The 576716-nt window shown below is 42.4% G+C and overlaps 1 protein-coding gene and 3 long non-coding RNA genes across 7 annotated transcripts; 2 read left to right on the top strand and 2 right to left on the bottom strand.

Annotated features, from left to right (window-relative positions):
• Positions 1 to 54868: 54868 nt before the first annotated feature.
• LOC115192206 (uncharacterized) lies at positions 54869 to 64180 on the top strand. The gene is made up of 4 exons (XR_003877897.1): positions 54869 to 54907; positions 63126 to 63401; positions 63491 to 63674; positions 63909 to 64180. It is a non-coding gene; the product is annotated as an uncharacterized LOC115192206 (long non-coding RNA).
• A 33564-nt stretch (positions 64181 to 97744) lies between these two features.
• On the top strand, positions 97745 to 424326 carry LOC115192204 (phosphatidylinositol 3-kinase regulatory subunit gamma). 4 transcript variants are annotated; one of them, XM_029750441.1, is made up of 16 exons: positions 97745 to 97992; positions 98284 to 99084; positions 189620 to 189712; positions 189917 to 189994; positions 231766 to 231897; positions 247214 to 247415; positions 249325 to 249410; positions 397578 to 397692; positions 409956 to 410054; positions 411838 to 412018; positions 412736 to 412861; positions 413021 to 413163; positions 413420 to 413596; positions 414972 to 415046; positions 415301 to 415474; positions 417891 to 424326. In XM_029750441.1, the coding sequence occupies exons 2-16, from the start codon at positions 98736 to 98738 to the stop codon at positions 418102 to 418104; spliced, it is 2244 nt and encodes a 747-aa protein (XP_029606301.1). In that variant the 5' UTR covers positions 97745 to 97992; positions 98284 to 98735; the 3' UTR covers positions 418105 to 424326. The 4 variants fall into 4 exon arrangements, with proteins under 4 accessions (XP_029606301.1, XP_029606302.1, XP_029606304.1 ...); XM_029750442.1 differs by lacking the exons at positions 97745 to 97992; positions 98284 to 99084; positions 189620 to 189712; ... (2 more) ...; positions 247214 to 247415; positions 249325 to 249410 and adding an exon at positions 380128 to 380602; XM_029750444.1 differs by lacking the exons at positions 97745 to 97992; positions 98284 to 99084; positions 189620 to 189712; ... (2 more) ...; positions 247214 to 247415; positions 249325 to 249410 and adding an exon at positions 392280 to 392507.
• Positions 382230 to 383148, bottom strand: LOC115192205 (uncharacterized). The gene is made up of 2 exons (XR_003877896.1): positions 382831 to 383148; positions 382230 to 382676 (listed from the first exon to the last, which is right to left on the bottom strand). It is a non-coding gene; the product is annotated as an uncharacterized LOC115192205 (long non-coding RNA).
• A 63548-nt stretch (positions 424327 to 487874) lies between the features above and the next one.
• Positions 487875 to 514123, bottom strand: LOC115192203 (uncharacterized). Its single transcript, XR_003877895.1, has 2 exons — positions 513925 to 514123; positions 487875 to 487962 (listed from the first exon to the last, which is right to left on the bottom strand). It is a non-coding gene; the product is annotated as an uncharacterized LOC115192203 (long non-coding RNA).
• Positions 514124 to 576716: the final 62593 nt, after the last annotated feature.

Genomic DNA, 576716 nt, shown 5'->3' with positions numbered 1-576716 from the left:
AGTGTATTTTCTGTTTGACGAGATTGACGTAGTCTATGTACTGTGGCGTAGAAAAAGAAAACCATGATATTGAAGTTCTCGAAGTCAGTATGCATTGTTTATTGGTTAAGTTAGGCATTTTTTATATTTAACCTTTATTTAACTAGGCACAGAAATATTGTCACAGAAACATGTTGCATATATTTTATATAAATATGGAATCAAAATGTTGAAAATCTGATTTCCCCCTAGTGTCACGGGTGTCGTAATGTAGAGACCAAGGCGCAGCGGGTTGCGTGCTCATCATTATTTTATTGAAACGTGAACACGAAAAAAACAAAGAAGCGACAGAATGACAGTGTCGCAGGCTAAACTAACAGCAGTGCAAAGACAACTACCCACAAAGGGACAGGTGAAAAACAAGCTCCTTAAGTATGGCTCTCAATCAGAAACAACGATGTACAGCTGTTCCTGATTGAGAGCCACACCAGGCAAACAAAGAAATACACAACATAGACAACCTAGAATACAAAACAAGAACATAAACCAAAAACCCCGGAACACATAAATACAACACCCCTCTAAGTACACACACACCCCGAATCATATAAAACAAATACCCCCTGCCACGTCCTGACCAAACTACAATAACCAATAACCCCTTATACTGGTCAGGACGTGACAGTACCCCCCCCCCCCCCCCCCCAAAGGTGCAGACCCTGTATGCACCTAACAACAACCCCAAAATAAACCCCTAGACTAAAGGGAGGGAAGGGAGGGTGGCTGCCGTCACCGACGACACTCGTGCATACACCCCCCCCTCCCCAAACCTCCTACAGTGGAGGTGGCTCAGGCTCAGGTCTTAGTCCCCTCCCTGACCAGTCCACCCCCACTGAATACCTTTGCCGAAGGCCAGTCACTACAGACCCTGGACTGTCCTCTGGGAGCTCCAGACTGTAGGCTGACTCTGGGAGCTCCAGACTGTAGGCAGACTCTGGGAGCTCTGAACTGTAGGCCGTCTCACTCGGTTCCGGACTGTAGGCCGTCTCACTCGGTTCCGGACTGTAGGCCGTCTCACTCGGTTCCGGACTGTAGGCCGTCTCACTCGGTTCCGGACTGCACACTGTCGTCGGACACTCTGGACGGGGCACTGTCTTCAGAAGCTCGAGACTGGGCTGACACACTGGAAGCCTGATGCGTGGGGCTGGTAGTGGAGGTACCTGCCTGGAGACACGCACCTCAGGCCTAGTGCGGGGAGCCGGAACAGGCCGAGTTGGACTGGGCTGACGCACTGGAAGCCTGATGCGTGGGGCTGGTAGTGGAGGTACCAGCCTGGAGACACGCACCTCAGGGCTAGTGCGGGGAGCAGGAACAGGCCGAGTTGGACTGGGCTGACGCACTGGAGGCCTGGTGCATGGTGTTGGTACTGGACATGCCAGACTAGGGATTCACAACTCAGGGTCAGCACGAGAAGCAGGAACTGGAAACACCGGGCCATGGGTAAGCAATGGAGGTCTGGAGCGCACCTCTTGCACAACCCGTCCTGGCTGGATGGTAATAGCAGCCCTGCACGAGCAGAGTGCTGGTACAGGGCGAACTGGGCTGTGCAGAGGCCTGATGGTTGCAGTGCGTAGAGCAGGCGTAGGGTAGCCTGGGCCTAGGAGGCGCACTGGTGGCCAGATGCACTGTGCAGGCATCCTCCTTCCAGGCTGGATGCCTACTCTATCACGATACTTGCGAGGGGCTGGGATCGCTCGCACCGGACTGTGCGTGCGCATGGGTGATATCGTGCGCACTACAGCATACTCCGGCGCTCTTCGCTCCAAATGCTTCCCATAATAAGCATGGGGAGCTGGCTTAGGGCTCACTCTTGGCCCAGCCAAACTACCCGTGTGCCCCCCCCAAAAAAAATTATTGGGGGTGCCTCTCGTGCTTCCCCATCGGCGCGTACAATGCCTCATACCGGCACCGTTCCGCCTTGGCTGCCTCTATCTCCTCCAGTGGGCGACGGTATTCCCCAGCCTGATGCCAAGGTCCAGCCCCGTCCAGAATTTCCTCCCATGTCCAGGTTTCCAGATAGTCCATATAATTCTTCACCTGCTGCTCCTTCCCCCGCTGCTTGGTCCGTGGTTGGTGGGTAGTTCTGTCACGGGTGTCGTAATGTAGAGACCAAGGTGCAGTGGGTTGCGTGCTCATCATTATTTTATTGAAACGTGAACACGAAAAAAACCAAGAAAACAAAGAAGCGACAGAATGACAGTGTCGCAGGCTAAACTAACAGCAGTGCAAAGACAACTACCCACAAAGGGACAGGTGAAAAACAAGCTCCTTAAGTATGGCTCTCAATCAGAAACAACGATGTACAGCTGTTCCTGATTGAGAGCCACACCAGGCAAACAAAGAAATACACAACATAGACAACCTAGAATACAAAACAAGAACATAAACCAAAAACCCCGGAACACATAAATACAACACCCCTCTAAGTACACACACACCCCGGACCATATAAAACAAATACACCCCTTCCACGTCCTGACCAAACTACAATAACCAATAACCCCTTATACTGGTCAGGACGTGACACCTAGCTGATCTTTGTCTACAGCCGGCTCTGAACGAAATGTAACGAAACGGGCAGGAAGAGTGAGCTTGTCCATGGTGGTCGGCGAACCCTTAACCTTCTGTCCCATAGCCCTGCATGGTATTGATTGCGCCACAAAAGCATACTGAAGTGGCAAAGTCTATATCCACGTTTATAAAAACAGGGTCTCTACAGTTGTCGTAAACATTATTTTTGAGTTCTATGACGGGGGAGGGTGTGCAAATAATTTTACAGTAGAATGGGAGGGTCACGTTTAGCTATTAAATGTTGAACTGTCCATAAGTCTTCCATGGAGAGAAGAACAGGTGAATCTATCATTGAATTATCTAATGGCAGAAAAAACGATTTCATCAGCTACGTTTCCATCCAATTAGGGACAGATTTTCATGCCAATATTCTTGAATCTGCATAAAGAAATATGCGCATTTTCCCACCAGTGGAGTGTTTCTGCCAAAAGGACTTGTTGCTGGATAAAAATCAGTGCGTAATAATATATTGCACACAAATGTACTTTTTCGCTTAAATTAAAGCTCAATGTGTTTCCATCACATTTTCAACTCTACAGATAATTTTGTCACAAAAACAGTTGCGTTAAATACCAAATGTGCCTACTCTGGTCTTGGCACGTGCATTCTAGCCAACAGCTTGCTGATACGGTGCGGGTAGGCTAGTTAGTCTACATGATGAGATTATTATGGATAAGAGCGAGAATATTTTTATTTGTCAAATGGCAGTCAAGCATTAATCATTATGTCACCAGAATAAGACCCTTGATATTTATTGGAAAGGAGCATCAAGAACACCATGCACATTCACCACCCTGTGAAATTAAGCCTAATAAACTGCATGGTTTCTATCACAGCTGTCATGAATTTAAAAAAAATGGTATGACTTTACTCACATAAAAACATGGTTAGTCTGATAAATTCAGAAACAATGTTACTCTGTGTCGTAGGGACCGGATGTCGGAGAAGCCTTAAGGGCAGTAAGTAGCAGAAGGCAGCAGAATCAGGTGCAAAATAGTGTCCAGTTTATTAATCAGTGAAAGGTGGTTCCAGGTGAATGACGAAATCCAACAAATATTTACATAATCTACAAAAAGTTATTTACAAAATGAACAGACTCTCAGAATACAGGTTTGACTCTAAATCAATAACCTAGACCTCAAACCAGGCCTGCCCAGCCAAACCAACTATAGAAGGTGCAAGCAATGAACAGCCTTCCCACACAGCTCACAAACCAGAGCTAGAACATAACTCCAGCTCACAGGTTGGACAGGTACCTTTATACCTATGGCCCTCCCCCTTGGACCATACAATTAATCATGGAGCTCTTTATCCAAATATGGCATATTAAATCATGTAACAGACATCTTCATTATACCCACATTTACATATTCCGTCTAAATAAACATCTTAAACATTCCTGACTTATCCTCAAAGCGGGAATGCTTTCCATAAATGAATACACATTTCATTACAATAGTTATTACTTATGGAGCCGCGTACTCGAGCGCACATGGAGCTCTGAGACACGCAAACTTCAAACATAGGACACATTACAATATGGAAATACATAAACGTATTTCTTGTCAGTGTATGTGTTCTTGTGCACCTGAACATCGCATCCACTGGGAGGATTGTAAATTACTGAATGTAAATATGAAACTGAAATGCGTCACATTGCAATTTGAGCAAACATTTCCTCGACACATAATTAGCCGTGCTCACAGTAAATACCCATGATACTGGCAAAATAGTAAAAGAAAAGTATATAATAAATTAATTACTAGATGTATGGGGAAACATGAACGCACTAAATAATTTATAAGGGGATTTAAATAATGCGCATTCGTTACGAGATGTAGAAGATCCCCCCCCCCAAGAAGTCACAGCATGTCACATCAGCGATGTATGAATTGTGTATGTAGTGTAAAAACTGTAGGAAATAGGTCCCCAAAAGTGTCAAGAATAATAAACAAGAAAAAGTATGAGCAATAACAATAGTGTGCTTTGCATGCTGCAAGCACAGAAATAATAATAACTTTTTATGTTATAACAGAAAATAGGACTAATATAATATACTGAACAGCCAGCATCTTACCATCACAACAAACACCCCACAGTTGTCTGAGAAACCCTGCTTTGGTAGGCCGTGTGGTGTGAACAAGGTACAATTTTCAATAAAGGAATGACAATCAAACAGTACAGTTCAGTGGAATCATGTAAAGAAATATCTAACCTGAACATCATCCACACCAAAAGTCCTCCGAGGTCCAGGGGACAAGATCCGAGCAATGTTTCTATGAACACTGTGTATGTGAAAGTAAAGAAAAAGTACAATTCAACAGGCGGGAAAACACTTTCTCCAAAGCGCACCATTATCCTAAAGCCCACCGCTGCCTCAAATGCTAGTGGTTTCATGTGACCGAGATATCAATTTTCATGAGAAATGTAAAGAGGTAAGATCTAACAACTAGCATGGGTTGATAATATGATTAGAATTGTGTGTTTGGCTTCTGGACATCAAAATACAGTTTATTTGAAAACCAACAGAACAAATGCTGGTTTCAATGGTTTCAATGGCATAATGTTAATGACATGTTGAGCCTATGGTTGGATTTTGGTTAGGCTACTTTGAAACAAGGTAAGACATGCCTCATACTATTACATAAAACGTCCAGGTACTGTACTCCCTCCTCACAGAATTCAAGGTGGATGATGTGCTATTGCCTAACTCCCCTCTATCTGAGATATCTACTGCAGCCCTCATCCTCCACATACAACACCTGTTCTGACAACCACATTTATTTCTGGTCCCCAAAGTACACACATCCCTGGGTCGCACGTCTTTTCAGTTCGCTGCAGCTAGCGACTGGAACGAGCTGCAACAAACACTCAAACTGGACAGTTTTATCTCTTCATTCAAAGACTCAATCATGGACACTCTTACTGAGTTGTGGCTGCTATGCGTGATGTATTGTTGTATCTACCTTCTTGCCCTTTGTGCTGTTGTCTGTGCCCAACAATGTTTGTGCCATGTTTTGTGCTGCTACCATGTTGTGTTGCACCATGCTGTGTTGTCATGTGTTGCTACCATGATGTGTTGTCATGTGTTGCTGCCATGCTATGTTGTTGTCTTAGGTCTCTTTATGTAGTATTGTGCTGTCTCTCTTGTCGTGATGTGTGTTTTGTTCTATATTTTTATTTAATTTATTTGTACTTTTAATCCCAGCCCCCTCCCCGCATGAGGCCTTTTGGCAGGCCATCATTGTAACTAAGAATTTGTTCTTAACTGACTTGCTTAGTTAAATAAAATAAATAAAATTGGCACTGCCCTTTCTCTCCGTTCTTGTGACCAGTTGATCTTAACAAACCGTGCCTTGCCTATGTCGACAGAATCAAGATGATAATGTTTGTTAACATTATTTGTCAAACATGACTGGTGTTTAGCCTAAACTATATTTTTGTAATTAAAAGTCCCATTAAAGTGTGGCTCCATTTCTGGCACCTCCCTCATGTCAGCATTGCAGTCTCATCACAGTGGACCTACATTTATACTCATTCATGTCACAAGTGTGTCCCGAAGTTGAACGGTTCATTAATCCCCTTGCCACTTTCAGGAAGTCACCCTCAGTTTTGTCAGCAACATGTGAAAACGGAGGGCCCTCTGAGCAAGTTGGTAGGGGGAAGGGGTTAGTTTGGGATTCAACGAGAGTCCGCTGGCAGACTTGCAATGACAGCCTGTTTGAGAGAAGGAGACAATCAAGAACTTATTGTAGATGGGTATATGAGAAGCTACATGTCTGCTCAGTAGCCCTACCTTCAGTCACTTTCTTGTTCTGCTCTCTCTTCCACTAGGCCTTATTCGCCTCCCTTTTGCTGTCTTGGCTCAGCCTAAGCCGATTTTGAATGGGTTTCTCTACATCAGCCTCTGTCATTTCTAACAGAGCTGTATTTCTTAAAACTGACACTAGAAGGGAAAATATTAAGCAAAAAAGTATCAGTACATTTCTATTTAACAAGAGTGGTGATGGGTTGCATCCCAATTCTCCACACTTTTCCAAAGGTATGCACTTGTACACTCCTTCTCATGGGTTTTAAAGGCATTGAATTGGTGTGGGTATTGGCTGGAGGGATTGATTTAATTTATTTGACAATTAAAAACGTACAAGGCTGCTCCAGTCTGAGACAACCGAACATGCATAACAAAATTATTGAGGATAAGACAAGGTGGAATATACCATGTGTTGTGGTTGTTAGAGCAGCGGGTGCTGTGGGTGGGTTCTCTCTATTGTCTTTACACTAGCTGATTTTTAAGAGCTTCTGTATTATAACACCCATTTGATTTACCAAGGTCTTTGTTTTCACTTACTAATCATAAAACAGAAAAATATCACAGCAATGGTTGAACCTACACACTATGATGTCCTTCACTGGTCGCGTCCTGATGCCAATCTTCTGTCCTCTCCCGCACCAATTTAATTGGGTGGCTAGTAGAGGTCGACCGATTAATCGGAATGGCCAATTAATTAGGGCCGATTTCAAGTTTTTATAACAATCGGTAATCGGTATTTTTGGACACTGATTTGCTGTTTAAAAAAATAATAATTTAACACCTTTATTTAACTAGGCAAGTCAGATTAAAACACATTCTTATTTTCAATGACGGCCTAGGAACGAGGGTTAACTGCCTTGTTCAGGGGCAGAACAACAGCTTTTTACCTTGTCACCTCGGGGATTCGTTTTTGCAACCTTCTGGTTACTAGTCCAACGCTCTAACCACCTGCCTTACATTTCACTCCATGAGGAGCCTGCGTGGCAGGCTGACTACCTGTTACGCGAGGGCAGCAAGAAGCCAAGGTAAGTTGCTAGCTAGCATTAAACTAATCTTATAAAAAACTATCAATCTTAACATAATCGCTAGTTAAACTAGTAATATCATCAACCATGTGTAGTTAACTAACGTGTCCTGCGTTGCATAAAATTGATGCGGTGCCTGTTAATTTCTCATCGAATCACAGCCTACTACGACAAACGGGTGATGATTTAACAAGAGCATTTGCGAAAAAAGCACTGTCATTGCACTAATGTACCTAACCATAAACATCAATGCCTTTCTTTAAAATCAATACACAAGTATATATTTTTAAACCTGCATATTTAGTTAATATTGCCTGCTAATATGAATTTCTTATAACTAGGGATGTGACGTTGTGTTACTTCTCTTGCGCTCAGTGCAAGCAGTCAGGGTATATACAGCAGTTTGGGCCGCCTGGTTCATTGCGAACTGTGTGTGAAGTCCATTTTTTCCTAACAAAGGACGTAATTAATTTACCAGTATTGTACATAATTATGACATAACATTGAAGGTTGTGCAATGTAACAGGAATATTTAGACTTAGGGATGCCACCCGTTAGATAAAATACGGAACGGTTCCGTATTTCACTGAAATAATAAATGTTTTGTTTTCGAAATGATTGTTTCCGGATTTGACCATATTAATGACCAAAGGCTCGTATTTCTGTGTGTTATTACGTTATAATTAAGTCTATGATTTGATATTTGATAGAGCAGTCTGACTGAGCGATGGTTGGCTGCAGCAGGCTCGTAAGCATTCATTCAAACAGCACCTTCGTGCGTTTGCCAGCAGCTCTTCGCAATTCTTCAAGCATTGCGCTGTTTATGACTTCAACCCCTGAGATTAGGCTGGTGTAACCAATGTGAAATGGCTAGCTAGTTAGCGGGGTGCGCGCTAATAACGTTTCAAACGTCACTCGCTCTGAGACTTGGGAGTGGTTGTTCCCCTTGCTCTAAATGGGTAACGCTGCTTCGGGGGTGGCTGTTGTCGATGTGTTCCTGGTTCTCGCCCAGGTAGGAGCGAGGAGAGGGACGGAAGCTATACTGTTACACTGGCAATACTAAAGTGCCTATAAGAACATCCAATAGTCAAAGGTATATGAAATACAAATCGTATAGAGAGAAATAGTCCTATAATTCCTATAATAACTACAACCTAAAACTTCTTACCTGGGAATATTGAAGACTCATGTTAAAAGGAACCACCAGCTTTCATATGTTCTCATGTTCTGAGCAAGGAACTTAAACGTTAGCTTTTTTACATGGCACATATTGCACTTTTACTTTCTTCTCCAACACTTTGTTTTTGCGTTATTTAAACCAAATTGAACATGTTTCATTATTTATTTGAGGCTACATTGATAGTATTTATGTATTATATTATTATATTAAGTTAAAATAAGTGTTCATTCAGTATTGTTGTAATTGTCATTATTACAAATTAATAAAATAAAAAGATTGGCCGATTAATCGGTATCAGCTTTTTTTGGTCCTCCATAAATCGGTATCCGTGTCGGCGTTGAAAAATCATAATCGGTCGACCTCTAGTGGCTAGGTCAGATCCGAAAACATTCCCGCACACCCGCCACACTGTCTTTTTAACATCATTACCCCCAGTTATGGATAACTTTGAGATCCGAAATGAAAATAATTTTAATACAGACAATTATATTGTCTTTCAAATCGGCCTGTTTATACTTTCAGAACATACTAGTTCAAGTCTTACCAGATATGTGTCTGCACACTAATACAGTTCCCACCCAGCACTAACACCTGACTCAACTAATCAACTCCTCATTTTAGTTGAATCAGGTGTGTTTTGAGGTAGGCTAGAACAGCCTTTCTGAACAGCCATTCCCCGGGCGCTGCAGCCATTTCAAATTTACTGTATTCCAAAACTATGCACACCTTAACTGCTGCTGGATGTGCTAGTGTTAAGGTATATCAAATATATGGAACAACTGATGGACCCTGAGTGGGTTGAGAAAAAGGCTGCGCTAGAACACAAAGGTTATTGAGAATTAGAAATTGGGTGGTTTGAGCCCTGAATGCTGATTGGCTGACAGTCGTGGTATATCAGACCGTATACCATGGGTATGACAAAACATTTATTTTTACTGCTCTAATTACATTGGTAACCAGTTTATAACATCAATAAGGCACCTCCGGGGTTTGTGATATATGGCCAATATACCATGGTTAAGGGCTGTATCCGGGCTGTACTCCGCGATGCGTCGTGCATAAGAACAGCCCTTAGCCGTGGTATATTGGCCATATACCACCCTCCTTCGTGCCTTATTGTTTAATTATACTATAACACAGAGTTTTTATGAATCCCTCTATGTAGCCCATGAAAGTGTTAGAGAGCATACCATTTTTTGTTGTTGAAATGGCTCCAATGTAGGTATTGGCAGTATGGGTTCCCCATCCTCCTCATCCCTCTGGGGTTCTTGGTCCGGCGGAGCTCTTGCAGTTGCACTTATTGTTTGTACAAGTTTAATCAGATGCTCCACCTTGAGGTGAAGCTTCCCCAGCTGTTCAAGGATGATCCTTTCAACTAGGGTTAGATGAAAACAGTTCCATTAGTACTAATCCTAAAACACAGCAGTTTTCTGATTTCAATAGAAAGACGAGGCCAAATATAACAGTGCAATTTGATTGGATAACTGTTGGGTGTTGTTGGGTGTTGGCAATGGACTATGGTGGTCTGCTTGAAACATGTTGGTATTACAGACTCATTAAGGTTGAAAATGTCAGTGAAGACACTTGCCAGTTGGTCAGCGAATGCTCGGAGTACACGTCCTGGTAATCCATCTGGCCCTGCGGCCTTGTGAATGTTGACCTGTTACATTAACCTAGGCCTAGTGAGTTAACTTGTAAAAACCATCTGTAAGGGACACTTACATTCTGAAAAGGTTGGCCATTGATGCCCGACTGACGCTGCTCTTGTTTGTTTCCATCTCTGATCTCCAACTGGGTGTTGTGGCTTGAAGAGAACAAAAATCATTCATTCATGTTGTTGATCACACTGTATTTGGACAGATCCCTAAATAGTTAGGGTTAAGTTTACTCTAGGGTAAGCAAGTGGTTAGTCAGGTGATAGTAGAAGGCCTAGTGAGTTAACTTCTATTAACCATCTGTAAGAAACACATTCTGAAAAGGCCATTGATGCCCGACTGGGGCTGTCTCCATCTCTGGTCTCCAACTCGATGTTGTGACTTGAGGAGAACAAAAATCATTAATTCATGTTGTTGATCACACTGTATTTGATAGTATATGCCATCTCTTCACTATGTCATATCTCTTACGTTCAAAGGAGGCCCACTGTGACATGTCTTGAAGCCTGGAAGTTTTTGTTGCGACTTGAAGAACGCAAAGATCTAAATTATTTGTACTTTTTTTAAAGTTTCATATCTTACCCTTTTTGTCCCTTGTACACATGTCAAGCTTACCGACGCTGATATTATTTTAGTGGTTGGTGTTATGACCAGTGGTAAAGGAGGAGGATCTTTCAGGGCTTTGGGAGGGGCCTTCTGCAGTTTTTTTTGGGGGGGGGGTCTTCTTCTGAAGATGAACTTGGGGGTGGGTCTTACTCTGAGGAGGACGATGAAGGTGATGATGTTCTAAGCCTTTTGGGTCTAAATATGTAAATTCATAATTATTAAAATTTATACAATGGGTTGGTTAAAACAAGCATAGCAATAAGTAGACATCTACTGTCCCATCAGCCCAGTCAGGCAATTCATTAACTTGTGTACACTTGCTTAACACATGCATACCACTTTGCAATCGAAAGAAGGCTGTATACTTATGGCAAACCATTCATCATACAGAAAATATATATATATATTTATACACTTGCTGCAATGTAGACGAAACTGATTAAAACGAGGAAAAATTCCTGTTCAACAAACACTTATGTGCTCACATGTTTCGTTTTCTGACAGTTTGGCCTTTGTGGTCAGTGTTCAAGTCTGATGTCACACATGACATATCCCACCGCTTTACAATTTTGTTGAATGATTCTGTAAATAGAAGTGTTAAAAACACATAGGGCAATTCAGCTTGAATGAAGATATCATCGCCAGACAACAACTATTATGTAAACTAGTGGGCATGTATAGTGATACTAGCAAGTGACAATTTCAGAACAACATCCGGACATCCAAACAACATCAGAAAGGCTGTACACTGAGCCTTTTTGGAATTACCTTTTTCGAAGAACACGCTTGCAGCAAACTGCTTCCAGCCTTTTGTGGGGTTTGGAGTTAACCTTTTCCTAACAGAGTTAAGAATTGTATTCCTGTCCACATAAGGGGGCCACCATGCCAGCCCATCTTTAAACCACTCCTGTGCTACTGGTCCAGTTCTGTTTTCCTTCACAAATAGTACAATGAGGTACATATCTAATACAAAAACATTTCATTCAGTAACAATTTGGGTAGACTTGTTTATACTACCTGGTACAGGTTAATAAGAGATCCAGAGACAAGACAGTGTGGATTGATACAATTATTTTCAGGAAACTACTCACTGTATTTGGAACTGCAGACCAGGGCAGCTCAGGAAACAGGCTTTGGTGGACGGAGAGGCTGCAAGCAGAGGTAAAGGTGAGAGTTTGTAAAAGGCAGACAGTAGAAGTCAAACAGCTAATTACAAATACAACTGAAAATAAACATAGAAAAAAAGCTAAATATATAACCTTATTGAATCATTCTTACAGTGGCCTACATGAGGCCAACTCGTGACATGTAATTGTTTGCAGTTGACTATTTAGCTGTGGTCAAGTAACTACAACATTTCCACTTACTGAATTTATTGAGATGATGTGAGGAGGGCCAAACAGATCAAAGCAAGAGGCTAAGAGATGATGGATGGATGGATGGATGAGAGGCTGAGAGATGATGTATGGGTGGGGTGGTGCAGGTGTGGGGGTTGACTCAAATGGTCAGTCTGTGTATGAGTGGCACAGCGACAAATTGTAGATAAAAAACATGAGCTGGTGACACCCAGAATAATAGTTTGTGTGGAGGTGCTGACCTACGGTGAATAAACTATAAGCTATCAAAATAAAGAAAGTCGCACACTCCATGTGTAATGTCCTAGCAGTGACAAATTGTAACATAAACAAATGTGGAAAAAGTCAAGGGGTCTGAATACTTTCCGAATGCGCTGTACCTTTGTGAATTCAGAAAGAAAGTAATCCCATGCATTTTGGACTGTTGGGATTAGTTGGAATCTTTGCCAGTTTATAGATATCAAGTCATCAATGAAATAATCAATATTGACATTTTACATCGTCTTAAATAAATCAATTTGGGTTGTGCATTAGGTAGTTTAATTTTACAAACACAGATTATGGAATGATCACTGAATGATTAACACCTGGTAACAGAACAACTAACAGAATGAAATCATTGGTCCCTGATCTGTACTACACAGAAATACATAATTATGCATGACATTCTCTTTGTGGTGATGTATCCTGAATAGGTACACAAAGGTAGAAAAATGTAATATTCTCCTTTGCATGGTTGGCTATTATTCTACGCACTGGCTATTATTCTATTGAGACCTGCCCCAAAACAAGACCTTATATTGGTTGGTCCGGACCAGACAATTAAGCAATAATACACTCGAGGCCATGTGTTATAACATTTTTATCATGGCTGTGATGTGGTCATAACCATGAGGCGAAGCAGAGTGGCGTAGACCACCACAGCCATGCTAAAAATGTCATACACATGTCCTCAAGTGTATTATTGCTTTTAAACAAAACAAATCTAGATTATTTCCCAAACCATCCATTTTTCAACAAAATGTGATGCTACATTCACGATGCCACTTTATATGAACGTTGCCATGTGTACGTTGTCTCAGATATCATGGGCAGGAGAGGCTCTAACAATGGGAATTCCAAACCACCCACTTAATAAACACAAGTCACAATCACAAGGTTGCCACACAGTACAGCACAGTAGGACACAGTACAGTATAGTTTGGCACTGTACAGTGCAGTACAATTTGGTATAGTACAGTAGAGTTCAGTACAGTATGGTTTAGTACAGTACAGTGAACTACAGTACAGCAGAATACAGTAAATTATACTGTTCTACTTAAGTGTCTGCTACTATGCTAATTTTTACTGTACAGAACTTATACTCTACTTTGTTATACTTCTGTGCTGTCTAAACTCATGAAACAGACCTGCCATGCGGTAACAGAGACACATTTCCAAAAAAAAGGCTTTTGAGGTACGCTTGTTCCCGTTTGGGAAACTTCAGGAACAGGTTTGGATGACCAAGGGTTGGAGTCAGAGGTATGATGGTCGCTTCTTGAAGGAATGGAGAGAAAAACACATGAATACATATAGAAAAAAAATACCTATTGGAAGCAAGCCTATATCCTGCCAGTGACGGAATGATTTTAGTTTAATGGAAAGCGTTATATGATATGATATAGAGGACACAGTGAAAGTCTATGGAGCGGCAGGCAGGGCTAGTTTTGAATACCCCTTCTACATGTTCAATAAGTAGCAACAATAACTGTTCTCCAGTCCAACATTTTAGATAGCTAACGCTACCTACTGTAGCTAGCAACCGACCTTAAATTAATGTTACCGTTACATTTAAAAAAAAATCTAATCTGTGCAATAGTTTGCTAGCTAGCTACCACTTTAGTATAGCTTTAGATTAATTTGCAGCTAACGTGTTACCGTTGGCTATAGAAGACCGATGACACGGTAATGTTAGCTAGCTAGCTAGTAGATTATATAACTTTAGCTATATTTTAATGTTAGTCAGCATTTACAAACGTGTAGCTAGTTAAATTCAGTGACAATTAGATGTAGTAATAATAATAATGAATAATAATAGATAATTACCCAATTTCACATTTAACACTAGCTTCTTCAGCTTCAACGAGTAGCTAGCTAACGTCACTGGCAACACAGGCAAACCAACCGTCATATAATTCTAAACCTTGCAAGTGTGCGCGCGCTAGGTATAATTCAGGTTGCTATGATCCATGTAACGTTAGTTTCTCACACTAGCTTTGATCAAAGTTGTACTGATATTTTTCTGACAGTCTTCTATTTACCTAGCTATAGACAACAACCCTCAATTCATTTTAATATTTCATTAATGTATTTTATTGGAATTATATGAATGGATAATTTGAAGTGGTGGCTGCATGCATGCTATACTGGGTCAGTTTGTACTTCAAGCCTATTGTGTTAAATGTCTTTATTAATCCTAGTCCAGATCTCCCCATTTATTGATTACATTTCTTCCTCCATCAAATCCCCTCATGTAGGCCTATACCCTAATCCTCTTATATATTATAGAGAACATAATCTTCGATGTCTGAATGTAGCCAACTGTTTATTGATTAGTTCGATTCATTTTAAGCAATTTGGCATCACAGCATCTTTTAGTAATTGTAAGATTTGCATGATAATAAAAAAAGAATTACGAGTAAAATGTGCAACTGGTGGATTTAAACTGTGGTCTCTCCTTTGAGAATCCTGTTTGAGAACCCATTGACTTCTCCAAAGTGTTAAAGCATTGTTATGAGACGCAATGTGAATGGATGATTCAGTGATTTAATTTCACATTGCAAACTCATCTTTCAGGATTTCTCATCTTCTACACAGTGCAGTAGAGGTGGCCACCTGGTTTATAATTGACACCTGCGCTTTTATTAATTTATTTAAGCGTAGGCTTTATACATATTTTCTGATATTTTCCGACTGTGATGCTGAGCGGCCATGTGATGGTGCATGCATTTCGACCTACCACACTCAGCCGCCCTCCCGCAAACCTTCTAAATGGAACACGATCGACTAACGATATAACGCGGTCAGGTCGACTTCGGCGAGATGTATGTGTGCTGTCTGGGTTATAGCATCACGCAGTACTGTTTGATGCGCCCTCGCATTAGATAGATAAGTAGTCATTTAACGAACGACTACTTACAAACAGGACCAAATCCTAACCCCGACCTGTTGAGTATTCTGATTCAGTTCAGGTAGCACAGGGTAGCAGTAATGGCAGACATCACGAAAGTACTTCCGCAAATCTCACTAAACGAAATGCGCAGACAAATCCCAATGTCAAATGAAGAAATCAAGATGTATACTCTGAGAATGACGAGAGTTCCGTTTTGAGCATCCGCAAACCACTGGCATAACGCAGTTTCTCTGCAAATGTTTTCACCATGGTCTGTAGGTCCAGATTGCGGCCGATTTCTACTCGGAGAAAAAAAGGTGCTGGATAGAACCAAGTAGGGTTCAAAGCTTGCTTCATATATGGCACACCTTAATATTCTACTCTATATAGAGCCAACATTTGTTCCATATAGAATCCTATATAGAACCAATTTGGGGTCAGTGAAGAATAACCAATGGGGTTATGATCAAATAACCCTACAAAAGGATTCTATATAGAACCTTTAGGGGTGCCATATATGAAGCAAGCAATAGAACCCTTTTTGGTTCTATCCAGAACCTTTTTTTTCCTACTGAGTATACTGAGTATTGTCAACCTAGACAGTCTTTCCTGAGACATTGTGCACTGTACACTATATATAAACAAAAGTATGTGGCCCCCGTTTCAAAATAGTGGATTTGGCTATTTTGCACTTTTCATGTTCAAAACATTTGACTGTTGAGCTTCACAATCAATTTTAGATACTATCGGATGATTTGGACATAGATGCATGAAAAATGCTAATATAGGTCCCATGACTTGAATGTGATTTGTGCCACAAATGCTAAAACGTCAGCATGTGGAAACAGTGCAAGGGAAATTCAACCAAAGCACGGATTGCTGTCATAGCTTGTCCATAGACTGCTTACAAGGTAAGGAAACCAATGTGTAATTTTTTAATACAACTTTTCACACAACTCACATTACCTATCATTGTTGATGAAGACGTCTGTGTTATCAGGGCAGTAACTTGTGTCACTATCAGAGGCCTCATGATGGTGTGTCCTTTTCATAGGAGTCAAGGGAGACTCCTGGCAACAATGGAGGTGTCCACAAAAGGTACTTCTGTTGAATTATACACGTTTATTCTGAGATCTTGTCTGACCAGCAGTGGAAATAGCAAGTGAACTGTGCATGAAATGATTTTGAGGTCGCTAAACCATTGCAATCACATTGATACCCACCTTTGCTCTTTCTGGTAGGATCCGGCATCCATTCATGACCAAGGGATCAGTCTGGCACCCAACTGTGCACTGTCTAACAGAAAAACAGGGTTAACGATTGTCATCGTCCCTCAATTATTATCATAGCTCGAGAAATAGCGTAATCTCGTTTGGAAGCTAATTTTGTGCTTTTCAGATGTAGACTGACTGGTTCCAGATTGGATTAGATTCAGGCCGGTGACGCCGTTACCCTATGCAACTAACTGTGACTGTCAACGATTCTAGGAGTGGTGGTTGGAGTCAGGCGCAGAGAGCAGAGGTAAAGTGTATGGTCTTTATTTTCTCCGGCACAAAACGGTCACGCCAAAACAGAAGGGCGCGTAATAATAATGACCAACCCAAAACACAGGGCAAAACGGTCCGGAGAGAGAAATAAGACGTCAGCCAGCACAAAATACAAAAATTACAAAAGCATCCAAAATACAACCAGCGAAGTAACTATATTCACACGGCCCACCGTCCTGAGTGGACAATAAACAATCCCGCACAAAATCCCAACTGAAAACACACATTAAATAAGTCCCCACTAATGACATACACAAAACAGGTGCGGAACAGACAGACAAAACTAAACGACACAGAAACAACGATCGGTGGCAGCTAATAGGCCGGCGACGACGACCGCCGAGCGCCGACCGACCGAGGAGGGGCGCCACTTTCGTTGGATCCTGTGACAGTGACATGTTTTGGTATGGCCCTGGGTTTATTTGAGTTTGTTGCTGCTAGTTAGTACACTGTTGTAGTCAGACATGAGTTAGCTAGTACCACCATAGCTGTATCCAATATTTATTTGTGCCATAGACATGGGTTACACCTCGGAGGCTAATGTGACTGTTTTGTCTAAATTACAGAATGGCATGGAAATATGATGACATTGCTATGTAGGCAAATCATTTGTAGGAAAAAACGTTGCCATATTATGATGTCAAATTTACTTTAGAGAGATATTAGTTAGCTAGCTGGCTAACATTATACGTTACTACATCTTAAGTTGATTTGGCAACATCACAATCATGACAAACAGATTTCCTACGAATTATTTGCCTTCTTTTGAAATGTTATCGTGTTTCCAAGCCAAATCCGAGTTGTATTGAGGTAGGCCAACGTTAGCCAGCTAACTAGATGGTAAGTCAGCTATTCTAGCGATGATAATGATTTTCAATATATATGTAGCCAGCATTCTATGGTCTAGCTACCATTATACTCGCCACCACTGTGGACCAACAAACTCCAACCACTAGTGATAGGTCATTCGCGAGCCAAGAGCCGGCTCGCATATTAGAAGAGCCGAATCTATTTATATATATTTTTTATTATGATATGAATAATCAAAACATTTAAATTAATAGAATTAACTAATTCAAAGAACGAAAAAAGAAATAAAATAACATAGGCCTAAATGCTCAAGCGCACACACATTCGTTCTGACTGTCTACTCAGACTAACAGCCTCATCTGTTGTCCATGTCAATCAAACACGCAGTGTCAACCAAAGAACCAAAGATGCGTGAGGGAGGGTCGAGCCAACTCACTCGCAGTCACACACTTAGCAGCCGAGGAGAGAGCGGAAGGACAGCTGTGAAAACAGCTGGAAAATGAGTCGGAAGCACAGTAGCATTTGGATGCATTTTAATAATGTAGACAATGTTAGAGCACAGTGTAGAATTTGCCAAAACAAAATCTCGTATAAAGCCGGTTCTACGCACAACCTACACCGGCATACGAACTATGTACCCAACTGTGAAGCTAGCTGTAGTGGAGCTTCAAGAAACTAGCGGGCCTGCTAGTGATAGTGGTGGAGCCAGCACATCTACACGTGGAGATGTATCCACTCAGTCAAGTAGGCCTACTCTGCGACCCACAGCAACGCAGTCTTCTATGGACCAGTTTATGACAAAGTCTATGTCTGTAGCAAAACGATGACAAATTGATATAGCATTGGCTAAAATGATTGCCACCGATTTCCAGCCATTTTCAATCGTGGAGGACAGAGGTTTTAGAAATTATAGCAATAGTCTAAATCCAATGTACACAATTCCAAGTAGGAAAACCCTTTCAAAAACACTTATTCCACAACTGTACGAGAGCACACAGGCTTCAGTGCGGAAAAGCCACTACAGTTTGCCTTACCACTGACTACTGGACATCAAGGGTAACCACTTCTTACATGTCGGTTACATGTCACTTCATTGAAGATTTTTCGATGTCTAGCTGTTGTCGTGACGTTGTATTAGTTAATGTGACGACTGTTGCTCATCGAATGATTAACGGTTTATAATTGCGTGATTAAATGAATTAAGCAATGAATCAAGCAATTATTAACTCATTAACCTGGGGCACCATGGGAACATTGTTTAGATTGAGTTTCTATTTCCCAAATTAACTCAAAGGATATCAGAATATCGATTTTACAACAGTCGCTAAATTAATCAATTTCCTCTACAGTCTCATTCTGAACGTCCCCATAATCCGGGAATCTGCACGGACCCGGGCTTTACCAATGAATTTACCACACCAATCTTAGTTGATTATTTATTTACTAGCAAGCTAAAATGATGATAAAAATACACATACACAAAACACAGTCTAGCTATTGATTAGGACTTAGTATAACGGGCCAACACACTATGGCACGTGTTACCCAAAATGGGGATTTAAAAGAGAGAGAAACAAAGGAAGTACACGAGAGAAATATACATTTGGGTTCATTTGTCAGCTATGCTTATTTAAAACTTAGCCTTGCCCCGAACTGCCGCTCTTATGGGTCAGAATATAATGATGTAATTACGTGTTGGAGGTCTCAGGTGGGAAGCTCCGCGTGGGTCGCTTAGGCTTCTCAATGACGCACTTCTCCGGCGCAACTCTCTGGTTGTCCTCACGATGTCAGTGTCCTTCTTGGCTTAGTGGTCTGATCCCTCGCGGTCTTCTGAGGACAGACAGCTCTGTAGCTCAGAGCTCACAGCGTCGGACTCGAACGGTGAAGATACCACGATTTGATGGAGAGTGGAGACTGGGTGGTTCGGCTTGAATTCACCCGCTTAGACACAGCTACTCGTCCGTAGCTCGTGTAGAAAAAGATTTCTTTGTCTTCAACCTTGTGTTTCGTTTTGGGGTTCGTCGACTTTGTTAGACCTTCGCTGCAGCTTGGGGTCCATTAGTCTCCTATGTTAATTCTTCACTCTCCTGTCTTATACCCTCGGGTCAGAAGTGGGTGTAACCGCCTTTAGGGCAATTCTCTGGGCGGACCAAGTAAAGGGGCAAGGCTTAGATTTGACTAAAAATCCAATTTTAGACACTAACTTCACATTTCATCTTTACCAAAACATTCTGTTTGATTTGGATATTTTCCACACAACGTACAATGTATAAACATCAGGCATATACTGGGAAAACGCTTAAAGGTACAATGTTTTCATAATAACGTCATCTCTTAACCTTTAAAAACAATACAAAAGTTACATACATTTTAATATTCCACCTCTCGTCATGACCACCATTGTGGCTGACGGAAACCATTGTTCCAAAGTCCCTTTATTGCATGTTTAATGTTCTGAAGCCAGTTCTCCATTGTTAGGACAAAGGAATTTCTCTGTGGCCTAAGGTTTATTATGGGCATGAGGTGTCATAAAACCCCCACATCTTCAGACCCCTAGATCTCTCCTCCTCTGTTGGGGGTTTGGGAGATAATCTGTAGGGTGGTGGTCTCGTGTACCCTGACCTGATCAGGACAGTCATGACACTGTCTTCTGGACTGCTTTGAGTTCAGCGACAGACACACCTCAGAGAACTTGGCAGAGGAACTGTTGAGAGTGGCCAGAGAATGGCAAGTAGATGGAAAAGTGGTCTGTTGTGTTAGCGACAATGCAGCTAACATAACCTAAGGCACGAAAAATGGACCTATCATCCATGTCTTGACCACACAATCAACCTGATTGTAAGAGATGCTCTGAAGGTGATGAAGCCCACTGTGGACAAAGTGAAAGCAGCTGTGGAATACTTCCACATGAGCACAGTAGGTGCTGAAAAACGAAAGTCTACACAACACCAGATGGGGATACCTGAGCTGAGGCCTAAATAAGACTGCACTACAAGGTGGAATTCAACATTTTATATGTTGAAGCGGTTTCTTGAGTCAAAGGATGCCATCTCTACCCTGGCCATTGTCAATGCACCTGTTGATGCTCTGACCCAAGAGGAATGGGAGGTGGTGGAGAAGGTGTGCAGAGTCCTGGAACCCTTTGAGCAGGTCAATGTGGAGATCAGTAAAGAGAGGTACAGTAAACATTTATTACTACATCATTATTTAATCCAGAATTATGTATATGAGCAGTAGATGAGAATATAGTATCATACTCCTGTGTAAGGGTCTGCAGCGAATCACAGCCAGCCACCAGAGAGAAGCAAATTTAACCACAGGACATGTGACAGAGTTGATGGACACCCTATGTTCATCAATGGACAGAAAGTTCCACAGAAGGGAATATAATCACGTGCTATCAGAAACCGCTGCACTTGATCCCAGGTTTAAGAAGTTAGCCTTCAGTGATGCCAGAGCGATCGATGAGGCTCTTCAAAGAATAACCTTAGCAGCAGGGAGGGACAGCCCCAGCAGTCAGCTGGCTCAGGCACTAGGGCAACAGGAAGAAGAGGGAGCAGATGGAGCAGAAGCACCAGCAGTAGTGCCACAAACGTCTTCTGTTTGGATGCTGTTTGAGGAGAGAGCAACTGGGGATGCAGCACGAAGGAATCCCTCAACAGATGCCATAATGGAGGTCTGATCCTATTTGGAGGAGCCCCTCCAAAGATCTTCAGATCCTCTGAGCTGGTGGAAGAACAAGGCCTCTGTCTACCTACGGCTAACTAAAGTCATGACAGGGAGACTGCATAATGGCCACATCCTTTCCCTCTGAGAGGGTCTTCTCAAAAACGGGACAAATAATTACTGAGAGAAGAAACCGCATCAGCCCCTCGAAAGTGAGGCAGCTTGCATTTCTGAATGCAAATCTCTCATAAAAGCAAAATATGGTCAGCATTGCTGTGTACTGCTGGTTATAACATGGCAATAAAAGAGAGAAAAGAGGGACCAGTTTAATGTTTTAAGTGGGATGCTGCAGTTTTGCAAATTGTTATTTATTTTTCTTTGATATGGTGCAATATTATATTATGCTGTTCAGATTGTAGTCGTTTTGAATGGTTAGATTTATATGCACTTTGTTTATATAAAAATCTCTAAAACTGGAAACACTTATCTCCCTCACTAGCTTTAAGCACCAGCTGTCAGAGCAGCTCACAGATTACTGCACCTATACATAGCCCATCTATAATTTAGCCCAAACAACTCCCTCTTCCCCTACTGTATTTATTTATTTATTTATTTTGCTCCTTTGCACCCCATTATTTCTATTTCTACTTTGCACTTTCTTCCACTGCAAATCTACTATTCCAGTGTTTTACTTGCTATATTGTATTTACTTCGCCACCATGGCCTTTTTTGCCTTTACCTCCCTTATCTCACCTCATTTGCTCACTTTCTATATAGACTTATTTTTCTACTCAAGCTGAACCTCGGCAAGACCTGCCCGTTCCATGATCTCGCCATCACGGTTGACAACTCCATTGTGTCCTCCTCCCAGAGTGCTAAGAGCCTTGGCGTGACCCTGGACAACACCCTGTCGTTCTCCGCTAACATCAAGGCGGTGACCCGATCCTGTAGGTTCATGCTCTACAACATTCGCAGAGTACGACCCTGCCTCACACAGGAAGCAGCGCAGGACCTAATCCAGGCACTTGTCATCTCCCGTCTGGATTACTGCAACTCGCTGTTGGCGGGGCTCCCTGCCTGTGCCATTAAACCCCTACAACTCATCCAGAACGCCGCAGCCCGTCTGGTGTTCAACCTTCCCAAGTTCTCTCACATCACCCCGCTCCTCCGCACACTCCACTGGCTTCCAGTTGAAGCTTGCATCTGCTACAAGACCATGGTGCTTGCCTACGGAGCTGTGAGGGGAATGGCACCTCCGTACCTTCAGGCTCTGATCAGTCCCTACACCCAAAGAAGGGCACTGCGTTCATCCACCTCTGGCCTGCTCGCTTCCCTACCTCTGCGGAAGCACAGTTCCCGCTCAGCCCAGTCAAAACTGTTCGCTGCTCTGGCACCCCAATGGTAGAACAAGCTCCCTCACGTCGCCAGGACAGCGGAGTCAATCACCACCTTCCGGAGACACCTGAAACCCCACCTCTTTAAGGAATACCTGGGATAGGATTAAGTAATCCTTCTAACCCCCCCCCCACCCTCCCCCCCAAAAAAGATATAGATGTACTATTGTAAAGTGGTTGTTCCACTGGATATCATAAGGTGAATGCACCAATTTGTAAGTCGCTCTGGATAAGAGCGTCTGCTAAATGACGTAAATGTAAATGTAAATGTACTATATTATTGACTGTATGTTTGTTTTACTCCATGTGTAACTCTGTGTTGTTGTATGTGTCAAACTGCTTTTCTTTATCTTGGCCAGGTCGCAATTGTAAATGAGAACTTGTTCTCAACTTGCATACCTAGTTAAATAAAGTTGAAATAAAATAAATAAATAAAATAAATAAATATACATTAAAAAGTTATACTTTAAATGCAAATGTTTAATAGCGTTCTTTTTCATAACAAAGCAATGCATTTTTAAATACATTGTGGTTAAGGTAGAGTATGATTTCATTTAATAATTTAATTAGAATTGTTTTAACACCAATCATAGTCAAATTATCTGTAGTGTCGTGTGTGTAGGTGGCAGGGAAGTCAGGCGCAGGAGAATCGAACTAGGTATAAATAGAGTCGTTTTATAGGCTTAACAAAACTACATAATGAAAAATACAAGATAAATAAAAGTGGGTACAAGAACCCGTCGTGCACCAATACATAATACACGAACATACAAACAAACAATCTCTGACAAGGACATGAGGGGAAACAGAGGGTTAAATACACAACATGTAATGAATGGGATTGGAACCAGGTGTGTAGGAAGACAAGACAAAACCAATGGAAAATGAAAAATGGATCAATGATGGCTAGAAGGTCGGTGACGTCGACTGCCGAGCACCGCCCGAACAAGGAGAGGCATCGACTTCAGCAGAAGTCGTGACATTATCGCAAACTGTTTGACTTGAAAAAATACAAAACATATATTTTTTTAAAGCGCCGTTTGGGAGCCAAAAGAGCCGGCTCTTTTTGGTGAGCTGAGCCGAACGAGCCGGGTCACTGAAAAGAGCCAGAATGCCCATCACTACCAACCACCTTCTCTGTATGATAGGGTCCTTCGGCAGGGCATGCAAACCATAGTTGTTGGTTGTGAATCCTTCTGGATGCGTGCATTAATTACATGGTCAATCCGTATAGGGGCTTTTCAGTTTGAAATGGCCATGATCCTTTGAATGCATTGGTTGGGGGCCCCGTTCAATGAAGTGGGTGGAGGGGATGATTTGCACGTGGAGCTTGGCGATAGGCGGCATGATTTCTTGACAATTGTAGTCCAAACCAAACCTTCATTTACTTGTTGTGATGCACTGAGTTTGTGATGCAATTTTAGACATAATTACTTTATGACAAAAATTATCCTATTTACACTTCATAGTAAATGTTGACACTAGAATAAATGTTTTTGACTCATATCGATGCCACATAGGCCGTTTTCAAAGGGTATACAGTTCTAGGAGAAAACCAACAATTGGACACTAGGTGTCACTGTAGAAAAGAAATGGATATTCCACATAAATAATAAACAGTTTTCATATCATTTCTATACACTATATGGCTCTAACGCCCGAGACCGCTACTCACCTCAACCAAAGGCATGGGAGACATTAAACACAACAGGGGAGTCATTCACATCACAACCATGCCCTCTGCCCTGCACCCTATCTCTATATCCATCACAATGCTGCCCTCTCGCTCTCTCTCTCGCTCTTTCTTTCTTTCTCTCGCCCTGGGACTCAACCATTACCTTCTGAGAGAATGAAGGGATCGAGGAGAGAGAGTATTTAAAAGAATAAGAAGACAGAGCATCTCAGACTCGGCATGGTGTCTCAGTGATGATGGAGGTGGGGATAGATGGATGGATAAAGGGATGGAAGGATGAGGGAGAAACAGCAGGAGGGATGGACATGAAAGGTACCTCAGCACTGGGGGGAGGAGGGAGGGAGAGAGTGAGGAGGGAGAGAGGGAGGCAGTGTCAGAGAGGGGTTTGTAACAGAGGCTCACAGACCCCCAGCTACTTTGTCACACACCTCTCTCCCATCCTCCCCCTCTTCCCCTCTCCTTTTCTCCTGCAAGAGAAAGGGTCTTCCTTACTATAATCTACAGAGTGATGAAACTCGGCATCAATAGTACATGTGAGCTCTGAATCTTTTACAGACTAGACGGATACGTTGGTCCATTTGAATGAACACACAGATAGAAAATCTGCAGCAGCCTTCCTCTCTCTATAGTGGGCTAGGCTTAGGCTGGCAGTCAACATTATCTAACCCATCCAGACAGCCCCCACCGATGCCTTCAAAAACGCAAGAATTGGGTCATGTTCTAGTTTTCTGAGAGTGAGAAAAGAATAGCGGAGATCAAACTAGCAGGGGAGGAGAATATGTCTGTGCTGTATCTGAATAAAAGCCATTCTTATTAGGGTTCAACCAAACTCATCAAAGGCAGAGCCATAGAATCTCATCTAATTCAAATTAGCCTTTCAGTGAGATTCCTTTATTTTCATCGCTTTAGTAGTGAAATCTAAACTCATGGCGTTTGGCTGAACATATGGTTTTTGTTTGCTTTTAATTAGACACCCCTGGCTATAGAAGGCCATGCTCTCAGAAGAGAGAGGCAGGGTGGAGAGCGAGGGAGGAGGGAAGGGGGGGAGAGGGGAGATGAGAGAGAGAGAAAAGCATGTATTGTTCTTCTTTCATTCCCTCCTACCAGATCCCCTCTACTGAGTCCTGCCCACCCCACCTGTGTGTCAGAGCCAGTTGTTCCTGCAGTTGTTGTGTGTACTACTGTCACAGGACTGGTATAACATATTGGTTGTGTAACTGTCTCAGGCAGGTTTCTGTTGGCAGTTGCTGCCCTAGCGTGCTCCTGTGGTTCTCCTGACTTGCATGTGAACCAAATGAAAAGCATGAAGTAACCCACCGTCTGCGGTTTAGGCTAGCTTGGTTTTATTGAGAACACTGCCTCTCAGATTGACTCATGGTAAGAGTACTAGTGCCAAACCATACTATAGTGGAAATAACTATTTTTGAATGAAAAGTATGTATTTTTCTGGGTAGCTTTAATGTGAAAAATCCCCTAAATTGTGTGATTGATTACGGAACTTATTTCCCGAACATCCAGAGAAATCACATGAATCTCGATGACCTGCAGCACACACACACACACACACACACACACACACACACACACACACACACACACACATACACACACACACACACTATTTAGTAAAAACAGAAGGATCTCTTTTGACTGTAATGCAGAGGGAGAAATATGATCTTTGAATTATAAACGGAACATGTAAAGTTTTGGTCCAATGTTTCATGAGCTGAAATAAAAGATCCCAGAAATGTTCCATACACACAAAAATGTTGTGCATACATTTGTTAACATCCCTGTTAGTGAGCATATCTCCTTTGCCAAGATAATCCATCCACCTGACAGGTGTGGCATATCAAGAAGCTGATTAAACAGCATGATCATTACACAGGTGCACCTTGTGCTGGGGACAATAAAAGGCCACTCTTAAATGTGCAGTTTTGTCAATCAGCCTCACAACCGCAGACTATGTGTAACCACAACAGCCCAGGACCTGGTCTGAGACCAGCCATCCGGAAAGATGATGAAACTATGGATTTGCACAACCAAATAATTTCTGCACAAACTGTCAGAAACCGTCTCAGGGAAGCTCATCTGCGTGCTCGTTGTCCTCACCAGGGTCTTGACCTGACTGCAGTTCAGCGTCATAACCAATTTCATTGGGCTCACCTTCGATGGCCACTGGCATGCTGGAGAAGTCTGCTCTTCACAGATGAATCCCGGTTTCAACTGTACCGGGCAGATGGCAGACAGTATGATGTTGTGTGGGCGAGAGGTTTGCTGATGTCAACGTTGTGAACAGAGTGCCCCATGGTGGTGGTGGGGTTATGGTATGGGCAGGCATAAGCTACGGACAACGAACACAATTGTATTTTATCTCTGGTAATTTGAATGCACAGAGATACAGTAATGAGATCCTGAGGCCCATTGTCATGCCATTCATCTGCCACCATCACCTCATGTTTCAACATGATAATGCACCGCCCCATGTTGCTACGATCTGTGCAAAATTCCTGGAAGCTGAAAATGTTCCAGTTCTTCCATGGCCTACATACTCACCACACATGTCACCGACTGAGCATCTTTGGGATGCTCTGGATCGACATGTACGACAGTGTGTTCCAGTTCCCGCCAATATCCAGCATTTTCGCACAGCCATTGAAGAGGAGTGGGTGGGACAACACAGACCACAATCAGCAGCCTGATCAACTCTATGCGAAGGAAATGTGTCAAGTTGCGTGAGGCAAAAGGTGGTCACACCAGATAGTGACTGGTTTTCTGATCCACGCCCTTACCTTTTCTTTTACGGTATCTGTGGACAACAGATACATATCTGTATTCCCAATCATGTAAAATCCATAGATTATGGCCAAATGAATTTATTTAAATTGACTGATTTCCTTATATAAACTGTAACTCAGTAAAATCTTTGAAATTGTTGCGTTTTATATTTTTGTTCAGTGTAGTAGCTCTCGCTCACTCTCTAACTCTCCCTCTCTGTCTCGCTCCCTGCTAAGGTAGGTGGGCATTAATTATTTATACTGTTGAAGACACAGGAGGTTGGTGGCACCTTAATTGGGGAGGATGGGCTGGTGGTAATGGCTGGAGTGGAATGGTATCAAACACATGATTTCTATGTGTTTGATGCCATTCCATTAGCTCCGCTCCAGACATTATTATGAGCCGTCCTCCCCTCAGCAGCCTCCACTGGTTGAAGCAGAAGAACAGATTTTCATTCCAGGTATAAGGCATGTAGCCCGAAGCCCTATTATAGGAACCTCATGTTTTCTTCATAGGAGGTTTTACCGTGAGACAGTGAGGAGATGTATGGCAAACACAGGAGCACCCCAAGCCAGGTACACTATACTATCCACAGAGAGACAGGTCTGTTAATTGGATCAAACAACCAGGGGTCATTAGGAAAGTTCTAGTTCGGGGCCACAGGTAAAAACATACTGTACCTCTCACCTCACACACTGTGATGTGAGCTCACTACTGCTCTCTCCCCAGTAAACCAAAATAGGCTCTGTGAATGTTCCCAGAACATTCATTAGGTTGTCCCAGATGTCCATTTGTGCTGATGATTATACAATGTTTGTATAAAACATTCGCCTGATGTTGCAAGAACATTCCCAGAACACTCTTGACAGATTTGTCCAGAATTGTGTGACATAAAACAATACTTTTCTGCCCTTACATTTATGGCTGTGCAAGTTGTTGTTATATCATATATTAACCATTACTCAGTTAAATTAGACATTGAACTTGAACCCTGTAAGAATCTCGGATATAGCTGTCGGACAGTTTTTTTGTATATAGATCTTAGAAATGTAGTGTAACAACGTAACATGTCATGTCATCTTATGTTACGGGGTGAAAACATGAGCACACAAATCCAAAATTGTGACCGACCGGCTCGATCTTATGTAGCAAAATTTGAAATTGTCTTTTTTACATTGGATAAAAGTACGTCTTAACAAAAGACTCCACTATGCAAGTAACCATTATGCATTAGCAATATAATGTTAATGATGTCACTGCGACAACTCTTGATAGACGTAGCTGGTAAATTCACTCTGGCTATCTACTTCGATTTCAGAGCACTCTCGTCTGAGTGTGAGTGCAGAATAACTGATGAATTTACAAACACTCAACACCCGTTGAATATGGCCGGTTTCAATAAAAAAAAAAGTTCAAATTGCTCTCCTGTGAAGTAATGTTAGTGATGCGTGACATACGCCTAGTTTCCTGAAACGAGTCACAATTATGTATGCTTCTAACCAAAAGAGTTACCTTACCTTGACACTTAAAACCGAAATCGATACTGTCATTAATGTGGTTCTTCAATAATTATGCATAATACTTTTGGATGCGCATTTGGTGTCCAGGTTATTAGGTACTCCGTGATATTTTCAAACATCAGATCCAGGAAAGAATTTTCTAGATGACGGTCAAGTGAAATGACGAACAGACAAATTCATTTATATGTCTTTTAAAGTAGTCCAAAGTTTTGTATTTGGTCCCAAATTCCAAGCATGCAATTATTGCATCAAGCTTGCGACTCTACAAACTTGTTGGATCCATCTGATGTTTGTTTTGGTTTGTGTTACAGATTATTTTGTGCCCAATAGAAATGAATGGTAAATAATGTATTGTGTCATTTTGGAGTCTTAAAAATGAGGAGTGAGAAATATCATACCCTTCCAAAAAAGAATGGTGAGAGGTTAGCATGTCTTGGGGGCATGATAGTTGTGTGTCTGTTACTTTGTCATTCATCATTACTCACGATTCATTCAGGACTTTCCATAATCATGGTAGCATCCGCATTAATGTTGAAATGTTGACACATATTCTATTCTAATTTACAATTAGAGTGACTCCAAAATGGCACAATACATTATTTATCATTCATTTATTTTTTGTGGAACTGCATAAAAAAAAACATATACACTGCTCAAAAAAATAAAGGGAACACTAAAATAACACATCCTAGATCTGAATGAATGAAATAATCTTATTAAATACTTTTTTCTTTACATAGTTGAATGTGCTGACAACAAAATCACACAAAAATAATCAATGGAAATCCAATTTATCAACCCATGGAGGTCTGGATTTGGAGTCACACTCAAAATTAAAGTGGAAAACCACACTGCAGGCTGATCCAACTTTTATGTAATGTCCTTAAAACAAGTCAAAATGAGGCTCAGTAGTGTGTGTGGCCTCCACGTGCCTGTATGACCTCCCTACAACGCCTGGGCATGCTCCTGATGAGGTGGCGGATGGTCTCCTGAGGGATCTCCTCCCAGACCTGGACTAAAGCATCCGCCAACTACTGGACAGTCTGTGGTGCAACGTGGCGTTGGTGGATGGAGCGAGACATGATGTCCCAGATGTGCTCAATTGGATTCAGGTCTGGGGATCGGGCGGGCCAGTCCATAGCATCAATGCCTTCCTCTTGCAGGAATTGCTGACACACTCCAGCCACATGAGGTCTAGCATTGTCTTGCATTAGAAGGAACCCAGGGCCAACCGCACCAGCATATGGTCTCACAAGGGGTCTGAGGATCTCATCTCGGTACCTAATGGCAGTCAGGCTACCTCTGGCGAGCACATGGAGGGCTGTGCGGCCCCCCAAAGAAATGCCACCCCACACCATGACTGACCCACCGCCAAACCGGTCATGCTGGAGGATGTTGCAGGCAGCAGAACGTTCTCCACAGTGTCTCCAGACTCTGTCACGTCTGTCACATGTGCTTAGTGTGAACCTGCTTCATCTGTGAAGAGCACAGGGCGCCAGTGACGAATTTGCCAATCCTGGTGTTCTCTGGCAAATGCCAAACGTCCTGCACGGTGTTGGGCTGTAAGCACAACCCCCACCTGTGGACGTCGGGCCCTCATACCACCCTCATGGAGTCTGTTTCTGACCGTTTGAGCAGACACATGCACATTTGTGGCCTGCTGGAAGTCATTTTGCAGGGCTCTGGCAGTGCTCCTCCTGCTCCTCCTTGCACAAAGGCGGAGGTAGCGGTCCTGCTTCTGGGTTGTTGCCCTCCTACGGCCTCCTCCACGTCTCCTGATGTACTGGCCTGTCTCCTGGAAGCGCCTCCATGCTCTGGACACTACGCTGACAGACACAGCAAACCTTCTTGCCACAGCTCGCATTGATGTGGCATCCTGGATGAGCTGCACTACCTGAGCCACTTGTGTGGGTTGTAGACTCCGTCTCATGCTACCACTAGAGTGAAAGCACCGCCAGCATTCAAAAGTGACCAAAGCATCAGCCAGGAAGCATAGGAACTGAGAAGTGGTCTGTGGTTACCACCTGCAGAACCACTCCTTTATTGGGGGTGTCTTGCTAATTGCCTATAATTTCCACCTGTTGTCTATTCCATTTGCACAACAGCATGTGAAATTTATTGTCAATCAGTGTTGCTTCCTAAGTGGACAGTTTGATTTCACAGAAGTGTGATTGACCTGGAGTTACATTGTGTTGTTTAAGTGTTCCCTTTATTGTTTTGAGCAGTATATATATATATGTATATATATATATATATATATATTTTTTTAAATTTCAAACCATTTACAAATGTTTATCCCAATGTAACACATAGGCCACATTATTTATAGAAAGTCCCATAAACAATTATATATATTAATGTACCTATGTAAAGTGCATGCACATTGGTAGGGTTTCTCTTCGCGCAATATGCGCCGGTATATTGTGGGTATACAGTATATGCTTGTTCTTTCCCATTCTCTTGAGGACTGCAGTGAAGGTAACATGTGTTTTGATATGATCAAATGATCAGTTCAGTGAGTATTCTAGGCCTGATATAGGCTTTTTGGCATTTGTAGCCCTTTAGTTTCTACTATCGCTATTGTTCATTATTTGAACATTTTGTGTTTTTGTCTTTTGTCGACTGCAATACCTGAATGTTATTTTTGGATTCATCCAGTACCATTTTTGTAAATATATTGACCTGCACTATATTCACCTACACTTGTAAATAAAACCTGAATTTTGTACCATTTTATCTCTGGTTGCTCTCTTGTGCTCAAACCCGCCTACATTATACTGCTGGATCCCGTTTTATTTTAACACACACACACACACACACACACACACACACACACACACACACACACACACACACTTACGTCAAGACACAGCTCATCTCTTATGGCTCCCTCATGATAGGATCTGAAAACACAACTAATAATCTGTGCGACGCCATCAGGAGGGGCCAAAAGCCCATCTATCCACAGGACCCTGTGGTTCCTGACCACAGGTTCCAGTGTTCCCTGACCACGCATTTCTCTGTTTTCATATCTCTGATTCCACTCTCACTCTGTCTGAATGGGGGAATAGAGATGCTCCTGTACTGCATTATTAGCTGCATGTGATAGCTCTGCACCTGAACAATAGAATTGCTTTACACTCACTGCTGTGGGTAACAAAATGGCTTCTTCTCTTAGGTTAAGATCACCAAACATCTATGATGACCATCATTATGAGAGCTCATCATTGATGCAGAATCAATTAGATCATCTGTTGATTGTAATTCATTTTACAACAGGTGGGTCTAATGCTGGATGCTGATTGGTTATAACCGTGTTCTAGCCGGTGTCTATTCCCCAAGTTACCACCGGCTAAGGATATGACGTTGAAATGCCTATTTACTCTACCATCTAACTCGCAATCCACGATCTCATCAGCCCAACCAGGAAATGTATAAACTTGATCTCCACTGTAAAAAATCATCTAGGCATTATCTTCACTTTCTTTTAGATTAGCATTTGGCTTTCAGCAACGGAGATTTGTGTAAACCCTGCTGTCTGTCGCTGAACCTTGCAACATTGTTTCAATATTGACCTTCGATCTCCACTGTCCCATTGACTGAGGATTAACGTGTCAGAATGAGACAGATATCTTTCCTCAGCCAGTCAATGAATGAATCAGCATCATTTTTATGGATATATACAAAGAAATATCAATAGTCTTGATGAGAGAGAATATTTTCAATGCCTCATTAGCTAATTATTATATATTTATCCAAATAAATATCACTAGAAAATAGCTTGAACAAATGCAAGTGCAGCTACGGGTCGCGACCATAGATATGGAACAAAAAGACTTCACGACTGGGTCGTAATCGTGCCTCATTAGCTAATTGTTATGTATGTCTCCAAATAAATATCACTACAAAACAGCTTGAACGAATGCAAATGCAGCTACGGGTCGCGTCCATAGATATCGAACAAAAAGACTACACGACTGGACTTCACGACTCTGGCAACCTAACCGCTAGAATGAACAACCAGCCGGCTTGATTTGTGGATATCTCATGGAAGGATGAAATAGTATGAATAAATTCATCAAAATAATGTTTTAAATGAAAATAATGTCAATCATTATTTGAATATGTTGGTAACCCGTATAAAAGTGCTGATGCCCTTGAAGCTGGGGTTTGGAGGATATAGTGGCACGGTTTCCTAACAGCCGTGCCAATATATCTTCCAAACACTGGCTTCTCTGGCATTATCACTTAATTACACCTGTGTCTTACAGATAGTTGGGTCATTTCACCAATAGAGAGCCTTTTGAGTAGTGTAATTTGATCAAAAACTATTTATTTCACCAAATGTTAACATTCTGTCATAAAAAACACATGTTCAACATCATCAAAATCTGTAGACTATCAGCAGCATTTCAGCAGCATGCATTTAGCCTTTCAGTAGCATCTCAACAGTATACTCTCACTTGCACAAATGCCAAGCTAATCTATAGATGATCAAGAAACAATCAGGAGACTATCAGTAGCATCTCAATTTAACAGCATATTTATTGTTATTCTGGTATCTATCCGTAGATATGCTTTGGAACTATTCAAATAAAGTGAAACACAACTTGAGCTTAGTTGATGGTCTACAGTGTAATGTGTGCGTACTGGCGGCAGGAGAGCAAAGACTATGTTTCAACGGTGCAGTTTAATAATAAAATCACCGTGAACAAACACAAATAAATAAATACAATGGGACAAAACCCTTCGCACGCCAGACATAACGTGCACAAACTCTTACAATCAACAATACCAGACAACGACATGTGAGGAACAGAGGGTTAAATACACAACATGTAATTGATGGGATTGAAACCAGGTGTGATGGAGACAAAACAAATGGAAAATGAAAAGTGGATCGGTGATGGCTAGAAGGTCGGTGACGTTGACCGCCGAACGCTGCCCGAACAAGGAGAGGGACCAACTTCGCAGGAAGTCGTGACAGTACCCCCCCTTGACGCGCGGCTCCAGCAGCGCGCCAACACCGGCCTCGGGGACAACCCGGAGGGCGAGGCGCAGGGCGATCCGGACGAAGACGGGGCCCCCCCGATGTCCAGAGGGGGCGGAGGAATCTCCCGCACCTCAGATTCCTGGAGCGGACCAGCCACCACCGGCCTGAGGAGAGACACATGGAACGAGGGGTTAATACGGTAATCGGCTGGAAGTTGTAACCTATAGCAAACCTTGTTCACTCTCCTCAGGACTTTAACCTGTTAGGGTATAGGGGGCAGTATTTTCACGGCTGGATAAAAAAATGTACCCGATTTAATCTGGTTACTAATCCTACCCAGTAACTACAATATGCATATACTTATTATATATGGATAGCAAACACCCTAAAGTTTCAAAAACTGTTTGAATGGTGTCTGTGAGTATAACAGAACTCATTTGGCAGGCAAAACCCTGAGACAGATTCTGACAGGAAGTGGATACCTGATGTGTTGAATTGACTTTAAGCCTATACCATTGAAAAACAAAGGGGGTGAGGAATGTTTTGGCACTTCCTATTGCTTCCACAAGATGTCCCCAGCCTTTACAAAGTGTTTTGAGTCTTCTACAGTGAGATCTGACCGAATAAGAGCCTTGGAACTGTGATGGCCCATTAGACACCTTGCGCGCGAGTTGATGGTGGGTACTCTCATTCCGAAACATTTTAAAAGAGAACCCAATGGTCCGCCTTGAATTTTATTCATGTTCTGGTTAAAAAAGGCCCTAATGATTTATGCGATACAACGTTTCACATGTTTGAACGAACGTAAATATATTTTTTCCGTTCGTGAAGTGAAGTGAAGTCCGGCTGGCTTAGATCATGTGCTAACAACACAGAGGTTTTTGGACATAAATGATGAGCTTTTTTGAACAAAACTACATTCGTTATGGACCTGGGATTCTTTGGAAGTGACATCTGATGAAGAGAATCAAAGGTAATGGATTATTGACATAGTATTTTCGATTTTAGATCTCTCCAACATGGCGGTTAGTCTGTATCGCAATGCGTATTTTTCTGGGCGCAGTGCTCAGATTATTGCAAAGTGTGATTTCCCAGTAAGGTTAATTTTAAATCTGGCAAGTCCATTGCGTTCAAGAGATGTAAATCTATAATTCTTTGAATGACAATATAATATTTTACCAATGTTTTCTAATATTAATTAATTATTTTGTTGTCATGACTTGACTGCCGGTATTGGAGGGAAACGATTTCCTGAACATCAACGCCATAGTAAAACGCTGTTTTTAGATATAAATATGAACTTGATAGAACTAAAAATGCATGCATTGTCTAACATAATGTCCTAGGAGTGTCATCTGATGGAGATTGTAAAAGGTTAGTGCATAATTTTAGCTGATTTTATGGTTTTGGTGACGCCTGTCTTTGAATCGATAATACATTACACACAGCTATTGTCAATGTACTCTCCTAACATAACCTAACTTTATGCTTTCCCCGTAAAACCTTTTTGAAATCGGACAACGTGGTTAGATTAAGGAGATGTTTATCTTTCAAAGGCTGTAAGTTAGTTGTATGTTTGAGAAATTTGAATTTTGACATTTATTTGGTTTCAAATTTGCCGCTCTTGAAATGCACCTGCTGTTGATAGGGTGCGCCACGGGGGGCACGCTAACGTCCCACATAGCCCCAAGAAGTTAAATGGCCCCACAAACTCTCGGGGTGAAACCTTGAAGTAAGGCTGATCGAGACCCCCAGATGTGCCATGAAAGCCTTCCAGACCCTAGACGTGAACTGGGGACCCCGATCAGACACTATATCCTCAGGCACCCCGTAGTGCCGGAAGACGTGCGTAAACAAGGCCTCCGCAGTCTGTAGGGCCGTAGGGAGACTGGGCAGAGGGAGGAGACAACAGGACTTAGAGAAACGATCCACAACGACCAGAATCGCGGTGTTACTCTGTGAGAGTGGAAGATCGGTCAGAAAATCGACCGACAGGCCGTTGTGGAACGGGTAAGGGGTGTAGCTTACCTCTGGGCAGGTGCCTACGAGCCTTACACTGGGCGCACACCGAACAGGAGGAAACATAAACCCTCACGTCCTTAGCCAAGGTAGGCCACCAGTACCTCCCGCTCAAGCAGCGCACTGTCCGACCGATCCCAGGATGACCAGAGAAGGGTGACGTGTGGGCCTAATAGATCAACCGGACACGAACAGCAGACGGGACGTACAGACGCCCAGCGGGACACTGGACGGGAGCGGGCTCTGCATGTAACGCCTGCTCAATGTCCGTGTCCAGCTCCCACACTACCGGCGCCACCAGGCAGGAGGCGGGGAGTATGGGAGTGGGATCAATGGGCCGCTCCTCTGTGTCATACAGCCGAGACAATGCGTCTGCCTTCACGTTCTGGGAGCCTGGTCTGTAGGAAAGGGTAAATACAAAACGGGTGAAAAACATGGCCCACCTTGCCTGGCAAGGGTTCAGTCTCCTCACCACCCAGATGTACTCCAGATTATGGTGGTCAGTCCAGATGAGAAAAGGGTGTCTAGCCCCCTCAAGCCAATGTCTCCACGCTTTCAAGACCTTGATGACAGCCAACAGCTCCCGGTCCCCCACGTCATAGTTTCACTCGGGCTGAGGTTCTTCGAGAAGAAGGCACAGGGGTGGAGCTTCGGTGGCATACCCGAGTGCTGAGAGAGCACAGCTCCTATCCCAGCCTCAGACGCGTCCACCTCCACTATGAACACCAAAGAGGGATCCGGATGGGCCAGCACGGGAGCTGAGGTAAACAGAGCCCTCAGGTGACTAAAAGCCCTGTCCGCCTCAGCTGACCACTGCAAGCGTACCGGGCCCCCCTTCAGCAGTGAGGTAATGGGAGCCGCTACCTGAACAGAACCCCGGATAAACCTCCGGTAGGAGTTGGCAAACCCTAAGAACCGCTGCATCTCCTTTACCGTGGTGGGAGTCGGCCAATTACGCACAGCTGAAATGCGGTCACTCTCCATCTCCACCCCTGAGGTGGAAATGCGATACCCTAGGAACGAGACGGACTGCTGGAAGAACAGGCATTTCTCAGCCTTGACGTACAGATCATGCTCCAACAGGCGACCAAGCACCCTGCGCACCAGGGACACATGCTTGGAGCGTGTAGCGGAGTATTTCAAAATGTCATCAATATACACCACTACACCCTGCCTGTGCAGGTCCCTGAAAATCTCGTCTACAAAGGCTTGGAAGACTGATGGCGCATTCATCAACCCGTACGGCATGACAAGGTACTCATAGTGCCCTGAGGTGGTACTGAAAGCCGTCTTCCACTCATCTCCCTCCCGGATACGCACCAGGTTGTAAGCGCTCCTGAGATCTAGTTTGGTGAAGAAGCGCGCCCCGTGCATTGACTCAATTGCTGTGGCTATGAGCGGTAGCGGGTAACTATACCTCACAGTGATCTGGTTCAGACCTCGATAGTCAATACACGGGCGCAGACCTACCTCCTTCACAGAAAAGAAACTCCAGGAGGCGGGTGAAGTGGAGGACTGAATGTACCCCTGACGCAGGGACTCGGAGACCATAGCCTCCGTCTCCGCCTGTGAGAGGGGATACACATGACTCCTAGGAAGTGCAGCGTCTACCAAGAGATCTATCGCACAATCGCCCCGTCGATGGGGTGGTAATTGAGTCGCCTTCTTTTTAGATAAGACGAGAGCCAAATCGGCATATTCAGGGGGAATGCGCACGGTGGAGACCTGGTCTGGACTCTCCACCATAGTAGCACAAACGGAAACCCCTAAACACCTCCCCGAGCACTCTCGCGACCACCCCGTGAGAGCCCTCTGTGGCCACGAAACAGTGGGGTTATGACAAGCTAACCAGAGTAGACCTAGTACCACGGGAAACGCAGGAGAGTCAATAAGGAAGAGACTAATTCTCTCCTTGTGACCCCCCTGCGTCACCATGCCCAGAGGAGCGGTGACCTCCCTAATCAACCCTGACCCTAATGGTCGACTATCTAATGCGTGAACGGGGAAGGGCACAGCCACAGGAACAATGGGGATCCCTAAACTATGGGCGAGCGCTCTATCAATATAATTCCAAGCCGCGCCTGAATCGACAAGCGCCTTATGCTGGGAATGCGGGGAAAACTCAGGGAAAGTGACATACACAAACATATGTGCAACAGAGGGCTCTGGGTGAGAATGGTGCCGGCTAACCTGGGGTGACGTCAGAACGCCCTGCCTCCTGCCTTGATACCTAGAGGAACCAACCCGGCACCGACCAGCAGTGTGATCTCTGCGGCCACAGATGGTGCATGAGCAGGAACCCCCTCCGGTCTCCCTGCACACCGCCCCTCCCAGCTCCATGGGTATCGGAGAGGGGGTGCGTGGGGATGGAACTGACAGATCCCGATCTGAACGTCCACGGGTAGCCAGCAGGTTGTCCAGCCGGATGGACATGTCCACCAGCTGGTTGAACGTGAGGGTGGTGTCTCTGCAGGCCAACTCCCGACAGACGTCCTCGCGCTGACTGCAACGATAATGGTTGATCAGGGCCCTGTCGCTCCATCCCGCGCCAGCAGCCAGATGGAAGAGGCGCTCATCTGACGCTCTACCCTCGGGCGGGTGGTCGAAACTCCTCAATCTGGTCCAACGCCGCATCTCCCTCTCTCCACACGGCGTTGGCCCTCTCCAGGGCTTTCCCGGTGAGGCACGAGACGAGGGCGGACACCCTCTCATGGCCCGAAGGAGCCAGGTGGACGGTTGCCAGGTATAGGACCAGTTGTAATAGGAACCCCTGGTAGTTCGCAGCCGTTCCATCATATTCCTGGGGAAGGTAGAGACGAATCCCACTGGGACCAGGAGAAGGAGGGGCGCGTAGTTGAGACCCCGGTTGTGCTGGTGGAAGCGCTGGGAGAACTCCCTGTCTCTCCCAGCGGTCCATTGTCTGGACAACACGGTCCATGGCGGTGCCAAGATGGTGGAGCATTGCTGCGTGCTCCCGGATGCGCTCCTCCACCCCTATACCCGGGGTACATGCTCCTGCTGACTCCATAAATTTGGTCCGGTATTCTGTAATGTGTGCGTACTGGCGGCAGAGAAGTCAGGTGCAGGAGAGCAAAGACTATGTTACAACGGTGCAGTTTAATAATTAAATCACCGTGAATAAACAAATAAATAAATACAATGGGACAAAACCCTTCGCACGCCAGACATAACATGCAAAGTGGATCAGCGATGGCTAGAAGACCGGTGACGTCGACCGCCGAACGTTGCCCAAACAAGGAGAGGGGCCGACTTCGGAGGAAGTTGTGACAAACAGACTATCTACTTCACGTTCAAATATGTATCAACTGATGAGCATGTTCTGTGCATTTACTAAATAAACTTTTTTTATATATTTTTATATATTTTTTGTCATTTAGCAGACACTTATCCAGAAAAACGTACATTTAGTGCATTGATCTGCAGATATTATGTGGTTGTCCCACCTAGCTATCTCAGTCACAGTAAGTACATTTTTCCTCGATAAAGTAGTTATCAGCAAAGTCAGGGCTAGTAGGAGGGAAATAAGTCAAGTGCACATAGAGTGTTTCTTGGTAGTCTTAAACAAATCTACTTTGAAACAAAAGCATTCCCCTCACACATGGGCTTAAAAAAAGAAGACACCTGTACCATGTCAGATATAGAGTTGAAATGTATTCAATTTTGAATTTGCATTACAGTATTACACTTTATATACGTCACAGAAGACTGAAATATAACAAAACCGTTTGACCTACAAACACCGGATTTTCGGCTAAAAAAAGAATAATATACAGTTGAAGTCGGAAGTTTACATACACCTTAGCCAAATACATTCAAACTCAGTTTTAAACAATTTATGACATTTAATCCTAGTAAAAATTCCCTATCTTAGGTCAGTTAGGATCACCACTTTATTTTAAGAATGTGAAATGTCAGAATAGTAGTAGAGAGAATGATTTATTTCAACTTTTATTTCTACATCACATTCCCAATGGGTCAGAAGTTTACATACACTCAATTAGTATTTGGTAGTATTGCCTTTAAATTGTTTAATTTGGGTAAAACATTTTGGGTAGCCTTCCACAAGCTTCCCACAATAAGTTGGGTGAATATTGGCCCATTCCTCCTTGCAGAGCTGGTGTAACTGACTCAGGTTTCTAGGCCTCCTTGCTCGCACACGTTTTTTCAGTTCTTCCCACAAATTCTCTATAGGATTGAGGTCAGGGCTTTGTGATGGCCTCTCCAATGCCTTGACTTTGTTGTCCTTAAGCCATTTTGCCACAACTTTGGAAGTATGCTTGGGGTCATTGTCCATTTGGAAGACCCATTTGCGACCAAGCTTTAACTTCCTGACTGATGTCTTGAGATATTGCTTCAATAAATCCACATATTTTTCCATCCTCATGATGCCATCTATTTTGTGAAGTGCACCAGTCCCTCCTGCAGCAAAGCACCCCCACAATATGAAGCTGCCACCCTGTGCTTCACGGTGGAGATGGTGTTCTTCAGCTTACAAGCCTCCCCCTTTTTCCTCCAAACATAACGATGGTCATCATGGCCATACAGTTCCATTTTTGTTTCATCAGACCAGAGGACATTTCTCCAAAAAGTACAATCTTTGTCCCCATGTGCACTTGCAAACCGTAGTCTGGCTTTTTTATGGCGGTTTTGAAGCAGTGACTTCTTCCTTGCTGAGCGGCCTTTCAGGTTATGTCAACATAGGACTCGTTTTACTGTGGATATAGATACTTTTGTACCTTTTTCCTCTAGCATCTTCATAAGGTCCTTTGCTGTTGTTCTGGGATTGATTTGCATTTTTCGCAACAAAGTACATTCATCTCTAGGAGACAGAACACATCTCCTTCCTGAGCGTTATGACGGCTGCATGGTCCCATAGTATTTATATTTACGTACTATTGCTTGTACAGATGAACGTGGTACCTTTAGACATTTGGAAATTGCTCCCAAGGATGAACCAGACTTGTGGAGGTCTTAGCTGATTTCTTTTGATTTTCCCATGATGTCAAGCAAAGAGGCACTGAGTTTGAAGGTAGGCCTTGAAATACATCCACAGATACACCTCCAATTGACTCAAATGATGTCAATTAGCCTATCAGAAGCTTCTAAAGCCATGACATCATTTTCTGGAATTTTCCAAACTGTTTAAAGGCACAGTCAACTCAGTGTATATAAACTTCTGACCCACTGGATTTGTGATATAGTGAATATAAGTGAAATAATATGTCTGTTAAAACCTGTTTAGGATAGGGGGCAGAATTTTCATGGCTGGATGAAAAACGTACCCGATTTAAACTGGTTACTACTCTTGCCCAGAAACGAGAATATGCATATTATTAGTAGATTTGGATAGAAAACACTCTGAAGTTTCTAAAACTGTTTGAATGGTGTCTGTGAGTATAACAGAACTCATATGGCAGGCAAAAACCTGAGAAAATTCCAAGCAGGAAGTGGAGTGTCTGAGAATTGTAGCTCTTCTTTTGATTCTCTATCGAAACTTCAGTATCTGTGGGGTTATGTTGCACTTTCTAAGGCTTCCATTGGCTGTCTAAAGCCTTCAGAAAGCGGATTGAGCCTTCTCCTGTCTCTGGGCAGAGTATAGTAGCTCAGTTTCTCAGTGGTCTGCCTGGGGACAAAGAGATTGCATATGCGCGTTCCCGCGAGCACGCTGTTTTTTCTTTTCCTCCTTGAATGAATACACTATTGTCCGGTTGGAATATTATTGCTATTTTACGAGAAAAATACCATAAAAATGGATTTTATACAGCGTTTGACATGCTTCTAAGTACGGTAATGGAACATTTTGACTTTGTCTCGAAATGCGCTTGCACGGTACCCTTTGGATAGTGACCTGAATGCACGAACAAAGCGGAGGTATTTGGACATAGCTATGGATTATTTGGAACAAAAACAAAATTTGTTGTTGAAGTAGCAGTCCTGGGAGTGCATTCTGCTGAAGATCAGCAAAGGTAATACAATATTTCTAATACTAATTCTGAGTTTAGTTTGCCCCGAACTTGGCGGGTGTCAAAATAGCTCGCCGTGATGGCGAGCTATGTACTCAGAATATTGAAAAATGTGCTTTCGTCGAAAAGCTATTTTAAAATCTTACACAGCGATTGCATAAAGGAGTTCTGTATCTATAATTCTTAAAATAATTGTTATGTATTTTGTCAACGTTTATGTTGAGTATTTTTGTAAATTCACCGGAAGTTTTTGGTGGAAAAACATGTCTTGAACATCACACGCCAAAAAATGTAAAAAGCTGTTTTTGGATATAAATATGAACTTGATTGAACACAACATACATGTATTGTATAACATAATGTCCTAGGAGTGTCATCTGATGAAGATCATCAAAGGTTTGTGCTTCATTTAGCTGTGTTTTGGGTTTTATTGACATATATGCTTGCTTGGAAAATGGCTGTGTGATTATTTTGGTCTATGTACTCTCCTAACATAATCTAATCAAAATCAAATCAAATCAAATTTATTTATATAGCCCTTCGTACATCAGCTGAAATCTCAAAGTGCTGTACAGAAACCCAGCCTAAAACCCCAAACAGCAAGCAATGCATGTGAAAGAAGCACGGTGGCTGGGAAAAACTCCCTAGGAAAAACTCCTGAGAAAGGCCAAAAACCTAGGAAGAAACCTAGAGAGGAACCAGGCTATGAGGGGTGGCCAGTCCTCTTCTGGCTGTGCCGGGTGGATATTATAATGTTTTGCTTTCGCTGTTAAGCCTTTTTGAAATCGGACAATGTGGTTAGATTAACGAGAGTCTTATCTTTAACAAGAAATTTGTGGAGTGGTTGAGAAACAAGTTTTAATGACTCCAACCTAAGTGTATGTAATCTTCAACTGTATGTTTATTAATTATGAAATCATGAATAACATTCCACCCATGAGGTGTTTCTGTTGGGGATGAAGAAACGCATCAGAGACATAATGTTAAAATCAATATTTTCAATGAACAAAAATCACATTGTCTATCAACATTTTTGGCCTAATGGCTAAAGGCTGGTAGTACAAGTCGGGTTCTTGCCTGGGGAGATGGTGAGTGAGAGAGAGACATTTGAGCACCAATGTAGTTGAACCTGTTATGGATAGGGGGCAGTATTTTCACGGCCGGATAAAAAACGTACCCGATTTAATCTGATTATTTCTCCTGCCCAGAAACTAGAATATGCATATAATTATTAGCTTTGGATAGAAAACACTCCAAAGTTTCTAAAACTGTTTGAATGGTGTCTGTGAGTATAACAGAACTCATTTGGCAGGCCAAAACATGATAAGATTCTGTTCAGGAAGTACCCTGTCTGACCATTTCTTGCACTTCTTGATTATCTCTATCCATTACAGAGGATCTCTGCTGTTACGTGACACTTCCTACGGCTCCCATGGGATCTCAGAAGGCGGCAAAAAGCTGAATCGTGGCTTTGCAGGCTCTGGCTGAAAAACATTAGCGAGTTTGGATAGTGGCCAGTAACAGTACTATGAGACTCAGGCTCGTGCACGAGGGGATAGCTTGCTTTTATTTTCTCTCTCTTTGTACGTATACACGCTTTGCCGGTCGGAATATTATCGCTTTTTTACGAGAAAAGTGGCATAAAAATTGATTTTAAACAGCGGTTGACATGCTTCGAAGTACGGTAATGGAATATTTAGAAATCTTTTGTCACGAAATGCGCCATGCTCGTGACCCTTATTTACACTTCGGATAGTGTCTTGAACGCACGAACAAAACGCCGCTATTTGGATATAACAATGGAGTATTTTGGACCAAACCAACATTTGTTATTGAAGTAGCAGTCCTGGGAGTGCATTCTGACGAAGACACCAAAGGTAATCAAACTTTTCTAATAGTAAATTGGAGTTTGGTCAGGGCTAAACTTGGTCGGTGTCTAAATGGCCAGCCGTGATGGCTGGGCTATCTACTGAGAATATTGCAAAATGTGCTTTCATCGAAAAGCTATTTTAAAATCGGACATATCGAGTGCATAGAGGAGTTCTGTATCTATAATTCTTAAAATAATTGTTATGTTTTTTGTGAACGTTTATCGTGAGTAATTTAGTAAATTCACCGGATGTTTGCGGGGGGTATGCTAGTTCTGAACGTCACATGCTAATGTAAAAAAGCTGGTTTTGATATAAATATGAACTTGATTGAACAAACATGCATGCATTGTATAACATAATGTCTTAGGGTTGTCATCTGATGAAGATCATCAAAGGTTAGTGCTGCATTTAGCTGTGGTTTTGTTTTTTGTGACATTATATGCTAGCTTGAAAAATGGGTGTCTGATTATTTCTGGCTGGGTACTCTGCTGACATAATCTAATGTTTTGCTTTCGCTGTAAAGCCTTTTTGAAACAAAAAAGTTTCTTTGCCATGTCCACTTGCCGCATGCCCAATCCTTGTGAGAATCTAGACAAAAATGTAATGTTGTGAAGATTATTCATCAGTTAATCTAACAGATCAATCAGGTACGGCCATGTTCAGACTTGGGAAGGTACACTTGAAATGGAATTAAAAGTAAATTCCTTGCATAAAAACAGCTGCCAAGCTATACTGTGAGGGTTCAGAGACATCTCAGACATGCATGCATTTAGAATAGTTTCAAAACCTATGTCTTACAATAATTATTTTTACACCAAAAAATATTAGAAACAATTGGGTCTCTAAAATGAATCATTTATAACATGTATTATTGTCAAACACAAAGCAATGTTTTATTTTTATTTTCACACTTATTTTCCATTGTCAGTGATAATTCAGTACTCATCTCTAGATTAAGGGGCTAATTATGATAAAGTGCAGTGCACTGTGGCTGCAAGGAAATGTAGCTGCAGCTGTTCTTTACCTTCATTTTCTGCTATATAACCAAATTAAACGTTTTTCAACTTAAGGGTAGCCGATGTGTGTATGTATTGTATCCACCTGAAGAGGCTGGAGTGGGACCACTGGAAAATTGTCCCAGTTCTCACGCTCCTCACGCTCCACAATTGTCTGCATGGCGTTCAGCGGCATTCCCTGGGAATCAAATAATTTGTTTATGAAATATATTATCAAACAACAAACATTCTATTATACTATCATGGGCAGATTGGCCGTCTAGCAATTCTGGCAAATGCCAGTAGAGCCAGTCTATATTTTATTGAGGTGGGCTATTTGAAATTGACCCCAAAATATATAATATATACTTGCAGGTGCCTTGGTGGAAGAGTGGGGTAACATCTCACAGCAAGAACTGGCAAATTGGGTGCAGTCCATGAGGAGGAGATGCCCTGCAGTACTTAATGCAGCTGCTGGCCACACTAGATACACTAGACTGTTACTTTTGATTTTGACCCACCCTTCGTTCAAGGACACATTATTCAATTTCTGTTAGTTGTTGAATCTTGTTATGTTCATACAAATATTTACACATGTTAAGTTTGCTGAAAATAAACGCAGTTGTCAGTGAGAGGACATTTATTTTTTTGCTGAGTTTATATGAATCTTAAAATAATAACCATTTAATTAATATTGAAGCAGAAAGTGAATATCAAAAATAAATTTGAAATACATTTTGAGTAACTTTTGAAAGGATTACTAAAATGAAAATAATGCTTTCCAATATGGATAAAGTTATCATTTTTGTTTTGTTTTAAACCTTTCAATAGGGGGAAAAGCAGAATGTTGTTTGAGAGTGATCTGTGTGTTTAAGTAGTAGTGATTGAGCTATTCCTATTGGGAAGAGAGTCCAAGTATAGGGATACAGATATGGACACTATCGAAAGTAACAAAGTGAATGGTAGTTGGCTTACAGATAGCAATCCAATAATGCAATATTTTAGTAATTTGAAGAAGTAAGACAGAGGGATTGAGCATTGCGCCTTAAATTAGAGGCCGCTCACTTTTCAAGGCCTGGTCCACTGCTCTCGTGTTCAAGCCATTTGGTTTTTGGATTAAGAGATAAGCTTCCTGTGGAAGAATAGATAGACACCAGTACGCACTGAACTCAAAACAGGCTGTAAGAGAGACAGTGGGGAAATTTGGGACAGAGGTATCAATAATTGAAAAAGACACATTTTTTATAATTTATTTCTCAATTCTATAGTTTTGTTAGCACCAGGGGTTTAAGTAAGAAGGTCATGTCATCTAAAACAATAATCTGTCCAGAATTTAAGTAGATAAAAGTAAATGTTTTTAGTACCGATTATTGAGCTGATAAGCCAGCACCAAGTTTTTGAAGGTCCTAGCAGATTTGTTAAACAACAGGTTTTATATTTTGACTAAGTTTATGTCCCAGGGACAGTTTGTACAGTATGTCAATGCAACAGGTCTAAAATGACAATGATTACAAGAGAGGGGCTCTGGGATTGTTTACTTTAGAAGGTGCTATTCATCTGATGTGTCTGAAGTATAATTCTGTATACGACTGATGGAATGTCCACTACAAAGTTTTTTTATTCATGTTTATCAATGATTCTGTATCTCTCCCTTTAAAAGGCTTCCTAAGGCAAGTGCCTTGGGAGAGCAGTTAAAGGTACCCAGATCCAGCTCTTAAGGGAGCTCCCAAATTAAGTAAGGCCTGGCCATTTTGTTTGTATTTACCCTATGCTTTACCACACACGCCAGTACCCACACACAACCCACCTGTTATGAATATTTGTTAGTGGTGTTAATACGGATTTATGGTGTGGGGTCTTTTTATTTGGTTTTAATGGGTTTTTCACGGGTTCGAAAGGATGCAACTTAAAGGATACACAAATTACATTTTCTTACGTTTCTATCTTCAGAGTTTTGGTTGCACACGTAAATTCTCTTGATTAGAAGGAATGCATTGAAAAACCCAATGTAAACCTGATATACAAAATGTTTGAAATATATGTAAATAATGTCTGAGGTACAGGAAAACAAACACTCACTTAATCGGGGCTGACTGACCTCGGACTGATCACCCTCACTAGAAAGACTGGAGACATTGGGTGAGATTTAAATGGGCTATGTAAACACTAATAATTAGACAAAGTTTATAATTTATAAATAGTCCCATGTGTGATTCGGACCACAAGAAGGACAGAGAGCGCTGCCCCTGAATGAGGGGTACCAATCTCTAGTCTATTTTACCATTACCTTATGGCAGTGGTTCCCAAACTTTTTATAGACCCCTTCAAACATTCAACCTCCAGCTGCATACCCCCTCTAGCACCAGGGTCAGCGCACTCTCACATGTTGTTTCTTGCCATCATTGTAAGCCTGGCACACACACACTATACGATACATTATTACACATAAGAATGACTGAGTTTTTGTCACAACACGGCTCATGGGAAGTGACAAAGAGCTCTTATAGGACCAGGGCACAAATAATAATAATAAATAATTTTGCTCTTTATTTAAACATCTTACATATAAAACCTTATTTGTTCATCTAAAATTGTGAATAACTCACCACAGGTTAATGAGAAGGATGTGCTTGAAAGGATGCACATAACTCTGCAATGTTGGGTTGTATTGGAGAGAGTCTCAGTCTTAAGTCATTTTTCACACACAGTCTGTGCCTGTATTAAGTTTTCATGCTGGTGAGGGCCGAGAATCCACTCTCACATAGGTGCGTGGTTGCAAAGGGCATCAGTGTCTTAACAGCGCGATTTGCCAAGGCAGGATACTCTGAGCGCAGCCCAATCCAGAAATCTGGCAGTGACTTCTGGTTAAATTCAATTTTTACAGAACCGCTTGTTGCAATTTCGATGAGGCTCTCTTGTTCAGATATCGATAAGTGGACTGGAGGCAGGGCATGAAAGGGATAACGAATACAGTTGTTTGTGTCATCCGTTTCTGGAAAGTACCTGCGTAATTGCGCACCCAACTCACTCAGGTGCTCCGCTATATCACATTTGACATTGTCAGTAAGCTTGAGTTCATTTGCACACAAAAAATCATACAATAATGGAAAGACCTGTGTGTTGTCCTTGTTAATACAGACAGAGAAGAGCTCCAACTTCTTAATCATAGCCTCAATTTTGTCCCGCACATTGAATATAGTTGCGGAGAGTCCCTGTAATCCTAGATTCAGACCATTCAGGCGAGAAAAAACATCACCCAGATAGGCCAGTCGTGTGAGAAACTCGTCATCATGCAAGCGGTCAGACAAGTGAAAATTATGATCAGTAAAGAAAACTTTAAGCTTGTCTCTCAATTTAAAAAAACGTGTCAATACTTTGCCCCTTGATACCCAGCGCACTTCTGTATGTTGTAAAGCGTTACATGATCGCTGCCCATATCATTGCATAGTGCAGAAAATACACAAGAGTTCAGGGGCCTTGCTTTAACAAAGTTAACCATTTTCACTGTAGTGTCCAAAACATCTTTCAAGCTGTCAGGCATTCCCTTGGCATTAAGAGCCTCTTGGTGGATGCTGCAGTGTACCCAAGTGTCGTCGGGAGCAACTGCTTGCACGCGCGTTACCACTCCACTGTCATGGCTTTTGCGCCATCAGTACAGATACCAACATGAGCAGCAGCTACGTTTGGCTACATATGGACCGTTAGTGGAATTCCCGCAAGAGAGTAACGGTTAATGTGATTGGATGTTAATTATTTGACTAGGCTACCTGTATTTGACATTGTGTTGTTATTTCGCTGAACATTACTCGCCCTAGAAGAACTGGCTAGGCTGTTTTTATGTTATCCAGAGTGTTGGTGACTGCAACTGTGCTATCAGATTGTCCGTTCGTAAATTCAGAGCATGTGCGCTCTGGCCGAGGAGTAGGGTTGATCCGAGCGTTCTGACTTCACAACGGCAGTCAAGCACCCAATATTCAATGGATGTTGAGCGTTCATAAATTAATCAGTTATCACACTCAGACTAGAGTGCTCTGAAATCGGAGTAGATGGCGAGACTGAATTTTGTTAAGACATGTCGCTAGCTACCTAGCTAAACAATGAGCCATAATCCCAACTCATGATGTTACTATCCTGCATGAATCTGCAGGTAGCTAACCAATGTTCGATGTTAGCTAGCTAACATTAGGCTATAACTAACAAAGCAAATGGCTCTGAGATATGAATAATAAGATCATACATGTAACGTTAACTAGTGAGCGAGCCAGCTAACGTTAGCTAGCTAGCTAACAGTACAGATTAACCCGAAATGAAAACGACTTTGTCAAAATTAGAAACGTGTAATATCTGAAAATGTAGCTAGCTAGACTATCTACCCCGTATACATCATGGTTGGACACTTCTCCCTATCATGGATGCCATGGTTGCCCTTAGTTTGAAGACGCAATCCGGTGACAGGTGTTTTCTCCATCTCCTTAGCTATCATACACTAATTCCACTGATTTCAAAACTCAGTCCTCCAAAAAGTGGAGAGCAACACTTATGCAGTTCTACTAAGCAATAGTTTTTTTTAAGCCCACATTAGACAGGATTACTTACACATACTAAACAGCTCAAATAGACAGAAGTGTACTCTATGGCAATCTGAACTCATCTCTCGGCATTTCTGGCCCACTCATGGTTAGCGGCCCACTCGTGGTTCTGTGGCTAAACCAACTAGGTTCGTAATTTAACAATTTTATTCGTATTTATAGATGGTATACTAGTTTGTTATTGAGGCACATGAAAGTTCACATGTTCCAGATGTCATTTCTGCCAAAAAAAGCATTTTGAAAAAAAAATAAGATTGCTTTCAAATGGCTCTCGTGTGAAGTTGTGACCCGCGACATATGCCTAGTTTCCTGAAACGGGTCACAATTTGTCATACAGTAAATAATTTGTCTGGATTTCCTGAATCAGAAATGCCCTAAACTAAAATGTTGTTCTGGTCTGTCATCTCTCGAGGTTATGGCGAAGGTGACCACAGATGGTGTCTAGATGCATGTAAAGGATCATTTGACCATGAACAGTGTGAACCTCACACCCCCTTTAACAATGGTGACAATGGTGTTCAGTATGGTCCTTCACCACTTATACCGTGAGATCTGAGTCCGAGCCAGCAACCTGTACAAAGCATCCAGTCGAAGCTATCAACTGCCTTTTCTCAGATGCCTTTTCTCTGAGGAGTGCGACATGAGTCCACGTGGACTGAGCATGGAGAGAGATCCCATCCGAACTTCTCTCATACTGCTGGTGTACTGGTAGGAAAATTGACATGACATAATGGACTGTAAAGGACAGTGGCGGATTAGGTGAGAGACATCAAGAGCCATCCGCCCTGAACATGTGCCATTAAAAGGATGAAATGAAACACTATCTCATGAAGAAATGGCAGAAGTATGAGTGCCGGGAGGGAGAGGGGTGGTCAACCATGCATGTAATTGATTTAGGCTTATCCAAAATGATGTATTTGCGATATCAGGTTGATTGTGGAGGTCTGCACATTGCACACAGCACACAATTTATAGTAATTTAGACTAAGAATGCATTGCCATACCAATCTGTCATTACCACAAGTGATGAGAAAAGTTCATGCTAGGAAAATAAGATGAATACACTGTATGTCAATGTAAATATACATTCTGACAGTATTGGTGTGTGCTAAGTTGAAGGTCTTAAATTAAAGTGATAGAACCAACGTGAGGGACTAGGGACTGTCATTCAAAATTTGTGTTGGATCCTTTATCAATAGTTATAATTATGATTTGGAAAGGCTTCTTCTAGAGACAGAGCTATTCCTCTAAATTGTGAGGAGAGCCACTAGATTGTAACTTGGGCAAGCATTGCCCCAATCTCATTTTTATCAAAGTTGGTGTGAAACTGTTATAACACGTACTCTCTCTCTTCCCTGTGAAAGTCAATATGCATGTGCCCTAGACCAATTCCGGGAGATCTCTAGAGACATAGAGAAAATTGGCAATGCTAAAAGAATTGCGTAAATTGGTTCTGCAAAACAGAGAGGCTCTTGACTATCTTTTGGCAGGTCAAGGGGACACTTGTGCAATCATTGGCGATGAACGTTGTACTTTTGTCCTAGATCACTCTTCTAATATGACTGATCTCGCCGAATACATTGCCCTGTTGATGATAACCTAGAATGAAGGGTTTGAATTAAAAAATAAATACAAAATATTTAACCTTTATATAACTAGGAACAAATTCTTATTTTACAATGACAGGCTACACCGGCCAAACCCTCCCCTAACCCAGACGTCGCTGGGCCAATTGTGTGCTGCCCTATGGGACTCTTGATCACGGCTGGTTGTGATACAGCCCGGGATCGAACCAGGGTCTGTAGTGATGCCTCTAGCCTTAGACCGCTGTGCCACTCAGGAGCCACAAATTATGAAGTGTCTAGTTTTATGTGTTGATTTCACTCCCGTTAATGGAAGTATAACCTTGATTATGATTTATTATAAGGATGTATTTTGTTATAGAAGCTCAAATCTAAATGCTTACATTAAAATGTATTCATAATTATCACAGTTTAAATGATAAGAGGAGGGTATAGAGGAGGGTAATAACACATTTCTGTGTTCAACTCATGTGCTTTTCTAATAACCGTTTTCTGTGTTCATGCAAGTGACTGAACGAATCCTCACTATCAGTAGCTGCAGTTCGGCAGTACACCCAGACCTTTGTTTTGAGAACAAAGAAGCCTTACGAGGTATTGGTCTGTCGCATGTTATGAACCAGTATTTTTCGGTCACATGAATGAAACAAAACGGTAATGATTAATTAATTATGCTAAATCATGCTAATATAATTTGTCTGTGTATAGCCGTATATAAGACAACTGCTGAGACTTTCACTATGATGGATCACATTTGTTGGAACCTCTCCAGTGCACTGATAATAAACAATGATTCATTTAATATTGACTCAGAGTATCCCTGTTTAAGAAAGATTGACTTCGAGTGTCCCTGTGTAAGAGTTTCCACAAAAGGTTTTTCATCAGAGCTGGGATGGAGGTCACAAGCTTTGAATCGGGAGCTGGCGCTTACGTTCCCTGTTTACCCCAGTACCTCTATGTGAACACTTATTTGTCACTGATAGAGGAGACATATTGGTCTACAGTTTGTAAATGTAGGTACTTTACAGTGGAAACCTGCCCTTTCTGTAAATTAAACTTTAACTGTACTTGAGCAGTTTATTGTATTATATTATATTGCTGAACACAAAGTTCCTTCATTTGAATGGTTACATCAATATAATGTATTTTGCTCAATTTACAATAGGGTATTACATTCTAATTTAAAGTGTTGCCCTAGAACCATGGCTCGTATCGATCACACACACAAACTTTTGTGTCCCTGCTAAGTCCAGTGAAGTGTGAAATTCTGTCTGTCTGTACACACACACACACACACACACACACACACACACACACACACACACACACACACACACACACACACACACACACACACACACACACACACACACACACACACACACACACACACACACACACACACACACACAGAGAGAGAGAATATACCTCACCAGCCTGGAGACACATGGGACAAATACAATTTTATTGTTCACATATTTAGCAGATGTTATTGTGGGTGTAGCGAAATGCTTGTGTTCCTAGCTCCAACAGTGCACACAAATCTAAAAGTAAAAGAATGGAATTAAGATATATATAAATATTAGATTGAGCAATGTCGGAGTGGCATTCACTAAAATACTGTAGAATAGAATACAGTATATACATATGAGTAAAGCAGTATGTAAACATTATTAAAGTGACTAGTGTTACATTATTAAAGTGGCCTGTGATTCCAAGTCTATGTATATAGGGCAGCAGCATTTAAGGTGCAGGGTTGAGTAACTGGGTGGAAGCCGGCTAGTGATGGCTATTTAACAGTCTGTTAGCCTTGAGATAGAAGCTGTTTTTCAATATTTCGGTCCCAGCTTTGATGCACCTGTACTGACCTCGCCTTCTGGATGATAGTGGGGTGAACAGGCCGTGACTTGGGTGGTTGATGTCCTTGATGATCTTTTTGGCCTTCCTGTGACATCGGGTGCTGTAGGTGTCCTGGAGGGCAGGTAGTTTGCCCCCGGTGATGCGTTGGGCAGACCGCACCACCCTCTAGAGAGCCCTGCGGTTGCGGGCAGTGCAGTTGCCGTATCAGGTGGTGATGCAGCCTGACAAGATGCTCTCAATTGTGCATCTGTACAGGTTTGTAAGGGTTTTAGGGGCCAAGCCCAAAAAAATTCAGCATCCTGAGGTTGAAGAGAAACTGTTGCGCCTTCTTCACCACACTGTCTGTGTGGGTGGACCATTTCAGATCGTCAGTTATGTGTACGCCGAGGAACATGACGCTTTCCACCTTTCCCACTGCGGTCCAGTCAATGTGGATAGGGGCGTGCTCCCTCTGCTATTTCCTGAAGTCCACAATCAGCTCCTTTGTTTTGTTGATGTTGAATGAGAGGTTATTTTTCCTGGCACCACTCTCCCAGGTCCCTCACCTCCTCCCTGTATGCTGTCTCGTCATTGCTGGTAATCAGGCCTACTACTGTTGTGTTGTCTACAAACTTGATGATTGCGTTGGAGATGTGCGTGACCACGCAGTCATGGGTGAACAGGGAGTACAGGAGGGGGCTGAGCACTCCTGTACTCCCTGTTGAGGATCAGTGAAGTGGAGGTGTTGTTTCCTACCATCCCCACCTGTGAGGTGGCCCGTCAGGAAGTCCAGGACCCAGTTGCACAGGGCGGGGTTCAGACCCAGGGCCTCAAGTTTAATGATGAGCTTGGAGGGTGTTGAATGCTGAGCTATAGTCAATGAACAGCATTCTTACAAAGGTATTCCTCAATGAACAGCATTCTTACAAAGGTATTCCTCTTTTCCAGATCGGATAGTGCAGTGTGCAGTGCGATGGTGATTGCATTGTCTGTGGATCTACTGGGGCGGTAAGCAAATTGAAGTGGGTCTAGGGTGTCAGGTAAGGTAGAGGTGATTCATTCCTTGACTAGCCTCTCAAAGCACTTCATGATGACCGAAGTGAGTGCTATGGGGTGATAGTCATTTAATTGAGTTACCTTTGCTTTCTTGGGTACAGGAACAATGGTAGACATGATGTTGAAAATATTTGTTGGTCTGATGTGATTAATGAGGAGCATCCAGACACTGCACTTGATGAATTTATGAAATTGCTTCTTCCATTTATTGATAAACATGCACCTGTTAAGAAACTGACTGGCTCCATGGATTGATGAGGAATTGAAAAACTGTTTGGTTGAAAGAGATGGGGTGAAAGGAGTGGCTAATAAGTCTGGCTGCACATCTGATTGGCTTACTTACTGCAAATTCAGAAATTATGTAACTAAACTCAACAAAAAGAAGAAGAAACTGTATTATGAAGCCAAGATCAAAGATATAAAGAATTATGGAAAAAGTACTTTAAATGAAATTATGGGCAGAAAGACAAATTCAACTCCATCTTTCATCAAATCAGATGGCTTAATCATCACAAAACCATTTGATGTTGCCAATTATTTTAATGATTATTTCATTGGCAAAGTGGGCAAATTTAGGCAGGAAATGCCCACAACAAACAGTGAGCAATTCTATTCATGCATAGAAAACAAGTAATGAAAGGCAAGCAGTGCACGTTTGAATTTCGTAAAGTTAGTGTGGGAGAGGTGGAATGATTATTGTTAACGATCAATAATGACAAACCTCCTGGCATTGACAACTTAGATGGAAAGCTACTGAGGATGGTAGCTGACTTTATAGCCACTCCTATCTGTCAAATGTTTTATCTGAGCCTAGAGGAAAGTCTTTGTCCTCTGGCCTGGAGGGAAGCCAAAGTAATTCTGCTGCCCAAGAGGGGTAAAGCGGCCTTTACTGGTAATAACAGACCTATAAGCTTGCTGCCAGCTCTTAGCAAACTGTTGGAAAAAATTGTGTGTTGACCAAATACAGTGCCATTTCTCTGTAAAAAATTAACAACAGACTTTCAGCATGCTTATATAGAAGGGCACTCAACATGTACTGCACTGACACAAATGACTCATGATTGGTTGAAAGAAATGGATAATAAGAAGATTGTGGGAGCTGTACTGTACTGTACTGTTAGATTTCAGTGCAGCCAAAGTAATGGGACCATTATTGACCATAACCTGTTGTTAAAAAAACGTAAGTGCTATGGCTTTTCAACCTCTGCCATATCGTGGTTTCACAGCTATCTATCTAATAGAACTCAAAGGGTTTTCTTTAATGGAAGCGTTTCTAATGTCAAACATGTAAAGTGTGGTATACTGCTGGGCAGCTCTCTAGGCCCTCTACTCTTTTATATTTTTACCAAAGACCTGCCACTGACATTAAACAAAGCATGTGTGTCCATATATGCTGATGATTCAACCATATACGCATCTGCATCCACAGCTAATGAAGTCACTTAAACCCTTAACAAGGCGTTGCAGTCTGTTTTGGAATGGTTGGCCAGTAATAAACTGGTCCTAAACATATCTAAAACAAAGAGCATTGTATTTGGTACAAATAATTCCTTAAGTGCTAGACCACAGCTGAATCTGGTAATGAATGGTGTGGCTGTTGAACAAGTTGAGGAGACTAAATAACTTGGTGTCACCTTAGATTGTAAACTGTCATGGTCAAAACATATAGATTCAATGGTTGCAAAGATGGGGAGAGGTCTAGCCATAATAAAGAGATGCTCTGCTTTTTTGGCACCACACTCCAAAAAGCAAGTTCTGCAGGCTCTAGTTTTGTCTAATCTTGATTATTGTCCAGTCGTGTGGTCCAGTGCTGCAAGGAAAGACCTAGTTAAGCTGCAGCTGGCCCAGAGCAGAGCGGCACGTTTTGCTCTTAATTGTAATCAGAGGGCCTATATAAATACTACGCATGCCAGTCTTTCTTGGCTAAGAGTTGAGGAGAGACTGACTGCATCACTTCTTCCTTTTATAACAAACATTAATGTGTTGAAAATCCTAAATTGTTGACATAGCCAACTTACACACAGCTCTAACACACACACTTATCCCACCAGACATGCCACCAGGGGTATTTTCATAGATCCCAAATACAGAACAAATTCAAGAAAACGTGCAGTATTACATAGAGCCTTTATTGCATGGAACTTCCTTCCATCTCATATTGCTCAAGTAAACAGCAAACCTGGTTTCAAAATAACAGATAAAGTAACACCTTTCGGCACAACGCCTCTCCCCTATTTGGCCTAGATAGTTTGTGTGTATGCATTGATATGTAGGCTACATGTGCCTTTTTAAAAATGTATGTAGTTCTGTCCTTGAGCTGTTCTTGTCTAATGATGTTCTGTATTATGTTATTCTGTATTATGTTTCATGTTTTGTTTGGACCCCAGGAAGAGTAGCTGCTTCTTTTGCAACAGCTAATGGGGATCCTAATAAAATACCAAATACCAAATCTTGAAGCAAGTGGGGACAGCAGACTGGGATAGGGAGAGATTGAATAGCCAGCTGGTCTGCACATGCTCTGAAGATGCGGCTAGAGAAGCTTAATTGTCTTACTCATGTCGGTCACGGAGAAGGACAGTCCACAGTCCTTGGTAGGGGGCCGCGTCGGTGGCACTGTGTTATCCTTAAAGCGGGCAAAGAAGGTGCTTAGCTTGTCCGGAAGGAAGACATGCCTGGTTTTCCCTTTGTAGTCCGCGATTGTCTATAGACACTGCCACATGCGCGTTGTGTCTGAGCCGTTGAATTGCGACTCCACTTTGTCTCTGTACTGATGTTTTTCCTGTTTGATTGCTTTATTGAGGGAAAAACTACACTGTTTGTATTCGGCCATATTCCCAATCAGCTTGCCATGGTTAAATGTGGTGGTTCGCGCTTTCAGTTTTGCGCGAATGCTGCCATCTATCCATGGTTTCTGGTTTGGGTAGGTTTAATAGTCACAGTGGGTACAACATCTCCTATACACTTATTGATGAACTCAGTCACCGTATTCATGTATTCACCAATGTTATTCTCAGAGGCTACCCGGAACATATCCCAGTCTGCATGATCAAAACAATCTTGAAGCATGGATTCCGATTGGTCAGACCAGCATTGAATAAACCTTAGAATGGGTACTTCCTATTTGAGTTTCTGACTATAGGAAGGGAAGAGCAAAATGGAGTCATGATCAGATTTGCTGAAGGGCGGGAGGGGGAGGGCCTTGTAGGGATTTAGAAAAATTGAGTAGCAGTGGTCCAGTGTTTTTATTACAGACAATTTATTACAGTCAATGTATTGGTAGAACTTCGGTAGCTTTTTCCTCAAATTTGCTTTGTTAAAATCCCCAGGTACAATAAATGCAGCCTCAGGATATGTGGTTTCCAGTTTGCATAAAGTCCAGTGTCATTCTTTGAGGGCCGTCATGGTATCGGCTTGAGGGAGAATATACACGGCTGTAACTTTAACTGAAGAGAGTTCTCTTGGGAGGTAATACGGTCGGCATTTAATTTTGAGGTATTCTAGGTCTGGTGAACAAAAGAACTTGAGTTTCTGTATGTTATCACAATCACACCATGAGTAGTTAATCATGAAACATACACTACCGCCTTTCTTCTTCCCGGAGAGTTCTTTATTCCTGTCTGTGTGATGTACTGTGAACCCAGCTGGCTGTATGGACGGGGACAGTATATCCCGAGAGAGGCATGTTTCCGTGAAACAGAGTATGTCACAATCCCTGATGTCTCTCTGGAAGGAGATCGTTGCCCTGAGCTCATTTACTTTATTATCCAGAGACAGAACATTAGCGGGTAATATACTCAGAAGCAGTGGATGGTGTGCACTCCTCCTGAGTCGGACTAGAAGTCCACTCCGAATACCTCTTCTCTGCCGGCTGTGTTTTGGAGCAGCCTCTGGAATATGTTCAATTGCAAACAAAGGATCCAATTCGACAAAGTCGCATTCCTGGTCATTACCATCGCTCTGATATCCAAAAGTTATTTCCAGCTGTATGTAATAACACAAAAAACATTTTGTGCTAATAATGTAAGAAATAACACACACAAAAACAAATACTGCAAAGTTGCTAAAGAGCTAAAAGCAGAGCTGCCATATCTTTCCGGCTGTATGTAATAACACACAAAAAATCTGGGCTAATAATGTAAGAAATAACACACAAAAAAAAGAAAATACTGCAAAGTTGCTAAGGAGCTAGAAGCAGAGCTGCCATATCTGTCGGCGTCATCTTAACATAAGATTGACTTGAGAGAAAATACCTTATTTAGAGGCTGGGTTAGGGGCATGGAGGGAACTGGTAAAAAAATGAAGTATTTCCTGATGAAGATAAGGTGAAGGAGAAGATGAAGTCGAAAAAGTTTCTGCGCTCCGTATTTTCCAATAGCCGCCCTTTCCCTAGTCCATGTCCCCATCACCGGTGTTCCCATGCAGTAATATGGCCCATTTGTCCTGGCTGGTGGTCCTGTCACCGTGTCATCGGCCAAGGGTATCCCAGGATGTCCTTCTTTCTCCTCCGCTTGTCATGCTGGGCGCCTGGTTATGGTTATGTGTATGTGTGTGTGTGGCAGACAATGGTTATTGCGTGTGGAGATGGGATCTACCAAGATGAGGGACTGAAAACCTAATCTGCTGTCATTTTGATACAGCGCCGGGCTCTTTGCATTCATATCTTAACCCCCACACATTCTGCTGAGGTGTGAGAGGGGAATACACACACAAACACACATATATATACACACACACATCCACACACACAAAAACGCATGCAAGCACATACACACACAGATGGACACATACTGCCGAGGTGCATAAAAGTTAATAGCCAGCCAGCGCCAAACAGGGATGTGGAAAAGGGGGTTGCAGGAAAAAGAGAGAGAGATAAGTGTAAAATAAATGGGTGAATGGAGACAAAGGAACAGATGCGGAATTGTCCCCTTTTGTCCCGTGGACATCTTTTCTATCACCATTCTGACCGGTACCTATCTGGCCATAACAGCACACATATTAAAAACAGACCTTGACATGAGAGACAATATATGATGATGATGGCGATGATGATGATGATGATGGGGACAAAAACGATGATGGTTGTGGATATGATGGCTTACATCTCTCCCCGCGAGGCTGTAAATCGCATGCAGTAAAATTACTCAAGTAAAAGTGAAAGTCACCCAGTAAAATACTACTTGAGTAAAAGTCTAAAAGTATTTGATTTTAAATATACTTACGTTTCAAAAGTAAATGTAATTAAACATATATACTTAAGTATCAAAAGTAAAAGTATAAATGATTTCAAATTCCTTATCTTAGGCAAACCAGACATCAATATTTTCTTGTTTTTAAAAATTTTAAGATAGTCAGGGTCACACTCCAACACTCAGACATCATTTACAAATTAAGTTAGTCTGCCAAATCAGAGGCAGTAGGGGTGAGCAGGAATGTTCTCTTGATAAGTGTGTGAATTGGACCATTTTCCTGTCCTGCTAAGCATTCAAAATGTAAAGAGTACTTTTGGGTGTCAGGGAAAATGTATGGAGTAAAAAGTACATTATTTTCTTTTGGAATGTAGTAGTGTAAAAGCAAAAGTTGTCAAAATATAAATAGTAAAGTACAGATACCCCAAAAACGACTTAAGTAGTACTTTAAAGTATTATTATTTAAGTACTTTACACCACTGATCGCGTGGCAGAGAGCCCCAGTGATTGGCTGGAGCTTTCTTTCTGATCCTACAATGCACATTGATTGAGGTGCAATAGATCCATCGGCCCCCTCCTCCACCCCTCCTCCATCTCATCATGCCCCCAATTCTATAAACTCCAATCAAGGTGAGTGAGTGTGACAGGACTACCCTGTAAAAAAATGACCCATTGGCTTAACCTAAAAAAATGGTGTCAACTGGTTACAACTAAATTAGTTTTCTCGATTGCAAAAACCTCCGACATTTCTTAAAACGAAATATATGATTCAATGCCAACAGTTAGGAGCGAGGTGTGGGCTGGGCTTGGCCCGCTACAGTGGTGCTCGTCACTACCGTGGTGCTTAAATAGCTTAAACAATTCCGGCCCGATGAACTTGGCCCTCTCCATATTCATCCATTAGTCCAGCTCGAGCAAACACAACATTTGAATGGGTCTCTTTAGGAGACTTTCAATGGCATTCTGATGCTACATGAGCGTATCTTACCATCTCTTCCTGTGAACACCTCTTCCATACATCCCATCTTCCACGTAAACTCAGCAAAAAAAGAAACGTCCTCTCACTGTCAACTGCGTTTATTTTCAGCAAAGTTAACGTGTAAATATTTGTATGAACATAACAAGATTCAACAACTGAGACATAACCTGAACAGGTTCCACAGACATGTGACTAACATAAATTGAATAATGTCTCCCTGAACAAAGGGTGGGTCAAAATGAAAAGTAACAGTCAGTCTCTGGTGTGGCCACCAGCTGCATTAAGTACTGCAGGGCATCTCCTCCTCATGGACTGCACCCAATTTGCCAGTTGTTGCTGTGAGATGTTACCACACTCTTCCACCAAGGCACCTGCAAGTTCCCGGACATTTCTGGGGGGAATGGCCCTAGCCCTCACCCTCTGATCCAACAGATCCCAGACGTGCTCAATGGGATTGAGATTGAGAGTATGGCTGGTGGCACTGTCATGCTGGAGGGTCATGTCAGGATGAGCCTGCAGGAAGGGTACCACATGAGGGAGGAGGATATCTTCCCTATAACGCAATGGCAACAAGCTCAGTCCGATGATGCTGTGACACACCGCCCCAGACCATGACGGACCCTCCACCTCTAAACCGATCCCGCTCCAGAGTACAGGCCTCGGTGTAATGCTCATTCCTTCGACAATAAACGCGAATCCGACTATCACTCCTGGTGAGACAAAACCGCGACTCATCAGTGAAGAGCACTTTTTGCCAGTCCTGTCGATCAGCTGTCCATCGTTTCCCTGTAGTGCTGTCTTAGGTGTCTCACAGTACGGACATTGCAAAATATTGCCCTGGCCACATCTGCAGTCCTCATGCCTCCTTGCAGCATGCCTAAGGCATGTTCATGCAGATGAGCAGGGACCCATGCCTAAGGCACTTTCATGCAGATGAGCAGGGACTCTGGGCATCTTTCCTTTGGTGTTTTTCAGAGTCAGTAGAAAGGCCTCTTTAGTGTCCTAAGTTGTCATAACTGTGACCTTAATTGCCCACCGTCTGTAAGCTGTTAGTGTCTTAACGACAGTTCCACAGGTGCATGTTCATTAATTGTTTATGGTTCATTCAACAAGCATGGGAAACAGTGTTTAAACCCTTTACAATGAAGATCTGTGAAGCTATTTGGATTTTTACGAATTATCTTTGAAAGACATGGTCCTGAAAAAGAGACGTTTATTTTTTTGCTGAGTTTATGATGTTGGATTTTGTCTTTGTGCACAAGTGCAACATCTCCAACCTGGAGCGCAACTTCTCTTGTAACTGGGTTTGTGTGATCAGGGTGTAACGCCCTGGCCATAGAGAGGGGTTTTTTGTTCTTTATTTTGGTTAGGCCAGGGTGTTACATCGGGTGAGCGTTCTATGTGCATTTTTCTATGTTGGTTTGTTTCATTGATTTTGGCCGTGTGGCTTCCAATCAGGCACAGCTGTAGAGTGTTGTTGCTGATTGGGAGTCACACATAAGTGCCTGTTTTTCCGTTGGGGTTTTGTGGGTAATTGTTTCTGTTAGTGTTTTGCACCTGACAGGACTGTTTGGCTGTTGGTTTTCTTATTTTTGTATGGTGTTCTTTCGTCTATTAAATATTCAATGATGAACACTAACTCCACTGCACCTTGGTCTACTCTCTCTCACGACAGCCGTTACACAGGGCTATAACCAGGGTTTGAGTTTTAGTGATTCCCAGGTAATGCTATGAAAGTTGAAGTTAATTTCCTGTATTTCTAAATAATAAAATGTTTTGCACAAACACAGTCTTTACAACGTTATGTCCTCAATGTCCTCAATCCCTTCACCTTCTTTTGTTATAAAATCTTTGGTCTGACAGACATTTACGTGACAACCAGAATGCATTGCATGATGTCAACAAACATGGCGCCACACATAGCTGACAATTATCTTAGCATTAGCTCATCATAATCCGTGCAACCTTCAAAAAAGTATTTTACACACATCATATGTGTCAATTGGAATCTATGCAAGAATCTGAATGCATGATTTGTCACCAGTACTTGAAAACATGTGAATAACACAGTAAATACTTTATGCGTAAAAGGCACATGACAGCCCGCTTGGAGTTTGCCGAAAGACACCTAAAGGACACTGACCATGAGAAACAAGATTCTCTGGTCTGATGAAACCAAGATTGAACTTTGGCCTGAATGCCAAGCATCACGTCTGGAGGAAACCTGGCACCATCCCTACGGTGAAGCATGGTGCTGGCAGCATCATGCTGTGGGGATCTTTTTCAGTGGCAGGGACTGGGACACTAGTCAGGATCGAGGGAAAGATGAAAATAGCAAAGTACAGAGAGATCCTTGATGGAAAACTGCTGCAGAGCACTCAGGACCTCAGACTGGGTTGAAGGTTCAACTTCCAACAGGACATCAACCCTAAACACACAGCCAAGACAAAGCAGGAGGGGCTTTGCGACAAGTCACTTTTTAATTTTTTTATACATTTGCAAAGATTTCTAAAAACCTGTTTTTACTTTACTTTGTCATTATGGGATATTGTGTGTAAATTGATGAGGGGAAAAAACAATTTAATACATTTTAGAATAAGGCTGTAATGTAACAAAATGTGGAAAAAGTCAAGGAGTCTAAATACTTTCCATATGCACTGTATAAAAAGGGTATGTGTGAACACTTGCAATTTCTTTCAACATGGAGCAGGATAGACAACAAGGGAGAGGAAGAAATCAAAGAGCTCGTGGAAAAGAGACCTGTCAGAGAGGTCAGCATGGGCCCCATCAGAGGTCAATGAGGTGGGCATGGGCCTCATCAAAGAGGTCAAAGAGCTGAGCAAGGCCTGTCAAAGAGGTGGAAATGGGCCCTGTTAAAGAGGTGGAAATGGGCCCTGTCAAAGAGGTGGACATCAGAGAGAGGGAGGCAGGGATTAGTTCACGGAACTGTTGAGTCTAATGAAGTCCGGGCCATTGTCGTTGACCATGTGGTAAACAGAGGCTTTACCATGTCAGAGGCTGCCAGATTAGTTCACCCCAATCTGAAAAGATCAACCGTCAATTCGATCATGACAACATTTTGCCATGAAAACAGCTAAGTCTGCAGGATATGCACTATGCTTTACCATTACATTTACAGTAAATTACATATTATAATTCATGTAAATTCACAAAACATGTTAAAGTATTCTTACTGTGTGATCTATTGACAGTATACTCTGTTCTACCCTTAGAATTGACAGAATGGTTGTGACCGTGGCCGTGTGCTGATCGACCAGCAGGAGTGGACAGTGGTGGAAATGGTGAGGGCCAGGAATAACATACGGCTGTTCGTAATGAAGCAGGGCATTGAGGAGAATGATGACACCTTTGCCAATGTGGCATTCATCAGCCTACCAACAATTGCCCGCCTTTTGAAGAGGCACCAGGTATCTATAAAACACATTTACCATGTGCCTTTTGAGAGAAACAACAACCGGGGGAAACAACTGCGGGCCGAGTATGTTCAGGTACAGCACTATATACTGTGTTACTGTTACTGTTTGAAGCACATATTGGAACTATACTGTAAAAATAACTAACCAGATTATATTTTTAGAGGGTGATGGTGCATGATGCTGCTGTGCACCAACAAAAATATCTTTGTTGATGAAGCGGGCTTCAACCTGGCCATAACTCGGCGTCGTGGGTGGAACTACATCGGCCAACGGTCGACCGTCCAAGTGCCTGGACAACATGGGGATAACATCTCCCGGTGCGCAGCTATCTCTGAAGATGGCGTGGTAGGATATAGGCCATAATTTGGATATTACAACGCTGCACACCTCATTGTGTTTCTTAATGAAATTGAACTGGCCTGTCAAGTTGAAGAGGTCACATATGTCATTGTGTGGGACAATGACAGGTTCCACCATGCAAAGGTGGGTCAGGCATGGTTTCGGGCCCATCCCCGATTCATGATCCTATACCTGCCCCTTACTCTCTTTTCCTCAATTCTATTGAGGATTGTTTTTCAGCATGGGGTTTGAAGGTGTACGATCGCGATCCCCATGAGCGTGCCAACCTCCTTCTGGCCATGGATGAGGCATGTAAAGACATCAATGAAGACCAATGACAAGCTTGGATTCCCCATGCCAAAAGGTTTTTCCTGCGGTGCATGAACAATGAAGACATTCACTGTGATGTGGATGAGAATTTATGGCCAAATCTTCAAGACAGGCTTGATGCAAATTAATGCGTGCTAAACGTTACGATTTATTTTAATTTATTTAATTTGTTTCATTTCGTTTATTCTATTTGATTACAGACAGTACACCTATTTTGAAATTATATTTGAAAAATAAAATGTTTTTTTAGCATGAATGATTTTAGAGGATGTCTTCATTGATCACACCTTTGATTACACATTGGATAGATATGATGAAAATAATAGATTTTCTGTACATTTTGTTGGGTAATGTAAGTGTATTGCCTAATGTGAAAACTGTGTAATCTACTGTAATTCACAGTACTGTACATTTTACTTTCAACACCCCTAAGGGTGATTTTAAACCCGTGTCTTGCATTGTTTGCTATTGGATTAGAAGGATTAACGACTAAATTGAAAAGATAGCATTATGTTGCATTTTGTTATTAAACCAATGTTCTCATTACATTTCACAATAAGCATATATTTTGAATCAATGGTTGTCGGGTGAGAGATGTTTACAATCCAACTGAATGAACAATGACAGGTTTGTGAAAGAGTATCACATACTTGTGAAAATAGAACCAAAGCAATAAAAAAAACTGTAAACAAATTTTCTGAACAATTGTATTAGTATAAAATAATATTTCCCCATTTTTTTGCATACTATATATATAGCTCAGTATTTCTTTTATACAGACATTATTTATCTTTATCAAGGGTGTCAATCATTTCGGACCCCGGTGTGTGTGTGTGTGTGTCTGTGTGTGTGTGTAACCATGCTTATGCATGTGTGGGGAGCTGAAACAGATGTGAATACAATAAAATCAGTTATAGATAAAGAAGCATATTACATCTGTGGGACTCCATTTAGAGGGACAGTATAATTCATGACTTTCCCAATGAGAACCTCAGATCTTTGAACGAGTAATGTTATAAATCAAAATGAATTGCATCGGGATGACATCAATAGACAGGCATGATTTAATTTATGTGCATTCCAATGCATTTTGGGGGATTTCCGAGGTGCCATATCTAATGCAAATGAAACAATAAAAAACAACACAAGGAAATAGAGGAAAAATAATGACTTTTTTTATTGCAACAATGTGTTCCTGTTGTGTTCGTATGACTGTGTGTGTGTTAGGGAGGGGAATACATGTATTCATGTATGTGTAAGTGTGTCGTTCTTGTGTAAGTGTGTCGTTATTGTGTGTGTGTGTGAGCACGTGTATTCATATACACTGCTCCAAAAAATAAAGGGAACACTAAAATAACACATCCTAGATCTGAATGAATGAAATAATCTTACTAAATACTTTTTTCTTTACATAGTTGAATGTGCTGACAACAAAATCACACAAAAATAATCAATGGAAATCCAATTTATCAACCCATGGAGGTCTGGATTTGGAGTCACTCAAAATTAAAGGGGAAAACCACACTACAGGCTGATCCAACTTTGATGTAATGTCCTTAAAACAAGTCAAAATGAGGCTCAGTAGTGTGTGTGGCCTCCACGTGCCTGTATGACCTCCCTACAACGCCTGGGCATGCTCCTGATGAGGTGGCGGATGGTCTCCTGAGGGATCTCCTCCCAGACCTGGACTAAAGCATCCGCCAACTCCTGGACAGTTTGTGGTGCAACGTGGCGTTGGTGGATGGAGCGAGACATGATGTCCCAGATGTGCTCAATTGGATTCAGGTCTGGGGAACGGGCGGGCCACTCCATAGCATCAATGCCTTCCTCTTGCAGGAACTGCTGACACACTCCAGCCACATGAGATCTAGCATTGTCTTGCATTAGGAGGAACCCAGGGCCAACCGCACCAGCATATGGTCTCACAAGGGGTCTGAGGATCTCATCTCGGTACCTAATGGCAGTCAAGCTACCTCTGGCGAGCACATGGAGGGCTGTGCGGCCCCCCAAAGAAATGCCACCCCACACCATGACTGACCCACCGCCAAACCGGTCATGCTGGAGGATGTTGCAGGCAGCAGAACGTTCTCCACGACGTCTCCAGACTCTGTCACGTCTGTCACATGTGCTCAGTGTGAACTTGCTTTCATCTGTGAAGAGCACAGGGCGCCAGTGGCGAATTTGCCAATCTTGGTGTTCTCTGGCAAATGCCAAACGTCCTGCACGGTGTTGGGCTGTAAGCACAACCCCCACCTGTGGACGTCGGGCCCTCATACCACCCTCATGGAGTCTGTTTCTGACCATTTGAGCAGACACATGCACATTTGTGGCCTGCTGGAGGTCATTTTGCAGGGCTCTGGCAGTGCTCCCCCTTCTCCTCCTTGCACAAAGGCGGAGGTAGCGGTCCTGCTGCTGGGTTGTGGCCCTACTACGGCCTCCTCCACGTCTCCTGATGTACTGGCCTGTCTCCTGGTAGCGCCTCCATGCTCTGGACACTACGCTGACAGACACAGCAAACCTTCTTGCCACAGCTCGCATTGATGTGCCATCCTGGATGGGCTGCACTACCTGAGCCACTTGTGTGGGTTGTAGACTCCGTCTCATGCTACCACTAGAGTGAAAGCACCGGCAGCATTCAAAAGTGACCAAAACATCAGCCAGGAAGCATAGGAACTGAGAAGTGGTCTGTGGTCACCACCTGCAGAACCACTCCTTTATTGGGGGTGTCTTGCTAATTGCCTATAATTTCCACCTGTTGTCTATTCCATTTGCACAACAGCATGTGAAATTTATTGTCAATCAGTGTTGCGTCCTAAGTGGACAGTTTGATTTCACAGAAGTGTGATTGACTTGGAGTTACATTGTGTTGTTTAAGTGTTCCCTTTATTTTTTATGAGCAGTGTATGTGTGTGGATCTGTGTTAGCTTCAAAATGTGTGAATGCAGTATGAGCAGGATCTCGACAATATGGTTATGTAGTATTGTGTATAATTTGTGTAGTTTATGTTTATGTTTTGGGACGGCAGGAAGCCTCGTGGTTAGAGCATTGAGCCAGTAACCGAGAGGTTGCTGGATCAAATCCCAGAGCGGACAAAGTAAAAATCTGTCGTTCTGCCCCCGAACATGGCAGTTAACCCACTGTTCCCCGTTAGGCCGTCATTGTAAATAAGAATTTGTTCTTAACTGATTTACCTAGTTAAATAAAAAATTGTGTTTGAGTGTGACTCACAATATGTAGTGTTTTGTGAGAGTAGGAGCCCTTTCTTTGTTCAGCCTCCCTTCAGCGATGAGCGAGTGAGTGAGCAAGCGTGGGAGAGAGAGAAAATGAGCACGCAAGAGAGAGATCTGTGCAGCACAGGATGAGACAAAGGAATGCAGAGGAAAAACTGTGCAGGAGAAATACGAGATTAGGCCAGTACTGAACCCTGGACAATTGGCTAGCTCAACACATTCACTACATTACCCTTATCTCTCTGTCACGTTGATTAATCTAGTGTCGCTGTTGAATTTGTACTCATCTTGATTGTGTCCCTACTGGGTTGATTTGTCTCCTGTTGCAGTGGCTGTTAGTATAACAGGTCACAGTAGTTATGGTTTAATATGAGAGTGTAGAAAATAATGATCATACATCTTTATGTTCTTCTCCAGTTCTCAGAAAATACACTACTGTGTGTGTGTGTGTGTGTGTGTGTGTGTGTGCGCGCGCATGATTTCATTTGACCCAGGCTTCTCCTAATGTCTAATAGGTTGACTTCATGATTGGGAGATAGGCATAGCTAATTGGGTATCTGGGCAGTAGCCTGTGACATCTCTGCTCATTAGTGGAGTACTGAGGGCAATGCCCCAAATATGTCAGCTTCTATGAACACTGAGCCAAAGGGATGCTCATCTGCGGAGAGAGAGAGAATCTGCTGAGAGAGAGAGAGAATCTGGTGAGAGAAAGAGAGAGAATAAAAAGTCCAGGTAAAAAGTTTGAGAATACCTGTCTCAGTCTTCTGAAAACCTAGTTTTTCAGCGGGACAATTACACAATTTACAATGCCAAAGACACACCAGAATTGATTTTCTAAGAGGTGTTGAGTGTTCCTATGTGGCCCAGCCTCAGTCCTAACTTAAATTTGCAGGATGGGGCAGTGCTTCCAGATGTTCTATGGCATGTTGTAGGCTAAATGTAAGCATTAAAGTGACAGTGTGAAATATGAATTTGTTCCACAACTCTTTTATTGTCTCTGAACATTTGTCGTGTTTTGTATCTTCCCTCTTTATCTCTATCTAATACTAGTTGCATTCACTGAATTGTTGTTTGCATTTGGAAAGTAAGCTACCATTTTTACATTTTATCAGGCCTGGTCTGTACTAAATCTTATTGAGAGAGGTTACCTACATTTTGAAATAGTCTCTGAATAGTTGTTTGCATTTTTACATTGTTACAGAAGTAAGTACTTCTTGTGGGTTTTTAAATACTTTCTGAATATTGTCTTCTGATCACATTTTCAATATTTGTATTTATTTATATGTAAATAATATTTATTTTTAAGTATAATATATTACACTTGATACATTTTGAGTAATTTTGTCAAATTTACTACAATTTAAATACTCTAGGGTTTTTTGTTGTGTTGAGTGTTAATTGTTTTTTTGATAGTGAGTGTGTGAGTGGCAAAGCAATTCACCTTTTGTCCTGAATACAAAGTTTTATGTTTGGGGCAAATCCAATAAAACACATTACTGAGTACCACTCTCTGTATTTTCAAGCATAGTGGAGGCTGCATCATGTTATGGGTATGCTTTCCACTAAACACTGGCAGATGAATTCACCTTTCAGCAGGACAATAACCTAAAACACAAGGCCGAATCTACACTGGAGTTGCTTACCAAGAAGACAATGAATGTTTCTGATTGGCCGAGTTACAGTTTTGACTTAAATCTGCTTAAAAATGTATGGTAAGACTTGAAAATGGTTGTCTACAATGATCAACAACCAATTTGAAGTATTTTGAAAAGAATAATGGGCAAATATTGTACAATCCAGAAATGCAAAACTTGCAGAGACATACCCAGAATGTCCCGCAGCTATAATCGCTGCCAACGGTGATTCTAGCATGTTGACACAAGGTTGTGAATAGTTATGTCAATGAGACATTTCTATATTTAATTTTCAATACATTTGCAAAGAATTGTGGGGTTATTGTGTAGATGGGTGAGAAAAAAATCTATTTTGAATTCAGGCTGTAACACAACAAAATGTGGAATAAGTCAAGGGATATGAATACTTTCTGAAGGCACTGTATCTATCTGTGGTCTGGTAGATAGGCCAACAGATCAAATCATCCCTTGACATTATTGTCCAAGTACAGTACTGTACACCGACGCTCAAGCAATGCAGTGTCCACATGTTGAACATTATAGAATAAGTCGACAGCCTTTTGGGACACTGTCAATGAGTGGGTAGTAATTTTTATGAAACGTATCATGTTTTCTATTGTGGTACAGAATCTCTACGACAAGAGCTGTGTTGTGTTGCGGCTGCGGGTTAAGCAGAGGACAAAGGTAAAGCAGAACACAAAAGGTAGCAGGTAAACTTCGACATACCTCTAATAACTAGCGTGTTTCCCTCCTCCTGTTGTTTCTGGCCCCAACGGGTTTCATACTGGTGTGGATCTAATACAACATGATCTGGGTGAGCGTCAGAATGAAAGTATTTTACAGCAGGGAAGACAGGAGCGAGGGAAGATGAGAGAAAATGAAGAAGAGGAGAGAGGAAGGGTGTGTAGGGGGGGTTGCCGTGCGGTGTTCAGTGTGTTAGGCTCAGATGATGAGAGCTGAAGTTATCGCTGGTAATGAGCAGGAGGGTGTCGGAGCTGTGAGAGAATGTGACTGTGTGTTTGTGTGTGCTTGTGAATCCTATTTGTGTCAAAAATTGTTTTTGAACATGTCTTTTTGCAAGGCACGGGTTTGTGCATGCGTGTGTGTGTGTGCATGAAGGGCCCTAGTTAGAGGCTACAGCAGCTTCCAGGCTCGTATCCATGTGTGTCAGTGTGAATGATGAAAGATGAAGCATGTGCATCTGGGGAAAAAATGTACCAAAGAACAAGACAATAAACTATAAAGACAGTTTAATGACACACCTCAGTGAGCCGCTTATACTTAGGGGGAGAGTACACACACACATTATATTTGTCCTACTTCACACAAGCGTGTACTTGTGTGAATTGGAAATGTTATTTTTTTATATCCCAACTCCCCTTGAGATACCCTTGGCAAGAGGGGTCACAGCCAGGGTCAGCCATTATTTACAGCGTCCATGGAGCAATTGGGGTTACGTGCATTGATCAAGGGCACCCGGCAGATTTTTCACCTTGTCAGATTCAAACCAGCGACTTTTTGGTTACTGGACCAATGCTCTTACCTCGAGGCTATCTGCCGTGTATGTGTGTACATCTGTTCAGTATACATGTATCTCTGTGTGTGATTACGTTCATGTATTTTTTAGTACAGTACGTTTGTAGCAGGCAATTAGACATTATGATAGTACAAGGTTGTGCATGCTTTATGGATGCAACATTCAAAGCAAGTGTTACCTAACATTGGTACTATGAATGACCCTTTAAGTGGAGAAAACTAGTCCCCACTCTGTCCTAGATTGCGTCCAAAATGGCACTGTATTCTCTATATAGGGCACTACTTTTGACTTTTCACCAGAGCCCTATCAGTCCCGGTCAAAAATAGTGTACTATGGAGGGAATAGGATGCCATTTTGGTCAGAGTGTCTCTCTAATCTAAAGCCTTAGTTCCCAGTGCCAGACACAGTCTGCCAGACTCAGTCCTGACACATGCTGGGGAGACATATGTTCCTGATGGGAGGGGAGGGGAGGGGAGAGGAGAGGAACACTACACACAGCTTATTTTGACCTTGCCACCCACTCCCTTCTTCCTTCAAAACACACACAATGCTAACCACATTTCTGATTTTGCTTTATTATAAGTATTGAGCACAAGTGATTTTGTCATTCTCAGTATGATGGCAGGTTGTATGGAAAGATCATATGGTCTGTGCTGTATGTGCTGTACTGTAATACAACAGGCATGATACCATCATGTCACCAGGCTTTTCTCTGAACCAGTTATGTTAATCCTATATGTCCTGCTAGAGCTGTGTTCGAATACCCATACTAACATACTGTATACTACATACTTAATGAGTATATACTACATACTATAAGGTCATTTTAGTATACTGTAAACGAACAGTATCCTTTCAGTTGAGTGTACTAGTGCTTCTCCTGTCTATGAGAAGTTGATGCTGTTGCTATGCAACTTCTTGCTAGCTTTTTAGCATACAGTAGCTAACAAATGACTAGCTAGACATCTTACGACTTCATTAACAATATCCATTGAGAACGCACAACAACTGTACCACTTAGCTAAGCTAAGAGTGACGTGAATAATCAAGTCAATAAACATTGGGTAGTTAGTTAGAAAGCATATAGTTAATATACTGGCAAGTTCGACGTATTAGTAGCCAACTAATGTTAACTTAGGTAGCTAGCTAACATACCGGTACATACAAGCAACTGCTGTAATTATATGCTATGTGGTTTGTAAGGCTAGCTTAGCTAACAAATTGTCAGCCAACATCGGTGATAGTGTCCAATGCTTGCACACTTCATATTTTGGCAAATGTAGTACGACATCTGGGAAGTTTTAGTATACTAACTATATACATACTATTACCAATAAGCAAAACTACATACTCAATTTACGTCACAAATAGTATAGTTAGTATGAGTATTTGAATAGACATGGAACAGGACAAGAACAGCGTCAGAACTGGGTAATACACAGATGTAAGACAGTTAATGCAGAAGCGGTGAACGGAGCAGGTGAGGTAATAAAACAGGTGATTGAGTTCAGGTGAGTCCAATGAATCGCTGATGCGCGTGACCAGGGAAGGCAGGTGTGCGTAATGATAGTGGCAGGAGTTTATAATGCAGGGCAGCCTGGCGCCCTCGAGCGCCAGGGGGGGAAGAACGGGAGCAGGCATGACAATTAGCCCTCTGATTACAATGAAGAACAAGACATGCCACTCTGTTCTGGACCATCTGCAGCTTAACTACTGTAGATCTTTCTTTGCAGCACTTAGCCATATGACTGGACAATGATCAAGATAAGATAAAACTAGAGCCTGCAAGACTTGCTTTATTACGGACAGACCTCTCCCCATATTTACAGCCATTGAATATATATGTTTTGACCATGACAGTTTACAATCTAAGGTGACACCAAGTTATTTAACTTGTTCAACAGCCACACCATTCATTACCAGATTCAGCTGTGGTCTAGAACTTAGGGAATGATTTGTATCAAATACAAAACTCTTAGTTTTAGAGATGTTCTGGACCAGTTTATTACTGGCCACCCATTCCAAAACAGACTGCAACTCTTTGTTAAGGGTTTCAGTGACTTCATTAGATGCGTTTGCAGATGCGTATATATTTTAATCATCAGCATACATGGACACACATGCTTTGTTTAATGCCAGTGGCAGTTCTTTGGTAAAAATAGAAAAGAGTAGAAGGCCTAGAGAACTGCCCTGCAGTACACCACACTTTACATGTTTGACATTAAAGAAGCTTCAACTAAAGAAAACCCTCTGAGTTCTATTAGATAGAACTCAGAGGTAAAAGATAAAAGCTAGAACTCAGAGGTAAAAGATAAAAGCCATAATACGTACGTTTTCTCAACAACAAGTTATGATCAATAATGTCAAAGGCTGCACTGAAATCTAACAGTGCAGCTCCTACAATCTTCTTATTATCAATGTATTTCAACCTATTATCAGTCATTTGTGTCAGTGCAGTACATGTTGAGTGCCCTTCTCTATAAGCATGCTGAAAGTCTGTTGTTAATTTGTTTACAGAGAAGTAGCATTGTATTTGGTCAAACATAATTATTTCTAGCTGTTTGCTGAGAGTTGGCAGCAAGCTGATAGGTCCGCTGTTAGAACCAGTAAAGGCCACTTTACCACTCTTGGGTAGTGGAATGACTTTGGCTTCCCTCCAGGCCTGAGGACAAAGACCTTCCTCTAGGCTAAATATATGACAGATAGGAGTGGCAATAGTCAGCTACCATCCTTGTTGTTGGTATTTCCTGCCTAAATTTGCCCCATTTGCCATAAAGTAATCATTAAAATAATTGGCAACATCAAATGGTTTTGTGATGAATAAGCTGATTCGATGAAAAAAGGCATTGACTATGTCTTTCTGCCCATAAATTCATTTAAAGTACTCAAAAGTTTTCCCCCATCATTCTTTATATCATTGATCTTGGCTTCATAATACAGTTTCTTCTTCTTTTTGTTGAGTTTAGTCACATAATTTCTCGATTTGCAGTAAGTCAGCCATTCAGATGTGCAGCCAGACTGATTAGCCACTCCATTTGCCCGATCTCTTTCAGCCATACGTTTTTTCAATTCAATCCATGGAGCCTTAACAGTTCTAACAGTCAGTTTCTTAACAGGTGAATGTTTATCAATAATTGGAAGAAGCAATTTTATAAATTCATCAAGTGCAACATCTTGATGCTCCTATTAATCACATCAGACCAACAAATATTTCTTACATTATCCACATGAGTCACAGCAAAATCTTTTGTATGATTTCTTATACACTATTTTAGGCCCAGCTTTTGAAACGTTGGCTTTCCTGGATATAGCCACTATATATCACTGCTTCTAATGGGTACGTATACAGCTTTAGAACAAAGTTCTACAGTATGAGTAAAGATGTGATCAATACATGTGGATGACCTTGTTCCTGTAGTGTTTGAAAACACCCTGGTAGGTTGATTAATAACCTGTACCAGCTTACAGGCACTGGTTACAGTGAGAAGCTTCCTCTTGAGTGGACAGCTTGAGGAGTGGACAGCTTGATGAAAACCAGTCAATATTCAGGTCCCCGAGAAAGTAGACCTCTATGTTTACATCACATACACGATCAAGCGTTTTGCACATATTATTTAGATACTGATACTGATGCTCACTTAGTGGTGTATAGCAACACCCCAAAAGAAAGGCTTAGATGTGCCAGGTGAACCTGCAACCACAACACTCCAATAACACTTGAAATAAGATCTTCTCTAAGCATTACAGAGATATGGCTCTGAATATATACAGCAACACCTCCCCCATAAGCATTCCTGTCTTATCTATAGATTTTATATCCTTGTATTGCTACTGCTGTACCATCAAATGAATTATCCAATTGAGTCTCAGAAATGGCTAATATATGAATGTTATCTGATGTTAGCAAGTTATTGATTTCATGAACCTTATTTCTAAGGCTACATATATTATTATGGGCTATTTTCAGCCCTTTCATGGGTAGCTTATCAGAGATAGACATAATATGGAAAATAGCAAACAAAGCAAGACAAAAAATATATACATTCATAAGTCCATTCATCAGTTGGTGTGTGTGCGCTCGGGGGTTGTGTGTTTGCTGCGGGGTTCGAGCCATAGGCTTGGCTCTCTCATTCCTTCCAGGCTTTTGGGAGGGAGGGTGGACAATGAGCCTGTCATAGCGGATGTAAACAATATCCCCACGTGCTCTGGCAGCTTCATGGCTGGGATAAGTTATTTCCTCTTCTGGCGCACAGCTTCAGGGGAGTCCTCGTTGAGGAAGATATATGTTCCTCTCAAGTTTTTGGCTCTTTCCAGAACAACTACATTACCGTTCAAAAGTTTGGAGTCACTTAGAAATGTCCTTGTTTTTGAAAGAAAAGCATATTTTTTGTCCATTAAAATAGTATCAAAATGATCAGAAATAATACAGTGTAAACTTTGTTAATATTGTAAATGACTATTGTAGCTGGAAACGGCAGATATTTAATGGAATATCTACATAGGCGTACAGAGGCCCGTTATTAGCAACCTTCACTCCTGTGTTCCAATTGATCCAAGATTATCATTTTAGAAGGCTAATTGATCATTAGAAAACCCTTTTGCAATTATGTTAGCACAGCTGAAAACTGTTGTTCTTATTAAAGAAGCAATAAAACTGGCCTTCTTTAGACTAGTTGAGTATCTGGAGCATCAGCATTTGTGGGTTTGATTACAGGCTGAAAATGACCAGAAACAAAGACTTTCTTCTAGAACTCGTCAGTCTATTCTTGTTCTGAAGGCTATTCCATGTGAGAAATTGCCAAGAAACTGAAGATCTCATACAATGCTGTGTGCTAATCCCTTCACAGAACAACGCAAACTGGCTCTAACCAGAATAGAAAGAGTGGGAGGCCCCGGTGCACAACTGAGCAAGAGGACAAGTACATTTAGAGTGTCTAGTTTGAGAAACAAACACCTCACAAGTCCTCAACTGGCAGCTTCATTAAATAGTACCTGCAAAACACCAGTCTCAACAGTGAAGAGGCAACTCCGGGATGCTGGCCTTCTGTACTTGTCCTCTTGCTCAGTTGTGCACCGGGGCCTCCCACTCCAGACACAGTTCAGGAGATGGCAGAGTGAATGTGACACTGACTCCACACACAGCTCACACAGGGTCCTGTCTGTGCCTGACATTTCACAGTTTCCATGGTGATAGTGGTTTGATCCAAACAGGCCTGTGATGCTGTGCGGTGGTTCTTCTGACTGAGCTAATTAGAGAGACTAGTTTCAGTACAGTCAGGCTACATGTCATGAGAGCAAGTCAGCCAGAGAGGAGGTTATGAACAAGATGTAGTTCCTTGATACATCCGGTGCCCTCCCTTTGCTGTATGGGTCTAGCTGTGGTTGGTTAGCGGTTGTTTAGCAGACAGAGGGGTGCGGTGTAGAGGTTGGGGATCAGGGTGGGCCTGTTTGAGGACTGAGCACCGAATGGAATCATTATAGTTCTCTTCTGATTTTCTATGGTGGCATGGGACTCAACATTTAATTAAGTAACAATATCAAGCGACATCTCTCAGTATTTATTTTTTATTTAACCTTTATTTAACTAGGCAAGTCAGTTAAGAACAAATTCTTATTTACAATGACAGCCTAGGAACAGTGGGTTAACTGCCTTGTTCAGGGGCAGAACGACAGATTTTTACCTTGCCAGCTCGGGGATTCGATCTAGCGACAATTCAGTTACTTGCCCAACACTCTAACCACTAGGCTACCTGCCGCCCCAAAGTAGAGTTAGAAAGGATTATTTATCCCTGCCCTCTCTGAAATATCCCAATATCCCATTTCTGAGGTTCGTCATGGGTTATTATTAGGTTATTGTGGGGATAGACACCGCCCCATCACACTGTATTGTTGTTAATGCAGTCCATCCACAGAGGATCCTGCTCTGCTCTGGGATAGGGACAGAGAGACATTAGAGCAGAAATGTTAACCTGAACCCCCAGACTTCAGTATGATCTAGTACACTTTTTTACTGACATCCACAAATTACTTTTGACAATGAAGCCTTTGTGCAGCAAGACAAGGCAGCATTGAGACAATAGGATTGTGGAGTACATGAAGTGTAGGCAACCTGAGTCAAGTTGATAATGGTCACTTTGCAAAGTTGTACTTCTCTTATCTGCTGTCAAACATGCATGCACACACACACGCACCGCACTCCTACACATACACGCACACACTGCTCATCTGCATGTCTACAAGTCTCCTTAAGTGATGGTGTCACTTTGCAGAGGGAGCGACCGAATTTCACATTGGAAGTGATGCTATCCTGTGATAGTGTGATTGTTTCTCTTTGATTGTCCTTTGGCTGTGGCAGATAAGACAAAAAGATGAGCGTATGAATTACCCTGAAATGACACCACCATGACTAAACAGCTGCTTTCTCTTGATTAAATCTTCCTTCTATCTCTCATTCCCGTATATTGATTCCTGTCACTTTGTATTTGCATATGGACGACGTGGCGCTCTAAGTGCTATTATGCTATTACCACACATTGGGCTCAGATGAATGACAGTGGTGAACTTTGCTCTCCATCTCATGGCCAAAACGCTGACCCTCCATAATCAGGATATACAGTATCTAATGACACTAAATGTGTGAGGCCCTCCACTGCAGATACTGATGATATGGACCCTCTTCACAGTGACATGCGTTGAGGTTGGTTGATGGGTAGGCACTGGCTATTATCAAAGCCAGATTTACTCACAAAGTCCAATTTCACCATACAACAGAAAGCTCCAACAATCAGAGTGACATCGGGTATTCATTGAAATTGACAAACAATTTTCACGAAATGTAAATACCAATGTAGCCAAGATACACAAGCGATAGCTTCTGATGGCGGCATATTTCATATCATCTGACAAAATTAAACACTGCTCAACTCAGCTCAGCTGTAGACCGATGTAGCATCCACTGTTACAACTGATAGGTGGCACTAAAAGACCAACACACACACACACACAAACATACACACACACACACACACACACACACACACACACACACACACACACACACGATAATATTATTATGTGAAATATTATTACACACACACATATATATATATACTATATATATATATAGTTTATTAGGTACACCACCCAGTTCACGAAAGTGGTTCGCTCCTACAGACAGCATCTCGGAACGCACAACTCGTCTGTCCTTGTAAAGGATGGGCTATTGCAGCAGACCACCACACCAGGTTCCACTCCTATCAGCTAAAAACAAGAAGAAGCGGCTCCAGTTGGCACACGATCACCAACACTGGACAATTGAGGAGTGGAAAAACATTGACTTGCCCGACAAATACCATTTCCTGTTGCATCATGCTGATGGCAGAGTCAGGATTTGTCGTAAGCAGCATGAGTCCATGGCCCCATCCTGTCTGGTGTCAACGGTACAGGCTGGTGGTGGTGGTGTAATGGTGTGAGGAATGTTTTGCTGGCACACGTTAGGTCGCTTGATACCAACTGAGCAACGTTTCCATGCCCCGGATAATTCAGGCTGTTCTGGAGGCAAAGGCGGGTCTTAACCGGTACTAGATGGGTGTACATAATAAACTGGCCATGGAGTGATATACAGTATAATAAATACAATTCTAACGAAACTTACATATTAACAATCAAAATGACTGAAAAATGCATTTCGCAGCATCAAAGATATGTCTCAGCAAAATGGAATTCCAGCTTGATAAAGCAAATGCATTCAAAGGGACGTTAACCCGCAAATTACAAAGGAAAATGAATTTAGATCCACCTTTACTTGTTGCTAATGAAGCCCATTCGTCTGTCCGTCAGGGTGAAACTCTGTGGCAGTGTTGTAAAAGTCATAGCAGAACACCATGTCCATTTGTTTATTCTGCAGGCACACAGCAGGCCCACGGTTGTGTGAGAGATGCATCCTCAAGGCCTCCTTTGGTTCCATTTTCACACTGACACAAAAAGTCACACACAAAAACAGTAGCTGGTAGCACAGTTCTCCCACACAGCACACAGGTAGGCAGCTCCATCCATTAGGCCGTGTTTCCCCAACAAAACATATTTTTGTTGTGGCACCAGAAAAGCACATCGGATTCTACTTGTCAACTAATTATCAAGCCCTTGACAAGTTGAATCATGTGTTTTTGTCTGTTGGGGGTACTCGAGGACTGGAGTTGGGACACTGCATTAGGGCATCTAGCCGGTCGGAGATGTCACGCCCTGACCTGAGAGAGACGGTTTATTTCTCTATGTTGTTAGGTCAGGGTGTGGGGTGGGCATTCTATGGTTTATATTTCTATGTTTTGGCCAGGTATGGTTTCCAATCAGAGGCAGCTGCCTATCATTGTCTCTGATTGGGAACCATACTTAGGCAGCCCTTTTTCCCTCCTTGAGTTGTGGGATCTTATTTTTGTACTGCTGTGTAAAGCCTGCAAGACGTGACGGTCGTGTTCCATTGTTTATTATTTTGTTTAAGTGTTCAGAGTTCAAATAAATACCAAGATGAACACATCCCATGCTGCACGTTGGTCTACTCATTTTGACGATCGTTACAGAAGATCCCACCACCAAAGGACCAAGCAGCGTGGGCATAATGACTGGACCTGGGAGGAAATCCTGGATGGGGCAGGACCTTGGACAAGGAAGGTGGTGATTGACTCCGCTGTCCTGGCGTCGTGAGGGAGCTCTTCAGCGACGGTCCGCAGCCCCGAGTCTTCAGCGACGGTCCGCAGCCCCGAGTCTTCAGAGACGGTCCGCAGCCCCGAGTCTTCAGCGACGGTCCGCAGCCCCGAGTTTTCAGCGACGGTCCGCAGCCCAGAGTCTTCAGCGGCGGACCGCAGCCCAGAGTCTTCAGCGGCGGTATTCAGCGGCATTACATTACAACGGAATGATTTGATTAGTGTAATGTTAGCTAGCTAGCTACATAGTTGTCTTTGCATCAAGGATAAAGGTGTAGGTGTAGCTTTGAGAAACTAACTTTGAGAAACTAACAAGGTTAGCTAGCCAGCTGTATTCGTTCGTTCGCGACGTTTTCCAAACGGCGTCAACACCACAACACCATAGCCACTGCTAGCTAGCCAACTTTACCAACTAGCAGTACTGTAGAAATTAAATACATTACAACGGAACGATTTGATTAGTGTAGCGTTAGCTAGATACATCGTTGTCTTTATATCAAAGATAAAAGATAAAGGTAAACGCAGCCACTGCTAGCTAGCAAACTCTACCAGCTAGCAGTACTGTAGCAGCCCTGTATCATTTTTAGTCAATAAGATTTTTGCAACGTAAGCTTAACTTTCTGAACTTTCGAGTTGTGTAGTCCACTTGTGTAGCTAGCAGGACTGACTTTGTGTTAGCTAGCCAACGTTTAATTACTTCTGCGTTATGAAAGGAACTAGACACGGACACGAATGATCCATTGGTAGTTTGTTGTAACCAAGTATTGGTGTTAACCGTGTGTTATTGGATGCTAGCATGCTAGTTAGCTACGGCGTCATAGGACAAGTTGCACTGGGTGGGTTTCACGGAAGAATACTGTACCAAGTTATCTAGCTGAATAAACTAAGTTTGAGCCTATTCCTGGAAACATTGAACCACTGTGGTTTACATCAATTATAATTTCTAAGTGGAAGTTGGAAAAGTTATATTTGAGTGTTTCAGTGAATGGTTAGTGAGGGAGGCCCTGCTCTCTCGTTTCCCCAGTTGTTTAGTTAATTTTCATTCCAATCTCCTTTGCATTAGCGCAGCCTCTCCTGTAGCCTGTCAACTATGTGTCTGTCTATCCCTGTTCTCTCCTCTCTGCACAGGCCACACAAACGCTTCACACCACATGGCCGCTGCCATTCTAACGTGGTGGTCCCAGCGCACACGACTCACGTGGAGTTCCAGGGCTCCGGCAGCCTCTGGAACTGCCGTTCTGCGGCCAACAAGGCAGAGTTCATCTCAACCTATGCTACCCTCCAGTCCCTCGACTTCTTGGCGCTGACGGAAACATGGATTACCACAGAAAACACTGCTACTCCTACTGCTCTCTCCTCGTCTGACCACGTGTTCTCGCATACCCCGAGAGCATCTGGTCAGCGGGCTGGTGGCACTGAAATCCTCATCTCTCCCAAGTGGACATTCTCTCTTTCTCACCTGACCCATCTGTCCATCTCCTCCTTTGAATTCCATGCTGTCACAGTCACTAGCCCATTCAAGCTTAACATCCTTATCATTTATCGCCCTCCAGGTTCCCTTGGAGAGTTCATCAATGAGCTTGACGCCTTGATAAGTTCCTTTCCTGAGGATGGCTCACCCCTCACAATTCTGGGTGACTTTAACCTCTCTGGGCCAGTGGGACGCTTGCGTCCCGCTTGCGTCCCACCTACTCAACAGCCAGTGTAATCCCGTGGCGCGATATTGAAATACCTTAGAAATGCTATTACTTCAATTTCTCAAACATATGACTATTTTACAGCATTTTAAAGACAAGACTCTCGTTAATCTAACCACACTGTCCGATTTCAAAAAGGCTTTACAACGAAAGCAAAACATTAGATTATGTGAGCAGAGTACCCAGCCAGAAATAATCAGACACCCATTTTTCAAGCTAGCATATAATGTCACATAAACCCAAACCACAGCTAAATGCAGCACTAACCTTTGATGATCTTCATCAGATGACAATCCTAGGACATTATAATATACAATACATGCATGTTTTGTTCAATCAAGTTCATATTTATATCAAAAACCAGCTTTTTACATTAGCATGTCACTAGCATGTGACTAGCATTCCCACCGAACACTTCCGGTGAATTTACTAAATGACTCACGAAAAACGTTCACAAAAAACATAACAATTATTTTAAGAATTATAGATACAGAACTCCTTTATGCACTCGCTATGTCCGATTTTAAAATAGCTTTTTGGTGAAAGCACATTTTGCAATATTCTGAGTAGATAGCCCGGCCATCACAGGCTAGCTATTTTGACACCCACCAAGTGTGGTACTCACCAAACTCCGATTTACTATTAGAAAAGTTTGATTACCTTTGCTGTTCTTCGTCAGAATGCACTCCCAGGACTTCTACTTCAATAACAAATGTTGGTTTGGTTCCAAATAATCCATAGTTATATCCAAATAGCGGCGTTTTGTTTGTGCGTTCAAGACACTATCCGAAGGGTAAAGAAGGGTCACGCGCCCGACACGTTTTGTGACAAAAAATTTCAAAATATTCCATTACCGTACTTCGAAGCATGTCAAACGCTGTTTAAAATCAATTTTTATGCTATTTTTCTCGTAAAAAAGCTAAAATATTCCTACCGGGAGTCGTTGTTTTCGTTCAAAGAGAGAGAAAGTAAACATGGTGTCGGCTCGTGCACGCGCCTCCAGTCTCATTGTCCTCAGATCGACCATTATCCAAATGCGCTAATGTTTTTCAGCCAGGGCCTGCAAAGCCACCATTCATCGTTCTGGCGCCTTCTGAGAGCCTATGAGAGCGTTAGAAAATGTCACGTTATGCCAGAGATCCCCTGTTTAGGTTAGAGATGATCAAGAAGGCCATGAAATGTTTGGAATCTTCTCAGGTTTTGGCCTGCCAAATGAGTTCTGTTATACTCACAGACACCATTCAAACAGTTTTATAAACTTTAGGGTGTTTTCTATCCAAATCAAACGATTATATGCATATGCTAGTTACTGGGCAGGAGTAGTAACCAGATTAAATCGGGTACGTTTTTTATCCGGCCGTGCAAATACTGCCCCCTGTCCTCAACAGGTTAACCTCCCTATATCTACCTTTGACTCATTTCTCTCTGCCTCCTTCTTTCCACTCCTCTCCTCTTTTGACCTCACCCTCTCACCGTCCCCCCCCTACGCACAAGGCAGGCAATACGCTTGACCTCATCTTTACTAGATCCTGTTCTTCTACTAATCTCACTGCAACTCCCCTCCAAGTCTCCGACCACTACCTTGTATCCTTTTCCCTCTCGCTCTCCTCCAACACTACTCACTCTGCCCCTACTCAGATGGTATTGCGCCGTCGCAACCTTCGCTCTCTCTCTCCTGCTACTCTCTCCTCTTCCATCCTATCATCTCTTCCCTCTGCTCAATCCTTCTCCAATCTCCTGATTCTGCCTCCTCAACCCTCCTCCCTTTCTGCATCCTTTGACTCTCTATGTCCCCTATCCTCCCGGCCGGCTCGGTCCTCCCCTCCTGCTCCGTGGCTTGACGACTCATTGCGAGCTCACAGAACAGGGCTCCGGGCAGCCGAGAGGAAATGGAGGAAAACTAGCCTCCCTGCGGACCTGGCATATTTTCACTCCCTCCTCTCCACATTTTCTTCCTCTGTTTCTGCTACTAAAGCCACTTTCTACCACTCTAAATTCCAAGCATTTGCCTCTAACCCTAGGAAGCTCTTTGCCACCTTCTCCTCCCTCCTGAATCCTCCTCCCCGCTCCCCCCTCCTCCCTCTCTGCGGATGACTTTGTCAACCATTTTGAAAAGAAGGTTGACGACATCCGATCCTCGTTTGTTAAGTCAAACGACACCGCTGGTCCTTCTCACATTTCCCTACCCTATGCTTTGACCTCTTTCTCCCCTCTCTCTCCAGATGAAATCTTGCGACTTGTGACGGCCGGCCGCCCAACAACCTGCCCGCTTGACCCTATCCCCTCCTCTCTTCTCCAGACCATTTCCGGAGACCTTCTCCCCTACCTCACCTTGCTCAACAACTCATCCTTTACCGCTGGCTACGTCCCTTCCATCTTCAAGAGAGCGAGAGTTGCACCCCTTCTCAAAAAACCTACACTCGATCCCTCCGATGTCAACAACTACAGACCAGTATCACTTCTTTCTTTTCTCTCCAAAACTCTTGAGCGTGCCGTTCTTGGCCAGCTCTCTTGCTATCTCTCTCAGAATGACCTTCTTGATCCAAATCAGTCAGGTTTCAAGACTGGTCATTCAACTGAGACTGCTCTTCTCTGTGTCACGGAGGCTCTCCGCACTGCTAATGCTAATTCTCTCTCCTCTGGTCTTATCCTTCTAGACCTATCTGCTGCCTTTGATACTGTGAACCACCAGATCCTCCTCTCCACCCTCTCCGAGTTGGGCATCTCCGGCGCGGCTCACTCTTGAATTGCGTCCTACCTGACAGGTCGCTCCTACCAGGTGGCGTGGCGAGAATCCGTCTCCGCACCACGTGCTATCACCACTGGTGTCCCCCAGGGCTCAGTTCTAGGCCCTCTCCTATTCTCGCTATACACCAAGTCACTTGGCTCTGTCATATCCTCACATGGTCTCTCCTATCATTGCTACGCAGACGACACACAATTAATCTTCTCCTTTCCCCCTTCTGATAACCAGGTAGTGAATCGCGTCTCTGCATGTCTGGCAGACATATCAGTGTGGATGACGGATCACCACCTCAAGCTGAACCTCGGCAAGACGGAGCTGCTCTTTCTCCCGGGGAAGGACTGCCTGTTCCATGATCTCGCAATCACGGTTGACAACTCCATTGTGTCCTCTTCCCAGAGTGCTAAGAGCTTTGGCGTGACCCTGGACAACACCCTGTCGTTCTCCGCTAACATCAAGGCAGTGATCCGATCCTGTAGGTTCATGCTCTACAACATTCGCAGAGTACGACCCTGCCTCACACAGGTAGCGGCGCAGGTCCTAATCCAGGCACTTGTCATCTCCCGTCTGGATTACTGCAACTCGCTGTTGGCGGGGCTCCCTGCCTGTGCCATTAAACCCCTACAACTCATCCAGAACGCCACAGCCCATCTGGTGTTCAACCTTCCCAAGTTCTCTCACGTCACCCCGCTCCGCACACTCCACTGGCTTCCAGTTGAAGTTCTCATCTGCTACAAGACCATGGTGCTTGCCTACGGAGCTGTGAGGGGAACGGCACTTCCGTACCTTCAGGCTCTGATCAGTCCCTACACCCAAAGAAGGGCACTGCGTTCATCCACCTCTGGCCTGCTCACCTCCCTACCTCTGCGGAAGCACAGTTCCCGCTCAGCCCAGTCAAAACTGTTCGCTGCTCTGGCACCCCAATGGTGGAACAAGCTCCCTCACGACGCCAGCACGGTGGAGTCAATCAACACCTTCCGGAGACACCTAAAACCCCACCACTTTAAGGAATACCTTGGATAGGATTAAGTAATCCTTCTAACCCCCCCCCCAAAAAAAGATATAGATGTACTATTTCTATGTTCTTAGGTTCTCGTTTTTGTATTTCTATGTTGGTTTGTTTGGGATGATCTCCAATTAGAGGCAGCTGGTCCTCGTTGTCACTAATAGGAGATCATACTTAAGTAGGGGTTTTTCTTCCTGGATTTTGTAGGTGATTATTTTTGAGTAGTGTTTGTTTCTCCTCTGCGTCACGGTTTGTTGTTTTGTCTATTCAGTTATTTGATGTATTGCATAGTTTCACAGAGCAAATAAAATGTGGAAATACACACACGCTGCACCTTGGTCCTCTCCTTTTGACAGCCGTGACAATGAACAACTTCTTAGATGATTTCTTATGCATGCCAACATATTCACGGTAATGAAGAATTTCCTCCCTAGTCAAATTAAATGTAAGACCATTCATGCCTTTTTTGATATAATCATGAATGTATGATTGCAATAACTCATAAATATATACTGCTCAAAAAAATAAAGGGAACACTTAAACAACACAATGTAACTCCAAATCAATCACACTTCTGTGAAATCAAACTGTCCACTTAGGAAGCAACACTGATTGACAATACATTTCACATGCTGTTGTGCAAATGGAATAGACAACAGGTGGAAATTATAGGCAATAAGCAAGACACCCCCAATAAAGGAGTGGTTCAGCAGGTGGTGACCACAGGCCACTTCTCAGTTCCTATGCTTCCTGGCTGATGTTTTGGTCACTTTTGAATGCTGGCGGTGCTTTGGGTTGAAAACGGAGTCTACAACCCACACAAGTGGCTCAGGTAGTGCAGCTCATTCAGGATGGCACATCAATGCCTGTCAGCATAGTGTCCAGAGCATGGAGGCGCTACCAGGAGACAGGCCAGTACATCAGGAGACGTGGAGGAGGCCGTAGGAGGGCAACAACCCAGCAGCAGGACCGCTACCTCCGCCTTTGTGCAAGGAGGAGCACTGCCAGAGCCCTGCAAAATGACCTCCAGCAGGCCACAAATTTGCATGTGTCTGCTCAAACGGTCAGAAACAGACTCCATGAGGGTGGTATGAGGGCCCGACGTCCACAGGTGGGGGTTGTGCTTACAGCCCAACACCGTGCAGGACGTTTGGCATTTGCCAGAGAACACCAAGATTGGCAAATTCGCCACTGGCGCCCTGTGCTCTTCACAGATGAAAGCAGGTTCACACTGAGCACATGTGACAGACGTGACAGAGTCTGGAGACACCGTGGAGAACGTTCTGCTGCCTGCAACATCCTCCAGCATGACCGGTTTGGCGGTGGGTCAGTCATGGTGTGGGGTGGCATTTCTTTGGGGGGCCGCACAGCTCTCCATGTGCTCGCCAGAGGTAGCCTGACTGCCATTAGGTACCGAGATGAGATCCTCAGACCCCTTCAGAGACCATATGCTGGTGCGGTTGGCCCTGGGTTCCTCCTAATGCAAGACAATGCTAGACCTCATGTGGCTGGAGTGTGTCAGCAGTTCTTGCAAGAGGAAGGCATTGATGCTATGGACTGGCCCGCCCGTTCTCCAGACCTGAATCCAATTGAGCACATCTGGGACATCATGTCTCGCTCCATCCACCAACGCCACGTTGCACCACAGACTGTCCAGGAGTTGGCGGATGCTTTAGTCCAGGTCTGGGAGGAGATCCCTCAGGAGACCATCCGCCACCTCATCAGGAGCATGCCCAGGCGTTGTAGGGAGGTCATACAGGCACGTGGAGGCCACACACACTACTGAGCCTCATTTTGACTTGTTTTAAGGACATTATATCAAAGTTGGATCAGCCTGTAGTGTGGTTTTCCACTTTAATTTTGAGTGTGACTCCAAATCCAGACCTCCATGGGTTGATAAATTGGATTTCCATTGATTCTTTTTGTGTAATTTTGTTGTCAGCACATTCAACTATGTAAAGAAAAAAGTATTTAATAAGATTATTTCTTTCATTCAGATCTAGGATGTGTTGTTTAAGTGTTCCTTTTATTTTTTTGAGCAGTGTATATTGATTGCATATTCTCCATCATGCATCTTTCGTTATATATCAGGGAATCTAATGGAACTCCAAATGATCCGTAAAATATATCATGTCAGCGTGGCCATTAACTGTAGTGGACAGTAATATTTGATATGTGAATATGCAGTATATTATATATAAAGTTAATTTGAAAAGTTTTCAGACCCAATTACTTTTTCCACATTTTGTTACGTTACAGCCTTATTCTAAAAAAATTTAATAATTTTTTCCCCTCAACAAACAACACAATACCCCATAATGACAAAGCAAAAACAGATTTTTTGAAATTTTAGCAATTGAAATATCACACTTACATAAGTTTTCAGACCCTTTACTCAGTACTTTGAAGCAGCTTTGGCATCGATTACAGCCCCAAGCCTTATTGGGTATGACGCTACAAGCTTGGCACACCTGTATTTGTGGAGTTTCTCCTATTCTTCTCTGCAGATCCTCTAAAGCTCTGTCAGGTTGAATGGGGAGCATTGCTGCACAGCTATTTTCAGGTCTCTCCAGAGATGTTCGATCGGGTTCAAGTCCGGGCTCTGGCTGGGCCACTCAAGGACATTCAGAGACTTGTCCCGCAGCCACTCATGCGTTGTCTTGGCTGTGTGCTTAGGGTCGTTGTCTTGTTGAAAGGTGAACCTTCACCCCAGTCTGAGGTCCTGAGCGCTCTGGAGCAGGTTTTCATCAAGGATATCTCTGTACTTTGCTCCATTCATCTTTCCCTCCATCCTGACTAGTCTCCCAGTCCCTGCCGCTGAAAAACATCCCCACAGCATTATGATGTCGCCACCATGCTTCAATGTAGAAATGATGCCAGGTTTCCTCCAGGCATTCAGGCCAAAGAGTTCAATCTTGGTTTTATCTCATGGTCTGAGAGTCCTTTAGGTGCCTTTTGGCAAACTCCAAGCGGGCTGTCATGTGCATTTTACTGAGGAGTGGCTTCCGTCTGGCCACTCTACCATGAAGGCCTGATTGGTGGAGTGCTGCAGAGATGGTTGTCCTTCAAGAAGGTTTTCCCATCTCCACAGAGGAACTCTGGAGCTCCGTCAGAGTGACCATTGGGCTCTTGGTCACCTCCCTGACCAAGGCCCTTCTCCCCCTGTTTCTCAGTTTGGCCGGGCGGCCAGCTCTAGGTAGAGTCTTGGTGGATCCAAACTTCTTCCATTTAAGAGTTATGGAGGCCACTCTGTTCTTGGGGACCTACAATGATACAGACCTTTTTTGGTACGCTTCCCCAGATCTGTGCCTTGACACAATCCTGTCTTTGAGCTCTATGGACAATTCATTCAACCTCAAAATTTCTTAAAACCTGTTTTTGCTTTGTCATTATGGGGTATTGTGTCTATATTGATGAGGGGGGAAATTATTTAGTACATTTTTAAGTAAGGCTGTGTCGGGACATTGGATTGATTAATGTGACGACTGCTGTTCATCGAATGATTAACTGTTTATAATTACGTGATTAAATGAATCAGGTAATTATTAACTCAGTCACCTGGGGACCATGGGAAAGTTTGGCTTTATTGAGTTTCTGTATCCCAAATGAACTCAAAGAATATCAGAATATTGATTTTACAACAGTCGCTTATTAATTAATTTCCTCTACAGTCTCATTCTGAACGTCGCATAATCCTGGAAACTGCACAAACCCGAGTGCCATTAAATAAGTCCGTGCCACACCAATTGAGTTGATTATTTATTTACTAACAAGCTAAAATTAGAATAAAAGATACACATACACACAGTCTTGGCTATTGATTAGAACTTAGTATAATGAAACATTTTCCCTAGCGGGCCAACACAATATGGCACCCCATATGAATGGGGATTTCAAAAAAGAGAGAAAGAGAGAGTGCACAAGAGAAAAGCACACTTGGGTACATTTGTAAACTTTGCTTATTTTAACCCTAACCTTGCCCTGAACTGCCGCGCTTATGGGTCAGAATATAATGATGCAATTCCGTTTCGAAGGTCTCCGATGGAGTGTCTCTTCGTGAACCAGGTTCGCCTTCTCCTCTGATGACGGCACTTCTTTGGTTACCGGGTGTAACTCTCTGATTGTCCTTACAATGTCAGTGTCCTATGTCTTAGTGGTCTGTTTCCTCGCCCTTGTTCTGAAAGAGGGGTCTTCGGAGGACAGCTAATCAGCCGTATAGGTGGTTCTAGCGTGGGAATGAAAGCAGTGTAGACACACGATTCATTGGAGAGAATAACCGGGTGGTCCTGCCTGCTTGAATTCACCCTCTTAGACACAGCTACTCATCGGGGCGGCAGCGGAGCCTAGTGGTTAGAGTGTTGGACTAGTAACCGAAAGGTTGCAAGATTGAATCCCCAAGGTACAAATCTGTCGTTCTGCCCCTGAACAAGGCAGTTAACCCACTGTTCCTAGGCTGTCAATGAAAATAAGAATTTGTTCTTAACTGACTTGCCTAGTTAAATAAAGGTAAAATATAAAAATCTGTAGCATAGAATGTTTAAAGATGAATTTGTCTTCTTCAACTTCTTGTTGCGTTTTGGGGTTACAACTAATCGGACCTTGGCTGCAGCTCATGGTCACCTAGTTATAATGTTAATTCTTAACTCACATGTTTTATACCCTCGGGACAGAAATAGGCGTTTCTGTCTTTAGGGCAAGTTCTCTGGGCGTAACTAGTTACGAGGCAAGGTCTGGATTTTACTCAGATCCAATTTAGACAACTAACTTCACATTTCATCTTTACAAAAACATTCTCTTTGATCTGGACATTTTCCACACAACGTACAACGCCGTTGTTTGGGGTCTGGGATCACTTAGAAATGTCCTTGTTTTTGAAAGAAAAGCTATTTTTTGGTCCATTAAAATAACATCAAATGTTGTAAATGACTATTGTAGCTGGTAAGGGCAGATTTTTTTATGGAATATCTACACACTGTAGGCATACAGAGGCCCGTTATCAGAAACCATCAGTACTGTGTTCCAATGGCACGTTGTGTTAGCTAATCCAAGTTTATAATTTTAAAAGGCCAATTGATCATTAGAAAACCCTTTAGCAATTATGTTAGCGCAGCTGAAAACTGTTGTTCTAATTAAAGAAGCAATAAAGCTGGCCTTCTTTAGACTAGTTGAGTATCTGGAGAATCAGCAGTTGTGGGTTCGATTACAGGCTCAAAATGGCCAGAAACAAAGTGCTTTCTTCTGGAACTCGTCGGTCTATTCTTGTTCTGAGAAATGAAGGCTATTCCATGCGAGAAATTTCCAAGAAACTGGAGATCTCGTACAACGCTGCGTACTACTCCCTTCACAGAACAGCGCAAACTGGCTCTAACCAGAATAGAAAGAGGAATGGGATGCCTCGGTGCACAACTGAGCAAGAGGACAAGTACATTAGAGTGGCTAGTTTGAGAAACAGATGCCTCACAAGTCCTCAACTGGCAGCTTCATTAAATAGTACCCTGCAAAACACCAGTCTCAACATCAACAGTGAAGAAGCGACTCTGGGATGCTGGCCTTCTAGGCAGAGTTTCTCTGTCCAGTGTCTGTTCTTTTGCCCATCTTAATCTTTTCTTTTCATTGGCCAGTCTGAGATATGGATTTTTTTTGCAACTCTGCCCATTACAATCTATGCAAGAATCGGAATGCATGATTTGTCACCCGTACTTAAAAACGTGAATAAAACAATAAATAAATAAATAACTACCACACAAAAGATTTTCTGATAGTGATTTATTGATACAAGTGGTGCGTGCAGGCAGTCAATCACGTGGCCTCTCACTACCACTCTGAGCCATTCAATGTTGTTGTTTATGTATGTAGCTAGTGAGCTAAGCTGTAGCATTAGCAATGTCTTTCAAAAGGAGACAACTCACAAATGCAGAAATTCTGGAGATTTTTTATAAATTCTGACAATGAGTCTGAGTATGAAAGTCAGGAATCAGATTCTGACAGTGACAGTGAGGAGCTGCCCCCCAACCTTGTAACCATTGAGAACCCTGAATTTGAGGACCCCTTGTCCACTGATGAAGTCCAAGGTCCCTTTGAAGATGCTGGTGGTGATGGAGGCAGACCGACAGTGGATGCAGTACAGGAGTTCTGTGGTAGTGTCACACCCTGATCTGTTTCATCTGTCTTTGTGATTGTCTCCACCCCCCTCCAGTTGTCACCCATCTTCTCTATTACCCTCAGTGTATTTATACCTGTGTTCTCTGTTTGTCTGTTGCCAGTTCGTCTTGTCTTGTCAAGCTTACCAGTGTGTTTTCGAGTTCCTGTTTTTCCTAGTCTCTGTTTTTTCTAGTCTTGCCGGTTTTGACCTCTTGCCTGCCCTACACTAAGCCCGCCTGCCTGACCATTCAGCCTGTCCTGACCTCGAGTCTGCCTCCCCCCCTGTACCGTTTAGACTCTGACCTGGTTTATCAACTTTTGCCTGTCCTCGACCTGCCTCTTGTCTGCCCCTTGTTGTACAATAAATATCAGAGACTCGAACCATCTGCATCTGGGTCTCGCCCTGTGTTGTTAGAGGTAGCTGGAAGGCCGCCAGCCATTTCACACTTCCTGGCCCTGCTGTTTGCATTGATGAGTCCCAGTCTGGAGTGCAATGCCCCTTGCCATTTCCAACTGAGGCAGAGTGCTTCAAGTTGTTTCTGACAGAGGAGCTGGTGGGAGACATAGTAGAGGAGACCAATCGCTATGCCTTGGAGCTACAAGAGAAGACAGAGACAGGAGTGAGGGGGAAACTCGCTAAATGGGTGACAACCACAATTAGTGAAATGTATACCTTCCTGGTGACAGTCCTTCTCATGGGAATAGTAGATAAAAACTCCATAAGAGAATACTTGAGCACAGATCCTATGTTTGAAACTCCCTTCTTTGCCACCCTCTTTTCCCAAGACCGCTACCTAGTTCTGCTGCGATGACTGCATTTTCATCAACAATGCTACTGCCAACCTAAATGACCCGTTACACAAAATAAGAAATGTTAAAACCAGCCTGACTTCAGCATTTGGTTGGGTCTTTGTGCCATACAAGGATCTGTGCATTGATGAGTCCTTTATGTCATGGAAGGGTAGGCTGGCGTTCCGTCAATATATTCCCTCCAAAAGGCACAGGGGTCAAGTTCTTTGTCATGTGCGACATGAAGACAGGATTTGTCCAGGACATTATACACTACACAGTGTCCACCACTGACATCCAACATTATGAGGGGCTTGGGGTGTCCGGGTCCACGGTGATGACCATGCTGGCTCCTCATCTCGGCAAGGGACACACTTTGTATGTGGACAATTGGTACAGCACACTCTTCCAGCATCTGCTCTCCAACAGCACAGGGGCCTGTGGCACAGTCAGGTCGAACAGGAAGGGGATGCCGGCATTCGGATGCAGGAAGATGCAGAGAGGGGAGGTGGAGTTCAAGGAGAACGGTCAACAGCTGGCAGTAAAGTGGCATGACAAACGAGATGTCCATGTCCTCTCCACTGACCATACAGCAACCATGTCGGCCACAGGGAAGTTGGACCATCTGACGGGAGAGAGAAAGATCAAACCAGACTGTGCTTGACTATAACCTCAAAATGGGGGCAGTGGATAAGGTGGACATGATGAACATCTTTTTGGAATGCACTCGGAAAACTACCAAGTGGTATAAGAACATATTTTTCTGCTGCCCTCAATGGCCACATTGTTCACAGCCAACTAACAGGTGAGATGATTACTGAACAAGGTATTTTTTGTAATTGGATATACAGTTCACATACAAATCACATACAGTTCCATTATGCAATTATAGTGACAATATCTCACCCACCTAACCACTGCCTCATCATCCTCTCCCTTCCCTCATCATCCCCACTCCCTCTCCCCCATAGGTAAAGTAATTATGTACCAAAAGTACAGAGAGAACCTCATGAGAGAGCTGCTGGAGGAACACCACACCCCTCGGCGCCCATCCACTGGGGGTGGGACAATCCCCTACGCCTCACTGCACGGCATTTTCCCTGCAAAGTGCCTCAAACTGCTGCTCAAGGTAGTCGCACAAGTCTGCCTGTCTGGCACCAGAAGAAGGAAGCAGAGGTTGACAAAGTACATGTGTTTAGCTTATGGCATACCTCTATGTGTTTCACCATGCTTTGGGGAGTATCATATGCTCAAGCACTTTTGAGCACATCTACAGCAATTAGTGACTGACTGACCTGACAGGCGACTTGACAGGTGACCTGCCATGATACTATGCCTTTAGAGGTGGGGGTGGGTGGAAATGCAGTTGTTCAATCACTACATGAATATGAAATATGGGTTATGCATACTCCGTTTTTTTCCCTCTAGTAAAACCATCACCAATACTTCAATAAAATGTGTTTTCTTGCTGTGTTTTCATCCAGTAAAACTTAAGGAGTGTACGCTGTCATGCAAAAGCTGGCCTCAATCTTCAGCTCGAAAGATGTCCAGTTCCTGTTATGATATTGGTAAATAATGTTCAATACTGTATGTGTGTGGTTTCTGAAAGTACAGAATAAAGAGGAATTATTAGTAATTACTATTAGTAAGTAGAATACAATATCAGGATATAGCAATAAAACAATATTACAAAGAAGTAACATAATAACCCTGCTATAAAAATAATATATTGCATTGACAAAATGAGTTATAACAGTAAGAAACAGTAACTGTTGAGCTCCACAAGGGCAGGGCAGAGCAGGGCAGAACAGAGCTAGGCCAAATGAAAACAAACCATGGTCATAGCTTCAAAATACAACAGACGCTAATACTTCTCTGATACAATTAGCATTGTTTTACAGAGCTAATAGAAGAATGTATTTTAATTATTATTTTACCCCCTTTTCATGGTATCCAATTGTTAGTAGTTACTGTCTTGTCTCATCACTACAACTCCCACACAGACTCAGGAGAGGCAAAGGTCAAGAGCCATGCGTCCTCCGAAACACAACCCAACCAAGCCGCACTGCTTCTTAACACAGCACGCATCCAACCCGGAAGCCAGCCGCACTGGCTTGAACCCAGAGTCTCTGGTGGCACAGCTAGAACTGCGATGCAGTGCCTTAGACCACTGCGCCACCCGGGAGGCTAATAGAAGAATGTAGCTAGCATACATAAGCACAATTGAATATAACACCATAAAGGTTATATGAAATTAGTACTGTTACCTCGCGTGTCTGCGGTTATAAGGAATACACACAAATATATTATACTCCATGCATACAGTGAGTTACAGTAGAAACAACATAACATGACATACAGAAACTATTATAACGTAATAAGGCACTTACTTTGATATAAATGCACACATTTCCAAAGTTATTATCATGTAGTAAAAAACAACAATGAATGCAAGGCGGGGACCAGACGGAAAATGTGAACACGTGTGTGCAGGTCCTGTTTTAACAGATGCGCACATTTCTGCAGACTTGATTTGGAGAAACAATTGGGAAGTGCTTGCGGAAGTTTGTCAGGGTCAATAATGACAAAAAAAATGTATTGTCTGCAAAAGTGAAATGGCCTACCTTTATGTGAATTAATGAGAAGGCAGAACACACCTCAATTTAAACTGTTGTTAGAAAATAAAAACTTGTTGAAAAATAATTTGAAATTGACAAATTATAAAAACAGGCAGGGGGCCTTGGTTTGAGGGCAGGGCGGGTTAACTGTCCTGTTGCGTAACAATCACATTTTGGAACAGTGAACGCATTCTGACACCACATGCAAAAAAAAACTCATGCTGGGGCGACAGTTAGAGATATATGGAACTCACGTATGAAAAGGTTAACAATGGTGCTGAGGTAGTGCTTGACCATGCAGTCGTGGGTGAACAGGGAGTACAGGAGGGGACTAAGCATGCACCCCTGAGGGGCCCCCATGTTGAGGATCAGCGTAGCAGATGTGTTGTTGCCTACCTTTACCACCTGGTGGCGGCCCGTCAGGAAGTCCAAGATCCAGTTGCAGATGGAGGTGTTTAGTCCCAGGCTCCTTAGTTTAGTGATGAGCTTTGTGGGTACTATGGTGTTGAAAGCTGTGCTGTAGTCAATGAACAGCATTCTCACATAGGTGTTCCTTTTGTCCAGGTGGGAACGGGCAGTGTGGAGTGCGATTGAGATTGCGTTATCTGTGAATCTGTTGGGGCGGTATACGAATTGCAAATTATTGCATACAGTTAATAAGAAAAGTCACATTGGGGCTGGACTGCACTACAGGTGTGGCATATCAAGAAGCTGATTAAACAACATGATCATTTCACAGGTGCACCTTGTGCTGGGGCCAATAAAAGGCCACTCTAAAATGTGCAGTTTTGTCACACAACACAATGTCACAAATGTCTCAAGTTTTGAGGGAGCGTGCAATTGGCATGCTGACTGCAGGAATGTCCACCAGACCTGTTGTCAGAAAATGTAATGTTAATTTCTCTACCATAAGCTGCCTCCAACGTTGTTTTAGAGAATGGAACAGAGGGGACTGTGTACACATGGTAAGACATGCAATCTACACACACGTGCACATGGTGTTGTATTGTAAATATGTGGTGGTGTAGTGGTGACCTGAGGGAACACATTGAATGTGTTGGGTAAGGTGTTATGAAACGTAATGTCATGTAGTATTTTAAACTGTATGTAACTGTCTTATGTTGCTGGACCCCATGAAGAGTAGCTGCTGTCTTGGCAGCAGTTAATGGGGATCCATAATAAATAATTAGATAAATAATATACAATCGTTGTGCAGAAAGGTAACGTAACTATTTCATTGGTCCGGAAGACAAGTGATTTCAGTGAGTACAGAATATTAATAAATGGTAAGTGTGTGGTAGGATGCAGTAGGATGCAGTAGTCAGCGCATGGTTCAGCTGTTGGAATAGTCTTGTGGCTTGGGGGTAGAGGCTGGCTTTGAGACAGGTGGTCAGAGACTTGATGTTGTCACTCACTGCAGCGGATCCCTCTCCACTGTGCATTGCCTTCTCCAGCCTTTACGATCGGAGGCCTCTTTTAGGTAACATGTAACCTGATTTTGGACCCCCTCATCCGTGGCATCCTGGGTTGCAAGGTTCCTCCGAATGGCTCCTATACACAAAGAAAGAACATTGAGTTACAATTGAATAGCACATGGTTTTACACATGAATTTAAGTATTTACTTAAAAGTCAAGAAAAAAAGTGTAACACATTTAATAATATCAAAACTTATTGAGATTAGAGAAATTCCTTTCTCTTGTTTTCAAATTAACTTATGGCTAGATTGCTTGCAGAGGGCTTATAGCGGTCCTCTGAGTTGAGGCAACCCGCCTGAAATGCAAAAGTGGCCTGCTAAGGGCTTAAAGCGGTCCTCTGAAAAGGGATTACCCGCCGAAGATGTAAATCACATCTTCAACGGCAAATGCTGCTCACCCACTGGCGGTAGGAATTTCTAACCTTGGGCAGAGGGAAAGTGCAACATTTGTGCAAACCGGGGTTGGTTTGACTTTGGATAGCCTATCTGTGGGGCTAGTTAGGGACCGTCAATAAATTACACAATGTAAATGGGACAATATTTTCATGTTGCACACCTTTTAGTTTCTCAATAAATGCTTTCAATATTTCTATATGAATTTCTCCAATTTATAATTGATTTCATTTTCTTTTACCCCCTATTTCTCCCAATTTCGTGATTATGATTTTGTCTCATCGCTGCAACCCCCCAACAGGCTCAGGAGAGGCTCAGGTTAAGTCCTCCGAAACATGACCCGCCAAACCTCGCTTCTTAACATCCCCCCCCCCCCCCCCTTAACCAGGAAGCCAGCTGCACCAATGTGTCGGAGTAAACACCGTTCAACTGACGACCATGGTCAGCCTGCAGGCGCCCGGCCTGCCACAAGGAGTCGCTAGAGCGCGATGAGCCAAGTAAAGTCCCCCCGGCCAATTGTACGCCGCCCTATGGGACTCCCGGTCACGGCCGGTAATGACACAGCCTGGGATTGGTCTAAAGTTGGCATTCATAGAAACGTAACTTGGCATGAGAATGTTTTTCCTCCATGCAAACTTTAGACCATGCATGCGCAGAATTTCTAGTGGTTGAAGTATTGTTTTGCAAGCAGGCAAGTACATATTTTATGCAAATAGGGGATATGATGACACTCTTATTCATCAAACACAATAACAAGATACAGCCATTTGCAATTAGTGAGAAGAATGAAAATCTATGTGTTTTATTTTTGGAATAATTAGACATAGGAATCTACTCTTATTCCGCCCACACCTCTAGAGAAATGTGATCAAATTTTCCATTGCTCACTCTTTTAGAAACTGCCATAATGCTTGTTCACACTGCAGTTTTATGACAGGACTGATTTATAAGGGGAAACGTGCGTATGTATTCTTTTCAGAAATGGCACAATAAAGGCCCAGGTCACAAAATGCAAACTTTTGAGGGAAAACTGGCACACAAAAGTTTTCTGGTATATTCTATACACAACGTTTATAAATGAGGCCCCATATCTACCTGCTCTTTTAATTATGCTACCTGGCTGGGCTTGCCCTCCTCAACAAGTGGTGGGGTGCAGTTAGCCTTCTGGTGGCTCCTGTTTTTGTTTTTTAAATCTCCTTCAGTTTGATCTGATGATTTGATAAACTCGTCTATCAGTGAGCGGAATCTTAACTAGTGGCTGCTGCCTGTTGCTGACATTGTGTAAAACTTTCTTCCACACAAATTATGTTCACAAATAAACTACACAGAAACTGAAAATGTGCACCCATGACGTAGCAGATTTCCCCTGGCAATGGAACGGTTAGATAACGGTCCTACTGGGAAGAAATTAGCTGCACTGCTGCCATACCATCCGCAATATCATCATTATTTCCCCTCTAAATGCAATTCATGTGAGATTTATATTTTTTTCAAGAGGTGCGCAGTTCAGGTAAAACAAGTGTTAAATAATGTATCATCATTCTGACGGAGCTCCATGAAATACTATCCTAGCCTAGCTGCTACACTGACCGCCCGTCTCGATTTGAACCCTCTACTCATTGCGCACGTGAGTAGACTACAACGGTAACGGTAAAAACAATAATAATTAGGGTTTATATTATGAGCATTAAACCAGGTCATGTAGCATATTGTCTACTGCAGTAATGTGCATTCTCTACTAGAATAATTTGCAGACGCCGGGGGTGTGGTCTCTGACATCAGCACGCGCTGTTCTACTCCCTAGGTCTGGCTCGAGGTCTGGACCAGGCAAGCGTCATTATATCGGACCATATGGACGTCTGCTTTTATATTCTGTATTTTAATAAACAAGTCGCACAAATTGGATAACGAATAGAAGGCACGGATAGAAGGCAAGAGCATCGAAAGAGAGGCAAGTTTATTCAGCATTTTTAGGCTACCTCTCGAGTTTCAGCATGCTGCTCTGAAGTTCCTATTCGCCAAGTCACGTTTTGTAAGTGATATGTTTCCATGTCTTCATTTTATATTGTAATATGTAATGTAATGTACAATATTAGCCAGATACTATGGAATCTATATATTTAAATAATGTTCGATTTTTCTTATATCTGTAGGCCTACATTCTGTATTAGTTTTACTATAAATCATCCTTATATTGCTTCCTACAATAGTGATTCAAATAATGACATAATGATAATAGTACTACATGTTTGATCATTATATCAACATATTTAATGTCATAATAATGAGTCTAATGATCATGTAACTTTGATGACGTTTCCAGGTAGGGCTGGCTGGGAGAGAGAGGGCTGGCTGAGAGTATGCTGGACTGGATGCCTCGGCCTGTCAACTCTGCAGTGGATTAATATTATTCAGGTACAGGAGGGAACCAGATTCGCGTGTTGTGTGTTCATCGTGCTGACACTATTAGACAGACAGAGGGGTGGAGCTTTAGAGGTGGACCTAACCAAGGAAGACTGTCTGGTTTCTTCTCAGTGTATGGTGCAGTTTCTCACCCTGATGCTGAAGGGATCCTTCCAATGTTGACTCTTTGATCTTCTCTTCAACCCAAGGGCTTCTAAATTACTAGACTACAGAGGGGACTGCTAAAGTATTAGGCCTCGCTGAGGCATTGGATTGAAGTTTGCAAAGTAAAAACAGCAGACGTGAGTGAGTGGCACAGGAGATCTGTTGGAGCCTGCCTGAGGACCTATCTATGAGTCTGTGACTGTGGCCATGACAGCCTCTGACAGCAGCTTCCAGTACCGTGCGCTCTTCGAGTACAAACGTGAACGTGGTGATGACATCAGCCTCCAGCCGGGGGACGTCCTGACGGTCCTGAAAGCCTCCCTAAAGGACTACCAGGAAGGGGACGAGCGCAGCCCCAAGGGATGGCTGCACGGCACCAACGAGCGGACCAAGGAGAAGGGCGACTTTCCTGGGACGTTTGTGGAGTATGCAGGGGTGGTGAGGCAGGGGCTGCCTGTGGCCAAGCCCTGGCCCAGGCCCGTACCCCCAACCCCTGGGGGAACACAGAGCAGCGTCGGGCCCGGGCCCCAGCCTCCAGGGGCCACTGCAGCAGGAGGTGAGTGTTGGGACTGGGGCTAGGGCATGCCAAGACCACTCCATTCAGAAACATGGAGACTGGTAAATGTTTGAGCTATCTGTTATGAACTGTTAAATGAATGCAATTTAATGGTGCTTTGCTTTACTGTTGGTCTGGTAATCTATTCCGCTAGGGTTTTATTCTGATGCTGGACCAGAGGTGTACAGTAACACTGACTGAATGGCAGCCTGTCTGTTGGGTCATTCCATTTGATTTCAATCACTTTTTGACCGCACCCCTTTTGATTTGAACATAACTTTCCATACAGATTTTCCCACGGTAGAAGTGGTCAGAAAGCATCTTTTTGTTGTTGGAGGTGCTCAAAGTTGACCCGTTTTGCATACCCAATCATAACATGAGACATCCATGTCTTCATCACTGGAAAATATTAAAGGTTGAGTTTGACATCATGAAAAAGCTTACAAACAGGGTTGTCAAACTATTTAATAATTTCTTGGTTATTATAATTTTACTTACCTCTAACGTCAATTATAAAAAAACATATAGACTCCAGCATTTTTTTGTGTGTGCATATGTTGTTGGTTAAACCCTCATTTACATAATCTGAAGTGTATGTGTTGTGCCCACCATCAATTGAGACACAGCAGGGTTGTTCCATATGATTTCAATCACTTTCTGACGGAACCCCTTTTGATTTGAACAAAATCATCCATACATGTTTGCCCATGGTAGAAGTGGTCAGACAGGGACTTTTTGGACCTGAATACCAAAACATTCAGGAGATAGAGGTGCATAAAGTTGACCCATTTTGCAAGAAGTCATTTCCATGTAAAAGAACCCATGAGCACCAACATGTGAAGTTTATAGGAGTATATCAAATTTTGTGTCAAATGAAAGCTAACAGCCTATATTTTTGAGAAATTAAGGCATATATATATTTTTCAACCATTTTACATCCTAGAAATTACAAATAGGCAAAGACTTTGATTTCTGGTCATGGGCAATTCCACATTAACAGAACTACGCTTTGACTCAGTTCTTTTTTACATTAAATGTATGCCAAACAAAAACCATTGGTTTCAAAGTTCAACAAATCATACAACTCTATGCACAAGGACTGTTTTTAACAATTTCCACAGGACATTTTTACAAAAACTGCAGATACAAACATTGGTAAAGGAATTACTGTAAAATCTCTCAGGTTTTTATGCGACCACATTTTGTCTGCAGAAATAATGGGGTGTTAGCTATGAGATGGAACTTGAGTTTGAAAAAATCTATTTTGGTTATTGAACTACAGTAAGTGAAGTGGATTTACACCAGGTAACAGAATTACGGTGATGGAATTACATCATGGGTCCCTGATCTGCCCTACAAAAAAATGCATAATTCTGGATATGAATGTACTTTTTCCTCATGTTTGGACATCACAACGCAGCATAGCACAGTAGAGTACAATGCAGTACAATACTACACAGCGGAATAGAGTTCAGTAGAGTACATTAAAATATACTGTACTATAGTTTTCTTTACTGTACTGTACAGTACTACTGTATAGTATTGGACTGTACTCTACTGTGCTCTACTCACTGTATATTACTGTACTGTGCTCTGCTGTGCTCTACTCACTGTACTGTACTGTAGTATACTGTGTTATCCAAACGTGTGAAACATATGTCTATGATAGGTTCAGATTTGGTCCAATCTGGTCCATCTGTGGATGTTAACATCAAGGCCAGAGTGGACTGACCAACTTTCAACAACTTTCCAATGTCCATCGAGGTCCGGCGTCAGTCGGTCGGTGCTAAGTAGGTGAGGCTGCTGATTACAGTAAATTAAAAGAGAGGGCACTCATGGGTAGGTGTCAATAGGACCTGGTAGAGGGGACATAAACTGGAGAGTGAGAGGGAGAGAGAGGAGGGGTTGCTGAACATTACATTTACATTTTAGTCATTTAGCAGACGCTCTTATCCAGAGCCACTTACAGTAGTGAATGCATACATTTCATACATTTCATTTCATGCATTTAAAAAAATAAAACATTTGCCAGTGGAAGTACTGTAGCAGGTGACCCAACTGGGGTTTGTGATCATTATGATTTTCCATTGTAGCCAATTCAGTTGCAGTAATTCCATTACAGATTTGATTGGTACGAGTTGTAATCACTTAATAATTAATGAACAAAATTGATATCAGAAAAATCACTACAACTAATTGGTAGGTCTACCATTACTTGTTACTTCTGTGAACTGTCATAATCCTCCCTCATGAGGGAGAGAAATTAGAAAGTATATTAAAGATACAGTATGTGGGTTTTTGCTAACGGTATTCAAGGCACAAGGCAATATTTCTTAAATTTACAGAAGGTAAACAATTTCTCCAAAACTAAATATACAGTAAGTGTTGAGATTAATTGGCATGGGTCTTTACATCAACTTTGTGTTTTGATTTATTTCTGATACTGTTTAAGACTTTCTCTGGTAGATGTTTTCTAAGACCCCTTTTCCATCTGTTGATCCAGAAATCAAAACCTTTACTTTTGCCTCATATTTAAGGAAAATGGTTGAAAAATGTATCTGACGTAATTTCTCTAGAAAATAGACTCTTAGCTTTCATTTGACATCCAATTTGATATGCTTTTATGTATGAACTTCACATGTTGGTCCTCATGTTTCCTTTTCAATTGAAATGCCCTCACAGAGATGGAAATGGGAGTTCAAAATCAAATCAAATTTTATTGGTCACATACACATGGTTAGCAGATGTTATGCGAGTGTAGAAAAATGCTTGTGAGACCTACTAGCAAAAGTCTTACGGTATTAGAAATACATTCAAAACATTTTTTAAATGTAACCTTTATTTAACTAGGCAAGTCAGTTAAGAACAGATTCTTATTTACAATGACAGCCTACCCCGGCCAAAACCGGATGACAATTGTGCGCCACCCTATGGGACTCCCAGTCACGGCCGGATGTGATGCAGCCTGGATTCAAACCAGGTACTGTAGTGATGCCTCTTGCACTGAGATGCAATGCCTTAGACTGCTGCACCACTTGGGAGCCCATACATCAATACACATTAACACAATAATGTTGAAGTAAAGGCCCCTGCCAACTAATATCAACATTTCTATTTAGTTTTGCAGAAATTATTTGCCTTCTATAAGTTCAAGAAATATTATTATTATTATATCTTTAAGATATTTTGTAGTTTCTCTCCCTCATGAGGTGGGAGGATTATGAAAGTTCACTGTTAAATTTTTTTAATGATCTATTAAGTTATTAAAATGCGTCACTCTTTTACTAAATCACAGTTGCAGTACAGTACAGTACAGTAGAGTACAATACAGTACAGTAAAGAAAAGTAGAGTAGAGTATAGTTCAGTATGGTAGAGTTCAGTACAGTAGAACACACGAGAGTACAGTATAATGTAATATACTCTACTGTAGTATTCTCTACTGTACTGAATTTAGCTAGAATATTTTAATGGGCTAATGTGATGCTCCATTAGCTGTTATAGGATAGGTACTGTTTGGTGTAGCACAGAGAATTTTCTACCAAATACAGTTGAAGTCGGAAGTTTACATACACCTTAGCCAAATACGTTTAAACTCAGTTTTTCACAATTCCTGGAATTTAATCCTAGTAAACATTCCCTGTTTTAGGTCAGTTAGGATCACCACTTTATTTTAAGAATGTGAAATGTCAGAATAATAGTAGAGAGAATGATTTATTTCAGTTTTTATTTCTTTCATCACATTCCCAGTGGGTCAGAAGTTTACATACACTCAATTAGTATTTGGTAGCGTTGCCTTTAAATTGTTTAACTTTGGTCAAATGTTTAGGGTAGCCTTCCACAAGCTTCCCACAATAAGTTGGGTGAATGTTGGCCCATTCCTCCTGACAGAACTGGTGTAACTGAGTCAGGTTTGTAGGCCTCCTTGCTCGCACACAGTTTTTCAGTTCTGCCCACAAAGTTTCTATGGGATTGAGGTCAGGGCTTTGTGATGGCCACTCCAATACCTTGACTTTGTTGTCCTTAAGCCGTTTTGCCAAAACTTTGGAAGTATGCTTGGGGTCATTGTCATTTGGAAGACCCATTTGCGACCAAGCTTTAACTTCCTGACTGATGTCTTGAGATGTTGCTCCAATATATCCACAATATTTTCCTGCCATCTATTTTGTGAAGTGCACCAGTCCCTCCTGCAGCAAAGCACCCTCACAACTGCCCCGTTTTTCATGGTTGGGATGGTTTTTCTTCAGCTTGCAAGCCTCCCCCTTTTTCCTCCAAACATAACAATGGTCATTATGGCCTAACAGTTCTATTTTTGTTTCATCAGACCAGAGGACATTTCTCCAAAAAGTGTGATCTTTGTCCCCATGTGCAGTTGCAAACCGTAGTCTGGCTTTTTTTATGGCGGTTTTGGAGCAGTGGCTTCTTCCTTGCTGAGCGGCCTTTCAGGTTGTGTCGATATAGGACTCGTTTTACTGTAGATATAGATACTTTTGTACCTGTTTCTCCAGCATCCTTTGCTGTTGTTCTTGTATTGATTTGCATTTTACCAAAGTACATTAATCTCTAGGAGACAGAACACGTCTCCTTCCCGAGCGGCATGACGGCTACGTGGTCCCATGGTGTTTATACTTGCGTACTATTGAATGTGGTACTTTCAGGCGTTTGGAAATTGCTCCCAAGGATGAACCAGACTTGTGGAGGTCTACTGTTTTTTTTCTGAGGACTTGGCTGATTTATTTTGATTTTCCCATGATGTCAAGCAAAGAGGCACTGAGTTTGAAGGTAGGCCTTGAAATACATCCACAGGTACACCTCCAATTGACTCAAATGATGTCAATTAGCCTATCAGAAGCTTCTAAAGCCATGACATAATTTTCTGGAATTTTCCAAGCTGTTTAAAGTCACAGTCAACTTAGTGTATGTAAACTTCTGACCCACTGGAATTGTCATGCAGTGAAATCATCTGTCTGTAAACAATTGTTGGAAAAATTACTTGTGTCATGCACAAAGTAGATGTCCTAACTGACTTGCCAAAACTATAGTTTGTTGACAAGAAATTTGTGGAGTGGTTGAAAAATGAGTTTTAATGACTCCAACCTAAGTGTATGTAAACTTCCGACTTCAACTGTATGTATGGAAAGTTGAGTTCAAATCAAAAGGGGTGCTGTGAAAATGTGATTGAAATCAATTGGAACGACCCTGTTATAATATGAGTCCCCATGGACCAAAGTGCGAATTGGGCCTCCTGTCTGCCACATGTGTTACAGCTTTACTGCAGAAAAAGATAAAACAGTATTTTTGCACTTCCACCAGACTTGAGTCCTGAGAAGTGAACATGTTGTGAAACAGCCTCTGTATGCTCCAATATGTTCCAATGTGCTCCAGAGGCACATCCTGCCTCAAAGATGCTAACCTGCGTTAGCGTAATTGTGTCGCAATGTTTTTCTCACTGAAGTAGTCCCTAACCAAACTCAGGTGTTGGTTCTGCTGAAATGAATATACAGTGGCATTTGTGTTTGCGAAGATGTTGTGTATGTGTTTTTGAGAAAGATTAGGCTTGTCTGAGTGTGAATGTGTGTCTGAGTATACGTATCATGACTCGCAGGCAGCTGGATTTGTTTGGATGTTTTATTCAGCATCCAGATGAGCAAACGCAACACTCCTCACAAAGAGGACAAGCTCTGGTCTAACTGTATCCTGACTCCATGTGAGCAAGAAAATGCAACGCTTATCTTCTATTTGTCAGGCTTTTTTTACAGGGCTGGGGGTGCTCTGTTTTAGCTCAGTGTGTTTGGCCTGTTAGGATTGCTGTAGTGTGGTGTTGTGTGGTGTGGGCTAGTGCAGTGTAGTGTAATCTCCCGAGGGCAGATTCTGCGTGTAGACCGAAGAATCTGCCGGGACTGAATGGGATGCGTGAGATATCGAGCTGCAGCAGTTTTGGTCTTTGGGCTTTTGTCACTGGTTATATTATCTGATCAGGCAGTCTCATGGTTCAAACACTACCTGTCAGATAGAACTCAGTGTGCCCAGTTTGATGGCAATTCATCTGATATGTTAACTGTCCAGAAGGGGGTGCCACAGGGCTCTGTTCTTGGAACACTGCTGTTTACTATCTATATTAATAATGTTGGTAGAAATATGTCGAATGCTAGTTAACATTTTTATGCGGATGACACAGTTATTTATTGAAGGTCTGTGAAGAACTCCAGTCTGCTTTTACTGTTGTCCAGACTCAGCTCTGTCAGCTGAATTTGCTTTTAAATGCTGAAAAGACAAATGGTTGATGGTTTTCCTGAAATCTAAGATAAAACCTCAGACTCTTCCACGTATAGTCACTATGCAGGACAAGCAAATAGAAAGAGTAGAAACTTACAAGTACTTGGGTTTCTTGCTAGATGAGTGTCTCACCTTTAAACCCCACATCGAAGGTCTTATGAAAAAGCTTAGGCTCAAATTTTCGTAATAAGTCATGTTTTTCTTTTGAAGCAAGAAAGAGGCATGTTTCCGCTACATTTGTGCCTGTAATTGATTATGGTGATATCTTGTACGTGTATGCCCCTGTGGCGCATTACGTATGCTGGACACTGTGTACTATGGAGCGCAGAGGTTTGCTAGAGGAACACGGAGGGCTTAGTTTGCAGAGGGAGTCGTAGTGCCCAAACAACACTTCTATCACTGTTTAAGTTTCCATTAACTTGTCCAGTGATTTTTGTTGACATTTAGAAAGTGTTCATAGAAAATAGATGCGACAATTGCCTGCTACGGTGTGTTTCCATTGAACTGATAAAAACAGCTGGACGTAATGACATCACACCAAAACCTGTCGTATAAAAATGTGTTTCCATTATCCATATAGGCAAATTGCGCATTCATAAATTAGCAATAGCATGTATACCCTCCAAACTGTCTGTTTCTTGTCTCAGGTAGCCCGCAAAAGCCAGCATGGATAGAATGCAAGAATTTACTAATATTTTCAAATAATTTCATGAGCTAACATATTGCCACGGTCCGTGCTATGGTGAAACTTGCACTCCTGTAGATCTGAAGTAACTGAATGGTGAAACTTGCACCCAGCCAACTAGAAAAGCAAGGCGAAGCAATTCAGGCATGAAAAATAGATTTAGCAAGAAGTAGGCATTTAGAATTAAATGTTGAGTGGAGCTTTATAGTTACTTGATGACATAACGTGCCCCACAAACTTTCAAAATGATTAATCAATCATGATTTATAAAAAACATAATTTGTCGCAATTAAGAAAGTTTGAAATCCAGCCCTGTCAAATACATTAAAATGTTTCCATTACACGTCACAATGCTGTTGTTTTTTGCAACATTGCTTTTGTCGAATAAACCTGGGTCAGTGAAACCTGCGTAGTGTTGACAAGCAGGCATAAGAAGGTTCACAAATCTGAAGTGTACGGTACAGTACAGTACTTGGTGTTCCAAAACACTCTCCCTTCCTTCGATGTGCTTGGGAGGGAGAGAAGTGGAATAAGAATGGATTAAGTTCTAGAGTCCTGGTGATGAGGCACATTCTTTGATGGAATTATGGGGCGCTCAAAGAATTACAGATAACAAGATTAGCGGTCTCTGAATTATTAATTTCACGACCGTGTTCCTTCACTCATTCCCCGTTTCCTTCTTGAACATACAAAAGCAGCCAATTCTCACGCCTCCAGTCACAGTCAATTAAAATCAGGTGTGAAACTGAAACTGATATGCTGACATAGCGATTAGCAAAGTCCTCCTATCTATCTCACCAGCTCATGCTCGAGCTTGACAACTAGCCATCCCATTTGGGTGTTGTACAGTACCAGTCAAAAGTTTGGACACACCTACTCATTCCAGGGTTTTTCTTTATTTTTACTATTTTCTACATTGTAGTTAATAGTGAAGACATCAACACTACGAAATAACACATGTAATCATGTAGAAACCAAAAAAGTGAAACAAATCAAAGTAGGTGTTATGTTTGAGATTCTTCAAAGTAGCATACCCTTTGCCTTGATGACTGCTTTGCACACTCTTGGCTTTCCCTCAGCCAGCTTCAGGAGGTAGTCACCTGGAATGCATTTCAATTAACCTTGTTAAAAGTTAATTTGTGGAATTTCTTTCCTTCTTAATGCATTTCAGCCAATTAGGTGTGTTGTGACAAGGTAGGGTTGGTATACAGAAGATAGCCCTATTTGGTAAAAGACCAAGTCCAAATTATGGCAAGAACAGCTCAAATAAGCAAAGAGAAACGACAGTCCATCAATACTTTAAGACATGAAGGTCAGTCAATTCAAAAAATGTAAAGAACTTTGAAAGTTTCTTCAAGTGCAGTCGTAAAAACCATCAAGCACTATGATGAAACTGGCTCTCATGAGGACTGCCACAGGAAAGTAAGAACCAGAGTTACTTCTGCTGCAGATGATAAGTTCATTAGCATTATCAGCCTCAGAAATTGCAGGCCAAATAAAGGCTTCACAAAGTTCAAGTAACAGAAACATCTTAACATCAACTGTTCAGAGGAGACTGCGTGAATCAGGCCTTCATAGTCGAATTGCTGCAAAGAAACCACTACCAAAGGACACCAATAACAAGAAGAGACTTGCTTGACTTGCACGAGCAATGAAAATTAGACCATTGGAAATCGGTCCTGTGGTCTGATGTGTCCAAATTTGAGATATTTGGTTCCAACCGCCGTGAACGGATGATTTCTGCATGTGTGGTGTGATCGTGTGGGGGTGCTTTACTGGTGACACTGTCAGTGATTTATTTAAAGTTCAAGGCAAACTTAGCATGGCTACCACAGAATTCTTTATTTATTTATTTTTGACCCCTTTTTCTACCCCATTTTGTGGTATCCAATTGGTAGTTACAGTCTCATCGCTGCAACTCCCGTACGGACACGGGAGAGGCGAAAGTTGAGAGCCGTGCGTCCTCCGAAACACAACCCAACCAAGCCGCACTGCTTCTTGACACAATTTCCACTTAACCCGGAAGCCAGCCACACCAATGTGTCAGAGAAAACATTGTACACCTAGCAACCGTGTCAGCGTGCACTGTGCCCGGCTTGCCACAGGAGTCGCTAGTGTGCGATGGGAGAAGGACATCCCTGCCGGCCAAACCCTCCCCTAGCCCGGATGACGCTGGGCCAATTGTGCACCGCCCCATGAGTCTCCCGGTTGCGGCCGGCTGTGACAGAGCCTGGACTCGAACCCAGAATCTCTAGTGGAACAGCTTGCACTGCAAAGCAGTGCCTTAGACCACTCGGGACTCCCCTGCTACCACAGCATTCTGCAGTGATACAACATCCCCTGGTTTGCGCTTGGTGGGACTATCATTTGTTTTTCAACAGGACAAATACCCAGGCCGTGTAAGGGCTATTTGACCAAGGAGGAGAGTGATGGAGTGCTGCATCAGATGACCTGGCCTCCACAATCACCCGACTTCAACCCAATTGAGATGGTTTGGGATGAGTTGGACCCCAAAGTGAAGGAAAAGCAGCCAACAAGTGCTCAGCATATGTGGGAACTCCTTCAAGACTGTTGGAAAAGCATTCCTCATGAAGCTGGTTGAGAGAATGCCAAGAGTGTGCAAAGCTGTCATCAAGACAAAGGCTGGCTACTTCAAAGAATCTCAAATATAACATCTATTTTGATTTGTTTAACGCTTTTTTGGTTAATACATGATTCCATATGTGCTATTTCATATATTTGATGTCTTCACTATTATTCTACAATGTAGAAAATAGCAAAAATAAAGAAAAAACCTTGAATGAGTAGGTGTGTCCAAACTTTTGACTGGTACTGTAAGTTAGTGAGTTCGCTAGCAAGATAAATACAACCACTGCACTGCAATTATGACAGTGGTTGATGAATCCCTGTTGGCTGTATGATCATTACTTGCAGGTGTAGAGGAGAGGAGGAGAGGAGCCAGGCAGACTAATCAGGGTTCATTGTGAAGGTAATGGGGTAAGCATATACCACACACTGCCTGGTGGAGATAAGCACACTCAGACACAGAGAGATCTGCATATAAAGGGATGTTTCATTTTAAGTTGTTGGAGGAAGCTATTAGACAGGAACCAGACTTGCCCAGGAACCAGTAACTTCCACCTGCTAACCTGAGAATCTTTATGAAGTGTGTTATTAATGTTCTTTGACTTTGTGTGCGTGTGTTGTTTTCTATATAAGTTTAACCTTCAGACATTTTTGAGTTGACCTGGAATGAGGTCTGGCCACACATACAGAACACCCCATCACCCTCTGGTTCATCTAAACATTCCCCTGACACACACACACACACACACCACACACACAAAACAGACCTCACTGTCTAAAGCAGCGGTTCCCAACAGTTTCCGTTCCGAGGACCACCAAATGAATTTTTAGCATAAAATATCTTGGTGGACAAATTTAGAGTCAGTTCTATCAGTAAATGCAACAGTTGAAATGCCTATTACTCTAAACAATATTAGGACCACCATTTCCCGGAGTCGCAAAATTTCTTTAACATAAAATATCTTGCCGGTCACATTTAGTCAATTTTAGTAGTAAATGCAACAAATTCTTCTTCTTCTTCTTCTAATTATTATAAACAATTTGCATTGTTAATAGTAATGTAAAATAGCTTATAATACCAATAATACTTGCACTTGTTATTTTTGTATAACATTTAAAAAAAAAAAAATGTAATAACAAAACTTTTTTCTAATATACCTTGACTTCAGAAAGTCTTCACGCCCTTGGACTTTTCCCACATTTTGTTGTGTTATAAAATGGATTCAAATGGATTTAATTGAAATATTTTGTCAATGATCTGCATAAAATACTCTAATGTCAAATTGTAAGAAAAATTCAAACGTTTGTAAAAAATATATTACAAATATAACACTAATATACTGTATCTTAATTACATAAGTATTCCCCCTTAGTCAATACATGTTATGATCACCTTTGGCAGGGATTACAGCTGGGAGTCTTTCTGGGTAAGTCTCTAAGAGCTTTGCACACCTGGATTGTACAATATTTGCACATTATTCATTTTTAAATGTTTTATTCTTCAAGCTCTGTCTAGTTGGTTGTTGATCATTGCTAGCCATCCATTTTCAAAACTTTCCATAGATTTTCAAGCCGATTTAAGTCAAAATTTTAACTAGGCCACTCAAGAACATTCAGTGTCATCTTGGTAAGCAACTCCAGTGTATATTTGTATTGTATTATTTTAGGTTATTGTCCTGCTGAAACGTGAATTTGTCTCCTTGTGTCTGTTGGAAAGCAGACTGAACCAGGTTTTCCTCTAGGATTTTGCCTGTGCTAAGCTCTATTCCGTTTATTTTTATCCCAAAAAACTCCCTAGTCTTTGACAATGACAGCATACCCATAACATGATGCAGCCACCACCATGAATTTGTCCCACAACATAGCGCTTTGTATTCAGGACATATAGTTAATTTCTTTGCCACATTGTTTTGCAGTTTTACTTTAGTGCCTTATTGCAAACAGGATACATGTTTTGGAATATTTTTATTCTGTACAGGCTTCCTTATTTTCATTCTGTCAATTAGGTTAGTATTGTGGAGTATTACAATGTTGTTGATCCATCCTCAGTTTTCTCCTGTCACAGCCATCAAACTGTAATTATTTTAAAGTCACCATTGGCCTCATGGTAAAATCCCTGAGCGGTTTCCTTCCTATCCGGCAACTTATTTAAGAAGGACGCATGTATCTTTGTAGTGGGTGTATTGATACACCATCCAAAGGGTAATTAATAACTTCACCATGCACAAAGGTATATTAAATGTCTGATTTGTTATTTTTACCCATCTACCAATAGGTGCCCTTCTTTGTGAGGCATTGGAAAACCTCCATGGTCTTTGTGGTTGAATCTGCGTTTGAAATTCACTGCTCGACTGAGGGACCTTACAGATAATTGTATGTGTGGGGTACAGAGATGAGGTATTCATAAAAAAATCAGTCCATGCAACTTATTATGTGACTTGTTAAGCACATTTTTATTCCTGAACTAATTTAAGCTTGCCATAACAAAGGGGTTGAATACTCATAGACAAATCTTTTATACATTTTTAAACATTTCTAAAAACATAATTCCACTTTGACATCATGGGGTATTGTGTGTAGGCCAGTGACAAAAATCTCAATGTAATCAATTTTAAAATCAGGCTATAACATAACAAAATGTGAAAAAAAGCCAAGGGGTGTGAGTACTTTCTGAAGGCACTCTACTTAATGTTTAAAATGTCAGCCTCCTTACTCCCTTCTCCTTCCCCTGCCTGTCTTCCTCAATAGCTGCCTCTGTTTCTCTCCACTTCTCTCTAAATGTCTTTCTATATAACTGTCCGTGTCTATCTCCCCCCTCTCCATGTGATCAATAGCAGCAGCAGGCTGATGGGGTTTAGTCACTGGGATCGATGCTGCAGCACTGGCAAAATGAGCACAGTTGCTGGATCGAATCCCTGAGCTGACAAGGCAAAAATCGGTCGTTCTGCCCCTGAACAAGGCAGTTAACCCACTGTTCCTTGATAGGCCGTCATTGTAAATAAGAATTTGTTCTTAACTGACTTGCCTAGTTAAATAAAGGTTACATTTAAGAAAAAAAAAACTTGGCCTAATGTATTTATTTTTTTATGTCAAGATGAAGAGGCCAAGAGGAGTTTTCCCATAACTTTTTAGGCCCATTATACTCATCTCTCTTTCCCCCAGGTAGACAATGTTTTTTTCATTTAACACCAGGGCTTTCTCGCTCCTTCTCTTTTTATCTCTTATTTCTTGTTTCGAAGGTATATGAAGAGTTCACTTCTGCACTAAAGCCTATATTCTGATTTGTGAAGAGTTTTCACGGCTTTATAAGGTCTGTGTTCTCCTTTTCTATGGATCATATTCATCTCTTGTTGGAAGGGGTGTGTTGCTCATTTTTGAAATATGTGTACTCAATGTGGAGGGGTGGAGGGGTTTGTGTGTGTGTCTTGAGACTCTGGCAGAACACTCATCTGGCTCACACACCCTGCTCTGCTTCACCAATTGTTTTTAGTTTGAGTTTTTTCTTGTCCCCCATCTTTGGAGAACAAAAAATATATTTGTTTTTACAGCTTTTTCTTTTTTGTTACATGTACATTCTACACATTTTACACGGCACTTTTTTTTACGCAGTAGTTGCATAGCAAGAAAATGTAAGTTCACCAGTGTTGTTGTTGTCGAAGAAAGCAAAGTGGGTCTGTCTGACACGTTTCTACTTTCTACGTTCAAAGCACGATCCTGAGATCAGCACCAATTAGCATCTCTTAACAAACTACTGCCACATAGTCTATTCACAGGACTCACATCAGATAGTGTGGCTCAGTATTAAAAGGATATATAACATCACCATTACTATTGTCAGTGTCATCATGGTGTGATAAGGTATTTTACTTTACTCTACGTACAAATAAAAAGTATTTCAGAGAAATGAATGGAGAATGAATTCCCAATAATGTCTAAAATGTTGTTACACTCATATTGTAAAAATGATATAGGTATGTACTTGTTATGATGACCATTGCAATATCACCATATTTACACAATCAGCTTTGGAGCCATAAAAAAAACCACTGGGCAGATCCACAAGCTTTCCAAATAACAACGACAATAGCAAAGGCATTATGTTAATGTACCTAATCTCTGTAGTATTCGAGGTTTATTTGTGTAGCTTTAGATTTTTCACTTCGGTTTTGAAAGTCCATTACCAGGGTTGTGTGTGTTAAAGTGATGAATAGTGCTGCAGTCCGATTGGGAGATCAGGTAATACAAATCTACATGGCTGTTCCAAATAATGTGCCAAACAGGCATGAATAAAACAAAAGGATAACTAGGCCTACAGCCCAGGCAGAGATCCTCCTCAGAGACTAGCTGGGAATGAAGACTATTATTATAGTGTTCTGGTGTTCCAGTGTTCTAATGCTCTATTCCTGTTTGGTTTCATCTACTGGGTTCATGTATAGATCATTATCAAGAGGTGATGATATTACAACCAAATAGTTATAACATTTATTTAACGATCCCTTGAAAACGGCACGCAGTTTTCAGTGGTTTTAGCGGAGCTGGGGTCTACTTGCCCCTCCAGCAGGCAAATTGTACGCTCTGCATCTTATTGTGACGTTTTATTGATAACGACCAATACGACTAGGTGATATTGTAGTTCTAAATTGGAATGAATGTTGCACACTAATGGAACTTAGCATCTGTGAGAGCTGAGTGTGAGAACCCTGGTATCTGTCTGTTCTTAATGGGCCATTATGATGTGTATATGCAGTTATAAAGAGAGAGAGACACGTTTAGCTACAGTGGCTGAGCAGTGATGGTGAGAGGGAGAGAAATGCACTTCAGAGCTAGGGAGGTAGACAGGCAGGTGGGAGTATAACCAAGCACTGCCAGTAAAGTCATTTTACTGGATGACTGATTGGCCTTGGTATTGCTTAGCTGGATCCAACATCCATGCAGGTGAACTTACTTGTCAACAATAAAAACAGATGTCCTTGCAAAATGGCTGTTTTGTTTTCCCTCCCAAAAGAAAACTAGTTGTGAACCTGTTTCCAGCCGCCACGTAACCTGTGTGTTATTTCACAATTCAGTTGAAATGCAGGCGGTGAGCAGCAGCCTCTGTCTGTGTAGCATCTATCTTGATCTCGTGACATCTCTGTTTTAATGGAGGTGTTTGGCACTCAATTACACTCTGGAACGATTCTGAAACACATGCCTCCCCAGTAGAGTTGGCATCCTTACCCTTACCTCCCGTGTGTATCAAAGATGGCCGCCTATTATTTTGTGTGTATGAATAGACACATGTTACCATCTAAACCTGGACCCCAGCACCATGCCAAAAGCAGATGAAACACTCTTCCTTTGTGTGCTGTTTCGGGACCTTTCTGCTGCTATTGTGGCTTTCCAGCCACCTCTCCATTTTCCATGAAGATTATAAACACAAGGGAGAGACTTGGACTGTAAATCTGTACGCTCTTGGATCTGTGTGCGCAGTGGCTTGGGATGAGGTTTTATGTTTAAAAGAAGGGAGAAAAAAATCCCCCATCCAGCCGAAACCTGCTTTCTCTCAGTATCCTCTTCGTCTTGCTATTTATGAGCCCCTATAAAATGACACGCATTTATGCCCTCATTTTTATGTCCTACACTCGTCTGTGCATTTTACATGCCCTATGAAGACTCCTCGAGATATATATATATTCTCTTCTCACAGCCGTTTGGTTAGTTTAATTCATGCAATTTGAGGAACACGTAAAGATAATTTAACAGTTTATTTGTCTCAAAACTGTCATTTTCGGTGAAGATAAACACAGCGACTAAATGCTGCAACTAACTTTGATGTCCCATTTACACTGACTGCCTGGCTGGTGAAATAGATTCTTGTCCAACAGGAAATGTTGTGTATTTCAAGCCAAGGTGTGCCGCCTGGCCCATTTCTTCATATTTCCACAGAGTGAGGCCCATCGGTCCTCTTTTCCCCCTCACTCATCATCTTACCGAGTCCAACAACCCAGTTGGATGGCACCTGCTTCGCTTCTAGGACCTATTTCCCCTTGGCACAGCTATACACAGTTAATTTATTAGGTGATCAATGGAAAGTCATTTCACTTTTCCTAAATGGGAATGGATCAAAAGAGAATCTGAGTTTGGAACATCCATTTTTTGACTTTTATATTAATGTTATATACAGTGGTTGTTCCACTAAAAGTTTTGCGATTATGCTGCGGTACTTAGAGGTAATTTGGGGTTTAGTACGTTACCCTGCGTCACCACTTCTTTGCTCCAGACCAGCGTAAGGGGGAGTTAGAGCACTGATTATGCTTTTGGGTCCTACTGTGTCTCCAACTGACAATTAATAGGCGACTTAAACCTAAATAGAAACTGATAATTGTGCACGACTTCAGTATTACTTATTAAAGCTGTTGTTACCTGACCTGGACCCCATGTACAGTATTATAGTAGCCCATTATGGGCTATTAGCAGGACAATATACCTTTACCAACACCTTTCTCTATTTTGAAACTTTGTGGATGGGGCCTCCCCAGTGGTGCATCTGTCTAAGTCACTGCATCACAATGCAAAATGCATTGCTATAGAGACCTGTGCCAACCGTAGGCAACATGAGCCTCACTAGTGTTGAGTAATGTGATGTTAAAAGTGGTGTAGGTCTTATTTATTTAAAGAGCATATTGAAGTTAGAAGCAATAGGATTTGAAGCAATAGCCTACAACTATTTTATCACTGTTTTGCTCTGCTCTGAGACAAGCATGGGGACTGGTCTTGATAAATCAACGAGATTTTTTTATTTTCACTGAATCTCCATTTGGGTATTGGTTAGACTGCAATTAGAAATGTTATGTTCTTAGTGTAACCTTTATATAACTAAGCAAGTCAGTTTAGAACAAATTCTTATTTACACGGACAGCCTACTCCTTCCTCCCCGTTGGGGAATTGAACCCCGGTCTCCCGTTGCCCGCACAACACTGGGATTCTTTATCTAAATAGCCAAGTACTGTAGCCTACTCTCAACCGTCACGTTGTACGCCATATTTTCCGTTCCAACCTAACGGAAACCCAGAGGGTTTTTTGTTTTTCTTGGAATAGAAACACCATAATATGAATCAAATTAATTAAGCAACATTTCTTAAAATCAGTCCCATATACTATGTTCTTACAATTTTTTTTTAAATTCTCTAGTACAGTCACTTTTGAAGGCTATCAAATGCTTCTCATAGCATTAATGGTACCAGTGGTTGGCACTTAAATAACGTGCCATAGAACTTTTAAAGGACGAACCACTGTACCCATTGATGCTGGAAGAATATATAACTTATGACTGTCTGAAGAACTTAGTTCAATTGTCGTACCCCATCAGAACCCAAAATATAAATGTTTTTTAGTCTGAAGTGGGTAAACCAACACTGTACAGCATCAAAACATGGTTAAATCAATTTAATCTCATGGGTGGTCAGTCCTTGCATCCATAGCTCTGGCTATGAATTTAAGAGTGGTTACATTTCCTCCAGCCCCAGTCCTCAACTGTGTACCAAAACAGTGGCAGGGTGCCCACTTTATTATTATTTGAACTGCAGATTGCCCTTTTGACACATACATTAGCAATCCACCACCAGACAGTCAGACAGGCCAAGCGTGTGGCTAGGCTGGGGATAGCAGAGATAGGAGAGTGTGGAGTTGTATGGTCACTTCTTCTTCCATTAGCAGGATAAGGAGCTAGCTAATTGCCTGGGCTGTTAAAACTGATGTACCTCTGGAGCCAGGGTAAGGCCAGGGCTACTCTCAGCCCCACTCAAGCCCGGGGAGAGAGGCTGTTACCTGGGGAATGAATGGACACTAGTGCTATTATCTGGATCTGCAGTAGTATTGACTTCTAACCAAACTAATGGGTGGAGAGAGGGGCATTTTGACTGTCATTTTACAGATGGAAAGGAAGAGAAGAACGAGGGAGAGAAGAAGCCCTGGTCTTTGAAGCATTCCTGGTATTCAGGTATAGGTACATCATCAGATTGTTAAACTAGGTCATGATTCTCCTGTGCCAGCAGTTTACCTCTGTCTGCCTGATTCGTGCCCTCAAGGTTAAACACTTCTTCTTGGATCCCTCATCTCCTGTCCCCTTTCATCTTCCCATGGAAATGGTCATGCTCTGCTCTCACAAAAAGACAGAGTGAGATCCACTGAATGGAAGGATGAATGATGCCTCTGCAAATAGGGCTCAGACAGTTGGGCTCTTCCACCAATTCGGTGCCTTTTGAGAAGTGTAACCCCCCACCCCCAAAAAATATATAAAGTTTGATTTCACAATTTTAACATTCAGTCAAAGTGCAGGTTAAACTTAATAAAAAGCATATTTTCCCATCTCAAGAGGTTAAATGAAAAAAATGACTATAGTAAGTGCCTATTAAGAGTGCCTATTACAGTGGCTTGCGAAAGTATTCACCCCCCTTGGCATTTTTTCTATTTTGTTGCCTTACAACCTGGAATTAAAATATATTTTTGGGGGGGTTTGTATCATTTGATTTACACAACATGCCTACCACTTTGAAGATGCAAAATATGTTTTATTGTGAAACAAACAAGAAATAAGACAAAAAAACTGAACCTGAGCGTGCATAACGATTCACCCCCCCAAGTCAATACTTTGTAGAGCCACCTTTTGCAGCAATTACAGCTGCAAGTATCTTGGGGTATGTCTCTATAAGCTTGGCACATCTAGCCACTGGGATTTTTGCCCATTCTTCAAGGCAAAATTGCTCCAGCTCCTTCAAGTTGGATGGGTTCCGCTGGTGTACACCAATCTGTAAGTCATACCACAGATTCTCAATTGATTGAGGTCTGGGCTTTGACTAGGCCATTCCAAGACATTTACATGTTTCCCCATAAACCACTCGAGTGTTGCTTTAGCAGTATGCTCAGTGTCATTGTCCTGCTGGAAGGTGAACTTCCGTCCCAGTCTCAAATCTCTGGAAGACTGAAACAGGTTTCCCTCAAGAATTTCCCTGTATTTAGCGCCATCCATCATTCCTTCAATTCTGACCAGTTTCCCAGTCCCTGCTGATGAAAAACATCCCCACAGCATGATGCTGCCACCACCATGCTTCATTCTGGGGATGGGGTTCTCGGGGTGATGAAAGTTGTTGGGTTTGCGCCAGACATAGCATTTCCCTTGATGGCCAAAAAGCTAAATTTTAGTCTCATCTGACCAGAGTACCTTCTTCTATATGTTTGGGGAGTCTCCCACATGCCTTTTGGCGAACACCAAACATGTTTGCTTATTTTTTCTTTAAGCAATGGCTTTTTTTCTGGAGAGTCTTCCGTAAAGCCCAACTCTGTGGAGTGTACGGCTTAAAGTGGTCATATAGACAGATACTCCAATCTCCGCTGTGGAGCTTTGCAGTTCCTTCAGGGTTATCTTTGGTCTCTTTGTTGCCTCTCTGATTAATGCCCTCCTTGCCTGGTCTGTGAATTTTGGTGGGCAGCCCTCTCTTGGCAGGTTTGTTGTGGTGCCATATTCTTTCAATTTTTTTATAATAGATTTAATGGTGCTCCATGGGATTACTAATCTGTACTTCTCCACAACTTTGTCCCTGACCTGTTTGGAGAGCTCCTTGGTCTTCATGGTGCCGCTTGCTTGGTGGTGCCTCTTGCTTAGTGTTGTTGCAGACTCTGGGGCCTTTCAGAACAAGTGTATATATACTGAGATCATGTGACACTTAGATTGCACACAGGTGGACTTTATTTAACTAATTATGTGACTTCTGAAGGTAATTGGTTGCACCAGATCTTATTTAGGGGCTTGATAGCAAATGGGGTGAATACATATGCACGCACCACTCTTTATTTATTTTTTTAATTTCACTTCACCAATTTGGACTATTTTATGTATGTCCATTACATGAAATGCCACAAAATATGAAAAATGCCAAGGGGGTGAATGCTTTTGCAAGGCACTGTACGTGCCAAATAAAGTGACAGGGTTGAAGATTTCATCTTAAATCAGCCCCAAATCCCCTTATGATAGGGGGAATGGAAGCTTGTTGTGTGAAACAGGGAATGCAAGCTTGAAAAAAATGTATATTGTTAAAACATGTCTAGCCTGTCTATCTATGGGTAACAGGGTTGATGTGTTATGCTCGACCCACTCAGTTTTCCGCAACATAACACCAGAAAAATGTAGGAAAAGTTTATTTTGAAAAAAATATTTAAATAATTTCACAATATTAAAATGAGAGTTCAGTTCATGTAACAGGGTTAACCTTAAAATGAGGGACAGACATAAATGAATCACTAATCACACGAAATAAATAAATAATTGTCTTCAGAAATGACTTTGTCAAGCAACAAAATAACTAGGTCTGTACAATGATGGAAAAAACTTGGAGAAATGTTGAGGTTAAGTAAATCTTTCTAAAAGTCACAGAGGGTGCACAGTGTTTATTCATATTACAAATCAGATTTGAGTTTGCCATGTTGTCTCTATTCAAGGGCACTTCATGTAATATAACAGGCTTTTAAAATTCCATACTGGTGTACAAGTTCTACTTAAAATATCAAAGGGACGCAAAAGGTACTATTTTCATGGAACGACAAAGCTATGTTGGGCTCCCGAGTGGCATAGTGGTCTAAGACACTGCATCTCAGTGCAAGAGGTATCACTGCAGTACCTGGTTTGAATCCAGGCTGCATCACATCCGGACGTATTGGGAGTCCCATATGGTGGTGCACAATTGGCCCAGCATCATCTGGGTTTTGCCATGGTAGGTTGTCATTGTAAATAAGAATTTGTTCTTAACTGACTTGCCTAGTTAAATAAAGGTTAAATTTAAAAATAATAATAATAATGTTGCCACAGTTGCTGTGATGTTTCTTGTCTACCTTTGAGCCTCATTCCTCAGCCTTACCCCTTTTACCTCCCACCCTTTCAAAGCACATCTTATATCACCATGTACTTCTGGCTTTATTCATGTCATCTTCAAAATATTAGTTTGAGTCTCTAAAACTGTGACAAGAGGAAGTGAGGGGGAAAGTATTCCGATATTCCAGAATATTGTGTAAAAAAACCATGGAAGCTATGCCAGCTCTACAGATCACGGCTGGGAGCCTGAACTTTTGTTTCTTTGGTGTTTCTGAAATCCCATTCCTTTTGGTATGCACCATAACCGATAGCTTGTTTATACTGTATGTACTGTATTCAGGAGACTTGTTGCCTAAGTAGAGAGCTCAAAGCTCCCATGCTATGGCAGTTATAGTTCTGTCGAGTCAGTGTAATTTCTGTAGGGGAGCGGAAAAGTATAAACACAGACGATGCATCATGGCAGAAGGTGTTTTGTTGCACTACAGCCTCTAACTTAGTTTGAAGGTCAGTGTTTTGCTGCTGCCGAGCCTTTTCTGCTCTCTATCTTCTCATCTGCCATGGTTCTCATTCACAGCATGGTTGTAATAGGGGAGTAGACATTTTCTCCCTACTCTTTGAATTTCCCTTCATTGCCTTTTTCCTGCTTTAGTATGTCGGTTCACTGTGTGTGTGTGTGTGTGTGTGTGTGTGTGTGTGTGTGTGTGTGTGTGTGTGTGTGTGTGTGTGTGTGTGTGTGTGTGTGTGTGTTTGTGTGTTTGCGAGTGTGATGAGTGCACATGTGTGCATGCATACTATTTTTTCCTTCTCCAAGGACCCGTTATTAACTGAGCAGTAAGCTGGGGACGTTTCCCCCCAATCTTTTTGTGTATGTACAGTATAATGACATCTTCAAACCCCCGTCTCCTCTTTCTATACGTCCCTCAGTTCTCCAGAAGAAGTGTGTGATTCTGATCATGCCCAGGCAGGAAAGTCATCATCATCAGGTCTGATATTCCTGTAATCAGCTCTCACAAGGCTGTGTCTCTTTGAAGCGGAGACTGAGGGAGTGATTGTAAACAGAGATAAGTGGTGTATTTCCACAGGCACACAGCAGCTGATAATACCTGTATTTACCACCTGAGGCTTGGATAGATACGCTCTACTTTCTTTCTCTTTCCACATGTTTACTTGCAATTGGTTGGTTGGATGGAATGAGGGTCACACAAGATTCAAACAATGCCAGAATGGTTTAAAGCCAGCTTTGTCTGTAGATAGAGGGGTGATGCGGATATAGTGTAATTGGTTCTCATGCAGAGGGTTATATCTCTCTTTTAGCTCAATGTGTTGGGAACCAGCGCAATGCAGGACACTAATTATGGATGAAATATTACAGTCAGTAGAGATGACTATATATTATTAATGGACAGATCTCAGAGATATTTACTCTGTCTGTGCTGTTAGATATTCTCTATCTCTATTTCCCTCACTCTCCATTTCTTAAGTCTCTCTCTTTCTCTAGTCTACTTGACCACATTTTCACTTCTATTGTGCTTTGTGTGTACTTCAGGGTTGGGTACTTAGTTTGAACTGTCCCTGACCCAACCCCTTCAGTTTTGCCCGAAGATGTTTGGCTCTGTCATCTCTCTGCTTTATATTCCACCCCTCCCTCCATCTTGCCATATTCTCCTCTGTTATTCCTTTTCTCCTTTGGACTGGCAGCTAGAAGCAGTTTTAATGGATGGTCCCTGTGTTTGGCATTACTTTTGGTTCTACTGAACAGAGACCATTATAAGGCAATTATAAGACATTTCTAAAGAGTTGAAATGTCAAGGATAGAGAACATTATTGGTTTAATGTTTCTCTAATGTAGCCTGGAGTCTGACTGCATGGTGTGGCGGAGATGATGATGGGCGTACAATACTATGCCTCTTGGACCAGACGGTCTTTTTGAAGTTTATGGTCTGATGACAAGGCCTAACATCAACACTAGTCAAAGCATCAAGTCCAGGAAGTTCTCAAAGTTCATTCCAGTGTCTTGGTCATTCAGAGGGCCTCGTTTGAGGAGAAACAGGGATAAAAAAACAAGTCTCGTTTTGATTTGCCCCATTATGATCTCAACCAAGGGTAATTCCCTCAGTTTTGTATATGACCACGTTTTCCAAAAACTCTTAAATATCTGCTCCGAATTAAGATTCAAATATGCCTTCAGAAAGAATGGGGTGTCAGCTATGACATGACACCTTGACTTTGAAAAAAAGTTTACGTGGATTTATACCTGGTAACAGAATTGCGGTAACGGAATTTCATCATGGGTCCCTGATCTGTGCTGCACAGAAATGCATTATTATGGATATGAATGTTATTCTCTTCATGGTGATGCATCCTAAATACTGTATGTACAAAAAGGTAGAAATATTAAATATCCTCCTTTGCATATTTGTGTATTATTCTACATGTAACCGATGTGAAATGGCTAGTTAGTTAGCGGTGGTGCGCGCTAATAGCATTTCAATCAGCGACGTCACTCGCTCTGAGACTTGAAGTAGGGTTTCCCCTTGCGTTGCAAGGGCCGCGGCTTTTGTGGCGCGATGGGTAACGATGCTTTGTGGGGTGTCAGTTGTTGATGTGTGCAAGGGTCCCTGGTTCGAGCCCAGGTTGGGGCGAAGAGAGGGATGGAACCTACACTGTTACATTGATGCTGTTGACCCGGATCATTGGTTGCTGCGGAAAAGGAGGAGGTCAAAGGGGGGGTGAGTGTAACCGATGTGAAATGGCTAGTTAGTTAGCGGTGGTGTGCGCTAATAGCATTTCAATCAGTGACGTCACTCGCTCTGAGACTTGAAGTAGGGTTTCCCCTTGCGTTGCAAGGGCCGCGGCTTTTGTGGCGCAATGGGTAACGTTGCTTCGTGGGTGTCAGTTGTTGATGTGTGCAAGGGTCCCTGGTTCGAGCCCGGGTTGGGACGAGGAGAGGGACGGAACCTACACTGTTACATACACAGTGGCTATTATTTGAATGAGCTCCGCCCCCAAACAAGACCACATTTTGTTGGTCCAGACCCAACCAAATCTGAACCAATCATATGTTTCACAAGTTTGGACATCAAAGTACAGCCCAGTAGAACTCAGTAGAGTATAATACAGTGCAGCACAGCATAGAAAAGTAAAGTAGAGTAGAATTCAGTACAGTAGAGTTCAGTACAGTAGAGTTTGGTACAGTAGAGCTCAGTACTGTACAGTACAATCCAGTACATTATAGTGCACTCAACTCTAGTGTGCTCAAATGTGTACTGTACTCAACTCTTATTCTACAGTACTATCCTGTACTGTACTATAAAACATGTTTTACTGTACTGTAATCTACTGTACTCTACTGTGCTCTTCTGTACTGTACTCAACTCAACTTTTTTTCTACTTTACTGTACTTTAGTGTGCTCTCCAAACTTGTGAAACATAGACGTCTATGATTGGTTCAGATTTGGTCTGGTCCCGACTGGACCAAATCTGAACCATTCATGGATGTCTATGTTTGGGCCAAATCAAGGCCGGTCTGGACCGGACAAAAAATGTATATCTCTGGACGTGGAAATTAAAGCCTGTCCGGACAGAATAAAAAAAACAATGTCTGTGGACGTTGAAATCAAGGCCAGGGTGGACTGACCAAATTTCAACTACTTTTCAACGTCCATGGACGTCCTGTGTCGGTCAGTACTCCGTAGGTAGGGATGCTGGTTACATTAAATGGAAAGAGATGGGGCTAATGGGTAGGTGTCAGTAAGAGCGGGGAGAGGTGACAACTGGAAAACAGTTATGAGCTTTACAAAACAGTATGCCAGTGGAAGGGAGAACTGGGACTGTGGTTTGTGACTACTATGATTTCCCGTTGTAGCCAATTCAATTGCAGTAAGAAATTCTGTTTTTCAGAATTTCACTTAATAATTCAGAAACCAAACCGATATTAGTAAAAACACAAACTAATTGATAGGTCTACCTTTACTTGTTACTTACTTCTGTGAACTTTCATTTTCCTCGCTTCTCATGAGGGAGAGACATGAGAAAAATGTTAAAGATATTTGGGCTTTTGGTAATGGAATTTCAAGGCACAGGTCAATGTTCCTTAAAGTTACACAAGGAAAAGTTTTGATATTAGTTGGCAGGGGTCTTTACTTTAACATGATTGTGTTTTAATGTATTTCTAAAACCTTTTAAGACTTTTTCTGGTAGATGTTTTTTAAGACACCTTTTCCATCTGTTTGACCAGAATCAAAGCCTTTGCTTTTTCCTAATATTTAGGATAGAAAACGGTTTAAACATACATATATATATATATATATGCCTTATTTTTAAAAAATATAGACGCATTAATTTGACACCAGATTTGAGATGCTCCTATGAACACGTTGTTGCTCATGGGTCCTTTTACATGGAAATGCCCAGAAGTATCTTGTTTCCGATTTGGTACTAGAGTTATAAGGAATGTATTGGCAGGGTCTGAAAGCTCTTGCTTCAATGTAGTCTCAGTTCCAAGTTGGTTTATAGGGGAGGCAGTATACCACGATGGATAGCGTCAGTTATTACTCTCCTCAAACAATCCCCATAAGTGATAATGCAGACTGGTCTCATAGACTAGGCGTAACGTATGAAATGTAAATCCGGGACACTCAAATGAGTATGATTATGTTACATTTAGTGTGGTTACATAAGACAGAAGGTTACTAGAGGCAAAAATGAAAGGAGGGTGGTTAGTCGGGTGGGCGTATAACATGAATGTCTAACAACCCAAAGCGTGTTTGAATCTCATCACGGACAACATGAGAGTTTTAGATAATCTTTGAAAATACTTCCTACTTTTTAGCTACTTTGCAACTACTTAGCATGTTAGCTAACCCTTTAACCTAAATCCTAACCTTAACCCTAGCCTAACTAACGTTAGCCACAACAAATTGGAATTCGTAATGTATCATACATTTTTGAAATTCGTAACATATTGTACGTTTTTCAAAACCGTAACATATTGTACGAAATGAATGATGGACATACCATACGAAACGTAACACATCTTACTAAATGTAGTGTCTTTGATTTACGTACAGAATAATACGAAATGCTCTGGGACCACATTGAATAATAATGCCACAGTCACATTGTAATGTTTAAAGGCCCTTGGCTTAGGCCTGTTGTAAAGGAACACAGCATCTGGCCAGCCCATGCCTATGGGATTTCTGCTGCAGTTCTGAAGTAATTATTTTGGTGTAAAAAGGAAGGAACAAGTAGAGAGGGAGGGGTGAGGTAAACTTTGTCAACGTCAACAGAGCCTCTCTCTGGACTCTATAGGGCCGGTATAAACATATGGACATGTTACCGTGACGACAGTGGAATGTCCCGGGATGCGTGTCCTTGTGGCTGGCCAGAGGTTTCAGCCAACAGTTTGGGCTTGACTCCACCACATCATTGTAGGCTGCGATGTTGACTCTTAATCCCCCAGCCACTCCCCCTAGCTCTCTCTCTTAGCCCCCCTTCGAACCTTTCTAGAACAGCCTGTCCAGGCTAAGCCAGGCCAGACCAGGACACATCACATGGCCCCAGTGTTTCTCTCTGTTTCTTTCTTTCTTTCCCTCCCTCCCTCTCTCCCTCCCTTCTCCTTCTTTCTTCCTGGACCCTTTTCTCTACAGTAGAAAGGGCCAGGAGGACTCGCAGCCAGGCATACACTTCTCCTCTTTTTAATTATTACCTCCCTAGGGCTTCTATCCTTCCCCACCTTTCATGCACAGAAGGGTGTTCAACCCTGCCTTTCCTTTCCACATCATTTGATCATCCCCCTTTACCAACTGGGTAGAATTTCAAACACTTTAGACACTCTTGTCTCTCTAACTGTTTTACTATATTATATAGGGGTTAGGGGTTGGGAATGGATTGCTTAAGTGGCAGGGAATGTGAAACTACAAGGAGAGTTTGTGTATATATGTATGTGCATGTTGGTGTGCGTATGTGTGTGCTGGCCATCCTTTTCTTACCTGAGCTTTGTAACAGGGCAGTGGAGGCTGGTTAGTGTCATAGTGTAGTGACCTGCCAATGTATCTTTTCCAGTAGCTCTGCTCCCCTCCCAGGGTGATTCATTTATACATTACTATAGGAACCCTACACCACACATACACATACACACACACACACACACACACCACTCGCTCCATACAGTCCAACATTAACCCTTACTCCTCTAAAACACTCTTTAATTTAGACCTCTCTCATTTAATCTCACTCTACTATACCAGCTACCAGCCCTCTCCCCCATACAATACACTATTACCTATCTCTCCTCTAAAACAATCACTCGTTCACTTGCCTTTTTTATCATTCATTTATCCCTCCCTCGCTTATTTGACCATACATTAGACCTGTGCACCCCTCCCCATATTGTTTTTTGAAAATACTATCATTTCTTAAGCATCACCAATTAATTATTCCATTTATCATTTACTCGTTGGCTTTTAGGGTGAAATTAATTTATCCCTCCCTCTCACTTTGTCTACCTTCCCATTTTATTTGGATTAAAATCTATTATTTTTAGTATCATTCCTCTTTGTGTGTAAAAAAGGAGATTTTATCTCAGCTTTCAACATTTTTTACATTACGTTTAGCAGACAGTCTTATCCAGAGCGACTTACAGCAGTGAATGCATACATTTCATTTCATGCATTTTTTTGTTTTACTGGCCCCCTGTGGGAATCGAACCCACAACCCTGGCATTGCAAACACCATGCTCTACCAACTGAGCCACAGGGAAGGTCAGAATCAGTCATAACCTTGCATGAACGAATTTCAGGCCTCTCCTCCACTTGACACCACGCCATTTACTGTAGATAAACATTAAACAATCATAAAAAAAACTTTCATCATTCACTCGGCTGAATTTCTAAATCCCTCTTTTAGAGCCTAGATCTGTGCATAATGCCAAAATGGTGCTCCTCCATGACCCATCGGATCAGGCTGGAAATCCGGAGGCCGTTATCCCAGGGAGGGGTGGCCGCGATGGGCTTGGGGGACAGCGATGCGTGCCTGGGCCCAGTAGTGCTGGGACAGAACATTATCCAACATTTTACACATAATTTCTGAAGGTTACACTTCTATAGAGAAGAACACAGCTTTTCACACACACACACACGCACGCACGCACACGCACGCACACACACACACGGCTGCTGAGGGGAGGATGGCTCATAATAATGGCTGGAACAGAGCCAATGGAATAGCATCAAACACATAGAGCCATGTGTTTGATGTATTTGATACTATTCCACAATTCCGCTCCAGCCATTACCACGAGCCCGTCCTCCCCAATTAAGGTGTCACCAACCTCCTGTGATACACACACAAGAGTGTGCACACACACACGCTCACTTGATTGCTCTTGGCATTCGTCTGCATACACACATTCACTTCCCTCTCTCCCCTTAAAGAGCGACTGTCTTAAAGAAGCAACAAATCACTTTGAAAACGGCCTGTGCCATCGATTTAGAGTCAGAAAACAGTTGTTCTAGTGTCAAAATTGACTACAAAGTGTAAATAGGATAATAGGTCATAAAGTCAATCTCGTTAAAACTGAGTTTGGAACATCCATGTGTCACAATGGGAAAATTAAGTTTGGGTTTTGATTTAACGATGTTCATTTGCCCACTAAGATGGGGTGAACAGCTGCAAAACTACAAGGAGTCTCTATCCAATAGCGTAGACAGACTTTGTTTACATAAGACAACATGTCACACATTGTTTTACTTGAGAAATACTGAACCAAACACCTTGGTTAGATGTCAAATTGCGCAACTAAAACGTCTTCTGCAAAAACGTCAATTAATTACAGATTTATTGAGTTATTTTAGATTCATTCTGGGGATTATGAGGACATGAAATAGGCTTCTCATGGGGGACAAGCATCATTCACCAAATGTGTAATCAGCCAGGAAACACACCTCCAAGACTGAAATCTTGTTTTTCTAATGAGCAACAGAAAAACGTGCCAATCGGAGTGTTTAGTTTCTCTTTAACACACTCACATAAGCACATCTTTCCCTCTCTCCTAACACACTCACACATACTGTAGGCCTAGGTCCTCTACTAAACCTCCCACTCACATGCCCTGTAAATTCACCTCTTATTTAATCTGAGTGCTGTTGATATTAATCTTAAATCCTCTTTTACCTTAAATTGAGTATCACTCAACTTGTGTCCACTGCTGAGTAACCTCTCAGTAGCATGCAAGGCAAGCTCTGTTTAGATTTGCTGTAGTCTCTAGTACATTACCCAAATTAAAGGGATTTTGGCTATGAAGCCCTTTATCTACTTACCACAGAGTTAGATGAACTCATGGATGAACTCATTGTCTCTGCATCCAGTATGAAGGAAGTTGGAGGTTGTTTTGAAAGCCAATGCTAACTAGTGTTAGCACAATGACTGGAAGTCTATGGTATCTATTATCATGCTAGCTGTTACCATATACTTCCAGTCATTGCGTTAACACTAGTTAGCAATTGCGCTAACACTAGTTAGTAAAACCCTTCAAACTGCACGCAGACATAAAAATGGTATCCACGAGTTCATCTGACTTTGGGGAAATAGATAAAGGGCTTCATTGCCAAAATCCTGAAGTATCCCTTTAAACACAGCAGAATAATTATTCACCTCATTCACAAGTTTAAGTATCAGACATTGAAATGGATTTAGAATATTTTAGGGAATGGAATGGATATGAGGATTCAGGAGGGGAATGAGAATTGACCAGATGAAGCCAAGGGCTGTAGATGAAGGTTCCAGGGGGTGGACTCTGGAGTTGGCTTGAAGACATCATCCACAGGCCGTGATAGTTAGGCAGCTGCTGTGATGATCAGTGTTGGGCTCAATTCAGAAATGAATTGAGAATGCCTGAAATTCCAATACAATTCTTGAATTTGAATTAAAGTGGTAAACAGGATACAGAATTGAAATTCAAATTTCAATGAAAGGAAATATAATTGAATTAAGTGAAATTCAAATGCTTCTACTATTCTATTAGGTGTAGTCCAAGTTATTATAGTTGTGTTATATTAGTTTTACTACATTTTTATTTGAAATTCAGTTTAGTTTTCAGAACCACTTTCTAGTTTTATTTAGTTTAAGTTTGATGAAAACATTTCTATTTCATTTTTATATTATTTCGTTTTAGTGTTAGGGACAGAACATATTTCTGGCTTCACGTGTAGGAAATAGAAAACTGGGAACTGGTAAGTCCGACATGATTGTGTTCAAGTGCTTTTGAAGTTGGAACAATTCTTCAAACATTAAGATTTGAGCTAGCTTGATGAGCATGCTAAAATGGCTAATTCTATAATAAAGCTAGCTTGCTTAACATTGACAATATGGTCAGACTAGCTAAATTATCCATATTGATAAGGTTGTAAATTGTCAAAAACAGATTTGTCGTCATCTTTTGTTTAAAAGGTCAGTGGTAAACAGTCACAACTCGGCAACTCGGGTCACAAGATTCTCTGAATTTACCACTTGTAATTCTGACTTGGAGGGTCAATCAAGTGAAATTTCCCACTGGGAACTAGGGGCTTACGATATGCATGGGAGGCTAGGAGCCATTTATGTGTTTGTTTCGTTTTTTAGGATGTTACTTCTAGCCACTGTGAGGCAGTAATAAATAAAGTGATGAGTAGAGAAACACACGGTTATGGATTTTTTAGGGCCAATGCCGATTTTTGGGGGTCAAGGAGGCCGGTGGCCGATATGTTAGGCCGATATCTTATAATTTTAATGACAAAATGTCCCAGAGAAAGCAATGCATGCATTAATTTGTTTTTACCAATCTAACTACACTGCTAAAACAAATAAAGGGAACACTAAAATAACACATCCTAGATCTGAATGAATGAAATAATCTTATTAAATACTTTTTTCTTTACATAGTTGAATGTGCTGACAACAAAATCACACAAAAATAATCAATGGAAATCCAATTTATCAACCCATGGAGGTCTGGATTTGGAGTCACACTCAAAAATAAAGTGGAAAACCACACTACAGGCTGATCCAACTTTGATGTAATGTCCTTAAAACAAGTCAAAATCAGGCTCAGTAGTGTGTGTGGCCTCCACGTGCCTGTATAACCTCCCTACGATGCCTGGGCATGCTCCTGATGAGGTGGCGGATGGTCTCCTGAGGGATCTCCTCCCAGACCTGGACTAAAGCATCCGCCAACTCCTGGACATTCTGTGGTGCAACGTGGCGTTGGTGGATGGAGCGAGACATGATGTCCCAGATGTGCTCAATTGGATTCAGGTCTGGAGAACGGGCGGGCCAGTCCATAGCATCAATGCCTTCCTCTTGCAGGAACTGCTGACACACTCCAGCCACATGAGGTCTAGCATTGTCTTGCATTAGGAGGAACCCAGGGCCAACCGCACCAGCATATTGTCTCACAAGGGGTCTGAGGATCTCATCTCGGTACCTAATGGCAGTCAGGCTACCTCTGGCGAGCACATGGAGGGCTGTGCGGCCCCCCAAAGAAATGCCACCCCACACCATGACTGACCCACCGCCAAACCGGTCATGCTGGAGGATGTTGCAGGCAGCAGAACGTTCTCCACGGCGTCTCCAGACTCTGTCACGTCTGTCACGTGCTCAGTGTGAACCTGCTTTCATCTGTGAAGAGCACAGGGCGCCAGTGGCGAATTTGCCAATCTTGGTGTTCTCTGGCAAATGCCAAACGTCCTGCACGGTGTTGGGCTGTAAGCACAACCCCCACCTGTGGACGTCGGGCCCTCATACCACCCTCATGGAGTCTGTTTCTGACCGTTTGAGCAGACACATGCACATTTGTGGCCTGCTGGAGTTAATTTTGCAGGGCTCTGGCAGTGCTCCGCCTGCTCCTCCTTGCACAAAGGCGGAGGTAGCGGTCCTGCTGCTGGGTTGTTGCCCTCCTAAGGCCTCCTCCACGTCTCCTGATGTACTGGCCTGTCTCCTGGTAGCGCCTCCATGCTCTGGACACTACGCTGACAGACACGGCAAACCTTCTTGCCACAGCTCGCATTGATGTGCCATCCTGGATGAGCTGCACTACCTGAGCCACTTGTGTGGGTTGTAAGACTCCGTCTCATGCTACCACTAGAGTGAAAGCACCGCCAGCATTCAAAAGTGACTAAAACATCAGCCAGGAAGCATAGGAACTGAGAAGTGGTCTGTGGTCACCACCTGCAGAACCACTCCTTTATTGGGGGTGTCTTGCTAATTGCCTATAATTTCCACCTGTTGTCTATTCCATTTGCACAACAGCATGTGAAATGTATTGTTAATCAGTGTTGCTTCCTAAGTGGACAGTTTGATTTCACAGAAGTGTGATTGACTTGGAGTTACATTGTGTTGTTTAAGTGTTTCCTTTATTTTTTGAGCAGTGTATATTGAACAAATATATAAACGCAACATGTAAAGTGCTGGTCCCATGTTTCATGAGCTGAAATAAAAGATCCCAGAAATGTTCCATATGCACAAAAAGCTTGTTTCTCTCAAATTTTGTGCACAAATTAGAGTTTACATCTCTGTTGGTGAGCATTTCTCCTTTGCCAAGGTAATCCATCCACCTGACAGGTGTGGCATATCATGAAGCTGATTAAACAGCATGATCATTACACAGGTGCACCTTGTGCTGAGTACAATTAAAGGCCACTTTAAAATGTGTAGTTTTGTCACACAACACAATGCCACAGATGTCTCAAGTTTTGAGGGAGTGTGCAATTGGCATGCTGACTGCAGGAATCTCTACCAGAACTGTTAGCAGACAGTTGAATGTTCATTTCTCTACCATAAATTGCGTTGTTTTAGAGTATTTGTCAGTACGTCAAACTGGCATCACAACCACAGACCACGTGTATGGCGTTGTGCGGGCGAGTGGTTTGCTGATGTCAATGTTTTGAACAGAATGCCCCATGGTGGTGGTGGGGTTATGGTATGAGCAGGCATAAGATGCGAACACAATTGCATTTTATCGATGGCAATTTAAATGCAAAGAGATGCCGTGACGAGATCCTGAGGCCCATTGTCGTGCCATTCATCCACCACTATTACCTCATGTTTCAGCATGATAATCAGGGTTCCCACGGGTCCTTGAAATCCTTGAAAGTTTGTGAATTTGAGAAAGAAATCAAGGCCTTGAAAGTTTTTGAAAATAGACATGGGTCATTGAAAGTGCTTGAATTTATATATTTTGTGCAAGAATATAAATTGAAGTTCTTTAGATAAAAATGAATAGGCTACGTTTCGCTGTCTGCATGTGTCTCCCGCCATCTGTGCATCCTTGTTTCAGGCGTCACCTGCCTCGAGAAAGTGCGACGGTCACGTGCGTGCGTGAGTGACTGAAGTCGAATGATGCAGGTTAAATAGCGGCAAGCAAGCGAGAAAGCTAATGTTAAGCGAACCTTCAGCTATGCCTAGAAAATGTCAAATCCAGGACTCGTGCTTCACCAAAGACATTTACAAAGACTGGCTTGTTAATTAAAGATCCGCGGGACATCATATGGCCCGATGCAGAGCCTGCAGCAAATCAATAAAAGTTCACGCTGGGGGAAGCAGCTGTGACGAGCCATGCTGCTGGAGCATCACACAGGACGGCACTCCGTAAGTTAAAAGCAGGTAGGTCCTACCCCTTGTAACATGTAGAAAGGAATACAACAACCATACTTAGTTAGTTACTAACGTTAATTAGTTAGCTAGATTATTCCGTCTCTTCGTGGTTGGGTAAATTAACTTTAACGTTACAGAATTATTCGGTCAAATTAACATTTGCTATGTTGTTGTTAGCTAACGTTATCGAGATGTCTCAGTCAGTTGTCCCCCAGAATCACACCTGTCAATATAGTGCTAGCTAGCTAACATTAGCTAAGTTGTTAACGTTACGTTAGCCAACTTGCGGCAAGCAGAGCTGGACAGTAAACATTTAAAATAAATGACAATTTGCTAACGTTAGCTGAAAATGTACATTTGCGTTCGATAGAGTTGTTAGTGACAACATTTCATGACTAATGCTAGCTAATGTTAGCCAGCTAGCTAGTCATTCATCAGACTTGGACGCTTATTTTCTTACAGCTCCCACTCTATTGAACTACGTGGAAAAGTCCTCGTCATCTACATCACCACCTAGACAATCTTCTACAACTACTACCACATTCACCACCTCCTCAAGACAGCCCGTCATTAATGCCGTTCCTAAAGAGGACACATTGCAGGCTGAGACACTGTGGTGTCTGAATATGATGGAGTCTCACTACTCTTTCCACTCTAGTGAACGCACGGGTGAGTGGCATGGTTTATAAATTGTCACCTGTAACATGAAATTATTTTTAGGAACATGTTATGTTTGTTTTCACATTTCATATTCTCTCTCTGTGACACACACACACATACAGGCTAGAAACAGGAATAAGTGTTTGATTTCAATCTTTTTTTTTATTCTTAGGTGTGCTGTTCTCAGTGATGTTCCCAGACAGTGCAATAGCAAAGACCTTCACATGCGGGGCAACAAAGACCAGCTATGTGTGCACACATGGCTTGGCTCCTCATTTCAAGCACTTGTTGTCTAAAAAATCTCTGCTGGGGAGGAGGGCTATGTACTTCTCTTTGATGAGAGCCTTAACAGGAAAACAGTCAAAGCAGTGTGACTCACGCCCGTTTATGGGATGAGGACAAAGTTGTGATGAGATTTTATGATTCTACATTTATGGGACATGCAACTGCGCTGGACCTTAAAGCGGTCTATGAGAAGAGTACCGAAGATCTACCAAAGAAAAACATGGTTCAGATCTCCATGGATGGACCAAATGTAAATTGGTCATTTTACTCAAAGGTTGAGAAGTCCCTCCTAGATTTTGATGTACACCTTATAAAACATTGGCAGTTGCGGTCTCCATATTGTACATGGTGAAGGGAGTGGAAGAAACAGAGTGGAAAGTTGACAGTGTACCCCATGCTATGTACCAACTTCTGAAGGATACTCCAGACCGCAGGTAGGACTACTTTAACATCATTGGATCATCAGATCCCCAAATGCCACTTAAGTCTCGCAAGACACAGTGGGTTGAAAATGCGCCCGTGCTTGAAAGAACTTTAGAGTTTTTATCCCATATGTGAAGGCTGTAGAAAAGAGATGTCCAAAATCCAGGCACAAAGTCGTTTGAGGTGATTAAGGAGGCCGTTAAGGACCTTTTCATGACAGCAAAACTGAATTTCATCTTGTCAGTGAGCTGAGCAAAGAGGTGACACCATTCCTCAAACGCTAACAGACCGATAAGCCCATGGTTCCATTTCTCTCTAAAGACTTGTTCAAGCTGCATAAGAGCTTGATAAGCAGATTCATTAAGCCAGACCTCATGAAAGAAGTGAAGACCCCTTGATGTCGAGGTGAGCCAGTCATCCAATCACATCGATTCCTCACAGGTCGACTTGGGCTTTGTTACTCAAAGAATTGTGAGAGACTTATCCACAGGGAAGAAAATTGGACAGAAAACATTGATGGACTTCAAAATCGCTTGCAAGAAGCGTATGCTCACAGCTGTTAACTTCTTGTGGATTAGTGGGACGCTAGCGATTAGTGGGACCCATTTCGAAAACTTCCGGTGAAATTGCAGAGCGCCAAATTCAAATTAAATTACTATAAATATTAAACTTTCATGAAATCACAAGTGCAATACATCAAAATAAAGCTTACCTTGTTGTTAATCCAGCCGCCATGTCAGATTTCAAAAAGGCTTTACGGCGAAAGCAAACCATGTGATTATCTGAGGACAGCGACCAGCACACAAATGTATAACAAATCATTTTCAACCAGGGAGTTGCGACACGAAAGTAAGAAATAGCGATATAATATGCCTTACCTTTGAAGATCTTCTTCTGTTGGCACTCCAAAAGGTCCCAGTTACATTACAAATGGTCCTTTTGTTCGATAAAGACTTTCTTTATATCCATAAAAACTCAGTTTAGCTGGCGCGCTTCAGTCAATAATCCACTCGGTTTCCCTCCTTCAAAATGCATACAAAATTAATCCCAAACGTTACCAATAAACTTATCCAAACAAGTCAATCAACGTTTATAATCAAACCTTAGGTACCCTAATACGCAAATAAACGATAAAATTTAAGATGGAGAATCGTTATTGTCTTTACCGGAGAAAAATACCAAAGAACGCTCTCTCATTCACGTGTTTGGAAACACTACAGCCAAAATGGGAGCCACCTAGAAAAACTGCAATATCTGGATCATTTTTCCAAAAACCAGCCTGATACTCTTTCTAAAGACTGCTGGCACGATTTCGCCCTATTATAAAAGTGCCAGCCATTAAAATCAGTGGTAGGATGAATTTTTTGGGATGGTTTGTCCTCGGGGTTTTGCCTGCCATTTCAGTTCTGTTATACTCACTGACATAAGTTTAACAGTTTTAGAAACTTTAGAGTGTTTTCTATCCAAATCTACCAATTATATGCATATCCTAGCTGAGTATCCTAGCTGGGCCTAAGTAGCAGACAGTTTACTTTGGGCACACTTTTCATCCGGATGTCAAAATACCACCCCTATCCCAAAGAAGTTAACAAACATTGAGAAATCACCATTGAAGTACTCTCTGGTCTTGCATCTGTCATTCTTGGATCCAAGGGAAATGGCAGGCACAAATGGAAAGATGCTGTGTACAGCAAAATTGAAGAAGGCCCTGCCCTACCTTGTAAATAGTCATTGGGTGAAGGAAGAAGATTGTGTTGACATCATTTGACAATACTCACATTTTATTGATGACATTGTCCAGACCCAACACTGAATTTGATCCTGTCCAAGACAGCGTGGACACATTTTTACATGAGTATATGTCAAAGGACAAAGACCTTAGAAATCTATGGAGACTTTGCTACCAACTCCTCTTACTGTCACACGGCAAGCCTCAGTAGAGCATGGATTCTCCATCAATTGGCAGATTGAAGTGGAGAACTTGAAGGAAGATTCATACGTAGCACAGAGATGTATAGTTGACCACATAAGAGCTATGGGTGGCATACATAATGTGTCCATTGACAGACCGCTGCTGATGTCAGTGGCATTTGCAAGGCAGAGGTATGTGACACATCAAGAAGAACAGAGACGGAGAAGAATGGATGAGCAAAAAAACTGAAAGAAAAGAACTTAAAGGGAAGAAAGGAAGACTGACAGATGACATAAATGCTCTCGAGACCTCAGCAGACAAATTTGCACTCAAAGCGGAGAGCACAGAGAGCACATAGGGTGGTAAAGATAAAAGAGCACAAATAGCTGAAATAGAAACACTACTCAATAAAAAAGTGAATGACCTGAAAAGCAAATGAATGGGCATAGCAGCAAAAAGCAACGGTTGGGCACTGTTTTAACAGTTGGAGAAAGGGCAAAACACTGCTCAATGAGTAAGTGATAAAAAAAAAGAAAAGCAAATGAACCAAAAAGGCCAACAACCCCAGAACACAACGATTGGGGAAATGTTTAATTTATTTTTGATCCAATTAATTGATGTAATCTTTTATTGTTGCAAAACATTTTATTTATGGTCGTGTGTTTTTGTTTATTTATCTATTAATTTGGTCACTGTCATGTTCATGAAAAATAAAAAGGTCATGTTTTTGCTCCCCGACATGTTTTGTGTTGTTAAGCTGGTGCTAATGAAATAAACGAGGAGTTACTTAGCTCTTCAACTCGAAAATAAGTCTCTGTCTCTATCGCTCAACTTACACAATATATTGTTTTGCTGTGCTGTGTTAGAGAAGGCAAGAGACCACGTAGTCTGCCATCACTGTAACACAGCACAATTAAGAAGTGTTCCACATTCAAGCCTCTCTCACTTTTTAATTGTTGTCTGTGAGCTTCTGTAAAGCCTGCTAGTTCTCATTATACAAATCCTCAGTGTTATAACAGTAATTAACCTTGATCCGTTTCTCAAACTATGCCACGGGTCCTTGAATTTGAGGGAATTGGGCCTGGAAAGTCCTTGAATTGCATGTTTAAGAAGGTGTGGGAACCCTGGATACTGCACCGCCCCATGTTGCAAGGATCTGTACACAATTCCTGAAAGCTGAATGTCCCAGTTCTTCCATGGCCTGCATATGACCAGACATGTCACCTATTGAGCAAGTTTGGGATGCGCTGGATCGCCGTGTACGACAGCATGTTCCAGTTCCAGCCAATATCCAGCAACTTTGCACAGCTATGAAAAGGAGTGGGACAACATTCCACAGGTCACAATCAACAGCCTGATCAACTCAATGCGATGGAAATGTGTTGCGCTGCATTAGGCAAAAGGTGGTCACACCAGATACTGACTGGTTTTCTGATCCACGACCCTACCTTTTTTAAAGATATTTATGCCGAACAGATGCATATCTGTATTCCCAGTCATGTGAAATCCATAGATTAAGGCATAATGAATTCTTCAGTTGACTGATTTCCTTATATGAACTGTAACTCAATAAAATTGTTGAAATTGTTGCCTGTTGAATTTATATTTTTGTTCAGTGTAATTTAAAATTGAGAGCCGCAATGGCGCTGCCCATGCTGTCACAGATGCTATAATGGCACAGATACAAAGACGAGTCCTCTATCCATCTCTATGGCCTGCTTACACACGCATCTGCAGTCTCATTGGCAAGAATGTTCCCCCTGATCTCACCTCATCCCGCCTGCCTTCCATCTTGGAGGACATGTATTTCCATTGTTAGAGCGGTCACTTGACTATCTTGTTAATATAATAGACAATCTTTGACTGAAATATATTATACCTGTCACTTAAACTCTACATCCTGTGGGGTTTGGGCAATTCAATTCCAACTCATGCGTTGGATAGGAGCCAATTCCAAAATTCTGAATTGGTCACAATTCATTTGGATAATTCATCTGTAGATGGTCAACAAACGATCTGTCCCCCAATAGATCCACAGACAATGCAATCGCCATCGCACTGCACACTGCCCTATCCCATCTGGACAAGAGGAATACCTACATAAGAATGCTGTTCATTGACTATAGCTCAGCCTTCAACACCATAGTACCCTCCAAGCTCATCATTAGTCTCGGGGCCCTGGGTCTGAACCCTGCCCTGTGCAACTGGGTCCTGGACTTTCGGACGGGCCACCCCCAGGTGGTGAAGGTAGGAAACAAGACCTCCACTTTGTTGATCCTCAACACAGGGGACCCACAAGGGTGCGTGCTCAGCCCCCTCCTGTACTCCCTTTTCACCCATGACTGTGTGGCCACGCACGCCTCCAACTCAATCTGTTGCAGATGAAACAACAGTAGTAGGACTGATTACCAACAATGACGAGAATGCCTACAGGGAGGAGGTGAGGGCCCTGGCGGAGTGGTGCCAGGAAAATAACCTCTCCCTCAACGTCAACAAAGGAGCTGATCGTGGACTTCAGAAAACAAAGGAGGGAGTACGCCATGATCCATAACGACGGGAACACAGTGGAGAAGGTGGAAAACTTCAAGTTCCTCAGCATACACATCACTGACAACCTGAAATGGTCCACCCACACAGACAGTGTGGTGAAGGCAGCACAACAGCACCTCTTCAACCTCAGGAGGCTGAAGAAATTTGTCTTGGCCCCTAATGCCCTTACAAACTTTTACAGATGCACAATTGAGAGCATCCTGTCAGGCTGTATCACCACCTGGTACAGCAACTGCACTGCCCGCACCCGCAGGGCTCTCCAGAAGGTGGTGCGGTATGCCCAACGCATCACCGGGGGCAAACTGCCTGCCCTCCAGGACACCTTCAGTACCCGATGTCACAGGAAGGCCAAAAAGATCATCAAGGACATTAACCACCCGAGCCACGGCCTGTTCACCCCGCTATCATCCAGAAGGCGAGGTCAGTACAGGCGCATCAAAGCTGGGACTGAGAGACTGAACAACAGCTTCTATCTCAACACCATCAGACTGTTAAATAGCCATCACTAGCCGGCTACCACCCGGTTACTCAACCCTGCACCTTAGAGGCTGCTGCCCTATATACACATACATAAAATCACTGGCCACTTTAATAATGGAACACTAGTCACTTCAATAATATTTACATACTGCTTTACTCATCTCATATGTATACTGTATTCTATTCTACTGTATTTTAGTCAATGCCACTCAGACATTGCTCATCCTAATATTTTGGTATTTCTTCCATTATTTTATTTTTAGATTTGTGTGAATTGTTGTGAATTGTTAGATACTAATGCACTGTTGGAGCTGGGAACACAAGCATTTCACTACACCCGCAATAACATCTGCTGAAAATGTGTATGTGACCAATAAAATTAGATTTAACATTTGATTAGCAACCGTTTTCTAAGGTTACGGTTAGGTTTAGAATAAAGGTTTGGGGTAAGGGTTAGAATAAAGGTTAGGGCCAAGGTTAGGGGATAGTACGTTGATACTAGTAGAGCATCTACAGATGGACTTTTCAAATAGCGTGTTACCTCTCAATTGAGCCCAACCTCCTCGGGAGATCCTTGGAAGAACCTGAGATACTAGATATCAAGGTCTCCATACCCTTTAAGGCTAGTTACTCAGTGTTGTGCAACGCGATATGCCTTACAAGGCATCTTCTTTTCTTCTTTAGGATTGGGTTGGCGGATAGCATCCGATTTAAAGTGCATACACTACCACCTGCTGTATGTACTAAAGAGTGAGGCCAGTCCCAGCCTACCTACATTGAATTCTCTTCATTACTCCTGTTCCTAAAAGGAAAACAGTACCCTAAAAACTAACCCTATGCCTATATACCACTATTTCATTAACAAAAAAATTCACGAGCCACAATGTTTTGCTCTTTAAATATACACGATATCAACACCATACCACTCCTGGTTACTTTGACTGCCTCTGTAACCGATGTGAAATGGCTAGTTAGTTAGCGGTGGTGTGCTCTAATAGCGTTTCAATCGGGTGACGTCACTCGCTCTGCGACCTGAAGTAGTTGTTCCCCTTGCTCTGCAAGGGCCGCGGCTTTTGTGGCACGATGGGTAACGATGCATCGTGGGGTGTCAGTTGTTGATGTGTGCAGAGGGTCCCTGGTTCAAGCCCAGCTTGGGGTGAGGAGAGGGACGGAAGCTATACTGTTACACCTCCAATTTTCTCAATGCCTTCATCACAATCCTTGTGACTTCAAAAGGGATTCCCAGATAAGCAACCTTATTCATTAGACTCATTTTCCACAACAATTTTGGCCCTTTTTTTCTCCCTTCTTGGACTTGTCCACTCATCTTTCTTGCTAACTGTACTCGACATGCTTTCAGCTTAAAACGACACTTCTGCCATCTCCATAGGAGGGGGTCACCCGAGGGCAGCAGATTTGTGATAGTGCCTCGAAGTGTTCTTGGGTTGATTTTTCTTGTCGGTGTCTTGATACACGAGGAGGAATTATAGTTTTGTCAGGTTTAAGTAGAGGTGGCAATGGTGATTAAGGAAAACAAGGACAGGTGTGGAGGCTGATTTAGCAATGAGTAGCAGCTGATGCTTGTTGAGTAGCTGCGGTCAAGGCATCTAGTTAAAGTGTTGCCAACGGGCATGGAGCTGATTGGCAATTCGTAGCAGCTGGTGTTTGTTGAGTAGCTAGGGAGCTGCCTTCTAGGCCAGAGTTTCCCAAACTCGGTCATGGGAACTGCACAGCTGATTCAAATAATCAAAGCTTGATGATGAGTTGGTTATTTGAATCTGCTGTGTAGTGCTAAGGCAAAAACCAAAACGTGCACCCAGGCAGGCCCAGGACCGAGTTTGGGAAAACCTGTTCTAGGCAAGAAATTAAAACGTTGCACCAGGCCTGGTCCTCTCTGAGTACGGATGGTTCCATGCACACAATAATGTGATTATTGTGAATAGTCAGATTAATACAATTCAATAAAAACGTTTACATGCTTTGCAAGAGCAATCATTTCCCCAATAATCCTTTTTACATGGGCACATTTGAAATCAGACTACCTGATGGCACTCTGATGAATGCAGAAAATCATCAATAAAAAAATAAGTATTCTACCACAGCTACCGTGATATTTTTGGGAAGCATATAAAGTTTGTATTTAAAAACTACTTGTAAGATACATACATTCAGTTGTTAGGAACTCACTAGCTCACACTAAAGAGGGAGACTCGCTCAGCTGGTGCTAGAATATGTGCAGATCAAATACACAGCTGGAACGCAGTTTAAGGTGTGTACATGTCTTAATAATTTCGAAAGTTGGCTCAGAAAACCAGGTGTTTTAATCGGTGTATGCTTACTTAGATTTTGACCTCATGCCGATTTAAGATAAGCAGAGTAAGGTGTTTACGTGACTACTGCATAATCTGCCTACTGCCATAATCAGTTTAATATCGAATTATTGTTGTGCATGTAAACTTGCTCAATGTCACATAACAGGGAGTCTGATGCGATTATAATGTGTGTTGAACAACAGATCTCTTGAATATAGTTACATCAATAATGTTTTCGAAGTTCAACATATATATATTCTTGTGAATATAGTTGTGAGATGTGGAGTGTTTTAGTCAGGTAGTCAGGTCTACCACACCCACATTAGTCATATTTATAGGCAGGATCAGTCCGGTCTAGCACACAAACAGTAGGGCCATTTAGAAGAGGTATAGGCCAGTCAGGTCTAGCACACACATGGTCATACACTGCACCCTTCATCAGTTATCCCCTGGCGTCTATAATATTATCATATTAGCACTAACCCTTTTTAAACCCTGGTTTATCACCCCCCTATACATCCCCCTCTCCTCACACACAGTCGCACCCCTAAATCTCTCACCCCTAAAATCCCTACCATTTCTTATTGTGCACCCATACCCCCCAGCTACACCCTTTGTCAACCCTTCTTTCCCTCACTCATTCCTCTCTTCCTTCCCTCTCCCTCCAATCCTCATGCCCATCCTTACCTCTGTTAACCTCTCACCATGCCTTTCATCCGTCTCTTCCTCCCCCCATCCCTCCCTCTACACCTCCCTCCCTACCTCCTTTCCTCCTTCCCTCCTGGGCTGAGAGTCAGTGTTGTCTGTGTCAAGGGAGAGTGGTGAAGGAGAGAGCAGCACGGCCATCATTATGACGGCATCGTAAATCATCCAGCCCGCAGGGATCTGAAAGGAGAGGAGAGACAGAGACACAGTGAACATGGGAATGCAATACCAACCCATCTAGGCCCCTGTGGAACACTCAACAACACAGACATACAGGGGTTTTAGAACACCATGACATCATAACACACACACACACTGGATAAGAAGAGAACACACACACTCTAGATGAGATAAAACCACACATTACAGAGGACATGAGAAGACCACACCGGAATCTGTTGCCAAAGTTGTGCGTTAGACCGCTGACATTACTCACAGACAGACACACATGCACGAAGGCACACACACTCTCTCTTATACACTTTGAAGTGAATATACTATACACAAGACTTGTAATATTGTCAGCAAAGCAGCATGACAGAAATATTATCCCAAGTACTACTACTACTACTACCGGTAGTTTATTTGGGAAGATATATAAATCTGTGCATTTAAACAACAGCATAAATACACCTATTTCACTAATCACCACTGCTGCACATGCTGCCACTGTTTTAAACAGATTACCAACCATTTAGAACGAGCAGCCAGTTCACGAGCGAGTGCACCGGTTACAAGCACAGGGAAAACGCAACAAGAACAGATGCAAAAAGAAAAAGCATGATGAGCTAGCCAGTTAACTTTAATTCATATTTCCAAGTGTAAGATTTTATCTACAGTTGAAGACGGAAGTTTACATACACATAGGTTGGAGTCATTAAAACTCGTTTTTCAACCACTCCGACAAGTTCCTTGTTAACATACTATAGTTTTGGCAAGTCGGGCAGGACATCTACTTTGTGCATGACACAAGTCATTTTTCCAACAATTGTTTACAGACAGATTATTTCACTTATAATTCACTGTATCACAATTCCAGTGGGTCAGAAGTTTACATACACTAAGTTGACTGTGCCTTTAAACATCTTGGAAAATTCCAGAAAATTATGTCATGGCTTTAGAAGCTTCTGATAGGCTAATTGACATCATTTGAGTCAATAGGAGGTGTACCTGTGGATGTATTTCAAGGCCTACCTTCAAACTCAGTGCCTCTTTGCTTGACATCATGGGAAAATCAAAAGAAATCAACCAAGACCTCAGAAAAACAATTGTAGACCTCCACAAGTCTGGTTCATCCTTGGGAGCAATTTCCAAACGCCTGAAGGTACCACGTTCATCTGTACAAACAATAGTACGCAAGTATAGACACCATGGGACCACGCAGCCGTCATACCGCTCAGGAAGGAGACGCGTTCTGTCTCCTATAGATGAACGTACTTTGGTGCGAAAAGTGCAAATCAATCCCATAACAACAGCAAATGACCTTGTGAAGATGCTGGAAGAAACAGGTACAAAAGTATCTATATCCACAGTAAAACGAGTCCTATATCGACATAACCTGAAAGGCCGTTCAGCAAGGAAGAAGCCACTGCTCCAAAACCGCCATAAAAAAGCCAGACTACGGTTTGCAATTGCACATGGGGACAAAGATCGTACTTTTTGCTAGCTAGCATCTGATGAACGGCAGGGGGGAAAAAACAGTGTTGAGAACTGGGAAGCTACAGTCAAAGGCAGAGCCATGCTTTTTTGTTCTACCAGGTCTGTGAAAAGGTTCCAGCTAGTGTATCCCTCTGTCCTTCGACTGTTGTTGGATGTGGATATCTGGTTTATTAGTCTCAAAGGTGCTTGATTTGCAGTTTATCTCTAAGGATCAGGCTTTCACATGTTTGGTGACAAAGCTGATGTCACTGTGGCGGTAGCCATAATAACAATTACTATTGTGATTATTTATTTACAAGTTAAAGAGATCGAATGAGATCTTAAGCACTTACAAATTCCTAACATATTGTACGAATTGGAATCATCTTGCCTCCTCTTATTATCTTTGGTTGACTCAACAACAAAAAAACACGGTGGCACGCAGAAACTACCCATCGTTCGATTACTTTGGATTTTTAAAAAGTGTTTCACTCAATTATTTCCATCAATGGGGAGCTCACCCGTGATGTGATGAATTGTAAATAGTAATTGCTATTAGCTAATTCATATTGTGGTTTCTGTTAGCCAAGAGTTAGCTAAATATGGCCGCTTGTGTTACATCAATCTTTCCTCAGTTAGCGCTAGGAGAAATGTAGCCTACATTTTACAATTTGGATGATTGGGTTATGCTGTTGCTACTTCTGTGAATGTCGGAACATTGCATCCGGAAATAAACTCTTCACATTCAGGAAATAATTTAGTAAGTGTTTGTGCAAAATGTTTCTGTGAAAAAACAGTGTGGCCAGCTCAAACGCTGACTGTTGCGTCAATCGAAAACTAAACGTTCTAAATATGCGTTCTAATCACACCTGGTTAAGCAAGCGCTGCAGGAACCACTGTAGAAGGATCACAACCATTTGTTGGTACGTGTCAAAGGGTTAATTGCAATTTGCTCTTTAGCGCCATCTGTTGAGTACCTGATAAAGCAGATCCAGAAGATCTGACCGTTCATTTCAGTGCACGAGGATGGTCAATTGACTTTGTGCTGTGACCTGAAATCCTGCACTCTCCACTGGGCCTAACCCTCACTACTCATGCATCTAGCCACACGTACTTAAACGGCCAAGCTCCCAAATTACTTATTTATCAAATATTAAAATACTCTTAATTAGCAGATTGTTTACACTAACACGGTTAGATGTCAATTCCATTTCATTCCTGTCAATACAGGAATCGAATATCACTATTATTGTGAAATTATTCAACTGACAGTGTTGGGGTTTGTTCCTTGTTCCTTGTCATCATTGGCTCATTGGTGAAATTAGCATTCAGACAATATCTTTAAGTAAATCAATCATTCATTTATTAATGTAATTGCAGACAGAAGTTGACAACAGGAACATAGCACTCATGTTTCCGAGTAAGTTCTGCAAATAGTAAAGGGTCAAAGTTATTTTATTAAGCCCGAAGTCATATCTTAGTGATGTCACTGCCTACGTCATGACCTTCTACTCATGAGACCAAGCCCATGCCTACACAACTATACAAACAAGAGTTTGTGTTATCTAAAGGCTCAACAGTAAATGTCCACTCCCCAAGTTGATTTATAGTGGAATGTCTGACTAGTCTCTTATCTCTTTCACTCCCCTGCAGGGTTCTTTCTCACAGACACCCATAACAGACACCCATGACTGCCATAACTCACACATCTCTCAGACCGTTTCTTTATAAGAGGCAGAGACTAGAAAATAACTGTGGAACAATATTAAACCTTAAAATGCATATATATATTGTTAACCTCTCTAGGACCGGCGGGACGAATTCGTCCCACCTACGTAACAGCCAGTTGAATCCTGTGGCGCGATTTTCAAATACCTTTGAAATGCTATTACTTCAATTTCTCAAACATATGACTATTTTACAGCTATTTAAAGACAAGACTCTCGTTAATCTAACCACACTGTCCGATTTCAAAAAGGCTTTACAACGAAAGCAAAACATTAGATTATGTCAGCAGAGTACCCAGCCAGAAATAATCAGACACCCATTTTTCAAGCTAGCATATAATGTCACAAAAACCCAGAAGACAGCTAAATGCAGCACTAACCTTTGATGATCTTCATCAGATGACACACCTAGGACATTATGTTATACAATACATGCATGTTTTGCTCAATCAAGTTCATATTTATATAAAAAAACAGCTTTTTACATTAGCATGTGACGTTCAGAACTAGCATACCCCCCGCAAACTTCCGGCGAATTTACTAACAATTTACTAAATTACTCACGATAAACGTTCACAAAAAGCATAACAATTATTTTAAGAATTATAGATACATTACTCCTCTATGCACTCGATATGTCCGATTTTAAAATAGCTTTTCGGTGAAAGCACATTTTGCAATATTCTAAGTAGATAGCCCGGCATCACAGGGCTAGCTATTTAGACACCCACCAAGTTTAGCCTTCACCAAAGTCAGATTTACTATTAGAAAAGTTTGATTACCTTTCCTGTTCTTCGTCAGAATGCACTCCCAGGACTTCTACTTCAATAACAAATGTAGGTTTGGTCCAAAATAATCCATAGTTATGTTCCAACAGCGACGTTTTGTTCGTGCGTTCTAGACACTATCCCAATGGTAAATAACGGTCACCCGCACGGCACATTTCGTGACAAAAGATTTCTAAATATTTCATTACCGTACTTCGAAGCATGTCAACCGCTGTTTAAAATCAATTTTTATTCCATTTTTCTTGTAAAAAAGCGATAATATTCCGACCGGGAATCTGCAATTAGGTAAACAGCCGAAAGAAAATATATCACTGGGTCGACTCGGGCACGCGCCTAAGCCCTTTGTCCTCTGATCGGCCACTTGGCAAAGGCGATTATGTGTTTCAGCCTGGGGCTGCCTCGACATCGTTCAGGTTTTTCCCGGGCTCTGAGAGCCTATTGGAGCCATAGGAAGTGTCACGTTACAGCTAAGATCCTGACTCTTCAATAAACAGAAGCAAGAACAACAACACCTTGTCAGACAGGCCACTTCCTGCATGAAACCTTCTCAGGTTTTTGCCTGCCAAATGAGTTCTGTTATACTCACAGACACCATTCAAACAGTTTTAGAAACTTTAGTTTTCTATCCGAATCAAACAATTATATGCATATTCTAGTTACTGGGCAGGAGTAGTAACCAGATTAAATTGGGTACGTTTTTTATCCGGCTGTGCAAATACTGCCCCCTATCCCCAACAAGTTAATCTGTAGTCTAGGACACTATAAATGTAAAGAGAGAGGGGTTGTATAACCCTTCCCCTTCTATTAATACAACATAAGCACAATCAATTATTATAATACATCAAACATTTGGTACAGCCCCTATCATGATCCCAAGGTGAATCCAACAACAGAAATTCAATAGAAATGGAATTGACTTCCAAATTGAATATTTATTGTTTATAAATATTATTCGAAATGAGGAGACTTTCAGGTGGAAAGTATCCAGATTTTCAGGTGGAGGTAGTCACAATCCCTGGTCTGGCCTTGGACATGATCTTCATCTGTTGTCTTTAAAATAGATTATTTATTTCATAACCAGACTTGCGTGTGTAGGTGCTGTAAGACAGACGGGTACAGTAAGCCCTGAGCTCTGACACACACACAGACACACGCACAGATCATGTGAAATTAGATGACAGATGTATAATCTGGGTGAAGATGAATCCTAGACAAATCAGGGCTATTCAGACAAACAGATAGAACTCTTAGGCAGGACAGGACATCTGTTAGACAGTACTGCTGACAATGCGTTGTTAGAGGTGACCATATGTACTGAATCATAAGTACAGGATAAGTACAGTTTCCCCCTCTTATGGTGACATACCCCCTTATTGGCTCAAATAATACCCCCCTCCAACAGCTGAGTGTCCCAGGGAGAGCTACTGTATATACCCCTTCTATCTCACTGGGTTAAATACCTTATTCTGTTGACAGACATGTTCCTTATCGCCCCTGTGTGGTGGTGAGTAGTGATGAACCCTAGTCTCTGCAGCACAGACAGGGATAGGCCTAACACTGATCAGTACTCACACCTAAATGATGATGATTAGGGTTGCAAAACTACCAGTAATGTACCAAAGTTACAGTAACTAGGTATTTTTGGTAAGTAACAGTTAATCTATGGCAATCCATGGTAACTTTGGTAATTTATACTTAAATAACTTTGAAAAAATGTATTCTTATGTAGTATTAATTACTATATATGTCCATATTGTCCATGTGTTTCAAGAGAAAGCCTAATTAATGAAAAAAAGCATCTAATCAACCATTGCATTGTTTTGAACTCTACAACCTTTCCAACTATTTACTTTTTTCACAACTGACACCAGTTTGTCGCTAAAACAACAGCAAAGACATATTGACACAGTAAAATAAATTAAAGTGTGTATTTCATGCTGAAACTCCATAAGTATTCACCAGCAGGTATCCTAGCGGTTAAGAGCAAAGTAGTTAAACAACAACTGTTCCCCGGGAACCGATGATGTCGATTAAGGCAGCCCCCCACACCTCTCTGATTCAGAGGCGTTAACTTCTTATGGGCAGGTGGGACGGTAGCGTCCCACCTGGCCAACATCCGGTGAAATTGCAGAGAGCGAAATTCAAACTACAGAATTATAAATATTTAACTTTCATAAAATCACAAGTGTAATACAACAAAATAAAGCTTAACTTCTTGTTAATCCAGCCGCTGTGTCAGATTTAAAAAAGGCTTTACAGCGAAAGCACACCATGTGATTATCAGAGGACAGCGCCCCGCACTCCAAAAGGTCCCAGATACATCGCAAATGGTCTTTTTGTTCGGTAATGTCCTTCTTTATATCCATAATAACTCAGTTTAGCTGGCGCGCTTCAGTCAATAATCCACCCAGTTTCCCTCCATCAAAATGCATACAAAATGAATCCCAAACATTACTAATAAACTTTTCCAAACAAGTCAAACAACATTTATAATCAAACCTTAGGTACCCTAATATGTAAATAAACGATCAAATGTAACTTCTTGAAGCTACCTGGGACGTTAGCGTGCCCCCCGTGGCGCACCCTATCAACAGCAGGTGCATTTCAAGAGCGGCAAATTTGAAACCAAATAAATGTACAAATTCAAATTTCTCAAACATACAACTAACTTACAGCCTTTGAAAGATAAAAATCTTCTTAATCTAACCACGTTTACCGATTTCAAAAAGGTTTTACGGGGAAAGCATAAAGTTAGGTTATGTTAGGAGAGTACATTGACAATAGCGGTGTGCAATGCATTGTCGATTCAAAGACAGGCTTCACCAAAACCATACAATCAGCTAAAATTATGCACTAACCTTTTACAATCTCCATCAGATGACACTCCTAGGACATTATGTTAGACAATGCATGCATTTTTAGTTCTATCAAGTTCATATTTATATCTAAAAACAGTGTTTTACTATGGCGTTGATGTTCAGGAAATCGTTTCCCTCCAATACCGGCAGTCAAGTCATGACAACAAAATAATTAATTAATATTAGAAAACATTGCTAAAATATTATATTGTCATTCAAAGAATTATAGATTTACATCTCTTGAACGCAATGGACTTGTCAGATTGAAAATTAACCTTACTGGGAAATCACACTTTGCAATAATCTGAGCACTGCGCCAGAAAAATACGCACCGCGATACAGACTAACCGCCATGTTGGAGGAATCTAAAATCGAAAATACTATATAAATAATCCATTACCTTTGATTCTCTTCATCAGATGTCACTTCCAAAGAGTCCCAGGTCCATAACGAATGTAGTTTTGTTCAAAAAAGCTCATCATTTATGTCGAAAAACCTCCGTGTTGTAGCGCATGATCTAAGCCAGCCGGACTTCACTTCACTTCAAGAACGGAAAAAATATATTTCCGTTCGTTCAAACATGTCAAACGTTGTATCGCATAAATCATTAGGGCCTTTTTTAACCAGAACATGAATAAAATTCAAGGCGGACCATTGGGTTTTCTTTTAAAACGTTTCGGAATGAGAGTACCCACCATCAAATCGCGCGCCAGGTGTCTAATGGACCATCACGTTCCATGGCTCTTATTCGGTCAGATCTCACTGTAGAACACTCAAAACACTTTGTAAAGGCTGGGGACATCTTGTGGAAGCAATAGGAAGTGCCAGAATATTCCTCACCCCCTTTGTTTTTCAATGGCATAGGCTCAAAGTCAATTCAACACATCAGGTATCCACTTCCTGTCAGAATCTGTCTCAGGGTTTTGCCTGCCAAATGAGTTCTGTTATACTCACAGACACCATTCAAACAGTTTTTGAAACTTTAGGGTGTTTTCTATCCATATATAATAAGTATATGCATATTGTAGTTACTGGGTAGGTGTAGGAGGCAGTTAAAAATGGGCACATATTTTTTCAAAAAATTCTCAATACTGCCCCCTATACCCTAACAGGTTAAGACGGAGAATCGTTATTGTCTTTACCGGAGAAAAATACCAAAGAACGCGCTCTCTTCCATGCGCTTGGAAACACTACAGCCAAAATGGGAGCCACCTAGAAAAACTACAATATCTGGCTCATTTGTCCAAAAACCAGCATGAAACTCTTTCTAAAGACTGTTGACATCTAGTGGAAGCCCTAGGAACTGCAATCTGGGAGGATTTCGCCTTATAAGAAAAGTGACAGCCATTGAAAACAGTGGTAGGCTGAATTTGTTTTTGGGGGGGGGGGGATGGTTTGTCCTCGGGGTTTCGCCTGCCATAGCAGCTCTGTTATACTCACAGACATAAGTTTAACCGTTTTAGAAACTTTAGAGTGTTTTCTATCCAAACCTACCAATTATATACATATCCTAGCTTCTGGGCCTGAGTAATAGGCAGTTTACTTTTGGCACGCTTTTCATCCGGACATGAAAATACTGCCCCCTACCCAAGAGAGGTTAAATGCAGAAGGCACATTTTGGTTGAATGCATTCAGTTGTGCAATTGACAAGGTATCCCCTTTCCCTAACTTGATGGTTTATATTTTGGATAATGTTTTACTGCATTGTCATAAAACAAAAAACATTTATCATCTTATTTTATATACTTTACATGTTATAAGGCCACACTGAGGGCCAGAGATAATGATCATCTTAAGCACCCAAAAGGCCACTAGATGTCATGTGATAAAATAAATAAAAACTTCAGAATTCTAGTAGTTTACTGGTAAACTTTGAAAGTTATCAGTAATATACCCTGTCTTTGCAACCCTAATGATATATCAATGTTACCATTACCATCGCTATGTTTTAGTGCAGCCTACAGTATCTGTGAGGATTCTACTCTAAATGAGACGAGAGAGTGTGTGGGAGAGATGGAGGGATGGAGAGAGACAGAGGAGAAGAGGAGAGGGGGTGGATGGAAGGATAAAGGGAGGGTTGGAGGCTGTGAACTGAGCCAGTTTGCCATGATCCAGTTGGAAGAACCTGTTTTAATTGGCTGATACGTTTGTGTGTGTGTGTGTGTGCGTGCGTGCGTGCGTGCATGCATGCATACAGTATATATAGTTGCTGAAACCTCTTAACCCTCACTGCAGTCAATAAACTACACCATGCCTCTGCTTAGGCTGGAATACATACTGTACATTACTGTATGTCCATAGGAGCATAACAGATGGAATACCAGGACGCGTACTCAGAGCATGCGCTGACCATCTGGCAAGTGTCTTCACTGACATTTTCAACCTATCCCTGACCCGATCTGTAATGCCAACTTGTTTCAAGCAGACCACCATAGTCCCCGTGCTCAAGCACGCCAAGGTAGCACTCATATCTATGCTTTAAAAGGCTGGTCATGACTCACATCAAGCTCATCACCAAGCTTAGGACCCTGGGACTGAATACCTCCCTCTGCAACTGGATCCTGGACTTGCAACTGCCCCCAGGCAGTGAAGTTAGGCAACAACACTTCTTCCACGCTGACCCTCAACATGGGGGACCCTCAGGGGTGTGTGCTTAGTCCCCTCCTGTACTCCCTGTTCACCCATGACTGCGTGGCCACTCACGACTCCAACAAGTTTGCTGACGACACAACAGTGGTAGGAATGATAACCGACGATGAGGCAGCCTATCGGGAGGAGGTCAGAGACCTTGCAGTGCGGTGCCAGGACAACAACCTTTCCCTCAACGTCAGCAAGACAAAGAAGCTGATCGTGGACTACAGGAAACAAGGGCGGAACTTGAAACTCTCGGTCCACTCCACTACAACCCCGTTGATGTGATTGGGGGCTTGTTCAGCCATCCTTTTCTTGTAGTCCACGATCATCTCCTTTGTCTTGCTCACGTTAAGAGAGAGGTTGTTGTCCTGGCCACACACTGCCAGTTCTCTGACCTCCTCCCTATAGGCTGTCATCATTGTTGGTGATCAGGCCTATCACTCTTGTGTTGTCAGCAAACTTAATGATGGTGTTGGAGTCTTGCTTGGCCATGCAGTCGTGGGTGAACAAGGAGTACAGAAGGGGAGTAAGCACACACCCCTGAGGGGCACCAGTGTTGAGGATCAGTGTGGTAGATGTGTTGTTGTCTACCCTTAGCACCTGGGTGCGGCCCGTCAGGAAGTCCAGTTGCAGAGGGAGGTGTTTAGTCCCAGGTTCCTTAGTGATGACCTTTGTGGGCACTATGGTGTTGAACACTGTGCTGTAGACAATGAACAGCAAATAGTCCGGGTAGCCATTTGATTACCTGTTAATCTTACATCTAGATGTTCCGCTAGCGGAACACCGCTCCAATATCCAATGATAGGGCGTGGCGCAAATTACAAACTCCTCAAAAATCCCCAAACTTCCATTTTTCAAACATATGACTATTTTACACCATTTTAAAGACAAGACACTCCTTTATCTAACCACATTGTCCGATTTCAAAAAGGCTTTACAACGAAAGCAAAACATTAGATTATGTCAGCAGAGTACCCAGCCAGAAATAATCACACACCCATTTTTCAAGCTAACATATAATGTCACAAAAACCAAAACCACAGCTAAATGCAGCACTAACCTTTGATGAACTTCATCAGATGACACTCCTAGGACATTATGTTATACAATACATGCATGTTTTGTTCAATCAAGTTCATATTTATATCAAAAACCAGCTTTTTACATTAGCATGTGACGTTCAGAACTAGCATACCCACCGAAACTTCCGGTGAATTTACTAAATTACTCACGATAAAGGTTCACAAAAAACATAACAATTATTTTAAGAATTATAGATACAGAACTCCTTTATGCAATCGCGGTGTCAGATTTTAAAATAGCTTTTCGGTGAAAGCACATTTTGCAATATTCTGAGTAGATAGCCCGGCCATCATGGCTAGCTATTTTGACACCCACCAAGTTTGGCACTCACCAAACTCAGATTTACTATAAGAAAAATTGGATTACCTTTGCTGTTCTTCGTCAGAATGCACTCCCAGGACTTCTAGTTTACACCCAATGTTGTTTTGGTTCCAAATAATCCATAGTTATATCCAAATAGCGGCATTTTGTTCTTGCGTTCAAGACACTATCCGAAGGGTGACGCGCCGGCACGTATCGTGACAAAAAATTTCAAAATATTCCATTGCCTTACTTCGAAGCATGTCAAACGCTGTTTAAAATCAATTTTTATTCTATTTTTCTCGTAAAAAAGCGATAATATTCCAACCGGGAGACATCGTTTTTGTTCAAAGACTGAAAATGTAAAATGGACTCTTCATGTGCATGTGCACGCCCGTTTCATTGTTCTCAGATCGACCACTATCCAAATGCGCTACTGTTTTTCAGCCAGGGACAGCCATTTTTGACAGCCATTATTGATGAATCTATAACTTTTTTTTGCGTAAGCTGAAACACGTTCTTGTATTTGTTTGTTAGTGTCTATTTTTAATAAACCCTGTTACAGTGGGGGGAAAATAATTTGATCCCCTGCTGATTTTGTATGTTTGCCCACTGATAAAGAAAGGATCAGTCTATAATTTTAATGGTAGGTTTATTTGAACAGTGAGAGACAGAATAACAACAAAAATATCCAGAAAAACGCATGACAAAAGTGTTATAAATTGATTTGCATTTTAATGAGGGAAATAGGTATTTGACCCCCTCTCAATCAGAAAGATTTCTGGCTCCCTGGTGTCTTTTATACAGGTAATGAGCTGAGATTAGGAGCACACTCTTAAAGGGAGTGCTCCTAACCGCAGCTTGTTACCTGTAAAAAAGACACCTGTCCACAGAAGCAATCAATCAATCAGATTCCAAACTCTCCACCATGGCCAAGACCAAAGAGCTCTCCAAGGATATCAGGGACTAGATTGTAGACCTACACAAGGCTGGAATGGGCTACAAGACCATCGCCAAGCAGCTTGGTGAGAAGGTGACAACATTTGGTGCGATTATTCGCAAATGGAAGAAACACAAAATAACTCAATATCCCTCGGCCTGGGGCTCCATGCAAGATCTCACCTCGTGGAGTTGCAATGATCATGAGAACGGTGAGGAATCAGCCCAGAACTACACCGGAGGATATTGTCAATGATCTCAAGGCAGCTGGGACCATAGTCACCAAGAAAACAATTGGTAACACACTACGCCGTGAAGGACTTAAATCCTGCAGCGCCCGCAAGGTCCCCCTGCTCAAGAAAGCACATATACATGCCCGTCTGAAGTTTGCCAATGAACATCTGAATGATTCAGAGGACAACTGGTGAAAGTGTTGTGGTCAGATGAGACCAAAATGGAGCTCTTTGGCATCAACTCAACTCACCGTGTTTGGAGGAGGAGGAATGCTGCCTACGACCCCAAGAACACCATCTCCACCTTCAAACACGGAGGTGGAAACATTATGCTTTGGGGGTGTTTATCTGCTAAGGGGACAGGACAACTTCACCGCATCATTTGACGGGGCCATGTACTGTCAAATCTTGGGTGAGAACCTCCTTCCCTCAGCCAGGGCATTGAACATGGGTTGTGGATGGGGATTCCAGCATGACAATGACCCAAAACACACGGCCAAGGCCACAAAGGAGTGGCTCAAGAAGAATCACACTAAGGTCCTGGAGTGGCCTAGCCAGTCTCTAGACCTTAATCCCATAGAAAATCTGTGGAGGGAGCTGAAGGTTCGAGTTCCCAAACGTCAGCCTCGAAACTTTAATGACTTGGAGAAGATCTGCAAAAGGAGTGGGACAAAATCCCTCCTGAAATGTGTGCAAACCTGGTGGCCAACTACAAGAAACGTCTGACCTCTGTGATTGCCAACAAGGGTTTTGCCACCAAATACTAAGTCATGTTTTGCAGTGGGGTCAAATACTTATTTCCTTCAATAAAATGCAAATCCTTTTATAACATTTTTGACATGCGTTTTTCTGGATTTTTTGTTATTATTCTGTCTCTCACTGTTCAAATAAACCTACCATTAAAATTATAGACTGATCATTTCTTTGTCAGTGGGAAAACGTACAAAATCAGCAGGGGATCAAATACTTTTTTCCCCCACTGTATATTGATATATCAAGTCTGGTAAGACTTTTGCCATTCTATTGCTTATAAACTTTGTTATTATTTTATTGTCCCAATTTATTAAACGCTACAGATTTTCCTGGTTCTAATATAGTGTAAGTAACTGGTTTGATACATGGAACTAGGAAGAAGCCATCCAACATTTTTCCATAAAAATGTTTCAACAGTACCTAATATTTCTTCTTGTGTGATTTCTTTTTTTGTCTGCTGATAATTGCTTCAGATTTGTTGATCCTAAGAAGGCTATAGGATCTGTCCAACTGTTGTGTAATTCAGATGTATTTACATATTCATAGAAGTATTTTAAATTGTCTTTAATCGCATTGTTGTTTCTAATTACCACTTTGTTTCTTTATCATTAAAAATTATAACTGGTTTAGCATGTATTCATTTTGTGAGAGCTGCAAGATATATACTATGCTTTATTTGACTTTAACCTGTAGTTGTTGGCTCTATAAAAAAGTTAAAGATCCTATTCCTGCTTAAGTTTTGAATTTGTATTTTCTTCTTTACCTTGTAAATATTTTTTATGCTATTTTTATAAGATATTCTTTTATTATTTGTATGTAAAAAAAATTATCAAAATAAGATTGAACTTTTGCAAAGTATGAGATTATCATCCCCCTAATGTATGCCGTAAAGGCATCCTAAATTATATCTGGGGTTAGCTTTTCTCTGTCCTCTATGTCTATATTCGTATTGGTAATATTTTAAAATATTTACGTACTGTATTTATTACATTTCGGGACCAGAACATGCTCTTTGTTCATTCTCCAAATTCATAGCTTTCACCAGGATTCACCAAGTCAGTCTGTCGAGGAAAGAGAAGGTATTCTTAATGTTTTGTATACTCAGTGCATGTACACTGCATTCGGAAAGTTTTCAGACCCCTTGACATTTTCCACATTTTGTTACATTACAGCATTATTGTAAAGTTAATTATATAGTTGTTTTTCCCTCATCAATCTACACACAATACCCCATAATGACAAAGCAAAAACAGGTTTTTGGAAATGTCAGCAAATGTAGAAAAAACCCCGGAAATATTACATTTACATTCAGACCCTTTACTTAGTACTTTGTTGAAGCACCTTAGGCAGTGATTACAGCCTTGAGTCTTCTTGGGTATCACACTACAAGCTGACACACCTATATTTGGGGAGTTTCTCCTATTCTCCTCTGTAGATCCTCTCAAGCTCTGTCAGGTTAGATGAGGAGCGTCGCTGCAGAGCTATTTTCAGGTCTCTCCAGAGATTTTAGATAGGGTTGAAGTCCGGGCTCTAGCTGGGCCACTCAAGGACATTCAGAGACTTGTCCCAAAGCAACTCCTGCGTTATCTTGGCTGTGTGCTTAGGGGTGTTGTCCTATTGGAAGGTGAACCTTTGCCAGTCTGAGGTCCTGAGTGCTCTGGAGCAAGTTTTCATCAAGGATCTCTCTGTACTTTGCTCAGTTCATCTTTCCCTCCATCCTGACTAGTCTCCCAGTCCCTGCCTCTGAAAAACATCCCCACAGCATGATGCTGCCACCATCATGCTTCACCGTAGGGATGGTGCCAGGTTTCCTCCAGACATGATGCTTGGCATTCAGGCCAAAGAGTTCTTGGTTTCAATCTTGGTTTCATCAGAACAGAGGATCTTGTTTCTTATGGTCAGAGTCCTTTAGGTGCCTTTTGGCAAACTCCAAGTGGGCTGTCATGTGCCTTTTACTGAGGAGTGGCTTCCGTCTGGCCACTTTACCATAAAGGCCTGATTGGTGGAGTGCTGCATAGATGGTTGTCCTTCAGGAAGGTTCTCCCATCTCCACAGAGAAACTCTGGAGCTCTGTCAGAGTGACCATCGGGTTCTTGGTCACCTCCCTGACCACGGCCTTTCTCCCCCGATTGCTCAGTTTGGCCAGGCGGCAAGCTCTAGGAAGAGTATTGGTGGTTCGAAAAAAATTCCATTTAAGAATGGAGGCCACTGTGTTCTTTTGGACCTTCAATGCTGCAGAAATGTTTTGGAAACCCTTCCCCAGATCTATGCCTCGACACAATCCTGTCTTGGAGATCTACGGACAATTCCTTCGACCTCATGGTGTGGTTTTTGTTCTGACATCCACTGTCAGAGCAAAACTGTGGGATCTTTCCAAATCATGTCCAATCATTTGAATTTACCACAGGTGTACTCCAATCAAGTTTTGGAAACATCTGAAGGGTGATCAATGGAAACAAGATGCACCCGAGCTCAATTTTGAGTCTCATAGCAAACTATCTGAATACATATGCAAATAAGGTATTGCAATTATATGTATATATATATATATATATAAATATATATATATATATCATGGATCAGATCGCATAGATCCAAAAATACTTGAAGTAGCTGTGAAGTGGGGTCCAATTAAATGAGAGATGGTACGAATTGTAGCCTGTCCTAACGTAATTGGTAGGCGTATATGCTATTTCACGAGTATGAAACCATCACAGTCAGAAAAGGTGAGGAATTTATTCTGTAATGATCATGGAAGCTAAATAAATAATAGAAATAGATGCCTATTTATAATTATTTTACAATGCAAATATCAAATAAATAGATCTTCTCACTAAGGGCAAATTATTGCAACTTGTTATTTAATTTATCTACCTGTCTTCATATATTTCTGCACAATGCTACTAGGCTACTTTTGCCTTCTTTCGATGCAATTCTTCAACCACTACAAACTGTACGTTGTGGTGGTTAATTTCTTTACTATCAAATGAGGAGAGACAAACTTATCACACAAGTTGGAGTTATACTTACACTAAATATTTATTATCTTATTAATAAGGGAGCAGGTCAATACAACACACACATATAAAGTGAATCGATTGAGTGCTCTACGATAATGATGGCTGGTCGACGAATCACCCTCCGGTGATTTGTTGAGAGCCCCGAGACAAAGGTTCAAAGGTCTTTTATAGCCACGATACACCCCCTTCAGTCTACATGACAAACAACAGATGTATGGAATGGGTCACAAGGTTAGGATTTGTATGAAAGATACTTATAATTCACAGCAGACAGTATTTGCTGTAAAAACTGTTCTCATTGTGTAGAAACCAGGGTCTGGCCCCGAGCCATCTCTCCCTGGTACCTTATAGAACAGAAACATTAACTCATGCTCTGGAATGCGGTATCACCCAAAGACATTGTAAATCTCCTGTCAGTGTAAAATCTACCAGAGGCCCACTTTCAGTTCACACAAACACAATAGAGCTATACGAACCCTCTATTCTGTTGCATAAAACAACCATTTGATGCAATTACAGTATTATAACATAATCTTGCAAATCTGCTCTCACAACGTATGCGTGGTCTGAAGTTTGCAGGAGGATAAGCACATTCTCACATCAAGTTCAGTTTTTAAAAATGTCAACTTTTGTGTGAAAACTGGCACACACATGTTTTGGGGTATATTTTCTGCGTATGCAACGTGTATAAATGAGGCACCTGGTCTTGGTGCCATAGTAAGCTATGTTCTTTGCCATAGGAAGCTAGTACATCTGATTACTGTCAGAGATTGTCCACAATCCCCTCCCTCCATCCCTCACTCCATCCCTTCACCCCTATGTACAAGCCCAGGGGATTAGCATGTAATAATAGCTAATGAGCGTGTGTGTGAATGTGTGCATGATACACAGGGGATTGTCGCATCAGTTATGATTTGAAGTGCTGACTGACATGTCACATGACTGACATGTCACATGTGACATCGAATCGCTTTAGCGTCCTATGATACAATGGGTCAGTCAACCCATTGACCTTTCAGTAAGTTTACCAGTGACTCGAGTGAACCCTGTGAACCTGACTCCATCCAGTGCTAACCCTGAATGCATTCAGTGACACAATTTGTTCTCCTAACAGGTTGGCCATAATGGATCTGGCTATGCCTACTAGATTATGTAGCATTTCCCTTCAGATCCAAAAGCACTCTACGACACTTATCCGCATGGTACCTTATCTGCATTATGTGCCGGAACCGTCATTACTGCATCTCAGCTTAACTTACTCAACATTTGTTTACTGTAACTGGGTTAATGTTCTCTCTATGCTAATTTTCTCCACTGTTCAGCTCTCTCATTCCTATTCCTAATCAGGTGACAGTGGATCTGAGGAGCCTGAGTTTTCCATTCTGTTGGTCATCAGTGAAGGAAGCCCTTTCCACCTTTAGTCCACCACAGACATACTAATGTTTGATAAGTAAGCCCAGAGGCTTAAGGCGAGGAGGGAGGATGAGAGTGGGGTGAAAGGAGCGAGAGTGCTAGGGAAATAGAGGGGTGATCTGTTTGTTTTGTACAGTTTATTTCTAGCATAAAGCATCGCAGACCAAAGCACTGTTATGTATCACTTTATATAATCGGATCCGTTTTATTTTCTTCAAAATCTTAAGCTAACAAAGGTTAGGCCTGTGCTTGCTTTTTGCCATTTTCTTTAATAAAAGATAGGCCTATGGCATACCCTCTCATATCCCCTCAATTTGAGTCTTGGTTTTAACTTAACAGCCCTTCACTGACACGGAGGTAGGCTATTAAAGAGTGCATGGTGAGTGGAGGTATTGATCAACAAATCCATGGATTTAGCAGCCTATAGCCTATATTCTTCTGTCAAACAGGTACATTTCTTATTTCTTAATAGGAAGAAATTGGCTCCAACATAAAGCCCTCTTGTTGTTAGTGAAGTCTAATTAAAATGAAGAGGGTTGAATTTGCCTACTTTGTTCACAATGAGTTGTCCATTTCCGATTGATTGTGCCGCAGCTGCTGCTTCAAGTTTCAGCACTACAATGTAAGTTACTCCAATCTGGCTTAATGTCAATAACTCTGATCAATACATCATGGTCAAGAAACATTTTCTTTAATAAAAAAAAGCAATTATAGTATTAGCAAGCTATCAAAGTTGGTCTTCTCATCTTCGCGCCCTCATTCTCAGTAGCTATCTTAGAAATATAACTTTGCTCTGTGCTTCTACGAGCATGCACTTCGTAACCTATAGCCTATAGGCTATGGATGATTTGATTGAGACCACACTAAATAGCCTATAGGTACACTTGATATTGCGCAACCAGCGGTGAATCAGAGATGAGGGGCGGCATTACATTTACATTTACGTAATTTAGCAGACGCTCTTATCCAGAGCGACGTACAAATTGGGCATCAGGCACACATCGATGTACAGCGCATTGGGAAAGTATTCAGACCCCTTCACTTTTTCCAAATTTTGTTACGTTATAGCCTTATTCTAAAATGTATTAAATAGTTTTTTCCCTCATCAATCTACACACAATGCCCCATAATGACAAGCAAAAACAGGTTTTTAGAAATGTTTGCAAATGTATAAATAACATTTGCTGAAATATCATAAAAGGTGAAGGGGTCTGAATACTTTCCGAATGCACTCTATAGCCTAATAACCAACTAATTCTACAACACTGAGAAATATTGACATTTCATCAATTACAAATTGCATGACCCTCCCCTGGACTAGAATTGAAAAAGCATGACCCTCCACCATTTTCCTCCAGGTACAATTATGTACATTTCGATCCATCCCTAACTCTGATTTAACTACCGGTATGTATCTAGTCCAGTTTCGGCATGAGAAAATGAGTGAAGTCCCAAATTCGAGATACTGAGAGAATTTGCGCATTCATGGATACGGAGCCTCAGAAATAAATGATCTGGTCAGGGATTAGGAGTCACTTCCTTTTTGATTTAGCTTATTTTTTAGAGATATTGTTTGGAACGATGTATTCTTCAAACACATCACATTTCCAGAGTGGGCTATCTGGTACTTTATAATATGACAATTTTTATACATTATATGTCATTAACCAATCACAGCCTTCCTTTAGGATTGCACATTCAGCAAATCACCAGCAGAAGGAGTTCCCTTTAAATCCATTTGCCATTCACTGTGTTGGTGGTGATCATAGAATGTGTCCTAACTTCAGAATTAGCAGAGAGCACACTCTGGAAATGTGACATACTTGAAGAGTATGTTGTTCCAAATCATATCGAATTAACATAAACCAAAATCAAAAAGGGTTGCTTTGAGATAATTGTATGAATATTTTAAATGTTGACAAAATGTATGTGACCATTTGTATTTCAGATTGTAGACATACTCCATATCGAGGAGTATAATGACATCAAGATGTTGTCTGTATCATGTACGTTTCACAGATCATAGGGCTTTATAGGAGGCATGTATAGGTTTAAAAAGGGCCCAAAATTGACACTTTCATCATGATTTTCTCACAAATGGTTTTTGATGCAAATGTAAAAACAATTTCATTCATCCTTCCTCCCAATGAAGTTTCTATGTGAGAATTGCCAGAACAATCTGAGATACCCGCTGGCGTGGAATCTCTCAGCATTAGTCTTGGTTTCTATCGCATTGGTCATGGTTTCTGTAGCATTGGTCCTGATTTTTGTAGCATTGGTCTTGGTTCCTATAGCAGTGGTTTGTGTGTGTGCCCTCTCCCTGACAGATGCAATTAAAGCAGGATGAGAGGAGGGCGAGAGAGACAGAAAGAGGGGACATTTTCTCCAGTACCCAGGTGTCTCTGGCAGGCTTGATTAGCAGACACAGGCCCTCTGTTCTCCTTCTGAGCTCTCTTAACCATCACCTCCAAAACATCTCAGACAGAGGAGTGCTCTCCCTGAAGACCCCAGGCAGTTTTTTATTTCACCACTGTCTGAATATGCTGATACAGTATCTCTCGTTACCCCTTCCTCCTAGAATCAAAGGGAGACCCTGCAGCCCTCTGCTCCCACAGGATAAAACTGTAGAAGGCCAAGTTATACCCCCATGTTTGGTGTTAAACAACCCATCTCCCCTTCTCTTTGTCTAACCCCCTTCACCAGTTATTCCTTCCCCCCCTCCTCACCCCCCGCTGCATGGGAAACAGTGCTGGTCACTGACACACACATAGCAGCACTTACATGCACATACACATTCCCATGCGCGTGCGTACACACACACACACACACACACACACGCACACACTCCCCGACTCCGACCCCCTCGTACTTGGGGCACCTCGGAGCCCTCTTATCTCTGTCTCAGAATAGAGCGTTCCTTCTTTCAGCCCATCCATTTTTCATTGGGCTGAATCCTTCATGCACTGCATGCCTGCTTGCCTGCCGCAATGTGGTTTGGCATCCTGGGATAAGCTCAATAAATATTTGATGTCCCAGTTCTTTCCTTCCAAAAACAAAATCGTACCCCCCCTCTTCCTCTTCTAGTCACCCTTCTTCACCACATCCCTCTTTGTTCAGCACACAGGGGATTGTCTCATTAACACCCCTGTGAGTGTGTGTGTGTGTGTGTGTGTGTGTGTATGTGTGTGTAAACTAAAACTGAAAACTTGAAAAAAACTAGTTATGAAATAACAATTTAGTAAATTGAATTGAAAGGGAAAGAGGGAAAGAGGGAGGGAGGGAGGGAGCGAGAAAGGGTGGGGTGTTCCTGTACACCTCAGCATACATTTAACTCCAGGAATGGGAAAGAGCTACAGAACAGATTTAAACGATGGATAGTACAAGTATAGTATCTTCATTTGATCCAGTTTGCTACAGCAGGAAAATAGTCCTGCAGCAACAGGAAATGGGAATTATTATGATGATTATAATTAATGGACATTTTAGTAGGGGTTGATACGTTTTTGGTATTAAATGTAATAAAATAATTCAGAAGCCTTTTTAAACCTCAAATACACTCAAAGTTTTAAAATTAATCCATTGCAGGAAAAAGTTATCCTGCAACAGTTATCCTGATCAAATTAAGATCCTACATCTGTAGCCTAAGTGTACAGTGCGCCTCTATTGGTAAAAATCGAATGAATAAAAAAACGGTTTTTGTAACAGTGCAAAGTCCAGTTGATGCAATTACATTAGATAAAGATAGTCCTACTTTATTTACTATTATTTACTAACATACTTCTTATGGCAGAATACACATAGCTACAGTTGAAGTCAGAAGTTTACATACACTTAGGTTGGAGTCATTAAAACTCGTTTTTCAACCACTCCACAAATTTCTTGTTTACAAACTATAGTTTTGGCAAGTCGGTTAGGGCATCTACTTTGTGCATAACACAAGTAATTTTTCCAACAATTGTTTACAGACAGATTATTTCACTTAGAATTCACTGTATCACAATTCCAGTGGGTCAGAAGTTTACAAACACTAAGTTGACTGTGCCTTTAAACAGCTTGGAAAATTCCAGAGAATGATGTCATGGCTATCGAAGCTTCTGATAGGCTAATTGACATCATTTGAGTCAATTGGAGGTGTACCTGTGGATGTATTTCAAGGCCTACCTTCAAACTCAATGCCTCTTTGCTTGACATCATGGGAAAATCAAAAGAAATCAGCCAAGATCTCAGATAAAGAAATTGTAGGCCTCCACAAGTCTGGTTCATCCTTGGGAGCAATTTCCAAACGCCTGAAGATACCACGGTCATCTGTAAAAACACCGCTCCAAAACCGCCATAAAAAAGTGCACATGGGAACAAAGATTGTACTTTTTGGAGAAATGTCCTCTGGTGTGATGAAAAAAATAGAACTGGTTGGTCATAATGACCATTGTTAAGTTTGGAGAAAAAAGGGGTCGCTTGCAAGCCGAAGAACACCATCCCAACCGTGAAGCATGGGGGTGGCAGTATCATGTTGTGGGGCTGCTTTGCTGCAGGAGGGACTGGTGCACTTCACAAAATAGATGGCATCATGAGGCAGGAAAATTATGTGGATATATTGAAGCAACATCTCAAAACATCAGTCAGGAAGTTAAAGCTTGGTCGCAAATGGGTCTTCCAAATGGAAAATGACCCCAAGCATACTTCCAAAGTTGTGGCAAAATGGCTTAAGGACAACACAGTCAAGGTATTGGAGTGGCCATCACAAAGCCCTGACCTTAATCCTATAGAAAACGTGTGGGCAGAACTGAAAAAGTGTGTGCGAGCAAGGAGGCCTAAAAACCTGACTCAGTTACACCAGCTCTGTCAGGAGGAATGGGCCAAAATTCACCCAACTTATTGTGGAAAGCTTGTGGAAGGCTACCCGAAACATTTGACCCAAGTTAAACAATTTAAAGGCAATGCTACCAGATAGTAATTGAGTGTATGTAAACTTCTTACGCACTGGGAATGTGATGAAAGAAATAAAAGCAGAAAATGAATCATTATTTTTACTATTATTCTAACATTTCACATTCTTAAAATAAAGTGGTGATCTTAACTGACCTAAGATAGGGGATTTTTACTAGTATTAAATGTCAGGAATTGTGAAAAACTGAGTTGAAATGTCTTAGGCTAAGGTGTATATAAACTTCCGACTTCAACTGTATATTATCAGGAATCAAGGTAAGACCCAGATGCAGACCATCAAAGTAACAATGTTTATTATAACAGCAGGGGCAGGCAACGACAGGTGAAGGCAGGCAGGGCTCGATAATCCAGAGTGTAGGGGCAAAGGTACAGGACGGCAGGCAGGCTCAGGGTCAGGTCAGGCGGAGGTCGGTAAATCCAGAGGTAGGGCAAATGTACAGGACGGCAGGCGGGCTCAGGGTCAGGACAGGCAGAGTAGTCGGGCAGGCGCTGCTCAGAGACAAGACAGGCAAGGGTCAAAACCAGGATGGCACGAAAAAGAAAGATTTTGGAAAGCAGGAACTGAGAAAAATGCTGGTTGACTAGACAAACAAGACGAACTGGCAATGGACAAACAGAGAACACAGGAATGAATACACAGGGGATAATGGGGAAGATGAGCGACACCTGGAGGGGGGTGGAGACAATTACAAGGACAGGTGAAACAGATCAGGGTGTGACAGTACCCTCCCCTCTAGGGGCGCATACCTGGCGTCCTACCTGGGTGCATACCTGGTTGACCGTGGTGTCGGCGTTGAAAATCCGCGATGAGGCCTGGGTCCAGGATGTCCCTGGCGGGGACCCAGTACCTCTCCTCCGGGCCATACCCCTCCTAGTCAACCAGGTACTAGAACCCCCTGCCGCATGGTTAAACCTTCAGGAGACGCCTCACCGTGTAAGCCGGTTGGCTGACGATGAGACACGGAAGATGGGTGGGCCTGAAAACAGGAGACAAAGTGCTGTGAGACATAGGTTTGACTCTGGACACATGAAAGGTGGGATGTATACGAAGGGTACGGGGCAACAGAAGACAAACAGCAGAAGGGCTAATAATCTTGGAGATGGGAAATGGGCTGATACCCCAGGGAGCACTCAAATGGAGACAGGCCCGTGGCAGAGCAGGGAAGGGTGTTGCGGGCGTATTCGACCCAAACCTGCTGCTGGCTCCAGAAGGTGGGGTTGCTCGGAGACCAGGCAGCACAGAGTCGTCTCAAGATCCTGGTTGGCTCACTCCGACTGGCCATTGGACTGGGTGTGGAACCCAGAGGACAGGCTGGCCGACGACCCAATGAGGGTGCAGAACGCTTTCCAGAATCGGGACGAGAACTGAGGCCCCTGGTCGGAGACCATTTCCACGGGCAGTCCATAGATCTGGAAGACGTGCTGCAACGTGAGCTGGGCCGTCTCCTTGACCGAGGGCAGTTTGGGGAGAGGAATGGAGTGAGCGGCTTTGGAAAACCGGTCAACCACAGTCAGGATGGCAATGTTGCCCTCAGACAGGGGGTGACCCGTGACGAAGTCCAGGGATATGTGGGACCAGTGACGGTGAGGGGCAGGCAGTGGTTGCAGAAGACCAGCCGGAGCTTGCCGAGGAGTCTTATTCTGAGTACAGACCGTGCAGGCGGAGACAAATGCGTTAACATTCAGAACCATCGTAGGCCACCAAAAGCATTGTCGCGCAAAGGCCAGGGACCAATGGGAGCCCAGGTGGCAGGCAAGCTTGGAGGAATGGGCCTACTCCAGGACCACAGAGTGGACAGCTTCAGGCACAAACATCTGGTTATCTGGGCCCCCCCAGGGTTCGGCTGGGACCGCTGTGCCTCCCGGACCTGTTTCCCTATACCCCAGTTGAGTGCCGTCACCAGGCACGAGGTGGGAAGGATGGTCTCGGCTCCGGGGTGGTAACCGTGGGGCTATAGTGGCGGGACAGTGCATCCGGCTTGATGTTCTTGGATCCCGGGCGGTACAAGAGGGAGAAGTTGAACCGTGTCAACAGCAGGGCCCATCTGGCTTGCCTGGAGTTGAGGCACTTGGCAGTGCGGAGATACTCCAGGTTCTTGTGGTCGGTCCACAGTACGAATAGATGTTCTGCCCCCTCCAGCCAGTGCCTCCATTCCTCCAACACCATCTTAACCGTGAGAAGCTCACGATTTCCCACATCGTAGTTATTTTCGTGGCGTTGAGTCGGGGGGAGAAGAAAGCAGGAAAACGACTTGGTAAATTATGTCTACACAATTATTTGACTAAATCATAGAGTGTGTTAGTTGACCTGCAAGTATCTGGTATTTACGTGGTATTAGCAACAGCTTCCTTTTACAGCCCTCATACCTTGTACCTACCCTGTAAGTGTGAAGCTGGTACCATGAAACAACAGGATAAGATTACGGACAGATTTGCTGTCATCTTCATTTGATGGAGTCACCCATTGTGGTAGTATCTCACAAGAAACTACGTTGTATCTACCTGGAAACAGACACCACTTCATTTTACAGCCCTTTTAATACAAACATACATGGTAACTAAAGGCAAAATACCAATGTCAGGAGGATTGAATTGAAGGTTTTTATGTGGTAAGTACGTGGTAATAAATTAATAAAATATCCGCAGATGTTGTTACTAGGTATTTACATAATGAGTACTTTATACTTATAAGATCCTCAATACTTTCGGCTAAAGGGGACTACTATATTATTACATGTTGTTATTTTTAAGGTCCTCAATAGTTTGGGCTAAAGGGGACTACTATATAATTACATGTTGTTACTTTGTATTTACTAATAAAGTATGTAGTACTTACTTGCATGGTTCCTAGTAAGTACGTTTGGGACTAAATGGTTACCATGTATTTACTTTTTGTTATTAAGTATTTACCTAGTTATTACCTAGTAAATACCGGGCTGTAAAATGAAGGTTTACCAAAAAACAAGGCTTTATTGACATACAGGATTTGTAACACTGTGTTTCTTCACTATCTCACAATGTCTTGACTAAGCCAAATGAAAGGATTACACTATGTCTGTATGAGTTTATAAAATTGTATTTTATCGGCTGCATCTCAAATGTGTCACTGACATATTTTCCTTTGTCTAGCATCTGGTCTAGTGTCAATAATTTTGGACTGAATGGTACAGTGTAAGTGGTGGGGTGTGTACCTTGTGTTAGAGGTACAGGTGAATAGCGAAGATGAGTGGAGAAGCCTTAATTGTTATTTACTTTATTTTATTTTCCTCTCTTCTCATCCCTCTCTCTCTTATCCCTTCTCTTATGCCCCCCACTCTCTCTCTTTATACTGCATATACTGTATATGGAAGAAGTGAATGGGAGGGACGTTTACCACAGAGGGATAATTAGATTGGGAACAGCAATGACGAAGGAATTAGACAGCTCACTTGGCAACAAAAGGGTTGGAACTGCAGAGACGGTTACTGCAGCGAGGGTTGCCGTACAGAAAGCTTATTGATTATTACTGGATGGATGTGTGTCTGATGCTTGGTGGAGCAGGAAAATAGCCATGCTGAGACAGAGAGATGGCCCGAACAAATCGATTATCCATATCCTGTGTTTGTGTCGGCATTGGCTGACTGGGCTGGTGATCCGTGTCTAGCCTGATTCCACAGCAGGACCACAGCCAAGGGGAGAATCTATATGTGTGTGTGTGTGTGTGTGTGTGTGTGTGTGCAGTATATGTTTGCACATATGTTCTGTCATATGTTCTGTGTGTGTGTGTGTGAGCATGTGCGTGTGTGCATGCGTTCTGTGTCTTTGTGTGTGTGTGACAGATGTGAGGCTAAAGCCCAGAGATGGCTGGCTGCACATGGGCAGTGCCCCACTGAGTGTGTATTGCTGCTGCTCGCATTTCTATTCTAGCCCAGTTTTAGGGCTTTTTACCATTTTAATACAGAGAGATGTATGTCAACAACATGCTCTAATGTAGGCCCCCCTTCCAGCATTACGGAACATCCGGCGCACCAAGTCTTTCAATGGGCACAAGCACTGTTCATGACACAAACTGTTCACACCCATCTTGTTGGCTGAGAGAACATTTTGCCATTTTATAGCTAAAAAAAACGAGCTAGAAAACTTCAGCTGACATGGGCTAGTTGATCTGGACATTTCTGACAATTTTCTAGCTCTCTAAGGTCTGCAATGACTGACATGATAAGAGGAAAACTGCTGATGCACTACCCAATTTCACAATTGCATGCGCAACCCACAGTTTGTGAACCACTGCTCTAATCCACTGTACAGTACAATGCCTTGCAAAAGTATTTTCCTATTTTTGTTGCACTACAACCTGTAATTTAAATGGATTTTTATTAAGATTTCATGTAATGGACATACACAAAATAGTCAAAATTGGTGAAGTGAAAATGAAAAAAATTACTTGTTTAAAATTTTTTTATGAAGCCCCTAAATAATATCTGGTGCAACCAACTACCTTCAGAAGTCACATAATTTGTTAAATAAAGTCCATCTGTGTGCAATGTAAGTGTCACATGATCTGTCACATAACCTCAGTATATATACACCTGTTCTGAAAGGCCCCAGAGTCTGCAACACCACTAAGCAAGCGACACCATGAAGACCAAGGATCTCTCCAAACAGGTCAGGGACAAAGTTGTGGAAAAGTACAGATCAGGGTTGGGTTTTAAAAAAATATCCGAAACTTTGAACATCCCACGGAGCACCATTAAATCCATTATTAAAAAATTGAAAGAATATGGCACCACAACAAACCTGCCAAGAGAGGGCCGCCCACCAAAACTCGTGGACCAGGCAAGGAGGGCATTAATCAGAGAGGCAACAAAGAGACCGAAGATAACCCTGAAGGAGCTGCAAAGCTCCATACAGGAGATTGGAGTATCTGTCCATAGGACCACTTCAAGCCGCACACTCCACAGAGTTGGGCTTTACGGAAGAATGGACAGAAAAAGAGCCATTGCTTGAAGAAAAAATAAGCAAACACGTTTGGTGTTCGCCAAAAGGCAAGTGGGAGACTCCCCAAACATATGGAAGAAGGTACTCTGGTCAGATGAGACTAAAATTGATATTTTTGGCCATCAAGAAAAACGTTATGTCTGGCACAAACCCAACACCTCTCATCATCCTAAGAACACAATCCCCACATTGAAGCATGGTGGTGTCAGCATCATGCTGTGGGGATGTTTTTCATCAGCAGGGACTGGGAAACTGGTCAGGAATGATGGATGGTGCTAAATACAGGGAAATTCTTGAGGGAAACCTGTTTCAGTCTTCCAGAGATTTGAGACTGGGACAAAGGTTCATCTTCCAGTAGGACAGTGACCATAAGCATACTGCTAAAGCAACACTCGAGTGGTTTAAGGGGAAACATTTAAATGGCCTAGTCAAAGCCCAGACCTAAATCCAATTGAGAATCTGTGGTATGACTTAAAGATTGCTTAAAGATTATATTGTTTCACCCCCAAAAATATTTTGCATCTTCAAAGTGGTAGGCATGTTGTGTAAATCAAATGATACAAACCGCCCAAAAATCTATTTTAATTCCAGGTTATAAGGCAACAAAATAGGAAAAATGCCAAAGGGGGTGAATACTTTTGCTAGCCACTGTACATGAAAAGTGCAATATATATAATATAACTGTAGAGTTAGTGTGTGTTTTCTACCACAAAGCTCATCTGCGGAGCATGAAAATTTTCAGCAACAAAAGAGTGATCAAATCAATATTCTACATCTGTATGTTACTAAAGTGGGTTATGAGGTAGCGGAATCTGTGTGTTGTTGGGATGATTGACTTGAGTGAAGTGTTATGTTTATTTTTTTGTTGTGTGGGTGGAAGGGTTATTTCTTGTTTAGATTGGGGACGTCTGTGTCTTTTTATTAGGGCTGGTGGAGGGGGCATCGTGTATCCTAGTTGTTGTTTTAAGAGAGTGCTGTTATACATCTTGTTTAAGTGGTGGTGTGTGTTCCTGAAAGGCTCTCTCAGCTCTATTGAGACATGTTGTGTTGGGCTCACTCAACATGAGAATGTAAGCACTCACACACACACACATGCGCACGCACACGCTCTCACACACACAGACGGACACACACACACACACACACGTACAGCTGTCATTGGCTCACCTCTGTGCTTTACTAGCTTCAACATCAGTTAGCCTGTATTAGCCCAGTAGCCTCAGATCCCACTACTCTGCCTGAGCGTAGCGCGCTAGCCTCCTTAGTGTTAAGCCTGTCACTGCACGCAAGATTCCAGATGAAGGAGGGAGTATTGTTAGCGGGCTAGTGTGAGTTAAGGTTAGAGCCCTGGACAGAAATCTACTACGTCAATGACGATTTATTTCACAATGTACTGTTATGATAGAGTACAGAAACACAGGTAACTAAACTACCAGTACTATAGTCTAGGCCTATCTCTAGCCTTACCTCCAGTACCTTGTATTATTTCATCCACTCATATGACTGACTACTGCTTCCATATGGCTCATATAGTATGTCCACTATACAGTAATAACTAGTGATGCACCGATATGACATTTTTGGCCGATACCGATATCCAATATTTTCCTTGTCAAAAAACCCCGATAACCAATATTTAGAATTTTAGCGGCCTTTTAAGCATTCTAGTACAGTTAAATAGTTAACACACACACATGAACGCAGTGGTCTAAGGCACTGCATCACAGTGCAAAAGGCGTTACTACAGTCCCTGGTTCGAATCCAGGCTGTATCACATCCGGCCGTGATTGGGAGTCCCATAGGGCGGCGCACAATTGTCCCTGCATCGTCCGGGGTAGGCCGTCATTGTAAATAAGAATTTGTTCTTAACTGACTTGCCTAGTTAAATAAAGGTTACACACACACCACACTGAACAAAAAGTTATTTTGTTGGCATTTACAGTTGAAGTCGGAAGTTTACATACACCTTAGCCAAATACATAAAAGTGACATTCGATCCTAGTAAAAATTCCCTGTTTTAGGTCAGTTAGGATCACTCATTTATTTTAAGAATGCGAAATATCAGAATAATAGTAGAGAGAATGATTTATTTCAGCTTTTATTTCTTCAGAAGTTTACATACACTCAATTAGTATTTGATAGCATTGCCTTTAAATTGTTTATCTTGGGTCAAACGTTTCGGGTATGTCATGACTTCCGCCGAAGTTGGTCCCTCTCCTTGTTCGGGCGGCGGTCAACGTCACCGGCCTTCTAGCCATCGCCGATCCACTTTTCATTTTCCATTTGTTTTATCTTTGTCTTACACACCTGGTTTCAATCCCCCAATTACTTGTTCATTATTTAACCCTCTGTTCCCCCATGTTTGTTTGTGAGTGTTTGTATGTTATTACGGTCCGTTATGTGGGCTTGCCTTATTGTATTGTATTTGCCTATTTTGAGTAAATTACGTTTATTTACTCATATCTGCTGTCCTGCGCTTGACTCCTCTACACAAGCTACACACAGACCTCTTAACAGGGTAGCCTTCCACAAGCTTCCCACAATAAGTTGGGTGAATTTTGGCCCATTCCTCCTGACAGAGCTGGTGTAACTGAGTCAGGTTTTTAGGCCTCCTTGCTGGCACACACTTTTTCAGTTCTGCCCACACATTTTCTATAGGATTGAGGTCAGGGCGTTGTGATGGTCATTCCAATATCTTGACTTTGTTGTCCTTAAGCCATTTTGCCACAACTTTGGAAGTATGCTTGGGGTCATTGTCCATTTGGAAGATCCATTTGCGACCAAGTTTTAACTTCCTGACTGATGTCTTGAGATGTTGCATAAATATAACCACATAATTTTCCTCCCTCATGATACCATCTATTTTGTGAAGTGCACCAGTCAATTTTGCAGCAAAGCACCCCCACAACATGATGCTGCCATCCCTGTGGTTCACGGTTGGGATGGTGTTCTTTGGCTTGCAAGCCTCCCCCTTTTTCCTCCAAACATAATGATGGTCATTATGGCCAAACAGTTCTATTTTTGTTTCATCAGAACAGGAGACATTTCTCCAAAATGTACAATCTTTGTCCCCATGTGCAGTTGTAAACCGTAGTCTGGCTTTTTATGGCGATTTTGGAGCAGTGTCTTCTTCCTTGCTGAGCTGCCTTTCAGGTTATGTTGATATAGGACTCGTTTTACTGTGGATATAGATACATTGGTACCTGTTTCCTCCAGCATCTTCACAAGGTCCTTTGCTGTTGTTCTTGGATTGATTTGCACTTTTTGCACAAAAGTACGTTCAACTCTAGGAGACAGAACCCATCTCCTTCCTGAGCGGTATGAAGGCTGCGTGGAGTTTGAAGGTAGGCCTTGAAATACATCCACAGGTACACCTCCAATTGACTCAAATGATGTCAATTAGCCTATCAGAAGCTTCTAAAGCCATGACATCATTTTCTGGAATTTTCCAAGCTGTTTAAAGGCACAGTCAATTTAGTGTATGTAAACTTCTGACCGACTGGAATTGTGATACAGTGAATAATAAGTGAAATAATCTGTCTGTAAACAATTGTTGGAAAAATTACTTGTGTCATGCACAAAGTTGATGTCCTAACCGACATACCAAAACTATAGTGGATAGATGACAACCTGTTGTAGCCATTTATCGACTCATCTCCTTGTGCGACATTGTTTACGGTACATGGCCAATGCGAAAATGGAAACACTTTTTTGACTGGATATTTCAACAAAATAGTGACAGGGGTTGGCTCTCATTTAGAGAGTGCCCCAACTGCGTTCTAAATCCTGCGACAGACAAGCGTGTATGATAAAATTCATTTTACCAAACCAAAGATATTAATCTGTTTAAAGCAATCGATTTAGTGTCATCTTGATAAATGTAAACTTTTATATTAACATCGCCAATCTGAGGTAACAATTATGTGTAATTTCATTTTGAATAATAGTATATGTTGCCCACTCACAAACTATTACGACAATTACATCTATTTCTCACTCATTTAAACACTAGGCACTCTAAACTAGAGCTTCCAAAGTGTACCCCTTGGCCCGAGAAGGATCCTTCTCCGCACCGGAGATTTTGATAAAAAATAAAAAGCTGCTGAACCAATCACATATGGGCCTGTCTTGGCCAAAGAGGATGATGTCAACATTTCAAGCATGTTTTGAAACGGTTGTTTCAAAAACAAGTTTGAGATGGGATTTTACAATGTTTTTTCTCAAATGTATGCTTTGGCCACAACTACAAGTAAAGGACAAGTTAACAACATTACTTGATTATGAGCAAACAGAATATATATATTTTTTCAGTTACTTCAAGTGCCTTGCTCAAGGGCACACCGGCAGATGTTTAACCTTACTGGTTCCGGGATTCAAACTAGCGACCTTCCAGTTACTGGTTCAACACTCTAACTGCTAAGCTACCTGCCACCCCCTGCTGTGTGTGTTTATCATATCGAAGAGGTATTGTGAGAAGAATATTGGGTGATGAAGGGAATATTATTTGATTGTTCTTCATGGTTGCTTCTCTTCTCTTCGTATTCATTATAATACACCGTTTGACCTAAGAGGCTTCAATGGCTCAACCTCTTCACAGCCATAGACAGACACACATATACACACTCTTCTCTTGGCAGATGCCATGAAACCCTAATGTACATGAAGGGATTTAACAAATTCATATAAAATCCTCTATAGAAAAACATAATACTTCTTTTCACTTTACCGTTCAAGGTTATCTGTACATAGTATAAGTGGCTTCTTTTCTCCTCTGTTTGTTTGCAGCATGTTTATTTGCATTGTATTGTTTTTGTCCCTATTTGATAAGGTTAATGGGATTTTTTAAAATGTCTTATTCAAGACACTGAAGAGACAGGCAAATTAAAAGAGTGTGATCTGTATTTAAAAAAGGGTATTGGTATCTGTTGAATGTTTTGAACAACACACACACACACACACACACACACACACACACACACACACACACACACACACACACACACACACACACACACACACACACACACACACACACACACACACACATGGGTTGACTGGGCTGCAATGAACAGAATGCGCCACTGAATAATTTGTGGAAGATAGCAGGGCTGTGGCTCTGGCCTACATTAACAGTCTTCAACTGAACTGTGCCAATTATTGGATATTGGAGCATGTACATACTCCCTCTATCTACACTATATATACAAAGTATGTGGACTCCCTTCAAATGAGTGGATTTGGCTGTTTCTTTGTTAACCGCTAAACACAGAATAGCCGCACGTGTGCTCTCCCTCAAATCGTTTGGAGAAAATGTAATTTATATTTAATTCAGCTTTGTTCAATTGTATTCTTCATACTATAAAATAATGCCACGGAATTCTAAGCAAATCTTGTCTGCTAAATGAACTAGTGTAACCCACAGCCATATGGCATAGCTAGATCAGGACCTAACATATGGACAACTCAGAGTATGCCATTCTGTTCTTCTGAAATATACTATATTTTCTAGATATCATGTTTCTTTAGACCTGTCTAAAATAACAAATGGATTTATTGTGAAGGTGTATGTTATATTTTTAAAATGTAGATGTTCAAAAAGTCTGCATCAGTGGCTTGTAGTCTGGAAGCCAGTAGATTATAATGTGTTTATGTTAATTAACAGTCCATTACCATGAGGCCAACAGTTATTTGCTGGACAATCACCGGCTGAAGAAATTATGTGACTGCCACAGGCCTAGTTGGAACACTAACTATCGAGTTCCAAACTGCCTCTGAAAGCAACGTCAGCACGAACAAGAACTGTTCTTTGGGAGCTTCATGAAATGGGTTTCCATGGCCAAGCAGCTCCCACCAGCCGAAGATCACCATGCGCAATGTCAAGCGTCAGCTGGAGTGGTCTAAAGCTCGTCGCTATTGGACTCTGGAGCAGTGGAAACGCGTTCCCTAGAGTGAAGCTTCACCATCTGGCAGTCCGACGGACTAATCTCGGTTTGGCGGATGCCAGGAAAACTCTACAGTACCTACTCCAATGCATAGTGTCAACTGTCAAGTTTGATGGAGGATGAATAATGGTCTGCGGATGTTTTTGTTGGTTCGGGCTAGGTCCATTAGTTACAGTGAAGGGAAATCTTAACCCTACAGCATACAATGACATTCAAGATGATTCTGTGCTTCCAACTTCATGGCAACAGTTTGGGGAAGGCCCTTTCCTGTTTCAGCATGACAATGCCCCTGTGCACAAAGTGAGGTCCATACAAAAATGGTTTGTCGAGATCGGTGTGAATGAACTTGACTTGCCTGCACAGAGCCCTGACCTCAACCCCATCGAACATCTTTGGGATTAATTGTAACGTCAACTGCGAGCCAGGCCTAATCGGCCAATGTCAGTACCCAACCTCACTAATGCTCTTGTGGCTGAATGGAAGAATGTCCCCTCAGCAATGTTCCAACATATAGTGGAAAGCCTTCCCAGAAGAGTGGATGCTGTTATAGCAGCTAAGGGGGGAGGAACACCATATTAATGGCTATGAACTTGGTATGAGATGGTCGATGAGCAGGTGTCCACATACTTTTGGTCATGTGGTGTATCGGTCAGTGGTACACACACACACACACGCGTACACACACACACGCACATAGACATAGTAGAAAACTACAAGTCCATTCTCCCTTAACTTAATTATATATACACTGAGTGTACAAGACATTAAGAACACATTCCTAATATTGAGTTGCCCATGTTGACTCCAATGCTTCCCACAGTTGTGTTAAGTTGGCTGAATGATCTTTGGGTGGTGGACCATTCTTGATACACACAGGAAACTGTTGAGTGTGAAAAACCCAGCAGCGTTGCAGTTCTTGACACAAACTGGTGCACCTGGCACAACAAGCTCTCACAGTCTGACGTCAGAATTAGATGTTCATCCATGTTTCTCAAACAGCATATTTCTAAGTGGTTCCAAGCGTCAAAAAGTGTTTAAGGTTCAGTTTAGGAATTAACACCACATTTTTAAGGTTAAGGTTAAGTTTAGGCATTAACTCTGAAATCTTAAGGTTAGGCATTAACTCTGAATATTTAAGTTAAGGGTTAAGGTTTGGGATAGGCTTAAAACTAAAATCTTCTATTGCTGGAATTGAACATGTAACCTTTGGCACCAGAGGAACATGCTTATGCTGATTTGCCATCCCTGACCACAACACCCTAGCAAAACCTAAACCTACTTGAAGGTAACTTCGTTCACTGTTGCCCATAGTGGCTGGTTTCCACGTCATCTCCCGATGTCCTCAGACATGGATGGACGTCAAATAATAACTTGTATCACAGGTGACCTGGCTGGCATGGCACCTACGACCATATGCCTTTCAAAGGCACTTAAATATTTTGCCTTGCGCATTCACCCTCTGAATGGCACACATACACAATACATGTCTCAATTGTCTCAAGGCTGAAGAATCCGTCTTTGACCTGACTCCTCTCCTTCAACCACTGATTGAAGTGGATTTAACAAGTGACATCAACAAGAGATCATAGCTTTCACCTGGTCAGTCTATGTCATGGAAAGACCAAGTGTTCTTAATGTTTTGTACACTCAGTATATACAGTTGAAGTCAGAAGTTTACATACACTTAGGTTGGAGTCATTAAAACTTGTTTTTCAACCACAAACTATAGTTTTGGCAAGTTGGTTAGGACATCTACTTTGTGCATGACACAGGTAGTTTTTTCAACAATTGTTTACAGACAGATTATTTCACTTGACTGTGCCTTTAAACAGCTTGGAAAATTCCAGAAAATTATGTCAGGCTTTAGAAGCTTCTGATAGGCTAATTGACATACTTTTTGTCTATTGGAGGTGTACCTGTGGATGTATTTCAAGGCCTACCTTCAAACAACTCAGTGCCTCTTTGCTTGACATCATGGGAAAATCTAAAGAAATCAGCCAAGACCTCAGAAAAACAATTTGTAGACCTCCACAACTCTGGTTCATCCTTGGCAACAATTTCCAAATGCCTGAAGGTACCACGTTCATCTGTACCACGCAGCCGTCATACCGCTGTCTCCTAGAGTTGAATGTACTTTGGTGCGAAAAGTGCAAATCAATCCCAGAACAACAGCAAAGGACCTTGTGAAGATGCTGGAAGAAAACAGATACAAAAGTATCTAGTAAAACAGTAAAACGAGTCCTATATCGACAAAACCTGAAAGGCCGCTCTAAAGGGAGAAGCAACTGCTCCAAAACCGCCATACAAATGCCAGACTACGGTTTGCAATTGCACATGGGGACAAAGATCGTACTTTTTGGAGAAATGTCCTCTGGTCTGATGAAATAAAAATATAACTGTTTGGCAATAATGACCATCATTATGTTTGGAGGAAAAAGGGGGAGGCTTGCAAGCCGAAGAACACCATCCCAACCGTGAAGCACGGGGGTGGCAGCATCATGTTGTGGGGGTGCTTTGCTGCAGGAGGGACTGGTACACTTCACAAAATAGATGGCATCACAAGGAAGGAAAATGATGTGGATATATTAAAGCAACATCTCAAGACATCAGTCAGGAAGTTAAAGCTTGGTCGCAAATGGGTCTTCCAAATGGACAATGACCCCAAGCATACTTCCAAAGTTGTGGCAAAATGGTATAAGGACAACACAGTCAAGGTATTGGAGTGGCCATCACAAAGCCCTGACCTCAATCCCATAGAAACTTTGTGGGCAGAACTGAAAAAGCGTCTGCGCACAAGGAGGCCTAAAAACCTGACTCAGTTACCCCAGCTCTGTCAGGAGGAAGGGGCCAAAATTCACCCAACTTATTGTGGGAAGCTTGTGAAAGGCTACCCGAAACGTTTGACTCAAGTCAAACAATTTAAAGGCAATGCTACCAAATACTAATTGAGTGTATGTAAACTTCTGACCCACTGGGAATGTAATGAAAGAAATAAAAGCTGAAATAAATCATTCTCTCTACTATTATTCTGACATTTCACATTTTTTAAATAAAGTGGTGACCCTAACTGACCTAAGACAGGGCATTTTTACTTGGAGTAAATGTCAGGAATTGTGAAAAACTGAGTTTGAATGTCTTAGGCTAAGGTGTATGTAAACTTCCGACTTCAACTGTATATATATATAACTGTAGGTTCCGTCCCTCTCTTCGCCCCAACCCGGGCTCGAACCAGGGACCCTTGCACACATCAACAACTGGCACCCACGAAGCATCGTTACCCATCGCGCCACAAAAGCCGCGGCCCGTGCAACGCAAGGGGAAACCCTACTTCAAGTCTCAGAGCGAGTGACGTCACTGATTGAAACGCTGTTAGCGCGCACCACCGCTAACTAACTAGCCATTTCACATCGGTTACACTCTCCCCCCTTTTGACCTCCTCCTTTTCCGCAGCAACCAATGATCCGGGTCAACAGCATCAATGTAACAGTGTAGGTTCCGTCCCTCTCTTCGCCCCAACCCGGGCTCGAACCAGGGACCCTTGCACACATCAACAACTGACACCCCACGAAGCATCGTTACCCATCGCGCCACAAAAGCCACGGCCCTTGCAACGCAAGGGGAAACCCTACTTCAAGTCTCAGAGCGAGTGACGTCACTGATTGAAACGCTGTTAGCGCGCACCACCGCTAACTAACTAGCCATTTCACATCGGTTACATATAACTGCCACAGACCCAATTATTTTTTATTTTTTATTTAACTAGGCAAGTCATTTAAGAACAAATTCTTATTTACAATGACGCCCTACACCAGTCAAACCCGGACGATTGTGCGCCGCCCTATTGGACTCCCAATCACGGCCAGTTGTGATACAGCCTGGATTCAAACCAGGGTGTCTGTAGTGACTCCTCTAGCACTGAGATGCAGTGCTTCTCTCTCTCTCCCTCTCTCTCTATGTTCTGGGCCAAGACCTGACAAGGTTCACACACACAACCATTGACATAAACCATCACACACATGCGCATAACCATTGCGTAAGCACACACTAATATTTCAACAGACTCTCAAATCAAAGGCACACAACCACACTCAAGCTTATATTGAATGCATTCATGTGCTAAACAGCATTGTTTGTCAATTTTTCCGTGTGATTCCATTGACTGTAGAATCACTTTCTGGTGGACTGTTTTCCTGATGTCATCACTTGTCATTAATGCAGTGGCTGGGTGTGCTGGGTGTCTCTGTGGGTCTGTATTGATTATTGTAATATATAGTTTTTTTCCTCCAGGAGTCAATAGCTCCAAATTTCAATTACTTAAAAACCTCAAACCAACTATGAATTGTAGAAATTCATATACAAATATTGAAAGCATTTAATGAGAAAACTAAACTAAAAGGCTTTCCACATGTAAATATTACCCCATTTACATTGTGTAATTTATTGTCTGTCCCTAACTAGCCCCACAGATAGGCTATCCAAAGTCAAACCAGCTTTGCCGCTGTCACACACCGGGGGCTGAAGCTAATTAGCTTACTAGCTAGCCTAGGCTACTTCCAGACACAAGACCTGGTCAGACTGTTTCAAGTTATCTAAAAGGGTGAGTAACTGTAACTGTGTATTGTTTTGGCAGAGTGGAAATACAAACGCTTCCCACGTGCGAACAAACACACAAGAGACACCCACATCAAAGCACGCCTCCAAGACCCAAATCTCATTCTCAGTTGCATTTCCTAATGAGGAGGATTAAAACTGAGGCTAAATCAGCCGGTTCAACTTCCTTTAATACATTATTCAATGCAATGTTTACTTTCCAGGTTAGGGGATGTGTGTGCGAGGGAAGTGGCTGTGTGTGTGTGCGCTAGAGAGTGTTTGCTAGTGTGTGTGTGTGTGTGTGTGAGCACGTGCGTGTGTGTGAGTAAGTGGGAGTGTGGAACCAGCATGGAGTCCCTGTTGAGGTAAATGCCAGGTTGTTTGTGAATGTGATTCCATTTTGAAGGTGGACGGAAGGGGGGTGGGCCTATCTATCAGAGTTGATGAATGGGGTTGAGATGGAAAGACGTAGAGTGGAGGGAGGTAGATGGAGAGATGAGGAGGAAGAGGAAGCAGGGGGTGGGGGGGTGGGGGGGGGTGGACCCGGCTGGATGTCTGCCCAGGGAAATGGCTCAGGGGCTCGGGAAGCTCTCTCTGACTGGGCCTCTCATCAGTCAGAAACCAGGGTATAGACAGGTTCTCAGGATAAAGAGCACTTATTGACACAAAGGACCAGTGTGATAAGTAGAGGGAGAGAAAGATCAGGACGGGTAGGAGGAGAGGAAAGAGAGGGATGAGAGAGATGTTCCGGGTAAGCAATGCTATGATAAATCATAAATAATTAGTCAATGAAACAGAGTACAAGGAGTGAAATGTTAGCTAAACAGACAGGTATGCAGACTAACAGAATATTCCTTCAGAGTTAAAGTACCCTAGCCAATAACTTTTAACTGTTTTTCAGTTCCCCCACAGTATTACTTGATAAGTACACATACAAAGACATTGAAACCTTCCCTGACAATATGTCAGTACACAGTCATTACCACTAGCAGTAGTACCTTTGGACATCATCGCTGTAGCGTGTGTGCCCATTACCCTGCCAAAAGCATGAGTTAAACCCACCACGGCCATTTGTGCAGATTGACAGTGACTGACTGACTGTGCAGTGGGTAATGCCGTACTGTCTATCTGGTACACCAAGAGAAGAGAAGAGATTTGGAAGTTGGTACAGAGAGTAATTCTAGCCGTTAATGAGTGTTCTAAGTTAACTGGGAACAAACTGTTCTGTCGTTTGTCTTATTTTAGCCATGGTGAATAATAGATGGTGTGCTCCACTCCGCCTGTCCGTCCATCCGGCCGGCCGTCTTTGTCTGTCTGTCTGTCTGTCTGTCTGTCTGTCTGCCTGTCTGTCTGTCTGTCTGTCTGTCTGTCTGTCTGTCTGTCTGTCTGTCTGTCTGTCTGCCTGCCTGCCTGTCTGTCTGTCTGTCTGTCTACGTACGGAGGCTGGTTACCACATACACTACGCTACAGTTAAAGGCTAAACACTTTACTACATAGGGTCGACATAAAGGCTTTATAATGCTGTTGTTAGTTGTCATTAGAGTGACATAACATCTGTCCTCCATGATACACCTGTACCTGGATCTCTGTCTAGGCTCAGCGAGGATAAGAGTGATGGGTAGTTTCTGTCTGTCTCTCTGTCTGTCTGCCTGGTAAAGAAGAAGGGGCCAGTGTAAAACCATTAAGGGGGTGGGGGGAATGGAAGGTATGGGAGGATAGGGGAAGGGGTGGTTGGGGTTGAGGTTGATATGGGAGATGGTGGATGAGGATAGAGGTGGTGGTGGTTGGGAGTTGCATCCTGTTACAGGTCTAAAGACTGAAATGAGGAAAACGACCCCCCTTCCTCTTTTCCTCTTCTCTTCCTCTCTTTTTCTCCACCCTCTCTCACCTTATCTGGCACTAGCCTGCCCTCAGACCGCCAATGTGTACATGTGTGCATGCTTGAATGTGTGTATGTGTGTACATGTGTGCTTTGTGAACCCATCTTATATCGCATACCTCTACAATCTCCCTCACACAGAGCACACATACACACATTGCAAGTAATTTAACATGAGAAATATTCACAACGCTGCTTGATTCCGATGGCCTGGGGTTGTAGTCCTTGTCACCTCATTTCACACTAGTCTACCCCCAGCCCGCCACTGTGTGTGTGTGTGTGTGTGTGTGTGTGTGTGTGTGTGTGTGTGTGTGTGTGTGTGTGTGTGTGTGTGTGTGTGTGTGTGTGTGTGTGTGTGTGTGTGTGCGTACATACATGTGTGCTTTGTGAACCCATCTTATATCGCATACCTCTACAATCTTCCTCACACAGAGCACACGCACACACACTACAAGTCATTTAACATGATAAATATTTACAACACTGCTTGATTCTGATTGCCTGGTATTATTAGATCATTATATTATATATTCATACTTTCCTCAAGTTATTATTAAAGCAGTGTGTTTTAATGACATCAAACGGAGAGCTCATACAGTACAGTACTAATGGTGCAGTGTCCAGTCAGACTGGCTGTCACATGCCCCCTAGTGTGACCATCAGGTCACTGCAGGCCTTGCCAGGGCTGCTGCTAGAGACAATGCTGCTTAACACCAGCAGCACTACTCTCCACTTAGAGATCCTGTAGTTGAGGGAAATTGATAGGTTAACATGCACAGTGATCCACATGGTATAAAACATATATACAACCTACATTGAAGCACATACCCTGTGTAGCCCAAACATTAGGAACACCTTCCTAATATTGAGTTGCACCCCCTTTTGCCCTCAGAACAGCCTGAATTTGTCTGGGCGTGGACTCTACAAGGTGTCGAAAGCGTTCCACAGGGGTGCTGGCCCATGCTGACTCCAATGCTTCCCACAGTTGTGTCATGTTGGCTGGATGTTCATTGGGTGGTGGACCATTCTTGATACACAGGGAAAAGTGTGAAAAACCCAGCAGCGTTGCAGTTCTTGACACAAACCGGTGCGCCTGGCATTTACTACCATACCCCGCTCAAAGGCATTTAAATATTTTGTCTGAATGGCACACACACAATCCATGTCACTATTATCTCAAGGCTTAAAAATCCTTCTCTAACCTGTCTTCTCCACTTCATCTACACTGATTGAAGTGGAATTAACAAGTGGCATCAATAAGGGATCATAGCTTTCACCTAGATTCACCTGGTCAGTCTATGTCATGGAAAGAGCAGGTGTTCTTAATGTGTAGTATATTCAGTGTATACATCTTCCATTGTATCATACCTCACACTGTGAATATCAGCCACAATCAGATATGTATTTATTGATATTCAATGCACCTCCATACATAGTATACACGCCCAGTATAGGTAACCTGCTCTCCCAGCTGTGTGTATGGTATGTTGAAGGCAGTATAGGTAACCTGCTCACCCAGCTGTGTGTATGGAATGTAGGAGGCAGTATAGGTAACCTGCACTCCCAGCTGTGTGTATGGTATGTTGAAGGCAGTATAGGTAACCTGCACTCCCAGCTGTGTGTATGGTATGTTGAAGGCAGTATAGGTAACCTGCTTTCCCAGCTGTGTGTATGGTATGTTGAAGGCAGTATAGGTAACCTGCTCTCCCAGCTGTGTGCATGGTATGTTGAAGGCAGTATAGGTAACCTGCTTTCCCAGCTGTGTGTATGGTATGTTGAAGGCAGTATAGGTAACCTGCTCTCCCAGCTGTATGTATGGTATGAAGAAGGCCGTATAGGTAACCTGCTTTTCTAGCTGTGTGTATGGGATGCAGGAGGCAGTATAGGTAACCTGCTCTCCCAGCTGTGTGTATGGTATGTTGAAGGCAGTATAGGTAACCTGCTTTCCCAGCTGTGTGTATGGTATGTTGAAGGCAGTATAGGTAACCTGCTCTCCCAGCTGTGTGTATGGGATGTAGAAGGCAGTATAGGTAACCTGCTCTCCCAGCTGTGTGTATGTTATGTAGAAGGCAGTATAGGTAACCTGCTCTCCCAGCTGCGTATTTGGTATGTAGAAGGCAGTATAGGTAACCTGCTCTCACAGCTGTGTGTATGGTATGTAGAAGGCAGTATAGGTAACCTGCTCTCACAGCTGTGTGTATGGTATGTAGAAGGCAGTATAGGTAACCTGCTCTCACAGCTGTGTGTATGGTATGAAGAAGGCAGTATAGGTAACCTGCTCTCTCAGCTGTGTGTATGGGATGAAGAAGACAGTATAGGTAACCTGCTCTCTCAGCTGTGTGTACAGTATGTACAATACCAGTCAAACATTAGTCAACATGGATATGCTAATCCATAATTGGGATGCTTCTTTCTTTCTTTCGTCTCCTAATTGATTCCCAAAAGTGGGAATTTCACAGCTGCTCTCAGTTCTACTTGGCTTCTTCTATATGAATCTTAGATGTTGTTTAACCCTTGAACTGCTAGTTGTGGGTACTGGGTATTTAGACCCGTTGGGGCCATACTTGCGTACATTAGAAAAAGTTTAATTATCAGCCAATTAAAATTGCCGACGTAGTTGCATGTGATAGTGTGTTTTTGTTCTACCTTGTTATTTTTAGTATTACATTGTTATTGATTATTGCATTGTTGGGGTTAGAGTTTCCAAGAGAGTCATTTCACTGTACTTGGACATGTGACAGTAAAACTTGATCATGTCATAAAACTTCATGTTAGCTGTTCCCATTACATAAGCTTGCACATGTAGCCCTATGCTAACCCCAGCAGGTTGATGTGATTATTTCCTGTACCATATTGCCCATCAGCCTTTCAAAGATTTAACTACTTTTTTTCGACAAACCAATGGCATTTCTTAAAATAGGTCAACTTCGCCACCAGAGGGATACATTTAAAGTCCTACTGTATTACACTTTGTAATGCTTGTTTTTGAGACAAATAACGCATATGTGACAAAGTAGATGATTATCAAAATGTAGGCCTACATCTAGGTGTACAGGTCCATGTAATATACAGTTGAAGTCAGAAGTTTACATACACTTAGGTTGGAGTCATTAAAACTTGTTTTTCAACTACTCCACAATTTTTTTGTTAACAAACTATAGTTTTGGCAAGTCGGTTAAGAAATCTACTTTGTGCATGACTGTCACGTCCTGACCAGTAAAGGGGTTATTTGTTATTGTAGTTTGTTCAGGACGTGGCAGGGGGTGTTTGTTTTATGTGGTTCGGGGTTTGTTGGGCTATGTGTTTATATAGAGGGGTGTTTGTTTAGAGTGTTCTGGCGTTTTTTGGTTAATGTTCTATGTTAGTGTATTTCTATGTTCTAGTCTAGTCTTTCTATTTCTATGTTTAGGGTTTTTGATTGACCTTCAATTGAAGGCAGCTGTTCCTTGTTGCCTCTGATTGAAGGTCCTATGTATAGGGATGTTTTGGGGGTTTGTGGGTAGTTGTCTCCTGTTTAGTGTCTGTACACCTGACAGGACTGTTTAGTGGCGTTTATTGTTTTTGTATACGTGATTTGTTTGTTTTCCTTCTTCAACATTAAAAAGAAGATGAGTATACACGTTCCCGCTGCGTTTTGGTCTGATCCTTACGACACCCTTTACAATGACACAAGTAATTTTTCCAACAATTGTTTACAGACAGATTATTTCACTTATAATTCACTGTATCACAATTCCAGTGGGTCAGAAGTTTACATACAGTAAGTTGACTGTGTGTTTAAACAGCTTGGAAAATTCCAGAAAATGATGTCATGGCTTTAGAAGCTTCTGATAGGCTAATTGACATAATTTGAGTCAATTGGAGGTGTACCTGTGGATGTATTTCAAGGCCTACCTTCAACCTCAGTGCCTCTTTGCTTGACATCATGGAAAAATCAAAAGAAATCAGCCAAGATCTCAGAAAAAAATTGTAGACCTCCACAAGTCTGGTTCATCCTTGGGAGCAATTTCCAAACGCCTGAAGGTACCACATTCATATGTACAAACAATAGTGCGCAAGTATAAACACCATGGAACCACGCAGCCGTCATACCGCTCAGGAAAGAGACGCGTTCTGTCTCCTAGAGATGAACGTACTGTGGTGCGAAAAGTGCAAATCAATCCCAGAACTACAGCAAAGGACCTTGTGAAGATGCTGGATGTAAACAGGTACAAAAGTGTCTATATCCACAATAAAACGAGTCCTATATCGACATAAACTGAAAGGCCGCTCAGCAAGGAAGAAGACACTGCTCCAAAACCGCCATAAAAAAGCTAGACTACGGTTTGCAACTGCACATGGGAACGAAGATCGTACTTTTTGGAGAAATGTCCACTGGTCGGATGAAACAAAAATAGAACTGTTTGGCCATAATGACCATCGTTATGTTTGGAGGAAAAAGGGGGAGGCTTGCAAGCCGAAGAACACCATCCCAACCATGAATCACAGGGCTGGCAGCATAATGTTGCGGGGGTGCATTGCTGCAGGAGGGACTGGTGCACTTCACAAAATAGATGGCATCGTGGGGAGGGGAAATTATGTGGATATATTGAAGCAACATCTCAAGACATCAGTCAGGAAGTTAAAGCCTGGTCGCAAATGGGTCTTCCAAATGGAGAATGACCCCAAGCCTACTTCCAAAGTTGTGGGAAAATGGCTTAAGGACAACACAGCCAAGGTATTGGAGTGGCCATCACAAAGCCCTGAGCTCAATCCTATAGAAGATTTGTGGGCGGAACTGAAAAAGCATGTGTGAGCAAGGAGGCCTACAAACCTGACTCAGTTACACCAGCTCTGTCAGGAGGAATGAGCCAAAATTCACCCAACCTATTGTGGGAAGCTTGTGGAAGGCTACCCGAAACGTTTGACCTAAGTTAAACAATTTAAAGGCAATGCTACCAAATACTAATTGAGTGTATGTAAACTTCTGACCCACTGGGAATGTGATGAAAGAAATGAAAGCTGAAATAAATAATTCTCTCTACTATTATTCTGACATTTCACATTTTTAAAATAAAGTGGTGATCCTAACTGACCTAAGACAGGGATTTTTTCCTAGTATTAAATGTCAGGAATTGTGAAAAACTGAGTTTAAATGTATTTGGCTAAGGTGTATGTAAACTTCTGACTTCAACTGTAGCCTATGCTATATGATTATTAGGCCATAGCAGTGTGTTTGTTTGCAAGGCTGAAAAACTAGGTAGTTCCTTATTACAGTAAATGCATTCTTAATGTTCATTTTCAAACATTGTCCCTTTTCAACACACTACCACAATACATATAATTCCACATTTCAAAGTGAGGAATATTCTCATGTGAGATTCGACCCCTTTGCCACAATCCCCGACAATTACGTGGAGCTAGGCACTCTACACAGAGAGCAGTTTGACCAGTCAGTCAAATACACGTGATGTAGTTGCTTTGATTATCAGAAAGTGCTGTTTGACTTATGTTAAACGCTTCCATGAACAAGTGTTGGGACACGTCCAACTACGTCAACGATTTTAATTTGCTGATATGGAATTTGTTACAGGAAATAATCATGGCCACCTGCTGAGGTTTTTTTGGAAGAAAACTACTCGATTTCATCTCTACGTTATATTGGCATCGAACATGTCACCCTCCCTTGGAGAGGGGGTGACCTCGACAATTTATTTTTTTAAACGAGAGGCTGCCTGGATCTTTAATTTAAAGGCCCTTGCTCGCTTCGGTCTCAACGTAGACTTTGATCTGAAGCTATTCTTGTGATTATGATTTTGCTATTGTAAATGTTTGTAGGCTTATGTAGCCAAATTGTATCTATGATCGTATGCTATCCATTTATGTTTTTATATGCTATTTTATTATATGAGAATTAACCAATGATATCAGGCCATAACTGGCCATGATTACAGACACCTGTGTGTGTCTTTTGACACTATATAAATGAGTCATCTCGCAGTGTTTGTCATTATACCCTGATGAAGACAGCTTGTCTGTCGAAACGTTGGAAATAAATATTTATGCATCTGAGCAATATTTTTGCATTGATTTTTTTTAAGTGTTCTACTCTGCTAGCCAGCACCTTGCCTAAACAGGTGTGTGTTTCTTTCGCCTCTAGATTACACCTGCTGAGGTTAGCATGGAGATATATGTGCAAGCTTATGTAATGTGAACAGCTAACGTATAGCCTTTGATCACGTGCAACTACCTCACCGATTTTAATTGGCTGATGCTTGAACTTAACCTTGAACTTAAACTCCACGGGACCGCAAAAGGATTCAAATGTAGCATGTATCGTTCAGAAAATCTATTCAAACGCTACGAATCCTCGGTTCACTAACATTTGTTGCTCATATTACTTTTTTCCACCTTCCGAAAATACCTTTTCTTTTGTGACAACTGATGCGTCTTCTCCTTCAGCATCGAACTAATAAGCATGTAACTGCGTAATTAGATGAGTTACAACCAATATAATTTGATCATTTCATAACGAGGACAGCAATCACTTTTGCAAGCAAAACTGCCCACAGGAAAGTGTGTGCCTTCAGGCCTGGAGGGAAGAAAAAGTAATTCCGCTACCCAAGAATAGCAAAGCACCCTTTACTGGCTCAAACAGCCGACGAATAAGCATGTTTCCAACCCTTAGTAAAAATTTTTTTTAAATGATGTTTGACCAGATACAATGCTATTTCATAGTAAACTAATTAACAACAGATTTTCAGCAAGGTTATAGGGAAGGGCATTCAACATGTACGGCACAAATGACTGATGATTGACTGACAGAAATGTATAATAAAAAGATTGTGTTTGCTGTTTTGTTAGACTTCAGTGCAGTTTTTGACTTTATCGATCATAATCTTCTGCTGTGTTATGGCTTTACATCCCCTGCTATATTGTGGATTGACAGTTACCTGTCAAACAGAACACATGTGTGTTCATTAATGGAAGCCAACAGGCATTTCCCAGGGCAGCTGTCTAGGGCCCTTACTTTTTTCAATCTTTACTAATGACCTGCCACTGGTTCTGAGTAAACCTGTGTGTCTATGTATGCTGATGACTCAGCTACCACAGCAAGTGAAATCACTGCTACACTTAAGAAAAAGCTGCCATCAGTTTCAGAATGGGTGTAAAGAAATAAGTTCATCCTAAATATTTAAATAACTAAAAGCATTGTATTTGGGACAAATTATTCACTAAACCCTAAACCTCAACAAATTGTTCTAATGAATAATGTGAAAATGTAGCAAGTTGAGGAGACTAGACTGCTTGGAGTAACCCAGGATTGTAAACTGCGATGGTCAAAACATATTGACGCAACAGTAGCTAAGATGGAGAGGTCTGTCCATAATAAAGCACTGCTCTACCTTCTTAACAACGCTATCAACAAGGCAGGTCCTGCAGGCCCTGATTTTGTCGCACCTGGACTACTGTCCAGTTGTGTGGTCAGGTGCCACAAAGGGGGACTTAGGAAAATGACACTTGGCCCAGAACAGAGCAGCACTGCTGGCCCTTAAATGTACATGGAGAGCTAACATTAATAATATGCATGCCAATCTCTACTGGCTGAAAGTAGAGGAGAGATTGACTTCATCAGTACTTGGATTTGTGAGAGGTATTGACATGTTGAATGCACCGCACTGTCTGTTTAAACTACTAGCACACAGCTTGGACACCTATGCATACCTTACAAGACATGTCACCAGAGGTCTATTCACAGTCCCCAAGTCCAGAACAGACTATGGGAGGCGCACAGTACTACATAGCGCCATGGCCATGGCTCCATGGACCTCTATTCCACATCAAGTAAAATACACATTACAGCAGGGACTGTGAAGAGACACACACACAGACATGATAACATATGCACTATACACACATGTACGCATGGATTTTGTGTTGTAGATATGTTGTAGTAGAGTAGTGGCCTGAGGGCACACACTAAATGTGTTGTGAAATGAATTGTTAAAAAAAATCTCTCTTTCACTCTCTCTCACACACAGTGGGATGGGGGTAAAAGATGAAGGTGGCATGTGTGACTGGGGAGAGTGCATTTGTCACACGGAGCAGGAGAGCGGAATTGAAATGCTGCTCCTGAAATAGACAGAGATGCACAGAGACAGTACAGGTCAAAGATTTAAGCATGCACATGCAAATCTATCTCACTCTTTCTATTCTCTCTCCTCTCTCTCTTTTCTCTCTCTCTCACACACACATTTTCCTGTTCTACTATGTGGTTGTGTGTGGAGTGTGTATTAAAGTGAAGCACTAAGGGAATATGCTTGTCTTGTGTTTCTCTTGATTCAGTGTGTCTTGTATGTAGCATCTCTGATCATTGTTCTCTCTCCCTCCCTCCATTTCCCTCTCTTCCTCTTTATATCTCTCTCTCCCCCCTCCCTCTCTCTCTCCCCCCCTCTCTCCCATCTCTCTCTCTCTTGGTGTCTCTCTCTCTAGGTGGGGGGCCAAGGGAGGCCCCAGAGGTGTGTGCTCTGCCTGAGCAGGCTCCTGTGGCGCTACACAGGCTGATAGAAGCTCTGGAGAGACAAGGTAAAAACATCCACAACTTAGAGAAAAAAAAACATGTTGGTAATTCATATTGTACACAATTCAGGAATTATTATGATTCCATGTTTGATCTCTTCAAATGCATCTTTATGAATATAGAATTATTATGTAGTAGGCCTAAAGTATGTTGTGGATGCATTGAAATTGAACTATTTTCACTTATTCCTCTGCCCCTCTCTTGTCTAGGCTTGGAGAGTGAGCCACTGTACCGGACACCCCCAGCCTCCACCGGACCCCCAGAACTGAGACAGGCTCTTGACACAGGTACATAAACCCCTACATAACACTACATAAAACAGGTGTATGCACTCACTACTGGATAAGAGCGTCTGCTAAGTGACTAAAATGTAAATGTGAAATGTACATAAACCCTACATAACATAACGTACATAACACAGGTACATAAACCCTACATAACCCTACATAACACATGTACCTTAACCCTACATAACACAGGTTCATACTATCTGTGCAACTACAAACTAAATCGTTGTGGAGTTACAGTATTTGAGGAGTTGTGGAGTTACAGTATTTGTATGCAGAAATTGCAGCATGTCAACTCAACAGGTGTCAGCCTGCTAGGTATTTAACGGACGCACTGGGCCTAATAAGTCTTGAATATAATCTCTCAGTACAGCATCTCTCCGGTGTGCTGATTCATACAGAAGCCATACAGTAGATTACTGCTGATAGCCAGAATTGGTAGTCTATCCCAGTAGAGAGAAAGTTGGGAAAGTTTGTGCTGAAGTTCAGGCTGGCTCCACAAGGGAGTGCTCTGACTCTGTTATATTTGTGCAGGCAGAACATAACTCTAACTGAGACCCATTGAGCCCACAGCATTACAAACACAGTGGTGACAGAACCAGTAGAGGCACAATGGTATACACAGCATCTTATACAGAACAGCATCTAATTAAGCAATAAGGCCCGAGGGGGGTGTGGTATATTTTCTTATATGACATCAAAATTAGACTTCTATCCATACCTGGGGCAACAGTGAGCGCTATTACCATAAAGTAGGGTTGGGTTTTGCAAGGGCATTGTGGACGGAGTTGGTGGATGGGTGTAATCCCATTACTTGCGTGTTCGATCCCAGTGATGGACACTCACTTGAAATGTCTAATCCTGCAGTGAGACTGTGAGAGCATGTTGATCAATATTGACACTAAGATCTCTTTTGCAATGGAACCCTGCATTAACACAATTTACAAAATAAAATAAAATACAGTATAATACAAATATTCAAGAAAAAGGCAAGGAGGTCTCCAATCAACATGTTGAACTGCCCAAGAGGCACCAGAATATCCAGTTGTAGGGAACGCTGTAGGTTGTTCCATACATAGGGTGCAAAGACAATTAAAGCAGATTTACCTAACTGAGTAAACCGAAGGGATTTCCATAGTTAGCCATCCCTGAGACCGGATATGGTAACTCGTACGTCAAAGGTTAATAATATGGCCTGGATACAGCCCTTAGCAGTGGTATGTTGGCCATATAACACAAACCCCCAACGTGCCTTATTGCTATTATTAACTGCTTACCAACATAATTAGAACAGTAAACACGGAATTTTGCATCATACCCGTGGTAAATTGTCTGATACACTACAGCTTTCAGACAATCAGCATCCAGTACACAAACTACCCGGTTTATAATACACAATATGACGCATATCATCTCATACACACTCAGCATCTCACACACAATATAACACATACAGTGCCTTGCAAAAGTGTTCATCCCCCTTGGCGTTTTTCCTATTTTGTTGCATTACAACCTGTCATTTAAATAGATTTTTATTTGGATTTCATGTAATGGACATACACAAAATAGTCCAAATTGGTCAAGTGAAATTTAAAAAATTACTTGTTTCAAAAAATCAAAAAATATAAAAACCTGAAAAGTGGTCCGTGCATATGTATTCACCCCCTTTGCTATGAAGCCCCTAAATAAGATCTGGTGCAACCAATTACCTTCAGAAGTCACATAATTAGTTAAATAAAGTCCACCTGTGTGCAATCTAAGTGTCACATGATCTGTCACATGATCTGTGTATATATAGACTTGTTCTGAAAGGCCCCAGAGTCTGCAACAACACAAGGGGCACCACCAAGCAAGCGGCACCATGAAGACCAAGGAGCTCTCCTAACAGGTCAGGGACAAAGTTGTGGGGAAGTACAGATCAGAGTTGGGTTATAAAAAAATACCAGAAACTTTGAACATCCCACGGAGCACCATTCAATCCATTATTAAAAATGGAAAGAATATGGCACCACACCAAACCTGCCAAGGTAGGGCCGCCCACCAAAAGTCATGGACCAGGCATTAATCAGAGGCAGCAAAGAGACCAAAGATCACCCTGAAGGAGCTGCAAAGCTCCACACAGGAGATTGGAGTATCTGTCCATAGGACCACTTTAAGCTGTACACTCCACAGAGCTGGGCTTAACGAAAGATTGGTCAGAAAAAAAGTCAATACTTAAAGAAAAAAATAAGCAAACATGTTTGGTGTTCGCCAAAAGGCATGTTGGAGACTAAAATGTTGCTTTTTTTTACCCCTTTTTCTTCCCAATTTCGTGGTATCCAATTGATAGTAGTTACTGTCTTGTCTCATCGCTGCAACTCCTGTACGGACTCGGGAGAGGCGAAGGTCAAGAGCCATGCGTCCTTCGAAACACAACCCAACCACAGCGCACATCTTGACACAGCGCACAGCGCACATCCAACCCGGAAGCCAGCTACACCAATGTGTCGGAGGAAACACTGTACACCTAGCGACCTGGTCAGCATGCACTGCACCCGGCCCGCCACAGGAGTCACTAGTGCGCGATGAGACAAGGATATCCCTGCCGGCCAAACCCTCCCTAACCCGGATGACGCTTGGCCAATTGTGCATCGCCCCATGAGCCTCGCGGTCGCAGCCGGCTGCGGCAGAGCCTGGGCTCGAACCCAGAGTCTCTGGTGGCACAGCTAGCACTGCCTTAGACCACTGCGCCACCCGGGAGGCCAATATTGACCTTTTTGCCCATCAAGGAAAACACTATGTCTGGTGCAAACCCAACACCTCTCATCACCCCGAGAAAACCATCCCCACAGTGAAGCATGGTGGTGGCAGCATCATGCTGTAGGGATGTTTTTCATTGGCAAGGACTGGGAAACTGGTCAGAATTGAAGGAATGATGGACGGCGCTAAATACAGGGAAATTCTTGAGTGAAACCTGTTTCAGTCTTCCAGAAATTTGAGTCTGGGACGGAGCTTCACCTTCCAGCGGGACAATGACCCTAAGCATACTGCTAAAGCAACACTTGAGTCGTTTAAGAAACATTTAAATGTCTTGGAATGGCCTAGTCAAAGCCCAGACCTCAATCCAATTGAGAATCTGTGGTATGACTTAAAGATTGCTGTTCACCAGCGGAACCTATCCAACTTGAAGGAGCTGGAGCAGTTTTGCCTTGAAGAATGAGCAAAAATCCCAGTGGCTAGATGTGCCAAGCTTATAGAGACGTGCCAAGCTTATAGAGACGTACCCCAAGAGACTTGCAGCTGTAATTGCTGCAAAAGGTGGCTCTACAAAGTATTGACTTTGGGGGGGGGTGAATAGTTATGCACACTCAAGTTTTCCGTTTTTTTGTCTTATAAAACATATTTTACATCTTCAAAGTGTAGGCATGTTGTGTAAATCAAATGATACAAACCCCCCCAAAAAATCTATTTTAATTCCAGGTTGTAAGGCAACAAAATAGGAAAAATGCCAAGGGGGTGAATACTTTCAGAAGCCACTGTAGCAACTACGCAGTTTCAGACATAGAACTACATGGAGAACACATACAGTATAGAATTATAAGATCTCAATGGTTTTGGTTATCTCTGTTGGATTGAATTTATTTGTGTAACAGACATATACAACAAAATGTGCAATGTGGACCCAGAGGATATCATTTATGTAGGAATTAAAACACTTGTTTCCAAAGTGGTCCTCGATGGTAAAAACAATAACACATATGATTAAAAGGCAAGACGAAATTACAAACTACCATAAATGCATTAATTTATATTGACATCCTAGAAAGTGGCACTATTCACTGCACTTTTCCCTAACCTTAAAAATAAACCATATTCATTTCACATTTTGAGCTTAAAAACAATCTATTCATTGCACGTAATATCTATCATTCAAATACATACACCTGACCAGCAGTAGGGGACACAAGGGGTTAGTGGAGTGGTTTAACTTAGAAAATTTGTCCAAATGAAAATCGTTGCCTGCTTATTAAATCTATTTCTACTTTTTATTTTCTTTATCTCTAAGGGGAGGCTATTCCATAGACAAATGCCTGTATTGAAAAACTTGCTCCTCGCTGTACTGTTTACTCTTTGGATTTTACAAGACATAACACTAGCTCTGGTATTGTAATGGTTACAGACCATATCAATGTTGTTTTTCATATATCCTGGGGCACGATCATTTAAGAGGTCAAACATATGATTGAGTTTAAGTTGGTCCACTCTGGACTCCAAAGGCAACTAGCCCACCCCCTGGAACTCCTGTACCCCATGTGGGTCCTTGGGGGGACATGCAGCATATACCTGATAACATTTTTTACATGACTGGCATTTCCCCTTTTCAGCTTTTTGATGGCCCACAATACCATGCAGAGCAGGCATAATCAAAATGACACTGAATCAAGGTTGAGACAAGCAATTTCAGGTTCTATGCAGGGTTGGGTAGGTTACTTTTTAAATGTAATATGTTACAGTTACTAGTTACTTGTCCAAAATTGTAATCAGTAGTGTACATTTTGGATTACCTAAACTCAGTAACATAATCTGATTACTTTTGGATTACTTTCCCTTTAAGGGTCATTGGAAGAAGACAAAAATGATTCATCAAACACATTTGAAATGCAATTTTTTCCAAAAGTAATCTGATTACAATATTTTTGATGGTAACGTAACTGACTACAGTTTTTTTATTTTTTATAATCAGATTACATGTAATTAGTTACTTCCCAATCCTGTCTCTATGGTCTATAAAGGTTGCAGAGCTATAACGGTTTCATTATTTATCATCAATGAACCTGTATGAATCTTCACTGCAAAAAGTAATGTTTCTCTTTTGAATTATATTTATGATAGTTGTTGAGAGTGGTATAGGTGTGCACACAAACAAACACACACTTGGCCTCCTCATCCCGGGGGAAATAAGGGGTCAATGCGAGGGTAAAGACATGCATGTAATCAAAGAAATTGACAAAGAACAGTTGACTCCCAGTAATATAGTTGATACAGACATACATATTGGCAGACAGAAATAGGGATGAGAGAATTCAACACAAATGTACAGTAAATGCAGAAATGCACACATATGCACATACATTACAGGTATGGAAAGAGCAAGGCCAGCTAACATACATGAACAGGTCATATATGTGCCCAGGAGTAGACATGGGAGAGGGAATTAATGTATAGAAATGGGTTGACACATGACTCTTATACATGCATACCTGTAAAGGCACACGTCCGATGCTCTTAGTGGGGAGAGGAAGAGTGGGAGGAAGACATTACTAATGGAACAGATAAAACAGAGAGAGAATATTAGAAAAAGAGCTAGACAGAAATCTCTCTGTCTCTCTCTCTGAGAATGTCTCTTTGTGCAGTGTGGTAAGGTCTTTGTTATGTAGGAAGTGTTAATGGTACACAGTATGGGGGTAGGATAATATAGTTCTGAGAACTTTCCATGCAGACAGTTTTTCTCTCTGTGTTTTGGCTGAGGCGGTGTTCTCTTCAGTGCATGGGTCCTTTTGTTATGTAATAGGGAGTTATTACATAGGGTGTAAACTCTCACACTATTCCACAACCCTCTCAGTAATTTGGCATGGACAAAGTATCAAATCAAAATCAAATCAAATTGTATTGCTTACATACACATATTTAGCAGATGTTATTGTGGGTGTATCGAAATGCTTGTGTTCCTAGCTCCAACAGTGCAGTAGTATCTAACAATTCACAACAATACACACAAATCTAAAAGTAAAATAATGGAATTATTATTATAATAATGGAATCCTCAACACTGGGGACCCTCAGGAGTCTGAAAAGATTTGGCATGGGTCCTCAGATCCTCAAAAAGTTATACAGCTGCACCATCGAGAGCATCCTGACTGGTTGCATCACTGCTCAGCCGCCGACCGCAAGGCACTACAGAGGGTAGTGCGTACGGCCCAGTACATCACTGGGGCCAAGCTTCCTGCCATCCAGGACCTCTATAACAGGCGGTGTCAGAGGAAGGCCCTAAAAATTATCAAAGACTCCAGCCACCCTAGTCATAGACTTTTCTCTCTGCTACCGCATGGCAAGCGGTACCGGAATGCCAAGCCTAGGTCCAAAAGGCTTCTTAACAGTTTCTACCCCCAAACCATAAGACTCCTGAACAGCTAATCAAATGGCTACCCAGACTATTTGCATTGCCCCCCCCTCCTCCCCTTTTACGCTGCTGCTACTCTCTGTTTATTATCTATGCATAGTCACTTTAACTCTACGTACCTCAGTTACCTCGACTAACCGGTGCCCCCACCCATTGACTCTGTAATGGTACCCCCTGTATATAGCCACACTATTGTTATTTTACTGCTGCTCTTTAATTACTTGTTACTTTTATTTATCCAGTTTTTACTTAACACTTATTTTTATTAAAACTGAATTGTTGATTAAGGGCTTGTAAGTAAGCATTTCACTCTAAGGTCTACACCTGTTGTATTCGGCGCATGTGACAAATACAATTTGATTTGATTATTAAAGTGACCAGTGATTCCATGTCTATGTATATAGGGGAGCAGCCTCTAATGTGCAGGGTTGAGTAACCGGGTGGTAGCCGGCTAGTGATGGCTATTTAACAGTCTGACTGTGATGTGGTAAGGTTGGTCCCAGGTGCAGAGAAGAGACCAGACGAGGAATCAGAGGTTAAGGATAAACATAATACTTTACTGAGAAACGGTAGCCGCAGGATCACAGTACACAACAACAAACACTAAGTCTCGAAACTCACTCAGGAAACAAACACACATGGTAAACTATTCAAGCTTCTGCAAAGGACATCAGAAAACACACCTCTTTTAACTTCTCTAGGGTAGGGGGCAGTATTTTGACGTCCGGATGAAAGGCGTGCACAAATTAAACTGCCTGCTACTCAGAAGGTAGGATATGCATATTATTAGTAGATTTGGATAGAAAACACTCTGAAGTTTCTAAAACTGTTTGAATGATGTCTGTGAGTATAACAGAACTCATATGGCAGGCAAAACCCTGAGAAAAATCCAACCAGGAAGTTGAAAATCTGAGGCTTGTAGTTTTTTTAATTGATTCACCATTCAAACTACAGTGACTTAGGGGTCATTTTGCAGTTCCTAAGGCTTCCACTAGATGTCAACAGTCTTTAGAACATTGTTACAGGCTTCTACTGTGACCTGGAAGGGAATGACAGTCATTTCAACCAGGTGTCTGGCTGAGTGCCATTAGATCATTCATGCGCGTGGCCGTCAGCGCGAGGTGCTTTCTTTTTCCTTTCTGAAGACAAAGGATTTGTCCGGTTGGAATATTATCGAAGATGTATGATAAAAACATCCTAAAGATTGATGCTATACATCGTTTGACATGTTTCTAGAAACTGTAGTATAACCTTTTGGACTTTTTGTCTCAACAAAATGCGTGAGCATGGCGCATTTGGATAACTCGACTGAACGGAGGTATTTGGACATAAATATGGAGTTTAGCGAACAAAATGAACATTTCTTGTGGAAGTGGGAGTCCTGGGAGTGCATTCCGATGAAGATCAGCAAAGGTAAGTGAAGATTTATAACACTATTTCTGACTTTTTTTGACTCCAGAACTTGGCGGGAAACTGTATAGCTTGCTTTGATCGCTGAGCTCTGTACTCATAGTATTGAAAAATGTGCTTTCGCCGTAAAGCTATTTTGAAATCTGACACAGCGGTTGCATTAACCTCTATGGGACCCCTTCCCGTTCTCATCCCGTTAACGGGATTGAGTTTGACAACAGCCAGTGGAAAATCAGAGCGCCAAATTTAAAACAGCTAAAATCTCATAATTCCATTTTCTCAAACAATCAACTATTTTACACCATTTTAAAGATAAACTTCTCGTTAATCTAACCACATTGTCCGATTTCAAAAAGGCTTTACGGCGAAAGCATAAAATTAGATTATGTTAGGACAGTTCCAACACAAGAAAAACCACACAGCCATTTTCCTAGCAACTAGATGCAGCACAAAAACCCAAAACACAGCTAAATGATGCACTAACCTTTGATGATCTTCATCAGATGACACTCCTAGGACATTATGTTAGACAATACATGGATGTTTTGCTTGATTATGTTCATATTTATATCCAAAAACAGCATTTTACATTGGCGCGTAATGTTGAGAAATGTTTTCCCTCCAAACCGCCGGTGAATCAGCACAATGAGCACACATAGTACGTACATTCTCATCGTAAACATTGATCAATATAGAAGTGTTATGCACAGAATTATAGATACACTTTCCTAAATGTAATCGCGTTGTCCGATTTCAAAAAAGGTTCACGGCGAAAGCACAATTTGCAATAATCTGAGTACAGCTCAGATGACATTAACAACTAGCAAACAGAAACCCGCCATCTTGGAGTCAATAAAACTAACAAATTACATTATAAATATTCACTTACCTTTGATTATCTTCATCAGAAGGCACTCCCAGAAACCCCAGCTCCACAATAAATGTTCGATAAAGTTCATATTTATTTCCAAATAATCAATTTTGTTCGTGCGTTAGGTTCGCTATCCAAATCCACTACGCGTGTGCTTACTTAGTCCAGAGGCAAAGTCAAAAAAGTTATACTACAGTTTGTAGAAACATGTCAAATGATGTATAGAATCAATCTTTAGGTTGTTTTTATCATATATCTTGAATAAAATTCCAACCGGACCTATCCGTTCTCTCTAGGACTGAATATGAACTCAGCTCGCTCCCAAGTCATTGCGCGTGACTTGAGCCCATGCCTTATAATGGGACACCAGTTTACCACAGCTGGTATTTCCTTCAAATTCACCATAGAATCGTCAAACACCGTTCTAAAGACTGCTGACATCTAGTGGAAGCTTTAGGAAGTGCAAAATGAACCCTAAGTCACTATACAGTCAAGGCAATCACTTTTCAAGTGATTAGTCCTTTCAGGACTACAAGCACCAGACTTCCCACTTCCTGCTTGGGTTTCTCTCAGGTTTTTGCCTGCCATATGAGTTATACTCACAGACACCATTCAAACAGTTTTAGAAACTTCAGAGTGTTTTCTATCCAAATCTACTAATAATATGCATATTCTAGTTTCTGGGACAGAGTAGTAACCTGTTTAAATTGTGTACGTTTTTCATCCGGCCGTGAAAATACTGCCCCCTAGCCCCAACAGGTTTTAAGGAGAAGTGTATCTATAATTCTTTCAATAACTGTTGTAAATTTTATCAACGTTTATGATGAGTATTTTTGTAAATTGATGTGCTCATTCACCGGAAATTTTGGAGGCAATACATTTTCTGTACATCACGCGCCAATGTAAAAAGGGGTTTTTGGATATAAATAAATATGAACTTGATCGAGCAAAACATACATGTATTGTGTAACATGAAGTCCTGAGTGCCATCTGATGAAGATCATCAAAGGTTAGTGATTCATTTTAGCTGTATTTCTGGTATTTGTGACGCCTCTCCTTGCTTGGAAAATGGCTGTGTGGTTTTTCTTGTTTACGTGCTGTCCTAACATAATCTAATATTATGCTTTCGCCGTAAAGCCTTTTTGAAATCGGACAATGTGGTTGGATTAATGAGAATCTTACCTTTAAAATGGGATATAATAGTTGTATGTTTGAGAAATTTGAATTATGAGATTTTTGTCGTTTTGAATTTGGCGCCCTGCTATTTCACTGGCTGTTGAATAGTGTGTCCCGCAGGTGGGACGGTCACGTCCCACATACCCCAGAGAGGTTAACAGGGAAATCATAATGAGTAAATTGTAAACACCTGAGTGTCGTTAATGTCCCTAGGATAGTCTCAGCCGCCCTCTGGTGAAAGGTGGAACCATGACAGTGCCCCCCATTCTAGGAGTGGCTCCAGCCACCAGGGCGACCACAACTTGGTGGTTGAAGTCCCAAACAAGTCCTGGATCCAGGATGACCCAGGCAGGCACCCACGCCCGCTCCTCAGGGCCGTAGCTCTCCCAGTCCACCAGGTACTGCAGGGTGCCTCGGACCCGACGAGCCTCCAACAAATGCCGGACAGTGTAGGCCGGGTGACCATCAATAAGTTGAGGGGGCGGAGTGGCAGATGTGGTGGGAGAGAAGGGACTGGTCCTTATCAGCTTGAAATGGGAGACATGGCAGGATGGAGAGACCCTCATAGATCTGGGAAGCTGGAGGCGATAGGTGACTGGGTTGATGCGACTCAGGATCTTGAATGGTCCTATGTAGCTTGGAGTGAGCTCCTGTGAGCCCATCTTTAAGGGAAGTTCACGGGTGTACAGCCACACCCGTTGACCCGGTCGGAGGAGCCGAAGAGGCCTTCGGTGCCGGTTTGCCAGGTGTTGGTGTCGGGCAGAGGAGCGGAGCAAGGAAGATCGCGCCCTGATCCAGGTGCGGCGGCATCGTCAAATGAACGCCTCGGCTGATGTCACCAACGCTTCGGCCTCTTGTTCAGGAAAAAGTGGGGGGGGCGAACCCAAACTGACACTAGAATGGCGAAAGTTCGGTGGACGAGTTCTGCAGTGTGTTGTGAGCATATTCCGCCCAGACAAGGAACTTGCTGGCCTGGGTGGAGACAAAGCAGAGGAGGAACTTCTCCAGCTCCTGGTTGGCCCGCTCCGTTTGCCCATTCGACTGTGGGTGGAATCTAGAGGAGAGACTCACTGATGCCCCCAACAGGGAGCAGAAGGCTTTCCAATACCGTGCGACGAACTGGGGCCCACGATCCGAGACAATGTCCTGGGGAAGTCTGTGTAGTCGAAATACATGGGTAATCATGAGATCAGCGGTCTCCTTCGCTGAGGGCAAGTTGTGTAAGGCAATGAAATGGGCTGCTTTGGAGAAATGATCAACGACCACCAGGATAGTGGTAAGCCCTTGGGATGGAGGTAACCCTGGGATAAAGTCTACAGACAGATGATGGGACCAGAGCCGGCTGGTGATGGGCAGAGGTTGTAGCAACCCAGCCAGTCGCTGTCGTGAGGACTTGCTTTGGGCACAGGTGGAACAGGCCGCAACAAAGGATCTCACATCTTCAATCATGTTGGGCCACCAGAATTTCCGCCTCAGGAACTCCAGTGTCCGATTAACCCCTGGATGCCCAGTTCATTTAGAAGAATGTCCCCATTGTAGTACTCGGGAACAAGCTGATCGTGGAACGTAAAGTCTGTTAGTGGGACCCCCACCAGGGTCAGGTTCTCGGGTCTGGGCTTGTCGTACCCTGGTCTCAATACTCCATATCACAGGGGCCACATTGTGGGAGCTGGGGATGGTGAGCTCGGAGTCCCTCTCCTCGTTAGAGACATCATGTTGGCGGTACAGAGCGTCTGCTTTCTGATTCTTGGATCCTGGGCGATAGGCTAGTGTGAAATCGAACCTGTTAAAAAACAGCCCACCTAGCCTGGCGAGGGTTCAACCTCTTGGCTTCTTGAATGGAGACCAAGTTCTTATGGTCCGTCCAGATCACGAAAGGATGAGGTTCCCCCTCCAACCAGTGTCTCCATCCATCAAGGGCCTGCTTATCTGCCAAGAGCTCCCGGTTGCATTCCGCTGGTGAGAACCGCTTGAAGAGAAAGGCGCATGGGTGCAGTTTCTTGTCCTCCTTGTTCCGCTGTGAAGGACTGCCCCTGCTCCGGTGTCCGAGGCATCCACCTCTACCACAAAGGGATGAGTAGGATCAGGATGAACGAGGATGGGTCCGGAGGTGAAACATCCCTTGAGCTCCATGAATGCCCTGTCAGCCTCGGGAGTCCAGCAAAAACAGGTCTGGGACTTGCGTGTTAGGATCGTGAGAGGCGCTGCCACCACACCAAAGTTGCTTATAAAACGCCTGTAAAAAGGTTGTTGGACCTACTTGAGTTAGGTGGGACGGGGCCAGTCGGCGACCGCCTCAACCTTTACGGGGTCCATTTGGATTCCTGCGGTAGAGATAATATGACCCAGAAAGGAAACTTTGGATACGTAGAACTCACACTTCTCTATCTTGACATATAGTTGACTCTGTAGGAGGCATCTCAGGACTTGGCGGACGTGCAGTATGTGTTCCAGAAGGGTTTTGGAGAAAATCAGGATGTCATTGAGGTTAGCAAAGACGAACCGAATCAACATATCCCTAGGAGTGTCATTGACCAATGCTTGAAAGACTGCCGGTGAGATCGATAATCCAAAGGGCATGACTAAATACTCATAGTGACCACTAGTTTTCCACTCATCTCCCTCCCTGATCCTCACCAGATTGTAAGCGTTGCGGAGGTCTAGTTTTTTGAAGAATTGGGTCCCTTGGGCCAACTTCTAAGGCGGCGGACATCAGAGGTAGGGGGTAACAATTCTTGATCGTAATCTGGTTCAGCCTCTGTAATCAATGCAAGGACGCAGGCCTCCATCCTTCTTACCCACGAAGAAGAAGCCTGCGCCAGCTGGGGATATAGAGGGGTGAATGAAACCTGGCTCCAGCAACTACTGGATGTAATTGTCCATGACTTCTGCTTCAGGGGTCAAGAGGGAGTACAGACGGCCCCGGGGAGGTGTGAAGCCGGGTAGGAGTTCTATGGCACAGTCGTATGGACAATAGGGGGGAAGGGTGGCGGCTTGCCTCTTACTGAAGGCTCCCGAAGGTCAAAGTATTTGGGAGGAGGAGCGGATTAGTCTTGGTCTTCAATGGATGCAGGAGGACACGGTGAGGCTCTTGGTGGGGGTCTTAGACATTTAGTTTGGCAGTCCTTACCTCAGTCTAGTAGGTGTCCCGTGGACAAGGAGAATATTGGGTTATGTAGCACTAACCAGGGGTACCCTAGGACAAGGGGCTTCTCAGGAACAGTGATCAAAAGAAAACTAAGAGTCTCTGAGAGGTTCACCCCAACCTGCAGTAGAATGGGCTTGGTCTGATATTCCACCTGACCGGAGCCAATGGGCCGTCCATCGAGGGCTTGAATCTGCAGAGGGATAGGACACTTCACACAGGGGATTTGTAGTTCTGGCGAAGTCCTGATCAATGAAATGATCTGCGTCCCAGGAGTCCACGGAGGTTTGAATCTGGTGCTGACGGTTGTCCCAGTAGAGGGTTGGGGGTAGTGACAGACGGTGACTGGGTAACCGGGAGGAAACTGCACAGCTCATCAGGGTCTCCACTTGTCCTGGCAAACCCTGGCATTTCCCGAGAAACGGTAGCCTCAGGATCACAGTACACTTGAAAAAACCGCAAACACTAAGTCTCGAAACTCACTCAGGAAACGAACGCACGCGGTAAACAATTACAGTTTCGGCAAAGGACAAAAGAAAACACACCTCTTCTTTTTGACCTTCCTGTGACATCGGGTGCTGTAGGTGTCCTGGAGGGCAGGCAGTGTGCCCCCGGTGATGTGTTGGGCAGACTGCACCACCGTCTGGAGAGCCCTGCGGTTGCGGACGGTGCAGTTGCCATAATTTCTCCCGCCTCCTGTGTTGAGGACCAGTGAAGTGGAGGTGTTGTTTCGTACCTTCACCACCTGGGACCGGCCCGTCAGGAAGTTCAGGACCCAGTTGCACAGGGCGGGGTTCAGACCCAGGGCACCGAGCTTAATGATGAGTTTGGAGGGTAGGTACTATGGTGTTGAAGGCTGTGGTATAGTCAATGAACAGCATGATGGCCACAGAGTGTGTGTGTGTGTGTGTGTGTGTGTGTGTATACTGTATATACAGTGCCTTGCAAAAGTATTCATCCCCTTGCCGTTTTTTACTATTTTGTTGCATTATAACCTGTAATTTAAATTCATTTTTATTTGGATTTCATGTAATAGATATACACCAACTAGTCCAAATTGGTGAAGTGAAATGAAAAAAAATTACTTGTTTCAAGAAATAAAAAATAAATAAAAATGTAAAAGTGGTGCGTGCATATGTATTCACCCCCTTTGATATGAAGCCCTAAATAAGATCTGGTGCATCTAATTACCTTCAGAAGTCACATAATACGAAACAAAGTCCACCTGTGTGCAATCTATGTCTATATGATCTGTCACATGATCTCAGTATATATACACCTGTTCTGAAAGGCCCCAGAGTCTGCAACAACACTAAGCAAGGGGCACCATGAAGACCAAGGAGCTCTCCAAATAGGTCAGGGACAAAGTTGTGGAGAAGTACAGATCAGGGTTGGGTTATAAAAAAATATCCGAAACTTTGAACATCCCACGGAGCACCATTAAATCCATTATTAATAAATTAAAAGAAAATGGAACCTTAAAACCTGTTGAGGATCTTATCCCGATCTTATCCCGGTATTGGGATTCATTGTCATGTGACCATGGCGGGGAATTCAAAACTGCAAGAGTAATCATTTCAAAAAATCAAATAATCAACTATTTTCCTCCATTTGAAAGATATATCTCCTAAATCTAACCACGCTGTCCGATTTTCAGAGGCATTACGGAGAATGCATAAAGTTAGGTTATGTGAGGAGAGTACATTGACAATAGCTGCGTGTAATGTTTAGCCAATTCAAAGAAGGGCATCAACAGACAGAAAACTAGCTAGAATTATGCACTTACCTTTGACAATCTGCATCAGATGACACTCATAGGACATTATGTTATACAATACATGCATTTTTAGTTCCATCAAGTTCATATTTATATCCAAAAACAGCATTTACAGTCGCGGTGAAATTCAGAATTTTTTCCGGCTCGAATGCACCCAGTGAATCCAGCATTACAAATCACGGAATTACTATTCGAAAACATTGGTAAATTATAATATTGTCATTCAAAGAATAATATATTATCATCTCGTAATTGCTACCGAATGGCCAGATCTCAAAATAACTTTACTGGGAAATCACATTTTGCATAAACTGGGTACTATGCTAACAACAATAAGCTATATGCTAAGCTAAGCTAAGCTATACCGTTAGCATTAGCATCATCTAATATCGATAATAACATTCTAAATATCCCCTTACCTTTGATTATCTCCATCAGAAGGCGCTGCCAGAGATCCCAGGTCCAGAACAAATGTGGTTTCTTTTGACAAAGTTCATAATTTATGTCCAAATAGTTAGCGTTCAGTAGGCTCCCACAAAATGAGGTGGGCAGTGTAAAGTCACGTCGAAAAGCTAAAGAAAACCTAGTAAATAATCTATTTACGTTTGTTTAAACATGTCAAACGTTGTTTAGCACTAATCTTTTGTTCCATTTTTAACGTGAAACATCAGTAAACATCAGTAATATTTTCACACAACCTATCAAGTGTCTAGAATAAACGATAATGACAAAGGCACTCTTCTCAGATTCATGCGCAGGCGCAAAAAATGAAGTGATGACGTGTCAACTTGTAAGCTTTCTAATTCGGTCTGTATTCATGACAGATGCTTCCAACAACTTTCTAAAGATCGTTGACATCTAGTGGAAGCAGTAGGAGTTGCGAACTGAATCCTTTCTCACTGTGGTATCTTTAAAACAATGACACTAAATAGTACAGTCACAAAATTCTCATTTTTTTAAATCTATTTTTCACAGGTTTTTGCCTGCAATATGAGTTTTGTTATACTTACAGACACCATTCAAACTGTTTTAGAAAATTCAGAGTGTTTTCTATCCGAATGTGTTAATAATATGCATATCCTAGCTTCTGAGTTGGTGTAGGAGGCAGTTAAAAATGGGCACATATTTCTTTCAAAATTCTCAATACTGCCCCCGTGGCCCGTAGAGGATAACAAACCTGCCAAGAGAGGGCCGCACACCAAAACTCATGGACCAGGCAAGGAGGGCATTAATCAGAGAGGCAACAAAGGGACCAAAGATAACCCTGAAGGAGCTGCAAAGCTCCAGAGCGGAGATTGGAGTACCTGTGTCAAAATCAAAAGTAACAGTCAGCATCTGGGGTGGACACCAGCTGCATTAAGTATTGCTGTGCATCTCCTCCTTATGGACTGCACCAGATTTGTCAGTTCTTGCTATGAGATGATACTCCTCTCTTCCACCAAGGCACCTGCAAGTTCTCAGACATTTCTGGGGGGAATGGCCCTAGCCCTCACCCTCCGATCCAAAAGGTCCCAGACGTGCTCAATGGGATTGAGATGCGGGCTCTTCGCTGGCCATGGCAGAACACTGACATTCCTGTCTTGCAGGAAATCACGCACAGAACGAGCAGTATGGCTGGTGGCATTGTCATGCTGGAGGGTCATGTCAGAATGAGCCTGCAGGAAGGGTACCACATGAGGGAGGAGGATGTCTTCCCTGTAATGCACAGCATTGAGATTGCCTGCAATGACAGCAAGCCTAGTCCAATGATGCTGTGACACACCGCCCCAGACCATGACGGACCTCCAAATCGATCCCGCTCCAGAGTACAGGCCTCTGTGTAACGCTCATTCGTTTGACGATAAACGCAAATATGACCATCACCCCAGGTGAGACAAAACTGCGACTTGTCAGTGAAGAGCACTTTGTGCCAGTCCTGTCTGATCCAGCAACGGTGGGTTTGTGCACATAGGCGACGTTGTTGCCGGTGATGTCTAGTGAGGCCTGCCTTACAGCAGGCCTACAAGCCCTCATTCCATCCTCTCTCAGCCTATTGCGGACAGTCTGAGAACTGATGGAGGGATTGTGCGTTCCTGGTGTAGGGATTGTGCGTTCCTGGTGTAACAGTGTAGGTTCCGTCCCTCTCTTCGCCCCAACCTGGGCTCGAACCAGGGACCCTTGCACACATCAACAACTGACACCCACCGAAGCATCGTTACCCATCGCGCCACAAAAGCCGCGGCCCTTGCAACGCAAGGGGAAACCCTACTTCAAGTCTCAGAGCGAGTGACGTCACTGATTGAAATGCTATTAGCGCGCACCACCGCTAACTAACTAGCCATTTTACATCGGTTACACTCACCCCCCCTTTGACCTCCTCCTTTTCTGCAGCAACATCATCAATGTAACAGTGTAGGTTCCGTCCCTCTCTTCGCCCCAACCCGGGCTCGAACCAGGGACCCTTGCACACATCAACAACTGACACCCCACGAAGCATCGTTACCCATCGCGCCACAAAAGCCGCGGCCCTTGCATTGCAAGGGGAAACCCTACTTCAAGTCTCAGAGCGAGTGACGTCACTGATTGAAATGCTATTAGCGCGCACCACCGCTAACTAACTAGCCATTTCACATCGGTTACACTGGTGTAACTCGGGCAGTTGTTGTTGCCATCCTGTACCTGTCCCGCAGGTGTGATGTTCGGATGTACCGATCCTGTGCTGGTGTTGTTACACATGGTCTGCCACTGCGAGGACGATCAGCTGTCCGTCCTTTCTCCCTGTAGCGCTGTCTTAGGCGTCTCACAGTACGGACATTGCAATTATTGCCCTGGCCGTCATTGCAGCATGCCTAAGGCACGTTCACGCAGATGAGCAGGGACCCTGGGCATCTTTCTTTTGGTGTTTTTTAGAGTCAATAGAAAGGCCTTTTTAGTGTCCTTAGTTTTCATAACTGTGACCTTAATTGCCTACCGTCTGTAAGCGGTTAGTGTCTTAACGACCGTTCCACAGTTGCATGTTCATTAATTGTTTATGGTTCGTTGAACAAGCATGGGAAACAGTGTTTAAACCCTTTACAAAGAAGATCTGTGAAGTTATTTGGATTTTTGCGAATTTTCTTCGAAAAAGGGTCATTTATTTTTTGCTGAGTTTATATGTGTGTGATATATGTGTGTGTGTGTGTGTGTGTGTGTGTCTGTGTGTGTGTGTTGGAAGGCTCACAGAGTCAAGCATCCACAGAAACCTGTCTAGAACCATTACCTCATTGAGCAGACTGCCGATTGGTAATTGGCACGGCCGTTAAAGATACACTTCTTTGTTAACCTGTTACATCTAGGGGGCAGTAATTTCACGGCTGGATAAAAAACGTACCCGATTTAATCTGATTATTAGTCCTGCCCAGAAACTGGAATATGCATATAATTATTAGCTTTGGAGAGAAAACACTCCAAAGTTTCTGAAACTGTTTGAATGGTGTCTGTGAGTATAACAGAACTCCTATGGCAGGCAAAAACCTGAGATGCTTCTGTTCAGGAAGTACCCTGTCTGAACATTTCTTGCCCTTCTTTATTATCTCTGTCGTTTACAAAGGATCTCTGCTCTTACGTGACACTTCTCACGTCAACAATGGAGTCTCACAGCCCGGGAAAAACAGGAATGATGTCATTCAAAGCCCTGGCTGAAGCACACGAGAGCAAATGCTGAGTGGTCAGTCAATGGACTAAGCCTTAGGCGCGTGACACGCCCCGCCCCCGGCTTTTGGTTTTTTCCTCAGTTTACAGACAGGCAGATTCCCGGTCGGAATATTATCGCTTCTCTACGAGATAAATTGCATAAATATTGGTTTTAAACAGCGGTTGACATGCTTCGAAGTACGGTAATGGAATATTTCGAAATTTTTTGTCATATTTTGCGTCATGCTCGTGGCCGAGATTTAGCGTTGGGATAGTGTCTAGAACGCACGAACAAAACGTCGCTGTTTGGATATAACGTTGGATTATTTGGGACCAAACCTACATTTGTTATTGAAGTAGAAGTCCTGGCAGTGTATTCTGATGAAGAACAAGCAAGGTAAGAACATTTTTCTTATAGGAAATGTGATTTTGGTGAAGGCTACACTGGGTGGGTGTCTAAATAGCTAGCCCTGTAACGCCGGGCTATGTACTTACATTATTGCAAAATGTGCTTCATCCGAAAAGCTATTTTAAAATCGGACATATCGAGTGCATAGAGGAGTTCTGTATCTATAATTCTTAAAATAATTGTTATGCTTTTTGTGAACGTTTATCGTGAGTAATTTAGTAAAATCACCGGAAGTGTTCGGTGGGAATGCTAGTTCTGAACGTCACATGCTAATGTAAAAAGCTGGTTTTTGATATAAATATGAACTTGATTGAACAGACATGCATGTATTGTATAACACAATGTCCTAGGTGTGTCATCTGATGAAGATCATCAAAGGTTAGTGCTGCATTTAGATATGGTTTGGGTTTATGTGACATGATATGCTAGCTTGAAAAATGGCTGTGTGATTATTCCTGGCTGGGTACTCTGCTGACATAATCTAATGTTTTGCTTTCGCTGTAAAGCCTTTTTGAAATCGGACAGTTTGGTTAGATAAAGGAGAGTCTTGTCTTTAAATAGCTGTAACATAGTCATATGTTTGAAAAGTGTAAGTTTTCGGATTTAGAGGAGTTTGAATTTCGCGCCCCGCCCATCATTGGATATTGGAGCAGACGTTCCGCTAGCGGAACGTGTAGATGTAAGAAGTTAATCCAGCCGCTGTGTCAGATTTCGAAAAGGCTTTACGGCGAAAGCAAACCATGCGATTATGTTAGGACAGCACCCCAAACAAACACAGACAATCATAATTCAACACGCCAGGCACGACACGAAACTCAGAAATAAAGATATAATTCATGCCTTACCTTTGACGAGCTTTTTCTGTTGGCACTCCAATATGTCCCATAAACATCACAAATGGTCCTTTTGTTCGATTAATTCCGTTGATCCAGAAAAAAAACGGTTACCACTCGCGCAACATGACTACAAAATATCTCATAAGTTACCTGTAATCTTTGTCCAAACATTTCAATCAACTTTCCTAATACAACTTTAGGTATTTTTTTCTGTAAATAATTGATACAATTTAAGACGGGATAAACAGCTTTCAATACAGGAGGAAAACAAAGTGTAGCGAGCATTTCTGGTCGTGCGCCTCTATCAAACAATACACTTTACTCGAGCCTCGCGCTGAACAGCCTTACTTCTTCTTTACTCAAAGGAAAAACATCAACCAATTTCTAAAGACTGTTGACATCTAGTGGAAGCGATAGGAACTGCAAGCAACTGCCTTCGAAATTTAGGTTCCCAATTGAAAAGAGAGTGACCTCAAAAAAGAAAATCCTTGATGGTTTGTCCTCGGGGTTTCACCTGCCAAATAAGTTCTGTTATACTCACAGACATCATTCAAACAGTTTTAGAAACGTCAGAGTGTTTTTTATCCAAATCTAAAATAATAAATAATAATAATAATAATAAAACTAATAATATGCATATCCTAGCTTCTGGGCCTGATTAGCAGGCAGTTTACTTTAGGCACGCTTTTCATCCGGATGTGAAAATACTGCCCCCTAGCATAAGAGGTTAACATAGTGACAGCTAGCTGTTTTTAGCTGTTAGTTCAGTGTTGGGGAGTAATAAACTACGTTTTACAGTAGCTTGGTGGTAGTTGAACTAAATTCAAATCATGGTAGTGTTTTACATTTTTTGCAATGTAGCGGTGTAGCTAACTACTGGAAATACACACAACTTTTTATTATAAAATAAAATATGGGTGAAGTAGGCAAGAATATCAGATCTTCCTAATTCTCACTTGAAACATATTTTTGGTGTTTAATAGGCTAAATAACACATTCTGTTAACATCTGACTCCAGAGTGATCTGTTCTTGTAATTTGTAGTCTATGACATTTCAGATTTAGATGTTAAAATTCTTCACAAATTAGTTTGGATGCAGTGAACTCCTTTGTTAAAGTAGCTTTAGTTAAGTAAACTATATTTTTATTAAGGGTAGCTTAACTTCTTCCAGTGTGATGGAATTGGTAGTTTGGTAAACTATGATTTCAGAGTAGCTTCCCCAACACTGTTGGTTGAGTGATGCCCACACTCCTTGTTGTTTTAGCTGCACAGTACGGTAACAGACCTGGTATATGAATCACACTGATTATGCTGGCATAGAGTGAGAACATTTTTGGAGAGGATGACTCACACACGCACACACACACACACACACACACACACACACACACACACAAACTCTGCAGAACAATTAGATGAGACTGCCGCTGAAAAAACAGGGGAGACTGACGTACTAACACAACTCGCTAATTGCCTAATAGAGGTGAAGAGCATACCTACCGGTACTAATTGCTGATTGCATAGGAGATTAGAAACCACTCCCCCTTCAATACAGCCACTGATTACCAAAACAACAACAATCACAAGTTACCCTGCCCCTTAATCCTGGTTAATCTCAACAATCAGCTGCAAGTTATGAGCAGTCAGAAGTTCACACACCAAGTAGGCTACTGGGAAGACAGACAGATACTTAAAGTAGATGGCCCTAGCTAGCAAAAAGACAGTACTAGACAACAATAGATTAAGACATTTCTCCTTATCACTCCTGGAAATAGGAGACACACACAAGCACGCATACACACGTACATACTTACATGTTCTACTCATAGTTTCACACACAGCGACCTGTACAGTGAGGGAAAAAAGTATTGGATCCCCTGCTGATTTTTTACGTTTGCCCACTGACAAAGAAATGATCAGTCAACAGTGGTTCAGATTTTCTATGGGATTAAGGTCTGGAGACTGGCTAGGCCACTCCAGGACCTTAAATGTGCTTCTTCTTGAGCCACTCCTTTGTTGCCTTGACCGTGTGTTTTGGGTCATTGTCATGCTGGAATACCCATCCACGACCCATTTTCAATGCCCTGGTTGAGGGAAGGAGGTTCTCACCCAGGATTTGACGGTACATGGCCCCGTCCATCGTCCCTTTGATGCGGTGAAGTTGTCCTGTCCCCTTAGCAGAAAAACACCCCCAAAGCATAATGTTTCCACCTCCATGTTTGACGGTGGGGATGGTGTTCTTGGGGTCATAGGCAGCATTCCTCCTCCTCCAAACACGGCGAGTTGAGTTGATGCCAAAGAGCTCCATTTTGGTCTCATCTGACCACAACACTTTCCCCCAGTTGTCCTCTGAATCATTCAGATGTTCATTGGCAAACTTCAGACGGGCATGTATATGTGCTTTCTTGAGCAGGGGGACCTTGCGGGCACTGCAGGATTTCAGTCCTTCACGGCGTAGTGTGTTACCAATTGTTTTCTTGGTGACTATGGTCCCAGCTGCCTTGAGATCATTGACAAGATCCTCCCGTGTAGTTCTGGGCTGATTCCTCATCGTTCTCATGATCATTGCAACTCCACGAGGTGAGATCTTGCATGGAGCCCCAGGCCGAGGGAGATTGACAGTTATTTTGTGTTTCTTCCATTTGCGAATAATCGCACCAACTGTTGTCACCTTCTCACCAAGCTGCTTGACGATGGTCTTGTAGCCCATTCCAGCCCTGTGTAGGTCTGCAATCTTGTCCCTGACATCCTTGGAGAGCTCTTTGGTTTTGGCCATGGTGGAGAATTTGGAATCTGATTGATTGATTGCTTCTGTGGACAGGTGTCTTTTATAGAGGTAACAAACTGAGATTAGGAGCACTCCCTTTAAGAATGTGCTCCTAATCTCAGCTCGTTACCTGCATAAAAGACACCTGGGAGCCAGAAATCTTTCTGATTGAGAGGGGGTCAAATACTTATTTCCCTCATTAAAATGCAAATCAATTTATAACATTTTTGACATGCGTGTTTCTGGATTTTTTTGTTGTTGTTATTCTGTCTCTCACTGTTCAAATAAACCTACCATTAAAATTATAGACTGATCATTTCTTTGTCAGTGGGCAAACGTACAAAATCAGCAGGGGATCAAATACTTTTTTCCCTCACTGTATTTTTTCTGAATAAACCCTGGGACTGGGATCTGTAGTTTTACCAAATCACCTTAACCGCCTCATCTCCTCTTCGGCATCTCCATCCTGCCTGGACGATGCCTAGGAACAGAGTCACACCCTCTATGCCCAATGAAGATACAGAGAGCCTACACACACCCACGTCATACCTTCACCCCTTTCTTCCCACCTTCTCTGCCTCTTCACCCACTCTTTTTTTATTCACTCATTCATCACTATCTCTTTTTCCCCTCCCCACCTCTGAGACAGGACGCGCTGAGATCAGGAAATCACACATTAAACCACTCCTTCCTCTTCTCCTATTGGATTCAGGTGATGTCACCGTGTCTCCCTATCTTTCTCCCTCTCTTTCTCTGTCACCATCTCTCTCTCTTTCTCTTTTTAATTCTCTCTTGCCAGTTGACACTGTGGGACTGTTTTACGTTAGAATCTGTTACCAAATCTCCCAAACCTCCACATCTCCTCTTCGGCATCTCCACCCTGCCTGGACGATGCCTAGGAACAGAGTCACACCGTCTATGCCCAATGAAGACACAGAGAGCCTACACACACTCACTTCATACCTTCACCCCTTTCTTCCCACCTTCTCTGCCTCTTCACCCACTCTTTTTTTATTCACTCATTCATCACTATCTCTTTTTCCCCTCCCCACCTCTGAGACAGGACGCGCTGAGATCAGGAAATCACACATTAAACCACTCCTTCCTCTTCTCCTATTGGATTCAGGTGATGTCACCGTGTCTCCCTATCTTTCTCCCTCTCTTTCTCTGTCACCATCTCTCTCTCTTTCTCTTTTTAATTCTCTCTTGCCAGTTGACACTGTGGGACTGTTTTACGTTAGAATCTGTTACCAAATCTCCCAAACCTCCACATCTCCTCTTCGGCATCTCCACCCTGCCTGGACGATGCCTAGGAACAGAGTCACACCGTCTATGCCCAATGAAGACACAGAGAGCCTACACACACTCACTTCATATCTTCACCCCTTTCTTCCCACCTTCTCTGCCTCTTCACCCACTCTTTTTTCATTCACTCATTCATCACCATTCCTTTTTCCCCTCCCTACTTCTGTGACAGGACCCATTAAGATCAGGAAAACACAAATTAAACCACTTCTTCCACTCCTTCCTCTTCTCCTATTGGCTTCGGGTGGTGTCACCGTGTGCCGTATGCACTCGTCGATAACCTATCAGAGGCCAGCATTGGTTTTACAGTCAGCCGGCCATATTACCTACCTACTTTACCTAGCTACCGTACGTACGCCTTTTGTTTTATGGCAGTCATTTAATTAAAGCTGTGTGATTAACAGAAAGGGAACGGTGGTTTGTCACCAAGCGAGCTACGACTTCCTTCCTTTTTTCCTTCAGAGAAAGGAACGCTGTTAAAGCCCGCCCCCGCGGGAAGGGGATGATGCGATGCCTCTCTCTCAGTGGTATTGTCGATTTGTTTGCCTATTTGTTCAGCAGTATAATTCCTTAGTCAGCCTGGATGGAGACGTGAGAGGCTCTTCTAGTCATTCTCTTCTGTCATTATTATATTATATTGGAAAGCTGGGCTCTCACTCCTCACACATTCTAGTGCTCAGCTCAGCTGTCTCATGTGTTGCTTCCTGATGAAACAGTAAGCAGAGTAGCACTGTACTGGGGTGGATATTGTATGGGTAGACCATTACCCCCAATAGCGGCATAATTGTGTATCAGGTTGTCCTTTTCCACTCTAAATTCTCCCACAATCCTTTCCTCCCAGTAACACTTTATACACTATGTTCCAATTAGTCTGCTGCAGTTTGTACCTCTGACATTTTGTCCTAACCCTTTCCCCTTTCTCCCCTCCACTTCCACTTGTCGTCTCACCTCCTGCTATCTTCCACTCAGTGGTGTGAGTGGAGGTAAAGCATCCGTCTCTCCCTCTCTCTGGTGATGATGCCACCTCCTAGCAGAGCAGCAGCAGTCCAATGTTCTTGGAGTCAGGCCTTTTATGACAGAGCAGAGAAAGACTAAGCGTGAATCATTCTTTCTCAATCTACCCCTCCATCTATCCATCTCTCATACCCTGTGCTTCCCCTCGGTTTCCCAACATGTCTCTATCTCTATCCCTATATCTCTACCTCTCCCTCCCTGTTTTTTCTCCCTCTATCACCATCTCTCTCTCTGTCTCTCGCCTTCATTCTCTTTTGCCAGTTGGCATTGTGGTGCTGTTCTATGTTAGATGCTGTTCTGAATGTTTATTGTTCTGGTACTGGGGTGCGCTGTGTTTTCTGTGTTGGGTGCTCTAGCCCTGTCCTGTCCTGGCTCCAGTCCTCACCCTCAGACCTCAGATGGGTAGACAGAGAAGTGAATGAGTTCACATTCACGCACGCAGGCAGTCACACCCACCCACACACACACTGACATGCAGGAATGAGACTTGTCGTCTTCACCGATATTTTCCTCTCTGAGAGGGCGTCGAATTTACTAGAAGTGTCCTGTGTTACAGCCAACAGCAGAGTACTGCTTATACAACATACAGTACGGTTAGTGACACTGACAACAGTGCCGGGAACTTAGGGACAGTTTTCTAGAACCAGGAAACCAGAACCAGGGTGGGGAAAAACTCTGGCATCATTCACGGAAATAAAACATGTTGAACGCCGACTTTATTATACCTTGTGAAGCAACTCAAGTCCAAGTAAGACAGTAAGACACACTTGAACCCTTACAAAAAATGTGTGTCATCAGTATCAGAAACTCAGAGACCAAAATCTAAAAAAACAGACTAGTATTAGGGGTTCCTGCAGATGCAGAAATGGCCACATGCAAGAACGCCCCGATTTGCGGGCCGCAATTGCACCCTTCTCCGTCTTGTTACTACGGAGGAGAGAATGGGGTAGACTGGAGATACCAACTCTCAACTTTCAAGGAATATGTCATTGCCCTCATCCGTCAAATGCATTCCACCCCTACGGTACATACCAGGGACACACAGCTTAATGGCAGGGTGGCGGATTGTGTTCCCTGAAATGCGTTCACTTGTTTATCTTCTGGTCTCACTGGAACAACCAGCTCTTCCGCTGTGTTATATCAGAGAAAACCACTGTTGTCCCGTTAAACATTTGGATGACCACCTCTAAATCTGCTCATCTGCCACACCAGTGCCATCCCCTTTGTGTATCCCATGTCATTTCCACCAAGGTGGATGACTAGGATGTCGGGTAGAAGTATCACAGGCCCTCTACACCAATCAGTTAGTGCCACTTCATGCCGTGCTATCTGAGCCACCTACTGTGACAGTCAATAATGTATGTAAATAGTTAATGGGTAGGCTACATGTTGATTATTTGTGGGGGTTTTTCGGGAGCTTGTTCGAATGTCTTGTTCGAATGTCTCTCCAGTTTACTTGATATTGGATTAAATGGGTTTCTGGTTTTTCACTTCCCTCTTGAAAATCAGCTGTTAATATTAAATAAATACTAATAACTACATTATTTATGTTGCCATTTGTCATTGTGTTTGTTTACTTTACTTGTGTTGCTGTGTTATGTTGTATTATAATAATGTTGCATAATCACCTATGTTTTAAGTGAGAAGTAGGCATTGGTCTGAAGCCGAAAAAGAAAGGAAACCAACATGAGCATCACAATGCCTACTCCACCCATGCTCCACCAAGGTATTCCAGCATACAGGTTTGACCTACTACAGTACCTATGTTGTTCTATTGTACTTCAAACAATGTGTATGCAGGTTGCTTAGGATTCAAACCTTCTCAAGCAGCCTAATTCATACTCTTCAGAGGAATAATGGACATTGTCCTGCTATTAAAATAATGTACATCATTAGGTTGTATGCCTTTTTAGATATAGGCCTATTGTAAATGTGTATTATTGTAGCATCACCATATTTATTGCAGAAAGAAATACAAATACACACATCATTTTAAGCTACATGTTAATTTGACAGAGGTAATAAACTGCCCTTGATCAGCACAGCAATTGATAAAACAGAACCATGTTTGCAAAACAAGTGTTCCTGAGCTTATGTCAATATTACACAGGTAAGCTAACGGTTACAGAAATCAGGACTGCAGACCGGCTCTATAGACCTCTATATATGAGTGACTGTGTCCAACACACTACACCTACTGACCAATTACATGTATTGCTAAATTAAAAGGTTTAAGGAAATACAGGCAGGCACCACGTTACTACAAGACAAAACAACTCGCTCCATCAAGCGTGAAACCGGAAGCTGCGGTTGCTTGATTGACTAGCTAACTTCAACTAGCTATGTTCGGTTCATGTCCTTTGCAGATGCCACATTATTGACAAAAGTTTTTATGCATAAAAACATCTGTAATTGAGTAAAAGGAGACGTAAAGTAAGAATTGAACGTGTACGGAGTTCACAGAGCAGCCTGTTAATTACAAACAAAACAGCAAAAGCACGGTCGTTGACAAAAAAAAATAAAAAACTGATTAATCTACAGAAATGGATGATTTACTTACCATTGAAGTAGAGGCTAGTGCTCTTGCTGGAATCCATGCAACACTTGAAAAGTTTTAATAGGAGACAGGATGCCATCGGATCATCATCTAATAAGCTTTCACATAACTCAATCAAAGTTTACTGGATGACAATTTATTTTTAACTATGACAAAATTATTTATAACTGATTTTTTCCAGTATAATACAGGTTCAGCAAATCCCCTTATTGTTTGGGATACCTTTAAATGTACCTTCAGAGGTCATTCAATTTAATATTCATCAATAATAAAAAATCTGTTTCTGGCTAAAGAGTCAAGACTAACAAGGGAAAAACATTAACTGATAGTACAGGTAAAACAAAAAGAACTGGAGGAACTTATTCAAGAACAATCTAATGTAATCTATTACAAAAATGAAGCAAACTGGATGGAATATGGAGAAAAATGCACCAACTTCTTCCTGAATCTCCAACACACAAACAAAAATTATATGCAGAAACTCATTACTGAAGACGGAGTCATCTATGATTCTCTGAATTATATTTTAAAAGAGAAATCTAAATATTTTAAGCAGATGTTCTCTTTTCCGTCTCATCCTCACCCACTGAATGCCGATTACGGTAAGGAATAAAATAAAATAAAAATGTATTAACAAATATACAGAAAGACCAGTGCGAAGGCCAAATAACAGAGGAATAACTTTTTGAGGCTATTAAATCCTTTCAGTCTGGAAAAACCCCAGGGCTTGATGGCTGTATGCCATCAAGGTACAGTTGATGGCATACAGAGGTACAACTGTAGAGGTACAGTTGAAGTCAGAAGTTTACATACACCTTAGCCAAATACATTTAAACCCAGTTTCTTTTCTCACAATTACATTTAATCCTAGTAAAAATTCCCTGTCTTAGGTCAGTTAGGATAATCACTTTATTTTAAGGATGTGAAATGTCAGAATAATAATAGAGAGAATGATTTATTTCAGGTTTTATTTCTTTCATTACATTCCCAGTGGGTCAGAAGTTTACAAATCAAATCAAAATCAAATCAAATGTATTTATATAGCCCTTCTTACATCAGCTGATATCTCAAAGTGCAAGCAATGCAGGTGTAGAAGCACGGTGGCTGGGAAAAACTCCCTAGAAAGGCCAAAACCTTGGAAGAAACCTAGAGAGGAACCAGGCTATGAGGGGTGGCCAGTCATCTTCTGGCTGTGCCGGGTGGAGATTATAACAGAACATGGCCAAGATGTTCAAATGTTCATAAATGACCAGCATGGTTAAATAATAATAATCACAGTAGTTGTCGAGGGTGCAACAAGTCAGCACCTCAAGAGTAAATGTCAGTTGGCTTTTCATGTCTCTAGAGAGTTGAAAACAGCAGGTCTGGGACAGGTAGTACGTCCGGTGAACAGGCCAGGGTTCCATAGCCGCAGGCAGAACAGTTGAAACTGGAGCAGCAGCACGGCCAGGTGGACTGGGGACAGCAAGGAGTCATCATGCCAGGTAGTCCTGAGGCATGGTCCTATGGCTCAGGTCCTCCGAGAGAGAGAGAAAGAAAGAAAGAGAGAGAGAGAATTAGAGAGAGCATACCTAAATTCACACAGGACACCGGATAAGAGAGGAGAAATACTCCAGATGTAACAGACTGACCCTAGCCCCCCGACACATAAACTACTGCAGCATAAATACTGGAGGCTGAGACAGGAGGGGTCAGGAGACACTGGCCCCATCCGATGATACCCCCGGACAGGGCCAACAGGCAGGATATAACCCACCCACTTTGCCAAAGCACAGCCCCCACACCACTAGAGGGATATCTTCAACCACCAACTTACCATCCAGAGACAAGGCCGAGTATTGCCCACAAAGATCTCCGCCACGGCACAACCCAAGGGGGGGCGCCAACCCAGACAGGAAGACCACGTCAGTGACTCAACCCACTCAAGTGACGCACCCCTCCTAGGAACGGCATGGAAGAACACATATAAGCCAGTGACTCAGCCCCTGTAATAGGGTTAGAGGCAGAGAATCCCAGTGGAGAGAGGGGAACCGGCCAGGCAGAGACAGCAAGGGCGGTTCGTTGCTACAGAGCCTTTCCGTTCACCTTCACACTCCTGGGCCAGACTACACTCAATCATAGGACCTACTGAAGAGATGAGTCTTCAGTAAAGACTTAAAGGTTGAGACCGAGTCTGCATCTCTGACATGGGTAGGCAGACCATTCCATAAAAATGGAGCTCTATAGGAGAAAGCCCTGCCTCCAGCTGTTTGCTTAGAAATTCTAGGGACAATTAGGAGGCCTGCATCTTGTGACCGTAGCGTACGTGTAGGTATGTACGGCAGGACCAAATCGGAAAGATAGGTAGGAGCAAGCCCATGTAATGCTTTGTAGGTTAGCAGTAAAACCTTGAAATCAGCCCTTGCCTTAACAGAAAGCCAGTGTAGGGAGGCTAGCACTGGAGTAATATGATCACATTTTTTGGTTCTAGTCAGGATTCTAGCAGTCGTATTTAGCACCAACTGAAGTTTGTTTAGTGCTTTATCCGGGTAGCCGGAAAGTAGAGCATTGCAGTAGTCCAACCTAGAAGTAACAAAAGCACGGATTAATTTTTCTGCATCATCTTTGGACAGAAAGTTTCAGATTTTTGCAATGTAGATGGAAAAAAGCTGTCCTTGAAACAGTCTTGATATGTTCTTCAAAAGAGAGATCAGGGTCCAGAGTAACGCCGAGGTCCTTCACAGTTTTATTTGAGACGACTATACAACCATCAAGATTAATTGTCAGATTCAACAGAAGATCTCTTTGTTTCTTGGGACCTAGAACAAGCATCTCTGTTTTGTCCGAGTTTAAAAGTAGAAAGTTTGCAGCCATCCACTTCCTTATGTCTGAAACACAGGCTTCTAGCAAGGGCAGTTTTGGGGCTTCACCATGTTTCATTGAAATGTACAGCTGTGTGTCATCCGCATAGCAGTGAAATGTAACATTATGTTTTCAAATGACATCCCCAAGAGGTAAAATATATAGTGAAAACAATAGTGGTCCTAAAACAGAACCTTGAGGAACACTGAAATGTACAGTTGGTTTGTCAGAGGACAAACCATTCACAGAGACAAACTGATATCTTTCTGACAGATAAGATCTAAACCAGGCCAGAACTTGTCCGTGTAGACCAATTTGGGTTTCCAATCTCTCCAAAATAATGTGGTGATCGATGGTATCAAAAGCAGCACTAAGATCTAGGAGCACGAGGACAGATGCAGAGCCTCGGTCTGACGTCATTAAGAGCTAGTTTCTTATGACAAATGTTTTTAGGGGTGGAACTGCATCTAGGGTATTGCGCAAGGTTAACCTCTATGGGCTAGGTGGGACGTTAGCGTCCCACTCTATTCAACAGCCAGTGGAATCGCGTGGCGCGAAATACAAATACCTCAAAAATGCAATAATTTCAATATTTCAAACATACGACTATTTTACACCATTTGAAAGAGAAGACTCTCATTAATCTAACCACATTGTCCGATTTCAAAAAGGCTTTACAGCGAAAGCAAAACATTAGATTATGTCAGGAAAGTACCCAACCAAAAATAATCACACAGCCATTTTTCAAGCAAGCATATATGTCACAAAAACCCAAACCACAGCTAAATGCAGCACTAACCTTTGATGATCTTCATCAGATGACACTCCTAGGACATTATGTTATACAATACATGCATGTTTTGTTCAATCAAGTTCATATTTATATCAAAAAACAGCTTTTTACATTAGCATGTGATGTTCAGGACTAGCATTCCCACCCAAAACTTCTGGTGAATTTACTAATTAACTCATGATAAACGTTGACAAAATACATAACAATTATTTTAAGAATTATAGATACAGAACTCCTTTATGCAATCGCTGTGTCAGATTTTAAAATAGCTTTTCGGCGAAAGCACATTTTGCAATATTCTGAGTACATAGCTCAGCCATCACGGCTAGCTAATTTGACACCCGCCAACGTCGGGGCAACCTAAACTTAGAATTACTATTAGAAAAATTGGATTACCTTTGCTGTTCTTCGTCAGAATGCACTCCCAGGACTGCTACTTCCACAACAAATGTTGTTTTTGTTCCAAATAATCCATAGTTATGTGCAAATATCCCCGTTTTGTTCGTGCGTTCAGGTCACTATCCAAAGGGTAACGCGCAAGCGCATTTCGAGACAACACATTTCTAAATGTTCCATTACCGTACTTAGAAGCATGTCAAACGCTGTTTAAAATCAATTTTTATGGTATATTTCTCGTAAAATAGCGATAATATTCCAACCGGACAATGCTGTATTCATTCAAAAAGGAAGAGAAAAAATGGCGAGGTGTCGTGAACACGCATTTCCATTCCCTTTGTCCTCAGGCAGACCACTGATAAACAGAGTTACTATACTTTGCCCAGAGACAGAAGACGCCCCAATCTGCTTTCTCGCGGCTTTAGAGAGCCACTGGAAGCCTTAGAAAGTGCAACATAACCCCATGGATACTGTAGTTTTGATAGACAAGCAAAAGGAGAACTACAAAATCGCAGACAGGCCACTTCCTACTTGGAATCTTCTCAGGTTTTTGCCTGCCATATGAGTTCTGTTATACTCACAGACACCATTCAAACAGTTTTAGAAACTTTAGAGTGTTTTCTATCCAAATCTACTAATAATACGCATATTCTAGTTTCTGGGCAAGAGTAGTAACCAGTTTAAATCGGGTGCGTTTATTATCCGGCCGTGAAAATACTGCCCCCTAGCCCAGACAGGTTAAATTGAGTTCCTCGGTTAGGTGGTTAACTGATTTTTGTCCTCTGATGTCCTTGGGTAGGCAGAGGGAGTCTGGAAGGGCATCAAGGAATCTTTGGGTTGTCTGAGAATTTATAGCACGACTTTTGATGCTCCTTGGTTGGGGTCTGAGCAGATTATTTGTTTCGATTGCAAACATAATAAAATGGTGGTCCGATAGTCCAGAATTATGAGGAAAAACATTAAGATCCACAACATTTATTCCACAGGACAAAACTAGGTCCAGAGTATGACTGTGGCAGTGAGTAGGTCCAGAGACATGTTGGACAAAACCCACTGAGTCGATGATGGCTCCGAAAGCCTTTTGGAGTGGGTCTTTGGACTTTTCCATGTGAATATTAATGTCACCAAAAATTTGAATATTATCTGCTATTACTACAATGTCCGATAGGAATTCAGGGAACTCAGTGAGGAACGCTGTATATGGCCCAGGAGGCCTGTAAACAGTAGCTATACAAAATGATTGAGTAGGCTGCATAGATTTCATGACTAGAAGCTCAAAAGACGAAAACGACATTGTTTTTTTTGTAAATTGAAATTTGCTATTGTAAATGTTAGCAACACCTCCACTTTTTACATACACTCAATTAGTATTTGGTAGCATTGCCTTTAAATTGTTTAACTTAGGTAAAACGTTTCAGGTAGCCTTCCACAAGCTTCCCAGATTAAGTTTGTAGGCCTCCTTGCTCCTACACGCTTTTTCAGTTCTGCCCACAAATTTTCTATATGGCTTTGCAATGGCCACTCCAATACCTTGACTTTGTTGTCCTTAAGCCATTTTCCCACAACTTTGGAAGTATGCTTGGGGTCATTGTCCATTTGGAAGACCCATTTGTGACCAAGCTTTAACTTCCTGACTGATGTCTTGAGATGTTGCTTCAATATATCCACATAATTTTCCTGCCTCATGATGCCATCTATTTTGTGAAGTGCACCAGTCCCTCCTGCAGCAAAGCACCCCCACAACATGATGCTGCCACCCCTGTGCTTCACAGTTGGGATGGTGTTCTTCGGCTTGCAAGCCTCCCCCTTTTTCCGCCAAACATAACGATGGTCATTATGGGCAAACAGTTCTATTTTTGTTTCATCAGACCAGAGGAAATTTGTCCAAAAAGTACGATCTTTGTCCCCATGTGCAGTTTCACGCCTGGCTTTTTTATGGTGATTTTGGAGCAGTGGCTTCTTCCTTGCTGAGCGGCCTTTCAGGTTATGTCGATATAGGACTAATTTTACTGTGGATATAGATACTTTTGTTTCCTCCAGCATCTTCACAAGGTCCTTTGCTGTAGTTCTGGGATTGATTTGCACTTTTTGCACCAAAGTACGTTCATTTCTAGGAGACAGAACGCGTCTCCTTCCTGAGCGGTATGACGGCTGTGTGGTCCCATGGTGTCTATACTTGCGTACTATTGTTTGTACAGATAAACGTGGTACCTTCAGGTGTTTGTAAATTGCTCCCAAGGATGAACCAGACTTGTGGAGGTTTTTTTCTGAGGTCTTTGCTGATTCCTTTTGATTTTCCCATGATGTCAAGCAAAGAGGCACTGCGTTTGAAGGTAAGCCTTTAAATACATCCACAGGTACACCTCCAATTGACTCAAATTATGTCTATTAGCCTATCAGAAGCTTCTAAAGCCTTGACATAATTTTCTGGAATTTCCCAAGCTGTTTAAAGGCACAGTCAACTTAGTGTATGTAAACTTCTGACCCAATGGAATTGTGATACAGTGAGTTATATGTAAAATAATCTGTCTGTAAACAATTGTTGGAAACATTTCTTGTGTCATACACAAAGTAGATGTCCTAACCGACTTGCCAAAACTATAGCTTGTTAACAAGAAATGTGTGGAGTGGTTGAAAAACGAGTTTTAATAACTCCAACCTAAGTGTATGTAAACTTCCGATTTCAAATGTATATATCAAGCTTTTTTGATATATTCAAAGCTCCATTGTTAGCTTGTTTTAACTGCTCCTATAGAAATGGTAGTCTGTCAAGGAACTCAGCAGGAAGGTCTGATTTCACTATTATTAAAACAAGACCCTGATGGCAAATATAAAGATCCAGTCTGTCTAAAAAACTGGAGGTCTCTTACACTTCAATGTTGTGATGCAAAAATACTAGCGAAATGCATAGCAGAATTAAAAAGGTTTTACCAGAGATTGTTCATCCTGATCAGCCAGGTTTTTTAAATGGACAATACATTGTAGATAATATACGACAACTGTTAGAAATAATAAAACATCATGAAACATCTAAGAAACCAGGCCTGGTATTTATAGGGGATTTTGAAAAGGCATTTGATAAAGTAAGAATGGATTTTATTTATAAATGCCTGGATTTTTTCAATTTCGGTGATTCTCTTATAAAATGGGTAAAAGTAATGTATATCAACCCCAGGTGTAAAATAGTAAATAGCGGCTACTTCTCAGAGAGTTTTGAATTGTCAAGAGGAGTTAAACAAGGATGTCCACTGTCACCATATCTATTCATTATGCCCATCGAAATGCTAGCTATTAAAATCAGATCCAATAACAACATTAGAGGACAAGAAATCCAAGGCTTAAAAACAAAGGTGTTCATGTATGCCGATGACTCAAGTTTTATATTAAGTCCGCAAGCTGGATCCCTGAAATGTCTCAATGAAGATCTACATCACTTTTCTGGACTCTCTGGACTAAAACTTAATTATGATAAGTGCACAATATTACGTATTGGATCTTTAAAAAAATACAACTTTTACATTACCCTGTAGTTTACCTATAAAAATGGGCTGACGGTGAAGTAGACATACTTGGTATTCATATCACAAAAGATATAAATGACAAGATCCTGCAACCATGGAGAGGTACAGTGAGGGAAAAAAGTATTTGATCCCCTGCTGATTTTGTACGTTTGCCCACTGACAAAGAAAACATCAGTCTATAATTTTAATGGTAGGTTTATTTGAACAGTGAGAGACAGAATAACAACAAAAAAATCCAGAAAAACATGTCAAAAATTGTATAAATTGATTTGAATTTGTCTCATTTTCGATTAATTGAAAAGTATACTTTTTTCAAAGTGTCTCTATTTTTCAAACAAGGATTGCAGAGTTGGCTACAATTTTAATTTCATCCCCCTGAAAAGATAGAAGAAATATTGCAACAAATATTATGGCTGATCTCAAATGTGGTGGTTGATAAAATACCTGTATTTATGGGAAAGATGTTTGAAAAGTAATTTTGTTCTTAAATTATATTGTAAATTGGAATGGTAGAGATATGTCTTTCATGGAGTTATCAGAATTGTACAGGAAGGTCTGCTCAATCCAAGAGTACAACCAATTGATTACAGCATTACCCCAAAAATGGAGCAGGCAGGTGGCAGCGGGAGGAGGTAGGGAACTTGTCTGTCTGCCCAATATAAAAAACTGTCAGCGGAATAAAAATAGCATAAATAGGAAAGTTTACCAGTTTCATTTGAGGACCAGGATCTTGACAGCTGTGCCATACAGATTGCAAAATAGTTGGGAAGAGATTTTTGATGGACCGATTCAGTTGGTAGAGCATGGTGTTTGCAACGCCAGGGTTGTGGGTTCGATTCCCACGGGGGACCAGTACGGAGAAAAAAATGTATGAAATGTATGCATTCACTACTGTAAGTCGCTCTGGATAAGAGCGTCTGCTAAATGACTAAAATGTAAATGTAAAAAAATGTATGAGTTGATATATAAAATGACTCAAGATTCAAGACTTCGTACTTTTCAGCTGAAATTATTATATAGAATTCTTGCCACCAACAAAATGTTGAATATTTGGGGCATACAATCATCGAAGCTGTGCAGATTTTGTTGTGAGGATACAGAATCAATAGACCATTTATTTTGGTATTGCCCTCAGGTAGCCTGTTTCTGGTCTCAGGTTCAGGAATGGCTGAAAATGCATAACATTGATCTAAAATTGTCCCTTGAAATAGTACTGTTGGGAGATCTGGAGAGACCGGCTCAGTCAATTACTATTATGCTAATACTCTTCTAAAAGTATTTATCTTCAACTCACAATCTGTGGATTCTATTCGATTAGATAGATTGAAATTGTATGTTAAACATCACAGCATAGTTGAAAATCCGAAGAGGGTGGCCAGCAGAGATAGGTGGGATGGGCTCAAGGAAGCTGAGGGTTGCGATGTGGAATTGAAGACAAGTGGGAGTGGAGTTGCTGAGCGGGGGATAGAATGACAGTCAAAGACAAAAGTATAAAAAATGAAGTCAAAATAAAACATAACGAAAAGTATGTTTGAATGACACTGAAGGGCAATGTTTTTACAGCTAATTCTGGTTTGAGGCTGATGCCGTGCAGGTGTTTGTACACGTGCATATACACACACACTCATTCAAGTGCACACATGTGCACATACATGGACACACACACCTGTAAATAGTGCCATACATGCACTAAAACATATTCAGTTGGCCTTGCTGTTATGATTTTTGTTGGCCTTGATGTCTTTTGTTTTGTGCATTGTTGTTTTGTTTTCCTTTGTCTTCGTCTTTTTTCTCTTTTGTTGATTTTCTTGGTTGTTGGGGGGGAGGGTATTGAGGGTGGGGAAAGGAATATTTTTAAAATGTTATCTGTATCTTATTTTCTCGGGGGGGGGTCTCGGTTGGTTGAGGGGCAGCTCTTGGGGAACTGTGGGGGGGGATCTTGGAGGGCTGGTGGCCTGGTGGTTGGGAGCTTGGGCCGGTGGCTGATGGATCGCTGGTTCGGGTCCCCATTTCTGACCTTGTGGGAGATCTGTCGACGTGCCCTTGAACAGGGCGTTGACCCTGGTTGTTTCTGTGCGTCGCTCTGGATGGGAGTCTGTTAGATGACTAATGTGATGTAGTTGGTGAGCGGCTTCACTGCAAGAGTGAAGTGCAGTGGGCTCTCCTAGAAGAGATCCAGCTCAGTAAAGCCTCAACAATAAATTGTCCACAACGATGAATGTGAATTAATGAGGAGGCGGAACACACCTCAATTCAAACTGTTTTTATAAAATACAGTTTGAAAATTAGAAAATAATTTAAAATTGACAAGTTGAAACAGCCTATAGATAATTAGCAGGCAGCGCGTGTTAACTGCCCTGTTGCGTAATAACCACATTTTGGAACAGTGAGTGCATTCTGACATCACGTGCATAAAACAACTCACCCTGGGGCGACCGTTAGAGATATTTGGAACTCACCTGTGAAAAGGTTAAACCGCATGAAATGACCAGCTGGATAGCCCATCGCACAGCTGGTTGCCTGCGACCTTTACGTTTGTGGGTCATGGTGAAGGCTTTGGGTCCTGGTCGGTCAGTCTCATTTAAAGAGAACACAATCCAACCACCTTAACCTTTACAACAGTCTGACTCTCTCAGGTCACCAAGGGTTACATAGGCTTCACTGGAGATCACACAGCTAATCCTGTCACAAGGTAGGGAGATCATTCAAGATTGACGTCTAAATTGGACATCTATCCATGTCCTGAGGCAACAGTGAGGGCTGTAGTAGTCTTGGGTCTTGCTAGGGCGTTGTGGACAGGGATGGGTGTAATCCCATGACTCAGGATCAGAAGGTTGCGTAGTTTGATCCCAGTTGTGGACACATGTTATATATTTTTTGTTTTAACCCAACCTAAACCTTAACCATTACCTTAACCATACAGAATGAGTGCCTGAACTTAACCCTTAACTTTGAAATGTGAAGTTTGCAGAACGTGGATGAACATCTAATTCGACAGTGAGACTGTGAGAACCTGTTTCACGAGGACCTATACCTATACTATCATGTGACCCTGCATGAAAAACCTTTCGCCCTCTCACCCGTGTAACCTTTCCCTCCCTAGGCTCGACTGATCATCACCTGCACGTGGTAGACACAAAAATTCACACAAACACATATATATACACATATGGACACACAAGTATGTTTGCACACACACACACCACCTTCCCCCAACCCAATGTTATCAGGAGCTGGTGACTAGCTAGGTTATCGTCAAGGCTTTGTTTTAAGAATGGCCCTGGATAACAGTGCATATCAAATCAAATGGACATGGAATCACTGGTTACTTTAATAATCAAATCAAATCAAATTGTATTTGTCTCATGCGCCGAATACAACAAGTGTAGACCTTACCGTGAAATGCTTACTTACAAGCCCTCAAACAACAATGCAATTTTAAGAAAATAGAGTTAAGAAAATATTTACTAAATAAATTAAAAAAGTAACACAATAAAAAAAAGTTACACAATAAAATAACAATGATGAGACTATATACAGGGGGTACCTGTATAGGTAATTTGTTCGTGTGGGGGGGGGGTGTCAATGCAAATAGTCTGGGTGGCCTTTGATTAATTGTTCAGCAGTTTTATGGCTTGGGGGTAGAAGCTGTTAAGGAGCCTTTTGGACCTAGACTTGGCGCTCCGGTACTGCTTGCCGTGCGGTTACAGAGAGAACAGTCTGACTTGGGTGACTGGAGTCACTATCACTATGAACTTAAGGTGGATCAATAGTAGAGGGCAGACCCATATTGGGCTGGTGGCAGGATTTGACACTTGATTCAATCGTTATGGCGCGTGTGTGTGTGTGTGTGTGTGTGTGTGTGTGTGTGTGTGTGTGTGTGTGTGTGTGTGTGTGTGTGTGTGTGTGTGTGTGTGTGTGTGTGTGAGGAGGAGAGTCAAGCCTGATTGATGAGCTAAAAGAGTGTGTTAGCGATGGGGAGGCTGAAAGCTGAGCATCGATATGAGGCCTAGAGAAATACCTTCTTGGTATGGATTTGTTTGTTCAGTGGCTGGCAGACCTCCTTTGGGACGATGCTTAGAAAAATAATCCCAAATATGTCAATAGATCAGATGGACAGCTGGACCAATAATCAGAGATGTATAGTAATAGTTGCTCATAGCTGTGTGTGTCGTGTTGTGTGTTTGGGTGGTGAGTGAGTGAGTGAGTGAGTGAGTGAGTGAGTGAGTGAGTGAGGGGGTTGTCTTCGTGTGTATGTGTGTCTTCGTGTGGGTGTGTTTGTGGGTGTGTGTACAGCGAGGGAGTGGTCCTTGTTGAAATGTTTGTTGTTAAATGCTAAGCCAGTCAAACATATACAACACACCTAGCTCATCTGTCTTCTATATAATGTATTGGGGGTTTGAAGGTAGAAGTCTGTGTGTGTGTGGGAGATGGATAGTGATGATGATGATGATAATACACACTAGTGGTACTGAGGTCAATGTCATTTCAATTCCACTCAACTCTGGGATTGGATTAGGAATGAAGTCGGAATTGAAAAACGGGCCATAATTATTGTCAACCTTGATAAAGATGAACAAAACAGACTGTATAGAATAAATAATAGCAGTATTGAGTATGATCAACATTTTTTTAAACGTTGCTATTTTATAATAATACAATTGCTCAGAAAAATAGATGTTGTTTCACAAATATATTATTTATTATTTATTTTATACAGTCTTTTTTGCTCATCTTTATCAAGGATGACAATAATTATGGACCCCATTGTACATTCCTGGGGTGGCAGGTAGCCTAGTGGTTAGAGTGTTGGGCCAGTAACCAAAAGGTTGCTAGATCGAGGGGGGTCAGTCCCTGTCAGTTTTCTACGACTGTCACACTTGATCTGGGGGGAGTTGGCCTGGTGTGCCCCTGCCCTGGCCCTGCTGACGTGTTGGGAAGCTAATCCTTTCTGGAGGGGATTAAACAGCTGTTTGTGACGCCCCATCTCCACTCTGAGAGCTGGCAGGTATTCGGAGAGAGGGGTGTGCAGAAGAGAAGGGATAGGGGGGAATTGGAAGAGAGTGAGAGAAGGGAGTGGAGAAGAGATAGCCTTCTCACTTTGGATTCTCCAGGCCCAATAGAGCAGAGAGTAAGTGGTAGCCAGAGAGAGACAAGGAACGAGACAAAAACAAAGGGAGGTAGCAAGATATAAAGGAAGAGAGAAATTCAGGGCATGCGAAAGGCAGAGAATGGTCCAGGCCCTCAGGGCTCTATTTTCAGCTGGCGTTAATCCAGCACAATTGTCAAACGAAAACACTATTTTGCAATATCTACCTATTAAAGCCGCCACTTTTCTATTTTCAATCCCAGGATTGGTAATTTACCTGTTTTATATGAGCTCTTATAGTAGGCTACCCTTACCCTACTATAACAAAATCTGGTTCAACAGCAATGTGTCTGTTATCTTTCTTATCCTGCCATGCATTAGCCAAGGAGCCTACCCATAAAAGGTTTCTAAATGGTCTACTCGTTTACTGTTGCTATCACTCGTTACTGTAGCCTATGCTATTTAATAAACTGTAGTATCAACCCACAATGGATGAGAATATTCCGTGCCCCCTGGCGAATTGAAGTTGATGATAATGCAAAGGCCGTCAGAACATAAGACACGCATGTAGTATTAAGCCATTGAACACCTTGATTGGCCAGTGAGTGGCCTAGCCCTCGTCACACCTACAACTTGTTTATTAATCAAAACCCAGCCCTTTCACACTACCGCCAGCTATTGCGTTCATAATAATGGCTGTGAAAATAGCAACAACAACAAAAAATTCTGACTCACCCACGGACATGTAGCGCTACCGACAGCCCTTAGATGTACCATTGAGTTGTTAAAATAGAGCCCTCAAAGAGATAGCAGCAAGGAAATAGAGGGAGGGAGAGATAGCAGAACAAGAGTTAGGGAAGGAGGGAATTGATGTGGGGATTTCTTGGTCCCAATCCCCTGTAGTCTGACTGGGCAGCAGTGGTGTAATGATGCTGGTTGAGGTCCCTAGAGCCTGTTAATTAGCTGTGATTAAACTGGGAGGCAGCACTGCCTCAGTAGAGCCACTACTGTCAGCCATGAGAGGGCTGTCCTCATCCTGTCCTCATCCTCACAGAGATGCACTGCCTTGAGAGGAATGTCTTCATCCAATCCTCACTCCTCATCCTATCCTCATCCTGTCCTCACTCCTCATCCTGTCCTCATCCTTACAGCAGAGCCATTACTTTCAGCCATGAGAGGGCTGTCCTCATCCTGTCCTCATCCTCACAGAGAGTTACTACTGTCAGTCAAACACAGTCAACCCCAGCATAGAAAAACAGTTAACCCCAGCACAGGTTGACTGTTACTAGCGTGTGCCATGAAACATACATTATTATCGTTCTTCTATCCTCTATGTCACTGAACACAGTGAAAATTAATATAATGTCTTGCCCTCTGTATGACTTTTCCACATGGAGGGGCAGGATCAGTGACTCCACAACACACCCACACAAGCTACAGAACTGTTCTCTAATTATCATATTGTGTTGGAAGGGGGTCAGAAAGAGGTCACAGTGATATAAATATACCTCTGGTTTAGTGGACCGTCAAGATTGGAAAGTTTATTTGACAATTAGTTTTAGAGAAATCAATGCTTGTCCTACTGTGTGTCACGGCTTGTCTTCCCCTAATGCAATGAACCTGATCACCCAGGTCAGACACACACACACATATTATCTCTGTGACTGTTTTGTCCACATCCCGCTGGTTTAGGGCATTCTTTCCCTGTATGTAGTACATCTGGGAAGTTCTTTATCTGTTTCTAACTGATATGTGCCTGTTTCCCCAGAGCTAAATGACCCTGACACTCCTTTGACTCATTTCATTACAGCTCAGAATACCATCCAGTGTCAGGCTGCTGCTGTACCAACACTTCTGTCTCCACTAGTACAGCTGAAAAATGAGCTGCCAGTCACATTTCATTTTTTTGTGTTCTCTTGTAAATTTCATAGGATTGAAGAATTTGTGATTCTTAACACAAGTCTCTTTCTCGTACTCTCGTCCTCCCTCTCGTACTCTCTTCCTCCCTCTCGTACTCTCTTCCTCCCTCCTATTCTCCCTCCCTCCTTCTCAGACCCAGTCTCAGTGGATGTGGACCAGTATGAAGAGGCAGTGTTGTCTGATACTCTGAGGGGTTTCCTCCAGGACCTGCCCTCCCCCATCATCCCAGCTGTGGTCTACAGTGAACTGGTCTACACTGCCCAAGGTACAGTAACAGTACACTCACAATGGTAATGATTAACTAACATCAAACATCACAGTCCATAATCAGCTAGGCCATATGGAATAGATACAGTTTGCACAGACTTATTGCGGCTAGCCCATCACAGAATTCTGCTGTCACTTGAAATAAGGTTAAGTTCTGAACAATTTTAACCCAGGATTAAAGGGATACATCGGAATGAGGTCCTTCATCTACTTCCCCAGAGTTAGATGAACTCGTGGATACTATTTTTATGTCTCTGTGTCCAGTATGAAGGAAGTTAGAGTTAGTTTTGTGAGCCAATGCTAACTACCATTAGCGCAATGACTGGCAGACTATGGGTATCTGCTAGAATGCTAGAAGATGTTAGCATATACCCATATACTTCCAGTCATTATGCTAACGCTAGTTATGTTAGTTGTGTTATGCTAGAGACAAAACAATGGTATCCACAAGTTCATCTGACTCTGGGGAAGTAGATAAATGCCCTCATTGCCAAAATCCCAAAGTGTCCCTTTAACACTAGAACCGCCTGATCTTTCTGCCTATAAGTACCCGCTAGAGAACATTGCCTGGCGTTCCTTTAGCATAACATATGCATCAGATGCATATCAACCCGCAAAGTGCAGCAAACATAAGCACCAATTCTTGATAAATAGTGCATAAACTATTATAAAGGATTAATTGTATGAAGAAATATTAGTGGAAATATACACATAAAAAGAAAATATACAATAGTAAAGGATATGTTTTGTGTAGTTCTACAAAGTCATAGAAAGAATGTAGGCCTGTAGCCTATTTTAATTTCTCTTACAATAAAAACATTTGTGTAATCTATTTGATCAACTTTATTTGTAGATTTAATTAGTAATAGAGTTATAGTAATTAATAATGTCCAGTTCCAGCTTATTTTGACAAATTTGAACGAAAAAGATAATAAATTATATAACCAACCAGGTGCGCAGGTGAAATTATCTGCTGTATTCCTAAACAACATCATGTACAATTGTAAAGGATGAATGGCATAAATAAATAGTATATTTTAATTTTAAGTTTACTATTTTACTAGTTTTTGCTTAGTAGCCAGAGCAATGCTGCCGCACGGACAGCACAGATATTCTTGGAAAAAGTGACATTTGGAAATAGAGCTGCACCACTTGAATTATGAGAGTTATTTGACAAAGGTAAGTGTAATAGAAACTGCAGAATATGCTCTGCTCTGTCTGATACTATATATAAAATGTTTTACCTCCATGTGACTCTGAAGGAAGATTTGATAAAGTGATGATCCATTCCCTGCATCTTTACATGTAAATTACAGATGCGCCCATCTCTTCATGTACAATTTGACAACTGATAGGCCTAATATTGTCACTCATCAGATTATTGTCAATTTAATATTGTCTATACTGTTGTGTGTTTATTAGTTTTGGTACAATTTAGGTGTCGTTTCGATGGGCCAGCTGTGCAGGCTGACTGGCATCATTTGTTTCCCGCATGTTTTCATTTCCCTTCCAGTAACAGCTTCTTTTTACAAAGTAAACATAAAAGAGAATGGTATCAACTCGCAAGGCTTGCGGTCAAATTATTAACATGAGAGCTAACGCTGATAAATAGGGATATGGCGCCGGAGGGGAGGGCTGCCATTTTACGGGCTCCTAACCAACTGTGCTATTTTATTAGTTTTTTCACATTGTTTGTAACTCATTTTGTATATAATGTAGCTGCTACTGTGAAGGATATACTGCTTTGTAGAGACAAGGCCTAAATCCCCGTTATCAGCGTAAAGAAAAGGCAGAGAAAAAGGGGGAGGAGGGTGTCTATTTGTCAATAACTGCTGGTGTGCGATGTCTAAGCGTCCCACCTACTCAACAGCCAGTTGAATCCCGTGGCGCGTTATTCAAATACCTTAGAAATGCTATTACTTCAATTTCTCAAAAATATGACTATTTTACACCATTTTAAAGACAAGACTCTCGTTAATCTAACCACACTGTCCGATTTCAAAAAGGCTTTACAACGAAAGCAAAACATTACATTATGTCAGCAGAGTACCCAGCCATAAATAATCAGACACCCATTTTTCAAGCTAGCATATAATGTCACATAAACCCAAACCACAGCTAAATGCAGCACTAACCTTTGATGATCTTCATCAGATGACAATCTTAGGACATTATGTTATACAATACATGCATGTCTGTTCAATCAAGTTCATATTTATATCAAAAACCAGCTTTTTACATTAGCAGGTGACTAGCATGTGACTAGCATTCCCACCGAACACTTCCGGTGAATTTACTAAATTACTCACGATAAACGTTCACAAAAAACATAACAATTATTTAAAGAATTATAGATACAGAACTCCTATATGCACTCGCTATGTCCGATTTTAAAATAGCTTTTCGGTGAAAGCACATTTTGCAATATTCTAAGTAGATAGCCCGGCATCACAGGGCTAGCTATTTAGACACCCAGCAAGTTTAGCACTCACCAAAGTCAGATTTACTATAAGAAAAATGTTATTACCTTTGCTGTTCTTCGTCAGAATGCACTCCCGGGACTTCTACTTCAATAACAAATGTTGGTTTGGTCCCAAATAATCCATTGTTATATCCAAATAGCGGCGTTTGGTTCGTGCGTTCAAGACACTATCCAAAAGGGTAAATAAGGGTGACGAGCACGACGCATTTCGTGACAAAAAAATTCTAAATATTCCATTACCGTACTTCGAAGCATGTCAACCGCTGTTTAAAATCAATTTTTATGCCATTTTTCTTATAAAAAAACGATAATATTCCGACCAGGAAATCGTTTTTTAATACAAAGAGAGCGAAAGTAAAAGCATGGGATCCCCTCATGCACGAGCCTCAGTCTGATGGCCCTCTGATAGAGCACTTGCCAAAAGCGCTAATGTGTTTCAGCCAGCGCCTGGAATTACATCATTCAGCTTTTTCCTGCCTTCTGAGAGCCTATGGGAGCCGTAGGAAGTGTCACGTAACAGCAGAGATCCCCTGTTTTGGATAGAGATGAGCAAGGAGGGCAAGAAATGGTCAGACAGGCCACTTCCTGTAAGGAATCTTCTCAGGTTTTTGCCTGCCATATGAGTTCTGTTATACTCACAGACACCATTCAAACAGTTTTAGAAACTTGAGGGTGTTTTCTATCCAAAGCCAATAATTATATGCATATTCTAGTTACTGGGCAGGAGTAGTAACCAGATTAAATCGGGTACGTTTTTTATCCGGCCGTGCAAATACTGCCCCCTATCCCCAACAGGTTAAAGAAGTCTCGAGGTATTGCTCTCCTGAGGTAGAATACCGGTGACTTTAATGCAGGCAAAAATCAGTTTTACCTCATTTCTACCAGCATATCACATGTGCAACCAGAGGGGAAAAAAAACTCTAGACCACCTTTACTCTACACACAGAGACGCGTACAATGCTCTCCCTCGCCCTCCATTTGGCAAATCTGACCATAATTCTGTCCTGATTCCTGCTTACAGGCAAAACATTTAAGCAGGAAGTACCAGTGACTCGCTCAATACGGAAGTGGTCAGATGATGCAGATGCTACACTACATGATTGTTTTGCTAGCACAGACTGGAATATGTTCTGGGATTCATCCAATGGCATTGAGGAGTGTACCACCTCAATCACCGGCTTCATCAATAAGTACATCGACAACATCGTCCCAACAGTGACCGTACGTACATTTCCCAACCAGAAGCCATGGATTACAGGCAACATCCGCACCGAGCTAATGGCTAGAGCTGCTACTTTCAAGGAGTCCGGATGCTTATCCCACTATGCCCTCAGATGAACCATCAAACAGGCAAAACATCAATACAACACTAAGATTGAATCCTACTACACCAGCTCTGACACAAGTCGGATGTGGCAGGGCTTGAAAACTATTACGGACTACAAAGGGAAACAGCGAGCTGCCCAGTGACACTAAAAACTAAAAGCCTTGTATACTCACTTCGAGGCAAGCATTAAGGAAGCATGTGTGACAGCACCAGCTGTTCCGGACGACTGTGATCACGCTCTCCGTAGCCGATGTGAGCAAGACAGAAATACACAAAGAAACAACATATTTACACTTAATTATATTCATGATTTCTTACTCCAAACGGGTGCAAAGTATATGATTACTATGAGAGTAGTTTCTAAATGTACCAAGTATTATGTCTCTCTCTCTCTCCCTCTCTATCGCCTTTGTAACAAGCCGCCATATTGTGTCAGTCCGCTAGGGACCTGTTTAAATGTATTAAGTGTGTATGTTTATCCTGTGTTACCATTTAGTTAGTAAATAAATAATTAAATCAATTTGATGTAGTACTGAATTATAAGTAAGCTTGGGGTTTTTGCAGATGCGGGAGGTTACAACTGTTCAGAATGATGATAAGATACGAGGTTATGATTATTAAGTAGACTGTTTTATGGATGTGATAGGTAAAGACCTTTAGAGTTTAATTCAGGAGATGGTAACTCTTTAAACAGCCGCTCTCGTGGTGCCCCAAATTCCTAATGAGTTAATTGTTACATTACTAATTGAATCGGGTAACAATTAAACATAGTTAGTTGATTAGATAAATAACAGTCATCAGATTCATGAATGTAAAGTCACAACAAACGTTTTAACAACCAAGATGCCATTTTCTGTAGGCTACAGCAATGATATGTTGGAACCGAAACTTGGCATGGACATTTAGCCTACAACACCTTTAAACTGGTAGAAGATTCGCACAGTGTCATTAGTGATGATATGATACGGCGCACTGACAGGGGGGTCAGGTGTGTGGGTCAGGTGTTCTTAATGGTTTGTATACTCAGTGTATAAATGACACTTGGTCCATTTAGTTGTCCGAACCATTGGCTTTCTGGTTCTGGTTAACTTTTTAATGTCCCTGAGATGCAGGCTTGTGATCAACACATTTAACAAGCTCTGGGTTTATTAATTTGTCTGTACAGTCGGCTTTGTTAACCTAGGCTGTGTATAGTAATCATTAGCTAATCTACAGTGGGGGGAAAAAGTATTTGATCCCCTGCTGATTTTGTACGTTTGCCCACTGACAAAGAAAGGATCAGTCTATAATTTTAATGGTAAGTTTATTTGAACAGTGAGAGACAGAATAACAACAAAAATATCCAGAAAACGCATGTCAAAAATGTTATAAATTGATTTGCATTTTAATGAGGGAAATAAGTATTTGACCCCCTCTCAATCAGAAAGATTTCTGTCTCCCAGGTGTCTTTTATACAGGTAACGAGCTGAGATTAGGAGCACACTCTTAAAGGGAGTGCTCCTAACCACAGCTTGTTACCTGTAAAAAAGACACCTGTCCACAGAAGCAATCAATCAATCAGATTCCAAACTCTCCACCATGGCCAAGACCAAAGAGCTCTCCAAGGATGTCAGGGACAAGATTGTAGACCTACACAAGGCTGGAATGGGCGACAAGACCATTGCCAACCAGCTTGGTGAGAAGGTGACAACATTTGGTGCGATTATTCGCAAATGGAACACAAAAGAACTGTCAATATCCCTCAGCCTGGGGCTCCATGCAAGATCTCACCTCCTGGAGTTGCAATGATCATGAGAACGGTGAGGAATCAGCCCAGAACTACACGGGAGGATCTTGTTAATGATCTGAAGGCAGCTGGGACCACAGTCACCAAGAAAACAATTGGTAACACACTACGCCGTGAAGGACTGAAATACTGCAGCGCCCGCAAGGTCCCCCTGCTCAAGAATACATATACAGGCCTGTCTGAAGTCTGCCAATGAACATCTGAATGACTCAGAGGACAACTGGTGAAAGTGTTGTGGTCAGATGAGACCAAAATGGAGCTCTTTGACATCAACTCAACTCGCCGTGTTTGGAGGAGAAGGAATGCTGCCTGTGACCCCAAGAACACCATCTCCACCGTCAAACATGGAGGTGGAAACATTATGCTTTGGGGGTGTTTTTCTGCTAAGGGGACAGGACAACTTCACCGCATCAAAGGGACAATGGACGGGGCCATGTACCGTCAAATCTTGGGTGAAAACCTCCTTCCCTCAGCCAGGGCATTGAAAATGGGTCGTGGATAGGTATTCCAGCATGATAATGACCCAAAACACACGGCCAAGGCAACAAAGGAGTGGCTCATGAAGAAGCACATTAAGGTCCTGGAGTGGCCTAGCCAGTCTCCAGACCTTAATCCCATAGAAATTATGTGGAGGGAGCTGAAGGTTCGAGTTGCCAAACGTCAGCCTCGAAACCTTAGTGACTTGGAGAAGATCTGCAAAGAGGAGTGGGACAAAATCCCTCCTGAGATGTGTGCAAACCTGGTGGCCAACTACAAGAAACGTCTGACCTCTGTGATTGCCAACAAGGGTTTTGCCACCAAGTACTAAGTCATGTTTTGCAGAGGGATCAAATACTTATTTCCCTCATTAAAATGCAAATCATTTTATAACATTTTTTACATGTTTTTCTGGATTTTTTTGTTGTTATTCTGTCTCTCACTGTTCAAATAAACGTACTATTAAAATTATAGACTGATGTTTTCTTTGTAAATGGGCAAATGTACAAAATCAGCAGGGGATCAAATACTTTTTTCCCCCACTGTACATGCTTGTCTCTCTGTCTGTCATGCTGCAGAGAACTCAGCCTGTCTTTCCCGGGCTCTCTCTCTCTATGACGATCGTCACCAATTCCCCAACCCACTTTACCTGTCCTCCCTTTCCTTCCTCCCTCAGCTCCTTTCTCTGATTTTTTTTCCTTCATTTTCTTGATCTGCATTACACCTAATCCTCTTCAATACCATCCCAAATCCCCCTATTGTGGATTCTGTCACACATGAAAAGCCTCCTAAACCCATTTCTATAAACCCTTCTCTCTGCGAGGTAGACCAACTGACCAGCCTGCGGGGAGGGTCACGGTCAGTCTGACCGACCATGCGACTGACTGTGTAACCATAACGTCAGCAGACTCCGGCCAAGTGTCTCAGTCTCATCCCTTTGTGTCTGTCTGTCTCAGACAAGAGAAGTGGTCAGTCATTCTATTGGCATAATCTAGATTCAGGTTGACCTCTCTAAGAACCCAGGGCAAAGGGCCAGCTTTCCCATCATTACATACCCAACTGGACTGAACAAAGGGGGGTAGCTATAGTTAAGGTAACTGATGTCTATACAGACTTCCAAGAAAGCCATTGGACCGGTCAGCTGTCCTAGCACCAGACCTGGGTTCAAATACATGTGTATTTGAATATTTGTTATTTAAATACTTATTTTCTGTGTATTTGAGTATTTTCAAATAATTTCCTATAAATAGCCTACTATTTGAAGGTATTTTCAAATACTTATTTTAAATACTATTTTCAAATACGTAGGTTCAATGCATGGGAGTGTATTTGAGTCAGTGTATTTCTGTATTTCCAAATACATTCCAATACTCAACTACTTGTCTTTTCCCCCAAAAAATACCTAAATACTTATTTACAAATGTTTTTGAAAATAATTGAAATACCCTAAATAGTATTTGAACCCAGGTCTGCCTAGCACCCAGCTCTAACCCTCCCTTTCTCCCTCCTCTCTGGGCTGCCCAGTGTCCTTGTGCCCAGTAGGTCAGATCCATATGGGAAGCCTTTCCTCCTTTCCGTCCGTCCTGCTTTCCTTCCATCCTCCGATCCTCCCGGGTCTGCCCAGTGTCCAGTGTCCTTAGGGACAGATGGAAAGCCACTCGACCAATCAGTGGCACCCAAAGGTCCTCCCCCCCTTCCTCTGTGCCCATTCCCAGTGTCCAGTAGGTTCTCGGGGTCAGATGGACAGGCCAAGTTCCCAGCCTTGTCCTCTATTGAGTCAGGGTCAGATTGTATTAATGAGGACCGAGGGGACAGGGAAGGGCGATAACGGGATGTGCTCCAGACGGGATGTGGATGGATTTTGGGGGAGGGAGAGCAGGGGGTCTGGGTGGGTAGTGGTCATCGGCTGCGTCTGTGGTCTGACGAGGCGAGACGAGAGAAGGTCAACACAGCTGACCTCTACCAGATCAGGCGGATTGGCCAACCATATATAATCTAACAGCTCTGACCGACACACAGCCCCCCGACACACTCCCACACACGCACACACAAACACACACCCTCCATCTCCACACACATGACCGTTGCCCTGCCATCACCTCCTCCGTCACCTGTGCCCAAGCACCTGCCACTTTGCCCTCCCACTCTTCAAGTGCCCTTTTGGGTGGTGGTATAATTATATATTTTTTGTATACAGTTTTTGTTGTTGTTGTTGTTCTGAAGCCACTTCCCCAAAGTTATCTTGACGTTGTCAAGTTTGCCACCCCCCACTCCTACTCTGTCCTTTGGTCTGCCCTGTACAGAGCTCACGTGCGCCTGTTTCCAAGTCTGGGTACCCTTTTAAAATTTTTAACACCTGCCCCCTGAAAGGTATGTGCATGGCCCTGCTAACTTTTGACCCCTGACCCTAAGACACTTATCTCATATAAGCACCCTTGGCCAGCCTTAACCAGCACTAATGGCCCCAGGCGTGGGTGGAACTCATTAAGAGAAAGGCCAGCCTCAGCCAGGCAACAAGAGCAGCTTACAGGAGAGTAGTCCTTATCACTAGACATGAGGTGCTCTATACTGAACACTTATGGTGCTGCATTCTGCTCTGTCTGCAGCTAAAATACACACGCACGCACGCACGCACACACACACACACACACACACACACACACACACACACACACACACACACACCACTAAGGCTCAACTCAAACACTCTCAGCTAAAATTCACAATGTCAGTCAGGATAGACAGATTTACTGAGGTCATACTGCTGGTTGTGGGTTAAGTCCAGAGCACTTTGAGTTATTGGGATCAATCACAAACATGGGTTTTAACACTGAAAACCCTGCAAGGTCCAAATGCACCACTCTAATAGGTCAATATGGATCACATTCTGCTACCTCCATGTAGATTATGTGTGAATGAAGATAGCTAGCTGCATTAGATTTTAGTACCTATTATGTAGTTAATACAGAGGTTCAATCAGTAAGTCTGGTCTGAATGGCTAGATCGCTTTAATTTAATTCAGTAAGCACAATGTAATTATCTTTGCTGGGCATAGTGGAATGTATATGTTAGTATTAGAAACATTATAATCATCAGCACACAGGGCCGGATTAATGCAGGGGTTTACCAGGGCTGAAGCCCCTGGGCCCAGGCCCGTAATAAAACAAAAAAGGAAATATATACACTATATATTATATATACAGTGTATATTATATATGAAGTATATATTTAGTATTTTTTTTGTTGCAACCGCCAACCACAGGAGGACTCAGGATCCCGCTCTCAAGAAGGCTGCAGTTTAAGCAGCATCTGCGCCAAATATACAGCTTGTTGCGTTGTGGCTATAGACATATAATCCATAGAACGGTTTGAAACCTCTTACCCTGTCAATTTGACTGTTGGGTGCACTAGCAATGCCGGCCAGTCCTAACTTGAATGGGAACTGCCATCTATGGATTATATTTCTTGAGATAGGCTATTGCCACAACAAGTAGCCTATGGCTTCATCATCAATTGGTGAGTCAGTGTGCCACTGGACATGTTATTTAGTAGCTTACTGTAGCCTATAATATATATGTATAAACAGTGCCTTGCAAAAGTATTCATCCCCCTTGGTGTTTTTCCTATTTTGTTGCATTACAACCTGTAATTTATTTGGATTTCATGTAATGGACAAACACAAAATAGTCCAAATTGGTGAAGTGAAATGAAAAAAATAACTTGTTTCAAAAAAGTAAAAATTGAAAAGTTGTGCATGCATACTGTATGTATTCACCCCCTTTGCTACAAAGCCTCTAAATAAGATCTGGTGCAACCAATTACCTTCAGAAGTTACATAATTAGTTAAATAAAGTCCACCTGTGTGCAATCTAAGTGTCACATGATCTCAGAATATATTCACCTGTTCTGAAAGGCCCCAGAGACTGCAACACCACTAAGCAAGGGGCACCACCAAGCAAGCGGCAGCATGAAGACCAAGGAGCTCTCCAAACAGGTCAGGGACAAAGTTGTTGAGAAGTACAGATCATGGTTGGGTTATAAAAAAATATCCACAACTTTGAACATCCCACGGAGCATGTCTGGCGCAAACCAACACCTCTCATCACCCTGAGAACACCATTCCTACAGTGAAGCATGGTGGTGGCAGCATCATGCTGTGGGGATGTTTTTCATCGGCAGGGACTGGGAAACTGGTCAGAATTGAAGGAATGATGGATGGCGCTAAATACAGGGAAATTCTTGAGGGAAACCTGTTTCAGTCTTCCAGAGATTTGAGACTGCGACGAAGGTTCATCTTCCAGCAGGACAATGACCCAAAGCATGCTGCTAAAGCAACACTTGAGTGGGTTAAGGGGAAACATGTAAATGTCTTGGAATGGCCTAGTCAAAGCCCAGACCTCAACCGATTGAGAATCTGTGGTATGACTTAAAGATTGCTGTACACCAGTGGAACACATCCAACTTGAAGGAGCCGGAGAAGTTTTTCCTTGAAGAATGGGTAAAAATCCCAGTGGCTAGGTGTGCCAAGCTTATAGAGACAGACCCCAAGATACTTGCAACTGTAATTGCTGCAAAAGGTGGCTCTACAAAGTATTGACTTTGAAGGGGTGAATAGTTATGCACGCTCAAGTTTTCCGTTTTTTTGTCTTATTCCTTGTTTGTTTCACAATAAAAAATATTTAGCATCTTCAAAGTGGTAGGCATGTTGTGTAAATCAAATGATACAACCCCCCCCCCCAAAATCTATTTTAATTCCAGGTTGTAAGAGAACAAAATAGAAAAAATGCCAAAGGGGGTAAATACTTTCGCAAGCCACTATATATATATATATATATATATATATAGTTTACATACACTTAGGTTGGAGTCATTAAAACATGTTTTTCAACCACTCCACAAATTTCTTGTTAACAAACTATAGTTTTGGCAAGTTGGTTAGGACATCTACTTTGTGCATGACACAAGGAAGTTTTCCAACAATTGTTTACAGACATATTATTTCACTTATAATTCACTCTATCACAATTCCAGTGGGTCAGAAGTTTACATACACTAAATTGACTATGCCTTTAAACAGCTTGGAACATTCCAGAAAATGACGTCATTGCTTTAGAAGCTTCTGATAGGCTAATTGACATCATTTGAGTCAATTGGAGGTGTACCTGTGGATGTATTTCAAGGCCTACTTTCAAACTCAGTGCCTCTTTGCTTGACATCATGGGAAAATCAAAAGAAATCAGCCAAGACCTCAGAAAAACAATTTGTAGACCTCCACAAGTCTGGTTCATCCTTGGGAGCAATATCCAAACGCCTGAAGGTACCACGTTCATCTGTACAAACAATAGTACTAAAGTATAAACACCATGGGACCACGCAGCCATCATACTGCTCAGGAAGGAGACGTGTTCTGTCTCCTAGAGATGAACGTACTTTGGTGCGAAAAGTGCAAATCAATCCCAGAACATTAACAAAGGACCCTTTAAAGATGCTGTAGGAAACAGGTACAAAAGTACCTATATCCAGAGTAAAACGAGTCCTATATTGACATAACCTGAAAGGCCGCTTAGCAAGGAAGAAGCTACTGCTCCAAAACCTCCATAAAAAAGCCAGACTACGGTTTGCAAGTGCACGTGGGGACAAAGATCGTACTTTTTGGAGAATGTCCTCTGATCTGATGAAACAAAAATAGAACTGTTTGGCCATAGTGACCATCATTTTGTTTGGAGGAAAAAGGGGGAGGCTTGCAAGCCGAAGAACACCATCCCAACTGTGAAGCACAGGGGTTGCAGCATCATGTTGTGGGGGTGTTTTGCTGCAGGAGGGACTGGTGCACTTCACAAAATAGATGGCATCATGAGGATGTAAAATTATGTGGATATATTGGATCAACATCTCAAGACATCAGTCAGGAAGTTAAAGCTTGGTCGCAAATGGGTCTTCCAAATGGACAATGACCCCAAGCCTACTTCCAAAGTTGTGGCAAAATGGCTTAAGGACAACAAAGTCAAGGTATTGGAGTGGCCATTACAAAGCCATATAGACAATTTGTGGGCAGAACTGAAAAAGCATGTGCGAGCAAGGAGGCCTACAAACCTGACTCAGTTACACCAGCTCTGTCAGGAGGAATGGGCCAACATTCACCCAACTTAATCTGGGAAGCTTGTGGAAGGCTACCTGAAACGTTTGACCCAAGTTAAACAATTTAAAGGTAATGCTACCAAATACTAATTGAGCGTATGTAAACTTCTGACCCACTGGGAATGTGATGAAAGAAATTAAAGCTGAAATAAATTGTTCTCTCTACTATTATTCTGACATTTCACATTCTTAAAATAAAGTGGTGATCCTAACTGACCTAAAACAGGGAATTTTTACCAGGTTTAAATGTCAGGAATTGAGAAAAACTGAGTTTAAATGTTTTTGACTAAGGTGTATGTAAACTTCCGACTTCAACTGTACATATGAGATGAGTAATGCCAGATATGTAAACATTATTAAAGTGACTAGTGTTCTATTCCTTAAAGTGGCCAGTGATTTCTAGTCTATGCCTATAGGCAGCAGTCTCTAATGTGTTAGTGATGTTGGTTTAACAGTCTGATGGCCTTGAGATGGAAGCTGTTTTTCAGTCTCTCGGTCCTAGCTTTGATGTACTTGTACTGACCTCGCCTTCTGGATGATAACGGGGTGAACTGGCAGTGGCTCGGGTGGTTGATGTCCTTGATGATCTTTTTGGCCTTCCTGTGACATCGGGTGCTGTAGGTGTCCTGGAGGAAGGGTAGTTTGCCCCCGGTGATGCGTTGGGCAGACCGCACCACCCTCTGGACAGCCTTGTGGTTGCGGGCGGTGCAGTTGCCATACCAGGCGGTGATACAGCCCGACAGGATGCTTTCAATTGTGCATCTGTAAAGGTTTTTGAGGGTTTTAGGTGCCAAGCCAAATTTCTTTAGCTTCCTGAGGTTGAAGAGACTCTGTTGCGCCTCTGTGTGGGTGGTCCATTTCAGTTTGTTAGTGATGTGTACGCCAAGGAACTTAAAGCTTTCCACCTTCCCCACTGCGGTCCTGACAATGTAGATGGGGGGTGCACCCTCTGCTGTTTCCTGAAATCCACGATCATCTCCTTTGTTTTGTTGATGTTGAGTGAGAGGTTGTTTTCTAGGCACCACACTCCCAGAGCCCTCACCTCGTCCCTGTAGCCTGTCATCGACATTGGATTAAAGTAGAGACTCAGAGCTAAAAAATGGTATCTCATACACTAAAGTTGAGGAACAATGGGAAAGTAATTTTGCTTTGAAAGTTGATAAACTTGTAAACTCACTTTTGAGAAAATGGCCTTTCAATATTTTGGTACTACTATTGGAGAGCCCCTCTTTGTCTACACCCATTCAGCATCGTTCACACCCTCTTAAGCTTTAGCCCCACCCATCTCTTTAAGGATTCACATGTGAGGCTATGTACTAAACAACCAAATATATACTTTATATACTACGGGTATGTTCCTAAATTAAATCTGGAGTGCCAGAGTGTGCTCTGGCTGTTAAGTAACCTCAGAGCGTTGTCAGATTGTCCGTTCGTAAATTCAGAGCGTTTCACTCTTGGAGCGTTCAGAGCGCTCTGGCCGAGGAGTAGGATTGATCCAAGCGTTCTGACCTAACAACAGCAGTCAACACCAAGCTAACTGGCTAACGTTTGCTAGCTTGCTAGCTACTTCCAGACACAAATGAGAGAACAGCTCACTCGGACCATTTTATTCACCCGAGCAGAGCTGGTTAGGCTGTTTTTATGTTTTCCAGAGCATTGGTAACTGAAATTGTGCTGCTGGAAACAATTGAATTTAATTACATTTTTTTACCAACTGCTACTGACACCGGCCATATACAACGGGTGTTGAGCATTCGTATGTTCGTCAGTTATTCTGCGCTCTGGCACACTCAGACGAAAGTGCTCTGAAATCGGAGTAGATAGCCAGAGAGAATTTATCAGTTACGCCTATCAACAGTTGTCGCAGTGACTTCATAAACATTCTATTGAAATAGTTACTTGCATAGTGGAGTATTTAGCTAGCTAGATCTTATGGATGGATGGATGCTTCCCCCTCTCTGTCACGGATGCCATGGTTGCTCTTAGTTTGAAGATGTAATCCGGAGACAGGTGTTTTATACAACAGCCTTCTGTGTGTTCTCTTTTTGACTCCGTCTGCATATTTGCAATCAAACTCAGAATTTTCTCCATCTCCTTAGCTATCATACTCTAATTCCACTGATTTCAAAACTTGGTCCTCCATAAAGTGGAGAGCAACACTTATACAGTTCTACTACGTGATATCTTTCAAAAAAGCCACGTTAGAAAGGACTACCTACACATACTGATCAGCTCATGTTATAGACAGAGGCGTGCTACATGGCAGACCAATCCAAACTCATCTCTCGGCATGTCCAGCCCACTCATTATGTCAGCCAATCATGGCTAGTGGGAAGATTGCTGACTTTTCCCGTGGCTAAACAAACTAGGCTCGTGATTTAACAATCAAACTTTTTTCAAGTCCAATCAGTTTTCAACATTGATTCAACGTCATCACATTTAATTTTGGGGTTGAAATGACGTGGAAACAATGTTGATTCAGCCTGTTTTTTGCCCAGTGGGTATACTGTGTGAGTTCTTATGTACAGAGTCATTGTTATGGATGGTTTCTCCTTGGGAACAGCATCAAATCAAGGCTGGCCACAAAACATCGTTAAGCAGACTACAGAAGTGAATCTAGAATAGATAGTAGCTATGTGGCTTCTTTGAAAGAAGCCCTAGCTGCCAAGACAGAGCAGAGGAGAGGCACAGATGTCGTCTTGTTTGCAGGATGAAGAGAAGACCTGTGGTGAGAGCATCAATATGTCTGCTCCTCTCTAAACATTATTGTCTGAGCTGTGACAACACACAAAGGAGCTGAGCCTGATCCCAGGCCAGCCAGACTCCTGCTGGGTTAGTTGCTTTTTATTCAAATCTCCCAGTATATCTCTCAAATATTCAAAGAACCGAGTATATGTGTGTTCTGTTGCTAGTGCCTGGCTCTCTGTCCCAACACACACCACAGACACACACACACACAGACATACACACAGACACACACACACACACACACACACACACACACACACACACACACACACACACACACACACACACACACACACACAAACACAAATACAATACACACTTGTACTCATTCTCCCTTCTCTGTCTTCTCACTCCAGAAACTCAGAGCATGGAGGACTGTGGCGAGAAGTTGAAGAGGATCCTGGAGTCCCCCAGCGTGCCCCAGGCCAACCACCAGCTCCTGGTGCACCTCACCAGACACCTGGTTAAGGTGGCCCAGAGTGAAGCTCAGAACCAGGCCAGCCCCAGGCTTCTAGGCCAGGTCTTCAGTGAGGCCATCTTCAAACACTCCCACTTCAGGTAAGACTGATTGGTGCATTGATGAAGTGGTGTGGCTGGCTAAACTCTTAGATAGACAGGTGCTGTCTAGAACCTAAACGGGTTCTTTGGCTGTCCCCATAGAAGAAGCCTTTAAAGAACCCTTTTGGGTTCCAGGTAGAACCATTTTCATGTAGATCAATTTCCACAAAGGTTTCTACATGGAACCCAAAAGGGTTCTACCTGGAACCAAAAGGGTTATTCAAAGGGTTATCCTAAGGGGACAGGCGAAGAACTCTTTTGGAACCCTTTTTTCTAAGAGTGTACTGTCGAACATGTATAGGAAACATATTAAAAATGGGTCTTATGCATGTTATATTCTCAGGTATACTGTATACTGACACTTGGCTTGCAGCTACAGTCAACTAATGAAAATGTAAACAAAGCATGTTACCCTGGAGATTTAAGATAAAAACCTGCTAGCCAGCAGCTTCAATTATGTTTTTATGTTGCTGTTGTTGTTGATAGTGATAGTGACCATTTGATAGTGATGCTGTTCCTATCCTCTTCATGTACACTCTCAAGTCTATTTTAGAAGAGGAAGATTAAAATTCCCTGTGCACTAGTAGGCCTTTGGGCATGAACTGATAGAGCTGCGTTTACTAAAGGGAAAAGTATGCAGTAATATTTGGCTCGGTGGTAATGTTAACATCCTGTCATTGTAAATCGTAAGCTGAAATGGTCAAGCAAAGCATTAACCTGTTGAGCATGCTGTTTATGTTTCACATACACTGCAAAAGCTCACTGGGAGAATTGCTCTGTGAATTGCTCTGAATCAGTGAGGAAAGTCTGTTTCTGGCTTCTATTTACACATAAAACTGGAATAAGAGATCACAGTCAATGAGGCAGAACCTGTGATATTTGTGTAGCCTCTTCCACTCGCTCAGCCGTTCCCCTCTGATATCACCAGGAGGAGTGAGCGTGCTGGATTATCCCAGAATGCATTGCTCTCCCTGGCTCGTCACTCCGTTGTGTTGTTGATATAAACTTGACCCATGGTGTTTCAGCCCTCTGATCATAACCACCAGAGAACCAGATGGAAGCCAACCTGAGTCTATTTGTCTGACCTTTACTGGGGAGTTTAGTATGTCTCAGTCTCTTGTAGTACACTACCTTTTACCATTAGGCAGAGAATTCTGAGAGTGTAAAGTAGTAGTAGGTCATAGAAGTAGTTCAAGATCAATAGTTGTTGAAATCAGATGAATTGTGGAAGGAAGATGACAATGTAATCCAGTCATCTGCAGGGTACTGTAAATAGTGAGTTTAGTGTTGTTTGCGTGCAAATATCACCATGTACTGTACATAGTAACCATAGCGTAAACTTAACATAATGTCTCTCTTCTGCACTTGTATTTCATGTCAGAGTTGTGGCCTGTCAAACTACTGTAGGGAGAGCACCGCACGGCAGGCAAAAATAGAGAGGTCATCAGCTTCCTCAGAGAGAGAGGTCGCATATGTATCCATCACAGGACTTGAATTATAGGAAATAAATAAATAAGTAAATCAACACTTTCTCTGACCCAGTACCAGGCAAAAATCCAATAGAGAGAGAGGGAAGGCAGGAGAAAGGGGAGAACCAGAGGAGTCTGTCTGCCAGAGACATTAGCTTACCATCCCATGGTGTGACCTAGGCCTTTTCCCCTCAAAATTCCCCACCTCCTCCTTCACTCCTGTGACCTGGTTCATTACCAAGATACTCTTTCTAGAAGAAGCCAATTGGTTTCTCTCTCTCTCTCTCTCTCTCTCTCTCTCTCTCTCTCTCTCTCTCTCTCTCTCTCTCTCTCTCTCATATATATATTTACATCCGTGACCCTGTTCTCTTCATGCTTGAACTCTTGACATATCTGTCCCTTCATTTGACCTCAGACCCTGCCTGTCTCTCTCCCTGCAGTGCGGACGTAAACCCAGAGCACCATGTGAAGATCATGGAGGCCCTGATTGCAGCTGGGGGACTGGTGGAAATGCAGGCAGCCCCAGGTAGGGCACTGCCTTTTTGGATCTGAACTATAATCTCTCCGCCCTTCTCTCTTTCCTGATATGGTTGAGTGTCATGGTCAAATGGCACCCTATTTCAGATATAGTGCACTACTTTTGCCCAGAGCCCATAGTAAAGCCTAGGTATTTACTTCAATAGAAAGTACAGAAGTCCTCATTTTAGGCATGGCCCATGGAGAGAAGCACAAGATTGAACTTCACTCAACTTTCTAGAGTATTCCCAGTTAGTTAACACGATCAACGTTTCCCTTTACTGTGGCAATTGTGATCGAATCAACGTAATATTAGCCACTTTCAATGCAACATACTGAAACAAAACAAAATATGCAAGAGATTTTGTTCTGGGCAAAACGCACCAGAGTAGGATTCTATTGTGCATAACTCCTGTACTCTACACAGATCTATATGGATCTGTGCCATTTATTTTGAACTGGACTGTGTTTATGGCTGTGGTCGTGAGTAGATGCGCTTGCTTTAAGATCTGAAAACTTTTGAGAGGGTTTATCTTAATGTTCTCTCGTTAGATTGTAACTCATCTTGCTCTCGCTAGCATTAGTTGTTGATCTTGTTGTTGTGATGTGCATAACTGAGGGACAGAGACTACATGTTCATGGTTGTTTGATCAATAGGACTGTATTGAAAATGTAATGTGCAAATGTTATTTGCCAAAATGTAAGAGGACTCCCGTGGTGTTTACATATTTGCAGAAATCCATTCAGGTGTATTTCTGGGCGTTTGGCAAATAACGTTCTTATATTCTAAAGTTGCGCTGTTGCAATTGCCTGTAAACACACAATCCAGTTCAAAATGAATGATGGCAGGCCCATGTGGCAAATGGCTTGTTTGTATGAAGGTCCACTGTAGCTCTGATTGGCTATAGCACACCGGTCTGTGTAGACTCCGGTCCTGGACAAGACAGATGTTTTTATTCGGTTTTATTTACTGCAGTTTCTATTACATCTCCAAATGCACGGCCAATTTCCCACTCTATATTGCTATAGAATTTTCACAAATACCTTAGTATATGTAATTCCTAAACATTCCAAGAATTTATAAAACGTGAAAATGACCATACAGTGGGAGAAAAAAGTATTTGATCCCCTGCTGATTTTGTACGTTTTCCCACTTACAAAGAAATTATCAGTCTATAATTTTAATAGTAGGTTTATTTGAACAGTGAGAGACAGAATAACAACAAAAAAATCCAGAAAAACGCATTTCAAAAATGTTATAAAATGATTTGCATTATAATGAGGGAAATAAGTATTTGACCCCTCTGCAAAACATGACTTAGTACTTGGTGGCAAAACCCTTGTTGGCAATCACAGAGGTCAGACGTTTCTTGTAGTTGGCCACCAGGTTTGCACACATCTCAGGAGGGATTTTGTCCCACTCCTCTTTGCAGATTTTCTCCAAGTCATTAAGGTTTCAAGGCTGATGTTTGGCAACTTGAACCTTCAGCTCCCTCCACAGATTTTCTATGGGATTAAGGTCTGGAGACTGGCTAGGCCACTCCAGGACCTTAATGTGCTTCTTCTTGAGCCACTCCTTTGTTGCCTTGGCCGTGTGTTTTGGGTCATTGTCATGCTGGAATACCCATCCACGACCCATTTTCAATGCCCTGGCTGAGGGAAGGAGGTTCTCACCCAGGATTTGACGGTACATGGCCCCGTCCATCGTCCCTTTGATGCGGTGAAGTTGTCCTGTCCCCTTAGCAGAAAAACACCCCCAAAGCATAATGTTTCCACCTCCATGTTTGACGGTGGAGATGGTGTTCTTGGGGTCATAGGCAGCATTCCTCCTCCTCCAAACATGGCGAGTTGAGTTGATGTCAAAGAGCTCCATTTTGGTCTCATTTGACCACAACACTTTCACCAGTTGTCCTCTGAATCATTCAGATGTTCATTGGTTAACTTCAGACGGGCATGTATATGTATTCTTGAGCAGGGGGACCTTGCGGGCACTGCAGTATTTCAGTCCTTCACGGCGTAGTGTGTTACCAATTGTTTTCTTGGTGACTATGGTCCCAGCTGCCTTGAGATCATTGACAAGATCCTCCTGTGTAGTTCTGGGCTGATTCCTCACCGTTCTCATGATCATTGCAACTCCACGAGGTGAGATCTTGCATGGAGCCCCAGGCCGAGGGAAAATGACATCCCTGACATCCTTGGAGAGCTCTTTGGTCTTGGCCATGGTGGGGAGTTTGGAATCTGATTGATTGATTGCTTCTGTGGACAGGTGTCTTTTTTACAGTTAACAAGCTGCGGTTAGGAGCACTCCCTTTAAGAGTGTGCTCCTAATCTCAGCTCGTTACCTGTATAAAAGACACCTGGGAGCCAGAAATCTTTCTGATTGAGAGGGGGTCAAATACTTATTTCCCTCATTAAAATGCAAATCAATTTGTAACATTTCTGACATGCGTTTTTCTGGATATTTTTGTTGTTATTCTGTCTTTCACTGTTGAAATAAACCTACCTTTAAAATTATAGACTGATCCTTTCTTTGTCAGTGGGCAAACGTACAAAATCAGCAGGGGATCAAATACTTTTTTCCCCCACTGTATCTAAGTGGTTGCTTGTCAGATTTTTTTTTTTTAAGTATCCTATTCTTCTTGGGGTGTATATGAACAGATTTGAGTAAGATTTCTTGTTGCTAAAATGCTGTCAGTTCCACTTTAAATGTAACAATGTATCACACTCACCAGATGATGATAATTTCAAACTTCACTTCTTGTTGAAAGTTGTTCTTGAAAAGGGAGAAGCTAACAAATTTGCAACAACTTCCTCTTTGATAACACTTGCTGCAGCTGCTGGTAACTAGCGCGACAACAAAAGCTAGTTAGCTAGATCGTGGGAAAACAACTGCTCGCTATTGCGCAGTGATTTATATATATATATTTTTTAATGTAACCTTTATTTAACTATGGAAGTCAGTTAAGAACAAATTCTTATTTACAGTGATGGCCTACTACGGCGACACTGGGCCAATTGTGCACCGCCATATGGGACTCCCAATCATGGCCGGATGTGATACAGCCTGGATTCGAACCAGGGACTGTAGTGACACCTCTTGCATTGAGATGCAGTGCCTTAGACCATTGGCCTTCAAGAAGGCAGAAGTTTCCATACGTTTTTGTAAAAACGGTCCCACTCAATAAGTCAATATGTGATTGGTTGATTCCACTGTCACTCCAAAATGTTGCCCTAATACAGTTGAACGGCAGATACCTTTATCTAGCTTCTGAGGGCTTAGCCAATGGCTGACTTAGCGAGCTAGATTTATCTCCCCAGAGACCAGAAAATAAAAATCCTGATTGGATATTTTTTTTTCTTCAGTGTTAACCCTTTCATGACATTACCCTGAGGAAGGCACAGTGATGCCGAAACGTTGGTAAATACCCATTAAATTGCTGGGAGATTATAAATGGGGTGTGCGACTTTCTTTATTTTGATAGTTTATAGTTTATTCGCCGTTAGTCAGCACCTCCACACAAACTATTATTTTAGGTGTGCGCCAGCTCATGTTTTTTAATCCTTACCTTTCCAACAAAAACTGAAAAAAATCTGAACATTATTGAAATTAATAGTGTAATTATAATTATTATTATAAATCATTATTTTATAAATCCTTAGCCCTTCTCTGATGGCATAGAAGGCCCATTGTTCCCCACTGTGTTTGGGTTAGTAATCATTTTCCCTCAGCATGCATTTTTTCACTATTCTGAATGTCTAAAGAATCCATACATTGTTCTGAAATATGAACACAGAAATACTGGACATTTTGGACTATGGTGGTGATTTGACAAAATTACAATCATGGTCTTGAATTGGACTCGCATTTTGCTGGTCTCGGTCTTGGACCACTTGTCCCCCTCCCGGTCTTGACTTGGTCTCGCCCTCCTCTATTTGGTCTTGAATCGGGTGGTCTCGAACGCAACACTGTTGTAGGCCGGATCTTGATGGGGATTTTTTTATTATGTTACTTAGATTGACGCACTGTTGTGTCAATAGACTCTAGGGGGGGTTTAACTTCAACGAATCACTCATCTGTAATTATGAAGAACTTTGAAAGGCTGGTCATGACACACATCAACACCATCATCCCAGATACCCTGGACCCACTCCAATTTGCATACCTCCCCAACAGATCCACAGGTGACGCAATCTCAATTGCACTTCACACTGCCCTCTCCCACCTGGACAAGAGGGGAAATAACTATGTGAGAATGCTGTACATAGACTACAGCTCAGCATTCAACAACATAGTCCTCTCCAAGCTCATCACCAAGATGGGGACCCTGGGACTGAACAGTTCCCTCTGTAACTGGATCATGGACTTCCTGACGGGAATACCTCATAATGACAAAGTGAAAACATGTTTTTTGACATTTTTGCAAATGTATTGAAAATAAAATACAGAAGTATCTAATTTACATAAATATTCACACCCCTGAGTCGATACTTTGTAGAAGCACCTTTGGCAGTGATTACAGCTTTGAGTCTTTATGGGTAAGTCTCTAAGAGCTTTACACATCTGGATTATGCCACATTTCTCCATTATTCTTTCAAAATTATTCAAGCTCTGTCAAATTGGTTGTTGATAATTGCTATACAACCATTTCCATGTCTTACCATAGATTTTTAAGCAGAATCTGTGTTTGAAATTCACTGCACGGCTGAAGAACCTTACAGAAAATTGTGTGTGGGGTATAGAGATGAGGCAGTCATTCAAAAATCATGTTAAACACTGTTAAAACCTGTTGAGGCCAGGGGGCAGTATTGAGAATTTTGGAAAAAAATATGTGCGCATTTTTAACTGCCTCCTACACCAACTCAGAAGCTAGAATATGCATATTATTGTTCAGGTTTGGATAGAAAACACTCTGAATTTTCTAAAACAGTTTGAATGGTGTCTGTAAGTATAACAAAACTCATATTGCAGGCAAAAACCTGTGAAAAATAGATTTAAAAAAATGAGAATTTTGTGACTATACTATTTAGTGTCATTGTTTTATAGATACCATAGTGAGAAAGGATTCAGTTCGCAACTCCTACTGCTTCCACTAGATGTCAACGATCTTTAGAAAGTTGTTGGAAGCATCTGTCATGAATACAGACCGAATTAGAATGCTTACAAGTTGACACGTCATCACTTCATTTTTTGCGCCTGCGCATAAATCTGAGAAGAGTTTCTTTGTCATAATCGTTTATTCTAGACACTTGATAGGTTGTGTGAAAATATTACTGATGTTTACTGATGTTTCACGTTAAAAATGGACCAAAAGATTAATGCTAAACAACGTTTGACATGTTTGAACAAACATAAATAGATTATTTACTAGGTTTTTTTTAGCTTTTCGGCGTGACTTTATACTGCCCACCTCATTTTGTGGGAGCCTACTGAACGCTAACTATTTGGACATAAATTATGAACTTTGTCAAAAGAAACCACATTTGTTCTGGACCTGGGATCCCTGGCAGCGACTTCTGATGGAGATAATCAAAGGTAAGGGGATATTTAGAATGTTATTATCGATATTAGATGATGCTAATGCTAACGGTATAGCTTAGCTTAGCTTAGCTTAGCTTATAGCTTAGCTTATGTTGTTAGCATAGTACCCAGTTTATAGCAAAATGTGATTTCCCAGTAAAGTTATTTTGAGATCTGGCCATTCGGTAGCAATTACGAGATGATAATATATTATTCTTTGAATGACAATATTATAATTTACCAATGTTTTCGAATAGTAATTCCGTGATTTGTAATGCTGGATTCACTGGGAGCATTCGAGCCGAAAAAAATTCTGAATTTCACCGCGACTGTAAATGCTGTTTTTGGATATAAATATGAACTTGATGGAACTAAAAATGCATGTATTGTCTAACATAATGTCCTATGAGTGTCATCTGATGCAGATTGTCAAAGGTAAGTGCATAATTCTAGCTAGTTTTCTGTCTGTTGATGCCCTTCTTTGAATTGGCTAAACATTACAAGCAGCTATTGTCAATGTACTCTCCTCACATAACCTAACTTTATGCATTCTCCGTAAAGCCTCTGAAAATCGGACAGCGTGGTTAGATTTAGGAGATATATCTTTCAAATGGAGGAAAATAGTTGATTATTTGATTATTTGAAATGATTACTCTTGCAGTTTTGAATTCCCCGCCATGGTCACATGACAATGAATCCCAATACCGGGATAAGATCCTGCCCCCTAGCCTCAACAGGTTTTAACACAGAATGTGTCCATGCAGCTTATTATTTATTTATTTTATTATTATTATGCGACTTGTTAAGCACATTTTTACTCCATAACTTATTTAAGCTTGCCATAACAAAGGGGTTGAATATTGACTGATGACATTTTGGTTTTTCATTTATTTTTATTAATTTGTACAAATTTAAAAAACATCATTCCACTTTGACATTATGGGGTAATGTGTGTAGGCCAGTGACAACAAATCAAAAGTTTATCCATTTTATATTCAGGCTGTAACACAATTAAATGTGGAAAAAGTCAAGGGGTGTGAATACTTTCTGAAAACAGTTTAGCTACATTCTTGTGTATTTTATTCCTCTTGTGTTACTATTTTTCTTTTTATGATTTTTTTTCTCTCTACATCATTGAGCAAGGGCTTACAGTATAAGCAATCATTTCACAGTTAAGTCTACACACATCGCGGTGGCAGTGTGTCTGTAGAATGAAATAGTGGGTATTCTGTCCAAGGACAGGCTGGTTCTATAAGGCTTTGCAGGATTCTGGCAGAGAGCAGACACTCTGTATTATGTCTGTCCTGTAAGAAACAGCCCACTGCCACCATGGTGTTTGTTGGTGGTTTTAATGAAAAGACTTGAGTAGCTTTCCAAAGCTGGACCATGTAGTTTATTTAACTTATGTATTTCTCACAGTGGGAAAACGCACAACCTCCAGTGGAAAAGAGACTTTTGGTTTAAGAAATGTCCTGAGCTACTGTAACAAATTGTGCATAGCATGAGATAATAGCATACTTCTTCCTCCATTTGTTTGCTTTGCCATGAAAGCTGCGATAATGTAACCAGATGTCTGCATTTTTCTGGCTGGTCTGCCAGTATTTATGTCGAAGAAAAATCCCTGGAGAGTCAGCCAACCTCAGTAACACAGTTTCTCTGGACCCCCTGCAAGGTTCTTTTAGTAGGTGTGTAAATCTGGACACCAGGTGTTACTTTACGATGCGTTATAAAGGTTTTGTATAATTTCAGCCAATAGTTTTGAAAGTAGTGCTCACGAGTCAAAACTAGTCCCTGAAAATTGTGCACAATTGTGTACATCTTCCAATTCGTAAAATATTTAACACATTTGTAAGTGCTTAAGATCCTGTTCAATGTCTTAAGTAACTTTAAGATGGCCACCTCTCCTCCCTTCAGTTAGCTGTGATCGGGAATGTTGAGCCCTATATTAACCCTTTGTCTGTGCTTGGCCTGAGCCAGAACAAAGGCACCATAACTCAGAGCCAATCATCACACTCAGCATGCCTGGAACGGAGAGGGGTTTATGGGGTGGCTTTCACCACCTTGAAAGTCAGAGTCATGGGGCTAGATGAGGGTTATGGGGGCAAGACATGGGGTTAGAGGGTTAGTGGGACAGAATTTAGGAGAATAGAAGGGAGGGACGGGAGCAGCAATGAAAATGGAAATCAGTATAGGGTTGTTGATACCCTTTATTTCACTGACTTTGCATTCCAGCAGCTCTTATACTAGGGTCCTTTATGCTTTAATTACTATAAAAACAACATTTCATTTTGGCATAATTACCTAGCAATTACATAGTAATGGAGTTGAAGGTTATGGTTATTGTTACATAAGTAGAGTGTGGAACGGTCCTTAACAGTACATTTTTCCAGTATAAGGTATTCAGCCTCCAGAGTTACATTGTGTGGAATGAATCCCAGTGCCTTTTTTTAAGTGTGTGTGGATGATGTGTGGGTTGGCAGAGTTACATTATACCAACAAAGAGATCACAGGAGTCCTGTCTATTTGTCTCTGATATGCAACATCTTTTATAACCTGTTTTACACAAACCCACTAGACAAGCTCTCTGAGTGGATGGATGGAATCTCTTCAAGATCATCTTGACATTATGCGACTGCTTGAATGACTGTCCAATTAAGCATACAGGATCTCCATACCTCTAGTATCACTAGCTATGATCATCTTTGTCTCTATTCTGTCAACTCAAGATGAATCATTTAAATATTGTATGTTGCAGAAGTAAAGTCCACAGACTTTTTGTTTGTCAGATTGAATCTCAGTAAAAAAAAAAAAGGGCCAGTAGCCACAAAGTGTGGACAGTGTGGACATGCAGGTACACAATTTGTCTAGGTCAGCTATGTGTCTTTGTTTGTGGACAGCACTTCACTGCTGTGGGGAGAAAGAGAGAGGTCAGGTTCACGTGTGAACAATTCTCTTCCCCACTGGATCCGTAACCAGCACCCCTACCACCCCTCACCCCTCCAGCTTCCGAGTCTACATTAGCCCGAGTCAAAGGTCAGACTAGCTCCCCTGGGTGTATCATTAACCCCTGATTAGGCCCAACCAAGCCTACTGCAAATGGAGTCTTAAAATAATGCGACCAGATACGGTCCTAACCTGAGTGTTCAAGTTTGTGTGTGTATGTGTTTGGTGGAGCAGGACTGCTTGAGTTTTACACCTCGGTGGATCCCAGCTCAGCCAGTCAATCTGTCAGCCATTACCATCACGCAATAATAACGTTGCCAACCAAGAAAAAAATTAAATAAAAAAAAAACACGCCATTTCACATTTATGCCTTTTTCTGCTTTTAACTGCTGACGGCACGCAACCCCTTCCCACAGCCTAGCAAATGTAACACACACCCTATACCCCCCCCCCCCCTCCCAGCCCCAGGACATTTATTTGGGCCTTAATGTGTTCCAGGCAGGGAAAGTTTGTTGGTAAAACATTGCGTTTAAAGGCAGATCTTGTGGGCTTGCGTTTGACTTCCATCGTCTCGGATGACTAGCCCTGTCAGATATTGATGGATTCATTGTGGCTGTGAGCATGTTGCTCTGAAAAAAAAGAGGGGAAGAGAGAGAGATACATCTCCTCTCTCTTTGTTTTCATATCCCCCCTTCTCTCTCCCTCTCTTCCACTCTCTCTCCCTCTTTTCTTTTCTCCCTGTGTTTATAGCAGGGTTTACAAACAGTACCCAGTCCAATGTTTATAATGTTCTCTATTATATTGCAATGCATTCCATGTCCCGTAAATAACTAGCTAAAATGCTGGAGCCCATTTGCAATAAAAAATAATGATTTTAAACAAATAAAAACAAAACATCACATAAAAGAATGTGGAATGTGTCTATGTGAGAATGGTGCAAATTTGTAACTTTTGGTGGAGACTATGGAACTCTGGCTGTTTCCTTAAGCAAGTTCATGCTGTATGATCCTTCTCTTTGTATGTATACAGGCCTTTATGCTGAACTTAAGTTCGCCCACTCACCATCCATTCAGAACAGGTCTCTGTCGCTCTGGTGTTCTGTGTTAGAGCATACTGTATAAATAGCATTACAAGTAGCATATCTGGTACACAGAGACTGTCACGAACCCACTCCACCAAGTTATTAGTGAGCATTAGTCATCTGATTGTTTTGTGATTGGAGAGATGTGTCATGATGTAATTCAACAACTGTGTTAGCCTGTGTAAGATAATAATAATAATTTGGTGGCTGTGTATGTTTGTCCTATTTCACACATGTACAGTTGTGTATCAATACGTGTGTGTGTGTGTGTGTGTGTGTGTGTGTGTGTGTGTGTGTGTGTGTGTGTGTGTGTGTGTGTGTGTGTGTGTGTGTGTGTGTGTGAGAGGGAATCATGACTATGTGGATGGATAATACTAAGACAGACAGGATCACATATCATTGACAGGTGTCTCTGTTTGTGGCAGGTTTGCTTTCAGTCTCTACTCTCACTGGTTTCTGTATGTCTCTCTCCCTTCTCCTCCTCTCTCTCTCTTTCTGTCTTGATGGCTGACTCATGGAGTATGGTGGCGGTCAGAGAGAGGCCATGCATGAGAATGGCCGAACAGTTGGCCCGCTGGTTGACCATTTACAGTGCAGTTCACTTAACCACAACCAAGTCACTAGAGTGACTGAGAATGAATGTGGGTGAGAGGGTGAGGGTGTGAGAGTGTGTGTGTTTATGTCCGTATGTGTGTGTGTTTGTGTCCGAGTTTACGGTAGTGTCCTTTAGAGTGTGGAATGGGGCGGAAAGTGGCGACTTATCCTGTAATCCTTCTGTGGGGTCAGCAGCAATGCAGTGCTCTAGTTTGTGGAGCTACTGCAAACCACCCATCAGGAAGAGGTATCTGCGTGTGTGTGTGTAGACATGTTTTAACAATACTTTTGGGGACCACACATAACAATTGGGGACATTATGCAGGTTCCACAAGGAAAAAGGCTCTTTCTAGGGGGTTTCTGGTTAGAGTTAGGGTCAGGGTCAGGGTTAGGTATTAGGGGGTTAAAGGTTTAGAGATAAGTTTAGGGTTGGGGGGGGGGCTAGGTAGATTGGACATGCCCACAAACTAGATTTTTGGTTGTGTTGTTTACTTCAAACGAAGTAAACAACGCTCTACCTTCTGGAGATTTACCCTGATGCTGCCAGTGGCTTGCAACTATCAAGAATGATGCTTACAGGCTGAACTGATGGGTAATGTATTTCGACACCAGCTGAGAAGTAATGCTATACCATTTTTTACTTCACAAAACAGAAGATTCTTGATTAGAGGTAACCTAATGTTAGCTAGCTTACAAGCCTAACTGGACTAAGTTAGCTAGCTAGCTAGCTAAAGTCCTGTATTGAACTCTGAAAGATCGGACATGCCCACAAACTAGATTTTTGGTTGTGTTGTTTACTTCAAACGAAGTAAACAACGCTCTACCTTCTGGAGATTTACCCTGATGCTGCCAGTGGCTTGCAACTATCAAGAATGATGCTTACAGGCTGAACTGATGGGTAATGTATTTCGACGCCAGCTGAGAAGTAATGCTATACCATTTTTTACTTCACAAAACAGAAGATTCTTGATTAGAGGTAACCTAATGTTAGCAAGCTTACTAGCCTAACTGGACTAAGTTAGCTAGCTAGCTAGCTAGCTAAAGTCCTGTATTGAACTCTGAAAGCCATTAGCTAACTCATATAGCTATCTTTTGGATACACACTGCCAATCAATTTAATCTCTGTCATGGTAGTCACTGCTAGACTGGTAGCTAGCTACCTTCAGCTGAGTAAAGATGTTTGTTTGTTCATTTTATCTTTGACTAATGTTAACTAATGTAAGCTAGCTAACTTTAGCAAATAACAGTAGCTCAATCTGTTGGCCATACATTCCACTCTTTCCTGGAAAACATTCCGTTAGTAAAAGTGTAATTGACGATATAGCTTACTCACGCATTGTTTGTATGTTGGTAGCAATGATGAATGTGCATATATCGGCTATGGTTGGTAAGTTGGTTCTCAGCTGGTTAGCAATCTTGCTGCCAATTTAGTGATGCTAGCTAGCTAGCTGATCATCCAACCTCTAGCTCTGCACAAAGTGAAGCTAAGTGTTTGTATGGGTTTGTGTTATGACGTGATTAGAGGTAGCTTGAGGACCACAGAGTACCATCCTGACCATGTAATCAATTTAGTCTACCCTTTTGTCTTTTTAACCTTTCTCACTGTAAAACTCAAGTTAGTGGAGTCTTTCCACAGTGCCCTGCTGAAATATACCCCAAAGCGGCTGCATTTTGAGTACACGAGCATGGGACACACCTTGTAACAAATCAAATCAAACTTTATTTGTCACATGTGCCGAATACAACGTGTAGACCTTACCGTGAAATGCTTACTTACAAACCCTTAACCAACAGCGCAGTTCAAGAAAGAGTTAAGAAAATATTTACCAAATAAACAAAAGTAAAAAATTATTAAAAAGTAACACAATAAATAACAATAACTAGGCTATATACAGGGGGTACCGGGACCAAGTCAATGTGCGGAGGTACAGGTTAGTCAAGGTAATTTGTACATGTAGGAAGGGGTGAAGTGACGATGCATAGATAATAAACAGCCAGTAGCAGCAGTGTAAAAAACAAATGGAGGGGGAGGGGGGTGTCAATGTAAATAATCTGGTTGCCATTTGATGAATTGTTCGGCAGTCTTATGGCTTGGGGGTAGAAGCTGTTAAGGAGCCTTTTGGTCCTAGACTTGGCACTCCGGTACCGTTTGTCGTGCGGTAGCAAAGAAAACAATCTATGACTTGGGAGACTGAGGTCTTTGACAATTTTTTGGGCTTTCCTCTGACACCGCCTAGTATATAGGTCCTGGATGGCAGGATGCTTGGCCCCAGTGGTGTACTGGGCCGTACGCACTGTAGTTCCTTACGGTCTGATGTCGAGCAGTTACCATACCAGGCGGTGATGAAACCGGTCAGGATGCTCTCGATGGTGCAGCTGTAGAACTTTGAGGTTCTGAGGACCCATGCCAAATCGTTTCAGTCTTCTGAGGGGGAAATGGTGTTGTCGTGCCCTCTTCACGACTGTCTTGGTGTGTTTGGACCATGATAGTTCGTTGGTGATGTAGACACAAAGGAACTTGAAACTCTGAACCCGCTACACTACAGCCCCGTCGATGTTAATGGGGGCCTGTTCGGCCCACCTTCTCCTGTAGTCCACAATCAGCTCCTTTGTCTTGCTCACATTGAGACAGAGGTTGTTGTCCTGGCACCACACTGCCAGGTCTCTGACCTCCTCCCTATAGTCTGTCTTATCATTGTTGGTGATCAGGCCTATCACTGTTGTGTTGTCAGCAAACTTAATGATGGTGGTGGAGTCGTGTTTGGCCATGCAGTCGTGGATGAACAGGGAGCACAGGAGGGAACTAAGCACACACCCCTGAGGGGCCCCAGTGTTGAGGATCAGCGTAGCAGACGTGTTGTTGCCTACCCTTACCACCTGGGGGCAGCCCATCAGGAGGTCCAGGATCCAGTTTCAGAGGGAGGTGTTTAGTCCCAGGGTCCTTAGCTTAGTGATGAGCTGGGCACTATGGTGTTGAACGCTGAGCTGTAGTCAATAAAGAGCATTCCCAAATAGGTGTTTCTTTTGTCCAGGTGAGAAAGGGCAGTGTGGAGTGTGTTTGAGATTGCTTCATCTGTGGATCTGTTGGGGCGTTATGCGAATTGGAGTGTGTCTAGTGTATCCGGGAGGATGCTGTTGATGTGAGCCATGACTAGCATTTGAAGTACTTCATGGCTACCGACGTGAGTGCTATGGGGCCGTAATCATTTAGGCAGGTTACCTTCGCTTCCTTGGGCACAGGGACTATGGTGGTCTGCTTGAAACATTTAGCTATTACAGACTCGGTCAAGAAGAGTTTGAAAATGTCAGTGAAGACACTTGCCAGTTGGTCCGCGCATGCTTTGAGTACATGTCCTGGTAAACCATCTGGCACCGTGGCTTTGTGAATGTTGACATCGGCTACTGAGAGCATTATTTTCCAAGATGGCGTAGCAGTCAGACGTCCTTTGTCCTCGTCTTGTCCCGTGTATATATATTTTAGATATTTTTCTTCGTATATCTTTTTAAATATTTTTTCTAAAAACTCAACTTCAAAACACTCTCCTTCAACCCGCCTCACCAAATGTGGTGCGGATCTGTTTTTTTCTCAAAAGTATTATTCACCTCGTATCCAAAATCCACAACAGAAGCTATCGAGAAGTTAGCCAGCTCACTAGCTAACATTAGTATTCAGCTAACCACGGCTAGCGGTCATCAGCTATCCTTTAGCTTGGAACGCTGTCGCCAGTTTTGTACAATGCGACTCAGACCAGAGCATACCTGGACCAATTTTCTCTCCATATCCCCGGATTCCTACCGCAAGCTCTGGACATTTTCACCTGGATCTTGCAGCTAGCTAGCTGCTATCCGAGTGACTATTGGCTAACGTCGGTCCCGGAGCAAGTGCCAATTAGCCCGGAGCTAGCCCATGCTAGGCCCATCTTCCGGGCCAGCTGAAGAGTTCCATCAGCCACTCCTGGGCTACAATCACCTATCCGGACCCATTTTACTGCTGATGCGGAGCCCCACCGGGCCTTCACGACTGGACTACCGACGTTATCTGCCCGAGGGAGTTATTCAACTGGCCCCTCCTTTGCGACGTAACCTGAATGCCCATCTGCTAACTGCGGCTCGCTAATCGTTAGCTGTCTTGAGCATATCGGCTGCTAGCTGAATAGGTCCATCGGACAATTTTTTTGGGCCACTATAACTATAACTATTTTGTCAATTGGATTGGTCCCCTCTACCACACGGAACCCCACTAATCTACCGACGGAAATGCACGAGGAGGCCAAAAACAGACCTCCTCCATCTTCTGCTAGCTTGCTACCCGTGGCCCGGCTAGCTGTCTGAATCGCCGTGTCCCCAACCTACCTCAACTACTCACTGGACCCTTATGATCACTCGGCTAAGCATGCCTCTCCTTAATGTCAATATGCCTTGTCCATTGCTGTTCTGGTTAGTGTTTTATTGGCATATTTCACTCTAGCCCTGCTCAATATACCTTATCCAACCCTTCAGTTCCACCACCCACACATGCGATGACATCATCTGATTTCAATGATGTTTCTAGAGACAATATCTCTCTCATCATCACTCAATGCCTAGGTTTACCTCCACTGTATTCACATCCTACCATGCCTTTGTCTGTACATTATGCCTTGAATCTATTTTATCGCCCCCAGAAACCTGCTCTTTTTACTCTCTGTTCCGGACGTCCTAGACGACCAATTCTTATAGCTTTTAGCCGCACCCTTATCCTACTCTGTTCCTCTGGCGATGTAGAGGTTAATCCAGGCCCTGCAGTACCTAGCTCCACTCCTATTCCCCAGGTTCTCTCTTTTGACAACTTCTGTAACCGTAAAAGCCTTGGTTTCATGCATGTTAACATTAGAAGCCTCCTCCCTAACTTTGTTTTATTCACTGCTTTAGCACACTCTGCCAACCCGGATGTCCTAGCGTGTCTGAATCCTGGCTTAGGAAGACCACCAAAAACTCTGAAATCTCCATCCCTAACTACAACATTTTCAGACAAGATAGAACGGCCAAAGGGGGCGGTGTTGCAATCTACTGCAGAGATAGCCTGCAGAGTGCTGTCCTACTATCCAGGTACTACTTTTAAAAATCCACCTCTCTTTAAAAACAAGTCTCTCACCGTTGCCGCTTGCTATAGACCACCCTCTGCCCCTAGCTGTGCTCTGGACACCATATGTGAACTGATTGCCCCCCATCTATCTTCAGAGCTCATGCTGCTAGGTGACCTAAACTGTGACATGCTTAACACCCTGGCCATCCTACAATCTAAGCCTGATGCCTTCAATCTCACACAAATGATCAATGAACCTACCAGGTACAACCCTAAAGCCATAAACACGAGCACCCTCATAGATATCATCCTAACCAACTTGCCCTCTAAATACACCTCTGCTGTTTTCAACCAAGATCTCAGCGATCACTGCCTCATTGCCTGCATCCGTAATGGGTCAGCGGTCAAACGACTTCCACTTATCACTGTCAAACGCTCCCTAAAACACTTCAGCGAGCAGGCCTTTCTAATCGACCTGGCCCGGGTATCCTGGAAGGATATTGACCTCATCCCGTCAGTAGAGGATGTCTGGTTATTCTTTAAAAATGCCTTCCTCACCATCTTAAATAAGCATGCCCCATTCAAGAAATGTAGAGCCAGGAACAGCTATAGCCCTTGGTTCTCTCCAGACCTGACTGCCCTTGACCAGCACAAAAACATCCTGTGGCGTTCTGCATTAGCATCGAACAGCCCCCGTGATATGAAACGTTTCAGGGAAGTTAGGAACCAATATACACAGGCAGTTAGAAAAGCCAAGGCTAGCTTTTTCAAGCAGAAATTTGCTTCCTGCAACACAAACTCTAAAAAGTTCTGGGACACTGTAAAGTCCATGGAGAATAAGAGCACCTCCTCCCAGCTGCCCACTGCACTGAGGATAGGAAACTCAGTTACCACCAATAAATCCACTATAATTGAGAACTTCAATAAGCATTTTTTCTACGGCTGGCCATGCTTTCCACCTGGCTACCCCTACCCCGGTCAACAGCACTGCACCCCCCACAGCAACTCGCCCAAGCCTTCCCCATTTCTCCTTCTCCCAAATCCAGTCAGCTGATGTTCTAAATGAGCTGCAAAATCTGGACCCCTACAAATCAGCCGGGCTAGACAATCTGGACACTTTCTTTCTAAAATTATCTGCCGAAATTATTGTAACCCCTATTACTAGCCTGATCAACCTCTTTCTTGTCATCTGAGATTCCCAAAGATTGGAAAGCAGCCGCGGTCATCCCCCTCTTGAAAGGGGGGGACACTCTTGACCCAAACTGCTACAGACCTATATCTATCCTACCCTGCCGTTCTAAGGTCTTCGAAAGCCAAGTTAACAAACAGATTACCGACCATCTCGAATCCCACCGTACCTTCTCCACTATGCAATCTGGTTTCAGAACTAGTCATGAGTGCACCTCAGCCACGCTCAAGGTCCTAAACAATATCTTAACCGCCATCGATAAGAAACAATACTGTGCAGCCGTATTCATTGACCTGGCCAAGGCTTGCACCTCTGTCAATCCCCACATCCTTATCGGCAGACTCAACAGCCTTGCTTTCACAAATGATTGCCTCGCCTGGCTCACCAACTACTTCTCTGATAGAGTTCAGTGTGTCAAATCGGAGGGCCTGTTGTCCAGGCCTCTGGTAGTCTCTATGGGGGTGCCACAGGGTTCAATTCTTGGGCTGACTCTCTTCTCTGTATACATCAATGATGTCGCTCTTGCTGTTGGTGAGTCTCTGATCCACCTCTACGCAGATGACACCATTCTGTATACTTCTGGCCCTTCTTTGGACACTGTGTTAACTACCCTCCAGACGAGCTTCAATGCCATACAACTTTCCTTCCGTGGCCTCCAACTGCTCTTAAATACAAGTAAAACTAAATGCATGCTCTTCAACCGATCCCTGCCTTCACCTGCCCGCCCGTCCAGCATCACTACTCTGGACAGTTCTGACTTATAATATTCGGACAACTACAAATACCTAGGTGTCTGGTTAGACTGTAAACTCTCTTTCCAGACTCACATCAAACATCTCCAATCCAAAGTTAAATCTAGAATTGGCTTCCTATTTCGCAACAAAGCATCTTTCACTCATGCTGCCAAACATACCCTCGTAAAACTGACCATCCTACCGATCCTCGACTTTGGCGATGTCATTTACAAAATAGCCTCCAACACCCTACTCAACAAATTGGATGCAGTCTATCACAGTGCCATCCATTTTGTCACCAAAGCCCCATATACTACCCACCACTGCAACCTGTACGCTCTTGTTGGCTGGCCCTCGCTTCATACTCGTCAACAAACCCACAGGCTCCAGGTCATCTACAAGACCCTGCTATGTAAAGTCCCGCCTTATCTCAGCTCGCTGGTCACCATAGCAGCACCCACCCGTAGCACGTGCTCCAGCAGGTATATCTCACTGGTCACCCCCAAAGCCAATTCCTCCTTTGGCCGCCTCTCCTTCCAGTTCTCTGCTGCCAACGACTGGAATGAACTACAAAAATCTCTGGAACTGGAGACACTTATCTCCCTCACTAGCTTTAAGCACCAGCTGTCAGAGCAGCTCACAGATCACTGCACCTGTACATAGCCCATCTATAAATAGGCCAAACAACTACCTCATCCCCTACTGTATTTATTTAATTTATTTATTTATCTTGCTCCTTTGCACCCCAGTATTTCTACTTTGCACATTCATCTACTGCACATTCATCTACTGCAAATCTACCATTCCAGTGTTTTAATTGCTATATTGTATTTACTTCGCCACCATGGCCTATTTATTGCCCTACCTCCCTTATCTCACCTCATTTGCTCACATTGTATATATACTTGTTTTTCTACTGTATTATTGACTGTATGTTTGTTTACTCATTGTGTAACTCTGTGTTGTTGTATGTGTCAAACTGCTTTGCTTTATCTTGGCCAGGTCGCAGTTGTAAATGATAATGTGTTCTCAACTTGTCTACCTGTTTAAATAAAGGTGAATTTAAAAATGTAAAAAAATCACAGTCATTCAGAACAGCAGGTGCTCTCATACATGCTTCAGAGTTGCTTGCCTCGAAGCGAGCATAAAAGGCATTAAGCTCATCTGGTAGGCTCGCGTCACTGGGCAGCTCGTGTCTGGGCTTCCCTTGGTATTCCATAATAGTTTTCAAGCCCTGCCACATTCCTGCTTTAGTTTTTGCTTGTAAGCAGGAATGAGGAGGATAGAATTATGGTCAGATTTGCCAAATGGAGGGCGGGGGAGAGCTTTGTGTGCATCTCTGTGTGTGGATTAAAGGTGGTCTAGAGTTTTCCTGCATGAAAGTCCTCGGCCACTAGGAGTGCCCCTTCTGGATGAGCATTTTCTTGTTTGCTTATGGCCTTATACAGCTGGTTGAGTGCAGTCTTCGTCCCAGCATCGGTTTGTGGTGGTAAATAGACTGCTAAGAATAATATAGATGAGAACTCTCTTGGTAGATAGTGTGGTCCACAGCTTATCATAAGGTACTCAGGCGAGCAATAACTCAAGACTTCTTAATCGTGCACCAGCTGTTATTGACAAACAGACCCCTCGTCTTACCAGACGTAGCTTCTCTGTCCTGCCGGTGCATGGAAAATCCCGCCAGCTCTATATTATCCGTGTCGTTGTTCAGCCACGACTTAGTGAAACATAAGATATTACAGTTTTTAATGTTCCGTAGGTAGTATAATATTGATCGTAGGTCATCCATTTTATTTTTCAATGATAGCTCATTGGCCAATAGAACAGATGACAGTGGGAGTTTATTCAGCCTACGAATTCTCGGAAGGCAGTTCGATCTCCTCCCCCTTTTTCTCCATCTTTTCTTCACGCAAATTATGGGGATTTGGACCCGTTCCTGAGAAAGCAGTTTATCCTTCCCGTCGGACTCGTTAAAGAAATATTATTCTTCCAGTTCGGGGTGAGTAATCTCTGTTCTTATGTCCTGAAGTTATTGTCTGTCATAAGAGACGGTAGCAGCAAAATTATGTACAAAAAAAGTACAAAAATAAGTTACAAACAACGTGAAAAAACGAACAAAATAGCACAGTTGGTTAGGAGCACGTAAAACGTCAGCCATCCCCTCCGGCGTCCCACAAAAAGATTGTGGGACAGAAACCAGCAAGGGACACTGCAAGGGACACTGAAACGTATAAAATCAACAACAGTAATGACACAACCACCTTATTCTTCCCTCTGCATATTCTCAAAACACAATACAAAGACATGTCAACAAACATACCCCTGCCAAGGGCTACTATTGACAAGAATGAGCTGTAAAAGTTAATGGGAGGTTTACAGACAGGTCTTCGAGATGAGGAAGCGGGTTTTGGTTGTGCTTAGAGATAGTACATGTGTTGTTGTGTATGAGAGCCATTGAGAAGTGCCATTTCTCCTCAATTTTCCATACACAACAATGCATACTGTGTAATACTTTTCACACCTTCTGCAGCCCCCCAGCCCATTCACATTTTTATTTCAATTTCATATAATGGACATACACAAAATAGTCAAAATTGGTGAAGTGGAATGAAAAAAATAACTTGTTTTCAAAAAATGCCAAAAAATTTAAAACAGAAAAGTGGTCTGTGCATATGTATTCACCCCCTTTGCTATGAAGCCCATAAATAAGATCTGGTGCAACCAATTACCTTTAGAAGTCAAATAATTAGTTAAATAAAGTCCACCTGTGTGCAATCTAAGTGTCACATGATCTCAGTATATATACACCTGTTCTGAAAGGCCCCAGAGTCTGCAACACCACTAAGCAATGGGATCCATGAAGATCAAGGAGCTCTCCAAACAGGTCAGGGACAAAGTTGTGGATAAGCACATTTACATTTACGTCATTTAGCAGACGCTCTTATCCAGAGCGACTTACAGTAGTAGATGCATACATTTCATTTCATGCATTTCTTTTTTTTTTTGTACTGGCCCCCCGTGGGAATCGAATGCACAACCCTGGCGTTGCACACACCATGCTGGCGTTGCAAACACCATGCTCTACCAACTGAGCCACAGGGAAGACGTACAGATCAGGGTTGGGTTATAAAAAATATCCGAAAGTTTGAACATCCCACAGACCACTATGAAATTCATTGTTAAAAAATGTAAAAAATATGGCACCACAACAAACCTGCCAAGAGGGCCTCCCACCAAAACTCACAGACCAGGCACGGAGACCATTAATCAAAGAGGCAACAAAGAGACCAAAGATAACCCTGAAGGAGCTGCAAAGCTCCACAGCGGAGATTAGAGTATCTGTCCATAGGACAACTTTAAGCCGTACACTCCACAGAGCTGGGCTTTATGGAAGAGTGGCCAGAAAAAAAGTCATTGCTTAAAGACAAAAGTAAGCAAACACGTTTGGTGTTCGCCAAAAGGCAAGTGGGAGACTCCCCAAACATATGGAAGAAGGTACTCTGGTCAGATGAGACTAAAATGTAGCTTTTTGGCCATCAAGGAAAAAGCTGATGTTGTCTGGCGCAAACCCAACACCTCTCATCACCCCGACAACACCATCCCATGTTTTTCATCGGCAGGGACTGGGAAACTGGTCAGAATTGAAGGAATGATGGATGGCGCTAAATACAGGGAAATTCTTGAGGGAAACCTGTTTATCTTACAGAGATTTGAGATTGGGATGGAGGTTCACCTTCCAGCAGGACAATGACCAAAAGCATACTGCTAAAACAACTCTCGAGTGGTTTAAGGGGAAACATTTAAATGTCTTGGAATGGCCTAGTCAAAGCCCAGACCTCAATCCGATTGAGAATCTGTAGTATGACTTAAAGATTGCTGTACACCAGCAGAACCCATCCAACTTGAAGAAGCTAGAGCAGTTTTGCCTTGAAGAATGGGCAACTATCCCAGTGGCTAGATGTGCCAAGCTTAGAGACATACCCCAAGAGACTTGCAGCTGTAATTTCTGCATAAGTTGGCTCTACAAAGTATTGACTTTTGGGGGGGGGGGGGGGGGTGAATAGTTATCCACGCTCAACTTTACTGTTTTTTTGTCTTATTTCTTGTTTGTTTCACAATAAAAAAAAAAAATTGCATCTTCAAAGTGGTAGTGTAAATCAAATGATACAAACCCCCCAAAAATCAATTTTAATTCCGAGTTATAAGGCAACAAAATAGGAAAAATGCCAAGTGGGTGAGTACTTTTGCAAGCCACTATAGGTCCCATTCGCTTTACACCTTTACCAACACAGGCGTGTTGCCCTACATCCCTTCCCCAACTGAGTGTAAGATGCTAACACCACAACCCTGTCTTTCCAGGAGACATGCAGTACCAGCAAATCTTCTGCTAGAAATCCAAACAGTGGGTGGTTAAGAAGGTCTACGAGCCCTGCACTCACCATTTCTGGTTTTATTTTTTTTAACCACTTTTTTCCCCCAATTGGTAGTTACAGTCTTGTCCCATCGCTGCAACTCCCGTAAGGTCTCAGGAGAGGCGAAGGTTGAGAGCCATGTGTCCTCCAAAACACAACCCTGCCAAGCTGCACTGCTTCATGACACACTGCTCACTTCACCCGGAAGCCAACCGCACCAATCTGTCGGAAGAAACACCGTACTGGCACCTGATGTCAGCGCGCATGCTCCCGGCCCGCCACAAGGAGTCTCTAGAGCGCGATGGGACATCCCGCCTGGACAAAACCCTACCCTAACCCAGACGATGCTGGGCCAATTGTGTGCCGCCTCATGGGTCTCCCGGTCGTGGACGGCTGCGACACAGCCTGGGATCGAACCCGGGTGTGTAGTGATGCATTGGCTTAGGCCGCTGCGCCACCCGGGAGGCCCACTTCCGGCAGAGTCTTATCCAGCTGGCCGTACACCACAGACAGGACAAGACCATTCGACAGAAGTACAAAGAATCTCAGCTTCCCCAGCCCACCATCCCAAACACCATTGCCTGTATACCGAAGCCAGATAAAGGAAAGTGTGGCTCAACAAGACCATGTAGAACCACCATAAAATAAATACGGATATTTTATATCAGTCTTCTAAATTTGTCTGCCTTCATGGATTCACAGAAGATATTTAAATAAGCTACACAAGACTCTTTTGCATCAAACAGATGTTAGACATTCAGATATATCCAAAGAATGTTTATTTGTGAAATTCAAAAACACAGGAGAATGTTCGATATTTAATGTAACTCAAGAAGAGAACTGGGATTTCAACAAAAATACAGTATGAACAGTGTAATACAGTTCAGTGTGTGATCAGCAGATGATGGGAGCGGTGGTCATGATGAAATTGCCATTCACAAAGAAACATACAGTATAATCAGTGTAATAAAGTTCAGGGGATACTTGTACATCTGTGTGACTTAGCAGCAGCTGCTGCATTGTGTGTCCCCCTCCCAGAGTGCTAAGAACCTTGGCGTGATCCTGGACAACACCCTGTCGTTCTCCACTAACATCAAGGCGGTGACCTGATCCTGTCGGTTCATGCTCTACAACATTCGCAGAGTACGACCCTGCCTCACACAGGAAGCGACGCAGGTCCTAATCCAGGCACTTGTCATCTCCCGTCTGGATTACTGCAACTCGCTGTTGGCTGGGCTCCCTGCCTGTGCCATTAAATCCCTACAACTCATCCAGAACGCCACAGCCCGTCTGGTGTTCAACCTTCCCAAGTTCTCTCACGTCACCCCGCTCCTCCGCTCTCTCCACTGGCTTCCAGTTGAAGCTCGCATCCGCTACAAGACCATGGTGCTTGCCTACGGAGCTGTGAGGGGAACGGCACCTCCATACCTTCAGGCTCTGATCAGGCCCTACACCCAAACAAGGGCACTGCGTTCATCCACCTCTGGCCTGCTGGACCCCCTACCTCTGAGGAAGCACGGTTCCCGCTCAGCCCAGTCCAAACTGTTCGCTGCTCTGGCACCCCAATGGTGGAACAAGCTCCCTCACGACGCCAGGACAGCGGAGTCAATCACCACCTTCCGGAGACACCTGAAACCCCACCTCTTTAAGGAATACCTGGGATAGGATAAAGTAATCCTTCTAAACCCCCCCCCCCCTTAAAAGATTTAGATGCACTATTGTAAAGTGGTTGTTCCACTGGATATCATAAGGTGAATGCACCAATTTGTAAGTCGCTCTGGATAAGAGCGTCTGCTAAATGACTTAAATGTAAATGTAATGTAAATGTGTGTGAGTGTCTGAGGTGCAGACATCTGTTGATCAGCAAATGATGGGAGGAGTGATGGGAAGAGTGATGGGACGAGTGTTGTTATAATGTACCATGTAATAACATACACAGGCGGTAGAGAGAGGAGTGCTGGGACCTGAAATTAGGCATTGGATGGAGGCTGAAACATAGAAGACAGCTCCAGGTTCAATGGCCATCTAGAATAGAGAGGTGGCATGGAGGTAGGGTCATGTGCTGCTTCAGCTACTAGTTCACCTCATACCTAACTAACTAGCTACCACACACACAGGCACGCTCTCTCGTTCTCTCGCTCTGTTACGTCTACCACTGCATAGATAGAGATCATTACCCCTCTAAGACCCCCTAACTGCCAATGCAGCCCATTCCTCACTGGCTGGCTTGGTTTATAGCATGGCCTGTGAAACGATATGCTGCTTTCGATGTTCTGTGCTGAAAGACTGGAGATAGTATGTAATGTATTGCATGACTACACATCAAACAGCCCTTATCTCTCCATAGAAACTGAATGGAGCTGATGTCATTATCAGGATCACAAGACAATGACATTCAGTCTCATCAGCCAGGTTCCCATACATACATTCCATACTACTGTAGCTAGCTCTCTCTCAGGGCTTCTAGCAGATCCCATCAGGTCATCCTATACTGCAGGGATTCCCAACTTGTGTCCCGCTGGCCAAATTTAGTCTGCGGGTGGTTTTATTATTATTTTAAAAATGTGCATAATAGAAATATGTGATTGTATACAAATGTATGCAAGGTTCGAAATGATTATGTTTTAGTAAAATATTATATCTGTTTGGGATTCTATTAAATCTGTTTTGCGGTCTACAAATTATTTGTAATTAGGTTCCAGCCCTCTGACCATTCTCTCAAGAAAAAAATCAGTCTGTGGCTGAATCTACAGTGCCTTCAGAAAGTATTCACACCCCTTGACTTTTTCCACATTTTGTTGTTTTACAGCCTGAATTTAAAATGGATACAATTTAGATTGTGTGTACCACTGATCTACACACAATACCTCACGATGTCAAAGTGGAATTTTGTTTAGAGAAGCTGAAATGTCATGAGTCAATAAGTATGCAACCCCTTTGTTATGGCAAGCCTAAATACCTTCAGGGGTAAAGATTTGCTTAACAAGTCACATAATAAGTTGCATGGACTCACTCTGTGTGCAATAATTGTGGTTAACACGATTTTTGAATGATTACCCCATGTACCCGACCTACACAATTATCTGTGAAGTCCCTCAGTCAAGTAGTGAATTTCAAAAACAGATTCAACCACAAAGACCAGGGAGGTTTTCCAATGTCTCGCAAAGAAGGGCACCTATTGGTAGATGGGTAAAAACAAAAAAGCATGCTGAAGTTATTAATTACACTTTGGATGGTGTATCAAAACACCAAGTCACTACAAAGATACAGGTGTTCTTCCTAACTCCGTTGCCAGAGAGGAAGGAAACCGTTCAGGGTTTTCACCGTTAGGTCAATGGTTATTTTAAAACAGTTATAGTTTAATGGCTGTGATAGGAAAAAACTGAGGATGAATCAACAACATTGTAGTTACTCCACAACAGTAACCTAATTGAGTGTCTATAAAGAATAAAAAATATTCCAAAACATGCATCCTGTTTGACATAAGGAACTAAAGTAATACTGCAAAAAAATGTTAAAGAAATGTACTTTTTGTCCTGAATACAAAGCATGTTGGGGCAAATCCAACACAACACATCACTGAGTACCACTTTTCATATTTTCAAGCATGGTAGTAGCAACATCATGTTGTGAATATGCTCATCATCGGCAAGGGCTAGGGAGGTTTTTTTGGGGGAAAAAAGAAACGGAATAGAGCTAAGCACAGGCAAAATCCTAGGGAAAACCTTGTACAGTCTGCTTTCCAACAGACACTGGAAGACAAATGTACTTTTCAGTAGGACAATAACCTAAAACTCAAGGCCAAATATATACTGGAGTTGCTTACCAAGATGACATTGAATGTTCATGAGTGGCCTAGTTACAGTTTTGGCTTAAATTGGCTTGAAAATCTATGGAAAGACTTGAAAATGGCTGTCTAGCAATGATCAACAACCAATTTGACAGAGCTTGAAGAGTTGGATGGGCAAAGATATTCGCAGCTGTAATCGCTGCCAAAGGTGACTCTAACATGTATTGACTCAGTGGGTTGAATACTTATCTAATCAATATATAGTAGTGTTTTATTTTTAATTAATCTCAAAAAGAAAATGGAATTTTTCTTCCACTTTGACATTACTGAGTATTTTGTGTAGATTGTGAAAAAAGACAATTAAATCCATTTTAATCCCAATTTGTAACACAACAATATGCGTAAAAAGTCAAGGGGTGTGAAAACTTTCCAAAGGCACTGTAGTTGATGTTTCCTGCTATTCTGTATAAGGACTGGCTGGCTGGTGGCCCGTATAACACTAATCCTCTGTTGAACCTGGGTTAACTTGTCCTTAGAGTTTGGGGTGTATTGATGAGAATGGCCCTTCAGTAGCAGTTTGTCCCATTATCCACTGGTGCCCACAGACTACCAGCTAGACTCCCTTCACTGGTGTGTGTCTGTGTCTGTATGTGTACCGATGTGTGTGTCTGAAAACAAGCCCTTCAGATTATTTTAGTGTCAGAGCAGTGATGCGTGGCATGGTAGCTGACTGATGCCAGTCTGTGGGAAGCATGTTCTAGTCTCCTACTACAGACTGTCAGACGGGTACATTACACACACACTCACACACACAGACTCTGGCCGTGAAGCCACTCTCCAAGAGTGTCTCAGGGGGAGTTGGGATATGCAAAAAACGTTCCAGTTCGCACATGCGTGTTAATACACACTTGTACATGTGAAATCAAATATATGCACCCTCCAAATTATTATAAATATAGATCTCTTGCTTGTGCTCTTTTTTCCCCTACCCCTTTCTCGCTTTGTCCATCCATCCCTATCTACATATCTACACCTGTCTCAAAGTCAATAGTGAAGAGGCGACTCCGGGATGCTGGCCTTCTAGTCAGAGTTCCTCTGTCCGGTTCTGTGTTTTTATTGCCCATCTTAATTTTTTATTTTGGACAGTCTGAGATATGGCTTTTTCTTTGCAACTCTGCCTAGAAGGCCAGCATCCCGGAGTCGCCTCTTCACTGTTGACGTTGAGACTGGTGTTTTGCGGGTACTGTTTAATGAAGCTGCCAGTTGAGGACTTGTAAGGCGTCTGTTTCTCAAACTAGACACTCTAATGTACTTGTGCACCGAAGCCACTCCTCTTTCTATTCTGGTTAGAGCCCGTTTGCGCTGTTCTGTGAAGGGAGTAGTACGCAGCGTTGTACGAGATCTTCAGTTTCTTGGCAATTTCTCGCATGGAATAGCCTTAATTTCTCAGAACAAGAATAGACTGACGAGTTTCAGAAGACAATTCTTTGTTTCTGGACATTTTGAGCCTGTAATCGAACCCACAAATGCTGATGCTCCAGATACTCAACTAGTCTAAAGAAGGCCAGTTTTATTGCTTCTTTAATCACGCAATAGTTTTCAGCTGTGCTAACATAATTGCAAAAGGGTTTCCTAATGATCAATTAGCCTTTTAAAATTATACACTTGGATTAACTAACACAACGTTCCATTGGAACACAGGAGTGATGGCTGCTGATAATGGGCCTCTGTACTCCTATGTAGATATTCCATCAGCTTTTTCCAGCTACAATAGTCATTTACAACATTAACAATGTCTACACTGTATTTCTGATCAATTTTATGTTATTTTAATGGACAACAAAATTTTCTTTCAAAAACAAGGACATTTCTAAGTGACCCCAAACTTGAACGGTAGTGTATCTCTCACTCCTCTTGTTCCATCTCGTCCTGACTCTACCCCATTTACAAACCTGTTATTTTCTCCCTCTCTTTCTCCGTCCCTCTCTCGCCCTCTCTTCTCTCTACTCTCTTTCTCTTCTCACCTCTTTCTTTATCCTCTCCCTCTCCTCTCTCCCACTCTGTCCTCTCGCCCCCCCCCTCACTCTCTATCTGCCCCGAGCCAAGTTCAATTGAAAACGTGTTCAAATTATTTTCCATGTGTTAAGCAGGTAAACCTGTTTCCAATCAATCATAAACTGCTTTCCCTGCACCTGAATCATTAAATGACAAATAAATGAATCCCTAATTAATATGACGTGAGTGCTCTTAAGCTGTTTACAGAAGTCAGACTGTATCAGGGGCTTAGCATGGACATACTTAGCCTCTGGCTGGAGTGAGTGAGTGAGTGAGTGAGTGACCCTGTGACCCTGTGGAAAACCAGGTGTTGCATCACTAGGAGAGAACTGAGCCGATGATGTTCTAGGTCAAATAAAGGTTAAGCAAGATATAAATAAGCATAGAGACATGTATAGAGTTAGGCAGCGCGTGGTTCTGAAGATTTAAAAATCTGGTTAAAGTTCTAAAATTGAGTTTTTTTCTATGGTCTGTCAGTTAAGCCATACTTGTAGGCCTATGACATTAAAACATAATGATGTGCACACACCCAACTTAATAACAATGTTAAAATGAAAATTAAGATTCTACCATGAACCCATAAAAGGTTTGGTTATCGCAGAATTAACTGGAAAACTGTCGGCCAGGAGGCATGGCCTATTAGGGGTGTGGTTTCCAGATAGTTATTTTTGGCCACCCTTGAGAGTAAATGTCAGGGGGGGGAGTATGAAAATGTATGGATAAGATTATCTGCTAATGGAATAAAATGTAAATAACAGAACAGATTAACCTTTAATGACATTTACTCTCACGGGTGACCAAAAATAACTATCTTAAAACCATGCTCCTTCAAAGCCATCCCTCCAGTCTTCTGATCTGACCTGCTGGGTCATGTCTTAATAACCCAGCAGTTTTAAAAGAAAACAACCCAACTAAGTGACCCAATGCCAGCAACCCAGCAGTTGGGTCTTCCAAACAACCCAGCATTTTTTTTAAATGCAGTTTATCAGATAATACTGTAGCTAGCAGAGGGCTCAGGCTCAACCACATGGAAAGTTTTGGTCTCACGTTATGAGGATGTATCAGCCTCCAGCCCCAAGGTCATGGGCACTTTATATGAAGACATGAAATCTGCCGGATATTATAAAGATGGAGATATATAAAAATAGGAGACATTTTCACTCCACATTTCTAGAAAAAAAGCACTCTCTCCTTTCCTTTCATACCCTAGGTCTTAATGGGTGAATGGAGGCACGTAATTGGTCCATGACTGTGTGTGTGTGTGTGTGTGTGTGTGTGTGTGTGTGTGTGTGTGTGTGTGTGTGTGTGTGTGTGTGTGTGTGTGTGTGTGTGTGTGTGTGTGTGTGTGTGTGTGTGTGTCTGTGTGTGTGTGTGTGTGTGTGAGAGTGTCAGTACCAAGGTGATATGCAGGGGTAATTGAGGTAGCTATGTACATATAGGTAGGGGTAAAGTTACTAGGCAACAGGATAGACAATATACAGTAGTAGCAGCCATGTGGTGAGTGTGTGTGTGTGGCGTCAGTATGTATGTGGGCACATGTGTTTGTGGATGTATGTAGTGTGTGTCTATGTGTTGGGGTGTCAGTGTGTGTGTGTGTGTGTGTGTGTGTGTCACGGTTATCGTCGGTAAAGGAGGACCAAAATGCAGCAGGACTGTGTTTGTTCATTTTGAACATTTATTAACTCAAAATGAACACAAAAAACAACAACACAAACTCACGATCACCGAACAGTCTTCTCAGGCTCATACACGCTAGACAAGGAACAATCTCCCACAAAACCTACACCAAACAATTACCCATATATAGGACTCTCAATCAGAGGCAACGAGGAAGCACCTACCTCCAATTGAGAGTCCCAAAACCCCAATCAACCTAACATAGAAATACACAAACCAGACTACACCTAGAAATACATAAACATAGACCATAAACCAAAACCCCGGAAAAAATAAATAAAACACCCTTCTACTAAAACACCACCCCTAACCACATAAAACAAATACCCTCTGCCACGTCCTGACCAAACTACAATAACAATTAACCCTTATACTGGCCAGGACGTAACAGTGTGTGTGTGTGTGTGTGTGTGTGTGCTTTGAAGACCACAGGTAATGATAACCCAGCTGCCCCACCACACACACGGGTGACTGCATACACACATATCACTGGCTTTCATGGTCCTCTGGAGATGGGCATACACACACACACAATCATGCACCCGCACGACATCATACAGTGGCTTGCGAAAGTATTCACCCCCCTTCACATTTTTCCTATTTTGTTGCCTTACAACCTGGAATTAAAATTGATTTTTTGGGGGTTGTATCATTTGATTTACAGAACATGCCTACCACATTAAAGATGCAAAATATGTTTTATTGTGAAACAAACAAGAAATAAGACAAAAAATGACAACTTGAGCTATTCACAATAAAACTATTCACCCCCCAAAGCCAATACTTTGTAGAGCCACCTTTTGCAGTAATTACAGCTGCAAGTCTCTTGGGGTACATCTCTATAAGCTTGGCTCATCTAGCCACTGGGATTTTTGCCCAGCAATCTTTAAGTCATACCACAGATTCTCAATTGTATTGAGGTCTGGGCTTTGACTAGGCCATTCCAAGACATTTAAATGTTTCCCCTTAAACCACTCGAGTGTTGCTTTAGCAGTATGCTTAGGGTCATTGTCCTGCTGGAAGGTGAACCTCCATCCCAGTCTCAAATCTCTGGAATACTGAAACAGGTTTCCTCAAGAATTTCCCTGTATTTAGTGTAACAATGTAGGTTCCGTCCCTCTCTTCGCCCCAACCTGGGCTCGAACCAGGGACCCTTGCACACATCAACAACTGACACCCCACGAAGCATCGTTACCCATCGCGGCACAAAAGCCGCGGCCCTTGCAACGCAAGGGGAAACCCTACTTCAAGTCTCAGAGCGAGTGACGTCACTGATTGAAACGCTATTAGCGCGCACCACCGCTAACTAACTAGCCATTTCACATCGGTTACATTAGCACCATCCATCATTCCTTCAATTCTGACCAGTTTCCCAGTCCCTGCCGATGAAAATCATCCCCACAGCATGATGCTGCCACCACCATGCTTCACTGTGGGGATGACTTTCTCGGGGTGATGAGAGGTGTTGGGTTTGCACCAGACATAGCGTTTTCCTTGATGGCCAAAAAGCTAAATTTTAGTCTCATCTGACCGGAGTACCTTCTTCCATATGTTTAAATAACAATTTAAATGACTGCACATGTTTGTGAATTGTTGCATTACTCAAGAGTGTAATATGTAGGGCATTCACTGCTCTAGACATTCTCTGAATTGACGTCCACGGCTATTCTGAGGGCAAAATGGGGTGGGGTGCAACTTAATATTAGGAGGGTGTTCCTAATGTTTGGTAAACTCAGTGTAAAAGTACAGTAACGTTATCACACAGTGTCATTCATATTATACAGAGCTAGGTAGCAAGCTAAACAAAATGTCTGGATCTTCCTCAATAATTAGACAGTAATACACAATTAATTGGTATATACAGCCTGAACCTAATCGCTGCAAAATCGTGGAAAGCTAGAATGTTGAATACAATTGCATTTAAACGTACTCTACCAGTTGTCTGTACAGTGTGGCCTTCAGCTGCTTGGAATCTGAGCCAAAATATCCACAGGAAAGTATTGTTTAGGTATCTTTTTAGAGAACCGGTAGGTAGGTATATGGCTTGGTTTGGCATAGATGTAAAAGGAGTTTTATACTGGATATTGGGTTTTCTCTTGTCAATAGCTATTAAACCAAGCATGCCATGACAATGAAAATGTTATATTCTGAATCAGGGGAGGATGGAGAACAATCAACCTTTTTGTGTGTACATTTTATAAAACATTCTGGATATAAGGAACATTTACATGATTTAACAGGCATTCGTTTCAGGCTGTAGACACCAATTCATTGTGTGTGTGTGGGGGGGGGGGGGATAATGAAGGAACCAATGGGATGCTCGGGGGGCCTTTAGCTTTAGCCATAGGGCCAGTCAATTCTCTCTCTCTCTCTCTCTCTCTCTCTCTCTCTCTCTCTCTCTCTCTCTCTCTCTCTCTCTCTCTCTCTCTCTCTCTCTCTCTCTCTGATGCTCCAGTGATGTATGCCTAACTCTACCCCCTATAATGCACCACTAGTATTGGAACAAAGACCCTCTCTGCTCGTATTTAATGTTCAGCGGGAGGGGAGATCATGATGATATAGTGTGCCCGCCCTCCCTGCTACATTATGACTGGCTTACCCATGACTTGTAATACATTAAGTGCACTGATTTGAATAGTGGATCTTGAATAGAGGCCTTTTGCTGGGGGGTTGATTATTTGAAAGGTAATTGATGTTATGCTTACTATCTAACTAACTATCTCAGCTTGAGGATCACTGTGTTTCAAATGCATTAACACAAAATGCAGTCAGTGTCCTCCCCTGACTCCATCATGCATGACTCGGGGTTGCTCCCAACAACAACCCTACAAAACCACTTATGGGAATATTAAAGTGTCTCAATGTCCTCATTGTTCACTGTTTGGCCTCGCTACTTGTCTATGGCTTCTGATGGCCAAATGGCCATATCATATGATCCACAGAGACAGGCAATTGGAACCATCTCTCCACTGAGCCTTATACAACCCCAGCCATAGAGCCCTAAAGAGAGAGAGAGAGCCAGGGTCCCTGTGGGCAGGGAAGCCATTGGTCCAGTGAATCAGTGAATGGCTCCATTGTGATATAGATCCACATGAAGTGCTTAAGAGGGCCCTGACCCCTACTATAGACCTAAAGGAAGGCCTAGTAAATGAATTAGAAGAGACGTCCCAACGCGACTATGCCACACTTTAATTCCCTGCTTTGGCCTTAATCTAATTGGGTTTTCAAGGTTCAATCTGGACGGTTAGCTAAAGGGATTCCCCGGCCAAAGAGTTTCTATTTCATTACTTTATAAAGAGTGGGAGAGGATCCCACTCTCTATCCAATCAGGCGGGCCTTCTCCGTCCTGGCTCCAATCTGCACTGCTCGAACCAAGAGATAGGCCTTGTCAATGGCCCTTTATCATGGTCACAGAGAAACCATTACCATTGTGCCAATGGGCGATGAGGGGCATGCATAGACAGACAGACACACAGTCACAGGATCATTTGTGTAATATGCAGGATTTGTTGATTGTGAATAGTCTCTGTTGTGGTGGTTTTATACAAAGCCTGGTGTTTATTGGTGTCTCAGTGTGACTCCACAATGAAGCTACAGTCTTTTATGAGCTGGTCTTAAAAATCAGCAGGAATAACAATTAAATCATTAAGGTAAGCAGTTAAACTGTGTGAGCTGGAAGTTTATACAGTTTATACAGCTAATACTGTATGTAAGCTTCAGCATCGGTTAAGGTCAAGGGTCAGGGAGAGGGGCCATCTGTTTTCTGAGCTGTCACCTTTGACCTGACCTGATTTGTGTGTGTACAGTACGCACAATTATTATCATTTGTTACCTGTATTTTAGCAGGGAATCCCTTAAAGACCAATGCCTCTTTTTCAAGGGATAACTGCATGAACACAATTTATAAAATGTACAACATTCAAACAAATAACGTAATAAAACCATACGATACTACAATCAATTTAAAAAGCAAAAACATTCCTCAACAATGAGGCCCTCCATTAACAACTTCAACTGCCCTAGAGGCCCAGAGCATCAATACACAGAGAGCTCTGTAGATCATTCCATATACAGGGTGCAACAAAAACTAAATGCAGATTTACCTAACTCTGTAGTGATCAACAGGACCTGTAGAGTTAGCCATCTCTGTGACTGGGTCTGGTGACTCGTACAGTTTCTTGCAAAAGTATTCATCCCCTTGCCGTTTTTTCCTATTTTGTTGCATTGCAACCTGTAATTTAAATATATTTTTATTTGGATTTGATGTAATCGACATACACAAAATAGTCCAAATTGGTGAAGTGAAATGAAAAAAATAAGTGGTTTCAAAACATTTAAATAAATAAATAAATAACGGAAAAGTGGTGCGTGCATATGTATTCACCCCCTTTGCTATGAAGCCTCTAAATAAGATCTGGTGCAACCAATTACCTTCAGAAGTCACATAATTAGTTAGATTGCACACAGGTGGACTTTATTTAAGTGTCACATGATCTCAGTATATACACCTGTTCTGAAAGGTCCCAGAGTATGCAACACCACTAAGCAAGGGGCACCACCAAGCAAGCAGCACCTTGAAGACCAAGGAGCTCTCCAAACAGGTCAGGGACAAAGTTGTGGAGAAGTACAGATCGGGGTTGGGTTATAAAAAAAATATCCAAAACTTTGAACATCCCACGGAGCACCATTAAATCCATTATTATAAATTGGAAAGAATATGGCACCACAACAAACCTGCCAAGAGAGGGCCGCCCACCAAAACTCACAGACTAGGCAAGGAGGGCATTAATCAGAGAGGCAACAAAGAGACCAAAGATAACCCTTAAGGAGCTGCAAAGCTCCACAGTGGAGATTGGAGTATCTGTCCATAGGACCACTTTAAGCCATACACTCCACAGAGCTGGGCTTTACGGAAGAGTGGCCAGAAGAAAGCTAAATACAGGTGCTAAATACAGGGAAATTCTTGAGGGAAACCTGTTTCGGGTCTTCCAGAGATTTGAGACTGGGACGGAGGTTCACCTTCCAGCAGGACAATAACCCTAGGCATACTGCTAAAGCAACACTTGAGTGGTTTAAGGGGAAACATTTAAATGTCTTGGAATGGCCTAGTCAAAGCACAGATCTCAATGCAATTGAGAATCTGTGGTATGACTTAAAGATTGCTGTACACCAGCGGAACACATCCAACTTGAAGGAGCTGGAGCAGTTTTTCCTTGAAGAATGGGCAAAAATCCCAGTGGCTAGATGTGCCGAGCTTGTAGAGACATACCCCAAGAGACTTGCAGCTGTAATTGCTGCAAAAAGTGTCTCTACAAAGTATTGACTTTGTGGGGGTGAATAGTTGTGTACGCTCAAGTTTTCAGTTATTTCTTGTTTGTTTCACAATAAAACATATTTTGCATCTTCAAAGTAGTAGGCATGTTGTGTAAATCAAATGATACAAACCCCCCCCCCAAAATCAATTTTAATTCCAGGTTGTAAGGCAACAAAATTGGAAAAATGCCAAGGGGGGTGAATACTTTCACAAGCCACCGTATGTTAACATGAAGTAAGGTATGGCGGAAGTTTGCACAAGAGAGTGCCAGCCTTCTCTCTGATACAGAATGCAGTGATGTGCACTGAACTTGTCACCCGTAATAAAGTGCAGTGCGCTATGATAAACTGCATCCAATGGTTTCAATACTATACACCATAATCTATAACCGTTATGAATGTCAACAGAATGATTTGTTTTCTGCTATTTAATGAAAGGCATGCCCTACTCCTATGAAGGAAGCCCATTTTAATTATTAACTTCTTAACTAACTATGCTTTCTGAAAGATAGCTTTTCGTCAATCCACATATCCAGATATTTATAACCCAGGACACCATCAATGTGGGCACCATCCAAAGTACATATGAAGAGTTTCTTTCGAAATTGCTATATATACACATTTTCAGAAATGTTGGTAAATTAAACGAACTGTACAAATGGTACATTTGTGACATCAAAATTAAAAAATATATAAATGAATCAATACAGTAGTATGAGATTTACATTACATTTTAGTAATTTACTGTAGCAGATGCTCTTATTCAGAGCAACTTACAGTTAGAGCATTCATCTTAAGATAGCTTAGTGAGAAAATCACATATCACAGTCAAATATGCAGTGTACCAACATTCCATTGCAGCTAAACAATGGATATATAGCGCTTTGCAAAAAAAAACACATTTTAATACACACCTAAAATCTATGAATTAAAAGTCTGAGAACAATAATATTTTACACACACATGAAAGTAACCATAAGCAATAATTTCTTGAGACAAAACACAAATGGGAAAAATGAATGGCTATAGCGTTTTGGAAATAAACTCTTCATATGCATAAATCATCAGATCCATTTTTAAGCTTTTTGGAAAGAGTGTGCAGGTTTGCACGTGTATGTGTTTGAGTCCTGTTGCGGTAGTCTACCTCTGTCATGGGACAGTGGATAATAGTAGCACGTTGTGGTCTTAACAAGGCCACCCCAGTGTTTCCTAAGCAGGCTGAATGTGATCCAACCACCACCTGACGTCAGCCATCCAGCCTGTACATGTAAACTGCTTGTTTTGCAGCCTTGGCTCTACCCTCCCAACCCCTGGCTAGTACATCACTTAATACAGTTAAAGACGTCCCATTGTCCCTGACCACTAGACTAAGGGAAGGCAAAGTGAAGGTTGGGCAACTGTCCAGGGTACATCTCAAATGGCACCCTATTTCCTATATAGTGCACTACTTTTAACCAGGGCCCTGGTCAAAAGTAATGCACTGCTTTGGGAAGGGTGCCATTTGTAATGTTCTCTGGAAATTGTGGGTGGCAAGATTGAGGTCACTTTATTTAGTGACATCCCAGCACAGTTGAGTTTGAAGAGCTAGAGCAGAAATACATTGTCTTATTGTTTTAAACAATTGATTAGCATTGTTTGTTTGTTTGTCGGTTCTTAGGTTTCAGGATTTAATATTCTGTAAGAAATACATTTTATGTGTAATATATCAGTATGCAACAACGGCAACTGACTTTTGATGTAGAAGTCATCCTCCAGAACAACGTTTAATAAGTAATAAGCCACCTGATAAAACATATTGATGCTTCCTTCTTCCTCCCAGCATAATCTATATCTGATATTATATTCAGTCTGATTGGAGCTGCCTCCTCCTAGCTCTCCTACCTCCTCCCGAATTTAACAAATTCCCATCCAAGGTCAGTCTAACCCGGCTCCTGAGGCCTGATCAAACTTTTTACCTCTACTTTTTTTTGAGCCAGTTCATTTCTCAAGCAGTCTGGGCTGGGTTGGCGGCCAGGAGAAGTGGATGGTGGGCAGGTGGGCGGCGGGTGCGGGATGAATGAGAGAGATTACAACAGGAGTCAAGGATAATCCTACCCCCTTGCTGATAACTGAGCCATAAAAATGTATCAATGTTTTCTACTGGCTCAGGATTTACAAGCCTGCTCTGTTTATAGCCAGTGGCTGGTGAATCTAGAGGGGAAAAGGCTGTCTGAATGCGTGCACACACACACACAGAGATAAGCCTGGAGGAGAACACAAACTATGTAATAATTTCTCCTTCCGCTCATCTCCCTCCCTCTTGCATTCTCTATTTCACACCTCCTCATTATCTATTTCGTTCTCTCCCATCCTCTTTTTCTCAATTTTTCTCCCTCTTTCACTCTATCGACTGAGACTCCTTTTTTTGTTTGCTGATTATCTCTAGCCATACTACCACACCAGATACAATACCATCCTCTGCAATCACAGAAAGACACAAGCAATGCAATGGATGGACTAATATTTGTTAATTTTATTTATCCTTTATTTAACTAGGCAAGTCAGTTAACAACAAATTCTTATTTACAATGACGGCCTACCTCGGATGACACTGGGCCAATTGTGCACCGCCCTATGGGACTCCCAATCACGGCCGGATGTGATACAGCCTGGATTCAAACCAGGGACTGGAGTGACACCTCTTGCACTGAGATGCAGTGCCTTAGACCGCTGTGCCACTCTCAAGTTAATGGGGACTTGAAAGCAAGAGATTTTAAATTAGATCACGTTATTATGTCTTATACCATTGCATTGTTGAATACTAGTTTCTGATTGGCTAGAAGGACATTCTAAAGTGTGCATTATTTCCCTATAATGCGCAGTATAATTCAATAGATGAGGTAAAGAGGTCAATGGAACTCGACCCAAACAATGGACATACTATGGAAACTCGTGGGGGAAAGATGCCATGGGGAAAAGATCCCAAATCTCCTCATTGCCCCAGCAAAATTAGCCTACATTTAGGTTATTGTTTACAGGGCCTTCAGAAAGTATTCACACCCCTTGATCCTTTCCACATTTTGTTGTGTTACAGCCTGAGTTCAACATTAATTACATTTTCTCACCCACCTACACGCAACAATATCCCATAATGACAAAGTGAAAACATGTTTTTAGAAATATTTCATTTACATAAGTATTCACACCCCTTTGCTATGACATTCCATATTGAGCTTGGGAGCATCCACTTTCCTTTGGTCATCCTGGAAATGTCACTACAACTTGATTGGAGTCCACCTGTGGCCAACTCAATTGTTTGGACATGATTTAGAAAGAAACACACCTGTCTACATAAGGTCCCACAGTTAACAGTGCATGTCAGAGCAGAAACTATACCATGAAGTCCAAGGAACTGTCCGTAGATCTCAGAGATTATGATGAAGCATATATCTGGAGAAGGGTATTAAACAATTTCTAGAGAGTTGAAAGTTTCCAAGAGCACAGTGGTCTTCATCATTGGGAAAAGAAATATGGAACTACACAGACTCTGTCTAGAGCTGGCCGTCCGACCAAACTGAGCAACCAGGCAAGAAGGACCTTGGTCAGGGAGGTGACCAAGAACCCAATAACCACTGACAGACCTACAGAGTTTATTGGCTGATATAGAAGAACCTGCCAGAAGGACCACAGACTGTACAGCACTTCACCAATCTGGGGTTTATGAGAGAATGGCCAGACGGAAGCCACTCCTGAAAAACATGCACATGACAGCACGCCTGAAGTTTGCAAAAAGCCTTGTGAAAGACTCTGGTCTGATGAGACAAAAATGTAACTCTTTGGCCTGAATACAAAGTGCTATGTCTGGAGAAAACCAGTCACCCATCTAACACCATCCCTGCCGTGAAGCATGGTGGTGGCAGCATCATACTATGGAGATGCTTTTCAGCAGCAGGGAATGGGAGAGTGGAAAGGATAGAGGGAACAATGAATGAAGCCAAATACAGGCAAATTCTTGATGAGGACCTGCTTCAGAGTGCAAACGACCTTAGACTGGGGCGAAGATTTACGTTTCAACAGGACAATGACCCCAAATATACAGCCAAAGCAATGCTGGAATGGCTTCAGAACAAGAATGTGAAAGTCCTTGAGTGTCCCAGCCAAAGCCCAAATTCCCATTGAAAATCAGTGGAAAGACTTGAAGATTGCTGTACACCGCTGCTCCCAATCTAATTTAACAGAACCAGTGTAGATAGTTCAGGTACCATTAATTTACTATTTAGCAGTCTGGCTATTTAGCAGTCTTATGGCTTGGGGGTAGAAGCCGTCTTGGAGCCTGTTGGTCCGAGAGTAGATGCTCCGGTACAATTTGCCGGATGGTAGCAGAATGAATAGTCTATGGCTTGGGTGGCTGGAGTCTTTGGGAATTTGCTCAGCCTTTCATATGACACTACCTGATATAGAGGTCCTGGATGGCTGGGAGCTTGGCCCCTGTAATATAATAAGATGCTCTCGATGGTGCTGCCGTGGAACATTTTGAGGATCAGAGGGCCCGTGCCATATTTTTTCAGCCTCCTGAGGGGGAAGAGGCGCTGCCGTGCCCTCTTCATGACTGTGCAGGTTTGTGTGTGACCATGATTTGGGCAGGAAGGAACAGCATTGCAGTTAAAAACAACTTTGACCACTACCATCTATTTCTGCATTCTAGATATGCTACTAGGTTATATGAATGGGAGTTAGCATTTAGCAGTCACTTCTTCTAAACCTGAAACCTCTAAATGGTTTGCAGCGAAAACAGCCAAATAATGTATATTCAAATTGGACTTTAGTAACCACATTTCGACCTGTACATCAATCATGATGGATTTGATGAATATCCACATTGTTAGATCTGATTTGTTAAACATGTGCCAATCTCCAGGGGGTCTTTCTTCTATCCCCCACAGTCTGCGTTCCATTGACCTCTTTACCGCATCTATGGCTATGAAGTTCATTCTTACATGTTTTCAAATTATTTATTATTTATTTTGACGACGACATTATTGACATTTGGTGAAAACATATTTGTTTCCTGCAGTTTTTGGTATAATTCTCGCATAGAGTCCATTGTGTCACATAACACCCTACTCATAGATATAAAACCGGGTTCTACAGTTGAAGTCGGAAGTTTACATACACTTAGGTTGGAGTCATTAAAAGTTGTTTTTCAACCACTCCACAAATTTCTTCTTAACAAACTATAGTATTGGCAAGTCAGTTAGGACATCTACTTTGTGCATGACACAAGGAATTTTTCCAACAATTGTTTACAGACAGATTATTTCACTTATAATTCACTGTATCACAATTCCAGTGGGTCAGAAGTTTACATACACTAAGTTGACTGTGCCTTTAAACAGCTTGGAAAATTCCAGAAAATAATGTCATGGCTTTAGAAGCTTCTGATAGGCTAATTGACATCATTTGAGTCAATTGGAGGTGTACCTGTGGATGTATTTCAAGGCCTAAACGAGTCCTAACCTGAAAGGCCGCTCAGCAAGGAAGAAGCCACTGCTCCAAAACCGCCATAAAAAAAAGCCAGACTACGGTTTGCAACTGCACATGGGGACAAAGATCACACTTTTTGGAGAAATGTCCTCTGGTCTGATGAAACAAAAATAGAACTGTTTGGCCATAATGACCATCATTATGTTTGGAGGTTAAAGGGGGAGGCTTGTAAGCCGAAGAACACCTTCCCAACTGTGAAGCACGGGCATGGCAGCATCATGTTGTAGGGGTGCTTTGCTGCAGGAGGGACTGGTGCACTTCACAAAATAGATGGCATCATGAGGCAGGAAAATTATGTGCATATATTGAAGCAACAACTCAAGACATCAGTCAGGAAGTTAAAGCTTGGTCGCAAATGGGTCTTCCAAATGGACAATGACCCCAAGCATACTTCCAAAGTTGTGGCAAAATGGCTTAAGGACAACACAGTCAAGGTATTGGAGTGGCCATCACAAAGCCCTGACCTCAAGCCTATAGGAAATGTGTTGGCAGAACTGAAAAAGCCTGTGCGAGCAAGGAGGCCTACAAATCTGACTCAGTTACACCAGCTCTGTCAGGAGGAATGGGCCAAAATTCACCCAACTTATTGTAGGAAGCTTGTGGAAGGCTACCCAAAACGTTTCACCCAAGTTAAACAATTTAAAGGCAATGCTACCAAATACTAATTGAGTGTATGTAAACTTCTGACCCACTGGCAATGTGATGAAAGAAATAAAATCTGAAATAAATCATTCTCTCTACTATTATTCTGACATTTCACATTTTTTTAATTAAGTGCTGATCCTAACTGACCTAAGACAGGGAATTATTACTAGGATTAAATGTCAGGAATTGTGAAAAACTCAGTTTAAATGTATTTGGCTAAGGTGTATGTAAACTTCTGACTTCAACTGTATATCTATGGAGATGCTTTTGAAAGCAAAAGCCAAACTGAAAACTTTATTGGCATTGTTGAATTTGATTCTCATAATAATAAGCTACTGTAGGAGGACTGATTGTTTGGATAGCTAATACAGCAAGTATTTTTGTTTGGTTACATAAAGCAATGACTGTAGCTACAGTGGCTTGCAAAAGTATTCATCCCTTTGCATTTTTCCTATTTTGTTGCCTTACAACCTGGAATTAAAATGGATTTTGGGGGGGGTTGTCTCATTTGATTTACACAACATGCCGACCACTTTGAAGATGCAAATTGTTTTTTTGTATGAAACAAACAACAAATAAGACAAAAAACAACATTAAACTTGAGCATGCAAAATTATTCACCTCCCCAAAGTCAATACTTTGTGGAGCCACTTTTTGCAGAAATTACAGCTGCAAGTCTCTTGGGGTATGTCTCTATAAGCTTGGCACATCTAGCCACTGGGATTTTTGCCGATTCTTCAAGGCAAAACTACTCCAGCTCCTTCAAGTTGGATGTGTTCCGCTGGTGTACAGCAATCTTTAAGTCATACCACAGATTCTCAATTGGATTGAGGTCTGGGCTTTGACTAGGCCATTCCAAGACATTTAAATGTTTCCACTTAAACCACTCGAGTGTCGCTTTAGCAGTATACTTAGGGTCATTGTCCTGCTGGAAGGTAAACCTCTGTCCCAGTCTCAAATCTCTGGAAGACTGAAACAGGTTTCCTCAAGAATTTCCCTGTATTTATAGCGCCATCCACCATTCCTTCAATTCTGATCAGTTTCCCAGTCCCTGCCGATGAAAAACATCCCACAGCATGATGCTGCCACAGCCATGCTTCACTGTGGGGATGGTAATCTCGGGTTGATGAGAGGTGTTGGGTTTGCACCAGACATAGCGTTTTCCTTGATGGCCAAAAAGCTACATTTTAGTCTCATCTGACCAGAGCACCTTCTTCCATATGTTTTGGGAGTCTCCCACATGCCTTTTGGTGAACACCAAATGTGTTTGCTTATTTTTGTCTTTAAGCAATGGCTTTTTTTCTGGCCACTCTTCCATAAAGCCCAGCTCTGTGGAGTGTACGGCTTAAAGTGGTCCTATGGACAGATACTCCAATCTCCACTGTGGAGCTTTGCAGCTCCTTCAGGGTTATCTTTGGTCTCTTTGTTGCCTCTCTGATTAATGCCCTCCTTGCCTGGTCTGTGAGATTTGGTGGGCGGCCCTCTCTTGGATTTAATGGTGCTCTGTGGGATGTTAAAAGTTTTGGATATTTTTTAATAACCCAACTCTGATCTGTACTTCTCCACAACTTTGTCCCTGACCTGTTTAGAGAGCTCCTTGGTCTCCATGTTGCCGCTTGCTTGGTGGTGCCCCTTGCTTAGTGGTGTTGCAGATTATGGGGCCTTTCAGAACAGGTGTATATATACTGAGATCATTTGACAGATCATGTGACACTTAGATTGAACACGGGTGGACTTTATTTAACTAACTTGGCCACTTTTGAAGGTAATTGGTTGCACCAGATCTTATTTAGGGTCTTCATAGCAAAGGGGGTGAATACACATGCACGCAACACTTTTCCATTTACATTTTTTTGGACATTTTTGTAACATGTTATTTTTTTATTTCACTTCACCAATTTTGACTATTTTGTGTATGTCCATTACATGAAATCCAAATAAAAATCCATTTAAATTATAGGTTGTAATGCTACAAAATAGGAAAAACGCCAAGGGGGATGAATACTTTTGCAAGGCACTGTATATAGTAAACTTGCTAGTTACTTCAGTGGATGTTCAACACATTTCTACCGGCAAATAAACACATATCTAGTGGAAAATATAGCCTTGGTATAAGCGGGATATCAACTTGGGGCTCTATGTGTTCTCTGGAAAATATTGCAACGCCGTGAAAGGTTAGTGCCACTCCAATGGAACGTCGTCGAACACACCGTTCACTTCGTGCATTATTTTCCATAGAACACATAGCCCCTCCTTGATTATCCCTTACATAATTGGCACACAGCAGCATGTTCATATATGATTAATTGCTCTAAATAATGATTAGAACTAAACTATTACTGAATGATATCACAGAGAGTTGGGTGCTGATCTGGGGTTAATTAGCATGACCTTACCAAACACCTCAGGCCCCCCTCATAATGTGTGTGTGTGTGTATGTGTCCTTACGAAAAAATATGAAATTCAGAGTGCAGTGTAACTGCGGTATGCTGCATCCAAAATAACACTTATTTTAACTACAGTAATTTTGCAGTGTAACTGCCGTTAGAGTGCAGTATAACAAGTACACCGCAGTTATTCTGCAATTACTATCACAGTCGACTGCAGTTACTTTTGTGTGTGTGTGTGTGTGTGTACACACATTTTACTATACTTGTAAGTACCAGAAGTCCTAACAAGTATAGTAAAGCAACAAAAATTCAGAAAAGTTAGGACACTTGTAAAAAGGCTATTTTAGGCTTAGGGGTTAGGGTTAGAATTAGGGTGAGGGTTAGGTCCCTTTTAATCAGCTTCAATCAAGATTATTAGATTAGCTGGGATAATGTTTCGAAGAATCAATTATTTGATTGTACACATACATTTTACATTTTGTGTGTGTGTGTGCGCACTGTGCACCGTGTGGTGCAAGTGTGGCCTTTTTGATTAGTGTCAATTAGAGGGGTTAAACCTTTGTAAATATCATCATTTATAAATGGTACATCTCAATGAAAATCCAATCAGTGAGTTATTTTCATTACATTGTGCCTCTCTGAGCTTTATCCTTACAAGCCCCAGTCTGTGTTTCTGAGATAAGTATCTGGTGGTGGTGTCCTAGCGAAGACATAATTTACCAGACAGTAGGCCCTGGTTACCATAAGGAATATTAGAGACATAAACAAACACACTGGTCCTGTTCTGTTTGTTAGGATCATCATAAGACTCAGGGTGGAGGAGAGAGAAGAGAGAGGCAATTGTTATTTGGACTTCCCCCAGCATGGAGAGAAAGAGAGAGAGAGCGATGCGAGAGAGAGCGAACGGAGGGAGGGAGAGGGACAGAGAAAGAAGGCGAGAAAGAGGAAAAGAGAGAGATGTAAAGTAGAGAGGGATAGCTAGAGTGTGGTACGCAGAGCGGAGCGGCCGGGTTAGCTAGCCTAGCGCGTGATGCCCTCAGGCTAGCTTTAGCCTTGGTCTCAGCCAGCCACAGAGTTCCCTGAACCTCTCTCACGCTATCCCTCTGCTCCACTTTTAACACACAGGAACAACTCTGGGCAAACTCCACCGCAGCACAGCCACAGTGCTTACATCATTAGCTATTCCTTTTATACACTCTCTTAGCCACAGTCACTCAATCTTCTCTTAGCATTTCATCAATTGTTGGTCACACGCAGATGGAGATCTCCTCAAACAATCAGATTGGGCTTTTAGCACTAGAGCCCCATTCTGGCCGTTCTACAGTTACAGTACATGGCTGTTCTGTACATTCACCATGCTTCATATAGAAATGTCAGTGTCAGTGGATTCCCTGTAAACCATTTAGGAAGTCTCTCAAGTGAATACCATGAGTAAAACGTATATCTATATTGTCTCTGCAGACTTGGCTTGTGTAGATGCAGAGGCAGGTGTAATATGTGGCCTATAGAGATGGGAGACAGGGAGAGAGAAAGAGAGAGGAGACCCCCTCCAGTAGCCTCTTCATCACACCCCACCATCCCTCTCTTTTCCCTCTCCTTTTTCTTCCCCTAATTACTCGGATCACCGGGGGTCCCTGTAGTTGGGATACCCCTGCCAGGTTATGCCCGAGTTGGGCTACAGCGGCAGGACAGGCCCTGGTTTCAAAGCGGCCCACCTAGTCTCCTCCACCCCAACCTCCTCTAGTGTGATGGCTGCCCCGGGGGAGGGGGTAGAGGGGGGGCAGTGGGGTCTCTGTCTGTCTCCCCACATTACATACCCAGTGGAGAGACCATCAATAAATTAGCTGTATGTCTATAGCTGGGCTATAAAGGGATATAGGGAACTAAGATGAGTGTTATGGCGGCCATAAAGGGATAGAGGGGCCTCTGCATCTTTTTGGGTCCCCAGAGTGAAGGCTTATGCAGGCTGAGAGCTCTAGCATTCATCCAGGGAGTGGGGAACCACTAGGCCAGGCTCCAGCCCTTCGCACCCACAGAGTAGCCTCCCTCCATGGGCAAAGCCTGGCAGAGAGCCCACTGCTTTATGGATGGGGGCCGTGTATGTGTGTGTGTGTGTGTGTGTGCCCGGCCTCGCCTGCTTAATGACGCTGTCAGAGAGGAATGTGGGTCTAAAATGCAGGCTGCCCTCTGCACGCACATCATATACACACACAACCTCACTTATTTTTACATAAAGACAAGGCCAGAACAGAGAGGAAAGATCAAAGGGGATATAAACAAGCAAGCAGGCGGTTTGAAATAGCAGCGGCTGTGTATATTAAGACTGTTTCTCCGCTTCTCTGGATTCAAAGTGTGTTTTTGAAAAGAGCATCAGTGCTGAGGCTACTGAGGTGAACTCATAGGCCATGAGCTGATAAAAGAGAGAAAGGGGCACTTAAGTCTGTAGCTGAAACCCTTGAGGCGTCAACAGATTCCCAAGCACACACACACACCTAATCCAAATGCGAGCTCACACACAGTCACACATCCATAAACATGTTCTGGGCCCTGCTACAGTGGCTTGCGAAAGTATTCGCCTCTTGGCATTTTTCAAATTTTGTTGCCTTACAACCTGGAATTAAAATAGATTTTTGGGGGGTTTGTATCATTTGATTTACACAACATGCCTACCACTTTGAAGATGCAAAATATGTTTTATTGTGAAACAAACAAGAAATAAGACAAAAAAACAGAAAACTTGAGCGTGCATAACTATTCACCCCCCCAAAGTCAATACTTTGTAGAGCCACTTTTTGCAGCAATTACAGCTGCAAGTCTCTTGGGGTATGTCTCTATAAGCTTGGCACATCTAGCCACTGGGATTTTTGCCCATTCTTCAAGGCAAAACAGCTCCAGCTCCTTCAAGTTGGATGTGTTCCACTGGTGTACAGCAATCTTTAAGTCATACCACAGATTCTCAATTGGATTGAGGTCTGGGCTTTGACTAGGCCATTCCAAGACATTTAAATGTTTCCCCTTAAACCACTCAAGTGTTGCTTTAGCAGTATGCTTAGGGTCATTGTCCTGCTGGAAGGTGAACCTCCGACCCAGTCTCAAATCTCTGGAAGACAAAAACAGGTTTTCCTCAAGAATTTCCCTGTATTTAGCGCCATCCATCATTCCTTCAATTTTGGCCAGTTTCCCAGTCCCTGCCGATGAAAAACATCCCACAGCATGATGCTGCCACCACCATGCTTCACTGTGGGGATGGTGTTGTCGGGGTGATGAGAGGTGTTGGGTTTGCGCCAGACATAGCATTTTCCTTGATGGCCAAAAAGCTCAATTTTTGTCTCATCAGACCAGAGCACCTTCTTCCATATGCTTGGGGTCCCCCGCATGACTTTTGGTGAACACCAAAAGTGTTTGCTTATTTTTTTCTTTGCGCAATGGCTTTTTTCTGGCCACTCTTCCATAAAGCCCAGCTCTGTGGAGTGTACGGCTTAAAGTGGTCCTATGGACAGATTCTCCAATCTCCACTGTGGAGCTTGGCAGCTCCTTCAGAGTTATCTTTGGTCTCTTTTTTGCCTCTCTGATTAATGCCCTCCTTGCCTGGTCTGTGAGTTTTGGTGGGCAGCCCTCTCTTGGCAGGTTTGTTGTGGTGCCATGTTCTTTCCATTTTTAAATAATGGATTTAATGGTGCTCTGTGGCACCATGTGACAGATCATGTGACACTTAGATTACACACAGGTGGACTTTATTTAACTAATTATGTCACTTCTGAAGGTAATTGGTTGCTCCAGATCTTATTTAGGGACTTCATAGCAAAGGGGTTGAATACATATGCACGCACCATTTTTTTGTTTTACTTTTTTTTTACTTTTTTTTTAAACATGTTATTTCTTTCATTTCACTTCACCGGTTTGGACTATTTTGTGTATGTCCATTACATGAAATCCAAATAAAAATCTATTTAAATTACAGGTTGTAATGCAAAATAGGAAAAACGCCAAGAAGGATGAATACTTTTGCAAGGCACTATACATGTAAAAACTGCCGCACTTGAATTTTCCAGCCCTTACAGCAGGTTTGGATATTTACCTGTCTAACAATAGCTGTCTTGCGCAGAGGTGAGAGGTGTGGAAATATTTGAGGTGTGTACTTAAAAACGTGCACCAATATGCCAATTTCAGTGAGCATAACTACAGATATTTAAGACTGACCAAAAGCTGGTCTTAGCGATAAAGCAATTGTTTATGGCATTCATTTTTCCAGCAGAATGTAGCCTTTTGTACATCACCTTCCTAATATTGAGTTTGCACACATACACAGTCCATGTCTCAATTGTCTCAAGACTTAAAAATCCTTCGGTAACCTGTCTCCTCCCCTTCATGTAGACTGATTGAAGTGGATTTAACAAGTGATATCATTTAGGGGTCATAGCTTTCACCTGAATTCACCTGGTAGTCAATTTATGTCATGGAAAGAGCAGGTATTCTTAATGTTTTGTATACTCAGTGTACATTTGGGTGCAGTATCAGTGAGTGGACATTCCTCCTTTCTCTTTTATATTGGATCTTTTTCCAGCTCCTATGAAAAGTTTGGATGTGCGGAAAACACTCCATAGTCTACGTTGTTTTAGGCATATTATTATAAACCCACAGGGAGCAATTATGGTGCCTCTAACTTTATTTAGACATACAATGCATTCGGAACGTATTCAGACCCCTTGACTTTTTCCACATTTTGTTACGTTACAGCCTTATTCTAAAATGTATTAAACTGTTGTTTTTTCACCTCATCAATCTACACACAATACTTCATAATGACAAAGCAAAAACTGGTTTTAAGAAATGTTTGCAAACGTATAAAAAAAACGGAAATATCACATTTACATAAATATTCAGACCCTTTACTTTGTTGAAGCACCTTTGGCAGCCTCGAGTCTTCGGTATGACGCTAGAAGCTTGGCACACCTGTATTTTGGTTTGTGACATTCTTCTCTGCAGATCCTCTCAAGCTCTGTCAAGTTGGATGGGGAGCGTCGCTGCACAGCTCTTTTCAGGTCTCTCCAAAGATATTCGTTCGGGTTCAAGTCCGGGCTCTGGCTGGGCCACTCAAGGACATTCAGAGACTTGTCCCGAAGGTACTCCTGCGTTGTCTTGGCTGTGTGCTTGGGCTCGTTGTCCTGTTGGAAGGTGAACCTTCACCCCAGTCTGAGGTCCTGAGTGCTCTGGAGCAGGTTTTCATCAAGGATCTCTCTGTACTTCGCTCCATTCATCTTTCCCTCGATCCTAAACAGTCGCCCAGTCCCTGACGCTGAAAAACATCTCCACAGGATGATGCTGCCACGAACCATGTTTCACTGTGGGGATGGTGCCAGGTTTCCTCCAATGCTTGGCATTCAGGCCAAAGAGTTGAATCTTGGTTTCATCAGACCAGAGAATCTTGTTTCTCATGGTCTGGGAGGCCTTTAGGTGCCTTTTGGAAAACTCCAAGTGGGCTGTCATGTGCCTTTTACTGAGGAGTGTCTTCCGTCTGGCCACTCTACCATAATGGTCTGATTGGTGGAGTGCTGCAGAGATGGTTGTCCTTCTGGACAGTTCTCCCATCTCCACAGAGGAACTCCGGAGTTCTGTCAAAATGACCATCTGGTTCTTGGTCACCTCCCTGACCAAGTCCCTTCTACCCCGATTGCTCAGTTTGGCTGGGCGGCCAGCTTTATTAAGAGTGTTAGTGGTTCCAAACTTCTTCCATTCAAGAATTATGGAGGCCACGGTGTTCTTGGGGATCTTCAATGCTGCAGACATTTTTTTGGTACCCTTCCCCAAATCTGTGCCTCGATACAATCCTGTCTTGGAGCGCTATGGATAATTTCTTCGACCTCATGGCTTGGTTTTTGACATGCACTGTGAACTGTGGATCCATATAGGAGACAGGTGTATGCCTTTCCAAATCATGTTCGATAAATGGACATTTCCACAGGTGGACTCCAAGATGTAGAAACATCATCTATTGGCAATTGGGTATTGTACGTAGATTGATGAGGGAAAAATTGTATTTAATCAATTTTAAATAAAGGTAAAATAAATAGAGCATGTTATGATTGGCCAGTGAAGGGTCATGACTTCTGCTGAAGTTGGTCCCTCTCCTTGTTCGGGTGGCGGTTGAAGTCACCGACCTTCTAGCCATCACTCATCCTCTTTTCATTTTCCTTTGGTTTTGTCTTGTCTTCCATCACACCTGGTTCCAATCCCATCAATTACATGTTGTGTATTTAACCCTCTGTTCCCCCTCATGTCCTTGTCAGTGATTGTTTATTGTAAGTGCTTGTGCACATCTGTCCTGGTGTGTGTCGGGTTATGTACCCAGCTGGTGGATTGTTCTGTTTTCCGGTGAGTTTTTTTGTTTTTTAAACTGCGCCGTTTGGAAACACAGTTTTTGCTCTCCTGCGTCTGACTTCTCTGCCGCCAGTACGCTGCCCTTACAGAATCACCGACCTGACTATGGAGTCAGCAGGAGCAGGTACCCCGGGTATAGGGGTGGAGGAGAGCGTCCGGGAGCAAGCAGCAATGCTCCACCATCTTGGCACCGCCATGGACAGCGTTGTCCAGACTATGGACCGCTGGGAGAGACAGGGAGTTCTTCCAGCACCTCCAACAGCACAACCGGGGTCTCCTCTGAGCGCCCCTCTTCCTCCTGGTCCCAGTGGGATTCGTCTCTCCCTGCCCCAGGAATACGACAGAAAGGCTGCAAACTGCCAGGGGTTCCTTCTTCACCTGGACCTATACCTGGCCACCGTCCACCCGGCTCCATCGGGACGTGAGAGGGTGTCCGCCCTCGTCTCGTGCCTCACCGGGAAAGCCCTGGAGTGGAGAGAGGGAGATGCAGCGTTGGACTAGTTTGAGGAGCGCCTCTTCCATCTGAGGCAGGAGACGAGGAGCGCCCAGGAGTTCGCCCTGGAGTTTAGGACCCTGGCTGCCGGCGCGGGATGGAGCGTCAGGGCCCTGATCGTCCATTACCGCTGCAGTCTGTGCGAGGACGTCCGTTGGAAGTTGGCCTGCAGAGACACCACCCTCATGTTTGACCAGCTGGTGGACTTGTCCATCCGGCTGGACAACCTGCTGGCAACCCGCGGACGTTCTGATCGGGGTCTGGTGTATCCATCCTCCCGCGCCCCCTCTCCGATACCCATGGAGCTGGGAGGGGCGGTGCGCAGGGAGACCGGAGGGGGTTCCAGCTCGTGCAACATCTGTGGCCGCAGAGGTCACACTGCCGGTCGGTGCCGGGTTGGTTCCTCTGGGGATCGAGGCAGCAGGCAGGGCGCTCTGACGTCACCCCAGGTGAGCCAGCACCATTCTCACCCAGAGCCCTCTGTTGCACATATGTTTGTGTATGTCACTTTCCTGAATTTTCCCTGCATTCCCAGCATAAGGCGCTCGTCGATTCAGGGGCGACTGGAAATTTGATTGATAAAGCGTTAACCTGTAGTTTAGGGATCCCCATTGTTCCCGTGGCTGTGCCTTTCCCCGTTCACACCTTAGATAGTCGACCATTAGGGTCAGGGTTGAGAAGTAGTCTATTCCTTATTGACTCTCCTGCGTTTCCCGTGGGGCTGGGCCTACCCTGGTTAGCTTATCATGACCCCACTGTTTCTTGGCCACATAGGGCTCTCACGGGGTGGTCGCGAGAGTGCTCAGGTAGGTGTTTAGGGGTTTCCGTTGGTGCTACTACGGTGGAGAGTCCAGACCAGGTCTCCACCGTCCGCATTCCCCCTGAATATGCCGATTTGGCTCTCGCCTTCTCTAAAAAGAAGGTGACTCAATTACCACCTCATCGACGGGGCATTTGTGCGATAAATTTCCTGGTAGACGCTGCACTTCCCAGGAATCACGTGTATCCCCTCTCACAGGCGGAGACGGAGGCTATGGAAACATATGTCTCCGAATCCCTGCGTCAGGGGTACATTTGGTCCTCCACTTCACCCGCCTCCTCGAGTTTCTTTTTTGTGAAGAAGGAGGAGGGAGGTCTGCGCCCGTGTATTGACTATTGGGGTCTGAACCAGATCACTGTGAGGTATAGTTACCTGCTACCGCTCATAGCCACAGCGATTGAGTCAATGCACGGGGCGCGCTTCTTCACCAAACTAGATCTCAGGAGCGCTTACAACCTGGTGCGTATCCGAGAGGGAGACGAGTGGAAGACGGCTTTCAGTATCATCTCAGGGCACTATGAGTACCTCATCATGCCGTACGGGTTGATGAATGCTCCATCAGTCTTCCAAGCCTTTGTAGATTAGATTTTCAGGGACATGCACAGGCAGGGTGTAGTGGTGTATATTGATGACATTCTGATATACTCCGCTACATGCGCCGAGCATGTGTCCCTGGTGCGCAGGATGCTTGGTCAACTGTTGGAGCATGACCAGTACGTCAAGGCTGAGAAATGCCTGTTCTTCCACCAGTCCGTCTCCTTACTAGGATACAGCATTTCCACCTCGGGGGTGGAGATGGAGAGTGACCGCATTTCAGCCGTGCGTAATTGGCCGACTCCCACCACAGTAAAGGAAGTGCAGCTGTTCCTAGGGTTTGCCAATTACTACCGGAGGTTTATCCGGGGTTTTGGTCAGGTAGCGGCTCCCATTACCTCACTGCTGAAGGGGGGCCCGGTACGTTTGCAGTGGTCGGCTGAGGCGGACAAGGCGTTTGGTCAACTGAGGGCTCTGTTTACCTCGGCTCCCGTGCTGGCCCATCCGGATCCCTCTTTGGCGTTCATAGTGGAGGTGGACGCGTCCAAGGCTGGGATAGGAGCCGTGCTCTCTCAGCGCTCGGGTATGCCACCGAAGCTCCACCCCTGTGCCTTCTTCTCGAAGAAGCTCAGCCCGGCGGAGCGAACCTATGATGTGGGGAACCGGGAGTTCTTGGCTGTCGTCAAGGCTCTGAAGGTGTGGCGACATTGGCTTGAGGGGGCTAAACACCCTTTTCTCATCTGGACTGACCACCGCAATCTGGAGTACATCCGGGCAGCGAGGAGACTTAACCCTCGCCAGGCAAGGTGGGCCATGTTTTTCACCCGTTTTGTTTTTTCCCTTTCCTACAGACCAGTTTCCCAAAACGTGAAAGCAGACGCACTGTCCACTGACTGTATGACACAGAGGAGCGGCCCATGGATCCCACTCCCATACTCCCGGCATCCTGCCTGGTGGCGCCGGTAGTGTGGGAGCTGGATGCGGACATTGAGCGGGCATTACGTGCAGAGCTCGCTCCCCTCCAGTGTTCCGCTGGACGTCTGTACATTCCGTCTGCTGTCCGTGAACGGTTGATCTATTGGATCCACACATCACCCCCCTGGTTAACCTGGGACCGGTCGGACGGTGCGCTGTTTGGTTGGGAAGTACTGGTGGCCGACCTTTGCTAAGGATGTGAGGGTTTATGTTTCCTCCTGCTCGGTGTGCGCCCAGTGTAAGGCTCAGAGGCACCTGCCCAGAGGTAAGCTACACCCCTTACCCGTTCCACAGCGGCTTTGGTCGCACCTGTCGGTGGATTTTCTTACCGACCTCCCCCCCTCACAGGGAAACACCACAATCCTGGTCGTTGTGGATCTCTAAGTCCTGCCGTCTCCTCCCTCTGTCCGGTCTCCCTACGGCCCTACAGACTACAGACGCACGTCTTCCGGCACTACGGGGTGCCTGAGGATATAGTGTCTGATCGGGGTCAGCATTGGGCAGCGTTCGTGCCCTGGGCCGAGATGGCTCAGAACTCGCTCCGCCACTCCGCCACTCCTCCACTAACCTCTTCCCCTTCCAGTGCGTACCGGGGTACCAGCCGGTTCTGGCGTCTTGGCATCAGAGTCAGACCGAGGCTCCTGCGGTGGACGACTGGTTCAGGCGCGCGGAGGAGACATGGGACGCCGCCCATGTTCACCTCCAGCGGGCCCTGCTGCACCAGAAAGCCAGCGCAGACCGTCACTGCAGTGAGGCCCCGGTGTTCGCACCGGGGGACCGGGTCTGGCTCTCGACCCGGAACCTGCCCCTCCGCCTGCCCTGCCGGAAGCTGGGTCCGCGGTTTGTGGGGCCATTTAAAGTCCTGAGAAGAGTGAACGAGGTTTGTTATAGGTTACAGCTTCCCCCTGATTACCGTATTAACCCCTCGTTCCTTGTGTCTCTCCTCAGGCCGGTGGTGGTTGGCCCGCTCCAGGAGTCTGAGGTGCGGGAGGTTCCTCCGCCCCCTCTGGACATCGATGGGGCCCCGGCGTACTCCGTTCGCTCTATCCTGGATTCGAGGCGTCGGGCGAGGGGCCTTCAGTACCTCGTGGAGTGGGAGGGGTATGGTCCGGAGGAAATGTGCTGGGTTCTGTTGGAGGACGTGTTGGACCCTTCAATGCTGCGGGAGTTCCACCGTCTCCGTCCGGATCACCCTGCGCCTTGCCCTCTGGGTCGTCCCCGAGGCCGGCGTCGGCGCTCTGCTGGAGCCGCGCGTCAAGGGGGGGTACTGTCACGACTTCCGCTGAAGTCGGGTAATTTCCTTGTTTGGGCGATGCTCGGCGGTCGGCTTCGTCGGTCTTCTAGCCATCATCGATCCACTTTTCATTTTCCATGTGTTTTGTCTTGTTTTTCCTCACACCTGCTTTCAATTCCCTCAATCACTTGTTGTGTATTTAACCCTCTGTTCCCCCATGTCTTTGTGTGGGATTGTTTATTGTAAGTGCTTGTGCACATGCTGATTGGTGCATGACAGGTTTTTGTACCCATATCTTGTTATTTTTATACCGTTGGTTTTGCTATTAAACTGCTCCGGCTATTACCAAGTTCTGCTCTCCTGCATCTGCCACCAGTTACACACCCCTTACAACCTGTGGAAATTAATTTGATTGGACATGATTTGGAAAGGCACACACCTGTCTATATAAGGTCCCCACAGTTGACAGTGCATGCCAGAGCAAAACCCAAGCCATGAGGTTGAAGGAATTGTCCATAGAGCTCCGAGACAGGATTGTGTTGAGGCACTGATCTGGGGAAGGGTACCTAAACATTTCTACAGCATTGAAGGTCCCCAAGAACACAGTGGCTTCCATCATTCTTAAATGGAAGAACTTTGGAACCACCAAGACTCTTCCTAGAGCTGGCCACCTGGCCAAACTGAGCTGTCGGGGGAGAAGGACCTTGGTCTGGAAGGTAACCAAGAACCTAATGGTCACTCTGACAGAGCTCCAGAGTTTATCTGTGGAGCTGGGAGAACCTTCCAGAAGGACAACCATCTCTGCAGCACTCCACCAATCAGACCATTATGGTAGAGTGGCCAGACGGAAGACACTCCTCAGTAAAAGGCACATGAAAGCCCAATTGGAGTTTGCCAAAAGGCACCTAAAGACTCTCAGACCATGAGAAACAAGATTCTCCGGTCTGATGAAACCAGGATTCAACTCTTTGGCCTGAATGCCAAGCGTCACGTCTGGAGGAAACCTGGCACCATCCCTACGGTGAAGCATGGTGGTTGCAGCATCATGCTGTGGAGATGTTTTTCAGCGGCAGCTGAAATACAGGTGTCACCAAATACAGGTCTGCCAAGCTTGTAGCATCATACCCAAGAATACTTGAGGCTGTAATCACTGTCAAAGGTGCTTCAACAAAGTATTGAGTAAAGGGTCTGAATACTTATGTAAATTTGATATTTCAGTTTTTTTTATATACTCTGAATCATTTCCGATGGCGGCCTATGAAGGTATGTGATTATCCTCAAGCAAAGTCCTCTTCTTCCTGTCTCCTCCCTGTCTGCTTTCTCTGTGTCACCCTGGGCTTTCCTAGAAATGAACACAGACAAACACAAACACACACGCATGGCCAAACATTATGACATGTCACGTCAGTTCCCATCCAGTCAGTACGTCACCACAGCCTTCAGGGCTCAGGCCCTTGGAGAACTGTTCCCACGCCAACCACTCAAATACTACATCTAACCACCTCCCAACTGTCACAAACAACCTTGGCTGTTTGCTCACATTACCATATGAACAGGTAAATGTATAGAAGCAAAAACAAGACTGGTGCGTTTGTGTTAGGTAAACAAAAGCCTTTTTTCGCCTGCTGTTTCTCCAGTTAAAGTAATCTGAGTGTAGCAGTATGTGGTGATAACCATCAATTCTGGGTAGTTACAACCCCAGAAATGTGAAGACCCTTATCCGGTAACACTCTCTCTCTCTCTCTCTCTCTCTCTCTCTCTCTCTCTCTCTCTCTCTCTCTCTCTCTCTCTCTCTCTCTCTCTCTCTCTCTCTCTCTCTCTCTCTCTCTCTCTCTCTCTCTCTCTCTCTCTCTCTCTCTCTCTCTCTCTCTCTCTCTCTCTCTCTCTCTCTCTCTCCTCTCTCTCTCTCTCTCTCTCTCTCTCTCTCTCTCTCTCTCTCTCTCTCTCTCTCTCTCTCTCTCTCTCTCTCTCTCTCTCTCTCTCTCTCTCTCTCTCTCTCTCTCTCTCTCTCTCTCTCTCTCTCTCTCTCTCTCTGTATCTCTCTCTCTCTGTCTGTATCTCTCTCTCTCTCTGTCTGTATCTGTATCAATCCTGGTTTGACTCCAGAGATGTGACATCATGTGAAGTTAGAAGCTAGTTGTTTTAAAACGTCATTGCAGCTGCTAGGAAATACTCTACTGTCTAGCCTGTCTGGGGTTAGGGTTAGAGCCCAGTAAACCCAGATCAATACTCAGACACACACACTCACATGCGCACGAACAGACACATATAGCCATGCACACTGACATGAATGCACACACACATGCATACACACGCCTGAGTGATAGATTGCTTTCTGATAATTCACCAAGACACCCAGACTCAGATGAGACATGCACCGGTGACTTTTTACATTCTAACTCCAGGATTACTATTCGCAGAAGAGGGGAGATTCATCAGAATATCATCACACTTCGAAAGATGGATAGAAGGCTCAGGCCAGCTCTGACTCTCCACTCTCATTCTGTCCCTAGGGGGATTCCGCTAAAGTGTAAACACATCGCAAAGAGCAACCATCTATGCCGGTCAGCCCAAGTGAGGACTGCCTGTCTGATAGACACACACGCACATCTCCCACACACATGCTCACCTTCCCCCGGAAAAGTGTCTGGTGTTGTATCGAGTCCCAATGCGATACAACACACGCTCTATTGGTCCCTCAGGAGTGTGAAGGCTTGTCGTGAAGGCCTTTGCGTGCGGGTGGTTTCCATGTTCATCCTTCTTGCTAGAGAGCTTCCTCACTCGAGAAAAGAGCAGGAAAGAAAGGGGGGGGCAGTGTGAGTGGAGGAGAGAAGGGGTGAGGATGATGAAGGTTGGAGGGACTGTTGGATATTATACAGTGAGGGAAAAAAGTATTTGATCCCCTGCTGATTTTGTACATTTGCCCACTGACAAAGAAATGATCAGTCTATAATTTTAATGGTAGGTTTACTTGAACAGTGAGAGACAGAATAACAACAAAAAAATCCAGAAAAACACATGTCAAAAATGTTATTAATTGATTTGCATTTTAATGAGGGAAATAAGTATTTGACCCCCTCTCAATCAGAAAGATTTCTGGCTCCCAGGTGTCTTTTATATAGGTAACGAGCTGAGATTAGGAGCACACTCTTAAAGGGAGTGCTCTTAATCTCAGTTAGTTACCTGTATAAAAGACACCTGTCCACAGAAGGAAGCAATCAATCAGATTCCAAACTCTCCACCATGGCCAAGACCAAAGAGCTCTCCAAGGATGTCAGGGACAAGATTGTAGACCTACACAAGGCTGGAATGGGCTACAAGACCATCGCCAAGCAGCTTGGTGAGAAGGTGACAACAGTTGGTGCGATTATTCTCAAATGGAAGAAACACAAAAGAACTGTCAATCTCCCTCGGCCTGGGGCTCCATGCAAGATCTCACCTCGTGAAGTTGCAATGATCATGAGAACGGTGAGGAATCAGCCCAGAACTTCACGGGAGGATCTTGTCAATGATCTCAAGGCAGCTGGGACCATAGTCACCAAGAAAACAATTGGTAACACACTACACCGTGAAGGACTGAAATCCTGCAGTGCCCGCAAGATCCCCTTGCTCAAGAAAGCACATATACATCCCCGTCTGACGTTTGCCAATGAACATCTGAATGATTCAGAGGCCAACTGGGTGAAAGTGTTGTGGTCAGATGAGACCAAAATGGAGCTCTTTGGCATCAACTCAACTCGCCGTGTTTGGAGGAGGAGGAATGCTGCCTATGACCCCAAGAACACCATCCCCACCGTCAAACATGGAGGTGGAAACATTATGCTTTGGGGGTGTTTTTCACTAAGGGGACAGGACAACTTCACCACATCAAAGGGACGATGAACGGGGTCATGTACCGTCAAATCTTGGGTGAGAACCTCCTTCCCCCAAAACACACGGCCAAGGCAATAAAGGAGTGGCTCAAGAAGAAGCACATTAAGCTCCTGGAGTGGCCTAGCCAGTCTCCAGACCTTAATCCCATAGAAAATCTGTGGAGGGAGCTGAAGGTTCGAGTTGCCAAACATCAGCCTTGAAACCTTAATGACTTGGAGAAGGTCTGCAAAGAGGAGTGGGACAAAATCCCTCCTGAGATGTGTGCAAACCTGGTGGCCAACAACAAGAAACGTCTGACCTCTGTGATTGCCAACAAGGGTTTTGCCACCAAGTACTAAGTCATGTTTTGCAGAGGGGTCAAATACTTATTTCCCTCATTAAAATGCAAATCAATTTATAACATTTTTGACATGCGTTTTTCTGGATTTTTCTGTAGTTATTCTGTCTCTCACTATTCAAATAAACCTACCATTAAAATTATAGACTGATCATTTCTTTGTCAGTGGGCAAACGTACAAATACTTTTTTCCCAAACTGTAGTTCTGTACCATCAAGACGTGGTGCGGAGTGTGAACATACTTGACGCCAGCCTCTTCTCTCCTCTCTCTGTTAATTTCTGTCCAGAAGAGATGGACCAGCCTACTGGTCTTTACCACCTTGAGGCTGCTCTTAGTACAAGGGTGTTGTAGGTGTTTCCGAGAATGGGAAAGTGAGAGTGACGTGTGTACAGTATGCAAGTACATTTGTGTGTCTAAAGTGAGTGCATGTATGTCTGTGTTTGACTTTGAGTGAGAGACTCTCTGTTTGTGTGGGCGTGTTTGGGCGTGCGTGTGTGTGGCAGCACATCAGGCAGGGGGTCCTGTTGCGTGTCCTCTCTCCTCTCCCAGCCTCTCACGCTATCCCAGTCCCCTGATCAGGGGCTCTGGTCTCCCTCTGAGAACACTCTCCCTACCCCATCCTCACTCTCTTTCCCTCCATCCATTTCTCCTTATGTCAGGATGACAGGGGAATAGAGACTGGAATAGATCCTGACATGGCTCGTTGCGTGACAATGGCTGTAGATTGATCCATGCCTCTCCTCTCAGTGCACCGTGGCAGTAAACACCAAATAAACAACTACTGTATATCAGGGCATTTCAATTACTTGACGCCAGCCTCTTTTGGCAAGGTTTATTTCTGCAGCAGCTAAGCTGGCTGACTAACTCTATGGAAGAAGTGTTAGTGTGGTCGGCCCTGTTTACTTTGATGGTTAATTATGTAGAACCTGTCAGAGCTGTGTTTTCACTGCTGTGACTTTGGGTAGAAGTGAAGTGAACTTTCCCTGCCTGCCTGCTGCCTGCTGCCTGGGAGACTTCAGGACTTTCTCTGAGTTGTAGTTGAGAGTTTATGACACCTTGAGGCGAAAGTTAAAGGGCAGGGGTCAGAGGTCATGGCATTGTCCGTTGTTTCAGCCTGAAATGCAAACAAGAACATTTAATACATGTTAGCTTTAGGCGACAGGTGTGAGGAGATGGCAATTCTGATGCTGTGTGAGTATGTGGGAGTGCGTGCACGTTTGCATGTATGTGTATGTTAGGCTTCGAACACACCAACAGTGGTTGGCGCAAAATAGTATTCAGTATCATCTGGATATGTATGCGACAAAAGTTCAACATACACGTTCTGCTACCATTTCTGTCAAGCTGTCTACGCACACAGTTTGACGCATACGTTCTATAAATCCAATTTATGCCCCACACTGAACGCACTGCAACTGTTTCTGCAACGCAATGCTGCAAGGCAAATGCAGCGTTTCATTGGAAATGAATGTAATTCTGGTGTACCAAAATGCAATGATTCTGTCGGTGTGTTCGTAGCGTAAATGTTTGCTTGTGTGTGTCAGGGTTTCTGTTAGTCGGTAATATCCGGCTTTTGGCTGTTAAAAAAATTGAAAAGCATATAAATAAAATTTGCACCAACTAATTGCCCAGAGAAGAAAAACAAGCCCATTGCAAAATAATGATTTTTAGCATATTCATCGATGGAAATACTAGTCGATGTAAATACATTTGCCCGGTCATGCTTATCAGTCTATGGGTTAATTTGCATAATTTAGTGGAAGTAAATTGCCATGTGTGTATGTAATGTATCTTATTTATCACACTCTCACAGCATACACAGAGCCTTTGAGCGGAAAATATGTTAGACATCGCATTGTCAAGCCCAATCATTGCACAACAATTCTAAATGCAATCATGTGTTAAAAATAGTTTTTGGGCCACAATTTAAAATACCTACTATTTTTGCATTTTGAAAACATACAGTTGCTTAATTGTTATGAGGCATGTTTTACCTTGTATCAAAGTAGCCTAGGAAAAATCCGACCATATCCGTGGAGGCAATTCTTTTATAAAAACGTCCATAGGCCATTGAAACCCGTAGTCTATTCGTTTTCAACTTTATTGCATTGTCCAGTAGGCAAATGCGCATTCGCGTGTAGCCTACTGCCTTGTGCGCATTGCTGAGCTTATAATGTTAAGAAATAATATTTATGTCATGATTTTAATCTAAACCTTCTAATCTGTTGCGTCAGATTCCTTGCTTTTTAAAAAAATGTTTTGTGTAGCCTAGGTCTACTGGTTGTATGAATTTAGGATCCTATCGTCTCACAACTGTCCCATAGTCTGTTTGGGCTATTTCTTTCTCGACAAGCTGACCAATAGAATAGGTAAACATGTCTACTACTAGTTGTGAGTGAAAAGTAGGCCCAGCCAGGTATATCTCAATATTTCAAAATTCAAACGCGGTAAAACATAGTTTGGAAAGCAAATCTCTATTGATATAAAGAGAAGACAATGAAAATACTCTAATCTGATTTTTAGTTATCCAAATGCTCTATTTAATTGAGCGAACAACAGTAGGCCTATAGCATATTTTATTGGCACCAGTAATAATTACAAAAGTATACAGACATGTGGGAGCATCTGCCATGTCCCCGGTGAGTGTGCACTGTGCATATTCACTCTATCATTGTTGGGTCAGTGCCACTTAAAAGTTTGTTTTTGGACATTTCCTCCGCCAGTTTAGATGGACGTCAAATCCTATGTATGTCTCCCCTTCTCGTAGGCCTATTTTTGGACAATTATGTTTTTATTGATCTGTTTGTCAGTGTCAGCAGAGTAGGCTACCCTGTAATTTGTCGTATTAAAAAATATTCTGCTAATGTCTCCAGTCATGTAAGTGTTTTCCTGTGCAAAGAAAGAAGAACGTATCTGATATAGTCTATTATCCCAGGCCTCTACGCTATACGTGCTCAGCCATGAATTTAATTGTATTTTTTGTGAACAGCAATTGAGTTATATTACTAGCCTAAATTCGGACTATTCAATTTTCTCATCACATTACGTATAGTAGTCTATCTTACATAAGTCTACAAATGTGATGATTCATGGAATGCTTTATTAGGTGCATTTTTATGGTGAAAATGTGCTTCCCCAAACCTGAAACTCACGCGCTGCCTACAGTACGCATAGGCTGGTGATTTAGCAGTCCGTTACTCGTCTTGTTGGCTGAGGAAAAGTGAATGTGGACAGTTATTCTAACATCTTCAAAATGCGCGGTAAGGACACACGTCATTGCATCCTCAACTTGATGTTCTGTTAAGATGAATTACCATAATCTAAATGTGATTTCTGTCATTCTGAGCACCGTGGGTGGACGCTCTAATGGGTTATGCACCCAATGCATATGGGTCCAGTACATTTCTCAAATGTCCGGTAAATTAAATTGCTGCCGGTCAAATGTCAGGTTGCCACATTTTCATAATGGAAACCCTGGTGTGTGTGAGTGTATGGCCTTGCACGCTTGTGTGTGTGTGTGTGTGTGTGTGTGTGTGTGTGTGTGTGTGTGTGTGTGTGTGTGTGTGTGTGTGTGTGTGTGTTAGCAGTCCCTGACTGTGCTGTGTTGTGGTGAATATGTCTCCGTGTCTGTGTGAGATTAAGGATTGGACAGGCTGCTTAAACACAGGGTTGTGTTACTAAATTATACAGAGATTTGTGGGAAATCCAAGCCCCCACTTAAAGACGTTATCCTCTGTGTGAACCCTTGGCAGACAGAGAAAAGCCCCGTCCATCCCGTCAACCACCCTTACTGCATCTCTATGGTGGTCATCGCAAACGCAAGCAGAAAAGCCTCTATGTTTTAGGAAAATAATGCCAAAAGAGATTTGGTGTTCATGCTTCGTGTACTCCAAGTTAAATTGAGAGGAAGAGAACAGAAGATAGCTTAATTTGGTGTCATCTCATTATAGTGTGTTCTCTCGCGAACCCTCTCAACTAGTGTTGATTGTTTGTCTGTATTCAGAACTACATCAATTGTCACCTTAAGTCTGGATCACTGTTAATGCTACTGCATGGCCATATTTGCGACTCTGTATACCATGCACAATGACATCGCCCTGTTAGCTTAAATTGCCTGCGTGTCTGTACCTTTGAGAATGAAACATCAGTTGAAAGAATTAAACGTGCACCTCTTCTGCCTTTTCTGAGTTTACAACATGAAAAAATACTATATTGTATACTATGGTAGGAATACATAGTATTCACTGTAGTGTTTTTGCGGACTTCACTATAGTATTTACTGTAATCTACTGTAGTATTTTCTGTAGTGTTTTGGGGACATTACTGTAGTATTTAATAAAGTATCTTTGTTTTATTATCTTTGACATAGAAGTGAGGAAACCTACTGGAGAAATACTAAAATATCTAGTTTTCCATAACATAGGTTGGTTCAGAGCTTCTACAGAGAGTTCAGAGCTTCTACATATTGACATATACAGTACTAGTCAAAAGTTTGGACACACCTACTCATTCAAGGGTTTTTCTTTATTTTCACTATTTTCTACATTGTGGAATAATAGTGAAGACATCAAAACTATGAAATAACACATGGAATCATCTAGAAACCAAAAAAGTGTTAAACAAATCAAAATATATTTTGCTATTTGAGATTCTTCAAAGTAGCCCTCCTTTGCCTTGATGACAGCTTTGCACACTCTTGGTATTTTCTCAACCAGCTTCATGAGGAATGTTTTTCCAACAGTATTGAAGGAGTTCCCACATATGCTGAGCACTTGTTGGCTGCTTTTCCTTCACTCTGCGGTCCATCTCATCCCAAACCATCTCAATTGGGTTGAGGTCGGGTGATTGTGGAGGCCAGGTCATCTGATGCAGCAGTCCATCACTCTCCTTCTTGGTCAAATAGCCCTTACACAGCCTGGAGGTGTGTTGAAAATTTGTCCTGTTGAAAAACCAATGATAGTCCCACTAAGCGCAAACCAGATGGGATGGCGTATATCGCTGCAGAATGCTGTGGTAATGCTGGTTAAGTGTGCCTTGAATTCTAAATAAATCACAGACAGTGTCACCAGCAAAGCACCCCCACACCATCACATCTCCTCCATGTTTCACGGTGGGAACTACACATGCATTCACCTACTCTGCATCTCACAATGACATGGCGGTTGGAACCAAAAATCATAAATTTGGACTCATCAGACCAAAGGACAGATTTCCACCGGTCTAATGTCCATTGCTCATGTTTCTTGGCCCAAGCAAGTCTCTTCTTCTTATTGATGTCCTTTAGTAGTGGTTTCTTTGCAGCAATTCGACCATGAAGGCCTGATTCACTCAGTCTCTTCTGAACAGTTGATGTTGAGATGTGTCTGTTACTTGAACTCTGTGAAGCATTTATTTGGGCTGCAATTTCTAAGGCTGGTAACTCTAATGAAATGATCCTCTGCAGCAGAGGTAACTCTGGGTCTTCCTTTCCTGTGGCGGTCTTCATGAGAGCCAGTTTCATCATAGCGCTTGGTGGTTTTTGCGACTACACTTTAAGAAACGTTCAAAGGACTGTCGTTTCTCTTTGCTTATTTGAGCTGTTCATGCCATAGGGCTATCTTCTGTGTACCACTCCTACCTTGTCACAACACAACTGATTGGCTCAGTTGCTATGAAGCCCCTAAAATAAGATCTGGTGCAACCAATTACCTTCAGAAGTCACATAATTAGTTAAATAAAGTCTACCTGTGTGCAATCTGTGTCACATGATCTCAGTATATATACACCTGTCTCGAAAGGCCCCAGAGTCTGTAACACCACTAAGCAAGGGGCACCACCAAGCAAGTGGCACCATGAAGACCAAGGAGCTCTCCAAACAGGTCAGGGACACAGTTGTGGAGAAGTACAGATCAGGGTTGGGTTATAAAAAAAATATCAGAAACTTTGAACATCCCACTGAGCACCATTAAATCCATTATTAAAAAATGGAAAGAATATGGCACCACGACAAACCTGCCAAGAGAGGGCCGCCCACCAAAACTCACGGACCAGGCAAGGAGGGCATTAATCAGAGAGGCAACAACGAGACCAAAGATAACCCTGACGGAGCTGCAAAGCTCCGCAGCAGAGATTGGAGAATCGTCCAGGGGACCACTTTAAGCCATACACTCCACAGAGCTGGGCTTTACGGAAGAGTGGCCAGAAAAAAGCCATTGCTTAAAGAAAAAAATAAGCAAACACGTTTGGTGTTTGCCAACAGGCATGTGGGAGACTCCCCAAACATATGGAAGAAGGTGCTGTGGTCAGATGTGACTTAAATTTAGCTTTTTGGCCATCAAGGAAAACGCTGTGTCTGGCACAAACCCAACACCTCTCATCACCCTGAGAATATCATCTCCACAGCATGGTGGTGGCAGCATCATGCTGTGGGGATGTTTTTCATCGGCAGGGACTGGGAAACTGGTCAGAATTGAAGGAATGATGGATGGCGCTAAATACAGGGAAATTCTTGAGGGAAACCTGTTTCAGTCTCCCAGAGATTTGAGACTGGGATGGAGGTTCACCTTCCAGCAGGACAATGACCCTAAGCATACTACTAAAGCAACACTCAAGTGGTTTCAGGGAAAAAATGTAAATGTCTTGGAATGGCCTAGTCAAAGCCCAGACCTCAATCCAATTGAGAATCTGTGGTATGACTTATAGATTGCTGTACACTAGCAGAACCCATCCAACTTGAAGGAGCTGGAGCAGTTTTGCCTTGAAGAATGGGCAAAAAGTCCAATGGCTAGATGTGCCAAGCTTAAAGAGACATACCCCAAGAGACTTGCTGCTGTAATTGCTGCAAAAGGTGGCTCTAGAAAGTATTGACTTTGGGGTGGTGAATAGTTACGCATCCTCAAGTTTTCTGTTTTTTTTTTGTCTTATTTGTTGTTTGTTTCATCCCCAAAAAATATTTTGCATCTTCAAAGTGGTAGGCATGTTGTGTAAATCAAATGATACAACCCCTCAAAAATCTATTTTAATTCCAGGTTGTAAGGCAACAAAATAGGATAAATGCCAATGGGGGTGAATACTTTCGCAAGTCACTGTACATGATTCCATATGTGTTATTTCATAGTTTTGATGTCTTCAGTATTATTTTACAGTGTAGAAAATAGAAAAGGATAACCCTTGAATGAGTAGGTGTGTCCAAACTTTTGTCTGGCACTGTAGATTTCTCAATGACAGGTGGCTCAAATTGGAATATAAGGGAGGGGAATGGGCAGGGTATATGCAAATTAAATATTGTCGTTTTTACTTTCGTTAAAAAAGTTGGGTTTTTGTAGACCATAGGGTTTTTGTGGCCATTTTTGTAGTATTTACTACAGTGTTTTTTTGTGGATAATAATGTAGGATTTATTATAGTATTCTACAGTATACTACAATATTCTAGTACTACACATTTTTTTTACCTTTATTTCAGTCAGTTAAGAACAAAGTCTTAATTTCAATGACGGCCTAGGAACAGTGGATTAACTGCCTTGTTCAGGGGCAGAACATGATCGAGGGATTCTACATACAGTACAGTGTGTAGTATAGTGTTCTACAGTATACTACAGTTTACTACAGAATTCTATCAGGTTTCCGGTAAGACCCAGATACAGACACATAGAATAAACAATGTTTTAATAGTCCAAGGGGCAGGCAAGAGACACGTCAAGGCAGGCAGCGGTCAATAATCCAGAGATGGGGCAAGGGTACAGGCAGGCTCAGGGTCAGGGTCAGGCAGAGTGGTCAGGCAGGTGGGTACAGAGACGGGACAGGCGAGGGTCAAAACTAGGAGGGCGAGAAAAAGAGAGGCTGGGAAAAAACAGGAGCTGACAGGACAAAAGCTGGTAAACTTGACGAACAAGGCAAACTGGCAACAGACAAACAGAGAACACAGGTATAAATACACAGGGGATAATGGGGAAGATGGGTGACACCTGGAGGGGGTGACAAAGACAGGTGAAACAGATCAGGGCGTGACACTTCTATAGTAAGTACTGTAGTATTATATAGTAAACTGTAGTATTTTTTATGTGGTTATGGTGTGGGTGAAGAGGAATTTCGCCTCACTTTTCTATCGAATTTTTGCTAAAAAGACAGCTTGTGGTTTAACACATAATGTTAGTTAGTCTAACCCTGAAGAATAGTACATGCTTGTTTTCAATTGTGAAAAAAATTGATTAGGTAGGGTGTTAACTGCTCAATCACTTAATCACTAAAATCAATGTTTCCCAAACTCAGCTTTGATTATTTGAATCAAATGTGTAATGCTAGGGCAAGAAGGACCGAGTTTGGGCGAGCTTGCACTAAATCAATCAATACTACAATCAATTTCCCAGATGAGGCACCATAGTCAAAGTGAGGACACTTCCTCACTACTAACAGATTAGAATCTAATTTGAGGCCGGAGTCCTACCCATATGGTGTGTCTGATGCTGCCTCTCATTTGGGGTCTTTTTGAACCAAAGGGTCTGCAAATAAGTAATCCAAGGTCAGTTCATATCGCTTAGTAATTAGGGTCTGTAGATTAATAATCCTAACCCTATCCCAGGCAGATGAATAATCCTAACCCAGGCAGATTCACTATCCTAACCCTAACCCAGGAAGATTAATAATTCTAACCCTAACCTGGGCAGATGAAAAAACGAACTACCCTAACCCAGGCAGATGAACCATCGCTTATCCTAACCCAGGCAGTTGAACTATCCTAACCCTAACCCAGGTAGATGGATAACCATAAACCAGGCAGATGAATAACCCTAATATAGCTTGGTGATTATCTAACGTCATTGGCAGATAATGTTGCTTATTTTAACCCCAAAATGTTAAATAGAAGTAATTTATCTTATTTCAAGATATTTTACCTTCATCTTATTCTTAAGGTAAAAGATACATATACTGGATGATTTACCAACAATGACGAGACAGCCTACAGGGAGGAGATGAGGGCCCTGGGAATGTGGTGCCAGGAAAATAACCTCTCACCCAATGTCAACAAAACAAAGGAGCTGATCGTGGACTTCAGGAAACAGCAGAGGGGGAAAAAAATATCCACATCGATGGGACCGAAGTGGAAAAGGTGGGAAGCTTCAAGTTCCTCGGCATACACATCACTAACAAACTGAAATGTTTCACCCACACAGACAGTGTGGTGAAGAAGGCGCAACAGTGCCTCTTCAACCTCAGGAGGCTGTAGAACTTTGGCTTGGCACCTAAAACCATCACAAACTTTTACAGATGCACAATTGAGAGCATCCTGTCGGGCTGTATCACCGCCTGGTACGGCAACTGCATTGCCCGCAACCGCAGGGCTCTCCAGAGGGTGATAGGGTCTGCACAACGTATCACCGGGGGTAAACTACCTGCCCTCCAGGACACCTTCAGCACCCAATGTCACAGGAAGACCAAAAAGATCATCAAGGACAACAACCAACCGAGCCACTGCCAGTTCACCCTGCTATCATCCAGATTGGGAGGTCAGTATAGGTGCATCAAAGCTGGGACCAAGAGACTGAAAAACAGCTTCTATCTCAAGGCCATCAGACTGATAAATAGCCATCACTAGCACCCTAGGGGCTGCTGCCCTATATACATAGACTTGAAATCACTGGCCACTTTAATAATGGAACGCTAGTCACTTTAATAACGTTTACATATTTTTGCATTACTCATCTCATATGTTTATACTGTATTCTATTATATTCTACTGTATTTTAGTCTATGCCGCTCCGACATTGCTCGTCCAAATATTTTGTGTGTGTATTGTTGTGAAATTGTTAGATACTGCTTGTTAGATATTACTGCACTGTTGGAGCTAGAAACATAATCATTTTGCTACACCCACAATAACTTGCTAAACCTGTGTATGTGACCAATAACATTTTATTTTATTTTACATTACTTGCATTAAGCCTTTTTTAGTTTAAAATAAGCAAATTCTCTGCCGATGACGCTAGATAATTTAGCTTGGTAATTATTTTTTTTTAAATAAATAATTTTAAAAAAGAAATTTAGGCTTGCTTAGAATTAACTTTTTGCAGTATAGACTTCCCCGGCCTGACCTGGCGGAGCATGTCTGCATGTATGTCTGTGTGTGTGTGTGTCTGTGTGTGTGCACTCTTAGAAAAAAGTGTTCCAAAAGGGTTCTTTGGCTGTCCCCATAGGAGAACCCTTTTTGGTTTCAGGTAGAAATATTTTGGGTTCTGTGTGGAGCCATCTGTGGAAAGGGTTCTACATGGAACTCAAAAGTATTCTACCTGAAACCAAAAGGGTTATTCCTGGAAGCAAAAAGGGTTCTCCTATGGGGACAGCCGAAGAAACATTTTAGGTTCTAGATAGCGCCTTTATTTCAAAGAGTGTGTGTGTGGGCGCATATGCACGTGTGTGTATGCTGGTGGTGCCTGTGTGTGTGTGTGTGTGTGTGTGTGTGTGTGTGTGTGCATGTTGGGGGTTGTGTTGTGGTAAGATGAGGCCAGGCTATTACAGTATTACATTCTATTGATGTTTTTCTCTCTCCCTTCAACACCCATCGATCCAACGCATCTCCTGATCCCATCAAATCCAACAGGCTCAATGTGATGGGGCAACTTACTAGTGTGTGTGCGTTCGAGTCTCACGTTCATGCACTATGTGCATGCGTGAGTGCCTGTGTTCATGTTCATGTACAGTATGTGTGTGTGTACATGTGTGTGAGTGTCACCGACCACTGTGGCAGTGATGCAATGCAATCACTCCTCTCTCTCATCCATAAGCACTAAATAATTCAATAGTTCTAATGCCCCAGGCTCTATAGAAACCATATAGTAATTCACTTACCACAGGTAGCATATACTGGACGATTCACTTACTACAGGTAGCATATCCTGGACGATTCACTTACTACAGGTAGGATATACTGGACGATTCCCTTACTACAGGTTGGTATATACTGGATTATTCCCTTACTACAGGTAGAATATACTGGATGATTCACTTACTACAGGTAGGATATACTGGACGATTCACTTACTACAGGTAGAATTTCCTGGACGATTCACTTACTACAGGTAGGATATACTGGACGATTCCCTTACTACAGGTAGCATATACTGGACGATTCCCTTACTACAGGTAGAATATACTGGACGATTCACTTACTACAGGTAGGATATACTGGACAATTCACTTCCTACAGGTAGAATATACTGGACGATTCACTTCCTACAGGTAGGATATCCTGGACGATTCACTTACTACAGGTAGGATATACTGGACGATTCACTTCCTACAGGTAGGATATACTGGGTGATTCACTTACCACAGGTAGCATATACTGGACGATTCCCTTACTACAGGTAGGATATACTGGACGATTCACTTAATACAGGTAGAATATACTGGACGATTCACTTCCTAGGGGTAGCATATCCTGGACGATTCACTTACTACAGGTAGGATATACTGGACGATTCCCTTACTACAGGTAGCATATACTGGATGATTCACTTCCTACAGGTAGAATATACTGGACGATTCACTTCCTACAGGTAGCATATCCTGGACGATTCACTTTCTACAGGTAGCATATCCTGGACGATTCACTTACTACAGGTAGGATATACTGGACGATTCACTTTCTACAGGTAGCATATCCTGGACGATTCACTTACTACAGGTGGGATATACTGGACGATTCCCTTACTACAGGTAGCATAGCCTGGACGATTCACTTACTACAGGTAGGATATACTGGGTGATTCACTTACTACAGGTAGAATATACTGGGTGATTCACTTACTACAGGTAGCATATACTGGATGTATGTGAAGCCTTCTCTCTACAGGTAATGTGGGCCTCTCATGCTAATAAGCTAAGTGATGGATGGCTAATATGGAAAATCCAATAGGTTAAAGTCTCCAGCTACTGTAATGTAGTATCGACTGAATGAGCTCTGGATGGATGATGTATCATGATAAACACATACAGTTTTCTTGCAGAGTCTACAGGTCACAGCCACATGAGAAAATATATACAAAGACAAACATGTAACATGCCTCTTGCGCAACGCAACAGACACAACATCAACATAAACAATGCTTTGAGCATCAGATGTGTGGGTGTGTGTGTGCATGATTGTGTGCGTGCGTGCGTACATTATGGCCTGAATAAGACAAAGCAGATAGCATGGCACTGAGAATGTGCTTTCTATATCCATTAGTGTCCAGACATCTGTGTCCTTTGCAATGTTTGAATCTTCCTCGACTGTTATGTGACTTTTGGATTCAAATAAAGTATTTACTATGTTTGTATGCGTGTGAGCGCGTCTGTGCGTCTTGGCGCACACTTGTGTGTTAAAGAGGAGCAGACAGGATAATGACTCCATTGCAGGGCTTAGGGCAGCTCAGCAGCCACCTTAATACTATCTGCAGCCCAGCCTGGCTAAGCCCAGACTCCACAAGCTTACCACAGTACAACACATAGTCTACTAATGACAGCAACAAAGGGTTAATCATCTCTACTCAAGATATACTGCACAAGGAGGAGTAGAAAGGGAAGGAGGGAGTAAAGAGAGAGGGATGGAAGGGGGTGGAGGGACAGGAAAGGGAAGGAGGAAGAGAGGGGTATAGGGAGAAAAGAAGGATGGAAGGAGAGTAGAGGGATGGAAGAAGAGAGGGGTATAGGGAAAGATTAAGGAAGGAGGGAGAGGAGAGGGATGTACGGAGAGAGGGGTATAGGGAAAGATTAAGGAAGGAGGGAGAGAGGAGAGGGATGTAGGAAGAGGGAGGGAGAGAAGGAAAGGAGGACGCGGGGGCGTTGTCTCCTGACAACAAGACAGACAGCATCCTGGGAGATATCTGGGGAATCACTGTAGTGATGATGTTGAACTCTGACCCCTGTGGTGGTAATGATGTCTTGGCGAAGGCGCCCGCTATGCGCTAACAAATTAGACTTGTTTTAAACGCAGGGGAGCCATCTAACAGGAGATATATTCCCAGAGGGGAAACACACTGCTCATCCCAACCACAGTCCTCTCCCTGTCCTCTCCAGGGCCCCTGGTTGGAAGGTGAATGACGAGGGACGGTCTCTTTCTCATAAGGCCTGGCTGTGAATGGATGTCCTTTTGTTCCTCCGATAGACACTTAATTTTTAAGGCCTCGAGGGCGCATGTTTGTGAGGGGGGGTTGAGTGTGTGCATGCATGACTGTGCGACACACACACTCATGAACCATCCGTGCTCTTTCCCTCCTCCGCCCTCTTGCCTCAGCCTTCAATCACTTCTTCCCTCGCTCTATCCATCACTCCATCCCTCTCTCCCTGGATCGAACACAAATAAATGTCAGCTAGTAAGCTGGAAGGAAGGGGACGGAAAGAGGGAGGTGGAGGTTGTGTGCTCCGCTCAGCTCTGACAACACAGGTACTGAAGTTACCAGGGAGGGAGCTATGAAGAAATTAGTGTTGCATTTACATACAGATGCAGTCAGAACTCACTTTGTCCTTCTGGCCCTAGTGTTTTAGACGAGACTAGCTCTCTACAGATGAACTCATTAACAATAAACCCAGTCTGGATTGGCCAGTCACTATCCACAGACAGGGCTGTACTGGCTGACTGGGGCTTCTCCCTGGAGGCTCTCTACATGCTGAAGCGTCATGCAGAGACGGTGGCTGCATCCAAATTGGCATCTTATTCCCTATTTTATTTATTAATTTAACCTTTATTTAACTAGGTCAGTCAGTTAAGAACAAATTCATATTTACAATGACGGCCTACCCTAGCCAAACCTGGACAACACTGGGCCAATTGTGCGCCGCCCTATGCGACTCCCAATCACAGCCAGATGTGATACAGCCTGGACTCGAACCAGGGACTGTAGTGACACCTCTTGCACTGAGATGCAGTGCCTTTTACCGCTGCGCTACTCGGAAGCCCTGTACAGTGCACTACTATGGGCTGTTTTGAATGCACTCAGTGTGTTTCCAGTCCAGGGCAGCTAAGCTCTGCACTTCAAATCAAAGATTATTGGTCACGAAAACAGATTTGCAGACTTTAACACAGTTGCAGCAAAATGCTTGTGTTTCTAGCTCCAACAGTGCAGTAATTGGTGTCATTCTGGCTTAAGAAGTAGTAGAGACGTTCATTAACCCTTTTAGATTGAGAGGTTATACGCCTCTAAGCCAGTTACAAAGACTGTGTAAAAAAAGAGGAGCCCTCTATACTGAGAGAAGAGAAAGAGAGAGAAAGAGAGAGAGAGAGAGAGAGAGAGAGTGAGAGAAACGGAAAGAAAGAGAATGAGAGGGTGACCTGCACAGAGATGAAAATTAATGGTCCCTTGGAAGGATCCCTGCAAAGGGGAAAAAAATCACACAGCTCAGCGTGTGTGTGTGTGTGTGTGTGTGTGTGTATACACTTGCATGCGTGCGTGGGTATATGGATGTGTCCATGATAAAGACGGGGTGGAGAGAGGTGGAGGTAAAGATGGATTCCCCTATCAGAGGAGACGCCAGCATGGCCAGGATATTGTGTTAGAGGTCAGAGGTCATGGGGCTATGAGACAGGGTGGGGGGGTTAGGGGGACTATAAGACAGGGGGTCTTTCCTGTGGTCACACACATCCCTCAGTGACACACAACCTCAGCGAGGGTCAGACCACTGGCCCAACACAGGGTTAAACCATCAACCAAGGTACCCCCTTGTATATACAGTTGAAGTCGGAAGTTTACATACACCTTAGCCAAATACATTTAAACTCAGTTTTTCACAATTCCTGACATTTAATCCTAGTAAAAATTCCCTGTCTTAGATCAGTTAGGATCACCACTTTATTTTAAGAATGTGAAATGTCAGAATAATAGTAGAGAGAATGATTTATTTCAGATTTTATTTCTTTCATCACATTCCAAGTGGGTCAGAAGTTTACATACACTCAATTAGTATTTGGTAGCATTGCCTTTAAATTGTTTTACTTGGGTCAAACGTTTTGGGTAGCCTTCCACAAGCTTCCCACAATAAGTTGGGTGAATTTTGGCCCATTCCTCCTGACAGAGCTGGTGTAACTGAGTCAGGTTTCTAGGCCTCCTTGCTCGCACGCGCTTTTTCAGTTCTGCCCACACATTTTCTATGGGATTGAGGTCAGGGCTTTGTGACGGCCACTCCAATACCTTGACTTTGTTGTCCGCCATTTTTCCACAACTTTGGAAGTATGCTTGGAGACATAATTGTATTGTAATTGTAATACTCACTTTCCTGACACATCATCAGGTCAGTGAGTGTGACAGATCAGCTACAGTAAGTTACTGTGAAATTTACAATAACCCAGTAGCAGTGCGTGGGTAAAATCACTTGGGAAGCCAAGTGACTAGCTAGCTAGCCAGTGGAGGACAACAACACAACGAGATGCAACAATTGAAGTTGTTTCTGTCAATGACATTTGCTCTTAATGCGATTTGATAGGTGTGATGCCAAAATCCAAGCTGGCTTCCCTTGACACTTTTTTTGGGTGTTTCAGCACCATTCACAGTGGAGGTCACTCAGTTTAGCTCAATGCTGATTGGATAAGTTTTTTGACTTTTTTTATCAAGGGAGGACAAATGCTTGCTGGCTTCCCTTGCATCAATGATACGGGTGACAACAATGTCATACTCGTTTGGACCAGACAGCATCAGATGGCCTGGATTCCCTTGGCAACCATGAAAACACGCCACTGCAATAACTAACTTACAATAATGTATTGAAACATTAACTTCCTGTGAACCAGCCGTTATTACGCTACCTAAAAATGCACAGGAAGTGAAGCACTTGAGAGTCATAAATTCTTACAAAGATTGCTGAACTGACATTGTCGAAAGAGGTGCAACTTAAACTCGTACATTTCCACTTATGGTTGGCACAAACAACATATTTTACACCATGCCCCTAATATGCTAATGAGGACCGAGCCAGCACATTGCCCCACCTACATTTCAAAGTGCAGTAATGTTTGTACCTTATATTTAATATATTGTGTAGAAAAATGTACCAATATGCTAGATTATTAGCACATCTACCCTAAAAGGTACTGAGCAGTACCATGTGAATTCCTATAAGTACCTCTGAAGATATCTTATGTGTACCTTTTTAAAAGGTACTGAGCAGTACCATGTGAATTCCTATAAGTACCTCTGAAGATATCTTATGTGTACCTTTTTACCTTTTTGTAAAGCAGGGAACAGCATTGTACTGAAACCATACTCGTATTTTTCACTCGTATATGTTCTTGGTAACAAACAAGTATCTCGTGGCACTGCGGAGACATTAATGCACTCCAGACCAAAAGGTTGCAAGTTTAAATCCCGAGAGCATTAAAGGGAAAGGCCAACATTTTTCAATTTCATATTTGTAGTAAAAAAGATAGAGGAAGATAGGTGTTTCCAATGAAATCATGTGAAAACATGTTTTTGGAACACTTCATATATGACATTTCACATGTAAAAATGTGTTTTTGGAACAATTCACATTGTGATATTCCCATACACATTCATTACCTATAGTACACCTCTTACCTATAGTGCCATCTGCACTGCTATTTTAGTTATCAATTAATATGACTATTCTCTCATCATTGATTTCATTTACTTATTTCACCAATTTGTGGGTTTTGTAAATAGCTGTCTAATGTTGGTGGGGCATATTATTCTGTTTCTAAATTCACCCAACTTATTGTGGGAAGCTTGTGGAAGGCTACCCGAAACGTTTGACCCAAGTTAAACAATTTAAAAGGCAATGCTACCAAATACTAATTGAGTGTATGTAAACTTCTGACCCACTGGGAATGTGATGAAAGAAATAAAAGCTGAAATAAATAATTCTCTCTACTGTTATTCTGACATTTCAAATTCTTAAAATACTAGGATTAAATGTCAGGAATTGTGAAAAACTCTGTTTAAATGTAGTTGGCTAAGGTGTATGTAAACTTCCGACTTCAACTGTATGTACCTGTGAAGTGTAGCCTTGACTTGTACCCTAACCATACCCTTATTTTTTGAGACTGTGTTAATACATGTTCCAAACAATAAGTATGAACCTGGTGGCACTGCAGAAACATTGATGCACTCAAGGTTGCAAGTTCAAATGCCCAAAGCATTCATGTATGCTCTATGTCAAGTGTCCTTGAGCACTGCTAGTTTTACGTTGACATAACGTTGGTAGTGATAATTGGACAATTATTTACTTTATTCTGGGCAGCTTTTAGTAAAATGCAGGAATGTATTCTTGCCAATAAGTCTGTAGTCACATCTATTTTATGCTCACAGACTGGTGGTGTAGCAGGAAATTTCACGTTGCTAGCAATCATAGGTTTTAAGTTCAAATCCCAGTTAAGACTGAGTCTCAAGTGTGGTCACAGCACAAAATAAAACAAGTTTTTTTTGTACATGAATTGAAATCAAAATACAGCAGCATACTATCATTTTATAGAAATAACACCTTCAAGTTGTTGTATATACTTTAAGCAAAGTGCAAACATATATTATTGGCAATATACATGTATGTTAAGCAATCTCCATTATGTCAACAGACCTAGTAGTGACACCGCAGGAACTTCAGGTACCTAGCAACCACAAGGTTGTGAGTTTATATCCAAAAAGAGGTTCAGTCCCAAGTAATCCAGGGGACCATGACACAACATTCTGTTCTTGGAGATGTCCTGGAAAAGAATGGGAACTATATATAACCCTGTAGTGAACTGTGACTACTTAAGTAATGTCAATTATGCATTTTAAAGTAAAATATTCTCAATCAAATGTGATCACGTGAAATTCATGTGGTTTTTCCATAAGGACCAGGCAGACAGGCCTTATTGTCCATTTTATAGTCGTATTGATCCAGCCTGCAGCACACCACTGCATTCTACACCGAGCCCATCACTCACTGTTTAAAAAGATAAGATAATGATAAGAAAGGGGATTTGAGGGTGGATATGAATTATCTGTGTAGGGAGAAAGGGAGAGAGAGAGATGGGAATGTGTTGTAGCTAGCTACACTACATGACCAAAAGTATGTGGACATCTGCTCGTCGAAGATCTCATTCCAAAATCATGGGCATTAATATGGAGTTGGTCCCCCCTTTGCTGCTATAACAGCCTCCACACTTCTGGGAAGGCTTTGCACTAGATGTTGGAACATTGCTGCGGGGACTTGCTTCCATTCAGCCACAAGAGCATTCGTGAAGTTGGGCAATGATGTTGGGCAATTAGCCCTGACTCGCAGTCGGCATTCCAATTCATCCCAAAGGTGTTCGATGGGGTAGAGGTCAGGGCTCTGTGCAGGCCAGTCAAGTTCTTCCGCACCAAACTCGATAAACCATTTCTGTATGGACCTCGCTCTGTGCCGCCCCAGATCATTATTTCTCCTACACCAGACTTTACAGTTTGCACGATGCATTTGGGGAGGAAGTGTTCTCCGGTCATCCGCCAATCTCAGGTTCGTCTGTCAGACTGCCAGATGGTGAAGTGGGATTCATCACTCCAGAGAAAGTATTTCCACTGCTCCAAAGTCCAATGGCGGTGAGCTTTACACCACTCCAACCGATGCTTGGCATAGTACATGGTGATCTTAGGCTTGTGTGCGGCTCCTCGGCCATGGAAACCCATTTCATGAAGCTCCCGACAAACAGTTATTGTGCTGATGTTGCTTCCAGAGGCAGTTTGGAACCCGACAGTGAGTGTTGCAATTGAGGACAGTTGATTTTTATGTGTGACGTGCTACAGCACTCGGCCGTCCCGTTCTGTGAGTTTGTGTGGCAAACCACTTCGCTGCTGAGCGAAGTGGTTGTTTATCCGAGATGTTTCCACTTCACAATAACAGCACTTACAGTTGACCGGGGCAGCTCTAGCAGGACAGAAATTTTATGAACTGACTTGTTGGAAAGGTGCCTCCTATGACAGTGCCACATTGAAAGTCACTGAGCTTTTCAGTAAGGCCATTCTACTGCCAATGTTTGTCTATGGAGATTGCATGGCTTTGAGCTCGATTTTATACACCTGTCAGCAACGGGTGTGGTTGAAATACCCGAATCCACAAATTTGAAGGGGTGTCCACATACTTTTGTATACATAGTGTAGCTGGCTTGGTGCTTGTTGCATAGTAGTTTGGAGCTATAGTTCTGTGGGTTTTGTCTGCTGCTGATACTGCTAGGTGTGTGTGAGGTATTCTGTTCGTGTGGGCCAGTTCCCCTGTCTAGCCCCCCTACAGCTAGAGATTGGGAGCAAGGAGGCTGATGGCTGATGTACCTCTGGCTCTGTCCCTCCCAGGGTACCCATATATCCCTACTGCCTGGCACGATAGGGCATGGAACAGCACGCTATGGTACAGACCTTACTCAGCCCTCTGTCAGGGCTCAGTCTGGATGGGCACAGAGACTAAAGTACGCTGGCAGCCTCTGCTCTGTTCTGCTGTGGTCTCTAGACTAATGGAATTGAGATGAGAGGAGAGGAGAGGCTGGATTCTCTTGTTCCATATACGTCTCTTTTCCTTTTGCACTTACAATTTCTCTCAGTCTGTTTTCGCTATTTCTGATTCCTTCTATGTGTCTGTCTATCTCTCTTTCTTTCTTTCTCTCTCCCACCTCTCTTTCTCTTGATCGCTCTATCTCTGCTTTTCCCTTTGTCAAATATGTGTGTGCGTGCATGTCTGGGGTAAAGGCAGTGTTCGCCATCCTCTTCCTCTGAATCCTCTGAGGACCGCCTCTCGAAATTACTTTCGTTCAAATTTCCTTTGTCTCTCTCCCTCCCTCCATCTCAATTCCCTCCATCCACTCAAATCTAAATGGCTTTGGTTATTGAGGGCATATGTGTGTGAGTCTAATCGAATCTCGGACGCCTATATCCTGTGATGAGGGAGCACTTTGAATGTGTTTGCAGTGTGTGTTCAGGCTCAGTCAGCTCAGGCACATTTACATTATTGACCCATGTGTCTCCATTGTGACCGTCTGCATGCGTTTGATTGGAGGGATTACTACGCCTGTTACAGTGAGAATGACCCTGTCTATCAGAGCCGCCGAGTAGGCCTATCACATCCAGTATTCAGCCAGGCAATCAGTCAGTCAGCCAGCCAGGCCTATCACATCCAGCCAGCCATTGTCAATTAGCCAACCACTCAGCAATCCAGTCAACCAGCCAGCCAGCCAGTCAAACAACAAGCTAGTCAGTCAGCCAACCAGTCAAGCAAGTCAGTCAGCCAACCAGACAGTTAGTCAGCCAGCCAACCAGTCAATCAACCAGATAGTCAGCCAGCGAACCAGTCAGCCAGTCAATGAGGCAGATTGAGAAGGTTAAATGTCAGAGAGGACCGATGGGTTGAGGTTGCTGAAGCTCTCCCCCTCTACCCCCTCTCCCCTCGCTCTGACTTTTTCCACATTTTGTTTATGTTACAGCCGTATTCTGGATTAAATGGATTAAATACATTTCCCCTCGTCAATCTACACACAATACCCAATAATGACAATGTGAAAACAGGTTTATTTATTTTTTTGCAAATTTATATAAAAAAATACCTTATTTACATAAGTTTGCAGACCCTTTGCTATGAGACTCGAAATTGAGCTCAGGTGCATCCTGTTTCTATTGATCATCCTTGAGATGTTTCTATAACTTGATTGCAGTCCATCTGTGGTAAATTCAATTGATTGGACATGATTTAGAAAGGTGCACGCCACAGTTGACAGTGCATGTCAGAGCAAAAACCAAGCCATGAGGTCGAAGGAATTGTCAGTAGAGCGCCGAGACAGGATTGTGTCGAGGCACAGATCTGGGGAAGGGTACCGAAAAATGTCTGCAGCATTGAAGGTCCCCAAGAACACAGTGGCCTCCATAATTCTTAAATGGAAGAAGTTTGGAACCACCAATACTCTTCCTAGAGCTGGCCGCCCGGCCAAACTGAGCAATCGGGGGAGAAGGGCCTTGATCAGGGAGGTGACTAAGAACCCGATGGTCACTCTGACAGAGTTTTAGAGTTCATCTGTGAAGATGGGAGAACCTTCCAGAAGGACAACTATCTCTGCAGCACTCCACCAATCAGGCCTTTATGGTAGAGTGGCCAGACGGAATCCACTCCTCAGTAAAAAGCACATGACAGCCCGCTTGGAGTTTGCCAAAGGCACCTAAAGACAGACCATGAGAAACAAGATTCTCTGGTTTGATTAAACCAATATTGAACTCTGGTCTGAATGCCAAGTGTCACGTCTGGAGGAAACCTGGCACCCTCCCTACGGTGAAGCATGGTGGTGGCAGCATCATGCTGTGGGGATGTTTTTCAGCAGCAGGGACTGGGAGACTAGTCAGGATCAAGGCAAAGATGAACGGCGCAAAGATGAACGCCGCAAAGTACAGAGAGATCCTTAATGAAAACCTGCTGCAGAGTGTTCAGGACCTCAGACTTGGGCAAAGTTTCACCTTCCAACAGGACAATGACCCTAAGCACACAGCCAAGACAATGCAGGAGTGGCTTCGGGACAAGTCTCTGAATGTTCTTGAGTGGCCCAGCCAGAGCACGGACTTGAACCCGATCTAACATCTTTGGAGAGACCTGAAAATAGCTGTTCAGCAATACTCCCCATCTAACCTGACAGAGCTTGAGAGGATCTGTAGAGAAGAATGGAAGCAACACCCCAAATACAGGTGTGCCAAGCTTGTAGCGTCATACCCAAGAAGACTTGAGGCTGTAATCACTGCCAAACGTGCTTCAACGTGCTTCAACAAAGCACTGAGTAAGTCTGAATACTTGTGATATTTCTGTTTTTTGTTTTTTTATAAATGACCAAAAAAAATGAAAAAAACTATTTTTGCTTTGTCATTATTGGTTATTGTGTGTAGATTGATGATGGGGGGGGGGGAAATCATACATTTTAGAATAAGGCTGTAACCTAACAAAATGTGGAAAAAGTCAAGGGGTCTAAATATACTGCTCAAAAAAATAAAGGGAACACTTAAACAACACAATGTAACGCCAAGTTAATCACACTTCTGTGAAATCAAACTGTCCACTTAGGAAGCAACACTGATTGACAATAAATTTCACATGCTGTTGTGCAAATGGAATAGACAACAGGTGGAAATTATAGGCAATAAGCAAGACACCCCCAATAAAGGAGTGGTTCTGCAGGTGGTGACCATAGACCACTTCTCAGTTCCTATGCTTCCTGGCTGATGTTTTGGTCACTTTTGAATGCTGGCGGTGCTTTCACTCTAGTGGTAGCATGAGACGGAGTCTACAACCCATACAAGTGGCTCAGGTAGTGCAGCTCATCCAGGATGGCACATCAATGCGAGCTGTGGCAAGAAGGTTTGCTGTGTCTGTCAGCGTAGTGTCCAGAGCATGGAGGCGCTACCAGGAGACAGGCCAGTACATCAGGAGACAAGGAGGAGCAGGAGGAGCACTGCCAGAGCCCTGCAAAATGACCTCCAGCAGGCCACAAATGTGCATGTGTCTGCTCAAACGGTCAGAAACAGACTCCATGAGGGTGGTATGAGGGCCCGACGTCCACAGGTGGGGGTTGTGCTTACAGCCCAACACCGTGCAGAACGTTTGGCATTTGCCAGAGAACACCAAGATTGGCAAATTCGCCACTGGCGCCCTGTGCTCTTCACAGATGAAAGCAGGTTCACACTGAGCATGTGACAGACGTGACAGAGTCTGGAGACGCCGTGGAGAACGTTCTGCTGCCTGCAACATCCTCCAGCATGACTGGTTTGGCAGTGGGTCAGTTATGGTGTGGGGTGGCATTTCCTTGGGGGGCCGCACAGCCCTCCATGTGCTCGCCAGAGGTAGCCTGACTGCCATTAGGTACCGAGATGAGATCCTCAGACCCCTTGTGAGACCATATGCTGGTGCGGTTGGCCCTGGGTTCCTCCTAATGCAAGACAATGCTAGACCTCATGTGGCTGGAGTGTGTCAGCAGTTCCTGCAAGAGGAAGGCATTGATGCTATGGACTGGCCCGCCCGTTTCCCAGACCTGAATCCAATTGAGCACATCTGGGACATCATGTCTCGCTCCATCCACCAACGCTATGTTGCACCACAGACTGTCCAGGAGTTGGTGGATGCTTTAGTCCAGGTCTGGGAGGAGATCCCTCAGGAGACCATCCGCCACCTCATCAGGAGCATGCCCAGGCGTTGTAGGGAGGTCATACAGGCACGTGGAGGCCACACACACTACTGAGCCTCATTTTGACTTGTTTTAAGGACATTACATCAAAGTTAGATCAGCCTGTAGTGTGGTTTTCCACTTTAATTTTGAGTGTGACTCCAAATCCAGACCTCCATGGGTTGATAAATTGGATTTCCATTGATTATTTTTGTGTGATTTTGTTGTCAGCACATTCAACTGTGTAAAGAAAAAAGTATTTAATAAGATTATTTCTTTCATTCAGATCTAGGATGTGTTGTTTAAGTGTTCCCTTTATTTTTTTGAGCAGTGTACTTTCCGAGGCACTGTATGTGTTACCCAAAAGCCATTTCACTCACAATATCAGCCATATAACCCAAGATTCCCTATTGCCTCTATAGTAGCCACCGTTGCTAACTTGATGGAGCCGACCACACCATTTCAATACTGTAGTTCCTGTAGCAACCGCTTTCACAGTTCAGTGATCAGAAGCACTCACCATGTGATTCTTATGTGTGACTCTGTACCTGTGTCTCCTGTGTGTCTCTGTCTCTATTTCTAACTCTGTATATCTGTGTTTGGACTTTGTTGGTCTCCTCTCTTCACGGCCCCTCCACCCACCCACCCACCCGCCCCCGACCACACACACACACACACACACACACACACACACACACACACATAGATTCCCTCCTTTGGCTCACTGTCTCTGTCCATTGTTGCATCGGTTGAGCCCCTTGTCAAGCTCCCCAGCCCCAGACCAGACATTAATCCGCCAGACCCGAGGATGAGGCTTGCTGCTTGCCAGTGAAGGTCAGGGTCAGAGGTTGAGGCATGGGGGTTATAAATCCGTGGCTCTGCCACTAAGGCTAACAATGGCCCTCTCCATCTGGGTGTAAATAATGACGCTATTGTGAGAGGAGAGTTGTTCCTGTGTCCAGGCGATAAGCCCAATATAGTTATAGCTAGGGCTTTAATGGTGCTGTCTGAAGAGGCATTATCCTTTGTCCGTGTCACGGCTTAGTGCTTACTGCCTGCCACCCCTCCCTTTCTCCCCCCTCCTACACTCCCCCTTTTAAATTATTAATAGCCACAACCATTTTTCCTTTTCATCTCCTCTTGGCCAATTCGCTGCCTCCCTCCACTCTGTCCTTCATTGAGGGGTTTATATCATTGTGCATTAACATCATATTCCCCCTCCTATTGTCTTTTCTTCTCTATTTTAATCCCAGAGACAGAACAATCTATGTTGTTGGGGCGCTCTTTGCATATTGCCTTTACGCAGTTGACAATTAAGTAATAAGGATTGTAATAGTCCTAAGAACAGAAGGACACAGAGAGACAGACAGTGTGTTCAAACAAAAAAAGGGTGACTTGCGGGCAGTGCGTTCAGAAAAACGCACAGAAAAAACTGACACAAAAAACTTTTGGGAGGAATTTATACCACCAACCAAAAGTACACTTCGGAGACTGGAAGGCCAGTCTGTGATAGAGCCCCTTTCTGGGGCCAGATGGATTACTAGGACGTGTACTCAGAACATGTGTGGACCAACTGGCAAGTGTCTTCACTGACATTGTCAACTTCTCCCTGACCGAGCCTGTAATACCTACATGTTTCAAACAGACCACCGTAGTCCCTGTGCCCAAGAAAGCGAAGCTAACCTGCCTAAATGACTACCGCCCCGTAGCATTCATGTCGGTAGCCATGAAGTGCTTTGAAAGGCTGGTCATGGCTCACATCAACACCATCATCCCGGAAACACTAGACCCACTCCAATTCGGAATACCGCCCCAACAGATCCACAGATTGCTGAATCTCAATCGCACTCCACACTGCCTGGACAAAAGGAACACCTATGTGAGAATGCTGTTCATTGACTACAGCTCAGCGTTCAACACCACAGTGCCCACAAAGCTAAGGACCCTGGGACTAAACACCTCCCTCTGCAACTGGATCCTGGACTTCCTGACAGGCCACCCCCCCAGGTGGTAAGGGTAGGCAACAACACATCTGGCACGCTGATCCTCCCTAACCCTAACCCATCCTTTCATTCCTTTTCGTTTCAGTTCCTTTGACACTTAGGAAGTGATAGAGCCATAAATAAATTCCCCATACAACCATCACTTAGTGCCACAATGCCGCTCATTTGGGAAGAAATGTAATTATATATTTAGTGAGTGTGTGTGCGTTGTTAACATCTGCCTAAGTTACTGACCCAAATCTTCCAGTCTAGACAACCAGATGACGGGTCCGGAACGGCGATCCCAATCCGGACATCCGCTGCCCATCCTTGTGGCGGCTTGCTCCATTTGCAGAAAGCCTACCAAGATCAACCACCAGAGGGGGGACCGCAATGATGATCCACAACCAGGACATCACGTGGTCATTATTATTCTGTTGGTTTGCAACTTGCAGGATAATCACAAGATTCAACCCACCAGAGGGGGACTGTCATGATGTGCCCTGAGGGGAGGATCATATCCGCCCCCCCCCCTCTCTCTCTCACTCCACCGTTTTATGACTTTACGACCGGTCATAAATACCTGGTTGAAACTGCCATGAAGTATTGAGAAAGTCTACCAGAACAAAGAGAGACTTGGCCAAACTCCCAAATCCCCAAAATGGGAGAATTAAACAATATTTCCACTTTTGAGAATGTAGAAATGGTCCATGGACACTTAAGAGACAGTTATGACGACGTGAAGGACAGGAAATACACATAACGATATCTCTTAAAGATGTAATGTGATATTAACCTTCTAAATGAGAGTATGGATTTTTATTTTTATTTCACCTTTATTTAACCAAGTAGGCTAGTTGAGAACAAGTTCTCATTTACAACTGCGACCTGGCCAAGATAACCTCTCTAGGGTAGGTGGGATGAAATCGTCCCACCTACTCAACAGCCAGTGGAATCCCGTGGCGCGTTATTCAAATACCTTAGAAATGCTATTACTTCAATTTCTCAAACATATGACTATTTTACACCATTTTAAAGACAAGACTCTTGTTAATCTAACCACACTGTCCGATTTCAAAAAGGCTTTACAACGAAAGCAAAACATTAGATTATGTCAGCAGAGTACCCAGCCAGAAATAATCAGACACCCATTTTTCAAGCTAGCATATAATGTCACATAAACCCAAACCACAGCTAAATGCAGCACTAACCTTTGATGATCTTCATCAGATGACAATCCTAGGACATTATGTTATACAATACATGCATGTTTTGTTCAATCAAGTTCATATTTATATCAAAAACCAGCTTTTTATATTAGCATGTGACGTTCAGAACTAGCATACCCACCGCAAACTTCCGGTGAATTTACTAAATTACTCACGATAAACGTTCACAAAAAACATAACAATTATTTTAAGAATTCTAGATACAGAACTCCTTTATGCAATCGCTATTTCCGATTTTAAAATAGCTTTTCGGTGAAAGCACATTTTGCAATATTCTGAGTAGATAGCCCAGCCATCAAGGCTAGCTATTTAGACACCCACCAAGTTTAGCCCTCACCAAAGTCAGATTTACTATAAGAAAAATTAGATTACCTTTGCTGTTCTTTGTCAGAATGCACTCCCAGGACTTCTACTTCAATAACAAATGTTGGTTTGGTTCAAAATAATCCATAGTTATGTTCAAATATTCTCTGTTTTGTTCGTGCGTTCAAGACACTATCCGAAGGGTAAAGAAGGGTGACGCGCCCGACGCGTTTCGTGACAAAAAAATTCTAAATATTCCATTACCGTACTTCGAAGCATGTCAACCGCTGTTTAAAATCAATTTTTATGCCATTTTTCTCGTAACAAAGCGATAATATTCCGACCGGGAAACCCTGTTTTAGTTCAAAGACAGAGAAAATAAAAACATGGGGTCGCCTCGTGCACGCACCTCAGTCTCATTGTCCTCTGATCGACCACTTACCAAAGGCGCTAATGTTTTTCAGCCAGGGGCTCCAAAGACATCATTCAGCTTTTTCCCGCCTTCTGAGAGCCTATGGGAGCCGTAGGAAGTGTCACGTTACAGCAGAGATCCTCAGTTTTCAATAAAGAGAGTGAAGAAGCCCAAGAAATTGTCAGACAGGCCACTTCCTGTAAGGAATCTTCTCAGGATTTTGCCTGCCATATGAGTTCTGTTATACTCACAGACACCATTCAAACAGTTTTAGAAACTTTAGGGTGTTTTCTATCCAAAGCAAATTATATGCATATTCTAGTTTCTGGGCAGTAGTAATAACCAGATTAAATCGGGTATGTTTTTTATCCGGCCGTGTAAATACTGCCCCCTATCCCTAACAGGATAAAGCAAAGCAGTGTGACACAGACAACAACAGAGTTACACATGGAGTAAACAATAAACAAGCCAATAACACAATAAACAAGTCAATGACACAGTAGAAAAAAAGAAAGTCTATATACACTGCGTGCACAATTATTAGGCAAGTGAGTATTCTGATCTTATCATTGTTTCTATTCACACCTTCGAATTCCAAACCATATAAACTTGAATGCTTATTGGATTTAATCATTTTCAGGTGATATGTATTTGTGTAATGAGGGAGGGTGTGGCGAAAGTGAATAACAAGGTGTGCATAATTATTAGGCAGCCTCATTACCTCAGGTAAAATGGGCCAAAAAAGAGATTTAACTGACACTGAAAAGCCAAAAATTTAAAATGCCTTTCAGACAGATGGCGACACTCTTTAAATAGCTAAACTATTGAGGTGTGACCACCGGACATTCAAACGTTTTGCTGCGAATAGTCAACTGGGGCGCAAAAAACGCATGGGGAAGAAAAGGCGCAAATTAACTGCAGAAGACTTGAGAAGAATTAAACGTCAAACTACCAGGAACCCATTATCCTCCAGTGCCACCGAATTCCAGAACTGCAACCTACCTGGAGTGTTCAGAAGTGTCAAGTGCTCAGAGACATGGCCAAGGTCAAGAAGACTGAAACAAGACCACCACTGAATAAGATTCACAAGTTGAAGCGTCAAGATTGGGCAAAGAAATACCTGAAGACAGATTTTTCAAAGGTTTTATGGACAGATGAAATGAAAGTGACTCTTGATGGACCAAATGGATGGGCCCGTGGCTGGATCAGTAATGGACACAGGGCACCACTTTGAGTCAGGTGCCAGCAAGGTGAAGGAGGGGTACTGGTATGGGCTGCTATCATTGAGGATGAGGTAGTTGGACCTTTTCGGGTTGAAGATGGACTGAAACTCAACTCCCAAACCTACTGCCAGTTTCTGGAAGATTATTTCGTCAAACAGTGGTACAGGAAGAAGTCCTCAGCATTCTAGAAGGCCATGATCTTTATGCAGGACAATGCTCCATCACATGCATCCAAGTACTCCACTGCTTGGCTAGCCAGCAAGGGCCTCAAAGATGCCTGAATAATGACCTGGCCCCCATCCTCACCTGACTTAAATCCTATTGAGAACTTGTGGGCCCTTCTCAAACGTGAGATTTACAGTGATGGAAGACAATACACCTTTTTGAACAGCATTTGGGAGGCTGTGGTTGCTGCTTCAGCGAAAATTGATCGTGAACAGATCAAGAAACTGACAGACTCCATGGATGGAAGGCTCATGGCAGTTATTGAAAATAAGGGTGGCTATATTGGTCACTGAATATTTTTGAAAGGCCAAAAATGTTATATAATTGTCATTTTGTATTACTTATCTGTTACACTTACTCAAAAAATTGAGAATAAACAAGTGAGTTGAGAGAAATTATTTTTGTAATTTAGTTGCCTAATAATTGTGCACACTTATATATTTCCCTGAGAAAGACAAAACTCACTTTTCCTTTGTTAAACATTCAGGTTTGAGGTTCAATAACATTTTGGATTGACTGAGAGCATTGTGTTTGTTCAACAATAAAATGAATTCCGAGGAATACAATTTGCCTAATAATTGTGCACGCAGTGTACAGTGTGTGCTAAAGGCATGAGGAGGTAGGCCATAGGAGCGAATAATTACAATTTAGCAGATTAACACTGGAGTGATAAATGAGCATATGATGATGTGCAAGTAGAAATACTGGTGTGCAAAAGAGCAGAAAAGTAAATAAAATAAAAACAGTATGAGGATGAGGTAGGAAGATTGGGTGGGCAATTTACAGATGGACTATGTACAGCTGCAGCGATCGGTTAGTAGCTCAGGTAGCTGATGTTTAAAGTTGGTGAGGGAAATAAAAGTCTCCAACTTCAGCGATTTTTGCAATTCGTTCCAGTCACTGGCAGCAGAGAACTGGAAGGAAAGGCAGCCAAAGAGGTGTTGGCTTTGTGGATGATCAGTGAGATATACCTGCTGGAACGTGTGCTACGGGTGGGTGTTGTTATCGTGACCAATGAACTGAGATAAGGCGGAGCTTTACCTAGCATAGACTTATAGATGATTTGAAGATTAACTAGTCAGTGGCCACACCCCCGTCAGTCCAGACATCACATTAGGCGTCATAGAGCCGCCCCTTCTTCGACAGAGGATAAAACCCACTCCTGAAGAAATTCACACCAGACTAGAAAAGATGCAGCTAACGCGACATGTTGAAATAGTTGGCACTACAACTCTACCAAAGGACAAGACCACACCAGGGAAAGCATTGGCTACATAGCTGGAAATGGTTCAACTCTGAGACTATCGATCACTACAGAATAAGAGCAAATCTTAGACGTATAATTACTAGTCTGCAGCTAGAAATTACATAAATCTAGTACGAGAATACCGACAATCACCAAAGCTTCTATTCTATGAGAACATTTCCGAATAGTACTCTGAAGTATTCATTCTAACCACCTAAAACCATGAAAGACATTGTGTCTTCTGGGAAAGTTAACCAGAGACTCTGATGAACCCTACAGACTCTCAAGAACCCTACAGGATTCCAACAGAGAAGACAACAATGACATACGGGTGTAAATATATATAGACATTGCAATTATTCTCGAATGAGCGGCCGTTCATGTGCAAAGGATTAGCATTTTAATGAATATAATTATAGACTGTGTGTAGTGAATCCATTTTGTCTTTCCCGCTCTTTCTCAGTCCCCACCCCTTTCTTTTGACTACCAAGTTGTCATATCGGCTTTGCCCACTAGGGGCTTTTCTATCATTGTTAGTAACCAAAATCTACTGTTTGTTTGTGATGTATTTCTGTGATTATTTAATTAGTTAGTAAATAAATAATTAAGCCAATTTGTATATTGCTGATTCATTATGGAAACTAGGGTTCGTGCAGATAACCAAGAATTTTACTAAGTTCAGATGAGACTGATAGAAGGTAATGAATAATGAATGACTGATTGATGACTGAAATGTAAGGGATTATTAGATCTCTAAGAATTAATTCGGAAGACGGAACTCCTTACCTCTTACATCTAGATGTTCCGCTAGCGGAACGTCTGCTCCAATATCCAATGATGGGCGTGGCGCGAAATACAAATTCCTTTAAAATCCGAAAACTTCAATTTTTCAAACATATTACTATTTTACAGCTATTTAAAGACAAGACTCTCGTTAATCTAACCACACTGACCGATTTCAAAAAGGCTTTACAGCGAAAGCAAAACATTAGATTATGTCAGCAGAGTACCCAGCCAGAAATAATCAGACACCCATTTTTCAAGCTAGCATATAATGTCACAAAAACGCAAATCACAGCTAAATGCAGCACTAACCTTTGATGATCTTCATCAGATGACACACCTAGGACATTATGTTATACAATACATGCATGTCTGTTCAATCAAGTTCATATTTATATCAAAAAACAGCTTTTTACATTAGCATGTGACGTTCAGAACTAGCATACCCCCCGCAAACTTCCGGGGAATTTACTAACAATTTACTAAATTACTCACGATAAACGTTCACAAAAAGCATAACAATTATTTTAAGAATTATAGATACAGAACTCCTCTATGCACTCGATATGTCCGATTTTAAAATAGCTTTTCGGATGAAGCACATTTTGCAATATTCTAAGTACATAGCCCAGCCATCACGGGCTAGCTATTTAGACACCCACCCAGTTTAGCCTTCACCAAAATCACATTTCCTATAAGAAAAATTGTCTTACCTTTCCTGTTCTTCGTCAGAATGCACTCCCAGGACTTCTACTTCAATAACAAATGTAGGTTTGGTCCCAAATAATCAATCGTTATGTTCCATCAGCGACGTTTTGTTCGTGCGTTCTAGATACTATCAGAATGGTAAATCACGGTCGTGCGCATGGCGCATAACGTGACAAAACATTTCTAAATATTCCATTACCGTACTTCGAAGCATGTCAACCGCTGTTTAAAATCCATTTTTATGCAATTTATCTCGTAGAAAAGCGATAATATTCCGACCGGGAATCTGCGTGTCTGTAAACTGAGGGAAAAACAGAAAGACGGGGGCGGACAGTGCACGAGCCTAAGTCTTTTGTCTGCTGATAGACCACTTAGCAAAAGCTCTCGTGTGTTTCAGCCAGGGCTTTGAATTACGTCATTCCTGTTTTTCCCGGGCTCTGAGAGCCCATTGGAGACGTGGGAAGTGTCACGTAACAGCAGAGATCCCTTGTAATAGATAGAGAGAATCAACAAGGGGAGAAAATGGTCAGACAGGGTACTTCCTGAACAGAATCTTCTCAGGTTTTGGCCTGCCAAATGAGTTCTGTTATACTCACAGACACCATTCAAACAGTTTTAGAAACTTTGGAGTGTTTTCTATCCACAGCTAATAATTATATGCATATTCTAGTTTCTGGGCAGGACTAATAATCAGATTAAATCGGGTACATTTTTTATCCAGCCGTGAAAATACTGCCCCCTAGCCATAAGAGGTTAAATAAACTTCTCCGTGGTGCCCCAGGTTATTAATGAGTTAATTGTTGCATGATTTATTTCAATCACGTAATCAATTAAACGTTAGGTAATCGATTTGATAAAATAGCATGTCATCACATTAATGATAGTCACAGACACGACAACTGCGTGGCCAAGCACGACTCCAACACCATCATTAAGTTTGCTGATGACACAACGGTGATAAGCCTGATCACCGACAATGAAGAGACAGCATATAAGGAGGAGGTCAGAGACCTGGCAGCGTGGTTCCAGGACATCAACCTCTCCCTCAACGTGAGCAAGACAAAGGAGATGATCGTGGACTACAGGAAAAAGGAGGGTCAAACACGCACCCATTCACGTCGACGGAGCTGTAGTGGAGCGGATCGAGAGTTTCAAGAAACAGCCTTGATGTCCACATCACCAACAAACTATCAAACTATCACACACCAAGAAAGTTGTGAAGAGGGCACAACAATGCCTTTTCCCCCTCAGGAGACTGAAAAGATTTGGCATGGGTCCCTAAAAAGTCCTACAGCTGCACCATCAAGAGCATCCTGGCCGGTTGCATCACCGCCTGGTATGGCAATTGCTCGGCATCCTAGCTCGGCGCTACAGAGGGTAGTGCGTACGGCCCAGTACATCACTGGGGCCAAGCTTCCTGCCATCCAGGACCTATATACTGGGCGGTGTCATGTTTGAAAACATTTTTCAAAGACTGTTCTCTCTGCTACTGCACAGCAAGCGGTACCAGAGCGCCAAGTGTAGGTCCAACAGCTTCTACTCCCAAGCCATAAGACTGCTGAACAATTAATCAATTGGCCACCTGGACTAATTGCATTGACACCCCCATCCCCCCTTTGTTGTTACACTGCTGCTACTCGGTGTTTGTTATCAATGCATAGTCCCTTTACCCCTACCTACAGTTGAAGTCAGAAGTTTACATACACTTAGGTTGGAGTCATTAAAACTCGTTTTTCAACCACTCCACAAATTTCTTGTTAACAAACTATAGTTTTGGCAAGTCGGTTAGGACATCTACTTTGTCCATGACACAAGTAATTTTTCCAACAATTGTTTACAGACAGATTATTTCACATATAATTATGTGTATCACAATTCCAGTGGGTCAGAAGTTGACATACACTAAGTTAACTGTGCCTTTAAACAGCTTGGAAAATTCCAGAAAATTATATTGTCACGTCCTGACCAGTGAAAAGGGTCATTTTCCATAGTAGAATGGTCAGGGCGTGGCAGGGGGGTTGTTTTGTGTGTTTTGGGGTTTGTTTGTTTCCAGGGGAATGTGTTCTAGTTTTCATTTTCTATGTTTCGTTTTCCAGGTTTGGCCGAGTGTCTCTGATTGGAAGTCATACTTAGGCAGCTTGTTTTCCTTTGGGTTTTGTGGGTGGTTGTTTTTCGTATAGTCGTAGTACCTTACGGAACTGTCGTTTGTCGTTTGTTTATTTTGTTTAAGTGTTCTCTTAAAAAATAAAAGAAGATGAGCACTCAACACGCTGCGCCTTGGTCCAATGCTTTCGACGCATGTGACAGATATCATGGCTTTAGAAGCTTCTTGGCTAATTGACATTATTTGAGTCAATTGGAGGTGTACCTGTGGATGTATTTCAAGGTCTACCTTCAAACTCAGTTTTTCATGGCAAAATCAAAAGAAATCAGCCAAGAAAAAGGTTTGGTTCATCCAGAGGTTTGGTTCATCCTTGGGAGCAATTTCCAAACGTTTGAAGGTATCACATTCATCTGTGCAAACAATAGTACGCAAGTATAAACACCATGAGACCACGCAGCCGTCATACCGCTCAGGAAGGAGACGCGTTCTGTCTCCTAGAGATGAACGTACTTTGGTGCGAAAAGTACAAATCAATCCCAGAACACCAGCAAAGGACCTTGTGAAGATGCTGGAGGAAACAGGTACAAAAGTATCTATATCCACAGTAAAATGAGTCCTGTATCGACATAACCTGAAAGGCCGCTCAGCAAGGAAGAAGCCACTGCTCCAAAACCGCCATAAAAAAGCCAGACTACGGTTTGCAACTGCACATGGGGACAAAGATCATACTTTTTAGAGAAATGTCCTCTGATCTGATGAAACAAAAATAGAAATGTTTGGCCATAATGACCATCGTTATGTTTGGAGGAAAAAGGGGGAGGCTTGCAACCCGAAGAACACCATCCCATGAGGAGGACAATTATGTGGATATATTGAAGCAACATCAGTCATGAAGTTAAAGCTTGGTCGCAAAATTTGTGGGCAGAACTGAAAAAGTGTGTGTGAGCAAGGAGGCCTACAAACCAGTTACACCAGCTCTGTCAGGAGGAATGGGCCAAAATTCACCCAACTTATTGTGGGAAGCTTGTGGAAGGCTACCCGAAACGTTTGACCCAAATTAAACAATTTAAAGGCAATGCTACCAAATACTAATTGATTGTATGTGAACTTCTGACCCACTGGGAAGGTGATGAAATAAATAAAAGCTGAAATCAATCACTCTCTCTACTATTATTCTGACATTTCACATTCTTAAAATAAAGTGGTGATCCTAACTGACCTAAGACAGGGAATTATTACTAGGATTAAATGTCAGGAATTGTGAAAAACTGAGTTTAAACGTATTTGGCTAAGGTGTATGTAAACTTCCGACTACAACTGTACATGTACAAATTACCTCGACTAACCTCTACCCTCGCACATTGACTAGGTACTGGTACCCCCTGTATATAGCCTCATTATTGTTAGTTTATTGTGTTACTTATTTTTTACTTTAGTTTATTTAGTAAATATACACTATTTCTTTAATGGTATTGTTGGTTAAGGGCTTGTAAGTAAGCATTTCACGGTAAAGTCCACACCTGTTGTATTCGGCACGTGTAAGAAATACAATTTTATTTTATTTGATCACCAGTATAGGCTTATGTGAGTGAAGGCCATAGCATGTAATGAGAGCATGCATGAGTGGACCAAAGCATTCACACTGGTTGGTTCACAGGCAGGCAGCACTTTTGATAATGTCTATACAACACAAAGCTCAGGAGGAAAATCTTATTAGAATAACAAATTGAGGCAGCACTGCCTGCATTGTCGTGAATGGAACTGGAGCAGATGCCCCTCTGTCTTTCTCTTCCAATCGCTTTCTTTTCACCACTGTCTCCACTTCTCTTTGTTAACCCCCTCTCTCTCATCTATCTCTCTATTTCAATGTTCCTCTCACTCTTTCTTTCTTATCTTCCTCTCCTTTGCGTCTCTCTTCCTCTCTCACAGCAAGGCCACTCACTGACTGACTGACTGACGCACAGAGAGAACAGGAGGGACCCACTGACGGTTGTCATTCACTTATGAAAGCACAGCATTCCAGGCATAAGTGCATCTGGCAAATGTCACAGTGAAAAATGGCAGTGGCACATAATTATCATTAGTTTTGGGTTGATTTTACCCCAGTGAGGGCTCAGGCCTTCTGACAGGGGGACGAAAAGAAAGAGAGGGAGGGAGTAGACTGGGGTTAAATGGATACTTTGGGATTTGGGCAATGAAGCCTTTTATCTACTTCCCTTGAGTCAGATGAACTCGTGAATACCATTTGTATGTCTCTGTGTGCAGTTTGAAGGAAGTCGCTAACAAGCGTTAGTGCAACTGCTAACTAGCGTTCCAGTCATTGCGCTAACCCTAGTTAGCATTTGCTTGTGAAACTACCTCTTAACTTCCTTCATACTGGAACGCAGAGACAAACAAATGGTATCATTGAGTTAATTTGACTCTGGGGAAATAGATAAAGGGTTTCATTACCAAAATACCAAAGTATCCCTTTAAGAGAGGACAGGGAGAGGAGACAGAGATGATGAGTGCAAAGACAGACAGACAGACAGACAGACAGACAGACAGACAGACAGACAGACAGACACCCCACTGACATCTCCACATCGTATCTAGCTCTAGATATGACTGGCTACATTATATCTATCATCTTATCTATTTGCTATAGATTTTACCCAGCACGTCTAGTTTCAGACGTTTCTTTTACGCCTGCTATGTTAGGTTACCGTCCCTCTAACCCCTCACCCCACACCCATGTCATCCTGTTCTTCTAGGCCCTAAATATAAATCTTTCATGCCCTAGATCTGTCAGAGGGATGGGGTTAGCACTATCAGCCCAACAGCACCACCAGCGGTGGGGGTGGTGGTCCGGTAGGTGAGACCCCGCTGGTTCTCAGACCCGAGCGCTGCCTCTCTATCTCCTAGGTCTGGTCTCAGGGTCTTGGACTCATCCCATTAGCTGGCTGGGGTCCATCCCGAAGAACAACATCTTGTGTCACAAAGCTCCACATTTACATTCCCCATTCCCCTATCTGCATAATGAATGGAGGCAGGAAGCATCCTTAGAGGAAATACTATGAATTGAACCGGGGTTAATAACTCCTACAAACATAGGGGGAGGAGAGAATATTTGAGAGGGCATTTCCTAAAGTCGTCACCTCTAGTTAGATTGAATATTCAAACGTATTTTGAGTGTTTATTTTTAGGGGAGATTTAACTGGAATCTTCATTTAGGGTTTGCTCCTAGTTTTGACCATTTATCTGAAAGGCTTCCCTAGACATTGCAGATGAAGAAAACAACACTACTGCAAGTACCGTGCCTTCGGAAAGTATTAAGACCCCTTGACTTTTTCCACATTTTGTTACATTACAGCCTTATTCTAAAATGTATTTAATATTTTTGGGTTTTTTTTTTGTGCAAATGTGTATATATATTAAAAAACTGATACCTTATAAGTATTCAGACCCTTTTCTATGAGACTCGAGATTGAGCTAGGACGCATTCTGTTCATTAATCATCCTTGAGATGTTTCTACAACTTGATTAGAGTCCACCTGTGGTAAACTCAATTGATTGGACATGATTTGGAAATGCACACACCTGTCTATATAAGGTCCCACAGATGACGTGCATGTCAGAGCAAAAACCAAGCCATGAGGTCAAAGGAGCTCCGAGACAGGATTGTGTCGAGGCACAGATCTAGGGAAGGTTACCAAAAAATATCTGCAGCATTGAAGGTCCCCAAGAACACAGTGGCTTCCATCATTCTTAAATGGAAGAAGTTTGTAACCACCAAGACTCTTCCTAGAGCTGGCCGACCAGCCAAACTAAGCAATCGGGGGAGAAGGGCTTTGGTCAGGGAGGTGACCAAGAACCAGATGGTCACTCTGACAGAGCTCTAGAGTTCTTCTGTGGAGATGGTAGAACTTTCCAGAAGGACAACCATCCCTGCAACACTCCACAAATAAGGCCTTTATGGTAGATTGGCCAGACAGAATCCACTCCTCAGTAAAAGTTACATGACAGCCCACTTGAAGTTTGCCAACTCTTTGGTCAGAATGCCAAGCGTCACGTCTGGAGGAAACCTGGCACCATCCCTACGGTGAAGCATGGTGGTGACCGCATCATGCTGTGTGGATGTTTTTAAGTGGCAGGGACTGGGAGACTGGTCAGAATCGAGGCAAAGATGAACGGAGCAAAGTACAGAGAGATCCGTGATGAAAACCTGCTCCAGAGCGCTCAGGACCTCAGACTGGGGGCGAAGGTTCACCTTCCAACAGGACAACAACCCTAAGCACACAGCCAAGACAACGCAGGAGTGGCTTCGGGACAAGTCTCTGAATGTCCTTGAGTGGCCCAGCCAGAGCCCGGACTTGAACCCGATCGAACATCTCTGGAAAGACCTGAAAATAGCTGTGGAGCAACGCTCCCCATCCAACCTGACAGAGCTTGAGAGGATCTGCAGAGAAGAATGGGAGAAACACACCAAATGCAGGTGTGTCAAGCTTGTAGAGTCATACCCAAGAAGAATCAATGCTGTAATTGCTGCCAAAGGTGCTTCAACAAAGTACTGAGTAAAGGGTCTGAATACTTATGTAAATGTGATATTTAAGTTTTTAATTTTTAATAAATTATTTCGTACAACCTGTTTTTGCTTTGTCATTATGGGGTATTGTGTGTAGCTTGATGAGAAAAAAAAATATTTCATCAATTTTAGAATAAGTCTGTAACATAACAAAATGTGGAAAAAGTCAAGGGGTCTGAATACTTCCCGAAGGCACTGTTTTTCTTCTCTGCTGGCTGATTCTAGGTTAATGCTAGCTCTGTTGTTCTGGAAAGTGTTATTATTATTGTGTGTTTGTTTCTTAACCACAGAGGTATTGTGGTTCTCAGATTAGTATGTTGACAATTTAATCCCATGTTCCCCAGCATCAAAGGGCACAGTGTTGTGTGCCTGTGCTCCTGCATTATGCATGTGTGTGTCCAGCAAGCTGTGCAAGGCCTCTACTTATTTTCCCATCAACAATGGCTAAAAAGAAGCAGTGTGTTCGTTTGTGTGTTTATGTTTTGTTAAGACCACAATCAAAGTTAATGAATCACTTCATCACACTCATTTGTCCTGCTCATATTTTCCAAAGAAAAGGGATAATAATCAATCCACCGTGTGTTATCTGATCACTCCCCTCCTGTCTTTCCCCCCTCTCACTCACTCCTCTCTCCTCTCCTGGCTCCACTTCGCTCTCTCTTTCCAGGTCTCTGTTATGCTCTCTTTTCTCTACCCTCCTTTCCCTCTCACTAACTTATCCCTTATGCTCCCCCCTCTCTGTCCTCTCTCTTTGCTCCACTTCCCATCTCTCCCTCTCCTTCTCCTGGCTTCCCTCCCTCCCTCTCTCTGGGGCTGTGTAAAATGAGTAGTGAGTGTAATCTCAGGCTGGCTGGCTGGCTGGCCGACAGAGAGAGGAGGGCAGGAGAGAAGCCTGCTGGGCTGGCACCCCCTACCCCCATCAGCTGACCTGTTCTCTATTAGTGCTCAGCTGGAGCGCACACACACACACACACACACACACACACTCTCACAATGACACACACAGACATGTACGAACACACACACAAGGTTTGTTTTATAGGTATAGAGGTCTGTATTTCTGCAAGCTGGTGTGTGTTTGTATATACAGATGCCCTCTTATAAGCAGCCCTACATGTCTGCTTCAAAGTCTGTCACACACATGCCACACACACAGGCAGACACAAACAGACATGGGCATACACTCACACACACACACACACACACACACACACACACACACACACCCTTCCCAGAGGCCACACGTCTGCTGTTGCCGCTCGGACTGTGGATTCATGTACTCGCTGCCCACTGGGTCTGAGCAGGAAACAGCTGCTCCCTCTGATAAGCCCCCCCTGCCACCCCGGGCCTGGAGACACTGTGTGTGTGTGTGTGTGTGTGTGTGTGTGTGTGTGTGTGTGTGTGTGTGTGTGTGTGTGTGTGTGTGTGTGTGTGTGTGTGTGTGTGTGTGTGTGTGTGTGTGTGTGTGTGTGTGTTGATTAACACATCTCTTCGTCAAAAACACTGATTCGGCACTCTGAGGGGGCATTTTGTGAAACGGTCCGTTCATGTGTGAAGCTGCCTTAAACACTTTCTCATGCTGTGCTGTGTGAGGCCCCTGCAGTGGCACAGGTCCACTGATTGTGAAGAGGCTTTTGAGTGTAGACGCATAAAGAGACAGAGAGAGATGGAGAGAGAGAGATAGAGAGAACAGAGGGGAAGGAAAGAGACTAAACCTCATGGTCCCTTTGCCCTCACTTTGAAACGAATACAGGCAACCTAGAGGTGTTGAAGCAAACTCTAAGGGAGAGTAGTGTACTGTATGTGAGACTACATACTAACATGCAAGTGTGTGTGTGTGTGTTTGCATGCATGCATCCTTGTGTGTGTGTGCGTGCTCATGCCCTGCGAGTTGGGCTGAGCCATCCTTGGGTCTGCTTCCAGCTGGGTAAATCTCAGTGTATCAGCCCCTCTCACTCTAAAGCCTGATTAATACTCTCATATTCTATCCCATTAATCCTATTAGACACACAAACCTAGAGGAGAGAGCTACTGAGCTTATTCTGTTACAGCGCACACACACACACACACACACACACACACACACACACACACACACACACACACACACACACACACACACACACACACACACACACACACACACACACCTCCCTTACACTTTAAGTCACAGTGTATCTATCCTGCTTTTGTCATCTCTGTATTATACCAACACTTTCTTCAGTGTCTTCTAGCTTTTTCTGTGAAATGGTTGTTGGTAAGTGTACATGTACTGTTACACTGATGAAGACATGGTTACAGTTGGTTTATATTATGGCCAATGTCCTCAGTGACTGAAGCCTATATGCTGTGCAGTATCTATGGGTCAGTGTCAAGTGTTTTTCAGTCGGGGCAGCCAGTCACTGCCAAGCTATTGGCCTTGTATAAGAACCATTCCAGCACTTACAGATGCCACAGTCACTCTAAATGCCTCTGTAGTCTTTCTATGACGTCTACACCACTGATTACTTAGCCAGAGTGGAGTGCTACAGGTCTGAGAGGTAGAAAGAGGATGACTGGGTGCCCTATATCCTTTGAGTGCTTCAAAGCTGATACCAATTCACAGATTTCAGAAAGAGATAGTGGAATGGGAAGATATACATAGATAGAGGAAAGAGTGGAATGTGGGCAGAAGGTTGTTCCATAATGCTAAATACTGTATCTGCTCCATCTCCATGGTGACATACACTGTATGGCCCTTTAGCCTGATTGTCTTGGAGTGCAAGGCCTGACCGGGACTTAGGCCAGCGGTGGCAGGTTGAGGTGGTGACCTGATGTCACTTTGTGTGATGGAGCAGGGTCTTTTAGCTCGGCTGAGTGACACACTAATCTCTCCCTCTCTTTGTCCGTTCATCCCTCTAGCTCATCTCTCTAGTCCACACAGTTTCAACAGTATTTGTTTTCTTTTAAATACTTTAGTTACGCTTAATTGAGCTTGCTTGGTAAAATAGAACCAATGACCAGTCTAGGCAGACTCAATCAAATGCAAAAAATATTTTGAAAGTAAAACAAATATAATTTGAACCCAGGTCTGAGCTCATCCCCATCTCTCCCTGGGTGCGCCCTCCCGGGGTCTGGACTTGACTCTTTCAGGACAGGGCACAGTGTTGAATGCTTGTCCATGTCTAAGTGTGGCAGCTGCATTAAAAAACAATGAGCCTTTCTTTTTTTTCTCTCTCTTATTTTACATCGCTGCCTGTCAAGACCTTGCACATGTACGTGTGAGTGTTACTGCTTTGACTCACACTGTGTGCTGCTATCACACAGTTCTTTGTGTCTTAACAACTTTATTACCATAATATGTCATATGATTTGTCCATTTGTGGGCTATGACTCAGCTTAACATCAATGGCTCATTGGACCCGCATTGAGGTCCATTTTGCTTCCGAAAAGGTCAACCCTTCCTTCCTTTGTGGTCTTCATTATGTAGGTCTACCGACAGGCTGGTCTGTCTCGTCATTTTTTTTCTCTGCCATCTGAGAGGCTAAACATATCTGTCCCTGTCCCCCCCTAACGGCTGCATTCATCTTCATCAGGCCGGCTAAGTGACGTGGGCCGGTCCAGCCTCTGAATAATTCAACAGCAGCCCTAATGATTGGCCACTCAGTGACAAAGTCGGGAACACGGGGGTCAGTGCCACAGTAGCGAGCCAGGGTGTCGGTAATCAGCCCACCACACACACACACACACACACACACACACACACACTCACTCTTCTGTAACCCTCCACCGACCGCCATTAACCTAACCTAACCTACCATCACCGCCAGCTACTGTTGCTGCCGCCGACCGACCGACAGCCGAGCCAGCGGCCAGCATGACTGTGTTCTATGTTCTATTCTGCAGCATCATGAGGCTGTTAGAGAGGTGATAATTCACTCACTCAGTCCACTCTGGAGAAGAGTGTCTGCTAGCTAAATGACTGAAATCTAATTCAATATAATGTCAAGTCATGTGCAGATATACAGTATACTGGCTCTGATACACACACAAACACACACACACATACCCTAGTCCTTCTTCTTCTCCTCTGGCCTAATTTTTCAAAACTTTGATTCTATTAGCTTTTTCCACAGTCAGTTTTTTGCTTCTTTTTATCCTATTAGTTAGTTAGTGTATTTATGAACACATCTGCACACCAACTCAATCATATTTTAACTACTTTAGATTGGTTTATGCTGTCATAATGTGTGCCTCAGCTCAATTAATGTGTGCATTAGCTGGGAGGGCAGCGGTGGATGGGTAAAAGAGGTAGACAGGGGGAAAAAATGGAGTTCAGTGCCTGGTAGCTGTTTTCATACAGATAGATAAGCCACCCTTTCTTTTCTTTACTTTCATTTCCCCCCCCCCCTCTTCTTCTTCTCTTCTAAAATAAGGAGAGATCACAAGCGGATCACAGTCTGCCCTCACCAGCTCGGAGCTCTGACACACACACACACACACTCACGTACACACGCACACATGCACACAGGCCTAACAGTAAAGGCGAGGAGTGTGTTCTAACTAAAACTCTCACATGGCCAGCACTTTCATGTGAAACTAAAGTCATTTTAGGTTATTTAAGCATGCATCATGTTAGCACATTAGGCGCACCTTTATGGTTTATTGTTGAGTTGACGCCCAAAGAGCCCACATTGGGGTTAACGGTTTTGATGCGTAAAGGTTTATATTTTAAAATAAAAAAGAAGGGATTTAGTTCCAACATGGGTCTTCTAATCATTGCAGCATGACTTGCAAGATTTTTTTTTGCGGGGGGGAGGTGGGGGTCAGATACCTTTTTATCTTGGTCTCTCGGCTGTCAGAAAGATATTAAAATGCTAAATTAGTCATTTTCTTCACCCTCTGTTTAGTCTGCTGATGTTAACCCCTTCCAGTCCAGGACTAGGGTGCTGGCTAACAGGCAGGCAAAAGCACAACGTGGCAGTAAAACTGTGATGTTTACTCATAAGCTGAACCTACACATATACACAAATAGAATTCACGTGTTTGAACACATATACATTTTGTAACACACACACACACAAATGGACATGCGCTCCACACTGCCCTTTCCCACCTGGACTGTTCATTGACTACAGCTCAGCGTTCAACACCATAGTGCCGTCCAAGCTCATCATTAAGCTAAGGACCCTGGGACTGAACACCTCCCTCTGCAACTGGATCCTGGACTTCCTGATGGGCCGCCCCCAGGTGGTGAGGGTAGGCAACAACACATCCGCTACACTGACCCTCAACAGGGGGACCCTCAGGGGTGCGTGCTTAGTCCTCTCCTGTACTCTTTGTTCAACCATGACTGCGTGGCCACACACAACTCCAACAATGTCATTAAGTTTGCAGACGACATGATGGTGGTAGGCCAGATCACCAACGACAATGAGAGCCTATAGGGCAGAGGTCAGAGACCTGGCATTATGGTGCCAGAACAGCAACCTCTTGCTCAATATCAGCAAGACAAAGGAGCTTATCGTGAACTACAGGAAACGGAGGGCCGAGCACACCCCATTCACATCGACAGGGCTGTAGTGGAGCGAGATGAGAGCTTCAAGTTCCTCAGTGTTAACATCACTAAGGATCTATCATGGTCCAAAAAACACAGTCGTGAAGAGGGCACGACAATGCCTTTTCCCCCTCAGGAGGCTGAAAAGATTTGGCATGGGCCCTCAGATCCTCAAAAAGTCATACAGTTGCGCCATTGAGAGCATCTTGACTGGCTTCATCACCGCTTGGCATGGCAACTGTATGGTATCCAACCGTAAGGTGCTACAGTGGGTAGTGCGTACATCCCAGTACATCACTGGAGCCGAGCTCCCTGCTATCCAGGACCTCTATATCAGGCGGTGTCAGAGGAAGGCTCTGGAGTGCCAAGTCTGGGACCAAAAGTCTCCTGAACAGCTTCTACCCCCAAGCCATTGCTAAACATTTAATGAAATGACTACCCTGACTATGTACATTGGCCCCCTTTTTATTTGCACTGACTCTCTTGCACCGGCTCTGTGCACACTGACTACCCACACACTTACACATACTACAGTGACACCCCAACACACACACAGACACCAGTGTTGTAGTACTCAAGACCACATATTGGGTGTCTCAGTCTTGTCTCAGTGTCAGATACATTTGTACTCGGTCTTCACTCGGTCTCGGACAGTGAGGACTTGTAATTTCTTCCCGAGACCAGCAGAGTAAAATACAAATTATTATCAGCTTCCATTCCGTCAGCGCATAAAACCGCTTCGCCAGCCCCTAAATAAGATCTGGTGCAACCAATTACCTTCAGAAGTCACATAATTAGTTAAATAAAGTCCACCTGTGTGCAATCTGTGTCACATGATCTGTCACATAATCTCAGTATATATACACCTGTTCTGAAAGGCCCGAGAGTCTGCAACACCACTAAGCAAGGGGCACCACCGAGCAAGCAGCACCATGAAGACCAAGGAGCTCTCCAAACAGGTCAGGGACAAAGTTGTGGAGAAGTACAGATCAGGGTTGGGTTATAAAAAAGTATCAGTAACTTTGAACATCCCACGGAGCACCATTAAATACATTATTATTAAATCCACCTGCCAAGAGAGGGCCACCCACCAAAACTCACAGACCAGGCAAGGAGGGCATTAATCAGAGAGGCAACAAAGAGACCAAAGATAACTCTGAAGGAACTGCAAAACTCCACAGCAGAGATTGGAGTATCTGTCCATAGGACAACTTTAAGCTGTACACTCCACAGAGTTGGGCTTTATGGAAGAGTGGCCAGAAAAAAGCCATTGCTTAAAGAAAAAAATAAACAAACACATTTGGTGTTCACCAAAAGTCATGTGAGAGACTCCCCAAACATATGGAAGAAGGTACTCTAGCTAGCAAAACGCTGTCTGGCGCAAACCCAACACCTCTCATCATCCCGAGAACACCAACCCAATAGTGACGCATGGTGCTGTGGGGATGTTTTTCATCGGCAGGGACTGGGAAACTGATCAGAATTGAAGGAATGATGGATGGTGCTAAATACAGGGAAATTCTTGAGGGAAACCTGTTTCAGTCTTCCAGAGACTTGAGACTGGGTTGGAGGTTCACCTTCCAGCAGGACAATGACCATAAGCATACTGCTAAAGCAACACTTGAGTGGTTTAAGGGGAAACATTTGAAAATCTGTGGTATGACTTAAAGATTGCTGTACATTAGCGGAACACATCCAACTTGAAGGAGCTGGAGCAGTTTTACCTTGAAGAATGAGCAAAAATCCCAGTGGCTAGATGTGCCAAGCTTATAAACACATACCTCAACAGACTTGCAGCTGTAATTTTTGCAAAAGGTGGCTTGACAAAGTATTGACTTTTGGGGGGGTGAATAGTTATGCATGCTCAAGTTTTCTGTTTGTATTATTTCTTGTTTGTTTCACAATAAAAAATATTTTGCATCTTCAAAGTGGTAGGCATGTTGTGTAAATCAAATGATACCAACCCCCCAAAAATGTATTTTAATTCCAGGTTGTAAGGCAACAAAATAGGAAAAATCCAAGTGGGGTGAATACATTCGCACTGTACGCAGGTACGTTATTTAAGTGCCATCCACTGGTACCATTGCTAGTTAGTGATAGTTTGACCTTTAATAGTGGCTATACTAGAGAATTAAGAAATGTAAAAAATGTAAAAAATGTTGCTTAATTAATTTGATTAATTTTATGGTGCTTCTATTCCAAGAAAAATAAAAAAAACCCTATGGGTTTCCGTTAGGATGGAACAGAAAATATGGCGCTGTACAACGGGAGTAGGCTACAGTACTGGGATATTTAGCTAAATAATCCCTGTGTCGTGCGGGCACGCAGGAGACCGGGGTTGAATTCCCAGATGGGGAGGAAGGAGTAGACTGTCCTTGTAAATAAGAATTTATTCTTAACTGACTTCCCTAGTTAAATAAAGGTTACACTAAGAGCATAACATTTGTACACCATAATTTTTGTCTAACCAATACCCAAATGGAGGTTCAGTGAAAATAAAAATCTCATTGATTTATCAAGACCAGTCCCCATGCTTGTCTCAGAGCAGCGCGAAACGGTGATAAAATAGTTGTAGGCTATTGCTTCTAACTTCAATATGCTCTTTAAATAAATAAGACCTAAACCACTTTTAACAGCACATTACTCAACACTAGTGAGACTCATGTTGCCTACGGGAAGCCTATAGTAAATCGAACAATATGACGTGACTCTCCTCCAATAATTACATAGAGAGGATTGGAGGATTCTAAATTAAAACCAAAAGCCGCCTCATGGGTCTCACGGCACGGGTATCTGTAGCAACACATTTTTCATTGTGATGCGCAGACAGCTGCGCCACTGGGGAGGCCCCATCCATAAAGTATCAAAATACAGAGGTGTTGGTAAAGGTATATTGTCCTGCTAATAACCCTTTATTACAATACTGTACATGGTGTCCAGGTCAGGATAACCAAAACATTTCTTTATTAAAGACTATCAGAAAGAATGTTGGTACTTATTTATTTTGATCCAAAGCCATGAATGAGGGAGTCACTCAGCTTTATGTGGGTGCCGGGCTATATGACTATGCCATCAACTTGATAATATATAACGATATTTTGGAGGTTATTTCATTTGAAGAAAAACAAAGTGAGCGATTGTAATCTGAATAAAGGCCAAAATAATATTTGTTTCTGTTATTTCTGTTTTTAGAGGGAGAGAAACGCTGGGCCAATTGTGCGCTGCCCTATTGGACTCCCAATCACGGTCGGATGTGATACATAATAATAATACTTTTTGTCGTATTATTTGTTTTTTCTTTTCTGGTGGATTAAACTGAAATTGCAACCAATCAAGGCTGGTTGTGATACAGCCAACCTATCTAAGAAATACATTTGACGATATAATTCTTCCCATATCCTCCTTCTAGGTAAGTCTATTGTCCAGCTACCTGCTAATAGCCATAATGGCGCTGTACAACATGACCGTGTGTGTGTGAAAGAGTATTTTCCAGTAAGCAACAATTTGTTTACCTTCATTAGACAACTTTGTTCCAATATTTCTGTAATTCAGTGATATTTATTCCCATAGTAATTCGTTATGGATCCATAACTAAATAAACATCGGCATTTTGAAAGAGTATTTTTATCATTATCTTATTAATGAAAGCATAAAGATGCCATTATTGGTTATATTGTTTATTGTTTTAGTTTGAACGTGCAGACAGGCACTAAGAACAGCGGGAACGTTTCCCTAGTCAGCGCCATTATTCGTGCAATGCCCCTGTTGAGGCCAGGGGGCAGGATCTTATCCCGGTATTGGGATTCATTGTCATGTGACCATGGCGGGAATTCAAAACTGCAAGAGTAATCATTTCAAATAATCAAATAATCAACTATTTTCCTCCATTTGAAAGATATATCTCCTAAATCTAACCACGCTGTCCGATTTTCAGAGGCTTTACGGAGAATGCATAAAGTTAGGTTATGTGAGGAGAGTACATTGACAATAGCTGCGTGTAATGTTTAGCCAATTCATAGAAGGGCATCAACAGACAGAAAACTAGCTAGAATTATGCACTTACCTTTGACAATCTGCATCAGATGACACTCATAGGACATTATGTTAGACAATACATGCATTTTTAGTTCCATCAAGTTCATATTTATATCCAAAAACAGCATTTACAGTCGCGGTGAAATTCAGAATTTTTTTCGGCTCGAATGCTCCCAGTGAATCCAGCATTACAAATCACGGAATTACTATTCGAAAACATTGGTAAATTATAATATTGTCATTCAAAGAATAATATATTATCATCTCGTAATTGCTACCGAATGGCCAGATCTCAAAATAACTTTACTGGGAAATCACATTTTGCTATAAACTGGGTACTATGCTAACAACATAAGCTAAGCTATAAGCTAAGCTAAGCTAAGCTATACCGTTAGCATTAGCATCATCTAATATCGATAATAACATTCTAAATATCCCCTTACCTTTGATTATCTCCATCAGAAGGCGCTGCCAGGGATCCCAGGTCCAGAACAAATGTGGTTTCTTTTGACAAAGTTCATAATTTATGTCCAAATAGTTAGCGTTCAGTAGGCTCCCACAAAATGAGGTGGGCAGTGTAAAGTCACGCCGAAAAGCTAAAAAAAACCTAGTAAATAATCTATTTATGTTTGTTCAAACATGTCAAACGTTGTTTAGCATTAATCTTTTGGTCCATTTTTAACGTGAAACATCAGTAAACATCAGTAATATTTTCACACAACCTATCAAGTGTCTAGAATAAACGATTATGACAAAGACACTCTTCTCAGATTTATGCGCAGGCGCAAAAAATGAAGTGATGACGTGTAAGCATTCTAATTCGGTCTGTATTCATGACAGATGCTTCCAACAACTTTCTAAAGATCGTTGACATCTAGTGGAAGCAGTAGGAGTTGCGAACTGAATCCTTTCTCACTATGGTATCTATAAAACAATGACACTAAATAGTACAGTCACAAAATTCTCATTTTTTTAAATTTATTTTTCACAGGTTTTTGCCTGCAATATGAGTTTTGTTAAACTTACAGACACCATTCAAACTGTTTTAGAAAATTCAGAGTGTTTTCTATCCAAACCTGAACAATAATATGCATATTCTAGCTTCTGAGTTGGTGTAGGAGGCAGTTAAAAATGCGCACATATTTTTTTCCAAAATTCTCAATACTGCCCCCTGGCCTCAACAGGTGTTGCTTTGTGCTACCCAGTGGGGCGGGGTGGGGGTCCAAAATAGAGGTCGACCGATTATGATTTTTCAACGCCGATACCGATAACGATTATTGGAGGACCAAAAAAATCCGATAGTGATTAATTGACCGATTTTTAAAAATGTATTTATTTGTAATAATGACAATTACAACAATACTGAATGAACACTTATTTTAACTTAATATAATACATCAATAAAATCAATTTAGCCTCAAATAAATAATGAAACATGTTCAATTTGGTTTAAATAATGCAAAAACAAAGTGTTGGAGAATTAAGTAAAAGTGCACTATGTGCCATGTAAAAAAAAGCTAACGTTTAAGTTCCTTGCTCAGAACATGGGAACATATGAAAGCTGGTGGTTCCTTTTAACATGAGTCTTCAATATTCCCAGGTAAGAAGTTTTAGGTTGTAGTTATTAAAGGAATTATAGGACTATTTCTCTCTATACGATTTGTATTTCATATACCTTTGAATATTGGATGTTCTTATAGGCACTTTAGTATTGCCAGTGTAACAGTATAGCTTCCGTCCCTCTCCTCGCTCCTACCTGGGCTCGAACCAGGAACACATTGACAACAGCCACCCTCAAAGCAGCGTTACCCATGCAGAGGAAGGGAAACAACTACTCCAAGTCTCAGAGCGAGTGACGTTTGAAATGCTATTAGCGCGCACCCGGCTAACTAGCTAGCCATTTCACATCGGTTACACCAGCCTAATCTTGGGAGTTGACAGGCTTGAAGTCATAAACAGCGCAATACATTGCGAAGGGCTGCTAGCAAACACACAAAAGGGCTGTTTGAATGAACGCTTACGAGCCTGCTGCTGCCTACCACCGCTCAGTCAGACTGCTATATCAAATCTTAGACTTAATTATAACGTAATAACACACAGAAATACGAGCCTTAGGTCATTAATATGGTCGAATCCGGAAACTATCATCTCGAAAACAAAAAGTTTTTCCTGTCAGTGCAATACGGAACCGTTCCGTATTTTATCTAACTGGTGGCATCCCTAAGTCTACATATTCCTGTTACATTGAACAACCTTCAATGTTATGTCATAATTACGTAAAATTCTGGCAAATTAGTTTGCAACGAGCCAGGCGGCCCAAACTGTTCCATATACCCTGACTGCGTGCAATGAACGCAAAATGACACAATTTCACCTGGTGAATATTGCCTGCTAACCTGGATTTCTTTTAGCTAAATATGCAGGTTTAAAAATATATACTTCTGTGTATTGATTTTAAGAAAGGCATTGATGTTTATGGTTAGGTACAGTCGTGCAACGATTGTGCTTTTTTCGCAAATGCGCTTTTGTTAAATGATCCCCGTTTGGCGAAGTCGGCTGTCTTTGTTAGGAAGAAATAGTCTTCACAGTTCGCAACGAGCCAGGCGGCCCAAACCGCTGCATATACCCTGACTCTGTTTGCAAGAGAAGTGACACATTTTCCCTAGTTAAAAGAAATTCATGTTAGCAGGCAATATTAACTAAATATGCAGGTTTAAAAATATATACTTGTGTATTGATTTTAAGAAAGGCATTGATGTTTATGGTTGGACCAACGTGTACCTAAGCGATTATATGCAATGGACAGGCCAGGACAGGCTAGATAAACTAGTAATATCATCAATCATGTGTAGTTAACTAGTGATTATGATTGATTGATTGTTTTTTATAAGATAAGTTTAATGCTAGCTAGCAACTTACCTTGGCTTCTTACTGCATTCGCGTAACAGGCAGGCTCCTCGTGGAGTGCAATGTAAAGCAGGTGGTTAGAGCTTTGGACTAGTTAACCCTAAGGTTGCAAGATTGAATCCCCGAGCTGACAAGGTAAAAATCTGTTGTTCTGCCTCTGAACAAAGCAGTTAACCCACCGTTCCTAGGCCGTCATTGAAAATAAGAATGTGTTCTTAACTAACTTGCCTAGTTAAATGAAGGTCTAAAATGTTTTATTTAAAATACATTTAAAAAAAATAAAAAAAATCGGCCAAATCGGCGTCCAAAATTACCAATTTCCAATTGTTATGAAAAACGTAAAATCGGCCCTAATTAATCGGCCATTCCGATTAATCGGTCGACCTCTAGTCCAAAAGCATAATAAGTGCTCTAACTCCCCCTTGTGCTGGTCTGAAGCAATGAAGTGGTGACGCAGGGTACCGTACTATACCACAAATTACCTCTATAAATCCCTCAGCATAATCGCAAAACTTTTAGTGGAGCAACCACTGTATAAGCCGTGTACCCACTTTTTTTTCAGTGGGCATTGCGTATACTCATTCTTAATACCTACTGATGCGTATCAAAGTAGTGTAGTGGAGGAATACTACTTATTAATTATTATATACAATAAAGAAATCATGCACAAAGTAGCCTACACAATTGCAAAGCACATGAAATATATTCACATGCGTGCTGCACACAGCCTAGTTTCAGAGGAATATCATCTTCAGGCAGTAAGAGTGTGCAGCTCTCAACTGGTTTGGGCATGGAGCAGCTCACAAAAGAATGACAATGGTAGCCGGTAGGGCAGGAAAGACATTTCAACATATGATATCTATCAGTGCTAACTAAGGCAACAGTGAGTATGCAATGGGTATGCAACAATGGGTCTTACGTGTTGGTTAGTAGGCTATTTGTGATGCGCAATTGTCATCATGCGCTGCTTGCATCAGGGGCGCAGACATGGATGGGCCTGGGTGGACAGAATCCAAACCACTGGGGAGGCAGGCCCTGACAGGCCCACCCAATCAGATTGATGTGGTTTATGCTTTGTTGGACTTAGACCAACATTTTTTTAAATCATTTTTTTAAGAGTGATTTTGAGAGTGATAACCACAAAAGACATAGGAGAACATAGGATTTTTCACTGGGCTGGCCGTTTGGGAACGTTTTGGCAAAATTTGAGTATACCGACTTCTCCAGGCACCACTACGTCACTGCATAGGGCCGATGGAAAGACAGCAATCACACACAGCATGATGTTAAAGGACAAGCAGTATATAAACTCAGACATAATAAGCCAGTAGGTCCCAATCATAAGAATACAACAACACAACCAATAAGCATTTCCCAATCGAAATGTACAACTATTACTTCCCATTGCAAAAAAAAAAAGCATTTAACGTTTAGCACACAAAGAACTGACAGCATTTTTAGCTACTTTGCGGATATGAAAAAAAAACAGATAATAATATCAGTCAAAAATGTCAAATTCCCAGTTTATGCTACAAAACCAACTTTAAGAGGTTTTAAAAATAGTTTATATTTGACTCAACGTTCAATGACGTACACTAAGGCATTGTTGGCAGAGTAGATGGATGCAGTTCAATGCATGATTAATATAATTCACTAATATATATTTTTTTAGGGGGTGTAGATGAGCTTTAATAATGCAGATAGATTGTGGCATTTCTTGGTAGTCCCAAAAATATTGCTATCAGGTTGTAAATTAAAGCTGGCCTGGTACATTGTATGCTGCCTCCATTCTGGATGCACTGTTTCAGTTTCAATGACTCAATATTCTGGACAAAATGGATGAATGTAACTAAGGCTGGGAATGTCAATACAATCAAACTAGCAAGGGCAATGATCACAAGTCAGTCATAATGTGGCTAATAGGCTAGCGTATCTATTTATGTAGCAAGCTAAAAACACAGAGCCTAACATTAGCTATGCTAACCATTGGAGGAGTGGGTTAGTGACTAACTTTTCCCCCCTCATATAATTTTTGATGGCTATACACAGCTAGAGATGCACGTCATTTGGTTAGCTAGCAAGAACTTGAACGACTGTTATCCAGTTCGCATATCTTTTAAGGTTAAATTTTAGCAGATGCTCTTATACATAGCGACTTAGAGTAGTGAGTGCAAATATATTTCCATACTGGGCCCCCATGGGAATCGAACCCACAACCCTGGCATTGCAAGCTCCATGCTCTATCAACTAAGCTACACAGGATCTTGTCTTGTGTGTTTGCAAATTCTACTCCGATTTCAGAGCACTCTCATCTGAGTGTGCAAGAGTGCGGAACATAATGCATTTACGAACGGGCAATACCCGCTGATTATGACCGGTGTCAGTTAAACGTAGACAAAAAAACGTAATAGTTAGTCAAGAATGCTCTGACCAGTAAAATGGTCAGAGTAAGGAGTACTCTCATTTGTGTCTGGAAGCAGCTAGCTAGCAAGCTAGCCAACTTTAGCCAGTTAGCTCGGGTGCTTGGTTGGGACAAGCATGCATTGACAGGTAAGCTGCAGAAGGACAAGGAGTCTACACTTCCCCATTGTTTTTCAGTGCAATTTTGACGGCTGAAAAATGTTTGAGAGGGTTTATCTAATGTTCCTTTGTTAGATTTTAGCTCATCTTGCTCTGGCTAGCATTAGTTGTTTATCTTGTTGTTGATGATGTGCATAACATGTTATTTGATCAATAGGACTGTGAAGTTCCCAAATATAAGAGGACTCGCGTGGTGTTGACGTATTTTCAGAAATCCAATCAGGTATATGTTGTGGCTTTTGGCGAATCTGTTCTAATGATCTAAAGTTGCGCTCTTGTAATTTCTGGTAAACACACAGTCCAGTTCAAAGTGAATGATGGCAGGCCTGTGTGGCAAATGTCTTGTTTGTATAAATGTCTAATGTAGCTCTGATTGGCTATAGCGCACCAGTCTGTGTAAACTCCGGTCCTGGACATGACAAATGTTTTTGTTTGGTTTTATTTACTGCAGTGTCTATTAATTGTCCAAAGCTTTCTCTCTCTGTGTTGCTATATCATTTTCATAAATGCCTTAGTATACATAAATCCCAAACATTCTAGGAATTTATGTAAACGTCCAAAATACCATATCAAAATGGTCGCTTGTCGGAAAATGTTTTAAAAAGTGTAATATTTTTCCTGTTGCTAAAATTCTGGCACTTCCACTTTAAATGCAACAATGTGTACTCATAAGTTATTTTCAAAGAGATGGCTAACAACAGCAAACGCTCTGCAATAAAAAACACAGTTCCACTCACCAGATGATGATCATCAACTTAACTTCTTGTTGAAAGTTATTCTTGAAAAGGGAGAAGCTAACAAATTAGCAACAACATCCTCTTTGATAAAACCTGCTGCAGCCACTGCAAACTAGCCGGCAACAAAAGCTAGCTTGCTAGACCATGGGAAAACTACTGCTCGCTATTGTGTAGTGAGTGACCTGTCTGCCTTCAAGAAGATGGTCCCACCCATTAAGTCAAAATGTGATTGGTTGATTCCACTGTCACTCCAAAATGTTGCTCTAATAAAGTTGAAGACAGATGCCTTTAACTAGCTTCTGATGGCCTAGCCAATGGCTGACTTCGCTAGCTAGATTTATCACCTCAGAGACCAGCAAAGAAAAATCCTGATTGGATCTTTTTTTCTCCTCAGTGTTAACCTTTTCCTTTCCAACAAAAACTGAAGAGCAACATTGAAAATAATATCATTATCATTATTATTATTATTATATTATTATAATCATTATTTTATAAATCCTTAGTCCGTCTCTGAAGGCATAGAAGGCCCATATTCTCTCAGCATGCATTTTTTCACTATTTTGAATGTCTAAAGAATCTAGATGTTGGTCTGAAATATGAACACAGACATACTGGACATTTTGAACTGTTATTATGGTGGTGATTTGACAAAATTACAATCATGGTCTTGAATTGGACTTTCATTTTTCTGGCCTCGGTCTTGATTCGGACTCGTTCTTGACTCAGTCTCGCCCCCCCCCCCCCCCCCCCCCCGGTCTTGATCTTGACTCGGACTCAATTTGCTCCGGTCTTGGTCTTAAATCGGACTCGCTTTAGGTGGTCTCGAACACAACACTGACAGACACACACTACATATGCTCACACACACAAAACACACACACACATGCATATTGATGCCACACACACACACACACACACACTCACACATAGACACATTTTACACTCACTCTTTCACACTCTTCACATACGCTGCTGCTACTCTATTTATAATGTATCCTTATTGCCTAGTCACTTTTACCTCTACCTACATGTACATATTACCTCAATTACCTTAACTACCTTGTACCCCTGCACATTGCCTAGGCACCGGTACTCCTTCTATATAGCCTCCTTTTTGTTATTTTATTGTGTTACCATTTCCTTTTTTTATTTTGGAAATGTTTCTTACTTTTTAACTCTACATTGTTTTTGAAAGGGCTCGTAAGTAAGCATACACGGTATCGTATACACCTATTGTATTCGGTGCATGTGACAAATACAATTTGATTTGATTTGACTAATTAATATGCACTCACACACTTTATGTTGAAGGCTTCCTATCCTTTCTGTGTGCTCCTCAGACCCCTTCTCAAGGACAGTGCCAGATGCCAGCTGCACCTCTGACCTTCACCTCTCTCCCTGACCCCACAGATATAGAAATAGAATCAACAGATGTGCCTCTAACATGTTGACACTTTTCTTCATGCACTTCAGAACTCCAGCCTCCTTATTATTGCCTTGCTGTAGAAGGAATGCTAAACACAGTTTGAAATGTTGAAATTAAGAAAGTGTCGAATTTACCCTATTTTTGTACATTTCATATTTTGGTACGTCATAAGCAATGTTCTTGAATTTTTCACAGAAACCTTTTTTATAAAGATAGAAGATATTTCTTTGTAAGATGCTACTATAGTTTTGGCTCGTACAAAATGGCCCCTGTAGCTGAATTGTGATTCCTTCAGTCTGACCTCTAAGCTCTATGCGATGGGGGTTGGAGAGGGTGATGCTGGCACTGTACAGTAAGGCAATAACTGAGGTGTTGTGTTGGGTACGATCAAGGTATCTGGTACACAAGGCCTTCCACCCTACCTCTAGCCTGTATCTCCTCTCTCTCATTCACACCTAGGGCTGTTACGGTGACCGTGTAACCGCCAAACCAGCGGTCACGGGTCATGACTGCAGTCAAATTCTACGTGACCCTTTAGTCATGGTAACTACACTTTTCCAAAACTGCGCTCTGATGCCACTGATGGTCATTAGTGGCTTACCAAACTTGCTAACTCTACTGTCCCTCTAATCACTGTTACATCAATGCAAATGCAATCGAAAATCTTTTTTTTATTATTAGAGCTCATGTTGTGGAACATTTCTATAGGCAATGCAATTGTGTGAGAAAACAGTTTTTATGGCCTCGATTAAAAAGAGGATCCCATAGATAGAATTTTTGTAACTAAATGACAGATTTGTCTTTTCTTGTCTTCTCTTTACAGCAATAACCATTTGCTTTCCAAACCGTTTTCCCGAAATTGTATTTTGAAATATTGCGATATGTATGGCTTGGACCTCTACTTTTCACAGACAGTCACGACTCAACAATAGCTTCCCAAATTGCACACGCTGCCTTTCTTTCCGATTGTAGGCAATGCGATTTAAAACAATCCACAACTTATTTTTTTTTAAAGAAGCTAATGATCCTCTGTGGCAAAATCATGTTTTAGTATCCTATTTTGAATGATTGTATTTATCTCTGTATAGACAGGAGTAGGCTAATTAGGCAATATAATTTGGACAATTTAATTCAATTTACTTTAGGGAAAGCTTAGCTTCTCCTAGCCCTATGGATGCACCGCCTATGCATGCATATTCAAAACGTAATCGCACGTAACCTCGCTATTCGAGTGCAGGCTACGGATGACATGGGTTTTATTTTGTGGGCCATTCTAATAAAAAATAAAAAATAATTCCACACCAGAGGAGGCTGGTGGGGGGAGCTATATGAAGACAGGCTCCGTGTAATTGTTGGAATGGACTACATGGAACAGAGTCAAACGTGGTTTCCACATGCTTGGTATGTTTGATACTGTTCCATTTATTCCATTCCAGCCATTACTATGAGCCAATCCCCCTAAAGCTCCTCCCACCAGCCTCCACTTTCCCACACAAATATTAGTAGGCTATATGTAAAGACCAGATTAAATTAAGAATAGCCTGAATAATTATCAACTGCTTGTCAAATTGTGAATGAAAGACTGATGAAGTGTGAACAGCCTGTGCAAGAAACAGAGCAGAGCTCATGCTTTTCAAAGCTATAAAATCTGACTGTAGTTTTGACACAGCCAGATCAACAGTCGGGGCAATAGGATACGTAATAGTATCATCCGCATATAGATTAAGTTTGACAGGTCCACAAACAAAGAAGCACATTTAATTTGAGTGTCTAAAACATTGACCAGATCATTAACAACTAAAGTGGTTGCTGTAATAGTGCTATGCCCAGGCCTAAACTCTGATTGATTTACATTCAAAATACATTTCTCTGATTTAAAAAAAGACCAAAGTTGTACATCCACCAAGGATTCGAGAATCTTAGCTAGACAAGGAAGCCTTGAAATTGATAATTATTAAGATCACTACTGTCTCCGTCCTTATGGACGGAGCACAAGAGCTGATTTCCATACTTTTGGAATATTTCCTGATAACAGTGTTAAATAAAAAATGTGGGTTATTGAGTCAACAATGTTGGGCGCTACACACTTTAGCAGACCAGGATACAGTTTGTCGGCCATGTGGATTTCTTGTAGTCTATCGCTAGCAAACTATCCAGGTATTATTTTTTTGAAAATAGCCTAAAAGAAAAGTTTTGACTATCATTTCTCTGATCATTCAGCAAGTTTTCCCTATCAGCACCCAGCCGAATATAATTGTGAATAGGCTTAGAAGTTAGCCAGGTGAAATAAAATGATGATTGAATGCGTCAATGAGACCAGTGTCTTAACTTAACTAAACTGAAAAAAAATAAAACACAACCTGAAACAATTTCAAAGATGTTACCGAGTTACAGTTCATAGAAAGAAATCTGTCAATTGAAATAAATTCATTAGGCCTTAATCTATTGATTTGACATGGCTGGGCACAATTTGAATTAGTTTTTCCCTACACAAGGGCTTTATTACAGATAAAAATACTCAGCACCCCAGCACCCTCCCCCTCCTCAGACGATCCCGCAGATGAAGCCGGATGTGGATGTCCTGGGCTGGTGTGGTTACACGTGGTCTAAGGTTGTGAGGCCGATTGGAGGCGGCTTATGGTAGAAAAATGTACATTCAATTCTCTGGCAATAGCTCTGTTGGACATTCCTGCAGTCAGCATGCCAATTGCACGCTCCTGTGGCATGATGTTGTGTGACAAATCTGCACATTTTAGAGTGGCCTTTTATTGTCCTCAGCACAATGTGCACCTGTGTAATGATCATGCTGTTTAATCATCTTCTTGATATGCTACACCTGTCAGGTGGATGGATTACCTTGTCAAAGGAGAAATGCTATTTGTGTGAATGGAAAAATTCTGGGATCTTTTGTTTCAGCTCATGAGACATGGGACCAACACTTTACATGTTGCGTTTATATTTGTGTTCAGTATAATTTAGCCGGGTTCCCATCAAAATCTGAAAGAGCAGTTACATAGTTACATATCAGATTTAGCCTTTCTGATTTGTTTTACACAGTGATTCCTTAGTTGGTTAAAAGCTTGCCAGTCCGGGCCTAACCATGTGTTCCTGGCCTTGACCCAAGCATCCTCTATTTTATGAATGACTTCTGATAATTCTGGAGAGTACCAGGCATTCGATCTACCTGTAACCCTTAATTATTTTATATTTTTTACCTCCTTTTTCACCCCAACTTCGTAATTACGATCTTGTCTCAATGCTGCAACTCTCCAATAGGCTCGGGAGAGGCGAAGGTCGAGTCATGCATCCTCCAAAACATGACCCGCAAAGCCATGCTTCTTAACACCCGTTCGCTTAACCTGGAAGCCAGCTGCAACAATGTGTTGGAGGAAACACTATTCAACTGAAGACCGAAGTCAGTCTGCAGGCGTCAGGCCCTCCACAAGGAGTCACTAGAGCGCAATGAGCCAGGTAAAGCCCCACTGGCCAAACCCGGATGACGCTGGGCCAATTGTGCGCCGCCCTATGGCACTCCCAGTCACTGTCGCTTATGACACAGCCTGGGCTCAAACCCCAGGCTGTAGTGACGCCGCAACACTGCGATGCAGTGCCATAGACCGCTGCGCCACTCGTACTCTTCATTTTTTAAGGGAGCATGATTATCCACAATACTATTGAATTCATCTGCAAAGAGGCTCAAAGCTAATTCAGGTTCAGCGATAGCTGAAATATAATCAATGTCACTAAAATAAAGGTCATGTAAAAAAGCCTGTTCACTGAAGTTTTTAAAGTTCCTTTTTCTTTGTGATGACACAAGGCTTAGATTTTTGTATTCTCACATCTCTGACACAAACAACTGGGCAATGATCACTAATATCTTGAGCGAAGACACCAGTAGGAATATATTTCTCTGGTGTATTAGTTAAAGTAAGATCAATCAGCGATGACTTTGAAGGATCTCTAGGGTTGGGCCGTGTAAGCTTAGGCACCAGCTGGGTTAGGTTTAGATCATTACACATGTTTTTTAAGAACGTGGAAATTTAAGAATTTCCAAATCATTATTTACATCACCCAGGATAATAACTTCAGATTTAGTAAAATAAGACAACAAACGAGTTAACTCCACAAGTGCACTAATGTTAGCTGAGGGAGGATGGTAGACATAGGCTTAGATAGTAGCTAAACATTTTGGGCAAGGGAAATAGATCTCAAGTAAAGAAACAGATAAATTATTTTGAATAAAAAATGGCCACTCCACCACCTCTACCCTGTTTGTCTGCTCTGAAATATTAATATCCGAGTCCAGAATGTTCCCAGAGATCCAAGTTTCAGTCAATACCAGAATATCTGGATTTGTCTGCATAGCACAGATCTTGATGTAATCCAGTTTAGGAAATTAGCTCCTAATGTTCAGATGCATCAACCCAAGACCTTTACGAGTCACATGGAACCTCAAACTCAAACAAGCTATGTTCAATAGGCGGTTGCAGGCCCTGTCTGATGGTTGATATTGATATAGTTGGTACGGCTATACGATTACATAGAGCTGCACCATTTGGTCTATCCCCATTAGTAATAGAGGAAGGAGAAGAAATTGGAATTACTTTTCCAAGGTCCGCAGCCAGTGTCAATATGAGGAACTCTCAGAGTAACCAATGATGTAATGTTATAAACTAATTTACCTGGTCTTTGGTTGCTATTGTGCAACAGCCCAAGCCCTCTACATGATTTGAAAACCGAGGGGGTATTCAACTTTATGGAATTCACATTTGAACTAAAAGCACTGGGTGAGCAAACCACAGTGGGTTCCTCTTTTGAGCTAACAATAGCAGATCTAAGAGTGGAGTTCAGTTGACAACAGCCCTGGCAGTATAGACAACAGTACGACGATAATGCTTAGAGAGGATGGGAGGTATTACAGAAACGGGGCTTGGTCTGTCTCTGAGTCAATATCTTAACGCAGCCTTGAAATATGAAGAGAGGGTACAGGCTCCTAGGTATGTAGGCTATGCTTAGAAGCCAGGAGATGCTGAATGTCTTTATGTTAATTAACGGTCAATTACCATGAGACTGGCAGTTATTTGCATGACAATCACCGGCTGACAAAATTTGGGCTCTGCACTTGGCATGGTGAGGAGGTGAGAAGAAGGTGTCACGTCCTGGCCAGTATAAGGGTTAATTGTCATTGTAGTTTGGTCAGGACGTGGCAGAGGGTATTCGTTTTATGTGGTTCGGGGTGGTGTGTTTGTTGAAGGGGCATTTGATTTAAGTATTCCGGGGTGTTTGGGCACTGTTTGATATTCATGTATTCTATGTTTAGTCTAGTGAGTCTGTTTCTATGTTTGGTTAATTGGGGTTGGGACTCTCAGTTGAAGGCAGGTGTTGTCTATTTGCCTTTGATTGAGAGTCCCATATATTAGGGTGTGTTTGTCATTTGTGGGAGATTGTTCTGTGTTTAGCCTTGTCAGACTGTTTTGTTGATCGTTCGTTCTTTTGTTATTTTGGTGTTCATTTTGAATTTATTAAACGTCAAGATGAGCATACACATACCTGCTGCATTTTGGTCTTCCTTTACCAACGACAACCGTGACAGAAGGTGAGGAGGACGCCCGCCTGTCTTTCCTCTCTTCTCTTTTCCTCTCACCTCCTCTCTCTCGCTTCCCTTTCCTCTGTCAAATCCCTAATTTCCTTATCCAAGTGTTGGAATCCCTCAGATCCTTCCCCCGATTTGGTTGCGTTTGGCCCAACCCAACGTGTTTCATTTTGCTTCGTGGGATTTGTGGGTGTTTTGTTTAGGCCTGTGTATGTGTGAGCTGAATGTGTGTGTGTGTGTGTGTGTGTGTGGTGTGTGTGTGCGCCTGCCTTCATGGTTACCCCACATCCCGCTTCACCACAGCCTGGTCTGTGTGTGACAAACACCAAACACTGGGCCCAGCCCTTAGGCCACCCTCTCCTGGTCTCCTGGGTTAGTCTGTTTGTACACCTGGCACCAAATACATACATCTTCTACCATGGACACCACCACCACCCCACCCTCACCCACCTCAACCCTCTCCCTCTATACAGTCTGTAAGGCCACCAGCTAGCCACCGGCTAGTGTTTGGCTAGTTGTCTCACCAAATGACCCTCTGTTTTGCTTGTACACAACCAGCAGCCCAACTGCCACCCCCGCTCTATTGAAAAGAAACTGGGCTCAGCTGTGACACTATCCGTCGCTGTCAGCCTCAGTGTCCACTGTGTGTGTTTTGACTGGGCTCTGCCCATTCACTGGCAGCATTGTGAGTATAAACCTCTCAACAAGTTTAGGATTTACTATATGGACAGGACTGCTGTCAAACAAGCTCCCCCGTCTCATCTCATCTCCTACTCTTCAGGCAGGCATATGGATCTATCTCAAACCAACCTTGTGATGCTCCTCCTCTTCAGTATGTTTGGTTTGTGTGGTTTACAGTTGACATGGAGATGGGCTGCCGAATGGCATCTGAAAAACTGGGGTTTTCCACTAAAACTTTCTCTTCTAATTTATCCACTTTTTCACTAAGTTGTACAATTATTTTATTTAAATGTACTTGGGTTCATCCTTATATTCTAAATCAATTGATATGGCAGCTTAATGACTTAAAATCATTTTTACCATTGGGATAATACTGTGCTGCCAGTAAGAGTAGTAACACCAATGAGACATTTTTGGTTATTGAGGAATCGGTTAAATGGAGGCCACAGATGCTCAAATCTAAGGTCTTTAATCATTTACTAAAGTGAAATGATTTTTAAAAAATCGCACAATGTTATTTCCCTTCATTTAAATTGAGTAACACCAAGTGACACTTTGGATTTAGACATACAGTGCATTTGGAAAGTATTCAGACCCCTTTACTTTTTCCACATTTTGTTACGTTATAGCCTTATTCTAAAATGGATTAAATAGTTGTTCCCCCCTCATCAATCTACTCAAAATACCCCATAATGACAAAGAAAGCAAAAACAGGTCTTTAGAAAATCTTGCAAATTCATTAAATATAAAGAACAGAAATACCTTATTTACATAAGTATTCAGACCCTTTGCTTGAGAAAAGTAATCTCTGGTCTGATAGACACAAGATTGAACTCTTTGGCCTGAATGCCAAGGGTCACATCAAGAGGAAACCTGGCACCATCCCAATGGTGAAGCATGGTGGTGGCAGCATCATGCTGTGGGGATGTATTTCAGCAGCAGGGCCTGGGAAACTAAGTACAGAGAGATCCTTGATAAAAACCTGCTCCAGAGTGCTCGGGACATCAGACTGGGGCGAAGGTTCACCTTCCAACAGGACAACGACCCTAAGCACACAGCCAAGACAAAACAGGAGTGGCTTCAAAACAAGTCTCTGAATGTCCTAGAGTGGCCCAGCCAGAACCCGGACTTGAACCCAATCAATCATCTCTAGAGAGACCTGAAAATAGCTGTGCAGCGATGCTCCCCATCCAATCTGACAGAGCCTAAGAGGATCTGCAGAGAAGAATGGGAGAAACTCCCCAAATACAGGTTGTAGCGTCATACACAAGTAGACTCGAGGCTGTAGTCGCTGCCAAAGGTGCTTCAACAAAGTACTGAGTAAAGGGTCTGAATACTTATGTAAATTTAATATTTCAGTTTTTTATTTGTAATAAATTAGCAAACATTTCTAAAACCCTGTTTTTGCTTTGTCATTATGGGGTATTGTGTGTAGATTGATAAGGAAAACAAACAATTTCATCCATTTTAGAATAAGGCTGTAACATAACAAAATGTGGAAAAGGTTAAGGGGTCTGAATACTTTCCAAATGCACTGTACCAAATTATCAATGGAATCCTCAAGGTTTTGACATACTAAAAGAGTGTGATTAACTAATACTTTTCTTTAGTACAGACCCCTCCCCCAACAGCTTGCCAATGGAGGGAATGCTCAAGGTCCTTGTATATCTTTGTAATGAGTAATTTTCAATGCGGAAACACTAATGACATACAACTGATTGACAGACATTATACAAGTAAAAAAAGTATTTTAATAGCCTTCTTTGTTTTTATTGATTTATACAATATATGAAATACTTGTAACTTTCCAGAATTCAAAATACTAGATAGATATTGCTAAATCCCCAAAACATGTCACTATAACTCTAGACAACTACTGGGACAAGCCAATTTGCTTAGCATAAGTACTTTAAACAATGCATAAACTTTATGTTTTGCAGTATAAAGGATGTTTTATCATTAATAGACAGTTCAATATCAACAAAAACATGTATAATGTGTAACTATTTGTCATTTTAAAGTGTTTTTCATGGACACAAATGCCACCGCAAATCAAGAACGACCTGGTTACCCAACCACTGCTGTCACATGGGCCTCTATTAGCAGTGTCACGATACAGTCTATAATGACCAATACAGACGAACCTGAATTGAGCTGACTCCAACTGAAAATAAATCAAATTGAATCTCATAAGATTGATTCAAATCGAGTTACAGTGCAAACTCAACTTAGCCTAGAGTCTGCTCTTCTGCATAAGCTTTGTTACAATGACACAAGCTTTGTCCCATTCCCCCCTCTCTCTCCCATCCTCCCTCCCATCCCATCCCTAAAGTCTGCAAAAACACTACAGTGAATACTGTAGTATACTGTAGAATACTGTAGTATTTATAGTTAACGATAGTATACATTCTGTAATAAAATAAAACTGTAGTATATACTATAGTAATTAACTTTGTGTTTTTACAGATTGTAGTATACTGTAGTATTTACTCTAGTGTAATGTGGACTGTAGCACAAGTGCATTCAGAAATTATTCACACCACTTGACTTTTTCAACATTTTGTTGTGATACAGCCTGAATTTAAAATGTATTAAATAGAGATTTTTTTATAGTGGCCTACACACAATACCCCATAATGTCAAAGTGGAATTATGTTTTCAAAATATCTACAGGCATTGCTTGAGCGGAAATGTCTTGAGTCAATAAGTATTCAACCCCTGTGTTATGGCAAGCCTAAATAAGTTCAGGAGTAAACATTTGCTTAACAAGTCACATAATAAGTTGCATGGACTCAGTCTGTGTGCAATAATAGTGTGTAGCCCTTTCCTGTATTCAAATTATCTAGTGGCCTCATAAGTGGAATGTTATTAATATACACTATATCAAAAAAAACTTTCTATGTCAAACAGTTTTGGTATATTTCAGTCTTCTGTGATGTATATACAGTTTAATATTGGGATGCAAACTCAAAGTTGAATACATTTCAACTCTATATCTGAAATGGTACAGGTGTCTTCTTTTTTTAAGCCCATAACCATGTGAGTGAGGTGTATATTTTTGGAGTATTTACTGTAGTGTTTTGGCCAAATTTACTGTAATATTTGCTATTGTGTTTTTGTTTTAATATCTTTGACATAGTAGTGGAGGCTTTCTTATTGAATAAACCTACTGGAGAAATACTAAAAGAACAAATGTTCCATAACCTGTAGGTAGGACTGGGGGTGGAACAGATAGTGCAGAGCTTCTGCTCTGAACTATAACCTGTAGGGAACACATTGTATGGTCTATACTTGTTGCAGACTGTTGTGTTTTTGCTGAAATTATTGTAGATGTTACTACAGTGTTTTTTATGCGAATAATACTGTAGTATTTTCTATAGTATTCTACAGTACACTACACAATTATACAGTAATTACTTTACATTATCAGTGGATACTACATAGTGTTGTATAGTATACAGCAGTTTACTACAGAATTCTATAGTAAGTATTGTAGTATTCTACAGTGCCTTGCAAAAGTATTCATCCCCCTTGGTGTTTTTCCTATTTTGTTGCATTACAACCTGTAATTTAAATGGATTTTTATTTGGATTTCATGTAATGGACATACACAAAATAGTCCAAATTGGTGAAGTGAAATTTCAAAAATTAGGGGCACCACCAAGCAAGCGACACCATGAAGACCAAGGAGCTCTCCAAACAGGTCAGGGACAAAGTTGTGGAGAAGTACAGATCAGGGTTGGGTTATAAAAAAAATCTGAAACTTGAACATCCCACGGAGCACCATTATTAAAAAAATTGAAAGAATATGGCACCACAACAAACCTGCCAATATCGGGCCGCCCACCAAAACTCATGGACCAGGCAAGGAGGGCATTAATCAGAGAGGCAACAAAGAGACCAAAGATAACCCTGAAGGAGCTTCAAAGCTCCACAGTGGAGATTGGAGTATCTGTCCATAGGACCACTTTAAGCCGTACACTCCACAGAGCTGGGCTTTATGGAAGAGTGGCCAGAAAAAAGCCATTGCTTAAAGAAAAAAATAAGCAAATACGTTCGGTGTTCGCCAAAAGGAATGTGGGAGACTCCCCAAAAATATGGAAGAAGGTACTCTGGTCAGATGAGACTAAAATAGAGCTTTTTGGCCATCAAGGAAAATGCTATGTCTGGCGCAAATCCAACACCTCTCATCATCCCGAGAACACCATCCCCACAGTGAAGCATGGTGCCGTGGGGATGTTTTTCATCGGCAAGGACTGGGAAACTGGTCAGAATTGAAGGAATGATGGATGGCGCTAAATACAGGGAAATTCTTGAGGGAAACCTGTTTGTCTTCCAGAGATTTGAGGTTCACCTTCCAGCAGGACATTGACCCTAAGCATACTGCTAAAGCAACAGTCAAGTGGTTTAAGGGGAAACATTTAAATGTCTTGGATTGGCCTAGTCAAAGCCCAGACCTCAATCCAATTGAGAATCTGTGGTATGACTTAAAGATTGCTGTACACCAGCAGAACACATTCAACTTGAAGGAGCTACAGCAGTTTTACTTGAAGAATGGGCAAAAATTCCAATGGCTAGATGTGCCAAGCTTATAGAGACATACCCTAAAGAGACTTGCAGGTGTAATTCCTGCAAAAGTAGGCTCTACAAAGTATTGACTTTGGGGAGAGGTGAATAGTTATGCACACTCAAGTTTTCAGTTTTTGCATCTTATTTCTTGTTTGTTTCACAACAACAAAAATATTTCGCATCTTCAAAGTGGTAGGCATGTTTTGTAAATCAAGTTCTTCAAACCACCAAAAAATATATTTTAATTCCAGGTTGTAAGGCAACATAATAGGAAAAATGCCAAGGGGGTTGAATACTTTCGCAAGCCACTGTATAGTAAACTGTAGTATTTCTCCATGTCGGTCTCTGCCTTGAGGCTACAAATTATTTGAATTGCATCCAAAGCAAGCAAGCATAAATGCAAATTCAGGTTACACCCCCCTCACACAGACAGAAACGCACACGCACATACAAACACATTCTCATACACACACTCATATTCTCACTCTAAAAATACTCACTGTATCACCCTCCATATCTAACTAACACACACACACACACACACACACACACACACTAGCATACACAAACAAACATTCACCGTATCAAAAACACACACACAAACATAAACACACGGCTTGCGTCATGATGGCCCTGTACGTGCAGCTGATGAGGATGGTCAGGTGGTATACAGGGAAGAGAGGTAAGCAGCTCTAACACACAACTCCAAGCCCTGTACAATCTCTTAATAATAGTATTATTATTATTATTATTTTTGTTGTTATTTTTATTATTATTATTATTCTATTCTTATTAACTCTATTGTCCTGACCACCTGTTCAAAAAACAGCTCACCAATATATGATACAGCATGATACAGTTATATTTCATACACAAGTTGGTAGCTGCAGAGCCCTACCAGGACATTGACAGTATGTACAGTAAGTAAGTGAATGAGAAAAGAGAGAGAGTTTGGTTTGCTAGGGCTCGAGTGTCTCTCTCTGTCAGTGTGCCTCTAATCCAGCCCAGACTCAGTCAGGTTTGTGCTCCAGCTCCCGTCCCAGTCATTCCACTGTTGCAGGCCCTAAAAGGATTACACACCTAGTTTCTGCTGTATAATCTCTCTGCCAGGTCACAGGATAAAGGGGCCCATTCACACGCAGTTCACACACAGGTTGGAACCCATGCTGCAGTGGTACATGCGCACTGGAAGCAACGGCCTAGACCGCTAGACCCCCCTAGGCCACTCACGCACGCACACGCACGCGCGCACACGCACGCACGCACGCACGCACACATATCCACAGCTCCTCTCCCAGCCGTGCAGAGCCTGAGCCAGTCATGGAAGGATGCTAATCTGTTAGCATTAGCACTTGGCTATTCTGCATGGGTTCAGGTGTTGGCGTTTATGGGTAGCAGTTCTGCGGTCGCTAACCCTGTTCCGCAGCTTAGCTCAGACTGACATGACAGAAAGCTATGCCTGAGGTGGGAGGAGTAGAGTGGCAGGATCCATCTCCAGCGAACAATGGGGGTTTATTGAAGAGTGGGGAGGGGGAGGGAGGTAGGGACGGTGGACAGGAGGGAGAAGGGGGAGGGTGAAAGTCCTGACTGACATATCAGAAGTGAGAAAGTGTTTGTTTAGTGCTGCTGTATCAGTCGCTGCTGCTTGATCATTGTTGTGAGCTGTTGATAACTCAAGAGGAGTCAGAGGATCTAAGCACAGACAAAAATAAAACCCCGCACACAGCCATTCTCAGGGTATGGGAAAACCCTTAAACACAGACAATATGTGCTTGCACACTCTTTCTATTCCCTTCTGCCTTGTCTTGTGTCATGTTTCTCAATTGCATACTTTATAGAATTGAATTGAATACTTCAATCCACAATTTCAAATTGTATTTTCTGTCAGGGAAGGGTTACCCCAGCAGATATTGCTGTGAAGAGAGGAGGAAAGGGTTAACGGTAGAGCTGGCCTTTTATCTGAAGAGGTCCTGCCTGCCTGACTGACTGGCTGTGCTACTCCATGAGTAATGCTGAGCCATGGTGCCATGACACTGTGACAACCACAGAGGGGTGGGAGGGAGGGATAGGAAGCAGAAGGAGGAAAGGGGACTGTGTGGGTAGAGAACAAATATAGACGAGGCGAGGGGGAAGGGGGATTTGGATCAAGCGAAGAACACAAATTGAGAAATGGAGGGTAGAGGAGAGAAAGGGATGGTGATAGGAAGAGAGAAGGCTCAGCAGTTGTGCCTGCCAGCAGCTCGTTACAGAGTGTCACCGGAGTATTGCATCAGTGCTACAGGGACGCTCACATTGCAGGATGACATCACCTTATACTGGCTCGGCTCTGCTGCGGACAGGAGCTCCAAACACACCGTCTGTCTGCCACCCCAGAGAGAGAAAAAGAGAGAGCGATAGAGAAAGAGGGTTTTGGGGCAGATGAGAAGGATAAAGGTGAGGAACAAGGGTGCAGACTAAAGATAGAGGGAACGAGAGAACAGGGGAGAGAGATTTGGGTTGTTGAAAGGCTGGGGGTGGAGTGTAGTGAGGGTACTGCCTTGCTCGGACTGCTTTCGCTCTCTCTCTCCCTGCTTGGCACTGTAACTGGCTGATGCACTAACAGAGATGGAGGGGAGAGAGAGGAGGGGGGTCGACTCATTCCACTCCACTGCGTTATTAACACTTTGGTGCCGGGGTCTAGTTTTTGGGGAAGAGCTGCATACGCCATGCATGCCTAACAGGAGACTCGCCATCCGGTTCTCTGGTCGTTGCGTTTGGGCAAAGACCTATTCAGCCAGTACCGGGAACTGAGGCTGGGTTTTTGCACTGAATTAGAGCAACGCCTGGAAATTTCCAGACGGTGCAGCTAATTGGTTAGCTCGAGTTAGTGCACACATGACTCCTAGCTGGCTGGCTGGTTGCTGCAGATTTCTCCCACAGTGAGTGTCAGTTGGACAGACAGACTGGACAGGCAGCTTTTATGACAATCAGGCTTGAATTTGTTAGGTCTGAAGTGCATCAAGGAATCAAAAGATTCAACGTAATGTTTTCTTTAACCTCTAAAAGTGTAAGCCGTCTATAGCCCCTAAGAACACATTGAATAACACATTCATAAATGTCACAAAAAAAATCATAAGGAATAAGGTTTTGAAGTGTCTTCCCTATATCTAGGATATATAAGAAAGCTCATTTAGTTTTTTTGGTACATATATTTTACCCCTTATTTTTGTTGGCACAAAACTACCACCATACTTCCATTCATTTGTATGGGTTACCTTCAGATGAGTCCCATGACACTTGTGGGTGTCGTAGAGCAAAACAGAGAACATCGTGTTCGTTAGAGTCACCCCTTTCCACAGTGGGGTCATATTAGTTTATAGGCCAAAACGTTTGGATGCTACAGACGTTTTTGTGAGATGACCAATTTGTGGGATGTCTTATGGTCTGAGATGCAGCCCATGCAAAAAACAGATATCTCTATCTTAAACTAACGGATTTTGATTGGGATTTTTTTTATTACGTTGCTTAGATTGACTCTTAAAGATCCTTAGAAATATCATATTCTAGATCATAAACATTATGACTTCCTCTATTCTTAATCAGAATCCGCTTGGACTGTATTTGAACCCTCTGTCCCATATTGTAGGTTAGAAAGATTCTCTAGGGGGGGTTCATGGCCTTTGCTGACGCAGATATCTGATGAGACAGACTCAACATGCATGATGATGTCTGAGCCAGATTGACACTCATATTTTAGTTTGTTCATACGCTTCTGTGGTTCTCCAGAGAGGACATGAGTGTTTTATGCCCATATGGTGATGTGGCTCCATACGGGGAGTGCTTCTTCACCATATACACTGACTGTATTAAACATTAGGAACACCTGCTCTATCCATGACATAGACTGACCAGGTGAATCCAGGTGATAGCCAGGATCCCTTATTGATGTCACCTGTTAAATCCAATTCAATCAGTGTAGATGAAGGGGGAGAGACAGGCTAAATAAGGATTTTTAAGCCTTGAGACAATTGAGACATGGATTGTGTATGCCATTCAGAGGGTGAATTGGCAAGACAACATATTTAAGTGCCTTTGAACAGGGTATGGTACTAGGTGCCAGGCACACCGGTTTGAGTGTGTCAAGAACTGCAACACTGCTGGGTTTTTCACACTCAACAGTTTCCTGTGTGCATCAAGAGTGGTCCACCACCCAAAGGACATCTAGCCAACTTGACACAACTGTGGGAATCATTGGAGTCAATGTGGGCCAGCATCCATGTGGAACACTTTCGACACCTTGTAGTGTCTATGCCCCAACGAATTGGGGCTGTTCTAAGGGCAAAAGGGAGTGGAGGGAAGAGAAACGCGGAGTGGGGTAACAACTCAAAATTAGAAAGGTGTTCCTAATGTTTTGTACACTCAGTGTACATACAGGGAGTATGGCCCTCTCCACATGTTCCCTGCAGCTAGCAGCCCATGGACGCTGTTACTGCTGCTGCTCTGACATACGGTACACACAAATGGGCCGAACAGGCATACACGCACATACACACACGCAAACACACACCATTAGGTAACCCTGAATCCTGTATGGCTTATGCAACTATTTTATATAATATTGTATATTACTGCAGAGGGAGACAGAAAGAGAGAGAGAGAGAGGGAGAGAATCTAATGATGTCTGTAAAAAATAAAGAGATAATCATCAAACCCTTACAGTGGAGGGAAAGGGAACAGGAAGCACAATCATTCCTGCCTTTGGATTTGGACACTGTAATATTATCACAATTTTCAGACATAATATATGCATGACCGCCACAGCGTCTTATGCAACAGTTCCCTTTCTGTGTGTGCTCTGGCTCCCCTACTCTAGAAAGGTCTATGTTTAGCGCGGGACTATGGAACAGCCTATTCGTGTCTACAGTTAAATTGCACTTTCCACTCTACTTATTACAGTTACAGACAAAATATGAAAGCGCTAAGGGCAATGGATAATCAGCACAGAAATAGCACCGTCAAAAAATGTGTCATGTGGCAAGCAGACTGCGGTCACATCAGTGTGCAGTGAAAACGCTTCCCCCCTCCATCTCCAAGCATGGAGCGGTTTCCAAATCCTCAAGGCAATCATGTACCGTTCAAACTTCAACAACCCAACTTAAAAGTCTGCCTTTTTTTTGTTCCATTTTTTGGGGATTGGGCATTGGTTAGCTTGGCTTTGCACTGTAGCCAGGCAGATTAGAATCTCACTCACGGCTGCTTATGCCTGCCCCATGGCTTTGAGCCGCACAAATGCACAATCTACTGTGTTTTAACACAACACACATACACTGTACACACACACTCGCACAGAGCAGTGGAATCACTGTTGACGACATACGCTGGGGACTTTGACAGGCAGAGCTACTGTACCTAACTGGAGTGTCTTTCTGTAACACTGATCTGTTGCAGCACATGCACACTGAGACAGGGGCCATGAAACCATGCGTAAAAATCAGGGCTGAAAATCTGCTAACACACACACACATACAGATAGAAAAAGTTTCTAAATGTGATTTGGTCCCATAGGCACCCAGTTAACCTCTGTCAGTCTGGACCTCCCTTTTTGGCATTTTAGCTTTTATTGTACAAAACCGAAATAACAGATAAATTAATTTAAATGATTACGTTAAAAGGTTAGAAAAGTTCCAGTCTTGCGTAGATGTTGTATTTCAGACACAGCTGCTGTGCAACCACTGATATGTCAAGACGAGATTAAAACTTATTTAATGAACTCTATAGTCCTAAAGGCCTACGTTTTCAATTGTTTATTAAAACATAACTTTATTTAAGACCTTTTGGAATAACTCTCATATTAGATGCTGTATCATCACATTACAGCGCTTCACTAGGCGCTGCTGCGTTTCTATGGCTACAGAAGTAACAAAACCAACACCTGAGTCCCAGAGGTCATCTGTGGTTACACAGACACACACACACACACACACACACACACACACACACACACACACACACACACACACACAGACACACACACACACACTCACTCACTCACTCACTCACTCACTCACTCACTCACTCACTCACTCACTCACCCACCCACCCACCACCTGTGTAGCAGATGCTTGAGAGAAGCCAGAATCACAGGATGGCAAATACACATCCCTGACTGACACTCCTAACAAATGATCTCAGAAAAATTAGGTGTGGAAGGGAGGAGGCGAAGGAGGGGTAGTTCACACACACACACTTATTCATACTGCTGCTGGTGATTATTATAAATACAGTATGCAAATGCCGGCGTGATGCTTCTCCCGTCTATTATTCATGAGATTCAGAGGGACCCCGTCCTGATGCATAGATAAAACACAGCAGATTATTCTAGTTTCCCAGGGCTCTATCTCCCGTGGATTACCGTGCAGGGCAGAGGCAGTTCCTGTGTCATTGTTACCCTTTCATCTGTCCAGCCTGGCCTGTGTAGCACCACCCCACCACAGATAGAGACAGTGTCAATTAAAACACTTTGACACACTTGACAGAGAGGGGCTGTGTGTCCGGCATTAGCCATCTGGGGTGGGGAACTGGGGGACTCCCCCCTCACACACACATATACACGCCACTCACCCCCCCCCCCCTCCCATGTTGTAACATATGTATAATATGTTTTGTGTCTGGCCATGAGTTGTGGTCATGCTCAGAAAACAATTACTAGATATTTTAGTGTCACTTTTCTATCCTCTTGTGGCCTGCATCCCTTTGTCCCTCATAGTACTGTTTGACCCAATCAGCAATTCACTTCCTGTATCCCTGCGATGTTCATTGGCCAGGAGGGTACACTAGGTTGCAAAAAAATTGAAATACAAAACTTCAATCTCCGGCAACAGAGTTGAAGTAAAGTCATTTCCTATTGGTTCCCAACACTGGAGTCTGCGTACTGCCTAGTTCTTAGCCTCTAGAAAGTAGATGGGAACATACCAATGTGTTTGTGTGAAAGGGGGCGAGTAAAATGATGCCACTAGATTCTTGAAAATTACTAACATGATATATAAACCAGTGAACGGAAAAATATGTTCATATACGTATACAATCGTCCGTATGTTATAACAATGCTGTCTGTGAATTGTAGCGCAGAGAAAGCGCAAACCCATTTTCGATGCGTCATTATTAGAAACGGCTGTCACCCTGGTGTCCGCTTGGAGTGGTATCGCCGAGATGATGTGAACGGTTCCCTAGGCGCCGCCAGTGTTCTTAAAATGAAGATTACTGCTCAGTCCCTGAAGAACGGACTGGATTGTAGAGCTGGTATCTACTTTCAGCTCTGTAGGACTGTTAGATCATTTTATAGGCCTTTGGAACAGTGAAGTTGTATGTCTGAGCAGTGAAGCCTGGTGCTTTTAGAGAAGAGTTAATCGTATTTATTGTCCGAAGCAGGCATTCAGATCAGCAGAGACTGTCCTATATGAGCTGTCCTATATACAGTACATAGCAGTATCAAATCAGTCAAGTGTTGTATACGTTTTGTCGTTGTTCACCTGTGATCCTTTTTTTTAATATCCATTTGGAGAAGGACAAGTGTCATTCGCAAGTGAAGTAAAGACAATGTACAATACAGTTTGGACTACGGAAAAAGAAGACAATGATTGGAGGGACGTGATGATGCCATATTCCACAGAATTAATATTTTACATTGAAATGGACCAACCACCTCCAGGTAGGCCACTAAAACTATTGGATTGTCATTGTGTGGTAAAGTAATGTATCATATTCGTAGATGCGGGGACATTTGTCATATGGATTGAATGGTGAAAACTTTAAGAACGCCTTGCCTGAAAAACCTGCCTGTCTAGATAGCGAGCCTATTCATTTGGGTAACTTCGTTGTTGTTTCATTTTGCAGTAGTTATAACAGATGCGCAAGTAGTGCACAAGCGTCTAGAAATGTGCGTTATAGTTTTCTATTCCATTCGCTGTAACATCGCTACATTGTCAACGTCCAGTCGTTTTGCTACTGTTGCAAGTGCATCGGTGATGACGATCCTTTAGCATCTATTTTTTATAATGTATCAGATGCGTTGTTTAGTTTGTAACAATTTTGTAAAAAAAAAAAAAATTACGAATCTATCGGAGTGACATCACATGAACAGCAGATTGATACAGGCTACTGTGTATCCTGCAATAATCCCTTCCGTTTTAATAAACATTTCACGCGCATATGGACATTATTCATTGAATCAATGAACTTTATTTGTCGCTATGATACAAATTGATTAACTCAGTATAGTTATTTAGTCGGCTGCTTATTCATTCGTTTTTCTTTAGTAATTCATTCATTCATTTAGCACGAAGGCCATCACTTTTGTCAGTTTGCTTTGTTCTTTTATAACAGTCTATTCAATATTTATTGATGTCGTTCATACCTAAACTCTACTTTACCGTGTTTTACCATCAATATGATATCCTGGTTCTCCAAAATAGTTAAAGGTGTTCAGTCCAGTGAAGCATAGGTTGTGGGGGAGGGGAAAGAGATCTGAAAAGATTGCGTTACAAGTCAATGAAGTACAACCCTCTGTTTAATCTATATCAACGTTGCTCGAGGCGCAGATGTCATGCATAATATCTGCGCATGATTCTGACCGACTGTCATATAGATGTTTAAATGTATTTTAGTCATTTCTTGGTATTTTGTGCAAGTGTCATTCGACTCCCATCCCCCTTCCCCCTCTTCTTGAATTAATACCGCAGATGTAGGACGCTCAGCGGATGGAGCAGGAGATGCTGTTGAATTGCACTGAATATAATTTGCCGGTAGCTCTTTCTCCCCCCCTGTCCCATGCCCTTGATAGAACGATTTTAGAATATTGGCACCTTCTGAAGTGGACTGTTACACTATCCAGTTCTGCGTGTACAGCAACCCTCTCTATTGTGATCCGGGGCAAATGGGATGATATCTCTTTAGAAAAAGGGGCTTTATGTCGGGGGTGGCATTCTCCTATAGCTTATGTGTAGTCCATTTCCATTTACATGTGCTGTCAATGCAATGGCTCTGCGATTCACAAGGGTTTCACGCATTCACTATGAGGTCATACATAGGCTGGGAACCGATAGAGAGACAGTTTTAAGATGGCATTTAGATATATAGGCTCGAGCTGACTATAGTCCAGCTACACTTCTGCAATGCAACTCAGCTATAGACCTACTCTAAAAGGCATAGCCTACAGTATAGGCTACAAAGCTACTGTCAAATGAACTAACAAGTGAGTCAGTACCCAGTGGGCAAAATCTGGTTTAAAAGACATCAGTTTTTTCTAAATGTATTTTTACTAACCAGAATAGGATGTATTTTTCTGACCAACATAAAACCAGCTGGTCATAATTGTGACCACTGTATTATGTGCTTTATTATGTACTGATCATAGTTAAGACCTCATCATAACCTGGTAATGACCATTACCTACTGTAAAAAGTATTGCAGAGGAAAAAGTTGCATATTAAAAACATTGTTCATTACATTTATATTTGTTTCCATAGCCACCGGTTAAGATGAAATCTGCAGCATATTCTTACATTTAACGTTTTTAGCACATCTGCATACAGTAATTGTTTCATAATCCAAGACATTACATGCATAGAAAGACTGGGACAGGGTATATAAAGGCCCATTTTTGTAAAAAAATTGTATCAATGATTAATTAGTGGTGTAATGGGGTAGATCCTCATCAAGGACTGAGCACAGAAGTCGATCTGGCGCGTAGTGGCCCTCTTGAAGAGTGGTGTGATGGGTCAGCTCTGCAGTGAAAAGAATTAGCGCATTACAACTTTATCAATCTGAGATTTTAAAAGAACTACATTCCTGAAGAAACTGTGTGGTCCCAGTTGAAAAAGTTTGTGGCAGTTATAGCTTAGATGTCTTTAAAAAAGAGCAACTTGCTCATATACATACTTTGCGTCCTCATCCACCCCGACGTCAACGGCATATTTTAGAACTTCAACCTCCTGAGTTTTCTGGCTTTTCCGTGCACTTACTGTAAGCTTAAAAAGAGAAGAAAATAAATTAATGATTGGCGTAATGTGGGCATGCAGGACACGACATAACAGTGACGCACAGTAAAATATATTTAACAGTCAGAATCTACAAAAAATGCATGCCAAATGTCTCAACTGCTCACATTTACTTACCAATTACAATGGAGGACACGAGTGGTATCAAAGGCATGTTTTCTCCTCTGTCCCTTCATATTGAAGTGGGACATTAACTAAATCTCAAACATTTTAAGAAAGAGGATATCAAAAATGTGACTAGTTGGACAATTTTTTTGTACTCATCTCTAAGTGTTAAAGTTTTGCTTAATATTCAAACAACATTTTATAAACACACCACTCCATAATCCTGAGGACGTTGTCCCAGACAGAAGTTCCCAAAATTGAGGACAGCTTGGCAGTCTTAAAAAAAGAAAGGTAAATGCAAAAATCGAGGTATGTATAGAGAGACAATAAAATATTATGTTTTTCTAAAGTTATGTTTGTATGTCATATCATTCCTGCAACAAACATTGTTAGAAATTGGTGTAATTGGAAAATCTCTTTCCTTTCTTCTTTAGCTGGGATGTGGCAGAATAGATCACTGGTAACGCAGTAGGTGGCCAAGGACTGCTGTAGAGGCCATGCATCAGGTCATTGACATGTTTCAGGAACTGTAAAGACAGAGCCAAATCAATATTAACCATTATGATTAGTAACCTAGCTACAACAGAAGGCCTAAGGTCTTCAGTAAGTTAGACTTAGCCTAGCAAGTACATTGACTATGTTGCCCCTCAGCAATCTGGCAGTTAGGCAGACAGACGGGGAGGGAGAGAGAGAGACAGCAAAACATAGGCTATTTACAGGCTGGATAACTACTGAACTCTTTCCCTTTGTTCACTCTTCCATCCTTCCATCCAATCTAGAAGATTCCTACAAAAAAAGAGAATCAAGAATTGAAAAAGACAGTTAAGGTGTAACGTTAGAATGAGTGTTGAGGGGTATATGCATAATGTATCGTATTGTCAAATACAAAATACACACAAATACATGGATCCCTGATGAATCAAGAAACATGTTGACATGACAATGTTTTCTAAAGTTGTGATCATCTCTCGCTCTCTCTTACACAAATACACATTTACTGTCATTAACTAAACAGATATCAAAATGTAAACTTTAGCTAGCTAGCTACAACAGCTAAAAATGAAAACTTACCATGTCCATGGAGGATTAGCCAGAGCGCTAACGTTAGCCAGCTAGCAAAACTTTAGTTGATGTTTTTCTCCCCAACAAACAGCTGCATTACTTACAAAAATTACAACATGAATGCAGAACAGGGACGACTAAATAGCGGTCAAATCTTTTGGAAGTTTTTTGTGTACATTTCAAGAAACTGTCGTTGTTTTCCAGCTGTGTTGTTGTGTAGCCTACCGGGCATGTGACGGCTCGAGCAAGCAGGCTGCTTGTGCGCAGAGATTTATTTCTGCGTGTGAGGCACAGATTCCAATCCAAGTTTTAGTTGGCCTACCTTCTTCCTATTTAGCTACTGAAATTAAAATTAAATTAGTGCACCATTATGGTATACCCCTTTCCTGCAGTTAAATGACCAAATTGCCCTCTAGTGGCCTCATGGGTGGAATTGTATTAATATTTTTCATAATTTCATAATTCTTATTTTATGTCTTTTATTTTTTTAATGCTGAAAATCTGATGTTTTTATGTCAAACGGTTTTGTTAAATTTCAGTCTTCTGGGATGTATATACACTGTAATATTGGTATGCAAATTCAAAATTGAGGACATTTAAACTCTATATCTGACATGGTACAGGTGTCTTCTTTTTTTAAGCCCATAACCATGTGTGTGAGGTGTATACTTTTGTTTCAAAGTAGATTTGTTTTAAGACTACCAAGAAACACTCTGTGTGACCCTGAGTTAGCCCATTGGAGTAAAAGGTTAATTGCGTAAAACAATTAGGGGAAAATATAATTGTAATATTTTCAGGGTTAAATTCAGGTGCAATAATTTGATTAATTATTGATGGAAATAAATGGGATAAAAATAGGGTTTTGTAAATCCTGGTGGATTGCAGTAGAATATTGAACTAAAAGACATACAGTGGCAAGAAAAAGTATGTGAACCCTTTGGAAATCCCTGGATTTCTGCATAAATTGGTCTAGATCACAGCAATAGACAAGCACAGTCTTCTTAAACTAATAACACACAAACAATTATACATTTTCATGTCTTTATTGAACACACCGTGTAAACATTCAAAGTGCAGGGTAGGAAAAGTATGTGAACCCTTGGATTTAATAACTGGTTGACCCTACTTTGGCAGCAATAGCTTCAACCAAACATTTTCTGTAGTTGCGGATCAGACTTGCACAACGGTCAGGAGGAATTTTGGACCATTCCTCTTTTCAAAACTGTTTCAGTTCAGCAATATTCTTGGGATGTCTGGAGTGAACTGCTTTCTTGAGGTCTTGCCACAGCATTTAAATTGCATTGAGTTCAGGACTCTGACTGGGCCACTCCAGAAGGCATATTGTCTTCTGTTGAAGCCATTCTGTTGTTAATTTACTACTGTGTTTTGGGTCATTGTCCTGTTGCATCACCCAACTTCTGTTGAGCTTCAATTGGTGGACAGATAGCCTAACATTCTTCTGCAAAATGTCTTGATAACTTGGGAATTCATTTTCTGTTGATGATAGCAAGCTGTCCAGGCCCTGAAAAAGCAAAGCAGCCCCAAACCATGATGATCCCTCCACCATACTTTACAGCTGGGATGGGGTTTTGATGTTGGTGTGCTGTTTTTCTCCACACATAGTGTCGTGTGTTCCTACCAAAAAACTCAACTGTAGTTTCATCTGTCCACAGAATATTTTGCCAGTAGCGCTGTGGAACATCCAGGTGCACTTTTGCAAACGTCAGACGTGCAGCAATGTTTTTTTTTGACAGCAGTGGCTTCTTCCGTGGTGCCCTCCCATGAACACCATTCTTGTTTAGTGTTTTACGTATCGCAGACTCGTCAACAGAGATGTTAGCATGTTTCAGAGATTTGTGTAAGTCTTTAACTGACACTCTAGGATTCTTCTTAACCTCACTGAGCAGTTTGCGCTGTGCTCTTGCAGTCATCTTTGCAGGACGGCCACTTCTAGGGAGAGTAGCAACAGTGCTGAACTTTCTCCATTTATAGACAATTTGTCTTACCGTGGACTGATGGACATCAAGGCTTTTAGAGATACTTTTGTAACCCTTTCCAGCTTTAAGCAAGTCAACAATTCTTAATCTTAGGTCTTCTGAGATCTCGTTTGTTGGAGGCATGGTTCACATCAGGCAATGCTTCTTGTGATTAGCAAACTCACATTTTGTGAGTGTTTTTTATAGGGCAAGGCAGCTCTAACCAACATCTCCAATCTCGTCTCATTGATTGGACTCCAGGTTAGCTGACTACTGACTCAAATGAGCTTTTGGAGAAGTCATTAGCCTAGGGGTTCACATACTTTTTCCAACCTACACTGTGAATGTTTAAATGATGTATTCAATATAGACAAGAAAAATACAATCATTTGTGTGTTATTAGTTTAAGCACACTATGTTTGCTTATTGTTGTGACTTAGATGAAGATCAGATCAAATTTGATGACCAATTTATGCAGAAATTCAGGTAATTCCAAAGGGTTCACATACTTTTTCTTGACACTGTATAGGCCTAAGTGTTATTTGTTAAATTCTGAAAACAAATGTTCTTAGTCATAATAGAACAACAAAATAGCATTCAGTGGAACAGAAGGAAATGCCCTGCTCAATAAACAGTGCAATTACGCAGACAAAAGATTAACATTAGAAGCCAACACACATAGAATGCTACCAGATATCATGAATTAATTAAACATTATTTCATTGCACTGCAGTTTAACTGCATTTTAACGACAGTGACTCTTTGTAATTATATCCTGTATTATTGTGAATGTTTATCTTACATGCTGGTAGCCTGGAACAAATGTTATGGAAGTGAATGTGCACTTTACAACTTTGCAACTACAAAAAACATTCCCATAGTCTGTAGTAAAATCCAAAGCATTTATAGCATCTGAGATTCTCTAAATTAGGGACCATCTCTGATAGCTATAAGACCGCAGAAACTATCACAAATTTTTGCGTGGTAATGACGCATGACCTGAGTACCATTAGGCGGAGCCCATAGTATAATATGATTCTGCCGGACTTGGGAAGAACTCGGCCTGCATGAAGCCCCCCGAGTCCTAGTCCATGCCCAGAGTCTTAAACAGAATAGGCCTGAGCCCAGCATGTTGACTGGGTTCAGTAGTTCAATCAGATTTCAACCAAAATAATGGTCATTACCAGGTTATTTTTCAAGATGTAAAAAATACATAATCAGGGTTGGAAATGAAAACCCTCCAAATACGGGTAGATTTTGTCATTGGCGGGTAAGAATGTATATTTTCACAAGCCACGTTGTCGGGTGGTGACAGAGCATTTAGGGATAATAAAAAAAAAATCCAAAACCTACATGTAGAAGTTGGTCGAATTTTCAAGAAAATGTACTAAAGTGGAACTTTGTCCTAGTGTTTCTTGGCCAGTTACATCGTTTTGTTCACGTGCTAGGTTGTTTTTCAATGATGTTAGTTGAAGTTTGCTGCAACTGTCTGCTGTTAGGAAGACATCTCAGTCAAGATTTTTTTCATAGCAGTCAAGCGAGTGCCTAAATTACCACGGTAACGGCCCGTCCCTTAAAGGGCTAGCTGACATTTTTTTGTCTCACCTAATGTTTGCACTTGATCGAGCATGGATTGCTACTAAACACTTTTATTCATGAACTTTTAGTCATTGTTCTCCTAGATTTATTTGTGTGCTTCTGCATTTATACTTAGGAGCACATCATGTACTCCTTGTAAAAAATGTCAGCATAGAGCCCTGAGCTATAATAATAAATAAGCCAAATCACTCAGCATTTTGTAGCAGGATAGGCACTTTGTTGATTGTTGATGTTCAGTTGCGAAACTATTTATCTGTTTTTATTATTGTATCTAAATGATTTATTTTAACATACATTGGTTAAAAGACGCAGGTCGCTAATTAAATGAAATTAATCAATATACTCCAATACTTCATACTCCGAATCATTTCTTGTTTTTGAAACATTAGATGGCATACTTTTTGTTTTTTGTTGTTGTAATTTTTGGTTAATTATAAAGAAAAAAAAATTGGGCTGGTAAAAAATGTGAGTGGCTGGTAGATTTTTTTAAATCTACCACAGTGGCTGGTGGACCAAAAAGTTAATTTCCCACCCTGGACATCATGAAAAATAGGTTTTAATCTAGTTGTGATCTGGTTATATGACGTTCCAACCAGAAAAAAAAGTCTTTATCATGTTGTATGCACACTGGGTAGGCTCTCTCTCTATGAAAAGATAACAGTAATACTACCATGCATGTATAATGGTGATAGTAACGCTGTGCATCTTATGCATATAAACCCAGATGTATGAGCCGGTTGGCAAACAACCAAAATGTCGCACTAATCATGTTGCCAGATCTGTTTCCAAACAACAATGTCTAAACGTGCCCTGGTGTTGGAAACGTAATCGCCATCTCCTCCTGTGATTAATCTGTCAATGGTTGATGTTTGTGTTTTATGTGTGTTGGTGCTGTTACAGAGTGACAACAACCACCATCAGTTGTATTATATGATCACCTATGTTAGCAAGCTTGTTCCATTGAGCCAGGGATTGTCAGTGGAGACAGTGAATGAAACAAACAGTAGCTTTGTATAAACAATAGGTTTCAATGGGAAAGATGCACTGTGTTGTGTGTTTGGCTTCTGTGTAACATCTCCTGGGCTATCGGAAAGGACCCTAGCTGTGTTACCGCAGGCAGGCGGTAGGTGTATAGAGTGGCGTATAGCGGCAGTATGTCTAGGGGAGGTGGAAGAAAATAGCCCCGCTCTTCTTCTCTACTCCTCCTCTTCTCTCTCCAGGGGGTATGAGCTCACCAGTGTGTGATCAGACCGCATATTCATCTTATCTTCCACTCAATGCCAGCTCACAGCTCGGGCTCGGCCCCTACAGAACACATACGCAATGTTTTTTGGTCGCCTGTCTGGGCTTTTCTCTCTTCTTATGTACTCCTGTTTTTAGATGTTATTTCGGCATGGGATTCACTTTGTGGGATCCTAGGGGTCTCAACCCCGGGCCCAGCAGAGAAAGAGAAATAGAGAGAAGGCAAGAGAGACACCGTGGGGGTGGAGAAAGAGAACGACGGAGAAGGGATGAGCGTTGTGCAGATGTTCATTAATATATTTCTTACAGTGGAATTGAAATGTGAGAGGCTCTGTGACAGTTAGGATGTAACGCCGGGGGCCAGCGCCGTGTGTGTGTGTGTGTGTGTGTGTCCGTTGCCGTGGGTGATTAGCACAGGTGGAGTGCTGCCCCAGGGGAGGGCTGACCTCGGTTCCCAACGGCAACACGACTACTCCCCTCCCATTGTGTGTGTGTGTGTGTAAGGTGCAGTGATGGGGTGTGAGTTTGCAGGGCAGCACTAGAATTGGGTAGCTTCTTCATTGAATGGAAAATCACCAGTACATTTCTGTCCCCTGCTGCTAGAATGATGCTATATGGGGCAATGACATAAGTCACTTACAGTAGTGAGGCACAACAGACAGACAGACTGACTGACTGACTGGGTTGGTTGTGTTGATTCTTCCTCTGCGCATTAAAACACACTTTCTCTTCAGTAAGGAGTACAGTAGAACTATTATCTTACTCTTTATTCTCTGTCTCTGTCTCTCTCTTCGGCCATGTCTAAACTTGACAGTTCATGCCGCTTTAGTATTCTGATCCTAGATTTATGATCATGGAATTCCGAACGTGTCATGCATCAACACCTACATTTAAATGTAGATATTGTGTCAACAGTGTGTCTGGATTCCCCTTTCCCGCACTCTATTCAATTGCCAGTATGCATTCTACAAACGGTGGAATAGGCTAAATATAATAATGACAACACAACAACGGATGGCGGTAGCTAACTACTGTAGCTAACTAGCCAGCTAACTTCTGTAGCTAGCCAGCAAGCGACGTTAAAGGGACTGAAAACGGGTTAGCATAACTCTAGCCCCCCCAAAAAAAATCCTTTGAAATACTAGCTAGCTGGCTAACATTTATGAGGCCAGCAAACACGTTCTTCACACGCTAGGAACGTATTTCCTCCAACGTTATAATGAAAAAGGTGCCTCTCGGACCCAAAACGCACATTTTCTGGAGACTTGTGGGAGGAGTACTGATGGCGTCTGCCACTGTATGCGCTTTCGGTAGCCTGGTTGCTTTCAGAAATCGGCACCCAATGCATCCCTGACCACATCCTGAAGTGGTCAGCCAGATCTGAACACAATCAGACCACAAAGCGACTTTTGTGCGTCTCGACCCATCTTCGTATTCTGAGTCAAGTGTAGACGCAACCGTTCTCTCTCATTCTGTCTGTCGTGGAGAGATGTAAGCAGAGCTAAGGATTCATAATGTGTCTAAGCATACAAGGCAACTTGCCCTCTCTTCCCAATCCCCCCCTCTCTTTTTCTCTCTCTCTTTCTGCCTCCTATTCTATTCTGAGATTCACGTTGGACACATGTTAGGCTGGTAAGAGCCCCAGAACACATACATCTGTTAAGTATAAACATTTTTCTCCCATCTCTCTCCCTCCCAAATCTCTTTCTTTCTTTCACTCTATTCTCCTTCTGTTTCTCTGACTCGGTTTCGCTCTCCCTTTCTCTCCTCACATGTATAAATAGTACTAGAGTTCGAAGTGTTCAGCTTGGTCAGGCCTGACTTGTGGAAACTGGGCTGGGAGCAGAATATGCCTGTCTTTTCCCATTCAGACACAGCTTTGGCCACAGGGTGTGTGCGTGGGGGAGGGGGTGGGGGCGTTTTATGAAATTGGGATCCTTAACTTTAGGAAAAATCCCAAACCGATCACAAAACATTATTTTCCGCGTTTTGGCCGAACTGGATGATAGGCTATAAAGGTCTGTGGAAAGTTGTGTAATTTAAATAAAACAAGAGAGGAAGAGGTGAACTTTAGGTGAATTTGTGAGGCACGCAAGACAGATTGCCAAGATGCGCACCATGTTTTTTTCTGCCTGCGCTCTCCTCTCTCTCCCTCGGTCTGGCTCGCCTGGGGGCGTATTCATTACACCGATTATGATGCAAAACGTTTGTTAAACGGAAGCAAATGGAATGAAACGGGGAGGGACCTACCTGAATTTCTCCAATAGAAATGTTCCGTTTCGCAACTGTTTGGCCTAATGATTACACCCCTGCTCTTTCTCTTCGCTAACGATGTTAGTGTGTTCAGTCGTCGTTCTGTTGCGTGTAGAATATCCTAGCCTATTCATTGATGGTAGGTCCTGCTTTTCTAAAGTTCCGAGACATTGCAAGCCAAGAAATTGCGAGATGCTGCATTCCATTGCGAGATACAGGCCTAGAAAACAGTTCTGACTGTCTGCCTGGTGGCCGACCTGCCTGTACTGTGCCCCTTCCCTCTCTCTCCGTCCCTCGCTAGCTCGCTATGAAAGATTTCCAAAAATACTGAATCTTAGGAGTCGATTCCTAGCAGAATCGAATCTTAGCACTCGATTCGGTGACGGTAGTCAACGTGCAAAGAGTCGAGGAATCAATTACTTTGGAATCAACGCTCTACCACTACGTCATCGTCGTTAACTGTTGGAAAAATGGCAAGCGACGTCCTGTATGGAAATACTTTGCGAGGTGTAATTGAGGTTCAGTAATAGTACATTTTAGTCATTTAGCAGACGCTCTTATCCAGAGTGACTTACAGTAGTGAATGCATACATTTCATACATTTTTTTCTCCATACTGGTCCCCCGTGGGAATCAAACCCACAACCCTGGCGTTGCAAACACCATGCTCTACCAACTGAGCCACACGGGGCCATAGTACAGGTGCAATGCTTAACCATTTGAAAGGGAACATTTTATGCATCTTTCTTATAGTTTTAATGGAAAAAGGAGCTGTTTAAACTTTTTAAAAATGGTCCATTTGTCACATCCCGTGTTTGTGTGTGTAAGAGAGTGTAGTGTGTCTGGTTTAGTAAGGCTTTACACGCTCTGTGTGCTCTTTCTCTTCCTGAACCTCTCTCATTCTCCCTGACCCCCTCTCTCTTTCTCTCCCTGACCCTCTCTCTTTTTCTCTCTTTCTCTTCCTCAACATGTCCCTGACATAATTTTATATACTCTGAGGGTGTAACTCTCTCTCTCTCTCTGTCTCTCTTGCGCTCTCTTTCTCTCTTTGCTGCTCCCCCCCCCTCCCCCCCTCAGGGTCCACCCCTATCCCCCTGCTGTGCTCTTATTGGCTAAATCAGGTCTCCATTCAGAGATTAGCTAGCTGTCTGATTTTAGGATCAGGGCTTGTTTCGCAGCGCCAGTCTGACAGAGGAGGAAAGAGAGCTAGAACAGAGAGAGAGAGAGGAGAGGGACTGACTGACAGACACACAGAGAAAGGGAAAGGAAGAGACAGCTGACAGGACTAATGCAGCTCACACAGACCCCACCAGAGGAAGAAGGTAAGACCCAGCATCAGCTTTCTTTCTTTCTTTCTTTCTTTCTTTCTTTCTTTCTTTCTTTCTTTCTTTCTTTCTTTCTTTCTTTTTTTCTCTCAGTCCTCCTCCCCTTTCTTTCTTTTCTTGTCAGTTGGCCCGCGTCCCTTTTGTGCGTTTGTGCTTCCGTCTGTGTGTGTGTGTGTGTGTGTGTGTGTGTGTGTGTGTGTGTGTGTGTGTGTGTGTGAAGCAAAGTGCCGACTGCGACTGGACAGGACTGGAATGAGGGCTTATGTGTGTGTGACAGGATTGAGGGGCCCGGGGGTAGGCTGGCAGGCTGGCAGGCCGGCCGTGTGGACTGAGTCTGCAGGACTACATGTGTTGAACAGCTTAAAAGACAGACTGATGTATACACTGTGTGTGTGTGTTCATTCCTGAGGGTCTTTGTCCCTCTGTGGGAGGTGTGTGTGGAAAAGACCCTCTGCTCCGCTTACACACTCTGGGGCTTACGCCCTCCCCAAAAAATAAATAATGAAGTTTGTATTGGATTGTACTCTGTTCTGCTACTTTTATTCCATTCTGTAACTTTGCACAACGGTGCAAATGTTTGTTTATTTTACTTTTTTACTTGTCAATTATGATTTGACTTATTTATGGTTTTTCTTAAAGTTCTCAGACAGTCATCTACATCTCACCGAGGTGTGTGTGTGGTGCGTGTGTGAAGGGTTGCTGTGGGGCGGCAGTGTTAATACCACTCTGCTGGCGCCCCACACACTCTGGTTAACATGCTCCTGCTTCTGAACCAAACAGCTGCCACACACCACACACACACACACACACACACACACACAGAGAGAGTTGTGCCTGAGGCTGACCCTGTGTCCTATGCAAGCTGCATAATGTGCTCTTTGGAACTGGCTCTGATCGAGCTGTTGTGTGTGTCATAGAGGGGGCTCGGCTGAGGGTGAAGGGTGCAGGACAGATCTTTCAGCCAGTCGGATGTTAAATGAATCTGTTAATGATAAAGTGGGGATGAATACACACACAGACAGACACACACACACACACACACACAGGTCCTGGAAGGGAAGGGGGCTGGAGGTTGCTAGCTAGCCAGGGCTTTCATTTTCACTTGGCCCCAATTCTGCTCTCTTCCTCCTGTGGCTTCCTGGCTCTTTCCCCTGTGTGCTGTGAGAGAGAGAGAGTGAAAGGAGTGTGTGTGCACCTGCAAGGAGAGGGTGGAGGGAGGAGAGGAGGACAGGAGAGGAAAGAAAGGAGGAGGAGGAGAGTTAGGCAGGCAGGTCCGCCCCTGGCTCTCTCTCACTGGTGGAGATGGCTCACCCCACAGGGAAGAGGAGAGGAGCTCCTGGACTGCTTGGCTGGCTCACCGTGTGTGCGTGTGTGTGTGGCGCAGGGCTGGGTAGGTTACTTTCCAAATGTAATCTGTTACAGTTACTAGTTACCTGTCCACAATTGTAATCAGTAACATTTATTTTGGATTACCCAAACTCAGTAATGTAATCGGATTACTTTCAGTTACTTTTAGATTAGTGCAGGTTAGTGTTTTTCGTCATGAATCTTGTTCTAGAGGCAGCTGTGCAGAGTGGTAACTAGCTAGCACAGCCACAAAGTCATAAAATCTGATTTTAAACTTAACCCTAACCACACTGCTAACTCTAATGCCTTACTATAACCTTAAATGAAGACCAAAAAGCTCATTTCTATTTTCATACATTTTTACAATATAGCTAATTTTGACTTTGCAGCTGGCCCATCTGGCGTAAATCGCTCAGTTCTGCCTCAAGGACAAGACTCATCCCAATAAACGTCAATCTGCGTAAGAGGCTTTAGAAGAAGACAAAAATGAATATTACCAATTGAACGTCATCTATTGCAGGATGAATCAATGTTAGAGTTTACATAGCTGGCCATCAATGGATGCTGCATTTGACTTTATGGGTTGGTTATGTAGGCTTCTTCTAATCCATTGCTTTCTACTACAGAAAATAATTTGATTAGGCTACCTCTTTACATTGAAAAAACGGTGTCAGATTTCCAGTCATTCCAATTAATTTAGTACTCCTTTATCTTCAAGAATAGGACTTGAAAGTATAGATTAGCCAAATGTTTTTTACCTGCCCGTAACCAAAAAACGAAGGACTAGTTACCCTACTCTGTTGATTATGATTTTGTTGTCATGGCGGACCGATTGGGCTCATTGCATTGAGTTGGGGAAAAAATGCTGCTCTCGGAATGGCATGCTTTGAGCCCTACCAAAAAGTACTTTTTGCATGTGAAAAATGTATGCCATATGCTGCATTTGCTAAATGCCTACTATTTTTGTTGTTGATACTGATACCTCAATAATTTGCAGCTGTTTAAGACTATCAAAAGTGCGCAAGTTTGGATTTTTTTTTGTTATTGCACAAATTCAATTGAGCAATAAAAGCCCCACTCGTGGTCTTCTTAAATTAAACTTGTTGACTGTATGGAGGAAGGGAGGAACTCCCTCAAGCTTTTACGCCATAGGCTGGGATCCACACTATGCAGCTGTTGCAAGAGCACATTTTATAAGCTCACTCACTGGCTGTCTACTGGGGGCATATTCATTACATTTTGCAACAGAATGGCTGTTTCTTAAACTGAACGAAACGAGGTGGGACCTACCTGAATTTGTCCAATAGAAACTTTCGATTTGCTCTGTTTGCTTCTGTTTGGTTCTTAAACGGTAAACATTTCCCTTAATGAATACACCCTGGTCATGAAAACAATGATTGATAGGCAGTGTAAACTTCTTTAAAATACACATATACATTTGTGAAGAGCCATCCACAACAACCACAACCCGTAAGGCGCAAATAGCTAAACGAGAGAGCGGCAGTGTGATTCACATCAAAGTGATTTCTGTATCACCCATAGGCTACACCGCTGCTGTTGTGCGGCAGGTAGCCTAGTGGTTAATGGTGTTGGGCTAGTAACTGGAATGTAGTTGGTTCAAATCCCAGAGCTGACTAGCTGAATAATCTGTCTATGTGCCCTTGAACAAGGCTTCTGTTAAGTTGCTCTGGATAAGAGCCTCTGCTAAGTAGGAAAAAAAAGTGTTGTCTGTAGAAAAGCTGTGCAAACAAAGTTTCTTTTTTGTCCTCCAAACATTTAAACAAAAAAAACAAACTAAAAAAGAGCCTCTGCTAAATGACTAAAATGAAAATGTAAAATGTCCTTACCTCCAAGCGTTTATTCAAGTTGAATAATTTTTGGATGCCGACAACAGACGCACCATTGGTAGACATAGCTTGGACTAAAGCCTACAAAAGCCTATTCCTGCTCTTTTCCCACAATCCATCAAATGCATTTGGTGTGTCATCATAGTGGTCTTTGATTTGTGGTCAGACTCCCTCAGGTGGAACAAACAAAAAATAAAGCCTTTTTTATGCTGATTTGAATGCAAAATCATTTTTGCGCAAACATCCTTTCTGAATTTTTAATTAATCGTCTCCTTTTTTTTTTTAAGTATCTGTAATCTGATTACAATAATTTTACTGCTAACGTAATTACATGTAATCCATTACTCCTCAACCCTGCGTGTGTGCGTATGTATGTGTGTGTGTGCGTGCCCCCGTGGACCAACGTGGACCAACTGCCAACCCAACTGAAGGAACTGGTTTTCAGTAGTGTTCCAGACACTGTTTTATATTCCCCTAGCTCTGTACTGCTGGAGAGAAGTAAATATTGTACTCAGTCTGCTCCAACTGGAACCTCTTTTACTAAGAACTATTTCCTATGCTGTATGTCTGTCACATGTTCTAATTCCCTTTATTGACACCCCTCATGCATAGCTAATTCAGTAGTAATACCCTCAGTACATGTGACTCTCTGTCACTCCTACTGTACAGCATGGGGACAGACAGTGAGTGATGTTACTATCATGGGGACATTGAGTAATGGTTATGTCAATAAATGTGTCCCGGATGACTCTGGGGGATTGGGTGTCTGTCTCTGACTGGCCTGGTTGTCTGGTTGGACTACCCCCTCATAGTGTAGTTATGGGATTCCCCTGACTGACTGTCATGATGTCACCTTCTCTCCCTGGTGTGTGTGGGTTCCCAGAGCAGCCCTGAATGTTCTAGAGAGGGACAGAACATTCTAGAGGCCCGCCAGAGAGCCAGTGGAGACCCCTGAATGAAAGATGAAACACACGCGTGTGCTACACATATACTCACGTGTGTGTGTGTGTGTGTGTGTGTGTGTGTGTGTGTGTGTGTGTGTGTGTGTGTGTGTGTGTGTGTGCGTGCGTGCGTGCGTGCGTGTGCACGCGTGTGTCTGTCTATGTGTGTGGTTGTGGGTGCTGAGTAGGGTGTCTGGGTCAGGGGCAGGTTAGTTATGCTTGGCTTGGGGTTTTTCGTATGAACACTGTAGCTGCTGTTGGGCTAGAGGAGGCAAAGGGAGGGGGGTGAGGGTTATTTTCCTCTAAAGCTAGCAAAGTTATTACACTTTTTTTCTCTGCTGCACCTGGCATGTGGCGTGTCTCGCCCTTACCTTCTACTCCGTATCTCACCCCTCCCTGACCCTTAAGGTCCCTCTACTAGCAGCCTAGACCTGTCTGTCTGTCTGTCTGTCTGTCTGTCTGTCTGTCTGTCTGTCTGTCTGTCTGTCTGTCTGTCTGTCTGTCTGTCTGTATGTACCTCTCTCTACTGTTAGCTGGGGTGAGTGGGATCTAGTCAGCCCAGCTCTGCTTCCTGCTACTTATCCTCCAATTAGTATTCTCACAGAATCTCTAGATTCCAAATACTGTGGAGGGAGGTCTCTTCTTGGTAAATTATTAACACAATGCTGAATGGGAGGGAGGAGAAGCATGGCCAGTATGGCCGATTGCGACATAATCTAAGCCTGAGGGATGGGGGGATGAAGGAATGAACTCAGGCCAGAAGTAGAGGTGAAGAAAGGAGGAATGACAGGAAAGGAAGACTGTTTCCTACAAGCTTCGGGTCCACTGTCATGTCAGTACACCTCATACATGTCGAAGCATACTTTTATTTTTGTTCCGCCACTAACCCTCTGTCTTTCTCTATTCCCTTCTTTGTTTTTCTCTCTCTGCAGCTCTTCCTCCCAAGCCGGCCAAGCCCATGACTCCAGTGAGCAGCAGCAATGGTGTGAAGGAGGGGGCTGGGGGGTCGCTACAGGAAGCAGAGTGGTACTGGGGAGACATATCAAGGTAGCACTCCGCACACCAGGCACATGCACAAATAGGGCTCAACCAGTGCCCGAGCAGCTGCCCTTTTGCCCTCCTATGAAAGTGCCCTGACAGCTCAGGGGATCAGCGTTTTTCACAAGTACATTGAGTAGCCAGCCAAATCGAAAAAGTAGCTAGCCAGGCTCCCCTGGGCTGGGGGGGGGGTCTGGTTAATACATTTTTGCCGAACAAGCTATATTTTGGTGGCCTCTGGTATACTCTAATGCTAGATTGTATTTTGAAACAGCAACTATCAGGAAATAACCCGTATCCAATTGTTTCACACTTTTACAGTCAGTGTTCGTTTCGTCAGCTGTTGTACAATATCATATAAAACACAGGCAAAACAAAACTGGACTGCACTGGGCATTTATAGAATCCTGTAAGAGTCTGCTGACTTCCACAGGCTTCAAACTTCCTTTTAAGAGGCACAGAAAGCAGCAGTTGACTACTCCATTGTCAACATTTTGAATAAATCAGTAGACCTTTATCAATTTGAAAATACCATATAAGTATCATTAGTTTTTAAAACCATTCAAATGGTTTTCTTTTATCATATTTTAGACCAGAGTGAGGCTCTCTCTCCACTAGCCTACCTATTGTTCCTTGCAGTGAGGAGGATTCACCGTCTTCAGCACGTTTTCATAATTTATCTGCAGTTAATCGCCAAAAAGCCTTCCAGTATGCAAATTAGGGAGCCAAATGAACAGGTCTCTCGCTTGCATTTCATCTTGCATATCGGTAGGCTACTGACGAGTCACTCACTTTAACGTCACTTTCTGGCTAGTCCTGATAGACTTCATATCAAAAATGCAAACGGTTGGGCCATTTGGCCAAAAATCTACTGGCCCGAACTGAATTTCTACTCGCCCGGAAATGGTGTAGTTCTTAAATTAGGGCCTATAGGTTGGCATGCTTTTTCTCTATATTCGGCTATATTTGGTTACTATGATATGTATTAAAAAGCTGTGTAATATAATTTAGCAATGCAAGTCATTACTCTATTCTTTAGAATCGCATTGTATTAATTGCAGTCATTTTTGTTTCTGAAGTATGTCATTTTGAAAGGATTTGAAAATCGGACGCTGCCCCTTTAAGACAAAAAAGAGACATCGCCATGGCTACAGTAGCCTAGCCAAGAAGAATGCTAAGTGTTTTTTCGTAGCTTTCTTTATGCAGACTATCAACAGGAGCCAGTATATTGCTAGTATGTTCTCTTTTGAACGTTTGATTTGGTAAATGACTTTCCCTAAAATAAATAAGCCCAGCGACTAGATTGATGGGAGCTTGTTTTTGCTCTGGACAGCTCACGTGTGCTGTGTGAAGGCACAAACTCATGTACTGCTCCTGTGCTCGAGAAGTTGTGGTGCCAATCATATTGCTCAAATACAAATAGCATGACATTTATGTGTGTGGTCTTCAATAGTTTTCAATGGTAGACCGTGACAGAGTAGAACTGGAATGCACTGAAAAGTTACTGGCCCCATGTGTTTTTAATGTCCCTGGGCCAGCGGGCCAGCGGGCCATCGTTAATGTCAGACCTTGCATGCAAAATAAAATAAAGGAATGTGCCAGAAAACAATAGGCTAAGTGGATTTCTACACATCGTTACCACATTATATGAGACGTGAACATTAACTCACATATGGGAGGTGCAAATTCATGTTCTCTTCCTCAGTGTAAAGAAATTTAACTGCAACCACAGCGCACACAACACACACATCCAGGTACAAAGAGGTGGGCAGACAGCAGTGTTAACCTGTTATCTCTTACTTTGTGAATGACAGGCACCTGTCCTCCTTTCAATTGATTGCTAGAAGATGGATATCCTTCATTCTATTGGGAAAGGGCTCTGCAGACTTTTTTGGACTAGCGAATTCGGAAAGTAGTGTAGTTAATTTAAGTGGACAAAGTAGCCGGCTGAAAATGAGTCTGTAATTGGCTGTGTAGCAAACAGCTGACGCTAGTGGAAAACACTGGGGGATTTTATATTATGATTTACTTTTCAATGTTTTAATTTTAAATGTAACGAAGTGCAAATCAAACTAGATAATTTCATGAACTTGTATCTCTGAAAATTCTCCAGCCCCATGCGCACACTTCTGCATGCAGTGGCCACTGGGTACAGATGCCGTGCAGATTTCTACACATCGTTACCACATTATATGAGACGTGCAAATGAACTCACATTATATGGGAGGTGCAAATGCCTAGCACCACTCCCATTCCCCAGGCGCTCTCATTTGTTGACTTCTGTAACCGTAAAGCCTTGGTTTCATGCATGTTAACATCAGAAGCCTCCTCCCTAAATTTGTTTTATTCACTGCTTTAGCACACTCTGCCAACCCTGATGTCCTAGCCGTGTCTGAATCCTGGCTTAGGAAGGCCAACAAAAATCCGGAAATGTCTATCCCAAACTACAACATTTTCCGACAAGATAGAACTGCAAAAGGGGAACTGCAATCTCCTGCAGAGATAGCCTGCAGAGTTCTGTCATACTATCCAGGTCTGTACCCAAACAATTTGAGCTTGAACCTTTAAAAATCCACCTTTCCAGAAACAAGTCTCTCACCGTTGCCGCTTGTTATAGACCCCCTCAGTCCCCAGCTGTGCCCTGGACACCATATGTGAATTGATTGCCCCCCATCTATCTTCAGAATTTGTACTGTTAGGTGACCTAACTGGGATATGCTTAACACCCCGGCCGTCCTACAATCTAAGCTAGATGCCCTCAATCTCACACAAATTATCAAGGAACATACCAGGTACAACCCTAAATCCGTAACCATGGGCACCCTCTTAGATATCATCCTGACCAATTTGCTCTCTAAATACACCTCTGCTGTCTTCAACCAGGATCTCAGCGATCACTGCCTCATTGCTTGCGTCCATAATGGGTCCGCGGTCAAACGACCACCTCTCATCACTGTCAAACGCTCCCTAAAACACTTCAGCGAGCAGGCCTTTCTAATCGACCTGGCCCGAGTATCCTGGAAGGATATTGACCTCATCCCGTCAGTAGAGGATGTCTAGTTGCTCTTTAAAAGTGCTTTCCTCACCATCTTAAATAAGCATGCCCCATTCAAAAAATGTAGAACTAAGAACAGATATAGCCCTTGGTTCACCCCAGACTTGACTGCCCTTGACCAGCACAAAAACATCCTGTGGCATTAGCATCGAATGGCCCCCGCGATATGCAACTTTTAAGTCAGGAATCAATATGCACAGTCAGTTAGGAAAGCTAAAGCTAGCTTTTTCAAACAGAAATGTGCATCCTGTAGCACTAATTCCAAAAAGTCCATGGAGAATAAGAGCACCTCCCCCAGCTGCCCACTGCACTGAGGATAGGAAACACTGTCACCACCGATAAATCTACGATAATCAATCATTTCAATAAGCATTTTTCAATGGCTGGCCATGCTTTCCACCTGGCTACCCCTACCCCGGCCACAACAGCTCTGCACCCCCTGCAGCAACTTGCGCAGGGGGGTGCAAAAAGCCAAGTTAACAAACAGATCACCGACCATTTCGAATCCACCGTACCTTCTCAGCTATGCAGTCTGGTTTCCGAGCTGGTCATGGGTGCACCTCAGCCACTCTCAAGGTCCTAAACTATATCATAACCACCATCAATAAAAGAGAGTACTGTGCAGCTGTCTTCATCGACCTGGCCAAGGCGTTCGACTCTGTCAATCACCGCATTCTTATCGGTGGTTTCTCAAATGACTGCCTCACCTGGTTCACCAACTACTTCTCAGATAGAGTTCAGTGTGTTAAATTCTCAGGCCGACTCTTTTCTCTATAAATATCAATGATGTCGCTCTTGCTTCTGGTGATTCTCTGATCCACCTCTACGTAGATGACACCATTCTGTATACATCTGGCCCTTCTTTGGACACTGTGTTAACAAACCTCCAAACGAGCTTCAATGCCATACAACACTCCTTCCGTGGCCTCCAACTGCTTTTAAATGCTAGTAAAACTAAATGCATGCTCTTCAACCGATTGCTGCCCGCACCCGCCCGACTAGCATCACTACTCTTGACGGTTCTGACTTAGAATATGTGGACAACTACAAATACCTAGGTGTCTGGTTAGACTGTAAACTCTCATTCCAGACTCACATTAAACATCTCCAATCCGAAATTAAATCTAGAATCAGCTTCCTATTTCGCAACTAAGCCTCCTTCACTCATGCTGCCAAACATACCCTCGTAAAACTGACTATCCTACAAAATAGCCTCCAACACTCTACTCAGCAAACTGGATGTAGTCTATCACAGTGTCATCCGTTTTGTTACCAAAGCCCCATATACTACCCACCACTGCGACCTGTATGCTCTCATTGGCTGGCCCTCGCTACATATTCATCGCCAAACCCACTGGCTCCAGGTCATCTATAAGTCTTTGCTAGGTAAAGCCCCGCCTTATCTCAGCTCACTGGTCACGATAGCAACGCCCACCCGTAGCACGCGTTCCAGCAGGTATATTTCACTGGTCATCCCCAAAGCCAACACTTCATTTGGCCACCTTTCCTTCCAGTTCTCTGCTACCAATGACTGGAACGAATTGCAAAAATCACTGAAGCTGGAGACATATCTCCCTCTCTAACTTCAAGTATCAGCTGTCAGAGCAGCTTACTGATCAATGTACCTGTACTCAGCCAGTCTGTAAATAGCACACCCAACTACCTCATCCCCATATTGTTATTTATCTTCTTGCTCTTTTGCACCCCAGTATCTCTACTTGCACATCATCATCTGCACATCTATCACTCCAGTGTTAGTGCTAAATTGTAATTTTTTCGCCTTCTATGGCCTATTTATTACCTTACCTCCCTAATCTTCTACATTTGCACACACTATACATAGATGTTTCTATTGTGTTATTGACTGTACGTTTCTTTATGTGTAACTCTTTGTTGTTTTTAAGGCACCGCTTTGCTTTATCTTCGCCAGGTTGCAGTTGTAAATGAGAACTTGTTCTCAACTGGCCTACCTAGCTAAATAAAGGTGAAATAAATAAATAAAAGACAGTTTGAATACTAGTAGGCTACGTTTCAGTTGGATCTGTCATGTGTAACTCTCACTGTTAGGAGCAGAGAAGGGGGCAATTAGACTAGGGAGGGGCACGGTTGTTCAAATATCCGAACAGACTTTAGTATTCGATTATTTCTATTTTTATTTTATTTAACTAGGTAAGTCAGTTATGAACAAATTCTTATTTACAATGAGGGCCTAGGAACAGTGGGTTAACTGCCTTGTTCAGGGGCAGAACAACAGATTTGTACTATGTCAGCTCAGGGATTTGATTTAGCAACCTTTCGGTTACTGGCCCAACGCTCTAACCACTAGGCTACCTGCCGCTCCAACTTACTAGGAGTGCATTAATTTTTAAGACAAAATGCTTTGGCTAAAATGCTATTATCAATGTGGCATTGCTACATAGCCTACAAGGATAGACCATTACATAAAACATGTTTATAAAACAACAGTTTTAGGCTCCATGTGTAGCAAGTGAAGTGGGAGATTTCTAATCTAAAATTATGGAATTAAGTTGGCTAAATGAGAAGGAGTAGGCTACAATGATCAACCAACAGAGAGGCTGTTGTTTCATATGAATGGAGTTGTTGTAGACAAGGGTGCCTCAAAATAGCCTCAATTAGCCTTGCTACTTTAGCTAGCTAACTGGCTAATTAAGCTGGCTACTGATGGTCTTCAGTGACGTCAAAGTGAGTGACTCGTCAGAAGCCTACCAAATTGCATTGGTAAGAGAGCTGTTCATTTGGCTCCTTCAATTACATACTGGCAGGCTTTGCCAATTAACTGCAGATAAATTATGAAAACATTTGATGGCGATGGTGAATCCTCCTCACTGCAGGAACAAAAAGGTAGGCTAATGGAGAGAGACTCACTCTGGTCTAAAATAGGATAAAAGAAAACCGATTGAATTGTTTTAAAAGCTAATGATACTTACAGTGAGGGAAAAAAGTATTTGATCCCCTGCTGATTTTGTACGTTTGCCCACTGACAAAGAAATGATCAGTCTATAATTTTAATGGTAGGTTTATTTGAACAGTGAGACAGAATAACAACAAAGAAATCCAGAGAAACGCATGTCAAAAATGTTATAAATTGATTTGCATTTTAATTAGGGAAATAAGTATTTAATCCCCTCTCAATCAGAAAGATTTCTGGCTCCCAGGTGTCTTCTATACAGGTAACGAGCTGAGATTAGGAGCACACTCTTAAAGGGAGGGCTCCTAATCTCAGTTTGTTACCTGTATAAAAAACACCTGTCCACAGAAGGAAGCAATCAATCAGATTCCAAACTCTCCACCATGGCCAAGACCAAAGAGCTCTCCAAGGATGTCAGGGACAAGATTGTAGACCTACACAAGGCTGGAATGGGCTACAAGACCATCGCCAAGCAGCTTGGTGAGAAGGTGACAACATTTGGTGCGATTTTTCGCAAATGGAAGAAACACAAAAGAACTGTCAGTATCCCTCGGCCTGGGGCTCCATGCAAGATCTCACCTCGTGGAGTTGCAATGATCATGAGAACGGTGAGGAATCAGCCCAGAACTACACGGGAGGATCTTGTCAATGATCTCAAGGCAGCACACTGGTAACACACTATGCCGTGAAGGACTGAAATCCTGCAGCGCCCGCAAGGTCCCCCTGCTCAAGAAAGCACATATACATGCCAGTCTGAAGTTTGCCAATGAACATCTGAATGATTCAGAGGACAACTGGGGGAAAGTGTTGTGGTCAGATGAGACCAAAATGGAGCTCTTTGACATCAACTCAACTCGCCGTGTTTGGAGGAGGAATGCTGCCTATGACCCCAAGAACACCATCCCCACCGTCAAACATGGAGGTGGAAACATGCTTTGGGGGTGTTTTTCTGCTAAGGGGACAGGACAACTTCACCGCATCAAAGGGACGATGGACGGGGCCATGTACCGTCAAATCTTGGGTGACAACCTCCTTCCCTCAGCCAGGGCATTGAAAATGGGTCGTGGATGGGTATTCCAGCATGACAATGACCCAAAATACATGGCCAAGGCAACAAAGGAGTGGCTCAAGAAGAAGCACATTAAGGTCCTGGAGTGGCCTAGCCAGTCTCCAGACCTTAATCCCATAGAAAATCTGTGGAGGGAGCTGAAGGTTCGAGTTGCCAAACGTCAGCCTCGAAACCTTAATGACTTGGAGAAGATCTGCAAAGAGGAGTGGGACAAAATTCCTCCTGAGATGTGTGCAAACCTGGTGGCCAACTACAAAAAATGTCTGACCTCTGTGATTGCCAACAAGGGTTTTGCCACCAAGTACTAAGTCATGTTTTGCGGAGGGGTCAAATACTTATTTCCCTCATTAAAATGCAAATCATTTTATAACATTTTTGACATGCGTTTCTCTGGATTTTTTTGTTATTATTCTGTCTCTCACTGTTCAAATAAACCTACCATTAAAATTATAAACTGATCATTTCTTTGTCAGTGGGCAAACGTACAAAATCAGCAGGGGATCAAATACTTTTTTCCCTCACTGTATATGATATTTTCAAATTGATATAGGTCTACTGATTTAATGAAAGTGTTGACAATGGAGTAGTCAACTGCTGCTTTATGTGCCTCTTAAAAGGAAGTTTGAAGCCTGTGGAAGTCAGCAGACTCTTATAGGCATGCAGTCAAGATGGGAACTACCAGATGGTATGATAGATCAACTATGGCAGCAACAAGTTTGTCTAACTAGCGCAAGTCAGGTGGGTGGGTGGTGTGGTGTGTGTGCGAAGGTTCCTGTTTGTCTTGTGTGTTGGTATTGTGCATATCTGAGTTTGTTTGGCGAGAAGGTGCCTTGAGTCGAGTCATGGGATCGCATAAATCAATACTCAAGTCAATCTCATGATCACGGATGTCCCTTTCATTTCAGGGCTGCTGCTTTTTCACAATTCTCTCTCTCTCTTTCTCTCTCTCGGCTGTCTTATATTAACTGGGATATGTACTGTACAGTATGGGTTGGTGTCAAGGGGTAGAGAGGATGTTAGAAGACAGAACCTTTGAAAGGTCCAATGCAGCTGTTTTTATCTCAATATTACTCAATTTCTGTGTAATAATTAAGTACCTTACTGACAGTTTTCAATTAAAATGTTCAAAAAGAAACAAAAATAGCTTAGCAAAGAGCAATTTCTCAAGCAAGAATTTTGCTAGGACTCTCTGGGAGGGGTCTGAGTGGGGAGGGGAAACTGAAAAATAGTTGTTATTGGCAGAAAGGTTTGGAACTCTTTCTTATTGGTATATAAACTAATTTATCACCTAGTGATGTCACCAGGCAGGCCAAAACACCATCCCACCAAAACAGGCTGAAATTTCAGGCGGTCTTTTCAAACAGCTCTCACACTAAAATGGCATTATCATAATTTTCACAAATGTATATGAAGCACAGGTAAATCATATTTTTGACAGTACTGGGCCTTTAAAATGAACCTAAATCTCCAGTCTAGCAGTCTGTTTGTGTGTCTGTCTCCAAACCACACTATGCCTATAGTGCAGAGTCTCCCAGCCAGGCAGGTTTTAGCAGCTTACAGGCCTGCTTAGTGACTGGCTTTACTTGACCCCCTGTTTCATCTACACCATGTGTAAAGTGCAGCTTAGCTTACCACCACCAGCCAAAGCTGACACACATCTGAGGCTGAAGCTGTGCACACACACACACACACACACACACACACACACACACACACACACACACACACACACACACACACACACACACACACACACTTACAGACTGACACACACACAGACCTGTCTCAGTAGGGTGAAACGTAGATGGCTTAGGTCAGAGCTGCCTACAGAAAGTTAACATAGATGCACATATAGAAATGTCCTTGTTTTTGAAAGAAAAGCTCATTTTTTGTCCATTAAAATAACATCAAATTGATAAGAAATACAGACGCCTCACAAGTCCTCAACTGGCAGCTTCATTAAATAGTACCCGCAAAACACCAGTCTCAATGTCAACAGTGAAGAGGTGACTCCAGGATGCTGGCCTTCTAGGCAGAGTTGCAAAGAAAAAGCCATATCTCAGACTGGCCAATAAAAATAAAAGATTAAGATGGGTAAAAGAACACAGACACTGCACAGAGGAACTCTGCCCAGAAGGCCAGCATCCCGGAGTCACCTCTTCACTGTTGACATTGAGACTGGTGTTTTGCGGGTACTATTTAATGAAGCTGCCAGTTGAGGACTTGTGAGGCATCTGTTTCTCAAACTAGACACTCTAATGTACTTCAGTTTCTTGGCAATTTCTCGCATCGAATAGCCTTCATTTCTCAGAACAAGAATAGACTGATGCGTTTCAGAAGAAAGTTATTTGTTTCTGGCAATTTTGAGCCTGTAATCAAACCCACAAATGCTGATGCTCCAGATACTCAACTAGTCTAAAGAAGGCCAGTTTTATTGCTTCTTTAATCAGGACAACATTTTTCAGCTGTGCTAACATAATTGCAAAAGGGTTTTCTAATGATCAATTAGCATTTTAAAATTATAAACTTGGATTAGCTAACACAATGTGCAATTGGAACATAGGAGTGGTGGATGCTGATAATGGGCCTCTCCATGACTATGTAGATTTTCCATAAAAAAACAGCAGTTTCCAGCTTCAATAGTCATTTACAACATTAACAATGTCTACACTGTTTTTCTGATCAATTTTATGTTATTTTAATGGACCAAAAGTTAACTTTTCTTTCAGAAACAAGGACATTTATAAGTGACCCCAAACTTTTGAACGGTAGTGTATACAGTTGAAGTCGGAAGTTTACATACACTTAGGTTGGAGTCATTAAAACTCGTTTTTTAACCACTCCACAAATTTCTTGTTAACAAACTATAGTTTTGGCAAGTTGGTTAGGACATCTACTTTGTGCATGACACAAGTATTTTTTCCAACAATTGTTTACAGACAGATTATTTCACTTATAATTCACTGTATCACAATTCCAGTGGGTCAGAAATTGAGATACACTAAGTTGCCTGTGCCTTTAAACAGCTTGGAAAATTCCAGAAAATGGGACCACGCAGCCGTCATACCGCTCAGAAAGGAGACGCGTTCTGTCTCCTAAGAGATGAACATACTTTGGTGCAAAAAGTGCAAATCAATCCCAGAACAACAGCAAAGGACCTTGTGAAGATGCTGGAGGAAAAAGGTACAAAAGTATCTATATCCACAGTAAAACGAGTCCTATATCGACATAACCTGAAAGGCCGCTCAGCAAGGAAGAAGCCACTGCTCCAAAACCGCCATAAAAAACAGACTACGGTTTGGAACTGCACATGGGGACAAAGATCGTACTTTTTGGAGAAATGTCCTCTGGTCTGATGAAACACAAATAGAACTGTTTGGCCATAATGACCATCGTTATGTTTGGAGGAAAAGGGGGAGGCTTGCAAGCCGAAGAACACCATCCCAACCGTGAAGCACGGGGGTGGCAGCGTCATGTTGCGGGGGTGCTTTGCTGCAGGAGGGACTGGTGCACTTCACAAAATAGATGGCGTCATGAGGAAGGGAAATGATGTGGATATATTGAAGCAACACCTCAAGACATCAGTCAGGAAGTTAAAGCTTGATCGCAAATGGGTCTTCCAAATGGACAATGACCCCAAGCATACTTCCAAAGCTGTGGCAAAATGGCTTAAGGACAATGAAGTCAATGTATTGGAGTGGCCATCACAAAGCCCTGACCTCAATCCTATAGAAAATTTGTGGGCAGAACTGAAAAAGCATGTGCGAGCAAGGAGGCCTACAAACCTGACTCAGTTACACCAGCTCTGTCAGGAGGAATGGGCCAAAATTCACCCAACTTAATGTGGGAAGCTTGTGGAAGGCTACCTGAAACATTTGACCCAAGTTAAACAATTTAAAGGCAATGCTACCAAATACTAATTGAGTGTATGTAAACTTCTGACCCACTGGGAATGTGATGAAAGAAATAAAAGCAGAAATAAATCATTCTCTCTACTATTATTCTGACATTTCACATTCTTAAAAAAAAAGTTGTGATCCTAACTGACCTAAGACAGGGATTTTTTACTCTGAATAAATGTCAGGAAGTGTGAAACTGAGTTTAAATGTATTTGGCTAAGGTGTATGTAAACTTCCGACTTCAACTGTATATATAATTTTTTAAGAAAATCAGGTTAATTTGCATGGCCTAATCTAGTCGTCAGTCAGTGTCTCTCTGGCTAGTTTGGGTTGTGTTTCATGCTCTTATTTCTCAAATGCGCTGTTTACAATGCATTACACACAAACTCTCACACACCCACACACACACACACACACACACACACAAAACCGAAAGTTACCCAGGGTGCATAGTTAGGAGAGGGTTTAGGGAATTTGGCAGTAAATTAACCCCCCCCCCATCTTCGTCTAAGCCTGGGGCAGCAGTGTTCGAGCAGCGCTGTGTCATGTCAAATAAACTCCACACACTGCCCCACATCCCCTTTACACACACACACACACACACACACACACACAGGGCCCCAGCTGCTCCGGTAGGCTGAAGTTAACCCCCGCCATCCAAGAGACGGCCATGGAGAGGTCAGCTGACTTGAGGTGGGAGGCTGCTTTCTCAGCATGACGAGGCTTACTGCCCACACTGGCCCAGACACACAGACCGATAGACAGACACACAGACAGACGGAGGGAGGGTGAAGAGAGGGGAGGGAGGGATGGAGGGTGAGCAATCTGCTCTGCAGACAGACAGGAAAGCCCCTAAAGCCTGTCTGGGATACAGACTGGAGCCATTTAGGATGTATGTGTGTGTGTGTGTGTGTGTGTGTGTGGTGTGTGTCGTTTTAAGGTAAACCATCCCAACATGTCTCCATTGTCCAGACGGTTTCAACTGAGAGGTGGGACACAGGCCACTGCCTCTGCCTGCAGCCAGTTTGCGCACACACACACACACACACACACACACACACACACACACACACACACACACACACACACACACACACACACACACACTCAACAATGTGTGCCGGTCTCTCCTGTCTTAAAGACACCAATGTGTTGAGGGAGGGATGGAGGGTAAATTGTATATTCACTAATGGGAAAGTTTGCAGCCTTTCTTGTAAATGTCCTCTGGCCACTGCCTCAGATGTGTAACCGCTCTCTCTCTTCCCCCTCTCTTCCCTCTGTCCACCCCCTTATCTTCCCCCTCTCCATCCTTCTCTTCAGGGAAGAGGTGAATGATAAGCTGAGAGACATGCCTGATGGGACCTTCTTGGTTCGGGATGCCTCCACCAAAATGCAGGGCGACTACACACTAACACTGAGGTAGGTTACCACACTACACACTAACAGCGAGGTAGGTTACCACACTACACGCTAACAGTGAGGTAAGGCCTGGGACACTTCACTCAAGAGTTTATGTACAGTCGTGGCCAAAAGTTTTGAGAATGACACAAATATTAATTTTCACAGTCTGCTGCCTCAGTTTGTATGATGGCAATTTGCATATACTCCAGAATGTTATGAAGAGTGAGCCGATGAATTGCAATTAATTGCAAAGTCCCTCTTTGCCATGCAAATTAACTGAATCCCCCAAAAACATTTCCACTGCATTTCAGCCGTGCCACAAAAGGACCAGCTGACATCATGTCAGTGATTCTCTCGTTAACCAAGGTGTGAGTGTTGACGAGGACAAGGCTGGAGATCACTCTGTCATGGTGATTGAGTTCGAATAACAGACTGGAAGCTTCAAAAGGAGGGTGGTGCTTGGAATCATTGTTCTTCCTCTGTCAAGCATGGTTACCTGCAAGGAACACGTGCCCTCATCATTGCTTTGCACAAAAAGGGCTTCACAGGCAAGGATATTGCTGCCAGTAAGATTGCACCTATATCAACCATTTATCGGATCATCAAGAACTTCAAGGAGAGCGGTTAAATTGTTGTGAAGAAGGCTTCAGGGCGCCCAAGAAAGTCCAGCAAGCGCCAGGACAGTCTCCTAAAGTTGATTCAGCTGCGGGATCGGGGCACCACCAGTATAGAGCTTTCTCCGGAATGGCAGCAGGCAGGTGTGAGTGCATCTGCACGCACAGTGAGGCGAAGACTTTTGGAGGATGGCCTGGTGTCAAGAAGGGCAGCAAAGAAGCCACTTCTCTCCAGGAAAAACATCAGGGACAGACTGATATTCAGCAAAAGGTACAGAGATTTGACTGCTGAGGACTGGGGTAAAGTCATTTTCTCTGATGAATCCCTTTTCCGATTGTTTGGGGCATCTGGAAAAAAGCTTGTCCAGAGAAGACAAGGTGAGTGCTACCATCAGTCCTGTGTCATGCCAACGGTAAAGCATCCGGAGACCATTCATGTGTGGGGTTGCTTCTCAGCCAAGGGAGTGGGCTCACTCACAATTTTGCCTAAGAACACAGCCATGAATAAAGAATGGTACCAACACATCCTCCGAGAGCAACTTCTCCCAACCATCCAGGAACAGTTTGGTGACGAACAATGCCTTTTCCAGCATGATGGAGCACCTTGCCATAAGGCAAAAGTGGCTCGGGGAACAAAACATCAATATTTTCGGGGACAGGAAACTCCCAGTCCTTAATCCCATTGAGAACTTGTGGTCAATCCTCAAGAGGCGGGTGGACAAACAAAAACCCACAAGTTCTGACAAACTCCAAGCATTGATTACGCAAGAATGGGCTGCCATCAGTCAGGATGTGGCCCAGAAGTTAATTGACAGCATGCCAGGGCGGATTGCAGAGGTCTTGAAAAAGAAGGGTCAACACTGCAAATATTGACTCTTTGCATCAACTTCATGTAATTGTCAATAAAAGCCTTTGACACTTGTAATTATACTCCAGTATTCCATGGTAACATCTGACAAAAATATCTAAAGACACTGAAGCAGCAAACTTTGTGGAAATTAATATTTGTGTCATTCTCAAAACCTTTGGCCATGACTGTACAGAGGAAGTTTTTTTTATAGGTAGTAGTCGATAAAAGGTATTATTAAAATGTATAATCTTTTAATTCATTTATAGGAGTCTAAATGGTTCTCGAAAGCCCTCTTTCATACACGCATCCTCTCTCTGTGTCCTTTTCTTCTCTGTAGGAAAGGGGGGAACAACAAGTTGATCAAAATCTACCACCGGGATGGGAAGTATGGTTTCTCCGACCCCCTGACATTTGGTTCTGTGGTGGAGCTGATTAGTCACTACAGACATGAATCTCTGGCCCAGTACAACACCAAGCTAGACGTCAAACTCATGTACCCAATCTCACGCTACCAGCAGGTAGGTACACACACACACACACACACACACACACACACACACACACACACTCCATCTATCTACACTCTTCTTTTTCCACCCTCTTTTTCTTCTCACTGTCCTCTTCCTTTACTCTCTTTCTCCTCGGAACCTCCTCGGAACCTATCTTCCTCCTCTCTCTGCTCTTCTCCTCTTCCTCCCCCACTCATCCTCTCCTGTGCATCCCCAGTCAATCTAATAAGTAGTGCTGGGGGTTGTTCCCTTCCTTCCCAGGCAAAGTGCCTATACAGCAGGATTCACAGCATGGTGAAATATTACCCTGCTTATTCTCCTCTCGCTCTCTCTCTCTCTCTCTCCTCCTCTGCTGTGTGCTGTACCATGCTGCAACGCACAGCCCCCTAAATAATTACACGCATCCTCCATGTCAAAAGGCCATCCCTGCATTTATATAATTTTTTCTCGCTCTCCTGACGTGGTTCCCGTGCTCAGCCAGTCATTACTCAAAAGCCTTAGCGCGGAGCATTCAACCCCCCCCCCCCCTTGCACCCAGGGAAAGGCATCATGGGTCCTGAATTAATCAGGAAGCCTCCCTCTGTAAGCACAATCAGACAGGTTAATCCCCAACTCCTGTCCTCTTCTCTCTCTCTCTCTCTTTCGCTCACTCTCTGCACTTCATATCAATGTATCTCCCTCTAATACGCGCTCTCTTTTTCTTTCATGCTCTTTCTTTCCTCTCAGGATCAGCTGGTGAAAGAGGACAACATTGACGCGGTGGGGAAGAAACTCCAGGAATACCACAATCAATACCAGGAGAAGAGCAAGGAGTACGACCGGCTTTATGAGGAATACACCAAGACCTCACAGGTACCGTCACAACACACTATACTGTTAGCCCATGTATGTCTGTGCCAGGCTGATAAATCGAGACAAATAGACGTAGACTTTATTCATTGGACGATCACACCATTATCAGGCTGATGAATGGAGGACTGATAGCCCTGGTGTCTTTGTTAACCCTCTCAGGAGATTCAGATGAAGAGGACGGCCATCGAAGCCTTCAACGAGACCATCAAGATCTTCGAGGAGCAGTGTCACACGCAGGAGCGCTACAGCAAAGAGTACATTGAGCGCTTCCGCCGGGAGGGCAACGACAAGGAGATTGAGAGGTATTCAGGGGGCTTTTTATTATTGGCTCAGACCTGCTCCAATTGGAATACACTCTGCTTTGTCATCAGGCAAAGTCATGTTTGTGTACATTAGAGAATGTGTCGTCTAGATTGACCTTACGTGTTTAACAAAATGTTAGGTTGTGGGGGTGATGGAAATAGGTATGAATAATGGTAGTAGTAGCACAGTAGTACACATACAGTATGCAGTACCCATCCTCCCCCTCTCATCCTCCGCTCCCTCTCTGTCCTACAGGATCATGATGAACTATGAGAAGCTTAAGTCTCGTCTAGGTGAGATCCACGACAGTAAGATTCGTCTGGAGCAGGACCTGAAGACCCAGGCTCTGGACAACAGAGAGACAGACAAGAAGATGAACAGCCTCAAACCTGACCTCATCCAGCTCCGCAAGATCAGGGACCAATACCTTGTGTAAGTAGTAACCCATACAGGAAAGGGTTAAGATACAGTTATCGTATAGGACCAGTACATTGTGTAAGTAGTAACCCATACAGGAAAGGGTTAAGATACAGTTATCGTATAGGACCAGTACATTGTGTAAGTAGTAACCCATACAGGAAAGGGTTAAGATACAGTTATCGTATAGGACCAGTACATTGTGTAAGTAGTAACCCATACAGGAAAGGGTTAAGATACAGTTATCGTATAGGACCAGTACATTGTGTAAGTAGTAACCCATACAGGAAAGGGTTAAGATACGGTTATCATATAGGACCAGTACATTGTGTAAGTAGTAACCCATACAGGAAAGGGTTAAGATACAGTTATCGTATAGGACCAGTACATTGTGTAAGTAGTAACCCATACAGGAAAGGGTTAAGATACGGTTATCATATAGGACCAGTACATTGTGTAAGTAGTAACCCATACAGGAAAGGGTTAAGATACAGTTATCGTATAGGACCAGTACATTGTGTAAGTAGTAACCCATACAGGAAAGGGTTAAGATACAGTTATCATATAGGACCAGTACATTGTGTAAGTAGTAACCCATACAGGAAAGGGTTAAGATACAGTTATCGTATAGGACCAGTACATTGTGTAAGTAGTAACCCATACAGGAAAGGGTTAAGATACAGTTATCATATAGGACCAGTACATTGTGTAAGTAGTAACCCATACAGGAAAGAGTTAAGAGTAACACCAGTATCTTGGGTAAGTAATCTATGATGGAGGAAAGAGTTAACCTTGTAGGTGTATAGTAGGGACCCATACCTTGTGTAAGTAACCCAGTTTGCAAGGAGTTCATATAGGGTTAACTGGAGAACTGCCATATTTTTATTTTATTTAACTAGGCAAGTCAGTTAAGAACAAATTCTTATTTACAATGACAGCCTAGGAACAGTGGGTTAACTGCCTTGTTCAGGGGCAGAATGACAGATTTTTACCTTGTCATTTTGGGGATTTGATCTAGCGACCTTTCGGTTACTGACCCAACGCCCTAACCACTTGGCTACACTAGGCTGTATTACAAGCTTGTGTTTCCTCTGAGCTAAAGGCAGGCTCTTTATAGGGAAGTCCCTGGGCTTCCTGGGGAGAGAAAGGACATGGCTTCTAGGAAGCCTGTAATAGAATTACCAGGTCTGCCACGTTTCTATACACAGATTCATTCAGAAGGGTTGTGCGAGTGCTATTAATTCAATACCTTTTGTCGTCTGTTCTGTTCAATGGAGGAATGATGCGCATAATGAAAGAAGAGCTTTAACTCGATGTTTGTAGTAATTTCCTCTCTCTCTCTCTCTCTCTCTCTCTCTCTCTCTCTCTCTCTCTCTCTCTCTCTCTTCAGCTGGCTCAATCACAAAGGAGTGCGACAGAAACGAATTAACGACTGGCTGGGGATCAAGAACGAGAACACAGATGAGTAAGTGTTCAGAGCACGGCCTCCCAGCCTCGCACTGCAAGGCTCACTCTTATCTGTAGCATGGACATATTGGAGCAATAGACTTCACATTGGCTCATTCACTATAGTCTTTTCACTATACTCATGTTTGAGGGACATAGATTTGAGGAAATCGTTCTCATTTGATATGTTGGCTCCACCATAAATTAATCATCTCAAATGAATCTCCGCTAGACCCTATGCTTATCTCTCTCCCCTGTCTCCTGTGTGTGTAGAGGGTACTTTGTGAGTACGGAAGAGGATGAAAACCTGCCCCACTATGATGAGAAGAGCTGGTTTGTAGGAGACCTGAACAGAACCCAGTCTGAAGACCTTCTACTAGGCAAACCTGACGGCGCCTTCCTCATCAGGGAGAGCAGCAAGAAGGGCTGCTACGCATGCTCCGTAGTGTAAGTATTCAAGTATATACTATGCATAAGATAAGCATGCTCCGTAGTGTAAGTAGTCAAGTATATACTATGCATAAGATAAGCATGCTCCGTAGTGGAAGTACTCAAGTATATTCTATCAATAAGATAAGCATGCTCCGTAGTGTAAGTACTCAAGTATATATTATGCATAAGATAAGCATGCTCCGTAGTGTAAGTAGTCAAGTATATACTATGAATAAGATAAGCATGCTCCGTAGTGGAAGTACTCAAGTATATACTATGAATAAGATAAGCATGCTCCATAGTGGAAGTACTCAAGTATATACTATCAATAAGATAAGCATGCTCCATAGTGTCAGTGTCTCAATATGTACTACTGATTGAGTCTCTGCGTTGATGATATGCCATGGTAAGTTTTGCTAAATTGTGGTAGTTCAATAATCCTCTGTGAGTGTGTCAAAAACTGCTCTTATACAGTGCCTTTGGAAAATATTCAGATCCCTTCCCTTTTTCCTTTTTCCTTATTCTAAAATGGATTAAATACAAAAATACCCCAGAATTACAAATATAAAAAAACTGAAATATGACATTTACATAAGTATTCAGACCCTTTACTCAGTACTTTGTTGAAGCACCTTTGGCAGTGATTACAGCCATGCGTCTTCTTGAGGAGTTTCTCCCATTCTTCTCTGCAGATCGTACTCAAGCTCTGTCAGGTTGAATGGGGAGCGTCGCTGCACAGCTTTTTCAGGTCTCTCCAGAGATATTAGATCGGGTTCAAGTCCGAGCTCTGGCTGGGCCACTCAAGGACATTCAGAGACTAGTCCCGAAGCCACTCCTGCGTTGTCTTGGCTGGGTGCTTAGGGTCGTTGTCCTTTTGGAAGGTGAACCATGTCAGTCTGAGGTCCTGAGCGCTCTGGAGCAGGTTTTCATCAAGGATCTCTCTGTACTTTGCTCTGTTCATCTTTCCCTCGATCCTGACTGGTCTCCCAGTCCCTGCCGCAGAAAAACATCCACACAGCATGATGCTGCCACCACAATGCTTCACCATAGGAATGGTGCCAGGTTTCCTCCAGACGTGACGCTTGGCATTCAGGCCAAAGAGTTCAGTCTTGATTTCATCAGACCAGAGAATCTTGTTTGTCATGGTCTGAGTGTCCTTTAGGTGCCTTTGGCAAACTCCAAGCGGGCTGTTGTGTGTCTTTTACTTCAATCTGGACACTCTACCATAAAGGCCTGATTGGTGGAGCGCTGCAGAGATGGTTGTCCTTCTGGAAGTTTCTCCCATCTCCACAGAGGAACTCTAGAGCTATGTCAGAGTGACCATCGGGTTCTAGGTCACCTCCTTGACCAAGACCCTTCTCCCCAGATTATAAGGGCACAAGGCGAGACCCAAATGCAGACACAGGGGGCAGATGGTTGAGCTCCGATATCTATTATACCAATAAGGGGTAGGCAAAAGGCAGGTCGGGGACAGGCGAGAGTTCATAAACCAGGTCAGAGTCCAAACAGTACCAGGCGAAAGGCAGGCTCGAGGTCAGGACATGCAGAGGTTCAGTGAACAGGTCCGAGTCCAAGGGGATAGACAGGCTCGAGGTCAGAACAGGCAGAGTGGTCAGGCAGGCGGATTCGGCGTCAGGACAGGCAAGGTTCAAAACAAGGAGGGATAGGAAAAGACAGAGACTGGGAAAAATAGGAGCTAGGAAAAACGCTGGTTGACTTGGCAAAACAAGACGAACTGGCACAGAGAGACAGGAAACACAGGGATAAATACACCAGGGACTAATGGGGAAAACAGGAGACACCTGGAGGTGGGTGGAGACAACCACAAAGACAGGTGAAACAGATCAGGGAGTGACACCGATTGCTCAGTTTGGCCAGAAGGTCAGCTCTTGGAAGAGTCTTGGTGGTTCCAAACTTCGTCCATTTAAGAATGATGGAGGACACTGTGTTCTTGGGGTCCTTCAATGCTGCAGACATTTTTGGTACCCTTCCCCAGATCTGTGCCTCGACTCAATCCTGTCTCGGAGCTCTACGGACAATTCCTTTGACCTCATGGCTTGGTTTTTGCTCTGACATGCACGTCATCTTGGGACCTTATATAGACAGGTGTGTGCCTTTCCAAATCATGTCCAATCAATTGAATTTACCACAGGTAGACTTCAATCAAGTTGTAGAAACATCTCAAGGATGAGCAATGGAAACAGGATGCACCCGAGCACAATTTTGAGTCTCATAGCAAAGAGTCTGAATACTTGTTATTTTTTTATAGAAAATCTACAAACATTTCTAAAAACCTTTTTTCGCTTAGTAATTATGGGGTATTTTGCAGATTGATGAGGAAAATAATTACTTCCATCCATTTTAGAATAAGGCTGTAACGTAACTTGTGTGTTTGGCTAGTATTAACACCTCCTATTCGCTCTTTCTACAGTGTGGAGGGTGAGGTTAAGCACTGTGTGATTTACAGCACGCAGAGGGGCTACGGCTTCGCTGAGCCTTACAACCTGTACAGCTCTCTGAAAGACCTGGTCCTGCACTACCACCAGACCTCCCTTGTCCAGCACAACGACTCGCTCAATGTGCGCCTGGCCTACCCTGTCTACGCACAGATGCCCTCATCCTCCGGCCCTGCCCCACGGAGATGAGCACCCCCCCCACCCAGCCCCAGGATGGATGAGGGGACAGGGGGTGGGGGGGTAACTATTACCCAGAACCTGAGAAAAAACCTGAGATGGGGAAAAAAAGGAAAAAAAAGACAAACACTTGCTGCAACACACACGTCAGCCACCTTGGGAGTTATATATATTTTTACTAGAACAATTGGAGGGCATTCTTTCTAAAGACTGCTTGATTTGCACAAGGAAGTTTTAAATGTTTGTGAATGTGAAAAAACTGAAGGAAAAGAGAAGAGCCGAGTTTCAGGTGACCCTGCTGCAACCTAAACTCCAGCTAGGACTCTTTTACAGAAAAACGACAACATGAAGACGCTCAATTTTAAGGCTTTGTTTCCTGTCGTCCGTCTGTCGCCCAAATTATTATTTGATTTCTTTCCTTTTTCTTTTCTGGTTTTGTTTTCTTTCTTTTTTTATTTTGACAATTTATTTTGTTCACTGCTTGTTTGCTAAATGCAAGAGATGATGATTATGATGATGTCGAGTGTATGTTCTCTGTCCCTTTCCGAATGAGAAGCAAAAATAATGTAGCATAACAGACAAAAGACGCTTGTTCAGTGTCCCTCCATATAGACTGCTGCTGAAGGGTTGGGGGGGATGAAGGGAAGGGAGAATCGAAGGGAGGGAAGAGTCGAGAGGGATCACAAGCGAGAGAGAAAATGTTTTGTAGTCTTAAAAGAAGAAAAAAAGCTTGATTTTATACTAACCGTAGATGGAGAGTGAGATTGTTTTCTTGATGGCTGGATCATATTTCCTTTGACACATTATAAGTTATGGTAAAGTCATGTCATTATAGTCACCTACAGAGACCAAAGTTGGCATGGGCAGAAAAAAATCCATTGTGTTTTTGTTAGTCTGTATGAATGGAGAAGATTGAAAAAGAGTGGTTGCTTTGTTTAATACCACACATGAAACAGAGTTTGGGCCCAGTGCTCGTGCACTATAAGCTCTGAGGGGATGGTACGCACAGACGGAGACGGTCGGTAGGTTTGACCATCTAGACGCCAGTCACGGTCGAGTTGGAAGCACTTATCTAAGAGGAGAGCCCAGCCAAGGCTGCACCGTACGGTTTGACACCAAATCCCAAAACTAAGGAGAAACAAACTACCTTAGAACCTGAAACATGTTTGTTTTAAACAAAATATTATTTGTAGTATATATGCTAATGTCTGTTTAAAACAAACGGGGACTTTATGTATTGGTTACAGAACCTTTGAGATAATAGGCTTTGAACTGTTTTAGTGTACACGAAGCAGGTAGGGAGGGGGGAGTTTCACGTTGAAGACGAATGCTTTTGATGATGATAAAAACTTGAAGAAAGTGCAATCCAACAATGTATTATGATTATTTAGGTTAGCAGTCACCCGGAGAGCTGAACGAACCCAGCTTCCAGACAGACTCGCAGGAGAGATAATCAAAGTGCACATTGAAGCTTTTGAAGATATATTGCTTTTCTTTTCTTTCCTTTTTTTGTTTGGTTTTTGTTTGTTTCACTCAAACTTCTTACCCGGTGCTTGACTTTAAGACCAGTGGAAACATTTCTGTTGAAAATAAAAGATTATAACATCGCACAATAAATATTGACAAAATGACAAACAACCACAATGTGCAATTTTCCAGTCTATTCGGTCACCTCTACTTCCTGATATGAAACTCTCTATTCTGATTGGCTGTTGTTTGGCTACTGTTTTACCATTGGCTCTCCTTGCTGCCTATCTAACCAGCAGCCCCTGAGACAGACAATGGACCAGTGATGTCAAAGATGGTGGATAAATGAAGATGGTTCACTCAGGCCGTTTACCATTGAAAATAAATTGACTATTTCTGGTCTACTTAACTGGGTGTTTCTTCCATAGACACCAATAAAATAGCAGCTGGGTCCTGTCTACTTAGTTCATTTTCTTTCATTGAACCAGAAAAAAAACAGTGAGTGTGTTATTTCACTTCCTCATCCATCTCTGAGTGTCCCTGGGGTCCTGTCTCTCCCAGACAGTTGTCCCCTCCCTACCTGTTAATCTTAGGCCATATTTAAGGCCTTGTTGACAGGAGAGGGTAGTGCAGCAGCAGAGGGGTGATTTAGTGACCCTGGAGTAGAACAAAGACAGCGGTTTTTAATCGAACCCCCTCCAAATTTGCACCTTACTGGACAAATGTTTTGGCTCAATTGGGGGTAAAGACATCACTCCAGTGAGGTTTACCAAAATTGATCTAACAGATTCACAGTTACACATAAAAAACTGGATTCAAATAAGTAACTCTCTTGTCACACTGAAAACAAGAGAGTTGTATATCGTCTGGAGTCTTTACTAAACTGCCAGTTGAAATCAGTGAAGTGTATGGGGTCACACCAGTGAGAACCAGTGCTCAGTGTGTGTGAGGAGGAAAGTTGAGGCAATGTGATCTAGCCGTGCGGTGGTGGTGAAGTGGAATCATCATGGTGAATGAATGAATGAGTGAATGATACAGCCTTGGTAAAAGCCAGGCCTCTACGCCTCCCTCCCCCCCCCGAGTATCTATCTCCCCTGTATCTCCTCCACAACGACACTATACACTTCTGCGAATCCTCTTAATCTAACATACACCCCCACCCCTTGGAGTAGGGCACTAAGATAAGCCAGATGAGGCAGTGGGGGGTGGAGGGGTCACTAGGTCACAGTCAGTGCTGAAAGCCCTTGATAAGGAACACATGCAAGGGAGAAGGTGTGACACTCCCTCTGAAGACTAGAGGAGAGATGGGTCCTCCCTTATTCAGTCTCTCCCTGGTCTGTTTGTTCTGATGTGCCTAGTAGCAGATGTTAGGGTTAAGGTGAGGTTCAGCTCTTCTGTATGGAGTGTAGTGGGGTGTGATATGGTGTACTGGGGAGGGAAGGGGGTTAGAGGTCATGTTGAATGTAAAACTGGATCAGGCTGTTCTGATAGATGGACGTTTGTCTGTGTCTCCTCGTCCCTGTTTTCTTTGGCAAGGACCCTCAGGCAGGATGCTAGGATACCCTTTTGCTACATAACAGTTTCATAACAAAATCCACTTTAATCTCTGGACTGGTAAAACCAGGTTTAACAACACCCAGACAGTAAGCTAGACCTTTTGTCATTAATTATAATGGTGTCTACCTGGTTCTAATGGTGTCTATCCACCTCAGCGGCCCTGCTCTGTTAGGTCTGGCCACTGAGGTAGTTCAAGAACCTGTCTATCGTCACTTCAGTCTCCTCTCCTTCCTTATCCTCCACCATGGCTTGAAGGTTGTTATTATGTTGACTTTTGGTTCATTTTTTACTAGGAGCCCTATAGGGCCCTAACTCTATTACTTGAACTATTGCATTGCTCACTGTTGAATGTCTTTATATAGAAATATACATATATTAAATAGAATATCTGTTTTGTTGTTCTATAGTAGTGAGCAGGACTGGGTTGACTTTTAAATATATATAATTATACATGTTTATGTCACAGAAACATAAATAAAAGTAAGCTTCTTTGCAAGGAGGGAAGGATGTGCTTTGTAAACATTCTCAGAAATAATGTTGATGGTGGGGGCTTGTCTGATATTGCAAACATCACTCTTCAGAGAAGACGGTGCATCCGAAATGGTGCCGCATTTCCTATATAGTGCTTGGGAATAGTGTGCCATTTCAGACGCAGACATAGTGTGACTCTGTCTCATCTTCAGTTGTTATTTTCCACTGTGAGACAAAGCATTTCTCATATTAATCTATGATGCTAAAAGAACACATACTATTTTTGTTCGTGATTTAGTTGTTGTTCCTCTACTTTTTCCCCCCTGGCATTGAGACCAAAGATTTCAGTTGACTTTATTTTTAGCCTTTAGATGTTGATAGTTTGAAAGGGATGTTTGTTTCCATGTTACATATTATTTCCATTGCCTTGTTTCCAGAAGAACTCAGAAGTTAATATGGTACAGTAGCTAGAGATAGTCAGAGTGAGTGAGTATGTCCCATACACAGTTAGCTAGAATCCCCTGTTAGTGATCATGATGTTGCTAATTATCAATAAAAGTAATTATTATGAAGTATAATAGTAATGCATTATTGGGGATAGGTGTTCCTTGGTGATATTTGAGGTATTCGATCTATACCAAAGAACATTTGGATGTCCTCACCAAGCAGTGTGGTTAAGGAGGATAGTTTGACCCTCACATCACCTCTCAGTCTTTTGTCTATTCAAATTAGACCGATAGTTTTCACCGCTCTGAAAGTGATGAGCGATAGAAGGCAGATTCACTCATATGCCCGGGTTTACTTTTTATGATTAAGCAAGTCTCTGCACCCATGATGTGAGTGTCTTCATTGGTCTACAATATGTGTGCCATTGGTGTGATTCCTCTTTTAGTTTCGTTTTGTTAAGTTCGTGAAAGACCTCTTACTTCACCAAAAAACACTCCCTGTGTCTGTCTCCTTGTTTTCTCACAACACAGTCATCTATTTGCACACGTTGATCCAGTCGGACGTATGGTTGCTCTCTCTACCTGTCAGCTTTGAAAGGAAGGGAATAAAACGAATACACTTTCATTTCTCCTTGTGTCTAGTGGTTTGTCTTAAAAAGAGAAGAAGTGATTGTCGTTCTTCTGCAGGACAGAAAGCAAGTTTTCCTTAAGTTCTTTCACTCCAGAATGCATGCAATATCCCTTTCCTTTTCTGTCAATGGTCAGAGGTCAGGGGTCAGGGACAGAGGAGTGACGCGTGAGAGAGATGTTCTGTCTGAGATGAGTGTTTATGAAAGAACAGCACCTTTGTGTTTCTGTAGAACCACTGTCAGTGGGATTTTACTTGGGACAAGACGTGCTGCACATACTACAAGACATTTCGAAGGGGTTAGGACAAACCAAAATATCTATTACCCAAGTTTACTTTTTGACTGTTTTAATAGTTTTCTGTGTGAAAACGAAACTCTAAGTTGGAGTACAGGTACAGGACGATGCAGGATTAGGTTTCCTATAGCACCACAAGACTGTTATATAGCTATAATGTCTGTTCTTCTTCTTCTTGCCCTCAAGCAGTTCTGCAAAGTTTTATTTGCAGCATGCAGCCAGTGGAGTTTGACTATCTTGTTATTCTCACCAGGAGTCGTGTGTGTTCTTACCACTGCTATCTGATCACAATACCCAGCACAGCTTCAAGGAGTACAGCTTCTTATTAAAAAAAATGATTTAGAAAGAAAAGAGAAAAAATTGTTTGGAAGAAAAAAATGTGTGTATCACACTGTCCCTACCCCTCTTTAAACATACGTACAGATCCAGCATGCATCTTTGGTACTCTTGACTGTTGTTTTTGTGTTTAAAAGAAAATAGAAAAAGAGATGTTTTAAGAAAAACTGTTCTTTGACTGTTTATGGTGTATTCAGATCTGAATTTAATATAGCTAAACAAGTCACTGCTTCCAGCTAAACAAGTTAGAGTCCTATTATTGTCAGTTTATAGCGTTATAAGTATGTAATACTGAGAAAGATGAACATCACAGAAATAGAAACATGTGTTCATTATTGTTTGTTTGGCATGTTGAAACTAACATGTTTCTCCATATAACAATATCTGTCAATGTTTGAGACATACAATATAATATGCTTTGAATGTTTGACCTGTAAAGCATTTATTGGATTGCTTACAGTACACAACTTGAAACTCACATAATCAAACAGTTATTCTTATTTCACAGACTGTTCGCAGAATGTTGTAACACCAGCAGTTTGTTATGTAGGCTACTTCTTAGACAAAAATACAAGCAATATGATATTCATCTTCTTTTATATTTCTGTCTGCTTACTTTATTCTGACAATTACTGCTAAGTAAGTACCTACTCGCATTGACCTTCTGGTATATAATTGTGTGTTTCTGGAGCGACATTGTAGTGTTGTTGCATGTGGATTGTGATGGCGATGACTTTATCTTGTACAGCCGGCTGTGAGTGGTTCTCTACTCTCCAGACCAATCAAACAGAGACTTCTTTCTCAGTATTACAACATCATACATACCTTGCTTTGAGCTTCTATAGGTATTCCCTTCTTCAGTTAAGTTGTTTTAATAACGTCACGGTACACTACTTCACTTTCTCGTATCTGTTGCAATAGTTTGTATATGTTGTAAAATCTCCATTTGTTATGAACTCAACTCTTGTACGTGATCAATGGAACTTCACTATATTCATTTCTCTCGCAGAATAAAGAAAATATTTTATTCAAACCTCCTGTTGTCGCTGTATTGTCTTGTGGGTCAATTAAGCAATAAGGCCTGAGGAGGTGTGGTATATGGCCAATATACCACGGCCCGGCGTAACGAGGAGTGCCTGGCAACAGCCCTTAGCCGTGATATATTGGCCATATACCACAAACCCCGAGGTGCTTTATTGCTATTATAAACTGGTTACCAATGTAATTAGAGCAGTGAGATGAAATGTTTGGTCATACCCATGGTATACAGTCTGATATACCACAGCTGTCAGCCAATCAGCATTCAGGGCTCGAACCACCCAGTTTATTATGGGGAATGAATGGTGACCACCAGATCAACATTACAGCTTGAAGCTCATTGTCACGTCCTGACCATAGTAAGTTGTTATTTTCTATGGAAGAGTGGTCAGGGCGTGACAGGGGGTGTTGATCTGTTTTTGTATGTCTATGTTCAGGTTCTAGTTGTTGTATTTCTATGTGGGTTGTTGTTTGGCATGACCTCCAATTAGAGGTAGCTGGTTGTCGTTGTCTCTAATTGGAGGCCATACTTAAGTTGATGTTTGTCCCACCTGTCCTTGTGGGTGATTATCCTTTGAGTAGTGTGTTTTTTCCCTCTGCGTCACAGTTTGTTGTTTTAGTATTTCTAGTTTTCTATATTTGCATTACGTTTCACGAATATAATAAATATGTGGAACGCAAACGCTGCAACTTGGTCCGCTCCTTATCACAGCCGTGAGGAGCCGATGGTTTGTCTCTTTGTCAATGGTGAGTCAATAGATTTTCTAGTAGATAATGGTGCTGCAATGTCTGTCATAAATTCACATCCATGTCCAAACCTCCCATGTCAAATGAATCAGTCAGCAATGTGGAATGACTATGAAAGAGTTACTCACGATGCCACTACCTGTATAATTGCTAAAACATGCATTAAACATCAATTACTTTTCTACATGTTGTCTTGTAAATTTGGCAGGAAGAGATCTTTTAAATTGGTGATTACATGTGATTAGTACTATGCATGTCGGAAACAGAAAGACCGTTTTGTGTCACAGACTGGCTTACATTTCACTGTGAATTTCTCACCATTGACAAGACATTTATATTATGGACAGATGATGGACCCTAATTTTGATGAATTAATATGTGTTGTCAACAACAGTGATATTTGAAGCATGAGACTGGTATAAGACATAAGGTCTGTCATATTCTCCAGTAGTAAATTGGCAGATCTTCAGTATTGGTTCGAATGCAAGGTATCAGGTTCCGTGACAAGTTAAAAGTCACAAATACCATAACTACTCAAATCTAATTTATTTATAAAGCCCTTATTACATCAGCTGATGTCACAAAGTGCTGCACATAAACCCAGCCTAAAACCCCAAATAGCAAGCAATACAGGTGTAGAAGCATGGTGGCTAGGAAAAACTCCCTAGAAAGGCCAGAACCTAGGAAGAAACCTAGAGAGGAACGAGGCTATGAGGGGTGGCCAGTCCTCTTCTGGTTGTGCCAGGTGAAGATTATAACAGAACATGGCCAAGATGTTGAAAGGTTCATAGATGACCAGCAGGATCAAATAATAATAATCACAGTGGTTGTAGAGGGTGCAACAAGTCAGCACCTTAGGAGTAAATGTCAGTTGGCTTTTCATAGCCGATCATTCAGTGTATCTCTACCGCTCCTGCTGTCTCTAGAGAGTTTAAAACAGCAGGTCTGGGACAGGTAGCACGTCCAGTGAACAAGTCAGGGTTCCATAGCCGCAGGCAGAACAGTTGAAACTGGAGCAGCATCATGGCCAGGTGGCCTGGGGACAGCAAGGAGTGATCAGGCCAGGTGGTCCTGAGTCATGGTCCTAGGGCTCAGGTCCTCCGAAAGAGAGAATGAAAGAAAGAAAGAGTGAAGAGAGAGAATTCACACAGGACACTGGATAAGACAGGATAAATACTCCAGATATAACAGACTGACCCTAGCCCCCCGACACATAAAGTACTGCAGCATAAATACTGGAGGCTGAGACAAGAGGGGTTGGGAGATACTGTGGCCCCGTCTGACGATACCCCCAGACAGGGCCAAACAGGCAGGATATAACCCCACCCACTTTACCAAAGCACAGCTCCCACACCACTAGAGGGATATCTTCAACCACCAACTTACCATCCTGAGACAAGTATAGCCCACAAAGATCACCGCCACGGCACAACCCAACGGAGGGCGCCAACCCAGACAGGAAGATCACGTCAGTGACTCAACCCACTCAAGTGACGAACCCCTCCTAGGGACGGCATGGAAGAGCACCAGTAAGCCAGTGACTCAGCCCCTGTAATAGGGTTAGAGGCAGAGAATCCCAGTGGAGAGAGGGGAACCGGCCAGGCAGAGACAGCAAGGGCGGTTCGTTGCTCCAGTGCCTTTCCGTTCACCTTCACACTCCTGGGCCAAACTACACTCAATCATAGGACCTACTGAAGAGATGAGTCTTCAATAAAGACTTAAAGGTTGAGACTGAGTCTGCGTCTCTGACATGAGTAGGCAGACCATTCCATAAAAATTGTGCTCTATAGGAGAAAGCCCTGCCTCTAGCTGTTTGCTTAGATATTCTAGGGACAGTAAGGAGGCCTGCGTCTTGTGACCGTAGCATACGTGTAGGTATGTACGGCAGGACCAAATCGGAAAGATAGGTAGGAGCAAGCCCATGTAATGCTTTGTAGGTTAGCAGTAAAACCTTGAAATCAGCCCTTGCCTTAACAGGAAGCCAGTGTAGAGAGGCTAGCACTGGAATAATAGGATCACATTTTTTGGTTCTAGTCAAGATTCTAGCAGCCGTGTTTAGCACTAACTGAAGTTTATTTAGTGCTTTATCTGGGTAGCCGGAAAGTAGAGCGTTGCAGTATCTAGCCGAGAAGTGACAAAAGCATCGATTCATTTTTCTGCATCATTTTTGGACAGCAAGTTTCTGATTTTTGCAATGTTACGTAAATGGAAAAAAGCTGTCCTTGAAACAGTCTTGATATGTTAGTCAAAAGAGAGGTCGGTGTCCAGAGTAACGCCGATATCCTTCACAGTTTTATTTGAGACGACTGTACAACCATCAAGATTAATTGCCAGATTCAACTGAAGATCTCTTTGTTTCTTGGGACCTAGAACAAGCATCTCTTCAGGCAAGTGGGTATCATTACCTTAGAAGATTGTCAAATTGGCATATGTTAGAGCGGTGAGTGAGTAAATCTAAACACTCTGGCCATGGTCAGGAAGAGGTAAACTATAGCAAAACCATAGAGGCACTAAAGAAGCACATACACGTTCTACTATTTTCCCTCAAATATAGTGGCTTGCAAAAGTATTCACCCCCCATTTTTCCTATTTTGTTGCCTTACAACCTGGAACAAAAATTACTTTGGGGGGGGTTTGTATCATTTGATTTAAACAACATGCCTACCATTTTGAAGATGCTAAATATTTTTTTGGGGGAAAAAACAAACAAGAAATAAGACAATAAAACAGAAAACTTATGTGTGCATAACTATTCATCCCCCCAAAGTCAATACTTTGTAGAGCCACCTTTGCAGCATTTACAGCTGCAAGTCACTTTAGGGTATGTCTCTATAAGCTTGGCACATCTAACATCTGGGATTTTTGCCCGTTCTTCAAGGCAAAACTGCTCCAGCTTCTTCAAGTTGGATGGGTTCCTCTGGTGTACAGCAATCTTTAAGTCATACCACAGATTCTCAATTGGATTGAGGTCTGGGCTTTGACTAGGCCATTCCAAGACATTTAAATGTTTCCCCTTAAACCACTCGAGTGTTGCTTTAGCATTATGCTTATGGTCATTGTCATGCTGGAAGGTGAACCTCCGTCCCAGTCGAAAAATCTCTGGAAGACTGAAACAGGTTTCGCTCAAGAATTTCCTTGTATTTAGCATCATCCACTATTCCTTCAATTCTGACCAGTTTTCCAGTCCCTGCCGATGAAAAACAGCCCCACAGCATGATGCTGCCACCACCATGCTTCACTGTGGGGATGGTGTTCTCGGGATGATGAGAGGTGTTGGTTTTGCCCCAGACATAGTGCTTTCCTTGATGGCCAAAAAGCTACATTTTAGTCTCATCTGATCAGAGTACCTTCTTCCATGAGTCTCCCACTTGCCTTTTGGCGAACACCAAACGTGTTTGCTTATTTTTTTTCTTTAACCTCTCTAGGGGGTGTGGGATGGTAGCGTCCCAACTGGCCAACATCCAGTGAAATTGCAGAGCGCGAAATTCAAAAATACTCAATTCAAATATTTAACATTCTTGAAAATATGTTATACATCAAAATAAAGCTTAACTTCTTGTTCATCCAGCCGCCATATCAGATTTCAAAAAGGCTTTACGGCAAAAGCAAACCATGCGATTATCTGAGGACAGCGCTCAGCACACAAAACATTACATACAGTTACCAGCCAAGTAGATTAGTCACAAAAGTCAGAAATAGCAATAAAATGAATCACTTACCTTTGATGATCTTTGTATGGTTGCACTCACAAGACTCCATGTGTCACGACTTCCGCCGAAGTCGGTAACTTTCCTTGTTCGGGCGACGTTCGGCGGTCGACGTTACCGGTCTTCTAGCCATCGCCGCTCCACCTTTCATTTTCCATTTGTTTTGTCTTGTTTTCCCGCACACCTGGTTCACATTCCCTCATCAGACTAAATGTATATTATCCTCTGTTTCCCCCATGTCTGTGTGTGGAATTGTTCTTTGTGTAGGGTGTTACGCTACAGGCTGGCTTGCGCTAGATTTGTTTGTTTTGTTTTATCCTGATCATGTTACCGTGGTTGTGCTTTGTTCTGCCTCGCCTGTGCCTTTGGGCCAGGGTGTATATTAAAGTTCTCCTGTTATCACCCATCTCTGCTCTCCAGCGCCTGACTTCCGGCAACCAGTCACTCACCCCGTTACACCATGTTACACAATAAATGTTTGTTTTGTTCGATAAAGTCCCTCTTTATATCCAAAAACCTCCATTTTGTTGGCACATTTTGTTCAGTAATCCAATGGCTCAAATGCGGTCACAAGAGGCAGACGAAAATTCCAAATAGTATCCGTAAAGTTCGTAGAAACATGTCAAATTATGTTTATAATCAATCCTCAGGTTGTTTTTAGCCTAAATAATCGATAATATTTCAACCGGACAAAAGCTTTCTCAATCTAAAAGGAAAACAAGAAAGGCGTGCTCTCGGTCGCACGCAGTAACCACCTCTGAGGACATCCCAGGGTCCACTCACTCAATGTTGTCATTCTCCCTCATTTTTCAGAATAAAAGCCTGAAACAATGTCTAAAGACTGTTCACAACTGGTGGAAGCCATAGGGAATGGAATCTGGGTCCTATCCCTTTAAATGGTGGATAGGCTTTCATTGGAAAAACAGCCATTTCAAAGTAATGGCACTTCCTGGATGGATTTTCCTCAGGTGTTTGCCTGCCATTTCAGTTCTATTATACTCACATGCATTATTTGAACAGTTTTAGAACCTTTGGAGTGTTTTCTATCCAAATCTACTAATTATATGCATATCCTAGCTTCTGGGCCTGAGGAGCAGGCAGTTTACTTTGGGCTCGCTTTTCATCCGGAGGTGAAAATAGTGCCCCCTACCCTAGTGAGGTTAAGCAATGGCTTTTTTCTGGCCACTCTTCTGTAAAACCCAGCTCTGTGGAGTGTACGGCTTAATGTGGTCCTATGGACAGGTACTCCAATCTCTGCTGTGGAGCTTTGCAGCTCCGTCAGGGTTATCTTTGGTCTCTTTGTTGCCTCTCTGATTAATGCCATCCTTGCCTGTTACATGAGTTTTGGTGGGCGGCCCTCTCTTGGCAGGTTTGTTGTGATGCCATATTCTTTCCATTTTTTAATAATGGATTTAATGGTGCTCCATGGGATGTTCAAAGTTTCTGATATTTTTTATAACCCAACCCTGATCTGTACTTCTCCACAACTTTGTCCCTGACCTGTTTAGAGAGCTCCTTGGTCTTCATGGTGCTGCTTGCTTGGTGGTGCCCCTTGCTTAGTGGTGTTGCAGACTCTGGGGCCTTTCAGAACAGGTGTATATGCACTGAGATCATGTGACGGATCCTGTGACACTTAGATTGCACACAGGTGGACTTTATTTAACTAATTATGTGACTTCTGAAGGTAATTGGTTGCACCAGATCTTCTTTAGGGGCTTCATAGCAAAGGGGGTGAATACATATGCACGCACAAAATTTCCTTGAGGGGAGATGGGGTTTGTATGTTACAGTATTTTACCGTAGTTACAATTTTTTTTACCTTTATTTAACCTCTCTCGGGTATGTGGGACGAAATCGTCCCACCTAGTCAACAGCCAGTGGAATCGAGTGGCGTAAAATACAAAAACCTTAAAAATGCTATAACTTCAATTTCTCAAACATATGACTATTTTACACCATTTGAAAGATAAGACTCTCGTTAATCCAACCACATTGTCCGATTTCAAAAAGACTTTACAGCAAAAGCAAAACATTAGATTATGTTAGGAGAGTACCCAGCCAGAAATAATCACACAGACATTTTTCAAGCTAGCATATATGTCACAAAAACCAAAACCACAGCTAAATGCAGGACTAACCTTTGATGATCTTCATCAGATGACACTCCTAGGACATTATGTTATACAATACATGCATGTTTTGTTCAATCAAGTTCATATTTATATAAAAAACAGCTTTTTACATTAGCATGTGATGTTCAGAACTAGCATACACACCAAAAACTTCTGGTGAATTTACTAAATTACTCTTGATAAACGTTTACTAGATACAGAACTCCTTTATGCAATCTCGGTGTCAGATTTTAAAATAGCTTTTCAGCGAAAGCACATTTTGCAATATTCTGAGTAGATAGCTCAGCCATCAAGGCTAGCTAAACAGACACTCGCCAACATCAACTCAGAATTACTAGTAGAAAAATTGGATTACCTTTGCTGTTCTTTGTCAGAATGCACTCCCAGGACTTCTACTTCAACCACAAATGTTGTTTTGGTTCAAAATAATCCATAGTTATGTTCAAATATCCTCCGTTTTGTTCGTGCGTTCAGGACCCTATCCGAAGGGTGACGCGCGGACGCATGTCGTGACAAAAAAATTCAAAATATTCCATTACCGTACTTAGAAGCATGTCAAACTCTGTTAAAAATCAATTTTTATGCTATTTTTCTCGTAAAATAGCGATAATATTCCAACCGGGCGACGTTGTTTTCGTTCAAAGGCTGAAAGAAAAACATGGCCACTTCTCGGGGCCGCGCATCTCCTGTCTCTGAGCCACCAGCCTGACCACTCACAAACAGCGCTCATGTACCTAGCCCAGAGACAGCAGAGATCTCATTCCACTTTCTGGCGCCTTCAGAGAGCCTATGGGAGCCTTAGAAATTGTCACGTTACAGCAGAGATGCTGTATTTTCGACAGAGATGCCACAGAAGCACAAGAAATGGTCAGAGAGGGCACTTCCTGTATGGAATCTTCTCAGGTTTTGGCCTGCCATATTAGTTCTGTTATACTCACAGACACCATTCAAACAGTTTTATAAACTTTAGAGTGTTTTCTATCCAAATCTACCAATTATATGCATATTCTTGTTTCTGGAAAATACGTGTTTTATCCGGCTGTGAAAATACTGCCCCCTAGCCCTAAGAAGTTAACCAGGTAGGCAAGTTGAGAACAAGTTCTCATTTACAATTGTGACCTGGCCAAGATAAAGCAAAGCAGTTCGACACATACAACAACACAGAGTTACACATGGAGTAAAACAAACTTACAGTCAATAATACAGTAGAAAAATAAGTCTATATACAATCTGAGCAAATGAGGTGAGAAGGCAAAAAAGGCCATGGTGGCAAAGTAAATACAATATAGCAAGTAAAACACTGGAATGGTAGATTTGTAGAGGAAGAAAGTGCAAAGTAGAAATAGAAATAATGGGGTGCAAAGGAGCAAAATAAATAAATAAATACAGTAGGGGAAGAGGTAGTTGTTTGGGCTAAATTATAGATGGGCTATGTACAGGTGCAGTGATCTGTGAGCTGCTCTGACAGCTGGTGCTTAAAGCTAGTGAGGGAGATAAGTGTTTCAGAGATTTTTGTAGTTCATTCCAGTCATTGGCAGCAGAGAACTGGAAGGAGAGATGGCCAAAGGAGGAATTAGCTTTGGGGGTGACCAGAAAGATATACCTGCTGGAGCGCGTGCTACAGGTGGGTGCTGCTATGGTGACCAGTGAGCTGAGATAAGGGGGGACTTTACCTAGCAGGGTCTTGTAGATGACCTGAAGCCAGTGGGTTTGGCGACGAGTATGAAGCGAGGGCCAGCCAACGAGAGCATACAGGTTGCAGTGGTGGGTAGTATATGGGGCTTTGGTGACAAAACGGATGGCACTGTGATAGACTGCATCCAGCTTATTGAGTAGGGTATTGGAGGCTATTTTGTAAATGACATCGCCGAAGTCGAGGATCGGTAGGATGGTCAGTTTTACGAGGGTATGTTTTGGCAGCATGAGTGAAGGATGCTTTGTTGCGAATAGGAAGCCAATTCTAGATTTAACTTTGGATGTTTGATGTGAGTCTGGAAGGAGAGCTTACAGTCTAACCAGACACCTAGGTATTTGTAGGTGTCCACATATTCTAAGTCAGAACCGTCAAGAGTAGTGATGCTGGACGGGCGGGCAGGTGCGGGCAGCGATCGGTTGAAGAGCATGCATTTAGCTTTACTTGTATTTAAGAGCAGTTGGAGGCCACAGAAGGAGTGTTGTATGGCATTGAAGCTCGTCTGAAGGGTTGTTAACCTGTTGAGGATCTTATCCCGATCTTATCCCGGTATTGGGATTCATTGTCATGTGACCATGGCGGGGAATTCAAAACTGCAAGAGTAATCATTTCAAAAAATCAAATAATCAACTATTTTCCTCCATTTGAAAGATATATCTCCTAAATCTAACCACGCTGTCCGATTTTCAGAGGCATTACGGAGAATGCATAAAGTTAGGTTATGTGAGGAGAGTACATTGACAATAGCTGCGTGTAATGTTTAGCCAATTCAAAGAAGGGCATCAACAGACAGAAAACTAGCTAGAATTATGCACTTACCTTTGACAATCTGCATCAGATGACACTCATAGGACATTATGTTATACAATACATGCATTTTTAGTTCCATCAAGTTCATATTTATATCCAAAAACAGCATTTACAGTCGCGGTGAAATTCAGAATTTTTTTCGGCTCGAATGCACCCAGTGAATCCAGCATTACAAATCACGGAATTACTATTCGAAAACATTGGTAAATTATAATATTGTCATTCAAAGAATAATATATTATCATCTCGTAATTGCTACCGAATGGCCAGATCTCAAAATAACTTTACTGGGAAATCACATTTTGCATAAACTGGGTACTATGCTAACAACAATAAGCTATATGCTAAGCTAAGCTAAGCTATACCGTTAGCATTAGCATCATCTAATATCGATAATAACATTCTAAATATCCCCTTACCTTTGATTATCTCCATCAGAAGGCGCTGCCAGAGATCCCAGGTCCAGAACAAATGTGGTTTCTTTTGACAAAGTTCATAATTTATGTCCAAATAGTTAGCGTTCAGTAGGCTCCCACAAAATGAGGTGGGCAGTGTAAAGTCACGTCGAAAAGCTAAAGAAAACCTAGTAAATAATCTATTTACGTTTGTTTAAACATGTCAAACGTTGTTTAGCACTAATCTTTTGTTCCATTTTTAACGTGAAACATCAGTAAACATCAGTAATATTTTCACACAACCTATCAAGTGTCTAGAATAAACGATAATGACAAAGGCACTCTTCTCAGATTCATGCGCAGGCGCAAAAAATGAAGTGATGACGTGTCAACTTGTAAGCTTTCTAATTCGGTCTGTATTCATGACAGATGCTTCCAACAACTTTCTAAAGATCGTTGACATCTAGTGGAAGCAGTAGGAGTTGCGAACTGAATCCTTTCTCACTGTGGTATCTTTAAAACAATGACACTAAATAGTACAGTCACAAAATTCTCATTTTTTTAAATCTATTTTTCACAGGTTTTTGCCTGCAATATGAGTTTTGTTATACTTACAGACACCATTCAAACTGTTTTAGAAAATTCAGAGTGTTTTCTATCCGAATGTGTTAATAATATGCATATCCTAGCTTCTGAGTTGGTGTAGGAGGCAGTTAAAAATGGGCACATATTTCTTTCAAAATTCTCAATACTGCCCCCGTGGCCCGTAGAGGTTAACACAGTGTCCAAAGAAGGGCCAGAAGTATACAGAATGGTGTCGTCTGCGTAGAGGTGGATCAGAGACTCACCAGCAGCAAGAGCGACATCATTGATGTATACAGAGAAAAGAGTTGGCCCAAGAATTGAACCCTGTGGCACCCCCATAGAGACTACCAGAGGCCCGGACAACAGGCCATCCGATTTGACACGTTGAACTCTATCAGAGAAGTAGTTGGTGAACCAGGCGAGGCAATCATTTGAGAAACCGAGGCTATTGAGTCTGCCGATAAGGATGTGGTGATTGACAGAGTCGAAAGCATTGGGCAAGTTAATGAATACGGCAGCACAGTATTGTTTCTTATCGATGGCGGTTAGGATATCGTTTAGGACCTTGAGCGTGGCTGAGGTGCACCCATGACCAGCTCTGAAACCAGGTTGCATAGCGGAGAAGGTGCGGTGGGATTTGAAATGGTCGGTAATCTGTTTGTTGACTTGGCTTTCGAAGACCTTAGAAAGGCAGGGTAGGATAGATATAGGTCTGTAGGAGTTTGGGTCAAGAGTGTCACCTCCTTTGAAGAGGGGGATGACAGCAGCTGCTTTCCAATCTTTTGGAGTCTCAGACGACACAAAAGAGAGGTTGAACAGGCTAGTAATAGGGGTTGCAACAATTTCGGCAGATCATTTTAGAAAGAAAGGGTCCAGATTGTCTAGCCCGGCTGATTTGTAGGGGTCAAGATTTTGCAAGCAGCTTTGCTGCTACAGTTGGTCATGTGTTTACATATCACAGCATATCAATGTATTCCAGTTTGGAAGGCTTTGCTAAGGCCTCTAGAAGGGCGAGTGATATAAAATACCAAATTTTGGCATTTCATATCACTTGCACTTCTATAGCAGAGTTTCCCAACTCCAGTCCTCGAGTACCCTCAACAGCACACATTTTTTTGTAGCCTCTTACAAACTCACCTGTATCAACTCTTTGACGGCTTGATGATTAATTGACAGGTTGAATTAGGTGTGCTTATCTGGGGCTACAACAAAAATGTGTACTGTTGGGGGTACTCGAGGATTGGAGTTGGGAAACACTGTTCTAACGAAGACTTCAAAACTGGCCGTGACTACAGGCAGAGAAGAAGAGGTGAAGCGAGAAGTTTTACTAAACCCAAAATATGTCTACGAAAATAGGTTCACGAATCGGAGGAATTTTTGTATATCGGTCAATAAAAGAGTGTTGAATTTGGTCAACACTTATTGTATTGATAATTTGCTACGTGAAGCTTATTTGATAAATTAGAAGTTTTGTTGTGGTTAGATTATTATTAATTCACTGATATAAGAGGACGCATGTGGCATTTAAGCAACTTAGAAAGAAAAACGACTTTATATCGGAGTTGTGCCTGTTGTCAAAGAGCTAGATAGGGGACTCATCATGGATATAATCTGTTTTAGCATGGACATTGCCATTGAGGGCTTCCACCATTTTAAAGTAGTCAACTGGGTGGGGATTCTTATAAATTGGGAGCAATCAGCAAATGAAGAAGAAAATTGAATATTTAAACTGGAGATATCCTCAATGCCACTGCCCATGCTGTCCCAGACACTATAATGGCACAGATACAAAGATGAGTCCTCTATCTATCTCTATGGCATGTTGTTCACACGTGTATCTGCCCTCTCATTGGCTAGAATGGTCCCACCCGATCTCCCCTCCTCTGCCTTCCATTGTTGAGGATTGTATTTCCATTGTTATAGCAGTCACTTAACTAGCTTGTCACTAAGATAAACAATCTTAGCTACAGGGCAAAACAGACCAAAGGACATGCCAAATACTCAACCATTAAAGGTTTGCGACTTGCTGCCACTCCAATCTGTCCCCTATTGTCGGGGCGCTATTACCACATATCAGTTAAATAGGTGCAGCACTCTCATTAACGGGTGCCACAAATTAGTGTCTTACAAGGTACACCTCAAAATATGTTAATGAGCCAGAAACCACAATACAATGAAACCACTAGTGGTCAAAAGATTTTTGGCACTCCAAAAATACGGTACTATATTCTGTTGGGTGGATTTACAGTATGCTGTAATATAGTGCTTCACAGTATTTTAGTGTTGATAAATGTAAAAATGTACCATAAAAATCACATTTTTTAATAACAGTGTAATATTCAGTGTAATTCATTTTGTAAATCATATATATATTGTACATACGTTGTTTGGTTGGTTCACTTTAGACCTTGATGTCTCTCAATCATACCACTCAGAATTGTTTGAAAAGTTGGCAGTTGCCATTCCCATAATGCTGTGCCGTTACAGTAATGTACTATTAAACCAAAGTTTCTTTGGAATATACGGTATCATTTACTTTGTAGGCCTATTTACTGTAAATCATTTATATTGTACTTTACTGTTTGTTTTATTGTATAATACTGTCAAAACAACAACAAAGTTTTAAGCATGGTTAAAAGCATCCAAAAATACGGTATGGGGTGGAATTACAAGCCATTTTGAAATGCATCAAAAAACTTTTCCCTCTTACTTCAGAGAATGTGCTTTGATTTTGTCGACCTTATGCTCTTTGTGTTGCATTTTATTTGGAACATTCACAAATGCACTAAGTGGACTGCTACTGTATTTTATGTAGCATATTGTACAGTAAATATATAAAATATTACGGTAACTTCCAAAATAAATCTAATATTTCCTGTCCATTTAATATTTTCCTACAATGCAATGTAATTATGGTAATCTCCTGTATTCAGTTTATACAGTATGATACTGTTGATTATACAATTATTTACTGTGAAAATAACAGAATGGTTAGAAAAATATCAAAGGCATGCTTTCTCATATGAGAAAATTGCATGTTTTTGCTTATCCGTTTCACACACATCCAGTTGCATTCATAAAAAAAGATAAAGGAATAGGGGTACATTGTAAAAAAAGTAGAAGAGCCTTATGGTCTTCTCAAATAGCTGTCATGTACCCCTATTACCCTCGCTGCCAGGTGGCGTAGGCAACTAAGACGGTTGACAGAGTATTTGAAGTATAGTAACCATAGGTTTGAGGCCCCTTCACGTCAAGCTTTTGTGGTAAAGTGGATGATTATAATAATGTATATAAGATGTGGTACATGTAAGTCTAGCCTACATAACACATTAAGTGGTGTTTTTGGCCTTAGGAGACATTGATTCAGCTTTGAAATAAACTATTAAATTAGCACCATTCTGAGAAATTTCAGAGCGTCACCCCGGTGCGCTTCGGCAGCACTATGTGTCGGTCTGCAAGAGGTACTCCAAGAAGCTCTTCCCTCTAGAGCACATGTGTAAAACTGAGGGCCGAGTGTCTGCGGGTTTTCGCTACACCCTTGTAATTAAGCAATGAATTAAGGTCACTAATTAGTAAGGAACTCCCCTCACCTGTTTGTCTAGGTCTTAATTGAAAGGAAAAAACTAAAACACACAGACACTCGACGCCTCGGTTGAATGAATTTGACACCCCTGATCTAGAGTCTAACATATGGAATTGTTTTAAGATGGTCATACCAAGGATAATTTAGCTATTTGAGTTTGAGGAACCCTTATGGCATGAAAAAAATAAATAAACCAGTTATTTGATGAAACATTGAATTTGGCCTTACTACTATTATCCCATAGAAACACATTGAATAACAGCTACATACATGGATAAACGGAGAGTAACAAAAAAATAATCTAACGGAAGTTTGTTCTGTCCTAGATCTGAGAGATATAACAAAGATGAGGAAACAATTGTATTTTATTTTGACATCTAGTTAACCCCTTGTTATAGGCACTAAACTATCTCCATATATATTGTACTTCCATTGATTTATTTTACTGGTACCCGTGACGAGGTTGGCAGCATTTGCTGGGATGGCTGCTATCTGTCCAGGGATCCTGCTGGCTAAGGGTCTGAGAAGCTGCTTGGCATAGCAGTTAGCCTATGTGCTAGCTGGCTATCAAGCTAGCAGGGTTTTCTTGGGGGCTTGAATGCAGCCCACGATGCAGTTAGCCTATGTGGCTGGGACCGCAAATTTCCCCAGGCTGTTTGTTGCTTTCCATCTGCCCTGCAACCTTCCCTACTTCTTCTTAAGAGGTGCAGGTTAGCATTTTTCATCATTAATCGTGTTCTGGAGGCAGCTCTGCAGAGTGGTAACTAGCTGACACAGCCACAGTCATAAAATCTGATTTTAAACTTAAACACACTGCTAACCCTATTGGGAATTTTCCAGAACATGTGTGCTCATTTCAGAGGAGTTAGCAGTATGACATGTCTGTTTATGTTTTAACCATTGCTATGGCTATATTTCCATGCCATAATATGAAACCAAACTAAAATTAGTGCAAGGTGAAAGATAACGGTGGCTAAATGCCAGAGTGGATGCCAGAGTTACTATGTGTGTGACGTAAAGATATACCCTGTATAAAGAGTGTGTGCCAAGACTGGAAAGGGAGTTGTTTTCATGAACCAGCTCGGCTTTTATTATATTTTAATAAAAGTCTATTTGAACTCACAGTCTCCAGTAGTTGAGAAATATTATTGACTGAATATTTCCACGACATAAATGGCGAACTTGCCAGGAGTGACGAAAAGGGACCAGAGATCGTAAAAATCTGCAGCTGGGGACAGTCTTCTTGGACGGACTGCACAAATGAAATGGCCATTTGAAAAACAAGGGCAAGTTACATTCTTGCCTGTAGAATCATTTGTGTGGTCCGCTCTAGGTAACCGGCCTCAGCGGTAGGTCACCGAGTGGGTCTCTCCAAATTTGACAAACCAAAGAAATATTGGGAGCTTCTGCGTTCAATGAAATGCATGCGAAATAATGGTGGGATAAAAAGCATTGAGGGTTGCAACAGTGAAAATATAGTATAGTAATTGGTGTGTGTGACCAATTGCAGAGGGAGAGTTGTGTGCTTCATCGGTCTTGACTGGCTCAGTTGATTTGTTCAGGCGGTTCATCTGACCAGTTTGTTCAGTCTGTTTGGGTTGTGACTGTCTTGTCTGATTCAGTTCGGCTGGACTTATTTGTTTGGACCCGTTTGAGTTTGCGCACAAAATGCAGCCCATTCAGCTTACTCAGTCAGTACAAGTCAGGTGGCTCATTCAATTCATCCAGCTCGCTCAGTTGCTCAGCTGGGGTGGGTGTTCAGTCTCGTTCAGGTTATTTGTCTGCCCTGTTGACTGTTCTGTTCAATCTAGTTTGAAGTGGTAACTGTCTATCTGCATGGTCAAATATCGCCTTGTAGATTGTTTGATAGGGGACTGCTTAGACAAATATATATATATATATATATGGATACCGCCCTGAAATAAATGGATCGTTACAAGTAAAATCCGGTATAATCAGGTCACTTAGGAAAAGCGTGAAAGGTGTATAAAAGTGAATGTGAAAGTTCTCTGCTATTGATGGGGAAGGGATCGCGCACCACTGCTGAACCGTTACTTAAAGTGCAAGCTGGTAGGGAGGACGCACCCAGTCCCGCACTAAAGGAGAGGAATGTAAATGATATGAGAAAGACGTTTGAGGTAATATAAATACTAGAAGTTTGAACAGTCAGGATAAATAAAAAAATATATGAACATTATAGTAAGATAGTAATAAATGTCAAGACGACATCAGCGATTGCCTGGTAAGGCCATTGAAAATTACATACTGTGCTGCAAGGTGGAAGAATATACAGTAGAAATTGGAACATTTGAAGTAAGAATATACTCAAAAAGAGAGAACAATTATAAAAACCTAGAGACGGGAGCAATAACCAATAGACCGAGTACAATAATCAGAGAAAGAAAAATAACGTGGATATAAATAGGAGGGAATAGGGTGTGGTCAAGTCTTTAGGGCTTGAACAGACCGTTAAAGATTTTTAGCCCTGGACCTGTAGGGAGAAATCTAAGAACAAGAGAAAGAGAGTGGTTTTAAGAAAGTGAATAAAACAAAACTAGGGAGCAAAGAATAAATACGAACATCACAGGAAAATAGGGAGAGGCTTGGGAAATAGTTATTTTAATAAAACCATGGAGTCGCTGAAAGAAGTGCATAAATTCAACCAATTCGGCTCGAATATGGAAATTGAGGAAACTGTATAATATTGGGCGACATTTCCCTGCTAAAGGAGAATTCAAATCAAATAAAGAATTCAGGGAGGCATTTATGAATTAGCACAATCACATAAACCAGAATCAAAACTCAATATACTAGTGTATTGAAGTTAATGTCTATCAGCGTTATTGCACTTACTGGATTATTTTGAGAATTAATAGTGTAAAATGGGGTACCTGGTAAAGTCGTTCAGGCTATTTTGTTTGGATTTCAAATAACTAGTTTGGGTGTACCAGAGTGCAGAATAACTGATGAATTTACGAATGGTCAAGGCCGGATTGAATATTGCAGGTGTCAGTAAACGTCGGGGAAATAACGTAATTCGAATTATTGCCAGCAGCACAGTTAGTCACCAACGTTTTTAACAAACAAGTAAAGAGCCTAACCAGCTCTGCGAGGTGAGTAGAATGGAGAGTGAAGATGCATTCTCTTGTTTATGTCTGGAAGTAGCGTTAGCTAAATTAGCTAGCCAACTTTATCCAGTTAGCTTGGGTGCTTGACTGCCTTGTGGGAAAAAATATTAGGCATTATGAATCAGAAAGTTTGGATCAACCCTGTTCATTAGCGGATTTTGTGGTTGAATGATCCTTGTGAGTATGTGGATATTAGGTAAAATACTAAAATGGACAGTATATATGGGCGAGAGCACGACAGATGTTTAAAAATAGTTGAACTTTGTATCACGCCACGTTCAAACAATCACTAAAGGGTTTAGATTTGTGGGTTCTGTGTTGATCAATAAGTAAGCTATGTGGTAGAGCAGGAACACAAGGAATCTTAGCTATGGTAAAGTACTACTGGTGAAACAAGAACATATCGGGGGTTTCAATAACCATGCGACTCAAGAAAACCTTAGTAGTTTTAAAACTCGTGAGTCTTTTGTTTTATTCCAAAATATATTTATTGAATTAACGTAAGGGAGGAAGAGATAATAGTAATTAAAGTGGCCTCCCTGTGAAAAGTAGGTTTAGGTTTGTTTTGACTATAATTTAAATAAAAAACAATTCACCTAGTAACATAAATGTTAGTGAAAAGAGAGGTGGTGTATGGTTGAGATTGTAGAGAGCTTTCTGAGTTTAAGGGAGGAGATATGGACTAGGGAAGGTAACAAAGGAGAGTTAGTCAATTGGAAAGTATGAATTTCGAATTTGATTGTTTGGATTGATTAAGAATTGGCTGATGTATTTTCTACATTTGGCGTTTTACATCTTAAAATAATAAATGTTTAACATCTTTGGGATAGGGGGCGGTATTTTGACATCCGGATGAAAAGCGTGCCCAAAGTAATCTGCCTGCTACTCAGGCCCAGAAGCTAGGATATGCATTTAATTGGTAGATTTGGATAGAAAACACTCCAAAGTTCCTAAAACTGTTACAATAATGTCTGTGAGTATAACAGAACTGAAATGGCAGGCAAAACCCAGAGGACAAACCATCCCCCCCAAAAGAATTCATCCTACCACTGATTTCAATGGCTGGCACTTTTATAATAGGGCGAAATCGTGCCTGATTGCAGTTCCTAGGGCTTCCACTAGATGTCAACAGTCGTTAGAAAGAGTTTCAGGCTGTTTTTTGGAAAAATTAGCCAGAAATGGTCGTTTTTCTAGGTGGCTCCCATTTTGGCTGTAGTGTTTCCAAGCAAAAGAGAGCGCGTTCTTTGGTATTTTTCTTTGGTAAAGACAATAACGATTCTCCGTCTTAAATTTTATCGTTTATTTGCGTATTAGGCTACCTAAGGTTTGATTATAAATGTTGATTGACTTGTTTGGATAAGTTGATTGGTAACGTTTGGGATTCATTTTGTATGCATTTTGAAGGAGGGAAACCGAGTGGATTATTGACTGAAGCGCACCAACTAAACTGAGTTTTTATGGATATAAAAAAGGACATTATCGAACAAAAGGACCATTTGTAATGTAACTGGGACCTTTCGGAGTGCCAACAGAAGAAGATCTTCAAAGGTAAGGCATATATTATATCGCTATTTCTGACTTTCGTGTCGCAACTCCCTGGTTGAAAATTATTTGTTATGCATTTGTGTGCTGGGCTCTGTCCTCAGACAATCGCATGGTTTGCTTTCGCCGTAAAGCCTTTTTGAGATCTGACACGGCGGCTGGATTAACAACAAGTTAAGCTTTATTTTGATGTATTGCACTTGTGATTTCATGAAAGTTTAATATTTATAGTAATTTAATTTGAATTTGGCGCTCTGCAATTTCACCGGAAGGTGTCGAAATGGGACACTAGCGTCCCACTAATCCGCAAGAAGTTAATGAGTGTGAAGCAGTGGTTAGAGATAAAAATAGTCATGCTGATAAGGAGGAAGTGTAAACGTAATGAATGTTGACAGTATGTGAATGGTAATGTTATTAGTGTATTTTTATAGCACTCTAATGATGCGATATTTTAGTAATATGAAAAGCTGAGGTTTCAATACGAGGTTATATGATGAGTATAGGGATTGAGCCTTGAGATTGTAAAAAAGATTAGCTGCGGTTGAAAGCAAGCAGGTACTGGGATATGTGAAGTAGAGGTATGAGAAACATTACTATTGCTTGGTTTTATAGTTAGGTAACACCAGTGAATTTGAGCAGGAAGTTAATGTATTCTAGAAATCACTATCTGTTTCCATAACGTGGAACAGTGTCCAGTAATAAAAGTAGAATGAAATAAGTATTGACTATCAAGCTGATAAGACAGCACCAACTTTTTGAAGGTTCTACATTTGTTAAACTACAGTTTTGGATTTTACTGAACTAATGCAACAGGTTAAATTGATAGGATTACGAGAAAGGGGCTCTGGGATTATTTATTTTAAATGGGGTCGATTCCACTTAATGGAAAACTGTATTATCTGATGTGTATTGAATTGAATTCTTGCTTCCAGGACTGATGGAAGTCCAATACAGTATGCATGTTAATTAAGGGAGACATAGGTGACCATGTCTCAAACAACTGTCTATTAGATTCCTAGGATCACATATCACTACATTTGCGACAGGAAAAAGTATTACATTTAGAATGGTTAACCTCTACGGGCTAGGGGGCAGTATTGAGAATTTTGGAAAAAATATGTGCCCATTTTTAACTGCCTCCTACACCAACTCAGAAGCTAGAATATGCATATTATTGTTCAGGTTTGGATAGAAAACACCCTAAAGTTTCTAAAACTGTTTGAATGGTGTCTGTGAGTATAACAGAACTCTTATGGCAGGCAAAAACCTGAGGTTTCATGCAGGAAGTACCCTGTCTGACAAGGTGTTGTTGTTCTTGCTTCTGTTTATTGAAGAGTCAGGATCTTAGCTGTAACGTGACAATTCCTAGGGCTCCAATAGGCTCTCAGAACCCGGGAAAAACCTGAACGATGACGAGGCAGCCTCAGGCTGAAACACAGAATCCCCTTTTCCAAGTGTCCCATCAGAGGACAATAGAATAAGGCGCGTGCGCGATTCGACCCCGTGCAGTATTTTCCTTCTGCTGTTTAGCTAATTGCATATTCCCGGTCGGAATATTATCGCTTTTCTACGAGATAAATTGCATAAAAATAGATTTTAAACAGCGGTTGACATGCTTCGAAGTACGGTAATGGAATATTTAGACATTTTTTGTCACGTTCTGCGCCATGCGCACGACCGTGATTTACCATTCTGATAGTGTCTAGAACGCACGAACAAAACGCCGCTGTTTGGATATAACGATGGATTATTTGGGACCAAACCAACATTTGTTATTGAAGTAGAAGTCCTGGGAGTGCATTCTGACGAAGAATAGGAAAGGTAAGACCATTTTTCTTATAGGAAATGTGATTTTGGTGAAGGCTAAACTGGGTGGGTGTCTAAATAGCTAGCCCTGTGATGCCGGGCTATGTACTTAGAATATTGCAAAATGTGCTTCATCCGAAAAGCTATTTTAAAATCGGACATATCGAGTGCATAGAGGAGTAATGTATCTATAATTCTTAAAATAATTGTGATGCTTTTTGTGAACGTTTATCGTGAGTAATTTAGCAAATTGTTAGTAAATTCCCCGGAAGTTTGCGGGGGGTATGCTTTTTCTGAACATCACATGCTAATGTAAAAAGCTGTTTTTGATATAAATATGAACTTGATTGAACAGACATGCATGTATTGTATAACATAATGTCCTAGGTGTGTCATCTGATGAAGATCATAAAAGGTTAGTGCTGCATTTAGCTGTGGTTTGGGTTTTTGTGACATTATATGCTAGCTTGAAAAATGGGTGTCTGATTATTTCTGGCTGGGCACTCTCCTGACATAATCTAATGTTTTGCTTTCGTTGTAAAGCCTTTTGAAATCGGACAGTGTGGTTAGATTAACGAGAGTCTTGTCTTTAACCTCTCTGGGCTATGTGGGACGATTTCGTCCCACCTACGTAACAGCCACTTCAATCCAGTGGCGCGATTTTTGAATCGTTAGAAATGCTATAACTTCAATTTCTCAAACATATGACTATTTCACAGCTATTTAAAGACAAGAATCTCGTTAATCTAACCCCACTGTCCGATTTCAAAAAGGCTTTACAACAAAAGCAAAACATTAGATTATGTCAGCAGAGTACCCAGCCAGAAATAATCACACAGCCATTTTTCAAGCTAGCATATCATGTCACATAAACCCAAACCATATCTAAATGCAGCACTAACCTTTGATGATCTTCATCAGATGACACACCTAGGACATTGTGTTATACAATACATGCATGTCTGTTCAATCAAGTTCATATTTATATCAAAAAACAGCTTTTTGCATTAGCATGTGACGTTCAGAAAACGCATAACCCCCGCAAACTTCCGTTGAATTTACTAACAGTTTGCTAAATTACTCACGATAAACGTTCACAAAAAGCATAACAATTATTTTAAGAATTATAGATACATTACTCCTCTATGCACTCGATATGTCCGATTTTAAAATAGCTTTTCGGATGAAGCACATTTTGCAATAATCTAAGTACATAGCCCGGCATTACAGGGCTAGCTATTTAGATACCCACCCAGGTCAGCATCCACCAAAATCACATTTCCTATAAGAAAAATGTTCTTACCTTGCTTGTTCTTCATCAGAATACACTGCCAGGTCTTCTACTTCAATAACAAATGTTGGTTTGGTCCCAAATAATCCATCGTTATGTTCCAACAGCGACGTTTTGTTCGTGAGTTCTAGAATGCTTCTTCGCGGTGTCGCGCATGGCGCATTGGCGTGTCAAAAATGTCTAAATATTCCATTACCGTACTTCGAAGCATGTCAACCGCTGTTTAAAACCAATTTTTATGCCATTTATGTCATAGAGAAGTGTTAATATTCCGACCGGGAGTATGCATTGAGCCTAAACAGCCGAATAAAATTTCTCCTCAGAAGCGACTCATGCACGCGCATCATTGAAAGGTCCTCCGAGCATCCACTTACAAAAGGCGATAATATATTTCAACCTGAGGTTCCCTCGTAAACCTTCAGTTATTTCGCGGGCTCTGAGAGCCTATTGGAGCCCTGGGAATTGTCACGTTACAGCTAAGATCCTTACTTTTCAATAAAAAGAGGTAAGACGCACGACTCCTTGTCAGACAGGGTACTTCCTGCTTGAAGCCTTGTCAGGTTTTTGCCTGCCATAGGAGTTCTGTTATACTCACAGACACCATTCAAACAGTTTTAGAAAATTCAGAGTGTTTTCTATCCAAACCTGAACAATAATATGCATATTCTAGCTTCTGAGTTGGTGTAGGAGGCAGTTAAAAATGGGAACATATTTTTTCCAAAAATTCTCAATACTGCCCCCTATACCAAAGAGGTTAAATAGCTGTAAAATAGTCATATGTTTGAGAAATTGAAGTAATAGTATTTCAAACGTTTTAAAAATCGCGCCACAGGATTCAACTGGCTGTTACGTAGGTGGGACGAATTCGTCCCGCCGGTCCCATAGAGGTTAACAGGAACAATCTAAGGTGAAACAGCTATTACATGTGTTGATTAGACATTGGTCTACTAACGATACCAGGATATTTGTACATGGTTATGGAAGAGAGAGACCAATCATAAAATACCATATGGGTGTGAATTGTGTCTAAGGGTAGTACATGCTAAATAAAGCATGGGAAGGCCTGGACATTTTTGTTTGTTTTTGCCATATGTTTTACCACACACACACACACACACACACACACACACCAGTACACGGACACTATTTATGTGATAGCGGTGTGGATACTGTGGGATTTATTTTGGAAGGTTTTTTTTCAATTCAGATTTAAATTGGGGATACAGAAGGATGGAAGTGTTTTGAAAGGTATTTAAATGGTTCCGGAAGGTCAGGGAAAGGAAAGGGAGAGGAAATATTTTAACTTCTTAGGGCTAGGGGGCAGTATCCTGAATTTCCGCCTGTATATCGTACACTACATTTTTGAGGTACAATGGGGAAGTAAATCGGCTTTTGAAAGTTGATAAACAAAAAAAAATCCTTACATTAAACCAGATGGCACAATTATATTTTTGTGTTTATTTTTTTAATTGACGGATAGCCAGGGGCACACTCCAACACTCAGACATAATTTACAAACAATGCATTTGTGTTTAGTGAGTCTGCCAGATCAGAGGCAGTAGGGATGACCAGGGATGTTCCCTTGATAAGTGTGTGATTGGACAATTTTCATGTCAAAATGTAACGAGTACTTTTGGGTGTCAAGGAAAATGTATGGAGTAAAAAGTACATTATTTTCTTTACGAATGTAGTGAAGTAAAATTTGCCAAAAATATAAATAGTAAAGTAATGTACAGATACCACAAAAAACTACTTAAGTAGTACTTTAAAGTATTTTTACTTAACTCCTTATGAGCGTAGCGTCCCACCTGGCCAACATCCAGTGAAATTGCAGAGCGCGAAATTCAAACTACAGAATTATAAATATTTAACTTTCATAAAATCACAAGTGTAATACATCAAAATAAAGCTTCTCTTCTTGTTAATCCAGCCGCTGTGTCAGATTTCAAAAAGGCTTTACGGCGAAAGCACACCGTACGATTGTCTGAGGACAGTGCCCCGCATACAAAACCATAAAAAAACATATTTCAACCAGGCAGGTGCGCCACGAAAGTCAGAAATAGCAATATAATAAATGCCTTACCTTTGATGATCTTCTTCTGATGGCACTCCAAAAGGTCCCAGATATATCACAAATGGTCCTTTTGTTCGATAATGTCCTTTTTTATATCCATAAAAACTCAGTTTAGCTGGCGCGCTTCAGTCAATAATCCACCCAGCTTCCCTCCATCAAAATGCATACAAAATGAATCCCAAACGTTACTAATATACTTTTCCAAACAAGTCAAACAACGTTTACAATCAAACCTTAGGTACCCTAATACGTAAATAAACAATACAATTTAAGACGGAGAATCGTTATTGTCTTTACTGGAGAAAATACCAAAGAACGCGTTCTCATTCACGCGCTTGGAAAGACTACAGCCAAAATGGGATCCACCTAGAAAAACTACAATTTCTTGGTCATTTTTCCAAAAACCAGCCTGAAACTCTTTCTAGCGACTGTTGACATCTAGTGGAATCCCTAGGAACTGCAATCTGGGAGGACTTCGCCTTATAATAAAAGTCACAGCCATTGAAAATATTGGTAGGCTGAATTATTTTTTGGGGGGATGGTTTGTCCTCGGGTTTCGCCTGCCATATCAGTTCTGTTATACTCACAGACATTATTTTAACAGCTTTAGAATCTTTAGAGTGTTTTCAATCCAAATCTACCAATTAAATGCATATCCTAGCTTCTGGGCCTGAGTAACAGGCAGTTTACTTTGGGCACACTTTTCATCTGGACGTGAAAATACTGCCTCCTACCCAAGAGAGGTTAAGTACTTTACACCACTGCCCAAATGCCTTCACACCAGTACATTAGCATACTTTATATACTGTTACACATGCACTTATCACATATTATTCCATAAGGCCATGCAACCTGAGTTGAAACCTGAGTGAGGTGCACATGTACAGTACATAAACAGATGCGTGCACCATATATTTATGTGGTGGACACTTGATACGGTCACATGATATTGTTGTGGTTTGTCACAAAATCATGTTACGACCACACATATCAATATTCATTTTATATATCAATAAGTATTGCTAAGTGGATTGTCTCTACAGAAGATGTAAACGGTACAGCCAAATGGTTACTTGCATAGTAGCAATATCAGAAATAGATAGTGTCAATATAAATAAAATATACTGTATGTATGGCGTGTGTGTTAGGAGAGAGTCATGTGAATAGAGGCAATGCAGATAGTGCTGATGACTGGTCTGTCCAAACCACGCATGAACAAGGGAATCTATATTCGGAGAGCCTGTTTCTGTCCTGCCCTTGACTTTGGTGCAGGGCATGTGATGTCCATAGCCTCTTCTTCGCAAAACTCCCTGATGTCATGTCTCTGACTGATTCAATTATGTGACAGGCTATTTTATCAAATATTATCAAATTTGATCAAATGTCGGCCAAAAAACACATTTTGATAAAAATATAAAAAAATTACGTTCAAAGGCATGACGTCATGACTTGCGACATATGCCTGAATAGGGTCACATTTATACTTTGCAGCTGGCCCATCTAGTGGAAATTACTCAGTTCTGCCTCAAGGACAAGACTCATCCCAATAAACATCAATCTGCTTTCAAATCTGATTTCAACGAGGGAACAATGAATAGACCTGCTATTGTGCAGGGCAGGTCGCAGGACAGATGGAACAGCAACAAACAGGCTGCATTGTATTCGGCACAAATAATTCCCTGAATTCTAGACCTCAGCTGAATCTGGTAATGAATTGTGTGGCTGTTGAGGAGACTAAATGATTTGGTGTTATCTTAGATTGGTGTTACCATGGATTCAACATATAAACATATAGATTCAATAGTTGTAAAGATGGGGAGAGGTCTGTCCATGATAAAGTTAAGCTGCAGCTGGCCCAGAACAGAGCGGCACATTTTGCTCTTCATTGTAATCAGAGGGTTAATATCAATGATATGCATGCCAGTCTCTTTTGGTTAAGAGTTGAGGAAAGACTGACAGCATCACTTCTTTTTTTATAAGAAACATTAATGTGTTGGAAATTTCAAATTGTTTGCATAATCAACTTACACACAGGACTGACCCACACACTTACCCCACCAGGCATGCCACCAGGGGTTGGAAGGGAGTTCTTTAAGTGATCTTGGGAGACATTGTTCCAGCTTTGATCTAAACTTTATTAAAAAAGCAACATTTTGAGAGGTCGAGGAGCGTCGCTTTTGTGCTCTCCGGCAGCACTAATTTTACACCCCTGTAGCAATAGCCTGCAGTATGTGTCGGTCTGCAAGAGGTACTCCAAGCAGCTGCTCATCAAATATATTTGTAATCTTCATTTACAAGGATTTGGTTGCACTTCCTTTCATAACACACTATCACAATAAATGGAATTCTACATTTCAAAGGAAACTCCCCTGGGATTCGAACTTGCTGCAAACAGCAAAACAACCAAATGTCAGGTTCTCAACACTGTGAGCTATTAGTCAAGGTAAAACTTAGCATGTTTCAGTAACTTTGAATATTAGGCTGTGCCGCTTAACTTATGTTAAGGATGTTTTCATGAAAAAGCATTTGATCACGTACACCTACGTCAGCATTTGTAATTGGCTGATGAGGAATTTGTTACTGGAAATAATCATGTCCAGCTGGCCAGGTTATTAACGTAGGCGACCGGAGTATGGTCGAGCGGGTGTGACGGAAGGAAAGTAGTGGGCATGTGGAAAGGAGTGGGTGTATCAAAAGTTTGCTGCTATAGGTTAAACGCTTTTGATTGAGCAGTGTTGTTTTTCTTCCATTTCTTCCCAGGCAACTACCGTACATTGCGCTACCATACCACTGGAGTTTGGACTTCTGTTACTTTCTTATATTTATTTTTGTATTTTTTTCTCCCCAATTTCATGAATCTAATTGTGATCGAATTACAACCTTGTCTCATCACTGCAACTCCCCAGCACGCTCGGGAGAGGCGAAGGTTGAGTCATGCGTCCTCCGAAACATGACACGCCAAACCGCGCTCCTTAACACTCGCCTGCTTAACCCGGAAGCCAGCTGCACCACTGTGTCAGAGGAAACGCCATTCAACTGACGACCGGTATCAGCCTGCAGGCGCCTGGCCAGACACAAGGAGTCGCTAGAGCACAATGAGCCAAGTAATGCCTCCCCAGCTAAACCCTCCCCTAACTCGGATGGCACTGGGCCAATTGTGCACCGCCCTATGGGACTCCCGGTCACGGCCGGTTGTGACACAGCCTGGGATTGAACCCGGGTCTGTAGTGATGCATCAAGCACTGCGATGCAGTGCCTTAGACCGCTGCACCACTCGGGGGGCTGGACTTCTGTTTATAAGCAACAGGATGAGTCATATTTCATGTTAGTTTTACACAGAAAAAATACATTTTCAGTTATGAATACTGACTATTGTTTGTATTTGATTAAAAGTATTGATATGGGTGTACTGTTGTGCATGCTTTGTATGTGTGTGCTTACTGTGAGTGTCACCCTGATATTGGCTAATAGATACAGTGCCTTCAGAAAGTATTCAGACCCCTTGACTTTTTCCACTTTTTGTTTACGGAAAATGTTTGTCTTCATCAATCTACACCCAATACCCCATAATGACAAAGCAAAAACATTTTTTTTGAAGTTATTTTTGTAAATGTATAAAAAATAAAAAAGAGATCCCTTATTTACATAAGTATTCAGACCCTTTGCTATGAGACTTGAGATTGAGAACAGGTGCATCCTGTTTCCATTGATCATCCTTGAGATGGTTCTACAACTTGATTGAAGTCCACCTGTGGTAAATTCAATTGATTGGACATGATTTGGAAAGGCACACACCTGTCTATATAAGGTCCCACAGTTGACAGCATGTCAGAGCAAAACCCAAGCCATGAGGTCGAAGGAATTGTCCATTGAGCTCCAAGCCAGGATTGTGTCGAGAGTACCAAAACATTTCTGCAGCATTGAAAGTCCCCAAAAACACAGTGGCTTCCATCATTCTTAAATGGAAGAAGTTTGGAACCCCCAAGACTCTTCCAAGAGCTGGCCACCCGGCCAAACTGAGCAATCGGGAGAGAAGTGCCTTGGTCAGGGAGGTGACCAAGAACCCAATGGTCACTCTCACAGAGCTCCAAAGTTCCTCTGTGGAGATGGGAGAAACTTCCAGATGGACAACCATCTCTGCAGCACTCCACTAATCAGGCCTTTATGGTAGAGTGGCCAGACGGAAGCCATTACTCAGTAAAAGGCACATGACAGCCCGCTATGAGTTTGCCAAAAGGTATCTAAAGGACTCTCAGACCATGAGAAACAAGTTTCTCTGGTCTGATGAAACCAAGTTTGAACTTTTTGGCCTGAATGCCAATCGTCATGTCTGGAGGAAACCTGGCACCATCCCGATGGTGAAGCATGGTGGTGGCAGCATCATGCTGTGTGGATGTTTTTCAGTGGCAGAGACTGGGAGACTAGTCAGGATCAAGGGAAAGATGAACAGTACAGAGAGATCCTTGATGAAAACCTCAGACTGGGGTGAAGGTTTACCTTCCAACAGGACAACGACCCTAAGCACACAGCCAAAACAACACAGGGGTGGCTTCGGGACAAGTCTCTGAATATCCTTGAGTTGCCCAGCCAGAGCCCGGAATTGAACCTGATCTAACATCTCTGGAGAGACCTGAAAATAGCTGTGCAGCAACGCTCCCCATCCAACCTGACAGAGCTTGAGAGGATCTGCAGAGAAGAATGGGAGAAACTCCCCAAATACGGGTGTGCTAAGCTTGTTGTGTCATACCCAAGAACACTCAGTCACTGCTAATGGTGCTTCAACAAAGTACTGAGTGAAAGGGTCTGAATACTTATGTTAATGTAATATTTCAGTTGTTTATTTTTAATAAATTTAAGAAAATGTCTAAAATCCTGTTTTTGCTTTGTCATTATGGGCTATTGTGTGTAGATTGATGAGGGGAAAAAACAATGTAATCAATTTTAGAATAAGGCTGTAACGTAATAAAATGTGGGAAAAAATCAAGGGGTCTGACTACTTTCCGAATGCACTGTAGCTACTTCCCACACCGTTACTGGACAGTGGTGCATGTCAAGCAGGAGCAAAGAGCACTATGTTCCTGTGTTGTTGCCTTTCATGCCCACCCCATTGAGTAGAGACAGTATGTACATCTTGATGGTTATCCCACCCCATTGAGTAGAGACAGTATGTACATCTTGATGGTTATCAATATTAGTGTTGCAACCAAGGACAGATGATTTTTACACGCTACCTGCTTCAGCACTCGGCGGTCCCGTTCTGTGAGCTTGTGTGGCCTACCACTTCACAGCTGAGCCGTTGAGGAACTCACTTGTTGGAAAGGCGGCATCATATGACAGTGCCACTTTGAAAGTCACTGAGCTCTTCAGTAAGGCTATTCTACTGCCAATGTTTGTCTATTGAGATTGCATGGCTGTGTGCTCGATTTCATATACCTGTCAGCAACAGGTGTGACTGAAATAGCCAAATCCACTAATTTGAAGGGGTGTCCACATACTTTTGTCTGTATAGTGTACCTTAATAAAAAGGTAGGGCCGTGGATCAGAACCAGTCAGTATCTGGTGTGACCATTTGCCTCATGCAGCGCAACACATCTTCTTCGCATAGAGTTGATCAGACTGTTGATTGTGGCCTATGGAATGTTGTCCCACTCCTCTTCAATGGCTTTGCAAAGTTTCTGGATATTGGCGGGAACTGGAACAGGCTGTCTTACATGTCTATCCAGAGCATCCCACACATGCTCAATGGATGAAGTGTCTGGTGAGTATGCAGTAGCTTATGCCTGCCAATACCATTACCTCACCATCATGAGGCACTTTGCTCACAACGTTGACATCAGCTAACCGCTCCCCCACACAACACCATACACACTGTCTGCCATCTGCCCAGAACAGTTGAAACCGGGATTTATCCATGAAGAGCACACTTTTCCAGCGTGCCGGTAGCCATCGAGGGTGAGCATTTGCCCACTTAAGTCGGTTACAAAGCCGAACTGCAGTCATGTCAAGACCATGGTGAGGACAACGAGCTCAAAGATGAGCGTTCCTGAGACAGTTTCTGACAGTTTGTGCAGAAATTCTTCAGTTGTGCAAACCCACAGTTTCATCAGCTGTCCGGGTGGCTAGTCTCAGACTATCTTGCAGATGAAAATATGTATTTGGAGGTCCTGGGCTAGCGTGGTGACACATGGTTTGCGGTTTTGAGGCCGGTTGGACGTACAGCCAAATTTTCAAAAACAACGTTACCAGCTCTGGTGGACATTTCTGCAGTCAGCATGCCAATTGCATGCTCCCTCAAAAGTTGAAGCATCTGTGGAATTGTGTTGCGTGACAAAGCTGCACATTTTAAAGTGACATTTTTTTTGCCCCCAACACAACGTGCACCTGTGTAATGATCATGCTGTTTAATCAGTTTCTTGATATGCCACACCTGCCAGGTGGATGGATTATCTCTTGTGCACAACATTTTTGAGAAATAAGCTTTTTGTGCATATTTAACATTTCAGGGATCTTTAATTTCAACTCATGAAACATAAAACCAACACTTTACATGGTGCGTTTATATTTTTGTTCAGTATAGTTATTTCTTGTGAAGGTTGCTATCCTACTTTAAGTAAAATCATGCGAGAGAAAAAAATTGTTAGTTACTGCCAGCGACACAATCGTGATACCCAGTAGGAAGCACTTCAAGTCGGCAGGTATGTCAATACAAAACTGGTGCACTGGTCGCCGGCTTATCTCGACGTGCAGCCCAATCAGACATACCACATGTTCTTGAGTGGCAACCAATCTGCCCAATTAGCTGATTTGCTTTCGATACACCGACTCCTTTTGACATGCCCACTCGCCCATAACCCGGTTGCCATATTGGGCTGCAGTTACCCATACCTGTAGCATAGGGCTGCCAGGTTATCTGATGGGAAAAGCTAACATGTAGCGTTGTATCAGGTGCAAGTATATCAATGATTTTAATTGGCTGTTTTTAAGTTGAAACTTTTTCTAATGTGATGGTACCGATTTAATGAATCCTGCACACAATGGCTTATTTATTTCTGTATTTTTAAACAGGAATAATCGTATTTTATTTGATGTGTATTCAAATTGTTTGGAGGAGAGTAATTTCCCATTATTCTGCACCTTTGCACTTTCAATTTTGATCATCATGATGATTTAGTGACTGCAAAGAAAATGTACTGATGTAGTGGCATTCTTTTTAAAGAGACTAACTTTCTGTTTTGTCTGCTTGGACTCAAGAGGTAAGTATGGTTGCGTTAACCTTTTTCAGGCTGTCATGTTCTTTTGATGAATGTATTTACAATTTTGTCTGTAGAATATATGTCGTTTTGATTAATGTATTTATGTTCTGAGAAGGCAACTACATTTTGAAAATGCTTACTGATTTGCAAAAGGCCACAGAGTTCTGTGTATTGTGGACTCTGTTTTGTAAAATGACAGCATTATTCCCCAAAAATGCTTGTATGAGATTGAGAAAAACATGGCTGTGGGGGGGCTCATTGAATGCTGCGTAATAGCAAACCAGACTACCTGGGATTAACACTGGGTAATTGATGAGGAGGTTTTCTATGAAGGTAGTCATTTCCTAAATTGAAATTGATTATTCACGCCAGCACAGGTATAGACGAGCATCCCAAGGGAATGGACATATTCATTATCTAATTTCTATTACGACTCGATGAAGAGTTTAATAGGAGGAGATCATGTGATGAAGGCAAAACCCTATTCCTGGACCAAGATGAGCATCTGAAACATTGGATTGATGATGACATTATTATTTTGATTTTACTGTGGAGGTGATGACCGTGAGATCCAGCTGACCTGACAGACTGGCCCTCTAGACATACACTGGTAAGGTAACTAAACAAACTAAGGGCTGAGGGGGACATACATTTTCTCCTTTCGGTAAAATCAGCTGGACATTATTGTGTGCTCAAACTGACATCCCTCTGACTCTCTCCTGCTCTGATGATTGGTGCATGCATGGATCATGTATATCATCCCAGACAACACTGTTGATATCTGCTCTGGCTGTATGATGTTGCCCAGGGTTATAGTTCAGGGCTGGGGTCAAATCAGAATTCCTTTGTTAACCCAGGGCCAATTTAGAAGTTTGAATTTGAATGGCAAACGTCAGGGGTAGGAAGTGCAACAGTTGGTGACACCAAGACCCAGTAGCAGCTGGTTTCCCCATGAAGGTAAACGCAAAGATTATCTATTATATTGACAAGATATTCAAGTGACCGTTCCGGCAATGGAAATACATGTCCTCAAAGATGGAAGGCAGGCGGGAGCGGCGAGCTCAGGTAGGACCATTCTAACCAATGAGAGAGCAGATACGCATGAACAACAGGCACAACTACATAAAATAAACTTTAAGTTGCCAAAATGCCACATGCATTCAGTTACAGTGCCTTCAGAAAGTATTCACACCCCTTGACTTTTTCAACATTTTGTTCTGTTACAGCCAGAATTTAAAATGTTATTCAATTGAGATGTTGTGTCACTGATGGACACACTCATAATGTCAAAGTGGAATTTTGTTTTTGGAATTTTTAACAAATTAATAAAAAATGAAAAGCTAAAATGTCTTGAGTCAATAAGTATTCAACCCCTTTGTTATGAAAACCAAAATAAGTCCAGGAGTAAAACTTTGCTGAACAAGTCACATAATAAGTTGCATGGATAGTGGTTAAGATGATTTTTTTACGACTACCCCATCTCTGTACCACACACATACAATTATCTGTAAGGTCCCTCAGTTAAGAAGTGAATTTCAAGCACAGATTCAACCACAAAGACCAGGGAGATTTTCCAGTGCCTCGCAAAGAATGGCACCTATTGGTAGATAGGTGAAAAAAAAGCAGACACTGAATATCCATTTAAGCATAGTGAAGTTATCAATTATGCTTTAGATGGTGTATCAATAAACCCAGTCACTGCAAAGATACAGGCATCCTTACTAACTCAGTTGCCGGAGAGGAAGGAAACTGCTCAGGGATTACCATGAGGCCAATGGTGATTTTAAAACAGTTACAGAGTATAATGGCTCTAATAGGAGAAAACTGAGGATGGCTCAACAACATTGTATTTTCTGCACAATACTAACCTAAATGACAGAGTGAAAAAGAAGGAAGCCTTCACAGAATAAAAACATTCCAAAACAACCTGTTTGCAATAAGGCACTAAAGTAACACTGCAAAAAATGTGGCAAAGAAATTCACTTTTTTGTTCTGAATGCAAAACGTTATGTTTGGGGAAAATCTAACAGAACACATCACTGAGTACCACTCTTCATATTTTCAAGCTTGGTGGCTGCATCATGTTATGGGTATGCTTGTCATCGGCAAATACTAGGGAGTTATTTAGGATAAAAATAAATGTAATAGAGCTAAGCACATACAAAATCCTAGATGAAACCTTGTTCAGTGTGCTTTCCAACAGACACTGGGAGTCAAATTCACCTTTTAGCAGGACAATAGCCTTAAAAACAAGGACAAATATACACTGGAGTTGCTTACCAAGACGACATTGAATGTTCCTGAGTTCTAGTTACAGTTTTGACATAAATCGGCTTAAAAATCTATGGCAAGACTTGAAAATGGCTGTGTAGCAATGATCAGCAACTAACTTGACAGAGCTTGAAGAATTTTTGTGTACAAAGCTCTTAGAGACTTACCCAAAAAGATTCACAGCTGCCAAAGGGGATTCTAACACGTATTGACTCAGGTGGTTGAATACTTATCTAATCAAGATACAGTGAATTTGTAAAGTATTCAGACCTCTTGACTTTTTCCACATTTTGTTACGTTACTTTATTCTTAAATGTTTTTCCCCACACATCAACAACATAAAATACCCCATAATGACAAAGCAAAAACTGTTTTTTAGACATTTTTGCGAATAAAAAAATAATCTAAAACTACAATATGAATGTTACATAAGTATTCAGACCCTTTACTCAGTACTTTGTTGAAGCACTTTTGGCAGTGATTACAGCCTAAAATCTTCTTGGGTATGACGCTACTAGCTTGGCATACCTGTATTTAGGGAGATCCCCCCCCTCTTCTCTGCAGATCCTCTCAAGCTCTGTCAGGTTGAATGGGGAGCATTGCTGCACAGCTATTTTCTCTCCAGAGATGTTCGATAGGGTTCAAGTCTGGGCTCTAGCTGGGCCACTCAAGGACATTCAGAGACCTGTCCCAAAGCCACTCCTGTGTTGTACAGGCTCTGTGCTTAGGGTCAATGTCCTGTTGGAAGGTGAACCTTCACCCCCGTCTGAGATCCAGAGCGCTCTGGAGCAGGTTTTAATCAAGGATCTCTCTGTACTTTGCACTGTTCATCTTTGCCTCGATCCTGATTTTCCCAGTTCCACAGCATGATGTTGCCACCACCAAGCTTCACCATAGGGATGGTGCCCGGTTTCCTCCAGACGTGACGCTTGGCATTTAGGCCAAAGAGTTCAATCTTCATTTCATCAATCTTGGTTTCATATCTGGAGGCTTTTTGTTTGAAAATATGTTTTATCTGTGGATCTTGGTTAAGAGATTAGCATCAGGTTTAGTGTGCAGTGGTCCACAATGTGGCTTTTATAATCTGTATTATGTATTGTCAACAAATGTATCATTGTGGAGTGAAGCTTTAATACATTTTTCTAACTCTAACTCTGTTTCTCAAGCTGTTAAATCTGTTCTTCCCTCTCTTCACCTTGATATTGCTACTCACTCATAAATTCGCTGCACTTTTCACTGGGGGTACAATATAGAATTCTCTTAAAAACAGTAACATTTCTGGTGGGTGTCTTCAAGGTAATAGTGTGTGAGTCAAGACAAAAACCCACTTTCACTGTAGTTGTAGTGCCTCCTATTTTAGATGGATGGGTGGGTACAGCATTAGATAACAGACTCCATCCATTGCAACAGGATCTTTCAGAGCAACTTCCAGGTTCACCACCCAGAGGGGGTCAACTTTTTCCCCATATCAGCACATCCTTTAATGAGGTCCTGATCCTCTAGCTCCCCCTACTACCACTACCACATCCACCACCACCATGTCGATGAGGGGGCTAGTTTGGTGTGTGTTTGTGCGTGCACACATACAGTATGTATGGGGTGGTGGTGGTGGTTTTGGAGTGTGAAGGTGTACAGGGTTGCAGCAATGGTACCAGCCGCAGTGGCAGTAGAGGGGTAATTACAGTCAGACAGACAGAATAATAAAGTGATAATGAGTGTGCCAACCCCAACACCCAGGCACAGCCCAGTGATAATGTACCACCCTGTAATAAGTCCTGGTCAGTACCAGGGCCATTCCCATTAAATACCATGCTGAGAAAGAAAGAAAGAAAGAAAGAAAGGAAAGAAAGAAAGAGAACCATAGTGAGCCTGTGTTTGGGTGCATGTCTATGTATGTGTTTATTTGTGCGCGCGTGCTCCCGTGTGTGCATGCTCACGTGCGTGCGTGCGTGCATGTTTGTATGTAGTGTCTATCTGGAGGGTCCTCCATGCAGCACTCCTAGCTAGGCCTCATTAGAAGAAGAGTGTTTCAGTCATTGGGAATGGAGATTTGCTGACAGCTCACATTTACTAATCCATAAAGGTCAGGGGTCGTCTGATCTTTACATTCTATATCAACTTTAGTCGTCCTGAGGGAGCAGGCCCAAGGGGGGTCGAATAGGTTGCTACAGAGTTCTAAAGACTCAGAGGAGATTGGAAAACACAACGACAACTAAATCAATGGTCCCCTCGTCCCTTGGTTCAATACCCCGCCCTCCCTCGCCCTATCAGTTATTAAACATGGAGCCCACGGCCACTGAAATTAATACACTATCCAATCAGTTCCCCATGCACTAACACACAAACACTCACAAACACACACACACCCAATCGCAGACTATAGGGCTCTTAAACCTGTCCAGCTTCAGCTTCCTCTCCTCTACCTGATCACCTACTCATTTCCTCTTTCTTCATTCCGGACCTCATCAATCTGTTTATATTTTCACCATTCAGTAAGACATCTTCGGAGCAGGAGGCGTAGCTAACCCTAACTCAAATCCTAAATCTGGCCTCTGCATCACTTTCGTACAGTACACTATCTGAGAATGGAGTTGGCGTTTTAACATGTGGTCCCACTTTGGGTTTCCCAACAAGGCCTTACCTTAGCCAAATTCAGTGGTGTTACTCTACCCTAACCCAACGGCCTCAAGAGTAAATACAGCTGTGTAACGGCCCCTCCCACTCACACCCGTGGAAAACACTGGCCCCCATTCATATATGGCTGAAAGCACCACAGCACCTCATCCAAGACCGTTAATAGACCAGGGGTTAACAGGCGGCTATTGAGAGAAGCCAGTAGATCACTGCTATATTTACTAACATTACTCAGCAGATTTTTAAAGTGGCCAGGCCAAATGTCCTGTCATTTACATCCCTCTAACCCCAACTCTTCACCACCACTGTCCTTTTTTGTCAAACACGCGTGTACGCACACACGCACGCACACAAGTAGACTTCCCGACTCGGACATGCTTCACTTCCCGAGTCCGACTAAGTCAGGATACGGTCAGTACCCAAAACATGAGGCCATGTATAATTGTGGATATGACATAATCATAGCAGCACCTTGTGCTAAGGAGTAGTATATTAAAAAGATGAACAATTTAAAGAATGTATACATAAAGAGAATGAGATTCTTGTGTCAATATTCAATTCTTTTTTTCAGGTAGATTCATATTTTTTTACAGTGTTTCAATCAGATCAGCGTTAACCCGTGCTATCCAAGAAACACATAGCATATCATTGCTTTTGTCCTTATATCACACCAGTGTTAGAAGTTCAGAATGAGAAAGTGTAGGGTCGCAAGATGCAAAATATTTTTTTATTGTGAAACAAACAAGAAATAAGACAAAAAACAGAAAACTTAAGCGTGCACAACTATTCACCCCCCCAAAGTCAATACTTTGTAGAGCCACCTTTTGCAGCATTTACAGCTGCAAGTCTCTTGGGGTATGTCTCTATAAGCTTGGCACATCTAGCCACTGGGATTTTTGCCCATTCTTCAAGGCAAAACTGCTCCATCTCCTTCAAGTTGGATGTGTTCCACTGGTGTACAGCAATCTTTAAGTCATACCACAGATTCTCAATTGGATTGAGGTCTGGGCTTTGACTAGGCCATTCCGAGACATTTAAATGTTTCCCCTTAAACCACTCGAGTGTCGCTTTAGCATTATGCTTAGGGTCATTGTCCTGCTGGAAGGTGAACCTCCGTCCCAGTCTCAAATCTCTTGAAGACTGAAACAGGTTTCCCTCAAGAATTTCCCTCTATTTAGCCCCATCCATCATTCCTTCAATTCTGACCAGTTTCCCAGTCCCTGCCGATGGTGGTCTTGGGGTGATGAGAGATGTTGGGTTTGCGCCAGACATAGCGTTTTTCTTGATGGCCAAAAAGCTACATTTTAGTCTCATCTGACCAGAGTACCTTCTTCCATATGTTTGGGGAGTCTCCCACATGCCTTTTGGCGAACACCAAATGTGTTTGCTTATTTTTTACTTGAAGCAAAGGCTTTTTTTCTGGCCTCTCTTCCGTAAAGCCCAGCTCTGTGGAGTGTAAGGCTTAAAGTGGTCCTACGGACAGATACTCCAATCTCCGCTTTGCAGCGCCTTCAGGGTTATCTTTGAGTTTTGGTGGGTGGCCCTCTCTTGGCAGGTTTGTTGTGATGCCATATTCTTTCCATTTTTTAATAATAGATTTAATGGTGCTCCGTGGGATGTTCAAAGTTTCTAATATTTTTTTATAACCCAACCCTGATCTGTACTTCACCACAACTTTATCCCTGACCTATTTGGAAAGCTCCTTGGTCTTTATGTTGCCTCTTGCTTAGTGGTGTTGCAAACTCTGGGGCCTTTCAGAACAGGTGTATATATACTGAGATCATGTGACAGGTCATGTGACACTTTATTTAACTAATTATGTGAATTATGAAGGTAATTGGCTGCACCAGATCTTATTTTGGGGCTTCATAGCAAACTGGGTGAATACATATGCACCACCAATTTTCCATTTTTTATTTTTTAGAATTCTTTGAAACAAGTTATTTTTTTCATTCCACTTCACCTATTTGGACAATTTAAATTACAGGTTGTAATGCAACAAAATAGGAGAAATGCCAAGGGGGATGAATACTTTTGCAAGCCACTGTGTTGACACTCATATTGAAAGTCCTTAAACAAAATAATAAGTATTTATATCAGCCTAATCAAGAAGAAGATTACATCACACATTTCAGTGTTCGAAAGCTGGTCTAACCAATCAGAATCTATACTATAGGACTGTTTTGATCATGAGGGCTGGAACATTTTCCAGGTCGCCTCCAACGATAACATCAACGTGTACACAGACACAGTCACAGGGTTCATCGGGAAATGGATAGAGGACATTGTCTCAACAGTGATTATTCGCACATATCCCATACAAGAAGACCAGCTATGACCTCCAAAAATCAATCAAAGACGCAAAAAGACAGTACAGGGACAAAGGGGAATCACATTTCAACGGTTCCGACGCAAGATGCATGTGGCAAGGACTAAAACCATTACGGATTATAAAGGGAAAACCAGCTACATGGTGAACACAGATGCCTCTCTCCCAGACAAGCTAAATAAAATTATGCTCGCTTCGAGGTAAACAACACTGATCCTCCTACGAGGGCCCCCGCTGCTTAAGATGACTGTGAGCTCTCGATCTCTGTGGCCAACATGAATAACACTTTCAAGCATGTGAATACTCGCAAAGCAGCCAACCCAGATGGTGTCCCCGGCCGCGTCCTCAGAGCATGCACAGACCAGCTGGTCAGAGTGTTTACCTCTCCCTGTCCCAGTCTGTGATCCCCACATGCTTCAAGATCTCCATCATTGTTACTGTACCCAAGCAAAACAAAGGTAACCTGCCTAAACGACTATTACCCTGTAGCACCCACTTCTGTTATCATGAAATGCTTTGAGAGGCTGATCAAGGAACACATAAGCTCCACCTGACACCCTGACACCCTGGACACATTAGTATTTGCATACCGACCTAACAGATCCATGGTAGGCGCAATCGCCATTGCACTGCTCACTATCCTATCCAACCTGGACAAGAGGAATAAATATGTGAGAATGCTGTTCATTGACTACAGATCAGCTTTCAACACATCTTGACACTGGCAACGGAGCAGAGCGAGGCATGCATCCAGCAACGTCACGAGTCACGTGACTCTTTTTTGCAACGGTTTCAGTACAGCACGAGAGTGAGAGAGAAGGGGAGAGGGCAAACTCCACTAAACTAGTTTCAATGTATGGAATCACTTGGGAGTTTCTGGGTAAACTTCTCCTTTAAGCTCAGGGCCCTGGGTATAAAACATTTCCCTCTGCAACTGGATCCTGGACTTCCTGACAGGCTGACCCCAGCTGCTGAGGGTATGCAACAACACCTCAGCCCCTTCCTGTACTCCCTGTACATGCACAACTCCGATACCATCATTAAGTTTGCAGCCAATGGCGGCGAGACAGGCTAAAGGGAGGAGGTTAGAGCCCTTGCAGAGTGATGCCAGGAAAACAGCCTCTCCCTCAACGTCAGCAAAACCAAGGTGCTGATCTTGGACTACAGGAAACGGGGGGAGCATGCTGCCATCAACATCGACGGGGCTGCAGTTGAGACGTTTCTCAAGTTCCTCAGCATGCACATAACAGAGGATCTGACATGGACCAATCACACCAAAACCGTGGAGAAGAATGTGCAACAGTGCTTCTTCAACCTCAGGCAACTGAAGAAATTTAGCATGGGCCCTCAGATCCTCAAGAAGTTCTACAGCTGCACCATCAAGCACATCTTGACAAGCTGCACCATCAAGCGCATCTTGACAAGCTGCATCATCCCCCGGTATGGCAACAGCACCATCCTCAACTTCAAGGCTCTACAGAAGGTGCAAGGAATGGCCCTCCAGGACATTTACACCAGGTGGTGTCTGAGGAAGGCCTCGAAGGTCGTCAAGGACTCCAGTCTCCCGATCCACGGACGGTTCACTCTGTTACCATCTGGCAAGTGGTATCGGAGCTTCTAGTCTCAAACCAACAGGCTCTGAGACAGCTTCTACCACCAGGCTATCAGACTGTTGAACAGCTAGAGACTATTTGCACTGACCCTCCACACATCCAACCCTTATCCTTAGTTCTGTGGTTGACATGGCGCCGTGAGAAAGCCTAGGCAGAGAGCTCTGTAAAAATGTTATATATTTTTGTTGTTTTAACCTTTTCAGACAAGTTCCAAATATCTCTAACAGTTGCCCCAGCATGAGTTTTTTATGCACTCACTGTTCCAAAATGTGATTGTTACACAACAGGAGAGTTAACCCAAGCTGCCCTCAAACCAAGGCACGCAGCCTGCTAAATATCTATAGGCTATGTTCCAGCTTGTCAATTTCTAATTATTTTTTAACAAGTTTTATTTTATAACAACAGTTTGAATAGAGGTGTGTTCTGCCTCCTAATTAAATCACATAGAAGTAGCCCATTTCACTGTTGTGGACAATTTATGTTTGAAACTTTACTGAGCTGGACAAACTTCTCTCTTCGCCAAGAGCCCCAGCACTTCCCCAGTGTTTCCCCAGATCAAGTATGCAGACATTTGCGCATCGCCATTCAGAACAGAACTTGCACAAACATTTTTTCCCCTGGCACATTTTCCATCTGGAACCCGCATTGCCTTCATTGTTGTTTTCCATACTAATAATAACTTTGGACATGTGTGCGTTCTTATCAAAAAAATCTCACTTGAATCCATTTTAAATTCAGGCTGTAACACAAGCAATGTGGAAAAAGTCAAGGGGTGTGAATACTTTCTGAAGGCACTGTATGTTATTTATTAAACTGCGCGACCAAGATACTACCCACTTTATATTTATAAATACAGTCATACTTGACATAGCACATTCATCATCAATACTATAAATATTGTGTACATACAGTATCAGCTTATTACTTCTATTACTTCTTATTTTTTATTTGACTTTTTAGTATTGATATTGATTATTGTACTGCAATGTTGAGGGAGCCAGCACACACGCATTTCACTGCACCTTTTATACCTGCTGTAAACTGTGTATGTGACAAATCCAATTTTATTTTATTTGGGATTCATACAAATACGATTCGGTTACCACTGATCTGATTGAATATTGGCCTTAGTTTGATCAGTTATTGTGCAAAAATAATATAAAACACAGGACTTTTGACTGCAAATCAAATCGTGTTGTCACATGCACCGAATAGAACAGGTGTAGATCTTACTGTGAAATGCTTACTTACAAGCCCTTAACCAACAATGCAGTTCAAGAAGTTGAGTTAAGAAATGATTTACTAAATTAACTAAAGTGAGAAAAAAAAGAACACAAGAAAATTACATAACAGTACCGAATCAATGTGCAGGGGTACAGGTTAGTCAAGGTAATTTGTAAAGTGACTATGCATAGATAAGAAACAGTGAGTAGCAGCAGTGTAAAAACAAAAGAGGTGAGGGGTCAATGTAAATAATCCGGGTGGCCATTTGATTAATTGTTAATTGTCATGGAGAGGTTGAAAATGTCAGTAAAGACACTTGGCAGTTGGTCCGCGCATGCTTTGAGTACACATCCTGGTAATCCGTCTGGCCCAGGACGTGTACTCAAAGCATGCGCGGACCAACTGGCAAGTGACTTCACTGACCTTTAAAGTGTTGTCATGGTGTGTAACCTAGTAAACTCACCTTTGAATGAAATTAATTGGAATACCAATTCTGAGCACACAGTAACAGATTCAGGTGTACTCTATCTCTCGCTCTTACACGCACATGCACACAAACAGCGGCAGCAGCAGCTGCACCTTCTCCTCCAGTCTGCTCCTTGGCCAAAACCAACATCCGCTTCACAAAGACCCCTTTACCTCAATTTTTTCCTTCTCTCAGACTCCTTCCCTGTCTTTTTCATGTACTTTTGCCTCTCACACACTCTTTCCTTCTCTCAAGCTAAATAGCCACCAAAGATCCAAAGCTACACAGCACATTGGCCAGTGTTAAATTAACACTCAGTGGTGTAAAATAAGCCCAGTCTTGGTCTTAATACCATTATTGAACCAAACCCACGCCCGTATTTATCAAATTTCATAGTATGCTCTATTGCTTTTTGAATTGTTGTTTCAATATCTAAACTCAGCAAAAAAAGAAACGTCCCTTTTTCAAGACCCTGTCTTTCAAAGATAATTCGTAACAATCCAAATAACTTCACAGATCTTCATTGTAAAGGGTTTAAACACTGTTTCCCATGCTTGTTCAATGAACCATAAACAATTAATGAACATGCACCTGTGTAACGGTCGTTAAGACACTAACAGCTTACAGACGGTAGGCAATTAAGGTCACAGTTATGAAAACTTAGGACACTAAAGAGGCCTTTCTACTGACTCTGAAAAACACCAAAGGAAAGATGCCTAGGGTCCCTGCTCATCTGCGTGAACGTGCCTTAGGAATGCTGCAAGGAGGCATGAGGACTGCAGATGTGGCATGGGCAATAAATTGCAATGTCCATACTGTGAGATGCCTAAGACAGAGCTACAGAGAGACAGAACGGACAGCTGATCGTCCTCGCAGTGGCAGACCACGTGTAACAACACCTGCACAGGATCGGTACATCCGAACATCACACCTGTGGGACAGGTACAGGATGGCAACAACTGCCTGAGTTACACCAGGAACGCACAATCCCTCCATCAGTTCTCAGACTGTCCGCAATAGGCTAAGAGAGGCTGGAATGAGGGCTTGTAGGCCTGTTGTAAGGCAGGTCCTCACCAGACATCCCCGGCAACAACGTTGCCTATGGGCACAAACCCACCGTCACTGGACCAGACAAGACAGGCAAAAAGTGCTCTTCACTGACGAGTCGCGGTTTTGTCTCACCAGGAGTGATGGTCGGATTCGCGTTCATTGTCGAAGGAATGAGCGTTACACCGAGGCCTGTACTCTGGAGCGGGATCGGTTTGGAGGTGGAGGGTCCGTCATGGTCTGGGGCGGTGTGTCACAGCATCATCGGACTGAGCTTGTTGTCATTGCAGGCAATCTTAACGCTGTGCGTTACAGGGAAGACATCCTCCTCCCTCATTTGGCACCCTTCCTGCAAGCTCATCCTGATCCTCCAGCATGACAATTCCACCAGCCATACTGCTCGTTCTGTGCGTGATTTCCTGCTAGACAGGAATGTCAGTGTTCTGCCATGGCCAGCAAAGAGCCCGGATCTCAATACCATTGAGCACGTCTGGGACCTGTTGGATCAGAGGGTGAGGGCTAGGGCCATTCCCCACAGAAATGTCCGGGACTTGCAGGTGCCTTGGTGGAAGAGTGGGGTAACATCTCAGAGCAAGACCTGGCAAATCTGTTGCAGTCCATGAGGAGATGCACTGCAGTACTTAATGCAGCTGGTGTCCACACCAGATGCTAACTGTTACTTTTGATTTTGACCCTCCCTTTGTTCAGGGACACATTATTCCATTTCTGTTAGTCACATGTCTGTTGAACTTGTTCAGTTTATGTCTCAGTTGTTGAATCTTATGTTCATACAAATATTTACACATGTTAAGTTTGCTGACAACAAACGCAGTTGACAGTGAGAGGACGTTTTTTTTATGTTTATGTTTTTGCGTAATTCCTATTAGAATCCAGCCTGAGTGGAGATATCCAGCACCCACAACCGGCATTCAGAATTACTACCAGGGTTGGGAAGAATATGATATGAAACTACCTAAAACATCTAAACTGGAACAACCATTTCAGTAATGGGTGCAGTAAATCTAAGTAACATATTGGATTAGTTTATAAAATGTATGGCATTGATATTTTAGTAGCATGAGATCAATAAAACAATCAGTGTGCACATCACTTTGCAAACCGGTATAATGTGACTTGTAGGCCTGCTGTGGTCTGTAAACCATGAGTTTCAGGCCATTATAAAATACCTGTTGTATTGTGTTAAAAAAGTGTTTTATTGTTAACATATTCGCTTAGGATCTCACTTGGTGAAGTCCACAAGGCTGAAAATGGATAAATGCAACAACAATGTATCTGTCACTAACAAAAACAATCATGGATGGTACTGTAACTCTACACTTCACTCAAAAGGCAAGGCACTCTGGGGAATATGCAAATAAAGCTTTACACTAAGCACTCCCAGTGTTGATTTAACACTGGATAATTTTCTGTGTAGTCTTGAGCAATTTCAGTATTACTTCATTACTTCATTATGATTCACTATTAGCCAATAAATAGTCAAATCAAATAAAAAATAATGTAATCATGCATCATATCTCACTGCAGTACTTGATGTGCTAGTCCCTTGCTTTGATATTTGAGTTGGGCTGTAACTCTATGCTGTCACAGACAGTCACTGTACCACCTTTTGCCCACAAATTAATCTCTGGCCAGGCCTTGTGTGGGACAGATGCTCATACATCAGGCCCCCGCTCATCTGTCTGGCACAGCTTCACAGCCATGGGAGTAGAGGAGGATGAAGCGAGTGAGTGGGGATCAGTTTTATCTGGCCTGGAGTGTGACTCTGAGCTATGAACGCAGGGGGCCTTGAGACGCACGCACACACGCAGACAGGCAGACAGACAGACAGACAGGGAGGGAGGGAGGGAGGGAGGGAGGGAGGGAGGGAGGGAGGGAGGGAGGGAGGGTGCAGAAGTCATTACTACCATTAGTCAGCAGTTTGGCCAACTGAACATGACTTACAGTAAGGTCAAAACTTTTTGGCACACGTGATAAAGATGATAAAAAAAGACTATGAAATAAATATTACAAATAATGAGCTATACCGTATGCACATTTTTTATTTTCAATTATATTATTTTATACTAATACAATTGCTCAGAGACAGAGATTTTGTTTAACAAGGAAGAAGAAAAAATATATAAAAAAGACAGGGGTCAAAATTATTGCCACCCCTGTTTTTAACCAGGTAGGCCAGTTCAGAACAAGTTCTCATTTCCAACCTCGACCTGGCCAAGATAAAGCAAAGCAGTGCGACAAAAACAACAGAGTTACACATGTGGATAAACAAAAAGTACAGTCAATAACACAATAGAAAATCTATATATAGTGTGTGCAAATGGAGTAAGGAGGTAAGGCAATAAATAGGCCAACAGTAGCGAAGTAATTACAATTTAGCAAATTAACACTGGCGTGATAGATGTGCAGATGAGGATGTGCAAGTAGAAATACTGCTGTGCAAAAGAGCAAAAAAGTAAATAAAAACAATATGGGGATGAAGAAGGTAGTTGGATGGGCTATTTACAGATGAGCTGTGTACAGCTGCAGCGATCGGTAACCTGCTCAGATAGCTGATGCTTAAAGTTAGTGAGGGAGATATAAGTCTCCAACTTGAGCAATTTTGCAATTCGTTCCAGTCATTGGCAGCAGAGAACTGGAAGGAAAGGCGGCCGAAGGAGGTGTTGGCTTTGGGGATGACCAGTGAGATATACCTGCTGGAGCCAGTGCTACGGGTGGGTGTTGGTATGGTGACCAGTGAGCTGAGATAAGGCGGAGATTTACCTAGAAAAAAACGTATATATGACCTGGAGCCAGTGGGTCTGGCAACGAAAATGTAGCGAGGGCCAGCCGACGAGAGCATTCAAGTTGCAGTGGTGGGGGGTATATGGGGCTTTGGTGACAAAACGGACAAAACGTCACTTTGATAGACTGCATCCAGTTTGCTGAGTAGAATGTTGGAGGCTATTTTGTAAATGACATCCCCAAAGTCGAGAATCGGAAGGATAGTCAGTTTTACGAGGGTATGTTTGGTAGTGTGAGGAAAGGAGGCTTTGTTGCGAAATAGGACGCCGATTCAAGATTGAATTTTGGATTGGAGATGCTTAATATGAGTCTGGAAGGAGAGTTTACAGTCTAGCCAGACACCTTGGTATTTGTAGTTGTCCACATATTCTAAGTCAGAACCGTCCAGAGTAGTGATGCTAGTCGGGCGGGCGGGTGCGATCTGGTGCAACCAATTACCTTCATAAGTCACATAATTAGTTAAATAAAGTCTACCTGTGTGCAAAGTGTCACATGATCTGTCACATGATCTCAGTATATATACACCTGTTCTGAAAGACCCCAGAGTCTGCAACACCACTAAGCAATGGGCACCACCAAGGAAGTGACACCATGAAGACCAAGGAGCTCTCCAAACAGGTCAGGGACAGAGTTGTGGAGAAGTACAGATCAGGGTTGGGTTATAAAAAATATCTGAAACTTTGAACATCCCACAGAGCACCATTAAATCCATTATTAAAAAATTGAAAGAATATGGCACCACAACAAACCTGCCAAGAGACGGCCGTCCACCAAAACTCACAGAGCAGGCAAGGAGTGCATTAATCAGAGAGGCAACAAAGAGACCAAAGATAACCCTGAAGGAGCTGCAAAGCTCCACAGCGGAGATCAGAGTATCTGTCCATAGGACCACTTTAAGCCTTACACTCCACAGAGCTGGTCTTTACGGAAGAGTTGCCAGAAAAAAAGCCATTGCTTAATTAAAGAAAAAAAATAAGTAAACACGTTTGGTGTTCGCCAAAAGGCATGTGGGAGACTCCCCAAACATATGGAAGAAGGTACTCTGGTTAGATGAGACAAAAATGTAGCTTTTTGGCCATCAAGGAAAACACTATGTCTGGCGCAAACCCAACATCTCCCATCACCCCGAGAACACCATCCCCACAGTGAAGCATGGTGGTGGCAACATCATGCTGTGGGGATGTTTTTCATTGGCAGGGACTGGGAAACTGGTCAGAACTGAAGGAATGATGGATGGCGCTAAATACAGGGAAATTCTTGAGGGAAACCCATTTCAGTCTTCAAGAGATTTGAGACTGGGACGGAGGTTCACCATCCAGCAGACCAATGACCCTAAGCATACTGCTAAAGCGACACTCGAGTGGTTTAAGGGGAAACATTTAAATGTCTTGGAATGGCCTAGTCAAAGCCAGACCTCAATCCAATTGAGAATCTGTGGCATGACTTAAAGATGTCTGTACACCAGCGGAACCCATCCAACTTGAAGGAGCTGGAGCAGTTTTGCCTTGAAGAATGGGCAAAAATCCCAGTGGCTAGATGTGCCAAGTTTATAGAGACATACCCCAAGAGACTTGCAGCTGTAATTGCTGCAAAAGGTGGCTCTACAAAGTATTGACTTTGGGGGGTGAATAGTTAGGCACGCTCAAGTTTTCTGTTTTTTTTCTCTTATTTCTTGTTTGTTTCACCCCAAAAAATATTTAGCATCTTCAAAGTGGTAGGCATGTTGTGTAAATCAAATTATATAAACCCCCCCCAAAAAATTGATTTTAATTCCAGGTTGTAAGGCAACAAAATAGGAAAAATGCCAAGGGGGTGAATACTTTTGCAAGCCACTGTATACCATTGAGCCCATTTCAGCCATTACAGGGGTGTGTTTATCCTCTCATTACAAATATTTCCGCAGTCATAACATTAACAGGGAAAAACGACAGGTACAAGCAAGAGTATGAAAGTCACAGGAGTAAAATGAAAACAATCCTGTGAGATTTAAGTGACAAGTGGATTTTGCACCCCTCAAACACAAGAAATAGAGGGCTGAAAAAGACGGCTCCTCAGCTGGGCAAGGCATGCACATTGTTAGTTCAAGTCCAGAGACTGAGATGGCCATTGCAAAATGTACATTTTTTTGGTCAATTAACCATTTCTTTGTCGATTTTAACCCCTGGTCGGGCTCATCCAGCGAAAAATCCTATCGCCATTAGCATAACGAAATTTAATATATATATTTTTTCAAATATAGGACTATGTTATATCGTTTTATAGATACACCTCTCCTGAATCGAACCACGTTGTCCAATTTCAAAAAGGCTTTACAGCAAAAGCAAAACATTAGATTATGTTAGATGAGTATATCGTAAAAGTAGCCACATAGCCATTTTCCGACCAACCACATGCATCACAAATAACCAAAAAACAGCTAAATGCAGCACTAACCTTTGACAATCTTCATCAGATGACACCCCTAGGACATCATGTTACACAATACATGCATTCTTTTGTTCGATAAAGTTCATATTTATATATAAAAACAGCATTTTACATCGGCGCGTAACGTTGACTAACTATTTTCTCTCAAATGCATCCGGTGAAACAGCGCTACAATTTAGAAAATTACTATTCGAAAACATTTTTAAAATGTAATATTGTCATTCTAAGATTTATAGATGAATATCTCTTGAAAGCACCTGTAATGCCAGATTTAAAAATAACTTTACTGGGTAATCACACTTTGCGATAAAAGGGATGCGATACTCAGAAAATAGGCTACCGTTACAGGTCATCTTGGAACAATCGCATATCAAATCTAGTCTTGTATACTATTGTCAATAATCCTTTACCTTTGATTATCTTCATCAGAAAGCACTTCTAGGCATCCCAGGTCCACAACAAATGTATTTTCGTTCGAAAAAGTTAATCCTTTATGTTCCATTAGCTTGTTCTTGTTAGCGCGTTCTGAAGGCTGCACCAAAAGTTCCGTCGTGCGCGGGACTCCACTTTCGAAAAAATGATTTTTTTTATTTATTTAGGTTCGTTCAAACATGTCAAAGGTTGTATAACATAAATCTTTAGGGCCTTTTTCAACCAGAGCTCCAATAAGATTCAAGGGGGACGATTGCATTGTGTTTCAAAACGTTTCGAAAGGGGAGGGTAGCCAGGGGTGCCGGCGTCATAATGGTGATGGCCCTCTCCGTGTGACCACGTTCCACTGCGTCTCATTCATTCAGTTTTCACAGTAGGAGACTCAAATCACTTTGTAAAGACTGGGGACATCTAGTGGAAGCAATAGGAAGTGCTCAATGAACCATTGCTCACTGTGTGATTTACAGGCAAACTGATGAAGTTGAGTCCGCAATTCAGAATTCCACTTCCTGTTACGATCGGTCTCGGGGTTTTGACTGCCATATGAGTGCTGTTATACTCACAGACACCATTCAAACAGTTTTAGAAACTTTAGGGTGTTTTCTATCCACAAGCATTAATTATATGCATATCCTAGCTTCTGAGTTTGAGTAGGAGGCCGTTTAAAATGGGCACAAATTTTTTTCAAAATCGCTGTAGCGCACCCTATCCTAGGCGAACGACAAGAGGTTAATGTGGACTTGGGGTTGTCTTGCGGCCAAGTTTCAGCCTCCAGGTTTTTGGCTAAAGGGTCCTCCTTTGGTGTAAAAAACAGATGCATATGCAGAAAATAACCTCATACCTACTGTAAAATATGGTGGTAGATCTTTGATGATCTACCACCAGAAGCACAGACACAGGATATCAATGATCTGGAAAGATTCTGTATAGAGGAATGGTCTAAGATCCTTCCCAATGTGTTCTCCGATCTCATAAAACATTTTAGAAAAAGGCTCAATGTCATTATCCTAGCAAGGGGATGGTGCTGGAGTATTAAATAAATAACATTTTTGAAAAAAATACAATTTAGGGGCCTCATAGCAAAGGGGGTGAATACATATGCACCCCACACTTTTCTGTTTTTTCTTTTTTAGACTTTTTTGAAACAAGTTTATTTTTTTCATTTCACTTCACCATTTTGGACTATTTTGTGTATGTCCATTACATGAAATCCAAATAAAAATCAATTTAAATTACAGGTTGTAACGCAACAAAATAGAAAAAATGCCAAGGGGGTGAATACTTTTGCCAGGCACTGTACATTGGCTTTCCATTAAATCTATAAGAACGCTAAAGCTTTGTCGGGGATTTAACGCACTCACAACACATCACAAGAGGAGAAAGATACATTTATTTTGATGGGTGTACATTTTTTTGTGGAATTTATTTAAGTACTAATTTAATACAGTTGAAATGTTTACAAAGTAGATGCGCTGAAATGAAAGTAACTTCCAAAAATGAACAATCGGATTATAGTGATATTATGTCTGATCTCGCAAACAATGTAAAAGATGTATAGATAGGTGTAATCTAGAGCCAAACATGTTGATATTTAATCCGATGCTATCCTGCTATTGTCACACTTATGCAAGAAAATGTGACAACAACTAATTAATTAGGTAGTCTAGACAGCGCAGGTAGGGTAGATTGGTAGGTGGTTGGAGCACTGTCCTCACCTTTATGTTAATTTTAAGAATGTGAAATGTCAGAATAATAGTAGAGAGAATGATTTATTTCAGCTTTTATTTCTTTCATCACATTCCCAGTGGGTCAGACGTTTACATTCACTCAATTAGTATTTGGTAGCACTGCCTTCAAATTGTTTAACTTGGGTCAAATGTTTCTGGTAGCCTTCCACAAGCTTCCCACAATAAGTTGGTTGAATTTTGGCCCATTCCTCCTGACAGAGCTGGTGTAACTGAGTCAGGTTTGTAGGCCTCCTTGCTCGCACACACTTTTTCAGTTCTGCCCACAAACTTTCTATAGGAATGAGGCCAGGGCTTTGTGATGGTCCCTCCAATACCTTGACTTTGTTGTCCTTAAGCCATTTTGCCACAACTTTGGAAGTATGCTTGGGGTCATAGTTCATTTGGAAGACCCATTTGCGACCAAGTTTTAACTTCCTGACTGATGTCTTGAGATGTTGCTTCAATATATCCACATAATTGTCCTACATCATGATGCCATCTATTTTGTGAAGTGCACCAGTCCCTCCTGCAGCAAAGCACCCCCATAACATGATGCTGCCACCCCCGTGCTTCACGGTTGGGATGGTGTTCTTCGGCTTGCAAGCCTCCCTCTTTTTCCTCCAAACATAACAATGGTCATTATGGCCAAACAGTTGTATTTTTTGTTTCATCAGACCAGAGGACATTTCTCCAAAAAGTACGATCTTTGTCCCCATGTGCAGTTGCAAACTAAAGTCTGGCTTTTTTTATGGTGGTTTTGGAGCAGTGGCTTCTTCCTTGCTGAGCGGCTTTTCAGGTTATGTCAATATAGTACTCGTTTTACTGTGGATATAGATACTTTTGTACCTGTTTCCTTCAGCATCTTCACAAGGTCGTTTGCTGTTGTTCTGGATTGATTTTCACTTTTCACACCAAAGTACGCTCATCTCTAGGAGACAGAACGCGTCTCTTTTTGAGCAGTATGACGGCTGCGTTATCCCATGGTGTTTATACTTGCATACTATTGTTTGTACAGATGAACGTGGTATCTTCAGGCATTTGGAAATTGCGCCCAAGGATGAACCAGACTTGCGGAGGTCTACAATTTTTTTTATGTGTTCTTGGCTGATTTCTTTTGATTTTCCCATGATGTCAAGCAAAGATTCACTGGGTTTGGAGGTAGGCCTTGAAATACATCCACAGGTACACGTCCAATTGACTCAAATGATGTCAATTAGCCTAACAGAAGCTTCTAAAGCTAGGACATAATTTTCTGGAATTTTCAAGCTGTTTAAAGGCACAGTCAACTTAGTGTATGTAAACTTCTGACCCACTGGAATTATGATACAGTGAATTATAAGTGAAATAATCTGTCTGTAAACAATTGTTGAAAAAATTACTTGTGTCATGCACAAAGTAGATGTCCTGCCCGACTTGCCAAAACAATAGTTTGTTAACAAGAAATTTGTGGAGTGGTTGAAAAACTAGTTTTAATGACTCCAACCTAAGTGTATGTAAACTTCCGACTTCAAATGTATTTGCTATAATTCAGTCAAAAGCTGATGGATTAACAAATTCAAAAAGTTTGAAGTATCTTTATCCATTGTCCCAACTATTGCATTTATTAGAATTGTTTTTAAAATCTTTTAACAATTTCAATGACCGTTGTTGCTTGAACCCCATTGATAACCTGTGGTTTGAATTGAAGATGGTAGTCTATAAATCTTCTTAGGGCTAGGCATCCCACTAGCGGGACAACTTCCGGTGAAACTGGAGGGCGTGCAATCCAAATAAGTAATTATAAAAAAATTGGATTTTAAACATTTAGGTACATACAAGTGTCTTATATCGGTTCAAAGCTTAAATTCTTGTTAATCTAACTGCACTATCCGACCCATCCCTTCACTTACACTAAGATATTTAAGGAGTGCATGGTGACTGAAGGAAATGGCTGACAAAATCTATGGATAGTAGACTATAATTTTGTCTTTCAAACAGGTAAGTGTTGTGACATTGCTACGGTTAATGTTAATATGTTTATTATTACGTGATTCAATTAATCATGTAACAATTAACTCAGTAACCTGGGGCACCACGGGAAAAGTTTGTTTAATGAGTTACCATTTCCCGAATTAACTCAAAGAATATCAGAATATATCGATTTCATAGCAGTCAGTAATGAATTAATTTCCTTATCGGTCTCATTCTTAACGTTGCATAATTCGTAAATCTGCACAAACCCAGGTCTCACTAATCATTCCATACCACACAAATTGAGTTAATTATTTATTTACTAACAAGCTAAATGATAACATAAAATATACATACACAAACAGTCTAGGTTATTGGTTAGAACATAATTTAATGACAACAGGTCCCTAGCTGACCAACACAATATGACACGTGTTACACAAGATGGAGATTTAAAGAGAGTGAGAGAAAGAGCAAGAGAGAAAAGCAACACTTGGATACATTGGTAAACTATGCTTAGTTTTAGCCCTAACACCTTGCCCCGAACTGCCACTTTTATGGGTAAGAATTGTAATGTCTATATTTACGTGTTGAAGGTATCTCTGCTTGGGCCGAGTTCCGCTTAGTGGTGTAAGTCGTTATATTGTCCACAATATATCACAATGTAATTTCTCTTAGTTGTCTGTTTCCTTGCACACACTCTGTGAGAGTGGGCTTCTGAGGAGGCTAATCAGCCATGTCGACGCTCCAAACGTGGGCAGGAGGGCCGTGTAGACAACTGGTGACTTGAAAAGAATAACCGTGAGGTCCTGCTTGAATTCACCTTCTTAGATACAGTACCTGTAGCATTGATTGTTAAGAGGTTTCCTTTGTCTTCAACAACCTCGTGTTGTGTTTTGGGGTCACGACTAGTCGTAGACCTCGGCTGCAGCGCGTAGTCAACTTAGTCTAGTATGTGAATTCTTAACTCACATGTTTTATATCCTAGGGTAGAAAGGGGTGTTTCTGTCTTTATGACACGCTCTCTGGGTTCCCTGGGGCATAGCTAGTTACGAGGCAAGGTATTAGGATTTACTATTATCTCGTTTAGACAACTAAAATCACAGTCTTATCATCACCAAAACATTCTCTTTCATCTGGATATTTTCTACACAACATAAAGTATGTAAACATCACATACACATTATGAAAACTCTTCAAGTTAAAATGTTTTCATTATAACATCCTCATTTAACTTTTAATAACATCATAAAATAGACATTCATTTTTATATTCCATCCATCCTGATTCCCGCCCTCTTGTTATTATTAGGCTAAAGTCACATTTAAAGTAATTAGGCCTTCTCGAATTAGCCTACTTTCAGAACCCATACCCTGTCCATCTCTTCGACTGCCGCTTCATGGTAATATAAGTCATGTAAATGATTCTAATATGGCTTATTGTGAGGTCAATAACTCTGATAAACAGCTTCATTATGGGCAAAGAAACATATCGTTTTTATTAAAATCAATTATAGCAGTAGCAAAATTACCTCCGATCTTCGTGCTCTCAAGTACGTGCGCAGATATCTAGATTTTTTTTTTTTTTACAAATGCATTTTCGTGAAGAAGCCTTTGACTCGCCTCCTGAAGTGCCACCGTACACAGCACAGCCATTGGTTAGGCAGCACAAAAGGGTTTACATCAGCAAGAGCAGGGCAGGCCTGGCCATGGCTCATAATTGGGATAGCCAATCCATTGCCGTGTGTAATGCAGTGTAGCCTAGTTCTATGTCAATGGATTTCGCATGACTGGGTATATAGATATGTATCTGTTGGTCACAGAAACCCCCCAAAAAAGGTAGGGCTTGGATCAGAAAACCAGTCAGTATCTATTGTGACCACCACTTGCCTCATGCAAATTTGCCTCATGCTGCGCGACACATCTCCTTCGCATAGAGTTGATCAGGCTGTTGATTTTGGCCAGTGGCATGTTGTCCCACTCCTCTTCAATGGTTGTGCTAAGTTTCTGGATATTGACAGGAACTGGAACACGGTGTCGAAACACATCCGTCCAGAGTATCCCAAACATTCTCAACATGTCTGGTATGCAGGCCATGGAAGAACTGGTACATTTTGAGCTTCTAGGAATTGTTTATAGATCCTTGTGACATGGGGCGGTGCGTTATCATGCTGAAACATGAGGTGACGGCGCTGGATGAATGGCACGACAATGGGCCTCAGGGTCTCGTCATGGTATCGCTGTGCATTCAAATTGCCATTGATAAAATGCAATCGTGTTCATTGTCCATAGCTTTTGCCTGCCCATACCATAACTCCACCGCCATCATGGGGCACTCTGTTCATAAGGTTGACATCAGCAAACTGCTTGCCCACACAACGCCGCTACTGTTGAAACTAGAATTCATCCGTGAAGCGCACACTTTTCCAGCGTGCCAGTGGCCATCAAAGGTAAGCATTTGCCCACTATAGTCGGTTACGGCGCTAAACTGCAGTCAGGTCAAGACCCTGGTAAGGAAGACGAGCACGCAGATGAGCTTCCCTGAGACTGTTTCTGACAATATGTGCAAAAACCCTTCAGTTCTGCAAGTCCACAGATTCATCAGCTGTCCGGGAGGTTAATCTCAAATCATCCCGCAGGTGAAAAAGCCAAATGTGGATGCCCTGGGCTGGCGTGGTTACACGTGGTCTGCGGTTATGAGGCTGGTTGGACATAGTGCCAATTTCTCTAAAATGATGGCTTATGGTAGAGCAATGAAAATGACATTCTCTGGCAACAGCTCTAATGGACATTCCTGCAGTCATCGTGCCAATTGCACACTCCCTCAAAACTTTAGACATCTGTGGCATTGGTTTGTGTGACTAAACTGCACATTTTAGAGTTGCCTTTTATTGTCCCCAGCACAAGGTGCACCTGTGTAATGATCATGCTGTTTAACTTGCTATGGATAGGGGGCAGTATTTTCACAGCCGGATAAAAAACGTACCCGATTTAATCTGATTATTACTCCTGCCCAGAAACTAAAATATGCATATAATTATTAGCTTTGGATAGAAAACACTCCAACGTTTCTAAAACTGTTTGAATGGTGTCTGTGAGTATAACAGAACTCATTTGGCAGGCCAAAACCTGAGAAGATTCCAAACAGGAAGCGCCCTCTCTGACTATTTCTTGGCCTTCTTGATTATCTCTATCCAAAACAGGGGATCTCTGCTGTAACGTGACATTTTCTAATGCTCCCATAGGCTCTCAGAAGGCGCCAGAACGTCGAATGATGACTTTGCAGGCCATGGCTGAAAAACAGTAGCGCATTTGGATAGTGGTCGATCTGAGAACAATGAGACTGGGGGCGCGTGCACGAGACGACTCCATGTTTTTATTTTTTCGTCTTTGAACGAAAACAGGGTTTCCCGGTCGGAATATTATCGCTTTTTTACGAGAAAAATTGCATAAAAATTGATTTTAAACAGCGTTTGACATGCTTCAAAGTACGGTAATGGAATATTTTGAATTTTTTTGTCACGAAACGCGCCGGGCGCGTCACCCTTCTTTACCCTTCGGATAGTGTCTTGAACGCACAAACAAAACACCGCTATATGGATATAACTATGGATTATTTGGAACCAAACCAACATTTGTTATTGAAGTAGAAGTCCTGGGAGTGCATTCTGACGAAGAACAGCAAAGGTAATCCAATTTTTCTTATAGTAAATCTGAGTTTGGTGAGTACCAAACTTGGTGGGTGTCAAAATAGCTAGCCATGATGGCCAGGCTATCTACTCAGAATATTGCAAAATGTGCTTTCACCGAAAAGCTATTTTAAAATCGGACATAGCGATTGCATAAAGGAGTTCTGTATCTATAATTCTTAAAGTAATTGTTATGTTTTTTGTGAACGTTTATCGTGAGTAATTTAGTAAATTCACCGGAAGTGTTCGGTGGGAATGCTAGTTCTGAACGTCACATGCTAATGTAAAAAGCTGGTTTATTATATAAATATGAACTTGATTGAACAAAACATGCATGTATTGTATAACATAATGTCCTAGGAGTGTCATCTGATGAAGATCATCAAAGGTTAGTGCTGCATTTAGCTGTGGTTTTGTTTTTTGTGACATTATATGCTAGCTTGAAAAATGGGTGTCTGATTATTTCTGGCTGGGTACTCTGCTGACATAATCTAATGTTTTGCTTTCGCTGTAAAGCCTTTTTGAAATCGGACAGTGTGGTTAGATAAAGGAGAGTCTGGTCTTTAAAATGGTGTAAAATAGTCATATGTTTGAAAAGTTGAAGTTTTGGGATTTTTGAGGAATTTGTAATTCGCGCCACGCCTATCATTGGAAATTGGAGCAGGTGTTCCGCTAGCGGAACGTCTAGATGTAAGAGGTTATTCGGCTTCTTGATATGCCACCCCTGTCAGGTGAATGAGTTATCTTGGCAAAGTAGAAATGCTTACTGAAGGGGATGTAAGCAAATTTGTGCAGAGAATTTGAGTGAAATAAGCTTTGTGAGTATGGAGCATTTCAGGGATAATTTATTTCAGCTCATGAAACATGGGACCAACGCTTTATGTTACATTAATATTTTTGTTCAGTATATTTACATATACAGCCATGATTTGCTGATAGAATCGTCTAGAGCCCACCCCCTTACCCCTTAAAAACAACAACAAAGGCACATGGTATTCAACCTGTCAGTTGGAGCTGGTGTTGGACCCTGAAAGAGACTAACAGGTGTGTATGCTACTTTGTTTGTCATTAAAACAAAACGCTTACATCACGCATCTTAAATTGCTGCATCATTGTCCTACTGTTTTCAATAGGTCACCAGAAGCTGTAGTAGGTCACCAGAAGATGTAGAACAAGAACAGCCTGTTTGCATGGTGGACCATCCGGGCTTATAGCCTGTCTGCCATCTATACATTGCAGAATGCCATGATTATCTACAGGGCAGACAATAGGCCTCTGTGTCTCCGAGGCCAAACACAGTAATTCATACTTTGAGACGCAGAGGCCCATGCTATAATCTTCAGTATCATCACAATGTCTATTTCATAATTTTGCGAAAAAGAGTTTGTGATGATACTGGAGACTATAACTTATAAAAAATATGCTTAAACACTTGAATTTCACTTTTTGGAATGTTTTTTGTTGAAAGTAAATAAAGAAACCGGACTGCAATGACTCAGTTATAGTACCTCCATAAAGTATTCACACCCCTTGACTTTTTCCACATTTTGTTGTGTTACAGACAGAATTTAAAATTGATTAAATTGAGATTTGTCACTGGTCTACGCACAATACCAAATAACGACAAAGTGGAAGTATGTTTCACAAATGAACAAGAAATAGAGTCAATAAGTATTCAACCCCTTTTTTATGGTAAGCCTAAATAAGTTCAGTAGTAATAATGTACTTAACAAGTCACATAATAAGTTGCATGGATTCACTCTGTGTGCAATAATAGTGTTTAACATAATTTTGAATGACTACAGAGGCAAGAAAAAGTATGTGAACCCTTTGGAATTATCTGGATTTCTGCATAAATTCGTCATCAAATTTGATCTGATCTTCATCTAAGTCACAACAATAGACTAACATAGTGTGCTTAAACTAATAGCACACAAGTTATTGTATTTTTCTTGTCTATATTGAATTCATAATTTAAACATTCACAGTGTAGGTTGGAAAAAGTATGTGAATCCCTAGGCTAATGACTTCTCCAAAAGCTAATTGGAGTCAGGAGTCAGCTAACCTGGAGTCCAATCAATGAGACGAGATTGGAGATGTTGGTTAGAGCTGCCCTGCCCTTTAAAAAACAGTCACAAAATGTGAGTTTGCTATTCACAAGAACCATTGCCTGATATGAACCATGCCTCCAACAAAAGAGATCTCAGAAGACCTAAGATTAAGAATTGTTGACTTGCATAAAGCTGGAAAGGGTTACAAAAGTATCTCTAAAAGCCTTGATGTTCATCAGTCCACGGTAAGACAAATTGTCTATAAATGGAGGAAGTTCAGCACTGTTGCTACTCTCCCTAGGAGTCTCCACCCTGCAAAGATGACTGCAAGAGCACAGTGCAGAATGCTCAATGAGGTTAAGAAGAATCCTAGAGTGTCAGCTAAAGACTTACAGAAATCTCTGAAACATGCTAACATCTCTGTTGACGAGTCTACAATACGTAAAACACTAAACAAGAATGGTGTTCATGGGAGGACACCACGAAAGAAGCCACTGCTGTCCAAAAAAAACAAGTCTGAAGTTTGCAAAAGTGCACCTGGATGTTACACAGCGCTACTGGCAAAATATTATGTGGAGAGATTAAACTACAGTCTGAGTTGTTTGGAAGGAACACACAACACTGTGTGGAGAAAAAAAGGCACAGCACACCAACATCAAAACCTCATCCAAACTGTAAAGTATGGTGGAGGGAGCATCATGGTTTGGGGCTGCTTTGCTGCCTCAGGGCCTGGACAGCTTGCTATCATCAATGGAAAAATGTATTCCCAAGTTTATCAAGACATTTTGCAGAAGAATGTCAGGCTGTCTGCCAATTGAAGCTCAACAGAAGTTGGGTGACAGGACAACGACCCAAAACACAACGACTCAACAGGACAATGACCCAAAACACAGAAGTAAATCAACAGAATGGCTTCAACAGAAGAAAATACGCCTTCTGGAGTGGCCCAGTCTTGACCTCAACCCGATTTGAGATGCTGTGGCATGACCTCAAGAGAGCAATTCACGCCAGACATCCCAAGAATATTGCTGAACTGAAACAGTTTTGTAAAGAGGAATGGTCTAAAATTCCTCCTGACCATTGTGCAGATCTGATCCACAACTACAGAAAACGTTTGGTTGAGGTTATTGCTGCCAAAGGAGGGTCAACCAGTTATTAAAACTGTGAATGTTTACACGGTGTGTTCAATAAAGACATATCATTGTTGGTGTGTTATTAGTGTAAGCAGACTGTTTGTCTATTGTTGTGACCTAGATGAAGATCAGATTACATTTTATTACCAATTTATGCGGAAATCTAGGTATTTAAAAAGGATTCACATACTTTTTCTTGCCACGGTATCTCATCTCTGTACCCCACACATACAATTATCTGTAAGGTCCCTCAGTCAAGCAGTGAATTTCAAACACAGCTTTAACCACAAAGACCAGGGAGGTTTTCCAATGCCTCGCAAAGAAGGGCACCTATTGGTAGATATATCTTTTTTTAAAGCAGTCATTGAATATCTCTTTGAGCATGGGAAAGTTATCAATTACACTTTGGATGGCGTATTAATACAACCAGTCATTACAAATATACAGGTGCCCTTCCTAACTCAGTCGCCGGAGAGGAAGGAAACCGCTCAGGAATTTCACAATGAATTTCACAATAAAGCCAATGGTGACATTGAAACTGTAACAGAGTTTAATGGCTGTTACAGGCTGTTAAATCATAAAGATGGTTATAATGAATGTCAATATCATGGCATGTAAGTAAGTATCTTTTCAACTCAATCTCTGGAAGGTATAACTCACAATTAAAGGTATTTATATTCTGAAATACATGTTTTAGTGACTGATAGTACCTGAAAAAAGAAAAACATTCTGTGATCAAACACTTTCTTATCCGGATAGTAAATTAAACATATCTGCACCTAAACAAATTACAGAAAGCATTGACTCTTACATATGATAAGGAAAGACATACAGTGGGGAGAACAAGTATTTGATACTCTGCCGATTTTGCAGGTTTTCCTACTTACAAAGTATGTAGAGGTCTGTAATTTTTATCATAGGGTCACTTCAACTGTGAGAGACAGAATCTAAAACAAAAATCCAGAAAATCACATTGTATGATTTTTAAGTAATTAATTAGCATTTTATTGCATGACATAAGTATTTGATCACCTACCAACCAGTAAGAATTCCGGCTCTCACAGACCTGTTAGTTTTTCTTTTAAGAAGCCCTCCTGTTCTCCACTCATTACCTGTATTAACTGGATCTGTTTGAACTCGTTACCTGTATAAAAGACACCTGTCCACACACTCAATCAAACAGACTCCAACCTCTCCACAATGGCCAAGACCAGAGAGCTGTGTAAGGACATCAGGGATAAAATTGTAGACAAGGCTGGGATGGGCTACAGGACAATAGGCAAGCAGCTTGGTGAGAAGGCAACAACTGTTGGCGCAATTATTAGAAAATGGAAGAAGTTCAAGATGACGGTCAATCACCCTCGGTCTGGGGCTCCATGCAAGATCTCACCTTGTGGGGCATCAATGATCATGAGGAAGGTGAGGGATCAGCCCAGAACTACACGGCAGGACCTGGTCAATGACCTGAAGAGAGCTGGGACCACAGTCTCAAAGAAAACCATTAGTAACACACTACACCATCATGGATTAAAATCCTGCAGCGCACGCAAGGTCCCCCTGCTCAAGCCAGCGCATGTCCAGGCCCGTCTGAGGTTTGCCAATGACCATCTGGATGATCCAGAGGAGGAATGGGAGAAGGTCATGTGGTCCGATGAGACAAAAATAGAGCTTTTTGATCTAACGCCACACGCGTGTTTGGAGGAAGAAGAAGGATGAGTACAACCCGAAGAACACCATCCCAACCGTGAAGCATGGAGGTGGAAACATCATTCTTTGGGGATGCTTTTCTGCAAAGGGGACAGGACGACTGCACCGTATTGAGGGGAGGATGGATGGGGCCATGTATCGCGAGATCTTGGCCAACAACCTCCTTCCCTCAGTAAGAGCATTGAAGATGGGTCGTGGCTGGGTCTTCCAGCATGACAAAGACCCGAAACACACAGCCAGGGCAACTAAGGAGTGGCTCCGTAAGAAGCATCTCAAGGTCCTGGAGTGGCCTAGCCAGTCTCCAGACCTGAACCCAATAGAAAATCTTTGGAGGAAGCTGAAAGTCCGTATTGCCCAGCGACAGCCCCGAAACCTGAGAAGGTCTGTATGGAGGAGTGGGCCAAAATTCCTGCTGCAGTGTGTGCAAACCTGGTCAAGAACTACAGGAGACGTATGATCTCTGTAATTGCAAACAAAGGTTTCTGTACCAAATATTAAGTTATGCTTTTCTGATGTATCAAATACTTATGTCATGCAATAAAATGCAAATTATTTACTTAAAAATCATACAATGTGATTTTCTGTCTCTCACAGTTGAAGTGTACCTATGATACAAATTACAGACCTCTACATGCTTTGTAAGTAGGAAAACCTGCAAAATCGGCAGTGTATCAAGTACTTGTTCTCCCCACTGTACACAGGTAATATTATATAATAAAACAATAACTTTATTTAAAGAATAAGGTTAGGGGAATACATTGTTTTCAGGTTAGAATGAGAAAGTGCAAGTTAGGGCCTACATCACTATCATAACCATAACATCATACACCACTGCTCGCCCTCGCAATCAGGTGTCACAAGAAAACCACTTCATATTCTCCTTTCCATCTTTCCTTTAACAAAGCCAGTCCTCAAGCACATTGAAGTTTCACTCTTTCTGTTCTGCCAATCAGACAAATGTTAGCTTGGTCTTCAATCTGTTTTTGCTGTATAGCCAACTCCTGCAGTGGTTGCTCAACTAAAAGGTTTGAGATTATGCTGCGGAACTTAGAGGTAATTTTTGGTTTAGTACGGTACCCTGCATCACTGCGTCACTGCTCCAGACCAGCGCAAGGGGGAGTTAGAGCACTGATTATGCTTACTGGAAAATACTCTTTCAAAATTAATGGAAGAGGCAAGTGGAAGGGGGAAAAGACAGCATTCAGAGGTCAAGACAAAGCTCTGAGATAAGCACATTGTACGTCGCCATATTTTCCTAACGGAAACCCAGAGGGTTTCGTTTTTCTTGGAATAGAAACACCAGAATATTCATCAAATTAATTAAGCTACATTTCTTAAAATCAATACCATATACTATGTTCTTTAAAAAAAAGGTTTTAAATTCTCTATTACAGCCAATAACTTTTGGTTATTTGAATACGAAATTATCGCCAATATATCGTTAATGTTTTCAAACACTTGTTTTTCACAAGGACTATTAGCAGGACAATAGACACGATGTGCTCCCAAAACACCTCTCTGTATTTTGATACTCTGTGCAAGGCAATTGATCAGCATTAAAAACTTTGCGGATGTTGTGTAAGACACTGCATCGCAGTGCAAACTGTGTTGCTACAGATGCTGGTTCGATACCCGTGCTGGCCACGACCGGGATACCCATGAGGCGATGCACAATTGGTCCAGCGTTGTCCGGGTTAGGGGAGGGTTTGGCTGGCCGGGATGTCCTTGTCCATAAAATAGGCACAGTGGGCTTTTGGTTTCTCTCCCTCTAAAAACAGAAATAAATCATTCTAAATAACAAACTGGCTTTATTTATTTACAAATTAGTAAGAATGTCTCACCCCATGTTCAAGAATGGCCTTTTGCCCTTTATTCAGATTACAATCGCTCACTTTCGGTTATTTGAAAACGAAATCATCTCCAAAATATTGTTATTTTTTAAACAAAGCGATTATTATTATTATTAACCCGGCATTATAATTATATAAAAGCCCCTTAGATATTCTCACAGATCAGATTTGCTCCAACGAAAAATGCCCCTTAGATATTCATTTAGAATCCTCCAATCCTCTAAATTTAATTATTGGCGGAGAGTCACGTCATTGAAAAAAATATATATAATATTTTTTAGATATACTGTAGGCCTACCGTAGGCAACATGAGTCTCACTAGTATTGAGTAATGTGCTGTTAAAAGTGTTATAGGTCAAATTTATTTATTTTTATTTAACCTTTATTTTACTTCTCCCTTCTCTTGGCGCAGGGTTCTGGGCTGGGAGGATCGGGATCCATGCATCTCCATGTTGCCTGGGTTGCGACCGACCGGCTCCATCCCCCCTTTCCCCGTTTGGCACGGCTGCATGGCGCACCCCCAATATCAAGGTGCACATGGGCCTATTTATATAATGCATATGAATTTGGAGGGCAGAAATGATTAAATAGTAAAGCATTAGAGTTTTAAGAATTGTGTGTGTTCAATTATTTGTGACTTTGTGGAATTTAAAGCATATTAAAGTTAGGATTTGAAGCAATAGCCTGACCACCCGTGTGTGGTCAACTATTTCAGCACCGTTTTGCGCTGCTCTGAGACAAGCATGGGGACTGGTCTTGATAAATCAATGATATTTTTATTTTCACTGAATCTCCGTTTGGGTATTGGTTAGACTACAATTAGGGTATGGAAATGTTATGCTCTTAGTACTATAGCCTCCTCCCGACTGGTCACGTTGTACAGCGCCATATTTTCGTAACAGAAAGCCTGAGGGTTAAATTTTTCATTTTTCTTGGAATAGAAACACCATAATATTAATCAAATTAACTAAGCTACATTTCTTAAAATCAATCCCATATACTATGTCTTACAAAAAAAGGTTTGTAATTCTCTAGTACAGCCAAAATTGAAGACAGTCAAATGCTTCTCAAAGATGTCCTCCGGTGGTCAAACTAGCACTAACAAGCATTAATGGTAAAAATGGCTAACTTAAATAATGTGCCATAGAATTCTGCGGCAGCCCGCAAAGTGTGCTGCAGTATGACGCAACTTTTACAGGAAGAACATTGTATGTATAGCCAACTCCTATGGTAAAATGGCATGACTTCTCCAGTATCATACATTAGGAGTTAGCAAGCACAAACAGATCTGGGACCAGGCTAGATCATTATACAACCTGCACCACCAGCTTGGTATGTACAGCAGCCACCTCCACCAGCATCAACCCAGGAGGGTTAGGGTTCAACTACTGTTCAGCTGCTTACCTGCCAGTTGATGCCTCTCCTGTGTGTCTCATACTCTTTCTCAAGTAGCTCCTCATCAAAAGCATCTTCCTCCAAGAAGTCCATGACCTCATGATCCTCCTCATCCTGCAGGCCATCCTCAGAGATGACCCTTTAGCACATAAGAAAGTTGATCATAAATGGAAGGCAAATGTGTAGCTACAAGTTGTCAACCTGTTTGCATGTAACAATTTAATATCTGATAATACATTGAAATATTTATGATAATGTATGCTTGTAAGTAGCGAAGTCACAGACAAGGAAGGATGATTTAGTTATGAATCTGACAACAAAGCCTGAGCTTTCATAGTCATATGATCATTATCATAAGGGTTGGGCAATACAAATGATCATTTTAACTAGCTAACGCATGAGCAATTAACGTTAACCCAGCTAGCTAGTATGCAGCTGCTGGTCAGGTAGCGAGCGAGATAGCCAGCTGCATATTATTGGTTAACTAGCTAGCTAACAATACAGCTAGCAAAGCAAACTACTTGATAAAGTTGAACAAAAAATGTATGCACATGTACATTGATGAGGACAATTAGATTGACGAGGACTATTTTTTATTTAATCCGATTTTAGAATAAGGCTGTAATGTAACAAAATGTGGAAAAAGTCTAAGGGTCTGAGTACTTTCCGAATGCACTGTATGTACACATGTTCATTAACTACAATAGATGGTGATATCACCCCAGACACACCAAGTTTATGGGTCATGTAATCTGGCTAAATACAGTCTTTTTTTATACATGTAGTAAGCTAACTAGCTAAACAAATTCATGAGGCATAATCCCAACCCATACACTTTAGCAATACAAACAGATTGTCATACCCTTAGCTGGCCACCATGCATGAAATGATGCCGTATTAATCTGGCCACCATGCATGAAATGATGCCGTAAAGCTAACCAACTATGTTTAATGTTAGCTAGCTAAATTAATAGTAGGTGGCGCGTTAGGTTAACAGTGTGCCTCAGAGTTTGTTCGGAATGTCAAGTCCGAGAGTAGGCTACCGTAACTTGTTTCTTCATCGTGGTGAAAATGGATATTACAAATTGGTTATGCAATTGCTCCCAAATGAGTTATGCTCGTATGTCTAGTGAGACAAGGTTGTCTTTAATGATAACAAAAAATAGTATTGCTACAGCCAACACACAGTGGGGTCCATAATTATTGACACCCTTGATAAAGATAAATAAAGTACTGAGCTACATTGTATGCTCCCAAAAAATATTATATTATATTATACTAATACAATTCCTCAGAAAAATATATTTTGTTTAACAAGTCATTCTAAAAAATCTAAAAAAGATAAGGGTCAGAATTATTGACACCCTGTTTTCAATACTCTACCACTCTCCCATTGCGAGGATAACGGCGAGCTGGATAAAGGAGGGTGAGCTGGATAAAGAAGAAAAAGTGCTGCTGGCACTGTGCAAATAACCACCAGGCCTTTCAGTGTGACCTAAAGAAACCTTGCAAGCTGCAAAAGGGAGACACTTATAGATCCTATGGGTGGTCAACTAGCATCCCAGCAACAGCACCTGCCTGGTCAGCTCAACTGTACGGACCCTGTACCTCGACCAACCCTCAACCAAGAACAGAGTTCTCCTTAAACTAGTTAAGGTAACCCTGCACAACAGAGAAGGATCCTTGATGATGGTTCTGAGAGAACCCTCCTCCTAAAACCAGCTGTCTGCCAACTCCTGCTATGGGGTGAGGCTGAAGACCTAACACTGCGGCCCATCAGGCAAGTTGAAGCCCTTCATGACTCCAAAATATCATTCAAGCTAACCTCTGCCTCACATCCAGGACAGTACATCCAAATAAGAGACGCTTTCACAGCAAAATGGCTTGCCCTTGCCGAACATAACCAACCGACCGCATCCCTCCAGAGAAGGTATCAATATCTTTGAGGACTACCTCTAAATTCCATCACTCATGCCTCCCCTGTGTTACTTTTTGGTGCTGACCACACTCATCTCATTACCCCAATCGCCCCAGTAAGACTAGGCCCCCATGGAGCACCTGCAGCGCACCAGCCCCTACCAAGTATCCTCCGGCCCCGATTTAGGGAGACACTAATCCAGCTCTGATCCAGGGAGACAATAGACCGGTTCGTACTCAGGGAGTCACCAGTCCGGCTCCGATCCAAGGACCTACCAGTCTGTCTCCAATCCAATCCGGCTCCGACTTAAGAGGCCATCCCAGCTCCAGCAACCAAGCTTCCTCCTCCAATGGTCAGCATGCAACCCCCGGGCCTTCCTCCTCCTGTGGCTAGCATGCAACCTCCAAGACCCTCTCTAGTGGCAAGCATGCCAACCCCAGGCCTTCTGCCTCTGGCTGGCAAGATGAACACAAACCCAACAAACCCTCAGAGAGTTCTGGTGGCCAGAAGCTACGCCTTCCTCCTCCTGAGGTCACTCAAGTATGCCGCCCTCCGACGGAACCTCCACCATTTATGTCCTGTACGGGTTGCCAGGTCCCAACCACCCACTCTCCCTGTGGCTCCCTGATGGGGCTAAGCCCTCTACAGCCCAAACCTGGCAACAAGTTACAACCGCGTGTCTGACCCAGTGGCTCATCTGATCCAATCTCCTAATCCCTCCCAGACCTTCCAGCCCCCCTCCGTTTCATGGCCCTTCCATATCTTACTAATTCCCTACAGGAATTCGGGGGCAGCTGTTGTGAAGGGTTATGGCACCCCCGAGTGCTAACAGTCAGTATCTGCATAATATGTGTGAAATGCTTGATGGTGTGTGTGATATTAACAAAGAGGTATACACTTAGTGTAAAAAGCATTCCTAATATTGAGTTGTAAACCTCTAAAGGCTTCCTCCTTTTCACACTGTCACCTTTTTTGCCCTCAAAACAACCTCAATTTGTCAGGGCATGGACTCCACAAAGTTTCAAAAGCATTCCACAGTAATGCTGGACCATGTTGACTACAATGCTCCCCACAGTTGTGTCAAGTTGGCTGGATATCCTTTGGGTGGTGGACCATTCTTGATACACATGGAAAACTGTTGAGTCTGAAAAACCCAGCAACGTTGCAGTTCTTGAAATAAACTAGTGCGCCTGGCACCTACGACCATACCACATTCAAAGGCACTTAATGGCACACATACACAATCCATGTCTCAATTGTCTCAAGGCTTAAAAATCATTTTTTAACCTGTCTCCTCCCCTTCATCTACGCTGATTTAAGTGGATTTAACAAGTGACATCAATAGGGATCATAGCTCTTACCTGAATTCACCTGGTCAGTTTATGTCATGCAAAGAGCAGGTGTTCTTAATGTTTCATACACTCAGTGTATTTTCTGGGTGACCTAAATATTGACTGGTTTTCATCAAAATGTCCACTCAACAAAAAGCTGTAACCAGTGCCTGCAATCTGGTTCAGGTAATCAGTCAACCTATCAGGGTATGTATAGGTTGGAGTCATTAAAATTCGTTTTTCAACCACTCCACAAGTTTCTTGTTAACAAACTATTGTTTTGTCAAGTCGGTTAGGACATCTACATGGTGCATGAAAGTAATTTTTCCAACAATTGTTTACAGACAGATTGTTTCACTTATATTTTCACTGTATCACAATTCCAGTGGGTCAGAAGTTTACATACACTAAGTTGACTGTGCCTTTAAACAGCTTGGAATATTCCAGAAAATGATGTCATGGCTTTAGAAGCTTCTGATAGGCTAATTGACATCATTTGAGTCAATTGGAGGTGCACCTGTAGATGTATTTCAAGGCCTACCTTCAAACTCTGTGCCTCTTTGCTTGACATCATGGGAAAATCAAAAGAAATCAGCCAAGACCTCAGAAGTTTTTGTTGACCTCCGCAAGTCTGGTTCATCCTTGGGAGCAATTTCCAAATGCCTGAAGGTACCACGTTCATCTGTACAAACAATAGTACGCAAGTATAAACACCATGGGACCACGTAGCCGTCATACCACTCAGGAAAGAGACGCGTTCTGTCTCCTAGAGATGAACGTACTTTGTTGCGAAAAGTGCAAATCAATCCCAGAACAACAGCAAAGGACCTTGTGAAGATGCTGGAGAAAACAGGTACAAAAGTATCTATATCCACAGTAAAACGAGTCCTATATCGACATAACCTGAAAGGCTGCTCAGCAAGGAAGAAGCCGCTGCTCCAAACCCGTCATAAAAAAGCCATACTACGGTTTGCAACTGCACATGGAGACAAAGATCGTATTTTTTGGAGAAATGTCCTCTGGTCTGATGAAACAAATATATAACTGTTTTGCCATAATGACCATCGTTATGTTTGGAGGAAAAAGGGGGAGGCTTGCAAGCCAAAGAACACCATCCCAACCGTGAAGCACGGGGGTGGCAGCATCATGTTGTGGGGGTGCTTTGCTGCAGGAGGGACTGGTGCGCTTCACAAAATAGATGGCATCATGAGGGAGTAAAATGATGTGGATATATTGAAGCAACATCTCAAGACATCAGTCAGGAAGTTAAAGCTTGGTCGCAAATGGGTCTTCCAAATGGACAATGACCACAAGCATATTTCCAAAGTTGTGGCAAAATCACTTAAGGACAACAAAGTCAAGGTATTGGAGTGGCAAAAATCACAAAGTCCTCACCTCAATCCCATAGAACATTTGTGGGTGTCACGTCCTGACCCTTGTAAGAGGTCATTTTCCATAGTAGAGTGGTCAGGGCGTGACAGGTGGGTGTTTTGGGTGGTTTTCTATTTCTATGTTTTTTTTCTATGTTTTGGCCAGGTATGGTTTCCAATTAGAGGCAGCTGTCTATCGTTGTCTCTGATTGGAAGCCATACTTAGGCAGCCTGTTTTTCATGTGTGGGTGTGAGTAGCTGTTTTCCATTTTGTATGTGTTACCTGACGGAACTGTTGGTGGTCGTTTTGTTGTCTTTGTTAAGGGTTTCATTAATAAAGTAAATATGAGCACTCTGCACGCCGCGCCTTGGTCCCCTTTAGACGACCCTTGTTACAGAACTACCCACCATGACTGGATCAAGTGGCGTGCCCGGGCAGGAATGGACAACTGGTCACATACGGAGTGGATGGAGAGGAGGAACTGGACTTGGGGCCAGGTAATCGATAGATATCGGAGCCTACCTGGGAAAAACGAGAGGCAGCCCCAAAACATTTTTTTTGGGGGGGCACACGGGTAGTTTGGCTGGGCCAGGGGTGAGGCCTGAGTCAACTACCCCTGCTTTTTGTGGTAAGCATGTGCCTGCCTCTCGCACTCTCTCTCCAGTGCCCCTCCATAGCACAGTACGTCCTGTGCTTGCTCCTCGTGCTCTCCCTCCAGCGCGCCTCCAGAATCCAGTACGTCCTGTGCCTGTTCTTCGCACTCTCCCTCCAGTGAGCATCCATAACCCAGTACGGCCGGTGCCTGCTTTGAGCACTCGGTCCTCAGTGCGTCTCCCCAGTCCGGTGAGACCGGTTCCTGCTCCACGTACAAAGCCTCCAGTGATAATCGATGGTCCGACGCCTGTCGAGATGATCCATGGCACTAAGCCTCTAGTGATGATCCATGGCCCGGAGCCTGTAGGGATATTCCATGGCACGAAGCCTGAAGAGGTAATCCATGGCCCAGAACCTGAAGAAATAATTCTTGGCAAAAAGCCTGGAGGGATTATAAATGGTCCAGAGCCTGTAGGGATAAACCATGGCACGAAGCCTGTAGGAATAATCCATGGCCCGGCACCTGTAGAGATAATCCATGGTAAGAAGCCTCTAGTGATGATCCTTGGCTTGGAACCTGTAAAGATGATTCATGGCATGGAGCCAGCAGCAACGGTCATTAGTCCGCAACCTATTATGACGCCTCCCCTATTATAACGCCTCCCAGTCCGGAGCCTCCGGCGACGCTTTTCCGTCCGGAGCCTCCAGTGACGCTCCTCAGTTCGGAGCCTCCAGCAACGCTCTTCAGTCCGGAGCCTCCAGCGACGCTCTTCAGTCCGGAGCCTCCAGCGACGCTCTTGAGTCCGGAGCCTCCAGCGACGCTCTTGAGTCCGGAGCCTCCAGCGACGCTCTTGAGTCCGGAGCCTCCAGCGACGCTCTTGAGTCCGGAGCCTCCAGCGACGCTCTTGAGTCCGGAGCCTCCAGCGACGCTCTTGAGTCCGGAGCCTCCAGCGGCGGTCCACAGTCCGGAGCCTCCAGCGACGGTCCACAGTCCGGAGCCTCCAGCGACGATCCCCAGTCCGGAGCCTCCAGCGGCGGTCCGCAGCCCAGAGCCTTCAGCGGCGGTCCGCAGCCCAGAGCCTTCAGCGGCGGTCCGCAGCCCAGAGCCTTCAGCCGCGGTCCGCAGCCCAGAGCCTTCAGCCGCGGTCCGCAGCCCAGAGCCTTCAGCGGCGTCCCGCAGCCCAGAACCTTCAGCGGCGGTCCGCAGCCCAGATCCTCCAGCGGCGGCCCGTAGGTCAGAACCTCCAGCGGTGGTCTACAGCACAGAGCTTCCGGTAATGATCTACAGTCCGATTCCTCCGATAATCATCCACAGGCCAGTGTTACAGAAGCGGAGGGATCTGCGGGCGGAACGGGGGTTACGCCCTGAGTCGGAGCCACCTCCGTTGCTGGAGGATCGGAGGGAGAGGAAGGTTCTGGGCGTAGCACATGAGCCGCCATAGACTTTTGTCACCCTCCCTGCCCTCCCTTTGTGTTTGGGGTTGTTTCTGTTGGGTTTTGTTTGGGTGCAGTCGGAGTCTGCACCTTTGGGGGGGGGGGTACTGTCACGTCCTGACCCTTGTAAGAGGTCATTTTCCATAGTAGAGTGGTCAGGGCGTGACAGGTGGGTGTTTTGGGTGGTTTTGATGTTCTGTTTCTATGTGGGGTTTTCTAGATTTCTATTTCTATGTTTTTGTTTTCTATGTTTTGGCTAGGTATGGTTTCCAATCAGAGGCAGCTGTCTATCATTGTCTCTGATTGGAAGCCATACTTAGGCAGCCTGTTTTTCATGTGTGGGTAGTTGTTTTCCGTTTTGTATGTGTTACCTGATGGAACTGTTGGTGGTTTTTTTGTTGTTTTTGTTAAGTGTTTCATTAATAAAGTAAATATGAGCACTCTACACGCCGCGCCTTGGTCCCCTTTAGACGACCCTTGTTACAATGGGCAGAACTGAAAATACGTGTGCGAGCAAGGAGGTCTACAAACCTGACTCAGTTACACCATCTCTGTCAGGAGGAATGGGTCAAAATTCACCCACCTTATTGTGGGAAGCTTGTGGAAGGCTACCCGAAACATTTGACCCAAGTTAAACAATTTAAAGGCAATGCTACCAAATTCTAATTGAGTGTATGTAAACTTCTGACCCACTGGGAATGTGATGAAAGAAATAAAAGCTGAAATAAATCATTCTCTCTACTATTATTCTGACATGTCACATTCTTAAAATAAAGTGGCGACCCTAACTGTCCTAAGACAGTGAATTTTTACAAGGATTAAATGTCAGGAATTTTGAAAAACTGAGTTTAAATGTATTTGGCTAATGTGTATGTAAACTTCCGACTTCAACTGTATGAAGCTGTCCATGGTGCTGAAGTTAGAGATCAAATTTTTTGCCAAAACTATTTGAAAAATGGGGAATTACTTCTTAAACAAAATCTCTTTCAATGAACAAATGTGTCAGTATAAAATTATATAATTTCAGATTTTTTTTGGATCATACAAGCTAGCTCAGTATTTATATTATTTATTTTATACAGTCTTTTTTTCTCATCTTCATCAAGGGTGCCAATGATTTTGGACCTCACTATAGCTGATGTCTGGGTCGTGCCCTGCGCTGCACAGACACACAGACCTTCCAAACAGCTTCATTAATATCAAATGAATTGAATAATACTCTGTCATGTGAATTAAGTTAATTGTCATGCACGTAGAAAGGTTTGTGTATTACACTTATCTTAAATTAAAGCATGTACAGTGCCTTCAGAAAGTATTCAGACCCCTTGACTTTTTCCACATTTTGTTAGGTTACAGCCTTTTTCTAAAATTGATTAAATCTTTTTTTTCCCCTCATCTATCTTCACTCAATACCCCATAATGACAAAGCAAAAACAATTTTGGGAAAATGTTTGCTAATTTATTAAATATAAAAAACTGAAATATCACATTTACATAGGTATTCAGACCCTTTACTCAGTACTTTGTTGAAGCACCTTTGGCAGCAATTACAGTTTTGAGTCTTCTTGGGTATGACGGTACAAGCTTGGCACACCTATATTTAGGGAGTTTCTCCCATTCTTCTCTGTAGATCCTCTCAAGCTCTGTCAGGTTAGGTGGGGAGCGTTGCTGCACAGTTATTTTCAGGTCTCTCCAGAGATATTTGATCGGGTTCAAGTCTGGGCTCTGGCTGGGCCACTCAAGGATATTCAGAAACTTGTCCCGAAGCCACTCATGTGTTGTCTTGGCTGTATGCTTAAGGTCGTTGTCCTTTGGGAAGGTGAACCTTGGCCCCAGTCTGAGGTCCTGAGTGCTCTGGAGCAGGTTTTCATGAAGGATCTCTCTGCACAACCATATCTCTCTGTGCTCCATTCATCTTCCCCTCGATCCTGACTAGCCTCCCAGTCCATGCCGCTGAAAAACACCCCAAACAGCATGATGCTGCCACCACCATGCTTCACTGTAGGGATGGTGCAAGGTTTCCTCCAGATGTGACGCTTGGCATTCAGGCCAAAGAGTTGAATCTTTGTTTAATCAGACCAGAGAATCTTGTTTTTCATGGTCTGAGAGTCTTTAGGTGCATTTTGGCAAACTCCAAGCGGGCTGTCATGTGCCTTTTACTGAGGAGTGGCTTCTGTCTGGCCACTCTACCAAAAAGGCCTGATTTGGTGGAGTGCTGCAGAGATGGTTGTCCTTCTGGACGGTTCTCCCATCTCCACAGAGGAACTCTGGAGCTTTGTCAGAGTGACCATCCGGTTCATGGTCACCTCCCTGACCAAGGCCCTTCTCCCCCGATTGCTCAGTTTGGCCGGGCAGCCAGCTCTAGGAAGAGTCTTGGTGGTTCCAATCTTCTTCTATTTAAGAATGATGGAGGCCACTGTGTTCTTATGGACCTTCAATGCTGGAGAAATGTTTTGGTACCCTTCCCCAGATCTGTGCCTTGACACAATTCTGTCGGACAATTCCTTCGACCTCATGGCTTCGTTTTTGCTCTGACATGCACTGTCAACTGTGGGACCTTATATAAACAGGTGTGTGCCTTCCCAAATCATGTCCAATCAATTGAATTTACCACATTTGGATTCCAATCAAGTTGTAGAAACAGCTCATGGATGATCAATGGAAACAGGATGCACCTAAGCTCACTTTCGAGTCTCATAGCAAAGGGTCTGAAGACTTTTTTATTTGTAATATATTTGCAAAAATGTCTAAAAACCTGTTTTGCTTTGTCATTATGGGGTATTGTGTGTCAATTGCTGAGGATTTAAAAACTAGAATAAGTCTGCAACGAAACATAATGTTGAAAAAGTCAAGGGTCTGAAAACTTTCAGAAGGCACTGTACGTATTCTTGCACAAGATGGAATCAACTATAACTGTGTTAAGTGGAAATAAATGAAAATAAATTAATGTTTGAAGTCTGGTTGTCTCTCTGTGAACATTGATCACCTTCTGTTGGATACTATAGCAATCCATGGAACCTGTCACAGAGACAGAGAGAGAATTACAGGAGGTGGAAGACAAAGAGAGGGAGAGAGGAGAGAGAGCAAGAGGGGGAGGAAGAGAAGGAGGGGAACAGGGGGAGGATGAGAGAGGGAGAGTGTTCAGGAATTCACCCAGCAGTAAAACCCCATCTCTGCCACACAGAACCTTATAAGGCCCACAAGCACCCAACCCAAGCCACGGAAGCAGAGCTTGCTGAGGAATTCGACAGAACCAAAATAAAGTAAACATCTATTCAGCATCGAAGAAAACACTCCATATCAGAATATGAAAGGGGGAAGAAGGAAGGGCTGAAAAAAATTGCTTCACCGGTGCCGTGTTTTTGCTCGGTGCCGTGAATGGAGACGTTATTGGTTGGCCTGGATGTAAGGGTGGGGGCAGGTGTAGACAATCAAAAGACGCATTGTGATCTGATTGTGATTAGATCTTCCTGACCACCTAAGGAGGCAGAGACAGTAGAGAAAGCAAGACATCCCACTCCCTCATTTTTTTCTGATCAGGGCGGGGCCACTGGTCTATTTATTTCCCCTGCCCCACGGAGGGAGTGCCCCCAGAGAGAGACACCTTGATGGCAATTTTTTTTGTCAGGGCAGGTGGGGCGAGCGGGGAGAGACACTAAGTACACCAAAGCCAGCTGTTCCCCCACTCTTGTGAGCATGACAGATATTATGGAGGAACATGAGCTGACATGGGAAAGCAAGCTCATGCAAAAAATAAGGAACGCTCACTTACACAGACAGGAACATTGAATATTTTTAACCATGGTAAACAGCTTGAGTGAACTATCTTCATTTATCCACCATCTTTGTCCAAGGGTAGTCGAAGATGCATCTTGTAAGATATCCTTGAAGTGTAAAAGACTCCTGACAACACAACCATATGCATTTGGCAAACGGTTCACGGTTGTCCCACCCTCTCCGAAAAATCACACTGGCCAGTTGAGGTAGTAATTATGGACAACGATACCGCTACCATTCCTCCAGAATTAAGATCATGGTGCTCATTAGACACCAAGTGCCTACTGGTACTGTGGTCGGACGCCACAGTCCAATCGAAATTAGATCAAGCATAGGCTATAGAAATAAAGATATTTATGAAGAGATATCATCCCTAATGAAAGAAAAAGGCTTCTCCCTTTCCAACGTCCAATGCCAGTGCAAAACCAAATATTTGAAAACATCATACAGAAAGGCCAAAGACTGTAATAGCAGGAGTGGGAACGGGAGAACCCAAAGAACATCCCACCACAAGCTCACCTTCCCATGCATCCCCAATATATTTATAGTTCAGTTTAAATTACTTAATGCTTGTACATTATATCAGTCTATCAACCCTCAATTTTTTATTTATTTATTTATTTCACCTTTATTTAACCAGGTAGGCAAGTTGAGAACAAGTTCTCAGTGAAAGAGACTCTGTCAGTGAGTTATCACTGATCAATGATTTGGAGGAAACCAAACCACGGCCGTATGGTTTGGTATGGCTTAGACCTATACTAATTAAGAATCTGTAATAATGAAATCCTGTACATTATATTCGGTGAATCTTTTAGCATTTTCCAGACAAATCGCTATAGCGATGAAGTACAGAAGATATCCAAACTAATGCGTAAAGGTGCATAGCTTCCGATAAGCACGAGTGAGGCCACTGTCTAATATAATGTACAGTATGAAGGACTCTTTAGGCCAATTTTTGATTTACACATTATTCCTTTATTAGTATTTGCTTTATATGCGTGCTCCTTTGCGAGGGTGAGCTAGCATTCTCCTTTTCCTTTTCAATAAGTATTGATTACCCATTCATTTGTCTCTGCCTGCCAATCATCCTCCTAAAATGTAGGCTATATCCTATATGCAAAACGTTGCTCAAGAGAAAGTTTAAGTGTTTGCTCTCATCATTCTTGCTGCTTCAATTTCAATAGCCATAGGTGGACTTCCAACCTCAACATCAGGTGCATGTGTGGTCTCAATTAAATAGGCCATAGCATATGCATGGGCGGAAAAACAGGGGGCAGTTATCTTTCCAAGGAAATTTACTTCATAAATATGATTAGGCTATAGTTTACTACATTGCCTAGAAATAAATATTTACCACCCATATTTGCCTCCAACTGAAAATGGTCCCACTTAAGGTAGGCTATACGTAGCTCAAGAGAAAGTGCAAGTCTCTCAAACTCTGCCTTCTGTAAACTATGTCTAGCCTATTGGCTGATATAGCCCAGTAATGCCGATAGCCTAATATAATGGGCCATGTGAGAATCTGTGGTTATTTAACCTATTTCTTAGGTTATTTTTGAGCATTTTGATATTTCCTATAGGGCTCAAAATTGCTGCAACCATGGCTGGCAAGTGAGCTGCATCACATACGCCTAAAATAACATTAGCATGGGACTGTGTAATGACTATGATGGGAGACAGAGTGCTGGTTTCAAGCGCAGGGCACAGCAGGTGTTTATTAGTAAAGGACCACAGGAGGAGGCTGATAGCTGGGTCCAGGGACAGGCAGAAGGTCATACACAGGGACTCCAAAAAGGTAGCAGTACAGGCAGGGAAAAGTTTAATAACGTAGTCCGGGAGATCAGGCAAGAGGTTGATGACAGGAAATCTGATAGGCCAAAGTACTGGCAGGGAACAGGCAAAAAGGTGTCGTTAGTGAAGACGGCCAAAAACTACGATACATGGAAGGACTAATACGGAACTAAAACAGAGCTCCGACTAGACGTGTATCAAAACAAAAAAAATACCTCACAATGATGGGGTGCAAAGAAGTGAACTAAACACTGTGTGTAAATGACATACAGGTGTGTGAACAGGTGATCAGAATTCAGGTGATTGGGATCTGGAGAGTGAGCTGCGTTCAGGGTATCTATGTGTTTGAGAGTGTGAGCTGGAAAGTGGGCTGAAAAGTGAGCTGCGTTCAGGGGATCTATGTGTTTGAGAGTGTGAGTTTGAAGCAGATGTTACAGACTGTGGTTGGGCTCGGGACCAGTTCCTGCGGTAGCGAGTGGGAGTCAGACATAAAGTCAGTAGCTGTGGGCAGGTGTGGTATGAATATCTGCGGTGTGGGTGGGAGCGGGATGAATAAATCAGTCTTGTGCTACATTAGGGCTTAAATATGTAACTTTTTGGGCGACCTGACCAAATTCACATACTGAAAATATGTAATTCTTATTGAAGGCAAGAAATGTGAGTTATATATATGTAATTCGCATTGAAAGCAAGTCTAAGAATCGGTAGATCTGTTCTATGTGTGCTATGTCTATGCTTCCCGATCTTACATTTTGTTTTTGTTTCTCTTACTTTCGGTTTTGTACACCAGCTTCAAACAACTGAAAATACAATATTTTTGGTTATTGAAAATATATTTCACAGCAGTTTAGATGGTACAATGATTCTCTACTTGCTTGTTTTGTCACATAAACGGAAATTAGGAAAACAAATAGAATTTTAGCAACCAGAAATTGAGTAGCGATTTTTGCTTATTGCACCTTTGTGTCATTTTTATTTATACAATCCATTAATTGTATTTTATACATACATTCAGATATACTCAGCTCTTTCATGTGGTGACCATTTAAGGGATGAGAGAGATTCTTGGAATATTTATGTGTACAGCTGTTATCGGGACAGTAGCCTATTAAGCCCAGTCTTAAATCATTGGAAAACAAATGTAGTAGGGCTGGGAATTGTCAGGGACCTCACGATACGATATTATCACGATACTTTGGGGCCAGTATGATATGTGATGGACATTTTTACTGGTTGTGCTGTTCTAATAACCAATTTCTGTGTTCTATTTATGTGCTTTTCTAATAACCAATTTCTGTGTTCATGCAAGTGACTGATTGAACGAATCCTCACTATCAGTATCTGCAATTTGGCAGTACACCCAGACCCTTGTTTTGAGAAAGAAAGATATCTCAGTTTCAAGGTCTCAGTTTAGAGAGAAAAGCATCGTGAGGTATTGGTCAGTCACATGTTATGAACCAGTATTGGTTGGTCACATGAAGGAAGCAAAGTTATTGATAAATTAATTATGAATGATGAATAAGCTAAATCATGCAAATATAACTTGTCTGTGTATAAGATAACTAACTGGACTGCCCCGGGTGGAGCTCCTGATCGACATGTGTACTTGGTGCATTGAGTTGGTTGGAACCTCTCCAGCATGCTGACAATAAAAGATGATTAATTTAAGATTGACTTTGAGTGCGCCTGTGTAGAATTTCCACTACAATATATATTGCGATTCTCCCGATTCTTTATGTATTGCGATTTGATACAGTGATTTTATTGCATTTTGATGTTCTAAACATATTGCTCACCATATGTCTGCTGCAGAGGGACAAGAGAGAGCCATGAGAAAAAAAGTCATGGAAATAAAAGTGCTGAAAGCAAATTGGCTACCTATTTAAAAAGAAGATGAAGAACAAGCTATGTAGGACATTTCCAGATTTATTGGTCCCTCCCTGTAAACAAATTATTTGCCAAATATTATTTCAAAATATTATTTATTTATTTACATATTGACGTCATAAGTCAGTGGTGCCACCTGTCAATGATTTTAGAAGTCAGGATACTGATGATTTAAATGGTTTCACTGTCTAGATCCGTATACACTTGTGAGATATCCAGACACAATGTGTGCCTGACTATCTCCAAAGGTGTTCAGCAAGATCTGATCGCAATCAGATCACAATGTGTTTTTTGATCATCTACACCTATCTACAAAAGTGGGCACAATTAGGATTTGGACACAATCAGGACAAAGGGCGCACCAGGTATAAGCAAGGCGTTAGAGAGGCTGAGAGACTTGGGATTGGAGGGCTGCCGTGACAACACATGCTGAACAGATGTTTTACTTCCCTCCTCGGCCACGCTCCCAGACCAGAGAGGTGAGGGGCGGAGCTAAGTTAGGGTTGGGCACGGCCGGCCCTAGCCTTTTTGGGGCCATAAGTAATTCTATAAATTTTGCCATGGGGTGGGGAGAAAATGTCAGTTTTACAACTAATTTCCTGCAATTCCATACATTTTGCCATGACTTATGCCAGGTTAATATGATATCTGAGTGAGAGTGACTAGCAAAATCTATGTGGGCCCCCTGGAGGTGTGCCCTGCATGCCCGACCATAAATTCAAACATGATTACTACAAGTTTAGATAGCTGGCTAGACTAATTTACCAATCTACAAAATGTTAGCTGACATGGGCTAATTGGGTGACTGTCAGTGACTGACATACTGTACCAAGAGGAAAACTGCTGATGCACAACCAAATGTCAAAATTGCAACTTGTGTATTCTATTATTCTAACTCTCAACAGTAAGTTGAGACTAGGGCTGTTGCAGTGACCGTATTACCGCCACACCGGCGGTCACGAGTGATGAAGGCAGTCAAATTCCATATGACCATTTAGTCACGTTCATTTGGCTTCTCCAAGCTCTGATGCTGCTGCTGGTCATTAGTAGCCTACCAAACTTGCTAACTGAACTCAGCACTCTATTGTCCCTCTAATCACTTTGACATCAATGCAAATGAAATCGAAAATCTAATCAAACACTTAATGAGAGCCCATGAGCTCATGTTGTGCAACATTTAAATAGGCTATGCAATTGTGGGACAAAACAGAGTGATGGCCGCTAATAAAAAGAGGAGGATCCCATCAGCGTTCCATAAGTTAGGACTACTGTATTTATTTCTCAACGTTCCTAATATTAAGCAAATTGCTTATATTTACAACAGCGGTATAACTTACCTGGCTAACATGAAAATAAACCACGAGGAAAAACGTCCTTCATTCGCTATAGATGCATATATGACGTATTTTTTTACCGCTGACCCTGTACAGGTGTATGATAATGGTCCATTCTAAATCAAAACAAAAGTCACACTTATATTATTTAGTATATGTAAAGACAAGATTAAATCAAGAATAGTCTGATGGGTGACAATATTAGCCTAACACTTGTGAATTATATATTATCACTATGAAGAAAAACTACCTTTTTTGTGTCTTTTTCGAATCAGTCACACACCTCATGTAGCCTACCCCATAGGCCTATATGTTTTAATAAGGTTTGTAGCACAACTAAAGTGGCCAAATAACTTTTTCAAAATTAAGCACATTAATTTGCTTTACAAGGGGTGTAGAGCCTAACTGGCATATATAAGCAGCGCGTGAGTTTCAAGATTGGGGAAGATTGTTTTCACCACAAAAATGCACCTTTATAATAATAGCATTACATGCATAATTGCGTTTGCGGTCACTTTTGATAATGGTGTTTTCCGCTAATGGAACATTTGCACTTATTGCCTACTACTGTGCATTGCTGCACTTATAATTTGAAGAAATAGCTGAATATTTTTTTTACGCTAAATGTTCTGATCTGTTGCATCAGCCTCATTGCATAAAAACTTTTTTTGATGCTAGTGGTTCTATTAATTTGGGATTTATCGCATCTCACATTTGTCCCAGACTATGTATGGAATATTTATTTCTATATCACGTGACAGAGAAACATGTGAATGAGAGACTATTGAAGTGTGTACAGCCTGCATAAAAAAACAAAGCGGAGCTCATGCCTTTCAAATTACTTTTTTCAAATCATCATTAGAGTCTCATCATGCAGCCTTACAATGTATTAAAAATCCAAACATATAGCCCAACGTTTGAAGAACAACTAAAGTTACGTTAATAACTCTAAATTAAGCATATAGGAGTACCTATTTCTTTGTTAACCGCTCAACACAGAATAGCTGCAAATCATTTGGAGAAAATATTTATATTTTACTCAGCTTTGTTCAATTGTATTCCTCAAACTATAAAATACTATAAATAATGCCATGGAATTATAAGCAAATCTTGTCTGCTAAATTAACTAGTGTAGCCCACAGCCATTTGGCATAGCCACCTAACATAACATCAGAGTATGCGATTCTTTTCTTCTGAAATAGACTACATTTTCTTCATATCATGCTTCTTCAGGCCTGTCTAAAAGAAATAATGAATTTATTGTGAAGGTGTAGGCTATATTAAATTGATTTATTAGACTTTTTTAAATGGCTCGTAGGCTATGTGTGGAAGCGAGGAGATGCTTAATGTGTCCATGGTAATTAACGGACAATTATCGTGAGACCGACAGTTATTTGCTTGACAATCACCGGCTGACAACATTTCGTGACTGCCACAGTCCTAGTTGAGACCCCGAATGAGTTCCCCCCCGAAAAAGAAACAGTGGCTTTGTGGCTAGGATTAGGTTTAGGTTTGAAGCTAAAAAATAATATGTTTATTCAACTCAAAGTAAAAAGTTCACTCAAGTCAGTTTACCCAAATCTAAATAATAATCATTAAAATGTATATTTAATACCCAACTCAAATTACTCAATCAATTTACCCAATTCAAAATGATACGTTTAAATGAAAAACGGGGAATATACTTAATGCCGGCGAGGGGCGTTCAGTTACCCAACTGCAAATAATAATGTTAATAATAATTGTATCCAACTTAAAATAATACGTTTATCAAGGGAAAGGGCTAGATTATATCAGATCTGCGCTAGCTAACACCCAAATGGTGGCTGTTTTGGCAGTGTCAGAGGTGGAACTGCATTAGAGCTGTCAAATCGACAAGCGGCTCATTGTGTTAGCTTATTGCAGACACTGCCGTCAGATGCAACAAAACTACCCGACTTTATAATCCGACAAATCCCATGCAGCCGTGTTAGAAGTGCATGTAGCCGCCTTCAAACACTTGAATGCGTGATGTTTTTTTGCCTACACCTCATTAGACGAATAGGCTATAAATCCCCCCCATCCAATTAACATGAAAACATGCATTAGCCTACACTTTCTATCGCCGTTTCGAACTTCTAACGTGGTAGGGATAAAAAGGAGGGAGTGGTTTGTGACACACAAACCAGTCGCAGCTCAACTACTGTATTTGTCTGCTTATACTGCAGTTACACCTCCAACATCACCAACCCAGGTTAATGCTCAATCTGATTGAATCGAGGCCAAAATTATGTGAACATTTTTGGGAAGATGCTATCGCTGGGGTTAGGGTTAGGATTACGATTAAGGTTAGGGTTAAATTAAAATATCTGGGTTAGGGCTTTGTTGTACATTTCAATCAATCTGTCACAACAGAACTGTTCAGTTCACATACACGCACACACACCCTTTCTTTCTCTCTCTCTCCTTTTCTTGAGTTTGAGTCTCCAAACCGCCCATTGAGGAATAAACATAACATGAGGACTCGTGGGCCTGAGCCAATGAGGTTCATTACAGTCCATACAGTCCATACAGCTTTTCCAACATTGGCTCACTTTGTCACACCATCCAACTTTTTCAGTTGTTCACAACTTTCTTACACACTCCCTCCTACACACAGTCTCCCCTCTCAAATCCAACATTTCACATGTGAATGAAAATAAGGTCAGTTGAGGGGCCAGACTGTGTGCGTGTGTGCGCTTAATGTGTGCAGTGAGTGTGCTCACGTATGCTTTTTCAGACTGACTGCCCAGGAAATTCAACCCTTTCCATGTACCTTTACTACTCCATCACTGGTGAAGGAGGCTGCCTGCACAGCCAACCCAGCTCTGCTCAGCACAGCTCAACCCTTCTCCCATCACAACCTCATTCTCTTCTCAGGCTAATTATACACTCAGTACACTGAGAGGGGGGTGGGGTCAGGCATAGAGAGAAAAAGGGGTGAGAGAGGGAGATGGGGTGGAGAGGGAGAGCCGTAGAGAGACAGAGAAACTCAGAGCGAGAAAGAAAGAACCCTCTGGGTATTTTTACACCCTTCTATTACCAAGCCTGTTCTGATGAATGACATGGAAAAGAGAAGTTGGGAGTTTGGTGGAAAGTTGGAAAGTTCTTTCCCCAGTGTTAACATGAAAGGAGTTTCACTTCATCAGACTGAGACAGAAAGGAGGAGGAGGAGGAGGAGAGATGGAGATGGCTCGAAAGATGCACTGAATCCCGGCTGGGTTAACAAAGACACACATTGTGCAAACACATCACGCCAAGTTAGTAAAAGAATGATCTACTGTTTATACCAACCACATACATGTGCCAGGATTTTGTTTGAGTTTGTGTGTATGTGTGTGTGTGCATATGCATGTGCGCGCTGGCATGCGTGAGTATTAAAACAAAATAGGAAACAAACTCAAAAAAGCTTTTTTTTATGCATGCCAATCCAAATGAATCTTTAGCCAAGCCCAGGTTAGAAGTAATGGGGAAGTCTTGGGGAAGGCCCAGGCTGAAAGGTCCCTTAGAGGTCTGGAGGGTGGCTGTACTATGTTGTGCTGTGGTTTAGTATGGGATCATCTGACCCTCACGAGGTTCCCCATTAGTCACACAGACCAGGCAGTCATTCAGTTTATTGTCCATTGAGGGCTGTCCATGACAGTACATGGTCAGCTGATGGAGAAATACTGGATTGTTAGAGAGAGAGCCACTTCCTCTATTGTCACAATGTCTGTAAAATAAACAGTGGGGGTACGCCATCCCGGTAAAACGTGAGCCTATCACAATTAATACAATATGCCCAAAAAAACTATAGGCTATTACACCATTATTTAACATGACTGAATGTCAGCCGCATGAAAAAAATTCAAACTGATGTCTCTTTTCTTTCCACTCTTTCCATTGGAAGCTGAAAGTATTTTGACACTCAGATGAAAACATTATAACTGGTTGTGTTTATGCCACATTAAAAGGCATAGGCGGCTTGTCCATAAGGCTAGGGGAAGACAAGGTTTCCCTAAAGTAAATTGAATTAACTTGCCAAAATTATGAAACCTAATTAGCTTACTCCAGTCGACATACATAAATACAATTAATTCAAAATAGGCTACTACACCAGAAAGCATCATTTGGCCACAGAGGATCATTAGGTTCTTTAAAAAAAAGCAATGGATTGCTTAAAATTGCAAAGCCTACAGTCGGCAAATATCAAATAGATGATTGCTAAGTTGTGACTGTCAGTGAAAAGCAGAGAGAGCTAGTCAGGCATATCGCAATATTTAAAAATACAAATTGCAAAAAAACTGTTTGGAAAGTAAATGGGTATTCTGTGAAGAGGTGACAATGAAAAGACTCTAATCTGTCTTTTAGTTATCAAAATTCTTAACTTAATTGAGCGAACAGTAGCCTATCTTATTGGCACCAATGGAGAACATTGGCCATTTCAATGTCTTTCTCATTGGGTCAGTGCCCCTTTTGCTTATTTTGGGACAATCATTTCCTCCTCCAGGTTAGATGACCGTCTTATTGTATTTGTGTCAAATCAAATCAAATGTTATTTGTCACATGCGCTGAATACAACTGGTGTAGACCTTACAGTGAAATCCTTTTTTACAAGCCCTTAACCAGCAATGCAGTTTTAAGAAATGTAGAAGGGTGGGGGGGCAATGCAAATAGTCTGGGTAGCCATTTGATTAGCTGTTCAGGAGTCTTATGGCTTGGGGGTAGAAGCTTTTTAGAAGCCTCTTGGACCTAGACTTGCGCTCCGGGTACCGCTTGCCGCAGCAGAGAGAACAGTCTATGACTAGGGTGGCTGGAGTCTTTGACCATTTTTAGGGCCTTCCTCTGACACCGCCTGGTATGGAGGTCCTGGATGGCAGGAAGCTTGGCCCCGGTAATGTACTGGGCCATATGCATTACCCTCTGTAGTGCCTTGCGGTCGGAGGCCGAGCAGTTGCCATACCAGGCAGTGATGCATCCCGTTAGGATACTCTCGATGGTGCAGCTGTAAAATCTTTTGAGGATCTGAGGACCCATGCCTAATCTTTTCAGAATCCTGAGGGAGAATAGGTTTTGTCGTGCCCTCTTCACGACTGTCTTGGTGTGCTTGGACCATGATAGTTTGTTGGTGATGTGGATGCCAAGGAACTTGAAGCTCTCAGCCCGCTCCACTACAGCCCCATCGATGAGAATGGGGGCATGCTCAGTCCTCCTTTTCCCGTAGTCCACAATCCTCTCCTTTGTCTTGATCACGTTGAGGGAGAGGTTGTTGTTCTTGCACCACACGGTCAAGTCTCTGACCTCCTCCCTAGAGGCTGTCTCATTGTTGTCGGTGATCAGACCTACCACTGTTGTGTCATCAGCAAACTTAATTATGGTGTTCGAGTCGTGCCTGGCCGTGCAGTCATTAGTGAACAGGGAGTACAGGAGGGGTCTGAGCACGCACCCCTGAGTGGCCCCCGTGTTGAGGATCAGCTGGGGGCGACCCGTCAGGAAGTCCAGGATCCAGTTGCAGAGGGAGGTGTTTAGTCCCAGGGTCCTTAGCTTATTGATGAGCTTTGAGGACACTATGGTGTTGAACGCTGAGCTATAGTCAATGAATAGCATTCTCACATAGGTGTTCCTTTTGTCCAGGTGTGAAAGGGCAGGGTGGAGTGCAATAGAGATTGCATCATCTGTGGATCTGTTCGTGCGGTATGCAAATTGGAGTGGGTCTTGGGTTTCTGGGATAATGGTGTTGATGTGAGCCATGACCAGCCTTTCAAAGCATTTAATGGCTACAGAGTGCTATGGGTCGGTAGTCATTTTGGCAGGTTACCTTAGTGTTCTTGGGCACAGGGACTATGGTGGTCTGCTTGAAACATGTTGGTATCACAGACTCAGACAGGGAGAAGTTGAAAATGTCAAGGAGACACTTGCCAGTTAGTCAGCGCATGCTCGGAGTACACGTCCTGGTAATCCGTCTGGCCCTGCGGCCTTGTGAATATTGACCTGTTTAAAGGTCTTACTCACATCTGCTGCAGAGAGCATGATCACACAGTCATCCAGAATGGCTGATGCGCTCATGCATGTTTCAGTGTTACTTGCCTCGAAGCGAGCATAGAAGTTATTTAGCTTATCTGGTAGGCTCGTGTACCTGGGCAGCTCTCGGCTGTGCTTCCCTTTGTAGTCTGTAATGGTTGGCAAGCCCTGCCACATCCAACGATCATCAGAGCCGGTGTAGTACGATTTGATCTTAGTCCTGTATTGAGGCTTTGCCTGTTTGATGGTTCGTCAGAGGGCATAGCGGGATTTCTTATAAGCTTCCGGGTTAGAGTCCCGCTCATTGAAAGCGGCAGCTCTACCCTTTAGCTCAGTGCAGATGTTGCCTGTAGTCCATGGCTTTTAGTTGGGGTATGTATGTAGGGTCACTGTGGGGATGACATCATCGTGGCACTTATTGATGAAGTCAGTGACTGATGTGGTGTACTCATCAATGCCACCAGAAGAATCCCGGAACATATTCCAGTCTGTGGGAGAGGGAGAGCTTTGCACGCGTCTCTGTGTGTGGAGTAAAGGTGGTCTAGAGTTTTTTCCCTCTGGTTGCACATTTAACATGCTGGTAGAAATTAGGTTAAAACGGATGAGTTTCCCTGCATTAAAGTCCCTGGCCACTAGGTGCGCCGCCTCTGGATGAGCATTTTCCTGTTTGCTTATGGCCTTATACAGCTCTTTGAGCGCGGTGTTAGTGCCAGCATCAGTTTGTGGTGGTAAATAGACAGCTCCGAAAACTACCAATAAACTCTCCTAGTAAATAGTGTGGTCTACAGCTTATCATGAGATACTCTACCTCAGTCAAGCAAAACCTCAAGACTTTCTTAGATTTCGTGCACCAGCTGTTGTTTACAAATATACATAGACCGACACCCCTTGTCTTACCAGAGGCCGCTGTTCTATCCTGACGAAAAAGCTGTCTCCCCATTTCCCCGTCTCATTGGCCGATTATATAGTTTTTATTGATCTGTTTGTCAGTGTCAGCAGAGTAGGCTACCCTGTAATTTGTGTAGTATTAAAAAAATGTGTGCTCGCACTTGGGTATCCCGTACTGGTGAGAAATTAAATCTACTTTCACCCCTGGTCATGTGAGAACTACAATAATAGTTTCTACAACAAATAAGACAACAAGAGGGAACACACTCTTTCACAATCATAACAATACAATGACAATAGCTGAAACCATAGCAGTGTAACCATAACAGACAATCATGAATGGAGGTAATACAATAGACAAAACAATATCTGTTTAAACTCCAGGCTCATCCAAAACGTGAGTGTGCATGGTTCCTTCATGACTTAAAGGGATACTTTGGGATTTTGGCAATGAGGCCCTTTATCCACTTCCCCAGAGTCAGATGAACTCGTGGATACCATAGAGGTAATTTTGTGAACCAATGCTAACTAGCATTAGCACAATGACTGGAAGTCTATGGGTATCTGCTAGCATGCTAGTAGATACCCATAGACATCCAGGCCTACGTAAGAGAGATGCATTAAACTTCCTATCCGGTGAGATGTTTAGAATATTTGAGGCTCAGCTTAGTTCTCTGAGCCAGCTGCCGGAAGTGCTAAGTTTGGCAGAACACAACACAGAACGGTACAGAACAGATAATACACACTGAAGCATTGTGGGAAGTGTGAACATGACCGAGACCCACAAACATGCATCAGGAGAGAGCCCATCCATTGCTTATACACACACAGGCCCGGGCCTATACTTCTGTTTCCACTGAGAGAGCGGGATGGAGAGGAATGTAGAGGGAGAAAAAGAAAGAGAAAGGGAGGGAAGAAAGGGGAAAGGAGATTGAGCGAGAGGGGAAACAGGGATTGATAGACTTTTTGGAAATGTTAAGAACTATTTTTCCCTCAGTAGGTTTCCAAAGGCAGTGTTCTGTTCCGTGTCAGAGCTTCTCTGGTACAGGGTTACTAGTCAGTCACTCCTTCTGTATAAGACAACAGCACATCACACAAAATCACTATTTTACATAGTGCCTGCCTGTCTTTAGTTACAGGTGCTCTGCTTCTGTCTCTATGCTTATACAACAGGTTTCTGGTTATAAAACAAACACACACACAAACATGCACGCACACGCAGAACCATTGCCAGCCACATGGCCAGCTCTCTAAAGTGGAACCACCTACACAGTCTAATGTGAGAGAGAGGAGAGAGAGAGAAAGCGAGAGAGAGAGAAAGAGAGATGTTTTCATGACAGATTTAAGACCAGTTGTTCTAGTAACAGAGAAGTAGAACTGATTGGTCAGTCAGTAAATATGAGTAAGAATGTTTAATATAAAACTAGTAATGATTGGGAGCAGACAAACAGTATTAGATGGATTGAAGCTTGGGACCACAGAGGATGAACTATAAGGGCACAAGTCGAGACCCAGATGCAGACAAGGGAGGCAGATGGTTTGAGTCTTAGATATTTATTATAATCCAAAAGGAGTAGGCAAGAAAATGGTCGTGGACAGGCAAAAGGTCAAAACCAGTTCAGAGTCTAGGAGGTACAGAGTGGCAGGCAGGCTCAAGGTCAAGGCAGGCAGAATGGTCAGGCAGACGGGCACAGAGTCCAGAAACAGGCAAGGGTCAAAACCAGGAGGACTAGCAAAAGAAAATTGAAAAAGCAGCAGCACGGGGGGGGAAAAACATGCTGGTTGACTTGAACATAGAGTACAAGACAAACTGGCACAGAGAGACAGGAAACACAGGGATAAATACACCAGAGAAAATAAGCAACACCTGGAGGGGGTGGAGACAATCACAAGGACAGGTGAAATAGATCAGGGCGTGACAGAAACAGATGGACAGACAGAAACAAAGGAAGGCATTGGCTTATGTTTTAAATTCTCTGACAGTTGGACTGAAATATCACTCTCAGCTCACATAACCTGACCCTTTGTTCGGAAGTTGACACATCAACTTTGTCACATTACTTACTGACCTACCCTGCTCTGCCCTTCAAGACCTGCACCTTCTCACCACATCACACATTCATGTACCAACACACATGTGCACATGCACACAACCACTGCAAACACAGACACACACCAATTCGGTGACTCGCATGCACATACACAGACACAGACACACACACTCCACCCTTGTGGCCAACGTTTTCCACTTATCTAGCCCCCTTCACGTACATGTCTCTCCTCTCTGTCTCTATCTGCCCATTCTGACAGCTCCCGGTATCACACCAGCCCACCCCTCCAATCACACGCTCTGAACCAACTCTCTCTTAGCCAATCGCTGCCTAGTTGCTAGGTTAGAGGAACATCTAAATCCTGTCCATGCTATTTCTGAACGTCATAGTCCAATCTTACCGTTGATTACGTGACACAAAATAAAACAAACAGAGATGTGAGGGTGGGTGCAAAAAAAAGATAGGTGGGGGTTTCCAACTAATCAAATCTTTTTTATTAATGTTTTGAAAAGCTATTGCAGTGTATTGACGGTAGAAAACTGTTCTCACTCAAGCCAGGGCAGCCACATGATAGCCGCGTGAGAGTCCTGTACGAAAAGACAAACAGACAGACCAACGAACAGACAGACAAGGTGGCATTCTCCATGTCTTTTACAGTGGAAAGTGTGGTGACTCATCTGTAAGACACCACCCTGTTCTCTCTGTATAAGATCCATACAGACACACATACACGCTGAACATAACATGCTGACCAAACCGGATTCGCGCATGCTTCCATGTTGAGTTTGTTCACCCACACCAGAAGTGATCAGGACACACAGGTTGAAATATCAAAACAAACTCTGAACCAATTATATTAATTTGGGTAGAGGTCAAAAAGCATTAAACATTTATTGCAATTTAGCTAGCTAGCTTGCTGTTGCTAGCTAATTTGTTCTGGGATATAAACATTGGGTTGTTATTTTACCTGAAATGCACAAGGTCCACTTCTCCGACAATTCATCCACAGATAAAACGATAAACCAAATTAGGTTTTCATCATCTCCCCTCCTTCCTTCAGGCTTATTTTTTTTATTTTATATGAAGGTTGGCAACCAACTTTACAGTGCATTACTACAACTGACTGGAGTGCAGACCTCAGTTCATCTTTCAATCACCCATGTGGGTATATGCTCCTAAAAACCGAGGAGATGGGACGTGGGTATATGCTCCTAAAAGCCAATGAGGAGATGGGAGAGGCCAGACTTGCATCGCGTTGACCGTCACAAATAGAACCAATTTCTATTTTAGCGCCTGGCCATGCAGACGCTCGCTGACGCGCGCAATGATTGAATAACATGTATGTGTACATTTATTTTGCAGCGCTCACGCACACAATGTGAGCGGTGTGGTCAGCATGTCATGAACAGCGTACAAACTGATTCTGTTACATCTCTCATACACACACTCACAACCTTATATGCCCTCACACACACTCTATACTACTCATAGTGCAAGGATGTGAGCTGAGCAACACAGTATTTTATATGCAAGCGCCCTGGGGGTACTGGTGAGACATGCACACTGTGGGGTCCCAGGTCCCTTCTTGACCCATAGTCAACCATGCTCAGAGCCAATGCAGCTCTACATCACTAATGATTTAGGGGAAGAAGGGGGAAAACATACAACTCTCTTATATCTGGTACCTATCTCTCCTTTCTCTCTTACCTTTACTTTCATTTTGTTTCGTTTTCCTCTCCTCTCCTCTCCTCTCCTCTCCTGTCTCTGAGTTCACAGCTGATTCTGACTGGGGATGAAATATGAAAGGCAGAAATCTTTCCCTCTGATGTTTTTTTCATTGTCTGTATCTTCTTCGCTGGGCACATACGGAAAGAGGGAGAGAGGGAGCTCCTCACATGGCTCTGGATGCAGGGGTCCGTGGTTGAATGGCAGCCACAGGCACCGCGGTGTCCGCCTGCAGCGGGGCGGGACCACGGTGAATGGAAGTTCAGTCTTTTGAAGAAGTGCCTGATTTGTCATGGAATGGGGGAATTCTGACTGAGTAGTGTACAAATGAGTGAATCCCTGGTTGTCTACTGGCTATGTTTTGGATGTAGGGGAGAGAGCATACTGATAGACTGGAGGGAGCCTACGTCACCTCCAAACCATGACTGAGTGACCAGACGGCATGATATGACTTGGACTAAGGACAGAGAAAACCATCCCCAAACTTCTCCTTGTAAACAAAACCAATTACATCTTGGTTGGTTTCTTCTATACAACATACAGTAGCTAGGCCTTACTGTATAATGTGGATTAGAAGTCTACACTACTTGGTTGGATATAATAGGATTTGTCGTGGTTAGTTGGAGATTGCATTGTTGTTTCCTCAATGTATGAAATGTGCTGTAAAAATATCTAACTGACCATTATTTAAAAAAAAAAGAAGAGTGAGCGCGTTTCAGCAACGCTCTCCTTCCCCTGCTGTCTGTCTGTTAGTGAATCAGTTGACAATGTGACAACTTTATGGCCACTAAGAGAACGTGTAATGTACCCTGACACCTTGATTTGTGTGGTGACTCACAGCTCCCATTGTTTCACTTCAATAGCTCCTGAGGAAAGATTGTCTATGGGCTCTATTCAATCTGTGCCGATGAAACGTTGCAGATTGCGCAATAGAAATGTAAAGGTCATTTCCGATCGAGCCGACATATGCAGCGTGTACCGTGAATGCAGTCTCCGCTAACACGGGAACGTTGCCTTTAAATTTCAATCATGCTGTAACTCTGAACTTCTGCGGTACGGATTGAATGGAGCCCTATGACTTCCCAAACTCATTCAGCTACATACAGCAGCAGCTATGAAATGGGAGAAACACACAATTTCCCCATCTGGGTTCTATTGTGTGGCGAACACACTTTCTATTTTAGCGTGGCTCGCAGACAAAACAAAGGCCGTTCTGTTGTGCCTGTCTGGATGTGGCCCATGATCATATCGGTGAACATTCACAACCGCCCCGCCATACATTTCCCTGTGTAAAAACATAATTACTGCCTGTCCAAGTCACTGTAAGGCTTTACTGTTAATTACAATTCAATTTATGGGACAAAGGGAGAGAAACAAATCTGCTGTTTCAACACTTTGGGACATGTAATGGATGCTTTATGTAATGATCAAGGAATGAAAAGAAGAAACGAAAACGCATATGTGAGATGTGGAAGGGCTATGGAAGCTGTTGGCCGTTGCTGTTACATTTCAAGAGTTGCTGTAAGGTAGTTTTATGTGCTGTTGGCAGGAGTTTACAGTCCTATATTTCACTTATAGGTCCTCCTCCTCAGTCACAGGAGCCACAGCAGTAATCATTGAATGGGAATCAATTAAATAATCACATTTTTCCCAATCTGATGCTTGGCTGGCCAGGACTTGAGGAGGTATATCGGTCTGTATATGGGTCTATAAGTAGTGTGACAGTCCCTGTCTCCCTGTAATAAATGGCTAGTCAGGGGCTGAATGACTCATGTCTACTGTATGTGTGAGCCAACGTGGCTGGAGCGCATGGCTGGGTTTATATGTGCCGGAGGGAGAGAAAGTGTGTGTGCGTGTGCATGTGCGCGTCTGTGCTGGCTGGATTCAATACGCATCGCAGAAGTATAGCGGAAGATCCGTGTTATAGCTCGATGACTGCAGTTCAATTGAATTTTCGGTGTTTTTTCTGCTCCATGTTAGGCCACGTGTTTTCATTTAAACACTGAGTTATTGTGTCTGTAATTGCTACAAAATAATTTGTTTGAGGTGACAGGAAAGCAATACAGTACACTGTAGCAATAACATGAGGTCATTAAAGCTGTGGTTTAGGGTGTGTTAGCTACTGCTGAACCATTAACACTTTAGGCACCATAATGCACACATGCTAGACATACTATTGCAAGGGGAACAGTGGAAGGTTGAATATGTAATTTGAAAAACAGTGCCACATAGTGAAAGGTTGATTCCACACCCTGATCTCATAGTTTCACTTTGGAATTTGCCATAATTGGATGAACGTAGATTTTTGACCCAATAATCGTTAAGAGTTCATTGAGGTAAGTAACATGATAAAAAATCCCAATGAAAATCCATACATTTAAGCTAGAGTTATCTGTTTTATTTAATGGGCTGTGTCTCAATCCACTGCATCCGACTAGTGTGGCCTTCGGCATCTGTGGTGGAAGGTGGCCAAGCTACAGCAATGTTTGTCAGAACATGAAACATCCCAAAAATCGGTATTCTCACGAAAACGTCTGTAGTGTCTGAATGGTATGTCTTCTATTATATGGAAAGTGGAGACTCTAACGAACATGATGGTATTCTCCGTTTTGCTCTACGACCCCTACAAGTGTCACATGACTTTTTTCCTGAGATTTCTTATATCTCATAGATATAGGACAGACACTTCAAAACCTTAATCCTGATGAATAATTTTTTTACTGTCTTTTTTTGCCATTTTTGAATGTGTTACTCAATGCATTTCGGATATATCGGATATAGTAGTAAAGGCCAAATTCAATATTTGATCAAATACAGTGCATTTCCACATTTTGTTACGTTACAGCCTTATTCTATAATGGATTAAATAAAATAAAAATAATCTTCAATCTACACAATACCCCATAATGACAAAGCGAAAACAGGTTTTTCAAAATGTTTGCACATTTATTAAAAATAAAAAACAGATACCTTATTTACATAAAACTTGATTGGAGTCCACCTGTGGTAAATTAAATTAATTGGACATAAATCAATCAAATGTATTTCTAAAGCCCTTTTACATTATCCGGTGTCACAAAGTGCTATACAGAAACCCAGACTAAAACCCCAAACAGCAAGCAATGCAGATGTACTGTAGAAACACAAAAAACTCCATAGAAAGGCAGGAACCTAGGAAGAAATCTAGAGAGGAACGCGGCTCTGAGGTGTGGCCAGTCCTCTTCTGGCTGTGCCGGGTGGAGATTATAACATTACATGGCCAAGATGTTCAAACGGCCACAGATGACCAGCAGTGTCAAATAATAATAATCGCCGTGGTTGTATAGAGGGTGCAACAGGTCAGCACCTCAGGAATAAATGTCAGTTGGCTTTTCATAGCCGATCATTCAGAGTTAGAAACAGCAGGTGCAGTAGAGACAGAGTCAGGTCCGGGACAGCAGGTCTGGAACAAGGTAGCACATCCGCTGAACAGGTCAGGGTTCCATAGCCGCAGGCAGAACAGTTGAAACTGGAGCAGCAGCACGACCAGGTGGACTGGGGACAGCAAGGAGTCATCAGGCCAGGTAGTCCTGAGGCATGGTCCTAGGGCTCAGGTCCTCCGAGAGAAGAGATAAAGAGAGTGAGAAAGAGAGCGAGAACTAGAGGGAGCATACTTAAATTGACACAGGACACTAGATAAGACAGGAGAAATACTCCAGATATGAGACTGACCCTAGCCCCCAGACACAAACTATTGCAGCATAAATACTGGAGGCTGAGACAGGAGGGGCCGGGAGACACTGTAGCAACGTCCGACGGTACCCTCGGACAGGGCCAACCAGGCAGGATATAACCCCACCCACTTTGCCAAAGCACAAACCCCACACCACTAGAGATATATATTCAACCACCAATTTACTATCCTGAGACAAGGCCAAGTATAGCCCAGAAAGATCTCCCCCGCGGCACGAACCCGAGGGGGAGCCAACCCGGACAAGAAGATCACGTTAGTGACTCAACCCACTCAAGTGATGCACCCCTCCTAGGGTCGGCATGGAAGAGCACCAGTAAGCCAGTGACTCAGCTCCCGTAATAGGGTTAGAGGCAGAGAATCCCAGTGGAGAGAGGGGAACCGGCCAGGCAGAGACAGCAAGGGCGATTTGTTGCTTAAGTGCCTTTCAGTTCACCTTCACACCCCTGGGCCAGACTACACTCAATTATAGAACCTACTGAAGAGATGAGTCTTCAATAAAGACTTAAAGGTCTTTAGTGCTTATTTAGTGCTTTATCCGGGTAGCCGTAAAGTAGAGTATTGCAGTAGTCTAATCGAGAAGTGACAAAGCATAGATGAATATTTTTGCATCATTTTTGGACAGAAAATGGTACATATATGGAAAAAAGCTGTCCATGAAACAGTCTTGATATGTTTGTCAAGAGATCAGGGTCCAGAGTAACACAGAGGTGCTTCACAATTTTATTTGAGACGACAGTACAACCATCAAGATTAATTGTCAGATCCAACAGAAGATCTCTTTATTTCTTGGTACCTAGAACTAGCATCTCTGTTTTGTCCTAGTTTAAAAGTAAAACATTTGCCGCCATCCACTTCCTTATGTCTGAAACACAGGCTTCCAGGGAGGGCAATTTTGGGGCTTCACCATGTTACGTCGAAATGTACAGCTGTGTATCTTAATGATCATAATCTTTTCGTCAAAGAAGTTCATGAATTTATCACCGCTGAAGAGAAAGCCATACTCTCTTGGGGAATGCTGCTTTTTAGTTAGCTTTGAGACAGTATCAAAAATAAATGGTGGATTGTTCTTATTCTCCTCAATGAAGTTGGAAAAATAGGATGATCGAGCAGCACTGAGGGCTCTTCGATACTGCACCGTACTGTTTTTCCTAGGTGGAAGACTTCCAGTTTGGTGTAGCGCTATTTCCGTTCCAATTTTCTGGAAGCTTGCTTCAGGTCTCGGGTATTTTCTGTATACCAGGGAGCTAGTTTCTCATGATAAATGTTTTTTGTTTTTAGGGGTGCGACTGCATCTAGGGTATTACGCAAGGTTAAATTTAGTTCGTCAGTTAGGTGGTTAACTGATTTTTGTACTCTGACGCCCTTGGTTAGGTGAAGGGAGTCTGGAAGGGCATCTAGGAATCTTTGGGTTGTCCAAGAATTTATAGCACAGCTTTTGATGATCCTTGGTTGGGGTCTGAGCAGATTATTTGTTGCGATTGCAAACGTAATAAAATGGTGGTCCGATAGTCCAGGATTATGAGGAAAAATATTTATTCCACAGTACAAAACTAGGTCCAGAGTATGACTGTGGCAGTGAGTAGGTCCGGAGACATGTTGGACAAAACCCACTGTGTCGATGATGGCTATGAAAGCCTTTTGGAGTGGGTCTGTGGACTTTTCCCTGTGAATATTAAAGTCACCAAAAATGTGAATATTATCTGCCATGATACAAGGTCCGAAAGGAATTCAGGGAACTCTGTGAGGAACGCTGTTTACGGCCCAGGAGGTCTGTAAACACTAGCTATAAAAACTGATTGAGTAGGCTGCATAGATTTCATGACTAGAAGCTCAAATGATGAAAACGCTGTCATTTTTGTGGGGGTAAATTTAAATTTGCTATCGTAAATGTTAGCAAGACCTCTGCCTTTGCGGGATGTGCGGGGGATATGGTCACTAGAGTAACCAGGAAGAGAGGCCTCATTTAACACAGCAAATTCATCAGGCTTAAGCCATGTTTCAGTCAGGCCAATCACATCAAGATTTTGATCAGTGATTAGTTCATTGACTATAACTGCCTTGGAAATGAGGGATCTAATATTAAGTAGCCCTGTTTTGAAATGTGAGATATCACAATCTCTTTCAATAATGACATGAATGGAGGAGGTCTTTATTCCAGTGAGATTGCTGAAGCAAACACCGCCATGTTTAATTTTGCCCAACCTAGATCGAGGCACAGACACGGTCTTAATGGGGATAGCTGAGCTGACTAAACTGACTGTGCTGGTGGCAGACTCCACTAAGCTGAGCTCAAAGGAATTGTCCACAGAGCTCCGAGACAGGATTGTGTCGAGGCACAGATCTGGGGAAGGGTACTAAAACATTTCTGCAGCAATGAAGGTCGCCAAGAACCCAGTGGCATCCATCATTATTAAATGGAAGAAGTTTGGAACCACCAAGACTCTTCCTAGAGCTGGCCGCCCGGCCAAACTGAGCAATCGGGGGAGAAGGGCCTTGGACAGGGAGGTGACCAAGAACCCAATGGTCACTCTGACAGAGCTCTAGAGTTCCTCAGGTGAGATGGGAGAACCTCCCAGAAGGACAACCATCTCTGCAGCACTCCACCAATTAGGCCTTTATGGTACAGTGGTCAGATGGAAGCCACTCCTCATTAAAAGGCACATGACAGCCCGCTATGAGTTTGCCCAAAGGCACCTAAAGACTCTCAGACCATGAGAAACAAGATTCTCTGGTCTGAAGAAATCAAGATTGAACTCTCTACATCCTGAGAAAACCTGGCACCATCCCTACAGTGAAGCATGGCAGCATTATGCTGTGGGGTGTTTTTCAGCGGCAGGGACTGGGAGACTAGTCAGGATCGAGGGAAAGATGAACAGAGCAAAGTACAGAGTGATCCTTGGTGAAAACCTGCTCCAGAGCGCTCAGGACCTCAGACTGGGGTGAAGGTTCACCTTCCAGAAGAGCAACTACCCTAAGCACATAGCCAAGACAACGCACAAGTGGCTTAGTGGGTGATGTTTTTGAAAGTGCTTGATTTGGACACTTGCAGCTCATTTTATATCACAGTCTTCCTGAGATCTGTAGGAATATAGTTCCATGTTTTCGGCTGATTTTACACTGGCCTCACAGTAACCCTCATTATATCACACCCTTGACAGACCTGGGACAGACAGTTACCCATAGAAACAGAATCTCATTCTAGTTCTGTGCTGTGCATTCAGTCAAACACAGAGCCCTTAACTCCACTGTCAGTTATAAGAGATATGACTATGGGAAGGGGTGAACGTCTGGTTCAGTGTGTCCACATTCCTACATGAAAGCATGAAACTCAGTCGTAATTGTTCAATTGGGTTAGTGAAGTTGGTTGGGCAGAGCAGGAGGGGGGCTACGGTCTCGTTGTTGATCAAAGACACACACCAGTCTGGGGCACTCCGATTCTGACTGTCATGGCAACCATTATCTTACAGTGGAGTTTTTAAGGATCCCTTCAGAATCGAGGGGGGGCGGGGGTGCGTGACTCTGTGTTTGTGTGTGAGTACATGTACATGTTTTCCTACATTATCAGGACGAGAATGTCGTTACAAGACACCAGAATGTCATGACGAGGTAGGAAAACATGATTTTTATTTTTTATTTAATGTCCTGAATGTGTTAAAATGCTATTTCAGGGTTAAGGTTAGGATTAACGTTAATGTTAGGGTTAGGTTTAGGATTAAGAGTTAGGGTTAGGTTTAGGGTTTGGGATTGAGGTTAGGGTTAAGGTTAAGGTTAAGGTAAGGTTAGGGTTGGGTCAAGAGTTGGGGTTACGGTTAGGGTTACAGTTAGGGTTAGGGTTAGGGAACATAGGATTTTGAATTAGAATACCTTTTTACTCCCCAAAAAGTCCTGAAAATGCACTTTCTAAAAAGCTGTGTGCATGTGTTTGGAGCCTCATTAGACATTGCAGCATGGACTCGGATAACCCCGCCGTCTCGCTTCTTTCCCCAGTGCTATTTCACTCTTTTCTCAAATCAGTTATTTTCGCAATTCGACAAATGCAGGAGTCAAACTCCGGTCGCCAGTGCTGCTGTGCTTTGGTATTGGCAGGGGCTGGAAGCAGACAGAGAGCGTATCAAATTCAGTATTTTCATCTTCACAAGCAAGGAGCATGGTTTCTGTTGAATGTGGGTTCACATTGAGGCCACAGAGATAATGATGGAGGAACTCTGAGTGTCGACAAGTAGTTGTCTCTGATCTCTCCGATTCCTGTGGGTTCCTGGGAGGTTGTGTGCTATATTATTAGTTGCCTGGATGATGCTACCTGTAGGCTATCATAAATATTAACATCAGCAAAATATTATACTTCTAACATGAAACTGTAGCAAAAGTTTGGACCAAACAATGTCATTACAAGTTTGGACCTTGGTGTGATGTCATTAGTAAAGTATAGTATGTGTAGTCACTTCAACATCAGATTTACAACTTTTCTGTTTACACTATACTTACATTTACCTTGAATGTGGTGTGGCTAAATTCACTTTCCTGCTTCTCGTGTGTATGCAGCTATTTGCGTACCATACATAGCATAGTGTGTACATATACAGTGCCTTCAGAAAGTATTCACACCCCTTGACTTATTTCACAGTTTGTTGTGTTACAGCCTGAATTTAAAATTGAATTAAATAGATGTATTGTTTCATCTACACAACTGCCCATAATGACAGAGTGAAAACATGGTTTATTATTGAAAATTATTGAAAATTAAATATAGAAATATCTCATTTAGATAAATATTGACACCCCTGAGTCAATACTATGTAGAAGCCCCTTTGGCAGTGATTAAGGCTGTGAGTCTTAATGAGTAAATCTCTAAGCTTTCCTGGATTGTGCAACATTTGCACATTCTTAGTTTCAAAATTCTTCAAGCTTTGTCAAATTGGTTGTTGATCATTGCATGACAACCATTTTCAGGTTGTGCCATAGATTTTCAAGTAGATTTAAGTCTAAACTGTAACTCAGCCACTCACGGACATTCACTGTCTTCTTGGTAAGCATTTCCAGTATAGATTTGGCCTTGTGAATTAATCTCCCAGTGTCTGGTGGAAAGAAGACTGAACCAGGTTTTCCTCTAGGATTTTGTCTGTGCTTAGCTCCATTCCGTAAATTTTATTTTTGTAAAAAAAACTCCCCAGTCCTTAACGATTACAAGCATACCAATAACATGATGCAGCCACCTGAAAATATGGAGAGTGGTACTCATTAATGTGTTGTATGGGATTTCTCCCAAACATAACACTTTGTATTCAGGACAAGAAGTTAATTGCTTTGCCACATATTCTGCAGTATTACTTTAGTGCCTTGTTGCAAACAGGATGCATATTTTGGATTTTTTTGTTGTTGTACAAGCTTCCTTCTTTTTTACTCTGTCAATTAGGTTAGTGTTGTAGAGTAACTACAATGCTGTTGATACATCCTGTCACAGCCATTAAACTCTGTTTTAAAGTCAGCATTGGCCTCATGAGAAAATCCCTGAGTGGTTTCCTTCCTCTCCGGTAACAGTTGGGAAGGACGCATGTATCTTTGTAGTGACTGGGTGTAATGTGTAATTAACTTCACCATGCTCAAAGGGATATCCAATGGCTGCTTTTTTTTAAACCCAAAACCCTGGCCTTTGTGGTGGAATCTGTGTTTGAAATTCACTTCTCGACTGAGGGACCTTAAAGATAATTCTATGTGTGGGGTACAGAGATGAGGTAGCCTTGCCATTACAAAGGGGTTGAATACTTATTGACTCAATACATTTTAGTTTTAGATTTTTTATTAATTTGTAACGTTACAGCAGGTGTGTTAGCAGAATGTGTGGAAGAAATAGTGAGTTTGTGGCACCAACAATAGTGATCCATAAGGCTTCAACTCCACTACCAAAGCCTAGCACCTAGAACCACAGCAGAGAGGTGTGTAACAGTCTGTAACTGTGCTGTAAAGGATCAGTGAGCCATTGATCAGCAGCTTAATGTGTCTTACTGGAGCTGCTGCCTTAACGACCGCTATTGTTTTCTCCTTAATTTAATGGTTCTATTTGCAGTAAACCGTTCCCCATCCACCTCATCAACCACAGACTACGGTCACACAGAGACTCAACACACACACACGCAGGCATGCACACACACGCACAAACAATCATGCTTGCATACACAAAACATTTAAAGGAAACAGACCCAAGAAACGAGAGCCATTCCTCCCACTGTAGCCATTATCTCCCCTGCACAGCCATCATCTCCCCTACACAGGGGTCTTAAGTGAGCTTTAATTGGAGACGAGTCCTCTGTGTGTGCTTTATGAGTGTTACAGTGAGCCAGGACTGTCAGTCTATCAGACAAGCTGTACACTCAGCTCCTCAACGTGGAACCAGGATGGCTGAAAAGATAGGCTAGAAACAGATTCTCTCTCTATCTCTCTCAGATGAATTCAGAATGGTCGTGGGAGTGTTACTAATGTAATACCTTTTGTTGTCTGTTCTGTCCAATGGAGGAATGACGTGCATAACGCAAGAAGGCCTGTACCTTGATATTTGTAATCATTTATTCTCTCTCTCTCTCTCTCTCTCTCTCTCTCTCTCTCTCTTTCTCTCTCTCACTCTAAGGAAGCAGACCAGGGTCATTTCTAATTTAAACTGGACTTACACCTTTATGGTGCATCACTCCAGCAATTACAGCAAAGCTTCATTAAAATACAACCTACAATAGCTGGCAAGATAACAGAGAGAGTGTCAAATCAAATCACCTTTTTGGCTAACAGTGAAATACTTACTTAAGGTCCTTTTCCAACCATGCAGAGTTAAAGATAAAGATTCAACATTTTAAAATGTAAATAGAAATAGTGGCACAAGGAATAAATACACAGTGAATAACGAATAACAATAACGAGTAAAAAAATAACATGCATATATATACAGGGAGTACCAATACCGAGTCGATGTGTATTTTGGGGTGTCAGTGTAAGTATGTGTGAGTGTGTGGGTCGAGTCCAGTATGCGTTCATAAAGTCAGTGCAAGAGAGTTAGTAAAAAAAGTGTCAGTGCAGGTAGCCATTTAATTAGCAATTTAGTAGTCTTGTTTAGCAGTCTTATGGCTTGGGAGTAGAAGCTGTTCAGGGTCCTGTTGGCTCCTGTTTTTTTGCTGTGCAGGAGCAAAGAGAACAGTCTATGGTTTGGGTGGCTGGAGTCTTTGACAATGTTTTTGGGCCAGTCCTCTGACACCGCCTGGTATAGAGGTCCTGGATGGCAGGGAGTTTGACACCAGTGATGTACTGGGCCATACTCACCACCCTCTGTAGCACCTTGCGATTGGGTGCCTAGAAGTTGCCATACCAAGCGGTGATGCAACCAGTCAAGATGCTCTCAGTGGTGCAGCTATATAACTTTCTGAGGATCTGGGGGCCCATGCCAAATCTTTTCAGCCTGAGGGGGAAGAGGCGCTGTTGTGCCCTTCCTGAACTGAATATGAGGAACGGCGTAAAGAAATTGGTTTCCATATGTTTGATGTGTTTGATACCGTTCCATTGATTCCACTCCAGACATTACACTGAGCCTGTCCTCCTAAAGCTCCTCCCACCAGGCTCCTCTGACACACACATCCTGGTCAACCCAGGGGCTCATTCATCATTCAGGAATAATATAAAGCGAGTGAGTGTGTGGAGTAGAAGACTGTAATTGGGGCGTGGAGTAATTGTCTTCTGTGTTGGTAATTGATCACATGTTGACAGATAGGATTGAAGAGTATCATGACTTAAAGAAGGAAGGCTGGATTTGTGCTGATATGAGATGATCTGATCCATTCTATACCAGAGTACGACATTTCCATACACAGGAAGTGGCGCAGGTCCTAATCCAGGTACTTGTCATCTCCCGTCTGGACTACTGCAACTCTCTGCTGGCTGGGCTCCCCGCTTGTGCCATCAAACCTCTTTAACTCATCCAGAACGTCGTAGCATGCCTGGTGTTCAACCTTCCCAAGTTCTCCCATGTCACCCAGATCTTCCTCACTCTCCACTGGCTCCCAGTGGAAGCTAGCATCCACTTCAAGACCCTGGTGCTTGCCTATGGAGCTGCAAGTGGAACCTACCTTTAGGATATGCCCTACCATACACCCCAACCCAAGCACTCTATACTGCCACCTCTGGTCCCTTGGCCTCCCACCTCTACGAAGCTCTGGCTACCGCTCATGCCAGTCAATGCTCTTCTCTGCCCTGACACCCAAATGGTGGAACAAGCTTCCCCCTAACTTTAGGAAAGCTGAGTCCCTGCCAATCTTCCCAAAACATCTTAAAATCTACATCTTCGCTGAGTATCTTGACAAAAACAAAAAACACTAACACTCGCATTTGTCTATTCCTACAAGCACTGACTTTGCTGATAACTACTTTATTGAGTAAAAATGTACTTACTATGACTCTGAAATGATGTTGCCTCACCCAGCTATCTTAAGATGAATGCACTAACTGTAAGTCACTCTGGATAATAATAATAATAACTTTCTTTGTATACCTCTTTTCAATATGAGTAAAATAGTGCTTCACATCATAAAATAATAAAATGAAAGTACTTACAAAGAAACAAAAACAGGAAGAAGGAGAATGAAAAAATATAGCTAATTAAATTCATACATTGAAATCATATATTTAAAGCATCTTTATAAAAGTGTGTCTTCAGCAGGGATTTTTTAAAAAGCCACTGAATCTGCAAGCCTGATCTCCTCTGGTAGATAATTTCAATGTCTAGGGACCCTAATGGTAAATACCCAGTCTCCTTTCGTTTTCAACCTATACTTTGGAATAATCAACAGTGCCCTGCCAGAGGATCTCAGGATGTGTCCAGGCTTGTAGGAAGATAAAATATTTGAGCTATAGGAAGGGCCTAAACCAAGCCTTAAACGTGATTAATACAATTTTTAGTTATCTATTCGAAATGTAACTGGTAGCCAGTGTAGAGAAGTTAAAATGGGTGTGACATGGTTACATTTCCTGGTGCCTGTTAAATAGCAGAGCTGCAGCATTTTGAACTAACTGTATACGATGGAGTGATTTATAACTGAGACATGTACAGTAGACAAAGAGCTACAGTAATCTGTGCATGAGGAAATAAAAGCATGCATAACTTTCTCCAGATCAGTGACTGAAATAAAATCCTTGACTTTAGCTATATTTTTAGATTATAAAATCAGGACTGGACAATCTTCTTTACATGCAGCTCAAGGTTTAGGTCATGGTCAAAGAAGACCCCAAGGTTTCAGGCTGTAGGCTTTACATTTGTGAAGAAATGATTAAGGTTATTTTCAATCCAGGTTCTGGCAAGGTGGGGGGTAAAATAAAACAACCTCTGATTTTTTATCATTGAGCAAGAGAAAATTGTCAGACATCCAACATTGATTTTCAGCAAGACACTTGTGAAGGATAGCTACGCTATCTTGGTCACTGGGTCTGATTTGGTCTCTCTCGGTCTGCCTCTCTCTCTCTCTCGCTCTCTCTCTCTCTCTCTCTGCTACCGTTTCAGTGCTGACCTCAGGGTCTGAGGGGTGTCTGTGTTTCCTCAGAGTGTATAAACATCCTCCTGCAGGTCATTCAGAATACACATACACAGACACACACACACACACACACACACACACACACACACACACACACACACACACACACACACACACACACTACGAGCTGACTGAGGGGGAGCCAAGCCATGTCACAATGACACACTACAGATCTTTACATAGGCTATACACTCACACTAGAGGGGAATACAGTGTGAGGTTATGAGTTATCACTGTGTATGTGGTGCTGTAAAACATAATGCTCTGAAGGGTATACTATGGTACTAAATGTTACATTAAGGTATAGTATAACATTGCCCCATATGGCATGGAACAACACAGCATTGTGGAGTCAAATTCATCACCATGCAGCCTATTAATTGTTTCTCCTTCCAGTATTCTGCTTCTGCTCCTTCTAGGACAAAGAATTACAGCCAGTCTAAATTAGTGCTGTGATACTTCATAAAACCAAGACACTGGGGGAACAACCCATAGCTCAGATTATCAGATTGAACTGATTATTGAGCGACATCAACTTTTCGAGTTGACCCTACTGTATAATCCCAGCCAAGCTCACCTCATCCCCTGTGTATCCCTCGTCCTAGAGTGTGTGTGTGTGTGTTACTGTTGTCGCTGAAAGTCTTTTAATTTGACACTGTGTCCAGACAGACTGAGATGGAGACTAAAGTCTTTTTACTTTACTTTATTTTCTTAACTCTTCATGAACTGCATTGTTGGTTAAGGGCTTGTAAGTAAGCATTTCAAGGTAAAGTCTACACTTGTTGTATTACGGACTACAAAGGGAAACCCAGCCGTGAGCTGCCCAGTGACGCGAGCTTAACAGATTAGCTAAATGCCATTTATGCTCTCTTCGAGGCAGGCAACACTGAAGCATGCATGAGAGCACCAGCTGTTCCGGATGACTGTGTGATAACGCTCTCGGTAGTCGATGTGAGCAAGACCTTTAACATTCACAAAGTCGCGGGGCCAGACAGATTACCAGGACATGTAACCAAAGCATGCGCGTACGAACTGGCAATTGTTTCCACTGACATTTTCAACATCTCCCTGACCGAGTGTGTAATACCTACATATTTCAAGCGAAGTATGTAGAAGCGAAGGTAACCTGCCTAAATGATTACCACCACGTAGCACTCGAGTCAGTAGCCATGAAGTGCTTTGAAAGGCTGGTCATGGCTCACATCAACAGCATCATCCCGGATACCCTAGACGCACTCCAATTTGCATACCGCCCCAACAGATCCATAGATGACGCAATCTCAATCACACTACACACTGCCCTTTCCCACCTGGACAAAAGGAACACCTGTGAAAATGCTGTTCATTGACTACAGCTCAGCGTTCAACACCATAGTGCCACACTGATCCTCAACACGGGGGCCCCTCGGGAGTGTGCGATTAGTCCCCTCCTGTATTCCCTGTTCATCCACGACTGCGTGGCCAAGCATGACTCCAACACCATCATTAAGTTTGCTGACAACACAACAGTGGTAGGCCTGATCACCGACAACGATGAGACAGCATATAGGGAGGAGGTCAGAGACAACAACCTCTCCCTCAATGTGACCAAGACAAAGGAGTTGATCGTGGACTACAGGAAAAGGCGGAACGAACAGGCCCCCATTAACAACGATGGGGCTGTATTGGAGCGGTTCGAGAGTTTCAAGTTCCTTGGTGTCCACATCACTAACAAACTATCATGGTTCAAACACACCAAGGCAGTGGTGAAGAGGGCACAACAACACCTTTTCCCCCTCAGGAGACTGAAAAGATTTGGCATGGGTCCCCAGATCCTCAAAAAGCTATACAGCTGCACCATCGAGAGCATCGTGAGCGGTTGCATCACCGCCTGGTATGGCAACTGCTCAGCATTTGACCGTAAGTCGCTATAGAGGATATTGCGTATGGCACTGGGGCCAAGCTTCCTGCCATCCAGGACCTATATACTAGGCGGTGTTAGAGGAAAGACCAAAAAATAGTCAAAGACTCCAGTCACGCAAGTCATAGACTGTTCTCTCTGCTACCACATGGCAAGCAGTACCGGAGCACCAAGTCTAGGACTAAAAGTCTCCTTAACAGCTTCTACCCCCAAGCTGAACAATTCATCAAATGGCCTCCCGGACTATTTACACTGACCCCCCCCCCCCCCCCCCATTTTTACACTGCTGCTATTCGCTGTTTATTATCTACCCCCTGTATATAGCCTAACTATTGTTATTTTATCGTGTTACTTTTTGATAATTTTTTACTTTAGATTATTTGGTAAATATTTTCTTAACCAACAGTGCAGATCAAGAAAGAGTTAAGAGCTTGTAAGTTAGCATTTCACGGTAAGTTCTACACCTGTTGTATTTGCTGCATGTGACAAATCAAGTTTGATTTGATTTCCTCTCAGCATGGCTGTGCTCGAACATGCAACCATTCTCTCTCTTTATCCTACCAAGGCTACACAAATAATTATCAACACAGAAAAGTCTTCAAAATATCTTCAAAATATTCCTTCAGATCTAGGGAATAGTTATTCTAAAGACAGAAACTGATTTAACTTGTAGCCTATTTCAATGCAGTGAGTCTGTCAACCTAAAATACACACCACTTTGTCATGGTGACTATATAAAAAGGTAATCAATTGGTGTAGATTAATAGATTGATAAACCTGATTGGCCCTGCTGATCAATGAACTGATCTGCGGACTAATTAATTTGTAGCTGACATTCTCAGAGGGATTGGTCCATCAGTGAAGATGGCATGGGTTAAATACCCAAGGTGAATGTTTCCTCTCCACATAACCCTGTGTCAATAGAGAAACAAAGGGCTGGATCTACATCATTATATTGTTAGTATAGCGAGAGGCCTACTGCTTATAGGCCGACTGCTGGTGGAGGAAGTCACAGTTTATGTGGTAAAGATAGAACTATCAGAGTGAAGAGAGAGAGAGAGAGACAGAGAGACAGAAAGAGAGAGAAATCTCTTACCAAAATATGGGCCTTGATGGTCCTCTTCCAAAGCACTCAGGACCTCAGACTGGGGCGAAGGTTCACCTTCCAACAGTCCAATGACCCTAAGCACTTAGCCAAGACAATGCAGGAGTGGCTTCGGGACAAGTCTCTGAATGTCCTTGAGAGGCACAGCCAGAGCCCGGACTTCAACCCGAACATCTCTGGAAAGACCTGAAAATAGCTGTGTAGCAACCTGACAGAGCTTGACAGGGTATGTAGACAAGAATGGGAGAAACTCCCCAAATACAAGTGTGCCAAGCTTGTAGCATCATACCCAAGAAGAATCGAGGCTGTCATCGCTGCCAAAAGCGCTTCAATAAAGAACTGAGTAAAAGGTCTGAATACTTATGTAAATGTATTTTATTTTTAAAACATTTGCAAACATTTCTAAAAAACTGTTTTAGCTTTGTCATTATGGGGTATTGTGTGTAGATTAATGAGGGAAAAAAACGATTTAATACATTTTAGAATAAGGCTGTAACGTAACAAAATGTGGGAAAAGCCAAGGGGTCTGAATTCTTTCCAAATGCACGGAACATTGCTTTGGCAGCAGTAGCAACCAACCATTCATGCCAATAAAGCATTTATTGAATTGAAAGAGAGGGAGAGAGAAGGGGGGAGAGAGAGAGAGAAAGAGAGAAAAAGAGGAAGAGAAAGATAAGTGAGAGGGAGAGAGAAAGGGAAGATTATAGAAAGAAAGATAGAGAGCGAGAGAGAGAGAGAGCGAGAGAGAGAGAGAGCGAGAGAGAGAGAGAAGAAGAAGAAGAAGAGGGAATTGCATGTGTGTATGCTTGTGCATGTGTACATAGAGAAAGTGTATTGCATGTGAATAGGTTGTATTGACCTATGAAGAGGTTGTATTGATCTGTGGAGTGTCTTCATTATAGGTGGTGATGATGCTGACAAGCTCCAGAGACCAGAGACGGACCACAGGCTGCTTCATTCTCCATTCACAACATCACAACATGGTGACATTCACCCCCCGCCGCATCACACACAGACACACACACACACGCAGACACACCACTCCCTCTCTCCTCTACTCTCCATGCTGTGAATGCTAATAGCGACCCACTTCATTGATTAAGACATTCACATGATGGTTTGTCAAATAGCACTGACGATAACGTCTCTAGTCTCTAGTCTCTAGCTAATGTGGCCGTGGGTCTCAACCTATGTTCAGTACACACACATGCACTATTCATCCATCAAGAGATAGGGCTGCAGTAACAGGGCCAACTTATGACGGTGTGCCCCACACACACACACACACACACACACACACCATTACAGAGGACCACAAAGGACCAACCACCACACATGGGCTCACTTAACAATGATAAATCTCATAAAGCTATAGCCTGGTGAATAATAGATGTATCTCTCCGTCCCCCATTATAAATATACATATTTCTTTACATATTACAAATATTACAAATGAATATTTTATACATTCATTTCACACGCTCTTTTGGGACTGGACATCTCACGGTAGAGTAGCACCTTCCTCCAAATCAGAACTCATCGCTGCCATTTAAAAAAACCTAAATGGGACTTCTGCTGACATTACATGTTTAACATGGTAATGGTAGACGGTCCAACATTTTGGAGATGGGGATATAATATCCCTAGCATATGTGCAGCATCCCTAGATCTATTCAACCCCATCACAGGATTAGTGGTACACTAGGGAGCAGAGATAATCCGTGGGTCCAGTTTAAAAACATTACAGATAAAATAGTAAGCTTCATAAATAACTGTCACGTCTTGACCATAGTAAGAGGTTATTTTCTATGGTAGAGTAGGTCAGGGCGTGACAGGGGGTGTTTTGTTCTGTTTTCTATATCTATGTTTAGTTCTAGTTTTCTATTTCTATGTTGTTTTTTGGGTTGATCTCCAATTGGAGGCAGCTGGTCCTCGTTGTCTCTAATTGGAGATCATATTTAAGTAGGGGTTTTTCTTCCTGGGTTTTGTGGGTTATTATATTTTGAGTAGTGTTTGTTTCTCTCTGCATCGCGGATTGTTGTGTTGTCATTTCAGTTATGTATTGCAAAGTTTCACGGATTAAATAAAATGTGGAACTACAACCACGCTGCACTTTGGTCCGCTCCTTTCGACAGCCATGACAATAACAAGTGTAGACTAACAGTGAAACGCTTACGGAACCCTCCCAACAATGCAGATTATTTTTATTTTATTATAAAGAAAAATAACAGAAGGAATAAGTACAAAATGAGTAATGAACTTGACTATAAGTCACAGCCACTAACAACGCATATGCCTGGAATCCTAACATCGTGACGCAGCAGGAGAGAGTGGTTTCATCTCAGTACATTCAGAGATCGATTTATAACCGGTAATCTAAAGTTATTCATCGATTTTAAACAAAGAACACTTTCTGCTTGCCATAGACAGACAAGATTACAGTTTTTTCCAACTGCTTACACACGTTTTCAAAACTGTCTCCTTTTTTCAAAACACACAATTCCCAAAACTGCACACACAAAATGCAAAATGCCTCACATCTCCTTCAAAATGTAACACTGCATTCAAAATGCCATAAACACATGTCAGAATGAAGCATTTGCATCAAATGGCAAACACTGCTTTCATAATAGTACATTTTTGGATATACCATGTAAACACTGTTGTTCTAAATCTAAAGCTCTTTGGTCTTTCATAGGCTTATATCTACATTTCAATACAATGTTCTACAGTGAAAGTAATCTGCTGAGAGGGGTAACAAGTACGCTGTAAACACCAATGCAATGTAGAAACAGAAAATATTTATTAGGCCAAACATTACTGTTGTATACAGTAGCATACAACAAAATCATAAACATATGTAAACCAAAAGTATATTCTTTAGAATACAGTAAAGAACACAATTGTGTGTGTGGGGTCCCAGGGGGGCAGTCCAGGAATTGGTAGGGAGGGGCAGTCACCAGTGCTAAGCTACGCTTCATCTCTTCTCCAGGCTGGGTCTGGCCACAATACTTCGTCCACATCACAAGATACGGTTTCTCTTGCCAAACATCGAGGGAAGTATCTCCTAGCATGGCGTATCCAACCTTGGACAGAGGCAACCTCTATGTCCACACATGCGTCCTCCATTGCCTGGAGAAGCGGCATGCGGGCATAGGGTTGGCGATCATACACTTTCCAGCGCCAGGCTGAGAAGAATTCCTCTATGGGATTTAGAAAAGGTGAATATGGGGGTAGGTACAAAACTACAAATTGTGGATGGGTGGCAAACCAGTTTTGGACCAGAACAGCCCAGTGAAAACTAACATTGTCCCATAAAACCACAAATCTAGCAGGCTCCTGATCTGGATCAGGGACAAGCATTGTGTAAATTGCATCCAGAAAAGTGAGCATATGGCCGGTGTTGTACGGACCCAGTGTGGCATCGTGATGGAGGACACCGTTTTGAGTGATGGCAGCACACATAGTTATATTACCCCCACGCTGTCCAGGGACATTGGTAATTGCCCTCTGTCCAATTACATTTCTTCCACGCCGCCTGGTTATGGTGAGGTTGAAGCCAACCTCATCCACATAAATAAATTCATGGCGAATTACATGGGCATCCAGCTCCAATACTCTCTGTAACAGACAAAAGGATATACAGATGAGTAAATATGGTGTCTGAAGTACTGGAAGTAGTGTTGCATACATACCTCTACAAAGTCATGTTGCATATTCTTGACTCTGTCAGAGTTTCTCTCAAATGGCACCTTGTAAAGTTGTTTCATCGTGACTCGGTGGCGTTGGAGGATGCGTTGTATGGTCGCCAGGCTTACAGCATTGATGTTGTTAAATATGGTGTCATTATTCAAGATATGCTCTCTTATCTCTCGAATCCTAATCGCATTGTTGGCCAAAACCATATTTATAATTGCAGTCTCTTGTACATCTGTAAACAAGCGTCCTCGTCCTCCATGATGTCTTTGCCTTTCCACTCTGTACAGAATTCAAACACAGTATGTGTTCAGCATAGGAACTGTAAACAATGTACAAAAAAAGGTAGTACAGCATGATAACCAACCTCATTCATTCAATGCAGTGCAGTAAATGGATGGCTTAGAGTTACAAATGTTTATGCAATACTATGCAGTCATACGTATTTTACAGTACATTACTGTAATGCTAAATTAGTCATTAGATAGTTACATACCTGTTCTCATTTCTGAAGGTTCGAATTATGGACGCCACTGTAAATCGACTCAAGTTGCATGGTCAAACCATGGTTGATCACATGATCAACAAGTGTTGCCCTAATCTCATCAGAGATGGCTCTCCTTCCTTCTCTTCTTTGCCCTCATCCTCTTCTTCCTCCTACTCCAACTCTTCATCTTTGAATTTGTCCTCATTGTTGTCCCCTGCCTCTCCCTCCTACTCCTTTTGCTCTCTGTCCATTGTTGGCATCCATTGTTCAAAACAGGTAATCTGACCTTTGACCAATTTATAGGTCTATACTACAGTAAAGCAGTGATTGGTTAGTGATCAGTTAAGCAATTAGTGTTTGCACATGTGAGGAGTGTGTGTGTGACATAAATCTGAGTTTGGTGAGGGCCTAACTTCGCGGGTGTCAAAATAGCTAGCCGTGATGGCTGAGCTATGTACTCAGAATATTGCAAAATGTGCTTTCACCGAAAAGCTATTTTAAAATCGGACACCGCGATTGCATAAAGGAGTTCTGTATCTATAATTCTTTAAATTATTGTTATGTTTTTTGTGAACGTTTATCGTGAGTAATTTGGTAAATTCACCGGAAGTGTTCGGTGGGAATGCTAGTTCTGAACGTCACATGCTAATGTAAAAAGCTGTTTTTTTATATAAATATGAACTTGATTGAACAAAACATGCATGTATTGTATAACATAATGTCCTAGGAGTGTCATCTGATGAAGATCATCAAAGGTTAGTGCTGCATTTAGCTGTGGTTTTGGTTTTTGTGACATTATATGCCAGCTTGAAAAATGGGTGTCTGATTATTTCTGGCTGGGTACTCTGCTGACATAATTTAATGTTTTGCTTTCGTTGTAAAGCCTTTTTGAAATCGGACAGTGTGGTTAGATTAACGAGAGTCTTGTCTTAAAAATTGTGTAAAATAATCATATGTTTGAGAAATTTAAGTAATAGCATTTCTAAGGTATTTGAATAACGCGCCACAGGATTCCACTGGCTGTTACGTAGGTGGGACGATTTCATCCCGCCGACCCTAGAGAGGTTAACCTGTTGGGGCTAGGGGGCAGTATTTACACGGCCGGATAAAAAACGTACCCGATTAATCTGGTCACTAATCCTACCCAGTAACTAGAATATGCATATACGTATTATATATGGATAGAAAACACCCTAAAGTTTCTAAAACTGTTTGAATGGTGTCTGTGAGTATAACAGAACTCATTTGGCAGGCAAAAACCTGAGAGATTCCTTTACAGGAAGTGGCCTGTCTGAGCATTTATTTGCTTTCTTTGACATCTCTTCCAAAAACTGAGGATCTCTGCTGTTACGTGACACTTCCCACATCTCCAATGGGCTCTCAGAGCCCGGGAAAAACCTGAATGACGTAATTCAAAGCCCTGGCTGAAACACAGGAGCGCTTTTGCTAAGTGGTCTATCAGCACACAAAAGGCTTAGGCGCGTGCACTGCCCGCCCCCGCCTTTCTGTTTTTCCCTCTATTTACAGACAGGCAGATTCCCGGTCGGAATATTATCGCTTTTCTACGAGATAAATTGCATAAAAATTGATTTTAAACAGCGGTTGACATGCTTCGAAGTACGGTAATGGAATATTTAGAATTTTTTTGTCACGTTGGGCACCATGTGCGCGACCGTTATTTACCATTCTGATAGTGTCTAGAACTCACTAGCAAAACGTCGCTGATGGAACAATACGATGGATTATTTGGGACCAAACCTACATTTGTTATTGAAGTAGAAGTCCTGGGAGTGCATTCTGACAAAGAACAGGAAAGGTAAGACCATTTTTCTTATAGGAAATATGATTTTGGTGAAGGCTAAACTGGGTGGGTGTCTAAATAGCTAGCCCGTGATGGCTGGGCTATGTACTTAGAATATTGCAAAATGTGCTTCATCCGAAAAGCTCGGACATATCGAGTGCATAGAGGAGTTCTGTATCTATAATTCTTAAAATAATTGTTATGCTTTTTGTGAACGTTTATCGTGAGTAATTTAGTAAATTGTTAGTAAATTCCCCGGAAGTTTGCGGGGAGTATGCTTTTTCTGAACGTCACATGCTAATGTAAAAAGCAGTTTTTTGATATAAATATGAACTTGATTGAACAGACATGCATGTATTGTATAACATAATGTCCTAGGTGTGTCATCTGATGAAGATCATCAAAGGTTAGTGCTGCATTTAGCTGTGATTTGGGTTTTTGTGACATTATATTAAGCTAGCTTGAAAAATGGGTGTCTGATTATTTCTGGCTGGGTACTCTGCTGACATAATCTAATGTTTTGCTTTCGTTGTAAAGCCTATTTGAAATCGGACAGTGTGGTTAGATTAACGAGAGTCTTGTCTTTAAATAGCTGTAAAATAGTCATATGTTTGAGAAATTGAAGTAATAGCATTTCAAAGGTTTTGAAAATTGCGCCACAGGATTACACTGACTGTTACGTAGGTGGGACGATTTGGTGCCACCTAGCCCATAGAGGTTAAAGAATGCTCCATCAGTCTTCCAATCTTTTGTAAACAAGATTTTCAGGGACCTGCACGGGCAGGGGTAGTGGTGTATATCGATGACATTTTGATTTACTCCGCTACCCGCGCTGAGCATGTGTCCCTGGTGCACAAAGTGCTTGGTCGCCTGTTGGAGCATGACCTGTATGACAAGGCTGAGGAATGCCTGTTCTTTCAACAGTCCGTCTCCTTCTTAGGGTATCGCCTATCCACGTCAGGAGTGGAGATGGAGGTTGACCCTATTGCAGCCGTGCGTAATTGGCCGACTCCCACCACGGTGAAGGAGGTGCAGCAATTTTTAGGGTTTGCCAATTACTACCAGAGGTTTATCCGGGGTTTTGGTCAGGTGGCTGCTCCCATTACCTCACTGCTAAAGTGGGGTCCAGTGCGCTTGCAGTGGTCGGCTGGGGTGGACAGGGCTTTTAGGAAACTGAAGGCTCTGTTTACCTCGGTTCCTGTGTTGGCTCATCCGGATCCATCTTTGCAATTCATAGTGGAGGTGGATGCGTCGGAGGCTGGGATAGGAGCTGTGCTCTCTCAGCGTTCGGGTACGCCACCTAAGCTCCGCCCCTGTGCCTTCTTCTCTAAGAAGCTCAGCCCGGCAGAGCGAAACTATGATGTGGGGGATCGGGAGCTGTTAGCTGTCGTCAAGGCTTTGAAGGTGTGGAGACATTGCCTTGAGGGGGCTAAACACCCTTTTCTTATCTGGACTGACCACCGCAATCTGGAGTACATCCGGGAGGCGAGGAGACTGAACTCTCGCCAGGCAAGGTGGGCCATGTTTTTCACCCATTTTGTGTTTACCCTCTCTTACAGACTAGGTTCCCAGAGCGTTAAGGCAGACGCCCTGTCCCAGCTGTATGACACAGAGGAGCGGTCCATGGATCCCACTCCCAAAATCCGAGTCTCGTGTTTAGTGGCACCTGTAGTATGGGAGCTGGACGCGGACATTGAGCGGGTGTCACGTGCAGAGCCCGCTCCCCCTCAGTGTCCATCTGGGCGGCTGTACGTTCCGTCTGCTGTCCTGGACCGATTGATCTACTGGTCTCACACGTCACCCTACTCTGGTCATCCTGGGATTGGGCAAACTATGCGCTGTCTTACTGGGAGGTACTGGTGGCCCACCTTAGCTAAGGACGTGAGGGTTTATGTTTCCTCCTGCTCAGTGTGCGCCCAGTGCAAGGCTCCTAGACACCTACCCAGAGGTAAGTTTCAACCCTTACCCGTTCCACAATGGCCGTGGTCACATTTATTGGTGGATTTTATAACCGATCTTCCACCTTCACAGGCTAACACCACGATCCTGGTTGTTGTGGATCGTTTTTCTAAGTCCTGTCGTCTCCTGCCTTTGCCCGGTCTCCCTATGGCCCTACAGACTGTGGAGGCTCTGTTTACACATGTTTTTCGGCACTACGGGGTGCCTGAGGATATAGTGTCTGATCGGGGTCCCCAGTTCACGTCAAGGGTCTGGAAGGCGTTCATGAAACACCTGGGGGTCTCGGTCAGCCTTACCTCGGGTTTTCACCCTGAAAGTAACGGGCAGGTGGAGAGAGTTAACCAGGATGTGGGTAGGTTTCTGAGGTCTTATTGCCAGGACCGGCCGGGGGAGTGGGTGGCGTTCGTGCCCTGGGCAGAGATAGCTCAGAATTCGCTCCGCCACTCCTCCACTAACCTCTCTCCCTTTCAGTGCGTGTTGGGGTATCAGCCGGTTCTGGCCCCTTGGCATCAGAGTCAGACCGAGGCTCCTGCGGTGGACTATTGGTTCCGGCGTGCGGAGGAGACCTGGGACGCCGCTCACGTCCACCTTCAGCGCGCCGTTCAACGGCAGAAAATCAGCGCAGACCGTCACCGCAGTGAGGCCCCGGTGTTCACACCGGGGGACAGGGTCTGGCTCTCGAACAGAAACCTGCCCCTCCGCCTAGCCTGCTGAGTCTGCGGTTTGTGGAGCCGTTTAAAGTCCTGAGGAGAGTGAATGAGGTATGTTATAGGTTAAAGCTTCTCCCCAATTACCGCATTATCCCCTCGTTCCATGTGTCTCTCCTCAGGCCGGTGGTGGCTGCTCCAGGAGAATGAGGTGCGAGAGGTTCTTCCACTCCATTCGATCCATCCTGGACTCGAGACGTCGGGCGAGGGAACTTCAGTACCTCGTGGACTGGGAGTGGTACGGGCCGGAGGAGAGATGCTGGGTTCCGGTGGAGGATGTGTTAGATACTTCCCTGCTACGAGAGTTCCATCGTCTCCATCTGGATTTACCTGCACCTCGTCCTCCGTGTCGTCCCCGAGGCCGGTGTCGACGCGCGGCTCTGTCATGACTTCTGCCGAAGTTGATGCCCCTCCTTGCACGGGTGGTGCTCGGCGGTCGATGTCACCGGTCTTCTAGCCATTATTGATCAGTTTTTCATTATCCATTGGTTTTGTCTTGTCTTTCATCACACCTGTTTCCAATCCCATTAATTACTTGTGTATTTAACCCTCTTTCCCCTCATGTCCTTGTCGGTGATTGTTTGAATGTTATGTTACGTGGGTTTGTGTATAGGTGTGCGACGGTATCCTTTAACCTCCCTGGACAAGGTGGGACGTTTACGTAACAGCCAGTGGAATCGTGTGGAGCGAAATACAAATACCTCAAAAATGCTATAACTTCAATTTCTCAAACATATGACTATTTTACACCATTTTGAAGACAAGACTCTCTAATCTAACCATATTGTCCGATTTCAAAAAGGCTTTACAGCGAAAGCAAAACATTAGATTATGTCAGTACCCTGCCAAAAATAATCACACAGCCATTTTCAAAGCAAGCATATATGTCACAAAAACCAAAACCACAGCTAAATGCAGCACTAACCTTTGATGATCTTCATCAGATGACACTCCTAGGACATTATGTTATACAATACATGCATGTTTTGTTCAATCAAGTTCATATTTATATCAAAAACCAGCTTTTTACATTAGCATGTGATGTTCAGAACTAGCATACCCACCGCAAACTTCCGGTGAATTTACTAAATTACTCACGATTAACGTTCACAAAATACATAACAATTATTTTAAGAATTATAGATACAGAACTCCTTTATGCAATCGCAGTGTCAGATTTTAAAATAGCTTTTCGGCGAAAGCACATTTTGCAATATTCTGAGTACATAGCCCGGCCATCACGGCTAGCTAATTTGACACCCACCAAGTTTGGCCCTCACCAAACTCAGATTTACTATAAGAAAAATTGGATTACCTTTGCTGTTCTTCGTCAGAATGCACTCCCAGGACTTCTACTTCAACAACAAATGTTATTTTGGTTCCAAATAATCCATAGTTATATTCAAATACCTCCGTTTTGTTCGTGCGTTCAGGTCAGTATCCGAAGGGTGACGCGCGAGTGCATTTCGTGACAAAAAAAATCAAAATATTCCATTGCCGTACTTCGAAGCATGTCAAACACTGTTTCAAATCAATTTTTATTCTATTTTTCTCGTAAAATAGCGATAATATTCCAACCTGGCGACGTTGTATTCATTCAAAGGCTGAAAGAAGAAAATTGAGAATTCTCATGAACGCACATCTCCAGTGTCACTGTTCCTAGCCTGACCACTCTCCTGCTGTTTTTCGCCCAGAGACAGGAGAGACGTCATTCCACTTTCTGGCGCCTTCTGAGAGCCAATGGAAGCCTTAGAAAATGTCACGTTACAGCAGAGATGCTGTATTTTCGATAGAGATGCCACAGAACGAGAACAAATTGTCAGACAGGGCACTTCCTGTATGGAATCTTCTCAGGTTTTGGCCTGCCATATGAGTTCTGTTATACTCACAGACACCATTCAAACAGTTTTAGAAACTTTAGAGTGTTTTCTATCCAAATCTACTAATTATATGCATATTCTCGTTTCTGGGCAAGAGTAGTAACCAGTTTAAATCGGGTACGTTTTTTATCCGGCCGTGCAAATACTGCCCCCTAGCCCCAACAGGTTAACCATTTTATTTTGTATTTTGGTTTTGGAGTTAGTTTTTAATTAAATACTCCATATTTAACCAACTTGGTTTCTCCTGCGCCTGACTTCCCTGCCACCTACATACACGAATATGACAGCACGACCATAACTCATCCATATATTTATATGTACATATTCTTATTCATCCCTTTACATTTATGTGTATAAGGTAGTCGTTGTGAATTTGTTAGATTACTTGTAGATATTACTTCACTGTTGGAACTAGAAGCACAAGCATTTCACTACACTCGTATTAACATCTGCTAACCTTGTGTATGTAACCAATAAGATTTGATTTGAAAAGGTTTTAACTAACAATTTAGCAGTCTTATAGCTTGGGGGTATAAGCTGTTCAGGGTGCTGTTGGTTCCAGAGTTGGTGCATCGGTACTGCTTGTTGTGCGGTAGGAGAGAGAAGAATCTATGACTTGGGCGGCTGGAGTCTTTGACCATTTTTAGGCACTGAGACCCTGCAACCTTTAGCTATAATGTCCGCAAAAAGTTGGCACGTTTAGAGGAAGAGATAAGAGGAGAGGGAAGAGGGGAACGGTCCAGGTTACCAGGACAAATAGATACCTGTGGCTCACTTATACTGTATGTCATGGCCCCATGCCCTTACAGTCCTTTAGCTGTGACATATAAGAGGATGAAGAGTTTAGAGGAAGAGAGAAGAGGAGAGCGGGTACAGTAGAGGGGAAAGGGAAGGTTTACCAGGACAGCTAGATACCTGTGGCTCACCCATTATATCCCATAATATGGCTGTCAGTTAGGCTTACTGTATGCCTTGGCCCCATGCCCTAACAGTCCTTAGCTGAGTTAAGCTCAGGATTAGAGGTCCCAGTGTACATCCGGCTTCAGGTTACACCCTATATATCCTCACTAGAGTAAATATTTAACAAATAGACTTAATAGTCCCTGTGCCCCTGTGGAGAGGATTGCTCTGCTGTAGCCAAGTCTGGACGTCACATCGTCATCTAGTGCACCCTGTAGGGCTGCTGACTCATTTACAAACAATGAACCTCTGGCTCTGCTCTGGCATAGCTGGGGTCTGCATAGCTTCAGGAGTCCAGTACCCTTCGCATACTGTAGCCTACAACAGCGCAGGCATAAGAAACGTAACCATGACTGAGACAATGTTTTTGGAAGGGCCAAAATAACTCCATCCACTCTGTCTTTACATTGTCTTTACACAAGTAACTACGATATATTTCACTTGGACATGTTCTGGCGTCAAGACCCATCAACATTCCAAAACTTACTGTTTGAACTCAACCTGTCAGTGCAGTTGTTGCCATGGCAAAACTAAAGTAGATGACGCCTACACAGACTGCTAAAGCCAACAACAGTCTCTGTAACAACCCCTATCCCCATAGAGCCACTAATATCTGCAACACTCAACCTCCTACGTGTGTCCTGTGTCTGTGGGCGCACAATTATAGAAGTTTGAAATACTGTAATGCACTTTGTGACCATTGTTGCTGTAGAAATTGTTGTATAAACACATTTGATTGATTGATGAGGTCAGTCATTAAGATACACTGTTTACTTTCCATGTCTGTATGCTGCATGCTCTCTATGTAAAAAAGAAAGAAAGAAAGAAAGAAAAAAAGAAAGAACGAAAGAAGGTGTGTATGACAAGTAGGGGTTCAGATAGATAGATAGATAGATAGATAGACAGACAGACAGACAGACAGACAGACAGACAGACAGACAGACAGACAGACAGACAGACAGACAGACAGACAGACAGACAGACAGACAGACAGACAGACAGACAGACAGACAGACAGACAGACAGACAGACAGACAGACAGACAGATAGACAGACGGACAGATTTCCAAGCCAAAGATCCACAGAGAACTCCGGGTGATCAAAGGCCGTCGTCTCTCTTTCTCCTCAACCCCTCTCTTCATATATTTCTTGACGGTATTTCCAAATTTCCATGAGCGCCAGTTGAGAAACATATAAAATATTCTGTGTAATCTGCCAAGAGGGAGCTAAACTTTTCAGAAACTGGCATCTAACCGTACATTTCTGACAGGCAGCAGGCTAAGAAGGAAGCCTGGATGTGTGCCTTCTCAACAGTCATTACCCACATCAGCCAAAGCACCATGCTAGGCTATGCTCCCCCTTAGCACTAACATCACAGATTAAATGTAGGACACCCGCTTCACTCCCTATACATACTCTAAATATTTCAGTAGAGTTCAAAGGTTGGAGGAACCCTCTGGATCTGGACCCACAGCAGATCACATATACTGAAGATCTTCCACACAGGGGATTACTAACTACCATGTTTAAAATAAGCTTCAGCATAGTCAAATAGATATAGCTTTATTAGAGCATTAAAGGAAAACTCCACACGAAAACTATATTTTGGTATTTGTTTCATTAGTCCATTGTTGACATAGTCCCAAAAAGTTTTGCTTGTCAGCAATCAAGTTTTTAAGATATGTGTTTGCATTTTGCATCATATGATGCTGCTTTTTCTATCATATGATGCAAAATGCATCATACAGGGAGGATGTTCGTATTTTGAATGTTACATATCCTCTTACATCTACACGTTCCGCTAGCGGAACGTCTGCTCCAATATCCAATGATGGGCGGGGCGCGAAATTCAAACTCCTCTAAATCCGAAAACTTACACTTTTCAAACATATGACTATTTTACAGCTATTTAAAGACAAGACTCTCCTTTATCTAACCAAACTGTCCGATTTCAAAAAGGCTTTACAGCGAAAGCAAAACATTAGATTATGTCAGCAGAGTACCCAGCCAGGAATAATCACACAGCCATTTTTCAAGCTAGCATATCATGTCACATAAACCCAAACCATATCTAAATGCAGCACTAACCTTTGATGATCTTCATCAGATGACACACCTAGGACATTGTGTTATACAATACATGCATGTCTGTTCAATCAAGTTCATATTTATATCAAAAACCAGCTTTTTACATTAGCATGTGACGTTCAGAACTAGCATTCCCACCGAACACTTCCGGTGATTTTACTAAATTACTCACGATAAACGTTCACAAAAAGCATAACAATTATTTTAAGAATTATAGATACAGAACTCCTCTATGCACTCGATATGTCCGATTTTAAAATAGCTTTTCGGATGAAGCACATTTTGCAATAATCTAAGTACATAGCCCGGCGTTACAGGGCTAGCTATTTAGACACCCTGCAAGTTTAGCCTTCACCAAAATCACATTTCCTATAAGAAAAATGTTCTTACCTTGCTTGTTCTTCATCAGAATACACTGCCAGGACTTCTACTTCAATAACAAATGTAGGTTTGGTCCCAAATAATCCATCGTTATATCCAAACAGCGACGTTTTGTTCGTGCGTTCTAGACACTATCCCAACGCTAAATCTCGGCCACGAGCATGACGCAAAATATGACAAAAAATTTCTAAATATTCCATTACCGTACTTCGAAGCATGTCAACCGCTGTTTAAAACCAATATTTATGCAATTTATCTCGTAGAGAAGCGATAATATTCCGACCGGGAATCTGCCTGTCTGTAAACTGAGGAAAAAACCGAAAGCCGGGGGCGGGGCGTGTCACGCGCCTAAGGCTTAGTCCATTGACTGACCACTCAGCTTTTGCTCTCGTGTGCTTCAGCCAGGGCTTTGAATTACGTCATTCCTGTTTTTCCCGGGCTATGAGAGGCCATTGTTGACGTGCGAAGTGTCACGTAAGAGCAGAGATCCTTTGTAAACGACAGAGATAATAAAGAAGGGCAAGAAATGTTCAGACAGGGTACTTCCTGAACAGAAGCATCTCAGGTTTTTGCCTGCCATAGGAGTTCTGTTATACTCACAGACACCATTCAAACAGTTTCAGAAACTTTGGAGTGTTTTCTCTCCAAAGCTAATAATTATATGCATATTCCAGTTTCTGGGCAGGACTAATAATCAGATTAAATCGGGTACGTTTTTTATCCAGCCGTGAAATTACTGCCCCCTAGATGTAAGAGGCTAACTTGAAATCTTGATTGCTGGCAAGCAAAACATTTTCAACCTTTGTCAACAATACACTAATGAAACAAATACCACAAGATCCTTTTTGGGTGGAGTTTCCTTTAAGCATGCATGTATTTGAGCTCCATGATCTTTTATCCGAGTCCACTCATTCTATGTATACCAATATGATCGTGTGGGGTATTGCATATGGTTCACGTCTATGAAACAAGGACACCCACCTAACATGCACTCAGCATAGGACTTTATATGGTATTTTAATGCAACTAAACTTTGACTCCATTGGGAGGATTTTTCTTTTGAAATGTAAGCTGTATGTCTTTAAACTGAATTCAAAAGGGTCCCCTTTAGAATATGGCTTTAACCAAAGACTTCAGCGTATACCTGTATACCAGAGGAATTCCTTGAATATTGAATTATTCCCTTTGGTTTGGTGGACATGGAGCACCAGAAAAGTCTTTATGAATACTGTACTGTACTTTCATTGCAGATATTGCAGTGTGCATTGGGATCATAATGTAACAAATTAATGGAAGAATCCCTTTCTCTGTTCACCTCTGAGAGTTCCACTAAGCGTTCTGTTATACAGGATGGTGCTTGGTTGGAAATATTGACTTGAGTTGTGAACAATGACATCAGTGGTTTGGTGCAGGTATTCACCCCCCTTGGCATTTTTACTATTTTGTTGCCTTACAACCTGGAATTAAAATTAAGATTTTGGGGGGGTTGAATCATTTGATTCCCCCCCCTCCCCCCAAAGTCAATACTTTGTCAAGCCACCTTTTGCAGCAATTACAGCTGCAAGTGTCTTGGGTTATGTCTCTATAAGCTTGGCACATCTAGCCACTGGGATTTTTGCCCATTCTTCAAGGCAAAACTGCTCCAGCTCCTTCAAGTTGGATGTGTTCCGCTGGTGTACAGCAATCTTTAAGTCATACCACAGATTCTCAATTGGATTGAGGTCTGGGCTTTGACTAAGCCATTTCAAGACATTTCAATGTTTCCCCTTAAACCACTTGATTGTTGCTTTAGCAGCATGCCTAGGGTCATTGTCCTGCTGGAAGGTGAACCTCCGTCCCAGTCTCAAATCTCTGGAAGACTGAAACAGGTTTCGCTCAAGACTTTACCTCTATTTAGCACCATCCATCATTCCTTAACTTCTATGGGCTACGTGGGACGCTAGCGGGACACAGCCAGTGAAATATCAGGGCGGCAAATTCAAAAACAACAAAATGTCATAATTCAACTTTCTCAAATATACAACTATTTTACACCATTTTAAAGATACACTTCTCCTTGATGTAACCACATTGTCCGATTTCAAAAAGGCTTTACAGCGAAAGCAAAACATTAGATTATGTTAGGAGAGCACAGAGACAAAAATAATCACACAGCCATTTTCCAAGCAAGGACATGTGTCAATAAAACCCAAAACACAGCTAAATGAAGCACTAACCTTTGACGATCTTCATCAGATGACACTCCTAGGACATTATGTTACACAATACATCTATGTTTTGTTCGATAAAGGTCATATTTATATCCAAAAACAGCATTTTACATTGGTGCGTGATGTTCAGAAAATGTATTCCCACCAAAACCTCCGGTGAATGTGCACATCAATTTACAAAAATACTCATCATAAACGTTGACAAAATATATAACAATTATTTAAAGAATTATAGATAGACTACTCCTGGATGCAACCGCTTTGTCAGATTTTAAAATAGCTTTACGGAGAAAGCACATTTTTCAATATTCTGAGTACATAGCTCAGCCATCACAGAGAGCTATACAGACACCCGCCAAGTTCGGGGCAACCTAAACTCAGAATTAGTATTAGAAATATTCTCTTACCTTTGCTGATCTTCGTCAGAATGCACTCCCATGACTGCTACTTCCACAACAAATGTTGTTTTTGTTCGAAATAATCCATATTTATGTACAAATACCTCCGTTTTGTTCGTGCGTACAGATCACTGGTTCCGCGAGTGCGGAACCAGAGACGAAAAGTCAAAATATTCCATTACCGTACTTAGAAGCATGTCAAACGCTGTTTAAAATCAATCTTTATGGTATTTTTAACGTAAAATTGCGATAATATTCCAACCGGACAATAGCATATTCATTCAAGAAGAAAAAGAATGAATGGCGCCCTCGCGTGACCACGCATATCCAATCCCTTTGTTGCCAGGCAGACCACTCAGTAACTGAGCTCCTATACTCTGCCCAGTGACAGGAGAAGGCTCAAACCACTTTTTGAAGGCTTTTGACAGCCAATGGAAGCCTTAGGAAGTGCAACGTAACCCCACAGATACTGTAGTTTCGAAAGGGACTAGAAAGAAGAACTAAAATTCTCAGATCCTCCACTTCCTGGTTGACTTTTTCTCAGGTTTTGGCCTGCCATATGAGTTCTGTTATACTCACAGACACCATTCAAACAGTTTTAGAAACTTCAGAGTGTTTTCTATGCAAATCTACTAAATATGCATATTCTAGTTTCTGGGCCAGAGTAGTAACCTGTTTAAATTGGGTACGTTTTTTCATCCGGCCGTGCAAATACTGCCCCCTAGCCCCAACAGGTTAATGCCCTCCTTGCCTGGTCCATGAGTTTTGGTGGGCGGCCCTCTCTTGGCAGTTTTGTTGTGATGCCATATTCTTTCCATTTTTTAATAATGGATTTAATGGTGCTCAGTGGGATGTTCAAAGTTTCTGATATTTTTTAATAACCCAACCCTGATCTGTACTTCTCCACAACTTTGTCCCTGACCTGTTTGGAGAGCTCCTTGGTCTTCATGGTGCTACTTGCTTGGTGGTGCCCCTTGCTTAGTGGTGTTGCAGACTCTGGGGCCTTTCTGAACAGGTGTATGTGTATTGAGATCATGTGACAGATCATGTGACACTTAGATTGCACACAGGTGGACTGTATTTAACTAATTATGTGACTTCTGAAGGTAATTGGTTGCACCAGATCTTATTTAGGAGCTTCATAGCAAAGGAGGTGAATACATACAGTATGCATGCACCAATTTTCAATTTTTTAAAATTATTTTGTTAAACAAGTCATTTTTTTCAGTTAACTTCACCAATTTGGATTATTTTGTGTATGTCCATTACATGAAATCCAAATAAAAATCCATTTAAATTACAGGTTGTAATGCAACAAATAGGAAAAACGCCAAGGGGGATGAATACTTCTGCAAGGCACTGTACTTTTTTTGCAGGAGGTATCTTTTGTTTCAGAAGAGTAAGACTTATTCTTTGATAGATATTTGTAATTTGAGATTCTAATTAAATTCTGTCTTGTTGTCATAATCTTACTCCATTTTGATAGATTTTTGGACCTTGATCCACTGAATAGAAATATGTTCAATACATGCTATTGAACTGAGGCAATGAATTGAAAATCAAGAAAAAATGAATGTCATTTATCATAGGATTTTTGGTTTGAATGATCCCCTCTAAAACCGTTAGATTCATTTTAAATAGAATATCAATGATTCAAAAAATTTAATAAATATAAATTGAACATGTAAAGTCTACAACCATCAGTTTGAATTAAATAGAGATCGCTGTAGGTCCTATAATTTTATCAAACACTGCCCTCCCTTGGCTTAATTGGGAAATATACATTCTGCCCCTCACATCACAACTCACCCGTTCCTAGTGGTAATTCGATATCTACTGGATTTCTGAGCAGTGACTGACATTGATCGAATCAGGGAGTTAGACCTATTCACCGCAATAGTATTATTGTGAGCAACACAACAGGAAGATGTAACTACAGCAATGCCCAGTCAGCACAATGTTCTAGAGTGCTGCTCCACTACACTACACCACTAATATGGGCTGAGATGAGATGGGGGAAACCAGAGAAGAGAAGTCAAAGGAAATAATAATGCTCTGCTGGAGAGGTTTTTTGCCTGTTTTTCTTACTATATATCTCATGGAGATGGAGAGAGCTAGAGAGAGAGAGAGCTGAATAGAGAGAAATATAACCTTTAGATTTGTTATGCCTGTAAATGATGCCTTCATTACTGTATGAGAAGCCAGAGGCAAGAGTGATTGGGATGTTGAGTTCCACACAGAGATTCGTTGAATTATTGATAAGCCCAGTACAGACACATGGTGGTTCCACACTGACAGGTCAATTACTTTTTTTTACATTTAACCTAATTCATGTAAACCCAATGAACAATGTTATAATGTGGTTTATGTGTTGTGTTTATATACAGGAATTATACCCCCCACCCTGACAGATGGTAAACAGTGCAGGGGCCCTGTTAGTACAGTGGCTATTATATTGGAGAGTGAATTCCAACTAAGCAACTGTTTGGAACTGAATAAATCAGACGTTCACACGTCGATTTGTCATAAATAAACGTGATTGAATGCTAAAAAATAAACAAAAATGGCACACATTCACACATATTATCACACGTTTAAGTCACACCTCTCAAGTAAAAATAAATAAAACAAAATATGATGGGTTAAAAGGGGACTAAAATGAGCCTAATGTAGCTACTGATACCTCTCATCAAGTCACCTAACTTGTAACCAAGAAACCGTCATGAATTAATATGGACTGTCAATGGAGACAAGTTCGTTTTTTCTGCCTACGCGTTAACACGTCGAAACGTCAAAACATTACATCTTGAAATGAACACATCCACACGTCCTACATGTCCACATGTCCACACGTTAAAAATAGATATAGTTAGATGCAGAATGCCTGCCGAATGGCCGTGACTAATGAACACATTACGAACACCTTGAGTAATGAATGACTGCCGAATGGCCATGACTAATGAACGCCTAACTAACGCCTTGAGAAATGAACACCTGCCTAATGTGTACATGACAGGTATGTGTAAAATATGTGACCATAAATGAAAACATATTTCTGCTAGAATTGACAGCACCTATCGTTTGTGTATAGGCCAGGAGATGGATTGTGGGCACAGTTCGTTACACACGTACTAATTACACTCACTGGCCAGCTTATTAGGTACTCCACCCCATTCACGAAAATGGATCGCTCCAGCAGACAGTGAGTCACGTGGCCGTGGCTTGTTATTTAAAGCAGGTAGAAAGGCATCGGATGTCTTGATGTTATATTGTTAATGTGGCGACTGCTGTTTATCGAATAATTAACTGTGTTTCTAATTACGTAATTAAATTAATCACGTAACCATTAACTCAGTAACCTGGGACACCATGGGAAAAGTTTGTTTAATGAGTTATCGTTTCCAGAATTAACTCAAAGAATATCAGAATATCGATTTCCTAGCAGTCACTAATTAATACATTTCCTAATCAGTCTCATCCTGAACGTCGCATAATTTGTAAATCTAAGTCTCACTAAATCACTCCATACCACCAACTCAATTGAGTTGATTATTTATTTACTAACAAGCTAAATGATAATAGAAGATACACATACACAAACACACAGTCTAGTCTATTGATTAGAACTTAGTACAATGAAACAGGTCCCTAGCGGACCAACACAATATGACACGTGTTACACGAGATGGGGATTTAGAAAGAGAGAGAGAGTGCACAAGAGAAAAGCACACTTGGATACATTTGTAAACTATGCTTGGTTTAGCCCTAACACCTTGCCCCGAACTGCCACTCTTATGAGTCAGAATTATAATAATGTAATTACTTGTGAAGGTCTCCATTGGGTATTTATTTGTGGACCGAATTCCATTTAGGAGGTTTAGCCGACGACCTTCTACTCCAATGGCGGCACCTCCTTCATTACCGTGTGTAAGTCTCTGATTGTGCACACAATGGCAGTGTCCTTTCTCTTAGTTGTCTGTTCCCTTGTACTCGTTCTGTGAGAGTGGACTTCTGAGGAGGCTAATCAGCCGTGTTGACGCTCCCAGCTCGGGTAGGAGAGCCGTGTAGACAACCGATGATTTGAAGAGAATAACTGGCTGGTTCTTTTGAATTCCCCCTCTTAGATACAGTAATCATCCGTAGCCAAGACTGTAAAGAGGTTCCTTTGTCCTCTTCCTCGTGTTGCGTTTGTGGGGTTGCGACTATCTTAGATCATGCTGCAGCTCTGGTCCGTTTTAGTCTGATATGTCAATTCTTAACTCACATGTTTTATACCCCAGGGTAGAAAGGGTCGTTTCCGTTTTTATGACAAGTTCTCTGGGGCGTATCTAGTTACGAGGCAAGGTTTCACAATGTACTATGATCTCATTAGACAACTAAATCATAATTCCTTGTTACAAAAACATTCTCTATGATCTGGATATTTTCTACACAATGCACAGTAGAAAACTCTTCAAGTTATAATGTTTTTGTTATAACGTCGTCATTTAACTTTTAATAACATAACAAAAACAACATTCATTTTCATATTCCATCTATCATTGTTACCACCATTTTGTTTGATGAAATATATTGTCCCATTTATTGCATGTTACCGTTCTGAGATAGATTCTCCATAAGACCCACACAAAAACATTCCAGTCCCAAACACTAACAGGACCAAGGAGTCGTCTGCTGCCTTAAGATTTACAATGGGCGTGAGGTGTCATAACCCCCCCCCCCCCCCCCCATCAATCCCTCTATACATCTCCCGCTCTGCGGGAGTGAGGGATTTCTCTGAGTAGAACTGTGATCCCCGCTAACTTGATCCTGACAGGCCAATCATGACACGTTGCATTCAGTTACTATTTTGATTGAACGTTCAAATGGGCAAAACTAGTGACCTAAGCAACTTTGAACATGGGTATGATCGTCGGTGCAAGGCGCGCCGGATTCAGTATTTCAGAAATGGCCGCCTTCCTGGGCTTTTCACGCATGACAGTGTCTAGGGTTTACCGAGAATGGCTCGACAGACCAAAAAATTAATCCAGTCCGCAGCAGTCCTGTGGGCAAAACAGCTCATTGATGAGAGAAGTCGAAGGAGAATGGCAAGAATCGTGCAAGCTAACAGGCATGCCACAAACAGACAAAAAATGGTGCAGTACAACAGTGGTGTACAGAACGGCATCTCGGAACGCATAACTCGTTGAGCCTTGTCACAGATGGGCTGCTGCAACAGACGACCACACCGGCTTCCACTCCTATCAGCTAAAAACAAGAAGAAGAAGCTCCAATATCACTGACTGCTTCAATCAAATCATTTACATTTACATGTACGTCATTTAGCAGATGCTCTTATCCAGAGCAACTTACAAAGTGGTGCATTCACCTATGATATCCAGCGGAACAACCACTTTACAATAGTACATCTATATATTTTTTGTGGGGGGAGGGTGGGGGGGGTTAGAAGGATTACTTAATCCTATCCCAGGTATTCCTTAAAGAGGTGGGGTTTCAGGTGTCTCCGGAAGGTGGGGATTGACTCCGCTGTCCTGGCGTCGTGAGGGAGCTTGTTCCACCATTGGGGTGCCAGAGCATCGAACAGTTTTGACTGGGCTGAGCGGGAACTGTGCTTCCGCAGAGGTAGGGGGGCCAGCAGGCGGTGGATGAACGCAGTGCCCTTCTTTGGGTGTAGGGACTGATCAGAGCCTGAAGGTACGGAGGTGCCGTTCCCCTCACAGCTCCGTAGGCAAGCACCATGGTCTTGTAGCAGATGCGAGCTTCAACTGGAAGCCAGTGGAGTGTGCGGCGGAGCGGGGTGACGTGAGAGAACTTGGGAAGGTTGAACACCAGACGGGCTGCAGTGTTCTGGATGAGTTGTAGGGGTTTAATGGCGCAGGCAGGGAGCCCCGCCAACAGCGAGTTGCAGTAATCCAGACGGGAGATGACAAGTGCCTGGATTAGGACCTGCGCCGCTTCCTGTGTGAGGCAGGGTCGTACTCTGCGAATGTTGTAGAGCATGAACCTACAGGATCGGGTCACCTCCTTGATGTTAGCGGAGAATGACAGGGTGTTGTCCAGGGTCACGCCAAGGCTCTTAGCACTCTGGGAGGAGGACACAATAGAGTTGTCAACCGTGATGGCGAGATCATGGAACGGGCAGTCCTTCCCCGGGAGGAAGAGCAGCTCCGTCTTGCCAAGGTTCAGCTTGAGATGGTGATCCGTCATCCACACTGATATGTCTGCCAGACATGCAGAGATGCGATTTGCCATCTGGTTATCAGAAGGGGGAAAGGAGAAGATTAGTTGTGTGTCGTCTGCGTAGCAATGATAGGAGAGACTATGTGAGGATATGACAGAGCCAAGTGACTTGGTGTATAGCGAGAATAGGAGAGGGCCTAGAACTGAGCCCTGGGGGACACCAGTGGTGAGAGCACGTGGTGCGGAGACGGATTCTCGCCACACCACCTGGTAGGAGCGACCTGTCAGGTAGGATGCAATCCAAGAGTAAGCCGCGCCGAAGATGACCAACTCGGAGAGGGTGAGAGGAGGATCTGATGGTTCACAGTATCAAAGGCAGCAGATAGGTCTAGAAGGATGAGAGCAGAGGAGAGAGAGTTAGCTTTAGCAGTGCGGAGAGCCTCCGTGACACAGAGAAGAGCAGTCTCAGTTGAATGACCAGTCTTGAAGCCTGACTGATTTGGATCAAGAAGGTCATTCTGAGAGAGATAGCAAGAGAGCTGGCCAAGGATGGCACGCTCAAGAGTTTTGGAGAGGAAAGAAAGAAGGGATACTGGTCTGTAGTTGTTGACATCGGAGGGATCGAGTGTAGGTTTTTTCAGAAGGGGTGCAACTCTCGCTCTCTTGAAGACGGAAGGGACATAGCCAGCGGTCAAGGATGAGTTGATGAGCGAGGTGAGGTAAGGTCTCCGGAAATGGTCTGGAGAAGAGAGGAGGGGATAGGGTCAAGCGGGCAGGTTGTTGGGCGGCCGGCCGTCACAAGTCGCAAGATTTCATCTGGAGAAAGAGGGGAGAAAGAGGTCAAAGCATAGGGTAGGGCAATGTGAGCAGGACTTAACAAACGTTTGACTTAACAAACGAGGATCGGATGTCGTCAACCTTCTTTTCAAAATGGTTGACAAAGTCATCCGCAGAGAGGGAGGAGGGGGGGAGGGGGAGGAGGATTCAGGAGGGAGGAGAAGGTGGCAGAGAGCTTCCTAGGGTTAGAGGCAGATGCTTGGAATTTAGAGTGGTAGAAAGTGGCTTTAGCAGCAGAAACAGAGGAAGAAAATGTGGAGAGGAGGGAGTGAAAGGATGCCAGGTCCACAGGGAGGCTAGTTTTCCTCCATTTCTGCTCGGCTGCCCGGAGCCCTGTTCTGTGAGCTCGCAATGAGTCGTCAAGCCACGGAGCAGGAGGGGAGGACCGAGCCGGCCGGGAGGATAGGGGACATAGAGAGTCAAAGGATGCAGAAAGGGAGGAGAGGAGGGTTGAGGAGGCAGAATCAGGAGATTGGTTGGAGAAGGATTGAGCAGAGGGAAGAGATGATAGGATGGAAGAGGAGAGAGTAGCAGGAGAGAGAGAGAGCGAAGGTTGCGACGGTGCGATACCATCTGAATAGGGGCAGACTGAGTAGTGTTGGAGGAGAGCGAGAGGGAAAAGGATACAAGGTAGTGGTCGGAGACTTGGAGGGGAGTTGCAATGAGATTAGTAGAAGAACAGCATCTAGTAAAGATGAGGTCAAGCGTATTGCCTGCCTTGTGAGTAGGGAGGGACGGTGAGAGGGTGAGGCCAGAAGAGGAGAGGAGTGGAAAGAAGGAGGCAGAGAGAAATGAGTCAAAGGTAGACGTAGGGAGGTTAAACTATACTGAACAAGAATATGAATGCAACATTCAACAATTTAAACGTTTTTACTGAGTTATAGTTCATATAAGGAAATCAGTCAATTTAAATAAATACATTTGGCCCTAATCTATGAATTTCACGACTGGATAGGGGCGGTCCCATCAACTTGGGAGCCACGCCCACCCACTGGGGAGCCAGGCCCAGCCAATCACAATGAGTTTCTCCCCACAAAAGGCCTTTATTACAGACAGAAATACTCCTCAGGTTCATTAGCTGTCTGGGTGACATTCCTGCAGTCAACATGCTATGTGTTGTGCAGATTTTAGAGTGGTCTTTTATTGTCCCCAGCACAAGGTGCACCTGTGTAATGACCATGCTGTACCTGCTGGGGATAGGGGGCAGTATTTGCACGGCCGGATAAAAAACGTACCCGATTTAATCTGGTTACTACTCCTGCCCAGTAACTAGAATATGCATATAATTGTTTGATTTGGATAGAAAACACCCTAAAGTTTCTAAAACTCTTTGAATGGTGTCTGTGAGTATAACAGAACTCATATGGCAGTCAAAACCCTGAGACAAATCCTGACAGGAAACTGAAATCTGATGTGTGGATATCACTTCAAACATTTGCCATTGAAACACACAGGGGCTTATGAATCATTTAGCACTTCCTAAGGCTTCCACTAGATGTCCCCAGTCTTTACAAAGTGGTTTGAGTCTCCTACTATCAAAACTGACTGAAAGAGAGGCTGTGGAACTTGGTCACAGGTGGAGGGCCATTTACCATTATGATGCGGCCGCCCATGGCTACCCTCCAACAATTGGGACATAAATGATTCACTTTTTCGAACAAAACTACATTTGTTATGGACCTGGAATCCTGGAAGTGCTTTCTGATAAAGATAATCAAAGGTAAGGTTTTATTTACAATAGTATTTTGATGGTTGATCGTTCCAAGATGGCTCCAACATGTATAGCCTAGCCTATTTTGCTGGGCATACCACGTCGTTTATTGCAAAGTGTGATTTCCCAGTAAAGTTATTTTTAAATCTGGCAAAGCAGTGGCATTCAAGACATGTTAATCTATAAGTCTTTGAATGACAATATTACATTTTAACAATGTTTTCGAATAGTAATTTAGTAAATTGTAGTGCTGATCACCGGAAGCATTTGAAGGAAAAGATTTTCTGAATGTCACGTGCCGATGTAAAATGCTGTTTTTATATATAAATATGAACTTTATCGAACAAAAAATGCATGTATTGTGTAACATGATGTCCTAGGATTGTCATCTGATGAAGATTGTCAAAGATTAGTGCTGCATTTAGCTGTGTTTTGGGTATTTGTGATGCATCTAGTTGCTTTGAAAATGGCTGTGTGATTATTTCTGGCTGGGTTCTCTCCTAACATAATCTAATGTTTTGCTTTTGCTGTAAAGCCTTTTTGAAATCGGACAACGTGGTTCGATTCAGGAGAGGTGTATCTATAAAACGGTGTAAAATAGTCATATGTTTGAGAAATTGAAGTTATAGCATTTATGAGGTTTTGCATTTCGTGCGACGCAATTCCACTGGCTGTTGATTAGGGTGGGACGCAAGCGTCCCACTGGCCCAGACATGTTAATCAGCTTCTTGATATGCCACATCTGTAAGGTGAATGGATTATCTTGGCAAAGGAGAAATGCTCACTAACAGTGGTGTAAACAAATTTGTGCACAAAATTTTACAGAAATAAGCTTTGTGTGCATATGTAACATTTCTGGGATATTTTATTTCAGCTCATGAAACATGGGACCAACACTTCACATGTTGCATTTATATTTTTGCTCAGTGTATATTGCTATAAGCTACTCGTTCGGTACAAGAGCTATTAAATAAAAGAAAGGGGAAGAGAGAGAGGTCAGTGGAGCTGATGTCAGCAGAGATGCTCAAATCGTGCAAGAATAGAACAGTGAGATGTGTCAATTAGAAATTAGGGTAATTCATATATTAATCTATCATTCATGTCTAATTCCACTGGGCACAGACTTCAATTCAATGTCTATTCCACGTTTCATTGAAATGACGTGGAAACAACGTAGATTTAACCAGTGTGTGCCCAGTGGGATGGTTGTACATTTCATCTTCATTACATGCCTACTATCGCATAGCGATACATTCAAGCAATATGTTTCATGATGTGTAGCCTAACATTCGCAATGATGTGCCAAATCGGTAATTTGGTGCATTTTTATTGGTCATCATTCAAATAAGCTGCCTCAATATTTGTAGCTATAGGTGGTCATATCTCTGTAGTATTGTGAAGTATCTAATTCTTAAAGTAATGATGAACTGTCGTTCTTCTTTTATAATTTGTGCTGTTCTTGCCATAATATGGACTTGGTCTTTTACCAAATAGGGCTATATTCTGTATACCACCCCTACCTTATCACAACAAAACTGATTGGCTCAAATGCATTAAGAAGGAAATAAATTCCACAAATGAACTTTTAACAAGGCACACCTGTTAATTGAAATACATACCAGGTGACTACCTCATGAAGCTGGTTGAGAGAATGACAAGAGTGTGCATAGCTGTCATCAAGGCAAAAGGTGGCTACTTTGAAGAATCTCCAACATAAAATATACGTAAAAAACATTTTTTGTTACTACATGATTCCATATGTGTTATTTCATAGTTTTGATGTCTTCACTATTATTCTACAATGTAGAAAATAGTAAAAAATAAAGAAAATCCCTTGAATGAGTAGGTGTGTCCATACTTTTGACATACCTTTGAATTTACTGTATATATAAAATATATATATATATATATAAAATATATAAATAAATAAATATAAAATTCACAGGTTTACTCTTTCACACGTGTGACAATAAAAAACATTATACGTGCAGGTGTTCAATAATGCGTTAGTAAGGCGTTCAGTCATCCCCTTTGGTTAATTTATGGCCTTTATCACCCCTAATGAAAATAAAACATGTTCACGAGTTCAATGGTTCATTTATGGCATTTATCACCCTTCATACACACAAACACACACACACACACACACACACACACACGCCAGTGACGGTCGGTGCAGTTTAAGATTTTTTTTCTTCCTGAGCATGGCTTTATTTTAGGGAATGTAAGGAATCACCAATATGCATTTGAATGCATTAATCCTGGTTCAAATGTTTAAGATACTGTATGAGTGTATCTGTCTTCTCGACCTCAAATGTCCAACTGTAGCATGCATCAGTCAGGAAATCGATTCAAATCTTATCAATCACTGGTTCACTAACATTTATTGCTAATATTAATTTAATAATACACTGAAAATACCTCTCATCTTTTGTGACAACTGCATTCTCTCCTTTAGTATTGAACTCAACATGTAGCCTAATTGTGTTGATGGTGGTTGATCTACAAGTGATTTTGCATGCCGAACAACCCCAGGCAATATCAGTAGCCTAGTCAAACTACACGCTGAGGTAACCCTTCTCCTGATCTGGCACATCTGCCCATAACCTTCAGCATTCAAATGTTTGTAAAATGGCTTAAGGAATATTAGTGTCACGTGTGCTCTCTCTCCGGCCTCTAGGTCACCAAGCTGCTCGTTATGGCGCACACCTGTCACCAATGTTACGGGCATCTGCACATAATGACACTTACCTGGACTCCATCACCTCCTTGATTACCTGCTCTTTATATGTCACTCCCTTTGGTTTCTTCCCCAGTCGTCATTGCTTCTGTTCCTGGGTCATGTCTGTGCGTTGTTCGTGTTACGTGTTTGTTTAATTTATTTATTAAAAGACACACTCCCTGAACATGCTTCCCGACTCTCAGCGTACACCATTACAATTAGGATTTATTAGTTGAGTGACAACCAATGTAATTTGCCAGTATATTTTTATCAAACGCATTCTTGAAAATTGTGTAAAAAAAAAGGGGCTTAGCATATATTAGATTTTATTTCCATTTTTCAGTTTCACCATCAGCAATAGCTTTGGTAATTTTGCTTGAAACTATCAGTGTATATATGGTCATTTTTAGAATGGATACAATGTAGGCTACGGGGTAAAATGTATAATTTCATAACAAGGACAGCAATATTTTTTGCTACCCACACTGCATGGTCGAAGCGGGTGAAGAAGAGAAGCTCACTCTGAGTCTGTCAAAACTTCCAAAAGGTCTAAACCATTCTATTATGTGATGGGGTGAAATCGAATGTTGTGCTATATATTCATTGGCTATGTCATAGCACATTTTTTTGATAAATATCGATGCATTACTAGCTCTAGCACTTTTAATATGAAAAAAATGACAAATGAATTAGTGATAGTGATTTCAGATCAAAGGTGGGAGGGGTATAAAAAGCAAACATTGCCCCCCTAACTAATATTGGGGCAGTGCCGGTGCCAGAACGAATCAGTTGGATGGACTTTTGATTTGGGGCACGTTTTGTTTCACGGGACCTGCTATATGTGCATTTTTTATAATCGTTTTATAGTAAAGACGTAATTAAACTGTAAATATGTACTACCTTTTAATGTGGCATGAACACAACCAGTCATGTTTTCATCTAATTGTCAAACAAATCACTTCATTGGCGGCACCTGAGTTTCAAGTTTGGGGAAGCTTACAATTTATCCTACCCTTTCTACCGATATGCGTGCCAGATATGATTTTTCTATGCGTATTTTCATGGAACAGTTTCATTTCAATATTAAACGTTTTCATATCTCAAAGTCATTGTTACTTCATACAAATCTAAATTAAAATGATAAAAAAATTTAAAATGTAATTAAACACCAGCCTCTGGTGTGATCCATTGGCGGCTATAGAAATTGGCGCATACACGGAACTCAGGGTTTTCTCAATATGTGACCCGTTTCAGGAAACTAGGCATATGTTGCAGGTCACTACTTCACAGGAGAGCCGTTTGAACGTAAACTTTAAAAAAAAATCTAAATGTGTTTTTTGGCAGAAATGTCTTCTCGAACATGTGAACTTTCATGTGCCTTAATAACTAACTTGTATACCATCTGTAAATACGAATACAATTGTTATAGGCTCTATGCATTATACCGCCTCCAACATTCTAATTTACATCCTACCGGGTTGATGACTTCCTGAGCAATTTCTGCTATTGTTTTTATCATTAGCTTACTAGCTATCTAACTGTTGTCGATGCATTTCTGACTGAAATAGTTCGCATTGACTATGTTTAAATTACAGCCCCGCAAAGGAGGTGCTAATGAACATTGTTCAGTGCCTCTGTGTTCAGTTTCTTCCAAATTTAATGGTATTGTGAGCTTCCATAGTTTCCCGGTCGATGTAGAGATCAGAAAAAGAAACTGACCGCCCAACAAGGCTTTGGTCTACAGCGATTTGCTGGTTCTGACGAGGACATTTTTACACAAGGTACAGTAATGATTTATTATTATCCAGCATTACTATTGTTTATTATTAACTATTAATTATTATTATTATTATTATTATCCCAAAGTCCATCTTACCTTTAAGAACATGTTCATTGTTATTTAAAACTAGGCTAGCATATTTTAGCATAAGTAGGCACATTGACATTGAATATTAATTTGAGGCAAGTCCTGAAGACACCTAGTAAAAAACTGCGATATAGTGGTAGTAACGTTATATCGTCGATAACAACTAGACTGACTTCTGTTCTATAGTATGCGCCATCGGAAATTGCCATGCCGGTAGGAAGTGTGTTTAGAACGTTCGATCATGGAATGTGCATAAGGACTATTACGAGCCTAGTTGGTTTGGCCAGAGAAAAAGTCAGCAAACCTTCCCGCTAGCCATGAATGGCTGAGATAATGAGTGGGCTGGACATGCCGAGAGATGAGCTTGGATTGGTCTGCCATATAGCACGCTTCTGTCTATTTGAGCTGGTCAGTATGTCTAGGTAATCCTGTCAAACGCAGCTTATTTAAATGTATTGTGTATTAAAACTGCATAAGTGTTGCTCTCCACTTTCTGGAAGACTGAGTTTTGAAATCCGTGGAATTTGATTATGATAGCTAAGGAGATCTCTTCAAACAAAGGGCAACCATGGCCAACCAAATTTTCAGATATTACACGTTTCTAATTTTGATAGAAAGAGCCATTTGCTTGGCTAGCTATAGCCTAATGTTAGCTAGCTAACACTGATCCTGGTTGGTTACCCTGCAGATTCATGCAGGGTAGTAACGTCACGAGTTGTGATTATGCTTTATTGTTTACCTAGCTAGCTAACGTTAGCTGGCTGGCTCGCTAGCTAACGTTACGTGTATGACCTTATTATTCGTATCTCAGAGCCATTTGCTTAGCTAGCTATAGCCTAATGTTAGCTAGCCTCTACGGGCCACGGGGGCAGTATTGAGAATTTTGAAAAAAATATGTGCCCATTTTTAACTGCCTCCTACACCAACTCAGAAGCTAGGATATGCATATTATTAACACATTCGGATAGAAAACACTCTGAATTTTCTAAAACAGTTTGAATGGTGTCTGTAAGTATAACAAAACTCATATTGCAGGCAAAAACCTGTGAAAAATAGATTTAAAAAAATGAGAATTTTGTGACTGTACTATTTAGTGTCATTGTTTTACAGATACCACAGTGAGAAAGGATTCAGTTCGCAACTCCTACTGCTTCCACTAGATGTCAACGATCTTTAGAAAGTTGTTGGAAGCATCTGTCATGAATACAGACCGAATTAGAAAGCTTACAAGTTGACACGTCATCACTTCATTTTTTGCGCCTGCGCATGAATCTGAGAAGAGTGTCTTTGTCATAATCGTTTATTCTAGACACTTGATAGGTTGTGTGAAAATATTACTGATGTTTACTGATGTTTCACGTTAAAAATGGACCAAAAGATTAATGCTAAACAACGTTTGACATGTTTGAACAAACATAAATAGATTATTTACTAGGTTTTTTTTAGCTTTTTGGCGTGACTTTACACTGCCCACCTCATTTTGTGGGAGCCTACTGAACGCTAACTATTTGGACATAAATTATGAACTTTGTCAAAAGAAACCACATTTGTTCTGGACCTGGGATCGCTGGCAGCGCCTTCTGATGGAGATAATCAAAGGTAAGGGGATATTTAGAATGTTATTATCGATATTAGATGATGCTAATGCTAACGGTTTAGCTTAGCTTAGCTTATAGCTTAGCTTATGTTGTTAGCATAGTACCCAGTTTATAGCAAAATGTGATTTCCCAGTAAAGTTATTTTGAGATCTGGCCATTCGGTAGCAATTACGAGATGATAATATATTATTCTTTGAATGACAATATTATAATTTACCAATGTTTTCGAATAGTAATTCCGTGATTTGTAATGCTGGATTCACTGGGAGCATTCGAGCCGAAAAAAATTCTGAATTTCACCGCGACTGTAAATGCTGTTTTTGGATATAAATATGAACTTGATGGAACTAAAAATGCATGTATTGTCTAACATAATGTCCTATGAGTGTCATCTGATGCAGATTGTCAAAGGTAAGTGCATAATTCTAGCTAGTTTTCTGTCTGTTGATGCCCTTCTTTGAATTGGCTAAACATTACACGCAGCTATTGTCAATGTACTCTCCTCACATAACCTAACTTTATGCATTCTCCGTAAAGCCTCTGAAAATCGGACAGCGTGGTTAGATTTAGGAGATATATCTTTCAAATGGAGGAAAATAGTTGATTATTTGATTATTTGAAATGATTACTCTTGCAGTTTTGAATTCCCCGCCATGGTCACATGACAATGAATCCCAATACCGGGATAAGATCCTGCCCCCTGGCCTCAACAGGTTAACTAACATTGAACCTGGTTGGTTAGCTATCTGCAAATGTATGCAGGGAAGTATCGTCATGAGTTGGGATTATGCTTCTTTGTTTACCTAGCTAGCTAGCTACATGTCTTTTTTTAACAATTGTTTTTAGTGGGTCACAACGGCAATATAATCATAAAAATAACATTACACTTTTTCCCCTTTTTTTCCCAAACATACCCCTATGTTTGTATGTGCCAAGTGTATATAGGTCACAGTTGTGTTGTGAAATCTGTGAATGCATTGTAATGTATAAACTGCCTTAATTTAGCTGGACCCCAGGAAGAGTAGCTGCTGCTTGGCAGCTAATTGGGATCCATAATAAATACAAATACAAAATATAAATACAGTATGGGCTTTGAGCCTGTTTTGCATGAAATCTTACAAGTGGTGTCTAGTACGATCTATGACAAAGTTTAAAATGAATTAATTGAAGGTTTGGGTTCTTTGATGAGTGAAATATATTATCCCAGTCAACAGCCTCATCATCGACAGCCAAATAATTTACCCATGCTTTAACCATTGAAAGATCTTTCTGCTTTAATCATTGAAGTTGAGAATAAATAGTAGACACAAAACTTCTGGACTGGGATGTAGAAGTCCACTCTATCACCGGGTGCCTTCCCAAACATGTACCCCATGGAACCCCATATGCTCGAATCGCTGACAGTAGTCGAAGATATAGAAGGACGACCCTGGTAAATCAAAACGAAAACGAATTTCCTGAAAAAAAAACCCTTGGAGTTGAATATATCCCCTAGATTATTGACCCCTTTTGCAGACCAGGCTCTAGACTCAAAACGGTTTATTACCGGAAGTAATAGCCTTGTTATGCAATAGGGGTATGGGGTATGGAGATGCCATTCCCAGTTACCACCTACGCACTTCCTTCCTAAAATTCTATTGGAAATGATCGGACCAAAATACAGCATGCATTTCTGATTGGATATACCAGAGAATAACACATCTTGCAATCTAGTAGGTGAAACAAATTCTTCCTCAATAGTTCTCCAAGAGACTGATGTAGACTGATCAAACCATGATCTTAGTGGGCGTAACTGGACAGACTGATGGTAAATACAAAAATTTGGTCATGCAAGTCCACCATTACACTTCTGTCGTTGTAACACCTCAAACCTAATCGTTGAATGTTTGCCATTCCAAAGGTATTTACATATATGTTTATCAAACCTTCCCCAATAGCCTACTGGTGGAGGGAGTGGGATCAGGAAACAAATACATGGCATGCAACTTTACGGTTAAATCCCGTTCAACGTCCTTGTAAATCTTCTCATAATTAAACTCCACCAGACCATTCGGAGATGTTTGTATGCTAATACCCAAATATGTGAGCTGTCTTTTCATAGGAATTGTTGAGGGAAGTGAAACTTTCTTGGCCGCTTCATTCAGTAACATTAATGCTGATCTTGTCCAATTTATTTTATACCCTGACAGCAATTTGAATTCTTCAAATGTGGATAATAAAGATGAGATTGAATTTTGAATATCTGTCATATATAGGAGAATATCGTCTGCATATAGTGATATGGTATGAGAGGAGGATTTAATCAGAGAAGCAACTACCTTCTGCCTTAGATGTTGTGCTAAAGGCTCTAGCGACAAAATGAATAACTTTGGGGATTGTCTACATCCCCGAAAAATAGGGAATGCACTTGAGTGTATTCCATTAGTAGAAACCATAGCAACAGGGTTGGCATACAGTAAAACACAGGAACCATATCGATAAAATTCTTTCCCAAACCAAATTTCTCCAAAAAAGCCCACAAGTACTGCCATTCAAGGCTGTCAAAAGCCTTCTCAGCATCTAGAGACAGCACAGCACACGGTGTGTCCAGCTGTTTCATGTACTACATGCATTAATCGTCTGACATTGTCAGCTGCAAGGCAATCTTTCATAAAACCTGACTGGTCCATGTGAATCAACTTATTCAAATACTTTTCCATCCATAACGCCAATACTATTGAATCCAATTTTTGGTCTGAATTAATTAAAGATATCGGACGATAATTTGCACGGTCTGTGTGATCTTTCCCTTTCTTTGGCAGTAGAGAGATTAATGCTGAGTTAGTATGCTCATGAAAAAAAACCTTGTCAATGGCCAAATGAATTGACTCAAATAATACTGGTCCTAAAATGCCCCAAAAATGTAGTAACAGCTCAGGTGGAATGCCAACCGGGCCAGGTGATTTACCATTTTTAGCACCTTTCAGTGCTGACTCCAGTTCCTCTAATGAGATGGGTTGGCCCAGATCTGCAGATTGCTTCTCCTCCAATACGGGCAAATCAAGATTATCTAAAAGCTGCTTGCATTTGTCTGGTTCAAACTGGATAGAAGATTTATATAACTCCTGGTAAAAAGACTGAAATGTTGCATTCATTTCCTGTGGATCAGAAAGTAAGCCTTTAACTGGGGATTGAATAGATTCTATAGAAGTACAAGCTTCACTTTGTTTCAATTTCAAGGCTAGAAGCCTGCTTGTTTTGCTTCCATTAAAATAATAGTACTGCCTCTCGACGCATAATGAACTCAGCTCTCCTCCTTAATAAATCATAGAGTTCCAGTTTAACCACCCTCAAATCATTGCTGACATTATTTGAGTAATTCCTTTTCAGGTTCTGTTCAAGTGATTACATTTTTTTCTCCAATAACTTCATTCTGTGATTCCTGGCTTTATTGAGGTGAGATGCAAAATAAGATGTAAAGTCTGTGATAAACCCTTTAGTAGCCATCCATGTAAACCTTGGGTCCTCTACAGAGTCCTTGTTTTTTGTTAAGAATTCAACTACTTTGGCTTGATATTCAGCCACGAACAATTTGTTTTGAAGAAGGGTCGTATTAAAACGCCAACGTTTTGTTTTATTTACATTAAAGCTCACATCCACTTGGGTAACCAGGGGATTATGATCTGAAAGCATCGCAGGCAATATTTGTTTGGATGCGACACATATACTTAGAGTACGTGAGAATAGAAAACAATCAATTCTAGAGTATGATTTGTGATATGCAGAAAAACTGGTATAATCTTTGATGCCTGGATTCTGAACTCGCCACACATCAGAGATATTGAGATGTTCCATCATTGCATTCAACGCTAATGATGCTGATTGTTGGGCATGTGAAAACGTTTGCGTGGATCTATCAAGCTTGAGATCAAAACTGCATTCATATCTGCCCCATGACCAATTCCTACCCTGAAAGTTATAACAATTCTTTGGTAAGCCCAGGGAAAAAGCTGTCCTCAAAAACAGCAGGTGCTAAGATAGACACACATGCTGCTTTTTTTGCCATATATATAGACGTGAAAATGTAAGCGGCCTGAAGTATCCTTGCTAGTCTTTTCGATAACTAAAGTTAAATTCCTTTTAATCAAAATAACTGCGCCTTTGGACTGAGGCTCCACTAGGCGAAGCAGCAACTTTATACACCTTATCCTGTAAGCGATGGATATCCCCTACTCGCAAATGAGATTCCTGGATAAATGCAATATCAATCTTTTTACGGTGCATTAAATCTAGACATACAGGCATAAAAGAGACAACTTTTCCATTGCCAAAACCAATCCTGGTAATTACGAGTTGAACTGAAAGTGGATCAGATTTACCTTCGATAAGTAGTGACATGTAACCGAGATAAGTACCCTCCCACCGCCAGACCCCCCCCCCTTGTTGAGTAGTCAACTAAACGTTAGCTAGCCGGTTAGCTGCATCTTTAGCGCCCAGTTGCTCCCGTTTCATTCTCCGCCTCCTTATCATCCTGCTGTCCGGGCCCTTCCTCGGCATCCGTAAAGGAAAAGCACTCTCTTTGTGGGGGGGTGTGTAGACCTGTCGCTGGGGAAACTTCTCCGAAATTCCTCTGCCTCTTTTGCCGAGGTAAAGGAAAGCTGCTCACTGTTGAAAGTAAGTTACAGGGTAACGGGATAGATCCAGAAAAGAGGGTATGCCCTGTGTGTACAACTCCCTCTGGACATCTGCAAATGCTTTCCTTCGCTCATTTGTGAAGGCACTGTAGTCGTCATAAAAACGTATGGTTCTCCTGGCATCTTGGATGGGCGCATTCTTTCTTGCTTCCCGCGCTCCTTGTAGAATAATGTTGCGGTCTTGGTATCTGAGAACCTTGAAGACCATGGTCTGGGGGTTGTCCTTCTCTGCATTTTGGTTGTAGATCCTGTGGGCCCTTTCCATTTGAATTGGAGTAGTACCTGGATAACATAACAGCCTAAACAGCTCTGCTAGGGCGAGTAATGTTCAAAAAATATAAATTCACAGTTGTCATTATCAATAGAAAAGTAGCTACATAAAAAAATATACATTCACATATCCTATGTTGTCGCTTCAACAGTACATATTTCTATTTCTATTCAATTAATTTGTATCTGTACAAAAAAAGGCTAACTTACAAATAGTACAAAAGGTATGCTATCTAGCATGTAAAATCATCAAATTGTATATGTCCCAGACATCTCAAAAGATTACCCACTATAGTAGTGTAAACATGTTACTCAATGCTATGCAGTGCGCCCCACTAATATTGGACCCTTGTTAAATATGAGCAAAACGGGCTGTGAAAAAAATGTCTTCGCTGTTTATCCTCTTGGTCTTTCATTCAAAATATTCACAAAAATCAAGCCTTTAATTGAAGTAAAATTATTGAAAAAAATGTATGTGAAATAAATAAAAAATATCCTAAACGTGTGGCACAATTATTGGCACCCCTATAAATTCTTATGAGTAAAATCTAACTGAATTATATTACCATTACGTTTTAGGAACACGTAAGTGGTAAGCCATGACTTCCTGTTTCACTGGGGTATAAGTATGATGTGACACACAGGCCAAGTTCCCATAGTCATCCATCCCAATGGGAAAGACTCGAGAATACAGTAATGATGTGCGACAAAAGGTTATTGAACTGCACAAATCAGGAAATGGCTATAAGAAAATAGCTAAACAGTTGAAAATGCCCACTTCCACTATCAGGGCAATAATTAAGAAGTTTAAAGCAACTAGAGGTGTTAACAATTGGCCTGGAAAAGGGTATGTTTGCTCCTGAGTGGCGCAGTGGTCTAAGGCACTGCATCTCAGTGCTAGAGGCATCACTACAGACCCTGGTTCGATTCCAGGCTGTATCACAACCGGCTGTTTTTGGGAGTCCAATAGGGCGGCGCATAATTGGCCCAGCATTGTTAAGGTTTGGCCAGGGTAGGCCGTCAATGTAAATAAGAATTTGTTCTTAACTGACTTGCCTCTTTAAATAAAAGTTAAATACAGTGTCTCAGCCTCCAGTATTTATGCTGCAGTAGTTTATGTGTCGGGGGGCTAGGATCAGTCTGTTATATCTGGAGTATTTCTCCTCTTTTATCTGGTGTCCAGTGGGAATTTAAGTATGCTCTCTCTAATTCTCTCTTTCTTTCTCTCTTTCTTTCTTTCTCTCTCTCGGAGGACCTGGGCCCTAGGACCATGCCTCAGGACTACCTGGCATGATGACTCTTTGATGTCCCCAGTCCACCTGGCTCCAGTTTCAACTGTTCTGCCTGCGGCTATGGAACCCTGACCTGTTCACTGTGATTACTATTATATGACCATGCTGGTCATTTATGAACATTTGAACATCTTGGCCATGTTCTGTTATAATCTCCACCCAGCACAGCCAGAAGAGGACTGGCCACCCCTCATAGCATGGTTCCTCTCTAGGTTTCTTCCTAGGTTTTGGCCTTTCTAGGGAGTTTTTCCTAGACACCGTGCTTCTACACCTGCATTTCTTGCTGTTTGGGGTTTTAGGCTGGGTTTCTGTATAGCACTTTGATATATCAGCTGATGTAAGAAGGGCTATATAAATAAATGTATGAACTTTGATTTGATTTGATTGACCCCACGCACAGTGAGGAGGATGGTTCGAGGGGCCCAAACATATCCAAGGATCACAGCTGGAGAATTGCAGACGTTAGTTGCATCTTGGGGTCAGAAAGTCTCCAAAACTACGATCAGACGCCACCTACACAACCACAAGTTGTTTGGTAGGGTTGTCATAAAAAAAAACATTGTTGTCATCAAACAACAAGCTCAAGCGCCTACAGTTTGCCAAACGTTACTGGAACTTTCAATGGGACCGGGTTCTATGGTCAGATGAGACCAAAATAGAGCTTTTTGGAAACAAACACCAGAGGTGGGTTTGGCATAGACAGAAAGATATCCATGCAGAAAAGTACCTCATCCCCACTGTGAAGTATGATGGTGGATCTTCGATGTTGTGTGGCTGTTTTTCTTCCAATGGCCTTGGACACCTTGTTAGGATACATGGTATCATGGACCAGCAGATATTACATCAAAACCTGACTGCCTCTGCTTGGAAGCTTAATTAAACTGGGCTGTGGTTGGATCTTCCGGCAGTGATCCAAAGCACACCTCAAAATCAACACAAAAATGGTTCACTGACCACAGATTCAAGGTTTTGCCATGGCCATCCCAGTCCTGAACTAGATTCTGTATGGAATGGTCTCAGATCCCTTGCCATGTGTTCTCCAACCTCATTCCGTATTTTAGGAGAAGACTCAGAGCTGTTATCTTGGCATAGGGAGGTTGCATAAAATATTACATTAAGGGGTGCCAATGTGGCCCACATATGAGAAAAATATTTGTTTTATGATAAGATTTTTTTCTTCAATTATTTTACTTTAATTAAAGGTTATATTTTTCTGAATATTTTGAATGAAAGACCAAGAGGATAAAAAACGTTTTTTTTAATTCACAGCCCATTTTGCTCATATTTACCAAGGGTGCCAATATTAGTGGAAGGCACTGTACATTCCAATTTACAATGACCCCTACTACTGTACAGCAAACAGTAAAATAAATGAACAGCTAAGCATACCAGGGCTAACTACCATTCGCATAAGGCTAGCTTAGCATAATTAGCTAAATTAATAAACACTAATTATGTAAAAAATATAGATTACTAAAACATCTAACTACAAGGATTCAGTAGTACAATATATACTTATATAAGTCATCCTGAGCTTAAAAATGTACTTTTATAACTTCTAAAAGTCTACGACGCAATTTTGTTAAATCCTTTTCACCTAGCATGGCTTCATTACTAATAATGGGGAGACTTAGCATTTTATAGCTTAGACAAAAACAACAAAAACATGCACATTAAACACAACCTATGAAATAGTTGGCAAAACATGTTACCTTACTATTTCATGGTATATTTTTTTATAGTTATATATTACAAACCTGTAAAACAGGAGAAATTATGAGACAGTTGAAAGTTGTTTGGTTTCAGGAAAATCTCAATAGAATAAGGATATAAGTTACGATTCTGAAGCCGATGATGCTAGCAACGTAGGGAGGAAGAGTGAGGAGATTATTGGATGGACTGCTGTTGATAATGGTTAGATAAAGAAAGCTAAAATTGAAGTTAGGCAGAAGCTGTTAACTGAGCCTGCTGCTCAGCGTGAACATTTGTCTCAGGAACCTGTAGTATAATAGTAGTCATGTACAATAGTGATAATAAGGGGAGGGATGACACTGAACAACAGGAGAAGATGAGAGCACAGACTCCAATAATGGAAGGATGGTGGAGACGAATGTGGAACATAAATCGGATGGCGGTGGAAGTAAGGAAGGATGGCGTTAAAAAGGGTTGAGGGAACATCTGGTCCTCCTGAAGGCGCCATGATGGTGGATAGGCCATCACTGTAGGCTGCAGAGTTGGTCTCCCACCAGCAGGATCCAGATATGATGCATATAAAGAAAGTGGACTTTGTGGTTTTTATGGCAATGGTGATCATTGGCATGGCTAATGTAGAGGGAAAGTCCAGTACGATGGGCATTATTGTGGATGCGGCAGAGAGGTTCCTTGGACTAAAAGATTCCTCAGCGAAGGAGTTGCATGAGGTGATTCAAGAGCAGTGATACCCTCTCAGGCCCCAGAGCCTGGGGAGGGAGTTATGGAAGTTTGAATAGCAGAAGGAGTGGGCATTAGTTGTTGTTAAATATTTTTTCTTTTGTTTTAAGTTTGAGTGGATTAATGCCCCCACACTACAAATGTTTTAACCCCCGTACAGTTGGTGGTCATGGTCACCAGTTTAAAGGCCAACAACCACCAGATCTGCTGGCTCCACCTTGTGAGACCAATACCTTTCAGTGCATATTAATACATAAGCCTGGATGACTCCAATAATGAAATAAAGGTAGCAGAAGACATGGCTCACAAATAATACAACAATTCTTAATGATCAAAACACATCAAATAAACACAACACTGTGACCATACTTTTTGTGTGTGTCACACATACAGTACACACAACTGCATTTGAAGGCTGTTTCTGCTTCTTCTCAACCATAGAGTTGGAGTTAGCAGCACACAGCTCTTGAGGTTGAGTCATCTGTGGATCTGTTGGGGCGGTATGCGAATTGGAGTGGGTCTAGGGTTTCCGGGATGATGGTGTTGATGTGAGCCATGGTTTGCAAGCCTTGTCACATTCGACGAGCGTCAGAGCCGGTGTAGTAGGATTCAATCTTAGTCCTGTATTGACGATTTGCCTCTTTGATGGTTCGTCGGAGGGCATAGCTGCATTTCTTATAAGCGTCCGGATGGATTAGTGTCCCGCTCCTTGAAAGCGGCAGATCTAGCCTTTAGCTTGGTGCGGATGTTGCCTGTAATCCATGGCTTCTGGTTTGGATATGTACGTTCAGTCACTGTGGGGACGACGTCGTCGATGCACTTATTGATGAAGCCGGTGACTGAGGTGGTTTACTCCTCAATGCCATTGGTTGAATACCGGAACATATTCCAGTCTGTGCTAGCAAAACAGCCATGTAGTGTAGCATCCGTGTCATCTGACCACTTCTGTATTGAACAAGTCACTGGATTGAATTATAGTCAGATTTGCCAAATGGAGGGTGAGGGAGAGCTTTGTATGCTTCTCTCTGTGTGGAGTAAAGGTGGTCTAGAGTTTTTTACCCTCTGATTGCACAGATGCTGGTAGAAATGAGGTAAAACAGATGTAACTTTTCCTGCATTAAATTCTCCGGCCACAAGGAGTACCGCTTCTGGATTAGCATTTTCATTGTTACTTATGTCCTTATACAGCTCGTTGAGTGCGGTCTTAGTGCCAGCATCTTGGTAGATGTGTGGTCTACAGCTTATCATGAGGTTCTCTACCTCAGGCGAGCAATACCTCAAGACTTCCTTAATATTAGACATTGCACACTAGCTGTTATTGACAAATAGACACACACCACCACCCTTCATCTTACCAAAAGTAGCTGTTCTGTCCTGCTGATGCACGGAAAACTCAACCAACTGTATATTATCTGTGTGGTCATTCAGCCACAACTCGGTGAAACATAAGATATTACAGTTTTTAATGTCCCATTGGTAGGATAGTCTGAACGGAGCTCATCCAGTTTATTCTCCAGTGATTGCACTTTGGCCAATATAATGGATGGTAGAGGCGGGTTACCCACTCGCCAACAAATTCTCACAAGGCACCCCAATCTCCGCCCCCTGTACCTCCGTGTTTTCTTCACATGAATTTCAGGGATTTGGGCCTGGTCTCGGAGAAACATTATATCCTTCGCGTCGGACTCATTAAAGAAAAAAATCTTCGTCCAGTTCGAGGTGAGTAATCATTGTTCTGATATCCAGAAGCTCTTTTTAGTCATAAGAGACGGTAGCAGCAACATTATGTACAAAATACAAACAATGCGAAAAAACACACAAAATAGCACAGTTGGTTAGGAGCCCATAAAACGGTAGCCGTACCCTCCGGCACCATTTAGTCAGTAGCGGTGCGTGGGTAATATCACTGGGGGAAGCCAAGTGAGGGACCCAAAAAACATATAACAACTTATGTGTTGAGATAATTGTGTTGTTTGCTCTGTATCCTGTTAGTTCATATACCTTGCGATTGTGATTTATAGGCCTAAGGCCTGACAATAAGAAAATACAGTGACAGAATAAATTTGACCACACCTTTGTTTCATCACAAAACCGGAGAGCAACCTCTGTCCGGTGAATTCCACAAAGCATATTGCATGTAACAAACAGTTACATTACCTACAGCATGATCAAGCAAGTTAATGTTTACGGCATTTTCGGACTACCTAACAACTATTGATTTAGAACCACAGGGAGTTAGCGTGAGTCGCAAAGAAAACAGGAGCTGCCTCCACTATTCCAGCACCATTTCAACATGATCAAATGACTTATGCTTAGTCTAATACAGTGACAACTAAACGATACCAAAAACGATTTAGTTTAATCAACGTAAGCTAAATATGTGGCCATTGTTCTGATGATGTCCATGGTTCTGATTTCTGTCTGTCTGTCTGTCTGTCTGTCTGTCTGTCTGTCTGTCTGTCTGTCTGTCTGTCTGTCTGTCTGTCTGTCTGTCTGTCTGTCTGTCTGTCTGTCTGTCTGTCTGTCTGTCTGTCTGTCTGTCTGTCTGTCCGTGTGCGCAAGAAGAAAAAACATGTTGATTCACCCTACTTGTAGAGAAACGGCAATGCCATCCTCCTCTCTTTCATGTTGCTGAAACTCTGTCATTCAGTACACACTTTTTTGTTGTTGTCCTAGGCTACCTGGCTAAAATGCTTGCTCGCTGGCCTAACTTCATTTCATGGGAAAGGTTAGCTAGTTAACATTAGCCTTCTACATCTAGCTACATATTGAACTTCTTTTCTCTCAGGCCTGGGACACAATGTATGAATTTATAGTTGGATCAGAAACGCCGTTATAATCATTGACCAGTATGGAGGAAATAAGTAAAACCCCATGTCAAAATCCCTATCTCCATCCATGGCTAATTTAGTAACGGGAGAGGAAACTTCTTCAAAAGGTATCTTTCTGGATCCACAGGCTCAACACACTGTCTCCTCTTGGCCTTAACGAGGAGTTCGACATGAAACCATTTTTATAGTTTCAAAATGTCCAAATGATTATTCAAATATTTTATCCTAATTGAATATTGTATGTATATTACTGTAAATATTGATCACATTCCTTGTGTATGATCATATATTTTGATACATTGAATGTTAATATTGTGAACCTACGTTATACATTTTTTACCTCCTGTTTCAGGAAGTGATGTCACTGAGTACTGCCCCTATATATAGGACCTTCCACCCCCACCTGGGATATGGATGCCTGATGAAGACCTAAGGGTCGAAATGTTGTTAGAAATAAATATCATCTGGGAGCATGAGCAGCAGTGTGCTGCGTTTTCCTTTCTGTTTTCCATAATTTCCATTATGGGACAATTTTTGCTAGCTAGCCACCGGAGGACAACAACACAACGAGATGCAACAATTCAAGTTGTTTCAGTCAATGAGGTATTGTTCTCGATGTGATGTGATTGGAGTGAAGCCAAATCCAAACTGGCTTCCCTTGACACTTTTATTTGGTGCGCCAGGACCTTTCACAGTTGAGCTCACTCAGTTTAGTTCAATGCTGATTGGCTATTATTTTATACTTTTTTTTTATCAAGGGAGGCCAAATGCTCTCTGGCTTCACTTGCATTTAATGCTACGGGCGGCAACAATATCATACTCTTTTTGACCAGACAGCATCAGATAGATGGCCTAAACACAGAGACAGAGGGGCGCTGTCTCGCTCACTCGGATGCTTTCTCCGGTGAGATACATTAAGCCTCTTGCGAATTGAAGGAAAATCATGAAACACAGAGAGATAAAAGATACATTCATGTGTTTATTTTTTTTTAGGGGGGGTCAATCTTTGGGCATCCATGAACACAACACACCACTGGTGTGTGTGTCTGTAGGATGTCCTGGAGCTCCTCTTCTGTTAGTGGTGCAGCGGAGGTCCATTGGTCCAAGGCTGCTGCACTCAGTCAGTCCCTCCAGTGTAGAGCCATGCACTGATAGAGAGAGCTGTCAGACAGATCAAAGACAGGCTCCAGCATCTTGATCAGAGAAAGGAGAGAGAAGGGAGAGTAATGAAAGGAGGACGAGACAAGGGGAGGAGGATACAACAAGAGGGTGAGAGAAAAAGGGAGAGATGGTAGAGAATCGTTAAGTGGGTTGTGAAAACAAGAGGTACGAGGGGAGAATTTGGGTGTGAAAAAGTAAATTAGTAAGAGAGATGGCGAGACAGTGGTAGAGGGAGAGAAGTAAAGGGAGGAACAAGACAAAGGAAGAGAAGTGCGTGCAGGCGGGTAATGAGGTGTGTACTGTGTCATCTGAATGCAGTGTTGTTGTTGGTAAGACTGACTGTGTGTGTCCTCCAGGGCAGCAGAGTAGCGGTGCTGTGAAGACAGGATCTTTTATCTTGGCTGACATCTTAATTAATCAGTCAGACACTGATAGAGAACCCAGGTGCCTGTACCCCTCTCCACACCCCCTCTCCTCAACCCCACCCTGGCCACACTACCTACAAGGGACTCCGCCCACACCCTACACACTCCCATCTGTGGTACCTAATTAACCCCTTCCCACATCACCCCCCCCCAACAAACGAAGAGGACAGGTGCACAGATATCAACTATCATACTCTAAAATCCACCACTTACCCCACCTCTGTCCATCCCTTATGGACATACCTCCTCAACATCTCGAAGGAACAAAGAATGGTATACTGCCCTTTTCACACAAAAACCTAAAACAACAATCCATCTCTATGACGTTTTACAATGGCAGCTATTTCATGGACTAATAGTCCCCTAGGCTTCATGGTGTATAATGGGCGAGGGTAGACGAACAATTGCCATACATCAGGTGTATGGTGGTTAAGAGTGTGTGTGTATGGTGTGTGTGTGTGTGTGTGTGTGTGTGTGTGTGTGTGTGTGTGTGTGTGTGTGTGTGTGTGTGTGTGTGTGTGTGTGTGTGTGTGTGTGTGTGTGTGTGTGTGTGTGTGTGTGTGTGTGTGTGTGTGTGTGTGTGTGTGTGTGTGTGTGTGTGTGTGTGTGTGTGTGTACAGTAGCCATCCATCAGGGCCTCATTAAGTACCTGGCACCTGGTGCCTACAGACTGGGGAGCAATTAGAGAGAACAGAGTAATGGGATGCCATCCTTCTCTGCCAGGCCTCAGCCAATCGATGGCCATCCTTCTCTGCCAGGCTTCAGCCAATCAACAACTTGCTGTAGTCTTTTACTGTAGTCAGGTGAGTAGTCTACTCTAGAACGGATCTAGAACAACCCAATGTTTCTGTATGATAAAAGACAGATAAAGCCCTATAGCAATAGGGAGAAAGAAATACCACTTTTCTTTCCTCTTCTTAGAGAAAACAACCATTGGTTTACAGGGACTATGGGTGGTAGGAAAAAGGAAAACTTGAACAACAAAGAAGAGCTTATCGACCCCTTCCACCCCCTCCCCCGGTCGGTTGTCAGTTGTCAGGATGGCAGTGGCGTGGCCCTGCCTATTGCCACACCGACAGGAATACATTTGCCGGTCATGTAGAGCTCTGTCAGAGAGGCGATCACCCGCACCGCCTGCCTGTCAACCAGCCAGCTCTAGCTCTCACCCTGTGTGTGTGAAGGGTGGGTGTATGTAGCGTGTCGGTGGAGGCCGGGGGGTATCGTTCGCAGTCAGAGTGCAGCTCACTACCGTCTATGGGCTGTGTGCTGGCATCCCCCTGAGGTTCCTCCCTTCTTCCTCTTACACCTCCACTCTGACAGGTCCCTGTGGATGGATTGATGGATGGATGGATGGAGGAATGGACGGATGGGGAAGTGGAGGAGAAAAGGGGCCCAATTATCCCGGGCTGTGGCGTCGTTTAAATCAGGCGTTCTGACCCCTGAACCCGGGCTGTCGTGCGTCTCTGGCCCTGGCGGTGTGGTGAGGCTTGCGGTACACTAGACCTCACGGTGAGCCTAACGGAGCTAGCTCTTCACTTTACTGCTGTAGCATACTCCTCACCGCGCAGAGCAGAGGCCGCGGGCAGCACTACACTGGTTAGCCATTAGCCTGGGTAAAATGCACTGCAGCCCTGCTTCAAGCGGTCTCTCAAGACCATTAAGAGGCCAGAAATCTTCCAGAGAAGGGCTAGACAGAGAGAGAGACAGACAGTTGGTCTAACCCCCAAATCATTCCATTCACAGAGCCATTAGAGCATTACTGTCGCTTCACTTGACTTAACAGACGGCAGGCCACTTTACTGATAAAAAACACGAAAATTAGTTTACAGATAATTTACTGTCATTTCTACCCCTCTGAGGACAGTGGACATGACTGGGACAAATGGCTTAAAAATAAACGCTTCAGAAG

Source organism: Salmo trutta, chromosome 4 (genome assembly GCF_901001165.1).
Source record: "Salmo trutta chromosome 4, fSalTru1.1, whole genome shotgun sequence".
In the NCBI taxonomy this organism is placed as follows: domain Eukaryota; kingdom Metazoa; phylum Chordata; class Actinopteri; order Salmoniformes; family Salmonidae; genus Salmo; species Salmo trutta.
Note: the sequence above shows the minus strand (reverse complement) of the source record. Positions and strands in the feature narration are given on the sequence as shown.

What these genes read in the sequence shown, in the direction of transcription:
- LOC115192204 (XM_029750441.1), top strand. Translation starts at nt 98,736, where the DNA reads ATGACAGCCTCTGACAGCAGCTTCCAGTACCGTGCGCTCTTCGAGTAC. An exon ending in GAGACAGGCTCTTGACACAG is followed by an intron (nt 189,995 to 231,765) that starts GTACATAAACCC and finishes CCTCCTTCTCAG; the next exon opens with ACCCAGTCTCAGTGGATGTG. An exon ending in GGAAATGCAGGCAGCCCCAG is followed by an intron (nt 249,411 to 397,577) that starts GTAGGGCACTGC and finishes CTCTCTCTGCAG; the next exon opens with CTCTTCCTCCCAAGCCGGCC.